The 576,716-nt window shown below is 41.0% G+C and overlaps 9 protein-coding genes and 1 long non-coding RNA gene across 19 annotated transcripts; 3 read left to right on the forward strand and 7 right to left on the reverse strand.

The window, feature by feature from the left end:
• Positions 1 to 29,708: 29,708 nt before the first annotated feature.
• On the reverse strand, positions 29,709 to 44,387 carry LOC143158166 (uncharacterized). The gene is made up of 3 exons (XR_012994922.1): positions 44,329 to 44,387; positions 30,663 to 30,945; positions 29,709 to 30,035 (listed from the first exon to the last, which is right to left on the reverse strand). It is a non-coding gene; the product is annotated as an uncharacterized LOC143158166 (long non-coding RNA).
• A 44-nt stretch (positions 44,388 to 44,431) lies between these two features.
• On the forward strand, positions 44,432 to 82,689 carry EZR (ezrin). Of its 2 annotated transcripts, none has more exons than XM_076333772.1 (13): positions 44,432 to 44,503; positions 61,729 to 61,812; positions 66,655 to 66,750; positions 67,573 to 67,847; positions 68,676 to 68,759; positions 69,403 to 69,549; positions 73,217 to 73,313; positions 76,449 to 76,612; positions 77,576 to 77,706; positions 79,047 to 79,207; positions 79,524 to 79,616; positions 80,592 to 80,843; positions 81,176 to 82,689. In XM_076333772.1, the coding sequence occupies exons 1-13, from the start codon at positions 44,492 to 44,494 to the stop codon at positions 81,338 to 81,340; spliced, it is 1,761 nt and encodes a 586-aa protein (XP_076189887.1). In that variant the 5' UTR covers positions 44,432 to 44,491; the 3' UTR covers positions 81,341 to 82,689. The 2 variants fall into 2 exon arrangements, with proteins under 2 accessions (XP_076189887.1, XP_076189888.1); XM_076333773.1 differs by lacking the exon at positions 44,432 to 44,503 and adding an exon at positions 44,734 to 44,760.
• A 480-nt stretch (positions 82,690 to 83,169) lies between these two features.
• SYTL3 (synaptotagmin like 3) lies at positions 83,170 to 118,751 on the reverse strand. The gene is made up of 16 exons (XM_076333771.1): positions 118,714 to 118,751; positions 114,158 to 114,709; positions 112,551 to 112,766; positions 108,801 to 108,865; positions 106,109 to 106,160; positions 104,678 to 104,744; positions 103,627 to 103,699; positions 100,079 to 100,203; positions 96,188 to 96,331; positions 93,409 to 93,581; positions 90,092 to 90,194; positions 87,874 to 88,044; positions 87,570 to 87,669; positions 86,303 to 86,411; positions 85,194 to 85,399; positions 83,170 to 83,923 (listed from the first exon to the last, which is right to left on the reverse strand). Exons 2-16 carry the CDS (start codon positions 114,265 to 114,267, stop codon positions 83,793 to 83,795), a joined length of 1,845 nt encoding a protein of 614 aa, XP_076189886.1. The 5' UTR covers positions 114,268 to 114,709; positions 118,714 to 118,751; the 3' UTR covers positions 83,170 to 83,792.
• Positions 118,752 to 121,678: 2,927 nt separating this feature from the next.
• DYNLT1 (dynein light chain Tctex-type 1) lies at positions 121,679 to 127,193 on the forward strand. The gene is made up of 5 exons (XM_076335517.1): positions 121,679 to 121,741; positions 124,789 to 124,830; positions 126,057 to 126,180; positions 126,400 to 126,477; positions 126,772 to 127,193. Exons 1-5 carry the CDS (start codon positions 121,715 to 121,717, stop codon positions 126,840 to 126,842), a joined length of 342 nt encoding a protein of 113 aa, XP_076191632.1. The 5' UTR covers positions 121,679 to 121,714; the 3' UTR covers positions 126,843 to 127,193.
• A 3,592-nt stretch (positions 127,194 to 130,785) lies between these two features.
• On the reverse strand, positions 130,786 to 168,296 carry TMEM181 (transmembrane protein 181). 2 transcript variants are annotated; one of them, XM_076333775.1, is made up of 17 exons: positions 168,142 to 168,296; positions 154,843 to 154,946; positions 150,069 to 150,124; positions 148,677 to 148,767; positions 147,955 to 148,073; positions 146,717 to 146,836; positions 144,677 to 144,757; positions 143,572 to 143,671; positions 142,670 to 142,800; positions 141,948 to 142,039; positions 140,816 to 140,873; positions 140,031 to 140,133; positions 139,882 to 139,933; positions 139,134 to 139,216; positions 137,285 to 137,374; positions 135,614 to 135,680; positions 130,786 to 134,664 (listed from the first exon to the last, which is right to left on the reverse strand). In XM_076333775.1, exons 1-17 carry the CDS (start codon positions 168,270 to 168,272, stop codon positions 134,586 to 134,588), a joined length of 1,557 nt encoding a protein of 518 aa, XP_076189890.1. In that variant the 5' UTR covers positions 168,273 to 168,296; the 3' UTR covers positions 130,786 to 134,585. The 2 variants fall into 2 exon arrangements, with proteins under 2 accessions (XP_076189890.1, XP_076189891.1); XM_076333776.1 differs by lacking the exon at positions 168,142 to 168,296 and adding an exon at positions 159,884 to 159,935.
• A 16,852-nt stretch (positions 168,297 to 185,148) lies between these two features.
• Positions 185,149 to 349,262, reverse strand: TULP4 (TUB like protein 4). 2 transcript variants are annotated; one of them, XM_076333777.1, is made up of 15 exons: positions 349,220 to 349,262; positions 313,276 to 315,569; positions 245,535 to 245,663; positions 245,057 to 245,218; positions 226,970 to 227,150; positions 224,346 to 224,480; positions 219,224 to 219,390; positions 211,215 to 211,439; positions 208,698 to 208,932; positions 208,057 to 208,201; positions 206,060 to 206,204; positions 204,563 to 204,656; positions 202,784 to 202,927; positions 194,648 to 197,232; positions 185,149 to 192,838 (listed from the first exon to the last, which is right to left on the reverse strand). In XM_076333777.1, exons 2-15 carry the CDS (start codon positions 313,525 to 313,527, stop codon positions 192,722 to 192,724), a joined length of 4,716 nt encoding a protein of 1,571 aa, XP_076189892.1. In that variant the 5' UTR covers positions 313,528 to 315,569; positions 349,220 to 349,262; the 3' UTR covers positions 185,149 to 192,721. The 2 variants fall into 2 exon arrangements, with proteins under 2 accessions (XP_076189892.1, XP_076189893.1); XM_076333778.1 differs by lacking the exon at positions 349,220 to 349,262 and adding an exon at positions 349,081 to 349,144.
• Positions 349,263 to 366,854: 17,592 nt separating this feature from the next.
• GTF2H5 (general transcription factor IIH subunit 5) lies at positions 366,855 to 370,936 on the reverse strand. 2 transcript variants are annotated; one of them, XM_076333785.1, is made up of 3 exons: positions 370,855 to 370,936; positions 370,292 to 370,410; positions 366,855 to 367,253 (listed from the first exon to the last, which is right to left on the reverse strand). In XM_076333785.1, the coding sequence occupies exons 2-3, from the start codon at positions 370,324 to 370,326 to the stop codon at positions 367,073 to 367,075; spliced, it is 216 nt and encodes a 71-aa protein (XP_076189900.1). In that variant the 5' UTR covers positions 370,327 to 370,410; positions 370,855 to 370,936; the 3' UTR covers positions 366,855 to 367,072. The 2 variants fall into 2 exon arrangements, with proteins under 2 accessions (XP_076189900.1, XP_076189901.1); XM_076333786.1 differs by having other exon boundaries at positions 370,292 to 370,348; positions 370,855 to 370,935.
• An 80-nt stretch (positions 370,937 to 371,016) lies between these two features.
• Positions 371,017 to 399,104, forward strand: SERAC1 (serine active site containing 1). Of its 4 annotated transcripts, none has more exons than XM_076333781.1 (17): positions 371,017 to 371,068; positions 374,234 to 374,325; positions 375,691 to 375,727; positions 376,044 to 376,180; positions 377,279 to 377,368; positions 378,316 to 378,447; positions 379,917 to 380,038; positions 382,094 to 382,222; positions 383,623 to 383,736; positions 385,383 to 385,545; positions 388,402 to 388,552; positions 389,399 to 389,540; positions 390,341 to 390,441; positions 393,208 to 393,305; positions 393,848 to 394,030; positions 394,515 to 394,658; positions 396,631 to 399,104. In XM_076333781.1, the coding sequence occupies exons 2-17, from the start codon at positions 374,235 to 374,237 to the stop codon at positions 396,765 to 396,767; spliced, it is 1,971 nt and encodes a 656-aa protein (XP_076189896.1). In that variant the 5' UTR covers positions 371,017 to 371,068; position 374,234; the 3' UTR covers positions 396,768 to 399,104. The 4 variants fall into 4 exon arrangements, with proteins under 4 accessions (XP_076189896.1, XP_076189899.1, XP_076189898.1 ...); XM_076333784.1 differs by lacking the exon at positions 396,631 to 399,104 and adding an exon at positions 395,024 to 395,115; XM_076333783.1 differs by lacking the exon at positions 371,017 to 371,068 and adding an exon at positions 371,076 to 371,107.
• A 4,213-nt stretch (positions 399,105 to 403,317) lies between these two features.
• Positions 403,318 to 472,593, reverse strand: SYNJ2 (synaptojanin 2). 2 transcript variants are annotated; one of them, XM_076333779.1, is made up of 27 exons: positions 472,353 to 472,593; positions 462,598 to 462,684; positions 453,102 to 453,372; positions 450,406 to 450,631; positions 441,164 to 441,247; positions 439,258 to 439,319; positions 435,531 to 435,627; positions 432,117 to 432,289; positions 431,627 to 431,708; positions 431,265 to 431,414; positions 431,002 to 431,167; positions 429,506 to 429,697; positions 427,283 to 427,367; positions 425,897 to 426,037; positions 422,872 to 423,064; positions 420,964 to 421,122; positions 420,586 to 420,742; positions 418,415 to 418,532; positions 416,146 to 416,364; positions 414,875 to 414,953; positions 413,444 to 413,612; positions 412,904 to 413,056; positions 410,125 to 410,259; positions 408,785 to 408,897; positions 407,931 to 408,039; positions 406,376 to 406,578; positions 403,318 to 404,500 (listed from the first exon to the last, which is right to left on the reverse strand). In XM_076333779.1, exons 1-27 carry the CDS (start codon positions 472,471 to 472,473, stop codon positions 403,700 to 403,702), a joined length of 4,545 nt encoding a protein of 1,514 aa, XP_076189894.1. In that variant the 5' UTR covers positions 472,474 to 472,593; the 3' UTR covers positions 403,318 to 403,699. The 2 variants fall into 2 exon arrangements, with proteins under 2 accessions (XP_076189894.1, XP_076189895.1); XM_076333780.1 differs by lacking the exon at positions 472,353 to 472,593 and having other exon boundaries at positions 453,102 to 453,262; positions 462,598 to 462,662.
• Positions 472,594 to 491,033: 18,440 nt separating this feature from the next.
• On the reverse strand, positions 491,034 to 555,015 carry SNX9 (sorting nexin 9). Of its 2 annotated transcripts, none has more exons than XM_076333789.1 (18): positions 554,863 to 555,015; positions 535,504 to 535,590; positions 533,660 to 533,734; positions 532,379 to 532,501; positions 518,348 to 518,531; positions 517,421 to 517,571; positions 515,877 to 515,961; positions 514,929 to 515,054; positions 514,518 to 514,635; positions 511,644 to 511,774; positions 510,111 to 510,214; positions 507,584 to 507,687; positions 504,775 to 504,852; positions 498,521 to 498,597; positions 497,551 to 497,640; positions 495,937 to 496,051; positions 494,404 to 494,495; positions 491,034 to 493,078 (listed from the first exon to the last, which is right to left on the reverse strand). In XM_076333789.1, the coding sequence occupies exons 1-18, from the start codon at positions 554,872 to 554,874 to the stop codon at positions 493,031 to 493,033; spliced, it is 1,800 nt and encodes a 599-aa protein (XP_076189904.1). In that variant the 5' UTR covers positions 554,875 to 555,015; the 3' UTR covers positions 491,034 to 493,030. The 2 variants fall into 2 exon arrangements, with proteins under 2 accessions (XP_076189904.1, XP_076189903.1); XM_076333788.1 differs by having other exon boundaries at positions 517,421 to 517,574.
• Between the last annotated feature and the right edge of the window lie 21,701 nt (positions 555,016 to 576,716).

Raw genomic sequence — 576,716 nt, forward strand, 5'->3', positions numbered from 1 at the left:
TAATGCGCTCATTGTCCCACAGGCGTCTGGTTTGGTCTGTAAAACACATTCTCAGCAGACTCCTGGGCACAGGTTTGGGGAATCACCCTTTTAACTGGGGTAAGAATTGCATAGGGCTCTTAAACAACTGGGATTGGCTTTCTACTACCCAACATGCTCCATCTTCTTATTGAAATCTAAGCAACTCAAGTACAAGGGAGCTTTATCAGTTCCAAGTGGGCTATTTCTTCCATGGACTTGCCTGTATTTAACCATCATATTTTACAGGTGACCTGCTCTGAGCACCTGAGCTGTGCTGCTTGGCAGCTAGAGATAAAGTTGAAGGATTTGTTTCAAGTAATGATGAATTGCCTCCAGATGGGACACTACCTCTTGCAGTCCAGATTATGGTATTTTACCCAGAAAAAAAGCATAGGAACTGCTCTTCCCCATGAGAAGGACAAGTGTCCTGTCAAATGTGAGCTGGTTATTAAGAGTTCCAGTTTGTCCTTGTGGAAGGAGAGAGGTGAAGTATCATGTTCCTACCTGTCCACAATGCACTCCTTAAAAAGAACCCAGCAAAATATAGCACCTTGCAAAACCACTCAGGTCCCTTGCAAGGACAGCTGGATACAGACTCCCGCAAAGGTTGCATCTAACCACAAGGGCTCTGCTCCTGCTTGCGTACAGCCGGCCGCTGCAAATCAGCCACCTAGCTCTGCCAGTATTTCCCTTCCTTTCCTGGCCCTGTGTGATCCAGGGAGTTCTGGGGGCTTTTTGGTTTGTTTGGGTTTTTTTCCCCTTGTATTTTTTCAGCTTTATTGCTGAGTGCATCTCTTGTATAAAATATTAATAAAACTTCTTTCCAAGTTGCTGGGTTCCCTCTATGACACCCTCTGGCAGCTTGCAAAAATCAAGGGGGAAGTTACACGAGGTTTGGCATCATCAGTGCAACTATTGTGAAGGCTCAGTTAAGCCCTCCAGGACATGAACACAGGCCAGCTTTTGTGGAAGTTGCAATATGTTCCCAGACAACATGATCAGGAGGGATTGATTTCTACATTTACATATTTGTTTATTATTTGATATTAGCTCAAGTTGGACAGATAAAATTATGGCTTGAGGCCTTCAGAGAAGTGAGACAGACCATTGCTTTCTGCCTATTGTTGTTTAGATCAGAAATGTTTTCCGAATCACTGCGAAGGGAATACATTTTTTCTAAGCTCACACAATGTCTTGACCAGGACCTATCTGCATGTAAAATATTGGAGAATTTCGGAAGGTGGTAACTGAAGACTACAGTGAAAGGAAGAAAATGAAAATCAGAATTGAAAATGTGGTCATCTTATTTCTTACAATTCATATTTCTTCTGGTGCTTATGCTAAAAAAAACCCATGTTTTGCTCTGCACAAAGCCTCATACGTGTCAGCAGTGTAAGATTAACTGTGATGTCTAATTAAAACAGGCAGTCACCAATTAAGATAATAAAAAATTGCTATTTGAAATTTGTAAGAGACGGAGAAGTTAAAGAGACACTTGTCTTATCCAAGAGCTTAGCAGGCTTTCATTTGCAGATACTTAAGAAAAAAAAAAGTGAAAACACATTCTGGAACATAGCCCAGTAAAATCAGAGAGGAGCCTGTGAGCTCCTGTGACGCTTCATTACTAAAGTGCCTGCTGCTAGCCAGCCGTTTGCTTTTGCACTCCATCTGCCACGTCTTGTACATACTGAGATCCAGGCTCTGCTACCATCACTTCTGTTGACAGTTACCCCTCAGGTGTCCCTAACAGCACTGCTCGGACCACCTGAAAGGTGCAGGACCTGTGCCAGCGCCTGGGTTTTCCTTGGGGCAGGGACAGCATTTCACTGACATTCAGTCAACATTGCTCGCTCTTGCCCCCCTGGAAGCTCTATGCAATACAGTAATAATAATAGTTAGTTCAAGGAATTGATAGCAATTCTCCAACCTAAAGTTTATTTCAAATTTATTTTCACCATCTGAAAAGCTGACTTGATCTTCTTTGCCTGCTGTTACTAAGTGAATTAGCTCAGAGGAGAACATATGTATGTTCAGGTATATAAACGTACCTACAAAGCCTGTGAGTATGTATGTGCATGTGAGTGTGGTGGCTCAACCTTGGCCAGCTGCCAGAGGCCCACCCAGATGCTTTCTCACTCCCCCTCCTCAGCAGGACAGAGGGAGAAAATGAGATTAAAAAAAAAACACTTGTGGGTCAAGATAAAGACAGTTTAATAAGAAAGGCAAAACCTGCACGCGCAAGCAAAGCAAAAAGAGGAATTCATTCCCTGCTTCCCATTGCCAGGCAGATGTCCAGCCACTCTGTGGGAAGCAGGGCGTCAGCACACGTAACGGTTGCATGGGAAGACAAACGCCATAACCACAAATGTCCCCCCCTTCCTCCTTCTTTCCCTGAGCTTTTATTGCTGAGCATAACGTCATCCCTTCGGTCAGCTGGGGTCAGCTGTCCCAGCTGTGTCCCCTCCCAACCTCTTGCCCATTCCCAGCCTACCTGGTTTTGGGGGTGCAGGGAAGAGAAAGAGAAAGCCTTGACACTGTGCAAGCACTATTCAGCAGTGGTGTGTTATCAACACTGTTCTAGCCCCAAATGCAAAGCACAGCACCGTACAGGCTGCGATGGGGAAAGTTAACGTTGTAACTTCATCCCAGCCAGACCCAGCACAATCTCCATCCCTAATTCCATACCGTTTGTGTCACACTCAGGTCCCATGTTATCTGATACATCTAGGTATCCTCTGACCATCCCATTCTATCTACTTCCCATTCCTGAAATCCCCTCTTACCAACACTTATACTACGTATTCGAACCTTCTTTACATCCAACAGTCAGGTTTATACATCCTCATTAACCACTATATCCTGTTCCTTGACATAGAGAGAGGTATTATTCTCCCATTCCATGGGCCTCCCCCAAAAAATGTCCGTAAGAACAGTCAATGACTTGGGCCCCATCTGTCAAGGTCATTGTCCAGGACAGGAAAAGCAGCATGTGGGATTGTTGCGCACCAAGATCAGTTTGAGTTGGGTCATCACTGCACTCACCTGGTTCCTGGTGAAGCTCATTCTCCATCAGTTCAGGCAGTTCCTGCTGCATTACTTACATACATCTCAATTCACAGATTATTTTTCTCCCAAGATTAAATCCCCTTGAGATACACACTGGATCTCCCCATCCTTCCACATTACCCACCAAGTGTACCCAGATCCTTGAGCGAAGACAATCCCTTGAGTGGGTTTGCCTTTTTCCTGAGGGAGGAGCAACCCACACTGCCCTTCCCAGCCACTTCCCTATGTGCACTACTACAGGGACCTTATCTCCTCCCACAGTATGCAGGGGCATTGCTTGGGCAAGACCAGGACAGTTAGCAGATCCTCTGTTAAATTTACATCCCAGTGTTTTCATGCCCCAGCACTCAATGCTCTCAGCAGTCTTCAACAGTTCATTATTTCATTCAACCTTTCCAGAGGCTTGTGGGTGATAGGGAATGTGATACACCTAATCAATGCCATGTTTCTTGGCCCAGGAGTCTATGAGGTTATTTTGGAAATAAGTCCTGCTGTCTGACTCAATTCTTTCTGGGGTAGCATGGTGCCACAGAGCTTGCCTTTCAAGGCCCAAATGCTGTTTCAGGTGGTGGTATGGGTTACAGGATATATTTCCAACCGTCCGGTAGTGGCTTCCACCATGATGAGCATGTTGTAGCACTTACCTTGGCAGGTGGTCCAATATAGCCAAATCTGCCAGGCCTTGCCATATCAATAACCCAACCACCGCCCTCTATTCCAGGGATACTTTCCTCACATGGCTCGCTTGATTACAACACATTTCACATTCATGGGTGACCTGTGTGATGGCTTCAATGGTCAGGTCCACCCCTTGATCACAAGCCCATTTGTATGTTGCATCTCTCCCTAGATGTCCCAATATTCATGGGCCCACTGAGCTACAAATAGCTCACTCTTACGTTCCCAGTCCAGGTCCACATGAGCCACTTCAATTCTGGTGGCCTGTCTACCTGCTCATCATTTTGATGTTCTTCAGTGGCATGGTTCTTGGGTTTGTGAGCATCTACATGATGTACCTTCACAACAATGTTTTCTACCCTGGCAGCAATGTCTTGCCACAATGCAGCAATCCAGGTAGGTTTACCTCTGTGCTGCCAGTTGGTCTCCTTCTATTGCTGTAACCAGCCCCGCAGGGCATTTGCCACCACCCATGAGTCAGTGGTGTCAGAGACAGAGTATTGGCTGCTTTTCTCTTTCAGCAATCTCCAGGGCCAGCTGGATGGCTTTCACTTCTGCAGACTGACTTGACTCGCCTTCTCTTGCAACAGCTTCAACAACCTGTCATGTGAGACTCCACACAGCAGCTTTCCACTTCCGATGGTTTCTTACAACACAACAGGATCCGTTGGTAAATAGAGCATGCTGCCTTTCACTTTCTGGTAATTCGTATGGTGGTGCTTCTTGGGCTAGAGTCACCTCCTTGGGCAATGCTCTGAAATCTCTGCCTTCTGGCCAGTCCGTGATCTCTTCCAGGATTCCTGGGTGGTTGGGGTTCCCCGTTCAAGCCTGTTGCATGATCAACACTACCCACTTACTGCAGGTAATGTCGGTTGCTTGATGTGTAGAGGGGACACTTCCTTTGAACATCCAGTGCAGCACATGTAATCGTGGTGCCTAGAGGTCCTGTGCTTCTGTGCCAGCAACTTCTGAAGCAGCTCTAAATCCCTCGTATGCTGCTAGTATCTTTTTTGCATTTGGGGTATAGTGGGCTTCAGATCCTTGATACCCCTGACTCCAAAACCCTAGAGGTCGACCTCGGGTTTCTCCTGGTGTTTTCTGACAGAGGCTCCGGGTGAGGCCATGCTCCCTGGCTGCAGTGTAGAGCACATTTTACATGGCTGGTCCTGTACGGACAGGCCCAAGGGCTACTACACGAGCTATCTCCTGGCTGATCTGCTCAAGAGCCTGCTGTTGCTCAGGGCCCCAATCAAAATAGTTCTTCTTTCGGGTCACTTGATAAAGAGGGCTCACAAGCTGACTGTAACCCAGAATATGCACTGTGTGGAAACCCGCAACACCTAGAAAAGCTTGTGTTTCTTTTTTGTTAACTGGTGGGGACATAGTTGTTATCTTACTGATCACATCTGTAGGTATGTGACAACTCCCATCCTGCCATTTTATTTCCAAGAACTGGATCTCTCATGTGGGTCCTTTGACCTTGCTTTTTTTTTTTTCCCCTAATGGTAAAACCAGCTTTCAGAAGGATCTGGATTATCCTTTTCCCTTTCTCAAACAATTCCTCCACTGTGTTGCCCCACACAATGATGTTGTTGATGTATTGCAGATGTTCAGGGGCCTCACCCTGTTCCAGTGCAGTCTGGATCAGTCCATGTCAAATGGTAGGACTGTGCTTCCCTGGTATGGTCAGCTCCAGGTGCCTTGGACAACCCTCCACGTGAAAGCAAACTATGGCTGGGTGGTTGAGTCTTGCTAATCACTCCTTGGCTCTCCAATTGATGAATCAGATCATGGATGGGAACTGGGGAGTCTTGGTTAGTGCGACATTGCCAATGGTGCACCATCGTGGTAGCATCAGCACCTGCTGTTCTTTGACATGCAGCAACCCCACAACACAGGGATCCTCCAGGAGGCTGGGCAAGGTAGGCAGCTGTTTAACCTTCTCTGAATCCATGGTGACTACATCAAAAGCCCATCACTGCCCTTTTGGGTCCTTGAAGTACCCTCTCCTGAGGTAGTCTATGCCAAGGATACATGGGGCCTCTGGGCCGGCCACAATGGAGTGCTTTTGCCACTTGTCCCCTGTTAAGCTCACCTCAGCCTCCAATACAGACAGCTGTTGGGATCCCCCTGTCAATCCAGAAATCCAGATGGGTTCCTCCCTGCCATACCCTGATGGCATTAGGGTACACTGTACACCAGTGTCTACCAAAGCTTTATCCTTCTGTGGATCCGGTGTGCCAGGCCATTGAATCCACACAGCCCAGCAAACCCAGTCATCCCTTTCCTCTTACTGGCCAAAGGCAGGGACCCTCTATTCCCATTTGGAGACCCCTGCAGTGTCAGACCAGAAGTCCCTTCACTAAAATCAAGGGAGGCACTCTTTTAGTCCTCTTCTATACCTGGGGAATGACTGGTTGCCTTCTACCATCTCAATAGCAGCTGAACTGACAGCTGTCTTGGATGGCCCTTCTTATCAGCTCTCTTCCCCCTCAATTTGTGTACATGGGCTCCTAACTCGGAGGTGGGCTCACCATCCCACTTCCTCATGTCCTCCCCCCGGTCACACAGGAGGAACCAGAGTGCCACGCAGCGTGTGCCTGGGATCGCTTCCCCTCTGGCTGGGGGGGCTGGATCTGCAGGGCGCCCCTGACAGCTGAGATACTGGCCTGTGGGGACAAGGAGGGAGACAGGTTTTCCTCAAAACATTGGAGCCAGTGGGATGCTCTCTCCACAGTTGGTGTATCGAAGTCTGGTCAGTCCATCATCTCCAGGCAGTTGGAATATAATGCTGGTGCATTTCAGACGACCCTTCTGCACATGCCCATGTACGCTGGACATCATCCAGATCTTTGGAGACCTGGTTGTCATCCAGGTCACTGTAGAAGACTTTCCAGCACTGCTAATTCTCTCAGATATCAGATGCCTTCTTCAGTGGTAGTGGCAGCAATCTGCTTGCCTGGCTGGCAGCTATAATCTTTCAGCATATCTCGAAGTTTGCCCAACATTAGGGACCGGCTAGTTTCTGCCTCTGGGGTGATTTTTCTCACTTCTTCCTCTTGCTTCCTTGCTGAAGGACCAGCTTCCTGATCAGACCCTTCCTCCTCCTCCTCCTGTACTAATCGATGGTATGGACCCATCGACCTCTGCATCCAGTGCTTCTTTTTGACTACTAGGGCAATTACTGTAGTTGGGATTTGGCTCCCTATCTTATCCATGGTGTTCCCAGATGTGGTTTGGGTCCCTGTCTCAACCATGCTCCTCTGATGGAGCTGAAGGGAGGCTCAAGAGGCATGAGGAAAGCCCCAGTGCAGTGCTAAGAGCTGCTGGGTTTCACTGGGGTAGGCAAGGCACCCTTCTGCCAAGTAGTGTGCCAATTCAACGGGATTACATGCCTGTAGAGGTGTAAGATCCCAGGCTATGGGAGGTGATAACCACCCCAGGCACCTGCCCAAGTCCTGCCACACACCCTGCCACCCAGGGATCGATGGCCTAAAGGCACATTTCCTTGTCACCTCACCGACAAACTGTTTCCTCTTAACACCAGACCAAAACCAGTTTCTACGCACACGACAAAAAGACAACACATTAATCAAGCAGCTTAGATAAGGATGTGCAAGGACCTCTGGAGCCCATGCAACAAAGGCAGCCATGTCAGTTCCGGAGGGGAAGAGGGAGGTGCAATCCCTCACCTCTCTGCAGGACAGCCGTCCCGGCACAGGAGCGGTATGCATGCCAGGGCCAAGCTCATGGCCATTGCTTTTATCAGAATGTTCCCAGGCACAGCTAAACGTGGAGATAAGTGGCGCAGCAAAGAGCAGGAGCTGAAAGCAGCCGCTGACAAGCCCTAGGCTCTATTACATGGTAAATCAAGTGAGCTCTGTGACCCACGCAGAAGCCCGCCAATTGACAGCTACCACAGCTATGGTATGCCCAGATCAAAACTGTCATCTTGTGCCCCATGTTGGGTGGCAATAAAAAGGACTGGTGGGTTGATCTTGGCCAGCTGCCACATGCCCACCCAGATGCCTTCTCACTCCTCCTTCTCCTCCTCAGCAGGACAGGGGGAGAAAATAAGATGAAAAAAACCCTCAAGGGTCAAGACAAAGACAGTTTAATAAGAAAAGCAAAAGCTGTGTACACAAGCAAAGCAAAGAGGAATTCATTCATGACTTCCCATCAGTAGGCAGATGTCCAGCCACTTCCTGGGAAGCAGGGCCTCAGCACGCATAACGGTGGCTTGGGAAGACAAACACCATAATCGTCCCTTCCCTGAGCTTTTATCAAAAAAGATGTGCAGCCTCTCGTTTGTGTGCTGTTTGCTGTGTGAAGCTCTGTGGATTGGATCAGAAGGCAAGGAAGTGTGATCTGTTGAACCCTTGGCAGGGACCCCACAGTGAATGAGGGTCTTAATGTGTGTGTGGGACGGGGGGGTTGTGTGTGCTCCTGTGCAGCCCAGTGGGTCTCTACTTGGGAAGAGGTTTAACACCAGAGAGCACATGACTTGCGTTGGGCCACAGGAGTGCTTTGCACTTGGGAGAAATGCTGCCTGCAGTGCTGTTGGCCGGCAGAGTGCAGTGTGGGTGAGGCAACCTGCACCTGGGTTGGTTTGTTCAGTCATCCAGTTGTTCTTGAGGGACTCTCCTGGGGTTTATTTCCAAGCCTGGAGTTCACGTCGTCCCCAGACAGACACTTCTGTTTGTGTCTGTCAGCTAACGAGGTAGGGGTATGTCATGGATCATATCCTGAGCTGCTGTGTGTTGGTCCGGCACTGCAAATGCTGTGGATCTGCATATGCCAGGATGTTTCACAATGACTGCTCAGGAACTGTATCTTGAAGGGTTTGTACACTTCGGAAAAGAGGCACATCTGCATCTTTTTCTTGTCCCCAGCCCTGACTGGCAAGACCTGCTTGCAAAAGAGTCCAGACCTGTGGTCTGGAGAGAAACAGGCGTCAGGTGGTGTGGGATGAGGCAATATTTGTCCCTTTAGGCCAAAGAGCACCAGAAGAATTGCTGGTGGATCCTGAGCAGCCAGACAGCAGGAATGCATTCCTTCTGGAAACATTGCTACAAGTACATAGCATAATGTATAGCTGAATGTTTGCTGAGCGCTCCTTCCAGGTCTCCATGGGGAGAAAATATTAGTGCTTTACGTAGGCGGCTACTTAGCAGGGACTGGGGTTGGAGAAGTGTCAGGGTCTGTGCCGGGAGCTCTGCTCTTGGGAATGCGGCCAGAGGTGCTGGAGGAGATGAATCACCAGCTGCACCTCTGGGACTGCAGACTAAATGACTTTAATGCGGTGTGCAAACAGAACCAGGTTGCTCCCTACATAGGGTATAGTAATGAGCCCACAATAATCTGTGTTTTTCGAGGCACAGCACGCATTTTTCAGATGGCTGTTGAGTGTTTCATTTGGTTTTATACAGCCTGCTCTACATGCAGTTTGGGTTTGCGTCTGTGTATTTAATTTCAGATGTGAAGCAGTAGCAAGAAGGGGGTGCCCTGTCATTTCCAGTGAGCTGTGGGACAGCATTTCCACGTGGACAGTGTCTCTGGACATGTTTTCAAAGCAGCCGGGAGCTTGAGCTCTTCCGAAAACTTCCCCAGGTATTTTTGAGCCCATGTGGGATATAAACTTTTTGGAGGATCTGCTCCAGAGAATAACTTTTGGTTTTCAGCAGTTTCATTCTGCCACTTCCTTTTTCCTCCTGAAAATTTCAGGAAGATTTCCATGCGAACCACAAAACACAAAGCAGAAGTCCAGCATCCTGCCTATCTGTGTGCTAAAGCCTCCGCTTCACTCTCACGAAGTGTGCTGGAGCTGTGCTCCACCATTTCTCCCACCTCCTTGGCTGAGGAACCTCGTGATGATGGTGCAAAGCTAAAACACCAAAATCTGGCTCCATAGCAAGGAGGTGACAAGGATCACTTACTGGGACATCTGCAAAGATGGTTGAATATAGGCAGGGAAATGTATTTTTCCTCCAATCTCATTCAAAGGACAGGCTGAAACAGTTTTGCTGAACTTTTTGAAAGGGTTCAGCCCAGGGCTGAGACATGGCGTGGAAATACTTGGCAGTTGCAGTTAGAAAGCCCTGAAACCCAGGATCTTAGTGTTGACTGAGTAGGGGACAGGTGGACATCTCAGGGGTGTTGGACTAGATGATCTTTAAAGGTCTCTTCCAACCCAAACCATTCTGTGAGTCTGTGATCTTAGTGTGGACTGTGTAGGGTGACCCCAAGTGTTGGCTCTTCATGTTACAAGTATGAGAAGATTTCGCAAAAGGTCGATGGCTTTGGGGTTTATCAGAGGAGGGAAGTCCAGACCGGTGTCACTAGTGCAGGGTGTGCAATGTGCAATAGGTGACATCAGCGTCTTTCTATGTGTCTCTGCAGCCGGATTGCTGTGGCCCGTCCTGCCCTCTAGTGCCTGCAGCGCTGTCTCCCTCTGTACCCTCTCCGCTACCTCTTGCACCTGCACGCACATGCACTCAAGGGATGCTGCTGTGGCTCTGAGCAAGGACCGGGACCTGCAGACCTATGGGGCCTCCCCTGTGCCACCATGGGTGCACAGCCAAACCGCAACAGTGGACATCAGGAGAAGCCCTGTGGGAAGGTGGAGGGCTTCTTATCAAACCCACAGGGGTGGAAGGCTTCTTATAAAACACAAAGTCAAAACCATTTCCTTCCAGCTGACATATCCAGGACTGCATTTTTCCTCAATGTTCAAAAAAATGCAGTTGACACTTTCTGCAGCAGCCAGGCACCCTGCAGCGCCGAAGCCCCATGTGCAGACTGTGGCCACATGCCAGCCCCCATGCACTGGGAAGTAGTAGCCCCTCTGGAGGCCCAGATCCACACCAAACCACCCACCTTCATTTTGTGTCTCCTCAGCCCGAGTCACAGCACTCCCTCTGTGCTCAGGGGTAGTCTCCAAAGCCTCATCTAAACCTCATGGCCTTGCAGGACTTCCTCCGAAATATTCCCTCCAAACTCCTGTCGGCCGACCTCTATGAGAAGTGGATGCAAGCTCTGGAGAAGCCAAGCAAGCAGGAAAAAACTGAAGAATTGAAAGAGTAAGTTTTGCAACCAGGAGGTTTTGCAATCAGCCCCAATGTGATGGAGTGGCTGGTAGAGGCCAATGACATCTTTCGAAATTGAGAATCTCATTTAAAAGCCTGTCATTTATATCAGCTTGCTCATTGCTCATCAGCTTGCTATTGCTCCATGGGGTTTGGTCTAGAGGGCCCTAGTAGCAGCACTTCCTGAAGTTATCTGAGATTGCCCTACGAAATGACTAGCGTAGGAAGAGGCGAGAGGCTGCAGTGTCTCAGCTAACGCAGTCACTGTGCTGTGGGACAGGGAGCCTTCACATCTGCTGGCGGTGAAGGCGGGCACGTGGAGACCACGGCCGTGTTTTGCTCTTTAGAAAGAGCAGATGCGGAGGCTGACTGGGAGTGCTTTGAAAGATGCACAGCACAACCGCAGGCTTTCACGTGCCTTCGGGAAGCCTCCAGTGACATCTCCCGATGCCATCTCATCTACTCAAGGACGTGGACTGCTGTAATGCTTGCCTTTCAGTCAAGACCTTGTAATTCAAGATCTTATAATTAACCACGTGCTCAGCTGCTGTTGGGGATTTCTGAGTGATACTTCTGCTAAGCAGTGAAAAAAGCACATGCATGCCTCTCTCTGGAGGAAGCATCATCTGTCTGAGTTTAATTGAAACTTGCTCAAATAAAGAAGTAGCGGCTGCTGCACCACGAATTAACGTCACATTTTGTTTGCGTTCATGCAGGGTGGCTGACAAACTGCCTAGACCAAACCTTGTCTTGCTCAAGCACTTGCTGTCTCTGCTCCACCACATCAGCCAAAACGCCGAGACCAACAGGATGGACTCCAGCAATCTGGCCATCTGCGTTGGCCCAAATATGCTGAGCCCAGAGACGGACAACACACTGCCGCTGGAAGTGCAGAAGGAGATGAATGACAAGGTGCGTTGAACTCACCAAGCAGCCACCCCCTTCGGGGCAGCTCAGAGCCATCCATAGGGGTCCCACTGCCATTGCAAAAGCTGAACAAAACAGCGCCCCTGGACATTGGGGATGCCCCTCAGCTCAGGTGCCTGCAATGTGATGGGCAAGGCTGCCCCTCGTCTCGCCTCCTCTGAGCAAAAGTAGCGGTTGCCCTGCAGTCCCCTACGTCGTATCACAGCTCCTGAATACTTTGCACACAGAGAGCAAGGGGCACCCGGTGGGCATTGCTACCCGCGGGCCCTCTGGACAGTGAGGCTGAAGCTGTGGCTGATGGCGTTTTATTTGTATCGGGGCAGATCAATTTGCAGCATCTGTGTGCAGGTGATGGTGTTGGTGAAATTCCTCATAGGCAACTGCTCAGAAATATTTCGGGAGAACATTGCCTTGCCTGTCTGTGCCTTGACTGAGGAGTCACCAAAGCACACAGACAGCTCCACAGGTATGAGAACAGACTGGGGCTGTCACAGACTGGGGCTGCTGGGCCAAATTGTTTAATTTGATATGGGAATACATCTGTGGAAACACAGAGAGTTGCAGAGGGTTCAATACGTTATTGCAGTGGTTTTCTACAGAAAGTCTTTCCAGAAGTTCAAAATGACAACACTCACAAAACAAAATTAAATCCCGATGTTAAACATCGGCCTCAAGCACATTCTGTTACAGGGGTGCTGATACCTCAAGGATCTTTCTAGCAGGGCTCGAAACAGCATCATTCTCCAAACCTAACAGATCCAGAGGTCTCTGTTTTCCCACTGCTTCTCAGGAGGAACAGGCTATGAAAAGAAAGACACGTTTTCATCATAGCTGATATGCTATCGGTGTCCTTTTTTGCACTTGCCTTATCAAAGTTAACTCCTCCAAGAGCTGTTTATTCTTCAAGGTGAGCTGAAACTTAAAGGTCTAGATGCTGGCTTCAGAAGTCTGTGGAGTGAAATGTCCTTTCAGGAACCATTTTCAAGAAGAGCAGCAGATGTTACAGAGAACATGGCATCAGAGCAGGCACAGATGCCTGGTGTATGTTTTAAGTTGGGTTTTGAGTTTTGTTTTTGGCTTCACAAAAGTAATTTTACTGTTCATTTCTTGGATAATGTTTGCCTTACTGAATTGTCAGGTTTAAAAATCACAATGAAGTCATGCAGCTTTTGCTTTCTAGAGCTGCATTCAGAAAAGCAGCAAGAAAGGTGCACATAGAGAGTCAGAAAGGTGCATTTCTGGACAGACAACCTTCTCCATTCTTCACCCAAGAAGAAAGAGGAGGACATGTGGCCATGCAAGTAGGAAAAGGAGAGGTGCCTGTCCTCAAACACTGTCAAAACCTGTCTCCTGTATGAAACAAGTTTCTGATGCAAAACTGGGGCAAAACCAGAAAGGAACTTCTCCTCACAGAAGGTATTAAAACAAAACTGTCTCCAGTATATGCTGTGAGGTTAAGTGCAAAATTAAGGAAAGTACTTCTCCATGTCCACCAGTTCTGCTGCTTTCAGCTAAGAACTACCATGTTGAGAAATGCTCTCCCCTGTAGAAACAGTGTCCAGCCCAAGAAGGGGTTGGGAACACAGAAATAGGGTCCAGGTGAGTGCTCTGCTTCTCCCTGGCAGCCTCCACAGTGGCTGTGGTAGGGTGTGTGGTGTCTCACTCCAGCCCACTCATCACTTAGCTCAGGGCTTTATCCAGTCAGGTCTTGAAAACCTCCAAGGACAGAGACTTGCACAGCTGCTCTGGGCAATCTGATACACCACCTGACTGACCTCAGTGTGAGAAGGAGATTCCTTAACCCCAAGCTGAACCTCTCTTGTTTCAACTCCCGCCCATTGTCTCTCATCCTCCTGCTATGCACTGCTGGGAAGAGCCCAGCTCTGTCATTCTGCTGACCCCCCCCACAGGTGCTGGGGGGCTGCTGTCAGGCTCCACCGAAGCCACCTCTACCCCAGGCTGAACAAGCCCCAGTCCCTCAGCCTCTCCACACAGGATAAGTGCTCCAGCACTGACCATCTTGGTGGCCCACCACTAAACTTGCTCCTGTTGATGACAATTCCTTCTTTTTGTGCAAAACCCAACCCATCAATTACCAACGGAGCTTTTTGCAACACCTCTGTATTGTCCTGTTCTCTGTATTAAGCCCCTCCACCTTCACTGGTGGCCTCTTTAATTTGTCATGTTCATTATTCAAATTATGTATTTCAAATTGGGAGTTGAATTGTTGCCATGTTCATTGATTTGGAAGGACTATGAGGTTTGGAAAGCTTACAAAGGCTACACGTAGCTGACAGTAATAAAGAACAGGTGTTCATCAACTGCTTTTCAGACACAAAATACTTTGGTGGCTTCCTTGGTTCCAGTGTTTACTACCACCACCAAATACCATGCTGTGTACAGGCAGTCTCCTGGTTCATCCTTGTTCCTGGCATGGTGCACGGTCATTATATGTTTTTTCCAGAGAGAAATATACTTGGGGAAAATACAACTTTGTAAAATACTTCAATTGGGATTAGCCATTTAAACTCGTACATAGCCTTTAAAAAGATTTAAACTGAATTTACTGTATATTACCACCAGATGTCACTGATAACACTAAAGCAAAACACATTTACCTGTGGTTAAAAGTCTTCCCTCAAAGGCAGGCTTTGCACACCCACCTATTGTCCACATTTGCACCATGGCCATGAGTGGTTTACATTGCAGGCATTAATTTAGCATTTGTCATGCAGCGCTTGTTCAGTGTAAAGCCCTTCCTAGCATCGTTCCTGCTTATCATGCGTTTTGGGTTGTGCAGTATTTTTGCCAGAATCTCCCTAGGTTGGATGGAGATAGGCTTAGGGACCACACTTCCCTAAACATACAGCCGTGGGAGTGACCAGCAGACCAGTGTCAGGCTTACTGATGCATCCTGGCAAGGTACCAAAAAACACTTTCCATTGCTTCAGGTCAAAATCAAAAACCTGAAAACTGAAATGGTAGTAAAATTCTGCCTTCTGACTTGTACCAAAATGGTTGTAGCAGGAAACAGAGGATTAGGCTCATCCTATAGAGACCATCATGGGGCTTGCTGTGGCTGATACAGAGGGGATGCCAGCAGCCACCCTCACCCCCTTGCCCAGGCCAGGTGGAGGGGACAGACCTGGCCAGGATGGGCCTGGGGGCCAGCAGGGTGCTGGGAAATGACTAACAGGAAAGCTATCGTCACATTTGCCTCTTCTGCCCTGACAGAGCCTCGCATGGGCACCTCAACAGGCAACAGAGCGAAGGCTGCTGTTTCTGAAGCTCTTCAGGCTCAGTGCTAATTGCCACGTGTGCTAACCCAGCAGGCCAGATCCCAGTCTGAGAGTGGGATGTCAGGGATATGACATCTGAAGAGACAAGTACCTGCTCCACATCTCAAACCCTGAAAAGGGACGTCCAGACTTTTCACTGGACTGCTTGTACATGTGGCTTCACAGGCAGACCCTGCCTTCCCTCCATCCTGGGCTAGCACGTCCAGTGATAATCAGGGCAGCTATTGCTTACATGGAAAAGCTCCCTTGGAAGGTGTCAGGTATTTACGTCTCTCTGCAGGTAGCTGAAAATCAGAAGTAATGAGATGTAACCACCAACAAATCCACTCAGTGGTTTGAGGATCGGCAGATTTGAATGTGTTAAACTGAGTGTCTGTAGTCAGATGGTTTGAGGTCAAAATTAGGCTAGCAGACCATGGACACTTTCTAAAGACAAAATATTCCTCTGTAAACTCTGCTTTTTAAGTCGTAGTAATTTAACATACTGTGCTATATTTTTCATTTATTATTCATTCCTAAAAGTATCCAAATATACGTCATCCATCTGAAATTAAAATAATCCATGCTCACTACACCTGCCTGTTAGTATTTAAGAACAATTGCTCCGTTTCTTTTGATGACACACAAGGCTGGAGTCAAAGGCTGGCAGTGAAAATTTGGTTTAGGTATTGAAGTCAATGGGACCAAGATTTCACATTAGTTTTGTTTCCACGATGATGGAGACTCCTGTCATGACTTCGTAAAAATCAGCCTCATTATGGCTAACTTTATCTGGATTAAAATAAATAGAAAGGACGTTAAGATGTGGCTTGTGAGAACTGTAAATGTTTTAGCTTCTTTAGTGGAATATTATATGTCAGTTTTAGGGATTACTCATTACTGGATATCTTGTCATATCTTTACAAGAGATTTAGCATCACTAAGAGGATTCCTGTGGATATTTGTGAAAAGATTCAAGCAACCAAATGCTGGCTTGAATATTTTTTTTGGAAATTGTCCAAGGGGGAAGTGGTCAGCTCGAAGATTTTCATTTCTGCCACTTCTGCTTCGTGCTTTATTAGCTGGAAAATTTAGTTAGAGAGTGTTGAATTGTTGTATTTAAATTGTCTGTGACATTATGGGTGTCGGTCTCTTTTCCCAAGTAACTAGTGATAGGACGAGAGGAAACGGCCTCAAGTTGTGCCAGGGGAGGTTTAGATTGGACGTGAGGAAAAATTTCTTTACTGAAAGAGTGGTTAAACATTAGAACAGGCTGCCCAGGGAAGTGGTTGAGTCACCATCCCTGGAAGTATTTAAAAGACATGTAAATGAGGCGCTTAGGGACATGGTTTAGTGGGCATGGTGGTGTTGGGTCAACGGTTGGACTCGATGATCTTAGAGGTCTCTTCCAACTTTAATGATTCTATGATTCTATGATTATTTTTGTTCTTAAATTGCTATAAGAAAAAATCATTAATTGTATCCATTGCAATAATTCAGGAATATCGGCTTATGAAAGGTCAAGACCATGTTTAAGAGAAATTTGAAAGCTCATACATCATATCTGATTTTCACATAACATTAAAAGTCCTGTTCAGGAAGTCCCTGTCCTCACTTACCTGAAGTGATGTGAACTACGCACAACTACAGAAAAGAAAGCAGGTTTAGTCATAGCTAGAAAGACATGCTCTTGATTTATAATCATAATATAGTTTGGGTTAGAAGGGACCTCTAAAGGTCATCTAGTCCAACCCCCCTGCCGTGGGCAGGGACATCTTCAACTACATCAGGTTGCTCAGAGCCCCGGCCAACCTGACCTTGAATGTTTCCAGGGATGGGGCATCCACCACCTCTCTGGGAAACCTGTGCCAGTGCTTCACCACCCTCAGCGTAAAAAATTTCTTCCTTCTATCTAGTCTAAATCTACCTCCTTTAGTTTAAAGCCATTCCCCCTTGTCCTGTCACAACAGGCCCTGCTAAAAAGTTTGCCGCCATCTTCTTTATAAGCCCCCTTTAAGTACTGAGAGGCTGCAATAAGGTCTCCCCAAAGCCTTCTCTTCTCTAGGCTGAACAACCCCAACTCTCTCAGCCTTTCCTCATAGGAGAGGTGTTCTACCCCCCCCATCATTTTTGTGACCCTCCTCTGGACCCGCTCCAACAGGTCCGTGTCTGTCTTATGCTGAGGGCTCCAGAGCTGGACGCAGTACTCCAGGTGGGGTCTCACCAGAGCAGAGGAGAGGGGCAGAATCACCTCCCTTGACCTGCTGGCCACGCTTCTTTTGATGCGGCCCAGGATACAATTGGCCTTCTGGGCTGCAAGCGCACATTGCTGGCTCATGGCCAGTTCTTCATCCACCAGTACCCCCAAGTCCTTCTTGGCAGGGCTGCTCTCAATCCCTTCATCCCCCAGCCTGTATTGATACTGGGGGTTGCCCCGACCCAGGTGCAGGACCTTGCACTTGGCCTTGTTAACCTCATGAGGTTCACACGGGCCCACTTCTCGAGCTTGTCCAGGTCCCTTTGGATGGCATCCCATCCCTCTGGCGTGTCAACCACATCACTCAGCTTGGTGTCATCTGCAAACTTGCTGAGGGTGCGCTCGATCCCACTGTCTATGTCATTGATGAAGATATTAAACAGTACCGGTCCCAATACGGACCCCTGCGGGACGCCACTTGTCACCAATCTCCATCTGGACATTGAGCCATTGACCACTACTTTCTGGGTGCAACCATCTAACCAATTCCTCACCCTTTACCGGACAGTCCACCCATCAAATCCATACCTCTCCAGGTGTGGTATGTATTTCATAACAACATTTTTTTAAAAGTAGAATGTGACGAGTTTGATTGCTTGTTTATGGTGTAAAATTGTCAAGAGACTATAAGGTCAGTCTAAGGTGTTTTAGCTAATGCTGCTTGGGATTTGACCCTCTACTTGCTACAATGCAAGGGTACTTACGGAAAGTTATGTGAGAACTTACGTTTACATATTTTTCCTGCCACACCATTCGTATGAGAGAGTGCCATTTTTACTTAATTAGAATTTACAAATACAATCCAAGCCTGTAAATCATATCTATACTTTAAAGTCTGTGCTTAAGAAAACAAATGTGGCATGAAGATAATACTACACTGGAAAAATTATCTTACAGTACATTTTCAGAATGTATTAGAATAGGGGAACCATTTCTTTTAGCCCTAAAGTATGGTGCAATCTGTGTTCTTTTGTCAACAGCTAATGGCTGTGTTTGGTAAAAAACTCATAAATCTGTTTCCATCCTCCCTAAATACAATATTTGTTTAATGATAACAGCAGTATGGGCACCAGGAATGCTTATTTGATGAAAAACATTTCTTCACATGGATAAGGTGTACCCAAGTTTAAAAGAAAAAGATTATAATGGCCATCCCAGAGCCACCTTTTGCAAGTGACTCTTCGCTGGTGGAAGGACATTACTGTGCTCTGCAGTCAGCCCGGCAGCCACGTTCCTCTGGCTGAATGGGAATTATTTAAGTTCGCCCTAACTTAAAGATAGCAATAGCAATAGAATTTACTTAGGAGCCTGTCTTGTTCCTATGCCAATAAAAATTGCACTGCACTGACCCAGAGAGTGCATCTTGCTAGTGGTTGGGGATCAGATCAGTGGTTGGGCAGGTTCTGTTGCATTTCCTTCCATTTGCACTAAAACATTCGCACAAAGCAGCGTTAGAAACGTGCAGAAGGGACAAACTAACATATGGGGAGGTAGCTGGTCGGTAACGAGAGGTAGAAGAGTTGTGTGTCTGACAGAGTTACAGCTGATCCTTGGGTCTCTGCTGTGTAGCAGTGGCAAGTTAATGTCTTGAGGCTGGAGGAGAAGTGAGGTTACTCCAGGGTGACCAACTTTCATGCTCCTGTAAGCTGCCTGCCAAAGTCCTCATATGGCCAAGGGTCAGGGAAGAGGAGAGAGCTCCAGCATGGGTTTACCCACTCCCCATGGGCCCATGCTCTCCATGGGGCTGGGCAGCTGCCTCTGCCAACGTACTTCTTCACAGAGCTGGTGCTTGAGGTCGCCTGGCAGAGTCTGTGCCTGCACAACCCATTGCTCGTCATGTGAGACTGCTCCAGTCTGGGAACCACACTTGCCCTGCTCAAGGATCCGCTGCTGGCCACCCCTGAGCTGTATTCCTCAAGAACTCAATCCCTCCCGATGTATACACAGCTCCTGAAGGGTATTTTACTGGTGTGGCAAAGCCAAACCCACAAGCATTAGGATTTGCCAGAGCAACCCTCAAGGTCCTTACACTGGACACTTCACAGGTGAGAGTCTCACGGATCCCTGCTCCATGCAGTGCCAAGGATGGACTTGCTGTGGGAGCCACCTGGGACCATGGTGCTACAGGGGCTTGTTGGGGACAGTGGCGGGTTTGTGGCAGAGGGTTGCAGGCAGAGACAGAGCAAGCTGGCACTGACACTAGTTCTGGGCTTCCCCAAAGCTTGTCTCTTCCACTGAGGTTACATGTGATGCTGGGTGACCATGAGCGAAATAGCTGAGAAACATATCTTTCTGTTCCAGGCAGGAATAAAAATCTACTAATTTAAAAAATCTTAAGAACATGGTCATTGCAAACAATCAGTTCACTAATACTGGAATTCACAAATCCAGCTAGTATTACCTTTGTTTAATAAATATTGATCCAGTGTACGTTTTGGTAAGTATGCCCAGATAATAATTTCCAATACTATTTCCAACAAGCAATTTAAAAATTGTGGGTTTCTGAATTTTGAATTGAATTGCAGTTTCCCTTCAACACTAGCTTCACACACCAAATGAAGAGCAAAAATGTCATTCATTAAAATGTAAAAATTACAAATGTAAATGAATGTATTTTCATGTGTATAACAACTAGAATATGCAATTGGTACTGAACAGAAGCTCAGGCTGTGTCAAAGTATATTCATGAGAATGGTTCAAAGGAAACATTTGGCTCACCATATGAACATGAGAAGAACCCACACCTTAAACAGCTTTTAAGACAGAGGCACTTGGGGACTGGTAGCAAGAGTCTCTGAAAGAAAAATCATGCAGTGCCACAGCAGTGTGGGTCTTGAGATTGGAAAACCCCTCAAGCACAGGGGGACAGTGCCAATCTCTTCCTATGGGACCTCATACTTGTGACTTTTGGACATCTACGAACAGTCCGAGGTTTGTTAAAAGTTACCGGGAAGTACAGAAAGCGGCTATGGGCATGCAGCCAACGTGGTGTAAACGTGCGTTGAGTGCGGGGCAGCACTCAACTGGCTGTTCTGCAGCCCTTTTTGGACTGAAGCCTGATCCCTGCTGCCGGTCCTGTGGGACTAAAGTCAGTGACCTACCCCACCCCTTCCAGGCCTGTGCCCTCCAACTAAAGAATAAATTCAGTTTTATTGTCTTTATTTACACTATATGCTAACTCACTCCTGGAGAAAAGCGTTATACAAAGCATCTGAGTCCAAGGTGCAGTTGCATGTTTAAGCAGCTGTTGAAGAACTGCTCATCCTTATCATAGAATCATTAAGGTCAGAAAAGACCTCTAAGATCATCGAGTCCAACCGTCAACCCAACACCACCAGGCCCACTAAACCATGTTCCCTAAGCGCCTCATCTACACGTCTTTTAAATACCTCCAGGGATGGGGACTCCACCACTTCCCTGGGCAGCCTGTTCCAATGTTTAACCACTCTTTCAGTAAAGACATTTTTCCTTACATCCAATCTAAACCTCCCCTGGCACAACTTGAGGCCGTTTCCTCTTGTCCTATCGCTTGTTACTTGGGAGAAGAGACCGACACCCACCTCACTACAACCTCCTTTCAGGTAGTTGTAGAGAGCAACAAGGTCTCCCCCGAGCCTCCTTTTCTCCAGGCTAAACAACCCCAGTTCCCTCAGCCGCTCCTCAGAAGACTTGTTCTCCAGACCCCTCACCAGCCTCGTTGCCCTTCTCTGGACACGCTCTAACACCTCAACGTCCTTCTTGTAGTGAGGGGCCCAAAACTGAACACAGTATTCAAGGTGCGGCCTCACCAGTGCCGAGTACAGGGGCCCGACCACTTCCCTGCTCCTGCTGGCCACACTATTTCTGATACAGGCCAGGATGCCATTGGCCTTCTTGGCCGCCTGGGCACACTGCCGGCTCATGTTCAGCCGGCTGTCAACCAGCACCCCCAGGTCCTTTTCCTCCAGGCAGCTTTCCAGCCACTCTTCCCCAAGCCTGTAGCGCTGCATGGGGTTGTTGTGGCCGAAGTGCAGGACCCGGCACTTGGCCTTGTTGAACCTCATACAGTTGGCCTCAGCCGATCGATCCAGCCTGTCCAAAACTTATTAAACTGTTACCTCCAAGGGGCTGCTAAAGCCATGGTCTGCATGGTTATTGGCAACACAAATGGCAGTTGCATAAAAGAAACGTGACTTTGCAGCAGGACTGGCTTCCATTGTCAACCCCTATAAGCACGTGCTGACTCTCATTCTGTACGTGTGCAGCCTCTCTCCAGTCCCCAGCAAAATCAGCAGAGCAACAGGAACACAGGTGAGACAAATAGGAAGAACAACAGGTTTATCATTTGGCTTTTGCTGGGTTACCCACATCTATCCTCAGCTGGATCTTCATATATGTGGGAGGTTGTGCCTCCGAGCCAAAAGCTGTACACTGGTATAAAATCGTATCCATATGGCAAGGATACTCCTCAGCAAAATCACATGCCCCTCCTCTCTTCAGTTCTCCTTAGGGAAAGGGTCTTCCCCCCAGGTTGTTCCCCCCTGCCCTAGGACTGATACATTGGATTTCCATTATGTTTAAACTGAGCATGAGAGTCTATAGTGGTTCTCCAGCCTTGGCAGGAAAGGAATTTGAGCTTTTTCAGAAGACCTGTGCTGCATTTTGTTCAATACAATGGGATGATCACGTTCCTGTTCCCCATATGATCTCAGGGCACTTCCATTCCTGAGCACTAAAATTACCCTTGTCTTTGGAAAAAAAACATGAATATGGACAACTGACTTTTCAGTGGAAAATGTGTGCATCAACCCATCTCCCTCTGGCAGCAAGGCTGGAACAGGAGCTACTTGTGTCACAGAAGGCAACTGTATCTCCCTGCTACAAGGAAAAATCCGAGGACCAAGCCCAGCTGACCCCATTTCCAATTTCTGAGCCTGCTGTCAGTGTGTGGTCCTCAGCAGGTGCCTGCTCAACCCCTCGCAAGGCCCTCCACGCCCCCTCAGAGACACCCCGTCCTCTCTGCCAAGGGCACGGCCATGCGCGGACATGGAGCCGGAGAACACCTCTGGTGTGGGCAGACCCACCGTGGGCCCACAGCCAGCGGCAGGCTTCGCTGGGGAAGGTGCAGCAGGCGGCTCAGGGCAGAAGCAGGGGCTGGCACCAAGCAGGCCCCCACACCAGTTCTGCTATGCTGGCGTCGCACCCTTGATCTCACCCTTCAGCGTCAACGGGTTCGCAAGGTCTGGCCCCGTGCGCAAGTCCTTGCAGATGCAGATAGTGGAATTTGTAACTCTTTAGGTGGGTATTGCTGGTATTTTAATCGCATTCTCAAATGGCCCATCCGGCTAATTCTGCCAGCAAATGAGGACCGGAGCTCCAAGGGTCCTTACTTAGGATGTTTATATGAGCAGCAAACGTTTTGGCTTGTGGCCATCTTCAGAAATACAGATTATTAATATTTATTTATATGAAATAATTGTCTAGGAAATACAGGCACGCACCAGTGCTCAGCTTGATAATGCGGCATTATACAAACACACAGCAAAACGACCTTCCGTCCTCCAGTCAAAGCAACAGGCAAGAAAGAACAGAGATGCATGGAGCATAAGGAAACAGCATTTAGGCATCACAAAAGGTTATTGCAAGAATTGCTGTTTATGATTGATTAAAGATCGTGAAAAAAACACATTGAATGAAATGACAGTTAAACATAGAGGTGACCGTGCTGGGTCAGAACAGCAGCGTTTCTAGTCCAGTCCTGGACTCTATCTCCTAGAATGGCCAACAGGAATTGCCTAATGAGAGAGTGAGGACAGGGGAGGCTGCTCCCCAAAGCGCTTCCGCAGGATGCAGATTTGCACCTCAAAGAGTTCCTGAATCAGAGGTGTTTGTGTTGAATATCCCTGCACGGATTTTTCTTCCATGATCGAGCCTAATTGCTTTTTGAACTTCTGACATCCCCAACATCCTGTAGCAATGAGTTCCAAGATTTAATTGTGATTTGTGTGAAGAGGTACCTTCTTTTGAACCTACCACCTCATAATTTCATTTGATGATCACTCTTCCCCCCCAGCTGCTATGTTAAGCATTTCAGTAAATACTTCTCCTTGAATCCAGTGGCAACTTTGTAAAAAATAGAGAATAAACTTGATATTTAGACAATTCAGCTGGATGAAAGTATATACATATAAAATTACATAAAATACACTGCATGATATCTTCCCAAATAGCAAATGCATACTCTTTATTATCTTACCAAGATCTCACAAAAAAAAAGGCACAAAGAAACCACCTGCAAAAAAAATCCTGCAGTATATGCAATTAGTAAGCTGAGAACACGTATAACACGATTGCACAGCGCAGACCGAGAACAGGTGTGCTATGGGCATTTCCACAAAACCAGCACAGTTTAAGCAAGTAGGAACACGTCATCTAAGTGATCCACTGCACTTCTAGCACTTGTAATCTTGAGTATAGTCAGGAACTTGGCCTATTTTTAACATTTTCCTGATCATATATTAAAAATAAAGCAAAAACCTTCAAATAGAAGACTATTTGCTTTCATTATCAGTCATGTATGTTTTAATACAGTTCTTCTCTACTCACCTCCATATGATGTACCCCCATCTTTCCCAGAGGGAAAGGGGATAAAAAGAAGACCTCACCTTATGTTTCTCCATCGGTGGACATGGGTTTACGTATTCATTGTGCATGTCTGTATAGGATTGGGAAGCCTGAGCAGTAAGCCCCAAGCAGGGCAGGCCTGCATCTTTCCAGCAGGATCTTACCCAGAAAGGACCCGGCCCTCTAATACCTCTGAAACCATTTTCTGTTGCAGCACTCTCAGACTAACGGAGGAGAGGTGGAAGAATACAGGCCAGCACAATAAGCTTTATCACTCCACTTCCCTCCCTGGTAACAGCCAGTCTCAAATCTTAAACAGACGCTGTTTTAAGAGCATGCACAAGAAATCACTGTCAGGAACAGTGTTTTTTTCATGATGGCACGGCACTGGCTACCCTCAGTTACTTTGGAGAGGAGGAGAGCACGGTTTAATGGAAAAAAGTTAACTAAAACCAGCAGGAAGAGTCACCGAAGTCCTTGAGGGGAGATGAAGTGACAAGACCAGGCACCAAGGCCCCGCGGGTGTCCCGCCCCGACTAAGGGCCTCTCCCGAGGGAGGGGGATGCACCCCTGTCCACCGGCCGCCCCGGCGGCGCCCAGCCGGCTCCTCCGGGCGTGGGCCGGCGCCCGGCCGGGATGGTGGCCGGGAGCCGTGACAGGGACCACGAGAGGACGGCGGGGGCGGGGCGCCCCTGCCCCGTCTCCGTCTCTTCTCCCTCCCCCCCCGTCGTCATCGCTGCCGCACCTGCACCCGCGCGGCACCAACCCCTGCCCGCGGGCTGCTATTTATAGTGCGCTATTTTAATCGCGCTCGCTCATTGGCCGTCGCCCGCGTGACGACACCGGCTCTCCCAGGGCAAAGTCCCACCGTTCCCCCCCTTCCCCTGGGTGACACGGGTGGCGGCCGGGGTGTGGCGCGGGCGGCGGCTGTGCGCATGCGCGAGCCCCCGGGGGGGGGCGGGGGCACGGGCACGGGCACGGGCGGCTGTGTTGGGGGTGTCTGTCTGTGTCTGTGTGTCCTGTCAGCAGGGTAGGGCAGGGGAGGGGAGGGAGCGTTGGGACTCTGGTGTTACTCCGGCCGGGCCGCCTGTGGCGCGGCTCCCGGGGGTGGGGGCCGCTCCATCAGAGCCTCACCGGCCTGGGGGGGAAGGCTGTGGCTTCGTCCCCTGCTGGAGGTGTGGGAGACACGGGTCGTCCCTGCCCCGAGGCCCTCTGCCACCTCTGGGGCGTTCATCTCCCCGCTCAAAATGGCGGCGGGGTTGAGGGGAGGCTCCCGCGTAGACGGGCGGAGGGCTCCTGCTGCCGGCGGCGGGGCTGCCGGGGCAGGCTGGCGAGGGCCACGGCGTCCGAGGGTGGGATTGCTGGGGGTCTGCAGGCAGGGCGGGTCAGAGCCGTATTTCAGGGGTTTCATTCTTAGCCTTCCTTGCAGAGGGGGAGAACATCCTGTTATGCTGCTGTCACTTGTCTGTCCAGGCTCGCAGAGGCAGCTGGGTTTAGGCATGAACCTCAGGAGAGGGGGGGTGAGAGGGACAAGCTGTGGCAGCCACAGCTGGCTTAGGTGTTGGTTGGGTTGTGAAAGCGTGCAGTGGTACTTCTGCATACCCCTGACACTGGTGAAAGCAACCCACAGGAAGGAGCCGGGTTGTGTGTGTCTCTGGATGTACAGACAACCGTAATTCAGCTTTGCTGATTTTGGTCTCTGGATAGGAGCATCCTCACGTACCCACTCCTGCATGACGGGATGGCACAGAGTCCAATGGATCAGGTCACTGCAGATTTATTTTTGGCATATAGCACAAGTGCTTTGTGAACATTTAACGAATGGGCTAAATGTGTTACCAGGATTCAGTGCCACTCAAAAATAGCCTTCAGAACACCTGGCCCATAAAAGCCATGTGTGACTTTCATGTTCTATTTCTAGAAACCGTTTGTGATTATGGTTGGGATGTATGCCTTCAGCAGCTGCAGTCCCTCATGTCTCCAGTAGGTCTGCTGGTACATCGGTATGCACCTGAGATTCAGGTCAGAAAACTCTACTGGTAAAGATGAAAGACCAGATTGCCATTTCATGTGGTTGAAGAGCTCAACAGTAAGTAGTGTCAAGATTCAGTTGCCCGGTATTATTACATGGGTGTGGAAGCTTCTCCAGTTCACCAAACTCTGTTCAGCACTTTGAGAAAGGTGCAACTGCAAGTATTAGCTCGGCAAATGTAGCACGAGACTGAACAAGCAGTGCTAATTGTCTCCCTTAAGTCTTGCAGGAATCATCATCCCTGGAGTTCTTGGATGTAGCTCTCAGGAGGATGCAGAAGTCAAGCCACGTGGGGATGGGTGTTGTGGCAAATCCCCAGTTTTCTACAGCTAGTGCATCTTCTGGCAGTCAGACGGGTTGAAAATGCAACAACATATTGGTGTGGCCCTGAAATACTCATTTGTGTAAGCCCTTCATCTCCCACAGGAATTTGTCTGCACAGACAAGATCTGTGTTAATCTGGAGCCTGAGCTAAAAGACTCCTGGACAGTTTCTGCCAGGTGATAGGCCTATCACACGCTAAGCACACAGACGGGGAAGAAGGACTTTTTACAGTCTTGTCTACTAACAGCTATAGTAAAATATAAATTAGTTGGACATCGACTGGTTTAGGTCACACCATTTCCTGATTTAGACATTTTTGGCAAGTGGAGTGCAATACATAAACTTTGCAGAAGCTGTTTCTGTTTGTCCAACTTCTGTTGCAGGATTTCAGAACCTATTCATGTTATGGCTTAACAATTATTATTCTCAAAAGTATTGAATTGTTTAAACTAAAGATTATGCTACTGGTTGCCTGATAGTTCTTTGTAATTTCTAAAAAGCAGTCCTGGCTATACGTCTTTTATACATATATTTAGAGGTTGTCCTGGTTTTGGCTGGGATAGAGTTAATTTTCTTCCTAGTAGCTGGTACAGTGCTGTGTTTTGGATTTAGGATGAGAATAATGTTAATAACACACTGATGTTTTACTTGTTGCTGAGCAGTGCTTACACTAAGTCAAGGCTCATACTGCCCTGCCAGCGAGGAAGCTGGAGGTGCACGAGAAGCTGGGAGGGGACACAGCCAGGACAGCTGACCCAAACTGGCCAAAGGGATATTCCATACCATGTGACGTCATGCTGAACAAAAAAACTGGGGGGAGTTGGTCGGGGGTGAGGCCGCTGCTCGGGAACTGGCTGGGCATCGGTCAGCAGGTGGTGACCAATTGCATTGTGCATCACTTGTTTTGTGTATTCTTTTATCATTATTACTATTTTCCCTTTTCTGTCCTATTAAATTGTCTTTATCTCAACCCAACCTTTTTTCTGATTCTCTCCCCCATCCCACTGTGGGGGGGGAGTGAGCAAACGGCTGTGTGGTGTTTAGTTGCCTGCCAGGTTAAACTACAACAGAGGTCTATCCTGCGTTACAGGTATTTAATCTACGCATGAAGCACTGTTGAAAGGAGGACAGAGAAGTGCATTCTTCCCAGCATCTGCTGCCCATTAATTCATTAAAAGAAAATTTTCTTCTTTCAAAAGGCGGTTAACTCAGGAATTACCCTATTCTATACTATAGGGGTTCCCAGGCTGTCACATCTGCACCACTATCAAGCCATATACAACAGCGTACTATAAAATTTTACACAGCATTTCACAGAGCTGGGCGCTTCCATCACTGTTGATCATATCTAGAACATAAAATTAGGGAATCTCTTGCCTCTCACATTCAGAGCTTGATTACAAGTCCGTTGAAGCCTATGAGAGTCTTTTCAAGAATTGCAGTATATTCGAGGACATGCCCTCAGCGCATAAAGATTCACGGAATATTTTATAAAGCCCACTGCTAAATTGTCTTCACTGGGGAAGAAGTTTAGGAGGGAGCAGAAAGTAAAGTTTGCGGTTTTAGTATAGATCTGCCTCATATCTGGTTAGCTCTGTTCATGTCATGTCTTGAGTTGCTTTATCCAAACAAAAATAAAACTAGATTCCTGTTTTATAATAGTCTTAATTTAAAGACAGTTTACGATGATTGGAAAATCCAGGCTTACTGATATTAAAGTTCCTGAGTAGGCAACATAATTTCAGTATTGCTCTTCAAGGAGTGGTTTTGGAAAGATCTATACTTCTCAAATGCTTCAATTAACCAAAGTTTAAGAAGAAATTCAAGATTGTATTATCGATTTATAAATCCGTCTATCAACTAAGACCTCACAAAAGCTTATATTTGGGTGCAAAGGTTTTATTGCCTTCGAGCTAACAATATCAACTGCCCGATAAGCAGAGCACTTTGCTAATATTTGGAGAATAAACCTTGACTGCTGGGCTTATCCTCTATCACTGAAGCAAACCGAAAGATTCTCCAGGCTCTCATTGACTTAACTGGGAATTAAATCCGAACCTGTGCCAAAAGTAAAATGCAAGTAATTCCCCAACATTAAAATAGTGAAACTGCATTGTTAGTGGAGGTGTTGAGTTTTGTGGGTTTTATCACTTAAATGTCATAATTGTAGGTTATTGGGACAAGCAGTTTTGCCACCACCACAAATCAAAGGCACCATCGAAAAACGTCAGTGAAGTTTGCACTTACTGAATCTTATCTACTGTGGGGGAGAAAAGATCTGTGAGTAGCGTTTAAGAATTACATAGATCCAGTTTTTGCCTTACCCAGTGCCTTGGTCACCAGTGTAGTGCACTGCTCAGTTTTCGGAGACTCCACAATGACAAAGGATGAACTGTAACCGTTAAGGAGCAGCGTGTAATTGAGGAAAGTTTGAGAATGATGTTATAGTCACGAAAGGTGCTAATTTTAGGTTACAGTTGTTAACACATTTTCATGATCGATTGCATAAAATCAGATTCTACCTGCCTCATTAATAAACAATTTGTAATGCACAGGGAAGGGTAGACTGAGCAGTAGTGTCTGCCTTTGCATTCAGAAGGCTCTTTTAAAAGGCTGATGTAAAGGGGTGCTTAAATAAAATGAATTTGCTGCATGCAAAAGATTTCTTACCAGGCTGACCAAATTCTTGTCAATCTAATGAGAGGCTGAAAATCTGTTTGCAAAGCCAGTCCTGTTGCAAATGTTGCTGCACAGGAAAATAATTGCACCTTTTTTCATGAAAATGTGAGCTCCAGAGTTCAGGGAAACAGTGCACAATTTTGCAGAAGGGAACACAGAGGTCATTTTGTGTGCATGCTCATTAAGGAAAGGAATTGCACCGGAATGTGGGAGGGTAGAAAGTAAGAATTCGAAGCTCCTATGTCTGCAAGAAAACAGGGCAGCACGTATGCCACAGTGACTTACGATGTACAGACACCGTACTGAAATGATTCTACAAATGTTAAGGATGAAAATTAGTTTTACTGAAGATCACAGTCACTAGAAGTTGTCCGTCAGCTCTCCCCATACAGATTAGTCAGCTATTATCCTGGAGCAGGTACAGGAATGCCTGCTGGACCCATGCTTTATCCAGGCTCCAGTTCAGGAAGACTCTTAAGTATGCGTACAGGGTTAAACAAGTACTGTAATTTCCCTGATTTCTGGAGGATGCTGGTTTCAAGGATGAACTGAAGCCAGTAGCCTCACAATGAGATACATGCCTTGCCGCAGGGCACCAGTGAACAGTTCAGATACATGCTTTAAGGCAAGGAAACACTGCAAATCTGAGGAGGGTCTTTCAGATCCCAGTCTCCATCTGAGTCAGTTCCATTTTCTGGTCAGCAGTGAAACCACACTGCGAGAAACAGTGTTACGTCTGCAGAGAAAGAAACAACTGAATAATGACATTTGAAACCTGCTCTGTGATTTCGGGAACAAGAACAGAAGAAAATCTGCCTCTTACACAGAGGCAGATGTAACAGGACAATACATGGGTTGTACAATTATATATTTATAAAAACTTATCATTTTTGAAGAGTATTTTAAGGTGCTTATAAGAAATCACTCCAATGCTGGGAAGTAATCGTGGTCCCTTGGGCTTCCTTTCTCACCCTTTTGCTTTCAGGTGCCCATCCTGGGCCTGATCCTGACTGAAATCCATGAGAGTTTCGGAGTAAGGCCGGAGCCTCTCTAGTGCTGTATTCAAGCTGCATGAAGCAGAAGTCCTGTGGAAATAATAGAAACGTTGAGTTTAAAAGAGCGTGTTGGGATCCTTCTCAGTTCCTCAATTTTTTCATTAGCAACATTGATTTATTTTTACACTGTCGCTGGCTGGTAGCAGAGTGGGCTGGGGCTGGACCAAAAGTGCTTGTTTTTCTCCAAAGTGGTGTGTTTGTTCACCTGAATGTGCCACTAGTCCCATAGAAATGCAGTACTTAATGCAACTCGAGTATTTACACAGCACTGTTGTAAAGCAGGCAGTAAATTACTTCCTTTATGGATAGACCTGTGGGTACGTTCTGCTTACTGCTGTATTAACTGCATATTAATAATTAATTAAAAAAAGACATGAATAGTAAAACTGACTTGTTTTGCTGTTAGGATAATGTAACATTTACTGGCTGCTGTAGCAGGCCCTTTCTGTCCTGCAGGTACTGCCCTGTACATGTGCTCCAGTGAAGGTCCTTGTGCATCCCACAGCAGCCTGTTCCCAGCCCAGAACACCTGGAGCCAGCTCACCCTGTTTATGGGCAGTGTTTTTATTAACCATATTACACAGAACAAAACTCTTAATCCCATAAGGCCCGGTCTTTGATGTAGGGCCTGGGTGGGCAATTCCAAGTAACCCTCACCTGATAAACCTTCTTCCTGGTTATCGGCTATCCTTTGATGAGAGTGTTTCAGGCAAATTCGGGATGAGCCACACCTTAATTCCTTACTGTGAACAACAGGGATCTCTCCACTTCTCGCTCCACCGTGCTCTCCCGTCCCTCCTCGCCTGGGAGCTGAACCAGGACCCTTGGTGCAGCTGCCTCCCCACCTCCCAGCTGGGGTGAGGAGCGAGGGCTCAAAGAGGAGCGGGGAGAGTCGAGAGGAGCAGAACCGTGAGGTAGCTTGAAGGGCACCGTTGACAGGCTGTGAAAGGAAACAGAGCAGGCACTGGGTAAACAAGTATTGAAAAAGCAGCTTTGGGTTAGAAGATGCAAAAGGGAATTGCTGAGCAGAGCAAATCAGGTAATAGCACCTTGGCTAAAAGTAGCAGAATCAGGCTGGTAAGCTCTATTTCCAGACTGGCACACACAAGCTCTTAATCTGATGTTTGATAAGGCCCATAAACAGCTGGATTACTGCGATCCTGTGATCAGGCTGACAGAATCAGCCTGATTCTGACCTCACACCAGCGCAAAAGAATTTCTGACTTTGTCCCTGTATGCTGCGTGCAGGTCCTTGGATAATACTTAAACCATGAACACAGTTCAAGGTTATCATTTCACATTAACAAGGCTTGGCTGAGAGACTAAAGTAACCAATTAAGAATTACAATGGGAGCCTGTTGTAGTGAAGTCATGGAATTTTCTCCACGAAACCTCTCGGTTACAGGCCTGGTCCCGCCGTCTTGACTCTGAAGGGCTTTGACATTGGGGCAGGATTGCAAGCTTGAGTCCTGTGGGAAGGGGCTCACTTACAAGCATCACTAGTTTGCATTGAAACAACTTGCAGCTTTCATTCTCTTCTCTACAAGCAGGGTTTCACTGCAGCTGAGTTTCCTGTAAATGGGTTCCACAGAATTAATTACTGTGTCTAAAAATGATTCAGTTACCTTTTTCCTAATGTTCTGAGATTGCTTACAGGATGTGAGTTTGAATCCATCTGGGTACTGGATACATAACATTGCATTTCTTCTCAAGGGAGGAATAACCAGGTTACCAGAAGAACAAGAAAATAACCTAAATTCACATTCAATCCTGCAATGTACTTGTCAGTGTGAGTTTTACTGGGTTTTTTTAAGGATACTCATTAAAGAAATAAATTGTTTAAGCACATGTAGTTGCTGCAGTTGTTTTTCCCATGCATTAAAAATTTAAACAAGTATGTTATACCTGAAGTTAAAAAACTCAATCTCAGAATTTTACAGCCATGGTAAAAATCAGTGGTTAGAGATTTTAGAGCCAGGAGAGATAATTTTGATTATCTGCCTTGTCTAACACGAAACTCAGGTTGTCAGTCAGGTATTCCAGTAACTTTTGTTTAGGGCTTTGTTTGAGTTAGATTGTCCTGCTGAAATATCACACCTGCAAAAGCAAACAAAACTTTTTCTTACTCCTTATTTAAGCCATTATATATTCACCGTTGCTGTGTGGTGGCATTTGAAACACAATACTTAATTGCTGCTTGAAGCACAGAAAAAGAGATCGTTTCAAATACTACACATTGGCAACCGTGGGGAAAATGGTGGCCATAATCTTACTTGAAACAATACCACTATTTCAAAAGTCCTTAGCACTGCAATAATGATATTGCATGCTGCATTTTAACATAATTCCTGTAAAGAGGGGGTTTTTGTTACATTCCTTTTTTTTAAATAAGGGTGCAGACTGAACTCTGAGACAAGAAAGAACTTTGTGCAAGAGTCTGTGCTGTTATCTAAAGAATATTGTTTCTTATCTCTCTGGATTCGTACAGCACGGCTAAACCTACTCCAGTGATGAGTGAGCAGTTATTTCAGGTGACAGGGGTGGAGGGTATTGAGAGCAACGCAGGGAAGGAGCACATTTAGGTATCAGGAAAGATAATACAGTAGAAAATTATTCCTTGCTGTGACACTGTGCGCTTATGGGACAGCCTCCTAAAGGGATCAGGAGAATTCCCATCAATTTGAACACAGCTGGAAAAAATGCTGTGTTGCTAGAGATGGTTGCGCTTGGAGAGAAATAGCGTGGATGAAGCGCTTTTGTTAGTCCTGTCCACGTTGCTTTCTGGGAGCACCTTAGCTGCAGCTCTCCAGGATGCCTCTGAACCTTCCCAGGCACATCTGCTCTGTGGTGGGTCCCCGCCTGTAAGACCGGTGGCTTTCTTTGCAAGCACATCCAGCTGTTATTCCACCCCATGAATCAGCTGCACATGCACACCCTGTTTCGTTGTCATATCTAAGGCCCTTTTGGCAATTTCTGCCTCACAGTGTCAGGCAGGTGAAGGGAAGCTCGGCCAGTGGCCAGGACTCTCAGTTTTCCTACTCTGTGCTGCTATCCTGCCTGACAGAGCAGCCACGGACGGCTGGGCAGGGAAACTGCCCCACAGGCCTGACCTGCCATGTCTGCATGGAGTGGGCTGAGCCCGTAGAATCATAGAATCGTTTAGGTTGGAAAAGACCTCTAAGATCATCAAGTCCAACCTAAAACCTAGCACTGCCAAGTCCACCACTAAACCATGTCCCTAAGCACCACATCTACAGGTCTTTTAAATACCTCCAGGGATGGTGACTCAATCACTTCCCTGGGCAGCCTGTTCCAATGCTTGACAACCCTTTTGGTGAAGAAATTTTTCCTAATATCCAATCTAAACCTCCCCTGGCACAACTTGAGGCCATTTCCTCTTGTCCTATCGCTTGTTAGTTGGAAGAAGAGACCGTCTCCTTTCAGGTAGTTGTAGAGCGTGATAAGGTCTCCCCCGAGCCTCCTTTTCTCCAGGCTAAACAACCCCAGTTCCCTCAGCCGCTCCTCATAAGACTTGTGCTCTAGACCCTTCACCAGCCTCATTGCCCTTCTCTGGACACGCTCCAGCACCTCAATGTCTGTCTTGTAGTGAGGGGCCCAAAACTGAATACAGTGTTCGAGGTGCGGCCTCACCAGTACTGAGTACAGGGGGACAATCACTTCCTTAGTCCTGCTGGCCACACTATTTCTGATACAAGCCAGGATGCCATTGGCCTTCTTGGCCACCTGGGCACACTGCCGGCTCATGTTCAGCCGGCTGTCAACCAGCACCCCCAGGTCCTTTTCTGCCAGGCAGCTTTCCAGCCACTCTTCCCCAAGCCTGGAGCATTGCATGGGGTTGTTGTGACCCAAGTGCAGGACCCGACACAGCCTTGTTGAACCTCATAAGGTTGGCCTCAGCCCATCGATCCAGCCTGTCCAGATCCCTCTGTAGAGCCTTCCCACCCTCGAGCAGATCAATACTCCCGCCCAGCTTGGTGTTGTCTGCAAACTTACTGAGAGTGCACTCGATCCCCTTGTCCAGATTGTTGATAAAGATATTAAACAGAACTGGCCCCAATACTGAGCCCTGGGGAACACCACTTTTGACCGGCCACCAATGGGATTTAACTCCATTAAACAGAACTGGCCCCAATACTGAGCCCTGGGGAACACCACTTTTGACCAGCCACCAATGGGATGAAGGGAAGCTCGGCCAGTGGCCAGGACTCTCAGTTTTCCTACTCTGTGCTGCTATCCTGCCTGACAGAGCAGCCACGGACGGCTGGGCAGGGAAACTGCCCCATCCACAGCCTTTTCCTCATCCACTAAGTGGGTCACCTTGTCATAGAAGGAGATCAGGTTAGTCAAGCAGGACCTGCCTTTCATAAACCCATGCTGACTGGGCCTGATCACGTGGTTGTCCTGTACGTGCCGTGTGATGGCACTCAAGATGATCTGCTCCATAACCTTCCCTGGCACCAAGGTCAGACTGACAGGCCTGTCATTCCCTGGATCCTCCTTCCGGCCCTTCTTGTAGATGGGCGTCACATTTGCTAACTTCCAGTCAACTGGGACTTCCCCGGTTAGCCAGGACTGCTGATAAAGGATTGCAGGTGGCTTGGTGAGCACTTCTGCCAGCTCCCTCAGTACCCTTGGCTGGATCCCATCTGGCCCCACAGACTTGTGTCTGTCTAAGTGGTGTAGCAGGTCGCTAACCATTTCCCCTTGGATTATGGGGGCTTCATTCTGCTCCCTGTCCCTGTCTTCCAGCTCAGGGGGCTGGGTACCTGGAGAATAACTGGTCTTACTATTAAAGACTGAGGCAAAGAAGGCATTAAGTACCTCAGCCTTTTCCTCATCCTTTGTCACTATGTTTCCTCCCACATCCAACAAAGGATGGAGATCCTCCTTAGCCCTCCTTTTGTTGCTTAATGTATTTATAGAAACATTTTTAATTGTCTTTTACGGCAGTAGCCACATTAAGTTCTAGTGGGCTTTGGCCCTTCTAATTTTCTCCCTGCATAACCTCACGACGTCCTTGCAGTCCTCCTGAGCTGCCTGGCCCTTCTTCCAAAGGTCATAAACTCTCCTTTTTTTCCTGAGTTCCAGCCAAAGCTCTCTGTTCAGCCAGGCCAGTCTTCTTCCCCGCCGGCTCGTCTTTCGGCACATGGGGACGGCCTGCTCCTGCACCTTTGAGATTTCCTTCTTGAAGAATGTCCAGCCTTCCTGGACTCCTTTGCCCTACAGGACTGCCTCCCAAGGGACTCTGTCAACCAGGCTCCTAAACAGGCCAAAGTCTGCCCTCCGGATGTCCTTCTCACAGGCTTTCACAAACAGGCCTCAAAGACTAGTTTCCCCACGGACGGTAGGCAAGAAGCCATTTGTGGCCCTAGGCCCAGAGCAGCCGGACACTGAACTGAGGCCGTGCCTGGGGTGACTGCGCTTCAACACGCTGTGTCAAAAACAGGCCATGTTACCCAGTATGGCCTACAGTGAAGCTTTTATTGTAACAACATCCCAAGTGCTAACAGCATTTGGCCTTAAAACTGAACTCTGCAAAAGAAGGCCATGGCTGATGTACTTTCACCTCGCTCTCCACCTGCCCTGGCAGGCAGACCACAGTCAGGGAGAACAACACAGGGCAACCCACTTTCTCATAGGAAAATGCCACACGTAACAGCGTAGCATGCCTTAGGGACAATATGGTTCACGCATGTCTACAAGGCGTTTCCAGCTTTTGTGCTCCTGGTCTCTCTCGGATCTAGGATCGAGCCAGGGATGGCTTTGGAGATAATCCAAGGCAAGTCTGTGAAGGTCTCTAATGGACATGTTTGTGCTAAACCACCCAAAGCAAAGTCCGTCAGTCCAAATGACATAGTTGGGAAAAACAGACAAACTTCTTGGATACAGAAACTCTGCTTCATGTCCGATTGCTGCAACGACAATGTTTTTACCACTCCAAGATAATTAAACATACTGAACAATTAGCTCATGAACCACTAGCTCCAGAGTCACCAGATCCTCACCCTCAACTGATACCAGGTGGAGGGACACAACACCCTGCTTCTGGAGTCCAGCAGCACCTCACCCCTCTCCTCCCACACTGTAAGCGCTTGAAGGTTGAAACAGAGCAGTAGACCAACAAATCTGGCTCCAAAGGCGTTGCTAGCAATTGCTGAGAGGTCATGCAGATGAAACCATGGCAAAGAAGGTGATCATAAGGTTACATGTTACAGATTTTTCCCCCTCATCTTACATTTGTCTTTTATTAAAAGAGACCAAAGAATTCATCATGCCACCTTTAAAAGATAATCAGCTTATTAGTAAGTGAAACACTGAGCTGACCCGTGTTCTGCCTAGGAGCAAATCAAGTCTGTGTGAAATCCGGGTTACATCTGAGGCAGCACTTCAGCTCTATTTTGAAGGCTCAAGTGGTACTCAGTACCTAGGTCCTGAGTTACCTGCTGCAAACAGGTGAAATTCACCTGCTATTTTAAAGGTAGCATAATGATATTATTTTCCAAAGTGTTTTGTTGCTAGCCAACACGCTACAAGACTGGGTGTTTATCTTTTGTGTCATGCGTCAGAGGTAATTACTTCACAAACTAGGTGTGTCATTGGGAAGCACTGAAAACTCCCTTTGTTTCAGATTGCCTGCATGCCTCAGTGTGGCAGGTGAGCAGTAATCAACTCGATCCCCTTCTCCTCCAGCGAGGCCTCACAGAAGTTATGTGATTTGGTAGTCTCTTTGTTTCTGAGTTACTGGCTTTAAGGCAGCTGGGGCTGATTAGATAAGGTGACTGTATATGTGCAGCCTTGACATAAAATGGATTTAGTTTGCTCTCACTGTTTAGCGGGGTTGTTGAAAACTAATTAAGGCTATATGTAGCCATTTGTAAATTGTGTATGAGCTGTTTGCTATGAAACAAATAGCTTTTTCTCATGAATGAATATTTAATTGAGGTACAGTTCCAGGTAAGCCCTTGGAAAACATCAGAGTTAAAATTCAGGTCTGGTGAAAGTAGGCAGTGTTCTGCTTTGTTTAGCAGTGTCACACTGCTTATACCTGCCTTGTATTTGGTCTTACATCTATATCAGTGCCCACCTGTTTTCAGCATTATTGTGTTATCACAGAGCAAACAGAGGATTTCCCAAGAGATAGGTGGATTCTTGTACTTCAGACTCCAGCTTGGTGTCTTACTCATGATATACTAAGGTCAAAATTACCCTCCTTTATCTGCGAGAGAAGTCTCCGTTGTATATTCTCTTCTAATTCTGCGCTGGCAGTTCCCTGTGCAGCCTGCACTGCCATTGGGCAGCTGCAGCCTGAGTGGAACAGAAATAACTCTAGCTCTTAATGGCACTTGGAAATGTTCTTGTCTACAGCAGAAGCAAGTGATGCAGAGTAGGAGGGCAAATGAATGACCAGGAATAAACAGCAGCCACAATATTACATATTTTCTGTTTCTCTTGCTATTGGATGCAGCTGTTAAGGCTAACCAGCCTTACGCTACAAAATAAACCTGATCTCTAATGTTCAAAGGGGGAGAGGCCTTGTTGCATAGAGCACTTAAATGAGGCTAGGCAAAATATGGGAAGATAATCTGAATGAGACAGTTCTGAGTGGAAAAATAGGCTAGAGTGATATTTGGGACCTTCTAAACTTTACCTAGTAACCTCTGCATCAAGCAATTCTTTCTGTTTCAATCAGGGAAAAATAAGAGAAAATGGTCTTTTATTTTGATAGCTGGTACCAAACTGCACAGTAATGCACAGCGTATATTATTGACTTAGCTGAGGCAAGAGCCATGCTAGATGTCTTATCTTGGCTCAGTATTTAACTGCAAATTGCATTATAGATAGTGCATCTTCTGAAATTGAATGAGAAATACAAGCGCCAGTCAATGCAAACAACTTTCACAACTTATACTGAAAGAGCACTTGGCCGTGGAGAGAACTGGACAGGAGGTAGAATCACTGTCATTCAGTCTTGAGACTGGGATTTAAGGCCTTTCTAATGTTATGGGCTTGATTTGAGAATCACCAGGCAAAACTCAGCTTCTCAGTTTATGCCGAAAGTCAAACAACATGGTCCTTCTAATCTTAAAAGGTGTGAGTCAGCATCATATCACAGGAAAAGAAAATGTACTCTATGTCCATTAATTGTACATTGAACTCTGCACTCTTATTTTAGCCCTGAAATTCTGAATTTTGGCACTCTTAGTTAAGTTGAAATAGCTTATTATTTGCATTTTTTAAGTCTTACAGCCTCATTCCCACAGTGAGAGCAATACAAATGTCAGCATTATATATAATTATAAAACACCTTGGAGTAAAAAAACTCCTGTACACAGACTGATGAATTATTTTTCCCTCTGTCAACCAGTGGGCATTTATTTTGCTTCCACCTTCCTCACTGATCACACCTGCTCTAAGCACACATCTGTGCTCCATTTGTGAAGCACATGAACTAAGTTAGTTAACATTATTTGACCTGCTGTTTTTGTCAACACTGTCTTCATACATCTCTAGCTTGATATTAAAAAAACCAAAACAAAACAAAAACAAAACTAAAAGAGCCAGTCCCCATAGAAAGAGTTCAGATTTGCAGGGGGTATTTGCAGTATATGGCACTCAGGTCTGCTTTTAATCAGATTCCAAATAAAAAAGCACAAAGGAAGATAACCAGGGGAACTCCCTTCCTCTTTCCTTTCTTATCATACACATTAAGATCATTATTTCATTTTGAGACGTAAAAGCTGCATTGCCCTAGTTTCCATTTGCTTTGGGTCTTGGACAAACGTGGCCGGATTTACATGTGTGGTATAATCGCCACAAATTCAGTATGTTAGGAACTTCATTCGTCATTTTACACATTTTTAAACAATGCTTTGTGATAAGATTGTTCTCATTCAATAGATTCAGAAAACTCTCAGTGCTTTTTCTATTTATTTTTGTTGGTAAGACCAATAATTCATTGTGGATTTCAGTTACAGAGATGATTACCATAGATTTTCCTTGCCTGATCACATGCATGTTTAAACCTGCCTTTACTTTGAGTAATATTTTATCTATATTTTACCTATCACTAAGTCTTGCCTTCCCCATCCATTGTAAATAATTTCTCAGTCTCAGCGTATGCAAAATGTAAATGCAAATTACATTTTGTTTCAGTCCAAAAGAAGATTTTATTGCACACCACATCACTCTCTGTGAAAGTTTCCTGTGAAGGAAGAGTGAAGAATGTGTTACTAGAGTTGTTACTAAGACGACTCATGGGAACTGAAAGCAAAATGGCCTTGGGACTTTTCAGAATTTTTGCTGAGGAGAAGAAACATATTCATAATCTTCCTTTAAGCTTTTCTCTCTTTTTATGATGGGTAAGAACAAACCAGATAAAAGCCTGAAGTCTTGTCTGCTTCTTTTTCCTTCTTACCACATTTTAAAATAATCCTTCATAAACTTCATTATATATACATTTCTTCATAACCTGGCATGTCCCCATAGGGCCCCATGATGATCAGTCAGAGGGTCAGGTAATCCCAAGGAATACTTGGGGGTGCAGCTGGAAAATAAAATGAATGCAAAGATAAGGGTCTTCCAGCATGTAACCATTGGATCATTTAATGAGGTTTATTTCCAGGCCTGAACCCACCTAACCATTTGTTAGTACAAAATAAACTTGTGGGAACCCACGCTTACTGGAAAACAACATTAACTGAACTTGGCAGCAGCTTCTCGTTTAGGAGCAACCAAAAATGAGGCACAAGCTTTGCGCTCTTTTACCTCATATATCCCCTTCAAAAGAAACACAGAGAATGTCAACAGTGCTTTGTCAACAGATGCTGGTCCACTGTGACCTGAATTCATCGGGTTTTCAATAAGCTCAGTGTGGGTAGTGGGGAAGCAGCTCTCAGCACAGACAGAACTAGAACTCTCCAGGTCCTTGGCCACTCTTCCTGAAGTCTGACATTTCAGGAATTATAGTGCCAAAATTTCAGAAACTGCAATGTGGAATAAGCTGCCTATTCAGTCATGCACAATGAAAAAGAAGCTATTGTCAATAATACCATATGGCTCTTTTTCCTCCTACAGCTCTTCCAATTGACAAAGAAAATCACCCTCTTGACTGTCCTAGATGAGAGCAAATCTCATTAAGTCTATACAACACGGCTCAAAACGTAGCATCCTTTCCTTTAACTACTATCCTGAATGTCCTTTCTTTTAACTGCTATACTAAATGCACAGTCTGTGAGTTGTCAAGAGGACAGAGTTAGCTACTATAGATTTCCAGTTAGTAAAAAAGCCCTGGAGTAAAACTGCAAACGAACCAGCAGAGATGCTGCTAAACTCTCCCAGCTATGCCTTGCCAAAAATCCTAAACCTGGATGAAGCTTTCTATATGGAGAAACAAGGAGTTCAAGGCTGCCTCTTGTTGAGACTATTGATTTTGCGTGAGCGACCAAGAAGGGTGTTTTTAGGGCACAAGATTCCATGTTTCCCAGTTCAGGGATGATCCGGCTTAGGAAGCTTTATGCTGACTAAAAATTGGCTGGCGCCAAGCCTGTTAAGCAAAAGCCACTTTATAGCGATAGGACTTGCTTGAGCAAATTCTGGCAAATACTTGGAATTCATGAATGTTTTACATCAAGTTGGACTGTTATTACAGGAAGTAATATATACTATAAAGTAGAACAGGAAAATTAAATGGGTCTTCTCTTTAAAACAGGGAAGGCAGGCTTGATGAGGATGACAACACAGTTTGGTTAGGGGTCAGTAAGGTACAGGAACTGTTACAGAGAAGGAAACAGAAACTGGGTTTTGCTACTGACCTGCTGAGCAATCACGATCCTTTCATCACCTCCTCTGCCTTAGTAATTAGTAATTCCCGTCAATAGTAATGCTATCCTCTTAATAAAGCAGGTTAAGAATAAGTGCTGGATCAGAACAGATCTTAGTCCTGTAACTCAAAAGCTTCATTTTGATTTGGGTCTTATGTTTAATTGTGAGGTCTGACTGAAGATGCTGTAGTTAGGGTGTCTATAAAAGCTCTCTCTTGCTTAGCTAATACCTAAATCTAGAAGTAACCAAGTTCCACAGATTTTTCATGTGAAAATTTCCCCAGCTTCTACATTTGTATCTGTTTTTTTCACATTTGTATTTCTGCCCCAGGCTGTCTTGATGGGGGTTGATTGCTTTGCACCCATTTCATGCCTGCTCCGATGTTCCCTCGCCCAAACTCCAAAGGGGATTCAGTCTGTAAGCACTCATAGATGAATCTTATCAGAATCACACATGATGCCCATGCTCCAAAAATTCAATATGCTGACTGTCAGGATACTCTCAGGAACATCAGAGAACTGAGGGCTTTCATCCCCCCTCTGGTGGAGAGGGGAGCTAGATTGGTTGTACTGCATCTGCAAAGGATGAGTAGGCTTCTGTATAAAAGGGAGGAAAGGGGTGGCATTATATACCATCCTATCCGTTTGGGGAGGAGGTGGGGAGAGAAATGTAAAGAGCTCAGGGACCCAGCTATAGAAGAGAGTTTCTTACTGTAACAAAGACACCTTGCTACCCCACCTAACTGAGTGTCTAATAAGGCACCGTGCTCTGCAGCCAAGGGGGGGTGAAAACACACCTAGCAGAAGGCGAAACCCCAAGAAGGAGGCCAAGGGTCTCCAACATGTGCTCCAAGCTGGCAATTGTTCTGTTCCTTTCACAGAAGATGATTCTGCCTTTGTAAGCTCGGCATGTTCATGGTGGCTGGTTTTGGGTGGAGCAGTGTTGAGTAAGCTGGTAGTTATGGATACCATTGAGGTATCCAGCTTTCCCCATGTATTGCAGGTGATTGTGGGAGAATGGCACAAGGTTATGCGCTGTGGCAAACAGGAACCTAAAGATTGTATGTTGCCACACTTAATTATTAGTCACCTAAATTCCTTTTGCCTCTAGGTCTGTGTGGTTAGGAAGCAATAGTTAGGTGTAAAACAAAATCAGGGGTTTAAGCTTGGATATATAAGTAACATATGGAAACAAATACTTACCTGACTGATTCAAGACATTGAAGAGATTATGATCTATTAAATGAGGCATCACTCTGACATGGAATCGCTCCAGCATGGAGCCCCAGGGTGATGGTCTCTGAGCTATGGACAGGAAAGGATTTTGGGAATGGAAATCTCCCAGGATGGAAATGGGCTTCCCATTAGACCTGTGCAATACCCTGTTTCTAGGGTATGCAGACACACACACTTGTTTTGGCTTTTCTTTTTCCAGTCACAGGCAAAACCTGGATTTTAAGACTAAGGAATAAAAATATCTCATCTATACCCTTTTTCCACCCCCCAAAAAAATCCAGGAACGCCACTTAGGGTTCTGAGTGACAGCTGCAAAAGCTAGGTTCTTACAGCACTCCTTACTTGGAACAGTCATTCCTTGTGCTTGGCATGCTACCCAAAACACTGTGATACTCTGGTCTGGTCCATCTCCAGTATCATCCCACTGAATAAGGCATGAATCCCAGCATAAACTTACTGCTTAACAGAATAGCGTAGAAAGTCTCCTCACAGATCATATTTTGTTAAATTAACCTGAGCCAAGTAAATCTCAGTGGAATTGTTCCATCTGAAAATGGAGGCCGTATTTGTTTCCCAAAGATCCCATGGCCCTTTTCTTAGAAGCTGTTCAGCTTAGGCTATTTCTTCTCACCTGCTGTTGCAAGCTGCCACCCCCATGGCTCCGTTTTGATGGTAAAGCCGCCTCTAATCCCCAAGGATCATGCAACAAGAAAGGAACATAAGTGTGAATTCTCTCAGCCTCCGACTTGGCTCCCCTCCCCTCTCTCTCACAGACCTGACACAGTAACGATTCTTTTATTTTAATGTGGCACTACCAATTGCTGCCTAGTAGACTCTGTGAGGGAAGACACCATTTGGATCTTCTCCAATGCAGGAACTGTATTGTTAGGGCTGGCCTTTTTGTTACCATCCCTTGGCATTTCCCAGGCTCTCTCCTGCCCTATATATTTTCCATTTAGTGGGTTGTTGTTCGCCTTGTTCTGTGCCTCCCTGTTGCCGTCCCATGTCTTTTCTGACCAAACAGCCAGACGCTGCTTGAAGTGGGGATGTTGCAGACAGCAGCTTGGGTACAGGCTGCACAATTTCCTTAATCTTACAGCTCAACTACATGCCATTGCCAGCACAGCCGACGAGCTGTGTCCTACAGGCCGTTGCCCATGACTATGTAAATACAATGTGCTCTTGCGACCAGCCAAGCGAGGAGGTGCTGTGGGAGGCCAGCAGCTCCTGTAGAGCTGGCAGACACTTTATCTGCAGTAGTGCGTTCATGGATGAGGAGGGAGAAGGAACAAGGGGCAGAGACATCTTTGTATGCCTATAACTAAGGCTACTTGCATGATCTTTTTTGCTCTTGATGAAAGATCAGGGCCAGCTGAAGTATACTCTTTGCTTTCTAGTTTCTGAGCTTAGATGGATTTTCAAACTTTTCTCTCTTGCTGCCATTGCTGAAAACGTGCTTTAACACACAAAGCAATCCTGTGTTTTGTTAAGTAATCACCTCTCCCAACTTTGGACTTCAAGAAACACAGCGACTATTACAGACTAGCAATAAAACAGAAGAAGCACCAGCACCAGTCATTGCAAGAAACAGTAACTCATTCCCCGTTCCCGGGAGCCCGGGCTAGAGGCAGGGGACTCGGTGAGCCCGCGCACGGCAGCCCTCCCTCAGACTTCTCTCCTTCCCCTAAGCCGGACGCCTTCTCCGAGCCACCCGCCGGCTATGGGAAACGCCGTCCACGCCGCGCCGCGGGGCCGCACCGGGCGGGGACCTGCCCGCTGGGCGCCGCTGGGCCCCCAGCGCGGCTGGCGGCGGCGGGGACAGGTGCGGGCGTGGCAGCAGGGCTCACCCCGGCGGCCATGTTGCGGTAGGCAGGGCGGTGGAGCGCGGCGCCGGGGGCGAGGGTCTCCCTGCGGGGGATCTTGGGTGAGGGGTACGGAGAAAAGGCGACGCAAGGCAGCCCCGCCGTAGCTCGGCTGTGCCCGGCGGGTTACCGGGGCGGCGCCACCTCCGCCCACCGGCACCTGTTGCCCGACGGTTCGCGGGCGGTCCTGCCCGCCTCTCACCCCGCGGGGGCTGGCTGGAGGCTGCGGACACGGGTCCCCCCTGCGCCCCAGGGGCGTCGAAGCGAGGCCGCTGGGGGCACCCGGCGGCTGGGCGAGGCTGGTCCCGCGCTCGGAAAGCGCCGGGGGGAGCGGCGTGTAATGGCCGGCGGCGGTGAGTCACCGCCGCGGCCCCACCTGCGTACTTAACCGCCGCCGGGCGGCCGACGCCGCACTCGTAGGCTGTGCTGCCGCCGTGGCCGGGAGCGGCTCCTCCTTCCTCCTCCTCACAGGGCGCTTGGTTCAGGCGTGGCAGCCGCTGCATGAACGTTTGTCTTGGGAGTAGGAGAAGCACCAGCGGCCCTCAAAATGCCGAAGCCGGTAAGCGGGGCACAGGGGGAGGGAGGCGCTCTGTGGGGCCGTACCGGGGCCCGCCCGGCGCTGGCCGTTAGGGGCTGCCCGAGCCCGGGCGCCTGACGGGGCGGTCACCCTCCCGGTGCCGCGGCGTGGGCTTTTCCCGGGGCCCTGCCGCCTCCGCGCTGGAAGGGATGAGCCCAGGTCCCCGCCGCGCACGCGGCCCGAGCTCCCCGTGCCGGGACGGGGCTTTTCGGCTCGGACACCCGCAGATGTTCTCCGCGGTACGAGGAGGGAGCTGCGGGCACCCCTCGGTTCGCACAGGCGCTCCGGAACCAAATAAGCGGCTGCTTTAAGCAGGAGGAATAACTAAAGCGGTTTGGCGGCTTGCTTAAGACGTTGCATGCGCCCTCCGGAGCGGCGCTGGAGCTGTAACGGCCGGTCGGCGGCGGGCGCGGGGCCGCTGGCAGGACGGGGGTGCCTCGGGTGGGCTGGAGGTGCGCCTCGTCTTCCCACCGCCCGGCGGGACGCCGCTTCCCCGCCGCGCCGCCGTGGGGAGAGGGGGAAGGAGCCTTGGGAGCTGTGCTTGAAGGGAGGTCAAACGGTGGATTGCTCCGTCTTCTGCAGTGCTTCCGTCCTAGAAACATACAGACCTCCCGAGCAACTCTTAAGAGATTTTATGACACTCCCACTTAAGGAGAGATGGCAAAACTGTACTGGCTTCCACTTAGTATTTGCATGGCCAATGTATTTATCTTCAGGAAGCGTGTATTTCTCTGTGAACGTAGGAGGAACTTTTTTCCCTGAGATTTGTGATCTAAAGACTAAATGCCAGGGACTCTTAATGCAGTTCTCCACAGTAGTCTTTAATAGTTATTATCAAAAACCTGTTTCTTTTTGTATCTTCTTAATTGAACAAACTTGGCTTTTTCATCCCTCCTTTTTTTCTTGACACCCCCCCTCGATTTTCTAGTGGGGTTTTTTGCTTGTTTTGTTTTAAAATCTGCTACTATTCTGCTAGTTAGAAACAACAATTCCTGTGAGGAGCTAACTGCCTGATGCAAAGCTTTGAGCAGTCGATGGAGCAGACGCGCTTTTTAACTCTGAAGAGCATAATCGGAACAGATTGTTGTCGCTATCTATTTTCAGTAGAGGCAATATTTCTTAAAATGCAGTGCAGTGAAGGACTTATGCGAGTATTAGCTACACCCTGTGAAATGGGAGTAAACAAGCTTATCTTTATGGTAATAAGCAATTGATGTTTTACCACCATAACATTGAAGTTAGTTTAACTTAACACCGCCCCCCCCCCCCAAAAAAAAAAAAGAGTGCTTAGGTTAACTTATGTTGCAGTTTCTGTAAACCTACAAAAAAACCCCCTGCGCTCGATCCTTTTAAGAACTGCTAAATCTTCAGTCTCCCTGGGTGTATTTCATCAGTAGGAGGTGATATGTTACTGCATATAAAAATGTATACGGAAAGGACCCTTCTGCAAGTGGGGGAGAAAATACGTAATTTACAAAGCATGGATATAAAGGGTTGTGTGTGAATAATCTCTCTCTGCCTTATTGGCCATTTGCTAATTACAGAGTACTTTCTTGAAATATCCTGGTCAGAATAATCTGAAATCCTGGTTTAGGACTAAGTTGTTCTGGAAGCCATGGATCGGTGTGGAAAAACTCTTTAATCTCTTTAAAAAAAAAAAAAAATTACAGCCGTGTTCATCCTTTTACCTGGCATGGCTGTGTTCATATTCCCTCATAGATGGTGATTTTTGTTTGTTTCTTGGCTAACTAACCAGTGAATAACAAAGGTGGATGGTGTGAACCACCTCCTACTGAGGAAGGACAGTTGCACTCTAATGATTTCTGAGACGTGACCTACTGGCTGGGATTTATGAACAAGACTCTGTGTCAATAGTTTGTACAATATAAGCACTTTTTTTTTAACCAGCCGTTCAGTAGGGCTAACTGCCACCTTACGGGAAACAGAAAAGAGGAATTTTGCAGAGGTTATTTTAATAAAACACACTGTTTGGTCTGACTGCTTCAGACTGAGACTGGATTTGGATCCTTCCCCAACCCAGCTAGTTTGGTCTTAATACAGCTGAACAGGATTCCTGTCGGTTTGCAGAGAGCAGGGGGAGAAAATGTAAAGCTGTCACTCCAGAAGCAGAACTGTGCTCAGGACGAACGTGACAGCAGCCTTTGGCATGCATGAGGAACGATAGCTTAAACTCTTGGGATGCACAGGGAGGCAGTTTTAGTTTCTGATGGGTATTTGACATGGGTACTAGATATTTATTACGTGCGCTTGTTTGCATGTGCCTTGTCTGCTTGGCGTGAGTACATATGATGTTGCTTGGCAGACTTCAAGCTGCTGTGGGTGAAGTTTGACAAACTGGTCATCAGTTGTCATCTTATCTTTACTTAAAAACAAAAGCAAAATTTTGGCACTCCCCCCAAAACCCCCCCCCCACTAAGTTAAACCTTTATATGAAGCTTTTGTTTTAACAAAAATATGCAAGCACACACAAAGCTTACAGCTAGTGTTTGGAATTTATTCTTTCACAATAAACAAATAGTAAGTCCATTAATACTAGAACGTTAGTGATTTTGTATTTTAATTGAGTACCAAAGTGAAGTGCTAGAAAGCCAACTGTATTCCGTATTCTGTGGTAACATTTACTCACAATTAGTTGGATCTGATGCATATCTGCAGTGCTTAAAATAAATCTTAGCAACGGTCCAGAAAATAACTCTGAAATAAATATATAGGCAAGTGTTAATTTATAATTTAACACAGACGTTCTGCCATGTGTAACAGTTACAAAGTAACAAAATCTCTCTGAGGTAAGCTATAAATACGTAACTTCTTGTACCCCGTGCATAAGCGTTTATGGCTGGGAGTTCATCAACAGCTCAGATACATAATTTCCATCTAGTCTGTACAGAGTTCCTTAGGTTTCACAGGTGGTGAAATATTATGTAAGGAAATGCAAGAGAAGTCATCTTGTCCAAATCTTGCTGTGTTATCTGAAAGCAAGTGAAATGCTAAATAAACTTACTTGCTCAGTCTTGCACCTTTTCATTATTGGAGTGTCTGCGTGCTCTCTGCGTTTTTCCTAGATGCATGTTACTAGTTTATTTCTGTTTGATTCATTGGATGGTGTTTTAGCTGAATTATATCCTTCTGCAAAACAAACCAATCTAATAAATTGTGGCTAGAATGGTGTGGCTGCGGGCTAATGAACATTACTTACAGAAGGAGAAGGAAACATGATCTCTGTTCTATAGACCTGTTAATTTGATCTGACCTACCAGCATTCTCCATTACTTTATCGAAGGTGGATTTTTTTTTTTGTTTCCTCTTGGGGGAAAAAACTTAAAGCTTCACAAGAAATTAAGTCAGCTTTGTAGTAGAGCATTTGATGTAGTGTCACGCAAGAACTTTTAATACTTGTGTGCACGTATATAAAACTGTGTAAAGAGAGGACAGCAGTAAATGCAGTCTAAGCTGCTGGTGCTAAAGAGAAAATACAAGTGAATAATATCGAGAGGCACCATTTTTTTAATTTTAATTTTTTCTGGCCTGTGGTCAGAAAGCTGAGCATACTAATGAAATCTGCTAATGCCATGCTGTTGAGGAGGAGGTATATTCGTGCAGAGGGCCACCGTATAAAGGGGACTGAAGGACTGGGGTAATAAGGTCCCATTGCAATAGTTAAACTTGGAGGGGTGGGGGAAGAAGGTCCCTCACTACATAGGATAGAAAGATATGGATTAATCAGTGGTAAGATGACTGTCGTCTTGTCCATATCATCTGCAGTGCATAGGGTTTCTCTAACAGAAAGCATTAATACAAGATGCTAGTGAGATCTTTCCTTGAATATAGGTTGCACTTGTCATCTGTGTCCAGGAGAGAAATTCAAAGCAGAACGTAGGGAAAGAGTTTGGGATGACCAGAGGCAGAAAGCCACCTTATGATAAGAGAGTGCCTGGCTAGTTTAGCCTGGTAGAATTAAAGAAGTTACCTCTTCCTTCACCTGTATAAAATGTAAGGGGTTTAAGTGCCAAAGAGGAGGAAGAACTGCTTTAAGCAGAACTTGTGGTTTAACAGACTTTTAAACATTAGAGCAGTTAAGTATGTGTGGTGGTTTTTTTTGTGGGTGGGTGGGGGTTTCCCCCCCCCCCCCCCCTTTGTTGGTCTTATTAGGAGACAATTCCAAGACCTAACATCCCTTAAGATAAAGTTTGACAAGGGCACAATTTAATGCTGCTGCCTGTAGGAGTGGGGAATTGGAACTGATGACTCAAAGGGTTTTTCCCAGCCATGTGTTGTTAATAATGTGCTAGTGTGTGCTAGGCATTAAGTGGTTAGACAAGTCCTCCATACCTGTTTGATGTTGAATATACATGAATTCTGAAAAAAGAACTTGAAGACAGCATGCAAGTCTTCTGCCAAACCTTTAGCTGTCTGTGAACAGATTATGGCATTAAAATTCAACAAGTTTATGTCTTGCCCAAAGACATGCAAGTGTAGTGATGGGAATTTATTCTAAATACAAATAATTAATAATAATAATTGTTCCCAGATCTTCCCAATTTATTCTTGACTGTGTATCTTCTAACTACACATAGCAGTTTAATCTCAGAGTTCTTCACAGCAGATTGCTATAACTGGACTGAAATAAAAATATTTTTTCATATCCTTAAATGCTTGTAATTAATTAAAATACTCTTAGCTTATGGATAGCTATAGATTTAGTCAGGAATAAAATCTTATCCTTTCCTTGTAAGCACCAGTTGCAGTACCTCAGATGGTATGGTGTGTGGTGTCTGGTGCAAAATGGAAATGTAAGGAAGCTTCCATTTGCCAAATGCGAGAACTCCCACTCATAGCTGCAACAGGAATGTGGAGGATTCTATTAATAGTAAATTTAGGGAGTAGTTCACAGATGACTAAAGTTATAAGAGAATGAGCTCACAATTGTGCCAAAAACCTGAATTACTGTGTGAGCTGAGTAAGCATTTCTGAGGGCAGTTTGTTCTGGGATGTTAGCTGCTGCAATCAAGGGTGTTAACTGTTATGTTAGTCACTACTTAAAGAACTTCTTAGCCTTCTTAAAGGGCAGAGGAGGGGAGATAAGCCTTCCTGTTCTTCTCCCTCCCTCCACCCACATGAACGTCTTCCTCTGTCCACAAAAAAAAAAGCTGCGGTATGTCAGGACTTTTTGAGAATAAGACTTCTTGATGACCACTGAAAATTCCTGCATCAGTGTCGTTCTTGTTTGGCACTCTGTGTCCAAAGACCTTTATGGGCACTGTAAATCCCATAATCACTCAATTGACCTTGAAGGAAGGCAATGCTGCCCAAGATCATTGAACCACACTGCACGCTGTTAAGTAATGTATTTTAGCTGTGTTGTGTGCTTGCTTTGAAGCCTGGTTTCAGCATTAAATAACACTTAGCCTGTGAGCTGAGAAGTACAGCTCTTTGCAGAAGCAACTGAAGTCTGGCTTTTACTGAGCAGTGTACGGGATCCTTTCCTCTAGGAAAGGGAGAAAATTGTTGCTATTTGAGGTTGGAAACAAGGTGTAGCTCGGTGTAACAGCTCACCATATTGCCTCCATATTGCTCATCTGTTCAGATCCAGATTTTGTTTCTCTTTCTAGTTCCTACTTCATAGCGGGGAAAAAATCACCTGCCTTCTCTGCATCTGCTCTCATCTTTGAGAGAGCATGAGTAGCAGCCATGTGCTTAGCTGGGACTGATGAGCACCTGGTACTATCAGCTGTCAATTAAAATAAAAATCCTGAGACTAAGAATTAAAATGCAGGACTTTCATCTTCTAATTGAGTAAGCAAGAGAAACTTTTGCTTGATGCCTAAGGACTTGTATTTGGCTACCTACTATGTAGGCTCAATGGAAGAGGTGCTGGCACCCCTACACAAGGTCTGTAGCCTTCTGCTAGCTTTGAGAAGGGAGTATGGAATTGCCCTGTTTGAGAGGGTTATTGTGCGCTTGCTTCTCCTTCCCACTTCCATGAGCAAGTGCTCTAGCTATTGTGTAAAACTCAGAGGCATCACTACCACCATCTCTTCCTCTTTTGATTTTGCATGAAAACATCTGTGTTTGCTGTGATTGTTCTAACCTTGGTGTGGAATGTGTGTGAGAGGCTCCTCTGGGGATGCAAGTGGATGGACATCCAGTTGATGAATCTTGAGCAGGCTTATGAAATGGGTCTAGAGCTGCTCAGCTTTGCCAAGAGACTACCGTTCTGCAGATGCAGAGAGCAGATCTGTGAGCTGCCTGCTACCTGAAGAAGTAGAGATTAAAGAAACTCACATTTGCATCGGGGTGCCTGAATTTAGCCTGTGTAGCCCAGTAGAGGACTTCAAAGTCTGTACTGTAGGATCTGGGCTTCAGAGTTCGTTGTGGGAGCTAAAGTTATTCTTTAACATCTAGCTGAATACACTTTAATTGTGAAAGCTTAGCTTGCTTAACTTTTTGTCTGTGTAGAGATAAGGGATTATAGAAAGTTCCTGGTGCACAAAGTATGTGGTGTGAATTGGTGGGTGGATTTGCATGATTGATATTTGGTGATCTCTGTGTGGGAGAGAATAGCTTTTGTCTTTAAAAACTGATACAGCTGTGCAGGCAAACTTTTGAAAGTTACTTTTTCTGCCCCCACTGTGCTCTGGGTACACTTTAGGAATCACTGGTGCATATTTGTTTGCCATCACACTTCTATAGTGAAGAGCCTGCAAAGAGTTTCATCTCAGAAACCCTGAAGCTGTTTTAGGGGTCAGGAAGGCGTGTTGTGCCAATCCCTCCAATCACTTTTCCTGTACGATCTATAACTTCTCACGAGCAATCTCTTTGTGCTTAGATGACATTCCAGGACTTGCAATGACCTACCTTTATCTGGGAGCAAATAGTACCTGTTGCATACTGTTTGAAGTACCTTGTTGGGAGGTCTTAAGCATTGTAGTGTATTGGACGTAGATCAGTTTATCAAGCTATCAGAGGTGATCACATCACATAATCGCACTCATAAATTTCACAAATGCCATGTGGTACGTTACACTGAAGTCCATGAGGTAAAATAAGAGTCTGATTATGGAACAGGTAAAACAGAAGGGTGGGGTATTGAATCAATAAATCCCTCTTTGACAAATGGATTCATATCTAGAATGCAGAATGAATATACATCATTACTGGGCCTTGTGTGACTTGTTACACTGCTATTTCTCCTTAAGTAAATGGAGTTCATGTTCCTTCTGCACTTTGACTTCTATAAGAACATGGCTGGCCTTGCTAGGTCAGGCAGAAAGCCCCTGTAGCCTAGTAGTATACCTCTGATGTTGGCCAAAAGCTGATGCCTGAGGAAGAGTATTTCAAAGATATGCACCATTGCTTTCCTCTGAGCTGCTGAGGTATTAGAGGCTGAAAGTTCCTATATAATGAGTTACTAAATGGATTTCTGTGAACTTGTCCAGTCTCCCCTTGAAACCATGTGAACTCCAGCATCCACAGTATGCTTTAACAAAGGCTGTCCTAGATAACCTTCACACTGTTTGGAAAGTTATCTACAAAACTCCTTGCTACAGCACTATTCGAAAAACTTTTTTCTTGTTCAGAGTGTTGATGCCCTGTAGTTATTCTGTTGGTAGAGCAATGAACATGAGGTCCTTGTCCACCCTGTTCATGTAACTCATGGATTTATATGCTCTTACGTCCTAACCTCAGTTAATTTTCTTCCAAACTGAGAAGTCCTAACCAGCTTAGTTGATCCTTGCATGGGAATTATTCCATGCCTTTGAACATCCTTGAGCTTCTTCCAGTTCACATATGATGAAAATACTGCTTTGCCTCTTGTAATGTCTCCATGTGGGAAGAGTACAGTTGTTGAGTACATCTCTCCAACAGTTGGTTCTCGGTCCCCTTAAACTCTCAGGGCATAATCCCGTGAGAGAGTAAGTCATAGACTCTCCTTGTGTCCACACAGCCCACCCCGCTCCAGTATAATGTGCTGCTCTTCCACCTCAGAAGAGCAATGGTTGTACCTTGTGCTGGTACTGTTCATATGGGGTCTATTGAAAGTCTTAAGAGCTGTGCGCTGACAGGCTGTGGTGTTGCCTGATCTCCAGGTGAATATCTGTCAGACTTCTGACTCTTTGGAATGGCTCTGGGTTTTCCATGCACATTGCTCTCTAGAACCTATGCCTCTGCGTAAGCATTGGAATAAAAGGAACCAGTATCGGTGCTCAGATTCAGGGGAAGCTCTGAGGCTATTATAGCTTTTATTTAGATTATTCATGCCTTCAGACCCTGCCCCTGTTTGTTGCGACTTGGTACTGTGAAGTTCAGCTTTTGCATAAATTGTTGCATGCCTGTCGTTTCTGAATGAAAAAGCCAAGCAGAGGTATGAAATGTTGTTTCTGTTCTGGATCAAGACTATAAGATACTCAGTTATTTTTTTTATTTTCCCTTGCAGGGACTGCAGTAGGATCATATTACTTCATGTAGCTGACTCATAAATATTGGAGATGTTAAATTGTTTAAAAGACTCTGAAATTATAATAAAACTTGAGATCTTAAGCCTCTATATTATCTGCACCTTGGCCCCATGCTGATGCTTCTGATGGAAGACCACAAAAGATGGTCTGATTCATTCTGGACTCTGAGTGACTTCCTGAGATAAAGCATATTTGAGGATTGTTTGTGGAGCTTTCTTTAAACTTCATGTGTAAAGCCTTAGTCTCACAACTTCATTATGTTTAATTAGATGCAACAGCTGTCATGATAAAACAGTCTGTGTGGAGGAGTTTGATCCAGTGGCCTGTAGCTTCCCTCTGTATTTATTCTTTAGGTACAAAGGACCTATTGTTGCTGCAGTCTGTGTTCCTAAATCCATCCTAACATCCGTTGACAGCAAATGGCTCATCCAAGCAGCGGTGCTGTGCTGAGCCTGCTGTCACTAGCTGTCTGTTCCTTCTTTAAAGAACAGACTGCTGCTTGTACACAGATATTCCGACAATGCTGAGTATTATACAGCATCAGAGAGTCTTTAAAGTGAATGTTAATGTATTTCAACAGAACACCATAAACCCTCCTGCCACTTCTTAGCCTTGTCTGTGTTCAGAGTAAACCATTCCTACAGCCCTCAGAGAAAGTAAGAGCAAGTGTTTTGCATGGAAAACATCTGGGCTCCCTACGTGTACAGGGCTTTGTTTAAGGGCAATATCCTGGAGCCTTTCAGGGTTAAACTGCATTGCTTTATGTCTTGTCAGAACATAGGGCTGTCCCTAGGTAATTTTAGATTTAAAAAAATTTGAATCTTAAAATTTTAAAAAGGCCTGTGTCTCTCAATTTTTCAACTTCTTCCTAACTCGAGACAGAATGATGCAGTTTGCTTGTTAGGAAAGAGTTAGGGGAAACTTTGGTGCGTGGAGAAATATTTTTCTCTGAGAAGAATACTTGCCTGGTTTTACTCTTTCACTGAGCAACTAATGTTAAATGCACAGAGCTGACCAGAGGTGGAGAATGCTGGAAGTCTTGCTGAGGTCTAGTCTTTTGGGAACCAGGGCTATCAGGGATCCAGGGTCACACGTGCTTGCCACACCTGCATGAAATCTTCATGATCTTCTGGCATTCAGTGTGTTATTGCTTCACCTAAGATAAAGAACTGAATTACAGCTGTGGCTGCTTCTCGGCTTTTTGTGCAGATGCCTGCTATGCAGTTGTTATATGCTGACAGAAGATATATCAATCAGGCTTTAGTTAAGGAAACTGCAATAGGCGAGTAATTTAGTATGGTGTCGTCTTCTGCACAAATAAACTAAAAGGGTTTGAATTTATTTTCTAGGATTATCTTCATGTTTAACTGTAAGGAAGGTTTCATGCTATCTCACAAAGAGTCAAGTGACCTGGCTGAAAAACCAAACTCAGTGGGTTGGCTTTCTTGTAATCTGTTTGTGTATGCTGCCGGGGAGGGGGAAGTTTGTTCTGAAAATTCAACCTGCTTTGCTAAAACTGGAATTTCTGGATGACTCCTCAGATCTGGATATTCAAGGTTTTCCTACCCACATGAGCTCCCCCTCCCCCACTTCATCCAAAAGAGTCTCTAGCTTTCAGATTTCACTTCAAGATTATTCTTGGCTTCCCCTCAAAGTACTTTTTCTCTCTTCAGAAATACTTCCACAGAAGTTGTTATAAGGCTTTTTCACCTTACATGAGAGCAGCAAATACCTGGGCTCCTATTGCCTTGAGTAATCTTAAGAAATTTCAGTTAAGTATAGCTGATATAGTTATTGCTCCTTAAATACTGAGGATTATTACCAAAAAAAAAAAGTTATACAAGCTGTTGCATTAAAGTTGGCTAGTAGTTAAAGCTAACAACCATGCTGGACAATTTTAAAGTAACTACTAGCTTTCTAGATTATTATATACAATTGTATTTACCCTCAGTGGTATTTCCCCCTCTCATGGGAAGGTGAGCAAGGTTTTAAGGAGCGAAGACCAGCCTATGCAACTCTAATTTTACCTGTTGCAAATGCATCAGTACCTAACTCTGCTTCATAGACTCAGAGGCATTCCAGTGGAATGTGACTTAATGTTCCCATTTATTTGCAATGAGGAAGCAGTGTTTAACACAATAAGATTTGAAATTGAACGGGTCCTTCGGTTTGCAGTCAGGTCTTTTTGATTTAACACGGTATGCTGAGAAACTGGGTCAGTTAAATTGGTGCAACGAGCTTGCCTTGTCAGTCAAGTGGATGCCAGTGAGGCCGTCCCCTATTCATGTTTTGAGAACTGATGAGGCTGTTTTCTCCCTTGTTAGCAAACTGTATGCTCTGCAGTGTGGAAGGGAACACTCAGGACTTGCTCCCTTCCAAAAGAAGCATTCAAATTTGGGTGACGGTATTCCAACTGGCAAGTCATCAGGCAAGCAGAACAGAATAGTCACCTTCTATAATGCTTCTGGTGACAAATACACTCAAGAATGTAATTTTTCCTTCTATGCAATAGCATCACACCAGGAAATGTGGTGTTTTTCTGGGGATTATAATAGACCACATCCTTGTCTACAGTCCTGCTGTAGCCCATTTCTTGCAAGCCTGTAATTTGTTCATCTCTTTGTCTGCCTCTTGTCCATTCTCACCTCTCCAAGTGTAACACCTGTAACTATTTCTCAGACCTACCAAGATCTTTGAATTCTAGCCCAGTCCTCCTAAACAGTTTTTTAGTTCTTGACTGGGTGCTGCTTGTGGACTTGTAAGTGCGCTTTGCCTTCCAGGGACCATGAGATTACTTAACTGCATTTTCTTACCCCCTCCACCCCACCACACACATCCCCCTTTCACGGCCTTGGCCTGCTATGAAAAGGTCAGAATACGTGTCCCTACAGTCACTCCAGCAAGATGAAGATGCTGAGCCCAACTGGGAGGGAGGTCATGCTTTGGCAATTCTGCAGCAGCTGGTAGAATTGATCGTTGGCTTGATATTTGCAACATTGTCTCCTGCTTTGATAGAAGCTATGGAGAAGTTAGGTGCACAACTTGTCATTCAGTTGTAACTTCACATGGTTCAGATTTGTTGTATGCCTAGTCTACGTCATATGGGACCACATCAAATACATTACTAGATGAGGTCTGATCCATCAGGCAGGTTATTCTGTCAGAGAAGAAACAGAACTGGCTGCAAGTGCAGCTGTTCTATTGACACAGAATCATAGAATATCTCAAGTTGGAAGGGACCTATAAGGATCATCGAGTCCAACTCCCTGCTCCTCACCAGACGACCTAAAATTAAACCATATGACTAAGATGTACATGTTGGTGTTTATAAATACTAGAGAATAATATAATAAATTGAACTAATATCTCTCTGGTTTCTTGGGTTATTCAAGCTACTTACCCTCCCAGAGTTGTCCTCTCCCCTCCACAGCCTCAGAACCATTAGCTGTTGACTTCAGTAACTTGCAGAGGACAGAGAAATGCAGACACTGAAGTGTCATTCAGCACTGCTGCTCTGAACTGTGGAGCCTCTAGGGCTTTTTCCCTAATCAAAGTTGAAAATTTTCCCAAAATAGTTTCCAGGAGCTGGGACTACAGTTATTCTACCAATTAGCACAAGATCTTTCTTTATTGCTGGGCATGGAACCAACGAACACTAATGCATGGAAGGTGGAAGAATAGAGAGCAGTTTCAGTGCCCTTCTGATGCTGCTATGTGAAATTGCTTTTCCTGTTACCAGAGACCTAATCAGTATACATGTCTGTGAACAAGTCTGGTTGCTAAGGTTGAAATGAGATTACTTCATCCATGCAGATGCATTGCAACTCAGGGCAAAAAGCTTGTCTGTTATTTATTACAAGTACAACAGTAGTTATTGCTTGTGTGGTGGAAGAGTAGACCTGCAGAAGTGAGGATGCAAGCTTAATGCTACTGCTTTCTTAATAGTATTCTTAATACTACTGTTTTCTCTTATTTGTTGTTAAGACTGCCATATTCCTTCAGCACAAGCATGTCCATGTGCTACACGGTCAGTTTGCGTATGTACAAGAAACCTTAACAGGCCTGTGTGCTGTTTTTCACAGTATGTGCTGTGCAGCTGCAGCACTTGAAAAAAAACCCTTATCCCCTCTGTGCTATGTGGTTGATCTTGCTTACGTGTACTAGCTACTTGCCTGGGATTTCCAGGCATCCAGTGACTGAAGAAAGAAGGCATGCCTATCTAGGTTTCGCCATTATCGTAGCGCTAATTGCCATCGTTTGGAAAGATACTTCACTAGCATTTGCACTTGTAAACCTGCTATTTAAGAGACTGGTCTTTATCCCTCCTTGGAAAGAGGAAGAAAACATTCCTGAGCATTGTCTGAGGCATTTAGAGCTGCATACTGATAATGATATGCAACACCTTAAGTACTGGTTTGTCTTGTGTATATGGGTAAAAGTTGGTATTTACTGCCTTTTATCTTATGGAGTCACTGGAAATAAATTGTATGGTATTTTAAATGACTTGCACAACTTCATCGTTTCACTGAACTATTTTATTATGCAAGTGAACTTAAGGGGTATTGGATTTCATGCATCAGGATGCAAAATATCTGTGATGACTTACTGTGTGTGAGGGCTGTGGGCTTTTTCCTGTTCCGTCTGATGTTTTACAGTGGAGCAGTTAAATATCAGGAGGTGGATGGTCAACTTCAAAGATACCATGTTGCCTGCGACCAGAGACAGATTCTGGACCAACAGGCTGTAGCTCAAAAGTCAGACTTTAGGAAAAAAAACTACCTGTGCATGCACAGTGTCCAACACGCCTGGAAACTGCATTTATGAGAGGCAGGGATTAAAGAGGCAGTAGTCTTCGGTTCCTATCTAGGTCTTGGATCTTACACAAAGATGATGAGCTGGTTGGCAATGTGTTGCCTCCTTAAGAGATGATGTTTTCTGAATGTTTTTCAAATGGCACTTTAATTTTCCAAGTTAGATACTGTATGGTGCACAGTCTCTGAAAGGCCACAGTGTCCCATGGATTGATCTACTGACAGCATTAGAAGAGATGTTGTCTTAACAAAAAAAACCCAAAAAAGTAAGAGTAAATGCATGACTTGAGGGCACTGCTAAAGTGAGGAAGATCCCATTCTAACTACTGTAACTTCTAGTACAAGAACTTTCCATAGTGTTACGATTATTTAAATTATATTGTGAAGTTCTCTTCAGTTCCATCTTACGTTTTACTTCCGCTCTCTTGTCCCAGTGGGAAATGTAGGTAACATGTTACAGTCCACCCTGAATAGTCTGAAGTCATGGAATTAGTGTTCACTCATTCAGTGTAGTAAGGTCTTCAGTTTCTGTTGTTTCTTATAATTCATGGAGCTTTTTTTCCTTTTAATGCGAATGGCATTGCCTTTTCAACAGCATGTTTTTTCCCCTCTGGATCAAATTTGTTAGCAATTTTATGCATCCTAAGACAGGGGAAGATGAAAACCTTGTGTTCTGTAATGTTTTTGTACACACAAGCAAACCTTCTAAGGCCCTATTTGTCACTAATTTTAAGTATGTTAGTCTCAGACATAAAAGTATAACCATAAAGTGTTATGCCATCAGCCTATTGAGAAGGAAGTTACATCTTACTGTCTAGGATTTTTAGCATGCATTTAAAAACTCTTATTTCATGTATAACAGCCATATGCTCTACTCCGCCCTCCAAGCACCTGTGTTCTGAAACAGTTAAAAACTGCTTTCTTTTTGGTTATGGCTTCAATTTTGTCCTGGGATACTGCCAGGATTTGGTAAGGATCTTGCAAATGACCTGCCTTGCCTTCACAGGGTAAGCAGGACTTCACTTGTGAAAGTTGTCTTAACTGTGTCTTGTTCTTTTTGTTGCTGATAGAAATTAGTCTGAGTTGTTCCCTCTTTTCCTCCCCAACAATATCTTGAATTGGTTAGCACCTTGGGTTTTGATTTAATTGTCTTGGCGCCATGGGGAGTTTCATGTGGTCTGAGCTGAATGCCAAACTTACCTTCTCTCAGCCTAACAGACATCAAGGTTTCTTCAGACTGTCTCAACCAGGGTTTCAGTTGGGTTAAACTCTGTTTGCCTGCTTCACTACCAGCTTCTCTGTGGCTAAAAGCTTGTGTGGAGTGGTTGTAGGACATCTGTTTAGAAATGCTGTTAAAACCATTATATTCTTTGTGAAATCAAGGCTAAGGTTTGCAGATGAGAAGCAAGAGGACTTAATATGGCAGGAAGGAGACTCAAAGGATTTTCCCAGGCAGTCATTGACTCATTGAAGTGACAACTGCTTGCGGCCCTGTCTCTTCTTGCTCTGCCTGTCATGTGGTTAGCAGTTTGAGGGCACACCAGGGAATTCCTCTGTATCCTGCAGGTCGTTTGAGAACACAGAAATTAACCTTTACCACATGCCCCAAGTGTCCTTGAAAGCTTTTGGATAACCAAGCAGTCATGTTCCTGCATGCTTATGACTTTAAATGATTGAAGCAGAAAGCCGATGACTTCAGTTTTCGGTCTTAATACTAAAATAATTCTTAAAAGATGTAGCAGGTAAATGGCTTTAGCACTAAATAGCTCACTCTGTAGCTGATCCTTTAGGAGGGGGACTGTATCCAGAAAGGTCTTTTAGGGTTGGAGTAATACAGAGTATTTCCCTAGACTAGGGAGTTTACTTTTTTTTTTTACTAGCAAATAACTGCTAAGGAGATAAAGATGAGCATACTATAGTACTGACTGGAATTCTGTGCTCAGACAACATCCTGCAGGTTTTCTGGTAAGGAGTGGGAAGCACATCCTTTTAAGTTCTTTAGGTTGTAAAGTGATACTTATTTTACATCCACTGTGGTGGTTCAGCCAGAAGTACAAATAACTTGCACAATACAAAACTGCAGATTACGAGCATATGTTTTTCTTGAAGAGGGTAGATAGGGATTAGAATATGATTAGGGATTTATTGTTGAGAGGGATTAAGCAACAGGAGATTTTTAAGGTCACATCTTTGAATTGCAGTCTTGCTGTTCCTGAGAATTTGGTATCTGAACTTCCCTTCCCTTGCTAAACTGGAAACACTGTTTGGGAAACCTTTGGTTCTTAAGGCACAGGAAGAAAGCCTTAAGCATACTTCCATGCTCCATTATGGATCCCAAATGCTACAGTTAGGTTTTCTAAGAGCTCCTTTTCCCTTCTTGCTTGTTCTTTCTTCTTGCTTTTAGAGGATTTTTTTTCTAAAAATCCTAATTTAAAGGACAATGCTTTAAAAATACAGCTTGAAAGTGACAGGGCACATAAGCAGTCATCTTTCTATAGGAGGGTCCTCTGTCATCTGGGAGAGAGCAGGAAAAAGAAACAACTCTATAAAGGCTAAAAGACACTTGATGCCTTCATGTCTCACTAAAAAAGGAATGCAAAATTTTCTAATATATTTGACTAAAACTAGCTGAGGCAACTGGTTTTATTCACGGTTCTCTGTTAACTGTAACATTGTTTTACCTGATATTTATCCTAAAGTTTAAAGATACAGAATTAAGTGGCTGGAAACTGCTGCAGTGTCAAGGTTTTGTAGTGAGTGATTCTATTCCCCTTCTGCCCCTTCCTCTTGTTTCTTCAAATGTGCACCTCTGCGCTGGGTACCAGTGCCACAGCTGTAGCAGGCTCTCCTGGTCTATTAGCTCTGGCTTTCTGTAATGTGACGCTTATAAAATGTTGGAAGTTGTCATGAAATCTTATCTGCCTGTAGCTTACCTGTTGTCTGGCCTTGTGTTTACATATCCACATTGTCTTCTCTTTCCTTGAAAATACCAAGCTACAAATCTAACTTGTTCTAACGATCATCCCATTTTGGTTTTTTAATTTGTTTTGGGGTTGTTGGGTTTTTTGAGACATAGTATAATATTGCAAACGATATAGTCTCCTGTAGTCGGAACAGCAGAGATAATCCTTTCCTGATTTGCCATTTTGCTGGTCCTTATGCTATTTCCTGCAAGCTTAGTTGCTGCTTTTGCCTCCTGATTAACTGCTAATAGACTTTTTCAAGTCATTAAACAGTCTTGCCTTCTGCATACAAGAGTAACCTCTGTCTTGCAGTCTACTTCTGCCACTGCAGTAAATCTGGTTATGTTGTTTCTTCACTAACGGCAATAGCTTAGTGAGCTCTTGCCCTGTAGAGTACTCATAACTCATTCAGTACCCATAACTGCTGTTTTTATGTGCGGAGTAGATTTTTATGAGGGAAAGAATGAATGTTTATCAGGTTAATGCTGATTGCTTTGTAAGAATAATCTGCAGCCTTTTGCCTCTAAAACCTCAGATTAATTCCAGCTCTAATATAAATGGAAGTTAAATTATAAGTCTTAAATTTAATTTAGTCATTAGGGCCTTTCGTAATCCAGGGGATGGCCTGCAGGCAGCTATGCTGTGCACTCACAGGAGCTCTTATTCCACGGGGGTTTAGGCCTGGAAATGGTCAACTCTAAAATGCCCCCAGAAGTTCAGTCCAATCCTGTGTTGAGTAGGAAAACCTGCAGAGCAATCTGGATAAGACAGCAAAGTCAGTGCCCCAATTAAGTTTGCTGGTGTGATAACAAATCTAATTGAGGCTTAAGTGTGTATATTATAGAGCTTATGGTAGTGCATGAAAGCGTGGAGACTGTTGTACACAAAGTACTATGTTAACACTGAGAAATAGCTTTCAATACATCTTAAACAATGCTCTTTGTTTTTCTCCTTAGATCAATGTTCGAGTTGTTACTATGGATGCAGAGCTGGAGTTTGCCATCCAGCCAAACACTACAGGCAAACAGCTGTTTGACCAGGTCAGTAAAGGGTTGGTATGGGCTCTTGTTTAAGCTTGGAGTACATTTCAGACTATAGTGTTTTCTTAAGACTGGATTCCAAACCTACCTTTCTTTCTTCTCTCCATCTCTTAATCAAAAGGTCCTGGTCTGAACTAAGATCTCTAAATTCCATCACAGTAAAAGAAAAAAGCAAGAATTCTTGCAGGCTTGTTATGTTCCAGTGAAACCTGTCTTCCTAGCAGTGTTGGGTGATGAGGTGTCACAAGGGACCTAAAATGTCTAGCCAGCATAGGTAGCGTGTAAAAATGCACCTCTTGCTTTGAAATACAGCATAGCTCTTACTTATTTCTTAAATTCTGAAGTTGAAATGTTGTCCCTGTGCATAAAACTCTTCAGAATCAGGTCTTCAGATGACTGACAAAGGGGTAGGCATAGCTGCATTCATTCAGGAGCTGGGTTGGAGGTAGCCACTTGCCACAGGTGTTTGAGTTTGCCAAACTACTGGAAAACCAGAAGAGTTTGTGATCTCCATGCAGCAACTATAGCAACATGCCTTATAAGAAGCCCCTGTGCAGCAGGATGGAGCAGAGACTTGTCCAGCCTGCCTCCAGGGGTTCCCAGGGAAGTGGAGGGCATAAGTAGCCAAGACTCTCCTCCCTTACTGTTATTCTTCCTGCTACTGCATTAACAATATACAGGTCTGTTTGGAGATGGTCCTACAAAGGTCTGATAAAGACAACTCAAATAAACAAAGAGCACTTCGTAAAACTTTTATTCTTTTCTTAAGTAGCTTGCTCTTATAAAACTGAAGCAAGGCCTAGATTTCAGCAGAAAAAATTAACTTACTGTTCTGGAATTTAAAAAAAAAAAAAAACAACTTGCTTCTAGTTATTCCTGCTGGAACCCTGAAAACTAAGAATTGATCTATGCAGACTTCAGTTACACATATTAAGCTGTTTATGAAGTGTTACAGCAATTCCTTTGCACTTCTCCCCTTGTTGACACCCTGCTAGCCTTGATAGCAAAGGGTGGTTGAGCTTTAACTCAAGTACGCAGAACTGGCTAAACAATGTCCATTCCTTCTAAGTTTTTGTTGGTACAATTTCTCGTTTCAATGAATTAGCTAGAACTTGCTAGGCCTTATGGCAACTGTGCAGGGAGAAGTACTTTTCCAAAAAAAAAACCCCAAAGTACCCCCCCCCCCCCAAAAAAAAAAAATAACGCAAGCCCCCAACAAAAAAACCCCCCACATTCAGTGGGTTCTTGCAGGGAGTGAAATTATAATCACTACAGAACTTCACAGTACAAAATAGAGTACTACAAGTTGTGTTTAGCATTAAATCTATCTTTAATTCGTTTTGATTATTACTGATCTGGGATAAACTTCAAGTATTCACTGACTGGAAATTTGGTGAAGTGCATACGGAACCAGCATTTGGTGTTTGACCTTCCATTCACTGCTGATCACCCTTGCAGCAGCGTAACTTCCTCCCCCAGCTCCTTCTATGTTAACCCGAAACAGAGAACTTGGGTTTCATCTCTGAGGGTACAAAAATCCAAATGACTAAAAGCCAGGTTTTTAAAAGCAATGCCTTAGATCAGACAGTGTAAGTATGTCCTATGTTCCTTATGACAAGGATTCAATAAGGCCTTTTTTTCCTCCATATATTCATTAACGTTTACATCTGTTAAGAGTCAGGGTCATCCCTCTGGCAGAAGAGAAACTACTTTCTTGACCTCCAGCTGAGAAGCACAAAATCCTGAGAACATGGAAAAAGGCAGGATGCTTCAGATCCAAGATACTTACAGCTTGCTGTCTAGGTAGTTCTGGACTTCTAAAGACCGCTTGTTGCAGCACTTGTTGCGCTATTGAGATAGACTATCACCTCATGAAGATTTGCTCCTTGCATCCTATGGCTCGGGTTTAAAACCTGTGATTGGAAATTCTTATCCGTAGTCCATACCTTGTTGGAGTGCACGTCTGCACATCAAGGGAAGACTAAGGTAGAAGCGCGCAGCACAAAACCGGAGAAGGTGAAGACTGTATGTTTAGCTGCAACTGTTCTGACATCCTCTCTTCACTTCTGCTGTGCAAGCCTTTTACTAGGCCCTTATCTCGGGTGGAGTTTACACTCAGGTAAAGCCTATGGAGGCAACAGGTTTTCACAGGTATGGGGAGTGGCCCAACTTGAACTGCAGAACCGCTGTGGGGGGAAAGGGCATTGAAGAAGCAAGCTGTTTTTAAAAACCACAAGATAATTTCTTGGCCTGGCTGTCAGATAGCAAAACTTCTGGCAGAGCCCTTGTGCTTTAGGCTTTGCTAGCGTAAGTGTATCCTGCACGTAAGGTGCAATATAGCTCCCTTTTACAGAAAGGGGAAAATAGTGGAAACCTGTGAATATGGAGTTCAGCTCCTCTCAAGCCAGACCCATGCAGAGTTTATGCCGCAATGGTCTGAGGTGTCCCGAGAACCAATGCAGTGGGTGCTGCAGCTGGCTAGAGTACCTCCCAGGCAGTCGTGTGCCACCCTGGCCACGAGGAAAAGAGATTCAAATGGAGGAAAGCGTGTCACTGGCAGTTTCTGGGAATGAATGCGTTTCTGGGTGGAATGGGCAGACCTAAGACTTGCTGCTTCATGCATTTGAGGAGCAGGGGGGAGGTGTGAATCTTGAATATAATGCCTTGGTTCTTAGTTCTTGTTTTACTGTGGAGGAAGTTTACAAACCATTTCCCGGAATATAGACTAAAACATTCATGTCTTTGTTCTTTGTATTGGAACCTAAATGGTCAAATTGTGAAGTTTAGCTTAATACTCTCTCCTTCCTTGCCTTTAGGTTTTGGCAAGCACATAACTTCTGCAAGCTTTCTAACGTGATTTATAGAAAAAGTGTACTTTTTCTGTTGTAAGAGACATCCAGAGATAATGACCTGATAACTGCTTGATTTATGCAACACTCTTTTAACAAAGTTGCAATACTTTTTTTGTGCAACAGGAAGTACCACGCTCAACATACCCCTGCTTTTCTGCTAGATTGGGTAAAGCCCAGTTCTGACCCTTCTAAAAATACATCCAGCTGTCAGAAAACTTGGCTGTTCTGTGCTGAAACAAGCCACTTTGGGGCAGGAAGGAAAAGGAATTTCAGTCAAGGAAAAGCTGAAGTGTTTTCAGACCCCAGCTCTTTTTAAAAAGTTGTGGGGTTTGGGGTTTTTTGTTTGGTGGTGGTTTTTGTTGTTGTTTTTTTTTTTAACAGAAACTCTAGTTCGTTATAACTAGTTACTTATGGCCCTGTTGAAATAGAATATATAAACTGTAGCCTACTGAATACAGCCCGCAGTGTCTAGCTGTGAAGCCATCTCATTTCCTCAACTAGTAGGCACTGACCTCTTTATCCTTAAAAATTGTGTTTGCTTAGTGACATTTTTCATACTACTATGCAGTTTTCTTGGTCTGCTTATGTCACTAAACTTTAGAGATTGCCTGTTATTCAGCAATGTCATACAAACGGTAATTCTCAGAGTGCTAATCAGGATGGTGCATTTTTCCCCGTCTCCCTTACCAACCCTGGGAAGCTCTGGCTTCCAGGTGCAGACTGCTGGCTTCTAGCTCACCAGTAAGAAAATTTAAGGGAAACTACATCAAAAAACTAATTAAATATCCTAAAATCATTGTCTCTCTAGTGTCTGCTGTCCAGCTAGAGTGTCTCCAGCAATACTATAAATGGGGAGGGTGAAACAGATCCTTGGCTGAGATCTTAAACTTGTTGAAGCACATGTAACTGCATGTTACATGTCTGTAACAGACTCTCAAGTCTGTCACACTTTCCTAACTTGCAAAGTAGTTTTAAAAAGCTCTTGCCTTCCATGCAGTTCAGCTCCCTATGGTGATGCCCACATCACTTTTTGAAGGGCTACTCTGCAAGTAACATCAAGGAAGTGATCCAGATACGTATGTAGTGGATCTTTCCAGATCTCGTCTCTGTCTAGAGCACAGTCTTACAGGTAGATGAGCTGTCAGCAAACTACTGGGCTATAGGAACAAGCGGTCAAGAGTAGGAGGTCAGGAACTTTTAGGCTATCTCCTCCACTGAGAAAAAGGAACGTGTCCAAACAGGACTATTTTTACTAGTAAGTGTGCCATCCAGTCAACAGATGGTGTTTCTGGATCTTTCATCTGGTTAGTATTTACAATATATGAAATGAAATTTGTCCTGATGTTGGGCCATCGATATATTTTTGTCCTTCAAAACCAGCCTTTGTGCGAGTTTAAAAAAAGAATACCCTTGACTGAGAATACGTGCAGCTTGTCTTAATTCTCAAAACTGCACAGGGAGCTTACTGCAGCAGCTGTGTGAAGCATCCCTCAGTTGCTTCCTCCAGCCAAATAATCTTTGACTGGCAGACAAAATCACTTGAGCCATTAGTACTGCTAACTAGTTGTAGTTAGTACTAACACCATTACAGACCATCTCACCATAAGCTTTGGTGAGAGAAGTAAATTGTCTGCTTCACCAAGTACAGTTTTAAGAAGGGCCAGTAGATACAAGGAAGCAGAAGCCCCACCTGCTGCCAGTGTACCAGTCCAGCAGTTGGTGGCCTGTCACTCGCCCTGTTTGTCTCTCCTGGTTTCCCCAGTAATCGTCTCCTCCTAGGAACTGGTGGGACAAGTAGCTTAGCCTATGCCATTGCTGTCATCTACTATGGCAGCTGTATATCTTTGTCTACAAGATGAAATTAAGAGATGCCAGATGAGTAGGTTTAGGCTGTTGCCTGCACCCGCAGGTGATGCGGGACTTGAGAGGATACCTGGACCTCAAGTGAACTGTTACCTACAATAACTTTTTTTTCACCTTTCTGTTGCAGGTGGTTAAAACCATAGGTTTGCGTGAAGTGTGGTACTTTGGTCTTCAGTATGTGGACAACAAAGGATTCCAGACTTGGCTGAAGCTTGATAAAAAGGTAACAGACTTTGGGCTAATTGCTGAACAAAGTTTAAAGCTTACGTGATTCCAGATGTGTTATTTGCCGCAACTTTATAAACCTTGTACCTGTTGTTGATTGTTCCTTAATTCTCATAACTCCAAGCTTATTTTTAGAGAAAACTTTGTGACCTCCATGGGAGCTGTTTGGGGGAGCTGTGGCATGGTGGAAGTTTGCCCTTTCTCTCTGTGTGAATTGTGGAAAGCTTTATAGCATTTGTCAGATATACAGCAGCAGCTTGATACGGTACTTTGTTGGGTAGAAGCAGCTATTCTTGCTGTGTCTGGAGGAACATCTTGGCTAGTGATGGTTTTAGTCTCTGCTTGTGCAGGATCAGTTGTTGCACTAATGAGAAAGATGGGTCGCTTCAAGGCTGGGCAGTTTTAACAGAGCGCAAGTGCCTCTGATGTGCTCTTGTTTGTGGACTTGCAATTCTTATGAGGGTATGAACAGTTTTTCTTGATGCGGCAGTCAGTGACATACCTGTTTAATGACAGGGGGCTGTTCTCTGTCAAACGCATACAATACTGGATGGGTTTGCCATCTGATCCAGCATGGTAAATCATTCTCCAGTGACCAAGGTTTGCTGTGCAAGCAGAATTTTACTGGCTTAGTTGGAAAACATAATGAGTCTCCCCTGTGTTCTCATACCAGTAAGCAGCCGGAATTAAGGAATCCCAGTAATGAGTTGCCAGTCACTCGCCTCTTAAGGCAAATGCCCCAAATCGCTTTTTCTGTGTAAAAGCAATTTTTTCTATTGTTTGCAACCCTGGTCAGCTGTGGTGTCGCCTCTGTCCTCAGGTTTCCGCTCAAGAAATCAGAAAGGAGAATCCCCTCCAATTCAAATTCCGCGCAAAGTTCTTCCCAGAGGATGTGTCTGAAGAGCTGATCCAGGACATCACGCAGAAGCTCTTCTTCCTGCAGGTGAAGGAAGGGATCCTCAGCGATGAGATCTACTGTCCTCCTGAAACAGCAGTACTTCTTGGCTCCTATGCTGTGCAGGCCAAATTTGGAGATTACAACAAAGATGTGCACAAGCCTGGATACCTCAATTCAGAGCGTCTGATCCCCCAAAGGTGAAGGAGTCGGTTGATGCAGTCTCCCAATTTTTTTTTGCATTTTTTGTTGGTTTTTTTAAAAGTCAAGAATTTGCATTCTAGCTAAATACAAAGAGTTTCACTGAAAGCATGATTTTTTTTTTTTTTTTAATTGAACTGTATGCATTTGATTTTTTCCTTCTTTTATTTCTATTTCTATCTGTCAGAGTATGTTTTTGTGCTCTCTCCTTGGGTCCTAGGGAGAGGAAGTACACTTCTGAATTCAGCTTTTCTTTCCTAAACATTGCTGCCATGCTGGTACCTGGCAGTATGAATGTCTTCTCTTTAAGAAGAAAAGAGCAGCCTTCAGTCATGAATGTGTCATCCCTGGAGAAGTTTGGGTTGTGTGTCCTTAATCCTAATGTACAGTCCTAAAAATCCTGTATCTGGAAAGCACGTCTTGAGGCTACGTAGTCCATCCCCACACAGGATAAGTGTATGTTATCAGACAAATGGCCTCTGTTTACACTTCCTGATGACACTCTCCTGGAATTAGACACTGTGCAATGACACCAGCTTTTGCTTTGCTTTAACCCTCTGGTGTCTACAGTGTGTATGTGATTCTTTTGCAGTGTTCTGCTTACTCCTCTCATGTCTCTGGTCAGTGACCAGAAAGGCTTTGCAGAGGTGTTTTGTTCATTCTGAATTACTCCGCTTCACAGAATACAACTTTGGGCTGAGTAGGATCTTCTTGGCTTCAGTAAGGCCTGATCAGTGTGGGACTGATTTTTTCAGTAAGACTGTAGCAAAGATCAGCATCAATGGATACTGCAGGACGCAAACTCTAATATCTCTTTCTTTGTGTAGGGTGATGGACCAGCATAAACTCTCCAGAGAGCAGTGGGAAGAACGGATCCAGGTGTGGCATGCTGAACACAGTGGCATGCTCAAGTAAGTGTTTTGTATTGGTCCCTAGGCCAGTCACTTTGTCGCTGGTTGATTACCTTAAGCTTGCAGTTCTACAACATGTGCTTTTGAGATAGACTCCAAGAGTTGCCTGTGTGGGGGAACTCTTGGTGTATTTTTTCTAGTCCAATATCAAATCACATGGTAAAACTCAATAGGACTTTCACACTTGTGCTGAGAACAGTCTCTTGGATGGCTTCCTGAAAATCCTGGACCTAGGCACAGTGTATCAGTGATGACTTTGAGTGGGGAAAAAAAGTACAGGTGTGAGTCTAACACTACATTCATTGAAGCACTTGCATTGGCAGATGGGGAAAGTTCAGGTACTATACCTTTCCCACTGACTGTACCTTGAGACAAGGATGAATGCTGGAAGAGAGGAATGTTGCTAATTTTCTGTCCAGAAATACTAGGGCTTGGTAAATGGGAATACTCTGTGTGTGTGTTTTCATAGGTGTAATATCATAACTCCAAAAGTGAATCCCAAATGCTGAATGTTCAGTTTTAACTCTTGTGTTTGATGTGTTGGTTTAGGAAAAGTTACTTGTTTCTCTTGAGGACTTTGTGCTTTCTGACATAGTCAGATAAATGAGAAGCTAACATCTGCTCTCCTTCCTGTCTCAACCAGAGAGAATGCCATGCTGGAATACCTGAAGATTGCTCAAGACCTGGAGATGTATGGAATCAACTACTTTGAAATCAAGAATAAGAAAGGAACTGACCTTTGGCTGGGGGTTGATGCCTTGGGGCTCAACATCTATGAAAAGGATGATAAGTAAGGCTTTGCTGCTTCCCCCCCCCCTTCACCTCTGATCTCCCAGAGTGAGAGGGCTGCTGTGGGAGCCAAGGGGAATTTCTCATTTACAGGATCAGGGCAAAGTTTAGAACTTGCTCGTGTTCCGGTTTTGGATCAGTAGGTGAAGCTGTGCTAGGAAATGAGCTTGTGCATCACTTATGCTTTCATGACTTTCCTGACCTTTGTAGCTTGACCTGCTAATGCTACCTACCGTATAAAGAGAGATGTCAGTTGTACAATGCCATCTGGTAAATCGTGCACAGTTGTAGAGCTGAACCCTGAACTTAAAGAGTTTACCAAACTTTTCCTTGAGTCAGGTTGCCAGGTATGCCAGCAGTGCATACCACACAAGAACCTAGATAGGCTAACGTATCTGCAGAGCGTTTGGACATCTAAGGCCATTCCTATACTGAAGTTAATAGAATAGAATAGAATCATAGAATAGTTTGGGTTGGAAGGGACCTCTAAAGGTCATCTAGTCCAACCCCCCTGCTGTGGGCAGGGACATCTTCAACTACATCAGGTTGCTCAGAGCCCCGGCCAACCTGACCTTGAATGTTTCCAGGGATCCATCCACCACCTCTCTGGGCAACCTGGGCCAGTTACCACCCTCAGCATAAAAAATGTCTTCCTTCTATCTAGTCTAAATCTACCTCCTTTAGTTTAAAGCCATTCCCCCTTGTCCTGTCGCAACAGGCCCTGCTAAAAAGTTTGCCGCCATCTTCTTTATAAGCCCCCTTTAAGTACTGAGAGGCTGCAATAAGGTCTCCCCAAAGCCTTCTCTTCTCTAGGCTGAACAATCCCAACTCTCTCAGCCTTTCCTCATAGGAGAGGTGTTCCATCCCCCTGACCATTTTTGCGACCCTCCTCTGGACCCGCTCCAAGAGGTCCGTGTCTTTCTTATGCTGAGGGCTCCAGAGCTGGATGCAGTACTCCAGGTGGGGACTCACCAGAGCAGAGTAGAGGGGCAGAATCACCTCCCTTGACCTGCTGGCCACGCTTCTTTGGATGCAGCCCAGGATACGATTGGCCTTCTGGGCTGCAAGCGCACATTGCTGGCTCATGGCCAGTTCTTCATCCACCAGTACCCCCAAGTCCTTCTTGGCAGGGCTGCTCTCAATCCCTTCATCCCCCAGCCTGTATTGATACTGGGGGTTGCCCCGACCCAGGTGCAGGACCTTGTACTTGGCCTTGTTAAACCTCATGAGGTTCACACGGGCCCACTTCTCGAGCTTGTCCAGGTCCCTCTGGATGGCATCCCGTTCCTCTGGTGTGTCGACCACACCACTCAGCTTGGTGTCATCTGCAAACTTGCTGAGGGTGCACTCGATCCCACTGTCTATGTCATTGATGAAGATATTAAACAGTACCGGTCCCAATACGGACCCCTGCAGGGCACAGGTACTATACAGATAGTAGTGCATACTAATGATAGATGTGCATACAACTGCCTGGTTTTGAAAAAGACAGATTATGGGGTGGACATGAAACCAAAGCCAGATAACACCCAGGACCCAGGGAGGAGTTAATCTATATAGTTACTGTGAATGAGAAATGCAGTGAGGTCTTGCTGAGGTATGCATAGTTTTAGTCAGCCCTTCCGGTAAAGGCAGAGCCATTATTAATTGGATAGTAGGTGGGAAATGATAGACTACATCTATAAATAAACATAAAAGGAAGGTGAGAACAGCTGTGTCTAAGCCTGCTAGTCTTTTCTAATACTCCACAATTGAAGGATTGAAGGGGAGTTAAAACAGACATTTTCTAGATGAAGCGTTGCTGTCTAGACCGTTTGGGGTTTTTTGGTTCCTTCCCTCCCCTACGCTCCAAGTCTTGGTTTCATGTCACTAATCTATAACGGACTATCATTGTAATACAGGGGGGATTTCACCTGTTCTACACCTTTACCTCCAAAAAGCTTTGAATGCAACCTAAATGTTAATTGGAACTTTCTGGAGCTTCTATTAAGATGACAAAGAGAAATGCAGTCTTTTCTGCAATGCTAATGTGTGCTGTCACCCAGAAAACAAGGAGTGTCACTTGAAAGACAAGTAGTTTCGCTCATGTAATACTTCAGTCTTGAATGACTAGTCTTGCTATGTAACCATGGTCACACAAACAGGTTTTTCAAGCTGCAGAAGCAGACAGAATATAGCCGTTGACTGTAAAGAGCTATCAAGAGCGTTTGCAAAACAAGTACAGTGCTGGAATAAATGGCTTGTTTCTGCTGTAACTCTTGCTACTATGTAATTAAGTCTTTTGAGCAAATACGGGGACTAGAAAAATAGTAATGCGTACCTTGCCTCTGGTTTGTACGTGCAAAATTTGGGGACTGGGGCCAAAAAAAAACCCTCGTGAAAAAGCAGATATTTCTTTGTTGAAGTTCAACCTGAGGAAAATGAGACCGTGCTATACGTGTGCAAGCCTCTACACTGCAGTGTATGTCAGTGTCCCGCTTCTAGGTATTTTCAGGCTTTTCTTTTTCTGCATTAAAGAGGAGAATCTACAATAGAACTTAATAAGTGAATTATTTCAGTTGTCTGTCATACTGTATTATCTAGGGTTGAAACACTGAAGCTAATGTGACGGAGGCTGGAGTAATTAATCTTAGTCTAATCAAATAATTTTCTTCACAGTTCTTACTTAATGTTACACACATTTGCATAATCTTGCAGTTGAGTTAAAGGTTAGGGAATGGTAAGTTCTGAAGAGGATGTATTTTATTCTTGATGTCTGATTTTAAACAAAGCAAGTTTTTTGTTGGTGGTTTTTTTTATGTTTGGGCCCAGCGAAATCGTGCTATGTAGTAGCTTTCCACCTCTGTGACAATGAGTCAAATTCCTCCAAAATTGCCAGCTTTTTTCCTTAACCAGTGAGCTCCACAGAAAGGATTCTTAGAGTTTGAGTGGTTCACCGTGATGACAGACGTTTCGCTAAGTGTTAAACATTAAATACTTGCGTCTTCAAACCATTTGCTAAAAATAATTGTCAGCACTTCAGTGTGTGTCAGAGACATATGTTGGAGGGGTTAGATACAAACAAGCAATAATCTTGTTATCATCATTTATGTAAGACACAATTCTTAATCGTTAACTGCTATCTCTAGAGAATATACCCTCCCTTGATAAGAGAAGAATAAAAGAATAATAATGTGATATTAAACATAAAAATTGAAATATTTGGTTGGGGGGAATTAAAGGAATTAGTTACGGTCAAATACACAAGTCCTTGTAATATTAGAAGTTGCTGTAGAGCTGGGCACGTATGTCAGGGTGAAGTACTGGAATGGCTTGGAAACACTTGATCTCATGAATAACTCGATGCTTTTTATATGCGAGAGTCCGGAGAAATTAAAGCAGAGGGAAATATCAAATGATGAGTGAAGCTTAAAGAAGTAATTTTAAACAAACCAACAGAACGGAACTCTTAAGCAGCAAGGAAGAGCTGGGAGAGAAGAGACCCTGTAAGGGAGGTGACTGGGCTTCTTTCCCTACTCCCTGTGGGTTTTTGGTTCAACGGCTGATTTCACACAGCTCTCCCAACAGAGAGAAGAGTTGCATCCCACTGAGTCTGTGTGTTAGAAGCAACATGGGGGGGGGGGAAATGTTCGTTGCAGCATCTCTTAAAAATATTCTCTTCTTTCCAGACTGACTCCAAAGATTGGGTTCCCCTGGAGCGAAATCAGAAACATCTCTTTCAATGACAAGAAGTTTGTTATAAAGCCTATTGACAAGAAGGCACCGGTAAGTGTATCTAGAATGGATTCCTGGGTACTGCATATGAACAACTAATACTGCTTCATCTCAAAATAAAGTAGTCTTTGGAGAGGAGAAAGCTGCAGATATTCTAGATGCAAAATGAGCCTTAGTATTTAGGGTGTATTTGGAGCTGTCTGGTTTTCTGTGCAGCATAAATAAAGGGCTTATGGTGGTATCTAACATGGAGAAAGACAAGGATTTTACAACTGCCAAGTCCTTTTTTTCTAGCAAACTAGGTAGCCTTATGCTTAAATCAGAATTTTGCACTAGTTCTGTGAGTCTTCTGTGTAGCCAGATTATACTGAGACTAGCCCTCTCCCCGCTTCTTTCAGTGCATGGAAGCTGGTGGGTATCTTTTTGTTGTTGTTGTTCATTTAAAAAAAAAAAAAAACAACAAACCACAAAAATCATTCAAATGCTACTGCAAAACCACATGGATGCATATGGCTTCCCATCTTAATGCTCACTGCTCACTTCCATGCTGCTGAAAGTAAAAGCCGGTTGAGGACCATGGTGTTCATCGGCCTTTCTTGAATACTAGGGTAAATGGCAAGGATATGATTTCTGTGGAGAACTGGAATGTGCATGTTGCTTTTCAATACTTAGAAACATGTTTTCAGAGTTATTTTAGTGAAGAATTAGCAACTTTGACCTGTTGAAAACGTAAAGTGGAATAACTGGTATAGGTGGATCTCATTCTGTCAGTCTTGTGAAACTACTGGAATAGTTGAGAAAGGCCTCCTCTTCTTCTCTTCCCCCACCCCACCCCAGTACTTGGCCTTGGTGGGTAAGTGCAGCCCTGAGAAATAATAAGCAGTTTGGCTTTGGCTTATAAATCTCTCTAACAGAAAAAGATCCTCCCAGTAATTTAAAGGATACGAACGCTGCTGCAGGGCTTTCCTCCAGGTAACAACCTGGGTTTTGGGGAGAGAGGAGCTTCTTTCTGTGATGCTGTTAGTGAAAGCCAACAAAACTCCACAGAGATAGAAAGCTGGTCTCTGTCAGGCATGCTTTTCTCAATAGAAGAGTCTCTTGGACATGTTGTACACATTACAAAATACGAATCTCCTGTTCATGGATCACAGCTTTCCATCCACTCTCCAACAGTAAACCTGAGTGAGTTTGAAATGGGAGACTTGCAAGAGGCTGATAACAGAAGGGTGTTAACATTGAAAACCTCAGTTATGTTTCCTCCCTCTGTCTCAATTGTCCTTTTCCCTCTGTGTTACGTTTAAAGCTATGTGCGAAAGAAGAATTTATCTGGACGCTAATTCTGACATTCAGGAAGTTGTCTGGATCTTTTCATATGCTTGTATCTCCTTACAAAAATTGCCTTTCTAAAACTACAGCAAAATACTCAGTCCACCCAAGATGTGGGTTGGAAGCTCCCCTTTAATTTGGAGGATTCTAAATGTCAGTATTTAAATGGACGCTAATGTAATGGGTAGAGTCCTGTGGCACCTTGCCCAGAATAAGCTTTTTCATTTTTAGGCCTGTCTGCCCACATACTCTAATATCTTCAGCACATTATCTTTAAAATACCAAGCTGCGATGCTCCCAGTTGTGTGAGACCAGGGGGAGGCTGGGGATGAAGGAAGGAGGGATTCTTTTATGTCCTTTGTGAATGTTTTGTCCCTTGGTTACGGCCTTAAATGACAAACGCAACCACTGTCCGTGCCCTCAGTATCTACTTCCATGTAGGTCAACCTTGCCTCAAGATAGGACCTGTTCATCACAAGGTACACAAACTGTTTTTTAAGATTACTTATCGGAAATAGGAGGTCGGATGAACAGCTTACGGGTACAGTTAGCAGCATCCGACCTGTGCAGCTCAGAAGGGCTCTGGCAGGATTTAGTGGGGGAGCATAACACACTGCGCTGACTGCCTCTTTTGCAGTCAGTATGTCAATTAGGAAAATGCATTGAAGAAAACGAATCTTGGTCAGCATATTCCTGTTCATCCTAATAGTACTTGGAGGGCTTTTCATTGCTTCTAGCGTGACTTCTAGTTTTCCCAGAGACAGCCACAACAAAATTGTGGCAATTAAAAACTTGATCACTGCTGCCATGCAAAAGTGTAGAGCCTCTGTGTGCCCCTTCTCAGTTCCACCTCTTGCTAACAGTGAGGCAATCCGTAGGAGGGTGATTCTAAGGAACGGGTACTGGTTTACAGTGGTAGTGTGGCACCTTGCCCACTGCCCATATCACTGTCCATGTAGTACACGGAAAAAGGCACAAAGATGCAGAGTTTGTTCACTGTGTAAGTTCAGACTGCATTGTAAACATGTATGGTTGTGAACTCAGAAAAATCATCAGGCAGGTAATGAACGTGGCCCTTTCTTAGCAGACTTACTTCTAGAAGATCCAGTCTGCTTGTATAGTTTCTGTAAAAGCCTGGTTATAACACAGATAGTAAGAAATTTGGGGCTGTTCTTTTTGCAGAACCAGAAATGTTAGAATAGCTTGTGTTTTGTTACTGCCTGCAACCCACTATTCAAAATAACCCATGTGTTTGGTGGTTCAAAAACAATAGCTTTCATTTGACGCTCCTGTAACAGCCTAGGTCAGCTTAACTAGGAAATGCCATGGAGAGGAAAGAATGATATTGGAAGGTATTTCTTCACTTCCTCTGAAAAAACACAGATGGTGCCTTGAATATTGATTCAAATAGGTCAGGAAATTCTACAAGGTTACTCTAATAGCCTGCAATACATTTTTAGTTTCATGCTTTCTTTCAGTCACAAAACCGTGCAAACTTAAAAACTAATTACTCAGTATTAGAGGTCTGTGAGTTGCCCATATGGTTACCTGCCAACCCAGAATCTTCTGCAACACTTCCAAACTCCACAAAGTCTCCTCTGAATGGAGATTGTTAATTCTCTTGGAAAGATACTTTTTCTAGAAGAGTAATTTGTCAATTCTATGTGGACTTTAAATGGAGAATATAAATAACAATTGTTTTGGCTTCAGATGACATTGGCAGTCCCTGCTGCTATATTTAAATGGCCTGCACGTATGTCTCGATTACAGTGAAATTAGGGGCAAGACGATCTGTCTGCAGCTAGCTGGGAGAAGAGAAAACATGCTTGGAAAACTGACTGTGTGGTGTCTCTCTTCCAGGACTTTGTGTTTTATGCCCCTCGTCTGAGAATTAACAAGAGGATCCTGCAGCTCTGCATGGGCAACCATGAACTGTATATGAGGCGCAGGAAGCCCGACACCATTGAGGTGCAACAGATGAAAGCCCAGGCCCGGGAGGAGAAGCACCAGAAACAACTGGAAAGGTGAGCTTGAATGCGGACAGCGGGGATGGGGTGGCAGAGAGAAATGACACCAAGCTGCCAGGGTTCAGCAGGCAGCTGTACCTGCAGGGCAGCGGTAGGTAACATGGGTTTCACTTAGGCAGGGCCGTGAGCCGTCCCACATTCATAAGGCGTATGTGTGGCCCTAGAGCTCTGGCTTACGGGGGTGGACTCGGGATGTCCTGTGGCGGGACTGTAAGCATTACCCTTCTGGCTCGGACCTGTGGCTGTGTAGTCTGCTGTCCTGCTTGCAGTCTTGAGAGTTGCAAGGAAACGTGCAAGTAAAGGCACAGTGGGCTCTTGTGTGGTGGCGCACACCTAGAGAGGGGTTCTCCTGACTCTTGAGCGTTAGGACCCGATTTATGTGTTGGACCATAGGATGGTTGGGAGTAAGGGAGGAACCTTCACAGGGAGCATGTGTGTACACTGTGAAGAGAGAAGAGGGGACTGGGAGACCTCTTACAGGCAAGGAAGAAGGATTAGCGATTCCATTGGACTTCTACCACTGGCTGCAGGTTGCTTCTGATTCAAGAAACCATGTTGCTTTTCTCCTGTATTTGTGGCTTGTTTGTCTTCATTCCTTCAGTGCTCTTGTTTTCGTACCTCCTTGACTTGCCTTATGACAGACATAACAAAGTTAAATCTCCTCTGCTGTGCGGTGCGGAGTCCTGGTTTTCTCTCTCTGCATCTAGTAGCTATTTGGTGTTCTAAATTTCTGTGGCGGGCAACAAAAATACAAATGTTTTTATTAAATGGGGTATCCAAAACCGAGCAAAAATTCTGACGAGATGAAGGAACAGGCTATGTGTATTTGTGTCTTCTGGCTCTTGTTCTGTGGTGGTCGCTTCCCATTGAACTGCCTGGAGAGATGCCCAGCCAAGCTTCTTGCCTTGCTGTAGCTTAGGTCTGAAAGCGAGCTTCAAGCGTGAAATCTGTTTCTAACAGGCAACAACTAGAAAATGAAAAGAAGAAGAGGGAGACAATTGAGAGGGAGAAAGAGCAAATGTTGAGGGAGAAGGAGGAGCTGCTGGTGAGGCTACAAGAGTATGAGGTGAAGACTCAGAAAGCAGAGAAAGGTAAAGTACTTGTACTGGCTGACCAGATCACGTGTATTGTGCTCCATATATGGGTCGCTGCCTACACCTAGCCTAAATCTGGTGACACTAGGATCTCTTGGCAAGGCTTACTAATATCCACCTATACAGATAAATACACACATGTGCACGCACTGCTGAGAACATCCAAAGCATGAAAGTAGCATAAAATCTGCTGATTGTATTTGGGAACTGTCATGGTTTAACCCCAGCCAGCAACTGAGCACCACACAGCCACTTGCTCACCCTCCCCCCACCCACCCCCTGGTGGGATGGGGGAGAGAATCGGAAGAGCAAAAGTAAGAAAACTTGTGGGTTGAGATAAGAACAGTTTAATACTTGAAATAATAAAATAATAATTAGTAACAACAACAATAATAAATTGTAATGGAAAGTAAAACAATGAGATGGGGGAAGGGAAACAAAACCCAGGAAGGGAAAAGGAAAAAAAAAAACAAACCAAAAACAAAGAGGTTATGCAAACACTCACCACCTGCCGACTGACGCCGAGTCAGTCCCTGAGCAGCCATCACTGTCCCCTGGCCAACTCCCCCCAGCTTATATACTGAGCATGACGTCATATGGTGTGGAATATCCCTTTGGCCAGTTTGGGTCAGCTGTCCTGGCTGTGCCCCCTCCCAGCTTCTTGTGCACCTCATTGCTGGCAGAGTATGGGAAGCAGAGAAGTCCTCGACTTAGTTTAAGCACTGCTCAGCAACAGCTAAAACATCGGTGTGTTATCAACATTATTCTCGTGCTAAATCCAAAACACAGCACTGTACCAGCTACTAGGAGGAAAATTAACTCTATCCCAGCCGGAACCAGGACAGGAACTGAAGGGCATGAACTCTGTTTTCCCCTGTTGCCAAGAGGGTTTTAGTAGTATAGCCTCTTCCAGCAGTGAGCGAGAGCTCAGCTCTCAAGTACTTTTTACTTAACTCCTGACAGAAAAAGTACTTTGGGAACAAGTTTTCTCAGTGAAATGCAAGCTTCTGTTTCAATGCACAGATGTGCAGATTGGAGACGGCAACATCTGGTCCTTGTAGTAAACTGTCAATTAAGGGCAGCAGAATCATGTCAGTGTTGCAGACTTCAGTGCAAATATCTTGCAGAAGATTTAATTATAATGTGCAGCTGACTACTTCTGAATTCTGTTACTTGATGTGTTATGCAAATAACTACTTTGAGGTGCACAGTGAAGGGATGTTGTAAGCTGGAGTCAAGTGCTTGTCATGACTTCTGGAGTTACCTACGAGACTGTCTGTAGTCCCTTTGCTTTGACCAGGCTTGTGGACTAACTGCATTGATCTGTCTTTTTCCAGAGCTCTCAGATCAGATCCAAAGAGCCATTCAGCTGGAGGAGGAAAGGAGACGAGCCCAGGAGGAAGCAGAACGCTTGGAAGCTGATCGTTTGGCTGCTCTGCAGGCCAAGGAAGAGCTGGAGAGACAAACTATGGACCAGATAAAGAGCCAGGAACAGCTGGTAAGACCCAGTTGGTTTGAGGATACGATATACAGGCGTGTTACTATGCCCTTTGAGTAAGGCAAAGCCTTGTTCTCTGGGGAAAAACATAGTGGGGTGAAGTACTAGACCATGCGATAGCATCATTGTGGCACTGGTTTCTATCATGAGCAATCTACTTTTTGTTCTTAATTTCCTATTCAGTCTTTATTACAGTGGAGTGTAACACTTGGGTCTTTTCTCAGTCAACAGTGTTTCATTGTTGTGTTTGGTTTTTTGTTTGTTTTGGTTTGGTTTTTTTAAGAGTCCTTATAATTCCAGTTTTATTATTCAACAGGCTACAGAGCTTGCAGAGTATACAGCCAAGATTGCACTTCTTGAAGAGGCAAGGAGGCGTAAGGAGAGCGAGGTTGAAGAGTGGCAAATCAGAGTGAGTACCTCTGTTTTACAAAGTTGCTCTGAAGTTCTACACTCGAGCAGAGCATACCACAGTACTTAGCCAGGTACGACTTCTCTAAACATGTGGAGACAAACATCCATACACCAGCAGAGAAGGGCAGACTTGTGATGAATGCGCAAATGCCTGCAAAACACCTTTCTTCCAACAAGCCTGCAGCCAAAATTCAAAATGGAAGCCTGTATAAAACCTAAAAATGTGCTCATCATCTTGGAGCCATGGAGGGGAAGGGGCACGTGTATAAGTAATGGATTTAATCCATGATGTAATGTCTGAAAACATTACATCAATCAAGAGAAGATGCTGCAAATGCAGCCACACCGCAAGGTACCAGTCTTGAGGAGTATGTGCTGTTGTCAGTGGCTTCCTGGTAGCTGGGTCGGGAGAGCTGAATAATTTGATGCACTAAACCCAAAAATAAACCATGCAAGGCTCGGAGTGCCTGGTGCTCCCAGTGCCTTCTGACTAGCGCTGCAGACCGCGTGGGAGGGCAGAACCACTGAAGCAGCAAAGGAAGCTGACTGCCTAGTGCGTAATTGCATTCAAAATGCCAACTCGGGAATCTAAGTTCCTGCTCTGTGGAACCCGTATTTACAACCTACAGCTCTTCAAATGGAGAACAGGAAGAAGACAACTGTAAGGTCCCACAGAACTATTTTTCCTAGACTGTGTTTTATTGGAAGAAGATTCTTTGTTTAGATCCCCTGCACATTGCACAGTGGATGATGATAGCATCACTATGCTATGATGATGATGCTGTCACTAGCAAAAAAAAAAAAATGTTCTGTGTAAGACTGTAACAGAGTACTGTCAGCTGCAGAGATTTAATTCCCTCTTTCTTGCTTTTCATTGTAGATTGACAAAACTGGGAAGATAAGCATTGAAGGGTTCATTAAGCTGGTTTAAAGCAAGAAATGCATGAAAATATTTTTCACTCTTTTCCCAAAGGCCAAGGAAGCCCAGGAGGATCTGGTAAAGACGAAGGAGGAGCTACACCTGGTAATGACTGCTCCGCCCCCGCCCCCACCGCCTGTCTATGAGCCCGTGAACTACCACGTCCAGGATAACTTGCAAGATGAAGGATCCGAGTACTCTGCCTACAGCGCAGAGTTCTCCAGCGAGGGGATCAGGAATGACCGCAATGAGGAGAAACGCATTACTGAAGCAGAGAAGAATGAACGTGTACAGAAGCAACTGAGGGTAAGAAAATGTTTGGAGGAGGGGGAGTAATGAAATCGTTCCTGGAAAATAGATCATTTAACCACTTGGTTAAGCACACAAAGCGTGATGGCTTCTCTTCGTTTACAGGTCCTGTAGGCAGTTTGAATTAAAGACAAGGTATATAAAGATTATTCTCATTGCTTAGGCTTTGAGATTACTTACATCATCCACAGTGTTTATGGAAAGCATATGTTGTATCCGTATCACTGATCAGTCATCTAACAACTGTCAACTCTCACCAAAGAACACTGCTGTTACGAGCTGAAAGCTTCTCATGTATAATCTGTATTTAATGTTCTTTTATATTGCAGGCGCTGACAGACGAGCTGGCCCAGGCTAGAGATGAAAATAAGAGGACCCACAATGATATTATCCACTCAGAGAACATGCGACAGGGCCGTGACAAGTACAAGACGCTGCGGCAGATCCGGCAAGGCAACACTAAGCAGAGAATTGACGAGTTTGAGGCGATGTAATGACGCCTGTAACAAGAAGGCAGGACTGTGGGAAAGGCAGATCTTAATGCTGTATTCTTGTTTTGGGGTTTTTTTGTTGTGTTTGGGTTTTTTTTCCCTGAGGAGGGGTCACTATGACATTTAACAAATGTTCTCTAAACCCAGAGGTGTTTGAATCTCCCTTTCATACCTTCTATTAAATTCGGTATAGTTAAAAACTCATCGTACCACTGATCCTGGTAACTTCCTTTGGCGTAGTGCCAAAAGGCCTTATGTCACATCTCTCTCTGAGCAAGACAAATTTTAATAGGCCATGCTTCTAGTTGAAGATACGTGTCCTGTGCAGGTGCTGGATTCAGCTCGGTCTAAAAATAAGCAACTGTGGGTGAATTTTGTGCCATATGTCTTTGTATTATTAGTTACAGCGTAAAGTCCAGCAGTTGAGAAGACAGGTTGTAGAACTCAGGATTTGCAAGCGCCTGTATGTATGTGTATACCTGCGTGCACCATGCCTCTTTTACAGCCTGTTTTTTGTCTTGGTCTTGATGCCCACCTTCCCCCACACACACACACACACGCACACAAAAGAACTGACAACACCTCAGAACTACTTTGTTTTAGATTGATTTAGGTTGATTTAGAAATCAGGCTTTTCCTGGTTGCTGTTCTCAACCGGAGAAATCCTGCAGTGATGGCTCAGACGCGTGGCACAGGGACACCGATACCCTCCTCGCATAACAACTAGGCAAATACTCTGTTGGAATCTAATACACTACTGTGTTTACATTCCAGCTTCATTACTGATCAGTTATAGTGTAGTATTTATATATATATATATATAAAAAACCTGCAATACTAGTTTAAAGGGAAATAGTTTTGCTCTGTATATTTTGTTACTTTTCAGATTTAATAAGACTTGCATCTGTAAAAATACCTAAACAACACTGTAGTCTGATACAGTGCAGCTGATTATTTGCTATAAAGCATTATTTGTAAAGATCATTTTTTTACTTAACGAAAATTGTTATATGTACACATGATCCAATATATACAATTTTACTGCACCTATTTTTCTAACAAATTTTCTAATTTTTTTTAAATGTTTGATTTAAAGTTTCAGACTCCAAAGATGAAGGGACTGCTTGTTTATATCACAGTTGTATTCTCTCTAGTAGAGCATTTCTGTGACCATTCCTTCCCCACAGATCTCCTCCTTTCTAACAGATTTTCAAGGAAAGTGAGATACAGTATGTTGTCAGTGCTTCTCTTCCATTTACAACATCTATGCTGCTTTATACTTGAGTTGAATCTTGTGTGGTTTTTTATTTGCAGCAGCGAACATCTAAATAAAAGATCTGCAAAGTAACAAAGGACTTGGAGTCAAGTGTTTCTTGTGGGGGGTGTATTTTGTGTAAGGTGTGCTACTGCCCTCTTAGTTCCTGAGCTTAGCATATGCATCCCCGTGTCTTAAGAGTTAAAAGCCATGTTGACCTGGAAAGGAAGAAAGGAGAACGCTTGCTGTAATGACTAGTGTGACCGTCTTCACCTGAGTCCCAGGGAAGAGGTATATAACAGCAGCACTGGCTACAGTTGTGTAGATGGAGTTTCTGCTGACTGTAACACTACATCTGAGGCAGAGTGAATGAATGGACACAGTAGTTAGGCCTTAAGCTTACATTTCCACCGGTTCACAGGAATAAATGATAAGTTTAGCTGAACTCTTACCCTGTCCAATCCATATGGCATACAGGACTTGTTAATACTGTCTTATGTGGGCAGCTGATAAGAACAAGGAACTTCCTACAACTACATTTATTCTATTAGCTTTGTCCCACACTCCTGCTGAGGGAGAATTTATACATTTAACTGGTTTCAAGCACCATGATACAGCATACAGTTGAAGGGCATGAGGCCACAGGCCGGAGCTTTTTAGGGTCATGCAAAGTAATACTGGCACTGTAGATAATTCTGAAGCACAGAGGTGTCAGCATCACCCGTTTGCAGCAATCAGTAAAAGATAGGCTAGTTTTTAATTCTCTCTGAACACGTATAAAACATCAAGAGCAGAGTGAAAGCATGTAACTTCCTTAAGGTAACAGCTATTTTCTCTAAGAAGTATTCCTATCTGTGATAAAATTAAATAAATACCATTCTGCTGTGCCCAGAAATGGAAAACTGCATATCATCTGTCTACTGTTGTCTTGTCAGCATAATGCATTTCAAACTGAGTTTGTCACTCCTGAAGAAACAATACTTAACCTTATACCGCAGCTGGAGACACAGATAACAAAGCCTTCACTTTTGGAGAAATAAAACCTTCAGAACGTCACACGCTTTCAAATGCATTACTCTCTTCCCCAAAAACTCGAGCAGGTACTGTTGCAGTGTACCTTTCCCCAGACCTGAAAGGTATGCGCCACTTGAATTTAAAACATCACACATGGGGAAGGAAAAGTTGTTGTGCAGTAATCTCTCATGACTTAAAGTTTTCCTTATTTGAACACAGTACAAGTGTAAAGTCCATCCACGTGTTTGGACTGCGGAGCATTTCGTGCCATGGGAGCACTGACTGAGAAACGAGGTCTGTACAGCCAAACGATTCCTCTGCAAGAAAGCAAAAGGAAAGGTCACAGGCTTACTTTTCACTTGGCCTTACCCAACTTCTGGCCCAACTGACTAGGTAACAACCAACCTGCTTCTCCCACTTCTATAGCAATTTCAGCTGTTCTGTAGCTCCTAAGGCATTGAGCACAATAAACCGTAGTTATACTTTTGAAGCATTATTTACATCCTGTTAAACTAGGAACACTCAGCTTGCAGCAAAGAAAAGTTTTTTTGGTTGTACAACTTCAAAGCAGAGGAGCGAGTGTGCATACTAAAAATAGCAGAATGGCACAAAGCCTCCTGCTTCAGTTCATCTCCAGTGACTTTAAAGCCTTACTAGGCCTAGGGCTTGGATAGTCGTCTTCACTCAGAAGCAGGTAGTCCCTGCTCTAGCAGAAAGGAAAATGCTGGGTAGGACAATCAAAAGAAGCTCGTGAGGAAGCCTGCATAGCACTGCGTTATTACTAGTGATAATACCCCCCTTAAAGTGCATGTTGATACCGTAACAAAGTGACTGAACCTCAATCTTTTTGAGCCTTTCATCTCAAATACTGAAACCAAAGCACGCACTTACTCTCTGGGAAGACGGGGTGAGAGACTCCATTGGGCAGGCTGCAAGTGATGATACTTCCCTGCTCAACTACCAGTTAAACAGGGCCTATTCAGTGAGCAGAGGGTTTCTCAGCCTTGAGAAAGAGGGCTCACTCTTATGTTAGAACAGAGCCCAGAACTCAGACATGCAACAGGCCTTTCTGTTTCACTTTCTGTATCTCCCATTGATTGGATTGATTTGTGGATGTAAAATAATAAGCACAAATATAAGCAAGGTTGGAGTCTACTAGATCATTAGTTCTTGTGCTTCCTTTTGATGAGATAGTAGTTAAAAGTAGCCAATTCATAGAAAACAGCTCAAGGAACAAGTCTCAAAATAAGCTCTAGATGAGTTGACTCCACCCAACTTTTCTGTGCCTGTCTTCTGCACGGCCAGGCGCTGGCCCTAAAAGTTACCACGCTAACAAACAGCTTTCCTGAAAACTCCCCTGACACCCTTGAGCTTCTGCACAGACCTGAACTAAAACACATGCATTGGTTCTTGCAGGCTGAAAGCCCAAGATGGCAAGCTGCTTAGGACAGGGACCGGAGCTGTATCTGTAGGCACATGACAGCAGGTAATAAATAGCACAGTGTAAATATTATTATTTAGAATGTAAACTAAATGAATTTTTTTTTTTCCCAAATTACCTTCAATTTTTAGTGATAAAGAACTTACTTGCACCAAGCTTGGCTCCTCCTAGGAACTGATCGCTTGAGCTGAAAGCTGACTGGTCCCAGACAGTCAAGTGTAGACATGATTGCTGTAGCTGAGCTGGGGTGACACCATCAAAGACAAACAAATGTTTCCACTGGGGACAGGCTTCTTTCTTCAGGACAGGAGACTTTCGCTTTACCTCTGCTTGGTCTGGAAGGATAAGACAACTTCCCAAAAACAATGGGAGTTCAGCAAGGTTACTGATTTCTCAACCAGAAAACAGAACATTTGCAATAATCAACTTGGGCCCTTTGGTTTGCCTTAAATAGCAAAAAAGTTCAGCTGAAGTGCAAGGCAGAACATGGTGCTAGTGTGTTTATTTGGGACTTGCTCCTTTTCCTGTCTGCCTTCAGCGTGGGTGCAAGTAGGCTCTTCTGATTTGCTTTTCCGTTGCTGTCACTGACTGCTGAGGGAGTCTTTACTCCCCGTTCTGTTAGCCACTACTGCCTGAAACTTGCCTTTCAGTAGATAAAATGCTCGCCCATGTCACTGAAGATAGGTGCCACAGCAGGTGAAATAGCTTTGAGATGCTGTAAGTGTACCCCAGTATCATACTTCCGATGGCATCTGATGCCTGACAGTGAGAAAGTAAAATGATCCCACATACAAGCTACTCAGCACATTGAAGAAAAATTCAGTCCCTCCTCTTTTAAAATGTCTAGAATGAAGACGATAAAAGTTTCCTTTTCAATGTATCCAAAGCTATATTTAATTCTGCAAAGGCACAGCTGAAAATAGGAAGGAAAATACCCTCTTGATTTGCACTTTTCTTTTTCCTCTCCTAATATCTAAAAGCAGATACTTAAACTAGTGAACTCCAAATTTTAATGACATATTAGTAAATTCTGAAGTTCCATTCAGGACCCAAAGAGCACATGAGACCCGTCACTGCCTTGCTGAGTGCTGCTGTTGCGCAGACACCCCAATGTCACCATTACAAGGAAGTCTGACTAAGAGTGTGGACAATGCCACTTTCACATGCCAGTCTCCTGATGAAAACACGTTAATACATAACTTTGCACAAAACATGCGTGACATTTTCTATTTGAAGTGTTAGATCTCATACATACCCTTTAACAAATGAGTTCAGCATTCCAGCAGATCTCAGCATGGGCAAGTTCTTGGCCCCAAATATCATAACCTGAAGCTGGCAGTTAGGAACATCTTGGTCTTTTTTTCCTGAAACAGGAGCATTTACCACATTAAATAACCAGTTAGTTCGGCTGCTAGCCTAAGATGCTGCTATAACTAAGTGGGAAAATGACTAAGCAGTACTGCTGCGATAAGGACTCACAGTGCTGTATTAGGATCATTTGAAAGATTTTTAACCTGCTTGTACAGGTTTGCTTGTACAAAAAAAAGCAAGCAATAAGTAGCAGGTTGCTTTGTGATTCCTGTTCCAAACATAGTTTTTTCTGTTGTATTTGTGAAAAGTAAACACAGGGCAGTACCCACAGGAGTGTTTCTCTGAAACAAAACCAGAAGCAGGAGAAACAGCCAAACCCAGGGTGTGATACCGCTACTCTGTTACAGCTGCAGTTACAGAGCAGAGACCCAGGCATGCATAGGGAGAAAAAATGGAAGAAAGTAAGCTGGTAACTTTGGGGTCATCTAGAAAAGAAAAGGGAAAAAAAATTAATGTAACAGCTAATTAGATCTTTCTGTTGGTCTCTACCTGTTGCTATGATCCTGAACACAGAGAGCACTACTAGAGCTCTGAACGTCTGCATACCTCACTACGATCTCGGGAGGTGAGGAAAATGAGGTTGTCCTATCCCCTCCCCCCAAAGTGTTTATTTTACTCCACCAGCAGGTGCTAGCTCTGACACACTACAGCAATACTTCGTGTACCTTACAAGTCTTTCATTACCAAAAACTGAATCCTGACTGTACATTTTGAACCTAACATCTTCCAAGTGAAACAATCTCTCTAAAATGAGACCACTGGAGGAAGCCAAGGGTGCTGGTCTGGGTACCCTTGCAGCCATTTCCCTTTCACCTTTTCCCTAAATTGGCAGTCTCTGCCTTGGGCAGTAAAACTGCTGCATCACCTCCAGAATAAGGTCTACTGGCAACACCATGACAGGCACAAACAGCTGGATGCATCATACTGCTGCCATTGTAATGTGCAGCTTTTGTTGGCATTACAAAGAACAAAAAGATGAAATTGGCAAATGTTTGGATTTTAAGGAATTTAAAATGTAATACACCACAAACCACAGTTTGCAGTAGCCATTAACAACGACATACAGGAATATTATATGGACGTGATCAGTCCTTCATTGATCTCAATTCTTTTCTAGCCAAGGGATTCATGTATGCTGAAACATTTTATACCTTCAAACTGGAAATTTTTATACTGGGCTGGTACTGACAGTCTTGCAGACACGAGGAGTTCGCTGCTGTACTGGATAAGCTCATCTTCAGGCTTTTCAAGCTGAAGAAGGGGACATACAGAAACCTGCATTACTGCAATCGTTCTATTCCACATCATTCTCACAGCTTATTTTTGCAACATGTCTTACTAATGGGCTGGATTGACAGCATTCTTCCCTCCATGACTTCAGAAGGCTGATCTTTTTCATAGCTTTCACTACATCCTGCTTTTAAGATACAACTAAGCACAAAAATTAAGAATCACCTTGGCTTTGAGCTGGTACCAGTTGAACAACTGCATTGAGTCATCTTCAAAATTCCACGCTGCCAGTGGAATCACCACTTCCCCCAAAAACACCCTGTATTTGAGTGCTCCTGCATGCCACACGGAGATCTGAAGCTGCCGACTTCTCAGCTGTGAGTATTCAATCTTGTACTAGAAAGATAAACAGCATTTACAAACCAATACACAGGATGGATGCAGGCCCATGCTCATAACCTGCTCAAAGGAAGCCCAGCCGCAGCATGGCTGAAGGCATCTGGATGCAGACAAAACCATGTTGTCTGAACGTGCTTTGCAATTTGCGTATTACCCCACTACTTAAATGCTAAATAATGCTCATCCAAATATGAAACAACATTCCAGGAATACCTTGGCCTGCTTTGCTGAAGATTTTGATTATTAATTCAGAACTTTAAATAATTCTTGACCATTTTTGCTGGGGTTCTTTTATATTTCTGTTTTACACTCCCAGCAGAATTTGGCTGCTCTGGAGGCCAGTTCAAGATTAAGACACCTAACAAAGGTGCTAAAACTTCCATTCTGGTCAGTGGACATCTCCTCAATGCAGTCAGTAGGAGCAAGGAAGTAATTCAGCAGACCACTAAATAAAGCCCTGATCTACTCCCAAAACATAGTTAGAGCCCTTTGAGACATTGTTAGGTATCTAATATACTCACAAGACTGGTAAATGTGATATCCAGCCTACAGGTGACCTGCACCCACCTGGACTGAAAGCTGGAGGCCATGGCATGGATGAGGACACCGCTACCCACATTTAGGCTGCAAATCACAAGCTGGGTGTAGGCTCTGGGGCGAATCACCATGAATCACCCTGGGCTCCAGTGATTCCCAAGAGCACTTACACACCTTTCACACATGCAGCCACCTAAACGCAGGTCCCTTAATTTGCAGCTGAATCCCACTGAGCTGGACCTGTCATGATGTAGTTTACCTGGACTAGCGCTATGCTCTTTTGACCATTTCTGCTACTCTGCTATTATTCTACTAATGTAATAATAATTAAACTAATTAAAAAGATTTCTAACTAAACTACCTTTAGTGTTCATGCAGCCAGCTCAGGCATGGCTCTCACTCTTCCTTTATCAGTTTTGCATGACTGGCATTGAAAAGGGACTATAAAATTAGGACCAATTATTCCAACTTCAGGCTCTTCTTTCTCCCAACTTAAACCCTATATACAGACTTTGGGATATTACATACGTTACACAAATCTTTTTTTGTTGTTATCGAATTTTGACAATGGTCTTTTCAAACATTTTGCCTGTTTCACTCACTACAAATTCTCCATGTTCATACACACTGGGAGATGGGGGTAATGCTGAAACTTCATGTAGTTCAAGGAGCAACAAGACGAGTTTGTCCCTCCATTAACTTTGTTTCACATCACCTCTTCCAAGACAACATGTTACTGAAGAATTCATCATCTCACGTGCTACTGCACACAAAAAATGGGTTTGTAGTGATCTGAGTATAAAACCAGAGCTGGGAACAACCAAACTAATCCAAACTCTCCCAGCTGACAGTACTCAGCTTCACATTTCATTAAGTGTCTGTGAAGTGATAATAATGGCTCCTATTTTCTACACACAGTTCTAACAAGGATGTGAGAAGTAACATTGCAAGGCATTAAGGAATTAAAATCGTAACTACTGTTCTGTGGTGGGATTATTAATGTTTGAAATTAGACACTACAAAGAGATGGCCTGGCAGTTGCATGGGGAAAAGGAAGCAGACAACATTTCAGAGGTGGTGGAATTCAGTTAGCTTTCAGCTAACTGCAGAGAGACGCTCCCAGTGGCACTGACAAAAGGGGTATCAGTTGAAAGGGATACTTGCATAAAATACTAACTGCTCTGCAATACACCCAGTTCCTGAATGTACAAAAAAAGCATCTATGGAAGACACTTTGCTTTTGCCACAACTCAGAACAACACTGGAATTCATTAAGAGTGTTTTCATGGACAAAGGCAGACTCTTCTGAAGGTTTGCAATTTACCATTGTAACTCCAAAAGCGTTTTCTCTTATTTGGACTGAAAAACATAATTTTTTACATTATTGTTGTCAGTGACTCCTAGATTTGCCCCATCAGGACGATTCTGAACTTGCAGGATTGTACATTACAAAAGGAGACATTACCATGGAAAAGCGCGCTTAGCAGCACACAATTGCAAACGGTACCTTCAAAGTCTCATTGAATTCTGGATCCACTGTGCTCTTTTTGACAGCTGTCTTCTGCTTACTCCGAGGAGATTTATTAGGAAGTAAATAAACCTTAACGTACCTTGTAGATAGAGAGAAGGATATATGGAAAGTGACCAGAAGAAAAAAAAAAACCAACAAAAAAAAAGAAGAAAAATTAATTAGATGAGTTTTTTCTTAATTCTTAAACAATTTTGTTGACTTTGTAATTTTCCAAGCAATAAAATGGCAAATTGTGATTTATATCCTTTCTCAATAAAAGCAGACAGACTATAAGGATCCCTGTATATCATTCAGCTAATGTGTTTCAATCCTATCCTAATTGGGAAAGGGATTAGGATCTGAATAGGAATCTTTCGTCTTCATACTCTTGGCCTCTAATAAAATAGCCACCAAGGAAGACACCTTGTCAGTTGTAGTGGCAGCTTTATGATGAACACACAGAGTACATTATGTGCTAAAAAAAAAAAACCCCAACCACAACTCAATCAACTTTAGGATCATTGCTGCTTGTTCATGAAGAAAATATCTCATCTTTACAACACCAAGTACCATGTAGCAAAAAAAGGTATAATCATACAAATGATACATAATAATTCATAACTCTTACAAATGCTAATTGTTATAACAGCCACTAGAATGAAAGTGGGAGATTCTCTAAAGTGCTCAAAATTGCCCTAACATGGATTCAATGAACAGTAAAAAAAATTTCTGGAAGCTTGATATTGGACTCAATATCAAGCACCAATGATTCCTACCCAAAGTTTCTCATGTGTAGGTCACGTGAACATTAATACTTAAATATTCCCCTTCACGTGAGTTCAGTGGGCTGTATTTGTGTTATGGCTTCAAAACTAAAGAGTATTAGCAATAGAGAGTGCTTGCTCACAGCTTGGCAGGGAAAGGAGCGATTGTTAACATAATACTAAATATTTTTAAATTGTATTTGTATATATTTCAGATATTATGATTTAAACCGATTTTAAAACAGCCTCTTGATTAACTTACTGGGTAAATAAAAGCAGCGGTATCTCATATCATCAATGCAGAACTTGCACATATTCCCTATTCTTTCCAAACTTATCCATAGGTAAAACTACTTTTTAAAATATTCAGGTACTAGAAGTTTTAGCCTCTTGCTCCATCACCCCAGATTAATTTAATTAAAAAGTAGTCGGTCAGACCTCAAACCAGTCAACAAGCTAAATAATTCAACAGGTTTTAAACATCAGTTAAAAGTCTGCTTTTCAGCAAGTGTGTTGAATGAGTACACTGACTGTACTTTTTCTGCTGGCTTGGAAACCAAGTATCAACCCGGTATCAATACAGGCTGGGGGATGAAGGGACTGAGAGCAGCCCTGCTGAGAAGGACTTGGGGGTACTGGTGGATGAAAAGCTGGACAGGAGCCAGCAATGTGCGCTCGCAGCCCAGAAGGCCAATCGTATCCTGGGCTGCATCAAAAGAAGCGTGGCCAGCAGGTTGAGGGAGGTGATTCTGCCCCTCTGCTACGCTCTGGTGAGACCCCACCTGGAGTACTGCGTCCAGCTCTGGAGCCCTCACCATAAGAAAGACACGGACCTGTTGGAGCGGGTCCAGAGGAGGGTCGCAAAAATGGTCAGGGGGATGGAACACCTCTCCTATGAGGAAAGGCTGAGAGAGTTGGGGTTGTTCAGCCTAGAGAAGAGAAGGCTTTGGGAAGACCTTATTGCAGCCTCTCAGCACTTAAAGGGGGCTTATAAAGAAGATGGCGGCAAACTTTTTAGCAGGGCCTGTTGCAACAGGACAAGGGGGAATGGCTTTAAACTAAAAGGGGGTAGATTTAGACTAGATAGAAGGAAGAAATTTTTTATGCTGAGGGTGGTGAAACACTGGCACAGGTTTCCCAGAGAGGTGGTGGATGCCCCATCCCTGGAAACATTCAAGGTCAGGTTGGCCGGGGCTCTGAGCAACCTGATGTAGTTGAAGATGTCCCTGCCCACGGCAGGGGGGTTGGACTAGATGACCTTTAGAGGTCCCTTCCAACCCAAACTATTCTATGATTCTATGAAATATATAAATATATACCAACAGAGAACATAATGTTCACTACACAGCACTTCCCATGTTGCCTTTCAGGCTTCCTGCAACTGTTTGCCTGGCTTAATTACCAGGGGACTTAAAGAACCTTGACCCACTTCTGAAGTGCTCTCAAACTGCCCCGTTTCACGAGCTGCTGTTCCAGCAAGGCTCCTTTCATCACCAAGCTCATCTTTATGAACGTCCTCTGCAAGATGTGCAAAAGTCATATTCCTTCTGGGTGAAGGTGACTGCAACTCCACAGTTCCAGTGTGGTCACTCAAGGTGCTCGAACACGGTGTGACAGCAGGGGCAAGAACCGGTAGTTACATTTTCTATGAATGATTGCTGCATGGTCAGAGAGGATCATTTAGTAATGAACAGACAAATCATCAAGGCTTAACTATCCAACCAAAAATTTCTATGGCATATTTTATCTGCAGAAGTAGGTATTTCTTCCTCTTACAATAATACATAATTATTAAACAGCTTTAGAATTTAAAATGTGTTGCAGTATCTGAAATTTCTATTCTTATTACAGAAGATGGAAGCACAGTAGTAGTATAGCAATCACCCAGTGACCTACAGCGAGTCAGTAGATGAATTAGGAACATGACAAGAGGAAATGGCCTCAAGTTGCGGCAGGGGAGGTTTAGATTGGATGTAAGGAAAAATTTCTTTACTGAAAGAGTGGTGAAACATTGGAACAGGCTGCCCAGGGAAGTGGTTGAGTCCCCATCCCTGGAGGTATTTAAAAGACGTGTAGATGAGGCGCTTAGGGACATGGTTTAGTGGGCATGGTGGTGTTGGGTTGATGGTTGGACTCGATGATCTTAGAGGTCTTTTCCAACCTCAATGATTCTATGATTCTATGACGTCCCATGTTTCATCCACTTATGTATTAATTTTGCGGGCACAACTTAAGAGTTAAAATCTGAACAGCTATTCTCAAGATCCAAAGGTGCTCATCAGCAACACAGATACCCAACTGCCTGTTCACAGGCAGAGAAAGAGACAATTACTAGCAGAAAATGGTCTGAATGGAATAAGCACTGGTATGAAACCTATTTGTCTTGCAGTGTGTACATGTAAAAAGGACTGGTGTATATATGTTGGATGTTCTGAAAGTGCTAATATGGCATACCATCACACTTCAATCAATTTCAATCACAGCACACATAAGTATCTTAAAACCAGAATATTTTCCTTATTTTTTTCTCCTTCTCTACAAAATACTTACGGGTTACACTTTTTCTTCTTCTCTTCTCCATAAGCCAGGTTCTTGCATCCCTTGATGCAAATTTCTAAGACGCAAGCTTTGAAGATGTATCTTATGGCAAACTCTATTTCTCCCGTAACATTAGCCTTGCCAAAATTGCCAGACTCGGTGCTGTTAAGACTATACAAACTCCCCTAAGAAAAGACAAATGTTTGGGAAAAGTAGCTTCAGATCAAACAGGACAAAACATTTATTCTCCTCAAAGGTCAGTATCTTTACAGACATGACTGTAGAGCTACTGCAGATCACGAAGATTTAAGGTAACCTGTATAAAACATTCTGCTGCTTCCGTAACAGCCCTGAAAATTATGACTGTAATTGCAATTCTACTGCATTGAACTAGACTGCTTTTAATACATAGCTCATAGCAGGGTACACTGCCGAGATGTTAGGTTCTATCATATATTAAAGGAAACAAAAGTGGCCTTGCACATCCAGTAAATATTCTACAAGATCCCCCAATTCCATGTAAAAATGACATATTCCATACTACAGCAGACTGTTCAGGAAAGATTAAAATATGAAGACATCCAGTTGTCGTATGTGGGTGCATAAAGAAGGTGTTTCCTAGCTCACCTCAGTCACTTTGTTCTCCCTTCATCTACTTTCACCTATGGGGCAAAGGTTTGGATGCTGTCCATCCACATATATAAACAACGTGTGTGTCTAGCATTTACAGAGGCCATGAAACTGCAATGAAGAAAGAGACTATAATCCTTTCTGTGGCCCAGCACAGACATGTAATTTTATGGTGCTATCTAGCCTTCACTGTAACAAATTATCAAGTCAGTCAAAATAGTTTGGTCTCCATTCATTTAGAATGATATTCTTTAAGGTGAGCCCTAGAAACTTTTTACATAGCATATGTCACAAAGACACAATTGTTGTTGTGATTAATCTCACAGCAACATTGCCCTAGATTGCTAAGATATCTGTGCTAGATCACTCCTCCCTCTGAAAATAAACACCAACCCACGCAGGCCTGGTTAACCAAGGAGTTCTGCATTGCACAACCCAGCAGTTAAGAGTGCAGAGTAGTGTTTATAAGATCGTATCTCTCTTCCATGCAGATGCTCTTCTTCATTTGTGCAGCTTGCCAAATATTCATTTTAAAATTCACACCAAAAGCTTAATTAGATTAAAGAAGCTATCATCTACTCTATCTTATAAGCTCTAAGTAACATACAAACTCGACAAAAGAAGGGTCAGGTGCTTATTGAGGAAGTCATAGGAAGTGTTATGACTGTTTTGACCTGATGCTTGTTGCATGTAATCTTGCTCCCTCCATGAGACGTGTATCAGTGTAATCAATCTCCCTTGCAGCTTTGCTCAGCTCTGCTCTCTCACTCACTGACATATTTTTATTCATCTGACCAGAAAATGCTTAATTTCCACCAAAATCCTTCATGATGAAGGAATGCAAATAGATTTTTGTCTTAGCTCATATGTCCTAAAAAAGTTCTGCAAAAGTCCCTAATATTTATTCCACAGAACCTCTTATTTATTTAGAGAGGCTGGATAGGTGTTCTGATTAAAGATGTTTGGACTGAACATCACTATGTATGTCTACCACCTGATCAGGAGTCACATACATTCAATGTAGTAATCACTTATCCTTTTGGTTCAGTGAACAGGGATTTAGCAATGACTTCATGTATTGTACTCCTGCTGGCATGACTGGAATCAATGACATCTGGTATTTTGGAAGATATATTTTCATGGAGCGGTAATCAAAATCCAACAGTTACCCATAAAGGGAAGTTCAATGGAACTTGACCTTCCCCTTTGTAAGACAGTAGAAAATATTTCACTTTTAAGCCTGGGCTGTCTATAGCCCAGTTCAAATGGTTGTCATTAGAATCACAAATGTCATCCAAAATTGTTATCCATTTGTCAGTTTAACACCTCAGACTCCACAGTGCAGTAAACTATGAGAGATCACCAAGGTCCTTGTGTGTGTTTTTCCTCATCTGCAAAGTGAGCAGGCTGGTTTAATTTTGATTCCCTAGAAGTCATTTTAGTTCCCTTCTTTACAGTATCAGTCATGGATTCTTTGGATGCTTCACCCTGCTTAACCTCATCACTAATACATAGAAATTAGCCTCCACAGTTAATCATAGAGACTTTAAAGCACGTGCTGAATTCATTTATAACTGGCTTCCTTCTCTCTCATTTGCAGTATTCAAATGCCATCCATCAGATGATGATTCAATGCCATCCCCTAAACCTATGAACTGCTCCCCTGGCTTCCGTCGCTGTCAGCTTCTTTTTCGTTCACTGACATTCTGACATTTGAATTTCCACTGACATTTCCATTACCACAGTTCTTGCAGAATAACAAAACCCTTCAGCTGAATGAAGTTTTAAGAGAAAAAGATAGTTACTAGGTTAGAAAGAACCATGTTCATGATACCATCCCTAATATAAAATGGGAAGAATGTTAGTTGCATTTGCAAAATTCAGAGGAAGCTGATCTATCAATTATTCATTATTAATGGGTATATCCATCTATCAATTATCCACTATTAATTTGATTGGGCTTATGCTGCGAAAAGTTCACAGTGTTACTATGAGGACCACGCTAAAGGCAGTCAGCCTTTCATCAGATACAAACTCAAGTAAAATTCTTCCTTCATTTTGTAATATAATCCAAAATACACCAACATTTTGCACAAGATCTTATCTTTTATATCTGTCTCCATTAGGAACCTGTTCTGTTGTGCTTCACCCTTCAACTTACATGTTTTCTGCCATCACAGAAAACTGCATCGCTTGTGGGACTGGTTGTTATGTCTTCCTCCTCCTTGCAATTCCTTTTGGTCAGAATTTCACTGTCATTTTGGGCACCAGTGATGAGCAGTTGAAGACTGGGTGTACTTTTCATCTGTAAGAAATTCAGCAAGTAATTTTTTTTTAATTTAAGAAAAATGCCCCGATTCCTTCAGGAATGTTATCAGAAGAAAATTCAGTAAATGGCTGCAATTCACTCTGATCAATGTCAAACAGGTGGCACACTTTCAAAGACAACGTAGTAATTTAAATCTTGATTTACAACTCTCATCCCAGCTAGTAGTACATTCATTATATTCATAATTTTCTAAAATCAACATACCATCACCTAATCTAAGGATCACTACCACAGCAATTACTAACAACAGTCTACTAATAACACACCAAAAGTAGCAATATACTAATAAAAGGCCTTATTAGCCTTCAACAAAACAGTAATTTTGCAAGAAAAAATAAATAAATCTTGCCTGCAGGAAATTAGAAAAATTAAAAATAGTATTTTGCAATATGCATGACACCCATGTCTACCTATGCAAGAATGAATATAGGTTGAAAGAGAGTTGAAAATACAGACAGACTCACAAGTTCTTATTTAGCTTTGATTATAGAAAAAGTTTAAATTTCTGTGGTATTCTTGACTTTGCTTTGGCTAAGTCCATTCACCTTTCCAATATTCCCATGAAAACCCTGGTAATTTGTGGAAAATTAAGATATATAGTAGCAAAACTCCCTGAGATTTACCTTCAGCCACCTCTGTTACCAATTAGAACAGTTAATAGAATGAAGTGTCAAAAGACTAATACATATGGCTAGAAATATGCTGAAAATAGATTTTAGCTCATTCTGGCACACCACTACCCCTGGATAATACAATCCATGAAGAGTATGTTCACAGTTCAATGGGTAGGAAAAGAGTGAGGTAAGAAATTTTACAGGGTTAGGATCTAAGAAAAGAATTTCTTCACAAAAATTGTATAACAGGGGTTACCTGAAAGACTAGAAAGAATATAGTGTGACCAAATCAACAAAAGGATTGGGACTTCTTTGCATAGAATAAAACAGATCATATATATTCAACAGACCTGGGAACCCCTCCTGCACCATCAGCAGAAAGCACTAAAGAATGAGGACAACGGAGGAGATAACGTATTACTTTTGAAAAAACAGGACGTGCAAAATCCAAACCAGTATGCTGTTATTGTAACACACAGAAATTGTTATGTGTAATAACTGCCCTACCTTAAGAACAGATGTAAGAATTCATTAAATTCCCTTGTGAGAAGGAAACAGGCAGAAAAGGCATTCAGAATATAGTCTCAAAAAAACCCCAAACAAAACCAAAATATCATATTTCTCAGCAGAGAAACTGTCTTCTGCTTTATAAAAACCTGAAACACCACCAATTTCACTTGCTAACCAAAACAACCTACTACACACTGAATTTTAGCTACTACTTGGATCAGAAAGACTTCTCTATCGTGTTAAACAGAATATAAGTGATTGACAAGGCAACATAACTACCAGTGCTAAACTTAGCATCAGGTCACATAAGCAAGACTCCCACATAGCCCAGCTCTAATGCCTGCAGCAGCATGCATCCGCTGCCACAGGAGGGGTAACCCACAGCTACCGACGCACCACAGCCTCCAAAGCTTGCACACGTCTGCTTGTTCCCCCAGTGAGGCAGGTATAATTGCAGCTCCTTTAATGAACTTAGACATTCTGATGGCGAGAAGTCCTAGAAAACACTATTCAATTAACTTCCTAAATCCAGATTTTACACTGGCTGGTAGTTCTTGCCATTGGATTGTTTTTTCACTATTACTGAAGTTAAATATAATCTCTTTCAACTTTAATCTGAAGGAATCAAGCTCCAAACATATCACAAATTTGGAAAACTTACTTAAGAAACAGATAGTGCTCTTGAGACTGAAGTGATGCTCCAGTCTTATACCCTGCACATTCAAAATGGCAGAGTTACAGCTGTTACTTCCCAGTCATTCCTAGGAGAAAAATGCACACTTTCTAGGGGAAAAAAATACTGTTTCAATTCATTCTCTGAAAATGAAAGTTCTTTCTGGGGTGGAAATAACAACAAGTAAGATTTCTACATCATATTTTGTTACAAATTTGAGTAATAAGGGGTTTTGCAAGTGTAATTTAAAACAGGTTCTGTCCCTAAGCTTAAGTCATAGTTCTAGTATGGATGTAAACAGCTACCCTTATTAAAGGAAAACAAAGATGGAAAAGAAAAAAATAAATGGAAGAATAATGCAATAGTACCATCGACAGAGATTAAAAATAATTTTTAAAATCACAGTAAAGATACAAAAAGCCATATTATAAGTGCAGGGACAGACAAGTGAAATTTCCTTCAATATTAAAAAAACCTAAATGGCAAAGACGACATTCACAAGAAAAAAAGATCAACAGTAATTCTAGCAAAACTAAAATTGTACCTTAAATATAGTCTAACTGGTTTGAATGAAACAGAAGCTCCCTGACTCAGAGAAATAGAGCTATGGCACACAAACAACATTGAAATCTATCTTTCAAAATCTGTAATGCAAAGGGTGGACATCATAAGTTAAGTCCTAAATCTTTAAATGGGCAATTAAAAACCCACACAAATAATTTGGAATCTCCTACTAATACATTTCTCAAGCCAAAGAATCCATATGCATCTTTTACACATGACAGGCTGCGTGTGATCAGCATGCAATGAAGCATAGTTTGAGTTTATATTATCTCCAACTCTGATGGTTTTTGATGCATTAAAGAGCAGTGCTCTGCCAGTGGAATAAAGTAACACTGAAGTGTGGCTTGCCACAATGAAAGCAGCACTCGGGTAGTTAAGAATTGTTGCCAATTTTGTTTATAATATAATTGCATACAAAAATACCAGAACTAATTTTGCAGAGTTCACAGACCTTGCTAGGCCAATTCAAACCACTAGTCCATGTGGTCTGACATCCTGTCTCTTCCATTTATCAACACCTAACACTTCAGAGGAAAGTGAAAAGTGTGCACCAAGGTAGCTGTGAGTAATAGTTGCCATGAGGTCTGGTCCTTTTCTCAGCATTTAATTCAGGCACTTAGCAGACCGCATTTACCTCATTCAGACGAACAAGGCGATTCAGTAAGTACCCACTATGTGGAAAATTGAATATGGACAAAGTTCAGTCACTTGAGAGCTGAAAGTGTACAAAACAAAATCTTCAGTGTAACTTTAAAGCAGATATATGACATCACCTTCAGCCCTGCACAATTTGTGGAAAAACAGATGACTGGATTTTTCTCAAACTTCTCAAGAAAACACTGAAAGCTAGAGATTGTAACCAAAGCAAAAGGAAAAGGGAAGTTGCCCAACAACTAACAACAGTCAACATTTTCTCCTTGCCGAATTAAAAAGTGCTCAGAAAGTGTCAGGATGGGTTTTGCACGGTCATAGCTTGGTCCTGTTCAGCAGTAAGAGGGGCAAGAGGAGGACAAGAGACAGAGCACCTCCCTGCAGCCCAACAATCACACAGAGCAGACATCAATCACCCTCAAGAGAGTCTGTGAGCACCTGAGAGCAAAATGACCCATCCTCTCCCTACCTGTGTGAGGGTCTTTGTAAAATCTCAGTCTAACATTTCAGCTCTGGGCTGAGATCAAGTGTGTAGACTCAGTCAAAAACCTTGTGAAGAATCAGAGTTCTGGCCACTGTCAGTGAACATCAGCTAAGCCCTGCTCGTATAATAAAAGTAAAATTCCACTGTCTAAGTCATTATTCTTACAAATATATTCCATTCCTGAAACAGCCCTTACAGTTAGAGACTGTGTATAGTAATACGGATACCCTGCTTGTAATGTTGATGGCAGTGTCAGACTGGCTCCTTCTTTGCTTCCTTCTTTCCATGTTCTGCCCATAATCTGTGGTTAGGAGACGTCTGTCAGCCATATCATTCTGGGACTTAGAGATTTCTGAAGTGAAAATAAAGAGAAGTCACTATGACAAACATTGCAAGCAATCCTGTAGATTTATAGGCTAATTCTGTAGCTTTCAAACTTTCATCCTGCAATTTTAGTATTGATCTCCTAAGAGTCAGAAACAGATGGGAAGGCAAGTGCTTGTCCCATTTTGTATAATTATATTTTGCCTACCTAAATCTTTCCTGCTGTTTCAACTGGAAATTATACTCCTTGCTTCCTATCATTATAGCTGCTGCAAGGAATTGTTGTATGCTATCAAGTACAGTTTCCTTGCAGAAGTAGCTACTACAGTCCCTATATATGTTTGATTTGTAAAGCAGTTTGGTTTGGTTCAGGATAAAAGCAAGATCATTATAACAACATAAAGCGACATGACAATGGAAATTAGAAAGCAGAGCATATTGGAAAATATTTAGAAATTTAACCAAAATATGGATGAAAGGAGAGATATTACATCCTTTGGTCCCAAACCACATATAATTTTAAGAACATGCATAGACCTCATTGACTTCAGTAACATTACTCATATGGATAAGCTTGTGTCCATACTTAAGTACCTTACTGAATTAGCACTTCAGTAACATCTAGTTTATTGTAAAATAAATCTATAGGACAATTGAACATTTAGTGCACCACTTTTTGCTTCTTATTCCTCAGGGTACAGTCAGAACTTCACTTAAAGGGAAGGGCAGCACTCATCCGTGATTTCTGAAGTTGAAAACTAGCAGGTTTAGCAGCAGACTTTGTTGTAAATCCCAGATAGTCTCTCATGAAGAATTAATAACTTATAAGTGGTACATGAAACAGCTATCATATGTTTAATTCATACAGAAGAAATAAATACTTCTCTCACAACGTGAGCCTCTATGGAGGAACCTCAGACAGCAGACAATATGTCATTATGGTATTCAAAAACAATGGCATTCTTAAGCGTGATTTTTAAAGCCATTTTGCATTAGTTTTGTTCTTAGCAGCAATCAGTCCTCAGATGTTTACTGTACTCTGTGTACACCATTAAGGCATCACGTGACATATTCATAGGCAGGCTCAGTTAAGTCATCTTTGACTGTAAATGAAACCAGGTTTTTAAAATACACAGTGAAATCAGAGATCATAAGAGACTGGAGTGAGAGATCTAATGGAGTAGATAAAATCTGAGTAGCTTGACCAGCAGTAGAAGCAGAAACACAAGCTTGCCTAACTCTCTCTTAAAATGAATAGGTTACAGAACAGGTTACTGTGAGAAAAAAATGATTGTTCAGTTTTCATATCTATTCCTCCTTTGGCTTCTCTATCCAAATGGTCAGTACGACGGACACTAACTCTAGTGCCAAGGGTGATTTTGCACTGAAAATAAAACTACAACCAGCAACTCATCTTATATTCACCAAATGGCAACCATTGGATTATATCATCTCCTGTTGCTGCCAAACCATGCTGGAACAGGAGGTAACAGCATAAAGAGCAGACTGTACGACGGCGGCATTGTGCTGCACATGCTAATCCTTTTTTCCCCGCTGCTCTCAGACATGCACACACACTGGCTCCAGTGATAGAATCAGAGGCATAACAAGGTTCTCCAGGTTTATTTACTGCAATACACAAGAGCTGGGTGTATTAAATACCTCTGCAAACCAGGACATTTTTATCTAGATAAGATATAGAGTACTAACTTTAGACACTCGTGACTGAAAGCATCTATCAGCACAGTACCAGGTTTCATTAAGAGGCCATATTGACTGCAAGAGCTGTTTTCTTAGGTCAAGAAGCCCAAGCCTCTCTCTCTCTGTAAGACTTCCTATGCTTTTTAATTACTGACTTCAGTGATTGCAACAGCCTGTTATTTCCTCACTAATTAAAATGTTCTGTCCTAACTGAGGATGATGATAGTAACTGAGTGGGGTTTCACATACAGCTGAACTGAGCTAACAACTTGCTGCCATCCTCTCTGCAACCACTGCTCTTCCCTCCTCAAACCCTGGCCCCTGGCCGCACGGCCCAGCACCCTCTGTTGTGCAGGCTCCAACATACATACCCTACCTTGAGCCTATTTAACTCACTAAACCAGCAGAAAAGTACCTATGTGTTTTGTCAGGGTTAATGTTCTGCCCTTTTAATTAGCTAAATCAGTTTCCAGAGGGGTCCAGAAACACTGGCGCTAATTCAAGTTAAGTGATGGCAGCATAAGGCCAGAAACAGAGAGAGAAGAAAGACGTGGGAGGAGTGGGACCTTCCTTTTGGTAGCAGTGAATTATTAAATTAGCTTGCTGCAGTCCTGACAGTCTTTACCAGTAACTGTGGGATATGACCAGGCTTCAAACTATCAGAAAGCAGAAAAAATTACTTTGCATCCAATTCTGTGCTGCCTCAGCTATCTGCTTCCAGTAACAAAGTATCCTACGCCACCCTACAGTACACTTCTGTTCAGAGGAGACAGCCATTGTGTCTCTGCATAGCTTTAACATGTGTTCACACAGACACAACATTAAATTTGTGTAGTTAAAGGAGAACAGGCCTTTAGGATGGGTGGAAGAAGTTAGAGGAAAGACCAAACAAGAGCTAAGACAGGAGTTAGGGGGAAAGGCAGAAAGGCACGAAAGCCAAATTTATTCAGGTCTAATCTCACATTTGCAGTTGTCTAAGATGAAGCTAGTTAGAAAACACTAAGGTTCGTTCAAATACATGCAAATCTGCAAGCCCCTGTAATCTTCATAAGGCTCAGAAGTTGTTTTCCTCTGGTCACTGACGCTTTAATTTGTTCTTCACAAAGGCTGGCTGTCCTCAGTGTAGTTAGCCTTAGAGGCACATACACAGTCTGCACCCTAAAGAACAGCAGGCAGCATAAGTGAATGGAAGGAACCAAAAGTATCAGAATGAAAGAAGAGTTGTTAGGACTGGCTGGCTCTTAGAAGTATGCACTGAAAAAAACCACACAACTAGACAGACTGAGAAAGAGGAAGGAAGTCCTCTTGAAGACTGTCAGTGAATGAAAATATTAACCTCTGCTTCCATTACATGATAGATTCTTTGACGGGGTCAGTTTGGGTTCAGTCAACTAGATAACACGAAGATCACTACAGTAGAAAGTGGTTATTACGCTGTGCTAACGTGAGTTAAATATACTGCATCTGAACACCCAGTAAACTTAAAAATAACATTATACAGTCTTTTCACATCTTTACAAGAAAGGCATTCTGGGTTGGTATCATCAGGTTGTTAAACAACTAGCAGAATACTGAAGGAGAATTAGACTTACTGTATTATTTTTCAGGTTGGCTCAATCTTGGCATTAGTCATTTCAGCCATTACTCAATACCCTTTGTTTATAACTATTTTTTGGCCAATACTTTGGCAAAAATACTGAAACATTTGACTACATTACTCTAGAATGACAAAGCAGTGAAAGCTACTTACTTTTTATATGTGTTGTGAGAGACAAAAACAAGTTCTCCACAGATTTATTAAAACTTTTAGACTGTGTGAGTTCCTGCAAATGGGAGATGCCAAGAGTAAGAAAACACAAAATATTTGCTGTTTTAACGTTTCCATGATCACATATCTACAGACCACGTAACAATCAGATGGTAAGGCTGCAGCCCTTTGCTCACTTCTGTAGACAAATACATCTGAGGACATACACTGACATGGTTGAAAACTGTCACACTAACGTATGAAGATGGAAAATAATCTTTTCAGTTCCATACTCTTTGATATATAAGTGGAACTCCTTGTAGGAAGATCACATAGCAATTTCATATATACAACTAATTACATCACTGATTTGTTGTAATGTACTTGATACTTCAAGTAGGAAAGTCCTATCTATTACACATGCTCCTGTGCCTCTGAATCAAAGAGTTTTCATCAAACTCCAGGTAAGCACATATTAGAATGTTTACAGAATTGCAATGGGCTTCAAAACCAGGGCCTCAGGACCCAGTTCAAAATGAACTGAAATAGTAATTTAGTGCAATTTCAATGAGTTCTGAGCCATGTCCTACTATTCTGTCTACTAGAAACTGTATTGCAAAGACAACCATAAAATTCACTGTTTTTCACTCAGTAATGAAAGTAACATATGGAATGATCGCTTTAGAAATCACTATTGAATATCATAGGATCGTGGGATCCTTCAGGCTGGAGGGGAGCTCAGGAGATCTCAGTCTTCCTGTAGTAAGGCACCAAAAACCAGGTGCCGTATTCTAGTGCCAAGTAGAGAGGGTTAATGACTTCCCTCAAAAACTGAAAACTAATTGAAAACATCCCTCATGATAGACTCTGACCTTTCTCTCCTACTACCAATGCAGCATAAAAAAAAATGACAAAGGAACATAAGGCAGCATTTATACTGCAATATGATGCTACAGCAGTTGCTATTTACTGCACTTCTGTGGCTGGCCTCTTCATATGAATGACACCCTAAGAGATGTATGTATATGTATATTTTGCAGATATGTACATTTACCATCACGTTGCTTCCTGCTGTGGATTCTGTGAAAGGAGGTGGAGTTGGAGGTACGACAGAAATTTTACTAGAAATTTAAGAGACAATAAACAGTGCAACAATTAATATATTATGCTAATAGATGGATAAATAAACCACATTCATGCACAGTATCTTTATTATCTGTCTTTCCTGCAATCTAAAGATCTGGGCTGAGATCCTGTGTCTTTAAGAGTTGCAGCACAGGCTTATTGCCTGTTTGTAAGAGTTAGGACTACCTTTGTATCAATCTTGGGCTGCTCTAGGCAGAATTATTAATTTAAGACAATCAGGAAGACCTAATTTAGGACAGGCTTCCTAGGCTTCTATACAGTTGGTAGTATTACAGTCTGTGTCCTGAATGTTAAAACATAATTCCTGTGTAATGCACCCCATCTCTGTTTCAGAGATGTTTGCAGAAAACAGTCATCTTTATTTACAATACTAAAAGGATCCTTCCTTGCCTGGGCCCAGAGCTGTTAGAGTCCCTTTACAGCATTCGAGTCATTTCACCTGTTGTAAATAGCCCAGGTCTGCGAAAAAAAATCTGGTATCTGACTGCATCTGTTATCATGGCACAATCACAGACCCTAAAGGCAGCCGGTGAACTTCCTTTTTGATTCTCTTTTACTTTTACCACATCTAGGTAAAAGCAAGTCCTTATGCAGCCCTGGTTAGGATCATATCTAGCTGACTATAAGTTTCTGTCTTCTGCAGCTATGCCTTGACAGATAATTATCATAAAATTGAGGCCATCTCTTTGTATCTTATTTTACTTTTTTTTTTTTTTAAGGAAGAAGGTTTCTTTTATACAATGTAGTTTAAGTAGACTGTTATTTCATTATATATCACTGGTAATAACAAGTATGGTCATGCTTAGGCCTCAAGTCAAAGTATTTATTCAGTGTAAACTGGATTTTTCACTTGTTTTAAGTTTTGGTAAGTGGACGCGCCTTACTGAATACAAAGCTTCTTGTCTACTCTTAAGTCTAAAGCTATCAAATCAGCACTACCTCCCATTGAGCAAATAATGATGCTATTGCTATTATACCTAGTAAATAATTTTCATCTTTGATCATTCAAAAGTAGTGTGTAAATTTGGAAGATAATGGTGTAAACAGGTATGCAAAAAATATAAGCAGATATAACAAAAATACTGCACGTCCCTTCATTTCAAGTAAATAAACTATTACTCTAAACATAGTACTCTTTTGTACTTGAGACCCTTTCTATGGGTTGCTGACAGATAAAAATGGTAATCTTTCTATGCTTTTATCATTTATACTCCAAAAGTATTAAAATTTATTTTTCATAATTAAAAAATACAAACTGCTGGCTGGTTTATAACATACAATATATCGCCTATACAAATTCTCAGTGTCCTAGGACCATTAGTCCTTTTATGAGTCTTACCTCAGTTTCTGATAAGATTTCAAGAGCTTTGCACCAACTGTTTCATGTCTGCCTGTGTAGGAGAAAAAAAAACACCCAAAGGTCGTTTAGCAACAACAGCAGTTACTAACACCTGTATAATACTTTTTAAAATCAATGCCTTTTTAGGAACTGGCCTGCATTACAGAAGCTTATGAACATGCAAGTCAGGAGTGAAATCAACGCCCACCTGATGTATCAGCATACATGCCAAGCAACACGCAAGTTCCTCCTGTATCAGAAACTCTTATCATGATTTCACCTTCACCTCTTGCAGGTGACACGTTCAGACCAGCTCTTCACAAATGCTGAGGACAATCATGTAGGGATGCTAACAGGCCTATTCCTACAGGTTGCTAAGTGCTCTCAGCCTCCTGAGGTCCAGGAGGTGGGTCCACTGCACTAAAGCACACTGCAACCATAAAACTCAAACGCTATGGAAAGCTTGAAAATGTGTACAAGAGTAGGCACAAGGCCATCTCTTGCATCTTATGAAAAATTCTTTTCACTTTTCCTACTAGAGAGCTGAACAATCACGAAAATGCATGACTAGCTCACAAACATGAGCAAAACCCTTTGCTAAGGCCACCCCTGTGGGGAAATAGCAACCATGTCACGTTCCTCAGGTGAGCAGCCACATGACGTAAAGAACACCAAGGAGCAAGTGCTCGAACAATGAAGACTCATAAAAATGTAGTTTGCTCCTGAGTGACTGCCAACAGAAAGAAGGGCTAAATGCATGTAACAAATGGCCAACTGAAAATATCTGGAGTGGCTTTAGTCACTAATCATTCCTAATACAGAAAGTAGCATGTGATCTATACTTTGCTGAAGATGTCATTAATTATAACATATTACTTACATATAAGTAGCAGACCTTGGTGGTGGTAGAAACAATAATCAACTTATTGATGTTACAAATTTAAATCAGAACTCCAGACTTAATGCTCTGTTATTAATAAGTAATATCTGGTATCTTGATTTATTGCAGCATTAAATGATTTCTTAGATTTTTAATTTATTAGTCAGTAAGGCAATCTACCACTTTTATGAAAATATGATTTTTATTCTTTAGGTAGAAACCACACAAAATTAATAAAAAGCATACTGATGTAACTTTTTTTTTTACTCTGCAACATGAGAAAACTTCACTGTAACATGTATTTTTTCAGTTAAACTTATTTTACAATGAATACTTCACTTGTGTTATATTTTTAAACCAGAGGAGGGCACTGTCTCTCCAGGCTTGAAGGATAGGTAACTACTACGGCTGCTGTTTCAAGAGTTTGCCATTTTTTAACCCCTTTAATTATGTCAGTTGGTCTAATCAAAGGAATTAAACAAAACATATTTCTCCCTGCAGCTTATCTTCTATATATACTTAGATCTTTGTGACTTCAACAGTATTACTATTAGACTAACTAAGCAAAATGCTTCAAGCACCCACAAAGCTTTGATAATGCAAGGCGAGAACTCATTTATTTTACTGGAAAGAGGGACAGTCAGTATCTTGCAATATCAGATTCAGTGTCTGAGAACAACATAGCATTTTCCAGTAACTGAGAGAGATTGTTAAAATTTCTGGCTTTAGACTTGCTGAAAAGAATATGAAGGAAAATTACTAACAACGGTTATGGGATACAACTGTGCTTTAAAAGATCAGTCAACTAATACTTTAATCAGAAATTGTGTTAGCTAGAATGGAATTCAGTGAAATCTTTCAAATTTTAAATGAATTGTTTTAGCAGGAACTGTAGTTCAGTTTCTTAACATGCTACCTGCTGTCTTCCGTGAATACGTACTACCCAAAATTTGCCCAATTACGTTCTTCCATTTATAAACTTCTTCCTATTCAAGTTTCCCCAAGAGATATTTAAGCTCCAGTGCTTTCCTTTTTACCAGCTATTCTTAAATCTAGATACCATGCAGATACTGGAAACAAAACTAACATTTAGCTACAGTCAGGCACAAAGTGAAATAGTTGCCTATCTGAAGCGGTGCTTCAAGGGAAAGAGGAAGGAAATCCTCTCCACCTTATTAGTCATTGTAGGTGAAAACGAAGACTAACAGCCCCTTCACTGGTGAAACACATACCCCATAGGGCAATCCATCCACATCCTCTGCAATTTCTTTTAGGGCTTTGTATTTTTAATTGCAATGAAAAGACTGAACACAAGGCAATGGCGCAGCTAGCTGAAAGTGAAGAAACAGTAAGCATTTAGCTCTCTGTTGATTTATAGCTATACATGTTTTTCTTTATTCCATTCTGTCATTTCTTTAAGCTTTAGAACTTTCTCAGTGAAAACAATTGAAGTTTTAACTTTGACAGACAATGGATGCAAGATCATTTCCTTCCTGCACATATATTTTAACATATTTATTTCATGTAATTGTATTTCTTGGAAGCCTTACACGCTCATTAATTCAAATGGATATGGCCAGCAATTTTCTTATTCTTATTACTCATACAATATAAATTATACTTTTAAATGCATTCTGCTAGTTTGTATTCATGTTTTATTTAGTGCATAGACAGACGCACTGCATGATAATTTCTGACTAATCTCTAACCAAGTGGAAGAAACATTAAATACAGTGGCAGACCACATTCTGTGTTTCACTTAGATGAGGACTACACATTACACAGCAGTTTATGGTCTGTTCCAGCAATTACCTTCACCTGGATATTTCTTTGCTCGTTCCTCAAAGAACCATTCACCAGTCTTTACTTTCACATCTCTGAAAAACAAGCAAAAGACATTTGAATCAACATTTTCCAAAGTGCATTTATTCAAATGTTTGATAACCATTTAACAGTCCAACAATCCTTCTTAATCCTACCATAAAACCAGAATTTCCTGACTGCTCACTCCATTGACTGATTTTGCTGTGGGTCCGCAAACAAAGGATTCCTCCCCTCCATTTTTTTTCTGTCCTTTTTGCTATGCAGGACTGCCCATGGAAAGCAATACATACTGCTCTAGGCATTGCTCCGAAGCCAGGAGTCCTGGGTCCACTCCAGTCTATACAACCAACAAGCTGCATAACAGCCCCAGGCACTTGTGCTGACACCTTTGCTTACAGCTGCAGCCTAGTCTGAGGAGCAGGGAAAGTCAGTGATAGAGGACATGCTCCCAAGCAGAGCTTGGGATGGCTACCAGGGAGCACTGAGCTCCACAAGCCTGACGGTGCGATGGCTTCATGGTCCATCTCTCTCCATTTTGTGGAAGCTAACATCAATGATGTCCATGTCATACACAGGCACCAGGATCACAGGATGAGAAAAGTAGTGATTAACAAGTATAAAATTATATCAGACTAAATATCTCTGTCAAGAGCAGATTTTCAGCAGATTTGACTCTTGCATTTTGTTGTCTCCAACTGAATTAGATGAAGTCTGCGCTCTGAACTCATCCATTTTTAAGGAGGCGAAAAATTCTTTAACTGAAGAGAGGATTCTCTGGAGTCTTCAGGTTCCAAATTCTCATCTAGTTGTCCTACTGATTTTTAGGGCATATATAATATCTCTCTTCCTTGTGGATTTTCTGATGCTTATTACAGGATGAAGTCCCACTGCAAAAGTTTCCTCAGTGCAGGCACTGCTAAACTTTCTTCTCTACCCAGTAGTTCATTTTCCTCTACAAAATTAGTCTCTTTATTATCATTCCGTCTGCCAAACTTCCTTGAAATTGGCGACAACATACAGACAGTAAATTCATGTAGGGCTTGCCTCCTTAAGAAAACAAAATCTCTAAACACGAGAGCTATACTGATATCCACCAAAGGCCAGGCAACAAAACCCCTGGGTCTGCCATTTCACACCTCACCTTACTCTATGTTAAAATAGACAAACTACAGATAGGATGCTGTTAGTTCTTTCTGTGGCTTAATTTTAAGGCATTTTAGGCATTTAAAATATACCTTTGTAAGTAGCAATGCAGAATATTCAAAAAATTCACTACCTGTGTAGGTTGTACTATTTATTTACATGCCTAACCATAGATCCTTGTGCGTAACTGAACACAGATGACTTTGAAAATTAGGTTAAAATAACTTTGAGACAGGATACTTATTTATTTTGGATGGAGATCTATTAATGTCTGAAATCTCTGGTTGCACTAGATCTTCAAGGGCTCTGCATAGGTAGTGCCTCGATTCTCATCTCCAGCCTTCCTTTAATGTTCCTCCCACTACCCATGGTTATCTTCCCAGAGTTTAATCTCCAGTTCTGCACAGGCTCACGTGATGATTAGACCACTCACAGGATGAAAACAGATCTGGAAATATTCCTTTTTTTTTTTTTTTTTTTTTTAGACTAAAGAGTGTAAGCTATGACCAAAAGTGTGACAACGAAGCTGATAAAGAACTATCCTTGTCAGGTAAAATAGACTAACCTCCTTCAAAGCAAATGTCTTTCTAGACTCCTACAAGACATGATTCCTTTAAAAAACACACTATACCAACTCCGTTTACATAAGAGATGCCTCTTCCAGGTGAAAGATACAAACTTTGTCAGTCCACAAGGCTTTTTAAATTTCTTATTTTGTAAACAATGAACATTCACCTATCCCTGCATGCTCTTCCACTGAGGTCTTTAAGCATCTTCATTACAAACAGAACCCTAGTGTCTAGGAGAGAATCTCAGTAGCGCTGCTGCTGATAATGTTTTTTTCAGGAAAATGTACTCTAGTGGTAACCAAGACTCAAAATTACAGTTGCTCAGGACTTGAAAATCAGCTCTTACATTTCTTAGTCACCCTATTTTTCCCTCACCAGGGTACACAAAAGGCACTGAGTAGCATTTACCACACTGCTGCACTCCCTACCCTTCTTGAGATTTGCAGCCTTGATGTAAAGCTCACTGAAGGCAATGGAAGAAGTCTGACCGATTTTAATGGACTTTGCATTGTGACTAAACAAGATCAAATGTGCTGTTTCTCTGCTATAAAGAGAATTTCAATAACAGCTGAAGAATTCCTCTATATTAGCAAGACAAAAAAAGTAATTTCCTCAAGAAAAAGTAAAAATGTCTTTTATTTCATTTAAATAATGCTTTCCTGGTTTTACCATTAAATATCTGGACAAGCTTATGAAATAATTAAGGGTGTGCAGCACTATACAAGGCAGCTTAACAACTAGCTACTCTCTATAGGGGATTTCTACTGCGGCCACCAAATAACTAGAAACCAATTTAAAAGAAAAGAAAGTGGAGGGAGGTATCTAGAGGAGGATATGGAAAGTTTTTAACTTTTTAACCTTTCCTTTTAGTACTTATAGCATGAAGCACAGATAGTGAAATATATGCATCAAAATTTAGTAACTGCTTTGTATCAAATATAGATGGAGCTAATCTGCCTATTTTATGTATAAATTGCAAAATAAACTGAGGATTCAGAGAACGTATTTTTAGTGATAGTTTATAGTCTTTTCCAAACTACAGAAAATTACTTCAAGCTAGTAGTAGAAATTCATTTACCTTAAGACCAATACCTTGCCTTACATTTCTCAGGCATTATTTAAATCTCAGTTTGGCATCTTAAGAGGGAGTAAAGTGCTGCATTAATCTTGTGTTGGCATAAAGTAAAATTTCATCCAAATCCTCACCCTTTGTACAGGGATATATGTCATCCAGCACAGCTGTTGATTCATTTTCAAACTTATCTTTCTTTGTCTACATACTATTATTTTTTCATCAAAGGTGGAAATATAGCTAAACCATTTGGTTTAGAAAGATTCTGATGAATAGGAGGGACTACGATGGAGTATTTTGATATAAAAATTGTACCAATCAGTACAAGAAAGATTGTTTCCTGTTTCCTAGAGAACAAAAGCAAGGTGACACAGTAAAAGAAAAAACAACTAATTCAAAGTAAATAAATTTGTATTTCTGACCACATTTAAACAGTTCCTGATAATGTTATTAATGCTTTTTGCTTTTTAAATTTATATAAAATATGACTTCACATTATTCATCAGTCCAGGTTCCCCATTCCTGTAGTATGAGGCCAAAAAAAAATGATTAGGAAATTGTCAAGAAATTGGCTATACTACACCAAAACACAGCACCTTCAGCAACTTGTTAGGATGCACTGGTTCAGTATTGAGTCAGGGGCAGGACTTCTATCTACAGTTCAGAAACTAACGACTGTTCCTATGCTTTGCTGTCACCATCTTTGCCACACTACCTCTGGCCAACCTTGAGGATCCATTTTGCTAAATACCGGAAGGGAAATCCTGACTACATGAAGTGTAACGCAAAATTCCCATCGATTTCATTGCTACCAGGACTTCATCCAACATTTTCATTCCGCCAGAAGCTTTGTTTCATTAATTGTTTAAAGCAACAGATACACACAAAACTAGTGTGCATCCACTGGATAACCAGTGTAACCCGGCACCTATCCAAACCAGTAACATTCCTTACCCATGAGCGTAACAGACGGTGCATTTCCAAAGGCAGGGATTCAGGCAGACACGGCATTCAGAGCACACTCGATGACTGCACCCGTTGCATACTGCACCTCTGTTCATCAATAACCCAAGCGATTTCTGACAGCGAGCGCAAGATCTCTCCTGGTATTCATGGCTTATGCTTCTTGCCCCTTTCCACCGAAGCTGCTGCAGCTGCAGTTTCAGTTTCCTAATCCCCCAGGTAAAAAAAGAAAAAAAATTATAAAAAATTAAATAGACCAAAACCCCCACAGTAAGTCTCCAGCTAACACCCTGGTTGTGCAATATCGTTACTAGTGGGAGATATGCCCTCAAGTTTGACCTCAATTGAGCACTGTCTGAAGGCGTCTACACACAGCATTTTTGCACTGTGACTGTATATGGAACCACAACTGTGCATACAAACAGAGTAATAGTCTAGTATAAATGGGGTTCTGTTCGTGTCAGTTATGCATGCTCAGGGCACGGCACCGAAATTGTGTATGCAAGTGATTATGTATTCACATACAAAAACTGGTGCTCCCTTTCATTTGATGATAGTTTTTATCATATTTATCCAAGAATCAAATCTTCTATCAAGTAAAAAAAATCATAACAAATGCATCATCTGAAAGTTAAATAAAAAACACATCAGACCAAAATATTGAAACCTCTCCCTTTCATTAACTTTGCTTCCATTACATGTACCAATAATCAAGACCTACGTTTTTGTTAGCTACATCATCAACAGTTGTCAGGGATTTTCTAACCAATTCAGACTTTCTTTATAACCCTTTACTTTTTTTTCACAATCATTTAATATGTCCAGTAATACTTACATAAATGTTTGCTGTAAACAAACTTCAAGTTTCTGCATTTAAGAGACTACAAATTTCTAACAGCAACAAAAATACCCTATTTTACATGGGGATGCAATGTGACAAAGCAGGGAACAAGCTGCAAGGAAATCTTTGCCCTAGCCCTGATATAAAGCAAATAAAATGCTGGAGGATTATCCCTTATCCTTCACGACAGAGATACTTGCATAGTGTGAAATAATTAAATAGAATCCTTTTCCTGACAGTGACACCTATTGACACTAGTAACAACCTCCGAGACAGTGTGGTACGCTTGCTTGTGTTGTACGTGAGAAGGGACAGTAATGGATTCAGCACAATGAGCACGTATCCAATGATTCTTAACTCCAGCCTTGACACAACAAAGTTAAATAAGCCAGCCAAAGATCTGAACGTGTTCTGTGTTACCAGGACTATATAGGCATACATAGGAACATGATGAGAATGCTATAAAGCCTTCATAGAAAAAAATACAGGCAGCAACTGAACTTTCTATGAAGGCTAGAAGTAAAATTCATCAAGTAGATTATTCACTGAACAGTATTTGCTCATCTTTACTGTAGAGTAGTCAATAGTATGGTAAATTCAAGAGGCTCTGTATAACCCTTAGTTTTCCCAAAGAATAAAAAGGCATTAGCTAACAACAAGTAATACAATGGAATACATTTGGAAGGACAGCAAAGTGGAAGAAGAGTACTTCTGAGAAAAAATAACAGAAATACAGGAATAGGGGAATGGCAGATACCTTATTCTTTCCTCTTCTGTTTTTCTCACCATCTGGTCACGGTACAGGACTTCCAGAACAGCCTCTCGTTCCAATTCCTTAAGGAAGTTTAGATTAAATTCACAGGCCATTTTCCTCAAACTTCACTTACTTTGTAGACTCCTGTCCTATGGTTCTACTACATCCAGAACAATGGATACTACTTTGTAGGGTATACTGTGGTCTGAGTGTTTACAAGGTGCCTGCACTCTTACTTGATTGGTGATACGTTTCACTGTGTCATACCCTTGAAGAGAAAAATAACCGTGTCTGTCTTCACACAAGTCACCATTTAAGTGTCTCTGCTACCCAGGGAATATGAACAGTTAGCAAGGTCACAGCAGCCTTGTCTGTTTCACATGAAAGAACTCCTTGTTCTTTTCTTTTTTCCTTTTTTTCTGAGAGTGGTTCCAAACAAGATGAGAGCTTGCAGCCAGGTCCCAGATAGGGCTTTAACTGTCACCAAGAGATGGTGTAAAGGAGTGGGGGGAATGGTTTTTTTTATTTGGTCTTGTAGATTTGAGATTTCTGGGCCTAGGGGAAAAAAGAATACGTTATTATCTCTTCTCCTCACCTCTTCAAGAAATTTCAAATAGTATGTGAAGACCACATTTTGCTATACTCAGACCTTTCATGCACTACTTCAGATACAGGAAAGATTTTAAGACAGTCCTGTTCTTCAGTCTCACCATATTGTCCGTTAACACTTGGCCATGTGCCTTCACATTGTTTGTACAGTCAACATAAAAAAAACAATAAAGAAACTTAAGTTAGTTTTGAACACAGGCCTACAGGCCCCATGACTGGAAAAGTCATACTGGTTGAGACGAAAATGCCCCTTTCTAATCCCATCTTACTGAAAAGACAAAATATCACAACCCTAAGAGGAAAGAGGGAAAGACACCCTCTAAGAGTCACTTCTATCAATTATCTATGTCTGTTAAGTCTAGATAAACAGTTTAATACCCAATAAAGCTATTATCTTTGTTAATACACACAAGCACTAAAGAGTTAAGATATACATTATTTCCAGCTCAGTGCACTAACAATTTTGGCCCCAAACTGATGATGTTAATGTACAAATATATGAGAAGTATAAAATTAAAACAGAATCACAACTGTATTTTGGATATATTCTGTGACCTTCACTTTTGCAAAACTCCCACTAAAGTAGAAAATAATTTTAATATAAGTAGAGAAAGAAAATGATTATTCAATCTAATTCAGCTTACACACTGTATTCAGCTTTAATACTACTGTCTAGTGTCGAGTGTGTATTACAGGAAATGTAAGAGAGTTCCACTTACCGTACACCAAATATTAAAGATGTGTATATGAAAACTGGTGAAGTGTTTCAAACTTAATCTGAATTAAATACATACAATCAGGCTCTAGGCAGAAGGTCTAGACACTAAGACAGAAGAGTAAAGCTTTCCCAAAGCAGTTACTGATGCTTCACTGATGGACCTCAGCTGAGAATGTGACCAACTACCTGCATTCCTTGATCATTATTTTAAAATACTTTGAGTTTTAAGCTTAAAAAAAACCCAAAACACCAAAACTTCAGATATATAGTGACAATGTATTTTTGTCAGTGCAGGGAATTACTTTACATACGGCTTGCCCCAATTAAGTTACTTAATTTCACACAAAAAAAGCCGGAGGTGATAATTTGTATTTATAAACAGTATGCATTCTGTTCTTTTATATTTTTTTGTGAAACCCTTCAACAGACACCAAAAGGACAAAGCATTTAACAGAAGCAGTGTTAACAAAGAAAAAAAAAAAGATTGGTTTCCTGTGGAAACAAAAGAGACAGAGATACGCATAATCATATTTTATTTCCTTACCAACTGCAATTTCACAGGAAATTACTCAGTTGAAACCTAAAAAGCCTGAGCAATTTTTTAACACAATATATGTCATTTTCAAAGGCCCCTGCATCCTTCACCTGCTTTCATCTTTTACCTCAAGAATACCTCCCAGGATTGATGAGCATGTTTAGAACCTTCAACTCCATTTAAGTCAATACAATCTGAAAGAGCAGGCAGTACAAACTTGGGGACCTCTGCACTATACAGAATACCAAAACACCCATTACAGCGTAAGTTATGTTTTCTATAAAATCCTAGGATTTCCAAAGGCTAGCATATCTACAACGTCATCAGAAAATCCTGCTGAAGCATCAGTAAAAGCTGGTAAATTCATGACAGTCATTATTATGTGGATCCAATAAAACCACTCTAGTGATCTTAAAGAAAATATATGAATGTCTTACAGAGCTATTAAGAATGTGCCACTGTAAAACAGTTACTAAGAGCAACATCCACAGTTAAGCAAGCACAGAAATAGTTGCTATTTAATATCTCCTTCAAATTCTTTAAAAAAGGACTACCTCCCTTTTTCACAGAAGAGCACAGAGTTTTCCGTATTTCAAGCCTGTTTGGGGAAATGGGTTTCGGATGACATCTTAGTGTATGAAAAATACTGAGGGCATACAGAATCTTATTTAGAGATGCATATAAATTTTGTATGTTTTCAGCTATTCAAGCTTGCACAAATTTAAATGGTGTGAGGGAAGGAACGGCTTGGAACCTCCCCTTGTTTCTACTTTGTCTTGCTCACAGCTATTCCCCCTGGGAGACAGGGGTTCTGCCCTAGCCAGAGCAGGATTCTTCCAAAGAGCATTTGACCTCAGCCTGTCAGTGATACTGCAAACACCATCAACAAAACCAGTTGGTCTATTGCTACACTTCTTATCCTAATGACAACAGTAGACCACCAACAGGGACTAGAAGGGAAAGACTAGGATCATCTTCTGGCATCAAACAACAGAAAAAACTTACTGCAGAGCAAAGTGCCAGGGCCCTACGTCCTACAGTATCTGCACTACGCAGAGAGAGAAAAAGGCATTATGGCTCTCGCTGCTGGGCAAGATCATAGAATCATAGAATGGTTTGCGTAAGATCACATGCTGCAGAGAATAAAGCTTAAAATACATCATGTAGCCAGCAGCTCTATCAATATTACACCTGGACATTCCTACAGTTGTGGTTTTTTCAAAACCTTCACGAAGATTTAAGCCCAGACAATCGTTGTGTACTGTCAATTTTTCTTGTACATTCAAAGATAACTCAAAATCTAGCTTAATGATGAGGTAGCTTTAAGAATAAATAAAGTACTATATCCCCCAAAACGGGGGATAATCCTTGTGCCCCACAACAGACTTGAGCTTGTAATCATTTCACAGAGGTGTTCAAATTGGACTGAAAAGCTCTCTACTTTCCTAACAGAAAAAAGAGCTTTTCTAACACCGAAGCTGTCTGCATTAGATTAGTTTTCTGGCAGTAATAAAGAAGTGGTGTTTTCAGTAATGACGCTCCTTGACAGGAAAAAACAATCTTAAAAACCTTCACAGATGCCCTCCTTTCATGTTTACCCATCGAATCCAGCTAGCTAGCTGTGTTATACGGTCAGCTAACCTCAAAGCCAAGCAACTTCTATGTAAAACCAAAAGCAACAGCAACCTCTTTAGTAAATACCAAGACACTTCTCCCTTTTCAGCACAAAGCTCACATAAAATACTTTGTTCAAGCATTATTTTAAATTATGTATTTAAAATAATCCAGTGTCAGGCACCTTACAGATGGACCAGTAGCTTTCTGAAACTATCATGTGAAGTCTCAAAGCCATCGTAAAGGAGATGGGACGACCAACGTGGTCACGTCTTAGGAGAGGGAGGCATGCAAGCACACAGTGCAGTCTCAGCGGACCATGCTTTTTTCTTTTGTATCAGGCTAAAATAGTATGTAGTTATGTTACTGAAGAGCAATCAAAAGGCCTACCTAGGACAAGATTAAGTTTGCAAAGGTAGCTTATTTTTTTAGTTTTTGAACTTAGAAATGCCTGATATAGCAAGCTACTTTTTCTCAAAGCAATTTTGCATGTAATGTATTATTGATCTCCTTTCAGATCCTTAAGCATTAGCAAAATAATGACAATTAAATAAGTATAAACAAACTGATCTTCTAAAGTTGCAGTCTGCATTGACTTGAGATAATTGGCGTACTTCATCCATTAACCCAGAAGATGAATATAAGACATCAGTAGCTAGGACACAGATTAAGGAGGTTCAGAGCAAAAATTATCACAAAAGCTCCTGGAATTTATGGCTATTTCTATTCTGCAGAGGCCAATCACATAATTTATTCTTAGTTAAGAAAATTACAAGTGTTATTTTATACTACCTGGCTGCAACAGTTTTATTGTCACATCCTTGTATACAGACATGTACATTATTTATAACTTCTTTGATAATGTTTTACCAAAGTTATGTCTTGTAATTTTAATAACATCCCACCCCAACACTTAAAGTAAAAAAAAACCCAACAAACCAAAAACCAAACACAAACACTTTTTTAAGTTCCAGTTGTGGTCTTTCCATGAGATCTTTGCAGTCTAAAAAACACCATCCCAGTAAGTAAAAATGTATCCCCCTGTGCAATGTCATCTAGAACAGATTAAAAAGATGTCCTTACCTTTTCAGCAGCCATCAAAGAAAGATGTGGGGAAGTAAACTGCTTTTAAGAGATAAGTAGCACTCTTACTATTTATTTATCTCTCCTTAAAGAAAACTGGTGTCTGTTCTCCACCCCCTTTCCTTCCTTTGGGCACCGAAATTAGGCTGACGTATGTACAGAGGAGCATCCCTAAAACAGCTAAAAGCAAATGCACTCAAAGAAGAGCTCCAGCATTACAACAGCTTTTGCCAAGTCTCTGGTTTTGTTACCAGCAACAGCAACAAGCAATCAAAGAGAAGTTACTCATTTTTCTAACATTAAAAAGAGACTCAGCACAAGAGACTATAAAAGCTGACTGATACCATCAAAATATGCTCAGTCTTCAAGCCACACACAGGAAGAGAAGTGGCTTTGAGTTTTACATTATTTCTTTTTCTGATACTATAGATGTGAAAATACTACTAAACTCAATGTCCCCGGGACTCGCACAGAAAACACCGCTTGTATCGTTAGCAGTTATTTCCTGGAAACAAAATAGTTTTCTATTCAGATCTGAATGACAAAGCGATTAGCACAGATAAAAGTTCAAAAAATTCATTTTTTATGCATCTGCAAAAAGTAGAAAATTATTTTACCTCACAACTGGTAAATCTGATGCCAGATAAAGATTAAAAGTTAAAACATTATATGGATTGGATATCCCAGTTCAGTCTATTGCAGAACCAAGCGTGAGTAATGAAGTTCAAAATTACATCCGAATTATTTCAAATTCTGGAGGAGAGTCTGTTCTTGCAGGTTGATCTCCTTCTTCCTGCCTCTACCGGGTAAACTGTATGTACAATACAGAAACCCTTCTTAGTGTTTTTGGTGTTTTAAGAAATATTAATTTTAGTTACAAAGCACTGAAATTCTATTCACATGGCAAAATTAATCAGCCTGCAATTTTATAAACTCATTAAATTCAATAGGTTCAAACACTTCCACCTGTGCACGTCAAGTTTAATCACCTTCTTCAACCATATCACTGAAGAGAAAACAACTGTTAGTGGGGCACAGAGCTAAGCCCAACAAAGAGTATTTGGGCCTTCATTTCAGGCAAAACTTTAACCAAAAGAAAGACCAGAAATAACCTGAGGATTGTAACTACCTACAGCGACATATTTGTAGTATCGCAAAGCCAGGCTGGGGAAAGTTAGCCTTACTGCCAGCTTTCCCCTCATATTTAACCAAAGCCTTAATTGCCTCACTTTTACCTCATCATATTTTTCCCTCTCACTCCTGGACATGGAAAACTACTGCAGTATTTCATATGTGCTAAGAATGTAACCACGTTACAACCTTTTATTCTTTTGGATAAACAAGCACCGCTTGTTCAGCTTTCCCATAGTCCTCACTTTTTTGTCTCTGCCTTCTTCTCAGTGGGAGCAGTGAGCACAGAGCTCAGAGGAGAGGGGCCAAGGGTAAGCTCAGCAGCCAGCTGCAGCCCCGCCATATCCCAGCGGGGCGGGCAGAGCGGGTGCTGCCGGCAGGGTGCCCACACAGTCCCAAAGTGAGGTGACCGGTCAGGGTCGTCTTCTTCAGGAGAAGCAGGAGACGGGGCCAGACACGGGACTGGAGACAAGGTCAAAATGTAGGGCCAAGGTCCGCCAAAGAGACAGGCCTGGAGCAGACGGTGCAGGGGTGGAGGCCACAGCTGAGGCTGATCAGGGCAGCTGAGACCTGTCTGTGCACTTGGGGCCCTGAGACTGCAACTCACTCATGACCCTCTTGAAATACAACACCTAAAACTGGACACAGTATTCCCTGTGAGCCCTAACTGCACAGAGTACAATAGAAATGCTCCTTCCCACATCCTGCAAGCTATACATCCATTCACACATCCCAGTATGGCATCTCCTTTTTTAACAGCAGCATCGTATGACAGATTGAAGTAAATCATACCAAATACACTCCCCTACTCTCTTGTCTACGGAACAGCTACTGAGTGAGCTGGTCCTGCCCTGCCCGCGTTTATAGAGCTGGTTATTCCTGCCTCAGTAAAGGCCTTTGCACTTGCCCCCAGTTATTTTCTCCTTTGTTCAAACTATTTCTCCAGTTCATCCAGGCCACTCTGAACCTGAACAGCATCTTCCACTGTTTACATCGTCTCTGAGAGGCTAGTATCATCAGTAATTTGAGTAATCTGTAAACAGTGCACACACACAAGAAAAATCCATAAAATGTGAAAAGTGTGCCCTTTAATTTCATTGTCCTGATAATGGGATCTGCTTAGAACTGTAAGAATTCACATATTCTTCATGCCTTTCCATGTTTTTTTTTTTTTTTCAGTTCCTGGGCATACATGACATCTCAGGCCTTCTTTTCAAGCTCTCGTTTCCAGAAACAAGATGCAGACCCTCCTTCCCAAGGAAGGACCTCTAAGATCCACCTCTCCGCAGGAACACAAACGGCAAGCTATTCGTGTGAAAAACACAACCGCGACAAGCTCCCTTCTCTCTCTCAACCCTAGGCTTTGGGGCGTTTGACAACGCCACGGCGGTCCCACCACCCCGCCGGGCGACATCTCCCCGCCCGGGTCCCAGCCAGGCGCCTCCGCGCTGCCGCTACAGAAACCGCGCCATCTTGGAGGGCGCCGGGCAGGCCGAGCCCCGTAGCGGCGGGTGACGCGGCGACCACAGCGCTCCCCGTTGCGACGCGCCCGACACAGAGCGCGCATTGCGCAGGCGTAAAGGGAGCGGCGGGGGGGGGGGCGCAGGAGTGCGCAGGCGCGCTGTCAGCCGTGCGGGTGGAGCGGAGAGGGGCGCGAGGCGTGCAGGCGTGGAGCGCCGAGCGGCTTCGGTGGTCGGGCGCCGCCCGCGGGCAGCACTGCGCAAGCGCCTCGGGCGCCGTAGCCCGACGCGGGCGGGGGCGCGGAGCCGGGGGCGCAGGCGCACCGCGCGCAGCGGCCGGCGCGTGGGGCGCGGTGGTGAGGGGGCGGTGCCGGGGTGTCGGTTGCGGCGTGAGGGGCTCCACCGGGAAGATGGACGACTTCCAGTCGGGGGAGGAGGTAACGGACCGGCGCGGGGGGCAGGGGGAGGGCAGCTTCGGGGCTGCCCCCGGCTTCTCCTTTCGGGAGGCTGCGGGCTGGCGGAGGGTCTTGGGCGATGCCTGTCCGCCCCGGACTCCACCATTCGGTCTCCCCCGGGCGAGTCCGGAACCCTTTGGAGCCCCCCGCCCCCCATCGCGCTGACCCCCTGCCGCGCTCCTTCGGGGTGATGCCGGAGCGTTGGAGGCGTCTCCGAGCCGCGCGTCCCGGGCAACGGCTGGAGACAGGCCCAGCCTTTGTTCCTGCCGCCGGGCTGCGCGGAGCTGCTGCCCCCCCTCGGCGGGCCGGAGCCGTCCCGGGAGCTTGCCGTCCTTCTGGCGGCGTGAACCGGTCCGGTTACCGGCTGTGCCGGTGGGCCAGCCCCTTGTCTGCATTTCGGGTGTTTGCTGTGCGCCTCTTCCCTGGCGTCGACCCAACGCCTGCTTTTCTCCCGAAAGCTGCTGCTGCAAATCACTTGGAGAAAATGCTGGAGGGGTGTCATGGCCTCTGGCTTCACCCAGAGGATGAAGCGGTGTGCTGCGGTAGAAGGTTTGCTGGTCCGGTTTAGATCAGCGTGAGGAATACTCGAATAAGCTGTTTGTGCAGAAAGAAGAGTTCAGGCAGATAGTCTGCATGTTACAGGCGCACTAATGAGACAGCTATCCCGTTATACCCTGTTAAGGAAGATACAAAGTCGGATAAATCAAGGGTCGTCTTCTTTATCGTGCTAAATGACTACCCAGCAAGTATTGCTCTTGCAGAGGGACAGTTTTTCTGAGCTGTGACAATTTGCTGCATTGTTCTTCAGGAGCTGCATTGTGACTTGGTTAGACAACAGCACAGCCGTGTGAGGGGTTCTGAAGGTGTGTCAGGCTTGTGCTATTATAAAAGCCTTGTCCTGATTGCTGGGCCTGGCCTGTATTACACAGTTACAGATGTTATTTAAAAACTGATAATTAACATACTTGAACATCATTCTTATAGCTGTTTTCAAAAATGTCTTCAGAATTACTCAAAAATACTACTACTTTGCAGTTTGCACTTGTTGCCGGGGAACATCCCTTTTTAATAAGGTATTGGAAATATCGAGTCTGCTTTCCTCGTGCCAGAGGGGTAGTGCAGAGAAATCACGAAGCTTCTGAATTTTTTTCCTTTTTAATACAAAAAATGTTTGTGTTATGTTATAAAAGGATGGAATAGTGGTGTTGTATTTGGCAACTCAGTTACAGCACACAAATCACAAAGCTGGATATCGGACATTGTGTTCTATTTTGTCATGTATCTAAACCCATACATGCTCTCATCCCAAAAAAGGGAGAGGTTTGAGAAGCAACAGCAACTCTAGAAAATGTATCTATGGCTCTTTCCCACTTGTTTCCGTACAAATTAGATATCTAAATACCTTTGAGAACTTGGGATGGATTTAATTCTGTTTACTGTGGTGAGCTGTGTTTGTGCTCGCTCAAAGGCATTTCTGAGCAGAGTTCTAGACTTTGTGAAGAAAAATCTGCATATGGTTTATCATCTTGCCTGACAGCATGCTTCACGTCTGCCAGCATGTCTGGCATGTGTATTCTTAACTTATGCTCTATGGGAAAGGGTATTTTGATAACTATAGCTCTTACTTGGTTAAATACAGTGGTGCACCTTAAATGTAAGCACCCATAAAATTCAGTACCATAGAAACAAATGAGGCATATTAAAGTCAAGAAGCTGAAAATAAACACCAGTTTGCCACAGCATATACAAGCTTTTAAAAATATTGAAGTGTGTGAGGAAGTTGGTGCCTCTGCAGTTACAGAAAAGGCGTTGCCTTGCCCTTGTCTCCCGGGGCATGCTGTTTCTTCTATCAAGGAGATCCCTCAGGTGCTCGCATCTTTCTGAACGTTACGTGTCATTGCAGCTGACTAGGCTGTTCACCTTCTGACCAAAGGTTTATGAATGTAATGCTGAAATTCTCCTGAGCAGGTGTAACTACGTCCTGCCTGCACACCCGAATTGCACTGTTATTCATGTTTGCTAGCTGGAGAAGCTGACAGACCTCCCAGTGAAAACTCAGTCAACATATGCTTGATTAGGTTAATCTTGAAATCTTTATTCAGTCTCCTGAAATTAGTTTGCCATTATGTGCATTTCTTTTGTCTGATTCCTTTCTTCTGGTTTGTGAGGTGAGGCTGTGAGATACCTGTAGTAAAAATGCCAGCCAGTGCCTGGCTTGCTGCCGTGCTGTGCGCGATCCTGCCTGTTCGGGCTCCCCGGCTGCTTGAACGGCTGCGGCGGGTGGCAGGCTGCACCCGGCAGTGGTGGCGGCTTGTTTTAACCAGCTTATGTGGGAGGCAGCAATGGCTGAGGGACTGAAACAGGAAAACATACTAACCGTACAAGAAAATGGGTAATAGTTTTAAGATTAGTGACATGTTGGGGCTTTCTCTGTCCCCATTCCACATGCTTAATCTCTACTCCCTGGAGCCCGAGAGAATGCTGAAGGTGGTGGGAAGTCCAGCGAGCTAGATTTCCCCTTTGGTTTCTAAGGGGCAGTTTTCTTCTTGTCCCCAGCTGAGATTGTCATGACAGCTTTTCCTTGAGCTGTGAATAGATGTTTTGTCCACACCAGTGCCCTGGAGATGTCGGTTTCATTTAACTGTAAGCTGTGTCTGCACACTGAGGTTATCTCTGCAACCCCATTCTGTGAATTGTGGACATTAATGCTTATTGTGAAATGAGAATATATATATATATATACAGAAGTGCTATACATATTATTTTAAAGTACTTTCAAGTTAAAATTTGAAAACTTTGGCTCAAAAGGCCAGCCAATATTAGTTTATCTGTTACTTTTCATTACTTTGCTAAGAATGCTAACTTGACCGGGTTCAGGGAGCCAGATTACATATGAACAAATAAAGGAAGACTCAGTGTCTTCTGATTTACAAGAAATCTGACAAGGATAAATTAAGCTTCTAGTGCATGTTCTTAACAAAGCTTGAACTCTGTATCCACTGATTATTTTAAACTCTCTCTTTTTGTAGACTTCCTTTGTTGTTGATGAAGTCAGTAGCATCATTAAAGAGGTAAACTAACATTTTCATTTTGTTGGTGTGAAAGTATAGTATGTTATATGCTGTGTGCTAAAAAGCATTCAAGAAAATCTGATAACCGATACATACTAGATTTCTAGATAGGTTGCTATCAAAGTATAGATAATTGTTGATTTAACCAATGTGTGTATTTTAAGTGTAAATGATGCCTAGCCTTAGTTATGATATGTATTACAAATCCAAAAGATAATGAAAACAATTTCTATGCTCCTCTCTGGTTGCAGTGTATCCCTATTAGAATTTTTAGGGGGATGTTGTATGTTAAGCCCTATAGAGATAGATTTTATATTTCAGTAACATACAGGGGGTTTTATGGCCTATCTGCATACACTTGTTCTTTTGAGATGCCTTTCCTCCAAAATGAGTTCTTATTTGTTTGAAATGATTAAACTATTCTTGTTGCTAAGAAACATGAATTTCCTGTCTAGAAAATTTCCAGAGGGATTTGATTTTTGTGTCCAGAATTCCTCACGTAGAGTAGACTAATGCAATTTTTCTTTTGTTGCAAAATAACTGTTTTGGTCAGACTCTGTAAATTGAGTACGCGTGATTTAATACATGCTCCTGTCTCTTCTGAATCTGAAATAATTTTATGGTTACTTTTTAAGCAATTTCTGCGAGGCAAAAACGTAAGACTGAAAAACATGCAACTTTAATATACTTTTGTTTGTATCTTAAAGGGGAAACTTTCCTCATAAGTAAAATGGATTATTTGGCTGAAGGCTTCTGCTCTTTTAGTAACCAGCAACTACATGGCTCTTTTGTTTTGATTTGGGGTTTTGTTTCCCAAAAATGATTCTACTGAAAAATCTGAAGTTCATTTCTATGGAAGGATAGGTGTGAATGAGCCATTGTTGTGTGCGTTTTTTCAGTCTTTTCAGGACTGTTTAAGTGCAAGACCCTTTTCATAACTCTGGCTTCAGGACATTGGGATAGGAACTACAAAGAAAGAATCAATATATCACAAAATGAAGAGAGGATGGAATCTATGATAATTCCCCCTATGCCTGGCTCAAACTCTGACCTGCAGGTTTTTTAACAATTGGAAACACTTCCAACAATCAGTATGGACAAGCAGTATTTAGGATTTTTTCTGCGGGTATGGGGTCTCATCCTTAGTGCTCCATGTTGGAATGGGTTAATGGGTGCCTTGTAGATTGACAACAGTGCAGCTTATTTTACGTGTTTGTCGCCAATAGGCCATAGAAAGTGCGATAGGTGGCAATGCCTACCAGCACAGCAAAGTGAACCAGTGGACAACAAGTGTGGTGGAACAAACGCTAAGCCAACTCACAAAGCTGGGGAAGCCTTTCAAGTATATTGGTGAGCTCAACTTTCTCTTTTCTGTTAAAGCTGGTACAGTCAAGTGCACTGGTGGGTAGGGGGTGGGGGAAGATCTTAGCAAGAACCGCGTCTATAAACTACTCATAAGCATGTATATATGCCTATGTGTGTATATATGTACTATGCTAAGCAAAAATGCAGCTAAATGTTAATTAATGTTAGTGATAAATTAATAAAAGCTTCTCTACTGACTAACAGTGACCTGTGTGATTATGCAAAAGAATGGTGCTGGGCTACATACAGCAAGCTCTTGCTTCTGGGACAACTCCAGTGATGGTAAGGAACGTAACTGTTGGATTTTTCAGCTTGCAACTTTAATGCTAGTCCCCTTATGACTAGGCAGCATACTTTTCTTTTTTCCCAAGTGCTATAGGTTTGGAGTAATAGCATACAGTCGGGTATTTTTTCCCTTTGGCTGTGGTGCTAACTCTTACATATATGAAATGCTTGGCTGTTGTGAAAGCTTCATTCTTAAGATTCTTAATGTAAACAATTACAAACATATATAAGGGCGTGCATTTAATCACTGTAACTTTCTTCTGTCTCTGAAACCCTTTCTTGTATTTGTAGGAACCTGCACTGTGAGATGGGAGAATAAGACTATGTACTGTATTGTCAGTGCCTTTGGACTTGCAATATAATTGCCTTGGAATCGTTCATCCTTCTCTTTTCTACTCCAGCACTTGATTCCATCTCTGCTCAAACTGTGAATACACTGAACAACTTCTGGTTTTAATGTACTTTTTAAGTAACTTTTTTCAAAGGTAGAAATGTGAAAACATGCTGTTACATGGTTTATGTTTGTACTTGGTATCGTACCAGTGTTGCCATACTGTCTTAACAGTTCAAGAACTTCTCTTCAAGGTGCTAATACTGAAATCTGCTGCAGTGTAAACGCTTTCTCTAGATTTCTTTTATAAGACCGGTATAAACGAGACACTGACTTTCACACTTTGTACTCTTGGTTAGCATTAAATTATTGAAATTCATAACCATTGGTGTGACTCATTTAAACTTAACTCTCTTGTTATTTTAAAAAAAAAAAGGTTCCAATTCTTTTAATTCTCTTCAAGGTAGTTGAGATACATACCAGAATACAAAGCACTTCCATAATTCTGCCAAAGTCACTACAAAATTGCAAGAAAAAGAGATCATGTTTATCAGAAAGTAACTTGGCTGCATTTTTGGGACCTGTTTAATCTGACTGTATGATATTTGGGACATGGAACACTAACAGAAATAACTGTCTTCATTGAACAAAGACAGATAAGAAGTATTTCATGTTTTAGAAGTGCTCAGCAAGCTAGACACGAGTAATCATTCACTACTGCAGCCAGTTGCATGTATTAAGTAGGTCTTGAACTTACCTGCAACCTTCTACATTGATTTTGCTGATAGTGAGTGTGATGAGTTCTGATAGTTGGTGAAACATGATCCTTTCTGAAAGGGGGAAAAAAACCGCCTCAAGGCGATGTTACTAAATAACACGAGTAAGTCTCCTGCCTTCTAGAGTCAAGTTGCAGGGGAATAACAAGTAAAACAAGTTTTCAGCGTAGGCTTGGATAAGGTTTTCTTTGTCAGCTAATTAAAGAAATTGAGCATGCTATGAGTTTCAGACTGCCTCTGTGAACTGCCATGCTGCTTCCGTAAGCAGTAGCTCACTGCCAGTGATGTTGAAGGAATTACTTACAAAGCAAGTATAGGGGAGTATTCCTGGGCTAGAGTCAGTCTGAGTGACCTGCGTTTGCTTGTATTTAGGAAGCCCTGTCAAATGTTTTCAAAATCTGGCTCTCAACTAAAGCTGTTTAGAATGAGATGACTGGTGATACAACAGTATGTTTCCACGATCTGGAAAGATGTAATACTGAAAAGTCAAATGACCGTAGGGGATTTGTTTTTCATAGTGCTAGGTGCACAGGGGTGCTCTCTGTGATAACTCTACTTAGCATATCCAGACTGTAGAAAACCCTGTGCTAGGCAAGGCTTCAGCCCTCTTCTTTCCTATCCATTTCTCCTGTCAGTAGGGCAAAAAAAAGTTGTCTTTATCAGCAGGTTTGGGCTTGGTACATTTGAGACTTTTAATATAGCTGTAAGACTTATATATTTCTGCTAGCATACCAGTTTCAAAACATCTCCGTAAACGCATCTCCTTCATGACAAGCCACTTCTTTATTCTAGCATATGCCCTAGTGAGTGCTACGGGGCTATACTGACTGTAGATACCTTATACTGAGGAGTATATGCCTTATATTTCTGTACCAGAGAGTTTTATCATGGGTGTGACTAGAAACAGAATGCTGAGTAGTCAGTGTCAGAAATGATAAAGAAAATACTAAAACAAGATAGATTGAATAAAGTGCCTGAAATAGTCATCAGGCTGAGAGAGAAACTTGTTGTGAAGAGAATAAATCTTCGATCTCTGAATTGCTAAGGAAGTTTTTTAATCTGGATGTTTAGATACTTTATCTCCTTTCCACCAGCGTGCCAGAATAATGCTGGTAGTGTAGTACCTACTCAGCTATTTATTTACAGTTAAAAGAAATAGTTGTTGCCCTTTGAGTCAGTATTTACTTCTAGATATACTTGGCTTCTTGGTCAAGCCATTCAAACATTCCTTGTCCTTTGTTCATGTTAATAATAGCAAATCCCTTGATTTTTTTGCGGTTTGTTGGTTCATGCACTGAACTGCAGAAAAGAATGTTTGAGATGCTTGTCAGTGTAAAAGCTGTATGGGAGGAAAAAACCCTGTTGCATTAAAACAGAAGTTGTGCTACAGAAAGGTAGATACAGTTTTATAGATCGTTTTACATGTGAGCAATAACCAATGCTTCCGACGTAACAGTTTTAGGACTACAGAAAGAGGTTAGGGGTTGGGGGTTTTTTGGGTGTTGGTTCCCCCCACCCCGAGTTAAGATGGGGCTTTTCTGTGAAATACTACAGACATTGCATATTAGGGTCTCAATGTTGTACAGTTACTGATTTTTAAATCTGAATTATCTTCAAACACCTTAGTTTTAATCACCTTTTTCAAAGACTGCTGGCCAGCTCATCTCAGTGCCAGAGTAAAGCATGAGGGTTGAAGAGCTTGCAGAGTGCTTGCTCTAGGTAACTAATTGTCTGTAAAAAAAAAATAGCACAAACTGTGGGCTGGAGTAGTTAGGAAGGTAATTATAAATTCAGACTCTGTTTCCTGTCTCTAGCTTACTGCCATGGCCCTTCATATGACTACAGCTATAGAAATCGGGGGTATGTCAGCCCTGGTCTGGAGGGGAGAAGGAGGAAGGGGGAAGTGGGGGGTCGTCATTTACTGTAACTGCCAGAAATGAGTATGACCTGTCTTCCACGTTTAACTGAAACGTAAAGGAACTGGCTTCAGAATTAACTGCTGCTGGTAAATGAGCACTGCCATTTCTGATACTAAAGCAGGAGTAAGTTGAGTATCCATTTGTGCAGAGATGTTTACAGCTGTTTTATTCAGCACACAATGAGATTTCAGTCTCTCGTCGAGTTTATGCAAGGAATGGCATCACCCCAAATGGAGGGTGACATGCTGATCGCTTTTGCAGTCTACCAGCTATGAGCAGACTCTTGGAAGATCATAGAATCATAGAATTGTTTAGGTTGGAAAAGCCCTTTAAGATCATCGAGTCCAACCGTTAACCTAGCACTGCCAAGTCCACCACTAAACCATGTCCCTAGGCGCCACATCTACACGTCTTTTAAATACCTCCAGGGATGGGGACTCAACCACTTCCCTGGGCAGCCTGTTCTAATGCCTGACAACCCTTTTGGTGAAGAAATTTTTCCTCATGTCCAACCTAAACCTCCCCTGGTGCAACCTGAGGCCGTTTCCTCTTGTCCTATTGCTTGTTACTTGGGAGAAGAGACCGACACTTGCCTCCCTACAGCCTCCTTTCAGGTAGTTGTAGAGAGTGATAAGGTCTCCCGAGCCTCCTTTTCTCCAGGCTGAACAGCTCCAGTTCCCTCAGATACAGAGCTATAAGAAGGAGATGAATGACATCAGCATCTTCACCATCGCTAACCCTTTTTTTTTTATTACTGGCCAGTGGGTTGAAGGTGGGGCAGCCCTTCCTGGGTGTGCTGAGAGGATGCATCATTGCAGGGTAAGTAGAAGAACTCACAGCCCTGCTGGCGGAGACATCTGACAGCAGCTAACATGAAGCATGCACATTGGCAGAAAGGCAGCTGGCACTAACATTCACTGGGGAAGTTTTACTGCCAGCGTGACCACAGCAGGCTTTGCAAAGCCATTGTTACGCCATTTGAGAACCAGTTCCCCTTTGTAAACTGGCTATCGTATTTCTTAGGAAAATTAGCAACCTGTCCTTCCACCTTCAAGCCCAGGCAGGGTAATAAAAAAAAAAAAAAACAAACCCCCAACCCAACCCAAAACATAATTCCTTGGTTAATCTGTGCTGACACAGCCTCCTGGATCCCATCCTTATGCAATTAACCAAGTTTAAATATGTATAAGAAAATACATGTAAACTGAAAATATGTGTAAGTTATGAAAATGGTACAGTTAGTCATGCACTAGAAGGAAAATAAAACCAAGATACAATATAAAGATATAAAACTTTATTATGAACATATTTAATAATGATTATGCACATGAAGTCTTCCAAGAAACTGAATACCCAACTTTTGCTTAAAGTAAAATACTGGTTTTTCCTTCATATTCCATATTGGCATGAAGTTTTCCAACATAAATGGATAATTTGCTGTCATTAACACAACTCCTAGACACATACGATATTTAACACGTCCTCATGCACACTTTCTCAAAGCAGCATTTAATTACAGCTTCTCATTAAACAGAGCATTTATCTTACACATTTTTATACCATTTTGGTACACAATTTTTCCATATTTTCATTTTACATATTTACAAACTTCTAAAAAAAGTTTTACAGTAATGCAAAGGTTATTACTGGCATAAGCAAAAGGAAATGGGGGGAAAATGAGGTGACTGGGGATACAAAGTTGTCTTTTGGCTCAGAGGAAGACAACAGATCAAAGTCGTTCCTAGCTGGAACCATCCTTCCATTTCCCCAGCATTCGTGCCGCGCGTCTGTTGCACTAGCTGTTCCTTACTGGTGTTAAGCCTTATGCTTCCTGTTTGCCAGTCCTAGGAAAGTTTCCAACCAATTCCAACACCAACTGTATTTTTAAAGCAAATACTACAGAAAATGGTTGCCATGAATGGCTCACACTCAATGCTTATTGATTCCTTAGAAGTCCCTCTTGATCACTGTGTACATGGAAGTCTAATAGACGACATCTCCTTGAGAGCAGGAACACTGTATACTGCGGGGCTTTTTTGCATACTTTTCTCATTTTATACAGTTCCACTAGTGATGGAAATACAGAATTACTGTAGCAGTAACGAAAGGAAAGCCAGGCTAGTTTCTTACCCAGATCTCTTCTGTCTCACCCTTAGGTTGCAATACTTTACTCAGAGGTGAATCTATGCCACCTACTCCCAAGCTGTTTACAATCTATATTGTAATATTCCTCAAATACCGTCTCTGCTTTCCAATTGTGGAAATAAGAGGAGTGAAATTGAGATGTCTTGCTAGCAAAACTATTTCCTCATCTGCTTCACCGCTTTTGCCTTTTTACTGTATATTGAACTTGGTGCGACAGTGCTTCAACCAAGCTTACCATTACACTCTAGCACTTCTGAAATACAAAACTATTTTGCGTGGCAAGCGTTGCTTAAACATAATCTCTAAAAATTAACAAGGAAACTATTTTCTCACTATTTTTGTAGTGACATACTTATTTTAAGTACACATTTCCCATTCTCAGCTTTCGTGTTTCCACTTTGAATGTAGTCATATAGAAAAGTTAATGCAAACAAAACGGCAAGTGAAATGGGCTGAGAACAGCTTAGAAAAAAATCATCGTCTCAAAGTTAGATTAAAAATACTTTCTTTAGTTAACAAAATTCCAAAGCATGACACTGTATTTTGGGGTTAACTGTAACAACCAGTTCAGACTGTGATAAGAAACATTAGTATACTTTGCACATTGGTCAAATCAAACATTCTGTCTCTTCAGAACAATTTAGAACAGAATTAAACAATATCAGAGCCAAAAAGATCTGAATATATAAGGATCATGTAAATACCAATTTTTGAAGCCCTAATTCCTGTACCCACTGTTACTCCAATGGAAGTCAAAAGGATTTGGGGTGTGCAAAGGCTGCCTAGCTGGCTCCCAAGTCTGACTCTGCAAATTCAACCAGCTGTAAGCCTCGAGAGTCACCTGGGGAATGGTAAAAATGAGAATGGGCTCTCCTCTTCTAGGATACAAAGATCGTCTCCCATACTTGTTAAAGTCTAGAAGGAAGTGCTGAAGGTACAGCTTACTACAGTTCACTGGGAAAAAAGCCACACCACCACTAACTTGAAATACTTCTTTAATGTTTTCCTATATGTTCTTCTAAACTGACACCAATTAATTAAGAAATGAAAAAACCTTCCCTTCACCCCCCAGCAGTTTCCTTGCTTTAGCCATACAATAGCGCTTTGGCTTCTAACAAATACACGATCCCCGGTACAGAAAGTTTTAAATTTCAAATACCCTCAAAAAATTTCACAGCTCCGCATAATTTTATAAAGTTTTCTCCCTCTCACACTTGTCTTTAGCAGAGCACTGATTTAATCGGAACTGTTCTATGACAGCAAGGATGCAACCACATGAAGCAGTTACTTTGGTCCTCTCTAAGCAAACTGCTATCCTGTGAAGTCTCCCCTTCATGATCTGGAACAGCTACCAGGAGATTATTGCAACAGTCTGGAACAGTTGTTGCAAAGCAGAACAAATCTACTTTTTCCCCCCAATATGATTCGGCAAGTCTAGTAGGACTTCATCGCACTCTTCCGCTTAAACTAGTTCAATGATGAGCACAATTCCTTAGTGTAAGCCAGCACCATTTTCTGTCTAATACATTAACAGTGCTTTTGAGAGTCTTTTCTACAGCAGCAGGGCAGAGAAATTTTACAAGAGTAAATCACAGTTACAAATCCAATGAAAAAAAGATACTTTCAGACAGGTCAAGTACCTGAAAACAGAAGTAGTTAGAAACAGCATCCACTTAAATAAAGAACTGAACAACAGTGTAGGAGAAAACCAACTTTTAAATAGAGAAGGAGCAGCATTGTATTAGGAATACTTAATTCCCATATAACTCTGTTCCAGCACAGACTGGAATACAGATAATCACAAAATGTGCTAGTAAAAGTTTGGATCAGTACAGGTGGCGACTGTGGTATGACAAAGAAGTTGAACTATGCACAGAACATGCTCAAAAGCTAACTCTCATGCACATTCAATACATGAGCAACCACAATTCTTCCTAGGATGTAGATTAACTATCTAGTAATACAACTTAAGGAAAAATTCTGATGTACAAAAAGTCTCTGAAAATGAAATGTTTGGAAATTTGAAATTGTAATTCTCTATGAAACTTTCATACTGTATTCTCTGTAAGTGTAACAATCTCCTCCAACATACAAAAAACCCAGAAAGAAGGCTTCCTTCTGAGACCTGTTGCTGCCTAAATATTTGCATTTGAAAGGGCTGTTTAAAAAAACAAAACAAAACCCAAAACAAACACTTCTGTTGTGGCGGTAAAGCATGTTATGAAACATATATTATAGAAATAATTTTGCACCACTGAGGCTATTTTGGCTCACTGGAACTTGACTATTTGCACATATCTCGCACTTACAAATCTGGTAAACTCATTTAAATGAAATTAAAAAAATGGTCTTAAGTCTGTATCGCTTCTTTGAAGGAAGAATGGAAAGCTTGTGTTTTCTTACATTTAACAAAAAAAGAAAAAAAAAGAGATAACCCTAAAACGCTTCATTCCATGCCTCCAGCTCAAAAGACTAAGGTAGAAAATTGAAAGGGAAATGAGGCACTTTGTACAGCAGCAGACAATATACAAAGGAGCTATCACAAATGCAACAGATGAATGACAGTATGCTGTACATAATCCTCAAAAAAACCCTCCCAAAAATCCAAGCAGCAAGGAAGCAATTTTAAAATCAGCATATAATCAGTGACACTTCTAAATGGAAATAGACTTCAAGAGTTTAGTCCACAGACATCCTGCTATCAGGCATTTTATAAGACGTGTAAAAATTTTGGTTTCTTAAGTGTTCGCCACAACCTTTTCAAGCATTCTTTTTTTCAGTTTTAGCCTTGTAAACAGCAACAGAAGCAGGATGTCCTTCCTGGGAGTCGGTGTTCAGATGACAGCAGACTGTAAGGAAGCCAGGGAAGCTGTCCATCTAGGAAAACTTCAACATTGGTTTAATTCCAGCTGAACAAGTCTGTCTACATCAAAATCAATCACTGTCCGATTCCTCTTTATACTTGGCTCTAATAGCTTGGCCATTCTGAAGTGGCATTTCTTCATAGTCACTCCTGTGAAACAGATACTTGTTAAAAATTCTGAACACGGTGTTCAGATAGGAAGTCCAAAATAAACAGGAAAGTTCTAAACTACATTGAGGCATCAAATTGTTATTTGGGTAAGAAGGTGGTATCTGTTTTCCTTCCTTGTTGGAGATATGAACGATACATGTGACTTCTCTCCAGAGGATGATGCATAATAAAAGTTATTCCAGTAACTACAAGCCACTCTTCACAAGGATCAGTACAGAAGCAAGCCGGTACTACCACTACTCATCTAACTAAACAAAGGCAAGCTATCTCAGACAATGCATATAGCTAGCCCAGCACAAACTTATTCAGGTTACTGCAGTATTAACCCCATCCTCACTGTTCCAACCACTTCAGTGTCCTTGGTAAGAGGTGAAAACATCAAGGGCAGATGACGCGTTTGTTCAGTGTCTAGCACAGAGACACCTGACCTGAATGGGTTTTAAGTGCTGCTGTAATTCTCATATTACATAAACTCACACAAGTCCACAAAATTTTGCTAGATTTGATTATGCTTACTTCAGTAAGTGATGGACGCTTAAGAAGAGCCACTATCCTTCTCTGCAGCATTTACATATGAGCTGCCTCTTTGCTAACTCCACCTGACTCCTGCAATCCTTCCCAGTTTAAAAGGAAGTCCTTTCCTTTCACGTCTCTTGCTGCCTTCACTCCATGACCTACCAGCATTCTAATACTTTCTTACCTGTTTGTATCAGTGCCATGGCAATCCCTTTTAGAAACCAAAAAAAGAAAAGACAAAATAACATGCATTCTCATTGCATTTCTGTTTCAGAGTAAGGTTATGTTTCTGTTCTTTAGGCAGAATACTTGAACAACCTACAAAGCCTTCACTTATTTAATGAATATAGAAAAGGACGTTACGAAAATAACACACCAAAAGTAACTCTCCATAGGTATTTTATAATCTTACCCATAAATCACATCATCATCTGAATCATTCAGCATAGAAAAAGCAGGATTGTCTTTCAACTGTGATTCTGGAAAATACAAATAAGGGTTAATTTAGTGCATTAAATATAGAAATGTGGCTGTACTTCTAAACCAACGCTGAAGCAACAGACTCAACAACTTCCAGGACAGTCACGACTACAATTCAACAAAACTATATCCAAACAGGAATTCTCTCCTTTAAATTCTTCACCCTTCAACCACAACCTCATGGTATTCTTAAGAGTTAAGGAGATGACATAATTATCTCATTTTTAGATAGATATTCTCTATGTTGCGTAAGTGGATTTCTTCCCTTGTGCAGTTTCCGATGTCATATTATTTCAACCTGCACATAAGAGTAATTAAGTCATATTTCATTATTCTTAATCATTATTCAAAAGTTCTATATTTAAAAGTGCAGACTTCATTAACTTCTTGGTTATTTCTAAGCTACAAATGTAGTAGGCCAAAGTTGTAATCCCTTGTATGCAAGTCAATGATTAGCCATGGTGACATGAAAGGAAACAGGTACTTTCCATTGGCTATTTATGACAATTCCCTCTACCTTGTTTTAAGGCCTTCATTTCTTGCATAATCTGTGCTGCTTAGCTGCAGTTCATAATTATATGTAAGTAAAAGTCAATCCAGCAATTTGCTATAAACATCTTTTTCCCGGCAGCTTTTTACTTCCTCCCTTTTATAAACTAATACTTCTTGCAAGCCAACAGCAAGTTTTTAACTTTATCCTCACCCAACCATTTGTCTTGTCTTAATGGAAAAATAGCATTTTTCTGTAACAGTTCCATCCATCTCAATTCTAGAAAGTTTAGAGAAAGGACAAGCTCCACTATTTAGTGCCTTCCCTCTGCATACCTCTCAGCATGCAAGGTGTGATTGGACAGGATGCCAGGTGATCTCATCTAGGCTACTCTTTCCCATGAAAGGTTGGACCACACGATCTTTCCAGGTCCCTTCCAACCTGGGCTGTTCTACGGTTCTGCATTTTAAACTCAATGCTTAAAGCAGAGAATGCACTCAGTATAAATACTTATTTTACAGAACCTTTATCAGTTAGAGAGGGATAATGCTTTATAATCATCATGTGAGTCAGATTACAACCTCTACGTAGGAGTGCAAAACCAGAAGTGCCACTGATTCAGTCCTTTATCTCCATTTACATGGGTTCTGTGCAGCCCTCTCCCCATAGCAAGTTCCCCAAAATTCCCCCATGTTGAGATCAGCTTCACTCCTACTTTTCCAACAGCACGTTACCCATTTCAGAGTCCAGTTTGCCGGCATGCCAAAACATTAACCTTCTTGTTAGAACAAGAACAAATGAAGTATTGTTGCTCCTTAAGGATTGTCTGTGAGTCAGGGCAAAAGTTAGTGCATTATATGCAAATATCATCTTGATTATAAACTTGATCTAAGTGCATCAGAATTCAAGTCTAGCTAATCAGTTGTATACATTTTATGTGTTCCTTCATATTTCCAATACTAATTTGCTCAGGAGCAGTGCAGCTTCTGCTTATGTTAACTCAAAGCAAATTGAAAGAGTAATGAGACAACCAAAATATAAAGATGTTACACAGCATCTGCTAATATGCCAGCTCTCATCATCTAAGTTTGCCAGATAATTGCTTACACTTACCATATAGTGCATTCTTTGAGGGGGAATACACGAAGGCTAATGTGTAGAGATAAAAGTTCAATAAACCATAAAATGATAAGAATTCTGCTGGTAGTAAGTGTCAAGGATATTGCTCAATATAGCTCCATACATATTAACTTTGGAAACAAGACCCAAACCATACATAAGCTGTTTCAATAGGAAGAATGTTTACCTTACTAAAGTTTGAGAGCATGCATGGCTGAAAAAAACCTGCATGTTCTAAATTCAATGACAACTTGTCCTGGTTCCGGCTGGGATAGAGTTAATTTTCCTCCTAGTAGCTGGTACAGTGCTGTGTTTTGGATTCAGCATGAGAATAAAGTTGATAACACACTGATGTTTTAGTTGTTGCTGAGCAGTGCTTAAACTAAGTCAAGGACTTCTCTGCTTCCCATACTCTGCCAGCAAGGAGGTGCACAAGAAGCTGGGAGGGAGCATAACCAGGACAGCTGACCCAAACTGGCCAAAGGGATATTCCATACCATATGACGTCATGCTCAGTATATAAACTGGGGAGAGTTGGCTGGGAAGCAGTGATCGCTGCTCGGGGACTGGCTGGGCGTCAGTCGGTGGGTGGTGAGTGGTTGCATCACTTGTTTTTCCTCGGTTTTGTTCCTTTCTCTCTTTTTTGTTGTTTTCCTTTTCATTACAATTATTATTATTATTATTATTATTATTATTATTATTATTATTATTTCAATTGTTAAACTGTTCTTATCTCAACCCACGAGTTTTCTCACTTTTGCCCTTCCAATTCTCTCCCCCATCCCACTGGGGAGGGAGGGTGAGCGAGTGGCTGTGTGGTGCTTGGTTGCTGACTGGGGTTAAACCACGACACAACTAACATACTCAAGTGATTTTGAGGTAAAGCTCCCACTGAAGACAAAGCTTTAACTTTAACACAAATAACATTTGCTGAGATAAGGTCTACTCTTGAGTGGTGGAGTGCACGGTAAATTGAATAGTTCTGCCTTCAATGCTAAAAGAGTAAGGGGGTGTTCAGGTCTTTGTTTTATTTTGTTTTATTTTGTTTTGTTTATTTTTAAAGAAGTTCTTGCTTGGCACAGCAGTTGAGAAGGAAGGAGAAAGGACTATCTGTAGATAGAACTCTGAAGATGGCTTCTTGCCACCATTTTGGGAAAATACTAAAGGCTTTACGTATTGTTTTTTACTAGCTCCCAACACATATCTAAGCTTATCAGTAACTGGAGCAGTTGCAGTCACACAGGCACTTTCAGAAAGTAGAATGAACGAGGATCTCATGGTTCAGGTCCAGAAATACAGTTTGTAATCCTGTTGCCAACAGACATCAGAAACAGTCTCTTCTCAAGTCACTTAAATTCTCTGCTATGACCTCTTCCACATGTAGACTTGGACCAATACACAAACACATTTTCAGCTTCAAATCAAAGTCATTTTCAGTGACTTCTAAACTATTAATTTCTCAAATATTTTGGTACGCCCCATGCCAACTGATAGGTATACAGCAAACTGAATTCATGCATGTATTTGCAGCCAAATTTGTCACAATAACTTGTTAAAATTACTTGAATGCATGCATATCTAGTCCTTCATTCCTTTTGAAGAGTATCAAATGCAGTTGTAATTTATGTGATGTAAACAAATTAGACTGAAACTGTCTCAGTTCATAATCTTTACAAACAGCCATTGCAAAATGCTGACATGAAACCTCGATCAAAATGGACCGAACTTCAAAAGCCCACCCAGAATTCAAAGGCATCAGTCCTTAGGTACATCATTTTTAAGTACCTTCTGCATGAAAACAGATTAACATTCCTAGTTGAGCAGTATCACAACAGAAGGATATAATTCTGATAATGAGTCGACAGCTCAGCAACAAAGTTGTCCTGTAGAACTTGTGCTCCAAAGCGTAGGTAGAGTATAACAATGCTGTGGAAAAAAAGTTAAAGCATATAAGTGTGCTGTGTCTTTAAACAGCAAAATTGAAATGGGAGCTTGATAGAAAAGTATATGAGAAAATAATTATGTTAACATGTTGACCATTTATTTTAAGACACATTTGCTTTCATAGCTCTAAATTAAGAATGATTCTTTTGTGATTAAAAATCAGCAGTATTTACTCAACTGAGTGAAGCGGAAAAACAACCCCATGGTCTACTTCCCTCAGATTTCATCCACTACAGACAATCCAAGAGTCAAGAGTAATTTGAAGTAACTGCTTGGAGTGGGGGAGACAGATATTAACAATAATCTAAGAAACTAAATCTAAACTTCTGCTTTGACTAAGTGAAGCTTACAAAGCTCCAGAAGAGGTGAGCAGTGCACTGCAGACCACTCAGCAGTACAGAAAACATCTTTGCTAAGTGAACCTCTAAATCTTGCAGTGTACTGCTGTGGTAATGGAAATAATATAAAGTTAGTTCTAAAAGCCTCAAGAAGGGTTAAAAAATTAAGAAATGTTTGCCATAACAATCATATTAAAAGACATTCCTCAGTTTCACTGACAATTTTATTATCAACAAAATGTATTCAAAGCCCTGGGAAAAAAGTTATAAAAGTTACAGCACTGAGAAACGTACTTTGAAAAGCCTTACCTACTGACAAGCACTACAAAGGTTAATGCAGTCAAGAATTTTAACCTGAGATCTGAAAAAGATTGAGAAAAGTTTTTATTAGCGAATTTACACCTACGTCTAGGAGAAGCAAGCCTGTTTGGGGAAGAATCAAAAGAAATATTCCTTACCAACATAAGGCATGTTACGAAGTTCTGAGCATGCCCTCACTATCAGGAACAAAAGGTAGAGAATGTATGTGGTTGCCACCACAAGGAAGAAGATTTTCATTCCCTATAAGAAGAGCGTTAGTTTTTATTATTTAACGAGATTTGGTCTATTCCTTCTTCCCTCAATAGAAATCATTATTTCCAGAAGCACAACACAGAATGGTCCATTTATTCAGGGAAAGTAGGCTCATGAAAGGAAGTACAAAACAAGGATGGCTGTACGTCAAGGTAGGTTTTTGGGGAATGTAAAGAAAGGATGTTTAATAGAAGTCATAATTTTGTTCACTGAGTTCACAGTGAGCTGAATCTCAATGATTTTCTAAAAACACAGCCCCTGAGAACAATATAAGGACCCATATAAATCAGATCTTCCTTTACAACAAGAAAGTCTGAAATTTACTAGGACAGAGGATCTTGGCAGGAGTAAAGATGTACAAAACTGACTTAATAAGAGGCTTAAAAATTTTTCTTTCAATCCCAACAGTCATGAGTCTGTGACTAAACTTGTGGTGTTGAGTCTCCAGATTTGGAAGACAATTTACTCTTCTCATCGGGATGGAGCTCAATATGGCCTATGCGTGATCTAAAGCAAAATTAAAAGTACCCTAGTCAGAATAAGACCATCCGACCAGCATTTGCTATTTTCTAAATTGTGTTACAGATTTTAATAGAAGAACAAACCCCACCTCCTTGTATTGCCTAACTCCACCTGACAATTTAATAGCAAGAAAACATTTCTGACTTACCTGGAAATTACCTGTGTCGACTCTGTATTGATATGTAGGATCATGTACTTCATTAACACTAGAAAAGATTCAAAATGAAAAAGTGGTGCTTACACCATTACAAAAGACAAGGTCAAAAAGCCGTACTGACCAAGAAACCCACTAACAAAGAAAAGGTTTAAAGTTACTATACGGAGTTTATAACTAAAGGTTTGGCTGTATAAATCGGTGCAATGCCATTGATTGCATGACAATTTACAGTATATGACATCCTCCTCCTTCCCAAACCCAATTTTGAAGGAATATGGAGGATTTCAGTTGTGAGCATGTCTAATCTGCCCACTTATTTTTTAGAAAATGTATCGTCTCATAAATTCCTACAAGCCTTCAGGATTTAGTGTTTAAATTTTATCCTTGGTGATAAGAATTATACTTAAGAAATAACTGTGGTATAAGCCCTTCCCTCATAGCAATTCTACTGATAGGGCATCAGCACAAGCATCTTCTGCAACTGCACTGCTTTCAACAATGTACAACGGCATGGAGAAGGTTAGAAGGTGTCTTCCTTCTGAGAAATAAAATAAGAGGTAAACACTTGAGACTAAAATGGTTTAGAAACTACAAATGTACCAAAACTGAGAAAGTTTTCTGGGTGGGGAATAGCGACACCTTTACGTTAACACAACAAATTGGGAAAAAAGAGAGAAACACTAAACCAAGCAAAAGAACTGAGTTTTGAGGAGAGATAGCATAGCTTGACTAAGCAGCGTCAATACCAATTGTGCAGGTTTAATAGTTGAGAAAGTTTGGTCAAACTGTGTAACAATTAACTACAGAGAAACTGTTGCTTCAAATACTAAAAGCTAATTGGGTAGTGCTAGAGGGAGTATTGTAGGGAGTCATAACGTATTGACAAAGTAGTGATTTCTAGATCTCACTCTGGTTTATAAAATTAAGTACTACTAGATCGTCCATGGGGAATTGTGTTTTCAAATCAGTCACAATTTGCAAAACAGAAAGATGTAAGAATTTGAACTCCATTCCTCTATCACAATCAGAGCACTAAGAAACAGATACCGCTAATTATAAACAATCTTCTAATTCCTGAACACTCTCAACTCGCTACTTTTGCACTAAATTTTAAATTACTTACGTTTGCCATATTCCCAGTGTAACAGAGGCCAGCCACAATAGTCCAACAATAAAGAATTTGGGCAGATAAAAAGTTAAGCACTTCCTTTCCCCCTGTTGGGAAAACAATAGTGTGGTGAAGGAGTGAACCCACAGTTGAGATTTCATTCATTCTTGACAGAATAAACTAACTATCATCTTTGTTTCATTCAACACGAACTAGATTAAGACACTCACCTTATGTATTTTTAACCTGCACAGGTGATTACACAAGATGTAAAATTGTATCATCATTTGTGTTAATAAGATACAGTAGATTTGGAGCATCCTATTTATAAGGTCTCACATATTTCACTGATACTGCAAATATAGGAATATGCTCCAGAATTCATATTTATCATATGCAGTATTTTAAAGTAATTTAAAAGACAATCAACCACCATATACAACAACAAAACCCTTCAAGCAAGAACAAAGCATAATGGCATCATAATTCTGAAGGCTGTCTTGCAATAATTTAGAGTGGACTGTCCCATCTCTCTCATTTAGGCATGGTGTCCTCAAGGCAACCTGCTTCACCACAAATCATTTTAACGCCAAAGCTTCATGTGTCACATTGTACTTTAAGAATAAAATAAATGTCTCTTTTTTTAAAAATTTGGTTTCATTTTTGTCACCTTTTGAGAGGACTGAAAAGACAAGCACTGCCTTCTCAGTAAGTAGTAGATAATGTTATACCCTTACCTGTACTCTTATACCATGGTAGACACAAAGCCAGAACAGCAACAGTGCACACAGAAACAGTGACTGGAATAGATCATCCAGCATTCCAGGAAACCAGCTGTTCACCAGAAAAGAAAGGGGGAAAAATGGATCTGTAACAAAATAAGGAAAAAAAAAGTTAAACAGAGGGGAAAAAGCACAGTCTTTTCCATTACGAAAAGTAAAGCAGAACGTATCTTCAGAAGAACAAAAAACCCTAGATTTTTCAAATTACACCAGTAAATGAAATCGAAGGTTGCTGTATCTTAAAGTTATTTACATAGAAAATGGTGCCTCCAGCAGCAATCCTCGGTGTTGTAGGAATAATCTGAAATGGTTGCCAACATTTCTAGAAGATTTCAGGTTTCATTAGACTTTCTACTAAACCACTGTTCTTGGTGATGACCTAAAAAATCATAGAATGACTGAAAGGCAAATATTCTTTTGGTACTGCTAGAGAGTGCTAGAATTTGATGTGGTTTACCAGACTAAAAGTAGCCTCCATTTTTAACTAAAGCGCGAGTATCTGAAAAATGAAGAAGACTTAGCAGACAAAGACAGAAATTGCATTTACATGTCGCTATATGAAAGGTTCAGTATGGTTGCTGCCGCCTATTCCAATCAGAGCTTTCAACAAATAGAGTTGACATTCATGTGACTGAAAAGAATGAAATCCACCTACTCATTATGCCATTGAATTTGATAAACTTAAAAAGGGTTGGGGTTTTTTTAAAATTGGTTTTCTGAAGCCTTATAAACAGCTGCTTATAAGTTCAAGGCCAAATTCCATTTTGCCTTCTCTCTCTCACTCTCTTTTTTTCTTTTCTTTTTTTTTTTTTTTTAAAAAAAAAGGAGCTTTTCTAAAAATTCCAGGATACAAGTACCATTGTAAAGTAGCAGGAGGGGAAGGAGGATGGACATCCATTTCTGTTCAATACCCCAGTCTCTCATGGAGAATTTCCGCAGGGAATGTGCAAACAGACACTATAAAACAACAACAAAAATTTGTATGGAAGGAATACAGCCTTAATGGTTTTACCAGAGTAAAAAGATAACACAGCACAATGCAAAGGCTACTTCACGAGGTCTTTGCAACTGAGAACATTGTAAAACAGGAGCCATATCTCCTAGCTTCTACTTCTGCTTCAAGTTTGCTGGTTTACCCCAATGCAAATTACTTAATCTCTCAAGCAAACTGAGAAGAAAACCAGCTAGTACCGTGCAAATCAACAATGTATGAAAAAATGTTGCCTAATTACTGGTCACACGCTACCAACAACTTCCACTTAAACTCACTTTTAAAAAAAAACAGATTCCATATCACATTCACAGTTACCTGCCGAGTGACATCATCTATGTAAGAAAAATGCTATGCAAGTGTTCAGTGCTTTAGTGTCCTTACTCCGAAAATTCTGCATTTTAGATTTTATGTTGTTTTTTTTTCCAAACACTTCTTTTCCAGGGGCCAAACCAGGTTGGAGGGGAGAGATAATCTAAATCGTAGCATAATTTAGGTTGTAAGGGACCTCTGGAGGTCATCTGGCCCATCCTCACACTCAAGGCAGTGACGACTTTAAAGTTAGATCAAGGTCATATTCAACTGAGTTTTGCTCATTTTCAGAGACGGAGAGCCCACGCTCTGGGCATCCTATTCCAATGTCTAAGCCTACCTATGCTGCAAAAAAATATTTTTTCTAGCATCGAATTACAATTTCCTTTGTTTAAACAAAATTCTTTCTGTTCAATTCAAAATCAGAGTTTAGAAAAACAAGTTTTCCCATTTATCCTATTTTCTTAATGTCCCTTCAATACCACTTGTAAAAACACAAAAGCAGCAACTACATAAGTATTTTAGAAACATTTTTTACACCCATTCAGTGATATCTCAACTCTGCTGCCTGAGGTTAAGTTACTAAACACAACACTACAAAATAGTGTTATCAACTGCCTACAGAATATACTCCAGAAAAACTAAAAAAAAAATCTTACCGTGACCATAAAAGTGAGAACTACAAAGACAAATCGGAACCATATTTCCACTTGAGAAAAAGTTGGATTGTAGGTCTTCCACTACAGGAAAAGAAAAGAAAGATAGCCCAATGAACAATATTTTGACAGGGTACATACAACATCAATAATTAGCACTTTCTGCAGATACTGAAAAGTTCTCTGGCTTTTCAAAATTTAAAGGTATAACCGAGTTCCACCACATCACCGTGGAAAGAAAAAGATAAACTCATACCCGTAGGACTATCTGACAAAAAGATAACCAAAGCAGCCTAATACCCTTGCTTCTCTTTTACCCTGCCACTTTGTAACATACTCAGTGTGCTGTCATATGTTAAAGCACTTCTCAGGACAAAAAGGATATTCTTCACTGACTTCAACTGCACTTTCATTCAAAGTTTGAATGCCAATAATTGAGTAAATCCAGTATGTTCTTCTTTATTACCAAGGTCAGATGCATAAATTGATTATGAAGAGGTTGATAAGGTACAGGCATGCTTCCTGTAATGGGTTCGTTTTCTTAAAGCTTATTCTCTTGTGTCAGAAGAGGAAAAAAAGAAAATCAAGTAAGGGAAGAATAAATGAGCGAACCAGAAGTAAAGAACTTTTTTCATAGGTTAAGGAGGAAAAGCTCCTTCATCTTCTCTAGTTACTAGAAGGGCACAAATATTAATTATAACATGTCAGTTTGCATAAACTCTGCTCTGTTGACAATTTCTCTCATACCTGGCATGCTTCTCTTTTGAAGCCACTTTTGAAATATAAACTCCCTGGTACAACATATGCTTTGCCCACCTGGACAAGAAGCTTTACCTTTCAATGTATTGAATCTGTCAACTTCTGTCTTGTCTTTTTAAACCATAAATGTAGAATGAAAATTATATGTAGAGAATCCCATTATACAAGAGGCAATCTATGATTTCAACTGAGATCACCATAAACCATTGTAATAATGAAATAAATTGACAATTTAATTGCTGTGGGAAAGCAGGGCTTTGGGTTTGGGTTTTTTGGTTTTGCGCACAAGTCTGCCTTAAAGGCAGTCTGCCAAGCAAGATGATAAACCGTACAACTATAAATGCTCTAACACTTTGTCCCGTTTGAAATCTCTGACTAAGCAAAGGGTTTGTGAGTTTGGGGGTTTTTTCTCCTTAGAGCTTATTTTTAAATGATGTGCTTTATGCGCTAGAACATTACAAATATTAATATTCAGGAAGTTCATTTAGTATATAAAAAACACTTTTGCTTTACAGTAAGATTTTTGCTTGCTACCTGCTCTGACATACCGAACATTGCATACAGGTAGAATATACCACAGTAACCTGTATTATAAATTTGGTTTAGTTCCATTTTCTCCCTATGCAAATGTTTCTACATTTCTTTCTGGAGCCAGTCAGCACACACTGATGATGTAACTGTTTTATAAGCAATCTTTAGCACTATGAACTGAGCTAGTTATTTCACTAGGGATTATTTTAGTGAATTATTTTATTAGTCTGCTTATTTTAGCTGAATAAACATTTTTTTCTTCCTCATAAGCACAGAAAAAAAAAAATTTCATTTTTCTTTGCGTTTGTTAAATCTTTCTAGCCCATGCTTTCGTAAAGCCTGGAAAAATCTTGCTAATTCAGATACACCTACTGAAAGGCTGAAAAAGATACCATGCTTTAGAGAGGCAACTTCTCTATAAGCAAATGCAGAAAACTGGATGTTCTAGTCTAGCTTGCATACTGTTAAAAATATCTCCCAGGAATTAGACTAGATGTATGTGTTCCAGAAAACAGCATTAGCAGTTCTGAAAGAAAAATCTTTCCTTATAGAGTTAAAAAAATTGGTCTAGACCCTTATTAACAGCAAATGCTATAACAGTTCCGACATTAGTAGTGACAGAACAATTAATTATGATGCATCTTTATATTTATCTTCAAAAATGAGATAACTTTTTTATTATAGTTAAAGCAGACTTCTACAGCATTAGTAATTAAAGAGATTTCTTTTGCTAGTATAAAACTTTATACTTACTGTGAAAGTAATATTCTGGATGGTGTACGTTAACTTATTTAGATCTTCAAAGCTAACAAATATGTTGTACTGAGTGTAGTTCAGGTAGCCAAGGTGAGCAACAATGATTTCACTGCATTTCTGTGAACACATACAGTGAAGAATAGTATGTAAAAACCTTCAATTTATTCCAGAATATGCACTGTTAATATAGGTTGGAGAATTTGTTTCTAAATGGTCAGATATTGATGATATTTATTATATGCCTTACCAATCTTGATCAGTCAGACTAAGACTCAAACAAAACCCACAGATAACAAATTTCTTGAAAGATACCAGACAAAGCAGAAGAAACTGATAAAGTCAGTCAGCAGGATGAAAGGTTGACCCAATAAACAAGGCTAGCTTTTCCCATAAGCTGGTGAAAGCAACTGCGTGCAGCACCAGGAAGGATCTGAATAACTCTGTCAGCCAAGCTCTAGGTCATCTGATTGTGAGATGGGGCTATCTTGTGCTAACTCATTTCTGAAAGTTAACAGGAGGAAAGAGAAAACCCAAGCATATTGCTCTCTTGGCTGCATGTAATTAAATCTAATGGAACACCGTTCATTAATTTCTGCAGATTTCATATGTGTGTGTATATATATAAAAAGAAAACATTTGATTTACCCTATATGCTTATCAAAAAAACTTCAGCTATGCCCTTCCTAAAGGACTTACATCTGGAGAAGCTGTTTTGGATGTCTCTAAGCTTAAAAATTTCAGTGAAAATTATACTAGAAACTCAAAACTTTAAACATTTCTTCACAGGTGGCAGAAATTTGGCTTTTTCAGAACACAGATGCCAGCTGATTTCAACCAGACTCTCTGCCAGGTGTTGGAGGAGAATTTTTTTCTCCTCTGGAGCCCTATATCCAATCTTCTACTACAATATTCCTTTCTTCAGTACTGTTAAATCTGTTTAGGTGACTAAGCAGGACACACTGCTTTGCTGGCAGAGACCTACTCTAAAAAGAAAGAGGGGTCTTTAAGGGGTAATAGACACAAGTCATAGAAGTAAACAGAAAAAGACGGATAGGTAGGTATCTTGGTCAGCATTACTAGCTAGGTTGCAATTACAAATAAAAGTATACTCTAGAGTCTTTCCTGAGACATGCTTAACAGATATATTCTTCTCATTTGCAATGTAATGTAACATGCACACAAATAGATTTAAAGAAAATGTAATGCATCAGAGTTTTGTTTAAGCAGGCACATACTTGTGCACAACTGAGTAATCTCGTCCGATTGTGAACTTGATTATTAACATATGGTGTGCTTCCATCCTTCACCACTCCAAGTACTTTGACTGTCATAGTAACATTCTTTTTGAGGGATACTGTAATTAAAAGAGAAAACATTAAGCTATTGCTACATGCAGAAATGAAATCTCAAATAGAGTTCCAAATATAATTTAAAACACATATGATATCCAAAGATTACTCAAAGTTATTCAGTTATACTTTACTGGAGTAGGGGTCCAGTATATTAATAAAAAAACCCACAAAACTTTTTATTTATATGCTTAGGCAGTAATTCACAAATGCCCTGTACTGAATCTTAACAGACTAACAATTACTAATACAGTATTTCTCATGTATTTACAGAGAACTTCTATTGAAAAATTAATATCATTACAATCTACACATCTAATTCCCCCCAAAATGAAGCGAGAGACACAGATTCTCTAGATACTACTGCTTTCACAGAAATAACAAACAACTTATCCCATATACCTGTTGCTTCCAGTTCTCAAGATGAGTGCTGTCCATGTCTTTATTGGGGGCAAGGGGTGGAGGGGCAGAAACTGTATCAGAGGAAAAACCCACCAACCATAGCCAGAAAGCAACAGGATCACGTATGTGACAGATGAAGTTAAAGATACAATATACCATATACAGGTTGCTATAGCAGTTTCCTGAGAATTAGGTAAGATTCTCACCATCGTGCTGATCCAACTCAACTATGCAGGTCAGCCATAGCTGCTGATTGTAAGTAGACAGTGGTGGTGAACTTAAATTAAATGGCTTCAGCTGTAAAAAAACCCCACAAGTTTAGCACCAGCCATTATGCTGTTACATGATATATCTGTAGTTACAATGATGAAAGGCATGTTAATTATGTTTGTGACAATATTTTTGGGAATAGATTTAATATGTGCTACACTATGGACAGTATGATAAGCAGCTCAAATATAAGTCTTCCAGAGAAGTAGCTTAAACAGCACACATATTTTGCACAGCACTGAAGTAAGGAAAGGTATGACTACTTAAAGCTCATAAAAGCAGCAGCAATAAAACAGAAAAGTTCAGATATGAAAAACAAAATCCTGAGACCTAGCTTGAAAATAAAAAGTAATTTCTAGCACTTTACATCAAAAGTCAGATTTGTGACCCCTCACCTGCTACACAGTTTTAAACCTGTTCAAATATAATTATGAAAACAACAACTATTTGTCCACTAGGTTTTCTAAAAATCCCACATTCATTTCAAAAGCATGGAAGATCTCATTAGCAGATAAAACCTACGTGCAGGAAAGACTTCTCCTATTTGATATAAAAATATGCTTTTTAAAAATAAAATCCACCCAGAATACAGTAGCAATCCAAACATATATAGGTGACTAACAGACCAAAAAAAGAAACGTTCCAGTGTATTTAAAGAAAATTTACTTTAAGAAACCCCTCAAAACAAAACAACAAAACTTTTTTTGGCACTTTCACAAAAGTTACTTTAGATATTAGGTTGACAGCGAAGAGCTAGACAAATAAAAATGCAAGAACTGAGAACCAAAATATGAAAGCTTTTAAGAAAATGAATGTGAAGGTTCATGTTAGGAAGCCAGATCCCATGTCTTGGTCACATGACAGTGAACAATTAACAAGAAAAAGAAATATTCCTTCCTGATAGAAAGGAACATCACAAGAGGGATATCATTAGTTGCCACTGAGAGCATTGTTTTTCAGTTTATGTTCTCAATTTCTGTTTCTGGACCCCCTACAAGAATCTCCAACATGAACTCACCAGGGAATCCTATCAACACTCAAGTGTTACTTTATCGCAAATTGCTGTGCAGAAACATCATAGAATTCTCTACCTTACCTGCTCACAAAAGTAAGAGACTAGAAATTGCTGCTGAGCCACTCATGAAATAACACAGTGGTAGTACAATATTGCATGTTCAATTTCAAACTGGAAAGCACCATGTGGCCAAGAAGTCTTCCAGTAAAAAACTAAATACTTAAAATAATTGGGGGGAAGGAGGGGAACGTTTAACATTACTGACATCAAATAAAGCCATTCATGTAATCCAACGATATTTATTAACTCTTACCTTTAGGCTGTTATTTAAGTCGGTTCTTGCTACAGAAGTTTCAATTACATTAGGACCTACACAATATATAAGAAGGAAGAAAGAAAACAATATTGAAGTATGTGTATTACCGATAAGTAATGATGTAAATACAGGATTTCAAAAGACTGTACAAAATACCTCCCTGCAAAGCAGGTAAATAGTATCCTGCTTTTCAGATGTTTAAGCTGAAGGGTAAATCACTTAGGCATTTCAATATTATTAATAAACTTGGCCTGAATGTTCCTTTAAGCCTCTCTGCCATAATATTTCTAGGCATGATTAAATAGGAAGTAGATTATAATTCAAGAACTCCGTGTCAGAAGCCCTGCATGTGTACTCTAAACTACTACAACAAACCACACGGTATTTTTCCCAAGCTAAGCTGTACACTGCAGTCATGAAAGTACTCAGCTGCAGAAAAAGCTAGCTAAGCACCAGTGGCACTGTCATCACAGCAACTTGAAGCTCAACAAGGGCTGCAAAAACCACCCAAAACCCAGCATATTTAATTGCACTCTGAAGTTTCTATAGCCAAACTGCTACCATTACCTGATTTACATAGAGCATAGCGTCCATAAGGCATTGCACTCAAGGCGCAGGTACCAGGGCAAACACATCCCATTGTATTTGAGTGCATGATGCTAATGCCTTTTTATGTACGTGTAGTGTACTTGCTTGTACAATCACAATAACAGTACTTTCTGGCTAGTGCTGGATTTTCATCACATCGGTCTGTTCAAGCCAAGATACCCACATGTTTGTTTAGGAACAGTTCTCAGTCTACTCAGATTGGGCCCCTCCTTTTCTATAGAAATCTGGAGCTATAATATATTATGTATATCATCACATAAATAAACATAATTGCATAAAAGTTCTACAAACAATTTATCCTAAAACAGACAATCCATTTAATCAATGGAGTTTCATGTCCAATTGTAGTGGGAGATGTTCAGCTCGCTACCACACTTTTTATGCAACCTTTCTTCCAATCATTCTGGGTACAGACACACACACTTAACATGTACTGATCAACTGCATCCATCCACTCACACCCTACCTCTAGTTCTGTATGCGGTAAATGGGAAGCTATAAAATCTTAATTTATGTTAGAAGAGACCTCCAGGGGCCATCTAGTCCACCCTCTTGTTTAATTAGATCAGTTTGCTCAGGGCCACATCTAGTCAAGTCTTGAACATCTCCAAGGATAGAGACTCCCACAACCTCCCTGGGCAACCTGTTCCAGTTTTTAACCACCCTTACGGTAAGAAAAAAATTCCTAATATCTAACTGGAATTTCTTGTGTTCCAGCTTGTGTCTGTTGCCTCTCACCCTATCATCATGCACCTCTGAGAAGAGTCTAGCCCCATCTTCTGTGTATCCTCTGATAAGGTTGTTGTAGACAGCGGTACGGTTTCCCCTTAGCCTTCTTAGGTATGCAAGAACACATGGTACTGGGGAGAAGAGGAATGCATGCACATGTACATACACAAAAGGACTAACCCAGAAAAATGAAAAGGAAGAGTAGGAAAAGGTCTGTATCTATATACCGGGGTGTGAACAAACACAGAGGAGATGCATAGCAGGTGTGGACATAGGCAGGACATATACGTGTGTATCTGGGTCACTCTAGAGGCTTCCCAGTCACAGTAAGATTTCTCTGTCCAAATGGTCTCTCCCCTTACGTATTCGGTCTGGCAATTTACTGTAATTTATTAATCCTCAAAACACGCTGTTTCAGCCACAAACTTAGTATTAAAAAAATTATGCAAGAAAAGCAGTTTTTCACAAAGACCATGGACTTCAAAGTTACCACAGAGAAACAGTGGAAAAGAGGACGTTTATAAATGAGCAACATGGGATCATTCTGTGCAAGAAGTATTTTAGGTTAGCTGTCATGACAGCTATAAACATGCAGCATTGCTTGGGCTTCTATAACCACTCTAATTACAATATTAACCATCTTACAGACTTCAAATGGAAAAATGAAGAATTTCACCCATCACACTCAAAGCTGCATATTAGAATTACAGTTCAACTTCACTAACAGCCACCCACTATAAAGTCAGTTCTGTACCGTTGAACTTTTCAGTTCTCAAGTACATATAAACAGGGCAGATTTTTGGAAGGCATTTTTGTTTCGAAAAGCGTAACTCAATTTCTAAGTGCTCACAGTTGATAAGTCATCATATTTCAGTAATTAAGTCTTAACAAAAACATTAGAATGAGCCTTTTTAGAAAGGGTTTTTTTTTTACCAGAAGATACGAACCAATACTGGGGCAGAGAAATCATAGTCTCAGTTTTTAAGAGCAGCAACCAAAAAAATAATGAGGTTCTACTGCTGTAACTGCTACTCCTCTAGCAAGCAATATATTAAAGCTTTTAAAAGCAACTGACCAAAATGATGGTGATTAAATTACATTGTTATTGTTTTTCTTTCAGTTTTGCTCAGTTAACAGAATCACATCTGAAAGCAAAGAACCACCCTGAGGCGGTGAACAGGAAAACTGCACAGGTACAGAAAACGAGCTCTGCACCTTCTATTTTCCTTGCACTTGTCTCACCCCAAAGATAACACAGACCCCTTGGGAAAAGGGAAAGAAAGTGAGTGTAACTTGGGAAAAAAACGAAACAAGTCTGCGTCTGTCTTGGGTTACAAGAACTGAAGAGCAACAGCCACCTCAGATTAAACTGTCTTGTTTTCTCGGATGAGAAGCAAGACTTCTGCTAGGCTTCCCAAACTGCAGATAGAGATGTTGAGTATGGGCAATGGCATATTCAAGTAGCACAGAAAATACGGATGTATCTCCCACTTTTTCGTTTACTTAGTGGGTTTGGTGAGTTTTGCTCAGACTGCACCGTTTAATGAGGGAGCACTCCATTGTTAGCGCCCCTCCCTCTGTTCACAGGAAGCAAGGAGCTGTCAACAAAAGCTGCGAAAAACATCACACTAAGTGTTCAGTGGGTATGTTCATGCTCCCAAGGTAAACAGCATTCTTTTAAAAATAATTAAGTTATAACAGTGAACTGTGTTCACGCTTTGGCAACAAAACTATCCAGCAAACCAATCTTACAAGGACAAGAATCCCACAGCTGTGCCACTTCCTGAAGGGGATCACAGGCGAGTCCTGGGACCCCAGCAGGGTACAGATGACCAAGCGTTGCTTACAGCAGCCAAGTCCCCTGGACCAAAGGCAACCACATCATCAGATCACTCTGCACGCAGATGCAATGCGACACACAACACAGCTCTCTTTCAGGTTCTGCTACCAAGTAAGAATGAAATGCTCAGTTTTCTCTTCCAGGAGCACTGCTTTTTGCCTAGTCTTACGTAAAACAACTTTCTTGCACTTCTTGCAACTGGACAGTATAAATACACAACTACAAATATGGTTCACTTTTTAAGCCAAATAGACAAATGACACTAAATTAAGTAATTCCAGGTTTTTTTCCTTTATCATTCATATAAAATGCATTTTTGTAAATGTATTTATATGGTGTTTTAGTGGCCAAATAATGGCCTTCAACATCCTTAGGCAAGTCACAGGAATATCAGTGATTAACCTTTATGAACTGAAAGTCTGTTTGCACCTTAGGCTGCTACAATAAATCAAACAGCAGGAAAGAAGGTTTTATTTCACAGACAAATCTTATTATTTAATGCTATCATGAAGAATGTACTGCTTACAAGGCACGGATGGGCACAAAAAGCCCAAACAACTGCGTCCAATTAACCCTCCTGCTTCTTTCCAAGGCAGGCAGGAGCAGATGAGTCGCAGGCCTGGGCAGCCCATCTCATTCTAAAGGAAGTGAAGGATAGGGCAGAGGTAGAGACAACCCTACAGACAGGTCAAGAGGTGTCAGAGAGTGGCACAGGAGAACACGCTGGGTGACGTGGAAATAAGCAGTAAAGTGGGGGGAGGTGGTAATGTCCTTAAATAATTCTTACATGGGGGGCGGGTTGCTTAATGAGTACAAGTCCCTCCTTTCCCCTCTCCCCGTCTATCACTTAACTTCTGTGTTGACAAAACTATCCTGACAGCAGAGTATTAGCTTATTAACACTGCAGTGACAGCACACCGACTTCTTTTTCAAGTATGTTTTAGACCTGGAAAAGCTCTCTGGCATGAAATACGGAGGGCTCCCACGCTTTCCATCTGCCTAATGACACTCTGCATCTTTGTCGACCAGACTTCCACAAATCTCTCTGATCTCCAGGATAAGTAACCAGGCACTAAGTGCTTAGCCTCCCAGATCACGTCATGACTCCCACAAAGGTTTAAAACCAGAGACCTAAGCACATATATGTTCGACAACAGAAGTTCGTATTTCTACATTACTAAAATATTTTATATTTCTGTGGTATTTATCACCCAAACATTTAGAAGGCTTTACAAACAGTTATCAACTGCCTCACAGGAAATCAAGTGTTAGCACCACCGTTTTACAGATTGAAATACAAAGAAGAAAATTAGTGTAGCAGTCTGCTGAAAAATTATGTTACAATGAAGCTGGTTTTGTTTTACTCTACTGACTCTCCCCTGCAAAGCAGTTGCAAATACCAAATCTGTGTAGGTAGTGCTCCTATGAAAAAATGAGATGGAAGATACACTTCCCCCTCCTTGTCAAAAGTAATGCTTCCTCAGACATCTCAGGGGCGGTAAGCTCATTAGCATTTAAATACATCTGTAAATACCAACAGGTTTAGTCAAAGCATACAAGAACTGTAATTTTTTAAAAAGACAGCATCCTTACCTGCTATTCCTATGAAGACTGTCAAACCAAAACAAACAAAGAATACTACAAAGACCAGAACAAAATGCCGTTTGGACAGTGTATATAATCGCATTGGTGCCAGCCTACAGGAAGCAAAAGAAAGCACAGAATTAGCTGTTGGTCATATTTCTAAAGGGGGGGGGAAAACAGACCCCATTCATTCCTCCACAAAGAAAATAAAAAAAAAAAATAATGCTGCTTTATAGAGCAAGGATATTTACTAGGAATTATTAGACATATGTATGCACATGCACATCTGCGCCCCAAAATGTATGAATTTTGCCCATTCTTTTTATGCTACGGTTTTCTATTGTCCTCAGACTTGAGCAAGAGAAAGCATTTCTTGGAGAGAAAGTTACATTTTTTTAGTTCATACGTTAATAATTTAAACATCCATGATACCATGTCTTCAGCAATGACAGCTTAACCTAAAGGGATTGATGTCACTAACAACTCAGTTACCTGCACAGGATGTTGATGAGTTTTCTACACCCTATATATATACTTCATCCCTGCAGGATCACCCCTAACGAGGCGTAAGGCAGAACTCCAGATCTGCTAGGTGTGCGTGCTCAGGCTCTGCATCGTGTCTGAGCTCCACCAAAGCTTGGGAAATAGAAACCTGACTTAAGTTTATTATTAGACACTTAAATACAAATACACATAAAAGCAATGACATCTCTTCCACAACTGGTTGGTGGCTATCATTAGGTTGAAGACAAAATAGAGGGCGAAAAAGTACTGAAAGGGTCAACTGCATTCTCTTGGAAACAGGTAAATTCCAGTTCTGTTAGCTTAAGGGAAATATGATCAAAGAATTAATCCTATATAACATATCCCTCCTTTATCTTCCTTTTTGTTAAATGCATAGTTCAAAAAAGGACAAATCCACCATGCTGCAAAATACAGCCAACATTTTGTTTTGAGTTATGCCGGAACTGAGCCACCATATAGTTGATTTTCTACTGCTCTTCCAGTAGGTATGATCATAGAAAGCTGTACAGTTTATATGGGAAAGCTGTAGGATTGGGGCGGTGGTGTTTTCCGATAAAGTTGTAAGAGCACCGTCATGGAAAGAAATGAAAGCATAAGACTTTAATGACAGTGCTCCCTTTCAGCTTGGAATAAAACTTCTTTTCACCAGCTGAATGGTGCTCTTACTGGTTCACAACATTAATGAAGAAATGCAGAAAAGGTGGTGGAATCCTTTCCATAAGCCCAGCCTGAATTCTGGGACCGGGTACCCCCGGCCTGCATGCCTGGCAGCCCTAACAATTCACTTTAAACCAGTAAAAGGATTTAATAATAACATCTATTTTCTTTAAGAATCACTGCATTCTCTCCAAATGAGGCACTACAAAAATAATGACATCATTCCTTTTCTGTAAAGTTTGAAAGATCCAAATCTTAATTTAACTCACAAAGGAGGGGGGAAGGGAGGAAAAACCTACAGAAGTCATGAGAACTGCAAGCAAGTAACTATAAATGCTACAAGTTTGCACAAACTGGCTGTACAGGACTCCGGGCATAGCGCCTGCAAGCACAGTGTGACTTGCCTTGCCACACACCCTTGCGCTGAGCAAAAACCCCGCACCAGCCTAAGGAGTCAGAATAGCTGATTGTACAGGCAAAAAAAGGTAAATCATACGTGAATTTATCACAATCATAAACAGGAGCGGATCAGATCTTTGTCACAGAGATCATCACACAGAACTCTCACAGACAAATATGATTTTAAGTTGACTTTGAAAAATGCCAATTAATACAGGCATTTCAAACCAGGACTTGTCTGCACAACCTGTGCAGGGATATAACTACAGTATTTTCCCTAAATCAATGTCTTAACACCTCAGCCTTCATGCACTTAAACCACTTTAAAGCTATTACATCTGTACTAGTACTAAAATAACTACCTAACTAAATAAAAAAGGTACATTTTCCTATCTGTTCCAAGGGCTCCTTCAGTTCCCCAGATGACCTGGTATTCCTTGTCTGCCAAAGAACACCATGTATGGGATATTATCTTGAAATACCAAAAATACTAAACTTAACAAGAAAACCTTTGACATGTAAAAACAGTACATAAAATGTTGATATGCCTAAACTAACTATAAGGGTTCAAGTGGATACCAAATGCTTCATGGAAGAGCACCCACTGAGGACCACTCAATATGCAGAAACCAGGTCTGGATTGGAAAGTCCATGGGTTGAGAATAGCTGAAGACTGAAAGAGTATCATATATATATATGCAGGGAAGTATCACATATGCTCGTGCTGTTCTTAACAGCTTACATCTGGGCATCCACTTAACAGCTACAGTCTGGTGCAAGATACTTCTGACTTGCTATGCATATTCTTGGTTCTTTTGATAAGCTTCCTATTTTCCAAGTTTTTGTAGATATTTCAAAGCACATAATGTGAATTATCCACAGTTCTTACAGGAAAGTCACCAGAGTTCACCCAGCCACCACTCACAGCTTTAAGCTATCGGCAATTATCACCTTGGTTTACTCGTATGCCAGAGCACAGATGCACTTGCAAGCTTTCTAAGAAACATGTTCCAGACATTGGCTCATTCTTTATACCAACTCCTCTCCAGGTGGTGCAGCACCTAGTAGTCAAAATGGGTAGGTATACACCTACATAAGAACAGTCATGCTGGCACTTTACAAAGTGGGGAGGGACACACTGTGTCTTTTCCCTTCTTTCATGCTGGTACTTCTGAAGTCTCATTTAAGCCACTGACTGTATGTGCTACTTTACAGGTCAGTAAGGCAACGTGGACACTTCTTGTAAGAGCAAATGTATGAACTTGGCCAAATCTTAACTACATTTATCGTGAGAGCAAACAACAATTTATAGCATTCCTATCGGATGACGTATTCTTCATTGCCCCTCGCTGCAATAACAGGATTTCCTTGTGTGGTTTAAGTGTCTCATTTCAACCTATCACCAGCTGACATATAAAGCAGATGAAATGATCCTCCCATATGTTCATTGTTTAACATCTCCCTTTTGGAAAGATATTATATAACATTTATGAATATACATAAGTGCAAGTTGATGATCCCCCACTAACAGCTTCTTTCTTACATCTGAAAGGCCTAATAAAGAATGAAATGTTTGAAAGGCATTTATGGGAAAAGCAAAAAAGGTCCCTCACTCTGGAAGCACCTGTTCAAACGAGTTAAGAACCGTGCTTTGCTTTACCAGTGGAAGATGCTTTAATCAGCCTAGCCAAGGCAGCCCGAAGCTCAAGACTAGCCATCCAAGTGTCTGCAGATTTCTCAGGCAGCTTTTACCACCTGTACTGTGTTTTATCCTAACTCAAAGAGAAACTAAATATTTTATAATTAAATTGGATATGTCTGAAACTAACTGCAAAGGAGCAGAAAGCACTGAGAGACAAACAGAGAAATATTATACACAGACATCTGAAATAGTAGTCAGTAAAAACTAAATTGCACTAATGCAATCTGTGATAGAGTGAACTATGGAAATGCACAGCCGTAACAACTGCAATCTTTCAGTAGCCATTCATATGTGAGATGCAAAGGTAGGTTAAATCTTGCTCTTTGAGTAAAGTTTTGGCTCAAATGGTTAAGCAAAATGTTTCTCAGGCTATTCCTCATCTTCAAATCACTTCCCATGCCTGCACAACACAGTCTTTACTAAAGACTATTGTGAAAAACAGAGCCTTTTATACAATAGTTTTCACTTAAGACTCTCACTTTACAGATGGGGAGGCTGTGACAAAAGTGGGATTAAGCAGTAGGTAGCACAGCGTTGATATTAAAATCAGAAATAACTCACTTTTATGTACAGTGTTTTTTCTGACATACAAGCCTCAATATCTCTGCCTCCAACCGCTCTTTCCTATTTTAGTCTCACTCCCAAATAAAACCATCAAAACCACTTCGATTTAACTGATTATATATGCTACCTACACTCATAGTAAAAGGCTCTATCTGTACATACTGCACTTTCTCATGGTTTAAAGACATTGCTTGCTTTGGTGTCCCTCGGAAAACCTTGAATTTCTTCTGGCAGATGTATTCCACCATGGTTAATAACTAATGAGGCAGCACATGACTACATAAAAAGATGCACACAATTAATATTAACAGTTCTACGTGGTACTGTTATATGACAACTGACAGCTAACCATAACTATGCTAAACAGCTCGCATGCCCTATTAGCATGGGGTGGGTTTGGCTTTTTTTTAGGGTCTTGTTTGTTGTATTCATTGAAGTCTGAGTAATTGGTCAGGACTATTGCTCTATCCACGCGGAGACACGCCCGGGAAAGCAAGTTTTTCTTTTTCCTTAACAGACACAATCTGAGAGTGGAGATACGGGGGAGGGGGTGTCATTCACCGCATAAGAGGAAAAATCACAGCGCTCCTCTAGAGAAGCAGGTAGTTGCTCTCGGGTTTACTGACTGGCGAACCATAGCCTCAGAAACATTAATTTAACCCCCGGTGATCTTATTTCCTTAGGAAGAATTAACGCGTATAAACTTAACGACAAGATTCAGGTCTTCACAGGGGAAAGGCTTAAATTGCCGCACCCGGCCAGAGGAAGGCATTTCTCCACCCCGCCCCGGCCCCAAGCAAACAGGCATGTCCCGGTCCCGGCAGCGCCGGATCGGTGCGTGTCCCCCCGAGACCTAGCGGACCGCGCCGGCGTCCAGGGCGGTGGCAGCTGCGGGGCGCTCGGCGCCGCGGGCAGGCTCCCCGCAGGCAGGTCCCCGCCGGCCGGCTCCCCGCAGGCAGGTCGCCGCAGGCAGGTCGCCGCAGGCAGGCTCCCCGCCGGCCGTTGAGCGGCCGCTCCCGCCGCCAGCGCCCGAGCGCGAGGGCAGACCCGCCAGCCCCCAGCGAGCCGCCGCCACCGCCGCCGCCCCGCCCGGGGCTCGCGAGGGACCCCGCCGCCGCGGCCTCGCGCCGCGCCCCGTCCCGTCCCGCCTGCCCCCGGCGCGCGAGCGGCGACCACCCCGCTCCTCCCCCGCCCACCACTCACGGCTCCATCCCGGCGCCGCATGCGCAGTGGAGGCACTTCCTCCCCCCGCCCTCGCCCGGCAGCCGCCGCCGCCGTGGCACAATCGCGAGCGGTGCCTCGCGGCGGCTTCCGCGTGCGTCACCCGGCCGCCACGCGACCCGGGAGACGTCACGGCAGCCCCCGCTGCTCCTCCGCCGCGGGGCCCAAGGGCGACGCTGCTGGCAGCGGCGCTACGGCGAGCCGGAGGGGACACGGGCCTGCTCTCTGCGGCTCGCTCCCGGACGCAGCGCCGGTGCCGGGGGAGCGGCCGGCGGCCCCGGTGTTTGAGCGGTCACGGCGGTCGAGGCCGGGCCTGCAGCCTGAGGGGCAAACCGCCGTCTCCCGCGAGGTACCGCAAGCTGCAACCGCCGCTTTTCCACAGCCAGAGCCGCCGGGGCGGGCAACGGGCGTAGTTACGGGCCGCCAACCCGCCCAGGCAGCCCCGACGGCCGCCCGGGGCCGCGGGAGGGAGAGCGTCCTCGGGAAGGCGGTTCAAATCAATGAGGCGCTGAGCGTCGGCGCTTTGACGCACCACCTTTGCTTTGGTGAAGAGGCCTCGAGCGCAAGCGTATGCCTTGTCCCTCCCTGCTGAACACTCGGGGTTCAAAACGCGTCATTCTGTTGGGGTGACAGCAGTATTTTCCATGTTCCCAGTGCCCTTTTTCAGCTCGTGTTGTAGTAGTAGCAGCCGCGTTCATCATAGGGAAATTTAACCGTGTAAACAGAGAATACGCGAGACAGGGAAGTGGTTCTGAATCCGATTTAAACCTATCCGTTTTAGGCGTAAGGACTGGCACGGCTTATCCATGCTGAACATGTGCGTGTTTAGTGCCCATTAGAGACAGCCTCCACGTTTGCAAATGATTTTTTTCCCAGCCTGATCAAATGGCGATGGCTTTTTCAGCGGGATGAAAATGCCGTCGCTGCAGTCACCCACATGCAGCTCTGGTATTCAAGAGGTGTGATTAATGTCTTGTGTTCACAGAGACTTTAGTCAGCTCACGGGCGCTGGAAATTAAATCCTAGGAGCAGCTGCTACTTTAAACACTCTACTTAATAAAAATCTCCAGATCGCACCTAACGCTATTTTATTCTTGCGCAAATGTTGAGATAAAGTTGGATTTTGTTCTGCTTTCCTATTAAATACCCTGAGACTGGGCAACAAAGATTGTCAACAGACACATTGGGTAGAGATTATGTTTAGGGATTTTGCCAAGTTATATTTTGTATTAATTTTTGAGAGTTCTAATATTGTTTAAAAAAGCCAGCACTCCAGTTACTTAAACATCTGGGGATACTTGATGTCTAGTCTAGGATAAAATTCAGAGCAACTTCCCAGCTTTGGTGTTTGTCATATATATAACGTAGAGCCACCTCAGGATGACCCCAGAAATATTCAGATAGATCAGTCAAACTAAAATTTAAAAATTACCTCTTCGACAATCAAATACTTCCACTAAAAGCTTACTCAGATGGTAAGATGATTTTATTGCAGTGACTTTTTAAAGGTACTTAACATTAATAATATTCTTCATTTCATTCAGTTGCCCTGCGGGTAATTCATGTCATTACCTGCGGGACCCAGTTTGCCTCTTGTGTAACACCACTAAACCCCAAAGAAACATGCTGGGAATTAATTCAGTCATTGATACCGGTATTTATCCTATCAGTTAGATCTGTGATTTACGGCACTGATGCTCATTTAGTAATCTCATAAAAAGGCTGTCTTGAGAAATGCATAATACCAGGTGATGAAGGAAAGGCATTTATAAATTTTAAATCAACAAGAATCACTACTGTAGGGCAGAAAATAAAGCTTTGAGTAATCAGGACAACCTAACAAACTGTATTTGCTCAGATCAAGATAGCACTGCCGAGCCACAATTTGAAGTCATTAGGTCACCGGTGACTACGACATGCAGCGTGTAGCTTTCAGCGTGCTTCAGCCTTCTCCAACAAGTTCTCCCTGGCCAGAAAATGATGGAATGATGCTTACAGCATCTGTGACTGTTTCCAGTGTTCTGGGAAGCGCAGTTGCAGAGTTACGACTGCTGCCATTTATGTGCGCAGATCTGAGCTATTTGAATGACTGCTCCAATCCCTCTGGCACTCAGGTGTCCCACTAACGTGAATGAATTCATTCTCCTCAGAACAAAAATACATTCTTCTCAATAAACGGGTAGGAAACTGAAGCACAGAGAGACTGAGCCTTGCCAGAAGTCACTTGGAGAACAGTGCGGGTGGCAGAGCTTGAAATCCAGCTCACTTCCATTAGCCATGGGACCACATTTCTCTTTGCCATCTACCAACTTCCAAAGGGTTGTGAGTAGATTGTAAACAATACGTTGCACCCTGTAAGTTTTGTGAAAATAATGGTATTGAATTTACAAACTAAACACTCGGAGGGAAGGCACTGTGAAACCCCTCTCCCTCCACAAACACGGAGTCAGTCAGAGTCTTGCTCTACTTTGCTCCTTGCAAGAAGGTGTCTCGCTCTGTGCCTTGTCTGACCTGCTCTGGGGTGAAATAGTGCAAGAAGCTACTGTCTGCCTCATCTATGGTAGAAATTGGACGGTGCATGGTGAATGAGGCTTGCAAGAAGAGGCAGGCTGATACATGAATAAGCAGGCTGAACGCTAGCTCAGCCGGGATTCTACTTACACTAACCACCTTAACACTAATGCTATAGTTTCATGACCAGTTTATACTCATACCTACAGCCTTAGTGACAAAAGAAGAAATCCAGCCTCTCTGTAGCTCTTTGACTTTTGCCAGCACAAATTTTTGTGCAGTAGAGTGGTGAATCAAATAATGGAAATTATCTGAGTTAAAAGTCACTCAGAAAAAAACCTGGTGTTCTGCTGGATCGGTTGCTCAGTCACCATGCAGCTACAGGAACATTTGTGGGCAGATGAGGAAGACAGACTAGGGAAAGGAGAGCTAGGACGGCTTCTTCCAGCCGCAGAGACAGCTTATGGCAGCTTAAAGCAATTGTGAAGCTACAGTGTTAGTCTCCTCCTCCTGCTGCTGTTTCAAGCCTTCTAGCCCCAGCCGTGTACTTCACACTGGGGTCATTTGGGTTCTTCCCCCTATTGCCAGGACCCAGCAGCGAGCCCTGGAAGAACAAAAGAGAAGTACCAACTGTGGCTTGAAGCAGTTACTGAAGATCCTGCCGGGGTCTAGGCTGGAAGCAGAATGAACCTTCAGGGAATTTGACTGCAATCCTCCAGCAAGGTCTTGCTGACCCCTTGGCTTCTCACAGACTTGCAATTTGAGCACTTGGGAAAGATTTTAAGAAGGTGAGAAGAAGTGTATCCTTATCACAAGAGCCCTCTGGCAAAATTCAAGTTTCTTCTCTGAAGCATGCAGGCACTAGAATTTCTCTAAGGAAAAATGAACAGCTTCTCTTTATTGCTGAGTCAAATTATGTGCTATTCTCTGGTCTTTTTGCCAAAGGAGCAGAACCACCGTGAGTGAACTTCTCCCATGTTTTGAAGATTAGCTATGTTTTAATGAACTGGAAACACTAATAGGAGATGTTGAGAAATTAAGAATATCAGTATAATCTATAATTACCTCTTCTGTTACCATGTAAGCAACTTCAAGCATTAATTAAAGCTGTAAGTTAAATAATACGTTTCATGATGTCCTATATATAGTCTTTTCTTTTTGATGTACAAAATGTCATATTATTGCATGATAGGAGTTTAAAATGTATCCCTTACTTAAAGCAGGGAGGTCATTTACCTTAATCTCTGGGTATTATTACTAAATTCAGTGTCAACACCATGCTTCCCTGTATAAGCTGCATGTTCATTAACCTAGAAATTGATTTTTCAAGAATACCAAGTTGTTACTTACAGTTATGCAACTCTGATGTCAGACCACAATTTGGCCACCCTCCTGCTTTCTCCTCTGTCTCAGGTAGGCACTTTAATTGTTTGCTTTCCTATCAAAATGTTTTCAGCATGCTGAACTCTTCAACGTTAGGTAGGGGATAGAGTTATGAAACTCCCACTGAAATAACTGTCAGCTGATTGGGAGGCCTGGTGTCTTCTGATAAGCTTTGCATCTCTCACTGGCAACATGTTGAAGAGATAAAAATGTAGATGGTTTAGTACCATCGGTACTAAGCTCTTTTCATAGCAATAGTTTACTTAAAATTGCCTAGCGCAGGGGAGGGAGCCGTCAGCTGCCAGCCCTCCATCAGCCAGCCCTGCCCTCCCATCGTGGCCAGGAGGCATGCTAGGGGAGGAAGGAACATATTGGAGTGGGAGGGAGAGACACCAGAGAACAAACTATTCATTCAAGTGGCTTCTTTGGAGCAATTTTTCAGGGGTATAAATTAGAATACTCCTGAAGTTGCTGTAATAAATCAAGGGCTGATACTCCTTGTGGCAGTCCCCAGGACTGGTGGGAGAGCGTAACACTTTTCCCTTCTGCCTTCTCTGAGCTTATCTACTGCACCAAGAATCTCCTGGTGTACCACAGACTAATCCTAGGTATACTAAGTCCAGACCACCCTTGTATTGGGGTTACCAATGAGGTAATTTAATATTGCGCGCATTAGTCTGTAAATATACAGTCTCTTTTACAAGCCTGCCTAAGGAAACTGTTAACCTAGACAGATGGCGTTAATCAGCGTGCTGAGTGATGGCTAACCCTGCTTTCTCCATCTCTCCCAGATGGCTGGGTAAACTAGCACTTGCTCATGGGGAAATAACACCAGGAGGCACAATTTAGAGACTATTCTGGGCTATTGGGCAGAACAAACTCACTAACACGGAAACCCCTTCATCTGTATAGTGTGGATGAGTGCCCTGGGGCTCTGCAGAGCGAGGATGGTGTAGCTTGACGAGGATGGTGTAGCTTGACGTGGCTGAGCAGCTTGCCACCCTTAGTTGTCACCTGTGCCCAAAGAACAGGCTGCTCATAGACAGCTGCTGAACCACATGTTCAAGAGCACCGTGCTTTAAAGGAAACCATCACCAAAAAGATGTCATTAAACTGGGACAGTCTCAGAGCTGAATCAGAAATGACTTAGCCATCCATGCAGCGAGAGCACAGTTACTTGGGATAACAGCTTCATCAGCCATCTCTGAGCTACGTCATCCCCTCGCACCAAATCCCCTGTCACGTAGGAGCACAGTGTACAGGTAGCACTCCTGAGTCAAGAAAAGCTATTTCCCTGCTTCCCTCCCCACAAAGGGGACTGCTTGGTGTTTTTCCATTTCTGTATCAGCTCTGCTCCAAAGCTTTCCAGTTCTGAGTTTTCCTGTTGGCACTCCAAGAAGGATGTCCTTATAGAAATCAGGAGTCTGACTGCAGCAGACAACTTTTTTTTTTTTCCCTGGCAAATATTGATTACTTGCAAGCTCATCCCCCTCCTTTCCTACCACTTAATGGACTAGACTGCTCCATTTCCAAAGAGGCAATGGAAACCACCAGCTGATGGCCAAATGGCTTTGCTCAACCAGCGGGAGGGGACAGTTAAGGCTGGCAGTGGTTGATAACCTCACATTTGTGAATACAGTGTGTGAGAGGGAAAAATCATGCTTTTATATGGTTTTACCATCTCTTCATTTTGTTAGTCTGGTATAAGATATTATTTGCTTTTAGTAACATGATTATTTTAGAGAACCTAGTTGGTTTGAAGTAAAGACAAGCCACACCGCTTTTCCTTGGTCAAATTTCCCAAATTCCTTCTGCCTTCAGAGCAGTAAGGCTCTCCATTACATCCCCGAGTGTGCCCATTTATAACCTGATCAAATGTACTGAATGAAATAGAGAGAGAGAAGAGGAAGAAATATCTAATTCTCATTCCCATAAGTGAGAGTTGGCTGTAAGAAGAAGGCACAGTAGCATCAAGAAACCCTCCTCCTTACCAGGAATCTAAAAAGCAGGTGCCATTGCTACATCCACCCACAACGCTAAAGGGAAACATTCACCACGACAGCAGGTATGCAGTGACAGTAACAGTAAACTTATTCTACGCTAGGTCACTTAGGTTAAGATCTTGGGGATGCAGAGAAGTACTAGCATGATTTCTGAGTCACGAAACGTTATTTCCTTGTCAAGAGCCCAGTATTACTCCATTTCATTCCAGACGACCTGCGGCTGATTCCTCTTGGGGATACTCTCACTGAAGTAAGGGCGATCTAGCACTAACTCTACAAGCCCATTTGATTCGGTGGAGTAGCATCTTCTCTTGTCAATACAGAAAGTCCCTCCATACACACTTTAAGTCATAGAAATGAGTTAATGACAATTCACCTTGGAGAGCTCGGGTTTCTTCTGGAAACAAGGCTGAACAAATGCCTCTCCCAGGACCTCTTATTTGTTAATCCAAAGCTTATGTCTCCCCTCTTTCTCCATTCTAGTGCCAATATTCATTATCATGCTGCCAGATGCACACAGGTACATTTCCATCACTCCTTAGAACCTCCCATGGTTTCTCACACCATGCTCAGGTACAAGGAGCCGCTGTTTTGACAGGCAGGATGGTGGTTATGTTAAACTCTGCCAAGCAGTCAGGCAGCGTTTCCAAACTCCGTGTCACTCTCTATGTAGACTTCGCTGTTGTGAACAATGAGACAAATTCAATGTAATGGACCACATTCCCCTTCGCTGGGGAAAACAGACACAGCGTACTGAAGTCGAATGATCTAAGCAGGACAACTGGGGCACTGTGCACAAACAGACGAAGTACTTATGCTCAGATTCATAGTAAAATAGAGCTGGAAGAGACCTCACAAGGTACCTAATCTTTCCTTCTGTCTCAGGAGAGCATCTGCCAGACCTATGTCTTTCTTGGTTTGCGTTTGTCAAAAGTTTTTAAAGACCTCCAATGATGGAGATGCTACAGTCTCCCTGGATAACCCTTTCTATAGTGTTTTACCATCCATCCCACTCAGAAGTTTTTCCTTAATGTCTAATATGAATTTTTCTTGCTACAATTTAAGTTATTCTGTAGTATTTTGTCCAAGTGAGCATGAAGTTTCTCTTTACAGAAACTCCTATTCCCCCAACTTGGATGTTTCTTCTTTTGGGTGAGCAACCCCACATTTTCCTCACAGCTACATTTTCGAGGCCTTTGATTGTCCGTATCTCTGTCCTTATGCTCTCTTCCACTGGCAGGCCCTTGAAGTTGTGGTGCTCAGAACTGCACATGGCTCCAGCCAAGGTCTGGAGCGGTGACTAAATTAGATGGTTTAATTCTCACGTCTTGCAAACTGTGCTCCTGTTGTGCACCCCAAATTGCTTTTACCTTTTTCACATGTATAAGATAACATCATTGTCGAAAGAGGTTATTTTATAAAACATTATAATTCCCATACCCTTTTTTACAAAAATATTATATAACCGTTCGTTCCCCAACCTGTATTTGTGTGGCTGAACATTATTTTCTGTATAGCTCCTGGCATTTGTTTCTCCTGATTTTCATTCTACTTTTCCAGACCCTTTCTCCGATGCAAAAATTCTTTTAATTTATAACCCAGTCCTCCAATGCCTTTGGAGTCCTTCCTAGCCTTGTGTAATCTCAAAACATTAACACTCCCCAGCCATCATTGGTCATTCATGGAAACAGAAGACAGGGTCAGGCCCAGAAGAAACATGGGTGTAGCCTACTCAGTACATCTGTCCCTTTTGACCTCAACCTTTGCCAATCACTCTGATTTCCTAGCTGGTTTTGTAACTGTTCCAGGATTGTTTCATGGCTGCTTTAGACCACGTTCCCCTAGCTTGCTATGACAGCGGAAAAGGCGTAGCATAGAGGAACGCAAATGGAAATAGCTTTGATGACCTATATAAGGATATTAATACGTGAGGGCAGAAGCAGAGGCGTTGGGCCTTCTGCCCAGAGGCGCTGCCAGACCACGTCCCCCCGGGCAGAGCAGACCGCCCCATCCGCCGCGGCGGGGCCTCTGCCGCGCCCCGCTGCTGCACGCCCGGGACTGCGGGGCCCGGGCGCCCGCGGCGCCGCCGCCCTGAAGACACGGCCCCGAGGCTGGGGCGGCTGCTCCCGGCTGCACGGCCGGGGGCCGTCGCACGAAGCCCGGCCCCAGATTTCAAGCCAGTCCCCGCCCAACCCCCCCCGCTCGCCCCGTGAAGACGGCCTGGTCCCCTCCGGAGCCCCGACCGAGCGCCGCGGAGGCCGCCCCGGAGGAAGCCGGGCGGAGCCCCGGCGGGCAGGCAGGGCCCTGAGCCCCGGGGAAAAGCCGCGCCCCCGCCGCCCGTACCGGTAGTAACGGTCATCCTTGTAGGGGGTGAGGTCCTCCTTGATCTCCCGGTAGGTCTCCCGCACCCGCCTGCAGAAGCGCTTGACCTCGCCGCACAGCGGGCTCCCGAAGGCGGCGAAATCCGCCTCCATGCCGCCCCGCGCCGCCTCAGGCCCCGCGCTCCGCCATGGCGCCCCGCCAGAGCCCGCCCGGCGCTGCGCGGCCGCGGGGCGGGGGCGGCGCAGGAGCCGCAGGAGCCGCGGCGGCAGGGGCGGCAGCGGCGGCAGGGGCGGGCCCTCGGCGCACGGCCCGCGCCCGCGGGGGCGGCGGGAGCCGCTTCAGCACCACGGAGAGGGTCGGCCGGTGCGCGCCGCCGCGGCCCGGGGGAGGCCCCCGCCCCCGCCCCGCGGGCGTTCCGGCGGTTTGGGCAGCAGGAGCCGGCGGGCGGGCCGGGGGCTCTGGCTGCGGCGCCGAAAGCCCCTCAGCCTCCCGCGACAGCTGATGCCGGGCAGCCGGGTCTCCCCCGGCCCAGTCTCCCGCCCGGCTCGGCTCTGCCCTCTCCTCTCCGGCCCGCAGCTCCCCGGGGAAGTAAGCAAAAACCTCGCATTACCTCTGCTGAAAATATCGCATTTTTTACAATAAGACTGTTTTGTTCTTAAAAACGTACCAGCTCTATTTAAAATTAATGTCTTGATTTTTATTGCCCCTTTTACCCAATCTAAATAAGGCCAATTTGCAGCACCAGAGAAGGCCTAACGTGTAAAAGAAATCCTATGCTAAATCCACTTTTCATGGCCATAACGCTGTAAATGGTCCAACATTAAGAATGAAGCTGTTTAGATTTTCAGGGTGGCTTCTGCTGAGCTCCAGTCAATTTGCAGAGTGCCACGTTAGCTTCATTTGTATTAAACTTTTCTTCGTAAACAAATTCACATATAAACTCTGTTTTAAATTATTCTATCAATTCAAACCTTAATAATTCCCATGAATTAATGGCAATGATTGTATCCATACTAAATATGAAAATACGTTACTATTGATATGTCATTATTGTTTCCAGAGAGCATAAATATAAAAGTCTGCTATACTGCCCCTCCCATGTAAATATCTTCCCCACCCACGTTCAGGAAGCTGGGCTGGGTTTTTTTCAGCGTTGCCCTTACTCTGTATTTTATCACATGCTAGAACATGCACTTTTACTTAAAAGCCCACTCCGATGTCTCACCAATACGTGGCGACAAGAGGTTATTCCTGGTGGTGCAGTGGGAGAGGGACGATACGTCTCCCCCAGCAGGTGGACGAGAGAGAGAGGAAGGATCACCTTCGACTGAGAATTTCTATTTCCTAACTGAATATTTCTAAGCCTGAGAAGACGTAGCAGCAGGATAAAAGCCACATGCACATTTAGGCTGGAGACCAGAAGGTTCCTAACAACCACGGGACTGTTGCTCTGGAGCAGTCCCCACAGAGGAGCAAAGAGCCCAGCCAGTGTTAGGGTAGAGCTTGACCAGATTCTGAATAGCTGCTTTGAAACCTCGGGACAGGCTCAGCAGGTCCCTCGCACTTCTGTGACTGTCTGTATGCTATAACTTGCCAGCACCCTGCTCGTTACAGTACGTGTGGCCGATGTAGTCACGTAGGATTTTCCTGGAAGTGTTTATTTCCATGTAAATGTTTCATTTGTGAGTAAGATTTTGCCATGTTTTCTCTCAAAGCAAGAATTAAAATTCTTTGTTATGTGTGATGAATGTGCTGCTTCCAGCTCTCAGGCTCAGAGGTAGGAATTATCAATGGGATCTTTAAATATTTACCAAAAGGAGGAAATAAAACATTTAAGGCTTCAGCTGAGTAAAAACACATTCACCGCTGGGAGTTAAGCAATTAGTGTAGCAAAGCAATAAAAAATAGGCTCAAAGATTAAAAACTGATTACCATTTAATTACTTACAACTGAGTGACCTCTATTGCATCTATTTCTCAAAAAAACCCTAAAAACCCAGGGTTTGCTTGAGGGTGCAAAGCAGCACCATTAGAGAGATGCAATCTAGTTTCCTCCCTGCTGTGCTGAGCATTATCCAGACTGGCTTCAAACTGTGTCTGTCCCCTACACCTCGAGTGCCACGGGAGGAAATCACAGCCCCTGTGGAAGGCTGACAGTCAGGCCTGCAGGTTACTCGCACAGAGAAGGGGTTAGCACTGGCCATGTACTAACCCACCAACTTCTGCTACCAAAAAAACCCAGACATTGTTTCAACTAACAATTACCAAACATTACAGGATTAAAACTACTGGGCTTGTGAATAGTAAAGTTTGGAACTGCGTGAAGACTCAAGCTAATTGTGTATTCCCATTGTGGTCTGTATCAAATACTCAGACTCTAAGAATGTAAGGAAATAATTTTGAGTCTCCAAAGATCAACATATCGATAAAACAAGCCGTGCACAGAGTTGTATGCACGCACCTGTTTTCAGCATGTGGCCGCCTCTGCCTGGGAAGTGACCAGCCACTGCAAGCACGCAGAGCTGCACCGGCCATGCCTTGTGCAGCCGAGAAAACACCCCAGGGCTAAGCACTTCGGTGGTCTGTGAAGCTCAGCCACCTGAAAGTGACTTTGAGAAAATGATACTGTAGTTACAAGTCTGGCTTGCTGCTTTTTTAAAAAGTTCAGCCCTTGCTACGCAGTAGCAATTCCTAGGTAATATTTTTAAGGGGAAAAAAATAGCTTCCATCCAAATGTTTTCTTCAAAGAAATGTCAGGTTTTCTTTTTTGATTAAATGAGAAAAATGTTAAAACAGACTTTTAATATTAAACAGGCACTTCTATTAAAACTGCCAATCTATTTTCTTTTGTCAAAACCTAATGAATGGAACATTTCAATTAGCTGTTTGCTTACCCCTAGCCCTGCAGATGCTAACAGATCATGCTTCTGCCTTCATCAGCTGTCCTCCTTTCCTGTCCCGTGCCGCCACGGCACAGATTGGGCTGGCACAGAAAAGCGTTGGGTTCTGCAGGAAGCACGACTTCAGTAAAAGCCAAGGGAGGTCGAGGTTTCATAGCTTTGCAAACAAGATGCAAGCATAACCAACAAATTACTTGCACTGGGACTCTGAGAAGTATGACTTGCCCTGTTCGTTTCAGGGCACCCTAATGCATCTATCCAAGCACAGCACCTTCTATGTCAACCTTGGTTTGCTGCTTTTCACAGCACATAATAAAAGAGAGGCAGCACCAAACTGCATCTAAGAACAAACCAATGTAAAGTAATACTGAGAGTCCTGTAAATCTCAGTTAGAATTTAAGCATCTGGAACTCAGTTCAACCCCCAAGTGCTTCTGGACTTCATGAGGGAGAGAAAAGCGCCAAGAGTCTAAGATTAAGATATGATCAAACTCAACATCTGTTCCATGCCGTCATCGTATCACATCACATAGACAGAGTTTATTTTGAGGGTGGAGCTTAACAGAAGTCCCCCACATAATTTTTCGTCCTGATTCTCCCCCTGTGTATAGTTAGTCTTTTACAGCATCAGCCACACATATTAAATTGTGATAGTAGCTAAATACAAAGCTTGGCAATCCACGTAAAAGCACCAGGATTATTACTCTGGGTTCTTTCAGAAGCAATAGCAGCTGGTGCTGAGAAGTTAAGGGAATAAATGCTGCCAACCCAAGTCCCTCTTTTTTCAGCAAAGGAACAAAACCCACAAACAAGCATAAGTCCAGCTGCTTAGCAAATACTTTCTCCTTCAAAATTGTTTTGAGCTGGAAAAAGGCAGTAGTGGCAGCTGCTGGCTGAAGAGAACAACTGTCTTTTTCCTTCCGAGTTGAGTTGAGGACTGGTACAACAGATGGCACAGAAAGAAGCACACATCCATACTGACTCTCCTGAGATAAGAGAGTCTATGCTACTGCTATCCAGCTGCAAATATGCCTCTGAGCCTTGCCGCATACAGGAGCTGTCAGGGAGTATCCCCCAAATTGCATGAGTAGAAACCATGCAAAGCCCCACAGAAACCTCAGGACTTCGGTCCACCTTGCCCTCTTCTTCACTGCTGCCTTGATTCTGGAAGAGAATAACCCCTGCCTCGCCTCGGGCCATCATGGCTTGACTGTCTCCTCCTGTCAGAAAACTACTTTGTCACAGCTAATCAGTTATGTGACGACAACTGTTGCCACATCGCCCTTGCTGCGCGTGCAGAGGATCACAGCAGTGTGCTGGGGACAAAACGGTTGGGGGAGCTCAGCAGGAGCACGGCGCTCACCGTGAAGCAAGGCTTCTTAATGTATTTGACGAAGTGGCACGGAGACATCAGCTGGGACAGCCCCTGACAGATCATCCATAACAGATCATCTCTGAGCTGACAGGGGCTTTGGCACCACAGCTGCTCTTGTCATCGCCGGGAGGAATAAAGCTCTGGCTGCAGCTGGCAGTCCCAACCCTCACTGCAGCAGCAAGACAGACTCATCTCTCTCTCTCTTTGTGTCTTTGGAGATGAATCTTTCCTGAAACCGTCCTGCCTTGAAGAGATGTGAAGACAAGCAAATAAAATAAGATTCATAATCTCTTTTGATCAAAAGTTAAGAAGAATCTCTTGCAAGAGATGACAAAGAGGAAACCCTAATCACACCTGATTCACACTCTTGTCTATCTGTTAGTATGGCTGGGTTGCTCTTTTCTTGACTGTCACGTAGAAAACAATGGGAAGACTGAAATGGCCTAACTGGGAGCATAACTAGGTTGTCTGTCGTATACAAATTAACATTTTAATATGGTGTTCCAGTGTGATTACTAGCTTTCAAATGTCAACTATACTTGGAATAATAATTACCAGTGGCATATATTAGCTTAAATATCCCATTTGTACTAAAAGGAATACTTGTAAGGGAAAGACTCAACAATTTGTGATATCTAAGTAACAACTACTGATGACTTAAGAGTAACTGCAAATTTTTAATTCTAATTGCTGCTTATTTTTTTGTATTTTGGTTACCTTAGTCAATGAAATAGATCACCATCTTTACTTTTCAGTTCTCACACAGCATATTGCTGCAAGTGTACTTTAGAGAAAATTTTAAACACAATGTTCAAACCAAATAGCTGTATTTTTCTAAAAAGTTTTAAAACATTTGAGAAAATACATGTAATGTCATATCCTGCCAGCTTTATTATATCTATTTTAAGCAAAACAGCTTTGTTTTGATTTTAAGATGCCTATTACCCTTCCTTTGAAAGTCAGGTCTCTTGTGAGATATAATCTCATCTCTCAAGAATAATAATCATGCAAATTGTATCACCTCAGACTAAAAATGTGTGGCGGGTTGACCCTGGATGGGCAGTGAAACTCCCACCCAACCGCTTGCTCACTCCCCCACCCTGCCCTGCAACCAGCTGGACAGGGGAGAAAAGAAAAAGAACAGGAGCAAAAAAGCTCATGGGTAGAGATAAAGACAGGGAGATAATTTGCCAGTTACTGTTGGGGGCAAACCAGACTTGACTCGTGGAATTTAACTTAATTTATTGTCAATTGAGATAAATATTTGAGTACTGATTTGGATACTGGGAAACAAAACCAAAAAAATCAAACAAACATTTGCACACTTAAGGAAACCACCTTTTCTCCACCTTTCCCAGGCTCATCTTCATCCAAGCACCTCTCCTCCCCAATCCCCCATGCCGATTATCACTGCAAATTACACCCAGTTCTCTCAGTGAGGCAACGGGTGGTGGTGGGGGTGCAATCAGGACACAGAGATTTCTCTCTGCTGCTCCCTCCTTCTCATTCATTTCCTACACTCTGGTGTGGGTCCTCCACAGGCTGCTGTCTCTTTCGGGGTGTACTTGCTCCAGCACGGACTTGTCCATAGGCCACAGTCCCTCCAGGGAGTTGTACATGCTCCAGGGTGTGTGTGCATGTGTGTGTCCTCTGCAGGCCACACGGTCCTTTGGTGGTGGTAGAGTGCCTGCACCACCATGGAGCACCTCCTCCTCCTCTGACCTTGGTGTTCCCCTGCTGTTTCTCACTTTTTTTGTTCCCTCATCCTGTCTCTGCCCTTTCTTAAGCATGTTTCCACAGAACTGCCACCAGCTTTGCTGATGGGCTCAGCTGTGTCCTGCACTGGGTCCATTTTGGAGCTGGCTGAAACTGTCTGTGTCTGACATGGGGCAGCCCCGGCCTCTTCCCACAGAGGCCACCCCTGCAGCCTCCCACTGCCAGCACCTGGGCACCTGCACCCCATACAGTATGTCATTATTCAGATAGAATACTTCATAATACTTTTCCATTATTTATAATTCTTGTGTTTCTGAACTGTGTTCTGTACATCTCAAGGGAAGCAATTCAAACTAACATGGAAATAGTGAAAAGTGCCAGACATTCTGGAAAACTTCTCCTCTCCTTTTAGAAGCAGCTTATTGCCTACATACACAGTCACACATAAATTAATGGTAAGAACCTTTAGGTACTGCTAGATCTAACTAGAAACATGCAGTATCACCAGGGTCTTATGCTGTGCTTGGGAATCTCCTTTCTCCAGCCAGTTGTTTCTGGTCTGAACCACAAAGCTCAATACCCAGTTATAAATAGCACATGACATTTTTTTCAAAGTAGTAGAAAACCATGGATAATATAGGTTTTGCAGCACGTTTGCAGCCCACTAGAGGGAATTAGCTCTTGCTTGCACAAACCAACTCACAAACCTGCCTCCTGCTCGGCCATTTAGGACTACAGCTAATTTGCAGGACTCGGGTGTATTTCTAAGCTCCTGGGCCTGGGCACGTGTGTGGCTAAATCATGAGCCCACAAGAGACAGGGATGTCTCATCCTCAGGGCCCTCACTTCTCCTCCCCTTGTAGGAAAGAAAGAAACCTGGGTGCGCAGACAGTGAAGGAGCCGGAGTGTCCTCCAGCCAGGTCATCATCTGGCTGATGGGGGCACCAAGACCTTCACAAATATTAACCTTTGCCTCTGGAGCCAATTCGCCTTTGGTCATTGCGTGTCTCACACATTTACCTCTATTATCTTCCACCCAAATGCATTTAACTAAAGCAGTCTTGATTGGAACACTTCACAGGATGGAGAATCCACGACGTCTTTGAGTTTGTTCCAGTGTTAATCGTTTTCATCACTAAATGTGTCTTGCTTCTTTTTGTACTTGGCTTCAGCCCCCAGTCATTAGAGCTCGTGCCTTTCCCTGCTAAATTAAAGTGCCTTTTGATACCAGTATTTTAGTTAAGTTTTTTAAGATAGTGAGAATTATTTAATTATGCTCTTCTCTGAAAGAAGCTAAACAGACAAATCTCTTGCTGTGAGGCATTTTCTTCAGTTTTTGAACTTCATAGTTTTTCAACACTCTCCCTTCTTCCAAGATAGTTTAAAAACCTGGACAGCAGAAACAGACCCAGTATTTTATCAGGTGAAATCAATTCCCTCCTTCCACTGCCATACTTACCAATGTGAGGATTGTACTAGCTCTTTTTGCAAGAAGATCTCTTGGGATTGCTAACATATCACATTGAGATGCTTGTCTGCTCTGACCTGTGCCTCCAAATCAGAGCTGCAGCTTTCGGAGCTAAATTACGGATTTTGAAGATTTGTCCACAATCCTTGCTCCTAAATGCGTAACTTCACATTTGTCTATATTAAAATGCATTTTGTCTGTAATTTTTCACTGCCCTGCCCTTAGTGCTATTTGCCATTCTGGCAGTTTTGTGACACGTCCAGATTTGGTCAACCGCAATCCTGTATTTGCTTTCGAGTCCTGTTTACTGTCAGATCTAGTACTTGTCTCTGCAAAATCCTCTCAGAAACACTCCACTCAGTGATGATTCCACGTTGCAGGCTACTTTGTGAGATCTCTCGGTTCATTCCTAATCTATTTAAAGCACACCTCATTCGCACTAGTTATTGCTAATTTCTTTATTGGAACCCCAGGCAGTATTTCATCAAATGCCCTGTGAATGAAATTTTATCTACAAATTGAGGTAATAACCTCAAATAATGGTGTCAAAGGACACAGCGGGATAAGATCTCTTTTTTCTCCATAATAACATATCACCTAAAAATTACTTTCTCATGGTTTACATCCTTATATTCCAGTTTTTAACTGACTCCTATATCATCCTTTTTATTATTTTGCCTGCTGCTGGGGTCAGCATGGCTGGCCTGCTACCTACTTCCTTTTTTCAAATATTGTTAGCTAAGCATTTTCTCAGGCTCCCAAAATTTCTCAGACTATACAAAATTAATTAAAATGCACACCAGTTGGCTGGAATTCTTTTCAGCCTGCTCTGTGCCACTCTTGACAACAAACTAGCCAAGTCTCAACCTTTTGAAAAAAGAGTGAAACAGGATGAACTGACAGAAGTCAATTCTAGTTATTACCACAAGTCATTAACCATACTGTCTGAGAAACGAGTTTGGCAGGACATTTAATTTTTTACTTAATTTTAAACACAAGCGCAAACCCATCTATTTTAGCAGAAAAGGAAGGAAGGTGTTAAATGTGCTCAAGTCTAGCAATATGTTCTCCAACAGTAGTATGTGATACCATCTTGCATCGCTCAGGGTGACAAAGTATAGCTAGTAGACTCCCACATCTTTTCTTAAAGTTAGCTCATGTACCTTGTAGCTCATGTACTTTATAGAGAGATATTTTCTTATAAAGCTAAAATTGCAGAGCTGGCTCTGGAGCTTGGAATCTCTTGACACACTGCTCAATGCTGTCGTGTACCTTTTGCATCCTTGTGCGAGAAAGGAATTTCTTTAGAAGCATTTTATTTCAGGGCCGTACAGTAAGTTTCAGGCTATAGTAGGATTACATACAGTTATTGCCATCCACAAGAAAGAGTTGATAAATATTAAAATTACAGCTCTTGGGATCAGTCACAGTTTAAACCAAGTCCACCTCCTGGATACTGCTTATTGCATCTGCACTGTGAGCGATTGGACACAACACAGCTTGCTTTTTCACATCTCTGCATTGCTCTCAAGACTCAAATTCTTTGATGATTCAAGCCGTCTCTCCTGGCTACCTGTGGGTGGACTGGCTGGTCCCTCAGGGAATTACAATGAATACTCCTCCTGCAAGTTTGCTTATATCCACTGCTTTGCACTCCCAGGTGATTTCTGTTGCAGCAAGGATCTGTATTTCGCATTTACTTTATTTTTGTGACATACCATAAGACTCTGCTGCAGTCTGCAGTTCCCTCATCTCCTCTGGCTTTCGAAAGATTGCATTTGTTCCCTACAGTTGCAGTCTGTATGTTCATTCATCACGTACTCCATAGGAAAGTCCCCCTCTCGGTGAATTCATGCAGGCATGATGAAATAGGGTGAGCTGTCCTGCCTTCTTCTTCCTACCACAGGTGCACCTCAGGAATTGGTGTTTGCTTTGTGGATGCTCCCTCTTCACTCTTGATGCGCTGTTACAAAAAGCCCCTGCCCCACCACCACACTGTTACCATCACTGACAGATCAGGTTCCTTTGAGGCTTGCTGGTACGCTGTGTGTATCACACACTGGGAAGCCAGAGTGTTGTGTTGAAGGTGGTTTTATTTTGATTTTTTTTTTCTTTTTAATTGGCTTGATGAATACATCAAGGGAAATAAAGAACAGGGCAATAAAAAGGAAGCTATTAGAATGCAACACTGAGGGACTGAAACGATAGCTTATTCAATCACTCTGAGTCAGGCACAGATAACCGTTGTTACAGGGCTTCTCTGTGTCGCTGCGTTAGAAAAGTCATTGTCAGGAACCACCTGGGAGGAAAATCCAGTTAATTTGGTGAGCTTGCTGTGTGTAAAGCTCCTGGGAGTAGCATTCAGCTCATGGAGTCAATGAACCAAGGTCAGAAAATTCAGCTGCTGGTGTCATTTGAAGTAGCACAGTTTAATAATGCTTTTTGAAGACATCAGTGTTGCCGGACTTCGTTCAGATCATACAGCCTTTGGTAGCTTCAAAGTGATGATTAAGCTTTTAAAAATGGTGCCCTGCCTGTTGGTGACATGTTTTTGCACTGTAACATTTAAGCTTTACATATTTATCAGTCAAAATTTGATTATTAATACAATAAGAATGATATACATTCTTTGTTTAAAAGCACCATAAACAGACAGCATAATATTTTCCCTTAACACGTTCATACACTATAAAACACATGTAAGATTCTATTTCAAACAAAATAATTCACCTCCTCGTCTTACAAATCTTCAGTGAAATGATTTTACGCAGTATCTCTCTTCATCTTTAATCTCCTGGTAGGCAGAGAGTTGCAGTTTGCACCTCTCTGTTCAAGAAAAGGCATTGCTGATTTGGACATGTGCACTGATCGTGGAGGACACACCTGATAAAAAATGTGAAAGGCAGCTGTGGGGGTGATGATCCAAACATCCACTCCCTGTCCCAATTCTTCTGGGTAGGAGTTGTTTAGCCACAGCTTGCAGGACTGAGCAAAAGAGGTTTGCACTGCAGCAACTGCCTCCAAATTCCAGCGTAATTGTACACAGTGCAAACTGACAGTGCATGCCCAAAGACAGCTGGGACATAATTCATTCATTTTGGAAGAAAGGCTAATATAAGAAACTTACTGACACCAAGGATTGCCCATCACGGGATTTCATGTCACCTATTTTCAAAAACGTCTGATGAAATTGCTAGTGGTTGGAGCTACACCTGCATGAGTTTTCTATCTCCCAACTTTCCCTCACCCATAAAAGCACTGGCAGTGTTAACATCCCAAACAAGACACATAGGCTTGTTACTGCTCCACAAACATCAGCCTCAGGGGAGCATTTGACTTCATGGATGCCTGTGAATCTTGTCCAGGCTTGTGTTCCAATCATCTGATATTCTGGGCGAGACATTAAATTGCTGCATCCAAGGCTAAGCTCAAGAATAGTTATGTCTTCAGGGGTAACTGTGGCTGATTTGTATCCATGACTTGAGGCACAGCCTGCATGCAAAAAAGTCCCTCAGCTTTTCATAAGAGAATTTATTAAGTCTGAGTTTTTTTCAAGTCACTGATTAGCTTAGGGACTCATTTATGACATGGAGAATTTATCACATAAACTTACTCTCTTCTGCCATGAATTTGATGAGGCCTGAGCTGCTGATGGGATTAAAAACCTTTCTCCATTGGTACACAGTTCTGTTCTCGAAATGAATACTTGCTTTGGATCCTCTGTTGCTCTCTCTGCACCTTTTTTTTATCATCTTTTGGAAATATCAAACATTAGATAGATTTTGCAGCTTCTGTATCATTTGGTAGTGCTAATAACCTGGTGAAGTCAATGCCTAGTTAACACTGTTCATTCTTTGGATTAAATTAATTCTGTAGTAACAGAGACAATGACGATCTCAGTAGGAGTCACACTTGTAACCCATCCAATGGCGCCAGTGCCCAGGGAATACACAGGGACTCCTTCAGCTCTCTGTGTTGCACAACAATTAATATTTGTCCTAACAAATTCCTCCAACATCCTTTCCTGAGCACTTTTCAACTCCATTCTTTCCGCTGGTACTTGAAAACATCTTAAACTTCTACACGGACATCTAGGCCTAATGTTTCTATGAAGGTGAATCACTTCTATAACATTTCCTCCTGATATCATCATGTGCTTCTTCCCTAACTTTACATACTTTAATAGGTTATCAACAACATCAGAGAGGAAACTGGCCAAGCAGTTAATGGACCGACAGCATCTGCCTCATTAGCACTGACTGCATTTATCTAGTGCTCTCAAACTTTTCAAACAGAGCTTCAACACCTACCCGGTATTTTAAAGTCATATGTACTTACAGGTCTTCCTGAGTTATCTTGAAATTGATCAGTTAAATCATGGCTGTCAGTTGTTTTGTATGATTACTAACTCATGCATGTAATTACCACCTAACTTAACTATTTTGAGAGTAAATTTCGTTGTACATCCTGTTCTTTGGAATCTCTTCAGCTGATTACTTCTCAATTGCCTGCTACGCTAAGATTCCTCCAAAGGAACGTAGAGATCCAATTTAAAGACACTTAACGTCATCAGTTGTCTGTAAAACTCTACTCAAAACCATTTTAAATATCTGTTCTTTTGATCAAATTGTTTTCAACTTTGTCTCTTGCACCGAGTAATCTACACATAGTAGATTAACACAACAACTTTGGGAACGTGATAAATATCACTTTATCTTAATGAATTCCATGTTTTGGTCCTTCAGACCTGACCTCCAGCTTAGGACAGCTGCACATCTTTGATCTTTTCTTCATTGGCTTGCTTGTAACTTCACAGATGCAAGCAATCTTGCTATGAGGTTGTTGATTGCTGTTATCTTTGGATAAATAAAGATATTTTCCTAATGGATGCAAATGGCTCTTAGTATGCACCATTTTCTACTTCAGCATATTTGATTTTAGATCATAATTCTCACCATCTTCTAAAATTTTGATTCTCTTCACATTTAATATTCACACGGTAACAATTTCCACCAAAAAAAAGTTTCCATAGCCACTATCTTTCTAGTGAGGATGGCACAGATGACCATCATTGTAGGTTATGCATTGATATATCTGAATATAAGTGATTTACACTAATGCACCAGCTCATGAGTTTTGTCCTTACTTCTTCTGAAGGTAAGGTACATTCTGTCTCATATGCTGCTGATCCACCCCCGACAGCTTCACTGACTTCCCAGAAGCCTCTCCTTTCTCAATTGCTATTGCCTTGCTCTCTGGACAGCTTTTTCGTCGTGAACATACTGCAGTACTTCTGATGATACTCAATGTGATGCATTTTACTCTCACCCGAGTTTTCTATGATCTCCAGAAGTGGAATCTAATTGTGGATTCTGGCAGCTGTCCGAAGGATGCTCTCTCAACTTATGGCCTGAGGGGACACTTCATTGGCATCTGGAACTTCTGAAGTTCATAGCAGAACTTCCAGTGTGCATTATACATAGGCTACAGTTTTTGGAAAGATGTCCACTCTTTTTTCACACTCACTGATATGTTCTGTTGATCAGATGCAATTCAAATCTGCTAAAACCTGTATATTTTTTAAACCGCAGATAAAATTATTAGTATCATATAAGTAGGAATACTAGCAGTGGATTTATGAACAAAACTGGAATCTTGGTTTTAGTGACTCTCTAAGCCATACAAATAAAGCCTGTCAAAATGAATGTTTGTCACCTCAGATTATACTAGCTACCACAGCAGCTCAAGGAGAAAAACCTTAAGGTACGTTCATAGATCTGATGAAAACAAGGATGCTTCCCTCATTAGAAAGCATCATAAAATGAAAGAGAAGTCACTCAGAAGTCAAATCACAGTTCCGTGACTTCTGCAGATAAGACTCTGCATTTGCCTGCCTCCGTGTGAGGGAATTAGAAGACTCCGTGATGTTTAAATCATCTTTAGTATCTTCCCTTTGCTATAACTGCCTCATATAGACTCTTGTCTAAAATGAACATCCTTTCAGATTTTAAAAAATCCTAAATGGCTTTGAAAGGAAAAGGAAGAAATTAATCTCACGAAAACTGTGCAACAAAAGGAACAAAGATACTCTTGTTTTAAGAGAGAGGACTATCACCACAGAGTGCAATGAGAAAGGAGGAGAACAAAGAAATGTTACTTACTGCAGTTCAAATCTAACTTTCCTCCTTATCCATGGGGAAGTGAGAAATGGAAGAAAATGTGGAGCAGTTGGAAAGGATAAAAATATCAGGAGATGCAACAAAGCAAAACATTCCCCCAGATGAACAGGTTTCCCTTTGATCGAACAAAAAAAGATTTGAAATGTATCTGTTTTAAACAGAACAGAAAATGAGAATATGCAATACACAGCTATAACGGATGAGGCGCGAGATGAAAGTTCTGAGATGAATCTTGATTGACGTGAAGTGCTCCAAGTTTTTTTTTTCTAATCTTGTACAACTCCCTCACAACTAGGTAATTACTTAGCTCCTGAGTGTATCCTATTAAGATTGCATATTGAAAGCTGGGCTGCTGTTGAAAAAATTAGCAATAAGACTGCTATTTTACTATTGATAGTGATTTTGGTAGTAATGCCAATAAAAAATGGAATATGCCATTGACCAGAGAACATCAACAATAACCTGTCTTGGTGAAAAAGCTCATGATGTAGCTAGTAGTTATCTAATCATATATACAAGCTTAAGTATATGTATAGCTGCTGTATTCTCAGTTTCTGTTTAAAAAGCCCCTGCTTAAATATTGTTCACTCACTGTCTGCCTATGTCCTTCTGACCTCTAAACCAGGCAGCATAAATAGAGGGCATTGGGCACAAATAGCCCTTGTATTCATCTAAATCATAAAAATAAGATAGCACTATTATCAACAACAACCACAATCATATATAAAAAAGAACAAGTAAATGCTACTTTTTCCCTCTACGAGGCAAGAAAATGATCGCAGGAATCTTTCTAGGATATTTTCCTAAATGCTCACATTTTGTTTGCTGCAGCCCCTGTTAATTGATGAATTTTGCATTTGCGTCACCTGCCATTTCCAGGCAGGCATGTCTCAGCAGTCATCTCCCTCAAACAAGCCACCTCCCTAGATCTGTCTGCTTCCTTTCATGCCTCCTCTCTCTCAAGAGCTTGTTACAGCTCCAGTGTTTTCATTTAGTCACATTTCCGTACTGACATGTACAGAAGGTGATGCAGCGAACTTGAAGTTTACTTACAAACTACAAGTGACTACATGTGTTAAATTTAGCTGGTTGCACCCAGCAGAGAGGGGCCTTCCAAAAACGATCTTCCAGAACAACAAACCAAACTGCATTAGCTCAGTTCCATGAGCAAAGGAGTAAACAAATTGTTACCCTGATTGAATCAATTACCAGTGCTGTGGCTGGCAGGACCCCCCCAAATTAACACTAAAAAGGGGCAGGGAAGCAGAAGATGACTATATTTTAAGTCAATATCCTACACAAAGAAGGAAAAACCTGAAAACTGCTGGAACCTCGATCTAAAAGGAAACTGCATGAATCAGCTTAGTTCACCTGGCCAGTTACTAGCTCAGGGAAACACTGAAACTAGCTAAAGCAAAAAGCAAAACAGCACAAGGCCAAAGCAGAGAGCCGTGACAGAAGCTATATTACTGTTCCATTCCTCTGTCTCCAAACTTAACAACTAATTTCATAATTTCTGCATTTTAGTAGAATTTGAATTTCACCTTTAAACTCATCTAGAGCTAAGGGAGGTTTCATGAATGTTGGCAGATCCCCAGCTCATTCCCTGAGCAGTGCTGATGTTAGGACTTTTCACAGTTGCAGTGCAAAGCATTCAGACACCGGGTTGGGAATCCTCCCCCTTCTCCTCATTCCCAGAGCCTGACGCTCCAGGTTTAAGCTTGTTTTAGAAATGCTGGAGTACGAATGGTGACACTGGTTCACAGTGAGAATCCATTTAAGCCCAGTGTTTTGTGTCCTACAATAGTCATTTGCAGATTCCTTGGGAAGAGCAAGAACCGAGAAAATTCATACAGTATTTCCCTTAATACTCTCCCAGCCTCTGACTATTTTCAGCCCAGGGAACTTTCTGCCCCTGTTGTAGTTTGTTTAGTGTCCCAACGGATATCTCTCTCATGCACTTTTCCAGTCTTGCTTGAATTCTTGTAAACTTCTTGTATCACAGCATCCTCTGGCAAAGTGGTCTGCTGCCCACTTCCTTGAAGAACCACCTCCTTTTGTTTGATATCCTGCCCCACTATTATTTCACTTTATTTTCATTTTATAGCTCCTAGTTTTTCTGCAGTAAGAGACAATGAACAGACAATCCCTACCCACCTTTCCACATTACTCCTGTTTTGGTGGCTCTCTAGCAATCCCTTTAAGCTCTCTGTTTTCCAGGCTGAAGAGCCCTAGCCTTCACAGTTATTCCTCATGTAGAAGTTGTTTTATGCCTTTGATCGTCCTTGTTGCCCTGCTGTGAATCTTCTCTAGATCTAATCTACCTTTTCTAAGACAAGGGAACCGGTACCGCACAGTGTGCAAAGTGTGGTGACCAACAGTTTTATACAGTGACCCTGTATTTTCTGCTTTGCCGCCAATTCTTTTCCTAAACATTACTAATATTTTATTTTCGCCTTTTGACTGCTGCTGAGCACCAACCTGATGTTTTCAGAGCGCAATCTATCAAACTCTCAGAGGTCTCTTCTGAGTAGTAGAGGTCACTTCAGAGGCCATTACCGCAAACGTGAAGTTAGAACTGTTTTGTTTCCCCATGTGTATCACTTTACATTTACCTATACTGAGTTTCATCTGCGATTTTATTGCCAAGTTTCATAAAGACTTTCTGAGGTTCTTGACGATTGGCCATTGCTCTTACTATCTTGAATGACTTCGTATCATCAGTAAATTTTATAGCTCACTGTTCAAACTCTTCTCAAGGCCACCCATGAATACGTGAGGATCCAGCACAGACCCCTGCAAAACTTCACTGGTAACCTGGGTCCATTATGAGGATCCATGCTAGGATTCTCTCATTTGTGCCAGAGCTGGGATGTTTATTATGCAAGGTAAGCTACTTTACTACCTTTTTTATTTCCTCAGCCCCCGGAATGCTTATTTTAGTTAAAAACCAGAGAATGAACACTGGCCATCACAGCATTTTATTCTGTTATTAAAGATGACAGGACAGAGGAATCCCTCGTGGTAATGTTAAAGTTTCCAGTATATCAATGACAAAATGAGAAGTACCACAAACCCCAAAGGTAATTTCCTTAAAAAGGAAAGCAAGCAGAGGAGAAATAGCAGAAGAATCGGCTGATATCCAGGCAGATGGGAACATTATTATGATGAAATCTTTGCCATCCACCCTCCCATATGAAGGACACAAAGCATGATGGGCTGGTACACGCATCAGGTTCAGTGGAACTTGCGGGTACAGTTATTGAAAAGAGAAAGCATAACGGCATCTGGCTATTTATTATTCAGGTCATTCCAGTGCAGATTTGTCATCTGCTTTAAAAGTACCTAAGGTGCTTGACAAGATGCAGAATGCAACAAAAACAAGTCAGGAATTTTCTAGTCTGCAAAATTTTATTAAGCAACAGCTGGACAACTCTTACAACTCCAAATCATCAAGGAAAAATAGGGCAATCAGTCCATCTCTCAATCATGTAGACAGTAAAGAATTTGAACAAACCACATTTTTATAGGGAAACCAACAATGCTTTCTAGGCACCTCCTGCAAAATCTATTACACAAGATACATAAAAGGAGAGGCAGATCAGAGTAGTTTTTAAGTACAATGGAAACCAGGTATACCATGGTATACTGAGGAGAAAAAAAAGAAGAAAACTTGAGATTCCAAAAAATATGTTTAAAAAATAGTATAGGTATGTAAAAGTACACAATTTGTGTACCAAATTTTCAAAAGCCTTAAGAAAAACATGCTGGGCTTGCTAGCTCAAGAATGCATGCACCTGCATGACTATATATGCTCATTAAATTAAAAAAAAAAGGAAAAAAAAAATCCAAAATCATGTTCAAAGTTATAGTACCAAAATAATGCATTTATAAACAAATGCAACTCCCCTTCTTTTTCAGGAAACGCTACAGTGCCTTTTCAATCAAATGCATCCCCATGCTATTCCACAACACCATATATTTTATCTACAATAAACAACGAGATCTTGAACAGACATACCCTTCCCCAAACGCACAACACACAAAAATAAAAAGAAGCAGCGAATGCAGAAATAGTGAAACGAAATGCAACCAAAGGCAAAACATGTATCAAGCAAACAAAAGAAACAAAGGGAAAATTAGGAAAGTTCTGAACAAATAGCTTGAAACAACATAGGTAGGAATTACAAGCCGAGCACTATTCCGATGAAATACTTGAAACTCAGGTGTCTGCACACTGTTCAAAAATGTTTCTCTTTTATTATTACTTTAATCTTAATCCATATCTTAAACCATCTACTTGGCCGGTAAGATAAGCATTCCACAAATAGACAACATCTGTTAGGATTCAGAATTGCTGAATCAGATCATATTTTTAAATTTGTAATAATGCAAACTGGAGGGCAAGGATTAAGAATAAACTGGCAGGCTTTAACATCATACCATCTAATTTTTTCATTGAACGCTCTGGATAGGTAAGTATTCGGTGTTTTCATTTATTTAATTTTGTGTCTCACAAAATCATGTGGTTTTGATCCTGCAGTCAGCTCTGGGTCAGCAAACCTGTGCACTTGCATAGTGCTCCACAACAATCAATTTGCCTTGAAGCACAAATTTCTCATTACAGATCCATTTGCAAAATCAAAAGTTGAAGGGTGAAGTTTTTAATTTTCTTAGCAAGAATTGCTTCACTGAATCCTATTTCATTCTTTTGTTTGGTTAATTGCTTTTGTCTTGATGCAGCAACAATCAAACTGCCCAAAGAAATTATCTCCTGATACATCTTCAGAGATATCAGGCAACACGCAAAGCTGAGCCTTTTAATCTTAAAACTTCTCTGCAGGATTTTTTTAGAAGAAAATTAAATAAATACAAAGATAAAATAATTCACGTAGCCCATTGTTCACAAGTAGTAATTAATCTTATTCCTTCGAGAATGGTGCATGTAAATTCCAGTCCTGCAAAGAGGACCTGTGGTGTCTACCTGCAGACTACTCCTGAGGGTAGCAGGACTCTAAATTGGTATTTGCTGATGGAGGATTGTGCTTGCCTTGAAGGTGAAGGGACTTGAAAATGAAAAAAATCATCTACCAGAATTTTTCCATTCTTGCCAGCAGGATGATAACATTTGCTCTCTTACACTGGGAAAACCATTATGCCAATCTCTAAATAACATAAACAGCTTGCTCTCCTGTGATGGAATCCTGGAAATGGGAATAAAAGGCAAAATCTGAATGACTACTCTGTGGCCAGGATTTTACTTCTAGCATTCTTCAGGGGGGTTATATGGAATGGTCAATATAGTTGTTGGCTAATGCTTTATAATTTTCTTAAGTGGATATACGGGTCATATAAGCCATTCTTACTTTATAACCACATAGTAATGGGAAAGTACATTTTGGGTTGGATTCTATTCTCTTATGTATCTTGGTGTAACCACGTGGTGAGGCTAGAAGTTGGCCCTCTGTCAGCATGCCACGCAAGTGACTCATCTGTTACTAATCTCCGAGTCAGATTTACTGGTCTGGAGTGGTTTGGGCTCTGCAGAAATGTGCAATTTCCAAACTGTTGCTCTGGGAAACGCACTCTTAAAAGCTAGTGAAAACTTACTCTCTCTCCTCTCCCCTTTCTCTCAATCAAATCAGTTTTTGCACGTGTTGCTTTCTTCATATGAGGATTTAAACTGTTTCTGACAGGTAACAGGGCACCAAGATAACATAGGATCACACACATCAGGCTGCAAAAAGCAAATGCACAGAAATTGTCTGAGGCAACAATCAGGCAAGCTCTGAAATCTGTTTAGAATTTCTGAGAGGACACTAAAAAGACACATCAAGGAAAGCCTGGACCTACACAAAGTCTAGGCTCAAGGCTTCAGCAAAGTCAGATATCTTTGTCTAACACCTGTACACCTTCATGCATCTTCATAAAAACAATGGAACAAAACTGGACAGAGAAATGGGGAACTGTTTTACTTGTGGTTGCATCACAGAAAGATTATCTAACTGAGATGAACCTGTGTACAGGTTTACTGTCATACAACCAATATTCAGGCAGCCCATGGCACGTGTTACTGCTACCTCTGGAACCGAGTGCGAAATTATTAATGTGGTAATTCCTTTTTTTCCTCTTTCACCCCTCTCCTTCTCATAGTTTCTTAGGGTGTTGCAGAAACATGATATTCTCGCTGTTTCAAGCTAAAATTTGCCACTCCGTGCATGCTGCACTTCATACCAGACTTTTATAAGTATCGATTTTTAGACTCTGTTAGGAGCTATATTTTGAGGATATCAGCCATATTTTTTCAAAAGAATCGGGTTCTCTGTTGCATCCCTTTGCAACTCCAGTGGAGCAGATTCTGACTTCAAACGGCCACCATGGCCACAGGCTGGCATCGGGGCTTTCTCTGCCCAAAGCCACTGCAGTCCAAACCCCACGGCAGCTGCACGCTGCTCTTGGAGCAGACCTAGAAGGACAAGTGGAGGAACGCCTGTTCCACCAGGTCTCCGATGGAGCATCTTGAAGAGGCAAAGGTGCTGCAGGCAGCATCAGGGCTCAGCTCCATCAGCTCTGTGCAGTGCTAGCTCAGGTATCAGAAGCACTATGGCTGTGTTGGAATCAGCTGAGCCCAGCTGAAGAAGGAGTGTTATTAGTCTGAGCAGAGGAAAATGCATTTACTGCTACACTATTTCTTGTGCCTCAGCTAGCTTATTCCAAGCTAGTTTGCTTGTATCTCTGCATAGCACTGAATTACGCCATTGCCAAACCCTACTGCACTATGCAATGAACTTCTTACAAACTGAGCCTATATTATTATACACTCTTTTATCACTTAAGCCACCTTATTTTATATCTCAAGAAAAATCACTGTACTAAGAAAAGGGAAAGTAAATCAAGCCTTGTATTTTTAAAACCACTCCCAACTGAAATATATAGTTAGAAACAAAGGAGGAAAACAGCGGAGGACAGATTTTTGCAGGTCCCAAAGAAGTCATCTACACTCTTTGTAGTCTACACAGTCCTCCATAGCAAACTCACTGCATTCAGCCACCAAAAAATATTTTTGCCCGCCTGCATTATGAAATTTTGCATACTATCCAGCAAAAAACAGGTCTTCCGATATGCATTTTTAACTTCTTGCAGCAAAACATACTGCTAGCAAACAATTACTTACAAAGATGCTCTTTAAATATAAATAACAAAGTGTGTATAACTCACTGATACATAGTAATAAAATAATCCCTAAATCACTTATTACATTATGCAAGATAAATAATTTGTCTTTTGGACATTAACAGAAAATCTGCATTAAATTATCTTTAAAAAACCACTCAAAATTCCCTAAAAAAAAAACCCCAACAAAAAACCCAACCAAAAACCCCAACAAAAAACCCCATAAAGCCCCTAGAATGTCACAATTATTGCACAACTAAAAAAAAGCTTTGGAAAAAACATACTTAACTACTGGAAATTACTATATGTATAAAAGAACTAGATATTTCTGAACACTTTGCTACATTCTTCCTAGAAGAACTTAGTTATCGACAGAAAACCTGGGTTTTACTAATAAAATATAAAATGCAACATCTATCTTTTGGCTGAATGCAATAATGATCTTCAGGATTTAAACGATTATTTTGCGGGGGGCTTTTTTAAATTTGTTTCCTATATTGTACTTCAATGAAAAATAAAACAACTGTCACCTTCACTTGCTCTTTGTGTAATTTAGGATCCAGTTGCACACTCACGACATTTCCATAATTCCCGTTCCTTTCATTAAAGTTCTATATATTTGAGAGTATTTTCTCTCTCTAATACTGGGTATTCTCTACGCCATGAAAATCCTCAATTAAAGGGACTCCATTACATTATTTCCAAAAAGATAAAAGATTATCTTATTCCAATAGCATTTTCTGACAAGTAAATGGGAAGGATGTTGGAAATTGCATTTATTTTCCTAATTTTTGATAATTGTTCCTTGTGCTTTGCTGGGGCAGAAACCAGCTCTCTTCTATGCCAAGGCTCTTTGTAAGTGCCATCCGAAGGACGCAATCATGACCTGGGCCAATGAAACCAAATTACTAACTGCTACTTGTTGTATCGGCTTTCATTTCTTGGTTCTCCATTAGCATAAAACTGCTGATAATTGGAAAAATTTGGCAACGAACCAAGTGAAGCAGAATAGTGTTCCCTGGAAGGTTAAAGAAACTGCATGCAGAAGTCCTTCTATTTAGATTAGATTTTGTTCAGAAAAAACATTCATGTTTTTTCCACGTAATAAGAATTTTGGCTTAAAACTACAGGTGATGTTCCTTCCAGCTGAAGATTTCTAACATGTGACTGAGCGGCCCTTCCCTCAGCAAGCAAGCCAGCAAGCCATGGTATGTTTCTTCTCTTACAGTGTTCAGTGTGTGCCTGTTATATTCTATTTAGGGTATGACTGGTTAGCACAGACCTTAGGGCAGGTGAGGACTCTCATCCGCCAACTTTCCTCCTTGTGTATTGGAATCAGCGGACTGAGAATTCAACCTACTGTTCGTACAGCGTGTAACTCAATATAGACAAAGGGCTTAACAGTGCTTCCTCCACAAAAATCCAAGGGAAACACTTCCATTGATTTTAAAGGGACCAGAACCAAATCCATTTCGGTTCCTCTGTTCCACATTATACATACAGGCACTCAAACTGCTGAATAAATCATGCACGTGAGAAAGAATACAAATGGACCCAGACAACTGATAGAAATTCAACAAAATTAAATTAATTAAACCAAACAACGATCTGCCAGATGCCAAGGGGAATGTGTGCCTGACCACTCCCAGACGCAAGCAGAAGCTGCTGAGCTTTGGGATAATACAGGCATGGTACCATCTACTTCCCCCCTCCTTCCTTCCTACCTCTGCTTCCTCTCTCCAAGAAAACCATTTTGCAGGTGGTTTTTCCTGGACTTACCCTGCGGGACATTACCTGTGATTGATCTGCCTCGTCACCTCCCTTGGCAACTCTGAAACGCCTCTCTGACTGGAATTACTCCCTCTGTGCTGCACAGCTCTAGAAGCCTCAGCAGAGCAGAAGTTATAAGCTCACTGCATGTTGGCAAGTTCTACTACAGCAGGGTCTTCTCTTATGTGATACGTTCCTCTAGAAAGAATCAAATGCAACACACATCTGTCCTACCATTAGGATTTAAGAAAAGCAAAGAGAGAAAATCACGCCTATTCATCTTAAGTTATACCGAGCTTTTCAAGTAAGAAGTTAAACTGTGGATGAAAGACAAAGACAAAGCAGCCGTCAACACCTCAACCAACATATCTTTGTCAGCATGCCTTTCACTTCAAAAGAGTAATTTCTGAAGGAAATCTGCAGTTACGTTTTGTAATCTAACGACCAAATAATTACATGAATAGTTTGGGGGTTTGTGTATTACTGGGGAAACTACTTCCATATCAAAATATATTCCATAGCAAAATGCAGGCAAGGAGGAAAGAGAGAAAGCAAACAAATATGTGCACAACACAAGGACAACACAGAAACTCTTCTGTGCAAGCAACCCTTCTGAAATGCTCAGTCCATAAGAACTGCAGGGAGTCATGCTACAGTTATTGAGCCTTCCTCTGTAACACTCCATGTAAACTTTTGGCTTCCCGCTCTTAGCTGGAGCATTATATTCTCAAACCACAGTCACAAAGACTACTCAAGTAGCAAGGTGATAAAAGGGATGATTCTGTCCAGTTTTTCCTTCCTCTTTCAACTCATTTGTTCTCCAGCCAGCCATGATGTTGTTTCCTGTAATGAAATTGCTTTCCTGATGAAATTGCTTCCTGTAATGACTTGCTATACTTCTGTCTCCTTCCTAATTCAAGCACTGATACACTGTTGTAGGACTTGATTCATACTGATTGCTAAGAAGACTGAATACACTGGGCCTTCTCATTCGCTTGAAAGACTTTGTTTATAAAGTGTAAACACGTTTAAATGAGAAGCATGTACAGGCGTGGCCTTGGAGGTACATGTGGTCACGCTGTACCTCTCTCAACTACAGGCCAAATTGGAGAATACTGCTGATCAATATGAGCAAAGAAGCAACGCTCATAATTATTTCCTCCCCTATTTTCTGTTACCTACTGAAAGTTGTTTATCCCCAATAACAAAAGAAGCAACGCTCGTAGTTATTTCCTCCTCTATCTTCTGTCACCTACTGAAAGATGTTTATCCCCAATAACAGCACACAAAACAAGCAGACATCAACTTCTTTGATACGGTGGGTTTTTAAACCACCCATTGATAACAATTGTTTCTCTTCTGAATAATACATCATTATTTATAAATTAAACATTGACCTACATAAGCCTCCTTGGAACTTGTGGTGCTCAGTTATTATCAGAGATCAGAGAAGAAACACGTGTCTTCAAGTATTATAGCTTCTTTTTTTTCTTTTTTTTGCTGCTATCACTGATGTAGTAGTAGTAGAGGAGGAGGAGGAGGAGGAGTAGTACAAACTGGACCAGAAAAAAAGTTATGTTCCCTGTTTTAAAAAGAAGAGCATGATATAAGGCAGTCTATCAAAAAGAGCAGTCTTTTTTAATCCCCCTATGAGCTTACATCAGCTACTGTAGCAAACACGGCAGAACCACCACAACAAGCCAAAAGCCACACTCTCCACGTAACACTGAATGGCTCTCAACCCTTCGCTCTTTCTGAGACCCAGCACAATGCTTAAAAAGAAAAAGAACACCCGAAAACAAACAAACGAACAAACAAACAAAACTGAAAACAGCCCCCCACCCTCCACCCCATGACTGATTAGAGTTAATGCCCCTCTGTTGGGCACCAAGAGACTTTTCCAGTTTTACTGCCTTCTTCGCTCCCAGGCGCCTCTGCACACCTAAAGCAGGCTGCCCTGACATTTTCCGGTTTGGACTTTATGAGAAGTTTAACATTTTCCTCTCTCCAGTCTCTGCTTGTTCATTTGAGGCGTTGAGTCACATTAGCCAGAGCAACAGCAAAGGCTTGCACTGCAGAAAATGGATACTGAAAGTCCAAAATGTAAGCATTGCCATCAATCCTTCCAAACTGCATCACCTGGGAAGCAGGGGAAGAGGAGAAGGGAAGCAAAAAGAGAACAAGGTCAAAAAAAGTGAACGACAGAAAAGGAACCAGAGAAGAAAAAAAGCGAAATATTTTTGCTCCTGTGTAAGAACACCTCACCTCCTGAGCTAATACGAATGGGGCTACTCACAGAATGGGGTATGATGCCAAAGAAGAGTAAGACCACTGTACTATTTGTCTGTATAGAGTATTTGACGGCAATATTTGACTCTACAGTCAATTTACTCTACAGAGTAAATTACAGAGTAAATTGAGCTTTAAAACATGCTAGACTGTATACAGCATTGGTGTAAGTAGATTGTCACCAATTACTTCAGCAGATGTGGGTTACACCAGCACCACACTTCCTGCAGGAAAATACCATTCTCTCCCTTGGAGAGAATCCTGTCATCAATCAGCCCATCAGAAGAACAGATTTTGTTTTCAAAGAAAGGAGCTTTTAGGAAAGGGGAATAACCAATCTCCTGACTCTAGCACTTCAGAGCTGGTAAGCTGTGTGTTCTTGGCAGTTCTGTTCTCCTTTGCACAAACTTCACTAGCACATAATTATACAGAGAACGAATGCCCAAAGGGGCAGTGGGAGCTGTTCAAAATGTAAAGCAAGGCTAGCCAGGTTGTTCGTTGTTCTTGGGCAGGGAATATCTGAAGTTTGGCCTATTATTACTGCTTTTTCATTCGCTTCATCAGAAGCCCAGATCGTATTTGCTCTACAGTGAAGTTCCTTGAGCTAGCATGGAAGCTGTCTGTGCAAGTCGAGTCAGGCTTTGTTTCCCCACCAACAAAATCTGTGGCTGGGTGATCCTGCGCAGCTGTCCACGGGCACATATCCACAGCCATTTAACTGAAGAAGAAAGGGATATAAATGGCTCTGATCACTGCCTTTTTAATGAGCTGTTGTTACAGACAAACAAAACCAAAAGACTACCACTGGTCATGCATGTTGGATATTTAAGACATCTAACTGCCAAGCTAAATCACAGGGAGTTGAGAGCCTTGATGTCTTTACTAAATCAAAAGTGACTTACAGAGATGGGACAGCTGGACAAGAAAATAAATATACGTCTCCCGAATCTCAGTCCAGTGTCCTGCTGATTGATACCAATTAATAGCCTGGGTTGGTGTAGTAACATCCCACTCAGGCCAAGGTGAGAGAGCCTAAAATTAAACGTTTTGATTTTTTGAACTATCCACAAACCCCTCTACCCATGGGTGGTTCAGAAGCCCCTTGTTCTGGGGGAGGGTCAGCGCCTCCCTTCCTCTAGCATTAAGAACCAGCCCGAGAGGCCTGGTAACCCACGAGGGGAAATTTTGGTGTGGAGGGAACCTAACTGCCTGTCCATCGTCTCTGCCTGAGCTCCCTGCTGACTGGCTAACCTTTGCGAGCATCGCAAGAAGGGAGCAGTGTTCATTCAGCTAGCTGCCATCCACAACCACCGACAGCAAATGCAGCTACTGTTGGGGAGATCTGTTGTTTTTATTACAAAACCCACTTACCTTCAGAAGTGAGAGCCAGTGAGACTAAAGGAGGCCCTTATTCCCATGTCCAACTGGAGTAAGACCAAACATATTTTGTACATTTACTTTATAAATGAACTTCACCATCCATTCTGAATCTAGACCTTTGACGGCTGGTTTTTATCAACCACGTGGCAAAGGTTTTTTTCACGGAGCAGCTAACACGAGCGGGAGGCACTCAGTCATGTGAGAGGCAGAGCTTATTTCTGGCATGGCTCTCCCACCCCCCGTCCCCCAGCCCGGCCCGTGTATTCCCCCCCCTCCTACCTGTCGTCCTTCCAGCTCTATCTGGAAGTTTTTTGCCGACTCCTGGGTCACCCGCCCTCCGAAGTCCAGCTGGTAGACTTGCGTCGCCTCGTTCCACAGTGGCTGCTTGTTGGCCATCACATACACAAAGCCCTGGCTCCCCAGCCTCCCATCCTCCTTCTCGCTGGCCTTCCGGCACTTGAATTCATCCAGCTCACTGGCTGTCCTCAAACTCCTTTTGGTTTTCCAACCCTTTTTGCTGCCCTGGCTCTGGTTCATCAGTTCATCCCCACTGATAAAAAGCTCTGGCTCGCTCTCCGAACTGTCCTGAAACTCGTTTGTCTTGTTTAGCTTCTTGGACTTCAGCTGGTCTTTCTGGCTCTTGACTTTCTTCTTCTCCCTCCCCAGCCGAGGGCTGGATATTAGCGAATTGAAGTCACTCAGCGTCCTTGCCTCCTTTTTGACCTTGCCCTCGGTGATAGCCTGCACGTTTCCTTCCTCAGCTCGACTGTCCAGGCGCTTCCGGCTCTTCTTGCCAAATTTGTCCGTCCTTTGAGGAACAGGGCTTTCTGTCAAGGAGAGCACTTCCTGGAAGGTGTCTGCTGTCTCCACCATTACTTCTGTGCCCACGTGGCCCTGCAGCTCTGCCGGCGGGGGAGACATCACCGGCTTCTCCACCACGAGGAGCGGCTTGGGGGGCAACGTGCCCTGGGGGTTCTGTACGGGTGGGCAGGCGCTGTAGGAGCTCCATGGGTGCAAGGCGATTGGTGGCAGCTGTAAACTAGAGCAGGCGCTACTTCCCGGGTACATGGGTGGCAAAGGGCAATAGGAGAGGTTGGATGGATAACCTGGCTGAAGCACGACTGTGGGCTCCTGCTGTGCAAACTGTGTTGGGGCCAGAGCTTCTTTGGGGGAGCAGGGGGGCTGCATTCCCTGAAGGGGAGGGGCATTGTAGCTTCCTGGGTAAGGTACTCCAACCCCATAACTCGTCTGGAAAGTGGCAGTGGGACTGGTTGGAGACTTGGGGGAAACAAACGGCACTCGAGACATATCCAGATGTTGAGCTTGACCGATGATGAGAGGAGTAGGTTTTAGAGGGTTGGGCACCGAGCTCTGAGATGTCCTTTCCTGAGGAACCCATATCTCTTCATTCACCATAGGGTCCCACTGGTATGGTGGTGGCCGTTTTACACCGAGGGCAGCCTCCGTCAAGGACACGGGTACGTGCCGTATTGATTTCTCCACTGGGCAGTGCTGAGAAAGGGCCTCATCCTCCGTGAAGGCGGAGTTGATATAATCCGCTCGGTCACGGGAATTGTCAGGCGGGCTCAGCAAGCTGTAGGAGGACTGGGAGGCCAGAGGCGAAGTACTGACAGAGTGAGCAATGACAGAGCTGTGCTGGGAGCCACTCCCCGTGCTCAGATCAGGTCTCATGCCACCAATACTGGAAGTGCTGCTACTAGCGTTGGCACTAGTGATGTTGCCCACACCACCAGTGCTCACGTTGCTGCCACCACCACCGCTGCTGCATTGGCTGCAGGTGTACAAGGCGGTGGGTACTCTCTGCTGGTACTGTGCCGTCACAACGCTGCTCTTGGCCTTCGGGGGAAGTTGCAAGGTGGCTCTCCGACCGTCCACCAGCTGAGCCATTTTCAGGGCTGCCTCTCTGCTGTTCCTCCGCAGAGTTGCATGAATGATACTGCTGTCCAGCCTCTGTGCGATGCTTCTGTCCTGGGACAGCTGGCTGGCGATGTCGGGGTAGGGCGGCGGGTCCCCAGTTGGGATGGAGTAACGCGGGACTGTGAGCCGGTTCAGGGTGGCACTGGTGCAGGGTTGCTGCATCTTCTTCTCAGCGGCGGTGATGCGCAAGGTGGCAGAGCTGCCGGGCCCTGGAAGGGTGTAGGTGCTCTGGGCACAGAGCATCCTGGTGCGAGGCCGGCACACCTCCTCCACGTTCCCACTGCTGTCAAAGGTTGTTATCCGCTCATACCCCAGGGGCGTCTGGTAGTGCCCCGCTGGGTAAAGGGAGAACTCCCCCTTTTTCAGACAGAGGTCGAGGGGCGGCTGCGGGGGGCCAGGTGGGGGCGGTGGGGCAGCAGTCGGCGCGGCGGGGATGGTGCCAGGGTAGGGTGGTGGGGGGTTCATCTTGTTCAGCTGCAGCTCCTGGACGGCCCCGAAGATGACGGTATCTCCTTCCACCAGCTGTGGCCCCGGCCGTGGGGCCTTGGCCTTGGGCGGGGGCTCGTGCTCGCGGTCACCGTGGTCCCGCAGATCGGCCAGGGCGATGGTGGGGGGCGCGGGGGGCGGCGGGGCGAGGGCGGGGGGTGCGGGGGGGGTGCGGCCCAGCTCCCCCCCAGCCAGCGCCCCTGCCCCAGGGCTGGGAAAGCGGCCCGGCACCCCCGGGAAGGGTCCCGCCCCCTCACCCCCTGCTTCTGCCGGTGGATTGGCCAGCACATCCAGCTGCACGTTCTGATTGGCCAGCAGCGACTGGACCAGGCCAATGCTCTGTGTGGGTGACATGGCCTGGGCCGAGCTGTGGATGGGGGCGATGGGGATGTTGACGGTGCACGGCGGGCTGCTGGCGGGGGCACCGGGGGCGCCGGGCACTGCAACGAACAACACAGCGTGTCATAGAATCACAGAATCGTTTAGGTTGGAAAAGACCTCTAAGATCATCAAGTCCAACCGTTAACCTAGCACTGCCAAGTCCACCACTAAACCATGTCCCTAAGCACCACATCTACACGTCTTTTAAATACCTCCAGGGATGGTGAACTCAACCACTTCCCTGGGCAGCCTGTTCCAATGTTTAACCACTCTTTCAGTAAAGAAATTTTTCCTCACGTCCAATCTAAACCTCCCCTGGCACAACTTGAGGCCGTTTCCTCTTGTCCTATCGCTTGTTACTTGGGAGAAGAGACCGACACCCACCTCGCTACAACCTCCTTTCAGGCAGTTGTAGAGAGCGATGAGGTCTCCCCTCAGCCTCCTTTTCTGCAGGCTAAACAACCCCAGTTCCCTCAGCCGCTCCTCAGAAGACTTGTGCTCTAGACCCTTCACCAGCCTCGTTGCCCTTCTCTGGACACGCTCCAGCACCTCAATGTCTGTCTTGTAGTGAGGGGCCCAAAACTGAACACAGTATTTGAGGTGTGGCCTCACCAGGGCCGAGTACAGGGGGACAATCACTTCCTTAGTCCTGCTGGCCACGCTATTTCTGATACAAGCCAGGATGCCATTGGCCTTCTTGGCCACCTGGGCACACTGCCGGCTCATGTTCAGCCAGCTGTCAACCAACACCCCCAGGTCCTTTTCCGCCAGGCAGCTTTCCAGCCACTCTTCCCCAAGCCTGTAGCGCTGCATGGGGTTGTTGTGACCCAAGTGCAGGACCCAACACTTAGCCTTGTTGAACCTCATAAGGTTGGCCTCAGCCCATCGATCCAGCCTGTCCAGATCCCTCTGTAGAGCCTTCCCACCCTCAAGCAGATCAACACTCCCGCCCAGCTTGGTGTTGTCTGCAAACTTACTGAGGGTGCACTCAATCCCCTCATCCAGATCATTGATAAAGATATTAAACAGAACTGGCCCCAATACTGAGCCCTGGGGAACACCACTTGTGACTGGCCGCCAATGGGATTTAACTCCATTCACCACAACTGTCTGGACCCGGCCATCCAGCCAGTTTTTTACCCAGCAAGGAGTACGCCCGTCCAAGCCACGAGCAGCCAGTTTCTCCAGGAGAATGCTGTGGGAAACAGTGTCAAAGGCTTTACTAAAGCCTGGGTAGACAACATCCACAGCCTTTTCCTCATCCAGTAAGTGTGTCACCTTGTCATAGAAGGAGATCAGGCTAGTCAAGCAGGACCTGCCTTTCATAAACCCATGCTGACTGGGCCTGATCACCTGGTTGTCCTGTACGTGCTCCGTGATGGCACTCAAGATTATCTGCTCCATAACCTTCCCCTGCACCGAGGTCAGACTGACAGGCCTGTAGTTCCCTGGATCCTCCTTCTGGCACCCGCTGCCCCGTGGGGGGATGTGCGCCCCGGCCTTCTCTGCCCCAGGGGCCCCTCACATGCGACAGTGCTGGTGGGGCCTGTGCTGTGGGGCTGCCCCAGCCCCAGGCCCAGAGGTGCAAGGGGCCGCGAGGCTGTGCTGACTGCAGCAGTTAGGCAAGTGGTTGGGTAACAGGCACTAAAATAGGGAATTTTCCTGAAGCAGTGTTTCACATATTTTTGGGTTTTCTTCAGCACTTGTGGAAGACATGCGGGCTGCTAAAAAATGTTTAACAGGAAAATTTCATGGCAGCATTGACACAAAATTCAGAAATTGCGGGGAAACTGTTTTTTAAAGCTAGTTAGAAGAAAAAAACACTGCATGTCTTTTCTGCTTTGTCATTCCACTTTACCTTTGACTTTTTAAACTACCTGCTATCTTTATGTACTTGCTTAAGCGCTCTGCTGCATTCGGATGGACTGCTATCAGATCCCAAAATCAATGGATCAGACCTTAGTTTGAACAAGTAGGCCAGCCTGTCTCCACTGATTCCCGCTGTAACAGCTGGTGGTCAGCTTTAAAGTAACTTCTTGGGAGTGATGCTTCAGAGGTAAAGTTCAGAGCTCGCTTTCAGTCTACACTATGATTGCCACGGACTTTCACAGAGCAGGGAGGTTACCTGATGGGTCTGAACTACCATCCACTTATCAGCCAATTTTAACTACTCCTACTCAAATCAATAAAAGTTTTGCTGAATCAGGACTCACTAGTTTTCAGGGAAGTTTTTTGATAATAAATACATCAACAAACAACAGAAAGGAAAATCCACTCACAGACCTGTGGCTGCTGCCAGGTCTTCTTTGCCCCTAGTCCTAGGACCACTAACGTGGCCTCCTGGCTTCCTCTAGGGCTGCTGCTACCTGATGGTGAGGCCCAAAAAAGTCCCCACTGGCCCAGGCTGACTCCCTCTAGAGCCAGTCAGGTGTCACTGTGCCATGCTGAACTGAGCTTCAGGAGGAAGATGAAATGATGCTCCTCAAGCCTGCCTTGATCTGACAGCAGTTATGAGTTTTGACTTGGACATTTGTTGTCATCAAAAAAAAAAAGAAATGGAGGAAAAGAAAAAGAAGGCACTGTAGAGTATCTAGTATAATGTCCTCAGACTCAATGAGCTTAGCAAAACTGGAGAATACAGACAACAGTTGGGAAAAGGGAAGTATTATTATATCTTGAGTACAGTGGGTGACAAAGCAACCAGTAACACAAAAAGAAGAAAGATGAAACAAAGAGAGGAATATGATGGAATGAAATACAGACAAAACTTATAAAAGTTCTTGAAAGAAGATTTGTAAGGAAAGATGTGAGGAAATAGATGAGAAGCCAGATGGGAAATGTAAGGGGAAGATGTGAGGAAATAGATGGGAAGCCAAAAAGATTCAAGAAGTGGGTACTGTAGTCAGGGCAACCTCAGTATCAATGTTTGGACAGGCTGCAATCAGAAACATGAAAAGAAGCAAATGTGTATAGGAAAAGTTTCCCACACGTGGTGGTGGTGAACAAGAGACAGTGAGGCAAGAAGCAATTCTGATCATTTTAAGCACAAGTATGGAGCTTGCTCAATTGCTTGCAATCCCTTTTTCAAAAAGTGGTGCGAATGATTCCAACAGGAACTACCACTGAAAAGCTGGAGTGCAGCAGGGAAATGAGGACACTGGAACTAAGTACAGGTGCAGAAGTCAAGATAAGAAGGAACAAAATGTAATAATGAGGAGAAACAGTAAATACTATATTAAAACTCTCAAGAATCTTGCAGATTCTGTATTAGTCTTCCTGTATAAAAAAAAACCCATGGAAAATGATAAGCGAGTTGCATCAGCAGGTTTATGGGAGGAAAAGAGACTAGAGTAATATCCAGGATCCTAGAGTCATATCCAGGATAATTTAAGTGTGCCAAATTCTGTGGAGACCTCTGATTTGCAAGACCAGATCAGGCAAGAGATCCATTAGTCAGGACTCCTCCAGCCACTGCCCAGGTCCTAATTAATTTCTAATTAAAATTCCAGTCATCTACCTATGCCCTATAATTATATTTTCGATAGCATTAGGCTTCTATCAGCATCAATCACGAACATGGTAGGTGTACAGATAGGTCTGTGGCTATGCTGGCAAATTTTTATGGTAGTTCTGTTCGTTCCTTTAGAAGAAGACCGACAGCTAAACTTAACTGACCCTAAGGCAGCGTGGTTCTGTGCTCGGCTGGCAGGCCATGCTTTCATCCTGATGCCTGCAGGTTAGCCATTTATCCGCCAGAGCTTGAGGTTTAATTGTTAGCTTGGCTTGAGCAACCCAGAATGTTGCTGTCATGGGTATTAAGTGCCTTATCAAACAAAATCTCATTCGTCGAGGTGTTGCTTAATATCCCAAAGTGTTTAAATCCAATGTTTTTTTTTCATTTCTCCAATGGTTTTCAATTGATTTGCTTGCATAATTTGCAAGTTAAATCAATTCACTGTCCATTTGCCTTGCCAAATCTTTACTGACTACATTAAAAAACACCTGTCCCAAGAGCACCTCACTATTAACATTCCACTGCCCAAGAGCAGCTTTCTACTATTTTTTTTTAATCTATCATCTAATCATTATTTACACTACAATATTTTTTCCCATTTCCTTTATATGCAGGCTTTAAGAAAGGATATCCCCAAAAATGTTTTTGAAGATTTAAGTAGCCTCCATTTGCTAATCAGAAATGAATTTTCAGAAGAAACTAGAAAGAAAGAAGTGGACAAGAAGACGAAGGCTGTTATGGAGGACAGTATGATTCCTGTACTGGCCTTCTCAAAGCACTGTAACTAAACTCCCTAACAATTTCCCTACATTTGTGTGGTGTTCACCAACCTGCAATTCTGAGTATCATTTCAGCTCTTTTAATAATATAAAAGGAATTGATATTGCAGATCTAATCCAATTTTCAGGAAGGGATGCGAAGACTTTATATTAACTTTTTTTTTCTATTTAATTTTTGTATTACTTTCTGTCAGCTTGGACCATGTTTCATAATAGAAAATGTTGAGTGCTTCCTATGCATAATGTATATAAGATCATCAATGTCTCTATTATTTTCTTCAGATTCTACAGGTGAATATCACGTAGACGTAAATTAGGCAAGCCAAGCCCCAAATCGTGAAAGAATGGGCTTCATTTTAAGCACATGAGTATTTCCTTAGAAGTCCAGAGGACTACTCTGATGCTTGGGTCAGACACAAGCTTTGGTGCTTTCAGCAGTCAAAACCTTGGTCTGAAATAATGGGATTATTTCCATTTATTTCAATAGACTCTAGCACAAGCCTTTAATTGCTTTGCAGTGCTCACACTCCTCCTCCTTAAAGGGTACTGGCATGATGCCCACTCCTGTAGTTCCAAAAACCTGTGACCTGGCAACAGGAATCCCCCACTGATGTGAAAATTCTGAAAATGTATTAATTTATCTTCTTGTCTATTATTTGTTAATTTTATTGGCATGATGAATTATTTTTTTTATTGGAGAACGTCCTGAGTACTTCCAGTCCTTTTACCTGCCACATTCACATCACCTGCATCCAAGCCTTCCCTGCACTGCTTGAATCTTCTGCTACCTTACATGTCAGTGAAATGAGAAATTCTTCCTGATCCCCCTTGTTTACAGACTACTTTACTGTTTTAGCCTCTCTGTAAGATGTGGTATTGATAAAAATCCAAATGGGCATTTATCACTTCTCAAAGGGTGACTGAGTTTTACGGGAACCTGCCCTCCAACCCAAGCTCCTATCAGCAGGCTGTGCTTTGCTGTCACAAGAATGACCCTTTGGGGCTTCCAACACATTACAGTTCTGTCCTACAAAGATGCAGAATGCAAGCCTTCAGTCTACGGAGAATTCTTAGTGGACTAAATAGAAGATGATTAATTTTCCAATGAACTTGAAAATTATATGGATTATATTTCCCACATATTTTAGAAAACAATGTCCGTAATACGTATTAGCCTTATTCTAATTCAGTTCTACAGGACCCCATCAGACTAAGGGATTTTGATTTGTATGTTTACCAGAGGGGGCTAGTGATACAAGTGATCTGTCCTCCATCTAGCTTAACCCATAACATGGCAGACCTCCAGCTCCTCCTTACCTGGTAAATCATCTTCGTCTTCGCTGAAAACATTTGGATTAAAGACAGGCAGGTTAATGTAGTCCATTGAAATCTTCCGCACTTCTGGGAGATATATTGTCATCTGTCTGGGCTGAAGATGCAGCAAACTGGTTTTATATATTACTGGAGAAAGAGTGTAACAAGAAATAAAAAAAAAAATCTGTTACACAAAGAGCTTCTAAAGCTAAGAATCAATTCAAAGCAGACAGAAGGGTTGTGACTATTTTTATCTAATATATTAATGAACAAATGCATATATGGGCCATTCTTAGCCAAATCACTATGTAACACTGCATAAACAGGATAAAAGAGATTGTTACTTTCAGCTATTTCTCTTTAAATAGAAGCAGCATCTCTGTAGTTAAATAATCTGTAGAAATAATTAATTACTTAATCTTGTATTCACATCTGTTTTTACAGAAGGAAAATAATTTTTCCATTGTACTTTTGGAACTCTTCACCACAGGATGCTACCGACTTATGAGAGTTTAGGGGAAAACTGGAAAGCTCTCAGGAAGGCAATCTGTTGAGGGTTACTACACACAAAGAAACCCCTCTTGGCTCAGGAAGTCCCTGGCACCCAAACCATTGGAGACTGGGAGAACATTTGAAGGAAGTATTACCACACACTTACTCTACACTTACATCCTTCCCTACATATCTGTCACTGATAATGAGAGAATTAGAACAACCGCTGGTCTGAACCAATAGGGTCATTCTTACACTATCTTTTGACAATCATTGCAAATGCGGACGTCAGAAATTAGTAAATTACTTGAAAAAAAGTGGCTGGAACAAACCTGAGGGTTTCCATAACACTTTGTTAAGTAGAATGTGCCACTGCCCTATAGTAGTAGCACTGGTTGTCCCCAGGGTGACAACATCCTGAGAGGACAACCTTTGCCTGGAGGCTGGGCCAGAGAAGGTCCTCTCCCCAGTAGCTGGGACTTCACCTCTTGTCCGACAGTAGTCAATATAGCCACAAAAGATATCTATTTAACTAATTCTGCATCCAGGGCATCATTATGTAGTCCTGACCTAACTATATAATGCAACACAGGAAAAAATAAGTTGTCCAAAGAGCTCGTAAAACTCCTATACTTGCATTAATATTTCAATTCAGAGCTCAGTTCTGCTAGGTGGTACCTTGTTCTTTACTTAGCCTTCTTCCTTTCAACAGGACCGTCTGGGGAGAAATGGCGTACACAGAAGAAGGTCAAGAGACTAGACAACTGCTACTTTTAACGAAGGCTACCAATGTACTGATGCTCCAGCAAGAGAACCAAATGATAAGGCTATGTACCAACTTGAAGAATCTTGAGCATGATGCTGTAAGAGCTTTTTTAACATTATTTTGGTATAATTAGTAGTTAAATGACTACAAAAATCTGAGTTTTAAAAATATTTCTATTACAGTAACTTAAACCCTGCGATTTTTACAGTCTTACAAAAATTTTCTTTATCTGTTTGTGTTTTGTTCAAATAAACTGCAAAAATAAAGGTCTGGGCTTGACTGTTAATCTTTTTATTACAGCTGAGACTTAACATTTTAGTGATCATCTCGTCATTGCACTTATAGATTTTAATCTCTTTTAGTTACAGTGAATTTTGTAAAATCTAATTCCTACTGTCCACAGAAAATAAGTGCTTTGTTAAAGAAGCCTTTTGATCACTTACTTAAAAAGAATCACATGGCATAAGTTTGTTGTTTGTTAGAAAGAGTTTGACATGCAAAAAATCAATAGAGTTTACTTTTACCTGCACCAAGGTTAGTTGGTAGGAAAGCAGCCAAACCCACAATTTTGAATTTTGTTCCCCAGATATTAGATGTGACCTGAGCAAGGTAGTTGTGCTGCAAAGCAAAACCAAGATCATTTTTACCTAATAAAATCTGTTATCAAGCTCGAATAAAAACCTGCAGAGCAATCAAGCTATTGCAAGGGATAATACAATTTCAGCTTCTCTTGTTTATATTTTATTGAAACAGGCTAATGTGCCTATGTAGCAACTGTTATACCCAGTCATTAAGAAGTCTCATTTTGCTTATCTGAACACCATGAGAAATGATGTATACAACAGCCACATAGGTTGATCAAAGCTGTTGAAGAACTGAACAACATGATGGCTGCTTAGTGAGAACAGGCCTGTTTTCAGACACTTGCTTCTCCTGCACAAGAGTGTGGCTATTCTGTATTTCAGGAAGTAATGCACCCTGCCCTCTGGTTCTATGCTTAGGAATCACTTTATAGAACAATAAATATGACAGAAATTAATTACTCATAATGACAAACATATTTTTCCTGGAGCTTCCAAAGCAGCTTCCCAAACCACTGCTTCCATGGTGATCAAATTATGGGTCTGAAAGACCAAGAGATTTTCTCAAAGGCCAAGAGTTACGCTGTCAATATCAGGAGCAGGATCTAAGCCTCTGGTCTCCTGCCCTATTCAAAGGACTTTTGGTCCTATCTACCAGTGCTATGTAAGTAATCTAGAATGTTTCAATATAAAGAAAAAAGTGAAAAAAACAACTGAAATGAAACAAAACAAAACTAAAAGAATGCAGGCTAGTATTAATAAAATAACCCAGACAGTTCTACAGCCTGCTAAGTTTCATTTACCCACAGGTCATGAACACCACAAAGAGCACAAAGTGCTAATTCCTTGTCTTCCTTCCAATTAAGGCTGTTCCATGTCCCTGATCTAGTTGGAAGATGTCCCTGCTCATTGCAGGGGGGTTGGACTAGATGACCTTTAAAAGGTCCCTTCCAACCCAAACGATTCTATGATTCTATGAATTATGAAATAGAGAACATGTGGCCCTCTGAAGCAAGCATTTCCTTATCTCTGCCATTCCTAGCAAAGCAGAGAACTATGGTGGCATTAGGACAGCTCTGAGAAACTGAGTAAGAAGCATTTTCACATACATTTCCAAACACCAACAAGATCACCTAGAATAAAACCTCTCACATGGATTCACATTGACAGAAGTTAGTGGTGCCAAGATTTATTAAACAATAATATAATTGATATTGATTATATCTGAGAGAGAGATATATATATATGATGAAACTGATATTCCATTGACACTTTCAAATATTAACACTGAACTGGAAGATGCAATTCTCTAGTTGTTCCATCTAGTTACTGTAATTAAATGAAAAATTTTTATTAGTGATCATTGGATCTATATCACAACTTGCTGCCTCTGGAATGAGATGCAGTTGGACTCAGGTCTGGTAACAACGTGCACAATACCTGAGTAATATCTTCTAAAGGAAACTCTCTTCGGGTTAGGCTTGGAGAACCGATAGAAGGTTTCCTTATCGGTAACCTTGGTGATCTTGATATCTCCTGCGCAGCTCGTGACATCTTTGGAGATTTGCGAGCTTCTATATTGATTCTGCATATAAAGCAATAATTAGAATCATCAACGGGCATACAAAAATGCACAAAATTCATGTCTTTGAATGTAAAGAAGTAATGAAGACAACTGGTATGGTGTCCTCTAAGTGACTACTGAAGACTGTAGAGTCTACAGGCTGGAGAGTTACCGGTCAAATTTAAAGATATATAAGGCCTGACACACTCGCAGTAACTCTGACCGGATGCTTTGTGATTCATTTAACAAAGCTTACAGCAATTCTGCCAGACACAATATATCCTCCACTAATCCATGAAAAGGTGTAGGGCTGAGCTATTTCAGCTATGCAGACTTTGAGCAAAGCTTCAAGAAATGGAAACATGACACCTCAGCTGGCAGATCTCCATGTTAGTACAGCAAACCAAGGCTCCACAAACTTTGTCAGTGCTCTTACTCTAAGCCAAAAGTTATTCCTACCTCCCACTATACAAAGGGGGTCATGAATAAGAGATCAAGCACCTGAAAAAGCTCACTGGTAGAAAAAATAATGAACAAAAGTTACATTTCAAAAGTATGGTCTTAGAAAACCAGGGACGCAGGAGAGCCGTTTCTCCCACGCCATTTCAGTTTTACGCTCAGGAACTGATGGTTGTTTTGTTAAGTACTACGAAACTAAAACTTTGGTATTTCACACATTATGTTCACATATAAAGGGATGCATTTGCTTTGCCTCATACTAGGACAAGCTCATAATATCAGGTCTTTGGAAAAGTGTCAGCTGCAGCTAGAAGGCATCAGGGCCTCAATCCCATAACATGAAGCTGGCAGATAGATGTCAGTGCCTATGAAAAGCATCAAAGACATCAGTGAGGCTCTGTGCAGGTGGAGGGTTCTGTCTATGTACATAATGAAAATAATGAAGAGCTGGCAGGAAAGCAACCAGACGAGTAATAAGCTTATTTTGCATATCATTACAGAAGCTCGTCAACCCAGTGTTTAGGAGGATCTGTTTGTTCATGCTGCCTTGCAAGGTCACCACAGCAGCAATGCCACCTATGCCAGATCTATGCCACCTGTGCATGGACTTATGAATTTGAAAATACTCCTGAGGAAATAAAGGCTTGAACTAGACAAGGGACCCTAAGCACAGAGGAGGTAAAAACACAGATTGTCTGAAGGACAAAATATATCCTATGGTGGCAAGAGTTTACATGTGGCAGAGGTAGTGGTTGGAAAGTTTATAAAATCTTTCTTTGAGACTGCTTGGGGAGAAGTGGTGCCCTATGTTTCCCATTACCTTTTGCCCCAGAACCTTCCCCAAAGTCCACCTCAACACCAATCTCTGAGATCACTCCAGACCTGTACACTGTAGAGGATCCCACTCCTCCAGAAGGCTCTTATCTGCCCAATGGAGCTGGCTTTTGATTTTATGAGGTGTCAAGACAGGGAAAGGGAAGGGAAGGGAAGGGAAGGGAAGGGAAGGGAAGGGAAGGGAAGGGAAGGGAAGGGAAGGGAAGGGAAGGGAAGGGAAGGGAAGGGAAGGGAAGGGAAGGGAAGGGAAGGGAAGGGAAGGGAAGGGAAGGGAAGGGAAGGGAAGGGGAAGGGGAAGGGGAAGGGAAGGGGAAGGGAAGGGAAGGGGAAGCGGAAGGGGAAAGGGAAAGGAAGGGAAGGGGAAGGGGAAGGGGAAGGGGAAGGGGAAGGGGAAGGGGAAGGGAAGGGAAGGGGAAGGGGAAGGAGAAGGGAAGGGGAAGGGAAGGGAAGGGGAAGCGGAAGGGGAAAGGGAAAGGGAAAGGGAAGGGAAGGGGAAGGGGAAGGGGAAGGGGAAGGGGAAGGGGAAGGGGAAGGGGAAAATCTGGGGAAAAAGAAGAAGAAATATCCAAGAAATTATTACCTGGGGAGTTTGGGTGATTTGCTAGCTCGACTAATTTTGGGAGATTTCTTTGCTGCCCAGTCATCACTCAGTTCGATGTCGCTGGAGTCCGAGCAGTTGCAGCTGTCAATCACAGTGGAAATCAAGCTGTTTCCATAGATTTCATCTATCAAGACAGGCCCCAGAAAATGTAAGTGCTGCTTCAGAAAACTGATATCAATTACAGCTATCAGTCATCAGAAGCATAAATCTGATCCACAGGCAGTAGCTGAGATAAAACTATGCAGAGAAAATTAGCCGTTCTTCACCCTGCCTAGTATAAACTCCAAATTTCCAATGGTTCGAACTCAAGTAAACATGATTCAGAGGGGTGAATAGCATTCAATCGACTTCAAAATTGAGACTAAAGAATATTTTCTGCTAATTAGCAATCTATTCCCCACTATTCAAAATACAAGAAGTTCCCTTTTGTAAAACAGAAGACATGGTATAATTTCAGAGGCTTGAGCCTAGGTCATGCTAAAGATTTTTTTCACATCAGAAAAAAAAATATCAGATGCCACCTTCCATATTGCATATACAGATTTTCTTTAACTCTTGAGGATTTAATATCTGAAGTATTTCTAAATATTTTTTTATACAGAGCAACAATTCAATTCTACCTGCTTTTCCATCTGTTTTAGGATCCATGATGACAAACTCTGGCCGCAACTTGCTGATACGACGTCCTTTCAGGATAGGCACCAGTCCCCCAAGGTATTCCAGGTACAGAGTATAACATGGACCACCGACCTCTGGGTCATCTTCTGTCCGCTTCATCGTGCAGTGAAGCCGTTCATTACCAGCTGTTGGGTAGCTGACAAAATCTCTCATATTGTTTGGGTCTGGGATAGGAGGCTTAATTAAATGAAGGAAGGAAAGAGAAAGTTTCCTATAGGTTATTGGTTTTTTTTTCTGCGGTGACTTAATCCCAACACAACTAACTGAATTTGAACTTGGCAGGTCAAGATTAGTACAGGTTACTGCGTGAGTTATGCAGGACTCACATGCAAGACAGAGTGGCTGTGTATTATTTAGTCAGGTCAAAAGCAGCTGTACACAGACAACTAAAACTAGTTACATCAAAAAGGAAGGTTGGACCTGTGGTTAAAGCACTGAATTAGACAACAAACCTGTCTTCAAGTCCCAGCTCTATCACAAACTTCTCTTTTAACTTGGGTAATGTGGTCAAGTCTAAGTCTCAGAGTATCTTGTCTCTTGCTGGCCCTCCACGTGAACTTGGTCACTCAGGTTCCCATTCCTGGTTAGTATTGGTACGTGCTGTGCCACTATGCTACAATGCTGTCAGCTCTGGAAGAAGCTTGTACTTCTTATATCACTTCCAAGCACATGACCCATCTTTGCTAAGGGCCTATTTGCGTGCAGTGTGGAGAAATACGAGCACAAAGCTCACGGTGGGTTACTTTGCCCTGCTTGCCAGCACACTGTATTAATCCATGAAAAGCTCAGTCCTAAAGCAGTTGGACTGCTTTCATCTAGGACAATAAAGTCTGTATGACACAAATACTACTAACGTGTGTAAGTCAACAGTTTCTTTCAAAATGAAAGTACAAGAAAAAAAAAAGTAGGGGAAAAAAGGAGTCTCCTTAACCTGGCGAGATGGATACGGGCTGAGGAATGATCTATAATGTAGTCCTCAAGCTGGAGGGGAAAGAGGAATGTATGCAGGGAAGAGGGTGCCTTGCCAGGCACTGGAGGCATGGCTGACAATGTAGGTGGGAGTATGTGGCTGGGGGAGAGCTAGGGTAAAGTACAAAGCAGTGCTGAGGAGGCTCCAGGAACACCCATGAAACAGTAGGGGCACGTGGCTTCTGGGAACCCTGCTTCAGCCTTTCAGCTATGCAGCCCTGTGACAGCTCCCCACCCCAGCATCCACTCTAGGAGGTGACAGAAGGGTCGGCAATGACGTGCCCCCGTACTGCCTCTGCCCCTCTGATCCCCGTCATGGCTCCCAGCCTTGCTACAGCCAACTGCTGCCTTCATCCCAGCCCAGCCCAGCCCAGCCCAGCCCAGCCCAGCCCAGCCCAGCCCATGCCCTCCCCTCCCCTGCCTTCCCTAACAGCTAAGTGTTACTGATGCTCTAGAGAGCTGCAGGGGTGGCTCTGGGACAACATGGAAAGCATCGTGGGGAGAAGTAGGCATGCTAGAAACAACTGAGAACTACTGGTCTGTTAAATGCTCTGCATCTCTGGAGATAGAGGAGTTATGGTTATAGCAAGACATTTGTTCTTCTCTGGCAAATGAAATGTTTCACAGTGGCACAAATTGCCCTGATTAGCAGTACCCAAAGGGAACTGTGCTGAATCATTATTTTATAGGCATAATTTGTTCTCATTTGAGCTGGGCCAACTCCACTGGTTTCAAATGAGTTATTCTAGCTCTGCATTGTTTTAACAAGGACCTGAAACTGGCTCAAGAGAATGCTGTAACACATACACAAAAAATACGTAACACAAAAATATATATTTGAATGTAGGGCATTTACCAGCTAATGCTCTGGTTTATAGGCTGTGATAAAGAGTTCGGAAATCCTGAGATACGACTGAGGGCAAAACCATGAAACAAAGGGGTTGAGCAGATGGCTCTGCTAGTGGTACAGGAAAAGGCATAATATCTGGTTCTTTTCTTCATAGCACTGTTGGAGCAGTAAGGTTAGCAGAACTCACTGTCAGCAGAAATATTTGGGCAGCCACAGGTCTGCCAAAGTATAACTTTCCTGGCAGTATAAGAACTCATGTAACAAGTAGGGAGGCAACAGTTTTACCACTGTGAATCTCTCCTATAACCGTGACACAGTATTATCATCAGCATGAGCTTCTTCAGAAGTCTTTGTGAGTCACCAGCATATTTTACCCTTGGGATGTCCTTGGGAAGGCCATCCCCATGGAATAATGCAGATCAGCACGTGCGAGCCTTCTTTTCAGATTTTAATAGGCACCAAATGGATCAGTGGGCTCTTGAAGAGGACAGGAATGACCCTTAATCAAGCTTTTAAAATGATAATTATGTTAATTATAATATCTTATAATTTAACCATTGTCACTTAGGAGCACCATGGGGGCGGAAATCAAGCAACCCTTTCCTCTTCCTCACACACACACACGTTTCTTTCATATTACCTTGATTGTTGGTATAAAGGCAGTGGTGAGGTACGAGCAGAGCCGAGGGGGCAGGGTCAGTTTGCTGATATCCTTGTCATCCCGCAGACAGCTAGCGATGGTCTGCTGGCACAGCAGCTGCAGACTGGAGACCCTGTGCTCGACTCTGACGACGTATAATGCAGGTCCGGAAGCCATCAGAAGGCGTGAATCCCTGTGACCCCAACAGATCGAGATGATAGGACGCTGCATGGAGAGGAAAAGGATGCAACTTTAAAAGAGACTGTACTTTCTCCAAGATAGTTGCACAGCAAGTGATCGCATGAATTCAGCACCGATCATGTTACCCTAAGTCTTCCAGAAACTTAAAAGTGCATGCTATTGCCCACAAAAAGGGAGAAGAATGTGAACATCTGAAATTATCGGTAACAGTGGTTGATGTTTATACAGTGCTTTTTACTCACAAGGCTTAAAGCTCTTTACACAAGGAATTGTCTATCAAATTCATTACCTAGATAGGATAAGTGACTTTAAAGTCACACAGTGTTAAAAAGCAGGATCTTCTGATGCCCTACCCAGATGATTTTTTCAGTCGTCTAATCAATCCTCATCCACTGGCAACGGCTCACATTTTAAAACTGAAAAGTTAAATTATATGCCCAGAGACACTTAGTAAACTAGTGGACAAAACCCAATTGGCTTTCTTGTCTTGCACTGAGTCTTCTGCTGCACAGTGTCTCTTTTGACTATTCCCAGAGAAACTGAACTGTGAAAGAGCACCAGGAACAAAACAGAGAATGGCCTTTTGTCTTCTGCTTGTCTACACTCAGAAACGTCTAAATTCATGACAGTAAAACCAGAAAGAGTCAGGGGCAACTGGTACTAAGTGTCAGAATGCGGAGCAGAACAACAATAAACAACTCAAATGCTGCTTTGGACATTATTCCTTGCTGCATGAACATTAAGAGTTCATGTGAGAATACTGAGTTGTGCTTGCAAGGAGCTCTCCCAACTCTATTCCTAAACCCCATCTTTTTCATGTAAAGCACCAGTCTTTGGTGACCTCTTATAGCCCTTATCACTATTACTTTTACCCTTCATGAGCGTTAGCTGCATCCACCTGTCATCTCTTGCTTTCTGTGTTACAAAGCATCTGTATTTGCATATATACACATACTGTACGGAATTTCAATCCCGCAGCTGCTATCTCTACAAATAAACAACACAGAGTAAAGAAGAAACTCTCACTCCATGAAGAATACCATGCAGCAGGCTGTAATTGTGAACCACAAAAGGTTTACTCCTTCCTGTGAAGGTCTCCCTTCTCTTCACAATCCGTGACACTCAAAAGTTTAAGCAAACGTGTTTTTCATCTAAATTATGAACTGTATTTACTGAAAGGTCAGGGTCTCTTTGGAATATCTTTGCTCTTCACAAAATGCACCAAACAATAATTAACTATAAAGAAGATAAAGGTCAAGGCACCATCAGTAGTAACTTTTATCCACTCCTCTCTAGTAATACGGTACCCAGACAGCTGGGTTAGATCAGCCCAGAAGTTACTAATCTAGTCTGGGGAAAAAAGCTTTCCCTTCAGTTACAAATTCAAGATGCTTAAAGGTGAGAAACTGGGACAAGATGTTTTTATGTGAATAAGATGAAGCAAAATGCAGCTGCACAGCAGTATATCAATGTCTATCATCAAGATAAAGGGTTGGACGAAACAACTTTTTCAGAGAAAAGATCTTCCCTCCCATGTCATCTTATCCTAGATTTACATTTCAAGGAAAATACTGGTTTTAAAGTGGGAGGAATGAAGAAGCTTCATTTTCATTACATCTAGGCAACACCACACACACACACACACACACACACACACTTCCACAGAGGCACAAACCTTCAGGCTGACTGATATGCAAATAGAAAGCAGAAACATGCGAACCTTGTGATTTTCACAGTAATTGCTAAAGGCATTTTGTAGTGGAGAACTTCAAAAGAGTTGAGAAATCCTTTGTGTACCATCAATAATTACATGGCTTGTCATAACCGTAATCTGTGGGACACAGCCTTAAATTTGGTGAGAGATCACATAAAGTATCCCTTACTGATTGGTATCTTCATGACTGGAGAGTGTGGCTCAGCCCTCACACTGTCTGGCAGTAATGAGAGTGTTCAAGCTGCTTGCAAAATAAATGCAATTGAAAAGGCACTGACACAAGTTAGGTACCTGCCACATCTACTATACGACAGCCTGAAAAAGGCACCAGTAGAAGTGACCTTGATTTCCCCAAGAGCTGAAACCCAGCATGGGCAGAACTATCTACCTGAGCGTTAACTGAGCGTGGGATCCAAACTGCATCCTTCTGTTCACCTTGAATCAACGAAAGCTTACCTATAAATACGGTGAAGGAACAAACAAGTATGTGACTTAGCACACAAATGTTTATTTATTGGATAGAGTTTAATGCCAGAAGTCTAATATCTCAGCTATCATAATCCAATACAGCACACCCAGATAGCCCTACCATGAAGTCTAGTATCGCAGCTATTATAACCCAATATATCACACCCAGATAGGCCTCTGTTCATCCAAATAGAGTCAAATGAAACCACTTCTCTCCTCAGGTTACCGCCGCATGCAGAGAACAGCAGAGATGCAGATAGCACCAGTGGAAGAACCTTTGCAATCTTAAACGTATTCCCAAGGAACAGGTTTTTCAGAAACTTTGAAACACTGGGTGGGACCTCTGGCAACACAGCACTGTGGAGCTGGGGAAGGCTAGAAAGTTAGAAGTCGAAATACATTGCCTCACTGCATGATTTCACCGCAGTTTCCCAATAGGCAACCGTAGTTCAGCTATCTTCTAAACCTCTGAACATCTGATTCACTTATATTCTGTTTATGTGTTTTTATGTAAACAATATGTGAGTCGGTGCATGTTTAAATACATGCACCCAATACCTACAAGTGTTGTACTGTTTGTAAATCACAACATTTCTACTCCTACATTTGTAGATTTAGTCTCCTGACACACCTCACATTTTAATCTTAGTATTTTCAATCTCATCAAAGAGCGCTTGTACCATACTGATTTCTCTTTGCTTACTGATTCACCAGACATGCCTTGCCTTCCTTTTCTATGGAATGGTCAGTCCCCCAGTACTCCTCAAGCCTAATATCAAGCAATACTTCGTTTACGGTGAAGGGCTAAGGTTTAAGATGAGGTTCAGGGAAAATTAGCCTGTCATTACAGGCTTGGAAAAATAAAGGTCATCCAAATGCCAGATCTGACCTGACCTTTAAATGTACTGCTCCAATAATATTTTTCAAAAACTATGCTTCCCACTCTTTCCCTTGAAGGACAAGGGATATGAATCAATTACTGCAGCAAGTCAGTTATGAGCTGGCCACAGCTTTCCTTCTAAACTCTGCTGAGAAAAAACAATTGAACTCCAACGTCCAACGCAAAAGTATTGCTCCTCATAAAGCATCCACTTATTTGCATTGTTTTAGCAAAAAATGGAAGGAAAAAAGTTGTTGATATCCATATTGCACCTGTTAGAAAACGAACAAGCAGGTTCTAGCACAGAAGAATTTTAGTTTCCATGTTTGCACACTTGTTTTTTTCTGCTAGGAACAAGGAAATGCAGCTACAAATATAACATCTAGTGATAATTTCTAATCTCACTTTGCATATAAAAATCCCATCAGGTTTTGAAAAATCTCAGCACAAACTGTAAATACCTGAATGAATTCCAGGGTTTAAATACAAACATGTAGGAAAAAAAAAAATCCTGGAAAACCCCTTGAACTTCTACACATAGATAGGATTCAGCTCTATGACAATTATATATCAGAAATAACTGGCTAAAGGACAAAAAAATGAGATGCTTTATCAGGAGAAATATTGACTGAAAACACATCTCAGAAAGTGGCCAACAAGGAGCTCTTTTGCCATTTTTTTCAGAGTGGGCTTGAAAGTCAGCTACATCTACTCAAATCTGTACCCGCAGGTGGGATGTCGACTCCCCTTAGAAAAGCATGCAGGAACGGATATTCCTGCTCAAGCTCTGTGATTGCTTCTTATAAGTCACTCATCTGTCTCTCTTACAGGAGAGAACATAATTTATGTACCTTTCATCACTTGTATGCAGTTCAGCCAATGAAAACACTGTTCAAGCTGATTCTTGCTGCCTGCCTTGAGCTCAGAAATCCTGAGCCATGGGGCCTGCCTGCTGCTTGCACTGATCCCTTGTCTGCTGGCACTGGGAGTCCCACTGGTAATGAAATAAAAATGGTATTCCAGGGCAGAAAGCTCAGCAACAAGCAGGATTTTTCGCAGGAGAAAGAACCCAACTGCAAAATAGTATCTAGTGAATGGTATGTGTAAGTAAAACTCTGACGTACGTTGCCTGCTTTCTCCCACTTTAGACTGCTGATGTGGAGACACGCATTTTTCCCTCTGCCTTTTTCAGAGAGAAGCTGGAAGGTGCAACGGCTGCAGTGCCCACCCAGCTCTTGTGAATTGTGTGTGCACATCTCTGTACTGCCACAGCATTCATGGATGGCTGCTGGAAAGCAACGGAACTTCTTCATTCTTCTGTTCCCCATATTTACAGTGGGAATAATATTAACTAGTAAGAATTGATGGTGATAAAAGCAATGAAGACTACAACGCGGTCAGAAATTACCCTGCTGTGGCCTTACATGATTTTTCATGCAGCAAACTCTTATTTGATTTGCAGACGTTCCTTATACCCTGTTTCTACAGTAACTTTATTTTTTTTTTTAGGTTTCAATACAACGATGAGATTTCATTTTAGCAGAATGAATCTTTGCTTAGACAAGTGTCTCCATTTTCCCGTCCTGATCATGACCCATTTCTGCAGCAGTCAGAGATGATCTTACGGCCTATATGGAAAACATCAAGGTCCTTATTGATATTCCAAAAATGTTTCACCAGCTAGTTCTAAACTGTTGCTCTTGTTTCTCTTTCCGTAAGAAAATAAACTCTTCTTGAAGCTTTGTTGGATACTTCTAAACGAGTGTGATTTCCCTATCTAGGGTTTTATAGTCATCAAACTAGGTTTATGAACCATAAAATCCTACACTGAAGGTAAGAATTTAAGCGAGTTAATCAAATGAGACAGAGGATGCCAAAACCGTACTAAAGCTGGAGGAGAAGGTGGCATATAAAACACCTTGAAGGGATCCATGACAACAGTCATCATCAAGATGAGTAACCTGCAGTACCCAAATCTATTCTACCTTGGGGTTTGCAGTGACTTTATGTTAGGTAGCATTCCAGCCAAGTTGCATATAAATCCGACGTCAGTTTTAGACTGAGTTTTGTTTTAAGCTATAAAATCTCTTGTTTCCTGAATATCCTACCAAAGACAGGACAGACAAACAGCAGAAACAAAAACAGTTCAGTATATTTTACTGATAAAATTTTCAGACATCTGCTTTATCAAAGAATTGGGACAGAGGACCACATGGAAAATCAGTTTTGCACCTGTAATCCACTATTTTCTATGTTCGTTGTGCTTTACTTTTTTTGACCTTTATATTCAGAACAATGCTCATTTAGAATAAATGTGCTTTTCCAGTCACACATTTGCTTGCTTCAGAAGAGACAGTTTTATCAGAAGAGGTAGAGATGAGGAAATTCTTTTCTTCAATTCTTTTCTTCAATAACCAGTGATGAATTTTACAAAATCCCATTACAAGGCTGACTGTCATGGTACAGAAAACTAATTAATTCACTCTGATGAATTTGTCATCAGACAAATTATTGGGACCACTGACGCACTCTGTCATCTTTGCATATACACCTTTGGAGCAGAGACACAGAATAACAAAAGTTACTAGCAATTTTTTGGGGGACAGCATTTTTTATCTGGTTTTATTAGTAAACCAAATACTTAGCAATGTTCTAGCATACCTGTCACTTAGCTGGTAATACCGTTAGACCAGCATTCAAATACATAGAAGCATAAAGTCCACATGAGCAGACACAGGTGTCCTTCTGAAAGACCCCCTCACTTCCTCCTGCAGCTGAGTAAATAGGAATTTAAATGCACTAAATAAAGAGAATAAACACTAACTAATGAGAGAAGAGGTGTGGCTCTAATTTTAGGCAGGTTTATGCACACAGTTTTTTAATAAACATAAATACATCAGTTTGAATGTTATTTTACCCTGGTTTCCTAAGGAAATGAGACTCCATGATTGTGTTATTAATTGGTGGTTGCCACCCCCCCAACTTTCACTTCCAACCTGGTTTACAACTTCTGAAGCTGTTGGCTTTTCATCTGAGGTTGACAAAGGGGGAAGAAATCTCCACGATGCTAAAATGCTGCAGTTGCAGTGAAAATTAGCAACTGGAAAGAGCAGAGAGCCTCATGTTAATATTTTCACTATGAGAAATATGGCAGTATGAACTTGGCAGTTACTTGTTCTGTATGACCTGTCAGTTGTCCTATAAGTACTCACGTAACGGCAGAATAGTTAGCCCTCACGTCAGCCACAATATGTGCTTTCTCCCAGTTGATTAAGCAGAGGAGAAAGAAGAGCTGAAAATATGACAAGAAGTTGACGAGATATAGCGAGAACTAGAGGAAATGAAGGCATTTGAGGCAATTGGGAACAAAGTGGGGGAGAGAGCAGTATGAGACGAGCCTGCACACACGCACACCTTAAGGCAACCTGACCCCATCAGTTCCACTGCTCAAACCACAGCCTGATCTCACAACTTGACACCAGGGTGTTACACTGGTTCAACAGCTAACATGGACAGACAGTATTCTGGTACTGAAGTGACAGAACAAGGTTTGGTTTTTACCTGGTCTGGGAATAAGCAACACCGGTATAAATATTGTTTTTTCCAGAATTGATCCAGAGAGGAAAGGGCTGTGCTACTTAGCTGAAAGGGCTATGTTTAAGACAATAAAGCTGTGTGTATGGGTAAGTCCTTTAGACACCTAAATCAGCATTAGACGTCACTGTACATATTTAGGTTGGCTTTAGAGAACATTATTTCATACATTACAAAACTAAAGAATTCTATCTAAATTAGAGTGCTAACGTTAATAAGCACAGGTTAATGCTAAATATAAGCAAACACAAAAGCTTAGCAGCTGGTTTACTACGTCATCCTTTTGTATCCATCCCAGATCAGGGTACTGAAAAAGAAATCATAATAAATGGTATCATCATTAAACATAATTAAGTAAACATATCTATAGCATTTTCCTTCACTTTTAAATTTCAAAGCTATTATAAATTAAGTTTCACTAGTACAGTCAGAAATCAGAACAAAGTCATCCCTATTCTGCAGAAGATGAAATAAACTGTAAAGTGACATTCAGCTGGGTTCTGAAATATCAGCGAAGACCTATGAAGCATGTTGTGCTCCTAAGCAGCACACAGACCATGTGTTGACATTTACTTGTCAAGTTACATGACCAAGGTTACAGTGAAAGTCTGTACAGAAGGTGGGAACAGAAACAAGACTTTCTGATTCATCCTTCTCCATCTGATGCCATAAAAAGTAAAATATTGCATCAGATCCACTGATTGTACATTAGAAAATTATAGCAATAACAAAGAGAGAATAATCTTGTGGTTATGACACTGGACTTGGAATATTTTTGTCCAGTTCTTGGCTCTGCTACAAGGTCAAGCAAGTTATCCAGTTTTTTCTCCTCACCCACTTACCCATAAACCAGCAGAATTTCCTTTTTCTATCTTGCCCGTTCATGGCCCAATGCTTTTGGGAAACAGACTGTTTCTCATTATATATTTGCACAATACCTAGCACAGTGGGCCTTAGAATCAGATGCAACTTTTGGATGTCTACCTTAATGCAAACAATTATAATTTATAGTGTATTTTTATCTATATCATATTTTAGAATGTGTTCAGATGTTTTGTAAACCTTTTCGCATTGCAGGTCTATGCCAAAGAGCTGATGTGGGAAAAGCATGTCAGCAAAGCATTGAGAACTGACTTAAAAAATACCTCCTACCTGCACAGGTGTCTCCAGAGTGTAGATATGTTCCCCGCGCACATTGTAGAACTTGACAAGTGCGCTTTTCAACAGGGAACCATTGCCAAGGTCAACTAGCTGGCTTTGCTTCTCCATGCCTGCTACTGCAAGTAGGTCCCCTTGTGTACACCACTGTACCACCACATCTGAAATCGCAAAGACAGTTTGCAATAATTACTGATTAGAATCAGTAGGAACAGCGTTTCCAGATGCCGCAAAGTGACTTGAACAGCTAAATCATGCTCTCAAAGGTTACTTAAGTACTTAGAAACCTAAATCCTTTCATCGAAATAGTAGTAAATATGCCGCATATGCACTTCTGAGAATGACTCTTCCTGTTTATTTTGTAAATTGCAAAAAATGTGTAAAAACCATTCATTTTTCTCTCTCTGTGGTGAGTCTAGAATGTAATCAGTGGTTGCTCCTAAGTACCTAAGTACAAGAATTTATTAGAGATGTTAAAACTGATGTGGAAGATCCTATGCACATCTTTGGGGTAAATATCTGGAATTAAGTTAATACGCAAATAAATAACCTCACTGACTAAGACAGCAGCAAAGAGTATTTGTCTGGAAAGGCCTACAGTGCAAAAAAGCAGCATATTTGGCAATGCCTTATGTTCTCACTGGCAGTGAATGTAACTTTTAGTACGACTCAAATTAGAGTTATATTTTAGTATAACACCAAACTAGAAAGACTTTTGGACTTTCGTCCAGAAATACAGATGGCCTCCATGTCATAGGCTTTCTTTTGACACATGACTTGTGAAAATCTACTCATCTGTCTAGCAGGAGATTGCCAGAAACACACAGGGATTGCTTAGTCTCTCATATACATGGATATGAATATACATATCAGTTACTTCTCCTACAGGCACCTCATGATGAGGAACGCCCACAGCTTAATTTGGGGATGCTAATTTCAAACCCTTATATCCTCCAGCTCTTTGTCACGCTGCAACAAGACCACTAAACCAGTATTTTGTGTTTCTGCTTGTGTTTCAGAGGCAGATTTGCAGGTGCAAGGAATACTGAGCTAGTCTTTAAACCTTTTTAGTCTTAAACCAGAGGTGAAAGGCAGCTATTTTGTGCTGAGACGAAGTGAAGGTAAAGACAAAACTTTTGTGCTCTGGGATGCTCGATCTGCCAAGAACCTTTTGAAGACATTTGTGGGCGAGAAGCTGTCTTCAAATGAAGAAGCAGGAGAGAAATGAGAGTTGGCAGGAAGGATCTCAAAATTGTTTCAAGTTGTCAACTTGTCATTTTCAGGGACTTTTATGTGCAATTTAAAATGGTTTTGTATTATTTCAACTTTCTGATATTTCTCATGGGAATTATGCTTCTGTACATATCAGAGGCAAGACGCATGTTCCTCAAGATAATTTTTATAATATGATTTTTGTAATAATAATATGACCCTCAGGGGTCAGTACTGGGACTTGCGCTGTTTAACATCTTTGTCAGCAACATGGACAGTGGGATTGAGCGCACCCCTAGCAGGTTTGCTGATGACACCAAGCTGTGTAGTGTGGTCGACGTGCTGGAGGGAATGGATGCCATCCAGAGGGACCCTGACAGGCTTGAGAGGTAGGCCTGTGTGAACCTCATGAAGTTCAACAAGGCCAAGTGCAAGGTCCTGCACATGGGTCAGGGCAATCCCCAGCACAAATACAGGCTGGGCGGAGAATGGATTGAGAGCAGCCCTGAGGAGAAGGACTTGGGGGTGTTGGTTGATGAGAAGCTCAGCATGACCTGGCAATGTGCACTTGCAGCCCAGAGAGCCAACCGTATCCTGGGCTGCATCAAAAGAAGCGTGGCCAGCAGGTCGAGGGAGGTGATTCTCCCCCTCTACTCCACTCTTGTGAGACCCCACCTGGAGTAGTGCGTTCAGCTCTGGGGCCCCCAACATAAGAAGGACATGGACCTGTTGGAGCGAGTTGAGAGGAGGGCCACGAAGATGATCAGAGGGCTGGAGCACCTCTCCTATGAAGACAGGCTGAGAGAGTTGGGTTGTTCAGCCTGGAGAAGAGAAGGCTCTGGGGAGACCTTATAGCAGCCTTCCAGTACCTGAAGGGGACCCACAAGAAAGCTGGAGAGGGACTTTTTACAAGGGCATGAAGTGATAGCACAAGGGGTAATGGCTTTAAACTGAAAGAGGGTAGATTTAGATTAGATATAAGGAAGAAATTCTTCACTGTGAGGGTGGTGAGGCACTGGAACAGGTTGCCCAGAGAAGCTGTGGGTGCCCCATCCCTGGAAGTGTTCAAGGCCACGCTGGATGGGGCTTTGAGCCTGCTCTAGTGGAAGGTGTCCCTGCCCATGGCAAGGGGGTTGGAACTAGATGATCTTTAAGGTCCCTTCCAAGCCAAACCATTCTATGGTTCTATGAGTCTATGAATTTTTCCACAGCGAGGCATTGTATGCCTCTTTTTTTTTCTTAGTCCTCAGCCCTCTAAGTAATCTACAATGTGATTTATTCATCTTTCTCAGAGATTGTAATGAGAGGCAGGTTAGAGATCAATGAGGCAAGCTGATCAACTCCACTTTTGGTAACTGGATTAACTACACAACTACCAAAGTGAAAAAACAGTCTCCTTGGGATACATGTCTTCAGGTAAAACTTTCAGTCAATCCCCATACCAAGAGAAAGAGGAGTGATTAATGTGTCCAGCAGTTTTCTCTCTCTCTCTCAAAACTCCTAGAATTAGGCTGCTGCAAAGGCAGCGAAGGGCTGGATGTGGGCTGCAGCATCGCCCCGGGACAGCATGGCTATACAGCACGCTTGCACTGCCAACAGGGTCTTCAACGATTATCAAACCTTGACGTAAATAGCTCAACTGATAACTAGGTCTCAGCACAAGCACAGAGATTAGAAATCAGACGGAGGTTTCATCTAGGGTAACGGTCTGCAAGTGAATCAGTGGATCAGAGCCATCCCTCAAAACTACTTGCCAGCCACTACAGGCATGTATATCAGCAAACCTTGACTAGATAGCACTCTAAATGTGCAATAGCTCTGCGGGTAGTAGTTGTAGCTAAATAGTACAACTAGTAGATGCAGTTCAGCAGTTCTGCAGGTAGCAGCGTACTGAGAGTCACTCAGTTAAAAAGCGTAAAAAAAGAAAGGGTACAACTGAAAGGTTCAGGACCTCCACTAGAACTGATAAAAATTCCAGGAGTGTTCAAGCTGGATGAAAAGAAGAACTTGTATTTGGATAATCAAATTCTCATCCAACAGCAAATGTTCTTCTGCATCAATTTAATATGAATACTCCCAGTAAAATGACAGCTATGCAAAGCTAGTAGAACAGCAAAAATATATTGGTAATGCTTGAAACAGTTTTATAGTTGCCTGCTTTAAAAATACATTGGGTAGCCTACAACAGCCCATAAAGACAAGGGCATCTGCTGCAGAGACCACAAAGCAATACTTACAGATTTCAAACAGAAACACATGAATTAAGACTCGCACAAAATACTGAAGACCATTCACTTTCAGCAGAATACCAAGAGGCGGGAGAGGATGGGGACCCGGTGCTGGGTAGTTTTGCACATTCTTGCATGTGATAAAAAACAGTAAAATTACAGTCACTTGAAAAAAAATTGCTAAGAAGATACAGAAAATGTGTACATCTATATAAAACTATTTTAAAATACTTTCCACTGTACAATGCTTCAAAACAAGACAGTGATATCCCAATCACCTCCCTCTGTCTCTGTCTCACACACACTCCCAATCCAGCAAGATGTTGTATATTCTTCGTCTACTGATGAAAACAATGTAGTCCAGTTTATAATTAATGGAAATACTTCTACTCTAGCTTGCACATTAGTATTTTGCTAGAGGAGGGTGATGTAATTAAGGGATCTTTCTTCCATTAGTGAAAGTCAATGGGGAAAGAGAAACAGGATAGACATCCTCAGAAAGATAGAGCCCTGCAACTCTAAACAGAGAATAAGACAGGGTTTGTTTTTCCTACTGTTTCCACCTGAAAGCTAGACTAGATGACAACTAAAGACTACTCCTTACCCCAATTACTATAATACTGTAGAGATGCTGGGCAGACCTGTTGGTGGATATCACAAGAGCTTCTCTAAATTAGTTCCAGTTTCCCAGACTTTAGGTGTCCTTTTGGCTGAAGAAGTTTTCTGGATCATAGGGTTGCCTCATGACGGTACATTTTGCCAGTCATGCACTTCTTGTGCTGGCACAGATGGAAGCAGGAGTGGAAAAGAAACCTCAACCGTGATTTTTTTACCTCCTAAGACTATCCTACATAGTGGATCACCCAAAAACTATTGGGTTCATGTTAGGGCAACTTTTCGCCAAAAATATCCCACTGTTAAAGAACAGCTAAGAGTCTGCTCCAACACCTTAATTTTTTTTTTCATCTAATATAAAACTAATTTACCTGTGGAGATGAAACAGAATCAATGGAACCTATATTTAAGTATGTGCTTATATGCCATAGTGCATTAAAACATCTCTGCAGGCAAAGCACCGTAAATTGTACTGAGAGTGCTGGCAAAGTAAGGGACTTTTTTGATAGGTAAGAACAGTAAAAATTTCAATGTGAATTAAAGATTTTACATGGAATACTGATCGTACAAACATTCATGCACATCACTTAGCAAGACGTATAGTAATTAATCAGTGGAATTTTCCTTCTGTCAGAATAACTTGCCTCCTGATAATTAATAATTCTAGCAAGTTTTCAAAATCTGTGGGAGTCAAAGCAGCATTGCAATTCATACCTGGTCACCAAAAGCATGGGAGGAGACCTTGTGGATTAAAGATGCAAAGGAAGTGTTACGTAGCAGAGGCATTCACACAAAGAAGCATAAACATATTAGCACATTCAGCTGAAAAACTGCCATAAAAACACGATCTCAAAAATTTAAACATTTTTTCAAACACAAAAACTCTATTGGCCAAGCGCTGCTCTTCCACCAGCAGGTGTCACTGCTGGAAATGGCAATAACGGTGGCCGAGTGCTTCTGGATTAGCAGAGACGACCACAAAAACATAACCTATACACACATCATTAAAAAGACAAGAAAATCAGAGTATAGGAAGGGGGTGAAATGGCTTCCTTTTGTACCTTTCAACCCTGAGCGGATGATAGTAGGAGACAAGTCATCATAATTGTTCATTAAACTGATGTCTCCCGACGTGAAGCTGACAGTAAGTAGTGGCTTGGTGTTCTGCACCGGGACGGGATACGCAGCTGGCCCATCTGCGAAAACAAGGCTCTGGAGTGAGCAAAAGGCAAACAACCAGAAGTAATTACATCCAGGCTGAAATACACTGTACTTCAGCCTACTGCCATCAGGAGTGGTTCCAAGCCTCAAACTACCTGCTTATTTCTGCAACGTCTATGGGCAAAAGCAAAGCAGGTTTAGCTAGTTAGTTTGTCTGCTTTTCTGAAACCCCAATGTTTTTACTTTGTGTATTTTTACTGCAGTACATCCAAAGCGATTTCTGCATATACTATTATGTTCTACAGTGGTGGTTTTCAATCTTTCTCCACTGTCAACTCCCCAAAGTGTCCACAAATTGAAAACCAATGCTTTGGAAGGCTTCCTTGGGACCCAAGTTGAAAACCAGTGTAATAAACAATATAATCACATTAAAAGCTATTTGTTAGATACATTATAAGACATTATAAAAATGTCTAAGAGAACATACTGACCTTTCACAAATTACCGTATTCTAAATGTCAAAAGCTAGGCAGCAGCATGAAAAGTTACCTGCCATCCTGCATAACAGGATCCAATGCACGCCAAGGTAGAGATGAGCCCAAATGGAACACTTGGCTTTAAAAACCATTTCTGCAAAGTCTCTGCTCCTCTGGGCTTGTTTTTCGGCCTTCACTGAAATTCCCTTGTTCAAATACTTAATGACCAGTATTGCCATCTGTAGCATTCACTGTTTAATTCTTTTTGTTTACAATTTCTGACAGGAGATGCCACTGGCCCCTGATAAAGTGCCTCTCAAGGCCCAACCAGCATCTTTTCAGTCAACAAAAATGGCACAGCCAGTTAAGAGTGGTATTGCTTCCTGAACTTGTAAAAAAGCTGATCAGAAAGCATTTTGGAGAAAGATGTCCAGTAATTAGCATCTCTGTGTGTATATAATTTGATAAGAAAAACCCATCAAACTTCCAGTCCTTCCTACACATCTGTGTGAGTCAAAGGCTTGTCACCTTTGAGAGGTTTATGCTGCATCTGCTCTAAAGAAAACACACCATGTTTGGGTAATCATTAAAATAGGCTTGTAGGCTTGTAACGAGTCCACCCACACCCTGATCGACTCAGAAAAAGCTAGCATATTTGGATCATTTAAGTTCTCATCTGTGTACTCTGCAACTTCACCATCCTCCAACTGGAACCTCGAAAAACCAATTTAATGTTGTTCTCTGTCTTGCTTTAGAAGCTTGCTAGGAAATTTGAAGTTTGTTTCTTTTCTTCTGAGGTAAGAAATCTCACCCAGTACCAAAAGTGAGACATGAAAACCAAAACAAAAGTCAGTTTTAAAAGATGCTAACATTTTACCAGTTGATCACATTATGTTCTATCATTATTTGTTAAATACATATGCTTATTATATTGACATATATATACATGATTCTGGAAAAGATAGATTTTTGGATTGAATCAAAATTGGAGTTAAAACTGCAAGAGTCCTCAATTCAGTGGTTCAGATCTGAGATGCAAATTCAGAATTATTTCTAGCTATTATGTATTTAAAGTTTTCATTGTACAATCACTGTTATATTAATTTAGTTCTTAATTTAGTTAAGATTTTATACACTGAAACACAGAAACAGCTTACCTAGATCTTATAGACTGATCAACAGCATTAACAAGAAGAAGTATTAGCATTACTTGCATAAGAAGGATGAGGCTGACTGTGCATGGATACCTAGGCCTCCTAGGTCTTTGCTATTGATGATTTCCAAACAGTTTAAAACCAAAACATTTCACCCAATGAGTTATATTTATACTTAAGGGGAGGGAAGGATTTCTTCCTGACCCTCCAACTGGCAATGTGCTCTGAAGCATGGGAATTAGTAACTCCAGACAGCTCCAGTCACCCTTCTACCCTGTGTAATTGGAGGAAATATTTTCATCTCCAATCCTTCTACGGAATTTATTGAGCTCTTTATGTCAGGACTATCAAGAATGGGACTACAATGATGAGCATTATCTCCGTCTCACAGGATTTCTTTAAAATTAAAGATGTAGTACTTTCCGCTATGATAGTACTGGTGTCTTTTCACATGAATCTATGTAATAACGCATTAACTTCTATGACTGCACTCTGACTACCTCCATACATGTGGACCATTGCAATACCTCACATCTGCTTATCAATGAAACCTGATATGCCCCTACCTAGTGTTTTTCACTCACCCTCACTAAAAACTTTGTGTTGTTATCTCATTTGTGCAAGCACAGGCAGAGCAGCACAGATGAGGTATGACCTGCAGCAAGCCACGCAGCGAGGCTGGTGGCAGAGCTGGGGATGAACCCACTCTCCCATACCAGCCCTCTGCTCCATCCCCCATGCTACCTCCACAGGAATGCACCATCTTTCGGCCTCTACCAGCTTGAAACTGTGGCCATCTTGCTGTTTCAGTACAGCATGACAACTCCCTGGCATTCAAGATGTCTTTGTGAGCGCTTGCAAAGCTGAAACAGAAGGATATGCACACAACACTACCTTGCGGTGGGGAATAGTCGTCGGAGTCCGTGTCGCTCTCGCTGCTGTCCTCCACCAGGAAGCTGGGGTAGTTCCAGGACATGCTGAGGATGCCATCTGACTCATGAAGGAGCACATGGGCCAGCATTCGGCCATGGCAGTCCATGACGATAACCTGTCCATCAGCAGTGCCAAAGAGTACCTGAAATGAACAGAACGGCCCTCAGTCCCACCAAGAGTCAGCCACTGGACACTCCTTCAAACGCATCTTGTAATTAACTAGCTATGCTGGAAATTAGTTGCAAGTAAAGCAGTCAGGGATGTGAAATGGTGCCACGATAGGACACTGCAACTAAAGGTGTATATAAAGAATGAAGTTAAAGCAGCAGGGCCTAGAGGTTAAATTCCTATGATCAAGTAATGTTTCATGGTGGGGTGCATTTCGTTCACTTTAATACAAGACATTACACTTTATTCGAACTTGGCTATTACTACAACTAAAGCGAGCTGGCAGAAGGGCTACCACAGATTCTGCAGTATTCTTGGATTACACAGAAACTTCTAAAATTGGTGGCAGAAACCGAGGTATGCATCAGTCCTAACGATATCAAAAGGCACAGCTGACAAAAGTGAGGTCTTAGCAGAGATTTCAAACAGCTTGTGAGAAATAGAAAGCTGAATAGAGGAGGACAGGTTATTCAGCTGATAAGCTGAGAGAAGGTGAGAGAACATCTTCCAAAAACAGAGGCAAAAAGCAATACGATCAGTCAACTGGAAGTAGATTATTATAGCCCAAGAGGAAGGCAACATGTTCAGGAAGAGGTGAAGAAGAGCTTCTACCCACCATTTCAAATACAAAATGGATAACTGTCATGGTTTAACCCAGAAGGCAGCTAAACACCACACAGCCATTTGTTCACTTCCCCCCTCAGTGGGATGGGGGAGAGAATCAGAAAAAAGGTAAAACTTGTGGGTTGAGATAAAGACAATTTAATAGGACAGAAAAGGAAGGGAAAATAGTAATAATGCTAAAAGAACATACAAAACAAGTGATGCACAATGCAATTGCTCACCACCTGCTTATCGATGCCCAGAGAGTTCCCGAGCAGCAGCCGCGCCCCCCTGGCCACCTTCCCCCAGTTTTTGTTCAGGATGATGCCATATGTTATGGAATATCCCTTTGGCCAGTTTGGGTCAGCTGTCCTGGCTGTGCCCCCTCCCAGCTTCTTGTGCACCTCCAGCCTACTTGCTGGCCGGGCAGTATGAGAAGCTGAAAAGTCCTTGACTTAGTATAAACACTGCTTAGCAACAAGTAAAACATCAGTGTGTTATCAACATTATTCTCATCCTAAATCCAAAACACAGCACTATACCAGCTACTAGGAAGAAAATTAACTCTATCCCAGCCGAAACCAGGACAATAACGCAAGTTTTTTTCTTGCCCCTAAACTATTCAATAGCCAATGCGCACTGACTGAAGTCAGACTGACTGGAACCTACAATTTCTTTTTTATAAGCATTTTCTGTCTTGAGGTTTTAAGCAACTTAAGATCCTGCATATTTGATGAATTTTAGAAAAATATCAGGAAATAAGGATTAATAAATCCACAAAACAATAAATGCATTAGCCAAGGCTGCTGCTGCTATCACGTAATTCCATATGAGGCAAATATGTTATAAAGCAAGTTTAAAGGCACTCATGAATTTGAAAACTAGCCAGCATTAAAAATGAAGCTAAAAGGAAGGTTAAATCTTATACTTGCCCTTCAGTCTACCAACTATTTCCAGTGCTTGTAAATTGAAGATTCTAACAATTATATGCCCAGAACAAAAATTCACCCATCCTTGTATCTTACCTCTAACAGTGGTCAAGTGTTTGGAGAAGAGTAAGAGAACAGGATGCACTGAGCAGGCACCTCCCCTGCACACTCATGTAGCTTCCGGCAAAAACCTGAGAATTTCACTTGGTAGCCTTTACCTCTTAACACTAAAAGAAATATGGAATATTTGTTCCCTACTTACATTCGCCACATTGGTCACAATTTTACAGACCTCTATTATCTAATCCCTTAGTCATCTCTTTTCCAAGCTAAAGAATCATAGCCTGCTTAGGATCTCCTTGTACAGTTGTTGTTCAAAGCCTCCAATCACCCTTGTTGACCTCTGCTGTCAGAGGTCTTCCTTTCTATCTTCCTTCTGAGATGTCGTGCCAGACTTGCAGCATTCAAACTATGTATTATATCAGACATATACAATAGTACTCACCGAGGAAGCAATTGTCATGGTTGCACTTTTGAAAGTTTCAGAAAGGAAGCGTGGCTTCAAAGGTCTCAGTCAAAAATAAGTACTAAAATTTTTTCTATGATCAAGGCGATGATCAGGAAACACAGAAGGTTGTAAACTAGAATAGCAGTTTAACAGAGGAACTCCAGTGAAGTCATTAAAATCTTAAGAAAATCAATGGAGTTGTTTCACATTATCAGAAGCAATGAAAGAACAGTTCCTGGCTGCCTTAACTGTAATCATTACACGTGTACAAATATTTTTGTGTTAAATAGCTGCTGGGTTAAAACAGCGGCTAAAGTTTGCTACAAGCCTCAGATTACTATTCTTAGATATAAAAGCAAGAACTCGACCTTTGTTCATCTCACGCTCCCTTCCCTTGCCCTTTATTCTATTCTTCTTCTGCTTGTATCATCCCATCTCCTTTCACATTGTTCATTATTTCAACTGTTTTTACATGCATAATCAGTACACAGCCACTTTCACTACCTACTTTCAGAACATAACCACTCTCTTTCGGATCTCTACAAAACAAACTTCTTCCACAAAGCCAAAATCCTACCAGTTGTCATTGCTAGCTTCTCACACCACTTTCAGCCTACTCTCTATAGATTAGTTTTTACCAGTCTCCTAGGAGTTTTATAACTGCAAAATACCCAGACAGAGGAGGTGAAACCCTCTATTGTTTCTGAAAATAGCAGTATAAGAGTTCTGCCTTCTAAGATCCTGTAGAAACACTTTATAATTGGGTAGGAACAAAATGTTGGGACTCATCACCCAGAGTTCAGTCTCATCTCAATCTAAAGCTAATTCTTTCGAGTAGCACTGCCCTCTATTCATTTAAAATTACGACGTCTTACAGTAATTTCCAATTCAGATCAGAACAGCTGCATGTGGGCATCTTAATTCTTGCACTGGAACCTGAGAGAGCTCTTTAGCAACCTAGAAATGTCAAAGGGCACTCTTCATCTCTTTAACCAGGCCATAGGTTTCAAGGAGCAGCTTTAAGTTTCGGGGTTATTGTAGCAATACAACCTTTAAGATGAAAGCATTTATCAGGCTGATAGTCTTGCTGGCTGAACTCCTGCTGAAGCTGTAAAAATGTCTAATGGTGTTATCATCCATAACATTACTCAAGTTATAAATGCCACACTCCAGCTACTTATGTCAGATGGATAAAACTCTCTTGACCTTCAGAAAAAAGGCTGAGCCACAGGGTATGCCTTCTGAAGGATCCAATGGAGAAATCAAAAGGCTGTATTTCAGCTGCCTAAATTCATATTTTTCAGGTATTTGCAGATCTAGGAGGTCTCCGGGATTGTTGGAAAAAGGTAATTAACAAGTTACTGTGTTTTGTTAACCCTTGAATACAAAAGCTAAATGATAATAGTAGCAATTTAAAAAAAATCCCAAGTACTTATTTTGAAGTGGTTCTCTGGCCCCTTGTTCTACTCTTCTTCTCTTTTCTCATTCCTCTCCTTTCATACGGTTAATTATTTCAATTGTTTTTACATGTATTACCACTTGTAGAATTGTATGTGTAGAATTATGCATAATCTGATAATAAAATACCTAAAATCACCCAATACATTCAAAGTGTGAGTCAGCTACACAACATACATTATTTCTTTACAAAACATATTAAACATAACAAATCCTGAACTACAGTGAAGCTGTAGCTGATTAAATGTCATACAAATGCAGAGCAGCCTCCAATGGTGCCCTGATGCTGTATGCTTTGAAGGGAAAACTGTGATAAACAGCATTGGGATAATTCACACACAGTTTTCTAAGTGTACCGAGAGCTGAAAGTTGGGTTCAGCCCTGAAACACAAGCGTCTGGGTTCTCCATGAAACCCAAGCTTGGGATGATTCCTACTTATAACAAATCCGTACACCTGAAAAACACCCTTCTCTGAAATGTGCTGACCTCTCAGCCTCTGTAGTAACTTGTGATGAGTTTCACAAGCTAGTTTTGGTAAATAGAAAGGTTTTTCATCAGTTTTTAAACTATTATCCATGAAATTATCATTCAAGATTGCAATCCCTTTAAACACCCAAGATTTCAGAGAGTCTTCAATTTTCAGTCTGAAATGTACCAATTCCTAAAAGACGTGGTAATCAAAAGATGGGGTATTCTGCTCTGAAGTTATTTTTTCACGAAGAGATGAATACTAGAACAGCCAAGAAGCTAAAAAATTCAGTCCAAGAGGAACAACTTGAACTTGTTCAGTGATTTTACTACATGTCGATCTGTTGTGAACTGTCGCTATTCCTGTAAGATCTGTTGTGATGCCATAATGCATCTGGACCAGATACAGTACTAGCAGAAAATGGTTTGGCAGCACTGAGGTCAACAGAACTACAATGGAGCAACCACAGACCTGGTGCACTGAAGGTCCAGCTGAGGAGGCCCACTACTTCGTAAGAGAACTACAATTTACTAACAGTGATGCTATTTTTGCACAAAATATATTCTGTTGCTATTTAATTTGGTTTAATGTATGCAAATTGAACTCATCAACAGTAAGAATGTTCAAGCTTTATGTTAATTTGAATACACTAGCCCAGTAGGAAAGGGGGAGATCCCGCCATCTCATGCCATCTGATTATATGCAGTAGCTGAGAAAAGTCTATAAATCGTAACAATTTCATTAAGTCATTGAAGCTGTGCTGACTTACATCTGCAGGGAACCTACCTACTGTCCATTCCTACCTCCTAGCCTGTCCTCATTGTCAAAGCAGCTTTCCAGAACTACAGTCACTTTAACTTTTATAATAACTGAGGATAATCCAGTTCCAGCAATAATGTATTCAATGACTTGATGTATATATGAGGGGCAAAAGAAAGAATTATTTCTAATCTCAGGTTTTCGTTGTACAAACTGAATAATCAATACTGTTGCAGAAAGATATGGATAAAATAAGATGCTCCCTTCATGAAATTTAGTAGCAACACTGAAGGTTTCTAATGTTGCTGGTTAAACAAAACTCCCAGGAAATCTCATCAATACGTTTTTGGAACATGGGCTGTCATTCTGTACCAGGGCAATGACCAAGCCTTTCCTTGAAGCTCAAGTAGAGGTATTAGAAGCTGGACTTCCTGTAGCTACTGGAGATTACTTCAGGAATGCACTTTTAAAGCGAGAGATTCCAGTGTCGTGATGCTAGGAGGTTAGAAAAGGAACATCTGCTTTACTTCTGTTGGCCCAGGATTTTTAAAGGAACCCCTTTGACTTTTTACAAAGAATGTACATCTGACAACTGAGGAAAGCAAAACAACTCACAGACTCAGCTAATTAAAACAGCATTGAAAATGAATCTAGTAAACTCCATCCTAGTATAATTTGATTATTTAAAAACCAAAATATTCACAGAAAGACAGAACTTGCCTTGTTGGACTATGCAAGATGCGTTAGCAGATTGCATTTAAATTCCTGGATACACTGAAACGTTCTGAAAATTAATTTCATCTGTCATGAAATCTCAGGTGGTCTAATCTTCCCTAAGCTGTGGCTAAGTTGCCAGCTTTATGGTAACGCCACTGAGCAATATCTTGAGTTGCAGCTCTTCCTTTTCCCATAGGATAGGTGGCAGCTGGAAGGACAAAGTGACCACATGAAGTTTTTCCAGGAAGTGACTGATCACATTAGGAAAAGGCGAAGGGTTAGATGTGTCCTAGAAGTTGCTTACTAGACCAGTCCAGCAAACTGAGCTCTATTGGACTTGAAATTCTCAAGCTGCCTACAGCCCTAAGTCATGCAAATAACTGTATGTAACCTGTAAATGTTGCTATCTCACAACAGTTAATATTTAAACAACAGTAAGTATTTTAAAATAAAAAAATAATTTAAAACATATAGTGTGACATAAAGGCAAACCCACTGTTCCCATTTGTTATAATGCAAATTGACTACTTAGTTTTCCCCTTTGCAGACTAATTCCTGGCCAGTTCTTCTCTCCACACTGCTAAGCCATCCAAAAACAGTAAGTAAAATATGTATTGTTATAATTTGCTGTGGTTTCTACACCTGCCAAATCATTCATGCAGAGAATATATCCCCACTACGCCAAAATGCACATGCAGGTATTTCTGTCGGGAAATCCTAAGGGGGGCCTGTTTGCATTGGAACTTGTTGACATTTTCAGAACTAAATACACCATTTCAGCTATATTTTCTAGCCATCACTTTTAATGACACATGCAAAGACTTCTGAGAGACTAGTGAGTCATGATCTGCCTCTGCAAGAAACATCTTACCCAGGTCTTTTCAGACCAGTTTACAGCTGTTTTGTGATTCCATGTTCAATTTTTGCTTTAACTAGTTGCAAGTTGCGGATGTAAATCTTATTTGCATGTTTCTTGGATGTTCTTAAAACCTTTTCTAAATGTATTGCAGGAAAATAATGCTGCTCTTCAATACTTAGAACAGAGATGTGATTATTTCTGCTAGCAGCTAAGTTAGTTCATATTCAGGATCCTTCATAATCTTTGGATGTAGCAGTTGGACAGAGGGACTTGCTGCATTTCAAACTAACCTGTTCCAGGACCCCCTTTTAATTTGCCTAGACTCAGTGAGGAGTCTCTCAACAGTGAAGTAGTAGCCCAGGGCAGGAATCTCACCAGCATCTTGTGGCCAAGTAAACCATGAATGATCTCACAAAAACTTACGCTTTTGGTTTTTAACATTCTCCAGGGTTGTGTTTCCAAAGTCTGGAGGATTTCTTTTCCACCTACCCACTTTGCAAACCTTGCTCTTTCAGCATTTTGGTTTACTCTTTGCCTTTCTGGTTCCTTTTCTGTTTGGCACACGTCTTGCTGTACAAATGATGCCACCCCTGGGTACCTCTGCATTTGCAGCTGCCTCATCCAGTGTTGTTTCCCTGACATTCCCCTTTTCAAAGCTTAGACCTGTCTTTACGCTTTTTCCTTCAGCCTCCTCCCCCACCTCCCCCCAAAGGAAAAAGTCAGCACTGTACCTCAGAAATTACATTCTGCAAAAATAAGGCCAACTGCACTTGCATTGTCAGAAGATGCTGAGCGGTTCAAGGAAGCTGAATTAGTTCTGTTTGCCCTGATTTAGCCATCTGGACAAATATTAGTATTCATGATAGGAAGAGCCTTCACAGTTGTCACCATAATGCCATCATACTAATAGAGATAAATCTATTTTGCTGATCCAAAATTAACTGAATTATAAACTGATTAATATACAAAATGATGGATCAACCTTCTATTTATGCAGGTCGGCTTAGTAACATAGGAAATACTTGGAAAATTATTGTCTTTAAATATTTTCATTCTAACAAATGAAAATTTCTAACAAAAAAATGCCAGTCTTGCAAAGGCTGAGTTACATTTTGCAGTCCATTTAGTTGTGGTATTAGCATTTTGCATTCCTTGTGCTGCTCTTGTTTACCGTTTCTCCATCACGAAGCAGGAGACAGTGCAGCAGCCTCTTAGGATACATTAAAAAGTGAAACTTTGTTTCTTCCCAGTGTGATATTTCTGGCTTTCCTTCTTTTTACCTCAAAATGCAGACAGAAGGAGGGAGAACCAGAGAGAGGGAGACAGCTGCTCTCCTGCTGAATACTTTTTATTTCCATTAAAAATTCAATGCTGTAAAATGATTTCTTGAACTGACACAAAAAGAGACATCACCACAATTCACACACAAGCTCGGGGGGAAAGCACTAGGTTTTCTTTGACTGCCTTTATGTCTGAAAAAACTGAGAAGAGTTTTTGTTTCCTTTGGACATGAGGAGTTACCAGCCCCACATGGATGATATACCACGAGATCATCCAGCTAACTGCATATATACACAGCAGTGAAATTCTCATTCGAGACCATTAACGCTTTCAAAAGCAGCACTGGTTTAGTTACCTACTTTCAGGCTTGTTCCTTCTCTCTCCTATGAAGTCCATAGGGTCTAGATAACTATTACAAAGCCCTCAAAGGAGAAGACAAAGTAAATACACTGGAGATCTTGGTGACAGATCCATTTAATAAATACTGAAATACTAAAACCTGGGGATACAAACCGCACTGGTTTTACTTCTCTCTAAAATAATGTAACAAAGCTGAATGACTGTAAATGAGATACAGCCTCGCACACCGTTTCAGGAGTCAAAAATGTAAGTAGTCTCAAAACCAGGATCTCAAGCTATACAACTACTCTGGACATGTGGGGATGGAAGCAATTGTCCAGGAGAAGACAATGTTATTTGAAAGCATTCTGGCAAATCACAGAAAGACTGATTATTATATGCCCCTATAATTATACCTGGACTAATTCTGACTTGTGTATTTCCAGGCACACGCATTTCTATATTCTTTCTTGACTCTTGAGACATTTTTCAAGAAAGCATCCTATAACAATCATATTTTTAAGTCAAAAGAGTTGCCCTTCTATATAATGTTTACTGAATTAACCATATGCCTCAGTTTACTTTAGACGTGGAAAAGACTTGTGGGGTTTTTTTAAACTTGTGTGAGGTTTCAAATCATATTCAAAGTAGTATGCAAAATGAACAAAAAGCCAGCAGCTGGAACACCTTCTACAGAACATCTGTAGCTTTTAACACGGACAGGACTCTGAGCCTGGACCACTGAGCTCCCACAGCAGAAGTACTTTGGAACGCTCTTCAAGCAGCGCCGTTTTCTGTTTTCTCACGAAACTCTGCCAGGGAAGTGCATACATGTGTATGAAAACACACATTCTTCACATATATACAATTATATATAGCAACAAAAACAACTATTTGGTACTGTTAGGTGGGAAAATGCAATTAGTTTTACCAACAACCACTCAATCAGGCAAAGAAGTCAACTGATACACTTGGCAGTCTCCTGCATTGTTCCCAAGCCAGGTTTTAGTTATTTCCTGAAACATATGTTGACTGCTGAAGCTAAAATTTCCTTCAGGGTTTTAGAAGTCTGAGAGTTTCTGCTGGGGTTTTGTGGTTTTCTTTTTTCCTAATTGAAAATGGTATTACTTAGTAACAAGGATTGCACTCTTGACCAGTGAAAATGCAATACAAAGCAGTTTAGAAGCAATGTCCTTGCTGTTTTGAATTTCATAATACAAAATCAAGAAGCCGCTGAGTTAAGCTATATGTGAATGGAAGCCAGCCCCTCAACTTCTGCATTCTCCTTTTAGGTCTTGAGTCCTGGCAGAGAGGGGTAACTCAGCATGGTCAGGAAATACGTAGAATGGGTGAGGTCAAGTATAACTGAGCCAACATGGAGATAGGCTGAGTAATAAACTGTTACTGAAATGAGGCACTGAAGAAGAATTACTATCCTCCTGAAAGCAGGGAAGGATTAATCCCTTTTCAGCCGATGCAGTTGCCAACAATCCCTCAACGTCTGAACACCGACAAGAAACTGGCTCCTGGACAAAGAGCAGAGAGTTCAAGTTGAATCCACACAGGATGAAACACCGATGGGAAAGGTTTTGGAGAATAAAGAGATACTGCTCCCACTTTCCATTGGCATACTATCTCTTTTTGTCAAGTCAATGGAAAGACCATGTGATACCACTTTCCAAAAATACCACCTTTCATCTCCAATTTACTATGAAACTTGGCCTTGCTTTCTGAGACAAGACCTAGTGCAGAAATCCACAAATCTTCTCCTCCAGATTCAATCACTCTAATCCTCCTTCCCTGCACCAACGTTTCAGACTATTCACAGGCTTGAACACATCTGACCCAAGTTCAAGATCCTATCTGGCTTCTAGTCTTCTTACTAACTTCCAAAAAAATGACGGATCAAGTCGCAGTGATAATAAAGTTTAAATTAACCACTCTGGCAGCTACATTTCTTTTGAACTGAAAAGATCACAAAGCTCCAGATGAACCAAAGGGATCCTGGGGCTGAAGCGTTCTCAGCCAAGTGGCTCTGGCAATGGAATAACACAGACTGTTTCTGAAAAATGCTGTAAACCCTTCAGAGTTTGAAGAGTTTTTCCTCTGTAAGAATTACACTAGCACTCACATGCCCTCTCCTGATCAACTCAAAATCTGAACGAACAAATTAAAGCAATTTTCCTACCTTATATATGACTTCTTAGAAAGACAGTAGCTTCCTGCAGGAGGTGCCATTTTTTCCCTGCACTGCCTAAAAAGTAGCATAAGTATGTGCTGCTACTTTGCACAGGTGCACTGCAAATCCTCGTTCTTACCATTTGCCCCACAGCATAACACAGTGCTTCTCAGAAACACAGTTTCAAGTAAGTACTCCCTGTCCCAAAGAACTAAAGACTTCAGGCTATATACGAGCAAATCTTTCTGTACAAGTGCCAGCAAGGTGAGAGGAGAGGCAAAGGACTTCTTTCTTCCTGCCACTTCCCCCACAGAGACTGGTCGTGTTTCTATTTGCGCTCATCTTTACTTTGCTGACTCAAACACTGATGCTCCAAAAACGTAAAACAGTGCTGGGTATAAAAATGCTAAGTGGACTCATTAACTGAATAGCACGACAAGTCTTCAGCTCTCCCTCCATCTCTGGTTTGTCGCTGCCATCAACATCCTTCCTTTCCTGAGGGAGGGGAAGACGTGGTAGAGTGCGCAGAGCTTAACAAACCCCAGATTCTGGTCAACTAAAGTAAGAATATTGTGACCTATCTGAGTATCCTGTTAGATCACAGTAAAGAGTTGTAAGATACACTGTTGTGGGTGATCTGTACGTCCTAGAACACTGTGCATCCAAGGGGATGCAGAAATCCATTCAGCCATTCGCTTTTCGCAGTAACAAACATCAAATACCCTGTCTACAAAGATGAGCAAAACATTAAAACAGTTGTATTCTTCCTTCCAGACAGAGTCATTAAGGGAAAATTTCTTTGCAAGACTCATCTGAAACAGGGTTGACATGAAACATTGCAGGAGCTACTGAGAAAAAATGAGCCATGGTGCTGTCAGCACATAAACATCCCCCATCTTACAGCCTTCATGACTAGAACAAATAGTACCATCTCGTCAGCGCTCTCAGTGTCTTGCCACTACAGGCTGGATGAAGAGCATCAAGGGAAAGATTAGGCAAGGCACAGATGAAGCGAGTGGGAAGAAGAAAGCACAGTGAAGCATCACCTTGTTGCTCCACTCCTTCAGTCACCTGCTCAGTAACTGTGCTGTATCAACTAGGGTTTCTGGCAGGAAAACCCTTGCCTGGAATAAACCCACAGAGAGATGTCATGGCTCCTGAAGCTGCAGATGAACCTAAAGGCTCTGAGGAGAACATCCATGTTCTCTATCCTCCCCAAAACTCAAGGCAAAGCCTATAAAGTCCTCATCTGAGGATTGGAATCTGCAGTGTAGCTGCTCATTGCTAGTGAGAAAAGGAGAGTACAACTAAAAAAAGGCACAGTGCACCAAGCTATTCAACTCTTCTCCTTCCTTCTTTTTGGAAGCCGTATTCTCAGCAGAATGATGCACGGAAACCTACTTGAGACAAAAAGGCAAAGGAAAGACACTGCTAATAAAACTATGTATAGACATCAGGAAAAAAAAAAGAGAAATCTATTATTTCAGAAATAGCTGCATAATGCAGCTTTAAAATAACATAATAAAAAGAGATGGGAGAAAGAAGGGCTAACTAGCACTTAAAATTCACATTACTTTTTCACCCAAAATCTGTCTGTCACTATTATGGGGCATCATAAAAATCAAGTTACCAAGCAAAGAAGAAAAACAAAGTGTTACTGGCTTCCAGCATGTATAAATACCTAAAATAAGAATACTAAAGTCTCCGCAAAAACATTTAAACATTCTAAGTATATATAAAACCCCACATATTTTGTCTATAAAAGGATGCAAATAGGATAGTAAACATTTATAGAACCCTTAGCACAAGCAAGCAGAAATCATTAATTTTAACAGCAAGTCTGCCACAAAGGTTTGAAATGCTTCTAAAAATAGTCCAAAATATTAAAGATAGTTAAGCTGTGGTGGATTTTGTTTATCTGTTTGTTTTATATAACAAGCGGATTTATCTTGAAAGACAACTGAAATCTCCTTCCCCTGTCCTCTTTTTGCATTTTAATGGTACTGCTCAATTATGCAGCACGCAATGTTAACATCCTTATGTGTGATTTAACCATTCTCTGCAGTCCTTGTGGCTTGAATAAACTGCCTAGTTAATTAATGACACTTCTTCAATGCTACAAAAAGCCTCTAGCCATTTTTCCCAGTAATTTGAGTAATTCATACATCAATGAAAATAAGTCTTTCAGTTCTTCCTCAAAGACTGTATCTTACAGTGCAATTCTGAGTGGCTCTGGTCGTTGAAATATATACGTAAGGTCATTTGATAGTCCCTGCACCCAGAATGGATGGGGAAAAGATGCATTTTTGTATGTTAAGACACAAAAATATAGATATTCCCTCATGTTTTAAAGGCTCCTTTATGTGAACCTGTAAAGATCCTTAATAGGGACAAGAAGTATTCTAATAAAGACCAAAACAATTGCTTACACTTACAAATTTTACAGGCTGTGATTTTTTTCATTTTGTCCTTCCTTCCCTTCATTCATAATAATTAAGGTAAATATTTGCCTTCCCTATACTGCTCCAGTTGCCTGTTTGTAGCTCTCTTTCATCATTCTGTCACCTCATTAGAAGGCTGTCTTCAAGTTTTTTTTTTTCCACACAGTTAGATGTCTGAGCATAATTAAACTTGATCTGTGTGACTACTGCAATAGCAAGGACTGCCTGAATTAGGCGTGCGCTACAGCACCTGATTAAAACCAAAATGGTAGGGTGAATGGAAGCACAAACTCCTCGTTCCAAAGCAGCAAGCAAAATAAGATGTAGGAGAGAAGATGACATCATGGCCCAAACAGATACAACATTTTCAATAATAAATTCCTTATTTTTAAGCTGTGTTCTGGAAGCTAGGTAAGGCTAATATTCCTACTTTCAGCTCAGGAGTTGTTCAGAATGACTATTTCCCTGAAAAGGTGGTAGCAACTGCAAATCATAGTCTGTAGATGAAAATGGGAGGGGATCCAAAAGCAGACTCTATTATAACGGATTTATTAGTTAAAATTCCTGCCAGGGACTAAAGCCACACCAAAACCAAGGAGCCTGAGCGGCAAGCTCATGAAACACCTGGTGCCACCAGCAACCATTTGACAGCACTTCTTGTTAATTAGCTCCTACCTCCCGGTAAGAACTGTGCCGTAGCTCCTACCTCACGGGCAGCCACTTGGCACAGCACGGCGCTGATCCTATCAGGGACATCTAAGACACAAAGCGCTGTATTAGCACGGAGATCCCACCCGACTACACCGCTGGACCCAGAAAGTAACACGCATCCCCTCCTTCACGTGAAGCTCCTTTCTGCATCCCGGGCTCCACCCTGAAGCGCTGCAGGCAGGGTGCTGCAGGCAGGGCCCCGCAGGCAGGGCGAAGGAGCTGAAGCCTGCCCCTGCCTTGTGCCTGTCAGGGAAAAAGATGCTGAAGCGTCTGTGGTTGCCATGGGAGTAGGGACGGGGAGCGCCAGGAGCTAACAGCGTAGAAACTGCCTTCCTGCACAGCTACTGCAAACTACAAAAGATTTTAAAAAAACCCAACATACAGACCTCACACACCCTGCGTTTTGAGACAAATCGGTTTCATCTGCTACTGGTCTCACAGGTTTTCTTCCAGTGCCTCCTAAGACCCTGCAGTGCACACGGTATCTGTTCCTAATGCTGTGCTGCTTTTCTCTTCCACTGAGAGCGGAATTTTGTATGATTAGACACAGAACAGGCTGAAACCTGGGGCCTGTATTTACACATTCTTAGTACTAATGCATGTTGTGTTGTGATGGGACCACATAAAATAGTTAATGTTGTACCCAGCAGGATGCCCATCAAATTAGCTAACTGATTGTGTACCTATTTTCAAAGCAAACAGAAGTAAGCACGCTGACAAAGTTCACACGTACCTGTTGCCTGTCATGTCCTGGTCAAAGAGAATCCTGGCCAGTCCCTGAATTTCCGCAAGTAAAAGCTTACAACAGGAAAGAGGAGGGGAGAAAAATAGAAATGGGCTCTTACAGCTGTCAGAGAAGTCTAATAATTTGCACTAGCTGATATGCAGGGAACAAATATAGATTAATAACACCTCTTGGGATATCCAGGAATTAAAATATATTCATTCATTGTCATCAAGGCTTGCCTCTATTGGAGAGTGATTTCCTTCTGATTCCCTTCACTCACACAGAAACAGCAGCAGAAACAACCCCAGTGAAGCCCAGGGAGTTACACTATATTGCTATAAACAAGAGGATAATCAGACGCCTCTACAGTTCTCACCCAGTTCTCTGACAGTGTGCCTTTCTCTCATAGTGAACAGAGATAAGCCTCTTTAATAGGTAAAATCTGTGAGAAGGAGAGGATGGCCCGAGGGCAGCAGAAGTTGATAGAAAAACGTCACTAGGAGCTGAGCAAGCACACAGGAGGGGAGATGAAGCACTTGAATGATATTTTATATGACTTGTGGGCTTAGGAAAAATCCTCAATTACTTATTGATGTTGCTTCTGTAATTATAAATAAACCCTTTGGCTAGACAAAACCCAAGTTTTTCTCACTTGGGAAGTCATTCAATCTACTTGGTACGTACACTCCCTCTTTGCAAACAAGTGTGGTACGACACCACAGAGCTGTCTCAAGACAGGGTACAGCATTCTCTGATATTTCAAATTTACTTTTCATTTCAAATATACTTTTCATCCCTAGATGATCCTAGGTGAGCCTTCTCACCAGAAAAATACTCCACACGACCCTGAGGAAGTAGACTCTACTACAGCCTCTTGTAGCCCTGAACAAAACATTTCAAAACAGTGAAAGGGAGGTCACACTCCTGAGTGATCCCATCCGTCCGAGTTTAACCCAGGTGTGGCACTCTGCTTGAGATACAGTGGACCCAGTCCTGTAAAGTCTTCTTATTCTGTGTATTTGCTTATATCCTCAAGAGCCCATTGGTATAACGGGGCTCTGTGCCTCGGCCAGACTCGTGCTCTGGTTATAGTGTACAGGAGCAGGAAACACCTAAAGCCCTCCACAGGATCAAGACTACAGACACACAATGGAAGACAGAAAATTAACTTCCAGTCCTCTACAAAAAACACACAGGATCACAATCAAAAGGCCTATATATTGAGTTAGGTGAAGAAGCCCATAGCTCAAAGTCCAGACTCAAGACCTGGGTGTGAACGACAGTAAAAATCTGCCAATGACCTTCACGAGAAGATCATCTGATGACATATGATGCTCAGAAAGAAAGTGTTGCAGTCAAACAGATTCTATTCTATTCTATTCTATTCTATTCTATTCTATTCTATTCTATTCTATAGAATTGGTCCTATGACCCACAGTAAGTTTGTCCCCAACACACGAGAGCTCAAGAAATCCTGAAAAACAACAGAGCCACAAGAAGAATGATACCACTCTCTTCCTGAAAGGAAATGCAGAACAGTTGCATCTAGTATTAATAAAATCAGCCAATAACTTCCTCAGGGCAAAGTATGTACCAAACCAGTTAAAAGATACAACTATATGCTCAGTTTCAGCAGGAGTGTATTCCACCCTGGCCATCTCTCCAGCTCCCATCCCATCTCTAGGCTCTCACAAGACTTTGGGAAGCGTTAACTATGGAGTTTTAACCACAGGTGGCATCAGCCGCTACCTCAGGTGCTTTACTTACACGCCTGTGCCAAAGCACACCAAGGACACAAACCCAGAGGCCACACACGCTCTGACAAACAGGAAGATGGTTGACAATACTGTAGCTCCAACCACTTCTTGCCTCCAACAGAAAGATGGTGGTAGGAAATTACCCTCCTCTTGCAGAGCTGCCACAGAGCCGTGGCGAGGAGTGACAGAGGTGATAGCCTACTGGTGTTGAATAGACAGATAGGAGAAAAGATGGGAAACGAGACTTGAAGAAAAGAGGAGGATGCATGCAGCAGAGGGCTGAGGGGGAAAGTTAAGAGAACTGAAGAGTGAGGTGAACGGACAGACTATATTGAGCAAATTTTTATCTGGACAATAGAAAACTGATACTGAACAATATATTCCCCTTGGAAATTTAACTTTCCAAGTTAATTGTGTTAAAGGTCATGGGACCATGGAGTGTAACATTTTCCAGGAATATTTTCACTAGCAATCTTCATGGTGCCAGAGGGGCGACAAAAAGAATAGTATGAAAATAGAAATTTAAATGTTGACATTTATCTTTCACTCACTGTGCTGACAAGTATGTTACATTAAGCAACAGGGAAGATGCCGAAGCTACTCTAGACTAGAATAATATTCTGTTCTCATTTGCACAGATACAAATCAGGAGAGAAATTAGATAAGGAGATAAGCTAGTAAGGGTATCCATTTTCGTATGTGCTTATTTGTGTGTAATATATGCAATGTCCTTCCCCCCCAATTTGCTATTTTTAGTTTGAACTGAGCATAGTCTCTCGCCTAGTACCTCAGTGAACCATATTTCCTTGTGCCTCTAGAGGCAAGTACATCTAAATACATTTTAGAAGATTGCTTCTTTCCACCGACTCCAGTGAACATTACAAAGATCCATCATCACTTAACATGCAAACCCCACAGTTAGGAGAACTGTGCAGAGCAACATCAAGCCCGTGGCTGGATTTGGTCTCTGTTTCAGTGAGTTTGCCAGCAGCAGAGTCTGTAACTCAAGCAAGTGATTTTCACACAGCTGGAATTGGCCATTATGTTCGAATGCACTTATCTGGACACTGAACAAGTGTTTTGTTTTCTGGAATAACCACTTACGGAGCATCCAGATTAGAAAGTACAAACATATTGGCTAAATTGAATTAAAGGCAGTCAGTCACCCTAAATTAAACACTCAAGTGAAGGTATTTCCAAATACAGCAGCAACAACTGAGTGTCACACAAATGGGGCAGCCTCATGTTTAAAACATAGGACTGAGAGCTATTAGATCTTAGTTTCCCCTCCTACTTCTGCTGCTTGTCTTTTCCTCTTGGTCTCGAGTAAATTATTTATTGTCAAGATTTACATCTCCCCAGATTCAAAAAGAGGCAGTTAGACTCCCTGGCTTTAAAGAGCAGTGTAACCATAACAACAGCAAGCATGTGGAAGGAAAGACCGTTCCAGTAAGCTCAACATTGAATGGCAAAGGGCCATTGTAAATTCTGCAAATGAAACCAATGGGCTAGCTCAAGCCCCGCTATAAATGGTGATGTGACCAATATCATATGCTTCTTTAGAAAAACAGTAAAGAATAATTTTTTAACTGTCTTTTTCAAAGCTCAGCAAGTTTTGGACTCAACAGTTGGAAAAATGGCCTTCTTTTAAATTATGTTGTTTGTATAAGGCTGAGAGGTCTTTCTGACACTCAATGAATTGGATTCATTTGCTCATGCGAAGGCAAACATAACCACATCTGTCACTGGAACTGCTTTCGCTGCAAGTGCAGACTGGACAGCTGTATACAGAAATGACCAGTCAGATGTTTACTAGTCCAGGCTGTATCTCTGCTCAAATGCATTTTTAAGATAGCTGTATCAACAAATTAGGGGTACAATTACAGATTCCTGTCTCAAACAACCAACTTTGAATAAGACTGCATGTGAATCGGGGTGAAAAGTGATGCTAGGTAACTTGGTACATTATCATATTTGCCTAATGAGAATGACAGGATGAATTAAATTTCCATTATCTGTGGGAGCACTGGTTTTGAGGGCAACTGTTCTTACAAAGTGACCATTTTACTTAACAACTTTTTAAGAGGTGTACTCTATAGCATATCAATGCAACACAATTAATACTTCTAAAAGCCCCATTACCTGTTGGTCATCTGGAGTCCATATGCCACAGGTGATCTGACTCTCCAAGTTTATTTCTGAAGACCAGTGTCTTTGTCCGCTGACTGAACCGACCAGCACAAATCCATCTCTATAGGAGATAAGTGCTTGAGTCCCATCATGGCTCCATGTAAAGTCGCTTACCTTAACACATCAAAGACAAGAAAATAGATATATGGGCCATGTAGGAATTTTTTGTTGTTTTAATAAAAGGTGGCACTACACAGAACTAGACAGGGCAACTATTAGCCCAGTTGTAGCTCTGATGTCATGGCTACTGGATAAAGCAACTGCCCTTGCAAAGTGTCTTCGTGACAATTCTTGCGCATTCCTTTCAATAAAGAAATGTTTCATTTTCTCCTGTGCTTTTCGAAAGGTATAAAGCACCATTCATTGTCCTCTTCATTTTGCCTCTCAGGACTTGATCACTCTCGACTGCAGAGAAAACATGCATACCAACCTGTGCCCCCCGATCATTCACAAGCTCCACAGACCATCTGCCTTCGTATTGTATCCAAACAAATATTCCTCCATCTGCATCGCAGGTTGCTAATTTCTGGAATGGTTCGTTCCATCTCACCAGCACAACCTTGAAAGATTACAAACAAAAACAGCATTACCAAAACTGCATTTTGTGCTAACAAATATTTAACAAGAACCAGTTAAACAATACTGCAAAATAAACATCACCACATTTAAATCCTAAAGAAGATGTACAAAGTAGTAATTTTCAGCACAGCATTAGGCGCCTCTCAAGAACAGCTGGAATCGTTCGGTCATGGCTGTCAGGAAATGCACAATCTCTCACCGTCAGGCCTTTTTGGAAGGCATCGCATGTTTTCAACAAAAACATACTGTATACCGGTACATAGGATTTCATTACAGAAGCAGCAAACAGGAGGCCCAGTACAGACCATCCAACACCCTTTCAAATTATTTCCCCCACCGTAATCTGACTGTCAGACTCTACGTCAAATCATCACCTCTTGCTGACTTCAAATGAAGTTGCATGCACTGGGATGAGATTGAATTTGAACACTCCTATCAATAGTGACATGAAAAAAAATTTGAGAGTCCCAAATTATTAAAAAATAGACATTTCATAGAAAAGTTGCTTTGCTACTCAGTGCAGAAGGAATACAAAGAGTTTTAGGCTCTTCTCTCAGCATTAGAGCTATCTGGGCTTTTCTGGACAATATAATCAAGTCTAAACCTAACAAATCGCTCTCTCATTTCTAATGAATATCAATTTAACAAATACAGTGTCTCTTGAGACCTCAGTGTAGAACTGAAAAAAGCATGTCATCCTAGTGCTTGAAGCAGAAATTAGCTGTAAAACCATTTACCTTTTGTTAGTGACTTTTTCTTAAAAACTTTTTTCTAAATTAGTTTTACTTCAAAAACACGCAGATATATACAGGATGATTACATTCATACACAAGGAGATTCTCTCCAGTTACTTTATAGAGACACAGCATATGCAAACAAAGAACACATACATTAAACAGCCAAGCAGTAGGGTGTTTTTTTAACTACTTAATGGGCATCCAGCTCTAATGATGCTTTTTCATAAATCTAAATAGATAATTAACCATTTCAAAGAGACAGAAAGAGAAGATTTTCCTGAAATATATTTTGCTGTTTACAGAGAAGGACTGATGCTCCTAAAGATTCCAGTCCTAAAACGAGCTCTGAGTAGACAGACCCAGCACACTTCACAACTAAATCAGCAGTCATTTTCAGAATTAGGATATAAATACGTGTATCTGAAACCTAACCTTGAGAGCTGAAAAAAGATGATCTTACACTTATTTAGCGAGTGCTACACTTATTCACAGAGTGTCAAGGGTCAGAACTTCAGAATGTGTACATCAGTGTAGCTCGCCAGCCTGAAGCATCAACCCTTGAATGATTAAACAGCTAAAAGAAAACTGTTTCTTCATGCACACGTGAAGATTATGGGGAGAAGTGAGCGTAACAAACCACCTCTCTGTCGTTAAGCAGATAAGCAGAATCCCATTTGAGATTTTGCAGAAAAACACTTGCTTCTGTTTGATTATAACCTTGCAGCTGCACTCCAAGTCGCAAGTCCTGTCTCCAGTTGGGTGGATTATATTATGCCACTAGATGGATTATATCACACATTGCTTTTTTTCTTTTTTTTCCTGAAGAGCGTTAAATAAAATATCCCAACATAATAACACAAGCAGCTGTACTTTGGTAGAGGTCTCACCCTGTCCCTTCCATCTAAACAAGAAGAGCACAGATTTTGTTTCCTCTTTGGTGTAACTCCCATGCACAGAGCCGTCGTTTCACCCACCCTGAGGCAAAACACAATGATGACATAACTGTACTTGCCAGTAATGCCTAACAGTATTATGAAAGAAGCGAAGAAAACCCCGTATGTAACACAAGGATAACACTGAAAAACCTTCATCTTTAAGAGTTGGAGCTGCTAAGGCTAACGATGACTATTAATAGAGTGGAAGGTATTTATCACCTCTGAAAATCAGACCTTTAATGCTTAGACACTGCCCACGCTGGACATTTCATAGATCATACAGAATAAATTGCTAGAGAAAATTTAGGAACAAAAGAACTATTTCATTCAAATACCATGTTTTTTAACTAACACCATCAAAGGTGCTATTATCTGCCTTGAAATTGCCGTGTTTTGTCTGGCAAAGATTTGAGATGAGCATATGATTTTATAGATTAGACATACCAGTTGACTTAATGATATGAATTACGGGCAAAGTGCTACCGGTTACCTTGATGTGGTTTGTCTCCTTTCTCTTTTAAACAGGAATCTTGTTAAAACTTGAAGATAACTTTTGATTCAAATTCTGTACAACCTGTCTTTTCTTTGGATTTGATAAAACATCCAAGGGTACATTTGAATGTAAACAATACTAACTCGAGCCTCCCTCCCTGCATCCCAATTAGATACAAATTAGTAACTTCCAAAATAAACTTATTGCTTTATAATCACAAATGAAAGTGAGACAATGATTTTATATGCCTTCTGATAACATCCTCATAAGGAAGCAAATTCGTAATTTGAAAATTCAACTTCTTTACACACAGAGCAAACATTATCATTTTATGAGGTCATTTTAAAGATGCTTCCATCATTTACATTTAACATCTGACTACAGGTGCTGAGTCCACAGCTGCTTTGAGTATTTCCAAGTTCATTTAATTTCATTTTTCATAACATACTGAAGCCGAGATAAAGAAAGGAAGAAGGATTAAGTATTAAGATGACTTTTGGCTTTTATGTTGGCTAAAATGTAAAGCATATGAAAACATGCCCCATTGATAGCTCACTTAAATAACGCATGAGCTTGAATTACCTCTCTGCAAAGAGGAATTTTATTGCTAACCCATAAACGCAAAGATATCATTACTTTCACTAACAGCTTCAACTCACAAGGGACCCATTTTTACTTCTACCTTTACGGTTCTCTGCTTCCTACTTAGCACCTTCACACAGATACTGAAGGACTAAGCTGTTTTATCTTGTATTGAAAGAGCGAAAATGTTGGTGTGCCAAAGAAAGTTGTCTGTGGACCATTTGTGGTCCACACAGCCTTTGTATATTGCCTAATTATTTTGGTTTGTTTGTTGTTTGTTTGTGGTTTTTTTAAATACTACAAAAATCACAAATTGTGTTTGTTCAACTCTAGAAAAAAATTGTATCACAGACATTAATCGGCTTCTGAACTGCTACCTCATACAGGAAATGATGTCCCATGAATAAAACTTCAAGGACCTCCTGACCTAATAAATTAAGTACAATGTAAAGGCCAATATATTGCCCCCAAACAGGATGCCTTCCATGAAGTTCAATGAGCTTTTGAATCAGGGTCTTATGTTTTCTTTGAACTCCTTTTTATACAATGCATAATAGTGAAAAATTTGTTTCAAAAGTGGAACATTCAACATCTTCAATAGCTCTGTTTTAATTGCCAACTTGATTTTCAGGAATTAAATTTAATTAATCCTAAAAGTGCTAGAAACTCTCCCCAAGAACTGACTGCATACTGTAATGCTGCAAACACAGCAGAATCAGCAAAAAATAAAACCTTTTAAAATTATTTTCATCACAAATTAAGGATATGTGAGGATTTGTTATCCTCAACGTTAAAAAACTTGTTTAAATTAAAAGGGAAAATATTGTTAACTTGCACTTGGGAGATGAACCCGTGCATTCACTTCCAGTACTACAGACTAATCAAGAATGAAATAATTGATAACATTTCTCAATTAAAAATGTTGTGCAAACATATGAACCTCAGTTACTTTTCCGTATTTCTCATCTTCAGAGATGCTCCATTTGGAAAAGGCCTTGTCTTGTGGCAAAGGAAACATCTGTATTATTCTAATTGAAAAAACAACAGACAATAATTTTTTTTTTTTAAGATCACGTAATTATGCTTTAAAAATTCCATTTTCATTCACTCTAATGCTTTTTGGTCCACTACTGCAAATAACAAAACAAAGTCCAATCAGGACGGAAGATCATCAAGTTTCTTAGAAAGACACTGCCACAGAAAGACCATCATGCAGCTAGCAATGTTATTATTTATTAAAATCTTAGACAAGAAATTTTGAGCAACTGCAATTTTTGGAGTAGCAAATATGTGATTTATAGTAAATGTGATCTCTTCCCAACAGATGCCAAGTTTGGTGATTTAAATTCATTACGTGCTATTGACACTCTTATTAATTTTTTCACATTTTCTAACACCATACAAGACCGCTAAAATCCAAAGTATTCCGAGAGCTTTTGTTATTCCTAATTTCATTACAGTTTTTGAAGGAGGTGACTGAAAATACGACACCGATCAATCTTCCAAGAGCAGAAGTCCTTAATCTGGAATACCATACAACAGTCATTACTGAAATCTTACCTCTGTAGTCCCTAAAACATACAGTACATAATTGCTATAGAGGCAAGGAACAAACATCTAGAAAAAATAAATGGGTAAATAACTAGGGCAATTAGTTCCTAGAGTTCCTCACCAAATTTAGATAAGATTTTATTACTGAAAGGAAAATACACTACACTGTAGTGAGTCACAGTCATTTTTTTTGATCTCTGATCCTCTGTCCCTTTTACTGGGGAGCAGGCATACGCTCTAAAGATAGAGGTCTTCTCCAGCATTCATTTTCACATACGCTATGGAGATCTGCTCACAGATGGACTATGGCAGCAACAGAGAGTAGAGAATAATTGATGGCAAATATTTGATTACAGCACTATTTGCTACACCTGGAGAGCCACGTTCCTTTATCTGGCATGAGCATTTCTGAAACTACAAGTGAACTAGGCATCTTTGCAGGGTGCACAGGCTGTGATGCATTATAACTCCATTGAGCATATACAACACTAAACATTCTATGCAATTGCTGGCCTTTTTTCCCCCTAATAAATCACACTGCTATTGAAAGTGCTGATATGAATCCACCTTCCAAGCAGCAACGGCGAAAGACCTAACTGTTCCTAGGACAGAAATAGAAAAACTAATGAAGGAGATTAGGCTATTGCCTACAGTAGCAGACTACAGGACTCAGTCTATCTGAATGCTTCTTCCAATCCTGTGCTTTTAGGAAACTACTTAAGTTTTTAAAGGAACATATAAGGGTTGAAACAAAGCACTGGAAAAGGGGACTGGAAAACCTACGTAGGATTACTAAGCATCACCTATTTGCACCTATCGAGCAATCCTATTATGCAATCCCCTAATAAGCAGATTGACCTTCACTCATGGTTACAGGTATAGAGAAATACGTGCATATAGTGCATATAGTACGTGCAACACACTGGCACACATTATGGTTTATCAATGGCAACAAAGATGAAGAGATGTGTAAGTATATCTATCAAAGAAAAAAGATGAGTGTCAGTGGGGAGCAGAAATGAAACATAAAAGTAAAGAGATCAGAGAAACCAATAACCACCTTTCCTTGCTAACACAGTTCAGTGTCTCTCTACATAATATAGAGATAGATATACACATGTATAATGTGTATATGCATTACATACATAACATGGGTGTGTGCACGAACACACATCCCTCTTAAATCCTTGAGGAAACTGTGCCAACTTTGTACATATGTTGACTTGAAGACAGTTAACTAAAGCAGATTTTTACAACGAAAATGTAATTTAAAAGTGACGACAGGTGCCCAGAAGCAGCAGCAGGGTTGCAGTTAACAAGCTGTTGTTTCTCACTATACTTTACCTATAACCAATGCTTGGTTCTATACAGTTCTGTGTATGTTTAGTTCAATGACACGTAAAATTTAACTATTTTTAAAATATTAGCATTTTTAAAATAGAGACCATTCAAGTTTCTCTGTCCTAATTCCTCATGCTGCAAACAGATTGTCTGCAATTGTTCTTACTTTCATCTTCACTTATGACTTCCACTTCTTGCCATGACGATAATGTCAGGATAATTCTCTCCATTTGAACCAACTCATTCACACAGACCAAGAGCATCACATAAGTATTTTTCCTACTAATAACACTAGACAAAAAATCAGCAGACATGGTAGACAGCTAGTTTGCCTCTCCTGGGGTGGCACACCCATCTTCCTATCCTACTTGTCTTATATTGCATACTCTAAGGACACAGTCCCTGCCTCTCCCACACCTGCAGAGCTTTGACTTTCTGTTTCCAGAGACATTACACCTGAGTGAAAGTGCTTCGTTTGCATATGGAGCTGTCAGTTTCCAAGGTACGATACGCGTCAAGGAATTATTAAGAAGAAACTACTACAATTAATAACAAACATTGTGCTGCAGCTAAAGAACGGCAAATTTATAATAGTCAGCGTCTACATTTCTTGAGAAAAACAGCCAACTCACAATAGGGGCTGCACGTTATATAGTGGGTAAAGGAATGGCGAACGAATTCTTGGAGACAGAAAACACCATCCAAATTCTTCGTGTTTCTTTAGTCTAAATAATAAGAAAATGAACTCTCATCCTGGAAGGACTGGAGTAGCCTCCAGATATCTCATGGATGGATGTCCTTTAATAACCCCTACCCCTTCCTCAGGAGAAGCTGCGGCCACTGGCGAGGTGTGCCGACGGCACGGCAGCTGCTTACAGCCCCTGGGGGGTTCGGCTACTGCCATGGGCAGCGCTTTCCACTGCCATTCGTACATTAGAGGTCAGCCGCTTTATCCCAGGATCCTACTTTTTCCTTGAAAAAAGTGTATTACTGCCAGCAGCTGTCATCTTGCTTTTTCTGCTCTTTGAAAAGGAGCTTCAATTTCTATATATACTATTTAAACAAATATAACAACATTCTTGTGAGAGATGATATAAAAGCTACTAACTACGAGGTTTTAAAAATACAAAAAAATCCATGCAAGGACCAAATTTGAATAGCCTTTTTTTTTTTAAAAAAAAACTGGAAATCTGATTTCATGGTATAATATTATCAATAAGCTAAGCGTGACATCTGTGTCAGCTGGGGACCTAACCTTGCACTAACTGAAATCAGAGGTAAGGCTGGACCAACAATAAGGTGCTGACCTTAACAGATCTGAAAGGTCCAGGTCCAGCTCTGTATCTTCTTCTGACCACAGACTTCTCTGTGGCCTTCACGTGAAAACCTACTCCAAAGCAACTACATCCCTAACTCAAACACCTCAGGTAAGGGTCTAAAGGTAAGTACAATGTAGGGATACATTAGAAACTCCATGCCATTTTGTTCAATATGCTTGCTCCCATTTTTTCCCCCTTCTCCTTGGTGCTTGTTTTCATAATGCTCTGAGCACGCACTGGACTGACGAAGACTCAGATCATCTGCTCAGCTGCAGAAAGAGAAAAGGCCGGGTAGGAGCAGTGCAGTTTACCAGCAATAACCCTCTGAGTAAGCACAGGGGAGGTAACCATTCATCTAGCGCTCACTGACTCTCCGTGTGAGTGGCAGGTACCCTCTGCAAGTAATAGTGTGGTTGCTCACCCGCTGGGGAGCGTGTTGATGCTCCCCAGCAAGTTTTGTCTATTTGCTTTGCAGGTGAACGCCACACATGCCTATTTTTAAAGGTATCTTGGGGCTGGCATTCAAGCCACCACATATACCTATTTTTGAAAGGTATCATACGGTTGGCATCCAATCCCCAATGGAAGGCAGTCTGACCTTTAAAAGCTCTAGGGGATGATTTTGGCAAATAGGCAACTGCAAGAAGAATTTGTTTTGATAGCTACTTTGAGGAGGGAATGTACTTAGTGTGAGTAAGATGTCATCTTAAAAATACCTAGACTGTCAACATCTCACTGAATACATTTAGGAGCCTTGATAGTAAACTGCCAAAACGAGGACTCAAAAAGGCTCTAAAGCTTTACAAATCTCCTTATGGTCCTCAAGTCATACACTTCATTTTAAGAAATACACCCCCAAAGTCTATTAATCCCAAGGATTTGCCACGTAACCATTTTATATATTCACAGAACACAAAACATGCCATCTGATCACGTACCTTAGAGGAAAGCATCCCCAATACCCCTCACAGGTACCAAACAAGAAGTGTTATGCTCCTACGACGAAGTGGCTCACAGGGCCAGTTCCAAAGGAATTATTCTTTTCACTTTGGAATCACCACATTTAATCGTGGCTTTAAAGAGCTACGGTTGTAGAGGGCATTTAAAAAAAAACAACAGAAATTAGCTGTATCCAAGGCATACTCAATAAATGTGTCTGGGCAGCTGAGGTTCTTTGACGGGTCACTTGTCAGAACTGGAAGTTGCATGCGAGAAACAGAAATCACAGGCGATATGAACCTAACGTGGATGACAAGATGTTGGTATCTGGCTACCAGTTCTCATTTGAATAAGTTTCTTAACTATTCCTTCAAGGGCTATTAAAGAAAATAGTTGGGTATAATCTGAAGGAAAAGAATTAAGGCATGAAAAGAGTAAAGGTCTGAAGTGAATCACCCATATGCAGGAGATACCTGCACACTATATTCTTAGAAGGGAAATGGGTGGAGGTGTGCTCAGCTCCCATCTCACAGACAATGGAGTGACAGTGATAAGGAGCAAGGTCTGCTTTTGACTCCCTTCCCTTCACAAGGATGCTCAAGTCCCAAAAGCTCTTTCACAGAAAAGAGAACTGTTTCCACAGAAAAATCTTTTTTAGAGTTATGCCATGCTCACTTCCAGTGAGGGAAACTCCTTTATAGCATGTACATTACTGCCACTGTCTCCTATCAACGGTCTTCCTGTCCTTAAGCATTCCTGCAAGATACTTCTGTTTAATTGCCCATATATACTCCCTAGAAGTGCAGAGGCAAGCCCAAGTTCACTAAAAATAAATCAAAACTGAATGTTGATAAGGATGAGCAAAGGATAAAGTAGCACTTTCATCGTCTTCCTTTATAAGAAGATTTTGCTTTGTTCTAGTTTCCATACAGATAAAAACACCGTAATAAAGAAAGGAGAGGTGACTATTCTATCTAAAGATGAACAACCGTTTTGCCTTAAGATCAAAATACCCAGAGCAAAATAGTTCCCCCTCTCTCTAGCAAATCACTGATGAGCAGTATTAGGAAAGGTCCATTGCTGTTAAAAATAAGATACATGCAATAACCATGCAGAGCTGGCAGTTCCTTGGGTTCGAGCATCTACGGTCAAATATTTTCCCACAAGAAAAAAAGCACCAGAGTTAAAATTCTCCGGTATTTAGCCTACATTAAATTAAAAGTTCATGAGCCTAATGCTCATTTCACTAAGGTCTGACAGAATTACATTACAGATGGTATAAATGAGGACCATTTTACAACCTCCCCATTTACATCCGCTTTTGGGCTGTGTATAAGAAGCTCAGTGTAACTGAACCTCAAGCTTTAAAAACAAGAATAACACTCACTGACATCCACCTACACATCATCACCATATATCAATTCAGAGACGATGCACATCTTTGTTAGAAGTTCCAAGGCGGGGGGGGGGGAACGACACCAAAACACCCCACATAAGACAGATTTAAAATTCTTTCTGTCTTTTTTTCTGGCTAAAAATACAGAAAAATATTGGATGCAGAGACACAGACACCTTGTAGCAGAGCCTATGGCTTTTATTCTGTCTCTTCTTTTTAAGAATATGCAATCAAGGGCAAAATCCTGTTTGGAACCATGTATTATATCAAAATGACGGATCACCAAACAATTACAAAAATCCCCAGAGGAGACAGGATAACAATAAACATTATTGAAAACCGTTCCTACTCAAAATGAACTAGCTCTGCTCTGCTTTCTCAACAGCAGCTACTTAGGAATTCCTACAGTATCCTTCTACCTTGTAAATGCTGTCTTGTTTGGGAATACGCCCAGGCTAATGAATTGCTGGAAAAAGTCAGTGAAGTGACTATGACAGAGGCACTCTCCCTTACACTCCATCCTCCTAGTTTGGTGGTTAAAAATTCCTGACGAAGTGTTCATACAATAATGAATTATAATTTTATAGCTTTACATGTATATATGCATGCACGAGAATTATTCAAGAAAAAAAAGCACTTGAACTACTAGGAAACTTTAAAGGAAACCCATAAAAATGTAATATAAATGTTTTTTTATAGAACTCTGCTAGTTAACACAGAGAAAAGAGAAAACCCAAGTTCTTCACCTTCTAGAGTCTATTCTGAGAAGTGTCAGAAAAATAATGGTGTCTCATGACCACATACTGAGGATCTGCCCGTATCAAATATACTGTCTGTCTATATCAAATATACTAAGGTAACAGATAATTTTTTGCTCATCAGATAGACAAACTCATACAGCATGTCAACTAAGTAACATTATTCCAGGTTTCTGAACATCATCATTAGCATTTGTGGTAGAGATTTTATAATCAGAAGCTGGCCAACGACGCTCTTCATTGAGTAGACTATAACTTAGCTTGCACCTGCCTAGCTGAAATCACTGTAACAGTCCTCCAAACAAGTCTTATATGGGACCTGACTGCAGCATAAGCTTTGTGCAAGCCCCCTCCACAGACGTGAACTTCACCGTTTAAGAACTGCAGTAAAAACTTATTTTTGTTAGCAATGTAAACAGAAAAGACCTTAAAATTCAGAGGCAAGTGTCAAAAAGCATTGTCCAAGCATGATTATTTCTCTGACAGCTACAATACTTCAACCTTAATTATTTTTTTCAAACACAAGGAAGTAAAAATAATCCAAACTTCAGTAAGAGCACAGATCAGCACTTCAAATCTATTAACATTTCCCAGGTGATAATAGCTGTGCACTAATCTAATTAAGGTGAGTTATAAGTCAGACTGGAGACAAATGGTATAGCTGGGCATTTCACTGCTGAAGTGAGACTGCTTTACTATCCCAAATTCCCAGAGAAATACTCAACTATCATTATCCTGATCATCAAGGAGATGAAGATGATCCCAGTAAGACCTCTGTGTGAGTTACACGCAATTGTAGAACATTTCTGACCATCTGAGGAGTATCGGTGACCGTAAATTAGTCACAAAAACTGGGAAAAGAAAGCATTTGTATAATCTTTATTGGACTGCCTGGACTGTCTTTGCGTGACCCAGAGAGACCGTGCATCCCTAATCCTTTTGTGAAAACGATGGAATTCTACCACGTTACTTTGCAAAGGTAGGACACCTGCTTTTACTTCCACCATGAGGCCACCACCCGAACCCCCCACCCGCCGGCTGCCCCTGAGTAGGTTCGTTTATACGATGTTCAGCTAGTGGCATTTGGGGCAGCTATTGATTGAGGCGACTGTATAATTGCTGAGATAGACATAGAAAACAAAATGGAAAATGAAATAGTGTCTACTTCCAAGGCTAACGATGCCAGGGAGGGAGAGGGCAGAAAAACAGGGAATGCAGAAAAGGCAGCACAGCCACCCAGCACCTGCACCTCTCAGGACAGAAAGGTACAAAAAGGAGAATCTAAATTAACAATACAAATAAATAAAAATCACAATATTTACATGCAAAACATTCAGTTTAGCCTATTACAATAAATAAGACAACAGATACCTACCAAGAATTACTTTGTTAATATATATTACCCCCATGGAGGCTCTGATTCAGGCTTGACACACACTGGCCCACCTGATTTGCAACTGATGCGATACAAACTTCTGACAATTTGAACACAAACTAAGGAAATGCTATACTCTAGGAAATGCCAAATAGCAGATTTTGAACATGCCACCCTTGCTTTGACTGGCCTGCAATTCTGCACAGACTGTATTCAGAGCAAACCCCTGTAAGCAGTTTTATCTTCATTTCTTATGAAATAAAAACTGTACCATGATGCAGTTGGCCAAGTGACCAATAGTTTTACTTGTTTGACTTTCCAGAGAACACAAGGGAGCTATAAATAAGGGGTTCAATCAGTTACTCAGATAGAAGGATCACAACAGGCAAAGAGGACAACCCTGGAAAGCACAAATCACTGCTATTCCTTTTTATTGCTGTAGCATAAAGAAGCCTCAACCAGAAGAGACCCTCATGTTCTGGGAACTGCACAGTTTATGAACAAGGACAGTCCTTGAAGCTTTTAGCCTTGAAGACAAAGCAAAAAGCAGACTAGGGAAGCACCGCATGGAAGGCTAGCTCTACAGAACTGTAAAATGACCGTATTTGCTCAACGCACTCAAGAGGGCTGAACTATAGGTTGGGAATGCTATCCCTGGGCACCCACCTAATGGGATGTAAGGGTCACCACGAGACCACCAGGTCATTGGCCATAAGGGTGATAGGAAACACACATCTGACTGTCTAGGACAATACTTGACCTCATCTAATACAAATATTAACAAAGATATTGACTACCTGTGGTGCAGAAAACAGTTTTCAAGGAACTGAGCTAAAACTGAATTGCTTCTCAGAGACCAAAGAGCAACAATATTCAACCTTTCACAACCCAGCCAGTATACGAACCACAGACTAGAGATGAAAGTTGTCTGATCTGTATCCAAGAGCCCGAGCCAGCACTGCATCACTGGAAAGTAATTTTTATAGTTTAGATATAAACTTCAGTTCACTCAAAAAGGAGAGAGGAAAAGCAATAAGAAGTACACACATTTCTGTTCTTTTTTTCCCCAGTGAAATCCTTAAGAAAGTTTCACCAGGCAAAATAAGCAGGTGTTTTCTATCCCAAGTCACTTGCTTGTCGGTGAGCATCTGGAATATAACCGAGGCAAAAACCTAGTGAAGGAATGAACTGTATTTAGGCAAGCCCATCTGTCTGTGCACTGCCTCTACGCTATCCAGATACCATTTCCCTCTTTCCCTCTTCCCTTGTCATATGAAAGTCTCAATGCAACTGGCTCTCCTTTCAGGTTTTCAATAAAATGAGAACTCATCTGGCTAGGCACAGCAAAGAAGCAGAGGCAGGTGGCTACCAAATTTTTCCCAAAGTGAAAAATCTCCTAAATTAAAACGGCAACTTCTCTACCATTTTATTTCAGAGCAAAGGTATTAGTATTTAAACAATGGTTTTGACTTGACAATTTCTACATCTCTGTCAAACACCCTTAAAGGGTTAATGAGTTACCAACTTGAAAACAACTGTTTCAAACAGTAAGCTTACATGTGACCAGGTGCTACCCTGCCTAAGAGTCTGTGCTACCAAGCCTTCTACACCAAGCCATTGCAGCTTCACTCCCACCACAAAGCCTTCTTCCTACTCTTCAGGCTGGCACACTCCATGTTTAAATCTTCTGTCTCCATGCATTAGGTATTTCCAGAGAAGGACTCTAGACTGTGTACACAAGTAGCAGTGTAAATTGATTCTCCCTGCCCTCAATTCTGCATTTTCCTTACAAACACTGTTGGGTTTTTTTTTTTTACTATTTATTCATCTGCATCATTTCTGATGCCTTTGTTTGAGGGAAAAAAAAGCCCCGCACCTTTATATTAACCAAAGAATCAGGCAGTAAGACAAGATTCTGCAAGAAATTGTGGAACAAACATCACTAAAACATATTTACAACTGTAAATATATAACATGGATTTAATAGGTTTTGTTAAATAAACACTGCCGTAATGGAAGAGGTTGCCCACAAGCGCTAGAGACCGTGCTTTCTGACTGCCACAGTTCTATGAAGTTCAATTTCAAAAGCAGAAAACACTGCTGCTGGACATCCCCTTATCAAGCAGCAATAGCATTACTTCAGACTGGGCTGAAGAAAATACTTGTCATCATTCTATGCACAGTTTTGGTTTCTTTATGATACTTTACAGATTTTAAAGTAGTGGTTTTTTAACATTCTTAAAAGAGTTTAAAGAGCAAGGGAAGTAACTGAAGTTTTGAGATATTAGATTAAAGGCAAATAATAAAACAAAAAAATGCATACTGGCAAAGTTTGAGTCATGCAAAGAGTCAGCAATTACTGGAATGACATGAAAAACCAAGGAAGGTAAGACATTATTAAATGTTAATATTTTATTAATTATTAATGTAAGTAATAGGATGATATTGAGGAAACTGTATTTTAGGTTAAATATCAAGGAAAGCTTCCAGCAATGAAAGAAATGGTTGAACAGTCTTCTAAAAGAGAAGGTGGAATGAAGCCAACCTTTGGAAACACTTCATACAAATTTTCACATAGCATTAGAAGGTATATATTGCAGGGACTTACTTTTTTTTTGTGTGTTAACTGACTACACGTGGTTATTATCAAAACATTATTTTCTTATTCATTAACTGAGATTTAAGAAAAATAATTGTTTTAGTAATAAATACAACAAAAAATTATTTTCATTTTCTAATTTTTTTATAGAACAGTATTACTTTAAAGCTCCCTTGAGTGCTGAAGTGTTGCATATATATGGAATAAAGACATATTATTTCAGTATGATAAGTATGTGATAAAAAGAAAGATATAGTCCTGTTCTATGCATGAGGGTGAAGGGGAATGATCTGTGTCTTTATATAGCTATGATTAAATCACAATTTTTGTGTCTGTCTATAGACTAGGGGTATAGGTGATGGCTGCCTAGATGGTCTGCCAGCTATTTTCATGTCTGCATGCAGATCTGCAAGCAATCAGTCACTCCAGTAAGTTTTGCTCTGTGTGTGCTCCTGCTACACTTTGAAAGGTTAGGCCGCTAGCATTTTCAGAGAACATCTTCCTGAATAACAACAGACGGAGTGAAACAGTCCGGGAGTCATTTACTTTTTCAGAAACCTTTAGGAGCAAAGTGGTGACATCACTAGCATGATGATCAAACAGCTCCATTTGGAAATTGTTTGTTCATATTACTAAGCAGCTAGTGATCTTGGGGAGGGCTAATTGTATGAGGTGGTTCTGAGTGGATCACACCGTAATAGAGAAATCCGAGTGTCTCCCCCTCTCCAAAAAAAGGAAGATGGAGGGTTAGGGTGACAGATCAAAAGTATAGAGTCAGAAATGGGACCCAAGATCCAACACAGAGTGATTTTCACCAAGCAAAGTCCTCTACACAGTAGCGAAGAGTACTCTGTGGAGGACTCAAGGATACTACACAGACCGTCAAGTACCACAATGTTTAGATGCAGGAGTGAAGGAGCACCGGTAAGCTGACTCGTGACCAAGCTCAGCTAGCACAGGGCAGGAGACGAAGCTGAGCTGAGAAGGCTCCAGCTAAGCAGCCCCTGAACAGTGGAGCACAGGGATCCCACAGCTGCAGCTCTCAGCCACCAGCTTCCTCCATCATCCCCTGTCCCAGAGCCTCAGCTGGAAGGTGGACACGTGGCTCGTGGCAATCACTGCCTCCTCCTGCTCTGCGGTCCATCTGTATAGCCCACCAGACAGAAGTTTTTCAGCAAACCGCCATGTCGGCACCAACCACATCCTTGCAGTTATATCCTGCTTTGCTACGATTACTGTACAGTAATTCCTTCAAAGTACATTTCTGTAGAAAATACCAACAAAAACGTTGTTGTACCCTATTATGCCCACGGTATCCGTGATGCCGACACCTGCCCACTGCTTTGCATGAGCCATGGCAGGGGCACCCTGCCTGGCCTGCAACCGCGCTCCCAACCCTCCTGATGCTGTGTGCGTCACCAAATCTCAAACTCAGCCTCTGAAGAATGATTTTGCTCTTAACGCGCCGTTTGCCAAAGCTGACACCTTTGTCGAGGGGAATGAGCACAAGTCGGGGAGTCCTGGACAGCGTCTCTCAGCAAAGAGCGAGGGAGTGCAGAAGAGGCAGCTACTGAGCAACCCCCGGTGCCCAGCCTGACTACCAGTCTCACATGATCTTGAAGTATTAGATTTATCAGTACTAAAAATAAAACCATGTGATGCAGACTCATGCACTAAAGAGACTGTTGTTATGCAGTGAAACCACGATAGCTGAGATACTGTAACTATGAGCCAGTCATCTAGAGTTAATAGTTTTCTTTGCATTTATGATCCAGTTAGTTAACACTATTTTAACAGAAATCATGCTAGCCTTTTTATTTTTTCTAAAATTCCATTATTATTACTGCATAGGCATATGCACGATTTATTACCCATTGATTTCCTAAAACTCTCAAGTAGGGTGGTTTTTTTCCATGCCATTTTACTGATTCCAATCAGCAGGTTTGTGTTATGCTCGCCATTTGAAGGCCAAATATCAACATTTTCCATTAACAGTTTGGAATTACCTTATCTTCTGGCAATTAAGCAGAAATTAGTTTCTTTTTTGGTATATATAGCTTTCCTTTTTCAAGAGGATTTGATTTCAAAAGTCCTTTCAAATATCTATCTCATACCTTTAAGATCTGCAGACAACATAATTAATTATTGTTTGGGTTTTTTTGAATTATCCTAAAATATCGTGTCACCTAAAAAGAGGCACAACTCAAGAGAATAACTGTATACCAGCACTGAGATGAACGTGCTTGTAAGACTGCGAAGTACAATTCCTGAGGAGGTTACTGTCAGGTAAAATGGCAGGACTACATGAACAGACTCTCTGATGTCTGGCAAGTGTCAGAGTCAAATTCATTTAGGGACAAATATAATTTAATACAACCGAAACCTTAACAAAAATGATGAACTGCTCATCACCATGTACGCACATACATATCACATACATATCAGTACTCACATGCATATCCATGAAAACCATGCATACTGGAACTGCACCAAGGAGATGTGCTTTTATAGGCAAACAAAAAAATTTTTCCTTAGTTTAGGTTTGCCTATTTACTTTAACAGTTTAACTGAAGACATCAGGTAAAGACAACAGTTGCTTAGGTCATACCTTCCAGTCACTATAAGTGAAATGAACTCCAGAACCCAAGTGTAGAAAGCACTCTTGCTTTAAGGGCATTTTTAAGAGATGAAGATCTTTTACTCATACATGTAATGCACATATGACCAAAAAAAGGCAACTCAACACCTTCTACCTGAATTTACAATTGCATCAGTTCCTGACTTTATTACATTTCTGTAATCCCGTACCTGCACGCTTCTGTTTAGCCACAGACCTTGGTAACTTCAAGAGATGCTGGGAACCACCTTTACCATCCCCCGGGCTACTCTGTTCAGCCATTGCCTGAAAACAGACTGTACCGCTCTGAATTCAGGCATCAATCACACAGAGTGCTCTCTAGGACGTTACTGAGAATCAGAACTAATTTCACACCTTTTATACAAATATTATATGAATTACACCACTAAAGTCCTACCTAACACTTCACGTTAGGAAGGAAGAACAACCGGCAAAAGAACAGAAAGATATCCCTAGTAGCTAGAGATTGTCTTAAAATCTGAAGTGTGAGGCTTAATATCCCCTTCAAAATTTGTCAGTATGGATTATGGCGGCTGTAAATATTTCTGATATCCATTAAAATAACCTTTTTAAAACTTGTTAAATTCTTCAGCCTAACAACTTACTGCCGTAGTAACTTGCATAACTTAATCACAGACCTGAACAAGGACTTCCTTTTATCAGTTTTGGAATTTGCAACCTTCTGATTCCTTTAAATATCCACTTACTTTAGTGCTTTAAGACAAGGAAAACAGAAACTACCCCAATCTACCTTCTCTATTATCATTTATTGGTTTATACAGTTTTAGCACATCTCTTCTCTGACTCATCTGCTTTCTAAGGTAAACAGTCACAGTTTTCTTCAGCTACTCTCCACAACCGAGATTTCCCTGATCCTTTTTCAGCTTCATCTCGTGTTCCCAGAACTCCCACTAACTCTCGAATGCTGTTTTGAGGTGAGACGAGGGCGTTCTTGATATATCAGCTTTTACTTTTGGTAATATTCTCCATGCTATTCTTTATTACTTTTCCTATTCTTAATGGTGTGTTTTCAAAATTACTGGGATTTAGTCTTTTACTACTGTATTTTTTAAGTCAGCTGCATACCAAGAAAGAGCTTGCTATTCTCAGGTCCAGGTCTTTCCTAAATGGAGGTCTCCATGGCGGGGTGTACGATGGACAGCCTCATAGCTCTCCACACTCAGGGATCAGACACCATTTAGACAGTTCCCAGTTCTGCCTTTTGGCAGGGCTAGCAGGGCAGGAACATCCCACACCAGCGCTGCTTCATGCTTGTAAGAACGGAGCAGTCCCCACCACTTTAAAGTGGGGATTTATTGACAGGCCGCTGTTAGAAGGTCTAACCAGTTAACGTGCCTTTTGCTTCTGTCTCTAATACAGGTTTTGAGTCATGTCAGCAAATTCACTCTCATCTTAGTAGTACCGTGTTTCTCAATAACCATCTGCAAAGGACAACGAAACTTTCAAAAAGCTTTCATCAGTTAAATCAAATGGTTTTCCATCTGCCAAAACAGGTTCCTCCCCTTCAGTTCGGCACAACACCATTTTCTTCTGTGCAATCTTGATAGCTGCAGTCTATGAACTGTGAGTAACTATTATTTCAGCTAATTTACCGACTACCAGTATAAGCTTACTGGACTGTAATTCTCCAGATGCTTCCTAGAGCCTTCTAACACATTTAGCTCCACATTCTTATTATGTTATTTCTAATAAGACTGTACATATTTTGTCTAACACCTCAGCCACCTCACACTTGTGCTCTCTCAACAAATCTGGATGCATATCTGTAGTGAGAACTGGTACTAATAAATAATTTAACATCTTTGCAATATTCTACTTTCCTGGATTGCTCCCTTTGCGCGTCGCAATCCACCCAGCAGGTCCACCAGTTGTCTTACCAACTTCCAAACTTCCAGCTTCTGATTCGCTGAAAGCACTCTCTGTTATTTGTTCCTATTCCTTCAGCTTTGTGCTCCACTGCCAGCATTTCAGTCTTTTAGGGTCCATTTTTACCTGTTGTAGGATTACCTTATGGGCTTACTTTCCTTTAAGAGTCCCATAGCCAAGCACCTTCTGAAGACAGCAGTTTTCTTCTCCCCAGGCAAGGTGCACACATAAGACTGTCCGGTTACTGGATCCCGGCTGCAGGATGCCAGGGCAGAGGCACTGCCTGGGATCTGCTGTGGATGGGGGAACTGCCAAGCATCTCCCTTCCCTGCTTCTCTCACTTGCAGGACTACAGGGAAAAAATGCTCTTGGTGTGTGGGCTTGTGTAAGGGATCACTTTTACTGTAACTTTCTCCCTGTTTGTTAGATCTCAAAGCACACCAGAAGGTGACAACGTAATCTCATTTACAGTTTAACATAAAAAAAATTTCAAGTATTTTTCTGTGGTCATCAAGAGTAGATTCACAAACATTAACAGTTCAAAAGACAAAAAGCCAAAAAACTTTAATATTTTAGGTTAAATTAATAGATTTTGGGTCTGAGACATGACTTTAGAATGCTTGTGTAAAGAAACACTATAGACCTTAAGTAAGAAATGCAAGACAATTAATGAGATGATCCCCTATGGACCCTTGGTCTCTTATCTTTTCCTACAAGATAAGGAGAGTTAATAGCTCCACAATAGATTCAGGCTGAATCACTGTCTCTTACTCTTTGCCCTACTCATCAAGTAGCACTAAACAGAATGACCGTGGTTTAGCTGTAAGCAACACAAGGCATGCGTGAAACAGTATAAATCGATGCACGCTTTCAACAAAAAGTTAGGACTGTTGAGTAGTGCCAGTGCAGTGTTTGGGACCTACACAAACACTCCCAGGTTGGTTGAGTCAGATCTGCCAAGCGCCGTGCTTTGTAGGAGACTCAGGAAGAGCTGCTATATAAATTTTCTTCAGTGGGCAAAGCTCCCATCTCAGCTGCTTGTTCCCACGTCTGGTTCCCATCTTACTGTTCCTTCTTTTGTGCCAATGCAGTTCTGTGAGTGGCCACACGGTAAATCAGATCACAGAAATAATCTCTAGCAATGATCAAGTGTTGCTGAACTATGGTGCAGGAAAATGAACTTCTTGAATAAGTTCTGATACCAAAAGGCTGTCCATGAAACTGCATTCATGCCCCTTTGGTACCCCTGCAGTAATGGAAACACATGATGGCAGCACAGGGGAGTGTGTTCATCTGATGGCGATGGCCTCGCATGCCCAACACAGCTCAACTCCTACGTGAGTTTCGTCTGACTTGCTAAACTCCAGAGCTGAAGAAAGGCTACAGTCCTGCAGAGGTCCAAAAACTGGGTGCCTTCTGGGGGAGCTTTCGGCACACCTCGCCCCCAGCCAAGAGGAAGCCTGTTGCCGATGTACGACCCACGGCGTGGAGCACCCAGCACTGGGGAACACAAAACCTGAGGTGTCTGCCGGTTTGTTTTTACAGCCCAGTAACCTTGACAACATCTAAACACAGAGGTCATCTCTGGCCATTAAAGCCTATTCAAAGCAGCAGGAGGACATTTATGAGTTAAAAGAGGATGATCTGCTCTTCTCATCATGAGGCTGACACATGCCTCAAGACTCTGTGCTTTGCTTCCTAACTATAATTTGAAAAAATACTCAGATCATGAGTGAGACTGGTGAATTTTGGGGGATTTTAGCACTTCTATTTTGGGTGTGAAATTATTGGCATGTTGCCCCAAGCTGGCATCACAATCAAAAACAGAATTCATGATTGAAAGGTTTATTTTTCTTTCTTCCACAGTACTCTTTCCATCTCCCACACTCACTATAAATAATACACAACTCTCATGTGAAGTGAATTAAAAAAGGTTGAAGGCCAGAAATATATACTCCACAAGCGGGTCCTAAAAAAACTTTCTTTCCAGGCAGCTAAGTGTTCCAGGCTAGCTTACCCACCCACTCAGCATGTACCCAAATCTAGAGGATATGATAATTCATCCACAGTAAAGAGATTTTCTTCCAAATTGGTCTTCTGTGAGCTAAATCCACGCTGCTCTAAGAATCAAGCTGTGCATAACTCTCACTATTCAACAAGGCTCTCATTTGAGACTCATCCCTGCTTATACAGCTCAAGCATTTGAAGTCTACATAATACTTTTGACCATTTCTGGTGAATCTCAGAGTCCAGAACCTGACTCTCTGGATGTGGGATATAAGTAATTTCATTTTTTCACAGGGAGTTATCACTATCCAGCAAAATGAGAACAGAGCTCCAGAAATAAGGGTAAAATTGACAAAAAATATTTTTTAGTCTTAAAGAGCTGCTATTTAATGTATAGTCACTATGCTAAGGGGACAGCAATGCTATTCCTAAGAAGAGAAAGGAAGATTAAAAGGCTTCCAAAGATCACAGACTAAGATTACTTCATTAACCTTCTTGATTTTTTCCTCCTCTTGCTAAAACAAATCCATAGCAGTTAAATCATTTTTTCTAATTACATTCTCTATTCCTGGAGCATCCACTATGTACGCTCTGGTGTACACTTCATAACACCACTGCGTAGTATTATCCACAATTTACAGCACTGTATTTTGTTCACTAGTCAAGGTATCTCATGACTAATAACAGCAGAGTTACAGGCAACGCAGCTCTCCTGCAACAGTGCACTGGAGTGTCACTGGAAGTATTTATTCTAGGACAGAAGTTCTCAACTTGGGAGTCGTGAATAGCATTCAGGAATTACAACCGCCCTCTCTTTTCTCAAAATAGGTGAGAGGAGGTGATCCAAAGAAAATGTTTCTGTACTGAGAGGTCAGTGCACAAAGAAGACCCTTCTACAGTACCGGACTGAACAACTAATTTGGAGTGGCTTAGAGACTATTTTCGACCTGCAATGCATCGAGGCAAGTATTATGACAATAGATAAATATGACAAAAGCAAGCACATCAACTTGCCAGGGACATTTTAAAGACTCCTAAGCGTAACTGCAGGCACATCATAAGAAATGTGGTCAGCCACAGAGCCAGGCTTGTAAGGAAGAACTGTGTCATACGGCACATAGACAACAGCTCTCTCAAAGTAATGCAACACTACATGGAAATGCAACATAAAATGTGATTTACTTACTATGTTTCCAATATAATGTTTTGTGGAACTTTCTTTTCCCTGAAAAAAATTCAGCATGTGTACCTTTTCACCCAGATTTGAGACAAAAGAATGTCAAAATACTTTTTATCCACCTCTTGGCTTGTGTTACCTTACAAGCACAGGTTACAGAAGAGGAGCTAGGACAGAAACAACCGAAGAGAGGTTGAAAGGAATACTGCAGCTGAGAAAGATAACAGCCTCTAAAGTTCACAAGCATCTGGCTCTTCAAAACTAGCTGAATTGGGTTTGTTCCCAAAAAGAACACCTAAGCACCTTAATCTGATCTCGTATTGACTACCCAGCAGAGTTTGGAGGTTTGGTTGAGAACCAAACTTGCAGTAGCTTCAGAGCAAAGCAGCAGCGCAGATACCGGGCTGCAGAGCCAGCCTACAGCCTGCTGGCTTCCAGCCAGGCTCAGTCTCATGAACATTAAACCTCAAGAACAAAACCAACAATCGAAAAAAGCAGGAAAGAAGGAAAGCTTAGTCTAACGGGAGAAGTGGTGCTACAGCAAGAGCTTGAGAGAATTAAATCTGCACTTTCCTCAGCCAACTGCCTTTCGAGCCTGGCTACTTTCACAGACTCCTGTGAATGACGCAATGCACTGATTTCTACTTCAAAAAATAGTAGTAAATGAGACATTCTCTCGATCTCTATGCCACATATGATAGCATCTTCTCCTCTAACAATAAGACATATCAAAAACTTTCTGACCTGAGCATGTTCCTTAATGACAATTCTGACAGAATGACAAGGGTTGGAGATATTCATAACAATTGTACTAAACAAAACACACAAACCACTGAGATGTAATTGCTTCTCAATGCTAGATACCTATGACATTGAAACAGATTCTCACTTGAATTCAAGTCCAAATTCATAGATACAGATATACACCATAAACTAGCATCTGAGCCATCTCCTGCACAGCACTGAGGTGCTCTCTCTGCTCCAAGAGAGCTGCAAATAGCAAGAAGAGCAAGAATAAACATGAAATAAAAAAGCTACCTCGTTCAAACGAAGGGCAGCTGTATAAAGTTCTTAAAACATTCATGTAACAATGTATGAAAATAAAGTGCTACTCTGCCGTTTCTCCCTTCCTAGCCCTGTCTCTCGCCCTGCCATGTTCCTGTGGTGCTGCCTGATCCCGCAGCCCACAAGATCACGGCACAAGCGGCATTATCACACTAGCTACAAAACCAGCACTCAGCACCAGGGTCCAAGTCACTCACAATTACTTAATAAAGCCAGATTCTTCAAAATTATTTCATATAAAGCGAGTGTCATTAGGGAGGCCTGTATGTCTTTGAAATGACTCTCTAACAGTCAGTCTGGCTGCAGACACAAATGCATCCAGTGTTGGCTGAGCAGTAGGTCTGGATAATAGACAGAAAGCTGTCCCTGTAACAGCGCACCTATCATCCCCAGCGCTTCCTTTCTTTCTTCTCAATTTCTGTCCTACCACAGTCACACAATGATCCAAAGAGAAAAAAGGAACAGTCACCAGTGAGATAGAAAGAAACTGTCATTAGTAGTACGACCAGAATCTCTCAGCTCTTGCGTGAACTGTGGTATTCAGAGAGCTCAACGGCCTCTACAGAGAGCAGTTAGAAATCATTACCCTCAAATTATTGATGGGGAAAATAAAGCACGTTAAGGTGAATTAACTAGTCCAAGATCATACAGCCTGTGAGTGACAAACTTAGAATTAAAACCTGTGCATCTGGAGTCCCAAACCACTAGTATCTCCTATAGGGTGGCGGGTTCCTACATTAACTATGCAGGGAGAATAAGGAGGATCTGACATTACTGAAGAGCAACAGAGAGCAAATGCTGACCTTTAAACAGCACCAAGTGGATAAAGTGGTGGTAATTCTGCTTTGATACTTTCAGGTTCTTGTATGTCACACTGGGCCAAAAGAACCACCTAAATTCTCCCATTTTTATAACCTTGAACACCTGATTTTCCTACCTTAACGGCACTTGCATGTTGATGTCCCGTATCTCTGGCATATGAACAGAGCAACCTGTAACTTTAGCAGCCTGCTGTCCCCCTAGACGCCCACCTCTACACAATGCTGGGAGATTTTACTGGTGGGCTTCGCAGATATTTGCTGACAACAGAGACTCATGAATGCAGGGCTTATCATAGCTATGGCAGGCTGTGGTGGTTGATACTTGTTGTGGTTTAACCTCAGTCAGCAACTGAGTACCACACAGCCGCTCACTCACACCTCCCCCCCCGCCCCCTGGTGGGATGGGGGAGAGAATTGGAAGAGCACAAGTGAGAAAAACTTGTGGGTTGAGATAAAAACAGTTTAATAATTGCAATAAAATAATAATAACAATAATAATGTAACAACAACAACAACAACAACAATAATAATAATAATAATAATACACAAAGCAAGTGATGCACAGTACAATTGCTCACCACCCGCCGACCGATGCCCAGCCAGTCCCCGAGCAGTGGCCCCCCCGGCCAGCTTTCCCCAGTTTATGTACTGAGCATGACGTCACATGGTATGGAATGTCCCTTTGGCCAGTTTGGCTGTGCCCCCTCCCAGCTTCTTGTGCACCTCCAGCCTTCTCAGTTGGTAGAGCATGGAAAACTAAAAAGTTCTTGGCTAGTGTAAGCATTACCTAGCAACAACTAAAACATCGGTGTGTTATCAACTTTGTTCTCATCCTAAATCCAAAACACAGCACTGTACCAGCTACTAAGAAGGAAATTAACTCTATCCCTGCCGAAACCAGGACAATACTGTTATCTTCTGCCTTTTCACACCACACTTAAACTTCCTTAGCCCCTTTCTATCCAAACTGTCCTTGGCCCCATCCTATTTCTTCCCCACCACCAGATCCTCATCTGACCTCATTCTAGTCTCCCTTCCTCCACTTCCTCATGTCCTTGAGAACCATCCCTCAACCATTTCCTTGATTTCCCCCTTGCCAGTTCCCGCTCCCAGCATCTCAGGTGAGCTTTCCATTTCAGACTCCCCTTCAGCTATGCCTTGCCTCACCTTCCAATCTCCTTTCCCCGACAAATTCACTTCTCTTCCCCCACCACAGCTCTTGCTCACGAACTGTGCTCTCCCCTCCCACCCATTCCTGCTTTCACTTTGTCCACATCACTTTCATCTCACCTGTGCTCCCTGCTTTCCCTATTCCAACCCTCAGCTCAGTTGTCTCAATGCAGAAGCAACCAAAGCAGAAACAGTCCAACCTCATCCCCGTAGCACCAGGCACCACTGCACTGAGCCGCTTTGTGGGACGGATGCCTGTGCAATGTGACCAGCACAAGGAAAGATGGGAAGATACTCAATAAGGAAGAAATCTTCAGGGATCTAACTGCTAAAATTTAAATTGCCTCTCTCAGATTTCAAGGAGTTATAAATTGGTCTAAAAGCAGACCTGGGGAATACGGAGACAGAAATCCCTATTCCACAATACAGAGATAACAGAAGTATTCAAAGAAAAAAGAAGTATCATCCTGAGCTAGATAAACAACTTGTAAAAACTTCAGCCCAAGTGGTTCCAGCTGACAAACTTGTAGGCACTGTAAAACACAGCCTCCTAACAAGGTGTCAGACAGCCTCAGTAACAGGCAGGGTTTCTACCTAAGAGAGTACCTTGCTGCTTTACCCAGGACACTAAGATGTAATTCCCCCCTCAGCAAAATCTACTCTGTTAACCCTACTTGTACTTACTCCAAGGAGCAGCAGAGGACCTGTGTGCTGCGCCCCCTCCTCTCTGTGATTCACATGCAACCTAACAACTTCATGTATGCTATGCTCCTGAAATACATCCTCTGCACAAAAAGTTCACAATATGGATTTTCCAAGCTAAACACAACTGTACCAAAACAGATCTCTCTGTATTATATTCAGTGAAGTTTCCATAGCAGTATCAGCGACTGGTTTACACACTATTACTGTACAACTGTTTGTCTTTAGACATATTAATTTTAAAACTAAGTAAAACCTTCTGAAATTAAAATTACTTAGCTTTGCCTTCCAGACAGGTTAACCACCAGATCTTGGGAAGAAGAGGAGGAGAAAGAAAAGGCAAGGACCCCTCTTTGCTGGCAAAAGTTTGGTGGAGAGAAAGAAACACTTTTGAAAAATCAGTATAATGATCCCAATGCAGGTTAAGTATTTGATGCAGTTACATCATCTACTGTATCTGACAAGTTCTTTTTCTAGACTGTGTTCCTGCTCAGCACTAAGAAATCAGAGGCTTTGAATCCTGCTCACATTCTTCCCCAGCAGCTCCTCTCTAGTAAGCAGCCAATGTAAAAATACCGTATACCGAAATAATTCAAGAAAATTTTGTTCCCAAGTGAGAACTCAGTAACTACACAGATGACAAAAACTACCTTGTGAGCAGTCCTAGCTTCCACTTATGGACTGTCACATACATCTAAGTACCCGGTCCATTTACTCTACATGCTTTATTTTCAGACAAAAGCATTTCAGCTGATGACAACCATTTGAAATGGAGAGAAAACCTTTAGTGAACAGTAATTCTGTGATTACCTACACTAAATCCGTAGCATGACCTGTGTGTGCAAAGCCCACTTGGCCAATTATTTTAGATAATTTGAAAACAGCGAAATCACAGATTTTTCATGAATATGTATGGTTTAATTATAATTTCTATTAGTCCAACTGAAATCTCCAATCAGCAAGTGTAGCTTCAGTAACAGACGTGTATCAGAGACGTCTCCTCAATTGGTGAACACTGCCATATTCCTGCTGTAAATCAACTAAAAATATACAAGCTTTACAAAAAAAGATATTGCTTGCATTTGTACACACATATGCAAAGATGTTTGCTTTCACTTCAATTCAACTTTTTTCCATCATGAATAATCCATTTAACTAATCAACATCTGAATTACTCTAAGGAACACTTCATTCAATGTAAAATTAAACATAAAAAGAGAGCAAAAAGTAATTAAATGAGGACATTATTATTAAGCTGTTGATTTATTATTTGCCTTAGCATAAGTATTAAGTAACTTTCAGCATTCACTGGTTGTAGATCAAAAATAAAAGCTATACCAAATAATGTAAAGAGTTCTCCGTTTACCAGTTCAGTGCAACTGAATTACCTTTAAAAACATTATTTCAAAAGGGTCTTTCTGCTGTTAAATTATAGGCTGTGTTTTGCTCTCAGAAACTCTCAGAAAGAAAAAGTATGTACAAAGCCACACCAATGAAGTTAGTAGAGGGGCTTGGGATTTACTCCATGTAAATAAAAACAATGCTGGATTCTTCCTTTCCAAAACTAAGCAAATAACCATATGGGTGCTTTTTTGCTGAGCTATTTATTGAGGCATTGGCAGGCATTCATTCAACAGCGTGCCTAAAAAATAAACAAACAAATCCAGCAATCATTCAAGTGAGGAGATGTTTCTTCCAGATACCAAAAATACACACTCAGCAACACTGCCCTGTTTAATAAGACAGCGCACTGGGGTTACTATAGGACAGCCCACAACCACGTTCACAGAGGGGAAAACTTGCTGACCTGAAGAAGTCCTACTTGACTTCCAGCATTACTGTTAGAAACACATAATAGCTTCTGAGGGAACAGCAAGAACAGCAACTGCTTTCCCTCACCGACACGCACTCCCTCACCACACTGCTTTTGAGCAAAAGAGCAAAGATTTATTCGGCAAAGGTGCGTAACTACAAGCTAGCACCAAATGACAAGATAAAGGTGGGCAGGCATATCAAAACACAACCACATAATGCAGTCATCCAAACATCTAACAAACATCAGCAGATGGGACTTTTCTAAAAGTTGTATAGATAGTAAATAGGTGTTAAAAATAAATCTGGTATTATGAATTTAGCATTTCAGTCAGAACGGTTACTACAAACACTATTCTACTCTATTTTAAAATGCCACCATCTTAAATTTAAAGACCTGTCCACACTGCAGTTTCACTGAACGGTCCCATCAAAGGCTAATCTTACCCCTGAAGGATTACAGATCTATGCATGACACACTTCACATTTCCATAGTTTATTTATAGCTCAGGGTAGCAATACACTTTGCAGTCTTTTTTTTTCTTCCCCAATTATTACAATGGTTCCTTGCAAAGAAGGAATTATAATTAGCTCTACTTTACAAAAACTAAGGCAACGGCAAATCAAAAGATTTGTACAAGATTAAAAACAGTAATATGAGAATTATTCCCTTCAAAGTGCAAAGGGCAAACCTACTGAATTCAATCATGTAGCTATGCAAAGACACCAGATTTTTCAGGTAATGTCTCCTAGAAGGCCCCTGGAAACCAACTATGGAGTTCTAACACTCTTCAGTCCATAATATAAAACCTGGTATCCTTAATTACAAAAGTTTAGTATATGAGTGCATCACCCACTGCTCTGGCCATATGTTAATACAGTCAGAAATGACTCATCATTATATCAGAAAAGCTTCAACATCACAGACCGAGAAACTAAGCCTACAGCTGGGATCACAGCTTTTCATTGCCATCATGTGAGAAGCAACAGGCTCCGATCTGTGACTTTCAGGAAAACAAGCAAGGAAAAACGGGTAAACAGTTTCTCTAAAGAAAAAAAAGAGTTGTAGACAGTCATCCCAACCCCTTTTTCACCCTGAAGTGGCCTATAGAGAGTCACATCTAGATTCATTCAAGAGCCAGTAATCCATACATTAATCTTGGTTTATGTGTCTGTATGAAGCTGCTGAACTGAATGCTCGCAAGGTCCAGAGCATGAAAAGGCTTTAACCTGAGATTTTTGTGTTTCCGTACCAGGTGAGTAGCACAGTTTTCCTCTTCAATAAATTAACATTTTAGTAACAGCTTAGTTTAGTACAGAAAATCATCTACCAAAAAGGCAGCCTACTGCCTTACAGAAAATCTAGCCAAAGGGATCCTGGTATTTCCAAAAAGTGAGACTATTTAACAGATCAGAAGGCATCTAAAACTGAATAACCTATGGATCGGTAATTCTTACACAAGCGTAGGAATGAGGGAGAAGGAAAAGGAGATTTAACTACAAATGAAACCCAAGCAAATAGCAAAAAATGGTTGGGGTGTAACAGCTTACATTTTCCCTTACCCTCTTCCACTGCTACAATCTAAGACCAGAGTCTTCCTTGTGAAATGGCTCCTCAGCCACGGGGACATCAACTTCTAGCAACCTGTGAGCTACTCCATACAGGCTAGGAGGAATATCCTGATTTAACCTAACAGGCAGATAATTGTGTGGTTTTCTTTCTTTTCCATCGCTCACATTTTTTGAGCTGTATTGTATAACGTGAATTTTAGAAATAAAAACACATTTGCTTTTACCTTAACCTGACTTAAGGAGAATTTCAAAGCAATTTAAAGGAACACCGGGGAAGGGAGGTAGCAGACAGCATCTCAACACGTTTTCCATGGTATTCCAGGAAGGTGGTTCATAGCATGAGCCAGTGCAAACCTCCTCACCGGCAACCATGATTAGGGAAGGCCCATGGCATTCAAAATACTTGGGAAAACACCTGCATTTCCAAAGAGTGTAACAGGCAACACATTCTTGTATTAACAATAACAGCATATAAATTCAGAGGAGGAGTGAGTCATTCCCCAGTCCATTACTTACAGACCAAACACAATAGTCTGGATTTATGATAAGAGTTCTTGCTCCAGCTATAAAGTACAACCCTGACATTACAATATAAACTGATATTAATTTAAAATTCTAGTTTCTACAGCATGCGTATTTTCCTCCCCTTTGTTCATCTACTTAACGTCCGTGACACTTCACCTCTTTTATCAGTGTAGGTCTCTCCTACTTCTGTACTCCTGCCTCTCCTTCCTGTACATTTTGTTTCTTGCAGTGATTTCAGTGGTTTACTTGCTTTTCAGCACCATATGATTAACTAGAAAATAATTTTCCGTTATCTGTGCCTATTTGAAACAACTACACTTAGAGCTGACAAACGGACCAGACAGATGGCGGTCCCTCCGCCAGGCTCTGGCCGAGTGACCAATGGGGCATGAACCACATGTCGGGATGCGGACACGGGGGTCTCTGCTGAACACAACCCAGGAGCCCAACTTCAGAGCCATAAAGCTCTCTGGAATTACCCACTTACAAACACACTTTCAGGAAGTTTAAAAGAAAAATAAAAACCGCAGTCCTTTTGTTTTCACTAAAATATTTTATTCCATTACTCAGAAGTAACCACCCTTAGGCTCCAGCCCCATCTCTACAGGTTGCTGGTGGGTGTACTTTTCCGTATCTTCTCCATACATGACACAGTGTACTGTTCATATTGGTGTCTGGCTTTCCGGGTTGGTAAGCAAAGAACAACAATATACGAGAGAGAACTAAAGCTCTTACAGACTAGGAAAGGGATGAACAAAGTGAGCTTACATCTAGCTAAAGGGCAGGCTTCGCTCTCTGCAGTTTGTCTCCTTCAGTTTTTAAATGAAATCCTGAACATGAGATCCTGGAAATACTACTTGTAATACCACTGGAAAAGTAAGTGGGGTTTGACAGCTGAGGACAAGTGGAAGAGCAGTGTCCTGCGGTTTAAAGAAGGGCTCTACCATTCTCCATTCTTCACTCTCCATTCTCTTTTTGTTTCCTTCTTGAAACCAAGGCCACTCCTGCCTTTCATTGTTAAAGGCGAGGAAGCTTGTGTTCAAACCTAAGATAGTGCAAAACTGTATCAAATTTAAAAGGTAAATCTTACTGGCATTAAAAGCAAATAAAGTCTCTGCATCTCAAAGAAGTTTTCTTTCTGTAAATTCTGATGTCATGTCACTAAAAAAAGTTGATTGCCCATGGCAACTAATAAAGATCAGTTTGCTAAATACTCCTTTCTTCCAAGAACTGCTGAAACACTCAGTTGGGTCAATGAAAAGCTACCTTCAGCATCCCCATTTTGCAAATTCAAGCACCTTTAAAAAATTGTATTTTTCTTAGCATTTGAAAAAGGTGAATTTCAAATAATAACCACCACTTTAATAGTAAAGATGCTGAAGTTCAGTCATTTTCTTTGACAGGCTCATTACAAGCGGGCACACATTCACGGAAGGTGCTCTCCCAGGTTTGGTTGCAAGTTTGAGTCAACTGTCTTGATCAACTGGCTCTTTAAGATTAACATTATCTAATTGGCCAAGTACTAAAAATCAGAGACACGTGAAAAGAGTAAAGGAGCAGGTGGAAAGCTACTGGTGACCTTGAGAAAATGCATAATGAAATGCATCCAGGAATAAAGCCTTCCTGTATGGGAAGTTAGCTTAAAGGCATAGAGGCAGGTCTAAGTGGAAGAGTGACAGACAATAAACACACAAGATAGAATATAACATTTACAGAGCTGTAAAAGTACTCAGTTTGAGAGGTTTTTTATTATTATTAAACCATGCAGCCATATTACAGAACTAATTGAACTCTAAAGAATTAAATTATAATAGAAGCCAATTAGAAGAACAAACTCTTCAAGCAGACAATTCAATCAGGTTACCCATATTACAATTACAAGAGACAAATTTAGACCCTTCCATCTCAAGATGAAAGTACAGTTAATGAAGTGAATAGATGATGACTTTTCACACACTAATTACATAGGTTTGAATTTCATGCATCATCTGACTCACTCTGTCAAGAAACACTGATGTACCTTCAGCACCTCCTCCAGCTAATGACCTAGGGGCAATCCTAAGTCTTCCCATGACAGAGCACCGTATATAGTCATTAAGTACCGCATACCCACACCAGTATTTGTGTAAACATGCCTAATCTTATACATGTGGGCATTATGCAGACATTGACAGGTAAAGTATACTTTCAGTTTAGAGCTTCGCCCATGAGGAATCATGATCCATAGGTCTTTGTGCCCCTTCCAGCACATCACATGCTGAAGTTCACTGCAGAATTAGAAACAAGTCTCAGGTTTATCCTCCAAATTCAGTAACTGTAATGGATTTTCAATATATATTTTAAAAAAACAAAACAAAACCCGAATTATCCTTTCATCTAAATTAAAAATAACATCCAGTCACATGTTTCTGCTCAGGAAGGAACACTGGGAAACCTGATAAATATTACATGTTAGTTACTCCGGTGTCCCAGTTCTGACATTCAGTGCCACAGGGGATGTACCTATTTTTTTTACTGTTTGTAAAATCTTCAAGGAAGAAGTGAATCACCTCTACGTAACAGGGTGCGGTGAATTCTTTCCATTTCAGAGGGAATTTTTCCATATGATATTGAAAAGGTTACCAGCGGCGGAATACAGCAGCATTTGTTACCCTTTTTATCCTATTTAGAGGTTCTCAATAAACTGCTCTTTTTAACTGAAGTCCTGGCCACAAGGCCATTTGATTTCATTGGGAATAAATGGAACACTATATATAAACTGCTTCATTTGTTCTTCTAAAGCGGTCTGCTTGTGGCTGCACTGGAAGCGGACATAGTGAATGCCATCAGCAAAATAGATGAAAATATCCCAAATGACAGCTTGAGAAGCAGGGCTTCGGAAAAATACTTTAAGGATGACAAGATTATTGCACAGGCCTGCTGCAGCCTTATCGCTCTTTCAAAGGCTTTATGTAAGGGGTTTATGGCATAAAAAAATACTACTGCATGCATTATAAATAAACGACACCTCTTCATATGCAAACATTATAAATGCCTACAGTTCTATGTAGTATTATAGTCATCAAAATGAAAACATACTCCTAGTCACTAGTAATAAAACGGACCAAAGTCCACAGGGATACATGGTTGTATCTGGGTCCCAAAGGTAGCCCTTTTCCACTAACATTAGGAAAATAAAAAGCATGCAATAAGACAGCAGAATTGACGATTGTCCATCTGATTTCTGTGACTGAATACTAGGTTTAATAGCTGTAAGGAATACCAAAGGCACCATTACAGGAAAATAAACATTACTAACGACTCCAGCTCAGTACTGCACTTAAACCCAAACATATATTGTGTTTACTGTAGTAAGACTGACGTATGCACTTAAACGCTTCCACGGACTGCAGATCATAAAACTTCGTTCTTCATCTCACCTTCTGTCCCGTATTCAATATTTTATACCACATACTGTGCTATTTGGACTCAGAGAAGTTGTGGAGTCACAATTCTTGGAGATGCTCAAAACCTATCCTAGTCTGCTCCAGCTGACACTGCTTTGGGCACAGGGGTTGGACTAGACAATCTCCAGAGGTCCCTTTAAACCTCGATTATTTTGTGATTCTGTATAGTTACAGATTTGGTAAACTCAGGAGAATGAGGCTTTATCCCATTCAATTATTAGTGTTAGAGTGGAGGGGTTTTTTTTCAGAAATAGAAATGGACACAAAGAAAACCACTATGGCCACTCTGCCCCATTGTAAGCATATACATAATTATGCATTTTATGTACAAAAATATGAAGTGATTTGATTTTGGAATGGTTAGCATTATTTGGTGGGGGTTTTTTTCATTGTTAAAGTATCCCACGCATTTTTATATTAGAACTGCCAAGCCTTCTATACCACCATAAAAGATATACCTATTTAGGAGCACCAGACACTGAAAAGATTGGAAAAGGGAAGATAATTTTTTTTTCAGCGTCTAAAACTCTTCATTATTTATTTCTGATAAGCTGCAGCCAAAGACAAGCTAGACAATATTCTAGAGAAAATTCTTCTTTGTTAATGTTTCAGGCAATTTCTATTTTTCATGAAAGTTTGAAAGAATGGTAATTACACAGTTCTCTAATGCAATCAATAAGTACAGGGAGTACAAACAGGATTATGTATCTCTAGAAACATTCTTAAACATATTGGAAGGAGAGGAGCGTTAAACATCTCTTACAATGGGGTACTTCAGAATATATACATGAAAAAAAATAGCAATACTCTGCTCCCTTCTCTCCTACATTATATTCAAAAGAAAGGTCCAGCTTAGGTCAATAGCTTGCTCAGAAAAAGCCTAGTTACAGAACAGCCTTTGACATGACTGTGTTACCAAACCCCCTAATGTAGATGCATCTGTAGAAGCGTATCATAGTGTTAACCAAACACTTTGTGAGACAGGACGACAAAGCTCGCTTCAGACTTACACAACGTTAAGGTGTTAACATGACTCAAAGGGCACCATAGCACTTTTTCTCCTCTTTCTTCCCATTCCTGATGTGTAAGATCAGGAAGCCAAAGAGGCAGAAGGGCATTTCTGACCTCGTGCTGCCCTCACCTCTTCTCCTCTCATCGTGTACATGTCAGTGACATAACACCAGTGCATCAACCACCTATACACATCATATGTATTATTCAGAGGGTGTTGTCAACTCATGTGCGTGCCAATGTCAAGCCTCTAACTTCAGTGGCTGTGCATGGTCCACACTAGCAACGTATTCCTACAGCAATGTCCTAAAATGGTCATATTCTACATTCTAAATTTAATATTATAAAGCCAAAACATCTAAACCTTAACAGAAATCTCAGAAAATACGGATTTTTCAAACCTCTGTGGCAAGATGAAATTTTTAACAATATTGTTCCTAGTCAGACCCTTAGTTCCCAGGGTCCATTATGTCCCCTTAGATCCGAATGACATTGCTGAGCCAACCTAACTGTGGGCTGCTCCTGAAAGGAATGGCTCCTGTCCAACCTCTTCTCCTAGCACTCACATAACCCCTACTTCAGGGGCTAAGCTGGCAGGAAACTATGAGAAATAAAAAATTATTTTAAAAAGAGAGAGAGAGAGAGAGAAAAGAACTGGGGGAAGGAGAGGAGCCTGCTTTTTTGGCAGTAACCAGTCATTAGATTGGCATCACTGTACTGTAGGCCATATCTTGTCTTATAGTGGTGATGTCAACACCACTCTTGCCTACACCTCTCAATCAGGCCTTGGAATTAAATGGCTGAGAATACAAATACTAAAGGATTATAGAACTGTGTATCTCCCTCTTAAAATGAATTTTCCTGAAAGCATTTTCTAACCAATTACTTAATCCTGGATGTATGTTTTATTTTGTCATACTTCGTCCTCAAGCTTTTTATTTCAACATTCACATACACTAGCAAAGATCCATCACAGGCAAGAAAATCAGTCAGAGGAGATGTGTAATAGTGATGATAATTATGGGCTAAACTACAGTTGATCTATCAAGCTCATAATAATAGATAATCCATGTCTGAGCTCATTAATACAATAATTGAAAGATGCCCCAAGGCCTAGACTATAGAATATATATGACTGTTTATAATGGTCCTTTCTAACCTCAAATGTCTGTGCACCTCTGGCCAAGAAACAGCCCCAGGGAAAATAAAACCTCAAATTCACAGTTCCTGCCTGGCGACTTCATGACCCTAGAGAGGGAGGAGGGAAGTTGTGTTGAATACAGAACTGTCACAGCTAATGTTCCCAGCCAACCAATGCAACCATCTTCACCACCGGCAAGCCTCTACCATCAGCTGCCCTGCAGAGGTGGCTTCCCTGGTCACACTGCTGCCTAGAGGTAGCTGTCAGGGGAACATAAGGTACCAGCTGAAAGGTACCGCTTCTGCCACCCTGCCTGTCAGGCTTTCCAGAAGAGAAAAGGAAAAAATAACAATTAAAAACCCCTCAACCTTTGGTCATTAAGGCAATGCTAAAACAACTATTTTGCTCACCTTTCACTTGGGTGAAACCACTGATTGGTATGTGGAAAATTCCAGCCATGGACAATCTGGCACCAATTCTTTATTTTCAAAACTTTTAAGCGGCTGCTATCTTACTTGATCAACTCCTCTATTACATCTGGTTTGTACTGCACCTAAGCTGATCATTTTTATTATTGATAACATCCTTGTCACATCCATCCCCTAGTTAGCTTTGGGCTCCTCGTTCCCCCTTACGATTACTTGCTAGCAGCACTGATTTCTACAGTTGTTCTGGAGACATTTTGCAAAAACATCTATGGCCATGATCTGCTAACATTTTCTAAGCTGCCCTCAGATAAGGCTAGCTACTCTTCCAGTCGCAGTCTGTGTATGGACTGGACTTTATTAAAAGCTATCCCTCTTTGCTATCACAACCACAGAATGGCTGAGGTGGGAAGGGACCTCTGGAGATCGTCTAGTCCAACCCTCTGCTCAGAGCAGCTGGAGCAGGGATCTCAGGGCTGTGCCCAGTCGGGTTTTGAGCATCTGCAAGGATGGAGACTCCACAGCCTCTCTGCGCAACATCTTCCAGCATTTGACCACCCAAGTGACAATGGAAACACAAAATTGTGCTGCAGCATCCAAAGGGCTAACTTCATAGTGAAGAGGAATGGTATGCACTGATGGCAGAGTTATTAAACAGCAGTAGGTGGGTATGTTCGTTAAAAATGTTATTCCAAGCCTTGATGGACTCCAAATACTCTGTATGCAGTGTGTTGCTTTTTATGTGCCACGTATTTCATCCTGCAAATAGTTCCACATGTTTTAGCTTTAAGCCTCTGAAGTCTCACTGAAATAAAAGCTACACATAAAGCGTTTCCAGGAGCTAATTATCTACCTGCTTATCTTTCTCTTGTCAGTATCATTCCTAAATTATTTTTCATTCCTACAAAAAATCTTTACAGACTACAGAAACACATAATACAGAAAAATGTTGAAGTATATCCAGCCTTTTTACCCAAACCATGTTTTTTTGTTATCCTTCCAAACAGTAGATACTAACTAGTTTCTATTTTCAGTTCTAAATTTGGAAGGCTGGAAAGAATAGAAATGTATTTGTTTTTACCTTTGCTGCTGCTCGTTATGCTGAGGCATGTTGCTATTTGCCAGGAGGTAAAAGGACAGATGAAATTAAGTGGGAGATAAGTCACACAAATGGAAGAGATAACAGACTGTGAAGTGCAGTAGCCAAAAAAACAACTGTATACATAGCATGCCTCCTTCCTCCGAGACATTCTTTTCAGATGACCTTTCTCAATTTTATACTGAGTCCTACAGATTAGGTTAGTGGTTATTCACTTTTAATACAAAGCAATCCGCAAAACATGGGGGCTATACAGAAAGCATAATTTCCAGAGATTGACTATTGCAAGTACTGCATGGGAAGATACAAAAAAATCTACTCATTAAACAGATTAAGAGTGGTTAAAAGCAAAAATGGTTGACTACAACTTTAACCTAATGTATAATAATGCAAGTATTAGGAAATGCCAACCCCTTGAAAGTGCTTACCTTATCATTTGCCTAATGACGTATTTTTATTCTGTGCTATAAGACAAAATAGTATTGTTCAATGCACCCAGAAAATATTGCAAATAATCTCTCTCTCAAAGTTGCATTTCAGAACATCAGATTCAACTTATAAAAGTTACATAAATTCAGAAAAAAATCCCCAAACTAGAAGAAAGTAACATTTCCCTGCTGTGGAGAACATGCCTTTGGAACGGCAGGACTGAGCATGCACGCCACCTTCTCCCCACTGCTCTGTGCACAGGCACTAAAGGATTCCTCCCCAACATGGCATAAAGCGCCTGGAGGCACGCTGCTGAACCGGTCACAGTCAGTCTAGAGCCGTAAATGTAGCAACTTTTCTCTCTTATCCTGTACCACTCAAAATGTGTCCTGTGCAAGGCAAAGAATCCAAAGAACAAAACCCATGAAATGTAGTATCTCTGTAATCAGATAGCCATAACACATATGAAGAAGAAAATCTGAGGACAGACTAATAGCCTTAATTCTAACATTAATTCTCAATTTCTTGATTTCGTATCCTCGCTTTCTTTTCAAATAAGCAGTTTTGTCTTCCTTCATTTTTGTTTTCCTTCATTTTTGTTTTCCTTCATTTTTTCTTGCTACAGAAAAATAGAGCTGTTCTTTCATGACACAATGGGTAATCATGACAGCAGAGAAACCATGGGAAATAAAAAAACCCCAAGTCTATCTAATTTTAGGTATGGACAGAATACAGTGTGAAGACCACACAACCAGGTGTGGAGACGTACTTAGGTACATTTCTGTGCCACCAAATTTCAAACTCCACTGTAGACTGAAAGTGCACGGCATTGGAACTCAGTCGACAGAGCTCACACTTCAGATAACTGAATAGAGCAGTACAGCTCCTACAAGATTCAAATATGCAAATAACTATTTGCAGGTTTGACTGAAATCTTAGCCTCTAAGGCAGAGTCTCTTTTTTTCCCCCCCCTCTCTCTTCCCCTCAATTTTTCTGCAGAAAAAGAAACTGTATCCAAGTCATGAAAAAAAAAAATCCTTCCACCAAAATATTTCCATTCATTTCGGTAATGTTTATTCACAGGTAATCAGCAATGTTTAGTAGCAAAAATGCAGGCATTTAGCACTTCATTTTCTAGGCACCGAAATTTTCTAGCAAATGAAAGTCTTTATATGATTGAAGTCATATAGGACCATTAGCCTCAGTAACGCGCTTCGCTATCCTGAGGCAGTCAGCTTGGCTTTTTCAAATGTAGATTTTTTTTCAGATAATCCCCAACATGTACATCATGACTTAGCCACACAGCACTAACCCATGTGTATCTGTCTGGATCAATTCCATGAATGTTTTTCATCCCTTACTCTTCCATATCAACAGATCTTAAGGATCAAATTCAGGAAGAAAGATAGCACATTTGCATACAAATGAGCAGTATTATAATCCGGTAGCTTCATTCCCTGTCTCCTCTGCATAATTCAGATGCTATTTTTATTTCTGCAGCAGATTATCTCTGTCTTTCAAATAAGCAGATATACTGAAGGTCTTCCCAGGTGCTTGCCTAACCGATTCTATCCACTGAACAACTGGTATTTTAGCTCAGCTGGAGACTGTGTCTTTAAAAGTAAGAAATGAGGCTGGTAATGAAGTGAGACAAAATCTGAATTGCAAATATATGAATTGTAGATTATAAGAAAGGGCTAATAATCAGAAAATGAAATATTTACTAACATGTTGTGTCTCAGCAGGCGCTAACCATAGTTAGTATTTCAAGATTTGTCTATAACACCACAATTACGGGGTGGGGAGAGAGTATCTATATCTATCTACAAGTACAAATTTCAAGTTCTGATCTTCCTGGTACTGCAGAAATACCAACTACCATTTTCATATGTTGTAAGGCTTTCCAAGTAAACCAAAGATTCAACCACAGTTACATCTGAATAATACCATATATACCAACATCAGCAGATGCAATACTTGCACAAAATGCAGAACTCAGAGGTAAGCCTAGATAAAAATTAACTTAAAAACAACTACTAAAATGAAAATCTTGCTTTAAATCATTCCTGTGTCCCAAGGGACCTTAGTGCAAGACTCTCTCACATACTGTAAAAGCTCCCTGAAATCTCATGCATGATTCAAAAATGTTGCCTGTTTATCTGTTTAAGGATTAATGGCCATGTCCTCTTCCCCCACTCTTTCTAAATTAATAGGAACTGATGACTTTTGCTCTGTAGCAGAAAATTCCATTTGTACTGCAAAGGGACAGCCACATCCCAGTACACCTGAAGGACCAGTGATGCAATCTGGCCTTAGGAAGATGACAGCCCCTTTCTTTCAGAACAATCACCATCCTCCATAAGGGAAAAAATATGCCACATGGAAACGCTTTGCTAATCAACCTGTAAGGCTTTCTTTTTGTTCTCTGGCTATAAACTAGGGGGAAAAAACTGAAAGAAAAAACAGTTCTATGTTTTTTTAATTAATTAGCCTGAACTGGACACAATATTATTATTCACATTCACAACTTTCTGATCACTAAAGAGCATCACATTAGACTAGCTCATGCATTTTAACTATGTATTTCTGAGCTTAGAAGAAAGCCAAACACATGAAATTTAACATTAACTCCAGAACTTTTACCATTTGGGGGTTTCTCTCTTTAATGCCAGGCTGTATTGTTCCCAGTCTTTACAACATTTTTGTAAATTCACCTAAATGAATGGCATACATTCTGAACATGAATTCCATCTCAATGAGGGCTTACACTGCGAATATACGGTTGAAAAAATTAACTGCCTCGTAAATTTAACTTTTGTTCTGGTGAAGTCATATGATAACAATTTCCTGATTAAAGCCTTCAGCAGCCTGCTGGGTCTTATGCTAAGTACCAACATCAAGAGCTCTCTTACTTGTCTTAAGGTAAGGATAAATAGGGAATGGAGCTTATTATTTCTGCCACTACTTATGATAGTGCTCAGGCTTCAGCTAAGATGAGGATCCCACAGTGCTAGATTTTGTGCAAATACGCTGTAATAAAGACTCCCAGAAGTTTAAAATCTACATAAAAATAAAAGGATGCTAATAGGGCATTAATATTACTTACATTTTACAAAGGGAAAACCAAAACAGAAAAAGATTAAATGACTGGCCAAAACAGTCACTTACAAAAGACTGAACAGTTGGAGCTGGCATGGAATCGCCATCTATTGCTTACTGAAAGACTGTCCTCCTCCTCTGCAAGCTTTTATAGATAACGCTGAGGAACACCAGAGGTCCTGAGAGCTTGTGGTCTAAGCACCTAACGTGTTTATTTTTTTGGTTTTAGAAGAACTCCTCGGCTGCTCAGCCAGCTATTTTGCTGCCACATCTCAGAAACTATGCCACTGGCCCTAAGACAGCCCTAATGGATGGGAGCCTGATCTATCCCATGCTTACATGGGCTTAAATTAACAATTTTACTATCTCCCTTGGCAATTTAGTTTATTGGCTAACTGCTCTTGCATTGTTAATCCACGCACCCTTCAAGTTCATTTTTCTAGGCTGCAGCAACATAGGTTCGTTATTTCTTTTACCCTGAACAGCCAGAGCAAGCAAGACCCCAAGTTCTATAAAACTGCTTTCCACACACAGCCTTCCTTCAGTTCCTTTCCTACTTCTCTCTAAAATATACAAAATGTAAAATATATGATAGTTTTGTGTTTCTCCTTTCCTCTTCAAATGGCATTCAGAACTAAACACAGGCTACGTTAAAACCCAACCATTGCTACATAAAACCCTCATGATGAGTTTAGCAGGTTAATCTTTACAGTGCATGAGACTGAAGTGCCCACAAACTGCTAAGCATGACCCAAAGAGAGAAAGAAACAATGAATAGCTCATACACAGAATAATCCTAATAAGTAAAACTGACAGCAACCTCAGAAAGGGAAGAAATGGCACTAATTCCTCTACAGAATTAGTTTTGTGTGGGCTCAACCAGCTCAGCCGACCCTCCCTGGAGCTGATAAGCACTAGGATCTGATGCAAAGGAACTGGTGAGAGCACAACTGCCTCCTTACCCCTTAAGGTCATCTTAGCTTTAATGTCCAAGATCAGCATCAGTAAACAACTTCAGTCACTAAGAGTAAGTTCAATGAGCTAACACAAATGATCTAATATTTGCTGCAGGCTAAGAACACGCACACAGAAAATGACCATAAGTTGAAGAGTTGCTGTGCATCGCTCCAACTCCCCTAATCTGCTCTTGTGTCGGAGCCTGTGCAGACGCTTGCCACGTTGCAGCATTTAGGGAATACAGCCCCAGCCCAGTAACTGGCTCCAGGAAAGAGATCACTGCAAGTATCTTCAAAATTAGGTCAACTGTGGGATTAAAGCCTATTATTGCCTGTTACCAGGGCAATTCTAACCCTTTAACACCTACTCAGGTTGATTCTTCATCTTTAGCCTGTACTGCCAATTTTTTTTTATTTCAGTTTCTCTAAATATAATACAGAGTAGAAAACACAATTATTTTCTTATTTTTCAGCACCTTCAGTTTGGTATGTGAAATGGGCATGGTTCTTTATAGCTGCAAATCTCCTGACAAATATTTCTGTGCTTATGTGCTACAACTCTACTAAACAGCTTTTAAGCCTTGTTAACAAACCCCTCACTGCATGCCAATCAGGGATTTAAACATTAATTTTTAAACAATTTGCCAGGAATCCTACAATATCATAGGCAACTGGTAGTGACTTTAGCACTTAACATGGGTTGGCACTTCTCCTTTCTAGACTTTCTGAGGTCTTTTTTATTTTTGAGCACCAACTATTATCACAAGTGGTAACTCCAAGCTGGTTCTGGAGGCTCCCAGAGTAAATGCAAGCAGACCAGGTATTCTGTAGTACAAAAGGGAGGAAACCCCACTATGTGGTTGTGTAATTAAAGACTTGTTCCTGATGCCTGTGCATAAAGTAGAGAACTCGTGTCACACAGCCAAATTTAATTCAGGAATTTTGTGAGATTCGTGCACTCAGTATTTCATCTGCCAAAGTGTTCTTTCACAATTTTTAAAATATATGGTACCCACTCATTTCAACACTAGAACAGGTGCAACATGCCAAGCAACAGCCTAGTACAAGCCCATCTTAGATAAAATGAAAGCATTTAATGAGTGAGAAGACGGCTTACCAGCACAGATGCTTTCAATACACCAAACCATTTGGGCATCGGACTCTCCTCTCAGTTAGAATAAAAGGTATCAAGACACAAAAAAGAAGCTCATTCCAGAGCTGCTTCTTCAGTAGTAATAAAATTAGCGACAATTGTCATCTGTCATTAATATGCTGTGTGCAAGAAAAGATCATATAATAATATAGCAACATTTATTTTATTACTAGCTCATCTAAAAGACAACAATCCTAAAAGACAACAACTAATACACAGAATAGTTTTTAACGATATGCATCTTTTCACAAATACATTATTAATTTTAAAGCTAAAACCGTGACTGATTCTATTGTAATCAGAAGAGAAGTTTCATTGTTTCCAGTGGGCTCAAGATTTGACCCAAAAATTTGTGTTTCACCCTCACAGCTCCTGGAGAGCTGACAAACTTCGCATGCTTCTGAAGCCAATTCTTGTGCCTTGCTTGGGCACTATATGTCAAGAAAAGTAGAAAAAATAATGCAATTCTTTCTCTTATCCGTGGCAACTGTCACCGCACAGACTGCAGAAGTGGCCAGTTTAGCACTGCCCAAAAGGAGACATGTGGAGAGTTAACCTGATTTACAGAAGTATTAAGCAGCCTTCAATCCAAGTGGCTTCACTGATGTTGCTCCAGTTTTTCTGAGAGAAAAATTTGGCTCTCTTTCTCAGAGCCTGCCTGCATGGGACTGCAGGAGCTGGGACTGCTATGGAGCCACACTCTCAGCCCAGCGCTCAACTCAGTTGCCACTCTTCTGCCTGAATACGAACCAGTGGTGACAGGCTCTTAAGTAAGTCCCATCCCAATGCTAGAGTGAGAAAGAAAAAAGAACCACAACCAATCCATAAGAGACAGTAATTGCATAGAAATGCTGTCAAGTTAACACTCCAAAATTAATGACTTATTTTACACTATTAAAATGCATAGTAGTACTGTTCCCCTACAGGCAGAATACAAATCAAGTTTAAGTAGGATGAGCAAAAACTAAATAGATTTTCACTGAGCTCCTCACAAATGAGTTCATTGCTTAGATTTAATTATTTATTTTCTTCCTTTAGAAAGCGCCCTAAAACCTAAAAATATTGTAGGTGACAATCTCTGTACCTGTTCTGAGCTCTAAAAAATAGGCAACGTGCAAAACAAATCAACCAATCACTTCACCCATCCGTATACTTCCAAGAACAGCCATTATACAGACAAGTTTTTTCTATTTTAATAATCCAACCTGAATGCATTAATTTTCTAGGAACTTAGGATAACCTAGGTGATTTTCACGCTGTATGTTTGAAAGGTGTAACTCAGCTGCATTGCACTTGTATTTTCATCTCTCCACAGTCCATACACAAGCCAAAAAATGATGGCATGTGTTGAGATGTCTTCTCATGTAAAGGACTGATTTGGGGCACTTTTGATAGCAATTCAGCAATCGCATTAAACGCTACTTCAATTTCCCTTTCCCCAGAGGAAAATACTGAAATAATTCACTTTGTGAAATTTCTACGGTCTTTCATTAGCACAATGACAGACACTTAAAAAGACTTTTGACAGTATGAGAAAGACAATACTGAGAGGGGAACGTCTGGTTATCCGAGCACACAGTTACAAGCAGACTGCCTTCAGGTCCCATTAATTCCTACCAATTAATCTGTCTCAAGTAGCCCTCTGCATTCCTCTTGACAGCTACATGCGAGAGAGTTAGTATTTCAGTAGTACTTTGAAGCAATTGACAGATTATCGACAATGTCGCCACTGGATATTTACTTAGAGATAAGAAAAAATACTGCAAGGGCTTATAATTTTCATTTTCTCAATGAAACAGAAACTTGCAACATCTGAGACAAAAGGAATGTACTTTTTTCAACTGCAAGAGAAGATTTTTATCCGATAAAAGTTGTGTGACCAATTTTCAAGTTACTGAATTCTGCACTGAGCTTGGTATTACAGTTTGTGACAGACAGGTGGCCAGACTAAATGATGCACTGGTCCCCTGTTTCCTTGGGCTCTTACAGATTTCATTCTCTTAAGTCACAATGTAGACACTGATATGAAGATTAAAAGAACTTCTCATCATTGTTCGCACTGACATGCAAATAGGTGGAAATAAATACTAGTACCAAATTAATTTTGTTTTGATGTAAATGAAATAATCTGCAGAGTACATCTACATTCTTTCTCTAGGAGATCACATAAGTCTGTTGACTTCTGTAGCTTTCAATCTTTCATTTTTATTTTAAAAAAAGATTGTTCAAATAATTTCTCTAATGTTTGCAAAAAAACAGAGTTGCTGATTTGTTTGTTTCCTACTGGACGTAGGAGAGAACGTTCAAAAGCAAAGCTCTACAAACAGTGACATATCGAACAGCACTGGCCATCACAGATCTTCCAAGAAAATTAAAATCACCTAATGTTAAAATAAGCCTATTAGCCACCAAACAGCTTGGTCTCCTAACTAGAAGCTATTGCAGCTTCAAGTCATCAACCAAAAAAAAAAAAAAAAAAAAAAAAAATCTACTTTCGAAACAGCTGAGCATGGCTTCCAAAGCCATGGAAAATGTGACTACCGAAAGACAACTCAGATGAAAAATGAGCTGCTTTTCTCCAGTGAATTAAAGAAAGTAAAGCATTATAAATAGGTCATAACAAAAATAGATTCTGCCTATAAAAAGAAATATCCAGTCCTAGCCATGAGCAGATCTATCTACTCACTACTGGAAATTCCTGGGAGACATCTGCTGAAAAGAAAGGCCGCCCCCTGCTCTGGTGCGAACCCTACTTCTCAACACCATCAAATGGGAGGAGGGACAAAGTGAAAGGGGGTCTTGCTGGATATTTTCTTTCTCATTATTATTATACTGAGAGCTTCTGCTTTGATCTTCTTTCTTCCTCTGCTCTGTTCTTCCATCTCATTTCTTTCACCACACTCGAACACTGCCGCAATTGCAGGGCAGCCAGAGACAGAGTCCTGCATGCTCCCCCGTCAAGTCAAAGCATTTAACTACATGGTGCTTGCTACCAGACTTCCTAAGTGAAGTTCCTGCTGTTAACACCTTCTGCTAATGGCCATTATTATTATCACCAATTTTTTTTTCCAAGTAAACACACGTTCGATTCCCCAGAAACATTTCTTTTTCCACTGACTGAAGCAATCTAATCCCAACTGACTAGTTTCACTTGCAGTTAACTTTTTGAATCTTTTCCATTTATGAACCAGTACAGAATCCACAATTGGATGGTTTCACTTTTAAAAACTGTAGACAGCATCTTTTCCCATAAATGCTGAAATCCAAACAAGCCAACTAAATAGTAAGCAAGTTCTTGCTTAATCCAATGGAAAGCTAAATTTTCTTCCCTTGATTTGTTCAAATATTAAGAACTTCAGCTTCCACGGTATTTTCCTTCTTTCAAAGAGACCTACAAAGGTAAAAATATGGTTTCTTGGACAGCAAAAGCAATCTCCTTTTCATAAGCTTAAACATTCTTTCTTATTAAGGTATTATTTCAAGTCACTGCATAGAAATCAAATTTATCTTGTAGTATGCAGCAAGACAGACAGACAGCTGAATTGCAAATGGATTTGCAGCCATCAGTTACAGTGATGTGGGGAGGTAGTATAGGAAGCAAAATCCAGTATCTTGAAAAACAATAAATTCTGTATCAAAGCAAAGATGCAGTCTAAATTTTATTAAGCTTCACAGTCACAGAAGACTCAAGTGTTATGTAAATCTCTGATACGGAGAATGAGATACAATATATTTCATTACTGCTGTGTCACATATCAGGGAACTAAGATAGCATTTCATATTAGGTGTGCTTTATTTTTTTAAAAGTAATAAAAAGATACCTATGGCAATTCAGAAAAAAGTAAAGAAATATTAAAATTTAGATTTAGACACTGGGAAACAATTTGAAGGCTTGAACACTCTCAGAAAAAGGAAAAAATAAAAAAATTAATGCATCAGTTAAGGAAACCAGCACCACAAAGAGTCATTAAGTGATCTGAGAAAAATGATGAAAAATTCAGCTTTATTCTCAGCTAAGCCATCTATCCCAAGCAACACAAGCTGTAGAAGATAAAAGGAAATCACAGGGAGACTGGAATTGGAGCACAAATTCATGCAAGTAAATAAATTAAGACTAGCAGTCCAAAGATGTAACAACACTTTGCACTTATGTAGCATTTTCATGTTCAAAACACTGTGAAAACATGAACTAACTAAAATAAAAAAATACTGTGCCATTAAAAAAAAAATTGTAATTCAGCTCAAGCTACCTCGGTAATTACAAATGCAAGTCATAGAATGAAGTTCAAAGTAGACACGAAATTTCCTTTGACTGGAAGTTACTTCTCTCCTTTTCAAGCCAAACGTCACAGAAAATGCAGTAAGGTCAGCCAATTAGCTTGTATCTGTCTTGGATCATATGGCCTACTCTGTCTGTTTGAAAGTAGGCTTTTCCTCTACAGTCCTCTCCAAAGTGCTTTACCTTGTCTAATTTTGCATGCCTGCAACGATTCTGCCCCTCAGTAAAGCGTCAATCAATTTTTTTCATATCCCTTATCAAAAGCAAATACCGTTCTCCCCAGCCTGCAGCTCAGACTGAAGGATTGAAGAAATACTATTTTAAAATCCTAAAGTGAGTCATCTTAAAATGCCAGTGCTTTACATTTTACTATCAATGCCATCATCATTTTAGATCAAGCACTGATGCCGATGGATTTACACATGAAGCCCTGCCAAATAATCCAATTTGGATGGCAATTAACCTCTCATTAACTTTGCACTTCTACTTTAAAAAAATAATTTCTTGGACAAAAGTCTGTAGATCTCACCCAAGAATACATCAGTAAGCATCCCAGTGAGTCATAAACACCAAATACCTACTCAGTGCTGCTAACAAGACCCCACCAAGGTTGTTTCTGAATATTGTCCTCCATAATAATAAGATAGGTTTAATCAACACTGTTATGCAAAACCTCCATTTTACAGCTAGAGGAGATAGAGCCCCAGATTCACACTGTGGTCTGAAGCTTCTCTTCTGTCCTCTTATCACTGAAACGTAACAGTTTTAAACATTTATTTGCTTGGAAAGCTCATTTTGATATCTGAAGGTGAATGTTTCTTTTTACAAGTGTCGACTATGTTGGCTGAGCTGTTTACATTATGCAAATGGCAATAAAATACTCCTTTTTATAATTAAAAGACTTTTTTGCAGAATCACAGAATGGTTGAGGTTGGAAGGGACCTCTGGAGGTCATCGGGACCGAGCCCCCTGCTCAAGCAGGGCCATCCAGAGCCGGCTGCCCAGGACCATGTCCAGGTGGCTTTTGAGTATTTCCAAGGAAGGAAACTCCACAACCTCTCTGGGCAACCTGTGCCAGTGCTCAGTCACCCTCACAGGGAAAAAGTGTTTCCTGATGTTCAGACAGGACCCTCCTGTATTTCAGTTTGTGCCCATTGCCTCTGGTCCTGTCACTGGGCAGCACGCAGCTCTCTACTCAGGAAAAAAAAAAGACAAATCAGACAAGGACTTAAGGGACAATGAAAACAAGTGCCTTTGACATTTTAAAGGTAAGTAACAATTAAGGCTGCAAGAACCTCATTTATGTTACTGTCTGCATTCCCTTGCTAAATTTCTTTTTCCATTTCCCAATACAATGACTCATTTATAGATTTTAGCCCTTTAACTACTATTGTGTACTAGGGTTTTTTTCTGTTCTTTACAAATCTTTGTCTTACGGAAATTTTATTCCTTTGTATGTTTGCTGTAGTTTGTAGGTGCCCATGTCCTTCACCTACTCTTTGCATTTTAATATCTTCTCAAGGGAACATGCTCATTAAGTTGCATCATTTCCATTTATTTCTTTTACTCCATTCAACAATACAGGTATTAGACATTTAATATCTTCCTCACTAAAACTTTAAAAAATGTTCACCTTTTTCAAGGTGGACAAATATTACTGAATTAAGTGATCTGCTAGCTGAAATCAGAATAAAGTAGCCTTATCATGAAACAGCGTGTTGTTCTTACGCCACTGTATGTGGCATGATCAGAGCCAGGAAGGTGGACACCTCTAATACGACCCACAAATTCTTCCCCTCACGCCTGAGATCTTTCTGAGAAAGGCAGTCACAAAAACTAGTTGCCAGAGAACAGATCAATACTTCAGTACGTCAGTATTACTCTGGAGCAAGCTTAGCAAAATAATACATACCTATTACCTGGTCAAGAGAGACGAATCAAGTATACTGCCTACATAAATACATTTTTAAATGCTCACATTTTAAAACAAATAAAGATTATCTTATTTCTCATGATAAAAGTATAAGATGAGGATAACTGATTATACTAAAACTTTAAATACAAAAAGGCTCTAGATGCCAGGAAGAAGAATCTACCAACATTTCAAACACACTTATTTCCATTAACTTGGTAAGTGAACAGCTGCTCTGAATTGCCAACCCTGTAACAAAAAAACCTCGAGCTTCTAGCTGACAGGTAATTAACTTCTGTTTAGCTTCAAGGCTTGATACGGTTTAAAAAGATTTCTCCAAGGTGTATAGGATGGGCTTCCTGAGCACAGGCACATACCTCTTCACCACAAAAGCCAGCCAGAATTCAGGTCCCCGGGAGGGCTTGTTCTGGAGGAACGAGCAGGACTCACAGCCTGCGCCCTGCCCGCTTTGTGCTCTTCTTCCCTAACTCCCCTAACATGGAAAAGTAGCCTCTGTTTCTTTATTAGCTTCCCTGCAGACCCTTCAGAGCATGAGCAAAGGTACAATGGTGACAGCAGCTCTTCTGCCTGCTCACGCCTTGCGTGACCCCCCCCAGGAGCAGGGCCAGGACCGCAAAGGCGGCTGGTGCCCCAGAGAGGACACAGCGCACAAAGGCTGTGCACCTCCAAGAGGGAAACACGGCTTGCAGAAAAAAAAAAAGAGATTTAGGGCAAGCTTCTTGCAAGGCATGTGAAGATGCAGTCACAGCCAAGCAAGCCAGCAGCTTTCCGTGGTAATCTTGTCAAACCAAGCTCCTTTTTCTCCCACGAGCAAACAGATCTCACTTTCAGGTCCCATCTGTACATACAAGGCTCCAGGTCTGCCAATGTGATTTTGACAGACTGACTGACATAGCTTTTGAAGCTGTTCAATGTCTTTTATCTGCATGTGTGCATGTTGAATGCAGCCATCCTTCACTCTGAAAAAAAATAAATACGTAACATCATTCATCGCCACTGTTTTGACAAATATTACATGGAACAAAGAGGCAGGAATTGTACTGGGAGTCCACGTCAGGTCCTCTATCCATCACCAGTTAAAATGTCCCCCACTAGGCCTTCTTTCAAAGAAACACATCAGCCCTAACTGTAACAAGTGGTAATTGTCATTATTATGTTGGCCACCATTCGCAGCTGTAAGGGAGCGGGGGAGATAGGGAAAACAGAAACCAGCGTTACGCCACTGTATGGGTTTTCATTTCTGTTATGTATTATTCTTGTTCCTCTAGTCTCTAAATGCATATAAGGCAACTTGAAAACACATTTAGAACAGGAAAAAAAAAAGATTATTCAAATGTATGGATAGATTAGATCCTGTATGAGCAACAGACTAGCGCTATTCAAATCAAGAAAATAAATGACTATAAAGGGATATCATATAGGTCTATTAAGTCAGGAGTGGCATGGAGTAAATAGGTAACAACTGTTACTGCTTTTTCCAGTGCAGAAAATAAAGATCATTGAAGGAAATCAGAAGGATGGATATTCAAACAACAAAAGAATGTACTTTTTCCACACAACTCATAGGTAAATTGTACAATTCACTATACAGGACAGGTCAAATTTTTACACAGATGCAAAAAGCAGTTAGGCAAATTCACAGAAGAGAAGTGTACGGACACAAAGTCTGTGTACCCGGTCTGAGCTGCAGACTCCTGGAGAGTGAGGGTCTGTATCAGGAAAACACAACTATGAGCTTACTGGTGCTTAAACTCTTTCTTATGTATCGGCTACTGGTCACTTCCATAGACAGGACACCGTGCCATCTGGACGTTTGATCTGATACTCTATGGATGCTCTTAACCACTGTGGACAAAGCCTTTAACATTTAAAACTTCTTGCTGTCCTGTCTCAAACTGGTGACATACAGCTAGAAATTAATTCTAATTACGATTCCTTTCATCATACTCCTTTTACCCGCACTCCTGCATATCTGGGCATAGCGCCCATCTGTGGGTCCATTCAAAGCTACAATGAAGAGGATGGGGCTTTGCATCGGCATGACGAGTTTGGATTTATGAAGACAACTGCAGTGTCCGAGAGAGCTTCAATAGAGTCAGAGCTCTGCTTGATGCAATGGAAATTGCTACTTTACATTCTCTTAGCTATTTCAATTAATGTACATTTTAAATGAAAACAGCCATTCTATTTTTAATTTATAAATACCAAACACACATTAGTAAAGAACTGAAATTTGCAACGCCCCACTACTTTGTAAAGCTCTGTTTATAACATCCCTTGGGTATCTGTCACAAACCAGCCAGGTTATGACTCTCCAATTTATACAAGAGTCTATAGGTAAGAATTGGTAGCATCTTCCTAGTCACCTGCAGATTGCCTTCGGTTACACCTTTAAGACAGGACAGTAATGACTGAAACCTGTTCCAGTTAGATGACGATTATGCTCGTGCTCCTGATCCCGATGTGTGAAAGATTCGACAAAGGAGCTGCCCCAGCATCAGCACTGGGGATTGCACCAGGACCACTGGCAACAGGTGAGCATAAACCTTAAGGGTCGCAGAGAACAAGACATGGGAGTTCTTACAACTGCTGTCTTTTTGTACATCCACCCTGCCCGGTATCTCTCTAATTATCCTCCAGGACAGTCAACTTCCAGCATTCACAAGCACCGATTTCACATAGAGATTCAAAAGGAATGAAGGAAGAAAGGGCAAAATATGGTAACATTACTATTAAAATATTTTTAATGCAAAAGGGTGTGACTGCAAGGGGGGAGGGAGGGAGAGAAAACTACAGGAATGCTGCCTGAGGAAAACCAGCAGTGGAACTAAAGATATATTTAATTATTATTATTTATTTATTTGTACCATTTAAACAAATACCTAAATGGGCCAAGTGGAAAAAATAACTGTCAGTAAGAATCCCATAAAGTGGCAGCTATGCAAAGCAGAAACCAAACACGGGTTGCCAGAAGGATAATAAAAGAGCAGCATAATGTTCAGGGTGTGTTTGTTTTGAAATTTAGAGCTGGGAGCATGGGTGGACCCTACCAAAAATGCCAGGTCCCATGTTAGACTCTTTTCCTGCCCTCAATAATTTAACCTGTTTGGGGACAATAATTTGGCACAGGTGAAGGATTACAGTTCAGATTACAAACATGGCAGCAACACAGATTTCATTTAAAAGGTCTTATAACAAGTAGGGTCCATTTATGGAGAAATAATCTGTTAAAAAGGGGATGTTTTAGATAAGCCTTTGTACTTGGTCTTCATTTACCTATAGCATTCTGATGGCTACAAAGGGCTTTTCTTGGGAAAGATGAGAAGAAATCAGCAAGGCCAGTAAAACCCAAAACCTCAGAAGGATGCATCTTTTTACAACTTCTAGACCTCATCCTGCAAAATGCTTCAGTACTTGTGTCTTCCGTACTTAATGGGTGGATAAGGGCCCTGATACTGTAATTCCAACCAAAGAAAGCAAACCTGTGTTTCGGAAGAGCAGCTTTCTGACTTGCATCAGCATTGCTGTCTCCTTCCTTGCAGCTGGTCATTCATGGGCCGGTTGAAATAGCCAGGCAAAACCAAACTGAAGCCTGTGGGCTGCATGTCAGCGAGGCACTCTGCCTGCTCTGGATCAGATCCAGGCTCGGGATGCCACATTGCACCGTGACTTCCACCCCTGTGTAACAACTGACACTTCTGTGTAAGATTTCAGCATGCACTTCTTTTCTTCCCCTTTTCTGGCCAGCTTTACTGCAAGACTTGTTTATTTCAGCTGCGCTATTTTTATCTATTTTGGGTCTCCTCCCTTTGCTCTTTTATCTGCTACCCATGTTTTTCCCATTCCTTTGAATAGCTGGGAACTAATCCCTTTGTGGGTGGTTCGCAAGAGGGCTGTTGGGCTTGTCCTTGTGCCTGATTTTTTATTTATTTATTTATTTTTAATCTTGCCTGGCTATGTATTTTATTTGGCAGTTTTATGTAGAGATTTGGTTTTAGTGTTTCTTATCTGTTTTAATTCAGGCCATAGATGCCTCACAATAGGCAACTTAATAAATGAGCTAAAATAAATAAGGATGACATTCAAACAGTTTCACACCACACATGGGCAAGAACAGAGTTGTTGCAATAAAGCATTTCAGTGATAAATGAATTAACAGGCCCAGACAAGAGGTAAACATCCAAAGGCGCCATTATCTAATGCCTTTCGTCTGAAAGGACCCTGGAGCGCTTTATTATATAGCTTTATTTATAAAAGGGAGATCATAAAATAGATGAATATTCTAAAAGACCCAGCATGCTATTTGCACTACAGTTTGTCATATACTTGTAAGTTTTAACAGCTTTTTGATGTCAGATGGTTTGGCATCCTTGTGACTGAGAGATCCTGCCTCGGTCTTTTCCACTCTGTAGCTTGACTCGGTCTCTTACTGCTGGGACCCTTCACTGACGAAAACCCTGCAAAATGGGGGCAGCAAACAAAGAGCTTCTGCTACAACTCAGCTTCAGGAATAGGCTGTCTCCAGTGACAGGTCAACTCCAGCTACCCGCAAGACAGAGTGCTACCACTGTAAACATGCAGTGGCTCTTGCAGCTGTGGAAGGCAGAACAATTTATCAGTGCTGGTGGTAACAACACAGAGGAGAAGGGCAGCCAAATCTCATTCCTTAGCACAGCCATTACGAAGCACCTGGGCTCCACATTTGTACCACCTTCAGCAAAGCATGGTAATGAGCATATTCTACAGCTGCTGCTCAGGTAACTTCCACCTGAGGGCCAAATATAACTCGCTGGTAGAAGCTACCTATTTATTTTTATTGCTTCTGGAAAGTACATGGCTGTAGTGCACCACACAAAGTCCAGTCATGCGGCAGAGGAGGAGCCAAAGCACACAATTTTCTCTTAACACTTGAATAAGGTATCAGTTCATCTAGGTAGAAAGATTGGGCATCACTGGTCTAGATAAACTGCACTCCTCATCACTGCCTCTGAGAAATGCGGTATAAAATGCCAGGCTGATCCCTTGGAGTGACACCTACTGCTTCCATTGACAATGGCAAGAAGTGACAGGAAATTTCAAAACAGCATCCAGAGTTATTAGCTTGCTAATAACCACCTGAAAATGAATACAAATTGGTGAGCAGCCTTCTGTCAAACAATTATGTGATTGTCATGATTAGAGCTGTTCAAAAAAATTTCAGCTAATCAAAAATCCTCAAAAACAAGCCTCTTATTTTCAACTTAGACTACTATTGGCTCACAGAAATGGAAAATCTGTCTCTTCAATTTTATTTTAAGTCTTTTCAAGGTTTCCCCTCCCTACTTATGCCAAGTAGTGAATGAAGAAACCAGCAGACTACTTTCTTTAAGCAGAATTATAAAGATTAAGAGGAGTGAGCAAAATGGCTTTTGAAAATTGTATTTTAAGTGAAGATGTTCAAATACTTTCAAATTGTAAAAAAACCCAAATATCACCAGACTAGATTACTATTTTACATAATCTAACACGCTCCACTAAAACCAGTGCTGTCCACACGAATATTTAAAAAATAATAACCCATCTTTTGCTATTGAGGAAAATTATGAAGGAAAAATTCAATTTCACAAGAATGGTAGCTAAATCTATATTGATAGAAGTTATCCACGAGTGCCACAGCACAGTATGATGGAATTGTCATTGCTAAAGAACACTTGTAAAAATAATTTGGAAAATCAACCATCTTCACATTGGACAGTGAACCCAAAAAAGCACCCTCCACAACCACCTGCAAGTATAAAGGGCATTTAAAAAGATGTTTTACCCCTTTTTAAAGTTCACACACCTTCTGTAAGGCTTTTTATGGGCCTCTGCCTCATTCTGGCAATATAAGGGCTTTAAAATGCAGCCTTAAGGGTGATTTGTTTAACAGTAACAACTCTTTACTCAATAAATTTGCTCCCCATGTGTATTCAAAACTCACCTCTGCTGACATTCAAGATAAAAAGTTAACACCGCAGAGTTAGCATAGTAAAGAGAAAAGATTACATGCTTTTGTTGCTTTCAAAACCAAAGGGATCTCTTTACTCATAAATTCAACAGTTCCATTATACCTGCTTAAACCCACTGGAGATACCATGTTAGACAGATGATATAGGAGAGCTAATCTACATTAACCTAAAACCCCTTGATTACTGTTGAGGATTAAGAGCTCAACTTGATTTTTCAGACCGAGGTGGTATTTGCAGTACTGGTGAGGATACAGTAAGTTTCCTGATAAACTCTGCATTTTCTCAAGCGATTCTGGAGTTAATTGACAATAAGAAACTTCACTCCATGTACTAGCCGACTTTCTTCTAGCTTTCATGCCTACCCAAGGGAGTCACACTACCATGTTTCATGTTCAATTAAATGCCTGTGATTCTCAGTCTTAATAATCACTGCAGCATATAAGTACATCACAGAATTTTTTTAGAACACTTTAAAAGTCAAGCTCAATAGGACAAGTTAGATCTAACATCTCTAATGCTATCATCAACAACAACACTGAACTCAACTATTAAAACCTCCCATTAACAGGAATCGTGTTATACATCCTCTGGGCACAATCTGCATCATTACAATTGTTCTGAAGCTCCGAACAGGTGATTTCTAAGCTGACAAACTGATGGAATCACAATGAGCTGGATGTAAAACACAACTAAAAATCCCCTTACTCTGACTGCTATACATCTAAAGTCTCAAGTTTTGAAGTTAGCTATGCTGTCCATCAAGGAATCCCTCAAGATCAGCTAGATATATACCACAAAAACACTGCACTGGTGCCCGCGTGCTGTGGGGCCAAATATTACTCTGAAGATGACTCATGAAAATTTATTTTAAAATTGGCTTGTGAAATCAAATCCCCAGAAGAATATCAAGATTAGAGTCACAAAAGCAAATGCTTTAAGACCAAAAAATGGTGGCAACCTGTGTAGAATTATAGTACCTGAGCATTTAATGAAAATTAATTAATTCATCTTCACAGTTCCAAAGATAGCAAAATGATTACTACCATTATGCAGAAAATGAGAAATACGTCCTGGTTATGGTGAAAAGCTCAGTTAAAAAAACAATCCTCCACAGCCATGTTCAGCTGCCTCAACCACAGGACTTGACTTTTCTTCATGCCCTCCACTGCACACTTACTGATTTCCAAAACAAGTAATACAGAGTTTGTTAGGCAACTTTCCCTCACCCACAGGCACCATCCAGGCACTGAAGGGAAGAGAATTCCAAGGAGTCAAAAAAAAGGTCTGTGTTCAGGTAATTGAAAACTGAATCATAATATGTATGCAGCAACACATTCAAAGAAATGAACTGACATGGTAAATCAACTGTAGGTAATGCTGACATTTCATAATTTCTGATAGCTTAATGTTTCTCTCTGATACACAATGGCTGTCTGACAAATTGCTCAAGCTTTACAAAAGAAATAGGAAATACCTACATGTTGCTCCTGACATCCACCATCAATGCACAAAATGATGAACAGGACTGATATCTACTATTTACATTTAACCAACAGCTATTAAAGTTGTCATCTCTGGTTTGGATCACTCACTACAGAGGATAAAGATATTTTGACCACATCTGATAGCTGTTTATGAATCAAGGGGAATTCAGGACCTCAGAACCATAGGTCCAAGCCCAGGGCCTGGCAGAAAGTCTCATTAGAAAAGCAGCAGGCAGGCCTGCCCTCTCTCTGCCTCCCGTCCCCTCCAGGTACCCCTGTGTCTCGCATCCAAACAGTCCCAAACTCCCACCCTACCATTCAGGCTGCCCTGTTCCCCGGGGCCTGCCCATTCCCACTTCTACCGAAATCCTCAGCTCTTTGCCTGCTCTCATGGACGCTGCTACCACTTAACGTGTAATTAATTCCATATCAGATCCCTACATCAAATTAACAGAAACCCCTGCTTGAATAAATGCCAGCAAAAATAATAATGTATGCTTATCATGTGAAATTCTCTGTTTTTCAGCAGTACAATAGTAATACAGGAAACCTTACAACTTCTATGGAGCGAGTAGAAATAATGCGAATAATTCAGGTGCTGCTATTATTTGCACCAATAATTTAAAAATAACATTTTTATAGCAGGCTATTTCTAATACTACTGGTAGTAAGAGTGCCTTCAGTATTAAAAAGCTTTCAAATTTCTGTCCTGAAGATTATAAACATAAAGGACACAAGAAACTTAAAAATAACAGCTACCCAAAACCATCAAGCTTAAAATCTTTTAAGTCTAATCTTATTTTCAGACAGGACATACACTTGCGACTAAATCTCTGTGCATTTCAGTACAAAAGCGTCACGCTCAGAAACTACCTTGATAAAATATCTCAAGTAACAAAATGCCTAGTGCACAGCAATAATTTTCATCTTGGGTACATATATCAAAAAGCTGTTTCTAGTTTAGTTTCAGCCATTATTATTGAGTCTTTACGGCACTAAAAATGGGGAACTTGTAGGAAAGAAACACTGAAAGCACGTGAACAGCCATAGTAAGAGCAGACGTTATTTCCTTCAAAACAAAACAGCTGAATAGGCAAAATACAAGGACAGAAAGCTTACTCCTTTGGTTAGTATGTGATTCATGCCTATTCACAACAGATTTGAAGAATTGTTAGTTAGAAAATAAGAATATTCAAAGGTTACTATAAAAAATGCTATGCTCTCATTTAAAACAGTATCATATGTTATTGTACATCTCATCTATTTGCACATTTATCGAGCTCCATATGAATTTTTAGCTCAATATAACACATTTGTTTTATATTTTATGAAGCTAGCTGAAAGTAAAGTGTGAAACATCCTAAGGTAAAGGCCTGCTTGTATCCCTTGTAAACTAAGCTCTCTAGAGTGCAATCAACACTCCTTTTACCAATAGCAGAGCATGAGAAAGCTGTCTCATTGCATCACCAAAACAGCTTTTTGGGATATCTTCACGTGTGCACTCTTTAAAGATAAGGTCATTCCATAAGAAAGGTCCTCATTAGGGTAGCTAGAAATTACAAACATGTCTTTATTTTTAATATTTGTAATTGAATAATCAAGCCTATTTGAGTCTCCTTCCTACCTTTCTTTTTTCCCACTGACGTAATTCTCTGTTGTGTCTCTACCTGAAGAATGACCTTCATTCATTCCTTTTGGTGGAATCAGGTTTTCTGTGAAACTCAGCTTCCTCTAGCTCTTTTCAGGTTAAAGGCTTTAGAGCTGTCTCTTTCCTGGGTGGAAGAACCCTCTGTCTTTCTTTTTTCCATTTTACTCAGATGATGGATTTCTTCTTCAGGAGGCTGAAACACTCCCTCTTCCTCAACTTCTCCAACGCCTCTTGCAGGTCCCTATGCTTGGCCCCCTCTCCAGGACACTACTCGACATGAATTTCAGGAGGTCACCATACGGCCAATAATCATCCTTCACTTGCGTCTTCTGCTGCTGGCCATTATCCCCTCTGGAAACTACATCTGTGGAACTGACTGCTACCTTCTGCTGACTGTCAGTGAACGCCAGATCCCCCCCACATTTGCTCAGCTTCACAAACACCAGTGTCATTCTCAGCTTGGACAACATTTCTGAAACTGGCTCTACTCCACTACGCCTGCCTCTCCTGCACATACGCAGGTACATTTACACACCTATCCTAGGCAGCGATGACCTGTTGCTGCAGGTTTCTTCACAGTTTTGCCTTGTCTCTCCTTGACGAAACAGTTACTTGCCATTTTCTCATTTTATACACAGATGAGCCAACTCAGTAATTAGGGCACTGCTATCTTGTGATACAATTTCCTCCAGAAGTTAGATCTTTCTCTGTCTACATTTAGCTGGTTTTTATTACTTTGTTTTAAGCAGGGCTGCAGATTTCTATAGCTTACAACAGACTTGTGCTCTGCAGCTTCTTCTAAAACTTCTTTCCAAGGGGCATGGCTTGTGCCATCTAAACAGTTTCTTCTCCTCTTCAGCTTAGTGACAATTCTCCTTCCCAAATTCTGCTTCTTTTGTGAAGTTACCCTCACATCCAACAGCTATGGCTTTCTTCTGCATTTTAATTATCTCTGCCTATAATTCCTATAATTTTGACTATGCTCTCCAACTGCTTGACTACTTGGATTATCATCTGGATTTATCCTCAGAAAAATGCTCTCTGCCTCTTCTAGCACATCAGTTTGTTCCCTCATTTTAGCCAAACTTGAATGGCTTCTCTCCACACTTTTGCATATTTAGCACTTCCTGCCCACCTTCAAGATTTGTGGTTTTTGATGTTGCTCCACCAGTTTAGGTGCAAAGGATTTCACATAGATTTACAAACAGATTTTACAGAATCACACAATGGTTGGGGTTGGAAGGAACCTCTGGAAGGTCCAAGCTCCCTGTTCAAGCAGGGACACAGAGTTGGTTGCCCAGGACCATGTTCAGATGGCTTTTGAATATTTCCAAGGATGGAGACCACACAACCTCTCTGGGCAGCCTGAGGCAGTTGCCCTCACAGTGAAAAGTGTTGCCTGATGTTCACAGGGAACCTCCTGCGGTTTAGTTTGAGCCCAGTGACAGAGGCAATGGGCACTACTGAAAAAAGCCTGGCTCCATCTGCTTTGCACTCTCCCTTCAGGCATTTATATACATTAGTAGGATCCTCCTGAGCCTTCTCTTCAGGCTGAACAGTCCCAGCTCTCTCAGCCTTTCCTCATATGTGAGGTGCTCCAGTCCCCCCATCATCCTTGTGGCCTTTCATTGAACTCTCTCCAGTATGTCCATGTGTCTTTTGTACTGGGGAGTCCCCCAGAACTGGACACACTCCTCCAGGTGTTGTCTCACCGGTGCTGCGCAGAGGAAGGATCACCTCCCTCAACCTGCTGGCAATACTTCTCCTAATGCAGCTGAGGACACCGTCTGCCTTCTTTGCCACACAGGCACATTGCTCACTCATGTTCAACTTGGCATCCACCAGGACCCCCAGGCGCTTTTCTGCAAAGATGCTTTCCAGATGGGTGGTCCCCAGCATATATTGGTGCATGGGGTTCTTCCTCCCCAGGTGCAGGACTTTGCACTTCTTGTTGAACTTCATGAGGTTCCTGTCAGCCCATTTCTCCAGTCTGTCAAGGTCCCTCTGGATGGCAGCACGACCCTCTGGCGTATCAGCCGCTCCTCTCAGTTTGGTGTCATCTGCAAACTCGCTGAGGGTAAACTCTGCCCCATCATCCAGATCATTAATGAAGATGTCAAACAGGACTCGACCCCGTATTGATCCCTGGGGTACACCACTAGTCACTGCCCTCCAACTAGACTTTGTGCCACTGATCACCACCCTCTGGGCCTGGCCATTAAGCCACTTTTCAATCCACCCCACTGTCTGCTTATCCAGTCTGTACATCAACAGCTTGTCTATGAGAATCTTATGGGAGACAGCGTTGTCTGCAGAGAACAACCAAAATTGCCAAATCAGGCTCCACCAACGCACATCTTCCACCAACCTGAGAACCCTGCTGTTAATCAGGGCAAGGGATGTAAACTCCTTCCTGCCAGTGTCCCTTTTGAATAAGGGAATAAATCCACTGTACTTTGCACCTTCATTACATTCTGACCAGGCTAAACAAAGCTGTGTTTTCTTCATTAATGAAGTCATCTATGTACATTTCATTTCCTTAAAATGCAAAAAATTGAGGAATGCATAAGGATACTATTTTCCAATATACTAATTTGTCAAATAATTCCAGAACTGGAACATCACAATTCTATTTTGAGAACTTAAAACCAGCGCTTCTTTTTGAAAATTCACAAAAAATTCCCCAATTCAACTTCATTTTCATTACTTCCTGTAACATTTTTGTTATGCAAGTGGATTACTTCTCTTTAAAGAAGTTCCTAATGCAAAGAGAATACTGAGAACTCCCTCAGAAGTTCACACATGTTCATAAAAGATTGCTATCAGCGCAGAGATGCTGGTTGCCCAAGGAAAAGTGCCTATAAAATTTCTTTTGTCTGTCCTACTACATTCTAGCTCTACTTGATAAGTAATTACTTGGTGCTCTATGTTCAATTATATTGTGAAATGTTTATGGTTTGTAATGGGTATCTTATCTGCTCAGACTATCTGTAATTTGATTAATTCCTCTGGGAACTGTTCAAACCGAGGCAGCACCCTTAATGATTATTATGGCTCAGAAATGCTATCATAAAACCTGATTTCTCCACTATTCAGATGCTCCGTATGTATGTATGCATAAACAAGGCCTTCAGAATTACACATTGAGTTGTGACCTTCCTTATTCAGAAGATGCTCCTATTCCAAGCTTAGGTATCAACTGTTAGTAGTAATCTCACCTATTCACTACATCCATAGGTCCTCATCATTAAACTTTTGTTAAAGCAAATGCACTTATTTTCCTTGAACACCCAAATTATCATGCTGAACAACTGTTCCTATTCAGAGCAATAGAGTATCTTCACCCCAATTCAAAACGCAAGAAATGCCCCTTGGGCATATCAGTATCTTGAAATATGCACATTGTTATCTTTCAACAATTTAACATGAATAAAAGCTTAGGGTTCATTTCTGATAAAGGTGAGTTTGATTCCACTTCAAACTTTTTTGAGTAGAATTACCTAACAACAAAACTAGCCACGCGTTATAGCACAGTAAAATGTAAAACCGCATTGATGACCTGCTTACAAATATAATTAGTTTTATTTAAAAGCTGACAATACTGTTCTCACGTTACATACTCCTCTTTTACCCAGCCTTGAGGGATGATTTTCTAGATGCTTATTAAAAGAAAAGAGAAAAACTGTAATTTAAAATTTTCCTGAGCAGATGACCTATCCTTTGCAGGAAACACACTGCGTACACATGATGTACAAAAGCAACTTTCAAGAAGCACATCAGTGCAGCACTACCAACTCTCATTACTCAACTACAGTTGTAGCAATATTGGGTGGTTTGCTTCAAAGCCACGTGACTGTGTAAGAACAAATATAATTTTGTACCTCAGTAAGAGGAGAGTGCACTGAGCAGCCAACCCTCCCTGAACTTGGAGAGCTTATAGAGAGGCTGGGGTTCTGAGGCAAATGAAAGAGACAGACAGACAGACAGAAAGGGCCAAATCTTTGTGGAAGTAGAAGCTGAGTGTGGCTGGAACAAACAATAATACAAAGGAAAGATAAAAGACACATTGAAAGTGGTCACACTTCTTAGAATGAACAAACTATACAGAAGGTGTACCAGTACAGTTTAGGCCATACTTTGGGGTTTGCACGCTGATATAGGGCACAGAAATGGGAAGCAGCAGGACTGCTATTCCGCAGTTAAGGGAAGCGGATCAATGCCTTCCAACTTCCAGCTCCATTTATTTTCTTTGCTAATTCTCTTAAGAGAAGGCTATGAAAGACACTTCTTGCATGCCACAGAGCATATTTAAGCTTCATCAAAAGTTTGATTTAAAAGTAATTATTTTAAAAGATCGGAAAGAAAAAGACTAACAAAGGGGATCAAAATGTATTTTGGCTCTTTTAATACTTGCTTTAAGAAAATAAAGCACTCAAGCACCCAGACCAAGTGCAGAGCAGACAGTTCAAGAAGGTAAAATAAAGAACCTGCATGAAATCCCAATGTGTTTGTTCTTTCTGAAAATAACTAGTGAGAAAAGCCTGGAAATACTAGTCACAATACAAATTTAACAGAGCCAGCCCAGTCAGATGCAGGACCTATTCTCCTGCAAGTAACTTCCCACAGAAGCACTGCCTCTCTCTGCAGCACTATTTTGCTATAGCCATAATAGTTTAAGGACAGAGGAAGGGCATGGTTTGTAGACAGATTTAGTGTTGCATCAGCTAGCAGGGTTGTACAAACTAGGCAAGCTTTCAGAAATACAAGTCCTTCTTCAGAACTTTGTATGCCCAAAAGCTTGTCTGTCTTTTCCAATTATACTAGCTTGCTTTAACAAAAAGGTAATATTTCTGCCAACTAACCTTGTCCTGTCTTCTGTGTGCAGTGACAGAAAAGCATGACATATGATCTGCAGTACCACTGCAGTTTACATCAGTGCACGTCTGGTACCACTGAGGCTTCTATAGCCAAAAGGCATCATTATGGTATCGCTTTACCTCAAGATTCCTTAAGTGTGCATCAGTAACAACTGTTCCAGACATGTCTGAAGGCAACAATTGATATGAGGTACCCATGCTGACAAGACTCACATGCTGACTTGTTTTTTCTGTCCAGGAATCATAATAAAAATCACATTTAACATTCAAATGCTAGTTACAATTAAAACAGACAAAGTTTTCAGGAAAAAAAAAATTTCTATATTTTTTCCTATATTTTTATCAGTAACGCTACAAACCAAGAAACACTGCTGAAAAGGTTTATTTGTTTGGTTTTTTAAGCGTATTTCCTATGCAAGGAATAGACTTCTGGAAAGAATCTGCTCTGCCAGAGTTGCTCAGAACTTTCACATACAGGCTCAAAATGGTGGACAGAATAAAGAATAGCTTTCTTTTTAAAACAGGAAAAATGATTTGTAACCTCCTTCCACTCTAAAACAAAACAAAACCAAGAACTGTGCAGAGACTTCCATAACTAATGTAGTATGAAAAGCAACATTTATTGAGTATTTTTAAAGGACGGCATTCCTTTGAAAAGCTGTAACTAAAAATAATTCATTTGACAGTCCAGCTGAGATATGTTTATGTCCCTATCTACTTCTAAATCCTGCGCTAAACAAAACAGGGTGGGTTTTGCAGCTGCAGTCATGCACTTAGGACACTCAAATAACATCAAATGTAACTAAATGAGCAATTTACTTTATGTTTACAGTAAAAAACCTCTATGCATACTCAATAATGTATTCAGCATGTTACTTAATTCACTGCATCAGAATTTGCATATTCTTGCACTACTTTTTAATGCTTCAGTCCAGCAATTAGCATACTGAATCTTATTAAATATATCAAAGATGTCTTTTTAGTTAGCACAGCGAAAAGAAAAATATACACCTGCAAAACATTTTTTTAAACACTAATAATTTAAGAAACATTAAGTGCCATAGGAACTGTTACCACCTTAATACACTAGACACAACAGAACCCATTAAGAGAAATACCTACAGTGGCACCATCCAACAAATTTGATTTGCAGACATCCTGTACGTTTTTCACTGGAAGGGAAGATCCCTGTAAGGCTAATTGAAACCCACCGAGGATAAATTTGGGCTTTTTTTCTAATTATCTTTCATATATCCCCTTGAAAATCTCTCCCCAGAAACCTCAGGATGGACCAGAAGCTGAAAGTCAGTGCCTCCGTGGTATTATAAAAAAAAGGTTCAGCCTGGCATGTTTCAGAGCCTAGTAATCACACTGAGTGAAACCCTGACCTTGCTGAAGTGACCAGATATTCTTCATTTAATCCTTAATTTATCACAGAAATAGTAAGAGTCATAAAAGGAATGTGCTCAATTCCTTTTTTAACACTGTCTCCCAGTGCAGCCAAGGAAAGTCAAGTTAGGTCAAAATCAGACTTCTAAATTTCACTCTTTAATTTCTGCACAGCACTGCATTTACACATGCAGGGGAGGGGAAGGTATTTTAGGCCATCACATTTGTGCTCCCTGGCTGCTAATTCACACATTATGGTACAATGGCACATCTTCCTTCCAACCTTTCTGCCAGGCTTAAGAAACCCACTGAACACCAGCCTCCTCCAGTTTGTTCTCCCAGACCAAGGGAAATGCTCCAAAGCCAAACTGAACCATGCGCCTCTGCAGTCATTCACATCTGCTCCGTCCACTACCTACCCTCACGGAGACACCTCCCATCCCACGGCCAGAGATGCAAGGTGTTCCGACAACACGCAAAACACGTCGTAGCTGCACAACTGCTGCACAACACACATTTCCCCTTCCTTCTGCATCAAAGTTACTTCTGCCTTTGATATGTGCCCATTTAAATTTTCATTTTTAAAATGCTGAGCCTTATGTAAATGAGATTCAGGACTGTAAATGCAATGCCGAAGTTAAAAAAAAGATCTATCACAAAATGCAGTATTTTCACCTCTTGCCACAGAACAAATGGAATATGCTTATTTTAATCCCTGTAGTTCTCCTTAGAAACTACAAAAAAATGAGGTTGTTAATTAAAATAATATGGCAGCCACTTCCTAGTTGCTAACTCTAAAAACCAGCCTTGAAGCAATTGTAAAAACACAAGCGTGGCTTATGCTACAAAGTATTTCATTCTCAATTATTTTTCAGTGGAATGAGTCATTCGTGGAGCAAAGCGGTGGAGCAAGTCCACCGCTGCAGTATGTGTGTCAGTAATTCAGTCCTGGGGATTCTTCATTCTTATTTGTTCTGATATGCTACAGGTGTGCTATTACAGTCAAAAAAGGAGCTGTGTACCAAAAGGAGGTTTCAGTGAATCTCTTCAGCAATCATAAAAACATAGCAAAAATACATCACTAGCATCCACCTTCATGACCCACTTAAAAATAGTTTCATGTTCTTGCCAAAAGCACAACACTGCTGCATTACCTTTTCCAGATTTTCACCCTAAAACTGAAATACAATGTACTGCTCTGCCCCCAGCATATTGCTAATTGTACCCCAAATGGAAAGCATTTAGCTTCTGTATTTTCACCTCCTGTGCTCTGTTCATTACAGCATTTCACACTTTATAACTGAATGCATACTAACATTAAAGCAGCAATGTATGTCAGGAAAGCAATAAACTTGACTTGTCGCCCTAGCCTTATCCCAGAGAAAAATATGTAGAGGTATAAATCACCATTTCTGAGAACAAGACAATACAATATGCTCCTAGAACTGGTCAGTGAAACACACAGGCTCTTAAAACTTTAAGTCAATCACATCCCTTTGGGCACATTCTGTACAACAAACGTAGCTTTAATCAGACACATATACCAGGATATGCTTGCAGAATTAGCATTTTCCATTGTATAACGTGGTACACAGAAGAGACAAGGTTGCTGTTGGCTTGCTTTTTAACATGAGAATGGGAAAACAAACCATTTATTACTTCTTATGCAAATATTAGCAATAAACGGTGCTGTCCAATGTTTTTTCTCTTAAAGAATGTTTCAACAGACAGATTTAGAAGGAAAGGTGTTTTCTAAAGAAAAAATCTTGTTGTCCATTCAACTATATAGCTTTAACAACTAACAAATCCTGTTTAATTCCTACCAAAATCAGTAGGATTCTCCTATAAAAGGATTACATTCAGTAAGCCTGGTGAAGAGTGTTGCATAACACACCATCTTGTAAGGATGAACCTTCACCTACACAGATGCTCAAAAAAATACGCCAGCAGGAAAATCTGATAGCAGCCACAGACTCATCACAGGAAGCTAAATGCACTAAAGCCATTTCTGACACATTTTTGACCCCACCATACCAGTTTTCTAGTGCCTTACAGAGAAATGAATTGGCAGTCTCTATTCTGGTCATTCACACATTTTCTGCTATCAGGTAGATTATTTACAGAAACACAATTCTCTATTAATGAAAAGCTTGACCCAGCACATTTTAAGTGCCCAAATAAAAAAAAAAATTTCAAGCAGAACATTTTCCTTTGAGAGTCTCTCTCATGCCAATCACTGTTAGGTGAAAAGATGCGCAAACAGCACAGCTCAGTCCACACAGCAACGATGCAGTGACCCAGAAAGAGAATCTAATGGCCAACTGAGTAAACAAAGCAAAACTAGCCAAAACCAAGGGGCAGCATGCACATCAGCATCTTCTCCACTTAACTGGCACATACTTAAACCTAGTCTCGTATTTCCACGTTCTGCAACAAGACTTCACATTCCCATAAGCACCACTTCCTCCATTGTTTCAAAGACACATATTATGCAAAAGGAGAAAAATAGGTGCCCAGGTTCACGGAAAAGTTAAGGAAGAAAATATGGAGAAATAAAAAGTGATCATTGTATCACACATTTAAAAATAAAACACAGTTTGCAATTGAAAATTACACTGACAACTAGAGATGGCTCAAAACAAAATGCTGGATTCAAACATCATTCTTCCCTTTGGGAAAAGGTGGCTGTAATTTTTTGAATGAACCTGATACAAATATATACATGAATCTGTCTCTTGTCTATAAATATAAAAGTCTGTATAATTTACAATACACCCATGCGCCTGCATATAGACAAAGTCTGTGGAAGCAATTATTTAAGACTAAATATTTATCCCCTGCTCCCTTTTTTCCTTGAGAAGAGGATTGTTATTAATGTTAACACAAGAACCAAAACCACCCACCTCTAAATCTTTGGTGCGGCTTATGTCAAAAGGGCAACGTATATTAGAGTCCCAACGAGTAAGTAGCACAAAAGAGAAGAAAAACCACATTGTATCTTTGGTTTTAATTTCAGTACATACAATGTCATTCCATCCACTAACCTAAGAGCAAAGCTTTGATTTGGACAGATACTTTTCAAAGAGCACATCCAAACACAGCCTAACTAAAAAGCAGAAACAAACAAAGCTCAAGACACTCTGTATGCTACTGGGCATCATCTGCGCTTTCCATGAAGCATCATGCAGAGAAAGAGATAGGTGCCAGGAAGATGGTAAAGCACAGCTGAAATACCAGCTTTTACCAACAGATTTATCCCTTTCAGAAAAAATAAATGGAAAAGTTTTTGTATCGTTGTAGTCAGGACAATGCCTTGCACTCTGAAGTTACAGTATTTTACTGCAGGGCATCTTAACATTTTTTCTGAGAAGTCCCACTTGCCCCTTTTTCTAACAAAAAAGTTTTTCTAGAGACGACAGCTATCCCCTGCCATGGGCCATTCCAGTTTGCAGCTTCTGAAAAACTGGCAGATTTCAACTGAGCTCCTCTCCCACTCCCCTGCCTTTCCATTAGTCTTCCATGCCAGACTTTTAACACTGTAAAAGCAGTCAATTGTCACAACTTTTAACTCCCTTAACACACATTTATTGAATTTGCCCAGAAACTGGGAGGTGCTGGGGAATGAAGGAGAAAATAGGCCAAACCAAAACCACACCCATTTCCAGAGAACTTCTCCATCATCAGCCTCATGCACTTGAACTTACTAGAAAGTTCCCAATCACATTTGGGTCAGTTCTGAGCCTCCTTCATACCGCCCTGTCAAATTTCAAGCAGAAATACTACACAAAAAAAATTGCTATCATTTCCTTTAAAGTGTAACACACATTTTGCTTACCTCGCTGTTGTGGCCCCTCAAATTGAAGTTGATTCTCTGAGGGGTGTTCCGGTCCCTCCTGCAATGGCTGGAAGTAAAAGTGACGCCTACAACTCCTCTGCCATTGCCTGTTGCCAACCAGCCTTCCTCATAGTACCGCCTCCTGCACACCGGTTTCTCCTTCTCACTTTTGGGGACTCTCCCTTTCCAGGAGAGGCAGAGGATGTTGGAATCGCTGCAAAGAACAGGCCCATGTTCCACTGCTGCATACATGCTTTTTAAATATTTTATTTTTTGACATAAGAAAGTAATATGTCTAGTGCACAAAATTTAAATCAATTTTTTTTTTTATTGATAAGACTGACCTGGGATAGATCATTGAAAGGGAGGAGGATGGGGTCAGTGTTTATAAATATCCACCAAATGCATAGTGAAAAATTCCTCTATAAAAGATGATGGCAGTTGGCTAAGAAAAAGTAACACTTAAAAAAAAATTCAGGTTCATTTTTGTTTCTGAGTCTGTAGAGTGAGGGTGCACTTATCCTTTGGAGAAACAGCTACTTCATAAGAGGCGCTCAAGAAATGGTTAAGTCATCTTTTTGCTCAACTTGATATAATCTTTATACAGCCTGAGATTCCAGTTTAGCGTAATGCAATTCCAGAGACAAAGAGTTGCAAATGTGTAGGTTTCAAGTAACTTAAGGCTTTTAAGATTTCCTCCAGTCAGATTTTCTTCAAAAGTTCAGTTGCAGAAATTTAAACACACGCACATACATATATATGTATATATATGACATTCATCTTTTCCAAGCTGCCCTCTGGCATATCTTTTCCATCTGATGTATTTCTGCTGCTAAAGCTGAAAGAGATTGCATAAAGGGAAAAAAAGGCACACAAACCGTGCGAAACAACAGACCCGAACTTGTGCAGGCACTGGTGTGCCAGGCCAGCTGGGAAATCCCTCTTGGTACTGAACCGCTCGTTGGACTCAAAAGTTTTTGCAATCCAAAGCCAATCCAATTTTCATTGCAGCACTTTTTTTCCACCAGAGACCCAACACAGCCTGAACTGTTTATCACGCTATCTTGCCTGCTTTCCCACTTTTTGCTGCCACACACGAATGAAAAAGAAACCCCCTCTTCATTTATAGCAGAATCAAAAATGCTCTAAAGCTTTTAGCTTTCAAAGCAGATAAGTTTGCCTCAGGTGAACCATGAAGTTCTCTCTCCTTCAAAACAGGCTAAAATGTCACACTGTTTTTCCTTTACTTTTCCCTTTTTTCTGCTACAAGGAATCACAGACTTTTCATCCTACCGTAAAAAACAAATGCCAGAATTAAAGCACATCAAGTAAGCACTCTTTCAAAAATCTTCTAAAATTCAAGGAAGGAAGAAATATAATCATCTAAAAAAGAAAGAGAAGCAGCATTAAAAATCTGACTTCCTGGGTTCACTATTTCTCTAGGTATTTTCCTTGCTTGTTTGATCGGATCTTTCCTTCTTGATGCTTGTCTACAGCACAGATTCATAGTTCCAGACACAACATTTGCAGCTGTACAAGAAGGAAACATATGAAGTATTCCAATCGTTTTATTTGAATAACATTTATGAGCTCAATTAATTAGTATTTATACCACACTAAGTGAAAAGAGGAAAAAAGGAGAGGGAGAAAGAATATGCAAGTTTGATGACCTGGTTAACTCAAGAAGGATGACGAGGTTTGCTCAGTTCAATGCCCAGACTTGTCCCATAGTTCCTCAACTTATTTACTTCCAGTCATCATTACTCAACATATGGTCACGATTTATTAGTCCATTCACAACCTATTGAGCCCAAAGCAAAACGTGCCAAAGACCATACATTATTCCTCTGCAATAACAAAATCCGTTTCCTCTACCCTCTGTATTCTTCTGTTTCCCTCGCAGCTATTGATTTAGATTGTGGAGGTATTTATTAGGCTTTTTCTGTGCAGAGGGTGTTTTTTCTTCCTCTTCTTGCAAACTTTTTTCACCAGTGAAGACCATGTGGAAAGTTGAACATTACTGGCAGGTGTCTTTCCATGGGTTACTGATTCCTGTGCTGTAAAGGTGCTCCATCTGGTTCTCAAATTAATTTTCATCAATTGCAAAGCTCTCAGGAATATGCAAGAGTAAGTCTATGTGATGACAAAAACATGTGCGTTTTCATGTACATGCAGTGCACACACCAGCTCACTCAATCTGGTACTCAGAGCTGCATCTGCCTTTTCAGTTTAGCTGTGGTAATCCTGTAAGACGCCCATCATTCAAAGCTTGAAATCCCTGGATTCTTCCAACTCTGCAAGACAAAGCACACACACATACAATAAAAGAAAAAAAGTTAATAAAATAAGCCACAAAATGACTTAAAAGATACAAGGACTATTGTTACAGTAATCAAAGCATTATGATTAAGGATTTTATATTGGACTCCTATAAAATATCTGTATCATATAGATACCTGCAGTATTCAGACACACACACATATGTATTTGATACACACACAAATACGAACGACAAAATTTTCTTTTTAACTTCCAAAGTTCCCAAAACTTTTCACAATTAACTTGTATAACTGATGAAATATATCCAGGAAGGACACATTGCGGGGGGGGGGGGGGAAGGGAAAGGAAGTTTCTTTTGGCCACAGTCACTGGGGCAAACTCTTAAAGATTCCACAACTTCGGAGCGAGGGCAGGGAAGGGAGGTCTCAGTGATAGAGCAGACACAGTTAGACCCTGAGGCACACAAACAGAATCACAGAATGGCTGAGGTTGGAAGGGACCTCTGGACATTATCTGGTCCAATCACCCTGCTGAAGCAGGGTCACCTAGAGCCAGTTGCCCAGGACTGTATCCAGGCGGCTTCTGAATATCTCCAAGGATGGAGACTCCACAACCTCCCTGGGCAACCTGTGCCAGTGCTCAGTCACCCTCACAGTAAAGAAGTCTTTCCTGATGTTCAGAGGGAACCTCCTGTGTTTCAGTTTGTGCCCACTGCCTCTGGTCTGCTCACATACAAGAGCAGCCCCCAGGGAGCACGAGCGACCGGGAGCACGGCGAACAGGGTGGGCAAACAGGGCGTGGCACGTCAGAAGGGCATGGCGCGGCAGTTCACGCAGGCAGGGCGTGCAGGGAAGGCAAGTGGGCAAGGTATGGTCCCCCTCCTGGCTCTAGAGGCCAACTCAACTAGTAGTCGTCGCCTTCCCAGAAGAGGACTAGCTATGGTTTCCACTCGGCCGAAAGCCGTCGCCAGAAAGAATATGGCGACCCAGACGGAGCCCTCACGCAAGCATACAGCTGTCCAGGTCTCTGGCCGCAGGGAGTGCCTGAGGCTGTCACTTGTACCGGAGGGCAGCAGAGACACCACCTGTGTGCGGTGTGACCAGGTGGATGATCTGCTCAGCCTGGTGGCAGAGCTGAAGGAGGAGGTGGAAAGGTTGAGGAGTATCCGGGAGTGTGAGAGGGAGATAGATTGGTGGAGCCGCACCCTACCGTCCCTGAGGCAAAGGCAGCAGATGGAGGCTCCACAAGAAGCAGAGGATCCCCTGCCCTCTTGCCACCAGGTAGAACGAGGGGACCTAAGCAATAGGGGGGAATGGAAACAGGTCCCTGCTCGGGGTGCCAGGCGAACGCCCACCCGGCCTCCCTCACCTTCCTGGTTGCCCTTACAGAACAGATACGGGGCCCTGGAACTTGAGGGCCAGGCAAACGAGGATGTAGACGAGGGTCCATCCAGGGGGTCGCCTAGGGTGAGGCAGTCAGCCCCACGCATTATGACTGCTGCTGCTAAGAAAAAAAGGAGGGTAATTGTCATAGGCGATTCCCTTCTGAGGGGACAGAGGGCCCAATATGCCGACCAGACCCATCCCACAGGGAAGTCTGCTGCCTCCCTGGGGCCTGGGTCAGAGACATTACTAGGAAGCTCCCTGGTCTGATACAGTCTTCCGACTACTACCCGCTGTTGGTTATACAGGCTGGCAGTGATGAGGTTGCAGAGAGAAGTCCTGCAGTGATCAAAAGGGACTTCAGGGCACTGGGGCGACTGGTTGAAGGATCAGGAGCACAGGTAGTGTTTTCCTCTATCCCTACAGTGGCAGGGAAGGATACTGAAAGGAACAGGAAAACACACCTGATCAACACGTCGCTCAGGGGCTGGTGCCATCGGAGGAATTTTGGCTTTTTTGATCATGGGGAGGTTTACACAGCACCGGGCCTGCTGGTGACAGACGGAGTTCAGCTGTCTCACAGGGGGAAAAGGATCATCGCTCATGAATTGGCAGGGCTCATCGAGAGGGCTTTAAACTAGTTTTGAAGGGGGAAGGGGATAAAACCAGGCTCACTAGAGATGAGCCGAGGGGTGGCATGCCAATGCTGGGGGAGAAATCGATAGCCCAGCTCAAGTGCCTCTACACCAATGCACGCAGCATGGGCGGCAAACAGGAGGAGCTGGAAGCCATTATGCAGCGGGAGAGATATGACTTAGTCGCCATCACAGAAACATGGTGGGGTGACTCTCATGATTGAAGTGCTGCAATGGATGGCTATAAACTCTTCAGAAGGGACAGGCAAGGAAGGAGGGGCGGTGGGGTGGCCTTGTATGTTAGGGAGTGTTTCGATTGTCTAGAGCTCAATGATTGTGATGATGATACGGTTGAGTGTCTATGGGTAAGGATGAGGGGGAAGGCCAACGAGGCAGATATCCTGCTGGGAGTCTGTTATAGACCACCCAACCAGGATGAAGGGGCGGATGAAGCATTCTACAAGCAGCTGGCAGAAGTCTCAATCGCTAGCCCTTGTTCTCGTGGGGGACTTCAACTTCCCGGACGTCTGCTGGAAATACCAACACGGCAGAGAGGAAACAGTCTAGGAGGTTCCTGGAGTGTGTGGAAGACAACTTCCTGACACAGCTGGTAAGTGAGCCTACCAGGGGAGGTGCTTCGCTCAACCTGCTGTTTACTAACAGAGGAGGACTGGTGGGAGATGTGGTGCTCGGACGCCATCTTGGGCTTAGCAACCATGAAATGGTAGAATTCTCGATTCTTGGTGAAGTAAGGAGGGGGGCCAGCAAAACCGCAACCATGGACTTCCGGAGGGCGGACTTTGGCCTGTTCAGGACGCTGGTTGAGAGAGTCCCCTGGGAGACAGTCCTGAAGGGCAAAGGGGTCCAGGAAGGCTGGACGTTCTTCAAGAAGGAAGTCTTAAAGGCACAGGAGCAGGCCATATGACATAAGAAGAATGGGCAGGGAAGACAACCGGCCTGGCTGAACAGGAAGCTCTTGCTGGGACTCAGGAAAAAAAGGAGAGTTGACCACTTGTGGAAGAAGGGGCAGGCAACTCAGGAAGAGTACAGGGATCTCGTTAGGTCGTGCAGAGAGGAAATGAGAAAGGCAAAAGCCCAGCTAGAACACAATCTGGCTGCTGTCGTTAAAGACAACAAAAAATGTTTTTACAAATATATTAATGACAAGAAGAGAGCCAAGGAGAATCTCCATCCTTTATTGGATGCGGGGGGAAACATTGTCACCGAGGATGAGGAAAAGGCTGAGGTACTTAATGCCTTCTTTGCCTCAGTCTTTAACAGGCAGACCAGTTATCCTCAGGGTACTCGGCCCCCTGAGCTGGAAGACAGGGACAGCGAGCAGGTTGAACCCCCCATAATCCAAGAGGAAGCAGTCAACAACCTGCTACACCACCTGGATGCTCACAAGTCTATGGGGCCGGATGGGATCCACCCGAGAGTGCTGAGGGAGCTGGCGGAGGAGCTTGCCAAGCTGCTCTCCATCATCTATCAGCAGCCCTGCTTAACGGGGGAGGTCCCGGACAACTGGAGGCTTGCCAATGTGATGCCCATCTACAAGAAGGGCCAGAAGGAGGGTCCGGGGAACTACAGGCCTGTCAGCCTGACCTCGGTGCCGGGGAAGATTACGGAGCGGTTCATCTTGAGGGCGCTCACAAGGCATGTGCGGGACAACCAGGGCATCAGGCCCAGCCAGCACGGGTTCATGAAAGGCAGGTCCTGCTTGACCAACCTGATCTCCTTCTATGACCAGGTGACCCACCTAGTGGATGAGGGAAAGGCTGTGGATGTGATCTACCTGGACTTCAGCAAGGCCTTTGACGCTGTCTCCCACAGCATTCTCCTAGGAAAGCTGGCAGCTCACGGCTTAGACAGGTGGACTCTGCGCTTGGTAAAAAACTAGCTGGACGGCCGGGCCCAGACAGTTGTGGTGAATGGAGTTAAATCCAGTTGGTGGCCGGTCACGAGCAGTGTTCCCCAGGGCTCAGTTTTGGGGCCGGTCTTGTTCAATATCTTTATCGATGATCTGGATGAGGGGATCAAGTGCACCCTCAGTAAGTTTGCAGACAACACCAAGTTGGGTGGGAGTGTTGATCTGCTCGAGGGTAGGAAGGCTCTGCAGAGGGACCTGGACAGGCTGGATCGATGGGCCCAGGCCAACTGTATGAGGTTCAACAAGGCCAAGTGCCGGGTCCTGCACTTCGGCCACAACAACCCCATGCAGCGCTACAGGCTTGGGGAAGAGTGGCTGGAAAGCTGCCTGGCAGAAAAGGACCTGGGGGTGTTGGTTGACAGCCGGCTGAACATGAGCCGGCAGTGTGCCCAGGCAGCCAAGAAGGCCAATGGCATCCTGGCCTGTATCAGAAATAGTGTGGCCAGCAGGAGTAGGGAAGTGATCGTGCCCCTGTACTCGGCACCGGTGAGGCCACACCTCGAATACTGTATTCAGTTTTGGGCCCCTCACTACAAGAAGGACGTTGAGGTGTTAGAGCATGTCCAGAGAAGGGCAACAAGGCTGGTGAGGGGTCTGGAGAACAAGTCTTCTGAGAAGCGGCTGAGGGAACTGGGGTTGTTTAGCCTGGAGAAAAGGAGGCTCAGGGGAGACCTCATCGCGCTCTACAACTACCTGAAAGGAGGTTGTAGCGAGGTGGGTGTCAGTCTCTTCTCCCAAGTAACTAGTGATAGGACGAGAGGAATGGCCTCAAGTTGTGCCAGGGGAGGTTTAGATTGGACGTGAGGAAAAATGTCTTTACTGAAAGAGTGGTTAAACATTGGAACAGGCTGCCCAGGGAAGTGGTTGAGTCCCCATCCCTGGAAGTATTTAAAAGACGTGTAGATGCGGCACTTAGGGACATGGTTTAGTGGGCATGGTGGTGTTGGGTCGACGGTTGGACTCGATGATCTTAGAAGTCTTTTCCAACCTTAATGATTCTATGATTCTATGGTCCTGTTGCTGGGCACCACTGTAAAGAGCCTGGCTGCCTCATCTTCCTTTCCTCCCATCAAGTGTTTATACACATTGAAAAGATCTCCCTGAGCCTTTCCTTCTCCACGCTGAACAGTCCCAGCTCTCTCAGACTTTCCTCATATGAACGACGCTCCAAACCATGAAAGTACAGTGCTAAACTTATCAGTCTCAAAGGAGAATGAGAAGATTCCTCCAGGTCTTAAATTACTGCTTTAAAGAGATCTAAGGTACTCCAAAATTAAAGCTTAGAAGTCTGAATCAATACAGATTAATTTTAAAGACTACTCAAATCCTGTGTAAGTCTCCATTTGAAAAAGGGGGAAAAAATTGCCCAAATTCAGTTATATACAGAAAAGTGTAAATAGAGTAGAAGAGACCAAGCAAAAGGCTGTCCAGGATATTCCAGAAGTTGTAGCTGAAGGGCATGCATATGCACAGTTACTGCATCTATACAGTTGCTGCTAAAGAGAGCTCATTTAAATTAAGAATTGCATTCATGACATTCATCAGAGCTATAAAAATGGTCTTGTCTATATTACATACGGCACCGTACTAACCTCACATTTCGAGTAATTAACCACTTCTTTCAGTCTAGCATAGATGTACCAATAAGAATTTTTTTAAAAGAGAAAAAGATAAGAAAATAAATTTATAGATATAAAGGCAGGTTCATAAAGTAGTCTGCAACACTATTCAGCTAGCACACTTATCAGGAGCACTGTCCATGAGGTTTGGTGAGTCGCTGCAAGACTTTTCAGCATTACAACTAATGAAAGATTTTAAAATAATGGCTGCTACCCATTTTTTTCATCATAGCATGATGAGGATATGAGAAATGTCACCTAGACTTTCCAGATTTATGGTGCTTCTCAATTACAGTCCAAAGAAAGTTGATATAAAGGAAAATTCAGAAAAACTTTCAGAACACAACGGTATGAAGAATAATTTCTGTGCTTATCCCATAAGCAAACTTGATCCTGTCAAGGATCAGCGCTATTATTTCCATAGCCACTGGGGTCTTCCTAACAAACATCTGCATTCAAGAGTTGACATTTTATATTAGCGGCATGTGTATTATGATGCAAGCTTTTACTAATCCTACAGAGGAACAAAAAAACCTGGTTTACTGAAAAAAAACAGAAAGTCTCTGAAACAGTTAGAGCAGCATGAGTTAAGCATTAAACAGAATTGTTTGAACTGTGCAAGTACCATGACTTTACAAGTGGATTTTAAAATACAGACAACTATAGATGCAGTGGCTTTGCACAAAATCTGTATGCGATTTCTGTCCTTAGTCGCTGCATATAAAATTAACAAGTTTGAGAAAAGGACTCTTCTGCATCTTGGCCAATAACCTTCTCTCACCTGAGTCCCATTTACCATCACTTTCAAGATTAGACAAACCAAAGACTTCTCCTCTTTAAAATATCCTAACTGCATTAGGAATGCTGGTCAGGGAGAGATGAAAATCTAAAATAACTACAAAAGGAATAAAGTCAGTCATTATTCAAATACCTCTCTCTCAATACAATACACCCTATAAGAATATTTTACCTTTAAATCACTGAGGGTCAACGCTTCCTTTATGTTGTACATGCATTCAGTAGACAAGATAAAAAAATACTTTTAAGACTGTAGTGTCACTCAAAAGATAGGCTGAATTAAGATTACATATATTACATATTAAGATTTAATTCTTTCCATTCCCCTCTCCTTCATTTCCACACACTCGGTGTACCCTAAGAAATAATCTAACTAAAAGATTCAGATGCTAGTCTTCCCTCAAGAAAATCAGTAACTAATTTAGACACCCCACCCTTCTTCTACCATTACAGCAGTCCCACAATTCTGCTCCTTTTCACATGTTTAAACCAAGCTTTTTGCCTTCTTTTTCCCCACCATGAAACACAAGGGTAATGGTTACTACCTCTATTGTAAACCATGTGTAAGAATCAAGGATAAAAAGCATTATAGAAGAGCTAGGTGTTACTTGCACAATCTTACCACTAGTCTGAATTCAGTTTGGGCTCCCATATAAAGAGAACTTGGCCTTCCCGATGAAACTCATCCAAACTAAATTTTTAACTGCAGATTTTTTATAATCAAACTTTATGCATCTTTTCTTTCAGAGCAGGGCAAGGGCTAATCATAGAAGTACACTGGATTCTGAAAAAAGATTCATTTTTGCTGGTAAATTATTTCTAGCACTACTAGGACACTAAATATCAACAAATTGCAGTTGATACTTTTACTTTCACTTAAAGGGTAGCTGAAAATACCTTTGCTCTGGATTTTCCCTTTAACAAAGGGAGATGCTACTTGAACGCATCCTCTAACACTGTTTTGAGTCTAAGCCCAGTGATGTAACACGTTTCTAAGTACAGATACCTAACGAGACAAAAACATATTAGACCTGTGACACAGGAAAGAAGGATCCACAAGTATTTTATCTGATTTTGCTTTGAAAGCATCACTCTTCTCGAATGCAAAACCAGTAACAAGTTATGTTTCCATATTATAGAAATAAATTCAGGTATTAATTTTAAAAAATGAGCTTATTAACAGTGGCTCTCATATTTTAGTGTCAATATTTAACTCATTTTTATCTCCTAACTGTTTCTATTAACTTATATAAAGTGTAAGGTGTTAAGCCACAGCTGGGCAACCAGAAAAATATTTGCTTGTTCTCATGCATCTTTCATTGAGGTGTCTCTTTTGTTGACAGAAGGAAGTCATGCACAGCCATGTGTACCAATACTGCAGCAAGCTCTTCAGCATTTTATTTTTATTCAAAACCCCACTCTTCAAGGCTCCAGAGCAGAGTATCTGAAGGTGAGGATAAAAGGACACCGGGAGGAGAAGGAAAGCAGAGAAGGAAAATTCAGGTGAGTATACACTATTTCTAAATTATTATCTTAAAAGAAACAAAAAAGGACTCACAGCCTGCATTTTGAAGTTTCTGACTGCCCAAACATCTTAACGGAAAAAAACGTAAGCTACAGAGTCTTTGAAAAGTCAAGGCTACCAGATTTCAGGATTTTTCAGCCTAGCCAGATTTCCTTCCTGTCAAGCTTGCATGAGGTCAAAGGAAACTGCAGTTTTCCCTCCCTTTACAGTCTAAGAAGGAAAAAAATATACACCAGTATCCACAAAGATAGCAAGATACTTTAAAAAATGCGAGGCCACGAACTTGCATTTTGTTCTGAGGGATCAAACCACAACTGGTTCCGCACAAGCTGATAGCAGATGATCCCATCAGCTATTAAATGGTGACTGTGGGAGTAACCTTCAAGGTTACTGCTGAACACTATACTACAAAACTGGCACATTCTGTAATACAGTCACTACATTACAGGCTAAATACTATAGAGCTAGAAGCTGGCAAGATGACACATTTTGTTGTTTATTTAGACCAAACTATAAAGTAACATAAATTATTAAATAATCCTATCCAAAAGGAAAGAAAATTATTTTTAAAAAATTAACTACTCAATTCCTAAAAGGCTGAAGTACATAGAGAAAATACATACAAGAAAAGATAACTGGTTTAGAGGTAAAAGGATTTTTTTCCCATTTAAAAAAGCCAATTCCATAGGGAGAAAATGTAATTTTGACCTGAATAAGTACTGGTTTTCCTCTTCTTTCAGTCATCTCTTCTAATTATCTTTGCATTATTCACCTTCCATTGTGGTATATGTCACTGAGGTTAACACCTTTCTTTCCTATTATGCAACAATACAAAATTCATTTGGAGGACGATTCTAAACAAATACCAATAAGCTAACCAGTGGCTGTAAAAATGTTCTTCACCCCTAGAAAAATGAAGGAAGAGTGGAGAGAAAAAAAAAGTTAGAAGATGCTTGATTTTTGTTCTGTTTGTTCTTAAATGGTTTTCTCTCCACAATGTTTGTCCTTGGGTAATTCTAGAAGCTCTTCAGGGACAGCTGCATGGCCTGGGCAAGACAGTCAGTCTTGCTAATCAGAGATGTAAAGATATCGTAACCCCAGCATAGCTGCACAGAAACAGATATGTAGCAAAGGTGTAACGCCGGGCACTGTGATAACTGCCAGCCCATTAATACAGACACTGTAATGTTAGTTATATGCACCTATATACCGTTAAGCAAATAAAACTGACAGAAAATGTATTTGTTGGCATATTGAGAGAAGCAAAGCTTGTATTAGCGGCTGTTCAGCAGACATTCATTGTGAATACTGACATAAGTTATTTCAATGCAATACTCCGACAAACTTACAACCATCTCCTCCACCAAATTACACTCTCAGAAAAGTGAAAATAAAAAATAGTAGTAGCTGATCGGCATTTCTGATGTGCTGAATGACCCTCCTGGGTTCTTGTAATAGGGAAGAAGGCAATATATGTATGCTGTATATATTTTTTAAAGTGCAAAATCTTTTTTCATGTATAGTTGTCTTCTATGAAAAATAAGGGAAATATTTGTATTATTTCTAGAACTATTATATATACTCCACTTTCAATGCTCGATGCTACACCATCAGACTAAATGGGAGTTGAATTAAAAAATACAGAAGAACAAGCAAGAAACAAATTTTAAAATGCCTTCAGGAAAAATATTTTCAAGAAAAACACCAAGGGTCCTTAAGCAAACTGTTAGAAGCTATTAATTGTGAGCTGCCAAGTTTATACACATTCTCCAAAAGGTGGAGGCCTGAAGACATGAAATACAGTAAATTGTTAAAAACCCTGCCTATGGAGGAAGTGAGGTAAACAGTTATGCTGTTCACAGGGAAAAGAAGTTAGAAAAGATAAAAGCACTGCAGAACAGACTCAGCCCCAAAACTAAGGATATTTGGGCTAAACAGAACCTACCAAAACATGCAAGAAAGAGAATACCTAACTTAGGTGTGGTTTTTTGTTTGGTTTTGGTTTGTTTTTTTAAACACTTTCTTTAGCAACTATATACTTTAGGTGAATAAATATTATATCCACTTGTGGAAGAACTCCTGCAAGTCCCTTGAATCAGTTATTGGTCAAACACGCTCATGGGAAATTTCTGAATCAAATAATGCTAGATCTGTTATGCTTATATGGCAGGGAAGCAAGCCAGAAAAATAATCGAAGGCTAGACTTCACAATACAAAGCATTCAGCTGCAAGACAAATAGAAGATATTTCTGCTCCCACAGCCCTCATCACTTCTTTCTCAACCCCTAGCACGGCACACCATGCCCCTCACTTAAGCCAGGATGATCATTCAAGGTGCTACACTCGAACTACGTCAGAAAAACGATCCAATTAAAAATTTTAGAAATGAAGATTCACAACAGCTTAACCAATATAAATCTGGTTTGCTAGATTCATCTGCACACTGAGCTTCCCTTGTGACAAGCCATACCCTTCCAGCCTCTCCTAACACAAGCGCCAGCACTCTTCCAATCGTGCAGTTCAGGAAGCTGATCTTGCCTAAAACTTGCCCTCCAAAAAAAGCAATCGATTTTAAGGGAGCTTCCCCTAGTGAACCCACCATGCAAGTGCAGCAGCACTATTGCCAATGTAAGAAAGGGGGTGGGAGGTATGGCACCACAGCAGCCTAGATTTCAATCAGTTTGAACTGTGCTCAAAAGCTTTTTCCTTTTTGTTTTAAGTTGAATCAATCCCTGACACAGTCCCAGTGTGGTCTGTTGCTGCACTGGCAAAAATGGAGAAGGTGGAACTGTACCGCACAAGTGAGAAACAGAAGGGAGAAGTACTTGCAACTAGTATTGCCACTTGAAGGCTTTTGATGACAAATTTTGGGCACAGAGTACTTTTGAACTCCAGGGTTTGCCCTCAGAAGGGAGGGAAGCAAAGTCTGTCTCTTGAGGATGAATTCAAGATGGCTACCACAATGTCCTGGAGCCAAGGCTACCCATCAGCCATGAAAATATGCCTCATTTTCAAATAAATTTAAGTGGGCTGAAATACTTCAGACAGACGTTGAAAGACCTGTTGCAGAAAAGAAAAATGTACAAATAGCATGTATTAGCCTTTTAAACAAGTTGGAGATTTACACCACTGAAACAAGCATTCAGAATCTTTAGAGATTAAAAGAAATGTGAAGCGTGACCAAGAAATTCCCTTCACTTACAAGTGTGAATCTTCTCTCTCAAGAAAGGGCTGCAATCCTCCCAGCACAGAGAACACTTACATAATGTGTACTTCAGGGGACATTTACTTAAAAAGTGGTAACAACTGTGTCTCGTTAATGACATTCAAAGATCTTCAAGGGAGGGAGTCCCAGGTCTTACCATCTCTTCTATTGAACTGACTGCGCTGACCTTGCCTGTAATTACAGAGCAATTTCTCTCCCATAGGAATGTTCTGCAGCCTGCAAACATCCCTCGAGCCTGCAGCAGTTCCAGCTAGTTCCTAATTACCTCCAATATCTGCCCACAGGCTCTTTGAATACTTTCTTATGAACATACATTGAAGTTCTGATATCCTCCTCCAAAATCCCAATACAACTTTGTATGCAACACTGGAAATAAAAAATAAAATAAAAAATAAAATAAAAAATAGGAGGGGGCAGACGAAGGGACAAAATAACAGAAGCCACCAGTTTTTAAAATTCAGAAGAGCCCCATAAACAAGAATTATTTCTGTTGGACAGCAAGACATTTTTCATTTCAGTCAGAAATCTGATAATCTCTGTGGAGCAGTTTGAGTGCGGCATGTTGCAGCAGGGAAGGACGCTGCGTCAGCCTGCGGGGGGGGAGCTCCTGGTGATGCCTGCAAGCTGCATCACAGGTGTGAAGTGGATTGTGGGTATGAGCTTCCCACTGCGCAGCCCTTTGCTCACCACAGGCTGCACTAGAGCTGTGAAGCAAGGCACTTCTCACACTGGAGACCTTCAATGAGTTGGGTATTTTATTATTTTTTTTTTAATACAAAAAGACAAGAGTTGCAGTTTTCAAAGAACGTGGGTTTCTCGGTCTTTGGCATCAAGAACTTAACTCTAGTCCTGACTGTCCCTCAAATGTGCCGTAACTGAAGATTTTGGTCTGTGTTGGAGGACTTGCACCACCTCACAACCACTGCTCAGAGGTCTAGATGGAGAGAAGGGATACTCCTGCCCTCACATAAGAGAGAGGCAAAGCTAAAGAACAGATTCATCTCCTCCCCATACCTGTCCCCTTTTGCTTCAAGCTCCATGTTTCTTCCTCGAGGTTCTGCAAGGTTGTGCCAAGGTCTCTGGGTTAAAAGAATATAGTATCACAAAGACAGACAGACTCAAAGAGTGGTTGCCTCAGAGCAACCTTGACAAGTGACAGTCACTGAAGAGGCCTTTATAAGAGTTGGGACCTTTAAATGAATGCTTGCAGCAAAGCAAAGACTTCTGTACAGAAGTGAGTTGTTTCACTAGCAAGACTCAGAGGGCATGAGATTAGCTGCATACATTATGTGCTCAGTTAAGTGAATGATGTTTTTGAGCTGCTCTGTCTGCATTAATGTGCCAAGTGTTAACTGGTCACCTGTACAGACAGAGGCAAGGAGGCCAGCAAGAAGCAGGCATCCTCTATGCACAGTCATACTCTGGTGGGAAAGCTGAGGCCAGGAAGGCAGATCTGCACCTAGGTAAACTAGCACAGCAGTCTTGTGTCTAATTATTTTTACTTTGTAGAGGTCTTCACAATTATGATTCTCTCATCCTGGCCAGATGCTCCTGCTAGACAAATGAAAGATTTAGGTACATAAAATATAAAATTTTGAAATGGGGATAAAAAACAGCACTATGCTGTAGTCGCAAACAGCTCTATCATCCTTCTTGCATGACAGCATGACACTGCAACCTTTCTAGTAAGAAGTCCATAATAGGTAAAAATTGCTGATTACAGAAGTATTCAGTGGAAGGACAGCTATCGAGGACTGTGTCTTCTATTTTCTTAAATATGATACAGAAATACGTGTTAAAATAATCACAGATGAAAATGAATTAATAGAAAAAGATTTTCACAAACTCTGGAAAAATATATTCAAGGAGCAACATCAGTTATTTTAAGTAAGAATTCCGAACATTTCACTTTAATGTTGTCAATATAAAAAAGAGACTACTCAAATTTTGTTTATAAAATTCATTTCTATAATTAACTAAAAATTTAGTTGAGATGCCAGTTCTTCCCATTCAGCTTTGTCAATCTGCAAAGAGTAAGCCTTTGAAAGGTATACTTTTCAATATAAAATTTATTCATTTTATATTGTATTGATATATCTATTTCTTAACATGGTAACATCCCAAGATAGCCAGACTTCGTGTAATTCATTTAACTCTGTACTACCAGATAGTGCTTGCTTCTAACTATAATCTCTACAAACTTATGGAAAATGCTCTTCTGTTGAACAAACATTCAGGTTTCACCAAGAAAGTAAAAAAATGCTGTAAATTTCTGGGGGTTTTTAAGTAAAAGTAATATTCTCACTACTTCCCAGCCAGTCCTGTAACTGATTTTATTTCATTTTTTTTCCCCAGGAAGTTACAGAAATGCAGTAACTATCAAACTTCTTGGACCCAGTTATTTCTCTTCCTCAACACAAAACTCTCAATGCCTTTCAGCATCTTTACCTAACCTATGCTTACGAGATTTTTTTGGTAAAGCTTAGTTTCAGAATCTACAAAGCATGAAAATCAAAAGGGAAGATTCATCGTTGCAGTTAAATCTATACCTTTTAGATAAATATTCACACAGAGCTAATGCGTTCACATACACACAAAGCTAAAGCTACCCACAACTAAACAGGAGAAAAAAAACAATACTGGAGTTCTTTGTTTGGATTTTCATCTTTCCCATTGCCAAGTTTCACCTTACTGCCTTTCCCAAGAAGCACAATGATCTTCAGATGAAGATGGTAGAATTTTCAAAAAGGCCAGAGAAAAGACTGACTCAACTGAAGAATGTCAGCTTCATACATTTTCTACTTCATTTTGAAAACTTGGATTTGGGAAAGTAATATGATTGCATTTAGTAGACAATGTGCTACTTAGCAGGCTGCTTCTGCTAAATCTGACAAATATAGGTCATACTCCTGCACTCATGCTTTGCTCATGCAAAGGTTGCCTTTTTTTTAACATGACTGTAAATTCCTTAGGATTCCATCATGCTTGCAGATTCTAGCCAAAAGTAACAATAAGAAGATAAAAGCAATCTGAGGTAATTTCATAAACAATATAATTTTGACCTGAAATTTTAAAGCCATCTTACATACAGTCGGTTTTTTTCCTTCTATGCCTAGAATTACTATCTATTTAGACAAACTTGGTTTAGTACAATCATTTTTTTATTAAATGAGTACTTCACAAAGTATCTCCAGAGCTGTATAAAAGCCTAATATTTACTATATTAAGTGCTATTTCTGTATGTCTATGTGAAGAGGTGAAAAAGCAGAACAATCAGAGAAAAAAAAAACAAAAACCTGGTAACATATAATCCACCCTGATCATTCTCTCTATAAAACTCAACAGCTGTACTGAAGGTTCCTCTTCTGTTTTGAAAAATTCTGCTTGCAAACTGGCCAAGGAAAATTCTGCTGCTTTTTCTGGTAAGCAGCTTGGCAAGGTAACATCATAATCTTGGAGTGTCAGTGGTCCCCTTGAACTTACAAAATCTTTTAAAACAAATTACATGAAAACATCTTTTTCAGGATTTCAATTCTATAGTTAAGAGGATCAGTATATTCCAGTTTCTTTTTAGATTCAAGTAACATAAGACAGTATACTACTTCAGTATCTAATGCTGTCATGACACCTCAATACTTTCTCCATTAACTATGTATGATGCACAGACCATAGGATAACAGGAGGTTACTAGGAGAAAACTATATGCTTTCTTGTTATCTATACTAGCTAGATTGCGATGAAATCAACACTTCAGCATCTGCTTGAAACACCCATTACATTTGATCTGTAGTAGACAGATGCACAAAAAAACATTACTTAGACAAAAAAGTAAAATATACAGTATTTCACAAAGCTGATACAAAGCTTCTGGAATTAAGTAACTCAAGAATGACATTTTATGAAAATTCTACCGTAATAACTAAAATAATATATTACTTTTCACTTACTGTTCTACTGAATGACAGCATGAAAGAAAGACAGCTGATGAACAAACAAATTACAATGTCAGAATACAAAAATTCTATTCCTAACTAGTAAAAAAATGAAAAACCTAAATTAAATATGGGAAAATCTAGTTACTAAGTGATTCTAAAACCTCAGATAATACCTGATACAGATGCTGACTTCACTGGATCGTCAACCTACCAACTCTGTATTGGGCTGGTTGATTAAAATGATGTAAGATATAGAACAAAAAAAGAAGAATCTGTTATACTTCATATAGAATCATAGAATCATTAAAGGTTGGAAGAGACCTCTAAGATCATCGAGTCCAACCGTCAACCCAACACCACCATGCCCACTAAACCATGTCCCTAAGCGCCTCATCTACACATCTTTTAAATACTTCCAGGGATGGTGACTCAACCACTTCCCTGGGCAGCCTGTTCCAATGTTTAACCACTCTTTCAGTACAGAAATTTTCTTTAAATAATAAATCCAAAGATTATGTGTTCACCTGAAATCAGCCTATTTCTTTGTAAAAAGATATAAAACAAGACATTACACCTAAATATCCTGTCTTGCTTATAACCGTAGACCATCATAGCAACAGCCATATTACTGCCACTGCTATTTCTCCTTGTCTCCATATTGTAATGTATTTCCCTCATATAAGGGGCTGTGTAATGCTTGTGCCACTGGTCAAAGCAGAATATGGAAAGGCTGCTAGGATTATCTGGGAGAAGAAGGATGAGTAACCAACTCATAATGTTCCCAGGATGAACACTTCAGTGCATTAATACATCTGCAAAGCCATAAGAGAGAATAAGGAAATGGCATACACTGTTCCAAACATGTTAAATATACCTTTAAATAACTGTAACATGGACAGTGAATGGATAAATGTTCCACCACAATCTTGAAAAAAGCAAACCCCCAAAGACGATTATCATATAGGAACAAATAATTTTACAAATTAATGCACCTGACAGATTTGTAGTTTGACTGTCAGAGTTATATCTTCCAAATATTCCCCACATTGTCATTCCTACAGTAATCCATCCAAAATCTATCACTAAAAATGGGAGTAAACAACATTTTACTGATGGATAACCACAAAACCCATCAAACAAATATTCCATCCTTTCCTGTCCATCCCTACTGCACACAAAGTCCTTAAGCAAGTAAAACCCAAAAGATCCCACACGTACGTGGCATTTAAGGGGACTGCTAACAAAACTAAATTTTCTTCCCCTTGCTCTCAGGAATGATCAAAGTATAGAACTAGGGCTAGGAGCTCTCTGAAACTTCTTTCCTGTTTCCATCCATGTAGATATAGATATTCTACCCTCAATATTCCAAGACAGCTATGAATTGTCTGCAATGCCTACCTATCTGGTCCATTTAATTATCTTGCATATATTAAATTTTTTTGTTATTTCTACTGGATAACAAGTAGGTAGGAGACAGTATTAACAAGATTCATGGATTTTTTTTCTCCTTTAAGGGCAAAATATCAATAAAATGATAATACCATATCCAATCTATCAGATTTCTTTTTAGCTGCTTCACTACAGTTAGCATCTGAAGCAAAGTATTTTCCGAAGTCTTGCAACTGATGTAAGCAAAAAAGGCTGGAGAGCTCATACTATCACCTCATGTCTTAAGTTGAATGCTATGAAAGCTTGAGAAGTTAAAGCTCACATCCAGAAAATACGTTAAATTGATATTTCAGTTGACTGAAACCAGTAACGTGGCTTTTTATAAATGTAACTCACAAGCTTTAGTTTGCACTTCTATGTTTACTAATTTTCATTTCAGATGAAGAAATCCATCTCACAGAGAGCACTATGAACAGTAAAATAAAGCAAGACACTGCTAGATTCTAGGCAGACATGCTAGAGCAATGCAGAGCTGCAGGGATCTGATTACAGACTATCTTCTGCTGGGCAGTCTGTCTCCCACTGGGATGGGGAGCACATACACTGGGATGTTCTAAAATAAAATGGTTTCTTATGCAGAGCCTTACAGATGTCACAGGATTATTCCCTCTCAATGCTCCAACATTTTAATTTAACAAAATTTTTAAGCAGAGCATAGCAAGGCACTTACAGTTTCGTAACATTCCCCCATGCAGTGTGTTCTGTGATTCTTGGATCTGTTGCTCTCCTTGCAAGAGCCAAAAGCCAAGTACAAAGCAACGACTACGGCTTGACAGTGAATGCCCTTTATTGCTGCTTCTCAGAACTGTACCCAGATCGGCCAGAGCTCTAACAGACTAAAAGCAAACACAGCCCATCTTCTGGAAGGCCACATGCAGTTGCAAAGAAAATCAGGATACACGCAGGTCACCTGCTCTGTTCAACATTTGTTGTTTCATTTGCTCTGAAGCAGAGCTACAAATAACTGATGCCTTACCAATTTTCAAAAGAAGCTTCTATAATTACATTGGTATGCCCTATGGAAACACTACTGGGTTTCTCATAGCAACCTTCAATGATTCAAACAGCTAGCCCTGCTCTTCCCACAAAATTATTAATGCTAAGAGACCTTCATCATTCTTCAACAGAAAAGCTGATACGTGACTGGCAAAATTACCATTGTCAATGGTAATCCAATGGCTTTATGACACCTTATCTCTTGAGAAATAAAGTTTTATGGCAAAAGTAGTAAGTACATTCAGTATACAGCAAGGCAGGATTGCTTCTGTAAGATCTTTCCCACCACTTATGATGCCTTGAACACACACATTACAAAGTCTTTTTAGCAGCCCTGTAAGATAGGTAAGCATCATTTCTGTTGTAACAGATGAGGAAGCTAAAGGTATAGGCCTGCAAGACAAGCAAACTGTTCAAAGCAGCCTATGCCATAGAAAGACTTCTTAATCTCCACCACCCCTATGACCTACTCCAATTTGCCTTCCTAGATCTGGTTGGCCCTTGTCCCTCTGTTCACTGCCAGATGCCTGTCTGACATCTCCTTGCAGACTCAGTTTTCTAAAACATCAGAAAATAAATATTAAAAAAAGTGAGGAGTATTCTGTGGCCTTAGGGAAGTGGATCAACTCACTGAAGGGTCAGATGCTGAAGTGTTGGAGCTGAAGCAAAGGAGCAGGCAGGACCCACAAGACCTAGGTGCAGGGAGACCTTTCAGAAACAGAAAGATGTTAGATCGGCTGAGCTGCACCATGGAACTTCCCCACGGGACAGAGCTGGAGCATCCTCCTTAATACTGAAGGGAAAGATAGCATCGAAATAAGAAGGAAGAATTTACCATTACTGGCTTCCAGTCTGTGCTACGATCCTGTCACCCATTAAGTGTGGCTTCTCTCATGTTTTCCTGTCCATTTGCATCTTGCTTCAAAACTTACCTGTTTTGGATCCACAGGAAAAGCCATAACCAACATTCTACTTTTTGTTCTCATATTTGAAAATATCCATCAACATTTGGTGAAACACATCTTGTGTCAAAACACTTCTGCAGTTCACTGCAGAAGGATAGATACTCAGGCCAAGTTAATTCAAAATGATTTACAGTAACGAAGAACAGTTACTATTTCAATCATCAAGGAAGGAAATTTGATTTAAACATGCAATTTTAATTTGACTTTGCATTTTTACTCCTCTTCTGAAAGAAAGCCTGTTACTAGACAGTAACCTTAAACTCATGTTGATTTGCAAGTAAACATAGCTTATACCTCACATTTGATATTTCTTTTTGCTAACTGCAATGCTATAATACATTCACATTTAAGTAATTGCATAATTTAAACACACATTCAGATTGATGATTTGCATATTTGGTGTTGAAGAATGGTAAATGGTCCTTCTCATTTTCTGGACCAGATGTTCTCCAAACTGCCACATAGGCACCACTGACACACCGTATATGCATATGTAACACTGCAAGTACACAAGGTACTCTGAAGAGCTGTAAGACCCACCCTAGAACACGAAGTTACCACTGCCAACAGTCAAACCCAATGTCGCCAATGTTGCTGGGGATAGCAAAACAAAGTTGCAATATATTAAAGGATTACATTTTAGGATTATCTTCCAAAATCACAACTGTGTGAAGTTAGTTTCAAAGGAAACTAGAATTCCATTTACACAAATCCAAGTTTTACAAGATGTAGAGAATGTTACTAATAAAATAAAACTACACTAGATGTTTTGGATTGATATGCCTCTAATTAATCATGTTTTTCATTGAAAACTAAATTTATTTATTTATTTTTTAAATCAAAGGAAGCATTATCTTTAGCTAGTGAACTGAGGTTACTTTCTAGATACTACATCACTACATCAGCAGAAATAGTTGATCTCAACATCACATTTCATTTTTACTACATTTTGCAAGAGGAAAACAATCCTTTTCAGTTTCTCCTTTAAAAAAAAAAAAATTGACATAAGCTATACTGAAATAAACAATTTTCCATCTATGCCTACTGAAGAAAATCTGTTGCAAGCTGATCTGCCCCTTCAGCAAACTGAATCCAATTATTTACCCAGCAATTTCCCTCATCTCAGTGATGTGATGTGATTTAAAACTTCAGCAAAAAATATTTAAGCAATACGTATTCACATTATTTATTAGCGAAGCTATTTTATTTAAATTTGACACCATATGCTAAAGGCTAAATTTACTGCAATAGACTTAGACAAAAAGTTCCACTTAAAAATAGTATCTTTTTATATCCATTTTTAGCTACCCTGTAAATGCTTTCTAACATATCGTAGTAAAAAAAGACTTCTGGCTATGGGATTGTCAGAAAGGCTCCTCCTCTGCTACGGACCCATGTCTGCACTTCCATCACAACACAAAAAAGTCCTGAATCTCAGTTTAAAAGCTGACAATGAAGATAAGACCAAGCTAAAAAGCCGAACTCTAAAGTAAATTGCATGAGGTACAGGCACACATTCTCTTCTAATCATTCAGCAGTGGACTGGTGATAATCTCTACCAGGTACAGCAGGAGAAGACATATCAAACTGTCACAGCCAGACTTCGACACATTTTGTCTGCTAAAGCCCTTTAGACATACTAGTTTTATTTCTTTAAAACTTCAGGAAAAGATAGAGTCTTCATACCTCAAATCTCAACATACACAAGGTTTCAGATGGATGAATATGGCATCAACAATACATATGTCAGGTTCATAATAGAGGAGCTATGCAGAAATTAGTATTTCTACTTCCCCCCCATTCAAAGCCATCTGCGTATGCCCACATGAGAAGAAAAATTGTAATGGTTATTTGCCAAACCCTGCAGTGTCATATGGCAGCAGTAGGTCAATCTTTAGAAGCTGGCTCCAACCTGACCAGTGACTGATCTGCTCCCTTCCAGCTGAGACATCAGGTCACGCAGCTAATGACAGAGCTGGAGGGAATCCCTGTAAGAGGAAAGCGGAAACACAAGGAGCAAGTTTCCTTCTGGGAAAATGGGGTGAATTAAGGTCATACTGAGAACAGGCAGGTGGTTCACAGGGTAGAAAGAGCACTAGATTAACATGTGGAATTCATGCAGTTTTATTTTGAAGCCATGATGCTAAAGCTCTTGGGCAAAAGGCCCGAATCGGACTTCAGGCATGGTATCAATTTCCCGGACTGAGTAAACAGGCCAACAGCCTGTACGCACATACTACAGAGCGTCATCTGCCATCTCGTACAAGGGATGTTTAATTAGCTTAGTAGGGATACAGGGTTTGGGGGGAGGGGGGTGGGAGAATCTGTGTCCTTCAGTCTAGCAACAGCATTTGTTAAGACACTTTTACACTCAAAAAAAAAAATTGAAAACAAAACCAAAGTTATTGAAGCATTTTTTTATTAGCATGCCAATGAAATGCTAAATCATTTGACATGAGAAATGACATGTTCATAAAATCCACTAAGCAAGACAATCCTGTCTCAATAAATTAGACACTTTAGGTTCACATAGGGAGATAGGAGTGTGTTATTAGAAAAACAATGTACAATCAGCAATTATGCAAAACAGAGATAAAATGCTGATGAAAAAATTAAGATGGCAGTGATTCCTTTCTTATTAGTCCCGTAAAGACCCAACTGATAGAAGTGTACAATAGGTGTTTGCCTTAAAAACCAAATACAGATTGTAGACTTCTGAGAGGAGTTATCCTCATGCTAGATTCTTTCCAGACACATTTTTGGCTATTACTGTAATCATATCCCATGAGGGGGACTGGGGGAACAGGACAGGACAAACAAAAATACCTCCTTGACAACCAATATGCCTGTCTCAACCCAAAACCTGTGTATAATACCAATACCTTTGTTTCATTTTTGTTTCTGTACGACACAAACATGCACCAAAAACCAGCAGTGGAAAGCAGGAAGCAACCTTTCCAGCTGATCAAGGCTCAGGTTCAGCAAAATATGTCTTCATACGCTCAAGCTATGAACACACTATGATACCCTGCTGATTTTGGGTATAACCACAAAGAGCCAGGGCATTTGACTGAAGGATGTTATGATTATACTACACAAAATCAATTTCTATGATACTAAGGATCTAACAAGCCACCGACAATAAACATTTCTTTTCTAGCTGAGAAAGCAAGCTGCTGTGTGGCAGCATTTTCAGGCTTTCCACTGACATCATGCTAAGAAAGAGGTAATTGTCCCAAGGCAGATTTAGACTTATCATTAGCATGAGGGAATGTCTTGTTTATAATTAGAATCATCAGTAAGGATTTCAGAATTTAGAGGACAAAAAAAAAAAAAAAAATCAAACACAGACTAAACAAACCTACTCTAGGAAAATCTAAGCTTTTGCCCACTTTGTTTGTAAATACCAGAAAAATTCTGTAGAAGATACTCCATGTGAATTGGTGCTAGGGCAAATAACTCACAATTTGAAGTATGTTTCTTAAGCGTTTGATCCTTCAAACAGTAGAGAGTACGGGACATCTCTATATTAAGTCTGAAAACCTTAATATAAGAATAGAGATTATGGCTTTCAGAGCAGTGGCTATATACCGTTTTTTGTCTGAATAGTGTTTTGACCAGAGTTCTGGGCCTGAAATTTTCCAAAACACTGAAGAAAAGGTCTTTGGCTGTCAGTTCACAGCAAGTGTGCTGCAAAGTGCATTAGATATCCTCATGCTGCCGAACAAGCCGTGCACTTCTGAGAGTTTTATTTAGTATGGAAACCAGCATCTCTCACAATTTTTCCCTCCCTATTATCACTTATTCGTACTTTAAAACAGATGGCTTTGAAATATTCTGCAAGAAAGGCTTGAAAGAGAAGGCTTGAGTACTACGGCACAGGCCACCTAACAAACATCAGAGTCTGGAGAGCAAAAACCTTAACAGTCTCACTTTGAGGAACCATGCACAGTATCAACCGCATAGCCACAGGAGCTTATCCTGAAAGAAAAACTCAAAAATGCAGAGGGACAAGGCAAGAAACATGACAGCGTTATCATCTTTTGACAAATTTAAATCCCTGAGAGACCCCTAAATTTACTCAGCTACTCAAAGAAGGCAGGTAAACCTCTGAAGACAGAGAATAAGTATCTCAAAAAATAGAAAGGAAAAAGATAGGTAAACAAGACATGTTACAAAGAGAGGTGGCAAGCAGCTCAAGGTGAGACACCCAAGAAGCCTCGCGCCACAACTTGAGAAACCTAGCAAAGAAAATTATCATGAAAGAATGCAATTTAGTTCATTGCCTTTTTCATGGCATGTTTTCTTTGTTCAGTTAAATTTCTGAATAAACATCTGCACCAGAACACTGATAAGCCTCAAAATGAGAAGCAAGGACCTTCTTGCCTTTTCTTACCCCTCTCTGTGACCTAAGGAATTTTATCTTTGCCTCTTTGCCTTGAAGTACTATTCTCCTCTTCACAAGGTCTCTACCTATACCTAGATGCAAGAAAAGAACAGACCTATTAGCAGTTGACTACATGAGAGAACCCGTATCATGAATTTAAGTCTAACAATAATAGAAAATCCCATAATTACTTTCTCTGAAAAGAACACTGCTTTAGTTTAACCTAAGAACCCAACTTCACATATAATGCAAAGACAGTGCTGTGCAGAAGTTTAGGCTACATAACCTTAATGTTTAATTCCTGTCTTAACAAATCTATGACATGGATAAATTGTATTTTGCATATTGTATACCACACTGTTCAAACATAAGTCTGGGGCATAATAGCTGAGTAAGTATTAAAGAAAATTATTATATGAATTAGGTGTCTGTCCTCCAGAAACAATCCCAACAGGTAGGATGAGACTTTTCAACAAAAGAGCATCCCTGCTTTATTCGTACTGCTTCAGAAAACACAGACATTGCTAAAGGATTGTGAAAATGAGAACTCCCACAACCTTACTCAAAAATTTGCAGCCAAAAAGCACCTCTATGGATAAAGCTGAATAGTCTATAGATGCATTTTCTATTACATAGGAGAGAAAGAAATGCACTAAGCTGTTGAATCAACCTTTCCGTCACAAACACACCCTTGCCAATGAATGACCGATACAGACTTGTTATTGCTAACTCCCAAACCACCATATTCTAATTTAGCAACACTATGGACCCTTTCCGTGATTCACTATCTGCCACAAACAGGTAGAGGAGTCTTTCAACTACAAGAGTGCTTTAGTGGATATGTCCAAATACGTGCCCTACACAGGTACCTCATCCAGGCGTGCTCTTTTGCCAATCTTATTATTTTAAACTATCATTACTTTAGCATCATTGCTGTGTCTCATGGTTTACAGATGTTAAGTGATAGGCCAAGAGTTCACAGTCTCAAGAATCAACAAGAAAATAAGGGAATAAGGAGTCACATAACAGTATTTATAGCTTAGCCTGTCCTATTTCAGTCCCCTCTCTTTCTGCAACTTTTTTAGTTTAACCTTTACCTAGCCTATTCATCTTCAGTCGAGTGAACATTTGACTCATTTCCAACTGCACGATGATTTCTTTTTACATGATCCTGAACTTTGAACCTTTTATCCAGTGTCCTAGAAGTGCTCTACTAGCCTCGGTGATCCTAGGAGAAGTAGGAAAATAGCATTATTCCCATTATACTGCTGAGTAAAAGACAATTAAGCATCTCAAGGCAATATGGAAGCTCATGACAGAATTGAGAGAGAAGTACAGTAGTTCTGACTCCCAGTCTGCTGCTGTAATCATCAACTAATGCACCACAAAAATAAAATCCAAATGTAACTGTTAACTTAGACTGACACAGGTTAATTTAAAAAATGAAAACATTTCATCAGAACACTCATCTACATGGGATTGCAGTTGCTTTTTTAATATGTTGTATTTATATGGCAGCAACCTCTGACAGCCTACTTCACCTTCCCAATCACAAGACCCTGCTAGAGCAAACACCAAACAAGCAGAGGCAGAACTTCGAACACACTAGGAATTATTGGAATACCTGAGGTTATCTGACAGATAAGCAGGGCTTCCCCTACACAAATGATTCTGAAATCTAATCCAGAGGACGCATGCATTTATCTATTAGGAAGGAATGGAAAACATGCCAAAATTCATGAGGATTTCTCAAATGAAGGTAAAACTCTAGATCATTAAAATTAAGTGAAAACAGGACAGAACCCTTTTCTAAAAATAGATCTTGCTGTGCAGCCAAGTATGTCTGCGTTCAATTGTTATTTATTTTTAAGTCGGGGCAATTTTCCAGATAGATTTTTAGATCAGCTAACATAATGAGGTGCTTTAAAACAAAACAAAAAAACCCAAGATTTCTTTCGTGACTACATTTGCTATAAAGACATAGAAGAAACAAGGAACCAATAACAAAACACAGTCTCACCTAGCATACCACAAAATTGCAAAATCGTAAATTTTAATGAAGGCAAAGACAGTAACAATATCAGCATCCAGGAAATAGGGTCGCAACTCTTAACCAGAAAGATTGGAAGAAGTTGTCCTAACCATTGTAAAAAACCAACCAACCAAGCAAAAACAACCCACAAAAAATACACTACCACCTCCCCCCCAAAAAAAAAACCCAGCCTAATCAAGGACACAAACTCAAAGAAGTCATGTACTCTTCAGTATGTTCTCCAGGCTTTCTCCATTCAACCTGCATCACCTCAAGCCTATTCTTACCAATAGTGTTATCAGCCCACACACACAGAAGTGCATTCAAAAATGTCACTTGGGGCAATCAGAATAGAAACAGAACTGAGCATCGTCAGCATTTACAGATCTTTCATTCAATGCTTCCACCCTAGTCCTGCCAGTGAAGAAGGCAATAACCCAAACCTCTTAAGATTCTCCAAGGGAGAAAAGTTATTCCAAGAGCTTGAGCAAGTGTTAGGCTCAGAAAGCAATAAGATCTTAGTCTACACACCAACAAAACAAAGCAGAAGTAGACATAAGTGAAAACAAATGGACAGTTGCACATCAGTATGGACACTCAGTCATCAGCCAAGATATTTGTCAAAACTGTGACAACACAGCTGGAAGCGAATCAATATAATCCAAATGCTCACAACACATCCATCCCATTATATCTTCCTTAACCAAAAATGGACTAGTAGCAGATCTACTCCTGGGGACACTATAAAAATCCTATTGTTTCCCATGCAAAGGTCATTTGATTGTTTTAGGAAAGTTTTCATTCTCTGCCCAACATAAAGCAAATGCCGGTCATTTCTTGGTTTTCACACTCATCCTTGGATGACAAGGACACAAATTCAAATCCAAAACAGGTAACAAAGTTTTCCCAGTATTTCTGGAGTTTCAACGAGCAATGCTATTTTAAAACCAGCAAGAGCTCATTCTGTCACCACAGCACTAGACAATTAAATCACAAATATTTTCTCTCCAAACCAACTAGAAGCTTCCCCACACCAGAGGTATTTAAACCAAACTCCAAAGAGGGAAGGGGAAGACTGAACTAAGTAACTATCCAACCTTTGGAATATAACCTCCCTATGACAGTGACAAAAGACTTTACTTTTGCATCTGATGAAAATAGGACACTATCTTTTATAAAAATCTTTCAGCATTACTGGTCACTTTTAGCCCAGAACAACCACTATTCAGGTCATCTGCTCTCTTTATTAATAACGATTGCAAAACCCACCAACACAGCACTGAAAATGAAACTGTATTATGAGAATTTTCCATATAATCTTCTTCCTCATCTCCCAAGCTACATCATCATTCTCTAATCAGTGGTCTCCCGTTTAAATCCTTGGAAGAAAGAGCAATTTCCAGTTCCTTTATTAATAAAAAGAAGTACTTAACCTTCTGGAAATACAAGGGAGGGGCTAATACTGTGCAGGCATACTCCTAGCACTAGTACTGAGCTCAAATTATACTTTTTTATACAGTATACTTTCCTCAATCTTATTACAGGTCCAGTGAACAGCCCTTTAAATTCACAAATTCTCTTTGTAACACTGGGAAATAACATATATTGGATGTAATACATGTTCCACAGGGTTATTCTACTGGTATAAAGGAAGAGAGAATGACTCCTCAGCGGGCTGGCAAAATCTGGAAGGAATCCACCTCTGGAAGGTCTGTAACTCAGAGGAAGAGGACTTAATCACTTAATCCTATGATTTGTATTTGCTTTTAATAGAACGCTGTTGCTGCACCAAAGTTTTTGTTATTGAGAGAAACAGACTAATTCTTGCTCATGGTGGTCCATTACAATTCATAATAGGGCTTGCTATAGGTATCTTCTGAAGAACCATGTCCCTTCCCCCATCCCTCTAATCTTTTTTTTTTTCTTTTTTATATCTTCACCTCCGCTTTGGGAAAACTGCATATGGTTCCAAATCGCATACCTGTAACATGAGCTGGTTTAATTTCATCCCTTAATCATTCACACAAGATAGCAGATTTTCACTACATAGCTTCCCATGTCATTGTAAGATTCAAATGCATTTATTTAAATCTCTCTCCTAGAATTCAACCACTTTCATTGCTTTATCTAATTAAATTCGTAAAGAGTTACCAGACAATGGGAGCTGTAGCCCCATTTTCTGTTCTGACAAATTAAAAAAAAAAAAACTACAACATATATATATACTGCCATTATATATATATATTGCCATAAAGCATCCTTTGCCTTAGGCATCAAACATCTTTAAAGATCTGCTAACAAACCCTAACACTCAAGAGGAGGAAGGAGGAATCCAAGCCAGGGATAAGTCCATATCAAACTGGAAAAGTCCTCAGCAGTCTCCAGAGCAATCCAAGTCTGGAAAGGCAAATCAAACCCGTTTGATTTGTATCACTGTTTCTTTACAGATTAAGTAAAAGTTCAAGTATTGGCCATAGGAAAGAGTCATTTCATTTACATACTGTTCTGTTTCCAAATTATTCAGGAATGTCTTACATTTTTCTTGGATGACCATATGATAAATATGGGTATAATACCTGTCCTCTGCTACTCAACTACAGAAACTTCACACCAAAATCTGAATCAAAACTTTCTTCATTCTTACAAACAATCACAAACTTGGCAATTACTTTTCAAAAGCAAGCTTTTTATGTTCACAATGTTTCTACGGATACAATTCATATACAGATATGAACGCTCTAGTCTTTATGAAAAGATACACTGCTAAGAGCAAAACTGGCTATAAGCAGTTCTCAGGTTCCATTTTAAGAGAAATGCAAAGCATAAGCAAACTGGACATTACTGAAAGTGAGAAGATTTCATGAAGAGTTCTTTTTTATATTTCTCAGTAAATAAAAGAAAGAGTCTGCACACAAGGTCTGATGTTCCATATGTACACATCAAGCAGTCAACTTTATCCATACAAGTTTGATATCAAACTTTACAAATTAAGAATAACAGGGTTTTTCACGATGCAAAATGAAAGGAGTGCAGGTTTGTAACCTTTAAGGTGGCAACAGCCTAACTAAAAATGGACACTTACATTTCTGTCATTCTTGTGTCACAAGATGCTGCGGATGCTAAAGCTATCAAGGGTTCAAAAAGAGATTGCATAAATTTACCACAACTATTAAAAACCAAATGACTAAATACCAAATCACCTGCCCAGAGACCCCTAAACTGCATCCTGCCAGAAGCCAGTGATACTTCCTTCAGATACTCAGCTATTCACATGCCTTATGATACTCTTCCCTAGGCATCCGCTATCATCCACTGTTAAAAACAAGATATTGATGTAGAAACACCTTTGGTCTGAGCTGATCTGCCATTCTTAGGTCCGTATTTTTGTGCCTGGGAAAAAGGAAGGTAAAAAAAAACTGGTTCAACACCTACACTATTCAATTCCCTCATTTCCAAACACTATGTAGGGCACTTGTATGGCAGCCAAGATATTTATATAGTAACAGTTCTTAATATACTTACATCACTCATGAGAGCTGGGGAAGACACCACAAATATGTAACTCTTCCTCCTTCTCCCTTAGCTGAATTCACTCCCCCTTTTAAGTTTTACTTAACACTTGAAATAGCTTTATGAGAAACATTTTTTATATTTTTATACAACATTAACTATTATCCACAGCCTGTATTATCTGCAAGAGATAATAGTCAATCTCCCTTTTGTGTATTTTACTCAGATTTTAGACAGGTAGATCTTTGGGGTTGTGTTTTATTTTTTAGCTATTTACAACTGAAAGGATTTCCTAGAAGTCATTCTACCATGCCATTAGAATAGGGGAATCTGTTCTTTATCAAGCACAGGCAGCAATAACATTGCTAGTAATGCCTGGATGCCCAACAGACCAGCGTTCCCACTGTACTAGATACTGCACCAAAACAGAATAAAAGTGGGAGCGCTCTCTCACAATTTAAGAATCTTGTTAGCTATGGTCTTTCTCCAACTAAAGAGCCTCCTGTGGACTGTGATCCATCACAGTGGGCAGCCAACCTTTGCTTTTCGCAATAACTTTATTTGCTACTTACCTTCAAAAACACTGCTCTTCTATAGTATTCTTAATATACATGCAGAAAGATTCTTTTCTTTCATATTGTGTCCAACGTTTATGACTCCTTTAGTCTGCTTAAATGGTGCCAGGTACCACTGGTAATGTATTTGCAGTAATTTTCTTTAAACGGCTATGTGAATGGGTTTGGCCTTCTTCCAAATTTTATTTTGCAATTATTATTCAAACTAGTGAAACGAGATATATGAAGATTTTATTTAGAAATCAGTTTAGCTGCAAGATATTTGCTTCAACAAATATTTAATGAGAAGAGTGTCTTCAAAGGAGAGGAATCTATTCTATCGCATGTACAAAGCAGAGGAAGAACTGATAGGATGGATTGGTATTGGTGCTGAGAAGTGCTAGATCTTTATATTCCAATGGGAGAGCTGATCTTCAAGTACATGCTTCGCAAAGAGCACTTTGCGCTCGTCAAGGATGTTGGAGACTGTTCAAACCCAGGGTACTAGGAAAGTGTATGACTACCAGCTGGGTCTGCAAGCTCTGAAACTATGCAAAAGGCAACAATCACAACTGAATCAGGACCTCCACGCCACACAAACAGCCCAGCTTTCCAGTGGGAGGTTCTCCAGACCAGCTTTGATATAGTATAGCTATCAAGGATATCATGTGCAGCTGAGTAATACTAAGGTCTTTCATAGGTATCAGCACAAAGTGAAAACTATTACCATAGACCATTTAAAAGATATTGAAGTTTTAAGTACTGTAAAACGATGTAGTAACACAACATAGAAATAATGGATCAAATACAAAAGCATGGATCAAAACAAGAGTCACAAAAACAATGAACACAGAAATGGGCAGAAAAACTTCTTGGAACTGGACCTCTCAGACTTCTGCCTTGGACCTTTTTTCCAAATAATCTGAATCCACACAGATCTAACTGAAGTCTAGATGCTAGCCTGCCAACAAGCAGGCATTGTTTTTACAGTGTCAGCTGAAATCACTGACTGCACCTGTAAGACCGCTGGCAAACACTTCATTACAGTAGGTAAGCCTTTGTCCCCTTTAATAAAGGGTTTACACTAAGTTGTACAAGCTCATGTTTCTGGATACAATTACACTATCTGGGAATACAGTTCCCATACTATTTAGTATACAGTATACTACACAGTTCCCAAATTATAATCCTTCCATTATCAAATCTTTCATGTATTTCCTAGCTTGTATTTTATCCCTAAATGACAATGCTTTAATGTATTGTCTTGAATTAAAGAACAAATAAGTGGCTTTCTGTCCTATTTTGGAAAATATCAACCCAGTAGAAGACCTCAAGTCCTAAACTAAACTATTAAAATACACCAACAATATAATTACTGATATCATCTGCACACCCCAACTGATAGAGGTAGTTCGAAGACAACAATTTAAGGGTATGCACTTCATACCTCCAGCATCAGAAGTCTGTTCTGCTACCAGATGCATTACAAAAATGGGGCACCGAAGGTGACTGGAACTGGTGGTTCCAGTCAAAAAAAAGAAATGCGAGATTCCATACCATTTCCACCAGCTCTGCAAGGTGGAAATGAAGGAAAACCAAGAAGATATGAGGATGCTGGCCATGTAAGTCACTCATTCACACACACACACACTTTTTTTTTCTCCTGATAGATACCAACAGACATCCGTACAAACTCTCTTAGCAGCCAAGCTTGCTGGTAACTGAACTAGAGATATGCACCATTACTACTTCGATCACCTTAACAGAAACTGTCCTGAATCATTCTCTAACTCATCAACAAATTTGGTTAAGTCTTCAGCAGGGTCTCTTCCAACACTAAGAAGAGTAGTCTGTTCTACTTAAAGCACAGGCTTAGCTTCCAACCTTGGTATGGAAGGCACAGTATGAAATTACCTCAGGCATCATTAAACGAAATAAAAATGCTACAACAGAAAACTGTACGAAACAGAAAGGTGAGTTTGTTGGGGTTTTATTGTAAAAAAACTTAGATCAAAAATCTGATTTTATTGTTAGACCTTCTTATAAAGTTTCTTACAGCAATCACAGGCAGACAATGATCTCTTTATGAGCACTAGATAAGATGAGAATAATTACCCTTAGATAAGAAGAGAATAATTACACTGAATTCTTTTGCAAGGTGCTTTGAGACCTACTAATGAAAAGTACTGTTAAAAGCTGTGTATTATAAGTATGCTTAATAATTACATAAAACAAGAACAACTTCTTCTAGAGGCTAGTTATAAAAAACCCTAATTTTATCTGAAAGTTCAGCTGAACCAATCTTTTTTTGTGATTAAAATGATTCCGTAAGCTAAGGAAAGTTGCACTGCAACAGTTTTCTTGGTGTAAGCTTACAATAGAACCATTTAAATCTATTCATCAACTTACTGAAGAAAATACACTGAATACTTTAAACTGTCCATCAGGAGCTCAGTATAGTTCAAACTGAGTAGGGTTTTTATAGAATAGTGAAATATGTTAAGGGCTTTAGAATAAACATCTGTTGACTAGGTGAGAACAAATTCCACAGTCTGCTGTTAGAAGCAGTGACATGTTGTACAAAAAAAAAAAAATCATCTTTCCATGAAAGTCATTCACAACAGTTATAGTTGTCAGCTTTCTAAGCTATTTTTAATCTTATAAATATCTCTCTATATATACACACCCACCAACCCACTACCTCCTTTCAGCCCCCAAGAAAGTGGTAATGACCTTCTTATAAAATGCCACTGGGGATGCGGGGGGATATGCAGTTTTTTGAAATAGCTCTGCTTTGCTTGACATTCACATTGCCTGTGAAAAATGAGGCCCACTCGTGCAAATGTTCCTTATAAGAGCAATCAGGTTAGGAGCTCCTGGCATGAAGCTATTTCTTGAATTAGGATTGCAGGATCAAGTTGATAGCTAGTATCCCTGGGGATCACAACGATTTTGCTATTACGGAAAAATCTATGACAGTATTATTGTAATAATTTTACCAGAAATCTTGATGTAATGAGAAATCTGTTCCATTCTTTTTATATAAGTTAACTCTTTAAGCTTAAAGAGTTAACAGTTAAATGTTAGTGGTTCATGTTCATATAATCATCTTCAAAGCTGTCAATATGGTATTACGATAAAACACTTGCTATTTTGAGCAAGTTCTTACTATACTGCATTTTACTAAACAGATATTTTAGGGTTTAAGACTTAAATTTCGCAAATGATTTGTAAAAACAGACATTAAAAAACAATTTTATTATTTACAGCTCCCATATGTGTAGAAAGTATCCGTTGCCAATACTCCTTACCTATTTAAAACACAGTATGTTGCTCATAAATCAGTAATCCTTGGACAGACAAATTTCATCCCGGCAAAATGAAATTGCCTATGACAATAATATGAGTGTAATTATGGGGTTTTTTAAAAGGCCGAGATAAACCTGTTCTATTAAGAGGCCTTTGTCTCGTTCTTTTGTGAAAACATGTATATCTAAGTCATGGAAGAAAAAGGGCTCTTAAATACCGAGACATCCCATTTGACTCAGGAAGTCCCTTAACCTCAAATCGCTGGAGGCCTGGCTGGTTTCCCAAAGCTTCACAGCACGCTCACCCTGTTGTTACGGTGTTTCCTAAGCATCTGCTATGTGCCGCTCGCAGAAACCGGAATCTAAACTAGACGGACCTTTGATCCGACCCCATACAGCTGTTTTAATCGTACGTTTTACTGTTTAAGTCAAATTTAAGTACTGAATCGGTAAATGGTTCCTGCACTTTTCAGGAAACCTTTAGGAAGCCAAGGTGCTCGAACACGTTCGCACGCAGACGTTTATTGAAAGGCATGACGCGAAGACACAACACAAAAGAATGCGAAGGAGTTGCACTCGCTAACTCGCTAGGCGAATTTCACCGTATCGCAGGGCGAATTTCCTGACCGTCTGCCCCCCCCCGAGAAAGGCGCGGGGGAGAAGGGGGTGGGAAGGTAGGAAAAAATAAAGAAGAAAAAGAAAAAACGGAAAAAATCGCAGCGCTACAGGCAGCGCGCGGAGGGTCACAGGTGATGCCGGAGGCAGCGCCACCGCTCCCCGCTCCGACGCCGCCCGCGGCTCCCGAAGCGCCGGCCGCTGCCGGACCCCGGCCGCTCGGCGAGGCGGAGCGGCGGCCTCCCGGAGAGGGCGGGGACCACCCCCGACCCACCGCCCGGCTTTCGGAGCGCCCGGAGCCGCAGGTATAAAGGAAGGATCGGGGTTTCCAGACAGCCTCCCGCCCCCCGTTCCTGAGGCTGACGGGGGAGGCAGGATCGACGCCGGCCGGTGTCCGTCAGGCGCGCGGGGGGACCGCCACGGAAAAGATGCAGCGCGCGGCACACAACGGATGCGCACGTCCTGGCGGCGCCCCGGGACATCCCTCCCCCCCCCCCCAAAACCCGACCGCTATGCCGGCCGCCGGCGCCCACCGGAACAAAAGGAAAACAGCCTCGGAGCCGCCCGCGGCCCCGCACAGCGCCCGGCCCGGCCCACCCCGCCCCCGGCGGCGCCCCCGCCCTGCGGCCCTGCCCCGCGCATCGCCCCCCCGCACTCACCTCGGCGGGGCGCGGCGCGGCGGCGGAGCGGGCGGCGGCCACTCGCACCCCCGGGCTCCCTCACCGCGCCCGCCCCGGCCCCGCGCGCTTCTCCCTCCCTCCCTCCCTCCCCGCCCGCCCTCCCGGCTCCGTCTCTCACCGCTACCGGAGCGGCGGCGGCGGCGGCTGGGCCCGACTCCCCCGCCACGTGACCCCCGCCACGTGACCACCACACTTCCCCGGCCCGGCTCCGCCCCCGCCGTCTCTCCCGCAGCGCCGGGCGCTGCCGGGGCCGCTCCGCCGGTCTGGGCGGGCGGGCAGCGGGGGGGGGGGGGGCGGAGGCGCCTGAAACCCTCCCCCGCGGAGCCGCGGTCAGCCCCCGGTGCCCCCTGCAAGGCCACGACCCATTCGTGGGGCCCGGCCAGCGCCATGACGGCGTGACACTGTAACGCGACGGGATAACAGCTCATTTGACAAGGGGAAGCAGCCGTGGGGGGCCAAGGCTGCCGCCCCCACGTCCCCGTCCCCCCTCAGCCCCTTGCCTTCCTCGCCCTCCTCTGAAAAAGAAATCACAATATGCGTTACAGGAAGCCAAGGCCGCATGTGATACTGGGGGGTATTTGATAACAAAGCACTCGGAGCTGACTTTTCCCTCCTACCTTCAGGGCTAACATAGAAGGAAGGAAAAGAAGTTGGTGCCAATAGCTGGGCATCAACACTCCTCCCAGCAAAAATCACAGGCGCTGGCACCACTATATTCCTGCATTTTGACTTAAACCAAAAGCCACAGCGAGTGAAAATTAACCGTGTTGACTAGTGCCCTGTGCTAAGCATAACGTTTGCTCCCAGAAAATAATGCTTACAATAACGAGTCAAGGGGGTGTCTTATGCGAGAGCATGCCTTTATCCTCAAACTTGGCAACTCAGGATACAACCCGGAGGTATCAACACTACAAGACTTGGGGGAGCCTCACTAAAAAGGGATTTGTATTGCAAACAAACTCCGAAGCTGTATTCTGGTATCACATTCAGTGCACGTTCCCCTTCTTCAGAAAGGAGCAACAAAATGCCTAAAGATAAAAAGTGCGAAGCACTTAGTAGTTTAAGGAAACCAGGAACAAACTAACTATCAGCTCTAAAAAAGCCGTCTAAAGAATAGCACATGGGGAGCAAGAAGTGAAGAGGCCCAATCCCCTGCTGGCTTTAGTAATCAAAACTTACTGACCATTTCAGAAACTAAAAAGGTAAATATTTTTCACACTATTCCCCAAAGCTCCATAAGGATTTTATCTTACAACCTATAGCAAGAAGGGGCCAAATTTGTGCCAGTGGACCAGCTAGGTCTGTGAAAACCTGGAAGACTGAGTCCTGAAATAATGTGTCAGAGCTAGGTATAGATTTCATCTGTTAACATAATTCTCATTTAGAAAAAAGTTGCTGAATTACCTCCTGGATATCTGCAAAAGACAACCACCACCACCACCACCCTTATTGGTAGGCTTAACAATTGTTATGTTGGGTTTACATCTTCAGTAGAAAATTTTGAGGAGCCAAAACAGTTAAAACCACTGCATCACTCAATTCTTGTGTTTAACTTAAGCCATTTGTGCCTAAGCTCAGTTCCTAATTTACAGGCCATCGTAAGAATTCAGTTTAGGTAGTAAAGCAAAAAACATCACAGAGAGGTTTCCACAGCACAGCTGCAGCTTTAACCCCTTTGTCATCCTGTCCTCTCCACCCACGGCTCAACTACAGTGTAACAGTGTTGCCTACTAGTCCCTTCTCTCAGCCGCATTAGAAGTTTTCTGTAGCTGGCTTCATAATCACAACAGAAAACTACGTCTGGTGGTTGTTCACCAGCCTCTACGAACTGTGATCGTGACTTTGAGATATACCTTGCAGGAGTCCTACCCATTCTGCACCCTATTACATGCTGAGGACTAAAGGAAAATACACAGGAAGATGAACTCGCTTATCATTGCTGCAGCTCATTCTATCAACATAACACATTTATTTTCAAAAAACAAATTCACACAGATGCACAAGAGTCCCAGGAACTAGAAGCAGATACTTCAGGCTATGTTTATACCTTGCAACAGAGGAGCAATTGCCCATCTTTTTCATCTGCGTGTGTGAATCAACAAGACCTGATTCCAGATCAAGGATGGACTACAGCGTTCACCCATGTGCAGAAGGGGAGCAACAGCAATCTCAAATCAAGTCTATAATCTGAGTGACTGGAACCCTGGAGTATCCTTGCAGTTAAGACAAGGCCTCAGCTTCCAAAGTGAAAACACAAGTCAAAACCTCTATTATTCATAGCAATAGCACCTGCTCTTTTAGCTTGCCTACAGGACACTGCTGCTCTATAAATGCAAAGGCAGATCACACTTAGGAAAATACCACTACTGTATTGCATCAGTTTTGTGCAACTACTGTTTTGTACTTTTTCTGTGACTAGAGGTACATCCCTAGGATAAATCAAGCATTTTAAAACCCATTTAATTCACACCCCAAAGTATTTTTTAAAGATGGGTACAAAACATAGAAAAGTCAAGGGGGAGAGACAACCTTTTCCTTCACTAGTCTACTCCATCCCTTCCTCCAGTGTAAAGCACCAGTTCATTACATTATGGAGCTAACAGCATAAACATTTCAATAGTCCAACTGCAACATTTAATCCAACTTCAGCAGTACAAATGAATAGAGACATTAACCTAAAATTATGTTATCAAAATCACCATATCATGCAACATTGTTAATTTTATTATGAAGCCTAAAAACCCCGCATTTTTTTTTAAAGCTGTGTTTCTACTCACTTCTTGGTATTACTGATTTAAAGAAAAGCTTAGTTACCTAGCCAGCTTGACTGGATAATAAAAGATCAGTCAAGAAACTGTACAGAGAAGTTTGTATATTCATTTTTACTATTGGAATATTGTGAATTTAAAGTCAAAGGCAATAAGACACGTGCCTTTTCAGAAGGAACTCAGCTCTGTTCATTTCAATCATGACCAGGCCCGTGCTTTTACATCTTACCCAGCTGTGAGAGTAAGCAGCTACTCCAGTATCTGTCCATTTCTAGAAACCATTAATCCCATATTTACAATCCTCTAAGGAATCAAAGGCTGGCCTCTTTTTCTTATAACACCTCCTATTGTTTTTAAAGGCAAACACCTTTAAAATAACTAGCTGTGACCATTCACGAAGGTAGATGATAAATCCCACTTGTCTATGAGCAACTACATGAACTTTTTTGAATGTCAAAATTTGTTATTTCAAAAAGAAAACACAAGGAAACAATTTCTTCAACCCACCTTCCTTAGTCTGCCTGACCAGAACATCTCAATTTTTTTCTCTTCAAGTAAAATATTCACACACTCTCACATTAAATGTTTTCACTGCATACACAATTTTTTTTTTCCATGTAATTTCACTTTTCATGATTTCTTCTCCATTCACAAGCTCACTCTGTTCATGTTCATTTATACAACTTGGGTATGTTGGGACAGAAAACAAAGCCCAGGACTTTGTTGCCTTCCAAATGCAAGCAACATTAGCACTGCAAAGAACAAAACTGTGATTTCTGCAGGCATTACATTCCCAGAACTGGTGAGCTGATAGTTCTCTATATACTCTTTATATGTAAAGTCAAGGTTGCTTTTTTGATAATACAATCACTTCCTAGATGTGTTCCACATGCTCCATGAGAAAGAGAAAGTACACTTGAAAAATCAAATGTAACCATTATTGTTAAGATCCTTTTGAATCCCTTAGTTTAACGCAGAGCTTTTGTTTGTTTGTTTTTTAAGTCTCTTTTGGGAATGTAGCTCTTCATAATTAATCTCATCCTAAAGACAGTTTAATTTAAAGATGCAGATCTAGTAAGTCCAGACAACTAAGGTAGGAAAAAGGAAAAACAAAAACCAGTTCTTGAGTTACCCAATGGAAAAGTGGCCTATTTCTACCAAAATAGTTCTTGCCTCTTTCAGGCGTAATCATTAGCAGGTAAGCAAAATGAGTTCAACATTGGCATGTGGTTAAATCCACACTCAAGCCTCATTGCTACAAAAACTTATCAATATCTTTGAGTTCAACAAACCCATATGCCTAAGTATCTGCAGGACTGAGGTCTTTGCATTAAAAGTTTGCCCTGACTTTCTGAAAAATACATCATTTAAATTCTATTTAAACTGCCAACAGAAAATTTATTTGATTCCATCTCTGTCTAGAACAGAGATGTAAAGGGAAATCCTGCTCATACCTCTCATTGCTTTGATCATCTACAAGAGCTGCCTCCATCAGACCGTGACTGCCATTTTTTGTTGCTGGCCAGTGACTTTTCAGAAGTCTGCATCAGTATTGCTGCTCTACAACTCCTGAGTTAGACTTCCAAATGTTTAGTAGAATGGCTGTGGATGGACGTCTGAGCTCGGGGTAAGATTTTTGGTATGAATTTCTTAGAAACATAGGCCAAACACCATAGAAATTCCATTAATATTTACAGGTTTCAAGACGACAAAATTCTTCAATTTCAGTTGCCCAACCTGAAATGTTTCTAGCTGGCAGTATTGGATGGAATTCTTCAAATGCCCCTGCCCCTCCTAGCCATAAGGAATTCTGCTGTGTTTGAGCAAATATATATTTCTTTTGAACCCAGAGTCCATCAGTGGTACTATTCATCACTATAAAGGCATTGAAATTTAGTCTTTCAGTTCACTTTATTTCCATTACAAGCTGTTAAAATTAATAACAAAAATAATCAAAAGATTTTAAAGGGCTCCCAACTCAACTACATCAGCTATACAATCAAGAAGCCTAAAACTCAAATCAAGGTATGTCATTACATAACTCTCTTATGTAACAGAGTTGGGGTTGTTCAGCCTGGAGAAGAGAAGGCTTTGGGAAGACCTTATTGCAGCCTCTCAGTACTTAAAGGGGGCTTATAAAGAAGATGGCGGCAAACTTTTTAGCAGGGCCTGTTGCGACAGGACAAGGGGGAATGGCTTTAAACTAAAGGGGGTAGATTTAGACTAGATAGAAGGAAGACATTTTTTACGCTGAGGGTGGTGAAGCACTGGCAGGGGTTGCCCAGAGAGGTGGTGGATGCCCCATCCCTGGAAACATTCAAGGTCAGGTTGGCCGGGGCTCTGAGCAACCTGATGTAGTTGAAGATGTCCCTGCCCACGGCAGGGGGGTTGGACTAGATGACCTTTAGAGGTCCTTTCCAACCCAAACTATTCTATGATTCTATGATTATTTCACTCCAGTTTCTCAGTCCTTCAGGAAAGAAAGGGAAGCTGAGAAATACCAAAATACCCGAAATTAAAAGAAACAGAAAAAATTGCAAATTGTCTTTAGGTGTTGTAAAAAAAGAACATGAACATTTCACCTTGCGGAATACTACCTCACAAGACCTAAACTAGAATAGGTACTTAAGTGTCTTGTGTCACAATGGGAAAACTGTTCTTGTAGATGCCTCCGTTATTCTATCTTCCTCGTTCACCTCTATCTGGATTTCCAGCATGAATGACTGTCCCATTTTTAATGCATTGGAGAGTTTCACATGCAAACTTGCTCACTTCTTTCACATGCAAATCTATTCACTCATACTTTTTCCACATGCAAACTTAACTCATTTTTGTTTGCTTTATACACTCAGCTGATTCCAAAAGGCATATTCTTTTGATGTACCTAAACTTGCAGTTTTCCTCCACCACAGAGGAACACATCAGAGAAAGAGAAACAAGTCAGCTTGCCTGGGCAGATTCCCCAAAAAAGCAAGGATTTCCTCAGTTGCTGAGGAGAATAGCCAGGCTGACTGATGATTAACCAAACCCTCCAGTCAACTGGCTGTTCACTCCAGCTTCCTCCTGCCTCATTTTTGTTGTGGAAGCAGCTCTTACCTTCCACATACATTCCCCCCCCCCCTTCTTCAAGGAGCTTAATGTAACATGAACAGGGAAAACAAGGTATCATCCCAGGATACTGAAAGAACTACACATTAAAAGCAGCAACAATTTTTTTTTTAAATTAAGTCTGCCAACTGTAGCATATATAAGAGAAGACATTGTACCTGTATTCAAGAAAGGGAATAATAAGGGCAAGCTCAGTCATCCATCTGGTGTGAATGGCACGTAAGGATTTGAAAAACATTTTGCAGATAAGAACAAAGACACTTTGGTAAATGGGAAAATGGGACAATATACACTAAGTTGAATAGAAATGCAACTTTTGCATTTTTTCTTCGTCAGATAACTGATGTGCTAAACAAGGGAAATATATTCATGTGTATATTTTTTTTTAAACTTTACTTAGTATTTCAAATGGTGCCACACGAGATATTAATTAAACTGAAGAGATGAGGATTAGTACAGATGGCAAGGGATGGGAACTAATAAGGATGGCAGCGGATGGTGCTCCAAAGAAAACAGTTAGACTGAAGAGATACTAAAAATGGAGTCCCTGAACAATCAGTCATGATACTGACCTTTTTAATATTTTTGTTAGTCGACCTTAGAACAAAAACATGAGTATGCTAATAAAATTTGCTGATGACACAAACTTGAGAATCAACAATACAGCCTAGAATGAGAAGATATATATATCATTCAGAAAAGAATGGATGACCCACAGAAGCAGACTAATAAAAAAAAAAGGAATGAAATATGATAGTACAGAGTTCAAAATCATGAACTGAAGGACTTACAAATGTTCATTTTAAACTGAAGGCATCAACTGAAAAGAAAGGAGGAGAACGATCTGTATCTGCCAGTCAGCAACAGAATATCCATAAGGCATCAATCTGAGGAGATCATGAAAGAGGCTAATACTCCCAGGGTTTCCGAGAGAGATCTGGAATATAAATGGTATTGCACTGTTACTGGGAAGACTTCACCCAGAATTCTGCATACAGTTGTGATCAATTACATTGAAGAATGATAAATGAAACTTGAAACGGGTACAGAGAAGGGCCAGGAGAAACAGACATCATTCTATCTATATGTTACTCTATTAAACAAACACAGTCAATTTTTGCCTATTTCATTTGCTACACCAGGTTAGGCCCCCTTCTTATGCATTTTTTAAGAAGTGTAGAATTATGAAACCCTAGTTCAAAGTGAGACCTTTGAATATGTCTACAATATAAAAAAGCAATTAATATAACTTTCTCAGCAAAGCCCACATCAGAATATTAAAATAAATAGCAGCTGGTGGAAATACTTCCAAGGTCCCTAGGCTTTTCAGACAAGTGCTTTAATGGCTGAGATATAAATTTATATCTTTTTCATCTTAGATCTACAGAGACCCATGCCATATATATATATTCTTCAAAATCTCTTACCATTTCAAAGTGTGGTCTCATGAGCAGTTCAAGTAACAGGACAGTACAGCAAAGCTTAAGCAATCCTTTTTTTGCAAAATTCAACAGAGACAACATTCAAACACAAAAATAAAGAGAGTTCTTGAAAAATATGAAAACATAAGAGAAAAGCCATCAAAAGATTCGTTTCAAGCACCAGAATTCTAACAACAGTTTATCAGCAGAGTCCCAAATAAGTATCCTCTGTACTATCACCCTCCACAGTAGAAAATACAACAAATACAGAGATTGCTGCAAAATCAAATGTTAATTCTTAAAAAAATAACATAATTACAGCATGACAGCTGCATTTGCTGTGGGTAGTCCTATAAAGGAACATGATCAAATATTTAAGTCCTTTTACTCCACTGAAAAAGTCATTTCAATCTAGATTTAACAGTAGGAAAATACACTGCAAGAATATGATGAATATACTGATTGGTTTTTGCATTTTTTAGTTTTAGCAAAGTATAATACAATGATAAAAAGCAGCTCTATGTACAAAGAAAAAAAAAAAACCAAACTTACTTTCATGAATTCCTGATTAGGGGTCTCACCGATCATTTTAATCCCAGTTTTAGAAGGACACAAAATAAATTCCAGATGTGAAAGGTCTGGTTATCCTTACTAGCACCCCAATTTCCTATGTTTGTTCCCCCTTGAGAACCCCACCACCTGCTTGAGGCTTACAGTGATGTTACTCAGTGCAAGGACTGCAAAAGCATCCCTTTCCTCCCTAAATTGTAAGAAATATTGTTGGGCAAGGAAGGGTATCTTTCTCCCATGAGGTAAGCATACTGTAGCTGCAGTGATTATATACACACACTGCATATACATATATACACACACACAGAGTTATTTTTGTGTGTGTGTATTTATATATATACAAATGTATAGACACACACAGAGTATTCCTAACCTGTCACTCAGAATTGTGGTTAGGCCAGGATGTGATGCTATGAAGACCTGAGGATCTTTGATTGACAATATTTAACATGCATGCATGCAAGCTAACACACTACCATAGTAAGATCTACAACTGAATGCATATTTTCCTATGTATGGTATGAAGTACCCTAACATTTACTTTTACTAGAGAATACTTATATTTTAATAGGAACAGATGTGCATTTTGTATAGCTAGAATACAAAGCAAGGCCGCAGTCTTGCTCTGTAAGAGTAGCAGAAAAAAAAAGTACTCTTATCCCCATTTTACAGATGGGGAAATCTACATTAAGGCAAAGGAAAGCTACCCACTTGAGAACATAGAGCAATGTCAGACTTTTCACTTCCCTACTAGATCATACTAGTTAACTTAAAGGTGAACTATTCTTTAAGTGGTGAGATAGTCTCACCAAAATAATGTTGTTAACAACTTCCCTTCTCAGAGAAAACTAATTTTCACAGCTCTAGTAGTAAGGCGGAAGTAAAGACATTACTGTCAAATGTAGTGCTTAGTATCACATATGATCAGGTCTTGAAAGCTAGCAGAACAACTCCGAGCAGTAAGTTCACTGCACTTGGCCGTAAGTTCACATTTGCGTGAACAAACCCTTAACTGCTTTGCTAATATTTGCTTTGTATATTTATTACTTTTTAATGATTTTCTTACCAACATCTGGAAGAAATTGGAACTAATGACTTGGCATTTTGTCTACGTTCTCAACACTTGTTACACAATTTACATATATTTAAATGGCTGCTTCATTAAAAAAGATCAATCACTTTGCAGCAGAGATCATACCTAGAATGAATTGCATCCAATACTTGCTGGTGCACACACAAGTTATTCTCATATGTATTTTTATTTTTGTACTTTTAAAAGAGAAGAAAATTAAATCTGTACATCACCCTTTTAATTGTACATGACACTTCATTATCACATTACTTCATGTCATCACAGACATTACAAATGTGCATGACTGTCATCATTACATACTGGGTGCTAGGACAAAGGACAAAAGTACCTGTCATGTTTGAGTGTAGCAGCTTTTGAGACTGAAAAATCCAGACTTCGACATTCTCTCGACCCAAGAGTGACAAGTTTCCAGCATATCCAACTTATGACTCTGCCCCAGATGTCCCAAGGCAAGCCTCCTGACTAGTAGAAACTAAAATATTGGCACAAGCGATTAGTCTCAAGATTGAGCAAGGATGAAGCGTTGCCAATGTCTGATCGCTAGTCTTAAACTTAGGCCATTTATATCATCTTCTCTCTTTGTTTCTATGACTTGTTTTGGTTATGATCTTCATGTAACTATGACGATAATGAAAAAATGCACTACATGAAAGCCTTCTTCACTGTTTCAAATTGAGAGGTGTAGCCTGTTGCTTCTTGTAGTTAGCAATTTGAACAATGAAAGTTCTTCCCAGCACCTTCACAGTTCCTTTTATTTTGTAGTACATTTAAAAAAAGAAATGAGCTGCATATTGAAAAGGCAGTTTCAGCTTGGTCTAGTTTTTCACACTTGTAGCAAACAACTTTAGGAACCACCTTTTGAAATACATACACCCTCAGAATCCCTCCTTCCCACTCCCTACAGCTCCTTCTGGCTCCTGCTGTCACACAGCAGGCTAACAGGCAGAAATGGCTTTTTAAAAAAGCTACTCGAAGCCAAAAGGGGAAACATTTACTAGTTCCAAGACTTCAGGTTCCCTGGTCCTCCTGACAGATTTGTTCAGATGCTTAGCTTTGCCCACTCCTCATCCCTACTCTCCTGCTCCTCTCAAATGCTGTTTGCAGGTGCCTTTGCCCGAATGGCAACCTGGCCAGCAGCAAAAAGCTGTCACAGTCCTCTTATCACGCTGTCCTCACCATGGCTGTGTTTGACAATATCCACTGACAATACAGGCTGGATCGATGGGCCCAGACCAATTGTATGAGGTTCAACAAGGCCAAGTGCCGGGTCCTGCACTTTGGCCACAACAACCCCATGCAGCGCTACAGGCTTGGGGAAGAGTGGCTGGAAAGCTGCCTGGCGGAAAAGGACCTGGGGGTGTTGGTCGACAGCCGGCTGAACATGAGCCGGCAGTGTGCCCAGATGGCCAAGAAGGCCAATGGCATCCTGGCCTGTATCAGAAATAGTGTGGCCAGCAGGAGTAGGGAAGTGATCGTGCCCCTGTACTCGGCACTGGTGAGGCCGCACCTCGAATACTGTGTTCAGTTTTGGGCCCCTCACTACAAGAAGGACGTCGAGGTGTTAGAGCGTGTCCAGAGAAGGGCAACGAGGCTGGTGAGGGGTCTGGAGAACAAGTCTTATGAGGAGCGGCTGAGGGAACTGGGGTTGTTTAGCCTGGAGAAAAGGAGGCTGAGGGGAGACCTCATCGCTCTCTACAACTACCTGAAAGGAGGTTGTAGCGAGGCGGGTGTCGGTCTCTTCTCCCAAGTAACAAGCGATAGGACGAGAGGAAATGGCCTCAAGTTGCGCCAGGGGAGGTTTAGATTGGATATTAGGAAAAATTTCTTTACTGAAAGAGTGGTGAAACATTGGAACAGGCTGCCCAGGGAAGTGGTTGAGTCCCCATCCCTGGAGGTATTTAAAAGACGAGTAGATGAGGCGCTTAAGGACATGGTTTAGTGGGCATGGTGGTGTTGGGTTGACGGTTGGACTCGATGATCTTAGAGGTCTTTTCCAACCTCAATGATTCTATGATTCTATGATTTCAAATACTCCTTAAGAAAGCAGGCCTCTTTTTTCTTCAATTTTACACTGACTTTATAACTTTCCCAAAATTAACAGATATAATTAGTCTCAGTTTAGACCAAAAGCAAAATCAAATGCAGGGAGCATGTTTCATATTACAGCTGAAGAGAGATTTTTCTTTTGTATCTTAATTTCAAGCTGGTTGATGATACAGAAGGCTATCATTATTCCAGGGTTACTCATCGCGGCTGAATCTCTAGCTTCTGGAATACCTATATATCTAATGATATACATACCCCACACATGCAAAACACATTTTACACTCAACAAAGTTGCCAGTGTAGGAGAATCCAGAGATTAAAAGGAAGCAAAACTACACTACCATTCCACATGGAAAAGCGGTCCCATCCAGGACAGAAGCGAGGTAGAGTAATAGGCATAACATTAAGAAAACTTGCTCTCCCAGTCCTCGTGATATGTTGGGTCTGATGATAAATACAGGACCTTCTGTAAACCAATTAAGTTCTAGTTAATTGCAAGTACATTTTTGACACAAAATTAAAATCAGAGTGCAATCTCTCTTTTAATTTTGTTCTTATGCTCCTTGTGATCTTGTTGAATTTCAGAATTAACGGGAAATGCTAGTTACTAGCCTAAAATATTCTTCCCTCTCTTTCCTACTTTCTTTGTCTTTTGTCCTCGTATCTCACCCTTCTAGCTTCAAATCATCAGGAACACAACACACAAAATGCTGACAGATTATAGAGGTTTGCTTAGTATGTTTACCTGTCACTACTGACAGTATATCAGCCATGCCAACATTGCAGAAATGTGCAATACTTTATCTGCAAGTGATCTCTTCACAGCTGCAAGTGTACCCATCGTTCTGCACGTCCTTTAATTTATGACTGGATCCACCTTTTCTGTAATAGAAAAGTGAACAACTGTATAGCTCTGACAGCCAACTCCTTCAATCTATGGTCATCCAGAAATTTTGCTTGCTGTTTCTTTCCTGAGGGGCTAATTTTATGGTTAATCAATCACCTGTCAGTTTTGGTGTTGGGTGGGTTTTCTTTGGCATGTTCGAGCACATTCCTACACGGGTATTATGAGTCTGCTTTTCTTTTGGTAAAAGAAAAATGTTAATTTGAAAATGAGATTTCTTCCAGGAACCTTATATTTGTTGTTGTTACTAACACCTAGAATTGCTCAAGCACAAAAAGCTAAAAGCTAACAATAATACTCTAAAATTTTCACTTTTTAAATTTGTTCACTGGACAGCAATTTTATAGTCAGTTTCTATTCTGCAGTTAATCTGCTTATTATTGCTACACAATCAGAGGAGAGAAAATTACTTTTTCTGTCTATATGAAAAATAGAACCACTAATATCCAAGGTATTAGGGTTTTTTTCCCCCTCAATATTAAAACTTAACTGGTAGGTGTTGTGGGTTTTTTGTTTGTTTGACAAGAGATCAAAAGAGACAAAGACCAAATTTCAGGTACATCACTTTAATGTAATAGGATTGTGCACCTAAGCATAGAAAGAAAACATTGGATAACTAAACATCTAAGAAATTTCAGAGCTAAAGATACTACATTCCAAAAATCTCCTACTGCAAATATCTTTCTAGAAGGATCCTTTGAAGTTCAATGTTCATCTCCAGCTGAAGGCTTATCCAGTGAGAACAATACTAATGTTCCAAAGCACATTAAGTCTCTGACCCATCATTGACCATGCTGCAGTAATTTTTTAAAAAGCAGTTTAAAATATTGGTAAGAGCTCCCCTTACTGGTCTGTCTTCAAATTGTTAAGTCTTCAGTCATGAAAATCTTTTTATATGAAACAAAGATGGGTAAAATATTGCTTCTATTCCAAATTAAAAAAAAAAGCTCCACATCATATTTCTATCAGAGACCCTATTTTTTAAATTTCTTATTAGTTATTAAGTCATAAGACCAAAGATAATGACTGAGTTTAGGAATAATTTGTTCTTCCATCAGTATGAACTTCACCAATTTATTGAATCCTTAATTTTGTATAGCACATAAAAGTAAGCCTTGCCGAAGTCTGAATTGCAAAACAAACATGGACACCCAATTCTGACATACTGAGTAATGCCTCATTTCACAGTAACCACCACCAGCTTTAATGGGGTCATTTGTGGGATAATCAACGAGTCAGCGTGGGAAAAGGATCAGAATCTGCTGTGGAACTGGGAACTGCAAAAAGATTTATTACAAAAGCCTACTGTTTTCTTCAATGGCCTACTGCCCGGTTGGAAGAGCAAATATACCTCTCAGCCTGTGTTGGTTTATATGATTAAAGACTTATTGATTTTTTTTATATATATATATATGGTTTTTAGAGCCCTACTTTTGCAAGCTCAACCTAGGGGCTGACAGAAATTGGACACTTTTATGGTGACGACGCCAACTAAGTTAAAATAAGTCATTTTAATGACACCATGAAATACCATTATCTCCAATTCACAGTAAACAATCCTGTTAATGCATAAAATACATGTTCGCTAGTTTGTTCTTGCATACTTGAGGTGGCCCTACAGAGTTAACTTGAGTGAGAAAAAACGGTAAAATCTGTTGTTATGCCACATTAAAAAAAAAAAATAATCAGAAGATACACTTTTGAATACACCCTACAATTCTGGAAAGACTGCAAAATAGGATTTCTTAATGTACAACAGCACTTGGAGAAGTTTTTGTACAGCACATCACACTAGCCATCTAGCTCTCAGCACTGTGCTACATAAAACAAAAACCAAACTATGACTGTAAGCACAGTAAATTTCTAAACAAACAAAAACACTCTACCATTCTTCATTCCAAATGGATTCAGATGCCTACTTTTTTATGAAACAACACTGGCAGTTTAGCTACAAAGTCAAATCCACTCAATCTGGGTTCTCTCAGGTAAAACGGTGAAATTCCCTGAAGCAGTCTCTATTTTCTTTCAACACAGTTTTCTTTCTTGAGGCCACATCCATTCTCTCTATTGATTGTTGGTTATTTCCTCCTTTAGTGCACTGGACAATTATTCTCCCTAGGTTAACTGTTGTACCGGAGAGAAGGAAAGGGGACTTATGCATTGGTAACAGGCTAAGAAATTCATTATAATCCCTATCTATACTGACTAACTCAGGGTCATCTTCCTTGTGCTGCCAACCCCCACGTTAAAAAAAAAAAAAAATCCTCCAGAATTAGCTTATCCCACAATTTCTAAAAGTATCTAAATATGTGACAGCATTTAGGCTTATTTGCTTTTGTGGTACACTATGGTCATATTACACAGCTTTCTTTGAAGACCATAATAAAATTAAAAAAAAAATCTGATGCTTGAACAAAAACCAAAACACCAAATAGTGTGATTTTCAATTAAAAAAAATGAAGTGCTATTGTTTTATTTTAATAGGAAGCTGCATTTTCAGTTTCCACACCTCCCTTCCCATTTAACATAAACACTTTGTTTGCATTGTTCAAATTTTCTTACCTTGCTTTAGAGATCTCTCTCACCTTTCTGTCAAATATTACTCTTTAGCTTCTGCATTTGTGTTAATGAAAGTGGTATTTATAAGCCTGTTCAAAGTTACAGTAACTACCCAAGAGCAACTGTTTACATCACAAAACACAAACAAGTGAACTTGCAAGCTAGCAAATAAGAAATGCAGTTCAAGTAAGTGTCCTTTAGGTAATTATTCTACCATGCTCTTCCTCCAGCAGACAAGATACTTTCAACTCAGACTGAAAGCAAAAAGTGAAGCACCAGCTCAACCCTTAGCAGTGAAAGCCCATCAAGATAAAATTTGCTGCTGCAACAAGAAGTCTGTCATTCAAGCCCTATTTTGCTGCTCAAGCAGGACCTGAGCAGAATATAGTCCCTATGCTAGACACCAGCAAAAAGTGAACTTACTAGCTATGGAAAGAAATGTTAAATTAACATATAATATTCCAAATACAGTCAGAGCTGATGTTCTCACCATACCAAATCTATCAGCAAAACATGTATCTATTTAAACAGATCTCCTTAACCTTTTATTCTCAAATGCTTCCAGCCTTTAAAAAAAATAAGATATTCTTAACACAATGTTTCATTCTGAGCTCCACTCACCAATAATATTTCACACCTGAATGAAAGTCAGCGAAAACATTTAAAATCTGTAAGTGTAAATGTTAACTATCTCAAAATGTCTTGATATTTTTATAGTTAGTATTTACTTTTGTCCCGTCTGGAAGATAGATAGATATATATATATATATATATATATATGTATTTTAAAAACATGTAAGTTCCAGGATTATATGCATTTAAAAAAACCCCAAAACTTTCTGGGTCCAAGTTTATTCAACCCCAGAAACCCTTGGGTGTTTTGTTTTTGTGTTTTTTTTTTTTTTAATACATCTACATACTGAAGTTCTAAAAGCTTCCTCATTGGATTTCCTTCACCATATACATGATTCAAGACCCTTTTTTCCCCTAGAAACTACAAAGCACTCAGCTCCTTAAACCCCATAAGAAGATAGCAATTTGCTTCTTTACATCTTTTGTTTATTCTTCCAGCATGGAATCAGTTAGGCCTGGTTAGGTTGCAGGAAGGATCTAAGTCTTGACAGGTTTAGAAGTTAAAAATCTATAAATATGTTTGCTCGAAAAAGATTGAGAGTAATAAGAACGCATGCCTAACTGTTTAGTTTATACAGTTTGGAACTTCTATTCCTCTGTATTATATAAGCCATTTATCACTGCAAATATAACTGCAAATATAAGCTAAAACACAGGCAATACAACAATAAAGCTGTACAATTAACCAGGAGAAAAAGACAAGAACTGCAAGAACTTTATCATAGACTTAAAAGGAAAATCACAATAGAAATGTAGCGCTAGACACGCTAAATAGAGAGAAGTTTAACAGGTGTAATTCTAACGTGACTTTTCAAATACTGTCATTTGAAAGGAGAGTGAGGGATCATTTACCTTGCATCAAGATCTGGATGGAAAATGAACTAGGATTCTAAAGAAAGGATATCAGATACTTTTAAATAAATTGCATTAAGCTATCATGCCATGTTAAGACTACTGATTATCTCTCCATTAAATGAGCATCCAATAATCTTCCACAAAAGAACAGTTATAAGGTCAATGTTTGACCAATCTCAAGAAAGAGGTAAGGAACCATAAGCCATTCATAAAAGATTTCAACTTTTTATTTCAAGTGAAGTTGTGTAGCTGGTTCTTGATCTACATGATCAAGATCTACACGATTCATGGGGAAGCATCCACTTGTAAAAGAAAGAGATTAACAACTTGGATCAAAACCCATTGTCAGAGAGAAGGTGGGGGGGGTGTACCAGAAACTACATGAAGCTAAATTCCACAGGGCTATTTGCTCATCCACATGAGCCGGAATACACACAATTCTGCAGAACTTTCTTTGGACAGCTTTTTAATTAAAAACAGCTAATGAAACTTTCTCCTGAAGCTTCCCTATTCCTGGGAAAAAAACAAAACAAAACCAAAACCACCAAATAATCTGATATCTACTGGACAAGAAAAAAAGCAACGATGGGAGAGTCAGTAAAGAAAACTGCTCCTTATAAAAGCCTTTCTATTTACATTTGTTTTTCCCCCAAAGATAAAAAGATGGCATCTACCTGATGTACATGAGCAGCTCTGAAAACCAAGCTTCCCTTTGAAGTAATAGCCTAGAAGTCTTTCATTTATAAATGATTACCTATAGATCCAATAAATTTGACTATTTTGAGTAGGAAGTAGGATAAGAGAAAAGGTAATACATGTTATTCTTCTTGTTTCTGTAATCTGTATCTGCCATATCTGTAGACAGAAATCTTCACAGGTTTTATCATCATGCACTAGCTGACTTACTAAATAAGCAAGTGTCCGAGATAGTGAGTTACAAATACAGTGTAAAAAAACCCTATGAAACTATGAGGCTTTTTCTTTGCAGCGAAGTGCAATAGGGGAGGAAGAGCTAAGCTGAAAAAAAACCAAAACAAAAAACCCCAACCAACAACAAACCCAAAAAAACCAAAACCAGCTTGCTTGCTTCTTCACAGGTAGAGCAACCAAGTCTTTATTTCCCCTTCCTGATCACATAGCTTATTGTGACTAGGTTATTAGCTTCAGTGGAAAAATACAAGCAATTATATCTAAAGGATTGGTCTCCCATTTCTGTTACCCCTTTAATCTGCTATTGTTGATATGCAAGTAATCAGTTTACAATTAAAATGTGATGATCTGGGGTAATGGATTTTGTTGTCCCCATCCCCCTATATCCCCCTCCCCTCCAAACTCCTAGTCCCCAACCACCACTCCCCAAACCCAGAACACCACAGAAAGCATAGCCTTGGTAAAAGTAGGCAAGTAGCATGGGGCATCTGTAAAATGTTGGGGAAAAAACAAACAAACAGAACCCCAAAAAACTCCCCACAAAACAAAAAGAAAACTCACACCAACTTTCATTTTGGTGTATAAAACCCATTAAGTTAAAGCAGTATCTGACCATGGCTTCAACTTATGGAGATGTTCCATCAAGCACAGATCATACTTTAACAGACATTCTTTACATTTTATCAGTCACACTATAACCATATTTAATCAATTCCACAGGAATGTAACATGTCAGAGGAGTTCATATAGCATTCCAATACAGAAACAATACTCTAATTTTTGGGTCATACCATCTTGCAAGATAAAAATCCTAAAGGAAAAACAGAGAGCATGCATCAAAAATTCTCTAGGCAAGTCCTCAAGTGTATCATTTTAAGGATTTTAATAAAGATACCATAATCTTTCAAAATGAGAAATAAAATCCAATTCAAGAGTATTTCGTCTATGAAAATGATCCATTTTCTAGAGCAGCCACTTTCATGTAGAACTTACTAACCACAGTGTATCTATTAAAACAGTAACAACCCAAGCTATTGAAATTCACTATTCCAAAACTCGCAGTAATCTCATTTCTCTGGTCTTTTTACTTCTGAGTAATAGGAAAAGAGTTCTGGTCCATTAACTCGCCCACTCTCTCCTGGAGGAAGTTAACCAACTCGGCTAATACAAAGACATGAGTTTCATCCAGGTCTTGTATGATGAACTTCTTTCCCAATGCATTTGACTCATCCAAGTAGAGCAGAAACTGCTTCATTGCTGGGTCACTGTAGAGACAAACACACATCACATCCCACCTCATTGTAATAAGATACAGTTAAAAACAAACAAAAAAACCCCTCACCCTTTGAAGACACTCCCAAAGTTCTTTGGGAGATTAATATTAATTTCAAGAGTTGCTCACAATTTAAAGGAAGTTTATGAAGCTTTTGAAAAAGTTGTTTCTTTCACAATAGTAATTGCTTGGGTTACTTTAGAGATAAAAATAAACTGATAACAAAGTCTAAAAAAACCTGGCTACTTGATTGGCAGAGAAGTGCCCCTATGCTGCTGTTAAAGTAGCTTAAAAAAAAACCAAACCAACCCTTAATGAAGCAAGTTTGAACTTACATTTCTATCTTCAGAAATAGCACCATAAAAACATGTTTTCTTAAAACATATTTTTGTTTAAAGGTAACCAAAACCCAGGAGAACATAGACCTCACTCATAGTATAGCAGAGAGAAAAAGTGGTCATGTATGAATTGTACCTTTATCACACCGTAACTGAACAGTCTCTTCTTTTTCATGATGCCACCTTGTAAGTTACATTTAAGTGTTTAGAAGAAAACATTTTGGAACTATGGAAATTACAGGTAACTGAAACAGCTGCATTATACTAAGCAGCTAGATAAAATGGCTTCAAAATATAAGCTCTTTGATCTGTTGAAATTTTGAAGAATTCAGAAAATATTCTGATACTAGTTTTTACAAAACAGGAAAAATCATGCTCTTTGGTAAAACTTAGTATTTGATTGCAACAACTGGTGAAGAATATGCGCAAGAAATACAGGAAATTGGAATCAAGTAGCTCAGGACACTTTCAAAATTACCAACAGTTGTTTTGGCAACACAGTAGTCCTTAAAAAGAATTCTTAATAACATAGTAAATCTTAAAAGAATTCTTTGGCTAACCTTCTCTCTTTTAAATGCAGTATGAGGACCAATTCTCCCTTACCTAAAAGTATATATGGTGCAAAGACATGCACTATGAAACCAAACCCTTCCCCTGCCCCCTACCCAGCAACTCAAAAGACAATTTTTAATATTAGCCTCAAACCTGCAGAAGCGTGACTGGAATAAGATGAGTTTTCAAAGTACAAAGTAATTTTGAGGAAAGGAGAATGGGAAAGTCTGGAAGCAATATCTCCTTTAGAAGAGCCATTATTTATGTGGTCTGGCATGTAAGAAGAGAAACAAAGGAGAAACCGAAGAGCTGAGAAAAATCAGATACCAGAAGTATGTGGTTCCCAGCATTCTTCCACATCCCCTTTTGGATGGGTGCAGGGAGGTTTATTTTTTGCTTGTTTTATTCAGCTGGACCTTAGTGACTCACATTAGTAGCACTAGATGGCACAAGCTTTTGTCCTAGCTGGTACGATCAGCTTGTATGATGTTAGGCAGTATCCAGAAACTGGGTTTCACACAATCAACATTCAGAGCTGTAATCAGCGCCCGTAGATGTATGTCACAGCAGAAACAATGATCTCATTACAATACTTGAAGATTATAATCCTTGATATGATGTCTTCAGAAAAGTTTAGCTATGTATTGGAAGAATATGGAAAAAAGACCTGCACAACATTTCACTATTTTATTTGCATAATTTAGACATTCAGAACTGTCTATTGTTTTTTCCACTCCCTATCCATTTGGTATCTTAAACATTCTCAGAAAATTGGGTTTTAAAAAAACTTGTATCTGAAGTGTAAACAAGGGGACAGGTTTATAGTAAATCTGCATCTTCTCCTAGGATGGAATTTTGGGCCCAGTCATGGACTACCCTTATGCAAAGGTGGGGAGAAAACAAACAAACAAAACCAAACCACCAAGAGCTAGCAAAACCAACTCAAAGGTCAGTTTCCCAGGGGGCTGTTGAAACCATCTGATGGCATAACAAATGCTGTAGATTTGTTATCAGACAGAAAATTCCCTTCCCTTCCAGGGAGAACGATTAAGTTCCATGCTAACACTAAGTGGGATGTGGCCATGGAGCTGAATAAAAACACACAGATCTTTAGGTATGTGTAAAATAAACACATAAGGCGCAAAATAAAATATTTTGCTAACTGCTTGAGATTTTAGGACTTCTTGCCTTGTCAGTCAAGAATTCTGCTCTGGGCATCTTTACATAGTTAGCTGCAGGCAGGCAATTTCTTATGCTTCAGAAGGTTTGTTAATGTACTAGCATGGAGCCAAATTTGAGAAGACAGGCTTTTTGTTATAGCAGAGTTTAGGCTCTGAACTGCTCACACATAGCCATTAGACATCCAGACTTCAGCTGGCTAATGTCCAGTCAGCTCAGAAGTTAGCTGCTGCAAGCTCACAGCTATATGTACCATGCAGGCACATCACAAGAGGTTCAAAGTTCTTCTGCTTTTGTGCAGTTATAATCTGTTAATATGTTTACAGTCTAAGCGTACAGCAGAAATCTTATATGTCATATGATGCAATGACCCCACAAATCTTGACTGATGCTTCTTTTTACTTTGGAGGTAACCAGTTATCTGATTCTTAGCCTAGAGACTTCAGATTGCATGAGAACATGTTTACTGCACATACATCAAAAGCTTACTTTTACAAATGACAAGCATATTACTTTTGAGTATGATCTACAAACAGAGACACATGTGAGCCTTGAACAGAATTTGGACTGGAGTTGAAAAAAAGACAGGAAAGAAAGGATGAAAGGTTATCTATCTCCCTCTAGAATCAGTAAAGAAACACATTGATCATGAACAGCAACAAAAAACCCGCATTATTTGTAAGCAATATAAGGAGCAAGAGGGAACGTCTAATGGTTAAGCATAAGCGGAAAACAGTATCTTGAAAAGAAAAAAGGAGTTTGGAATTAGGATTACCTACAATTGCCTCTCTCCTTCTTCCCCCAAAGGCCACATTTTTCTTTTGTCTGCTTGTTCAGCATCACCCCTCCTCACAACAATTCCTTTTTTTTATCTAGACTTCTAAGTTACTTAGAGTATTTCCAGCTCTAAAGAAATAAGTAGACTTCGACACAACAAGAGACTGTAAGTGCTGTTACTAACCATTCAATCAGAACACCTTTCAGAACATTCACCATCTTCTCACTTCTCCTTCAAGAGCTGAAAGGAAGAGGTGACAAGTACAACTCTTGCTTTGGATTACACACGTAAACAAAGGAAACCTGAAAGAAAAAAGAACCAACGCCCTGGCTGAACTCAGCGATCCTTCAAGACAACTCACCCCCCCGACCAGCAGCGCCGCCCGGCTATTATTAGGACGAGCGGCCGGGGGCTTGGAGAGAGGCGCGCGGGGCCAGGCCGGGGCAGCAGGGCCCGCTCAGGTGTGGCACTGAGCTGTGAAAATTAAAGTCCTCTCCCCGCACCCCTGAGAGCAGTCAGAGCAGCTCCGTCCCCCGCCAGCCCCGCCGAGCTCCTCCAGCAGCTGCGGCCGACTACCGGCTCTTCTGCCGCCGGAGGCGAGCCGCGGCCTTGCGAAAGGCGGCCCGGGCGGAGGGAGGCAAGTCCCAACCCGCCCCCGGGACGCCCAGGGGCGTTGAACGGGCGGGGCGGCTCCCGGCCGGCAGGTCCCGCCGCTCCCAGGGGCTCCGGTCCCACCCGCCCTTCACCTCCGCAGCTGCCGCTGCCGCCGACCGCTTCCCTGACGACTGAGGCACCGCGCCCGCCGGCCACCGCCGCCGCTGTGCCACGCGCATGCGCAGGCTTCCCCTCTCCCGCCTCCGCTCCCGGCATCACCTCCGGATTGGCCGGGCGGCCCGTAGCGTGCTGGCGTCACGGGAGCGCGTAGGCGCCCGTGCCGGGTGCGAGGAGGAGAGGCGGAAGGTTAGCGGCAGCGTTTGCCTGGGCGGGCGGGGGAGCTCGGTAATGGCGGCGGGAGGGCGGGCCCGGTGGGGTGGGGGTGGGGCTCGGGCTGCGGGGCGGGGGATCTCAGCCCCGCCGTCACTGCCTGCCGAAGCGGGGTGCTTGTTTACCTCAGAGGGTTTGCGGGGTGTTTTCCCGGTTTAATATTTATTCTTACTGTAACGACCTCGTCCTCGAAGTCCTTCCGGGCTCCGGGAGCCCTCAGCGGCGAGCGCGCCTGCCCCGCTGCGCCGCCCTGCCGGCGTCTCGGCCTCGGCCTGCCGAGCGGCGCTGCCCCGCCCGGGCGCGGGGAGGCCCCGGGAGAGCCCGCGCTTGTTAAAAACCTCCAGAAACAACAGTGGTGCCTTAGGCCTCACCTGCTCCGTGTGAGCGCATGAAAGGTAACAAATATTTTTTTCCCCTTTGGAAGGAGGCACGGAGTTATCCCTGCTTTGCTCTTTGGCCATTTAGATGTCGCGTTGCCTAACATAGTTTGGTTGTTTTTTTTTTTTTAAATGTACCCTAGTTGCGAGGCAGCAGTGTTCCTGCCCCCCACGCTGGGGTAACGATAGAAACGTTGGCACCACACAGCCTCATCGGCATGGGCCGGTGCAGGAGCTTGTTGCAGACTGCAGCGCTTCCTGAACCAGCTGTGAAACAGGGCACAAAATGGGTCTTTTTGCATTATATTTTTATATACCTAAGCATATTTGCTCTCAGGCCTGAACAGAGGTTCCTGGCAACAAAGAAATGGTGCTGGCTTTGGCCTCTTGCGTTTGCAGGTGCATGTCTTTAATTCAGGGAATTGTGGCACCTGCTGTCACTGAACTACATGTTTATTGCAGTTACAGGCTGTGGTTAGGTAGGAGAATAAATGTGAATGCTGTGGTTCTATGAATAAAGATAGTAAAGGAACTGCCATAGATCAGACAGAGAGTTTGGAGGCGGGGGTGGTGTCTCCAGGGGGCTGATTATTAATGTCTTAAAAGTGTTTCATAGTGTTGTGTACTCTGTTGAAGTCAATGGATAAACATGACAGAAGCCAAAAAGTTGTCTGTTGTGATTGTGGCAGTGCTGGGGTAATGCTGACGTTTTTCCAAAGTCTCCCAAACACAAGCAAGAGAATGGGGAAAATTAAAACTTCTGGGGAAACGAGAAAAGAGGGAAGACATATTAATGGAAGGAAACAAAAAAGTCCCCTTGTTTAGAGAAATTGGACACTGACATTAAAAGCGATATAAGCTCTTTTTTTGGTCTGTAGAGATTACCTTAAATTCAAGGGGAATATCAGGCGCTCCCATATTTTAAGATCAGATTTACTGGTCAAGATTTACATGCATGACATTTTATCATTTTGAGTTAATTGTCATTGTGGTGGTACAGACTTAATTTGACATTTAATAAGGACACCTATGTTTCCAACATAATAATTTCTTAAATGTATGATAGATAGTGGTGTGGTTTTAAATCTGTTTAAACAGATTAACTTAATTCAGTGTATCAGTCAGCATAAGTGTATCAATGCAGACACTAAAATTTCACCTGTCATAAAATACAAATTTCATGTTACTTCTGCAGTGTGTGCAGCAACCGATTTTTGTGTATTTTGGGATTGTTATAGAAGTTTAATATTCTTTGTGGATTTTGGCATAGTTCTTGCACTAAAAATACTACATTTTCAACCTATTAAGACTTGAGATTAAGACTTCAGTAGAAGTAATGTACAGAATTTGACTGTTGTGGGTTGTCAAAGCCAATTTGTATATTTTCCTAACTTTAGGTAAGTTTTTCTTATATAAATCAAACATAAAGGCAGTTACATTTGCTAATACATAAAATGGTAAATGTATGTGAGTGGTAGAAACAGGAATTGGTGCTTTTGCCTGGCCTAAATTGCCTTGGTTTTCAGTGCTTCAGTAATATATGTATACTTTTTTTGAACTTACTGTGCGGTGGTTAAGATGCAGCCTTGATCAGTGGGCTAAAGAGCATGGCTCTTTTACCATCCCTCCTGAATAGTCCCACTTGTTCAAAGAGGCAAGGTAGTATCTAGAATGTGTAAGGAAGTTGCACTGTGCTTGTCTTAACTCATTTTCCTACCTGTAAAACGGGGAAAATTCAGTATCTTGCATCAATAGATACGTCAGGAGAATAAATCCTTCCATGTATCTGAAGCACTCGGATGCTACCTTTGTGGGGACCATATTACTATCAAGAAGATTCATGCTTGCATTGGGTTGCTTTTATGTTCAGAACTTCGGTAGTTCTAAATCACATTACGTGCATTTGTTTGTGACTATTTGGAAAAAAAATTCTATATTGCTTAGTTTGATTTCAGCATTCAGTGAATGCTTTGCAATTTGTCAGTATTCTGTGTCTTCGTAGTGTTGAATTGCTAAGGTCTTAATTTTAGAAAAGGTTCTCCTCTTCGTCATGGGTATGGCTAGCTTTTCATTCTTTTGCATGTGTAAGAATTTTTCTAGAATGAGATGTGTCCTCTATGTTTTACCTGTAAGCATGCCCTATGAGTTTCACAAGCCCATGGAGTCAGAGTATTTTAGAACCAATACTTATTTTTATTAACTGTTTTTACATTCTTGAAGTATTAGTCTGATTTGCCCTTTAAAGGCAAAAATACGTAGTAGTCCTTGGAGTCTTGTTAGTCAAAATAAAAAGACTTACTTGCTAACACAATCAATTATGAACTTTAAAAGCAGTTGGTTACTCAGTTGTATTAAAGCCCATGTCATATTGAGTAATGTCTTGATGGAGATATGACCGTATCTGGTATTTAAGGGAGAGCTACTAAGAAGTAGGAAAGGAGACTTACAAGCAGAGAAGTTAATTGGAGATACATACTCACTAAAATCAACAGTAATGCATAATTATATGAAAAACTGCTTTAAACTTTTCTTGTAATTGAAATGCAGCCTATTAAATTGAGGAGTTTATAGACTTCTTTAATTAGAGCGTTTTATATGGAGTGAAATGACATAAATATGGTTTATTGTGACCTTTGCTATAAATCATGACCTTTGCTATCATGACCTTTGCTGTAAAAAGACAGGAAAGAAAACTGCTACAGGTTTTCTGCTGTAATTCTCAAATCAATCATTACTTTTTCTTTTTTTTTTTTTTAATATACAGAATGTCAGTGGCCGCTTACTGTATATTTTGCTATAGACAAATAGGAACTTCTGGTCCAGCCACAAAAACACATCTGCCATGGAATGATATCAGTAAGTACAGTTCTATATGTATTCATCCGAGGTGTTAATAAAAAGGAAAAATCTGTGTTGGTATGACGCCATCCATAATTAAATGATACAAAAGATCTAAATCCCTGAATACTTTGTGATCAAAAGCTTTTATTTGCCTGAAGTGGATGTCTGCTTCTGACTTTGCTTTGCCTAGCGATATGTAAAATGACACCAGCAGATTATCTGGGATTAGAGCACGAGATGAGGGTTGTCCCCCCAAGATGCAATCTCATTAAACTATCTTAAACTCCATCTTGTATCTGATTTTTTTTTTTAACCTCTAGAGCCATGAAACAATTACATCCATAAAGTTTGAATAAAGTGTTTCTATTGTTTCTTCCTCCTTATTTACTGATATTAGTTCTGCAGCATTCCCTGCTTAGTCTCTGCTTTCTTTGGTGCCTTCTGTATAGAATGACAATTCTTATGATTCCGAAGTTTATTTTTGAGCATTAAAAGATAGGATATTTCCTCTTCTGCTCTACAGGAAGCATTGCATTTTTTTGCCTTTTCAACCTTCTCTGCCAGTTATTTCTTCAACATGTAGCTGCCCCTTGTCTGCATGCCAAAATTCTTATGGTCTCGCAAAGACAGAACCTGGTGGCGGTGGTTGTGGGGCAAATCTCCCAATTCATGCTGAGGAAAAGGAATTATTCATGATAGGTGAGATGTGTTCCAGTGGGTTTGCTGCTACTGGTAATAATAGAGTTTCTCTGTGTTGAGATCCTTACATTCAGATAATCAGCTCAACTTTGTCCAGAAAAAATAGCTCAAATCTGACAGGAGTCCTTAGACTCAAAAGGGAAATTATTGCAAGTGGCATGTATTTATTCAGCTATTTGCTTTATAAATTAGATTCAATGGAATTATTTTAAAAATATTTTTTCTTAGGGAGTTTCTGCAGGACTTTTCAAAGAACATACGTAGTCCTGTATGTATTCATATACATTGAAGAAATATCCACGCCGTGTAAGAAAAAGTTAACTCCTTAAAATGATCTGGAGTTCCAAATGAATGCTAGTGATGCAGGCAGAGAAAGTTTACTGTTGATTCCTGCAGCTGAGCAATGAGTGTAATTGATAGGTAGCAATACTCAAAGTAAATAGCACTGGCAGGATACATGTTTTATCATCTTGCTTAGGAGAGCCAGAAGTTCTAATCAAGTGATGTTTTCTCTGTTTGTAAATTTAGGTAATGATTTCCTGAAAGCCAGAGAGCAATAGAAAAATTTAAAAAAGCTTACTCTTAATGGCTGAAATTCTTACTGTCTCGTAATCAGATGCTATGTTTATATTGAGGTGATGCACACAACTTTGTTTGACATGCATTTTTTGTTTTTTCAAGGAAAAATTGCAAAGGTAACTGGATCGCTTATACTAGGGTAAGTTGTAGCTGACAAGCATATATGTAACTTATGTATACAGTTAAAATATTAATTCATGTATCTTTCAAAAAATGTGACAATAGTAGGGGACCTGAAAACATGGTAGAATATAGTTTTGAAGCGTATTTTCTGATAGTTATTACCTCTTAAGTATTTTAGAGTCTTTTCTCTACTTTGCTACATCAAAATAATCTGCAGACTATTATATATTTGGTAAAATCTGGATGATTGATACCAAAATGATTGTTAACGTATTTTTGCTATCATAATTTTTTTAAATTAATATTCATATGCAGTTTTCTTTTATTTAAAGAGGTTTTGTATTCATTACATATGAAGTCCTGTCCTTAAAGAAGTTACTGCAAATTGATACTCAAGCTATACATCAAGAAAAACTTAAATCCTACGTATACGTACGTACAACTTCTCTAAATCCAAGTGACTATCAAGGTAAGGTGCATAATTATTTGGATTCTAAAAATAGAATTTTAAGAGAATAGAATGTTTCTGGAAGTCACCCTTATATAAGGAAAGATATACTTCCTGAGATCTGTTACAAAAATAATATTCTTCACAATGTCACCAAATTAATTTTAAGCTGGTGGCTGTTTTTTTAAGGTAGTTCTATACATATAGTTCTCTATATATGAGACAATTCTGTCTATATATATGTGTGTGTATATATCTATTTCATGTATATATCATAGAATACCAGGTTGTAAGGGACCTCAAGGATCATCTGGTCCAACCTTTCTTAGCAAAAGCACGGTCTAGACAAGATGGCCCAGCACCCTGTCTAGCCAAATCTTAAAAGTGTCCGATGTTGGGGAATCCACCACTGCCCTCGGGAGATTATTCCAATGGCTGATTGTTCTCATTGTGAAAAATTTTCCTCTTGTGTCCAATTGGTATCTTCCCAGGAGTAACTTGTACCCACTACCCCTCGTCTTTTCCATGTGACTACTTGTAAAAAGGGAGTCTCCATCTTCTTTGTAGCCACCCTTTAAATACTAGAACATGGTGATAAGGTCTCCCCTAAGCCTTCTTTTCTCAAGGCTGAACAAACGCAGTTCTCTCAGCCTTTCCTCATATGGCAGGCTTCCCAGTCCTTTGATCATCCTTGTGGCCCTTCTCTGGACCCTCTCCAGCCTGTCCACATCTTTTTCACATAGCGGGGACCAAAACTGAACACAATATTCCAGGTGTGGCCTGACAAGTGCCAAGTAGAGTGGGATAATGACTTCTTTATCTCTGCTGGTGATGCCCTTGTTGATGCAACCCAGCCTCCTGTTGGCTTTCTTTGCAGCAGCACACTGTTCACTCATACTGAGCTTGTTGTCCACCAAGACCCCCAGGTCCCTTTCCACAGAGCTGCTCCCCAGCCGGGTAGATCCCAGCCTGTGCTGCACTCCTGGATTATGTTTTCCCGGGTGCAAGACCTTACATTTGTCTTTGTGTATATACATACGTGTGTGTATATATATATATGAAAAATAATGTAATAGAGCTGTCTTTCAGACTTCCAGTAATCTAAAAAAACTCTCATAGGGATCACATACCAAGCCAGAAAAGAAATCCATAAAGCTGTGAGGAAAATTCTAGAAACAGAAGCTAAAATTTTCCGGAGACCTTTTAATGGTAGGTATTGAAAGCATGGATTTATCTACGATGATTATTTTTGACTAGTAAAACATAAGCCTTTTCGAAAGTAAAATAATTTTTCTTACAAGCTTAACATGTTCTTTTGTCTTTGAAACGGTGGTAATATTACTATAATTTTCCGTATTAATACAGAATAGTAGTATCTTTTCTATGTATTAAAACCATTCCTTTTCTTAAAGTAAATGAAAGTGATGGTTAAGAAGAGATTTGAGATTTTTTTTTTTTTTTTACTGTGTCAGAAGAGATTTGAAGTTTAAGATACCAGGTTAATATTTGATACCAGTTTTGTGTACAAAAGGTGTTTGAGGGACAAAATTCTTTCAAAATTTCATTTTAGAAAAGTATGTTATGCTTTCATCAGAATTGCCAATATTAACTGAAAGCAGCATGGTCTTATTGTAACAGTGTTTCGCTGCTTTTTAGAGTAATTAAAAATAAGAATTTCAATTTATATAAAAACTGTGCTCCTGAGGCATACTATCTGTTCTCATTTAACTATCTGTTAAACAAATGATTATAACAATATGTACCTCCACTGTGGTGCTATGAAATTAATTGTTCAAGGTCAGAACCTCAAGAGTTGCTAATCATATCCAGCTCCTGCTGGAAGCTGGCAATTCTGGTTGGTAAGTGCCAGCCAGGGGATGTGTGTGTAACATATATAGGAAATACCAACTTCGTGCCACTAAAACAAATCAAAACCATCCTATTAATTTAAGGATCAACATTTTACTAATGCCGTTCTGTCATTGTTTATTGTACTAATTCAATATTAAAACATCACACTCTAAATTACTGTTAACAACTAATATTCAATATTAAAAGAAATTTTTTTTTTTTTTTTTTTTACTCAATGAATAGAAATGTGACTGTTAAAATGCTCATTAATAATAACTTGGCTTTTATTTGTTTTCTGGTAAAAGAACAATTCAGTACATTTGATGGAGAAGATCATGAATGTGCCTTATGGCTCCTCTTAAAGAGAAGTCAGTCAGAAGACAAAGAGGTCCGACTGCAGGCTGTACAAGACCTGGCAAAAAACAGTCATTGGCATGGTAACGTATGCTGATGTAGCCTTATTCATCCCAGAAATGTGACAAAGTCTCAGTTAGCTGTTGCAAGTCTGCTACCAACATGAAAAAAGGCTAGTAGCTGCAAGGAGTGTAAATATGCTCTGAAATTTGGTCTAAAATGTGGGGGGTTTATTTACATTTCAAGTAATTCTTCTTTCCTAATACTCTGATACAGAGTGTGTATCTGCAGTGCAGGCCTCTCTCTGTTTCCCCACCAGAGAATCGCAGCCACTGCCGCGGTGTGGGAGAGCAGTTCACGTTCATTAGTTCCTTAGCTTTTCTGTTCGAACTGCTAATAAGGTCACTAGTTCTGGCAGAGATTTTTATAAGGCTCTGTAGGGGAGTGGGTTTAAGACTATGGTTCAGTTAATAAAAATTGATTAGGAGCTAATAGGTGGTAATGACAAACTAGAGGTAGAGGACTTGTATGTGCAAGCATTATTGTAAGTCATTTTCCATCCTAGTTACTATTACTTGGTAGTAATAAGTCCTCCCTGTTCCTCTAGCAGCGAATATCCTTGAAACCCCAAGTAAAGGGGGAGTGGGGTGTATATGTGTGTCCTCCTCCTGCCTCCATCACTAGTCCGTATAAACTAGGTGACACTCTAATCTTGACTCTCGTTATTCTGGTAATCCAGTCAGTTGAGGACCTTTCACTCTTCCAGTGCAACTCCACGCCATGGGATTTATCTCGTTTCAGATTGCCTCTATAAAATTCTAATTAATCACCCCACGCAGTTTACATCAAATGTTTTCAAACACAGCTTTTTGAAAGCTAGGCTGTACCAAAACTGAAGCTATGTGTACTAATTTACTATAAACATCTTGTGTTCGTAGGAGAATACTGTTAGCAGGTGATCTCAGTGCACAAGATGGCCAGTACCTGGGAATCTAGTTGCTTTTAGTTATCTCCTTTTCTCTGTAGTGCTCATTGCTGTAGTATTTGGATGTTTTGCAAACGCTAATTATTCTTGCCAACTACCTCATGAGGGAAATGGGCTTTTTTTTAACCTGATATTCCAAAACTGAGTCCAAGGAAGACTGAAAATGTGCTAACTTTTCACAGCCAGCATATGCATATGCCTTTCAAATTTTAACTCGAGCCCAGGGGAATAAGCTTGGGTTTGTAGTCCTTGTAATCCTCTCACAGTGGCAATACTGAATGTTTGCTTTTGCTTGTGTTCAACTTATATCTGAGGACCTTTATCAAACTGGTCTATAATGAACAATTAGTGCCCAGGTGTCTTCAGTTCAGTGTAGTGCTGGTCTAACAACTGCAATATTTGTCTTTTGGAATTTGTGATTACAAAATCAGAGCTTATTTATGTAGATTGCAGAGAGGTGGTTCTGTTTTCAAGTATATTAACAAAGTAGATCAGAAACTACGTTTAAAACCAAATTAAATATTTAAGGTTAGTTTCAACCCTAACCCTGAAGTTCTTGTACTACAGATTATCAGTATGGTACAGTTGCCCAAACCTGTGATCAAAGGACTGCTATAGGTTTGGCTCGATCCAAAGATATCGACCTTCGCTTTTTCCTGCCTCCGCCACCATTGCCAAAAATAAAGAGTGTAAGTAAATGAAAAGTAGGCGTTAGATGACTTTTGCTTGCTTTGTTTTTAGTGCTTTCATTGTTACATGTAACTATACTAAAGTGGAGTTCTTCTAAAGTAACTAACGAGTAGTAAAATCAAAACCAAAATACAAAACTATAATATAGTGATATACCCCTGGGGTATATCTGCATTAGTGAAGGCATGATGGAAAGGAGTAAGGATGTGGGTTTGATCAATTACTGTTCTCGGACGGTATGTCCACATTACACATTTACTAGCAGTGAAGTTTGAGCCAGTTACCAGTCTGATGCACACACTGCCTGTCTGTACCTAATAGGCAATGTAAAGGAGTCTTATATTAAGTCATCCTAGATTGCCTTGTTGATACTGACAGAATCCTATGCATAGAGAGCACTCCTAGAGGACTTTTCATCCTCACTGCTAGTGTGGTGCTCTAGATAGTGTTCTGGCACGCAGCTTTAACCTTGATTATGTAAGTAGGGAAATAATTTTAGGTGCACCATGTGACTCCCAAGTGCAGATGCAATGGAGGTTTGCTGCCTGGAAAAATTCCTCCAACACATTGAATCACTAATGCAGACATACTCACTGCCTTTCACCAAAAATTCTGCTGTCTTCTCCTTTTGACATCTTAATCTAAGTAGATTGTGTGACTTCAGAAGTTACAGAAAGTGTTTGGACATGAGCTTTAGGGTTATTCTAATAACTAAGTTTTATTTAACTTCAGTTATCACAGTACTTGTTAGATTTAATTGAATAGTATTCCAACAGAAAATTCAGTAAGTATGATTTTAGCTGCTGAAATGCATTGTACCTCAATACAGTAACTGAGAATTAATCAGATGAGCAAATATGTAACATCTGGAACAGCTTTGAGTAATCTGTCTTAAATTCCCAAATGCCTCCAGAGGTTCTGAGGTTGGGATGTGGCTCTTCCCCATTCTCTTTACTTACAATAAGATCTACCAGCCTTGTTTTCTTTATGCCTAGCCCTGCTGTAGGCCCACCTCTTCATTGCCAGCTTTTGGGTACCAACAAATCCGTATTGGATAGATCTGACCTTGTTTTGTTTTTATGTCAATTAGTAAGTATATACATATGATGGTTTGATCAATCATGTCATCATATCAGCTTCTTCCATAAACAGAATTGGCGCACAAAGCATAATATAAGAGGTCTTCTGTAATGCTAATAGAATGAATGGTGGCAAAGGTCCCTGACAGAGAATACCTGTACATCTTAGCCAACAAAACTCTGAAAACCAGCTTTGATTGGTAGCGATATTCTCAGTTTTTGCTTTCTTATCTTTGTAACATTACATGATAGTGGATCTGTACCTGTCAGGCCTGAAGTAGTAGGTTACACTAGTATATGGTTCTGTATATACTTTATTTTTACAGCAGTATGATTGCGAGGTGATTGAAGCTAAGAGTTCCCAATCTGCTGCTTAGGAAGTTGAAGCAAATCATTGTGGCAGCAAGTGTTGCTCTGCACATCAGATATGTCTCCATCTCTGATTGTAGCAAGGATTAGAGTAACTGCAAGTTCCATGACTGGGCAAATAAAATTACTTTGTTGAATCTGTTTTTCTGTCACCTACCCTGGATTATTAAATGAACGTCTATAGGAATATTTTGAAGATAAAAGATTAAAAGAAATGTTGTCTGTATTTTTTATTAGTAATTTATACATTCATTTTAACGGAGCAGCACCAAAATTGCTGTGTAGTTAAGGGTGAACTTTTAAGCTTCCTGTGCCAAGAGGAACTGTTTTTTCTTTTGCCCTTCTGGACCTATTAGAATAACGACACCAAAGTGTGAAGTTCAAAGCTTACTTTTCATCACTCAGTTGGTGGTTTTAGAATTATCAGTTTCCAAAGTCTTTACAGGTATAACTATTAAACTGAAATTGCAGAGCACTCAAGTCCAGGGTTCGTATTTTATGGCCTTATTAATGTGGCTGATTCCATTATTTCAGATCTTTCTTTTCTCTGTGTTTTGCTTCATGCTTTGAACAGAACTAAAAGCTATTTGTGCTTACTTCTCACAGGATTATCCCATAGAAGATGAACTTCGCTTGTTGTTAGTATCTTTACCTCAGACTGGTCTTGATCCATGCGTCCAGTACTTCACATCTCTTGCTTTACGTGAAAGTAGTCAGACTCTTGCTGCACAAAGGGTGAGTTCCCACCTGCAGAATAGAACTATTTGGATTCTTTGTTCCTGCAGAGCTCAAAGATACAAACCTATTTCCATATTTTTGAGCATTATAAGGGGAAGAGAAAAACAGAGACTTTGTGACCCTACAACATAAGTAAAATCTCTTCTACATACAGTCTGTCTGCTTGAAAGCTTGTTTATCTTTCCCAGCTGTACTAGTTGGTCTAGAGAAAGATTTTATCTTTACTTACAAGCCTTCCCATAAAGCAGATATTTCAACATTTTGTCCAGAACATTTCCTTCCCCTTGCAGTGCTCATAAAATGATTTTTTTCACATTTCGTCTTACCGTTGTTTGACTGTTCTTTCACTGCTGAGATGATTAAACCTCTGTTAAGTCTTACTAGCAAACTGATAAGTTGTTAGCACACCTTAAATAGTAAACTCTGTTATATCACATGGAAGAGCCTCCCTGTAACAGGTTACTGTTGCCAAAACTGGAATTGGAATAGTCTAGTGGTCTGTTTGGGCCTGGAAACTAGGAATTCTTCAACTCTGTCTGTCCAACAACTTCCTAAGTGGCTTTAGGAACGTCATTTAAAGTGCAGTTATTGCTTAAAAATAATAATTGTAATGCCAGTGTCATCCACTACCTCTTGTGCATTTTTTTTTTATTAAAAAGTTGTGACTTTTTTAATCGGTGATTATTATTTTTTGTAAAATACAATAATAAAAATGACTGTCATATTTTAATAATGATGCCTGACAGGCTTTATTTAGAGATTTCAGAGTGCAATAACTCTTTATTTCCTATGACACAGTTAAGTGTTATATTTTTACGCTATGACTCCTTTATTGTTTTCACAGCCAGAGCTCTTGCTACAAAGGGAGCTTTGGTAGGACACCACACATGGAGGCATTTTGATAATCATGCTGTTCTAGAAAACTGTTCTTTATTGAGGTTTTGCTGGTCTTCCTACTGCATGATTGAGAGGGACTGGTCTTCGGAGACTATGCTAAGTGCTGAAGACCTTTTTTCCTCCTCTTCACATTTTTGCAACTATGGAAGTCTAGATGCAGTCCGATTCTTGCTTTTTTTTATGCTTAAGCAAATGATCTTAAAAGAAGACATTCAGTAGCAAAATGAAAATCCTACATTTTCCCCCTTTATTGTATGTTTTGAAGTTAATAGACTATGGAGACTACTGACTGAAAATCTATTTAATATTTTCAGTTAAAAATAGTAGATATTTTTATGGTGTACTGTTGTGTAATTTGTAATCTTGAAAAATGCATGCATGCTGTGCACTTTTTATAGCAATTTTGATAGATCATTACATGCTTAACGTTTTAGTTTAGAAGTGCTTATTTTATATAGCTATTTGGAATGTGGTATAATTTTTACTGATTCTCATTTCAGGGAGGCTTATGGTGTTTTGGAGGAAATGGACTTCCATATTGTGAGACATTGAGTAAAATCCCTTCAGAGACAGTGGAACTCTTTTGCTTGCAAGCTTTAGTACAGCATTCTAAGGTAATTTGTCCTTTAAACTATAACTGAAAAGTTGTATTTATAAACATTCCTTTCTAATGCTCTCTCATATATTGGGAAGGAGTAGCCATTTCCTTGTCTCCTACCCCTCAGGAGTAAGGATGCTCAGACAACTGAGACTGATGTGAATTGGAAGGCAGCATAACAAAGTCATTTTTTCTTGTGGGAAGTGTATGTAAGTTCTGTTACTAATTGTTTCTAATTAGCCTGTATAAATTCCCCTGTAGTATACCTGTATATATCTTTCAAGAAGTAAAAGGGCAGCTCTGACACAGAAAAGCAGGAGAGAATGCCTGAAGTCCAGATGGCTTTAACAAGCCTTTTCTGTGTAGGGCTACTCCCACTGGCACTCAAAGTCATTGGAGATAGATTTCATGAGGAAAACGGTGTTTCTACTCTGCAGCTTCTCAGTAAGCAAGATACTGATGATGTGAAATTCTCAGTGCAAAGTGTGTATGGATTTGTGTGAGTTGGTGTACATCAGTTCAGAAAGCTTACAAATGGTCTCTTCTTATGGCTCTTAATCCAACTCTAGTGCCAGGTTTCCAGAAAGCAAAGTAGCCTCATGAATCCACTCTAATCGGAAGCCAGAACGGAATGCAAACCTTGGCTATTCACAAAGGTCCCTCCTTTAAGGGTCACTGCCTTTGGGCAGGATATTGCACAGCATGCAACTAATACAGTGCATTCCCAGGACCAGTCTGTTCTTTGCAGACACAGATGAAGAGTGTGGAAGATTTTGTGTAATAATGATTCTTCTTGATTCCTATTGCTGCACTCTTCAGTGTGCACTTAATTGTTCAGAAGCCTAGAACACTGAGAAACAGCGTTGAGAATACCAAATTGTTATCAGTAGTAGGGATGGATAAAGTGCAGTTTGCCAGTATTCCTTTCACATCTTCCATATACATAGAAATTCTGACTTAGTCTAGAATTTGTTATATTCTGTTGTGACTGTACTCATTCCAAATGTGTGTCTGTCTTTGTTGAAAGCCACAGACTTGACGACATCAGCAATTCCATAACTACCATACATTTTTAAGCACTGTAGACATGTTCAAGTCATAAGCATTTGGCCAATATCAGTAGTTGACACTACAACTAATTAGTGCATATTCATCTGCTTGGACTACAATCTGTTGTTGCCCTTAAGATCAATAGCGATAGCAGTACTGTTTGGAGTGTAGAAATACCTTTGCATCTCAAAGAGAAGGGTTTATAATGATTGCAGTTTAGGTGGTGAACAGGAAGACAAGTAGCTCTGGTTGAGATAGTGCTTTAACAAATGCAGACAATTGTCCTGTTCAGACTCTTGAACTTTAGTTGAAATTTGATCACACCAAGTGGAGAGCAATCTTATCTCCCTCAGATGTGGAGGAGAGTAGAGCGATGGTACTTAGCATCTTTCAGGTTGTCAATCCATAGAAATAATGCATTTAGCATATTAAAATATTTACTTCCTCTTCAATTATGGCATAATAAATTCTAGATTAATAAGAATTTCTATGTAATAAGGGCTCTGCATCATTATTGGCTCCTTAAAATTCCCTAATATGTGAATTAACAGCATCTCAAAACTTTTTGCAGAACATCTACTTATTGTCATTGTATTTACTGTATAATGGTAGGTTTCTTCTCACTGTGATAAAATCGAAGCTAAAGGAGGCCTTCAGCTACTACAGAGGATATACCAGCAACGTAAAGATTCAGCCAAAATACAAAGGAACATAATTCGCATTATTGGAAATATGGCTTTGGATGAACGTCTTCATTCATCCATAGTACGTGCAGGTAAAAGGAAAGCAAGTGCAAGCAGTCTGAATGTCTAGATTTCTATTCTAAAATTTTCAGAGGATACAGTGCTTTTGTAAAATGCAATAGACCATGGCAGTGGTGGGTTTTTTATATTTGGGGGGTGGGGAGGTGTTATTGTTGTGGGTTTTTTTAATACAAAAAATATAGACAGTTTAGATGGTGTTGATTAAAAACCCCTGAATGCTGTCTAGTCGATATATGTCAGTGCTACAGAGGTGCTCTAAGTCTGATGGATGGTGAAAATTTTGGATTTGATTGATGTTTGATTCACATTACTGGCAAAAATCTTTTGAGTTTCCTACTCTTACAGATCATCTACCTTGTAGATTAATTTTTTTTTTATTGACTGTGTTTTAGTCTCGTAAAGGAACAGACCAGCTTGCAGTCCTTACCTTTTGGAATAAAATGAAACATGCCTTCCTGCCCTCCCTTGTTTCATGTTAGGCTAGTAACTTCTGCTAAGCTTTGCTCTGATGCCCCTTTTTTTAATACCCCCTAAATATCATAATGAAATTATTCCTTCTAGTTCTGTACCAAATAAATAATTCCCAATGTTTTATTAGGAAAGAAATAAAAAGGAAAAATGGAAAATATCAATATGCTCTTGTATACGTCCGAGCTGGTGTCTCCCTCTTAAACACAGTGTGCATTTTTAATCTCCCTGTTGCAAAAAGGAGAAGTAGCAAAGGCACAGGGAAAGACCATGAGGGTGATTAAAAATTTGGAATGGCTGTGGTAGAAAGAACAAATAACTAGACTAAGACACTTAGTATGAAAAAAGCAACTGAAGGAGAATATGATGGAGATTTATAAAATCCTCACTGGCGTAGAGAAGGTAAAGAGGGAATGGGCACCTGCTGTTTCTTATAATGCAAGACCAAAGGTTCTTATAAATCAAATTATCAAAAGGCAGAACAAATAAATATTTTTTTTTCTATACAGTGCTTGACCAAACTAAAACTTGCCACAAAACATTGTGATTGAAGACTTACAAAGCTTCAAAAAGTGATTAGACAAATTCATGGAAAGAAAAATCCATAAACCTCTACACACAGAAGCCAAGTTGATTGCAGAAAACTGAGAGGGTATAGTGGAGAATCAGCACTATATACTTGCCATTTTATTGCTCCATTCTTTTATTGTTCCGCAACTTCCATTACTGCTCACTTTTGGAGAAAGACAGCTGGACTACAAAGGCCTTTGATCTAAGCTCTAGCACCATTTTCCATTCTTGTGATGACTGTTAAAACCATACGTGTAGAGGAAGAGATCGTAACAGAAGAGTCAGCAGTTCCCTGGGGCAGAGCTCTCGGTACAAATGGAATTTTAGACAGTGAACCGGACTCCAGAGATGAGCAGTTGGATACTGCTGGTCAAGAGTTGATAAGACTTCTCTTTTGTTGCTGGATGATGCATAAGAAGAAAGAACCTCTAAGGCTCTTTTCCTTTGCGAAAACTGCTGGCACAGAAGAGGAAGAAAAGCAATGAGGCACTGTGTAGTAGCTATGATGGGGTGTCTGGGGGCAGAAGGATTCTGAACACTATTTTTGACCCTTCATCTTGGCTCATTTAAGAGAAATGCAAGACCAGAGACCTTGCTAGTTTTAAGCAGACTAGCTTGGCAGTTTTTAATTGTATTTGGAGAATTGAAAATAGATTTTAGATAGTGTTCTTCTTAAGGAGAACTTGCACAGTGGTCAACACCTATTCTGCTTAGAAATGTAATTTAAATATATAATTCTTTAAAAAAAAAAAAAAATTTTTTTGACAGCTCTCAAAGGTACTTGCATTGAAACAAAACTCACGTCAATTCATTTTTTTTCCTAATTCCTCAGTGAACTAACTGTCTTGAATTAGCAACATACTGGCTATCCTAATAACAACGTACTGTGCATGATTTTGAAACAGTACTCATTTAGTAAATTGTTTCTTCTTTTTCAAATCAGCCTCCATTTGAAAATCTCTCTTCAAAGTCTTCCCAGGTTTTATTTATGAACTTGACTTTAATGTAATTGTGATTTGTAGATGACTCTTGCTAGCAGCAACAACATTTATCGGGATTTTAAAGAAATATATGTGTCTGTGTGTGTATAAAAGAAAGTCCTTCGCATTTTTCAGTAGTCTATGACCATCCCCGTCCATGGCTAAGAAACTATATTTTACATCTTAGGTAAAGTATTATAAAGTGTCTGTTTTTTCTTGAGGTAGCTGTGACTTAAAATGTTATTGAGGAATGTGTTCAAAGGTTTCCTTCATTAACTCTCTTACGTTACTTAGGTATAAATAGTATACTATTTTTAGAATAGCGAGGACATTTTAATTCCTTAAACAGTTTTTCGCACCCTGGATTTTAAAATGAGAAATGGTTGTACTCTCACAGCAAGTATCAATTTTACCACCTGCCATTATTCCTGTGGGTTGTTTTCTGTGTCTTTCTTACGCTTTAAGCTTAATTTTCTCTCTGGGACATTTCTCTGTCTTTCTTGCATCTTACCTGCAAAAAGGGGCTTGAGTTCTGTTCTCTCTCTGACAACTGCACTGACCTTTCAGTTTCTTCTGAGAAGGGGTTCTCCTTCAGATCATAAGCTGAACAGTAGAAAAATACATTGCCTCCTCACCACTCTGGATTTTTGCATTTTGGACATTCCACTTATCTAGCATTGGCTTTCCTGCAGTAAAGAGAGTAGATTGAAATAATTTGTTTTGATGTTACCATTGTTAAGTTTTAACATCTATTTTCACAAGTATGCTTTGAAGGATGATGTTTCTGAATTCTTTTGTTTAGATGATGTTTCTAATTAGTTAACCTGCCACTTTATTTTTTCAATGTAGGTTGGGTTTCTGTACTTGCTGAAGTAATGAAATCCCCACATGTCATTCAGTCTTCTCATGCATCCAGAGCTTTGGCTAATCTAGACAGGGACACAGTGAAAGAAAAGTATCCAGATGGTGTTTATGTCTTGCATCCACAATATCGTAGCAGGTAAAGCAGAAGGAGATACTGTACTTGCTGTACTTTGAGTTACTTGTTATACTGTTCGGGTACAAAACTTTGGAAGAGTTGACATCAGAGTGCTGCTGTACTCATGTCACCTGCTCCTCCTGTTCTTTGGTGGGTTGAGAGGACTGAATTTAGATTCCCAAATAGGAGAACAACAGAAGTGATGGGAGCAGTCCATAGCCATGAAAGGAGTACTATTGTACTGCATGGAAAAATCCAAACACAAACCATGAGATGAATTATTGCTTTGCATGCATTGCAACCATTTAACCTTTGCACTGGCTGTCTTGGGATACAGTGCCTTGTAATTACTCTGTTGGCAGCAGCACATCTCGGCCTAAGATGCAGTAAATTTACAGCTTAAGCTTCTTTTAATAGTGACTGTGTATCTGGAATGAAGCAGTCTCCAACGTGGTATGTCACTTAGTAGCAACTATTCCCTGCGTCACTGGCATTAGTCAGGTTACAGTGAAGATCTAATTTGATGATAAAACTGGAACTATCAAGCTGCATTAACAGTAGCTGGAGAGAATGGTGTTTTTCATTATAGAAAAATTATTATAGAAAAATCATTATAGAAAAATATGTACGACTTGTGAGGTCGTATTTATATCTCTCTCTTCTGGGTGGATCCCTGTTTTTTGTCTTGATCTGAGTATCCTCTTTGAAATATCATGAAATGTCATGAAATGTTGTCCATAAGATAAGAAATCACATATAGTGTTAAAAGTAGCATTTTGGCCTCCCTTAGGTTAAAAGTTCTGTGTAAATTTAATTTGCTAAAAGAATATGTACCATGCGTCTCTTAAATTCCCTTTCCTATATCAGTCAGCCCATCAGAGCAGACATCCTTTTTGTTCATGGTCTTTTGGGAGCAGCATTTAAAACCTGGCGACAGCAAGACATTGACCAGCATTTGGATAAAAAGGCTTCAGAAGGGGAAGAGGACTATAGTCAGTGCTGGCCAAAGGTAAAAAGACAATAACATTTTCACATGTGGCTGCTGTTTCCTAGTTAATGAGAGCTGTCCAGAGGATCTAGAATTACGCTGTCTAGCAGTTGTCTATTTTGAATCAAATGACCTGTAAACTGTTCTACAAGTAGCACTTTTCAAGTTCCTGCTATATTTTTGTTAGCAAGCTGAAATTTTGAACAGGTTGTTCTTGCAAAGGAAAATCCCTAAATTTAATGCTCTCACTATCATTCTCCTGCCAGTGAAAGAGGAGGCAATGGCTGCTTTCCTCATGCTCTTTTTTTTTTTTTTTTTTTTGATGGGATGTTATTGCTGAGAAAAGGATACATAAAATTACATTTTTAAATTAACTATCCTTTCTTACATAGGTGTCTGAGTACCTCAGTTTTTGCAGATTGCTACTTAAATGTTGTTGGTAAATAAGTAATTACTGCTTCAAGCAACTCACATTGGTATAACCACCAAAGTACCTCTGTAAAACTTAAACTGAGCAGTCCTGTTGGTAATCTTAGTAATTCTTGTTTCACCCAGGAGAGGGAGCCAGGAATGCACGAGTGAGTACTCCATCTCCATCCTTTACCTACTTTGTGGCTGGGGAACAGGCTAGAGTTCGCCATCATGTAATAAAAGAATAATAGTCTAGGTATAAGATGTATTTGGGGATTAACTGAAGAGCAGAAATCTTGCTTGATATTGTCCCCATAGTAATATCTTTGCTCCGTTGCTGATAAATTGCTTGCAAGAGTTTAAGTACTTCAATTATAAGCTCCTTTTGGTTTTGCTTTTCTTTAATTTAGACATGGCTGGCTTCAGACTGCCCTGCCCTTAGAATCATATCTGTGGAATATGACACCCATTTGAGTGACTGGAAAGCAAAATGTCCTGTTGAGGCTCACAGGTAACAAATGTAGTGTCTGCAGTTTGGAGCGGAGGGAGGGAGGAGGGAGACCTGTAAAGCTGATCCTTGGGATCACCTAGTGTGAAACAGTGAATTTAACTTCTCCTGTTGCATTTGAAAACCAAGTTTGGAAAAACATTAGGTATATTCATGGTATGCTTGAGCTTTTTAGCCTCATGGATAACTACTTGTGGCAACTTCTTAAATTCTTACAGTCTGTTCTGCTTCATGTTTAGGGGAGACACTAAATTATGCTATTAGTTGATGTAAATATAACATCAATTTTGTATCTTAAGGGGAATATTTCTTAAACTTAAAATGACCCAATAATGCTTCATAAGCACAGCAAAAAAATCACTGTACTATGACTTCATACTCACGATAAAATGAAGCATATAATTTTGTTCAAGAAGTGTTAATCCCTGGAAAGAGATTCGTATAGGTCTTCAATAGATAAAATACAGCAACTGTATCTGGTTTGGTCAGATAGTGTAATTGCCCTTGTCAGAGGAATTGTGTTTTTACTGACCATGAACCGGGTAGGTCAGAGGAAGATGCTACCTCCAAACATGATCCTTCTGAAAAATAAAAATACTTTGAGCCTGTGAAGGTGATTTGGTTTTAATGGATTTTAGGCTTAGTAATTGAGTTCAGTGATCTTTAAATCAGATTCTAATCTGAGTCCTTCAAACACTTATGCAGATACTTAAGCATGTAACTAGTACTGTAGATTCAACTTGTGTACTTCAGTGAAGGCATGTGCATGATTGCTCACAGGTTTAAGAATCTGAAAATTGATTATGTTTTGTGTAGGGGAGAAGAAAAATTCAGCATGCGTATAATAGGCTGGGAACTTGCTACTTGTTCATTCCCCCCTCCCTATGGATAGACAAAGGATCAGTGCAGTTACTGCATTAAAGAAAGCATGTAAGCAGGGGGAGAAAAAAAAAGGAAGACATGGCTGTTAATATGGTGATTTGAAATTAGGCAGAACAATGGCAGTAAAAAACATGTAGGTGGTTACTTCTACAAGGTCCAAAGAAGACTGGACCTTGTAGAGGGACCTTGTACCTTGTTTCGCATCCAAAGAAGGGCAATGAAGCTGGTGAAGGGTCTAGAGCACAAGTCTTCTGAGGAGCAGCTGAGGGAACTGGGGTTGTTTAGCCTGGAGAAAAGGAGGCTGAGGGGAGACCTCGTCGCTCTCTACAACTACCTGAAAGGAGGTTGTAGCGAGGTGAGTGTCGGTCTCTTCTCCCAAGTAACTAGCGATAGGACGAGAGGAAATGGCCTCAAGTTGCAGCAGGGGAGGTTTAGATTGGATATTAGGAAAAATTTCTTCACCGAAAGGGTTGTCAAGCATTGGAACAGGCTGCCCAGGGAAGTGGTTGAGTCCCCATCCCTGGAAGTATTTAAGACGTGTAGATGTGGTGCTTAGGGACATGGTTTAGTGGTGGACTTGGCAGTGTTAGGTTTATGGTTGGACTTGATGATCTTAAAGATCTTTTCCAACCTAAATGATTCTATGATTCTAAGAGAACTTTTTTCCTGTGTCCATCTGGAGTAAGTATAATAGACGAAAATTTGAAAAAGAAATAAACATAGATTTCTTTATTTTAAGATAATGTCTTTTTCATTACAAAATGGGAAATTACATTACCTGCTATTTATGGTCACCCAAGCATAGTAGTTGATTATTTTATAATTTGATATGGTTAATAAAAAATGAAAGATATTAAAGATATTTTTAACTAGCAGGAATAAAGATGTAGCAGTAGAATCACAACCTTATGATTGCTGTAAGTGTACAGGCTCATTCACTGTTTCAAAAGTGAATTTTTATGTCTCTCAGCTATCCTAAAGCCTATTGTTCAGCTGAAAAGACACATTTGATTATCCTTTTCATGTGTGTTATAAGAGCAATTTCTAGTGAGAATGCTGAGAACCAATAGAGATGAAGTGAATTACTTTGCACAGTGGTTGCCCCAATATCCTAACGTTTTCATTATCCAAGGGTCTATGTTTGATTCTTGTTACACTGCCAGGAGTAACGATGTTGCACTTTCAAGCTTGGACTGGGAATTGGCATTGGTTTTGTTTTGTTTGTTCCAGATTCATTTTCAGCCTCTAACATGTAGCTCACCCTTTCCAGAGCTCAGCCTCTTCATTTATAAAGTGGAGATTATTGTGCTTTTATACTATTCCAGTACAAAGCATTTGGAGATTATTGTCTGGAAAGTATAAGATACGTTATCTGTGATTTTTTTAATGTATTGGTTGATCATGCACTTAGTTATTAAGTTCCTGTACATTGCTCCACATTTTGAGCATTGTTTAGCAAAGTACATTTTTGTCAGACATTAGGTATGTTCTTGTTTCAGGGGATAAAGTTCATTATGCATTGACAATGCTTTCATAAAAAAACCATAATTTTGTTACAATGTATAAATGAAACTATCTAAAACTCCATAAAGAGACTTGTCGAACTAAAGCTAAAGGAAATGAGTGAAATTAAATGGTGAGTGAAATTAAAATAAAACTTTCTAGCAAGATCAGGAAACTGAATTTAGCTCAACTCCTATTGTCCTTGTGAAGCAAACCTTACAAAAGTTTTTGGCATTTTTCAATGTAGTAACAATAATTAAGTAATTAATGTTTTATGTACCTAATTCACTTTCATAAATGTGCAGCACTGAAAATTCATTCTGTTTTCACATTGCCTTTTAACCTATCATGCTTCATCATGCTTGTGGTTTTTTTTCTTTGCAGGAAGTCTATTGCTTACAGGAGCAATGAGCTTCTTGACAAGCTCAGAGCTGCTGGGATTGGAGACAGACCTCTGGTGTGGGTATCACATAGCATGGGTGGTAAGCACATTGCCTGTTTGATATAAAGTATTTTTTGCTGTTATTTCAGAATAAGCTGTTAACCAAATTCAGTCTGAAATGCAATTATTCAGAATAGTTTATCTACAAAATTTGCAAAGACCTAAAGATGGAAAATAGATTTCTACTTTCTTAATGCATTATATTCAGTAGCATATACATTTTGAAAGGATTTTTATTGCTGTTTGTTTTTACTGTGTTGATTTAAAAACACAAAATCAATGAGTTGAAATTAATGTAAATGGAATCCAGAGGCAAAATTTTCTCCATGATCAGGCATATAGTGAATGTCATTAGCAACACTTAAAGCAAACCAAAATTGGATGTGCATCGTTCATTGACATTGTATTTTAATGCCTCCTCAGGTTTGGTTTGGTTTTTTTCAACTTAATCTTACATATTTGACAAACTAAGGACTAATCAACTGAGGCAAGAATATGGTTAGTTGTTTCATGGATAATATAGCATGATCATTATTTTCACAGTGGTTTAAATCCCTGCATTAATTCAGTTTCTGTTGCCAGGTCTTCTAGTCAAAAAGATGCTGGTGGATGCTTCCAAGAATCCAGAAATGGATAAAATTGTAAACAACACCAGAGGAATCATATTTTATAGTGTACCTCACCATGGTTCCCAGCTGGCTGAATATTCTATAAATGCCAGATATCTTCTCTTTCCGTCTGTGGAGGTTAAAGAACTCAGCAAGGGTATGCTCACTTTGCTACCATTTAACAGCGGGGATCTATGCTAATCTGTTTGTGATGCTTTTTCTTTTTATCATGCTGTCAGAAAAAGCTGGATAAAAACAGCAACCCCCCTTCTTATGTTTTGGGTTGTGTGTCGAATTACTGTAAGTAATTCTGAGTAGCTTTCCTCCCCTCGCAGAGGCGAGGGGGGAAAAAAGGGAGTCAGAACAAATTTACAGAAGAGTAGTTTGGGCCATTTAGCAACGTAGTAACTCAACATGTGCTGGACTTTAGACTCTTATCTTCTAAACAAATTCCATGCTATGCAGAGATAAACAATTGTTGCATATGATAGCTGGAAAAAGGGATTACAAAGTAAGTGACACTCCTTTTACTGGTGTATTAATTTTTCCAAAACATCTCTTTAGGAATGCGGTCTTGCCAGACAAATGCTATAATCTTATGTTCAAGATAACACTGCAAAAATTATGTTGCTCTTTCTCAGATTCTCCTGCCCTTAAAGAGCTGAATGATGACTTCCTGTCTTTTGCCAAAGATAAGAAATTTTCAGTGCTGAGTTTTGCAGAAACCTTACCAACACACATAGGCAGCATGATAAAACTGCATGTCGTGCCTCTGGAATCGGCAAGTAAGTCAAATATCCATTTAATTTATTTAATTTTGTATATATTCACGTAAGCATCGATAGTGAGGAAGGATTATAAATGCTCTGGTAGAAAGACCTAGAAAAATACATCTGTTATGTTGTGTATTGTTATGTATGTTACCTGTTATTTTTTTAAAAAACTTTTGGCTGAGTTTAAACTACAGTCTCCCTGCTGAGATCAGAGGCAGCTACATTTATAGCTTAGAGTAGCAATTGTTGGTTTTGATTTTTCTAAATGCGTGTAACGCTTGCTTACTGAAAAAAGCAGGGTAGACCCTGGTCCAATGTTACATTGTTGTAGTCCTTTCCTTTGTAATTATGAGTAACTGTTGTTTATCCTTGTATAGGTAGGCTGAATAGTCTTTCAGAAGCTCCCGCAAATTCGAGCTATTTCCTCCTTTAAAACATAAGAAAGAAAATTAGTAAACTGCTAATGGAAGGAAAAAGTCACAAAGCTGTTTTTCAGTGTTAAGAATCCTTTATCTTCCATATCTCAGGTACTCAAGCAATAGAGTTTGCCTCTTGAAAAGTTTCCTCCATCTTTTTGCCTTTTGTAGGAGAAGGGAAAACCAGACAGTTCTTTTTCTTATTTTGTTTATGGGTATTCAACTTAGAGAATTGTTTTAAGTCTGATATTTTCAGGTTTTCCCTGAGCAAAACCCTCTTCTGCACTGCCTGAGGTACCTGTAAGGCCTTGAACAGAAACCATTGCTTTGTTGGGTTTTAGATCAGGCTTTCCACCAGCTAAATCCACTAGGTTAGATGCAAGGTTAGTTGCTCTGAAAAAGGTGGACTATACAACCCTGTTTTCCTGAGGCAGTATTTAGCAGTATTTTTTCAGTATGTCTTCTCAAGAAGCAATTGTTTGCGAAAATGTTGCTGATGCAATTTTATTGGCGAGGGCTGAAAAACTGGGCATTCTTTCTTTTTTTATTTTAACAAAATAAAATTAAAAAGAGGGCTGGATAACAAAGTGCACAAATAAGTACTGTGCACTTTTAATTTTGTAGCATGTTTCTCCTCTTCTAGAGATGTGACACGCAATGCAGCACGTGAGCTCTCGAAAGTCTTTAGAGAGTACATGACAGTTCAGTGGCATGCCACTCTTTTTGTTCAAAACCCAGGCTGACAAGCAGTACACTCACTGTTTCTTACATGCATGCTTGGGCACATGAAAGCAAACTTCATCCTGCTCTGGTGTAATTTTACATGGTTAAAGTTACAGAGTTCCAAGCAAAATGGAGGATTTTTCAGGAGGTTGAGTGAATAGGTAATAAACTGGAGTGTGGCAGTCACAGCATCCTAACTGGAAAGTTCACTAGTAGTGATAGCTGTCACGAAACAATAAATGCTGTAGTGTGCCCCAAAATCAGTAGCTGAAAATGGAATACTTGTATTCTACAATTAAGCAATGTAATTTTTTCATTTCTCCGGAAATGCGTGTAGTGATTTGTGGCATATTTCAGGTTCATTCTAGTCCCATTTTTAATCTCCACATCAAAGTATTTTATAAGGAATATAAATATATTAGTGGCAATTAGTGGTGATGAGAATCTGAATATCCTGGATTAAACCCTATCCCTGTTCATGTCAATGCTTAAACTTCAGTCAGGACTTTGCTGTCAGTCAGGTGCTGGTAAATGAAGTTTTGATTCTTCAAAGTTGTCTGTATGGAGAAATGTACATTTGTGCATTCCCAATAAAGATAGAACTCTGACCTAATGGCTTACCAGTGTGGGGTTTGTAGCAATGTATAGCTCTGATTATAACAGTGTGTATTGATGCTTTTAGCACATTTAAAAAATGGTGAATACAAAACAGTTAAACTGAAGGCAGGAGAAGTTGATTTTGAGACAGAAATTGCTGATGCAAGATGTGCTTTTCAGTCTAGGTGATCTTACGAACTTTTTGGTAGTTTTTTCTTCTTTTTTTTTTTTTTTTCCCCCTCTCCCAGAGTTAGGAATTGGAGACCTTATTCCAGTGGATGTTAATCATCTAAATATTTGTAAGCCAAAGAAGAAGGATGCTTTCTTATACCAACGTACATTGAAGTTCATTCAGGATGTTTTAGCCCAAGAACTTGGAGACTGAGTTTTTGCCATCCTTGGCTGCTTATTTCCTCTATTTGGTGTAACACAGTAAGTTCTTCCCTGACGGGGGATCTGCAGAACTACAAAGATGCTATGTCAATAGTATCTGCTGCTAAAATAATTTTCGGTACATCTCCAACTTAGACACCTCTCCAACTTATTTCTAAAATGTATTCAAAACAAATACAAACTGAAGTCCTATAAACTTGGCAAAAAGAAAATGTGTGTTGGCGTAGAGTAACCATGATCTGTCAACAAAAGTGTGTAAATTCTTCAGCAGTGTGGCTGGGAGGGGATGGGGATTCGATGGAAGACAAGTTTCACTTAGTCTCCAGATATCCCTCTGGAGCAACACAGCTAGACTGTGGAGAGTGCCCAGGATATCTTCTTTTAGCGCAAAAAAAAAAAGCTTGCTCTGGAGGTAGGTGGTCTCATTAAGGTAAATATACACCTGGGACTAAAGTCTTAGAGAGGATCAGAAACAATTAACTGGGGTGGTTATTTGTTGTGTCAAAGGGGAGAAGCAGCATGTGGCTGCCTCAAAGCTTTGGTTTACTGTCCACGTCAAGTAGTCTGACTGGAGCCTGAAGAAATTTGTCCAAGTGAATGAAGGTAGCGTTTTTGGGCTAGTGGCCCAGTTCCAGGAGTTTTTGTAATTTGCCTTTTCATTTAATAGACCACCCAGATTTGTCAGCAAATATGGCATCTGTTTTCTGCGTGAGAAAGAGATAGGTTGGTAGGTTGTCTTGCATAGACAACTGTGGTTGTTTTAATCTGTTTGTGTAAATGAAAACAAAACAATAGAATTGTTCACCCTCTTGTACATTTGTCTCTTAGCAACTTGTGAGATTGCTTTCTTTAGGGCAGTGTGTATCTGGTCAGACTCAGGGCGTTTCTGTGCTTGTTCACATGGAAGATACAGAACAGAGCTCTTTTGCTTTACTCTTGGGACATACCGAGAAGACGGTACATTCAAATCCCCGGCTCATGTTACTCATTTAGAAACTCTTTCTTTAGCTGATTTAAACAAGAGCATTGAAAATGCTCACATGGAGTAAGACAAATGTAGGCCCTGACAAAAAAGCTGATGCTTAGAGTTTGGAGCTCAGGTAGAGAAAAAGTAAAGCAGGAAAAAATTCAGGTGATCGTAAGGTCCCACTGGAAATGCAGAAGATCCCAGATGTTTTTGTTTCTTGAAGCCCAAGTATATTTATTGGTGTAGATACAGAGAAAAACAGCAGTGTTGTCTTACTTGAGTTTATGTTTATGTTAAGGATACCTTAACAGTACTGGTGAGAAATAAGTATTTTTAGGAAAAAAAAATGGCAGTGTTCAGTCACTTTTTTAAAGTCTTAAATAGTTTGCAATGTAGTGAAAAGCAGCCTAGTCTAACTGTGGTCTCTTTCCATCCTTTCTTTCCGCCCACAACCCCTCTGAAAACAAACATAGGCTGTGATTAGGCTACACTGCCCTAGCTGACCATTTGTTAAATAAGGCCTGTATCGATGACAGGCTTAAGACATCTCTTAGCATCACTTCTGTGAGAGGGATCTAATATCACTGGCCTTAAAGTTACGGCTATGAAAGCTACCAAAGAGGTGGGGTGCGCTTTGCAGTTCTGCATGGGCTTGGTGCAGGCACCAGTGGCCATTGCAGTCCTGCCAGGTCCTGAGACCACCTCAGCTGTTCCCGCCTGAGAGCATTCCAGCCCAGGAGGACACTACATCTGAAAATGCACTTCTGGAAGTTGAGCCTTGACCTGCTAGAGTTGCAAAGTAAAACTCACGAGAGTAGTACAGAGAATGTACAGCACTACACTAGCAAAAAGAGCGTGTTTTCCCCCTAACCGAGATGTAGGTAAGAACGCTGCAGGGCAGTATTTCAGATAGGAAATGTAACAGAACTCATTAAGAGGTTTATCCTTTTTACACTGTCGTTTAAACTTCAGAATGTAAATATACTAGAACACTTTGTAATCACAAAGTAGAGGGTATGTGGAATTCATTGTGAATAGACAAGACATATAACTGAATGTGTGTTTAGCGTGACAAATCTTGTATTGATTTTAATAGACGACTGGCTTACAGGGATTCAGATCAATTACATTACACATTAATCTCAGTAAATGCATCTATGTTTTGTTACTGTAACTGGAACTCTTGAGGCAACTTTCTCCTTTTTTTGTAACTGTATGTATATATGTGTAACTTTTAAAACTAATATTTTGAGGGGGGGATTGTTGGGTTTGGGTTTTTTTGGAATATAGTAATGAAATGTGTTTTTAAAAATGTACTAGACATGCCACAAAATGTATTAAAGGTGAATGCTCTGGATCATGTTCACTTTTGTTAAAGATCTGCATTATTTTTAGTGATTGTCTCGCGCTGGAAGAATGTGAGGTGCTTAGGGACATGGTTTAGTGGGCACGGTGGTGTTGGGTTGACAGTTGGACTCGATGATCTTAGAGGTCTTTTCCAACCTTAATGATTCTATGATTCTATGAATGTAATGTTTACCCTTCATCTTCTGTAAGAGGCATAGTACTGGGGGGCGCAGCCGGTCATCAGTTTTGCCCGACAGCAGTTCTTCAGTTGTGCTTTTAGATTTTGCAAAAGTGCCTCCTAAATCATGTACAGACACTGGTTCGAGGGCCAGAGGGTCTGTTGCGTAGCATTCATGTCTGCTTCCCATTAGAAATGTATGCTTTCGTGCTTCCCTGGTGTCACATTAATTCAGAATGGTGCCTTTACGTACATTCTTAGGTCTCAAACTATGCCCTTAATCCCATCTAGCTGGGAACCCAGCTGCAGATGTGGCTAGCAGGTATGTGTGAATTGTCTGAGAAGATGGTATTTCGTCTGCAGTGTGGCATCCAAGACTGAAATAGTAAGACAGGAAGGGAGGGCTAATAGGAATTTGTCAATCCTCCTGCACTTGTTGTTCAGCGCTCTTGTGTAACTGTATTGGTATTTCTAGTAGCAACAGTCATGAAGCTTTTAATTGCTGTGATTGCAGTAGTGCAAACTGGCTTTCACGGTGATTTGTGCTCCATGGTGCCAGGCAGAGCAGCTAGCTAGAAAGGAGAAATTTTCCTTCTGGAGAAAATGTGAATTCTGGACAAAAAGGAAAAAGCAAAAATGTTGTTTTGTCAGAGTGGAAATTCTAAACAATACTTTGGGTTTGGTTCTCTTTCTTTTTGTTTGTTTCAGTGATCACCCACCTAAAAAAGCTAAATCGGGCAGTTGCTATACCAAGGAGAACCGCTTACCCACCCCAAACACGAATGCAGCTGAACAACCAAGGTGCCTGCAGCAACTTAAAGTTGCTGTACTACAGGGTCCTGGGCAAGCTCACGTGGCGTTAGTCTCTTGCCAGAGTCTCACATTAAATAAGCACACAGACGCTTATATACTTGCATCTGGTGAATCATTCATGCCTGGCTTCACAGCCAGTGTCAACAATTTTAAGATTTCCAAGTGCTGGATTCACAACATGAAAAATGTCATGGGATAGCCGCTCCCTGCCACCCATTATAGGGCCCTCAAGACTGATAGCTATCACTGAGAACATTGGTTTCCACTGGTAATGTCCTAGTGAGAACGGGCAGCAGAGCTGAGGACAGAGCCGTGCTGTGGGTTCCCTAGTTGTGGACGCCAGCTAACGATGGTTCAGATTACTTAGCCTCTTTTCACATTGTGGTGGGGCCGGGCTTAACCCTGAATGAGAAGGAAAGAATCACCACCTCCTGCAGTCCGAGTTTTCTGTAGTGGTTTCCCAAACGCAGAGCAAGCCTGGCCCTGCTTAGCTTCTCCTGAGCATTAAAACCAGAACCCAGGTCACAGGCACCTGCCTCTGAAAAAACACTTGCCTGGGGTGTTGGGCACCAGTGAGGAAGGTAATGTATCAAGGCGGGAGATTCCTCATTCTTTGCTGTAACCCTTTCAGCTGGGCTGTCCGTTCCTTTCCCTTGATTTGCTGCGATTGAACAGTATGTGCTGTCACTGATGGTATAAACCAGCTAGCTGCAGGGATTCATACTTTAGTGGGCAGCTTGCCACATACATAGACATAACGCTAAAGGCTACATACCTCTCTTATTCAAGGAGAGTAATAAGAAGATTTTATTTGACTTGTATAAATCCACTTTAATTGGCTTTCCCGCTGACACTTTCATTAACATGTAAATTAGCTGTCCTAGAGCTGTTAATTATCTTTGCAGAAAATGTTGGATATGGTCATATAATGTACTCTTTCTTTTTTACTGCTCTTCATGTTTTATACTGAAACATGCCCATAAACATTCACTGTATTTTTTTTTTAGAAGGAGGACAAAGAGGCTAAGGCTCTGTGTCATCTTGTAGGGAAACAACTATCTTGCTTCAGCATTATTCACCAGCCTGCTACCACGTTAAAGTAAGCTTCCCTTACGTAAGAAGCTTAGCACTGGGTTTTATTGGTTTGGCCTTTGCAGGTTTTGGGGATTTTTTTAGAGTGTCTGGCAAACGAGGGAGCAGAGGAGGATGGCAGGTGCTCAGACAAAGGCAGCATCCTCTCTTACAGGATGCCCTGTGTTGAAAATTTGGCAGCGACAGTGAAACAGGTAGGCATTGCAAGTAAGAAAATGGCTGAATTCCCAGTTTCCAAGGAGCTGAGAACAAGCCAATTGATTTTCCTGTGGAAAAAAAAGACCTCTGAACTTTTTTAATACATCTTTTCTGCAAAAAAAAAAAAAATCAGAAAACAAGGGTTTTTTCAGCTTCACCAACTGCTTAAAACTGCTCTCCTTCTTTTAATAATAAAAGGTCTTGATGCTTCTAGTAACAAGTTACCATGACAAGTTGCAACCTGTTTATCGTTTTTAACTGCCTGCTTTGAACAAATGGCATCTATAGTGTATGGTTTAACTGCACAGGCAAGGCAAAGCCTGTGCAGCTAGAGCAGATAACGGACACATTTAGCACCACGGATTATCCTCGTCAAAATCTTGGGCTTCTGAGAAGCGAGACTGCTGGCTCGCTAATAAATGAGAGATGACTTCATTATGAAGGTCAAGTCTGCGCTGAGCTGAGCAGCAATACTTCATGAGTCAGCCCACCACGGTAAGTGACCTATAGACTCACCTGAAACACTTGTCCTATAGGCTCTGGTTGGAATGCTGGGTAAGCGTAAGGGAGAAGCAAAGCAGGCACGCAGGAGTACTTGCCTGCAGTTTCTACAGTGGTTAACGGGGTGCTTCCCCGAGGTAGGCTGTCATAGTCTGAACCATTGAACATGATCATCGTTCAAACCTCTTGTTTGCAAGAACCTGCATAGAGCAGATTATAGTCGTTGCTTGTCTGTTAGTCTTATTCTGTGCGTTGCAACTGCCTCCTAGGTACACTCCCTGTATGGATGCACAGTGCACCTGAGCAACAGCTTTATTTACAGCAGTGCACGTGCTTCTTGAATTTGTCCTCAGTCTTAGATGCCCTCTGCTGCAGCACAGCTTTACCACAGCTGCTGAGGTGAATGGGAAGCACACGGCAGCTCCTTCCCTGGAACAAAACAGACCGCGTAGCTGACATCAGCAGAAATGCACAGCAAGAGCAGTAGCTCTACATGCTTCCGCCCCCTACCAGCCTACCAGTTTGGTGTCCAAGTTGAGCTTTACTGTGAGCGGGCAAAACTCATTATTAGGCCGTAAGCAACTGTTCCTCTCTGCGGGAGGGTTCTGCCATCCCCAGTTGTGTGCTTGTGGCTTAGTTTCAGGACCTAACAGCCTGTGTTGCATGTGCATAAAGTTAGGTTCCGGGACCAGCTCTTTCCTCATCTGCACTGTGATAATAAAAGACTGACGTGGCATTTTCTTACAAAGCAGCAGAATGGGAACAGGGACACAACTACTGAATTACTAAACCGCCTTTAGCATGAGACATTAATATGCTAGTGATCTATGTCATCAGCTGGTCTCAACTATTCACCATATTTCCACAGTATTTGCATAGACAATAGTGTTTCTATTTGCACAGAAACTATAGCGTTTCTTCGAGAAGGGACTGTCATTGTCCACATGCTATGTCTGTACTGTAAAGTATGTTGTTTGGCATTGGCAAGCTGTGAACAAAAACCAGGGTGAGTTTTGGAACTGCTGTAGAAAACCAACTAGTATTTTGAGGCGACCCAGTCCTTTTAGAATAGCTGAGGTGTGTTATTGCCGTGCCGTTAACAGCACAGCACCGCGAAGAGGTCTGTTGAAATACAGGGTTCGCTAGCCAGGTCTGGAGTAAGAACAGGCGTTTCTGGCTGATGTGGGGGCACCACCTCTCATGGTTCTGCTTTACAGCCTCATAGTACACACCTTTTGTTTTAACACAGGAATGAGTTTAACAAGGTAAGTACTAACACCGCAGCTGTTAAGATCTACAAGAAGATACTGTCTAAGCCTTGTTTCCACAGCAGAAACTTAGTAGCGGAACAATACCGGTGTTACTGCTGTAGTTAGTTACACTGGTATATATTCCCCTTTTGGATGTTTGTTCCAGAGTAACTGTAGCAGTCTAACTATTCAAGATAAGGGTTCTTTATTTCAAGTGTCAGAAATTGATTAATATATAAATTTCACAGGAAAATGCTTTTCTTAACATTTTTTTCCATACATCATTACATGTTCTTACATATGATTTGTACCTGAAATGAAATAAAACATCTTAAAATGGATTAATAAAAAGAAATAACTTAGAATAAAGAATTTTTCAAACAAGCTGTAGATGATGTTAGGTTGTATATACTCTATACACTTCCCTCCAGGGGCAGTATCTTTATCTCTAAACATGAAAGTGAAACGTAGCATGGACAGATGATCTATTTCCTTAAATAAAAATCTTTGTGCAAAAGATCTATTTTTATTTTGCATCATAATTCTGATTTCTATAGGAACATTAAGGGGACAAAACTTTACAACTCTAAATCAGTATTTGTCTTCATCAAGGTATTTTTGTTTTGTTCTAAGACAAGCAGTTTGTTGAACCCTTCTGACAGTGCGCTACTGTCTTCGTCATCACTAAATGTAACCCAGTGACTGAAATCTTTCAAGGTGGGGAGTTTTAAATTTTCTGGAGCGTGTGCTGGACAAGTAGCCGATGCCACCTGCATGGCAAGAGGGCAGGAAGAATCTGTGTCCAGGTCCAAAAGATTGGTGTTCTCTGGAAGGGAGCTGGTATCTGAGAGCTGTGGATGCTGGCCTTCTGGTACAGGAGGGCCCTGAAGGTCAGCCATCAAGTCTGCAGCTTTTGATGCCAGCTGCTTAGCTGTGGTGTTTTCTGGGCTGCCAGAGGATGTAGGAGCTGAGAGAGCAGACTGCGCAGGGACACGAGAGTCCTGAGTCTGGGGGAGGAACCCAGGATTGTTGTTGTTGGAGTTGAACATTAACTCACTAAAAAGTGGGTTGTCACTGCTCTGGAGAACTTGCAGATGAAGAGCTGCAGGAGCTGACTTCTTTCTTCGCGGCGGCACCTTTGGGGCAAAGGAAGCATTCTGGGGAGGCAGCGTGATGGCCTCAGCCATGCTTCCTGAGGGGGGCTGCCTTTCACTGCTCCCCCTGCTCTCCTGAGGCTTCCCAGGTTGTGGTGTTCTGGGTTTAGGGACTGGAGTAATCCTGGTCGGACTAAGAATAGGTCTGGCCTCTAGGCAGGGCTCTGGCAAGCCAAAAGGAGACTCTACTGTCTGTTGGTCAAATTGCTCTTCCATAGACATAGCCTGAGGGGGAAAAGAACAAGAAATTTGAGAACAAAAACGGTACCTTAAACTGAGTCACTTCTAGTGCAAGTCTTATTGATGGCGTTACTGAGAAAAGCTGACAGTACTGGAAGAAAAAAAAAGGCAGTACAAAGAGGAGGCTTGACAGCACAGGTTTGCACTGTACCCGCTTGGTTCTGTTCTCGTGCATCGTGCCTCGGACCAGCGTTCATTTACAGAGTGCTATTTGAGGACAAGGATCCTACAGCCTGTTCGCTCCCTGTACGAGAAATACATCTCTCTCTGACCATCTCTTGCTCATGTTATGATTTTGCTCCAGGCCAATTTAACACAGTTCTGAAGTGTTACTTATTTGTTACATCTCTCTGCTGACTAATACTATTTAAGCAAGAATGCACAGGGAGGGGCTAAATTCTGTGATACATAAGGTTGAAGGACAATTAGCTTAAGCGTTACCCAAGAAATGCATTGATGGCTCTGTCGTGTCTCACTGATGCTAGGAACAGAAGCTAAAAGTAAGCTCTCAAAGTACAGTCTAGCATATATTCAACATTTAAAAATATATAAATAACTGGAACCCAGCTCAGTCCAAGAGGGCAAGGGCTGCTTCAGATTTCTCACGCTCAGTGTGACTGAATGAAAGCATTTTAATTCTTTATTACTCTCCCATAGTATTAAAAGATAATATACAGGCTTTTTAACGCAGTCAAAATATTTAGTCAATATTTCATGACGGACATATCCCCCGCCACTTCTGCCTATACGCTGCTGTTAAGTTGCCTACATTTGATTGCATGCTTTTTTAATGATCGAGGTGGATTGGGTAGAGGTTTTCAAGTACACAACTCCCATCTGAACTCACTCAGATGGAGGAAGGAGTGGAAGTCTGAAGCAGAGTCAAACTGAAACAGATATATTCCTGCAGGAGATTTCATATAACTAACACCACAACAGCAATCCCTCTCGGCACCTTTCAGGAGTGCCCTGGGAATGGTGACAACATAAACAAAATAAACAGACCTTTCCTTATTATTCAATGTTTAAGGAAAGGGCACACGCTGTGTTGTCTGGTTTTTTTTTCTTTTGTGAATCTGCTCAGCAGAGATGGCACAAAGTCCATGATAGCGAAGGGGTGAATGCCTTTACAAAGGAAGGTAAGGCATTGAGTCCTAACAACTTAGAACAGAGCTTCCTAGCAGAGGTTCTGTCAAAGGGAGAATATGAAAGGTTATATTTGTCTTTCTCTTGTACTTAAATTGCTTTCACCGTTAAATACTCATTTTAGCAGCTCTAGAAGTGAAGAACTCTTTCTTACCTCCATTTTAGAGACCTGACAGAGAGACAGATTAAAACCCCGACACCTACAGGTTTGTATTTTTAAGAACCTGAACTCTTGAGCAGAATCCAGAATCCAAAGTGAAAGGCTGAATCCCGTTAAAAGGTGCGTGAGAAAAGTTCAATGTTTCTGAACAGGATGCAGAACAGCATGCCGATCAAGAAGCTGCCTCAAATCAGTACAGAGCAGACCACTCATGATGTGGTCAAAAGTAGACACTGTGATAAAGAAGGGATGAGTCTTAAATCCTGACAAGGGTTTAGACAAACCAGGAGAAAAGTAACAAAATCTAAGAGAATGGACTGACGAATAGAAAAGCTGAATACAGCTGAGTAAGGAAGTCAAAGCTCTTTTTCCTTTCCGATTGCCTAGTACGTTTTTATGCCTTGATGGCTACAATACACAAAATCATTTCAGTGCCCGCTGGCTAAGAGCTTCAAATGACAGGACTTCACACGAACTGTTTAACAGCCCACCCCTCTTGCCATCGTGCACACTGTGTAATGGAGGCTGGATGCATTTTGCTGCAACTCTCTTACATTTTCCACCTTGACTCCGGTCCTTTGCAGAGGTACTGGCTTCTTCGTAGTTGGAACTTTGGGCGGTGGGCGATGGGGCACAAGCACTGGTTCTACCTGCGACCCTTGAAATGATGCTGACTTTGTGATGCTGGGAAGAGGCTCGGGTTTGGTAAACGTTTGGTTTCTAGTTGGAGCAGGCTTTGGTGCATCTTCCTGTAGTCCTGAGAAGCAAAAACAATTAGCGCCTTGGCTTGATCAGTATGTAGCTTGAAGGTAATTTCTTTCACAACCATGTTTCCCAAAATGTGCATGCCTAAAGGGAATGCGCATAGGCCGGGAAGGTAGGTTTTAAAAATAAACGCAGACCTTTGCAATCCTGTCACATTTGTAAGAGGCAGTTAGGGAAAAACTCCCCCGTCTGAAATAATTTCATGCCAAAACAGCAGTGCTGTGCCACCATTTGGCCAAGTGGATAAAACACTGGCTGGGGGTTCAGGAGTATTGGACTCAAGTCCTGAGTCTCCTTTTGCCCTCGTTTCCTTATGTGGATAATCAAGATAATGATACCGAGCGCATCTTGTAGAGTACTTTGGGAAGAACTGTAAATGCCAGCTGGTGGTACAGCACAAGGGACTGAAAGCGATGCTGACCGGACTAGTTTTCTTACCCACACTGAGTGAAATGCTTAATGTGAATTTCAAAATTAATGGAGCGTAAATCTGATTTCAAAAATAAATGTACAGCACACTCTGAGGAACAAACATCAAGATGCCTTTATGAGATTTCTAATTAAATTGGAATATTCCAGACTGCATTTGCTCTATTTACAAATGAAAAGGGATGTTTTTCTTCTAAACCGAGAGCCTTGCAAACTCGGGTAGCGATCTCAGAGTCATACTGCAGTCTTCTCATTCATACAGCATCAGCAGAAAGACTACTTGCAGCCACGGAGGGTATATTCACACCGCTAAGTTTCAATACGTAAGCTAGTTTCCTGCTCTAACTCGCCCTTGCAAGAAGTTTTCTTCTCCAGGGATTAGATAGAGAGCCTAAACACAGAGTAGCCTTTTAGCTTAGCTATTCAACCTGAAGTGGTGCAAGCTTCTATCTAGGTTACAACTATACTTGCTGTCCAAATGTGAAGAGAATCCAGGTTATTTCTCCCGCAGCTGTATTCGCTCTCTAGTTCTGCTTGGAACAGTGAGCATTCACTAAATAGAGCAGCAAATATCCTTTATGCAACTCTGAGCTAACACAGGCACCATCAGTTTAGTAAGATCCCATCTTTAACTTTTAATTTTTCAGACTAAATCTGGACATAAATAACCCAAGGTACTCCTAGTAACAGGTTCTACAACAAAATATACAACTTGAGTCATCTTGAAAAAAAAGGTTAATGTTTTCAAAACTGACAGAGAACACCAAGTACCATCTTGCAAGAACGTGTATGTCAGTGTTCAGGTGAGCTTCTGAATAGAAATATGTGCATCTGGGCTATGACGGGAAGGATGAATACACCTACGGTTTTCTTTCTTTAAAGATTTTTAGAAGTCAGTTAGAAAGCTGTGCTCACCTCCTTTAGCTTCCATAAGACATCTAATAGCTTCTTCTGCTTCCTCAGCTGTGGTGGTTTTGATCTGCTTGACGTTGTAAGGTTTACTTATTCCGGTCCGGACTTTAGGCTTTAAAAAAAAAAATAGGAGAGTAAGTAACCTTGAGAGAACTTTCTTCTTGCACACCTGTAATCTTACAGCTGAGCTCACACACCTGTAAAGTTCTGGTTTTGCCGGTGGCTATTCAGCTATCTATAAATACTACAGAAATGGTGGGGCGTCTTCTGGCAGATACTACATCTTTGTTACCAGCTGACAGACAGGCCCACGGCTTACTGCCACAGCTAGTCCCTTAGCCATCCCTTGTTCAATACATGAGGGTTCTCATCCAACAGGACAGGAGTGGGGAGGTGTTCCCTCATTCCGGTCTTGGTCTCCTCAGAGGGCTAGCAGCCTGGCTGGCAATGGTCAAGACTTTTCCTGCATGCTGGGCACTAGCATGGCCCATCAAAAAAGAGGTGAGAAAAGAATTAAAGCACGTGATCACGGTGTTGAAAATTCAAGTTCCCATCTGTCAGAAAGCAGCACGTGGAATAAACCAACAGTGCCCTGGTCTTGCACCATTCTCTCTCTCCCTCTTTGGCCTTTCTAATTCCTGGCAATTTAATAACATCTTTCTGGTGTCTAGCAGGTCCTACAGTCTAGTATTACATTACAACAGGGTCATCTTAGCATTTCCAGCTCAGGCACGTGATGGACTTCCTTCCTTGTATGACAGGTTGGTCATGTATGCGATGCTCAGTGTCTACAGTGTCTATCTAGAGGGGGGAGATCAGGACAATGCTAAGCGGCCGTGCTGAGCGGCAGGACTCACTGGCTGCTGAGGGGCTCCGGGTAGCAGCTTTGCCGTTGCCAGGATGGAGCAGCTGGAGTGGCTTCCTGGAGAGAGCGAACCATCTGAGGGGGGCTTTTTGCCTGATGTTCCGGCTGAAAGAGGAATAAAAATGGCTTTTTACATTCAAGAGCTGGTACAACATTTTATCTGCAATGGAGCAAACCCAATGTGCTTGAAATTGTTTGTGATAAATAAAAGAGATGCTGTCACCCTCCCTGCTCCTCCAGGGACAGAGATATTAGGCAAGACCTTCCTGTAGGACACCGGGGACCTTGAGTCCCTCTGCCTGAGAGCCAAGAGCAAGACGCTTTGATCTAGGAGGAGCGATGGGCTGAACTGTTACTGGTCTAATCTAAGGTGAAAAAATCTCAACACAGAATAAAATGCTGAAATCTTGAACTGTTTCAGGAAGCAGTTTCCTGTTAGTCTTGCTTTCATTTAATCAATTCAATAACCTCAGCTGAGCATTAACATTGGATTCCAGGCACAGAGATAGAGACACCGGCGTTGTCACTTCTGTGCAACAGACTCGGAAATGAATGGGAATAACCCTGAAGAACTCATCTTCCAGCAGTGAGTCTGACAGAATGTTTAATTTAAGGCTGGAAAATATATACAGAAGAGAGACTTTTGGACTGCAAGAAAAACGTGATGTATAGCTTGTGTCATACGGAAGGCAAAGGTGATTATGCTGATCTAGCAATCAGCATTCGTCCAGAAGTAGCCATAAAAACAGGAGCAGCATAGCACTGATGGCATTTCAGCTGGGTAGAGCTTAGGTAAAGAGTGTCGCTTCACCTTTGTGCCTCACTGAAAATCATAAGCCACTTTGCATTTCTTTCACAAACACAAAAGCAAGCAAAGCGAATTGCTTGCAAAGCAGGAAAGGACAAAAACTGTCCAGAACAAATATTCTGTCAAAGCTTTTTAAAAGGAAGATTAAAATTAAGTCAGAAAAAAACAAACAGTAAGAAAACACTCAGTGGCTTTGGAAGTCAGCAGGCATAAATACTGATATTTATTTTTATTGCCACAAAGTGGCTGGTCCACTCCACGCTAACCTGAATGATGAGTCAGTATGAAACATATGGGCCATTCCATCCTCACTAGAGGCATTTTTTGCGGAGTATCTGTCATCCTAAAGACAAACTTCTGTTGCTAACTGCAGCCATCGTCGGGCTCAAACAGACAGGGAAGCAAGTACAAGTACCTCAACAGCCTGACATTTCAGAACAAGGCATTACTTTCTTTGTCACCCAGAAATGGCAGGCAAAACTGTTCAGCTGGGGCCACACAACATTAAAGAAAGTCAAACTCACCAGGAGGGGGAGGCCTCTGCGGCGGCTGAAGTGGCCGAGGCCTGGTAGGAATGGACAGAGACCTGCTTGGAGTCTGGCGGCGGCATTCCCCACTTGCCTCCAGCTCTTGCTTCACATCGGCCAGGTCTGTATCATCTAGGGAAAATTTAGAAAGGATCTGTATTAGGTATCTGCTGGGTGAGATGCACCAAATCTGGGCGGTCAAGAGAGGCGATTGCGAAAGGCAAGCCTCAACCAGATATCTCAGCAACACGACATGGCTCTTTTCATACTGTTTTGCTCTCCCCGAACGTCGCCCTGCTCCCACTCCAGGAAACATCTACCCTTTTGTCAAACACTTCTCTCTCTCCTTTTTCTAGCATTTATTGTTTGTGCCGACACAAAGACTGCCTGCATCCGATTTCACGGTTACTAGTCACCTTGTTAGATTCTGAGCTTTTCACAGCCAGACTTGGCGGCAACTTGCTCTCATTCAAACCGTGTCATGGCAGCCACGAGGAGGCTAGTCACGGTCAATCCCTTGCTCTTCCTTCCTGAACGCAGGAATTCCCTCTGAGGATTAGACAACTTTCCTTGCTAAGAACTGGTTTTTATGCTAGAGAAAAATCTACCTGAATGGCTCGTTCATCACATCTCTGCTTTCCAGCAACGTCTCCTAACAGGTACACCTGCCTCAAGCTGATCGCGCTTGGCTGCACCTTACATCTCTAGGCTATTACACAGTCTTTCATCCCGTCTAAGACTCTCTGACAGCTGGAGAGGTGAGAAGTAGGGATTGCTTTAGTCTCCCCGTCTGCTGAAGTGAGGGCTTTCGCTTCAGATCTCTCACCTCCCTTCCCTGCCCAGCCATGCAGCTGTGGGCTCCAACTAAATCCACTGGGTTTAGTTTTGTCCTGTGGTTTGGAGAGGATGGGGAAGGAATTGTGGTAGCAGCAGTCTCTCATACTTCAGGCATTTTTACACAAGTTCCTGTTTTTCAGAAAGGTGTGCTCTGCAGGGAATACTGAGCTGCCTCACAGTTTCCTACTCCCACTCAGCAGCAGATGGTGGCCACAGAGACACAGCCTGTGATCTACCCAACCTGCCCTCCTCCTTCTCTCTGCATTTTCAATACTTCTAAGCTGCAGATATGGGCTCATCGGTAGGATCCGAGGAATCATGCAGGTGCCTAAATGCAGGGCTTGCAATTCTGGCAGTAACACTGAACACAAGTCAAAAACCAGCCACCACCACTCTATCCCTTCCCCTAAAAGGCTGCTGGTTTTAGGCAACAGCTCCCAGGGACATCAGTTTTGTGAGGCTATGCCCTCCTCTGACCTCAGAAACACACATACACGCTGTTCTGCCCGTCTCTGGTTTCCATCTGTCTAACACCAGCTGTACAATCATCATACCTTTGATTAGGAGTTACTCGGGCAGAATTGGAAGCTTATGGAGGCATCTGAAATTGCAGAGACTTTCAAGATGGATTGAATATATCATATTCTGAGTTGTGTGAGATCACAACCCCACCTTGACCTCCTTCAAACGATACTTTATAATCTCCATTTACTTTGTGATATTTTTTGTGGAGAAGAGTTAGTGTGGGTGAAAAGAATCACTGCAATTCTCTGTAGCTTAATGAATCATCACACAGTAGGCCAGAGGTGTTTGGAGGGCAAGGCATCCTATAATACAAAGTGATTGGCTTCACAGTATTTAATAATGACAGATTAACTCCTTGGCTCAGGGCTAGGTTTCTGGGTCTGGCCACGCTGCACCCAGCCTATGACTCAAGTGGGCAAGAAAGCTGTATATCACTCTGATTGTTTGGAAAATCTGTCTGTGTAAACTTACGAATTTCATTTAATCTTTTTGAACTCTACTTCTGATTCAACCTTTGAAGGTATTAAAGTTTCCACTTCTATGTCAGAAGACAAAGCACTTCTGAGAGACTGCAGAAAGATGGCTACTGAATCACTTGCTGTCATGCTGAAGTGTTTAATATGTGACCCAGCCTGTCAATGCTTGGTCACCGAAGCATGTCCTGATCACATCCCAATATAAGACCACCACTGGCTTGGCTAGTTCTTGCTGCAGTTTTTATCTGTATTCTCTTCACAGCTTTATCTTCTCTTTACCAAGTCATTTCACAATAATATGCAAACAAGCCAGGTGACCAGGAAAAAAGGTAACACATTTATGAAGCACTAAAAGAATGAATATACCTGTTGTGTGAACCTCGACTTCTTCAGTAATAAATAAAATAGGAACAAAGGAGCAACTTTAGGTTTCTTTGAAGTAAGTCATTTGAACACAACAACCTCCTGGACTGTCCAGCTTACACCTGACTGCACTGCCACAGCTATTGCTCAAAGGACAGGGCCAAGCCCATCACTGAATCAACAGGATTCCGTTGGTTTGATTTTGCTCTGGCCCTCACCAATAAGAAAATAACAGACAATTTTTTGTTGTATGCTCTGGTGCCAAACAACATCAAATGGATAAAAAGACTTAATTTCTATAAAAGGAAACCAGCATTTTTCAGCACTCCTGCCTTGCCCTGGGCTAAAGAGAAGGAGGATCTAAGCTTTATTATTTGTATTGCTGTTATGCCTGAGGGCCTCAGTTACAGTCACTAACTCAAGGGGCGTTGAGCACTGTATGAACATGTACCAAAAAGATGATCCTTATCTTTAGAGGACCTACAATGAAAATATAAATGAACAGGGAAATAGAGACAAAAGGAGAACAAACAACAAACCTTCAGGTCTTACTTTAAGGAATGTAGGTAATTTACCTTTATACAGCCGTGGGTTTTGTCCAGATTTGTTTGAATGACCCATGGATGCGAAGTGTCCACAGCCCTCAGGCATATCTTCTGCTGTGTCTGCTACTAGGTGCTGACACAAAGCATCATCTAAATAATCATCTTCATCCTCCACTACATCACCTGAATTAAAATATTAGGTAACAAAGACTTAGTGAGCAAATGCGTTCTCTGTCTCTCTCTACTACCAATCAATGAATTTAATATAAGCGTTGGGCAAGCTTCTTGTGTAACCCGTGTGCTTCATTACAGTTTTTTTCTCTACAGACAACTGTACCATACATTGGATTTGCTAACATATGTTGTAACACTAAATTGATAGGATCATCTAAGCAACAGTTCTCTGCCCAGGCACAGTGCTGGGTCATGGCTTTAGTTACAATACTCTTTTTAAGAAGTGTGGCTTCATTACAAATTAAGATACCACTAACACTCATACTGTACCTTCTCTGTGCAACCAAAGTCAGCGAAGCAATTTCTCACAACTTAGCTTAGAAACCTGCTGCTCACCTTCTGAGTCATAGTCCAAACTTGACAATTCAAAATTTTCTTCCAGAAGACAGGAGTTTGCCGTGGGGGACATGGGGGCAATGCTGTCCCGTTTTCGAGCAATTTCCTCCTGAAGGCCCTTTAGCCAGTCCTTGGTCTTGGGCCGGATCTTCACTGTTCTGCCTCTGACCTAACGCAAAGAAAGAACTGTTTCCCCTTTGCCAAGCAACTTCACAAAATGAGAACACCTGAATAGAATAAGCAAGTGCTGCCAGTCTATTGTATAACTGCTTCAGAAACTGATATAACTAAAGCTTCATTTCAGAGGCTAAATGAAAAGGAAGTGCTCTTCCTATCCCCATAACCAACTTCTCAGACTGTAACAATGTTCTTGAAAGAAAATTAGTTTCACAGCTCAAAAGCACTGCTGCTGCATTTGGGAAATACTTGAGAAATAGGTGAAACATCAAATATCGTCAAAATGATACTGTGATAGTAATAATGGTGTGGGAGGGTTCCATTTTTGAGTCAGTAGCTTTCAAACACACAAGAATTTGCTACCTGATGCCATCTGTAAGGAGACTCTCTGCTCAGAAAATCCCAAATATGATGGTTGATGTGTATAGAAAGTACATTATTAAACAGATTAAGACCACAGCTACTTATATGTGTTGCTCCATGACATTTGGGGTGAGATGTATCCAAGGCAGCAGCTTCAGCAGCAAAATTACTTTGGAAAGTTCCTGAATCAGGTTCCCAGCACCTTCACACATTGTGCACATACAATTGTGTTTGGGTCTGTGCTATAAATTACATCAATGAAATGAGCCAAATGAATAGATAAAACTCCAAATATGAAAGAAGAATGAGGTTTAAATCCATTACTTCAATGTTAAGTTTATAGTGCAGCCCCACAAACAGTTTTGTCAGCGTAAGTGAGGGGGTTGATGAATTGTAGAGTATGTGCGTGGGAAGGAAGAGCAGGGGATGGGAAGGTAAACGCCTACTGCTAATGCCGAGTTTGCCATGGAGGCCAATGAATCGTGTTGTTCCAGCTTGGTAGAAGGAGTTTATTTGATACACTTAAGAGAAACAAAAAGTCTCCAAACCGCAATCGTGAGGATGCTTTGGCAACAGTATAAAGTCACACATAATCTCAGGAGAACTGCTTCAAGACCCAGAACAACGACCGAGTCCATGTATTCTGCAGTGGTATCAGAGGCCAGATACTAAGCACTGCTCAGGAGCTCCAAGAAAAGTCACCTCTTCCCTCCTGAAACTGAAATACTGCATTAAAAGCCTCAGCAGCTGTGAAAGCTAAGGACTTTGTGAGCACTAAGTCTCTAAAATAATGCTACTTGATTTAGCTAGAAACAACACTATCTCATTCTAAGCAACCACTTTTGAGAAATTTGTTATGAAAGTATTATTATAGGTTTGAGAGAGTCTTACTTTGACACCATCTATATCCATAACACGAAGAGCTGACCTGCTGTCTGCAAATGTCACCAGCATTTGACCTCCACTGATCCTAGTAAAAAAAGGCAGAGGAGAGAAAACAGTACATTTTACTTCACCATTGAATGAAAAGCCTTAAAGGCAAGCATGATAGTTTTGTACAGCTATGTATTTGGTTTTAGTTGTATTTTCCTCACAACTCTATTTTTTGGGGAGGAGCAAGTGATCTATGAATCCCAGTTGGACTCTTCCTCTCCCCCATCCTCCTTTGTGTGACCCCAGCACCCTGCCCTCCTGAAGCAGCAGTACAAACATCTCAGCAGCTGTTGACAGGATACCTTGTCTGATATCCACACTCCCTCTGTACTAACTTCCATGGCTCTGCACATCCCTCACCTCAGAGGACATGATGTTCCCAAAGACTAGTATACCATCAAGATCTAAAGCAATTCAAAACAAAACAAAACAAAACAAAAACACCAAAGCATGTTCTTTTCTTGCTCCTTTTCTTCACAAGCAAAGTGGTGCTGCTGTTCCTGCAGGTCTGCTTTTGAACCCTCAACTTATATTTGGTACTTCATAAAACCATACAACAACAGGTCATCAGTTTTCTCCATTAAGAAATGGGTCAAATACAACATAAACAAGTTTCTGGTCTTGTTTCCCAGGTCAACTGTCAGGTCTTTTGCCTGCATTTCTCAAAACGGAAGTCTCATAACTATGCTGGAGCCCTGTACAGAATCAACCGGAATGAAATTAAACTGCTCTGCCAGAAGGTATCACACTCTCTCTCTCAAACTGCGAGAAGCCATACTATTAAAAAATAAGCAAAATGACCCCCAAAAGAAAGGAGAGCCAGCCAGGAAGAAATCCTAGTAAGTGCAAAAGAGTGCTGGAAGAGAGCAGACCTGCTCAGAGGAAGTGAAGCAGGGCCCCAAGGACCCGCCAGCAGAAGCAATGCATGGAAATGAGGCCTGAATCTAAAGGTGATGATTCACATCAAAGCCTCTGCTTTATGGTGCTGTACCGAATAAAATTCTCCTCCGCTCAGCCAAGAGAGCTGTTAGACTATTTGTTTAACAGGCTGACGAGAGGTAAATGATATTCAAAATACTTGTATTCAATTTCTAATGAAGAATTCAACATGCAGTAAAGGAATTCAGCATACTACTTTCTAATACAAAGTTAATTCTGTCAGGACAAAAAGGGAATTTCTAGTCTGTGTTTTTGAATAGATGACATGCCATTTCAGATCCCAAACTTACCTGATCAGAACAATAGTGCCATAATCCTCAAACATTTGCATAAGCTCTGTACGCAAGTCCTCAGGAAATTCATTTTTCTCTTCAGGCGTTGGTGATAGCAGATTTACCACTACTGTGGCATCCAGTGGTCCCTGGAAAGATGACACTTCCTGGAAAACACTCTCACGGGCAGCTTGATTAACTTCCTGAACTTCCACTTCTACAATAGCTAACACTGGCCTACAAGAAAAAAAAGGAGAAATGCTTCTTTAAAATTAAGATCAACATCACCCAATAGGAAATGCTTATATAAAATTAAAATCAATGTCAAGCAGTAGGACACGTAAGAACTTAGTGGTGTGAAGGACAAACAGTGTCTTGTTTAAACTCTATACATCTATGATAATTTTTATCTCCACGATGTCAAATCTCATTGCAAATATTTAATTCAGCCATAGAAGGAAGTGATTGTTATGTATGTTCTACACAGAAAGAGAAGCGGAACAAATTACTTAAGGTCTTACTGCAAAAAAGCACTGTGGCTGGCAATACAACCCAGAAATTCAGAGTCTGGTGGATTGTTTCATTTTTGCTGCAGTGGAAGATCATGCCTGGAGCACTGTTAATTACATTTACCAGCCCTGCATTAGCTGAATGTAACAGTGAGGACACACCATAAAGGAATTCAAATGACAATTGTGTGTAGCACTTCTGGCAAACCTGCAGTCTAAAAATACCAGGATGCTTCACTCATTATCCAACAGCTGTCTCCCAAAACATCTATAGATCGGGAAGGCAATATATTGTTTTCTGTTAGACAAGGCCACATAAAGATGTCTTCTTCCAGAAACTAAGGACAAGGTACTCTAAGTGTATAACGTGGTTATGTAGCAAACGTATGTCAATCCATCACATTATAAGCAGTCTATACTGCAAACTTGCTTCTTCAGCCATTTCTTACAAATGACCTCTCTGTGTGTTAGATCTAAATAAAATTGAGAAAGCTGTCTGAAAGAGTAAAGCTTGTCTCATCTCAGTGGATGCAATCCACATTCTTAGATTTTACACACAAAGCAGTAACTGGGATGGCTGCTCTTCTAACTATGTCAAAATTGCTGCCTCCTACTTGCAATAGAGCAGGCTCTGGAATACGCATTACCAGAGCATATGAAAGCAACAACAGCAGAGCTAGAAAGGAATAGTAAAGGGAAAAAAAACATATAGGAAGTGTTAACTATTTCTATAAGCACAGTGAATCATAATGCATTTCCATATGTCTCAAAGATATAGCTAAGCCCTTTTTCCAGCACAAACCTTGGGAAAGCAAACCTGCTGACTATAATTAAAAAGCAGTTTTTGCAGTCACGTTTGCTGAAATAGAAAACCCATGTACGACAGCCATGTTTCACAGATTGCATCCTCAGGGTCCTATATAATGAGTGCAGCAGTTCCACCGTTCTTTGTGGAACACAGCAATGTCAAAGCCTTGACACAGAGAAATTGATTGCAGGAGGCATGTTCTTCCATTGCTGGAGGAATACAGAACAGTCCTTGCATGCAAAAGCACCATGAGAAGCACAGGGCCAGCTACTGTGGCTCACTGAGCGCCGCTATGAGGAACAGTATTGTAGCATTTCCATAGGGCATAGAAGGGGTGAGACAAAGATTATTCTGAATGCAAGGGAGCTTTCAAGGTGTATTTATTACAGAATTTGTTTCAGAGAAGTGAAGCGGTGACAAGTTTAACAAAGAAAGGTCATTCATATCCCTAAAGAGAAGTTAGTGATATGGACCAACCAGAGACAGTGGTCTGTTTTCTCCTCCTTCTCCCATCTCCATTTCTAAGGGAAGCCCAGAAGCCCAACGCTTCACTACTCTGAAGAGGTCACACCTGGCCCTATGTACATGGCTTATACCTCTTCAGGCCACACAGTCCCAACCTCCTCCTCTCCCACAGCAAGCTGAGTGGGAGTCCACCAGAGCAGCTTGTTTTGGTATCGGAGCTTTCCAAGCAACAGAAAGCCCTCAGTTTTCTATGCCTGTTGCTGCAACTTATCCAACCCTTGCTGAGATCGCAGTGCAGCAGAAATCAATACAGGACCATAGATACTTGCCACCCTGGTATAAAACCCACCATGAGGGGAAAAAAAACACCAAACAGATACTGAACACAGAATAAGGGTGTAATTCCTGTTACAATCAGGCTCAGTCCCTCACTCTGAAGGTGTAATTCAGTATGACGCATTCTAACCTAGCAGCCCTTTCTCTGATTATTTGCTTAGGACTTTACCTGTGGTCAGATGCCTGCAGCTCTGCTCTCCCATAGTACATCAAGGCGCCAGGGGTCCAGGTGTGCCTGACTTTAGTTTCAGCATTCAGATCACTGTCTAGAAGATTGATCTCTCCAGCTATAAAGCACAAAACATGATTTAAAACTCACTCAAAGCTAGTTTTACTAACAGTTAAAAGCTATTTTATTAGGATGCACTTCACAGACCCTAGTAGTGGGAGGTGGTGGGTTTTTGTTCTTGTATATACCATTCAAAGCTTGTATCCTAAAAGATTTACAAGTTAGGGACTAGGAAAAAAAAATACAGAAAGGACAGGGAGTACAACAGAGACAGCTGATCACTAGAATAAGACACCTGCAAAATGGTTAACCTGAATGTCACACAATCAATTACCTGTACAATCTGGTCGACAGAGTCATATTAGTATTTTAACTCCTGACCCATTATTGAGCATAGAAACAGACACTGTACCGGCAAAATAGACCGCAAATCTGAATAATGCGCAGGGATTGGAGAAATAATACACAAAAGATGGGAGAAAGCAAAACCCATGCAAATCCAACCTCCAAACACTTTGTTTGCAATGCATTAAGGTGACAGAAAGTGCTCCAGACGTTATGCTAGAGTGAGGTATTATATTGCTGTCAATAACAGGAAAGTTTTTAGGTCGCTGTTTGGGCTAAAGGATAACTCTCTCTCTTTTCTGTGCAGTTGCAAATGAGTTAATATGGAATATGGCATTTTGCCTAATCACTCGCACTGGGGCTACACTTTCTTCTCAGAAGGCAAATAGTCCTCTGAGAAGTCCTCAGTCCTCTGGCCAAAGCAGCAAAAAGAAGCAAGGCAAAAGAATTAGAGCCAAGAGGCAGAAGAGCCTTGCCACCAGCAGTAAAGGAGAGGAACTCTGGCAGCGAACTAATTAGAAAAGCTTTGCGGGGCTGGGAAGGCGGACAAACAGACAAGGGGTCAGTTATATACCCATGTGAGCTAGCTGTGGGAGGCCTGCAAGCTCTAAAGAAAGGAACCTGCCTCAGCTCTTGCAGACCAGCTAGATAGGTCCTACGTTCTGTGTGTACTCCATCAACTAAAGTCCTCCCAGGGGCAAGCCTTGCCATGCAAAATAAGGAATATGCATTGAAAATGCTGAAGGGTCTTCTTTCTCCCAAAATGAAAACCCAGCACAAGAGGGCTGTTTTAACTTATTGTCTCATACAGTTTTTCTTTCCCAGACTACATCTCTGTCAATGGTTTAAGCTCCCCATTTTACTTTATTTTTCATTCCTTAAATAAGAGTGAATAACTCTGTATCACATTGAAACGTACTCTCTGATGCCCTAGTTTTGCTTTGTAGTTTTTACACTTAGTGTACTCATGGTATGACTTGGATTCCAAGCAGTAGTTCCCAGGCATGTGAAAAATCACATCCGCAGGCACAAACCAAATTACTTCTCCAGCGATTACACTTTTAATATGAATTTGTTCAGATTTTATGAACTTTGGTAGATAGATGTACCTGCAGACTGAGAGAACGGTTATGAAAACTGTCCCTGGATACGCAAAGAAACACTTTTTATTTTGTTATTGTAACTTTTGATTAACAAGTGAAAACAGCCCTTCTGTTGTGCTGGCCACTCATGATCGCAAAGTACTTTATAAGCACTAATTAATGAAATCTCCCCCAATTCCAGAAACTAGCAGAAATATTCCTAAGAATTACCAAGGCAGAAGAAATTACAGAAAAGTGCTTATACATCTACTGAGGACAACAGTTATAACAATCTAGCCGTTATAACACGGGAACTTTATGCGGACTAATGATTCTGTTAAAAAACAACAGAGTAATTTCTAGGTTGCTACAGCTGGATTGTTTTCTATTCCTCAGCGAGCTCCCGGCACCTTTTCAATCTGTAGCGTGAAGCCTTTGTTCACACGCTCAAGAAGAAAGGGCTCGCTCTATCTCTGCACGTTATTCCAGTGAAGCTGAAAGAACATCAGCTTGAGTAAAGCTACTGCAATTTGACTAAGCCTACGGGCACATCTAAAGACAGCTCTCAGCCCAGAACTCACTAACTCCCTTCCTCACCGTTCACTAAATTAAATCCCCTTATGTGGGTTCTGGAAGAAATCTAAAACAACTTTCAGATAAAGAAGGAGGAAAGATCCTACGCACCTGTTTTTTCAAAAGGCAGTTTCTTTCTCCACCAAAGCACTCTGTCAGTCCAAGCTGGGGTTCTGCACTTATCACTTGTATCATAAGCCTCTGAGCCAACGTCATATTTATATGTTGGTCCAAAATTAATAGTCCCTTCATGGAAGTCTTTAAAAATCTATGAAAAGAAATACCATCTCTTTGATTAAGTTACAGACGAGGTAGGTGCCATTGTGACGTATCAACGTCCTTGCAAACAAACAACATTCTAATTTTTAAACAAATTACTACATTCATGTACTACAAACACGGGTCTGAAAATGCAACTTTTTCACTCTCTCAAGGAATTAGACCAAGCCAACATGCAGGTATTCAAGAAAATGAGACACACTGCCTTACTTTTCCACTGGATTTTTGCTGTTGTAGTTGATCAAATTCCAAGAGTGTCTTCCAATCTTGACGTTTGAGAAAATAAAAGACTTCCTCATATGTTAGATCAATGCGATAGTTAAAATCACCACACCAGAAGACATAGTCATGTGAGAACACACTCCGCCCCTAGTTTAGAGGTACAGAATACTGTTAACGTTAAGTCACATTCATAAAAACACCTTTTAAATGCACTGAAATGTACAGCTCCATCTCTCTGAATTACGAAATACCAGACCTACTTGCCACATTCTATTTGTTAAAATCCATCTTGTGCTAAAATGGAATGGTTCTTTCACTGTCTTTTGCAACCTGCTGAGCTGAATTTTGTAAACAAGAGTGTCAGACTCTGACCCCTGTTTCCAGAACGTACGTCTAAGCCGGGACACCAGCTTTATATTCACAATTTGCTATAACGAATATTAAAAATACATTTGTTTCCCTAACGTATTTCACACACATATATTTACATATTCTAAATATAACACAAAATGTGCTTCTGGTATCAAGGCACATTCAGCAACAAAGGTCCTGAGTAAGAACAAGCTCCAAATTTGATGTTATGTGCACATCATAGTTTTGTAAACGTATTGAAATAGAACAATGAAAGTCAATGAAAATTCACTCCAATTCTAAGTTTAACATCCTATCCTCTAACCAGTCTTTTTTTTTTTTTTTTTTTTTAGTTAAGCTATAAACCTCTAAAACCCAGAGATTTGTAAAGGAAATGTTCCAGCGCTATGGCTGTCACAGCACTAGAGGGCACTCTTTAAATGCATTATACACACAAGGTACATTTAGCTATTGTAAATGGAAAGGACATAAAATAGTTAATGAGGTATTAGAAGGAAAAACTACCATAAGTACAACTTTCTGGCCATTTGGAACAGATATTCTATTCAGGACTGTCAGTATTAGTTCTTACACAAAACAACTGATTGATATGCTGCATGTGCCAAGCCTCTAAAACCTTGCAAACAACAGGGAGTTAAAATTTTATGCTTTGCAACCTAAATGCTATTTTTTGCTGACTAACCAGAATACACAAACTGGTCCATTCCCTCCCTGGTTTAGGGCCTCTCCAGAGAGGTTTGAGAAAGAAAGCATTGTGGAAATTAAAGCAACCAACATTAAGGGAAGCAAAGAAGCACTGCTACCAAATCCCATGGGTTATCTACTGGCCTGAGGAGACAAGTGTGAAATAAAACACTAGGGTGATTGATTTGACACTATTTAGGGGAGAAGTTATTCATACAGACCAGTAGTGCCTACTTGCCACACTCTGAGAAAAGCCAGCAGTTCCTTGACAGTGACACATTCATGAGGACAAAATGAAGGGAACAGAAAGTACTGCATCAGTGACCGAGAACTGATATATCGTACCCAAGCAGGAGCAGCTAAAGCAATGATGTACTGAGTGGCACGGATGGTCTTTTAAGAACCCGTACTACCTAGTGCCAGCAAGAGCTATCAATATCATGCTTTCCAGTTCTAACACCAGTCACCTAGATCTTATCCACGAGGCCTTCAGATTTGTCAGTTAAGTTGCACTATTGTGAAAGATTGACTTGAAAACTGCTCAAAGGCGAGGACTTTTCAAGTACTGCAGCAACTGTATTTTTTGAAAGGCGTAGAACTTTTGTAAAGCAAGTGCTATATTGGGTGCTATCTGGTCTCCTGTGAAACATGCTTCCTTTTTTTTTTTTTTTTTTTTTTTTTTAAACGTTTCCTTTACCATTTTCTTTTATGCCCATTCTCCATGGCACTGAGATGACTCTTTGATGACTTGTCATCAAAGACAGCCCGAGACCAGCTTTCATAATGTAAAGATACAACCTTTATCTCTAATGTTTTTAGCATACATACACCTACACTTACCATTGGGAAGCTGAGTTTCTGTGTGATTTCTTTATAATCTTCATTCCTCTCTTTCACCTGAGTCTGCCCAGCAGTTAAGTGACTGCATATAAAGCAGAAACTGGTACTATAGAACTGAAAACGAATGCTCACTGCCCCTTTATTTCCAGCTTTTCCTCCCATTCCTGTCTTCACGGTGTCTATTGCTACATCCCTGTATTTAAAAAAAAATAGAAAGAGAAGAGAGTAAAGGGCTGCACGGACAAACATTCAATTAACTTTGACTGTAACATAAAGGAAAAGCCAGTTTACAATGCCATGTCTTCTCCCCTCCAGAAAGCTTGCTGCTTTTAGGCACATTTTTTAGTTTGTTCATGTATTTATGTTTCAAATTAAGTATAATACAATAGTATAGAAATAAAACTATTTGAAAGTATTTTCCTCCTCTTCTTGCCCCTTCCAAAAAGACCAGCAAGACATTACTTCTGAAATACTGGGAATTTCTACAGAATATACTTTTCAAGTTTACCTCTACCATGATCTTTAAAATAGTGTCAATAACTAAATTTACTATTATGTTTCCTTTTACTTTTGAACATATGGGAATCCGTTTTTCAGAGTTAACAATTTAATTAGCAACTATATGTTGAAACCCAACTTCACAGTTGGTGCCGGATTTTTCAGTCAATTAAAGAGCAACAGATCATAACCCATAATTTGTTAAATCAGATGCAATAAAATCAGTGATTATTAGATACAACTATTTATACCTAACTCCTAAAATGAGTTCTGTACTGACGACAAATTGCTTAGGTCCTCCATGTTGTTAATTACATAGTATTTCAATGTCATGATTAGCATATACTTCACTACAGAAAGATGACTTGCTTGGCAAAACAGACCACCTGCTCGCAGAATAATTTCTCCCAGATAGCCAGTCTACTCTGAGAATAAAGCATGCCTGTCTGATCAGATAAGTAAATGATGAGATCATTGTTGTAACCAACCCCAGCACCATGCATGTCCTTCCCAGTGAGAAAATTTTACTTTCCAGATAGAAGTCAAGCAGATCTGGACTAGAACATTACTGGCTTTAAGCAAGGGGCAGGGGGAAAACCACTAAGTCTTATCTGGGTTACTGTCAAGCATTCATGATCTAATGATGCAAGATGTTACAGCTCTCTTCTTCCCTTCCTCTTCATTTTCCTCTCTCTTCTCTGCCCCCCATCTTTTCCCCTCTTTATTTTCCTCTCTTTTCCTGATTGCTGAAAACCTCCAGAAAAGACACCCTCAAGGGAGGCAAAACGGGACCATCAATGTTTTCTATGAAAAGATGGGTTTCAAGCGCTCCACAAGAAGCACGTGTTCAGTCTTTTCACTCAAAGGAGTTCTCCCTTCCTGCTGCCTGCCTACCCAACTGCTGACTGATATTTATCTGACTTGCATTCATGGCAAAGGTTACGTTGAGATAACCCACTGTACATTCAACTACATCAATCCTTTCACTGCTGTATAAGCTTCAGCTATTCTCTAATTTTATTTCTCTATTCTCTAACTTCTGTCCTAATCTCTTCACTCTCTGTAAGCACAGAAGCCTTTTTTTTCCACTTCTGATCGTTTTTGTTTTCCTTTTCTAGACATGGGAAAAACTACACATGCATACAGGTTAGGTTTGATTACGCTCACGTAACACATAGCAGCACATTAGCATTAAATGATGAAACTCGGTCACTAAAATCAAACTCTTCCCTTTTTCTCTTGAGTTTCAAAGGGCTACATTCAATTCCTAGCAGTTTGACAGCTGCAACAGAGCCACTGTGCTGTTCTGCTTCTGATCTCCATTTAAACCATGCACTTCCTGCTGGATTGCTCAAATCTCTTGTAAGGCAAGTGAAAAGTCAAAAACTGACAGAAACATTTCTCTTCTGGATTGCTTCATACCACCAAAAATATGTAATTTTTAAAAATCATGTTTAAGAAAGATTACTGGAAAGGCAGCAATGCAAGACCATCAGGGCTACCTGGATTGCATTACTCTGCTTAGCCTAGAGCACTTGATGTTGCACAAGCTCTGCACTCATCTTCTCAAGTAGGTATCAGACCAGAGAGAAGAAAGAGGCAGCTTTTGATATTTTAATCACAAAATGCAGTGGCCAATCAGTGCCCCTAACATGGAGTAGAGGGCACTGTCAGGATCACTCCAGACTTTAAGGACAGAGTGATGCCCAAAGATAGTTTGGGCTAATTACTCATTTCCTACCCATTCACACTTAGTCTGCATAATTCTTGCTCGTGGCAAAGGCATTTTAATGCAGAAATCTCTGTGGCTAGGTACTCTTATCTTTCCTCTTTAATAAAAATTAGAATTTTCTAGGGGCAAGAGGAGTTTGATCAGTCTCCAGGGACATCGGTGCTAGTAAGCTGAAGACACACAGCTCTGCACCCTCTAGGCGCCTCTAGGCACATAGTTCTGCTTCTTGTGACTTCTAGGAGAGACAAACACTTAATGGGCCCTTATAGCTCTCAATTCTATAAAATGTCAGGGGGCAAAATTAGCTCTCTTTCCCCCACCTCCCCTTCCACCTTTTCCACCATTCTTTTCAGGCCCAGACCCAGCCCTGTTTCCATATGGAAACACTAAGGAGAGGGTCAGCAAGTAAAACCTGCCCTTCGGGCAGAGGCAGGCACTTGCCTTCACTTGGTGCTCCAAACACTCTTGGACTTATTAGCTCAGGTCATTCCTTTTCCAGAAAGACAGCACCCAAACAAGGTGCTACACCCTGACTGCCCACCTGGAGCACGCCCAGCTTCTGAGCTGAACTGGAGGAAGATATTGGGGCTGCCTAGCCTTTGCGCTACCCAGGAGGATGGACTCCAGACTACTGCTGCCTGGAAACATGTCTCTATCCCACACTGAGCAGAGACCAGAATCCAGGTTTGCGTAATTCCTACCAAGCTGAAAAATCACTCCCACCCTCTCTGGCCACATTCCAACAGCAGATGTTACTGAAGACACAGTTGTTTTGTTTTTGTTTTGGTTTTTTACCTGATGAAGGGGACATGATAGGGTCGTACAAAGATGAAAAGACAAACACCAACAAGCTGTGCTGATGTCAGCTGAATGTAGCGATGAGTCCTAGAAATAGCTTTTTGAAGCTGCTCTCCCCACATTTTTCTATTCGTTGTACTGGAACAAACATAAAATCATTTAATGGAATCAAAACAAAACACATGCAGTCAATAAAATGAGCAGATTAACCGTGCCTTAGGTTTACAGACATCCATTAGGCTGTACACATGCTGGCTCCAGAACTGGAAGTGCTGTAGGGTGCATGGTAGAGACAGATGCCTCCTTGTGAACCAGTCCAGAGTCAGCAGAGTCAGCGAGCCCAGGAACAGCGCACAAATACAGTTATCCTGCTTCTGGATGTGAGAGGGATTTTGTCTACTACGCTTAGAAAGATCCATGCTCACATGACATTTGATATCCCCATTCACTGGGGTAACTGGAAGCTGACTGTAGTAATCATAACCATAAAAACAAAAATCCATGTCAATCTCGAGACTTGTAAGATTTCTTGTGCTCACAGTGAAGAGGAGATCTTCTCTGGATCTTCCCTGTCTGGGAGATGACTGGCTACCCACAGCTGTTGGCTGTTCTTAGCTGAAGGCTTGTAGGTGGGTGCATATACCTTCGCTTCTGCAGAACTAGTGTTTTCTTATCTCCAAAGCCAACTGATACATGCAGATATACCGCCAGCCCAGCAGCCATGCTAAGCACTGCTGTAACTTGTCATTCTCAAAACAGACAACTAACTGGTCAGCCTGATGAATCAGCATGGGAAACATTATCTTCAGGGTTCCATCCCTATTCCTCCTTCAGATTCAAAAGGACCGGTATATACCACAGCCTACCGTTCATGCTGACGAGCCAAGCTCAGGCTTTGCCTTTAACTCCTCCTCTAGCCATAATTTTCACAAAGACAATTAGCCACAGAGACATTTCATTCATTTTAGAATTCCCACATGAATGCCAATTATGTTTGCAGTCACTGAGCACATTTTTCCCAACATCAGGCAGGGGTTTAAGGACAAGTGTTAAATCAATGTCAACCATCAGAATCCTTCTCTGCCAACACAAAGACTTAAGAGACTTAGAAAACACAGTGTATTCTACTGTACAGAAGTTCACAGAGAAACAGCACTTTCAATACTGTCCCAGTGCCATTGGTTAATGGCAAACGTATTTCCAGCTACAATTACAAGCAACAGACTTGGAAGGAAGTATTCTACACACCTGACCATACACTGCACAACTCTGGAGGCTTTTGTTTGGCTGGTTCCTTTGGGGGAGAGAGTGCTCTTTTTTGGTTTTGTTTGTTTGTTTTTGAGGTTTGGGTTTTTTCGTTATTTTGGGGTTTTTTTAACCTACCTGGCATTCACAATATTCCCTGCACTTAATTCAACCATCTCTTCAAATCCTACTGCAAATATGTCAGGAGGGCAGTTCTCATCATCTGTTGGCAAGAGAAAAAAGTCACACAAGAGTTACTATTTTGATGTTTCTTCTAACGACTTGTTTTCTAATTTCTGACAGAGATCATTCCTGTAGTTCTATCTTGTGTATCCCCTGCCAAGCTATACATATTCATAGCTCCTTTAATCTAATCTCACAAAACAACCCCTGCAGTTCCTGTGAAATTTTTTTCCTGCTCTTCTCCCACCAGTTGGTCTCCATCTCTCTTGCAGGAAGCAGTTCAGAACAGAGCATTATATTGTAGCAATGTTAAGATGAGAAAATATTAAATGTTCTCTCTCCCTCACCCCACTCATCACTAAAGCCACAACATCTCACTACCCACCATCTTTCACCCACTTGTCATTTTACCCAACATGCTTTTCCTTTTCTTTTTTGACACTGATTGCTATGTAACTGAACTTACTGTCCACACACCAGTATGTCCCTTCCCTCTCAATGCCTTTAGTAAATTTATCTACTTATTTAAGGAAGCCTTTGAAGTTTCTTCTTATCTTCTTTCTTCCAAGTCTAACTTAAGGTTAGGTTAGGTCACTCTAGAGCACAGTGACTCTCCCTTCCCTGGCCCAGGCCTGTGGATATTACCTGGTAAAACACCAAAGATCCAATGCTCTCATATAATAGTGTGAAGCATATCTGTTGACCCATCAGGTCTGTCCATTGCCTAAAGGGATTTTATATTTTTTTTTAAACTGTCATACGACCGAGGTAACAGTAAGTTAATTCAACATGAAGACCTAAATAGCAGACAACCACAAGAACCTAAATCAGACCTGCCTCAGAAAATAAGAATGGAAAGAAAAGTAAAATATGCAGCAATTCTCTGTAGACAGAAGGGTGAAACTAGCACATGACAGCTAGCCTCCTTTACTGGCTTAACATGACAGGCACTGTCATATGTTTATATCCCATTAATAATTTTGGACATTTGCCTTTGAACACTTACCCATTGGTGCAGGCACTGCACTGACATTACCACGAACACAGACATTTGTGTGGCCATACCGTAACTCAGCTCCCTTCCAGAAGCTGCTTAGACCTATCACGTTATGGCTGCCTGTATCATTTAGTCCTGCTCCTCCAGTTCTCTCAAGGGAAGGCCTGGCAAGGCTAGCACATGGCAGGCTGTCAAGAAATTTTGATATTATGGGAATAGTCATGTGCTAACACATTTAAACTGTTTCTGAAACAGACTGGACCAATCACCCACCCAAGCTGCTCAGAGTACAGTTGTCTGCACCTAATCACATATCCATGCACTCAAGCACTAAGGGTTCAAATGACACAACTCGTGTAAGTAGCCAAGGATTTGAGGAATGAATTCCTGAGCTTGAAGGCTAGGCACAGGAATATCCCTGTGATGCCTGAAGGAAGCTAAGTGTTCCACTGTAACAATAAAAGCACAGGTTTTGCCATAGTTTTGCACCACTGAATTTTTAAATGACAGAACATTCACTTTTCATTTTCCGTAATAAAATCTGTAAATCAATTACAATACCTGACTTTGTTCTGTAAATAAGAAATTCAGCAGCCAATTTAAGCAAGCCACAAGCACAAGAGCTTTCTATACTGCTAAAGAAAGGAAACTGCCTTCAACAAATGTAATAATGTAACTCTTTTTGTCTGAAGGTTTTGATAGTAACATTTCCAGAGCGTTCCAATCTCAGAGTCCATATTGTACCGATAAATTTAGCTCCAGACGAAGACCAAGGAGACATTCTGAGGGCACCTAAGCACATAGCTCCCACTCACAATGAAGAACAAAGGACAGAGATATTGAAGAAAATGAAATATGGGATGCAGAATAGGCAGACAGACACCACGATGGCGTGAGAGACACCTCTGAATTCTGACCTGCTGAAGGTTCAAAGCAGAGTCACCTGGCACAGACCCACGAGTTTCTCTGACTGTCAGAAGCCCTTCACACACACTGTTCCACTGCTGAGGTGAGGCAGCACAAGTCCACATGGGGCTGAATACATCCCTGAGAACTGACAGAAAATGCCCTCCAAGATGCACTGCCTTTGAAAGGAACAGCTGGTCAAATCTGAGTCCCAACTCGCTGTCCCTAGAGGTGCCAGCAAATATTGCTTACATGTTTTGACTTTGAAGTCTTACCCTGAAATTCAGAAACTCCAGAGAGCTTGGGAGAATCCAGCAGCCAGTCTGTCAGCTCACTGGTACCGAGGATGTTGCTTCGAAACTGCTTCCCTCCATTCACATTCCAGGTCCCCGTGGCAACACGAACACGCTTGAAGCTTGTGAATTCAAACTGACGCTCTGACATGGCCTTCAAAATACTTGGAGTCACTGACGGAAGAGAGGAGACAGAAAGAGGGTGTGTAAAAGAAGAATGTACCATAAGAGGACAGAAAGCATACAGACAGCAGCAACAGAGTCACTGTGAAAGCAATGCTAGTGCTAGTACCCTAGCAGCCACAATACAAAAGCTAAGGAATAACTCCAATGGCAATAACTACAAGATAACTGGGGTTGATGTCAGCAATTTCTCTTCCAGAAACCAGGTACACTTTGAAAGCTTGTGAAGGGCTGGTCACTCACTTTCATCATACGGTTTCCTGCACTTCTTCAAGTAATAAGCAAAAAAATTCTTTTTCCTCCCTTAATCTTTTCAGTTTAGCCTACAGCGATCAAGCATGTCACAAGTTATGACTTAAACTGAAGCCCTAAGAAGTTTAGAGTGTGGGGGGAAAGGCGGAGAGCGGCACAGAGTCTCACATCAGTCCAAAACTAGCACTGTCGTGGTTCTCTAGCCTGGTCAGAACTCCTCACGGGAAACAGTTATATTCATTTATTTTTGATGAGTATAGAAAATTAGCAGTGTGCTTTTTTTGTGTGAGCACCTGCGGTAACCTTAATCTTTAACTATCTGATTTGCATTGGCAGTCAGGCATAGAGAAGCTATCTGTATTTTCCTTGTGGTCCGCATCAGGGAATGCCCCCGGGATTGAAGTGGTGCTAAAAGGTTCACGTCTATCCTATTAAAATCCAGCAGTTCTCTGGAGCGAACTGACCACCTGATGCTGCCTGTGGGTGCAATTATCCTATATTTTGCACACAAGTATCTTCTCGGAGAGAGCTAAGTTGGTTTACTCTAGATGGGTGCAAACAAACGTGTATATGTTGTGGAATATCAGGGCCTGGAGTAAAGCAGGGAATGAACCAAAATAAGAACATAAATGTGCCTTTAAAGACCCAAATGGCTAAAAGCATGTGCAAACTGCAGACCAAAAATTAGGAGATAAAAAATCTGAGCTCAAGAGACTTCCTCAAGACAAACTCAGACAGGACCAGACTGGGAATATAGCCCTAAAATCCTTCCCTCTGGTCCAACTCCTCTGAACTGTCAGAGGAGATCATCATCAAACAGCAGACAAACATACTCAGAAGTCCAAAACAAAATATGAGAAATAAGCACAGCGGAATTAAAACACACGGAGTTGTGCTATGGTCACTTGAAAGCAGTGTTTTAAACAATGTATTTGTGCAAAAAGCAGCTTATTTATTGATTTTTTTCAAAAGGGTGCAAGTGCTTATATCAGACAGCTAAAAACAGACACAAAAGAAAAGCGAAGGATTTACACTGGCCTTACCCAGCAGTGCAGTGTGGTCCATGAGCATCTTGCCTTTGTCTGCATATTCCTCGCTGAAGAAGTCACCCATGAGCAGCAACTTGATGGCTTCCTGCTTTACTGCATCAAAAAAGTTTGACTGAATGGTGCGAGACACAGAGCGGGCGCCATCCTTGAGTTTCCCAACCTACATCAGACAGGAATCATCAGTGCAAGTGACACTGAAGAGTAAATCGGACATCTTTCTTTACTTGTGAATAAACAGTTTTGCCATTTTTCTTTACCTTGTGCTTCCCCTCAAGGGCACGACTGCCAGTAAATACTCTGCTCAGATTATGACCGTTGAGAGTCCACATTGCTTTGTAGGATTCCACAAAGCGCTCAATTATAGATTTAGAGTTCAACCCAAGGCTCTCTAATTGAGCAAGCAGGATCTGGATTAGGTGCAGAAGGAGAAAAAACAACAACATTGTTCTTAAATGTGTTTTTGCTCTTTATCCTCAGTTTAAGTATTCCGGCCAGCACCGTTAGAACTGGCAAGACAGACTTGTATCACTGAGGCTTATGCCCTCTTGCCTTGTTTTCCCCATGGAACAGACAATGTATGCAGTACAGGCATCCACGAAAGATCCTCTGACAAACTCACCTCCAGTGCAATGAAGGACTGTACACTATTAGTACGATCCAGGCAGTCCAAACAATTCATTCGAAACGTACCTGTCTGCAGACTTTGGTAACCAAACACAAGAGGAGGGAGGAAAAAAAGGTATATTTTAAAATAACATCTAATCGTGAGTTGATTGAACAAGATCATCAAATGTTCAGCCTGAATATACCCACCCACATTTTGACAGTGCAAGCAGATTGTGCACAATGTATTCCATTAACAGGTCTAATGACTTGACTACATCTGCAAAACTGTATTAGCAAATCCATGCACTGGTAATTTTCCAGATTTCAAACAATGGAGATGCAGTTAAGCCAAATAATCTATTTAGCACCAAGGCTATGCTTTGTCTCAAAACTGTATTTCAAGATGGTCATTTATGCTCACGGTCCAAACACAGCAAGCAATCCGGGAAGGCCAAGACAGGTGGCACCTGGCTATGCTGGGACAGAGGGGCAGGGACACTCACCGTGGACTTACATTCTCGCCCTTTGTGAAGATTCCAAAGTCTTCCCAGTGCAACTTCAGCTGAGGCCTCAGCAAATTCTCCAGTTTCTCAGTTTTCCCACCTTTTGCAAATTGGTGGTAGTCAAAGTTTATCATGGGAGTGTCTGCCGCATGGGAAGAGGCCCATAGCAGTTTCTGTTTAGATAGAGAATGAAGGAAAACAAATCCTGCTCAAGCCACAGGTTAAGGATTGATACCAGCATGCTTTTATCATTACTAAACTTTGACTGTTTATCACATTTTTAATATTGAGAGGTTCATAGGGAATTTTGAAAGGCCAGACATGAAAAAAGCAACTGAAGTTCCCTATTTGTTTTCTTTCCAAAAGTAAACTGGATTGTTAGACCCCAATTTTTCTGCAGGGGAACTCAAACCGTAACTGCAAATTATACCTCAGAATTGTTGCTGTCTATGCCTTGGCTAGTGGCAGCCCTGCAGCAGTGGGCTGCTACCTCTGTGCATGAGGGTATACAGCAACAGTGATGCTCTGGGCAGGCTCAGCACCGTGACCCTGATGGGAAAGGTGTCCAGAGCTGCTTAAGGTACAGGAGCATAACAGTGCATGGGTGTATTTTTTAAGCATTCCTGAAGTGCCAAGACATGGATAAACATGGCCCTAAACTTAGGTAGAGGGTGCCTGGGGAGGAAGTAAGAAAGAAATGATGTCCCAGGAAACATACTATAAAATGTTTGTGGTAGACCACAAAAATGAAGGAAGAGGCACAAATAGCCTCATTATTTCCATCTCCAATTTCCATGACCTCACATGCATTTCCGTAATCACCACAAACCTCATTAAGGTATCCGTAATAGATACGACAATAATACATCCTGCTCTCCACGACAAAGCCAGAGAGAACTGTTATATGAACTCTAACTATGCAAGCCTTCGTCTATTCCCTTCCCTCCTGCACATTCTCATCTCAAGAGACGGATACTTTACTCCACTTGGATTGTGACACAAACTGAACAAAACAATTCTGATATTACATTAAAATGTAAAATGTATATACTGTTACACCAGTATAATTGCATCAAGTAAGCCATTAAGCCTTCCCCTGCAGAAACAACTTTAAAGGTGTTGCATGGTGTTTGAAGAGAGACGTGCAAAATACATTTCACTACACTGTTACAAAAGCCAAAACACTTGGTATCTGCTTCTCTGTTGTTGACACCTCAACTTGCCTTCACAGCTGCTGGCACTAGTAATGCACTTGAGGATGATATTTACCCGCTGCCTCAGAGTAAATCATTGTCAGAGTATTCATAACTCTACACTACAGCATTGGTTTTACTGTAAACATAATTACATCTGTTATAGGGGATCCTTATAAGAGGAACAGCGTTACTGGGAACAGTATTGATTTTTGGTCTGATAACAGCTGATTCACGTAACAGCTGAAGGTAAGTTGTCATTTACAATTTTTCATTTGTTCCTGTTGCATAAATGAACGGTAGCGATGACATTCTGATCAAGAAAACCCAGCAGCAGTAATTACAAGAATATTTTGAACCAACTCTGATAAGAACTAAGATTGCAGCAAGAGTTGCAAGGAATACAAGCAAAGGAAGATAAAGAAACAAAGAAATAAACTAATGACAGAAAAGGAGAAAAGTTTTCATTCCTAATCATTCCCCTATGAATTACTTTCTTTTTAATTCAAGCTCTTTAAAATCATCAAAGTAAAAATTAACTATATATTCTGTCCAAACATCCATTTATTAAAAGACAAAGGTACAGAAAAGACCAAGAGGTGATTGTTTTGAATAAGTACAAAACTTTAGTTTCCAGTACTGCCAGTCTAAATTCTTTCAGCTCATAGAGTGCTTTCATAATTTATTTATTTTCAAACATCAATAAAGTTTAACAATTAAAACAGATCTTTATTTAAAATAAATTAATGAATGCAAGGTCTTTATTTTAGAGATGCCCTGTTTCTGACTTAATCTCTGTTTGTATGATACTTGCCAGAACACTGTCTTCAGGAATGCGAGTGTTTGATAAAATATCAGTATTAAATTAACAAGAAAAGTCAGATTTGTATCCTCGTAAGTTATCTGAACATTTTGCAAGTGATCATCTCTTACCCCTAAATTTCAATTTTTTTGCAAAATAAACTATAAAAACTATTTTAAAGATAGAGAAATCAAGAGATTATAGAGGCTTATCTGTGTCATACAGAAGTTCAGTAAGAATCTGAAAACAGAAGCTAGGACCAGACTTCACTTCTGTACCTTCCTCATCGCCTTGCAAGCTTTAGTCATAATCACTTTCTTTGGCCATATTCTGTACAGGGGGAGACTTTCACTGTGTCACTTTCCACTGGGGAAGCTGATAGTCCTCCCCAGCTCTTTTGGAGGAGGAGGAAATGGTCACACAGAAAAACTGCCAAAAAACTCAAAACACTCCTTGTCTCGAGTAGATTATTCCAACAGAGAGGGAAACAAATCAGAAACTATTCTTTAACTACAATTTTCATTTTGCTTAGTTTCACACAGTAAACATTAGAACTCAGAACTCTTGTATCATTCTTTACCAATGATAAATACATAACACTTACTACAGGTGTGTACTTAAACCATTCTTCATATTATTCTTAGGAAGATACACTCCAAAGTATCTATGTCAGATTTCTAAAGCAACTGGCACTTAGGAGGCAGACTTGCACCAGCCTCCAGCCAGATACAGGCAGCTATGCTCGGCTGCAAATCCCACTCAGTGCCAATCTGCGGCTTCAAGTACACGTTAGTTTTAAAAAATCTGGCCATGAGAATACTGCACTAGAACTCAGCGCAGCTTTAATTCCACAATGCCTGACATCCTGAAAGCACAACCCAGATGCTTTCAGGTATTAGTTGTGCCTAGGGACACATAGAGGCCAGGAAAACCTCTCCCTTCATACACCAGACTGTCATCTGGTGCTCCGGCAGCCAATTCCCATTACAACCAGAGCAAGACAGCTTGCTTACGCTCAGTGAGCCAGGGTCAGGGCCTGGCCTACAAGCAGTTCTGGCAATCCCGTGAGGCACCTGACTGCATAGGTGACTACATACTATGACAAAGCTGACCACGATTCATTTTTGCAAACGTGAACTACTCTTAGGAGAATAAGGGCTTTTCTTTTTTTAGAGTCTGGTTAAAGAGAATGTGCATAAATGTGTGAAGAAATAAGCAGGAAGGCAATACTGGAAATTAAGCCATGAGACTATGAAGCGCCATTCTCTCAGTATGTAACATCTAGTAAAGAGATAACATCATTTCTTAAGATATACTATTCAGAAGTATATTCTGGGCCAGAAGGGAAAGAGAAGAACATGGAGGCTCAGGGGAAATCAGCAGTTAAAAAAAAAGAAAAAAAAAAATCCTTGCTTTTACCTTAAAAGCTCTGTTGAGCACCTCCTCCCCTCCTCTGCTTCCCAACAGGTTAACGATCACTTGTTTTCCATACTGCTCTTTCAGAAGCATCATATGCCTACAGCAAAAGTAACCATAATAAGTATTAAACAAAATCATGTTATGTTGCCTACTACCTTTTTCAAAATACAGAAGTAGAGATCACTGGTTGTTCCATCCAGCAGAAAGTTTCAGCCACAGCAGCTACAGACATCTTCCTCAGTTTCCTTGCAATCAATTATTAAATAGTACAAATGGTGAAAGTATGCAATTAATGGACACAGTATTTTGTACTGGACTTAACGAAAGAAACATAGAATCATAGAATCATTAAGGTTAGAAAAGACCTCTAAGATCATCGAGTCCAACCGTCGACCCAACACCACCATGCCCACTAAACCACGTTCCCTAAGCACCTCATCTACACGTCTTTTAAATACCTCCAGGGATGGGGACTCCACCACTTCCCTGGGCAGCCTGTTCCAATGCTTGACAACCCTTTCGGTGAAGAAATTTTTCCTAATATCCAATCTAAACCTCCCCTGACGCAACTTGGGGCCGTTTCCTCTTGTCCTATTGCTAGTTACTTGGGAGAAGAGACTGACACCCACCTCGCTACAACCTCCTTTCAGGTAGTTGTAGAGCGCGATAAGGTTTCCCCTCAGCCTCCTTTTCTCCAGGCTAAACAACCCCAGTTCCCTCAGCCACTCCTCAGAAGACTTGTTCTCCAGACCCTTCACCAGCCTCGTTGCCCTTCTCTGGACACGCTCTAACACCTCAACGTCCTTCTTGTAGTGAGGGGCCCAAAACTGAACACAGTATTCGAGGTGCGGCCTCACCAGGGCCGAGTACAGGGGCACGATCACTTCCCTACTCCTGCTGGCCACACTATTTCTGATACAAGCCAGGATGCCATTGGCCTTCTTGGCCGCCTGGGCACACTGCCGGCTCATGTTCAGCCGGCTGTCGACCAACACCCCCAGGTCCTTTTCCGCCAGGCAGCTTTCCAGCCACTCTTCCCCAAGCCCGTAGCGCTGCATGGGGTTGTTGTGGCCAAAGTAAGGAAATGGGCTCCAGATCTTTTTATGTTACCGTTAGCCTTGATATTGCCCTTTGTATGCTCCCACCTCTTGGCTGTCAGCCTGGGAACTACATAGGAAAGACAAGAAGAGAGGAAAATATATTACACTTCAACAGGAATTGCCCAGCATCTTGCAGGGCTGAGCCTAGAAAGAGTCAGCAGCAGCAATGGGGCCTAGGGCTCCCGTGCCAAGGCCAGAGAGGCACAAACACACGTCATAGGCGACAGGGTTCAAACATCTCTGAGCTACCACAACACTGAGACATTCACTCTCAACTTAATCAAATTAAGCAGGAAGGTTAGTAATCATAAGAACTGCTGCGCTGGATCAGACCAAAGGTCCTTTTAGCCAAGTGGCCTGACCCAGATTCTTCAGAAAAAAACACAAAATAGGACAAGTATAAAGTGTTGTTTTTTTTTTTTTTTTACCTATATCCCCAACCTCTCAAAGCCTGACATTTAGAGACTCTCAAGCCAAGAGCTTTCAGCCAGATGCAGAGGCACCCATTCTCCCCTCTAATTTTTTTTCAAGTTGGCATGCGTGTGTTAGAGGAGCTGTGCTGGCTCATCAAGAAACAATTAGATCTTAAAGCCAACTTCCATCATGTACTAACAACACTGTAGTAGTACTTAAGAGGAAGCTGGATAGAAGTAGACAAGAAAAATAAAATAAACACTCATACAAATGAAAAGCTATTACATGCTGCAAAGTGACATGCAATGGCAAAGTGTCAAAAAAACAGCAAGCACACATATTCTGGCATGCACCTTTAAATCCTATAACCAGAAATAAGCCACGCAGAAAACCATGGAAGGGGAGAAAAGAAAGAAAGAAAGTTATCAGCATGGCCTTCAACAAACATGGCTAAATATATTTTCTGGTGCTATTTATGTTCCTGATTCTGCAACCAGTTCTCTGTACACCAACTCTTCCCATACATTTGCACCCCTCTGATCTCAGCATCAAGATCCTACTTCTCCGCCAATGTTGCTTCCTTACAACAAAACTGCTGAAGCTCAGGTCACCTGCTTGAGTACTGTAAGCAGAGGTCCCTGAGGATTTCTCAGGGAGAGGGGATGAAAAAGATCCACTAACAAGATTACCATTCACTTCTCACAGCGCCTTCTCAACACATTAACCTATCAGATGGGAAAATGTAACAGGCTAAATCCACTCTAACACTCTCAGAAAAGCTGTAGCAGGTTGTTAAGTTTCTGCGTCTTTTTCCATAAAGGCCATCACTTATTCCTTGCCCATTTTCAAAGGACTGTCTTTTGCAGGTGTGTAAGCAGAGAGATCCCTAACTTCATCTAACATAAAGGCTTTACTGCACACAAGGGAAAGAAGGAATAGCGCAAGTGGATCCTCATGTTCATGTTTCTTACAAGAAAGCTATTCACCAGTTGCATCAAGGTCAGAGAGAAAAGATTCTCTGAGCTAAATGGTCTTACGGAGTTGTTCCTTGCTGAGGTACTCTCGATTTCTTGGGCAGCACAAGAGGATGCTGAGTAAGTTATTGATTTCTTCTTATATAAATTATCCCTGCTGTGGAATGCAAACCTCTAAGATGGAGCTTCAGGGACACTGGCAGGGCAAGTTACCATGGCACCAGATGACCACAAGACCACGAGTCTCAGAGGCATTTGAATTCAGTAGGATTTAAGAGCCTTAAAAAGCTTGGAGAATGTAGGCTAAGACCCTTCGGAGCAGGGACTGCTATGGCGCATAGTCTCTTTAGATTCTAATCCCTGTTTGGGGTCTTCAGTGCTGCAAAACTATTAACAGTCACTAATGTCATGTTTGCTAACAGTTGCAGTAAATGAAATCCAGGAATTAACAGGCCTTACAACAGGCACAACCAACATAAACTCTGATTTGCCAAAACCAAATCAAAATAAAAATTAATCACATGACCTGGCACTTACAAGTTGAAAATTTGGCCAAATCCTTCATGTCCTTTTCAGGCAACATTCCCACTGATGTCCATGGGAGTTTGCCCTTAAAGGATAGCACTTCATAGTCAGACATTCAAAGGAATCAAGCTAATGTATGGCTTGTTTTACAGTTTCCAGCTGACAAGCAGAGTATTAATGGTTTAAAAAGGTTTAGAAGCCAGTCTTTGGGTAAAGTAGAAAAGCATCAGCATGACAGCATCATACAACACTGATCATAGAATAAGACAATGTTATTTCTGCATAGCAGTAAAACAATGAGGAGAAAAACAAATCCAGATTGGAGAGGAAGCAGTGTTTACTTTTTAATTACCTGGGTTACAGTGGTAAAGAACATATGTTCTGTGTAGCTTAAGTGTAAATTAACATTTGTTGGCTCACAAAGGGTTACATAGACCTTCCTTTTGCATACCACTCAGTATTTCTTAGCTTTTACAGAAACAAGCCAGGAGACCAAATTAATTCAATTACCATTGAAAAGAGAAAGGAAAATGCACAAAAATAAGTGAATAAATAAAGTAAACCCACTTAATAATCCCACAACACCTGGGAGATTGGCAACATCATCTGAGAGATGTTTCACATCTCTCAGGATTTACTAGGAAGGCATAAAGTTGTGGAATCTTGGTTAAACGCCAGGCTGCTGTGTTATTGCCAAAGTGGAATGAAGCTTACCTGTCAAAGGCAGGTGCATTAGCTTCCAGACCTCTGTTAAGCCTTAGATGATGAGAACCCACCTAAAATAAAATATTGGAAAGAGAAGAAGGAGAGAAATAACTTCTTAAATTGCTAGAGTGCTAAATCACTAGATGTCTCCCTTTTTCCTTCAGAGAAAAACATCTAACAGCACCAGACACCTCTAACAGACTCCACACACCCACACACATATCCTTAATACAAAAGCCACAGCTTCTATTAGAGAACAACATTTACAATTACAAGTGAAAACACGATTATCATTAAGCAAAGGGATACCTACACATCTTTTTATGGCCAAACAAATCACATCCCTTTGCCAGCTTCCTCTAGCAAATATCCCACACCGCCTCACACAAGCATGCTGTGTGCCCAGCATTCTTCCTGCCCTTCCCTCGACAGAAAAGGCTACAGTTATGCCAGTTCCATGGGTTGTGTCCTGAGTTCTTTCATCTTTCATTATTTACAGAAACTGAGAAGTATCAGAACAGGCCTTTGAAAATATGAAGGATGGAATCCTGTACCATCAATCTAATACGACTTTTAATATGGATGTCAACAACAGTAGCCTCAAGCTCCTTTTGAATGCTAGCTACTGTTATTGCAGTACGCAGAGGGCTTCTTTCCTCTCCAAAAACTACACTGCTAATTATTTACAGGATCATGCATTGTTTCCTGTACTTCATCATCTTCCTTTGTTTTTCATGAGGTTGGTTTCTGCAATTCTTTCTAACACCAGTGCCAGCACACTCACATCCAAGGAATAAGAGTTATGAGTATTCACCAACATAAATGAAAGCTGCATAATCTAATCCAGATTAGGCAAAAAAGTGTGTGTCCCTACTAAAAAGTTGAAAATTCTGCTTAACTAGAGATGCTACCCACTACCCAAAAATACTTTGGGAAAAGCTCTATGGCTTCCTAACATACAGAACAACAGTGCTGGATACAGCTACACCATGGGCAGGACATGTGCACAACCATACGGGCAGTCCTGCTTTATAAAAAGAAGCAAGTATTGCACTGGATGGTGCTAACAGACAACAACAGATCCTTTAGTCATCTTCCTTTCATGCTAAATCCAGTAGTTCTGAATGGTACCTAGGTGCTAGATTTAGTGATAAAAAAGTATCAAATAATCTTTAGAGAATCGATAAAACCAGTTATAGTATGTATTCTCTCTACTAACATATATGCATATATGTGCATACTCATTCCAGTTGCTTATCCCTCTGTTCAGAGAATGCAAAGAGTGATAGGATGATTCCTATTTGAACTCGTAACCGTATATAAACTGTAAGTCACAGTAAGTTACATATGTAACCTGCTAGGCTTGATGCAATAATCTCCTGATGAAACCCTACATCTCTGCCCTGCACATCAGATTAGATCATCATCACCCTTTTGACTGAAATCTAGCAAACACACCATCCAGACATTATACTTTGTTTCAAGGTAACATGTTCCTGTAGAGCTCCTGGTATCCCTAGATACTCCAGTTTTATTGTGGAGGACAATATCATCAAGCCAACCGGGCATTTCAGAAGGACAGGTTATTCCAAATAAAATAAAAAATGTTATAAAGATATTGCTGTAAGCTTCAGCTTAGGACATTAGGACACAGTTCCTTACAAACAGTTCCCTGCAGAGGCACACAAACACATGAAAATGTTAAACTTCAGTTAACTATAGCCATTTGCCTGGTTCAGTTCTGTTTATCTAAACACACAAAATTTCCTACAAGGTAAACCTAAATGAAAGAGCTCAGCATTTTCATGGAATGAGCTTTGCAGCTCATTTAAAAAAACAATTAAATTTTATGTAACTTCTAAATTATAAGTAGCAAGAGAGATAAGTAAGGTAGGCTTTTTGATTATTTGTTTACCTGAAGCCCTGGTTGCTCCCAAAACAGTGGAACAGAACCTCTGATCTGCACAAAGGAAGAGACGTCATCATCCAAGTAAATTGTCTGCAAAAATAAAATAAAGGGAAGGAGTTCTGCAGTTAGATCTATCAGTCTGTGACCCTTTCATCAGGTGACAGTTTAAGACACTGAACTCAAAGGGTAAAAAAAGTAAACCATGTATCTCACTGTATCCACTTACTGCTCAGTCACTTTTCCATAGTCTCACAGGCAGTGGAACAAAGCACAACGTATTTGCTTCCATGTCATCACAGCAGATTCAATTCACTACTCACCAGAAATAAGAGAAAATTTAAAACACCACCACTGGCAAGAAGGAAGGAATCCTTCATCCACAATGAAGATGGATTTGATCCACTGGTGGAGACACTCAGGAAGACCAGCCATATACTCTCCCTCTGCCTCTCTCACAAAATTTAACTGCGCAAAATGTCATTGCTCCTTGTGACCAATGATGGGTAATGTCAGGTGTGGGATAAGCTTAACTCTTGCTTTATTTACTATTTCTTATTTCACTGCATGTTGCAGAGCGTCCAAATAAATCTCAGTGAAACCAGCAGCTTCGCCACTCCCATTCTGAAATACAGCGAACAGCATGTGATCTACTGCTTTTCCAGGGCGCTTATAGTGAGAGGCTCCGAACTCCCCATTTCCTTCCCTAACCAGACCTCAAACTCTCCCTTAATATTTGTTCTTATGATCACTGCTAACAAGCTGATTTTTAGTCAAATCTATGCAAAGTGCAAAGACTGATTTCCCCATTTGCCTTCCCCCTCCACCAGCCCCCAAGCAAAGCGTTACATTATATGTTAACTTAGCACAAAAGGTACTATATTCAGATTCAGTATGACCACAGAGCAACTGTGCAAAGCCCAACTCACTCCCCTGGCCTATACTTAGCAGTGGAATCTTGGCTGTTTTCCATGGGGGATACATGATACACATCTCCGTTATCTCATGCATGACAATGAGCCTTCTGCAGCCCTGTGGAGGAATGGTATCCAGGTCATCCAGGTAGCTGCTTCTCTAACTGCATCATATCATCTAGCACAACTGCTGCCAGCTGGCTAGTAGCTCCCAAAATAGGAAAGAACATGAAAAGGGGTTACTCTACAGTCTTAATGTGGTTTGTGTTTTTGGATTTGCCACTAGACGTGCTGGCTGGGTGGCTCAGGGGAAGTGCCTTCATTTACCTTTACCTCTCATCTTTATAATCACTACCAATGTACAATTTTTAGAGCTACACATGTGAAAAGAAGCAGTATAGCTATACCAGAGAGGTAGGTATTTAAATATTCTGCCACCAGTTTTACCTAACTAATCTTTAGAATATTTTTGCAGAGCACTTACAACTATCCCCATTTCACTAAGATGAAAGACTTAAGTGACTTCATTAAGGACACAATGTCATGTTAGAATGATGGCTAGCCCAGACGTAGTGCCAAACTGTATGTTTCAATGTTTTTAGCCTCACACCAATGAATTAAGAACCCTTCTCTGTTGCATCTCATCCTAGCACAACCCCCTGCAAGAGAGGGGGTTGCTCAGAGAAGCTTCCTTACGAGGCCTGCCTCACAGCTTGAGTAATGTGGCTCTAAAATACGCTCTCCCAATAAAGTTTCCTAAACATTGCCGGCATCTGAGTGCAGGAGCTAGTTACCATGGCAACACACTGGTGCACCTCTCTTTGCACTTCTGTGCTCAGAAGAGTTCATCCTGCAGTTGGGCTACAGGAGGAGCGAGCAGGCCCACCTTCTTCCTCTTTATCACATCCTCACTGAGACAGGTTGTACCAAGATGAGTCAGTGACTTCTAAACACTGAATCATATTTTCACTCACAGTCATGGACCCAGAGAAGCCAATTCTAAGGTAAAGCAAATTTGTGTAGCTCCACTGACAGCCCCAGCATTATCCTGACTCACACTAAATGACGATCAGGTCCTGAATCTATGCAAAAAAGAATCAGGACTAGCTCACTTCAAAATTTGACATGAATCATCACCTTAGTGATGCAATGAGTTGAAATGAAACATCTAATGATGACGATCACAGACAAAGCTTCATATGAACTACAATTTGGCCACTCAAACAGCTTGCTACAGAGGATCAGTTTTCTTTACAATCTTCTGGAACATCCTGTTTCCATAACTAACTGAAAAATCAACAGCTCAGGTATCTCTTTGGCCAGTTCTTTTAGAAGTCCCAGCTGCAAATTCTCTAGACCCACTGATTAGAAGATAATAATTCTAATCCTAATACCTGCAGTTTAACATCTTCCTGAACTACAGTTTAAATGGAAAGCATTTCATCACAGTTAAAGACCATGAATATATAACCTGCCTTCTTTATGCCAAATACAGAAGAAAAAAACTGACCAAACATTTCTGCCTTTCTGCATTAACAGATGCTCGTATTTCCACTTACTAGTCATTCAACATCATAAGAGTTAACAGATGTTTGTTACTACTATCACTCACATTTTCTGTTCACTGGTTTTCACCCATTACCTCTTCTAACTGTTTTCTGCTCTATTAAGCTGTCCGTTTGGAGAACTGAACAACAACAAAAAAAATTCAAACCATTTGGGGATCATTCCTGTGATCTAAACAGGATGCCCACATCCTGATGTGATGGGCTGGGGACGTCCTCTGTCAGGATGAGGTCTAATACAGAACTCCTCAATGATGACAGGGCATTTTAAAGAAACTGACATTTTTATGCATGTTGCCATGTAGCTTTTAGAAATTCAGATGTTTTTGAACTGGAAGCATGGCCTCTCCAACATAGTCATTCACAAGAAAGTTCTCCACATTAGCACATTTTTTTTTTTCTTTTCATTTACAGGGCTCATCATTCTGTTCTCTGGAGCAATTCTGTGGTCTTTCACAATCCTCTCAGCTCATTTTCATGACCCAGATGAATCCAAAATTATTTTCTTCAAAGCTGCCAGTGAGTTGGAAAAAGACCTAGTATTTTTTAATGAGTGGGAGAGTAACACCCTTTTCTGCCAGTCATTCCTTCCTAAACAGACTGTAACCATTTCATTAAGCATTACAACTGTGCAAATCTTCCCTGAATTTCAGCAATACCCACTATCCTTCATTCACCACTCCAATGAAAACGACCCCTGATCTTGACATTGCCTTCTACTATGTATGCCCCTTGACATTACAACAATACTGGCAACAGCCTTCCTACCAGCAGACATCTTAAGTGAGCAGGTTGAAAGACTGAGACTAAGACAACTTTCCAGTTCAGGAATGCACATAATCCTAACACCCATATACACTGTAAGAAACCACATTTGATAAATCTTAAATAAGCACTGATAATACATCCAGGTTAAAATTACACTCATAAATAAAAGATTCCAACTTCACTGCTTATGCAATTCCAGCATTTATGCGTGGTTAAATACAGAATTTATTTTCTCATATTCATCCAAGCTTTGATCATTTTTTGTTCACAATGTCATGTTTTCTACAAGCACATATCTGTGCCACTTTTTTGTCGTTCTAGTTTTGACTTTATTACCCTGTCCTCTAGCAGATCCATTTCTCTTATTCTAAGGCACTACACAGAAGACGAACAGTTCTTTAAGAAAACAAACTATTCCTTCTTAAAAAGCACTTTATTTCCAGAATTTTCCTGTCCTCTGTTTTCCTTAACTCATGGACAAGAAATACATCCAAGATCACACGAGTTTTCCTCTAGCAGTTCATGAACAACATTTTGGACAACACTTTGTCATTAGGGTTGATACATACTGCTAAATCTTTCGTCTTTGGGCATCATAAAACTATTGTGTAATCTTATCTTTTGTCTTAGATCCAAAATGACAGCAAGTTGTTGCCTACTTGCCCCAGGGAGAATGTTCATTCCTATCAAATCCTCAAAACACTCGAGGACTACTTCATTAATCTCAAAGGGACTGGCCCATAGAACAATCCAATCCAGTTAGCTGGATGGATTTTCAGACACGTTTCCTGCAGTTTCCCATCAGACAACATAATAGCAACTGGATATTTAACCCATGTGAAGGACCTCTTTGCCTTGAAAATAGATTGCCTGTCCTCTGACCTCTGGTGTTAGAAATCGCCCTGTTTTTCTTTCGACTTCTGCTGTCTTAGACTCTTTTTGTAGTCTCCTTCTCCGACTCCAGGATCAAGGGTGATAGTGCTGACAGTTCAAGAGGGTATTTCTCAATCTTTCTCTTCTGTTGCATAGGGCCAGACCTTGCCCCTGTGATCCAAAGACCTTTCCTGGTAACACAAGCTTCATGCACAGGTACTGCTAGCAAGCTGCTGAGCAAGAAGCAAATTGGTACCGCTTCTGAGCAAGAAGCAAACATCTACGTCAACCAGCTGGTTTTCTAATCCCAGCATGCTGCTCCCATTCATCGCTTGGAATAATTTATTCCCTAATCTCCATCACTCAGCTTCATTAGAAGGAAATAATTATCCAGTCACAACTTCAAATGCAAAATTCATTACAGACTCAAGGGGCACAGAGACACAGTCCATGATGAAATGGATACTCACATGGCTTGTTCTGGGATTCCCAGCTCTGCCACACAACCCACAAAGAGCATGGATAACAGATGGCCTAAACATACCTCTCTGTGAGTCCCTTTAACTCAGACCACAGGATCCAAGGATATACTTGCCAAAATAATCCTCTTTGCCCCTCCTGGGGCCATACTAAATCTTGATCCAGAAAATAAATTAACCACATGATTGCATCCATTCCTCTCCTGGAGAGCTATCCAACATTGTCTAGGAGTTATTGTGAAATAGGGATCATTTTTTTTTAATCCATGCCTGACAATTTTTTCTTAAACTGGAAGAAAGGGAAGGTTAATCCAAATTCATGGCATTTCCTTTTAATGCCTTGTCAAGGTTTCCATTTTCTTTATTGAACAGTTCCATGAAGGGGAAAACAACTGAAACCATTAATTTATCTTTGGTAAATTAGAGTTGTTCCCCGTAAGTCACATACTAAGATATGAAGAGTTTAGCACGACTCTTTGATGGGTAACTGGGGGAGGAGCTGAAATGTAAACAGTGACAGGCACACAAACTAAATGAAGAAAGCACCCTTGTTTCTCAACGCTATCAGCAGAAAACAATTAGAAGAATGTGATACAGTCTCAACTTTAGGGGATTAGTAGGGGAGGAAGAAAGGGTGAAGGGAAACATTTAAGCTATCACTGGCAAACAGAGTGTGATTTTAAAACTACTTGAGGATTAACTGAACACTGCAAGTAGAAAGGGCTGCCATCCCATTTCAAAATACTGGCAGCAAATCTGGAAGTACACATTAGAGAGATTTCAAAAAAGCCCTCTTTTTCCATCATGTTTTGTTTTTCCTTAAGTGTTTCCTACCATTTTTTCTTTCTTCTTTTTTCTTTGTAAAGATGCAAGCCAAATGATCAAATATCTGAAAGATCTACTAGTAGCTTTTTTTTTTGGGGGGGAAAAGCAGAAGTGAAGTGAGATATTTAACTTTTTCCCCCTTCTTCTCAAAAAATGTGAGTCACAGCAGTTAAGTGAGCCCACAAAAAATGACTCATTGCAGAGCTAAAATGCCACAAGGCTAACTCAGTGGGAGACAAAAGCATACCATCTATGCATAAAAGAGCTGCCTGGAGATAAGACTAATTGTTTCTCCCTCTTCTAAAAACAGAAAAATGTTAGAAGTAATTCCTATAAAGGGGGGAAAAGTCCTGGCTTTTCAGAATCCTAGGGTGCTATTTATCCATGAAAGCACACAGCCAGCATGCCATTATACTGTACAGGCTGCAGCAAATGGAAACAAAATGTTATTCAGCCAAGATATTACCTCATAGGCGATTAGTCAGTAGTCTACTATGAAAGTAGGAGAGAGTTTATTCTAGGACTCTTCCTTCCTAATGGTAAGTGGATGCCAGCTTGAACTGGACCTCAGGCATCCCAGTGGTTAGCCCAACTGCACTTTCTTAGGACACACAGTTTGGTAAAACTAGTGTTTATCACCATTAGCAACAGCAACCTTCTTTTCTCCTTTAAAAACAAAAACCAAACAAAACCACAAAATCCTTTAAAACTGCAAACCCTTGTTATAATTTTCAACCTACTCAAGCCTTTCACCCTATAACCATTTCACTCTCGTGCTTTTGCTTACCCAACTGCAAAACACTCAAAAGCCTTCAGTCCTCCCACTTCACGGCAGCCCCTGGCTGAATGGGAACAAAGCACAGCAGTTCCTGTGAAGAGCCTGACCCAGCCCCAGCTAAGGGAAGCATTAGCAACTGAGTACTGTTTTGCCACTCACCAGGAGCCAATCCCCAGGTTTTCTGCTGGGATGCAAAGGCCATCTTATTTTTCATGCTAATCATTTGCAACATAATGTACTCCAGGAATATAATTAAATAGAATGAGTTACTTCTGACCCAACTAGTGAGCAGGATAGCAGAAGTATTTCCCATAATTAGACAACTGCTAAGTGCAGTGCTGCAAATGTGAGACTGATCTGAAAGATGACAACCCTTTCTAACATTTTCTTTCCTCTGCATTTCAGCAAGAGAACATTCTTCAAATCCTGAGTAACGTACTTTGCACTAATGCTCATGAGAAGGCACTCAACTAAAATAGCAGACTGTACCAAGTTATTATTTAAAATTACATATGTCCCTTCTTCTGTTCCCAAGTTCCAGGGGAAAATTCCACTTTTTGGTGAGCAGACCTATCTGCATCTCCCAATGCACTGACAGACTTTCTAGAAAGATGTATACGCTGCAGGACTTGACTTGCAGTTGCTTTGGAGCAGAGGCACAAAAGAGAATTATTAGCAGAGAATTCAGAGGCTGACATTAAAGACCCAAGCACTGCAGGGGAAGAGTTTGGCATCCAACAAGCAGAATTTGTGGAAGCCTGAACATTAAGTGGAAAGCTGCCAGGCCAGCCTTCTGAAAATGCAGGCAAACCAGGAAAAGGAGGGACATGAGCAAGAAGCCACCCACATCCCCAATAAGAACTCTGACCACTGGGCAGAAAGTCACACGTGTAACATTGTGCACGCTTTGAGCATGTCTCAGGGATCAAACCTCACCAGCAGACTGGGGAATACCAGTCAGCAACTCCTCCAGGCCTTCTGCTGAGCAACGTAGCACTGTCAAGTCTAAGGTAGCTCTACGTGTGTCCTTAGGCAGAACTAGGTGAAGAGGTTAAAGCTGTACCATCAAGGCAACATCTTAGAGGAAATTTTGAAAGTGCCCAAACATTGCTGGATTTTGGACAAACAGGTGCCTGAAGGCACGCCTATGCTCAAGCAGTGGGATAACAGAAAGGTCAGCACTGAGTGTGAGCCGCTACACTCATGCAATGCCATGAGGAAATACTGAAGTATTATATCCAGCTATAACTCCTCTGGAACGAGTAATGACACAGCTAGCTTAAGTTTCTCTATGCTACACCCACTGTGTCATGTAGAGATGTCTCACCAGTCTCCCCTCATGAGCATCACCTAAGCAATCTACTTTCATTGTTTGTGCACATACATATAAAGACACATACATACACATATAAAAACAATCTACACTACATACACAGTTTCATAGATCTGCCCAGAAGACACTGAAAACAACCAAATTTTAGGAGCAGATCCTTGTCCTTTGTTGATTACTACTACCAGCCATTTATCTATTCTGCTTATAGAGACATCCATTTCTGTATGATGGTTCTGACTGCTAGTAATTACTACTTCTATTCAAAAAGGAAAAGGTGACTATACTTGAATAAGAAAGCACTCATTTCAACTGGCACAGATTTCAGATTCTTCAGGGTCCACTGCTTTTTGTTCACTTTCAAGGTAGTAAGCTAAACCATGTGTAATAAAAACAACTGACTTTGTGTTATTTTGTTTGGCAGTGTCAATCAAGGGAGCCTGCTGAATGCATTTCACCCATATATTTTATCTCAGCATCAGCTGGAAATAAGGTTTTTACCATGTACGTATAAAAACTGTGTCATACCACCTCTCACTGGAGAGAATCCCCCACAAAGCAAAGGGGAGTATAAAGCAAAGTCTCTTCCAAAATGAGTTGCACTGGAATTTGCCTGACTCTGAGAAGATGGTGTTTTTTCTCCATTTCCTTTACTAGCCAAAGATGATTTGACTCCCAGTGAACACAGCTCCTTTGCTGGGCAGCTTCCTCTTAACTAGGATGATATATTTGAGCGCTAAGAGTTCTTCTTCACCATAGCACAGAATACACTACCTACCATCTACGTTGTCCTCGCTGGTCTGCAAAAGTCCTGTGAGGCAGGAAGTTAATAATCACCTTCATTTTATAGCTGAAAAACTTACTGTACAAAGAGGTGATGGCTTCAATCCAATAAGGCAGACAGGAGTAACTTGAAACATGAATGTTTATGATCATAAGATTTTGTATGATTCTAAGTGACTTCCTTAGAGCCAAAAGCAAATCTTAGCTCTAGTCTCACTCCCAGCATCCCTAACCAAATTCTTTTACATCAGTGTAGACGTAGTTATGCCATTGTAGTGCAAGGGACTTTCAATGGCTAGCCCAACAAACCTGGTGGTATGGACTAACAGAGATACTTAAAATGAATGAAAGAGAAATGAAGTGTAGACACCATTACTTTATAGAAAATTTTTCAAACTAGTTCTTCTCCAACATTCTATAGCATGAGAAACAATGAATTTTAGAAAAAATGTACTTTAAAATGTATGCAGAATGTATAAAAGTGTGACATTTATTCTGGAACAGATTTGAAAACATTCTTTTGTTTAATACATGGGCCTCATGACTGATAATTCTAAGCAAGTTTCATGCAATTGAGAAACATCGTTACACATGTTGATTTCACATGAATTAACACACAGAGCTCTCTGAGTGGTTTAAAAACCCATGTCTATATTTCACTACAATATCAAATGGCCAGACTTTCACATTCAGGGAAAAAAAAAAATCAAAAGTATTAGTGAAAATTGCGTGCATGGAAAAGTCAGAAACACAGAAAAAGAGCAGATCGCAAAGAAATGCTTAATGAGCAAGAACGAATAGATCTGTCGTGCAATATTATTTTAAATATTCTTGGAAAAAACACTTTCTGAACTCCTTTAATTCTTGTTGGAAACTCTGCCCCAATTAAACTTGAGTGGACTGAATTATTCAAAGCTATTGGATACATCCACTTACCTGCTCTGTCTCAACAAAGTTAGACACATGTCCATCATCATTGACTCCTCGAATGTGAAACCGGGCACCAGCTCGCTCACAGCTGATGCGAGAGATGAGGCAGGCTTTTGCCTTCTTGTGGGAAGCATAAACAGTGCGAATGTCCACTACACCACAGATCACTTTCAGCAACCAGTCAGAGCAGTTCACCTGGTAGTGTTTGAAGGGCACATGCAATAGTTGGTTCCTAAAAGGTTCAACAACATACAGATACATTACTGACTAAAATAAGACAGACAGGCACGGGTGCCACCCCACAACAACCACTAATTTAAGCAATTAATGTTTTCTGACCCCTTTTCTGTTGTACCTTTACTTTATCCAAAATCAGGAAATATCAGGAACAAATCTTTGTGAACTACTAAGTGAACAGGACATGGCAAATTTTAATAGCACAGCTACCACCAAGGTGCTGTCCTTATATCTTGTACCTCTGTCTTATAAATTCAGATGCAAATGTCACCTCTTTTAGCTCCAGAAATACATTTATATTTAGTAATCTTTTTCATAAATTACAGTGCTGTCAAGGTAATTACTTTTTGAACAGTGCTGTCCGGACCTTAGCATACACTACAGGATGAAGAGCCATTTTAAAACCCACCAGGATCTTCAGAAAAATTTTTCCAAGCAGAAACTGGACCCATAAGTCAATGGAGATATTGCAAGAAGTGCTACTAAAATTAAGAGGAATGTCTGTTTTAACCTTCAATTTATTTTAAGATCAACAACCCAAGAAACCTATCATGCCTGGTTAACAGTGATGTTACTCTCTTCTATTATGATGGTTTTCCTCATTTCATTTTTCAAAATGTACCTTTAGTCACAGATAAGGGCCAAGAAAATCCCTTTTATGATCATTTATTGCTCAACAGCAGATCTGTACAAGAGTTATTACATCTAGCGAAAACCTCTGAAGAATTGTTCTTCCAGAGTACAGCATTCCTCTGAAAAAGGTGCAAGTCATTCTTACATTTTTAAACTAAATATGTAACTGAAAAAGCAGCTCTAAAACAATTTTTGGTATCTCTTCCACCTCATTCTCCTAGCTCTACTCACAGAGGAAGTCCTCACTCAGACAAATTCCAGTAGAATTTTGTTGTTGTTGCAGTTCATTTAACAGGCAGTTTGTGTTGCTTATAACTAAGGTCATCTGACACTTTTCATCATGTAACTATTTATCCCATTGTTTACTTTTCTCAAGAATCTATTGTTTGGTCTGAAATTTCCCATATCACATAATTGCCTCAAGATAAATTTTCTTTGGAACATCTTTTTGCCCTAAATGTGATGTTGTCACCATTCATCCCTGTTCTACAACATACAGGAGAATGGAACCTCTTCAAGGGCTACTTCTAGATTAGCCAGAAGGAAAGATTAGCCAGCAAAGAAGGAAAGTTCAAATACTTATCTTCCAAGAAGAAAAGTTTCAAAAGACAGTACAGGTAAAAAGAGTTGCTTTAAAGGTTGTTTCTTCATTAAGGGATACTGCCACCTTAGGAGTTTCATCACTGGAACACAGCTTGTTTGTGCCATGTGTCTAATTTGACATGCTTGGAGAGCTTTTTGAGAGGGATGCATAATTAGCACAGTTGAAAGCAAGTTTTCCACATCTCTCTTCTGAGTTAAACTTAAAACACTAGATCTTACCAGTCAAAAATCACATCATAGCTAGAAAGATTACTTAGCCTGAATGAACTGCTCTCTCATGTTTATTTATCATCCATTATGAACTTTTTTGCTTATTTAATATTCACCTACTTTGGGCAACAAGACGTATCACACATTCTAGCAGCACGCCCACATTTAACTCTGCCAGTTATTTTCCACCTACATCATATAACCCTCATTTATTTCCAATGCATCTATGTTTCCTCTGTGTGACTATCTTTTTGTTTAAAAAGAAAAAAAAATGAGGGTATAGGAATTCAAGCATTCTGCCGGAACTTGTAAAGCAAACAAACTGAATTACATCAACAGTGAACCCACCTAGGGAAGACAAAACTCAGCATCTGTGTGTTTTCCTTTCCACTCAACCAATACTTACCACAAGAAATACTTCTTATTTGTTTTATAAGCACAAGAAAGTAAGAAGTACAGAGCAGAGTATTACAGGAGTTTCCTCTGTGCAACATACATTTACAGAGCCACAAACATATTAATATTGATGTTTTCAACATAAAAACTAGGGGATATTATTGAAACATTAAAGTACAGACTTTAAACACATACACTTTTAAGAAACAGAAGATACTTCAGCACAGATGATGGGATTTATGAACAGTTCAAGTGCAGGTTTCTATTAGATAACTTTTAAAGCAAATTATTAAAAAGAACTGGAGGGGAAACTATTCATGACATGTAGAGACATGTTTCTGTAGTGTGAGCAATACGTCTTGTGTTTCCTTCTTAAAAAACACAAAATGTCCAGTTATTAGAATTGCACTTCACTATCAGATTAAGTTTAATTAAACAGAAGTTACTTGTTTGACCCAGGTTTACCATGATTTCACTAAGGCCACGTGCCCTGTAAAATGTCATGACAATGAAATGAAGGAGGCGCACCTGAAATGCATATGTTTATTTCCCTCCGAGAATGTTTAACCAATAAGATACAGGTGGGGATGACAGAAGACTTTGGTATAACATGCAGTACTGACCAGAAGAACGAGTTACCAGATTCATAGTGGTTATCACCCTGCTTCTGAGCCCGCACAGTCAGGTCAAAGTTTGAGCCTGCATTAGGCCAGGAGAAATAGAACATCCCAGAGTTCAGTATTTTCTTCAAGGCATTAACACGCTCCTCTTCCTTGGTTTCTTCCTGGAGAGGACAGAAATCTGTTGCAGTAATTTTGTAAACTTCAGCATCCAGGATTTTTCCCACTGACGTACAGCCTGTCACCAGGACCACAAAATGCAGCCGAGTGTTACCTAGAAGGTGACAGATAGTTACAAAAGGGTTACAGGTGGACACAGGCTATGCCATTTCACATCAGTCCTGTCATATGCAATGCTGACAGGGCTCCAGCAGAGGCCAGTATCTTTGCTTCAGAAGAAAACAAATGCAAACAACAAGCACAGGCCTATGTTCATTTACATTTCTGAATTCCTTTTGACTGCAGGTGAGTGAGTGCAATTGCATAATATTCCACAATACTTATACATTCCCATCCTTTGCTGCATTAGAATGTGTTTTTGCCACTTACTTTATGAAATGCAATGAGCTTGGTGTTAGGACACTACTCAAAAATCAAATTTCACCACCCTAGAGAACATACAGTTTTCATTGGATTTGATTGAAGGGCGAGGTAAAAGACTGGTCATTTATGAGATAAAGTGTATTCCTCACTATGGATTTTTCAACTGACTTCTGAATTTTAAAGATAGGAAGCATTCAGATTTCCTACTGGCTTCGGATGAAGCTGGGTGTATTCAGCCATTCAGAAAGTTTCAGTATTACCAATTTCGAGATTTTGCTTTTTATGTCACAGAAGAGTGTACACGATTAGATGACAACCTCAGTTATCACTAAAAAGAATTCCAGCTCTCATGGCTGTGAAGCAAAGTGTGAAATCATGAAGCAGCTGAATTTCAGGGCCCCAAAACGAAAAGATAAATTTTGAAGCTTGAGAACACCACTGTAATCAGGTCTCTTGTACACAGCAGGATTTCAACCTTTGCTCATTCTCTCTGAAATGATAAAGTAATTAAGAAACAGTAGAACAATTGTCCTGAAAACACTGGTTTTGCTAGGAAGAAACTGTTTGATTCACTTCAGTTGGCCTCTAATGGAGACAATGTCATCCTATTCACTCCAGTTAGTAAGAAAAAGTGGAAATGAGCCAAGATTTATTGCTCTAGCATAGCAGAAACAACAGCTGACCTGCCAAGAGCAAGCTAATTAGCTAAGGGCACAGTGACAATCTGGGACAGTATGGTTTCAGACAGCAAAAGGGAACACTTTGTAGGACCACTCTTCAACCCTCCACGGTGGCCCACTGTCCAAAAATGCAGACCACCTCTCACGCAACAAGAAGTTTTTTTTCCTGAAACACCAGTAGGGGAGTCCTTGCTTCCAGATTGCAGGTTGGCTACAGAAACTTGAGTTAGGGGTGGTTTGCAGCAGAGCCAGAATATTTGCGTAGGCACATGGGACTGGAATGGCAGGACAAGGTGGGAGATTAGATCTTATTCATTCTGTTCTGCTGACTCCAGTTTTGCATAAAGGCCAGTGTAGGCAGTATTTACTAAAAAGCTCTGTTCATCACATTTCTTTCTGTAACGAGGGTATGCTGTGTTCTCCTTCTTGAGTGTTTTTAAGAAGTATGTCTTCTGTACTTTTTCTAGATGACACTGTAGTGGAGGGTTAGAAATACACAAAACCTGAGTTTATTCCTCCTTTGCACATGAGTGTGCATAATTCTAAAGGATTAAGAGTAGGAGATACATCAGTTATCACCATGGTAGTTCATACCTGAGTAAATATTGTCTTGCAGCCTCCCCAAGGGGTTAGGAGGAGTTAGTCATCTGTCAGGATAGCTAATAGCTTCTGTGACTTTGCTGAAACCATGCAAAACTAATCAGCTCAAAGTAAACTTCACTCAGGAGAATTTGGAAGCAATGTATAGAAACACTATTAATATGCCTTACTATCAGTCAGCTTCAGGGACAGAAAAGCAGTAGTGACAGACTCGGAGAGCTGTCTGGCTGGGATGCTGAGACAAAGAATACAAGCACTTTCATTGGCTTCAGTGACCTTAAACTTTCCTAGAGGACTCAGAAGAGATCAAATGAGAAAGTCAACATCAAAATAGCCAAAAAGAACGAAAATTCAATAACAGTGGGCTTTTTATCTGTGGTTCTTTCCTTTGAGGAGCTTGTAACCAGTGGAAAATAACTGGATCTAAACAAAGCAATTCTTTAGTTTAAGAAGGCAACAAGTAGGAATAAAGCATGACAGAAAAGCCAATCAAAACTACACAGTTTTGCCTTACCTAGAAACTTGCTATCCCTTAGCAGAGACTCTAGACTCTTTTTACTACCTCCTCCACTCAACCACTCACCCCCAAAATGGGAGACACATCTACACATGCAGAGGTCCAGCATCTCTACTCCCCCAAATCACTAGCTAATGAGCTCAAAAATAGTAATCACAGTTAAGAAGCTACTGCATTGTCCCTGAAGCATGAGGAGATTGATGGCTTTCTGAAGCTCTAATACTCTTTCCTGCCACTGTGCTGTAACCCCACATGAAAGAGTTGGGGTTGTTCAGCCTGGAGAAGAGATGGCTCTGGGGAGACCTTATTGCAGCCTTTCAATATATAAAGGGGGCTTATAAGAAAGATAAAGAGAGACTTTTTATGAGGGCCTGTAGTGGCAGGACAAGGGGCAATGGTTTTAAACTGAAAGAGGGTAGGTTTAGATTGGATATGAGGAAGAAATTTTTTACGGGAGTGGTGAGACACTGGAACAGCTTGCCCAGAGAAGCTGTGGATGCCCCATCCCTGGAAGTGTTCAAGGTCAGGCTGGACAGGGCTTTGAGCAACCTGATCTAGTGAAAGATGTCCCTGTCCATGGCAGGGGGCTTGGACTAGACGATCTTTAAAGGTCCCTTCCGACCCAAACCATTCTATGATTCTATATAAACATAATGTCTCTTTACAGTACTCCAGATTATGGAGCAGCCTTCATCCTTCATGCACTTTTCATGATGCCTTTGAACAGAGGCAGGCTGGCAAAGGACTTCACACCTACAGGCCAGAAAATTGAAAAAAAAGGAAGTAAAGAGATAGATCTAAGCTACTTATTAAGTAGCTTAATAAGCATATATAATAAGATAAAGCTAGCCTGCTTTGCTGCTTTGTCCTCCTAGACTGCTTTGTGAGTTGAGGTGGTCTTCAGATCAACTCTAACCTCTTTGATTTGCTTAAATCACTCAGGATATGCTACAAAACAGCCAGAATGCAGAAACCCTACAACACCACAGCCCCAGCTTAACACAAATCTCTCTGACTCTGTGCCTTGGAAAAGTCCCAAGCCCCATCCCCTGAGATCACCTTCATCCCAGGTGGTATTTGGACAGTGTTCCTGGGAATCAGCTCTAGGCTATTCACTGCACTGTCTGGGGCGGGGAAGATCCCTGCCCGATGTGCATGCTGCTCTTGGCACAGGGAGCAAGCTAATCACAATATCCTATTGACAGCACTCAAGCCTGCGCCCTGCCCCATTTTTATTCACAGCACAGATGTAGCCACAGGGTCCTGAGCAGAGGTTGGGCTCCCATCAGCCTTTAACCCTTTTAGGGCCTCACACAACAAAATTAATGCTACCAAAACACTACTCTGCTATTCATCTATTAATCATGTCTCCATTAAGGTCTAAGAAATTGCCTACCACTAAGCTATACAGCTATACACAGTGAAACAAAGCTTTCCCCATCTTCCCTTCTTTGCCAGTGACATTAGTTTATGTCTGGGAATCTCTTCTTTCAATCCCAAACCTTTTTTCTCACACTGTTTCCCCTCAACCCAGGCTGCCAATGTTTGTAAATATATTGATAACTACATTGGACAAGTCTGTGATGGAAATGATAACTGCACTATCTCTACTCATGCATTCACTTGGACATTTTGTCAGATTGAAAATGCTTTTCCAAAGAATAAAACAAAAGCATTACATAGCCAAATAGTACCTAATATGGCAGAAACCTCATATTACCAGCCACAGGAAAAATGTTTCTGCTTATTTGCCAGTCACTGAAAGTCTGATTATTATTATGGATATATTAAAGCAAAAAATCAGTCCATTTACTTCTAAATTTAAACTTTAAAAAGTCAATGTGGTTTTTTTTCTGGTATGTAAATGTCAACAAGCCATAATCTTTCCTGTTGAAAATAGATACTTAACATGGAAACAACTATATCAACCACAACCCAACCTAAATGCACTTAAATTTAAGGGTAGAAATTGCTTCAATTGCTTCAATCAGGATAGATGCTGCTACTGGACCAAGTAATTTTTATAAAAAGCAAAATTTAAATCAACTTTCTCCATTTCTAAAAAATGCAGATACTAAGTTATTTGGTAATTGTTCATTCATTGCAAGGAAAATAACATTTTTAGCTGACAAGAATTTACTGAAAAATTCTTTCAGTTCCCAAACAATTCATTTCTATTATCCAGTAAATCTCACATAAGAATGCAAGAAGTTGCATTCCTTGGTTACTACATCCACCCCCCCAAAAAAAAGAAAGAAAAAAAAACCCCCACAAACCAAACAAACAAAACAAAACAACAACAAAAAAACCCCACCACAAAAAAAAACCAAAAAATCCTGCTATCAACACAACATGGAATTTCCTATGGTAGGTGGATTTGTGAGGCCATGGCACAAGAAAGAGAAGATTTTTTTAATTAAATTGGTTTTGCTGAGCAAACTGTGAAAATATCACAACTTTAATGAAATACATCAAATTGAAACACCCAGACATTCCTTAAAGCTAGAAGGTATTTCCCCTTAAAACAGTCGAGACTATTCCATTAATCCCTGCAGCCTTAACTTTTCAAAACTGTAGCTCACTACCATTTCCAATTCTGTAATTATATTAAAAATACTGCTCCTTTTAAGTTTCCAGTGAAACTGTTTTTATGCAAGTAGCACTTGAAGTACCAGACTAACACCAATCACAACAAAAATACATCAGATAGTCCAGTCAAATCCACTTGGCAGCATCATCAGGAAGCATATTATGGGGTTACAACCTTTGAAAGGAGCTAAACAGTATTCAAGGTATTTATTTTTCTTCTGTCCAGAACATCAACAGCAACACAGAAAAAAAAATACTAAAGCCATGAAGTGAGCAGTCACCACTTAAGTGTAAGCTCAAATAAGTCAGGAAGCCGAGTTTTGAACTGCTGGCAGTGCACCCTCAAGATCAAAGGGAGAATTAACACTACATCAATTCCCTGAAGTCAGTGGCCCTGCCAGTACTACCACTGCAGCCAGTCTACGGAGGCTCCCTGCTCTCAGGAGCTCCCTGCATTTCTGGAGTAGGGGACAGGCCAAACTCCAGTCTTATTTCTTGAAACAGGAGCCCAACAGTTCCTACCAATAAAAAGTAATTAATGGAAGTACACTGGGTGGAAAATTTATGGTAATTTTCCCTTGATTTCATATGCAGTACAGTAGCAGAAAGCATGTTATATTCAGTTGACAGCTGCAAAGTGCATGATGAACAGGGTCAGCACTAAGGCCAGTAAGAAGCAACCCAAAAAACCGGAAAACTTTCCTGTGAAGTAATCAAGGCTCCAGGTCTGACTGTTACATTTCACTTTGTACCAACAACCACATCAGCTGCAGACTATTTACCAGGCCCCCCACCTTGGAAAATAACTACTTTTTTTTTTTCCCCTAACTTTTACAAGTAGTTTAATGTGCAATCCTACTTCATATTAGCCTTTCTAAACTTCACACATAGATGAAAGTGATTTAGGAACGTAAGAACTGCAATTGACGATCATACCTGTGGAAATGTTCCTCATTTCCTTAGGATGCAATCTGGAATGTTTTAAAGAAATCTCTGAAATAATTTTAGAGCAAAAAGTGAAGTGTTCCTTACTGGTCATGCTTTCCACAGCAACACATCTATGAAAAAGCAAGACCCACCTACAGTGCTAAAGAAAAAAAAAAATCTTTCAAAGCTTATGGACCAAATTTTGATCTCAGATAGATGGGTATAAATGTTCATGCATCGTGACCAAGATCATTATTTTGCCCCATTACAGCTATAAATCACCACAACCACCTGTAAAGAACACTTCCGAAGAAATGTAAGAAATGCTTTGCTCACAGCGATATGTGCTGAATGCCCTTTTATCAGGTTGCACAAGGGAGGCAGAGGATGGAGAATATTTGGCATAGAAACAAGACAAAAATAACTTGCATCCATTTTTTCAAAAGCTCTCGTGAAACCAACTGCCTTAATCCAAGTTGAACAGGAAACACAGTTCTGGTACGTCACACCCTACAATAATAAGCTCCAGTTTCTGTATTTAACCTGTCTACATAACTCCAGGCAATTGTTTCCCCAGCAGTTTATAGAATGACTTCAGAGTTGCTTATTTAGAGCAATAGAGCTCTTTACAAAGAGCTGCAGTGAAAAGGAGGCAATATTCAATTCTTATTTTGTCCTTGTTAACTGTAAATATTTCACTCGACTGCCTTTTCCTTTTAAAAATTAATTCATTCCAGTTTTTGCTCTTTCTCCATTCCAACAGTCATGCCATTGCCTTATGTTCCCTCAGCCTGTTCCATCTCTACTCCACACATACCTCCACTTCACTTTATAGTCTACTGAAAAACAATTTGCAAGGTATTTTTGCCTCTCATCAAAATTAGCAACAGAAACACAGCAGAGGAGCAGATTCGAAGCATCTAGCTGAAAATCTCTGAGGAAATCTATAGCAGAATTATGAAAAGAACCAAGATTTTCCAAACTACGGTTTTAGTCTCAAAAATACTCCTTCTACCTCTCCTCTTCTAAATACAATTACATATGAGGAAGTGTTTAAAAGGAATAGAAAACAGGTACTTAGTTGTCCTTTTTGCCTTTGAAACTTCTGCCTTTCAACTACACATGGTATATGTGCAAGAGCAAGAGTATATACACAGTCAGATTAATTCAGAATGCCTCCCCAAATACAGCAGCTGTATTAAACTAAACAACCTATGTGGTGATGGTGTCAAAATACTACCTTATGTATGCACCCCTTCCTGACATCACAGTGTCTAAACCAAATACTGCAAAGCCAGCTCTTTTGACACTTTGCTTAAGATTTATTTGCTAGATCTTCTTCGGCAGCAAAATCTTGGCTGAGATACAGCTCAGAAACACTGTACAATTCATTCTGCTGCCATCCATCTCACAAAAGAAAGCAGAAGAACTTAGTGAGTCATGTTAACAGACATAAGTACATAGAAGTGAATGTTATTACCGGTGGGAAACATTAACTTTGTGAGTCAGTTTCACATATTTCATCTAATTTCTTGTGAAAAGCATGATCTACCTTGGCAGGCATACAATGTGATTTATTTGGATTCCTAAGTAGCGATATTTACAGATTAATTAAAGTGCTCAGAGACATCTTTCATGTCTTGGAAAAGTCTCCCCTTCTGCTCTGCAAATATACTCTTTTAATATCCCAGTGGAATGTACTTTCACAAATATTTTCAGTTAATTTAGTAGTTATGGTCTGCAGTAGTAAGAAAAAAATACTGATACTCCTGAACAAAGTCTATGTGATCACTGATGCTCAGTGAAGAGCTGGCCAATTATGCCCTTGTTTGCAGCTGTTAGAATACATTATATAAAAAGGAAAAAATGTTACAATGCATTCCTTCCTAGTGTTAGTCTTTTATGTAAGCAATAGCTAAAGGGATGGAACCTACTTACATGTAAGATGGAAGATCTAACTAAGACTGTGAAAAAAACCTGGGCTACCTCTTGAATGGTAAGATGGCATACAATCATCTTTGCTTTTTTAAACATGTTCAGGAGCAGAAAATGTTTGCTTACCTTTGCTTACCATTACAGCATGACCCTCCTGACTTTTCACTCAATCACAATTAGAAGTTTGCCTCCAGTAGTTAACTTTTTTATCCAATTACCAATAAAATTTTTAACAATCCTTTCCAAAGGAAGTCCTGTAGCAGGACTTGTAATTTAATGCTAGAACAAGACCAAGGTGCAGTGACAAAGCTCAGAGAGGAAAAACCTCACACTTTATGGGCACTGAAGTTAAGCAGGTGTTGTTCAAAAAGAAGTAACGACATGGGAAACACAGAAATAAAAGGAGAAAAGAGAAAAAATAAGGCTGAGAATATTTCATACCCCATTTGAAATCATTCACCTTTTAATGCGAAGACTAAAATCAGATATATTTAGTTCCCATCGTGTAGAAGAAACTACACTCATCTGTAACTTGAAGAGCTTGAATTCAATAGCTACATTCCTTTACTATTACAACAGGATTCATTAGACTCCTATGAAGAAAAACAGGTCCAAGTGCCAAGAAAAACTAATCACAAGCCCTCCGTTTTTAATTACATTAACAAATTGAAATTAATCTCCATAGAAATGCCTAATTAACTCCACAAGAAAACAAAAAAACCAAAAAGCCCACGTTCATTTAAAAAGACTAGATGGGCCTACAGTTTTAAATTCTGACACAGAAATCCTTCAGATTGCAGTCGCCTCTTCAGATCAATCTCAAGTCATATTACTCATGCCATAAAATGGTAAATGGGCTATAAAAAGTTACACTTATATCTACTAGTCTAAATACACCAGCGCTCACACCACCACTGCCTTTGGCAGATTCCTTGACCAAGCATCGAGTTATACGGAAAATAGTCTTATCATTCCAAGTCAAAATTAAGGCTTACTGTAAGAAGACCATAGGAACAAGGCATACAGTGCTTTTTGGTTTAATGCATCTTTTTCATCCGTGAATTTGAAGTCTGCTGTGTAAGGTACTATTACCTTCAAATCAATGACTGCAGTTCTTTTCCTAAAACATGCTATTTCCATTAACATTCCTGTAGGCAGTGTAATAGCACTATTAGCAATAACAAATAATCCTTTGCTAAATCAAGGTTCCCAAACTGTACAGAAATTTACAGCAATGACAATAAATATTCCTTACTATACTAGTTGAAGTTAAAGGCCTGCTTCTGCAAATCCTTATCCATGTGAATTACCCAAATAAAGGTAATTGGGCGTTATAGCAAGGACTGGGAATCTGTAGAACTGCCGTCTCAGATGGCCATGATTAATCACTGTTTAAACATGATCCTTCAAAAAAAAGTAAGACATCATGGTTTGCCTTGGACAAATGTGGTAGGGGAAAAAAAAAAGACAATTATCGTCAGGCAGCTAAGAATGTTAGACAAAACAAAATTTAGAAAAAATCCAAAATTCTTAGGCTATCGCTTAGCAGTACGCTTTTGGCACAGCATAGAAAAAGAAGTAGATCTTTTCCAGACTGAACATAACAAGAAGGTGCAATTAGCTTTCACAAGTTAAGGAATCAGACAAGTTTAGCCACTTGTTGTTGTCTGGGTATTTTATAATCTCAGTCACACAGATGGTCACTTACCACATTTAAGCTGAAGCTCTCCTAAGCAGCCGTAAGCATCCATGAGTTTTTCATATTGTCCTTTAATTGCATCCTTTTCTTCTGGAGCTGAAAAACAAAACGAAAGGCAGCAAACCTTAGTTTCCCAGTCTTTATCAAATTTTCAGATTGCTACAGCCTACACCAATGTTTCCCAGCTGATTTTGCTCAGTAAACAAAACTACAGTACAAAGGTAGGGTTAAAATGCTGTAAGAACACAGTGATTAAAAAGTGATGGGACAGAAATGCATAGCCTCTCCACACACCACCCTAGAAGAAAGAAGGGCACTAACTACCCTTCCAAACAACGTGATCATTAGTAATGTTCTTATTCTATGGTACAGATGCCACATCCGTTTCAGAATAAGTAAAGGAATATGCAGGCACATGTGAATTTTACACCACTCTAAAATAAGAACAAAAATAGTAATTCGTCTGGCCATAAGCTAAAATATAATATATCTTTTCTTAATGTGCAAAAGGGGATGGTTTCCGTTTCCAGATTCGCGTCTAATTTCAGACAGAATCAGAATTTTTTATGCAAGATAACGCAATTTCATGTAGACACATCAGAAGTTGATTTCAAGAGGAATTAAACTTATATTTTAGTGAAGTAAGAATTAGCTGTTTAAAAATAAATAAATAAAAGGGTCAGATGCTGATGTTAGATTTGTGTATTTCTGCAACAAATAGAAATTTGTGCCCACTTCAGTGGGCACAAACTGAACATTTAGATACTAAGCCAGAACATGGTTCAAACTTGTCACTGGCTACTTTAAAGTTAAACCAAAGCACTTCCTGAACAAGTAAGTCCGTGTTTTGTATACATTTCCTAATGAGGAGCAAGGTTAGCCTCATGAATGAGGAAAACAGGCTGGGACCCTGAAATGTCCATTTACTTCTCAAACCACAGATAAACAGCAACATGGTACTTTCAGAGGTTAGCTAATACTTTAGAATCTTGTGCTCCTAATAAACTTCAGCAGTTAAACAAATCTGAAACTTCCGGGCATAAAAAGGACAAACTGAATGGCCTGCAATGGATGTTAGAACAGAAAAGAAAGAAGCAGACTTCTCTTTATAAACCTCATGAGGCAAGTAGCTCAGTGAGAAGCATGGAAAACAAATAAATCTCTCATGTATCACGGACATTTTGAAGTGAAAGGAAGGACACTTCCACTCACACAATTCTTGTGGAGTCCTTAGTAGAAGCAAGCCCCAAAGGAAATCAAAGCACATTTGTCTCAATTTTTGCATCCGTGACAAATAGAAAAGACTTGTTAATTTTTTCCTGATTTTATTTTTGACATCAGACTTTCACAACTTACCTATCTTGCTTTCTTATAAACACTGAGTGAATTATAGAAACTAGTAAAATGTTGATACCACACCCACCAGTGAAACAAAACATAAGCAACAGAAAGAAGATAAAGGGATTTTTATTGGGTAAGGTAAACCTCTGGACAGCAACAATTTAAATATTCAGTATCAGCACCTCTTAAGAGCTGAGATTCTGGAAGCTCAGGTCTCTGGCACTTCAAAAAAGCTTCAGCAAAAACAGTTTAGATAAACTGTAATTTTTCATTTTTTAAAAAAAAAAAGACTCCCTTCCAGGCCTTCCTTATGTATCAAAAAAAAAGAAAACAACCCCGAACAGTTAAAAAAGTGATGTTTCGCTTTCCATGGCACCTTCACTAGAAAAAAGCAGCAACAACATACTGACTTTCTTCTTAAATTTGTTCTCTGCCTTAAAAGCTTATCTTTGCTCCCTTTAAAATAAAAAGGAAAAACCATAAACAAAATTCTTGCTCCAAATATTCCACCTCTAAGAAGAAGTACAGAGCAACAGAAATGAGACTCAGATCTCAGACTGATGCAGGAGCTCGCAAACTTGCAGGCTAGACACAACCTGAAAACATTTAAAAGACATCTTGAAAGCACGGTAATACTCTTCAAAATAGAATTACGGGTTGGAAAGCTGGCTGTTAAAGTGTCTGGTAAGAGCATGATCCAAAAGAATGGAATTTATTTCAGTGTGGAAATAAGTAACACACAACTCATGCTGCTAATGGCAAGAAGCACCTGACACTGGCACGTACAGAAGCCACCAAAGTTTCCCAGCGGCATCACACGCACATCAGCTCCTGGCACAGAACTTTTCCAAATGCACAGACAAATAGCTGCGTTTTGCCAGTAGTGGTACAGAAATACCCCGTCGTTCTGGGCAGGCCATTTGACAGAACATTTGCCTGCACAGTAGCATCAGTCAGGGCATCAGTACCAGCAGAGCTGCCTGGAAGGGAGAAGCAGGCTCGGAACATAAAGCTCCGGGAGGACTCTGGGCTGCATTGCCACTCTTTTTGGCTGGCTAACAACTTGCCAATAACTTCTACCACACGGCAGATTCTGTTATTTATTCTAGGGTTCATTTTGCTCCCTGAAGCAATTTAGACTCAGAAACCAAAAAAGCAACAAGGTGACCTTTCCTCGACATCTCCATGCACTTTCTAAAAAAGATACAGCATGCTCTAAGATCTCACCTGTGGACAGTCCAAGAGGGAAGGAACAAGCCAAACAGACACAGCTATGCCTGTGAATCACGCAAATGGACAGGCCAGAATATTTTAGTGCATAGAGACCAAATTTCTGTGGCAAAAAAAAAAAAAATCCCTTTGTTATAGATACTGATGGAATTTGAAGTCTACTGTCCCATTATACTCCTCCGTGTTGCACAAACTCCTGAGATGCACTGTGACCACCATCATTTTGCATGGGCCAGGGCAGGGGCCTCAGGCAGCAGAGGTCAGGCAGCAGCTCCCGCACACTGCACCCCCTCCATAAGGCCCCTTGTGAACTGAGGGGATGACTCCTTCGTCCCTCACAGCCTCCTGCCACCACGGCACTGTCTCGTTCCATGCCTTGCCAGTGTGCAAGCGAGGATACAGGTGTCATCTCTCCAGCACTGGGAGGTCCTAGCTGGATTCGGACACATCCCAGCCCCTTTTTTTATTTTTTTGGAGGGGGTGAGGGAGAAGGAGGAGGAATCCCCAACAGTCATTATAAAAACCAATACATAGAAAGGATGACTGAAGCGTGACTTTAAAAGGACATTATTGCAGAGGGCTTAAGCCAAGTTCATATCTTATTATTAAAAAGAAGTATTTATAAATCTTAAAAGTTTCTTATTGACATCTCAAATAACTGGTCTGAAACATCTCCTAAAGTATTTGCAAACAGTGCTAGGACACAAGAGCCAGGATCAGAAAGAGTGACTAGCCAGTGAACAAAACTCACTGATGTGCTACTGCCTTTGCTGGATGAACAGGAGAGTTAAAGGGAAAAATTAATACAAAACTCTAAAGGATTGTTGACAAACAAGGAAAATATAAGCCATATCTGACAAGTTTCAACAATATTGAAAACACTGTTTCACCAACATTTGACAGCTAGATGTGTCCAAAGACATAGCACTTTTCTAATCAGTAACATGAAAATGATTTCCATGTTCCTCTGTTAAATGTTCCAAAGTCAGGGTTTTTATTCTGCAATGGCTTTCATAAAAGCTCTGAAATGCAGAGGCAGTGAGAGCGGTCTGCTTGAAAACCTAAGACAAGGACTGGATGTTTAACTATACTCTGCTCACATGCAAAATCCTTCCTTTTTCAAGCCAGACAGCTTGAGATACATACATACATACATACATAATTAATGCACAATACTGCTACAGAAGTTGATGAAACTCACGAAAAAGTTTTCTACTTAGAGAACAAGTCGAGTTTGCAAATACATAGTGCATTTGTTTACTACTTAATAATAGCTATAGGTACTAAAGAGTACACATAGTAATTACCAAACTCCACTAAAGCTTGCCATTAGTATTTTTAGTAATCTGTCCTTCCACTAAGCCTGTAATTGAGTATCCACCCCCCTGCACTAATTACCACAACTGGGTTGTGTTCATAACAGCTTTACAGACCTGCACACTGCCTGCATTCCTCAAGCACTTTTCTTAATATCCATTATGTAAAAGCTCCTGATGTAAATTACATGTAAGGTTGGCATGTTAGCTCAAAATTTTAACCCTTGCAAAACAAAAGGCACACAATAATTCAATGAAACTAAGCTACAATAAACTCAACTAAAAGTGACCTTTTTCCGTGCGTAAAATAACATATTTCAGAGCCAAAGAAAAACACCATGAAAAGACACACAACTACATATACCACATGGTCTATCCAAGTGTGACTTCCTGCTTGTAAAAGCTGCAAATTCGATTTAACGGCTAGCAAGAACTGGCCAGACGTACAGAGTTTCCTTCATTCAACCCTTCCTTAGGGCTGACCCCCCAGCCTTCAGCAGGAACCAACACGGCTCTCAAACATACGCTGTCCAGAAAGGTCAGGGACCAGAGGGAGAGGGCAAAAAGGTGCCATAGTTCCAAGTCCAACATTAAGGACAGACACAGTAATACCTACAACTTAAAGATAAAACTGAAGAAAGAGCTCTCAAAGAAAAGAGTCTGGGACCAGGTTACAGATTCTGGCTCTCCTCTCTGATTATTAAGCCCAGTTCTGGAAATAGACACCCGCTTAGCTGTAGGTACCACTATACATATATATCCTGAAGCGTTTCTAAGTACTTTTAGAAACATAGGTTTGATGTCATGGGGTCTCAGTAGCTTGTTTCCTTTATTTGTGCCGTTTAGGATTTTGGGGAAAGAGGTGTGAATTTTCCCCAGAAAGAGCAAATCTATAATCAAACAGAAGTTTCATACACAAAAACAACCCAAACACACGTGAGAAAAAAATATATATACACTACTGTCAGCGTCTTACCTAGAAATATGTCCAATGTCTGGTACTATACGAGTTAGATAATTAACTTGCCTCCAAATTCTGTTTTCTGTCATCCTCAGACAGGCCTAAAGCACTTTGTTGTATTTTCATTTATTTTCATTCTTTTTCATCACTAAAATCTTCCTGTTCACATTCAATCTGAGCTACACAGGCATTATGCAAGTCACACTGTATTCTGAAATACCATATAGGTCAAGCAATACAGAGTTGGGAAGAGGTCTGTGGTCAGAGTTACAGTTAAGAGAGTCTGGATATTCAAAAGGTTAAGCAATATATTTACCCATTTTCTAGAAAGTGGTATTTCTGGTTGAAAACACAACAAACAAATCAAGAAAGTGGCATTTTGGAAAGATCAGTTCACTGGCTTCCTGTATTAGACTGAAAACATTCTGTTTCTAGTGAGGGATTATGTTTTCATAGCTGCATATGTGTATATGAATATTTTCATTCACAATCAAAGAAGAATGGACTCATAAACCCATCAGGTTTCTACAGGCCAGCGCTGTGGTCTGCGGGCAGTCAAGATAAAAGAGAAGTCCCTAAGTCATTTCTCTGGAGCTTGACCATTATCTTTATGTGGTTCCTGTCATATATTACATATATTAATGCAGAAACTTGTAGTCACTGCAGACATAAACCACCAAGCAGAATTTATACCTCACAACCACTAACAGTTTCCTAGCGTAGATAACGAGTCTTGTAATCTACACTCTACATTTAGAGTAGTACTCTTCCCTTTTCTGTGTACTCAATTTCCATTTCAACAACAGCAAAGGAACTGTAACACACACTTGTTCCCATAACCTATAGCAGTGAATTTCAGCCTGAGAAACCATAGTTCGCAAGTGCCCATTGCTAGCATAACCAAGAAAAGCAAGGCTTCTGCTACGTAGATTACTTCCACTACAAGTTTTGTAGGGATCCACAAATGGAAAAATTTTGAACACCACTAAACTACAGAAAACTTTGTAAAAATTTGTAATTGGATTATTTGATTTTTTTTAATTTAAACAAGAAGTTTTAGGAATACAGCTAGAATAGGGAGATTAGCTATATAAATATCCTGGCATAAGACTAAAAATGAGTCATGCTGTAGGGCTTATTGTTTTGGACAGTGTATAGTGCTTCGAAATACATTCACAATACATTTACAAAAGTATTGGTGTTTGATTTCCATACCCCACTCAGTGGCGTATTTATCCACCTAAATACAAAACTAAAGCTAATTGTAAACAGTGAATGTACGTATAGCACAGAAACTGCATTTGGTACAAAAAAAGATACATAGGTAAATAATTGCCACTCCCTGGTTTTGCATCCCTCCCTCTGCAAGGCTATACCCTGATTTCACTCAGCCACATCAGAGAACCACACACATACCTGCAGCTGAAGCCGCAGAGGAGGCACAGAGCTGCTCTGCAGAGTGTACACACCCCTTAACTCTATATAAATTTTGTCCCTAACAAAGGCTTACTTCCCAGATCTGTGGGTGAAAGTCTGGAGGAGAAACTTCAGCCGTATTTGCAAAAACATGCACTGTATCAGCTTTGAATTTCAGCATTTTCAAAAGACCACAGTCATTTAGGATCCACTGTATCAGGTGTTTAACATCCTTTAATAAAAGCAATTGCAGAATAAAAGTGCTTACAAAAAAAAAAAAAATCTGTGCACCCTTGGCTCTGCCCTTGCAAAAACATATTTTTATGCTGAATTTCAATAGCAGAGCACTCCTGTTGACACCATTTCACTGAGACTACCTGCTATAATAAAGTTAAATAACTATTTTCAGCACTATAGCCTTAGTTTAGTTCAGTGACTGCCTTGTGCAGTTTACTTCATCTATAAAGCATTAAAACTGTAATGTGTTAAAAGTAGGAACAGTATTTGTATCTATACTCCCTCTTGTATAAGCAAAAATTTCTAAATCAGTGACAATTTTTCTTCATCCTTCATGACTTTAAGTTTCTTCCATAGAATCTAATTACTTATGTTCTAGTTCAGAGAATTCCTGGAAGAACTGTTTCAGTGGTTTTTTAGATTTCTTTTTTGTAACGCCACTTCTAGAATGATTCTCACTCCCTTCTGCCACTTGAACTAGGTTAAATTCAACATCTAAGTTTCTTCTCGTACAAAAGTATTATAGAAGCAATTGAACTTTCAAAAAAATGCAGACATCATGCCTGTTCAAGGGCAGAGACACACTTGGTAATTATGGAAAAAGAGTAATGACCAATGACTAAAATTTGCTCTCAGGCCTTCGTTGTCCATCCATGATTATTCCTCTCTACAGTTCTATTGACACGAGGCTGCTATTGGAAAACTGCATAAACTGTTGTACAACTTAAGTGCTCCAGGTATACGTATCTGCTTTTATTTAGTGTGGAAGTTTGCATAAGGCACAGTTGCATAATTCCTCCTTACCACTGGCATGCAATTTTTTTAAAACTTTATTTCAGAAAGGGAAAATTAGACAGAAAAGCTAAAATTAACACAATCCTAGGGCTAGTATATCTGAAACCACACATAATACACATAATACAAAGCGTTAATCTTCCACTGAAGTGTTCTATGGTTAGTAACCAAGGCCAGTCAAACAAATCAGAATTGATGTTGTTTCTGTTACCACCCTGGCTGCGGAGCTTCCTCTTCACAATTCTTGTAAATTTACCATCACAATACCTACTGCTGGTTTTCCCTCCTTTTCTGGTCCTTTGCTGCATAAACAGAAGACACGAACTAAACAGGCTCAACTGGATAAACTAGCTTTTCCTACAATATAGGAACCAACCCAGGCAGGAAAAGAGAAACCAAATGAAATAAAATGACAAAGTTATTAACGTGGAGCGGGCTGGATGCCAACACATGCATGATTACAGTTATCTCAAGAGGTGACACTGGACTTTCAAAAGGCATGGCAAACAGGCTTTTACACTAGCCACTATACAGATCACTACTTCAAAATTCTTCTAACACACATTTTAAAAGAGACTATATATGTTCTCTAATAATTTTTAGCTATAGCAATTTAAATGGGGGATAGCAACACTGGGGGAGAAAAATCTATTGTAAGTTGACGATTTCCTTAACTAATGAGATTGCAAATAATCTTTCCAACTACTGGTCATACAAATGGCTTGGGGTCGGCTAGATATATACTGGTGTCTCAATTTTACTCATGCACATTGGCTTTAGGCAGCGGAGCTGCTTTAGATTTGTATCAGAACAATGAAATAGAGACCAAAACCCACTGATATCAGTGGAGAGCTTTAATGTCAACAGGTTTTTGAATCAGGGAAAGTGAGTAAAATGCTGCTCAGTAGTACCAGACTTTTCACTTTGCCAGTTCATTGACAACTGACACAAAAAAACCCCTAGAAAAACGTAACACATTAATGTCCACTATTACCAATTAATTTAACAAGAAACTGAACCCCCAAAGTATCACACAATATTAAATTCCAATAAAATTAAAAAAAAAAAAAACACCAATAAACCATGGTGTGGCAATAACATATCTTTATCACAACAGGTGAAAATTTTTCCACTATCAGAACTATGCTCGTGAAAATCACCTGCCACCTGAAGACCTTTTTGGCTTTCTTCATTCATAAAATCCCCAATACCTGAAAATTAAGCATTTTAGTCTAGTTGTATTGCCACCATATATCATGGAAGATTCAGCTCAGTGGGCCCAGATCCTGATCTGACATTGTGATTGACATCATATAAACCACAACATACATACAGTTCTTACTACAAAGAGTTCATAGTTTAAGTCTTCCCTTTTTCCTTTGTGCCGCCTGAATATGGACTCCTTCAACACTGCGAACAGTGGCATGATTGCAGGAACAGGCAAGTATTACACACTAAACAATTTAAGAACACAGCACAAGCACGTGTTCCCCTGCATTACTTTTTGCACCTTATATTCTCAGTCACCTCATTTTTCTGTGTCTGCCTCAACATTAGCATTGCATTAACTCATGGGTGGCAAGTATCAAAACACCAGATGAGACAACCCTGAGCACGTTTACAACTTCCACTGCCCCAGGCGAGACTCGAGCTCCTCCAGTAAGAGCCAGATGCTCAAGTAACCATATACAGTGCAAACCACAAGGGCAGGTATGGCACCACAGCAAGAAGCAGGTTTTCTTCATGGGACATGAATCTCCAGTCATCCAAAACAAACTCTGCTGTGAAATGGATGTCTACACTGGTGGTTGGCACCCGATGTAGCTGAACAGAAATTCCTTCAAGAGGCATTGGGCCCCATCTCTTTAACTGGACCCTCCCCTGCAGTCGGTAAGGCTCATACAAGGCTGTAGAGTACAAGGCTTGCACAGTAAAGGTGCCCTGTGCTGAGACCCCACAGCCACCAGGCAGGCAGGTGTCCTCCCCTGCTTCTTCCACCCCAGCTGCTGGTGAGGAGGCTAAAGGCATCCAGAGCAGAAAAAGAGTCGGTCAGACATGGATCGGGCCTGGAGTCGCACAGGGAGGAGATGCTGGCCAACCCCCCCATGCATGGCAGAAGACCGGGGGTCACCCCAAACCGGCAGCAAGTGGGCAGGCCTGGAGGGCCATGCTGGAGGCCGGGGTTTAAAGTGAAGTGAGCGAGTGCACTAAGGTCAGTGTCCCACTGGGCCCAGGTCTGCGCTCTCCCCTTCCTCTCTCCACGCCACAGGGGAAAGTGCCCCAAACCTCCGGGGCATCGGCCGCTGCCACCGCACCCCGGCAGCCCTCCGCTGGCACCACAAGAGTCCCGCGGGCACCACACAGGCACCAGGCGCGTACCCACAGACACACCACCTCCCCACGCCACAGCCTCCCCCACACGCACCGCGCGGGAAGCCGCCCGGCCCGGCCCGCCGCCGGGCACTTACTGAGCGCCGCCACGGTGCCGGCCTCCAGCAACAGGCAGTCCTGGCGGGTGCGCGCCTCCAGCAGGGCGCTCGGCCCCGGCTCCTGCTTCCAGAGCAGCCGCAGCCCTTTGCTCAAAGCCATGGGAGCCGCCGGTCGCAGGGAGGAAAGAGCAGGGGGTGCCGGCGAAGGGGAGATGCGAACCCCGGCGCCGGTGGCGAAAGACCCTCCGGGGGGCCGCCAGCAGCCCCGCGCCCTCGCGGGAGCTCGTCCGAGCGCGGGGTCCCCGGCCCTGGCAGCCCGCCTCTCCCCGGCGGCGAGAACGCCCAGGGTAGGCGGGCAAGGAGGACGGCCGTGTCCCCTTCCCGGGAGCCGGTCACCTCAGCAGGCCTCCAAGTGCCTGTGAGGGGGCGCCCAGCGGTGAAGGGAGCAGAGTTTGCGGCTGCCGCTTCTCCTCGTCCCCTGCGGCCCCGCGGCACGGCTGCTGCCTCCCCCTCGGAGAGTCCCTGGTTGCGGCCAGCGGCGCGGGAGCGACTTTCCCCTCTCCGCTTTTCTCTTCCCACCCACGGTCGCTTGTAAACTTTCCAGTTAACTTTGTCCCTCCGGCCCCCCGGCTGCGGCTCCTCCTCCTCCGGGACAGGTACAAGGCGCCGCCACCCGCCCTGCCCGCGGGGGAGGGGAGGAGCGGCGGCCGCAACGGCCGCGCCCGGCGGGGCGCTATGGGCCCCGGCCCGGCCCGGTCCGGTCCGGTCCGGCGGCGCCGCCGCCGCTCCCCACCCCCTTGGCGGCGCGTCCGGGCCGCGGCGGCTGAGGTGAAGCTCTCCGTCGAGCCCCCGGCAGCGCGGCGGGCCCGCCAACTGCTCGCCGGCAGCGCCCAGCGGCCCTTCGCACCGCCGTCGTTGCCGCGCTGCGTGAAGCGAGGAGGGCCGGGATAAGTGAAATGCCTTGAGGCGCCGAAATTGCTTTCTCCGCCCGCGTGGCAGGCGGAGGCTGCTGCCCGGCTTTGCCCTGGGAGAGGCTGTCTTCCTTCCCGCTTCCTGTGGGGAGCGGCCGCCGGGGCTCCCCGCGCCGCCCGGGCCTGCCTCTCGGGGCGGCCGCGGCTGGCCGGCGGTGAGGCGATTCCCGCTGACACAGCCGGGTAGCGGCTCTTCGCGCAGGGTGCTGCCCTCGGGGTTCACGGAGTGTTGCGGATGTGCCTGGAAAGCGCGGTCCCGCCTGTTGTGTATAAAGCGTTTCGGGTAAAAGGCACAATGCACGTTTTAGGTCGACTAGTAATTAAAAAGTAGTGTTCCTTCATATAAAAATGCGCTTTCCTCCCCCCCCCCCCCGGCTATTGCAGGATTCCCATCACAATTCCCTGTTGAGACTGTACAGGATGAAGTGCGAGTTTTTTCCAGAGTTCAGCCATAAGGAACGGATTGAGGAGGTAGGCACAGGTACACAATTGTGTTCAGATGAGAGAAAAATTGCTGTAATTTCTAGCAGAAAGTGTAGTCCTATTTATACACAGGTAAATCAAGCACAATTTTAATTTGTTAATATGGCAGAATTATACTTCATATGTAGAGAAAACTGCGTAATTCAAAATACCCAAACTACCACCTGTTATTACTGTCTCACATTAATGTTGAGGACATCAGTCATGGTTGTGCTCTGGCAGGTGGAACAGTCCCTGCCCACATTGAACTTGATGGAAACAAACTGAAAAACAGGTACTGTTTTCCTGTCACACACCTCTGTTTTATTTACTTTAGTAGTAATTTGAAAAGGAGATTAATTTTAGGTATGTTTATGGTGCCTTCTTAAAACAGCATTTTGAAAGGATCCAGTAGGAAAAGTGGGATTGGATAGGGCTTTTTTTTCCCCCGATCCTAATGATACAGTATTTAGGGTGAAATAGAGTGCTGGGTAATGTAAAAGAAATTACTCAGAAACTGTAGAAATTAAGTGACCAGGATGAAAAAAGAGAGAGCACACAGCTAAAAGTTTGGGGGTTTTAGAAGGATGTAAGAGTGTGAATTAACCATTCTCGATTTTAAACAGAAAAGGGATGCCTTTCTTACAGCTGTCCTATGGGAATGGCAGACCAAGAATCCGTTTATATCTTTGTCCTCTTTCACCATGACCTCTTTTCCTAGAGAAAAGTGCTTACTTGAGATGAAATACTGAAAGTATCACCTGAACAACCAGAGCTGCCTAAGACAGTTGTATCACATCAAAAAGTTGCCCTGGATCATGCACTTACGTATTTAAAAATAACAACAACAAAAAAACCCCACTTTTTCTTTGTGTGTCTCTGCCTTTGAGGAATGATTCTTCATAGTCCTCTTTAAACTCCATCATGAGAGTAAACTGTCACTTGGAGGACACTGGTATGTCAGTCTCTATTGCCTGTGCTTGTAACTCATTAGTAATTTTTGTCATTAGTGCTTTGCACTGCAAATTCCAAGAACACACAATTTAGGATTGTTAATAAAAACCATACTGTCAGATGATTTGTTGGGCAAAATACTGGAGAAAGGACTGGTGCACCTGGGATTGTATTTCTTTCAGCACCTCAAATCAATATGAGGAGATGAAGATGTGAGAGGAAAACTCAGATGAAGGTGGAAAACTGGAAACCTTTAGCAGTGCGTATGACAAAGCACTGCTTCCATAGGTGGCTCGGTGAGTGAGTCTTTTTTAATCTGTTACAAACAGATCTTTTCAGAGGGTTCTGGTTGCAAAACATCCACAGCATAGAAAGATGCATTTTTAAAGGTGTGATGTGATTACTGAAAAAGCAGTAAGTCAGTTAATTAGACTTCGTGCCATAGGTCAGTTACCTTAGAAACATAAGACTGACAAAGCAACTATCAGAAAATGGTGGAGTGGTGAATAAAGCCATGCAATTTACAAACCTCCTTCACACAGAATCACATCCAAAGTGAGGGCTCAGATAGGAACCTTGCTCAATGCATTAGGAGGGCATGCAAAGGTTTCCCTTGCCTTATTTTATGGCACTCAAGATCTTTTCATCTAACCAAACTGACTCAACGTTGAACTGATTCAACGCACAAAAGTCCGTTTTTAAGGGAAAATGCTGAGATTGACAGATCATCTTTTAGCTGACATTTGGAGTTGAGCTATCTTGCTCTGGAGTATTTGTATGTGAGTATCATGGAAACTGATTAATTCCCGTAGTTATCTGAGGACTCCCTCAGGTGAACTCATTCCCCTCTTCCACAGCACCTGTTTTCACCCAGGCCATACACCCTTATTAACTTCTCAGCATTTTCTCACTTAATCCTTCTTTCTCAGTGGATTTTTCCTTTCCTTTAATCTTCTGCCTTGATAGTTTCTTCATATTAGTTTCTTTGCCCCTCTTCACACTCCCATCTTTGGGTCTTTATCACTCTTTCTACCTCTGAGCAGTCACAGATATTTTGCATTGCTTTCTGAATGTTCCCACAGCTAAATAGTGGGAGGTGATCTGCTGCCTTCAGCTGAGAGAAGCAACAGGTCGCTGGGCTATCATCTCTATCATTCCGCATGCACAGAATAGTGGGAGTATTTTGGGGGGTGGAATATCTCTTGTCAGCAGTAGTGCTCCTTTGCTTTCCTCTTCTCCTTCCAACTCCTTTTCCAGCTCCTGTCTTTAGAGGAGGGAGAGGGAGATCCTTCTCTCTCCCTATCAGAAGGGGAGGAATCCTTAAGATCTCATGTTTGCTGACTGCAGAACTATGTGAAATGGAGTTCAAACGAAATTGCAGCACTGATATGTTGTTAGAGGGCCAGCCTCCATGGTAGGAGGATACAGCCTTCAGCTACTAAATAAAGTTTAGTTCCTGTTAACTCACCTGTGGCATAAATTGTGTTGAAGATAATGTCCACACTGTGTTTACACAGATTTTTAAGCACAGTTCTTTTGCTATCATTAGAAATTAAGCTGTTAGCTGCAGAAATTACCTCAGTGTAATTTCTGAACACTTCTGTCTTCCTCCAAGTCATTATTCAGTTTGGTTCACGTTTCAAATCCCTTTCCTGCCCCTTGTTTACCTCTGAAGCATGCTATGCATTATAATGACTCCTGCTCCCAGGTCTCTATAAGTAATGGATGTTTACAGGGTCTGAATAACTGCCTTAATGAAAAAGAGTCCTGCATGCTGATCATAGCAGGTGGCATTGTATGTTTGTCTGGAGACACATCAGAAGAGGAACAACAGGGGTGTTACAAAACGGAGTTTAGCAGAACTGCGGAGAGCAGAATGTATTTGGCTTAGCTGTCTGCAGGCTGTCAGGAAAAGCTGTGTGAACCCCATATCGTAGACTTTGGGGCATAGAATGGGTGAATGGCACTGTCTTGCACTTGTCTCTATGTGCTATTGAGTGATCTTTGCAATCTGGGACTCTTGTACAAAAAGCTTTGGTGATACACAGTAGAAACAAATAAAAAATATCTGGGTCCCCCCAATATTATGCTACTGGAAGCAATGGTAATTTTTTTAAAGCTCTGAGACTAAATATAAAAGATTACTTGTGACAGCATTTCCTGGAGATTTCTGGCCACTTGCACACACCCTCAGTGGTCACAAATTCCTCAGGAAATCTGTGTGCCCACAAGGTCATTGAAAAGAGTGTGGGTTTTGCCTTTTATGAGAAACTTTTGACTTCAGTAAGTAAAGAAGAAATAGGGGAAATACCTCAGCACAGCTTTTCCTGCACATGACATTCAAAACAACTAGAAACTGCTGCTAATATGCAAAACCTTTTATTGTTTTCACATTTTCTATTTAATATTAGAATAACTTTTATTTAAAAATGAATTTGCCACAGAGAAGCATTTGCAACACTTGTAGGCTAAAGTGCTCAAAATGTTGCTCTGAAAATAGCTGTGGGTTTTTAATGTCATCTCTTACACTCTCAGTGAAATTGAGAGAAGAGCTTTCTATTCTAGTTGGTTACGCTTGTCTTGACTGTGTAAAGAACTTTGTGTGCAAAAGACATCTGGTACTTTGTTACAGAGACAGTATGATACACTTTGAGCTAGGTCACTTTCTCAACAAAGTCAACAGCATTTCCTTCAAAATAACTCTGAAGAGTATGAGAAGCACAACTGATAAATTAGTATGCTTTATTTGTATGTTTAGAGCTTGACAAAGAACGTTTGACCTCGCCATGAGTGTAAGAGGAGTGATGCAGAGACATCTTCTGTACTTAAGCCAGTGACAATATTTGCACCTTCCCACTCCTGTTTACAACCTTTCCTGACAAGCTCCCCTTACTCCTTGCCCCTGGAGTCCGTGATCCTTACAGCAGGAAAAAGAAACTTTTAATACTAATATTTCTGTATCAGTATTACCCTTTAACCAATTATTTAGGGGGGAGAAGGGTGGGTTAATAAAGCCGACCTGAGCTTCCAGTTCAGCAGGACACTAAAACATATGCCTAACTTTATCAGTAGCCTAAATCTCACAGCTCCTTGCTCGGGTGAGACTTCTCAAGTGAATAAACAGTGCAGCTTCAACTGCTAAAGGTAGTTGGACTGGAAGCCAACTGGCTTTAGGTTTAGACCGAGTCAGGGCCTATCTGGCTGCAGGCTGTAGCTCCAGATTGGCAGAAGATTGGGCTGTGAATTCAAGCTCTGAACATGTACCAGAAGTGGCTGAGAAATGCTCTGGTGGAGTGCTAACTGTTTTATAAATGCTGCTAATGAAAAATCGTGTTTGAAGTGTTGTTGGGAGGTCAGTGGAATTTCTCACCTCCTCTTCCACTTATATTTTAACTGTGTGCATGCTAAATGAAAGAGATCTATCTAGAGAGGCAGATTGACTGCATTCACAGATACTAGCCTTTTCTTATTAAGAGACTATTTTCAGTAACAGCAGCTGTTTTAAAGCTTAACTTTCTTCATCTCAAAACTATGTGCAGATGAGCAGCATTAGTCAGACAGCGTTTATTTAGGCAGTAATAATGACCAGACAACCAGATAAAATTTTTATTCTTTCTTCCAGACTGACATGCTTATGATTAGTTGTAGGTATTCCTTTCTCATGTTCAAAAGACTAGGAAGCCACAGAGTTTTCCACTGCTTCTTGCCTAATTTTCTGGAACTCCTGATAGGAAAACTAAAATGCTTAATAAAATAGAAAGTTCAAATTTAAAGTGAACTGCTTAATATCTACACAGACAGAGATGCAGCATGTAAGTTGGCAGTTTCTCTCAGTGAGCATATGCCTTTTCTCATCTTCTGAAAAATTGTGCACACCTCTGTTGAGCATCAACAGTGAAAGCAGAGTTTCATGATTACCCCGTATCAAGGGATATGGTTTTCATGAGGTGAAAGAGGCCTTCCTCTTATCCTTGAGTCAGCTATGAAGAAAACTCCAGAAAGAGGCGATCCCGGATTGCCTGTTGTGGCATTTCTCTAGCATATAGAGGCTACCATTTTCACAGACAGGGTACTGGAAGAGGCTGCCTGGTGCAGCAAAGTCATTCCTAACTTCATTCTTAAAGAAGAATTGAACTATTCTGTTGCTGCTCCATATTTGTAAGAAGGAAGAATAGAGTTTTCCTGGTTGTTCAGAATCTGTGAGTTTCATTGTCTCTTGAGATGTTATAGCTAGCCAGACAGAAAGAGATGAATACAAGGGTGGGAAATGCAAGAATACAACAGAAAGCTGATTATGATACAGAAGATGAACCTGAAAGCTAGTTAATTAAAATGAATAAAAAACAACCTTGTATTTTTTAGAGTAACCAATTCACACAAGAATTGGAAAAGTTGAGGAGAAAATGCAGTCAGTCAAGTCACAGCAGGGCTTCATGTATATCTGGATAATTTTCATGGTGCATATTTCTTGAGGAAAGTGTTAGCCTCTGATCCCTCTTACTATAATTAACTTGTAAATGAATTCTGTTAGCACAAGAATCTTTAGTTATTTTGTCCTATCTGGTAATACAGACTACACATCAGAAAAAAGGAGCATACAGAGCAGATGAGACCTATAATGAGGCATTTAAAAATGAGGGGTGGGAAGAGAGGGCAAGGAGGACAGAGTTTCCATGCTCGACACGTGACTAATTAATGTTAATTTATTTAAAGCTTATTGAACTAGAGTCTGCCCTCAGTGTGACCAGGCATTTGAGGGAGAATATCTTCTATGGAGTTTCGGCATGTAAGCATTAGTGGGAGTTGTTTGAACACTCATAAGGGTAACAGAGCGCGTTAACTGGGCTTATTTTCAGTGCTAGCTATTTACAGTTGTAGCATTTTCTAATAGGATTTTGTTAGTTAGATGAGCACGTGTTCTGTGTTCACAGAAATGCGTACATAAAAGCAATGGAGACTGATATTTTAAAGTAGTCTCACATTCCAGTTCTGTTTTTTCTTGCACACATAACACAAAGGTAAAGCAAAACTAAAGATTTTTTGTGAACAGAAGTGAATGTTGGACACAACCTGTCCATGTAAAAGTTTCAGATTTACTGAAGTATTTGAACAAAAACAGGGCTAAAAAAAGAGAGTGTTCTATTTGGAGTGCACCGCTTTAATACAATCAAATCATGACATCAATAGATTTTTAGAAGCTAAGCGCTTACCTTCAGAAACATGAGTTTGTAACAATAGCACATGAAATCACTGCTTTCCAAAAGAAAAAAATAACTAACTTTGGAGAACACAAGGAGCAAAAGTCTATTGTTATTCTTTGACTCTTATTTCATCTTCTAGAAAGGAATTTATTAGCAGCATTTTACTTTTTCATACTTTTCTTCAGATAGATCTCGTAGGTCTTTAAAACTGCTTTAAACACAGCGTGTGGCAGCAGTGATCTATGCCAGTAGTCTGGTGGAACACAACAGCTATCTAGCAGCCAGTACCACCTCACTACAACTACTGAGAAAAGGAGCCTTATATCTCTGTGATGAGTAGGCTAATTTCTCCCAAATCTTAAATATAATCCAGAACCCCAGTTCTCATATATAAGTTCCATGGGAAACATTCCCTATGTGTAAGGTTCAGGATTTATTTGCTGCATCTTTCTTAAGATACAGAATTTCTAGCTCGGGCCTTTGATAATGGCCCACTGGTTGTATGCCAGATACTAACCCACACAGAAAAAAGCCATGTATTCAGTCACCCTCTCAAAGCAACCCAAACTGCCTTGCACGCATAGATTTGCTCTTCTATTATCACGTCAACATTTTTTCCATTTTAGTTGTTTCTAGTACAACATATGTGGCGCTTTTAAATTGAAGTTAGGCCTCTTTAATTTCATTTTATAAACAGATGCTTTGTGGTATTATGTCTCCTCATGCTTTAGAAAGCCTTGTCCATTAATTTTCAGATTTAGGAGGGGTTTCAGACCAAAGAGCAAGGGGAGCAAGAGGCAGTGTCATAACACATTCACATGAAGGAAGGAGAACATACTGGTTTACCTGGAAGATTGAGGGTTTGGAGTTTTTTTTAAATGTTTTTTGTAAATTTTGAAAAATCTTGTAAAAATGGCATTGGGCAATAAATCTCAGGTGTTCCTCTCCTTCTCAGCAGCTTTATGACAAGATGACTTAGATCAAATAGTTTGAAAAGACGGTGAATATGAACAAATTCAAATCAGAATAGTTAATTGAGTTCCTCAGTACAACACCAGCCACGAACTGGAGAAGGGTAAAGAAAAACTATAACAGTAAAGTAGAGCAAACTGGATAAGGAGTCAAGCTATTTCACAGCCCCATAATTTATGTGAATCTAGATGGTGAATGCAGAGTGAATAACATAAGTTTTTCTTGAAAGGAAAGGAGGGCTATAGAATGAGGTGCTATATCTGTCAGTACTGCTGTAAAGGGGTAGCTGACAAAATAGCACAGAGTGTGTGAATGAGGGGAACAGAGACGAGAAAAGAGAAGGACTGAGAAAATACCATGGTTTGAAGTTATTTGAACAACCATTTTGGTATGTTACATTATTCTTAATGCATCAATTAAATCCATGGACTGTGTGTATGTACAAGTAAACATAGGTAGGCTTTCATTCTGCTTGCTAGTCAGTATTTGTTTTTTGACAATTTGATTTGTTTATTTAGGTGTTCCATTCTGCTTCACTAAAATATGATTTTGCATTGCTTTCACAAAAAGAATTGCCTGTACCTTCTAACTCGTGCCATGTCCACTGTTAACATATAAACCATTATGGGAGTTTGAGGTTGATTAAGAACGATACAGTCCCACGCCAGGGTGCAGGTGGTTTAGATTTCACTGTGTCTGTAGCTGTCATGCAATCCCTGCTAGCCTGTGGATTGGTCATGGCACGCACAGCAAAAATGATTAGTCCATATAGGTGAGTAGGCTAGTCTGGGGCTCACTGGCCCCGCTGATTGAAAGTTGCAGGAATTAGAGCTAAACTCATTTGCAGGCTACTATCCTTTTTTTGCTCCAAATGGGGGTGTGTGTATCAAAAATTATCAGGGTGGAACGGGGGTGAGAAACCATCTTTCCCTGTAGTCTGCACTCTATTCCTAGGACATTTCCTCGCTTTTGGTACCAGCCACTGTTACAGGTACCCCAGTAGTACCAGTGACCTGGGCAGGCTGGTGCGCGGGAAGGGGTGAGCACAGAGCGTGGGCAGGCCAAAATAATCTCAGCATGTTTGGTAAAGCAGGGGGCGGGGGGGAAGGCTGTGTGTGGGTGTGGCTGGAAAAGCTCAGCAAAGCCGTGGATTTGGGGGGAAGCCAGCTCCTGGGGTGTGAGAATTACAGTGCCATGTAAAACAAACTTTGGAGGGGGCAGGGGCAGCTGGAGTGCGACGCCAATGTTCACGTCTTCCCCTCTGTTTGAGCCGCAAGCCAAAAGTAACAGTCCTCCTTCTGCCAGGCACCCAGTCCACTATCGTTCACTCGTGCAATGTGTGCTTGCTGCTGTTTTCATTACCTCTACTGCATTAGTTCTTTGGATTGCCTTCCTTGCTGCCCTCATCACCAACTTTATTTTCTGTTCCTGCCATTACCCTCCCTCTGCTTTGTCCCTACCCCTCCCTTTTCCCTGCTTTGTTCTCTGATGCTTTTTGCCCAATTGGTCCGCTAATCATTATTTTTTGTTATTAGTGATCCTAATGCATAGGGAGAGTTACTGCTGGGTTATCCCTGCAATCGCTTCCTGTGTCTTTTAAAAGATGGGTCCAGTGACAGCTTTCCTGTGCTCTTCTTACAGAGTAGCTATCTTGAATAATATTCCCTGCATATTTTGGTAGGAGTTCAGCTGAATTCTCTCTTTACTCCTTCCAGAAATTTGAAATAGACTTTGTCTGGTCCTGGAGATTTACTGCAGACTACATGGAAGGGCCAGAACTGGTGCTGATCTTTTCCACATGGAAACACTGATGCACAGAGTTCATAGCATGCCTGAATAAAAGTAGAGATGCTCTGTGAGCTTAAAAATGCCTCTTAGAAGAGAGTAACTAAAATCAGTTTAATCCTAGAAGCTGCTGCTCAGAAGGCTGCCCTGATACAAGAACAGAAGTCCTGGATGGGCCAGGATACAACATATTGCAGAGAATCCATTATAAAATGACTACTGTTAAGCAACGTCCTGCCTTAAGAGACAGATCTATGCATGTTGACTAGAGTTATTAATGTATTTTTTTTATGATCACCTACACTTGAACTGTTGCCTAGTGCTGGTTATTGAGTTTAACTTAGTGGTGGCTGGAGTCCCACAGGAGAAAACTGTAAGGTATCCTGGGGCAGATTTCTAGGGCTGTTTACTCACTGTGCCAGAAGCCAGCTACACTCACACCCTCTCTCTGCCTTCAGGGCCATCAGCTGTCTAGCAAAGCCTCTTGCAAGGCACAGAGCAGAACCAATGAGCTTCGTAAGATCTCAGCTGGCTCCACACAGGGCCAGCCGAGGCGTCACTGCATCCTGGGATTGAGGGGGAAGCGGACAGTGATGGTGCACATCTGTCTTGTCTTTCTCCATGGTGTAGAAGAGTTTATCACCAGACCTGTGTGCTGCACATACACCTGGAGCCAGCCAGGGTTCAGCAGTGGACCTGAGCTGATGACTGCTCTCTGGCGCCACAGCAGTGAGAAACAGCCCAGAGGCCACGCACAGCTCTGCAGTGCTGTCTGCGCAGCTGCAGGTGTCTGCGCAAGCTCCCTTGCAACCACCCAATACAATGTTTACTGGTTCGTTGGTTGGCTTTTTGTTTTTTCCCTGTGCCACACATTCCCCTTCAGGAAGGGCTGTTTTATTTTACTATTTAAAAATGACTTAAGGCCACTAGTCATTTTTATTAGATACTAACACTAGATAATTACAATGTAAACCTAGCAGCTCACTCAGAGGGGAGCTGTGCCAGACAGACCTACAACCACAGCTTTTCTGAACTCTTCCCTTGTTCTAGGAGCAGACCCTCGATCCCCTCTGAAACCACTGCAGTTCCTGCAAGTTGCCCTTTTCTCATGCTGATTTTACACCACATTCGAATAGATCCCAACTCCTGCAGCCATCCTGCAGACTTATTTTACAGCATAGCAGTCTTTGGATAGCAACCTCCTCTTATTGATTGCGAATTTGGTTTAAATTTTGGAAGACTTTCATAAACACTTGCATTGTGGTTTTGTTTGTTTGGGTTTTTTTGTTGTTGTTTCCTTTCTGCGAAGCATTAAGACTGTGTTTATGAGCAGCAGATAGACTGGCACTAGTTCTTACCCCAGTGAAGTTTATCTGTTGCCAAATAAGCATAAACACGCTCATACTAGGGAAGAAGTGTTCTATACCTACCGCCTTCCCAAAGTTTTATCTTGGGGGGGGAAGAAAAAGTCCTTGCTGTAGGTTTGGTAGGTGCGATGTGGAACCAGCCAGAAAAGTGTCACTACTTCAACAGGGAAGACAAATGAAGACTTTCCTTAGTTATCAACTTTCTTTGCAGGCATAACGAGTCCTGAGCCGTGCAGTCCTTGTGAGTGTAATCAGACAGGAACCTTCCTGGGCAGTGTCAAGCTCAGCAGCTCCATCCTAACAGCAATCAGCCTGTTTCATATTTTGCTATTATATTGCAACAGATGCTACGTTTAACTTTTCACTTCTCTTCCAGCTGTTGAGTTTTTAAACAAAATCTTTATTGAGCTTAAAAATACTAGTCAACTAGTCAGGAACTAGTAAACAATTAGAAAACCGTCCCTCACCCCTGTATGGCCCTCATTTTTGAGGCACCTTCCCCTTTGGCAATAGTTTAACTTGGTGAATCATTATATTATTGGATGCACCAAATTTGACATGATCCTGTCTGGCTTGGAAAGAATTTGATTAAAAATAATAAAATAAATATAAATAGATGAACATTGGATAAACAGTGGTGCTCTCATTTTGCGCTTCTGAAGGTCTGTGTTTCCAGCATGTCATTGGAAAATACAGTAGCAGGTTTAAAAAAAGAAAAAAAGATGGGATTCTCACATCAACATTTTAAGGGGCTTTAAGAAATGCCAGTAGATATTTCAGATTCCTAGTACAGTTGTGAGTGCTGGTAGTATCGTAAGGGGATGACATCCTAGCCAAAGCCCTCCAGATAGTCTTACAGAATGGCAAGAACATACTAGCAATGACGTCCTCCTGCCCTGGCAGGAGACATGGGGTCTCAGGGATGCCAACAAAGTGAGAATACAGTGCAATTTATGTTAGGAGTGTAATAAATTTTGATGGGTCCAGAAAGGTCTAGATGAGCAGGCAATGCACAAGGATCACATGGGTGCAGGGAGATACTCTTCCCCAAAAATGTAAAGCAGAGAAGTAAGCATAATGAAGCATTTAATTTTTCATTTAATAGGATTAAGAGATGAACTTCTTTCTAGATTTACAAATATTAGAAAGAGTTGGTGATTTGTGTTTGATACAGTAATATTATTTGCTAATTATTTTAACATTGTCCTAAGATAATTCATAGTTCTTGAAGCTGCTACCACTCATATATGAAGAGCTATAAAGTGCAACAGCTAGTACCTTAACTAACCTAATCTAGTTATCTTGATGTAATTACAGATCTGAAAGAAGCCTGATACTTAGCTTCTGCATTAGAAGTACCATTATGTTTAGCATCCAGTTTCATCTACAACTGCCACTTGTGTTTTTTTTTAACAGACTGATTTTCTTCAGATATTCTACTGTAAATGGTCACAAATAAAAAGCTTGCCTTTCAATTTATCAAGGTCCTGTTTTCAGTCCCTTTATCCTCTCCTTTGGTACAGAAAGGATGAGAGTGTGCTCTTCACAGTCTCTATTCTGTAAACTCCAGTCTGCTGTCCCACTATTTTCAAGTCTCCTGTGGGTGACCAAATTCATTAAGTCACTGAGGCATCATATAGTTGCAGGTGGATGTGGGTGGATGCTATGACAAGCAAGTTAATAGGTACTTCTTGCATGTACCAGAAACTTTACCATTGCAAACCATCAGGAGCTCTGGAGTTAGGCATCAGCTGAAGGGGCTGGGCGGGGGGAGGCCCAAGGGAGAAGAAGGAAGCTGGGCAGGGGTTGGGGATTCCAGTTTGGGATTTAGGTGAATTTCAGCATCAAATTCCTTCCTCAGAATGAGCAGTCAGGTTCCATTCTCAGCCCTCCTACCTTCTTGGCGTGTGACAATTCATTTGTCCCTCAGTTTCCCTATCGTGAGATAGAGAGAGAATACTTACACATCCTGGTACAGGTCTTTCACAGCAAAAGGTAAAAATACTTGTCCGTCTGTCCGTCCGTCCCTGCACTAACATTTCCTGCAACAAAGCCTATAAGTGTGTTCAGTTTTGGGCCCCTCACTACAAGAAGGACGTCGAGGTGCTGGAGCGTGTCCAGAGAAGGGCAACGAGGCTGGTGAGGGGTCTGGAGAACAAGTCTTCTGAGGAGCGGCTGAGGGAACTGGGGTTGTTTAGCCTGGAGAAAAGGAGGCTCGGGGGAGACCTTGTTGCTCTCTACAACTACCTGAAAGGAGGTTGTAGCGAGGTGGGTGTCGGTCTCTTCTCCCAAGTAACTAGTGATAGGACGAGAGGAAATGGCCTCAAGTTGCGCCAGGGGAGGTTTAGATTGGATATTAGGAAAAATTTCTTTACTGAAAGAGTGGTGAAACATTGGAACAGGCTGCCCAGGGAAGTGGTTGAGTCCCCATCCCTGGGAGTAATTAAAAGACGAGTAGATGAGGCACTTAGGGACATGGTTTAGTGGGTGGTGGTGTTGGGTCAACGGTTGGACTCGATGATCTTAGAGGTCTTTTCCAACCTCAATGATTCTATGATTCTATAGGAAAAATCATGTACATTCAGAGCAGGTTAATTTACTGAAACCACACGTAGAAATTCTATTTCTGGAGATCTCACCTGGCGCTTGCTTTCATATTGCTCCTGTCTTTCCTAGTTCAGGGCAGACATTGTTTGTGGGCACGAAGAAGTCTGAAAAAACACAGTGAGACGCTCTGAAACATCAGACCACAGCACGCTCCCTTGCCCAGACACCTCCAGGCAGCTGTGTTTCAGTCCCAGGGCACTTGACCTGCTTTAGTTTAGATAACGTGCAGTGATCTTCCTCCCCTAAGCTCAGTGCCACGAAAGACACAGCCTTTCTGTCGGTCACCTCTTCACGTAAACGGGACTGCACAGCCCACCGACTCCACAATAGCAGCATCAGGGCCAGCTTTCACTGATCCTAACAGCTTAAGCTCAGCCTTTCTAGGTAGTCCAGCACAGAGGCGTTTTCCTAAGAGACATATTATGGTTGAAAGTGCATAAGGGTTCCAAAGTGTAGTTATTTCTGGCAGGGACCCAACAGCTAAACAAAATTAACTTAACCACTGCCCCTTCTCTCATTGCTTCTAACCTTTGGGCAAATCTTTTCAGGAAACCCTGAAAAGGAATTCAAAACCCTAAAGGAGACCTTTACCTTTTTTTTTTTTTCCTTCCCTCTTTCCTCTCCAGAGTCACAGACTTTCTCTGCCTTTCCAAGCTCTTCAGGCAATGCTCTTCCACTGCCCCAGCCAAGCCTCTTCTAAGCTGGCCGAGGACAAATGCTCTCTTCCGTTTCCCTCGCTCCTCCCTTCCCCTTTATCAATTCTGTTAGATGGTCAAAGACCCTGCCTGGTTACCAACCCACTTGCCAGATCAGTTTTCTCAGTTTGACGCCTTTCTTCGCAGACTTGTCAGCCCACGGGGACTGGCTCAGCATTCTTAACTAGCACAAACGCTGCACGTTCCTATATACGTGCGTACAGATGTATCACTTGTTCCCTATTCCTCGCTCCGGGTGACTGTCTTTGGGGACAGGCTAATAACCAAGGTCTAACATACAATTCAAAAGAAACCAAACCACTTAATACTTTTTTTTTCCCTAAGGTCTCCACAATCTTTTTATATTATCTGTTATTTTTATACTCCTTCCATTTGTCATTATTCTGCTGGGATAATCCCTAACAAACCTCTTGGAGCTAGCAACTAAACTGCATCGTTAAAATTCTACTCTATTATATATTTTTAGGAAAACCATCTCTTTGAATAACAGCTCATCAATTTGTTTGTTTGTCTGGGGAAAGACATGCCAGAAGATAACAGTTACCAGTGAAGAGTAACAATTTTAGATTTGGATCTACTGAGATTTAATTGCAACAGAAGGCGATGTGAATTAAAAGTGACCTTGAATTGATAAATGTGTGCTAAAACAAAATAAGTTTATTAGCAAATAATTTAAAAAAGTGAATAGTCTTTAAAGATGCTAGGTATAAGAGGAAAACTAAGGGAAGCAAAAGTCTGCTGTTAACAAAATAGTAAGTATGATACACCTTCTTGCTTCAGTCCTGACAGAAAAATATGTGGCTTATAAAAATGTATTTTAACAGGAGAATACAAGCCAGAATAAGGGAAGAGCAGTGGTTAGTAAACATGAGATAGCTGAGTTCAGATTGACAGGGCTGGTTCAAAGAAACTAATCAAGGCTCTCACAAAGCATATAGCTGTTAACCCTGTAGATGACAAGAACCTAGAGTTCAGAAAGTTCAGCAGGAAGGCGGTAGGCATACTAGCAGGAATCTGAAGAAAAGCAAAAAAAATTATGACCGTTTAAGAAAGCATGATCTTAGGAAAGATTAAAAGGCCCAGAAGATTAAAAACAGGCAAACATATTTTTTTGCCTTTATAAATCAAGGAAATCATGTCAGTTTAAATTCAGTATCCCAAAGATGCTGACTTGTGTCAAAGACCTCAAAATCACAACTGATCTGCAAAGAGCTATGGGGGGGCGGGGAAGGCAAAACCCAGCTAGCCCAAGTTTGTTGAGAAGAATCTGTGTAAATAGTCAAACATCCTCCTTTGGCTGGAAGATTAGCCTAATTAAAAACAGGGGATATAGAGGTGCAAACAGAAGAGGTTTAGAAATAATTTTGGCAAATTTCTCACATTCAAATCTCAGAACAAACTCAAGAGAATGTATTCTAAATATTATGACTACTAGGTAGGCATAAAAGGAGTTGAAAACTTACACTAAAAGTCTATTAAATAATTGGAATATAACATAAGTTTATTAAAAGCAAAAAAACCTGCGTGACCCCAACTAGGTCTGGGTTGCAAATACAGACGGAACTGAGCGTTATAAATTGCAAATGTGGTTGGGAATTATATTTCATTTGCGATAGACACACAAAGCTCTATGTATAGTATTTGACCACTGTATGGAAGTTATGCAGCCAGGCAGCAACACAGCAGGGCAACATGGGCATTAATACCATAAACTGATGAGCTGGCAGTGTGACCCTATTGGATGGGCGAGAACTACAATCCTCATTCTGGCATGCATTAACGGGACTGGCACGAGCAAGAGAACAGATTAGTTCTATGCACCCAGGGAAGAAAGGTGATACACTTTAACACGGGGAAAGAATTAATAATCCAGCATGGTTTATGTTAAAAAGGTTGCTGAAGGTATATGGGAAGACTTCTAATATGTAAAAATAGTTGGTTAACTGTTCTAGTTAACGAAAACTCAATCTTAGAGGTAGCATTTTATATACGCACAATTTACAGAAGTGATGATGTGTGTAAGGGAAAGCTTTTTAAGCAGTAACATGCAGATTTACTGCAAAGGGCTATGCTGGCATGCTGTGGAATCTCCAAGATTCCAAAAGAATCTGTATTTGACTCCGATGTCCTTTAAAATAGTATGGGTATAAGTGATACTGCCACACTACAGGAGGGGTGGATTGGTGTCCAGCCAGTCTGTATGTTTCTAATTCTATGAGGTTGTTTTTGTCAGGGATTCTTTAGACAGAAAAAAAGTTTTTCTGCCCAAGTGGTTACCGCTCCTGTTCCGTACTTGTTTGTTATTATATCAGTTAGTGTTAATTTTATCAGAAAAGTTAGAAAAATATGGAAAGTATGTAGAGTGGAAAAAACAGCCGACTGAAGACCCCCCCACAACTCGCCCTCCCCTGGGGCATGCTCGCACGTCTCAGTGTGAAGCACTGAGAAAGGCAGAAGCAGCAGTAGCAGGACGCCTGCCTAGTGAGTGCTCGGCTTCCTGGGGACGGCTGCACGCCACGAGGCTGTGAAGTACTTCTGGCCAATCCAGACTGGCAGAGTGTCTGGTGTATGTCAAACTAACCCACAGCGCAAGAGATGCATCTCTTTCTTTGCAAGGCTGTTAGCCTGAACTACCTTGCTGCACTAAACAAGACTAATTTTGGTAGCAGTAAAATTGATGTACGTTATTTAATCAGAATTTACAGAATAAAGTGTATGTTATGGTAATACTTTCTCAAGTACTTTGTCAGAGAAAACAGAAATTGCTCAGTAATGTAAAAATTTCAGTACTCCTGCAAAGTTAGGCCTCATTACAGCATTAAAGAATACTCCTCCTAATTGCAGTAGACAGTACTCTTCCAAAAACATACCATACATTACAAGGGCAACAAAGTCCGCTGCCGCAGTCTAATAACCGCAGCTAATACTGGCAGCATTCTCCTTTGTATAGCTACATTTCTATTGTTAAAGAATGAATTTAGTGTTTTAGCAGTAACGGAATAAGCAATTAAAATAAAAAGTTAAACCCAACAGCTGGGGCATTTGACATCTTTTACGAAGTCACTGGCATAATGCCAATGTTTGGCTATACCTCACCCTTGAAGAAAAGCGTAAGCCAGGAAACAGTATTAAGGCTTTATGATACTCCAGAGATTAATTATTCAGCTATGACAAACGACGTTCAGGAAGGCACTGCTCAACTCTTACTCTGACTTGTTATTCTTGTTTTATGACTGCCTCTTCAGCGTGAAGATTTTCTGTTGCTCCCAAGTCACCCAACCTAACTATGCCACTATTCACGTCTAATTTAAAAGACAAATACCGAAGACAATCTAATTTCTATTCTGGGTCAACAGCATGCTGACACAAAGCCAGGAACACACAGTAGCGCTGTGCTCTACTACTTATTTGCAGTCAGGAGGGTTCCATCAACTACGAGCTGGACTGACCTGAATAATGAAAGCTTACAGCATATGCATAGCCTTTGCTGGTTTGCAGTCACTAGCGCTATTATACCGTTCGGTTGTGATGCCTGCTTTATGGAAGACACATGGACGCTTTCTCATTCCTCAGCTGGCCAGTGTGTGCAAGCTGATGAAAAGCTATAAGGAGGGTTTGCCTCATACTGCATCACCCTGTTGAAAAGCAACGTGATGATTCCAAAGAAAAAAATAAAATAGTCTGGTGGATATATATAAATATTTATTATCAGTTTAACTTCATTTTACTAGAAGTCTTTAAACAGTTTTTCTTTTTTGCCAAAATGTTGCATCTCTTGACACAGCGTCATAGCTTCCCTGCACTGGGAATGCACAGCTTACACTTAGATTCCAAAACAATCTATTCAAGATGAAGAACCTTCAACTTTAGTGCACATGGAGCTATTTAAAGATTGGTAAAAAGACACCCCCCCCTTCCCCCTCCCAAATTAAGAGTCTGTTACAAAGACATTTCATTACCAAAAAGTGAATATACAAATGCTAAAAAAATGCTGGCTTGAAAAAGTGATTTCAGAATTTACTGTACACATTGTAACAATTTATTATATAAGCTGCTTCTACATGCAAGCAGATCTTACATTTGGTGTAAAACATTTATACACATTCTTTACAATTTGTACATATTTAAATGGCTGTATCAAACAACACTGCGCTATGGAATTTTGGAAGCGAACACCTAAGATTGGGAGGAGAAAAAGACAAGGTTTATAAAACGTGAACAAAACCCGTGACACTGAAAAGCATCTAGACTTAGGCTTAGTCTTGTTTGGTTTGGCTTCAGGTTATTCAGGCAGACCCAGATTTTCCTTCTAGCGCACAAAAGTAACACCAATGCAAAACAGAGTAAGGCAACTATTCAACCAGCAGGCTGTACCCGTCACTTAGAATGGCTTATTGGTAAAATGCCTTTTTAAAAATTTTTATTTTTTGCCAAAATGTGTATTTTCTAGGCACATTTTAGCAAAAACTGCATTTTGGCTTTTCTGCTTGCTTATGGCATGAAATGAATTACTGTAGTTGGTGCCCATTGTGAACAGGGTGGTGGCTTTTTTGTTTTGAAAAGCCCAGGCCTCAAATGATATTTCAGTAGTATGAAAGAGGACACCGGGCCACGTGATAAGAGATGATGATCAAAGCACAGAGTTTGTGTGATAACTAATGATGTTATATTCAGTACTTTTGTCACCTTTTAGTTTGCATTAGAAGGTAACAAAAAGTAAACCCAAGCCAATAGGATACCATACTACTACATGAAGACCTGAGCTTAGCTGGAATTTGGGGACTTCTACTAGTTTGGGTTAGATGTGGCGGTGTCCCCTCTGCTGAAACACTTCAAACTCTCAGAGGGGTAAAAGGGAAGCTGGCCCTGTACAGCACTGAGGAACACCAGTGCCTTATGGCATAACGTCGGGCGGGCGTCAAAGTGCTGGTATGGAAAACTGTTTTTCACACCTTCCTGAATGGCTCTTTCCTTGTTTGTCTTTTTATACAGTGCATAGCGAGAAAGAGAGCCTGACATAAGCTCTGAGGTGTTGTGCCACAAGTACGAGATTTAGTTAGAAGATAAAAAAGAATGAATGATATTTACCAGAAGTCATAATGGGAGCGGTATGCCATGGCTGCGTATGGGAAGCAAAACTTAGAACAACGTGTTCATTCAGGAGACTATCACGAACATGTACCAGAAACATATACGAATATAATTCCTCCTGGCTACTGAATCTCTAGAGAGCTGAATTGAATATAATGAGTATTAAAGTCATCTTCTCAAGCTTGTCTGCTTTCCCTCTTTAAAAAAAGATATAAATTTGTAACTCTGATGTTGATTAAGAGTTTTTGGAAGAACATCTAATAGACGCAAGTCTGCATGAAGTCCACGGCAACGTATCAGTTTGATAATTTAGATCCCTAAACTGACAGCATTATGTAGCTGTTTTTATTTAAATAATGTTACAAATGGGAGAGCATTCAAGGTAAGAGAACCCTAATCTTATGATTTAGGCCGATGAAGTAAAATTTTAAATAATTCTTTTTTTTTTTTCTACAACTGATTTTTGCTGTTGTTGGGGTTTTTTTTGGTGGGTTTTTTGGCTGGCAAAGGCTAACAAGTTTTTATTGGCATTGCCCCGAAATCAGAAAAGCACTTCAGAGTTGTTCTTTATTGTTGACTACTCCTTATTCTCTACATCACAGGAAAGCGGCTGAGTGCCTGCCTCAGCTTCTGTGCAATCTGAAACAAAGAAACAGAACATATTTAATATGTAGTCACTTTATACTATGCAGAAATAAGACTGCAGGCTAAGAAATTAAACAAGTTGTTCCCTCATTTTCTGAAAAACTGCAGTTTTCACTGCAGATTTTGTATATGTAGGAGTCTCAAAGCATTCCATTATAAAGACTTTTCTTCTCGTATATACACTTTTCTGCCTTGCTCATTTTGTGCTTTCACCGCTCAGGCTGTGTTGGAGAAAGTATTGTAGGCAGGGCTGTCATCCTGCCTATTAGGTTATCAAGCACTGCACTATGCAGGAGGGCTACAGGAACAAAGTCAGACTTTTCATGAAATTCATTTCTCTACTGAAACAAGGCCACACATCAGAACAGAGCTCCTGGGCTCGCCCCACACCTCTCATGGTAGCCAGCACCCCAACGTGTGAACATGGATCTGGTCCCTGTAGTGGGGCAGAAAGGATTGGTACAAGGAGACTGGTAAGGCTGCAACCAGAAGAATTGGGATAGAGTGGACAAGAGACTGAAAGAAGGTAAGGAGAAACCTATGCCTAACCCCATCAGATGTGTCAGAGAAACTGAGCAAGGTGACCTGATGGGGGACCTGAAGTTCTCATCCACTGAAGATACCTCTGAAGCCCCACTGGCACCTTTTACTGCTGTGAAGGGTAACCAGTTGCTTACATTACTCCTTTAAGTGACAGAAGTCAGCTTCCAGCACAAACTCACAGGTTTTACCAGCATATCACATTAGAAAATTTGTTCTCAGGTTTCATTTAAAAAAAACGTAACGAATACATGCGTAAGAACAATTTTAAATGAGAACTAAGGTTGTAGGTCAAGTGCTCAGAGTTAATAAGTCACCTAAACCACTCCAGTCCCCCCTGCTCCACACTTGTATACATCAGGCTTTAAGTCACAGAAGCTTCCCTTCGTCCTCCCATTCTATGGGAGGGAAGTTTCATTCAAACGGTTTATTGTTGTATTCAGTGCAGCAGGTCTGTCTTACTGCATATCACAGAACTAAAATTCTTTGTAACCTTAGTGCTGGCATTGGGGGGGAAAAAAATCAAGCTGTCAACAATAATGTTTCCAACACTGGTTTTTAGGTCTAATATGACATAGTCATGAATGTAGGAATAGTATCTATAGGAAAATATTTTAACTCATTCTTTGTCCTTTCATTTTTTATATGTACAATTCTTCAAATATCTGCTCTCTGGGAGAGGCTCATACAAAAAGATGATTAAATACTGTCAGTATTTCTTATAAAAAGTAGCAGCACAGTATGTGCCAGGAAAATGGCACTGAAATACTACATCTTACCGTTTCATAAAACTGTGCCTGCTGCTCCAGATACAGACGAATGACACTGTTGTAGTCATAAATCCGGTTACTGTGGAAGTGATTCATCTCAGCTGCAATTAGACCCAGGAGGCAAATTATTTAAGAGAAGCATTCGTAATTAGGAACAGTTTCACTCAGTTCAGATTAGTTACTGTGCAACAAGCTCAGTGTCCAGCCCTACCAGCATAGTTACTGTTCTCATGCTTCCACAACCTGTTTTGCCTGCAGCACTCAAGTTATGATGGAACTGTTTGTAAAACTGGTAGGGTGTCAATTACTCACTGCTAAAATACGGACAATTCCTGGATAAAGCCAGGTTCTTGTTACAATACTCAGGTGTACAAAGATTTGATAAAGAATACAAGCAGGATTTTCTTCTGCTGAGGTAACTGCTCTTTCCTGAAGTGTTTCCAACAGAATTTGGCTAGGACATTCAGATTTCCAAGAGTATAGATATCAAGTTGTAAGCCACAGCTGCAAATATTTAGCTCAAAAAAAAGATACAGCCAGTAGTGTTTGACTCATTCTTGACTGAGGCCATTTCAGTAGAAACCTGAGAAACAGCATTATTGAATCCATGACACCTTTCACCACTTTCTGCATCTCTTGCCAGATCACAGCTTATGGCTGAAATAAAAAGTTAAATATATTTTGAGATACCAATAGAAGGAGAAGAAATATTCTAGATTGTAAAAGTCATCCTAGAGGTCTATTCCATGATGACCACTTATACAGCACAGTCCTCTTGCATCACTGCGACCAGGAAGGAGGGGGTGGGGAGTTTTCTTTTTTGATTTTAAAATCATTTTTGTGTGCTGCTCTGACTTTGTCCTGTAAAATACTGAGTACTCTTGGCTTTAAGTCAGCTAAAGAAGATGCAACTCCCTCAGCAATGAGTAGTCCCACTGAAGTCAGTAACAGGATGCACTTAAGGGCTCGATATCCTGCAGGACTGAGCCCTGACTCCTCACTTTCCCGGTTTTTCAAGTGCAGTGGGCTACGTCTCATATTTATAACATCTCTAACCTAAAGAGGAAAAGGTTCATTCAAAGAACATCCAGGAAATAAAATCTTATGCACAAGAACATGAATCTCAACTGGATCATGTCTGACTAAACCATGAGTCAGCACGTGATGAACTGCTTCCTCCACCAGGGCCCATGTTTTTTCTTTGAACCATTATCACTTCAAAGTGAAAGAATCGGGCTGGGGTGGTTGGTTGTTGGGGTTTTTTTGTGGTTTTTTTTTCCTTTAATTGCATTTCCAAAACATGTATCTTTTGCAATAGCAATATGAGATTTGAAAGAAAACAATAGCAAAATAACTGCAATTTTAGGAAAATCTAAGCAGGTCACAGAGGAGGAAAAAAAAAAAAACCCAAACCAAAACATAACCATGCCTAGCTCTTATTATTACTCCTGGTAGAACAAAGATTCTGTTTCAAAGTCTGTTACTTAAGAGATGTCCTTCAGTGGTCTACAGCATTGCCATTTAGCCCCAAATTTGGTTTACCTTGTAGTGCATAAGCCATGGTGCTCACACGTTTCACCATGTTCTGTTTGTCTTGTGGCGTTATTTTACTGGTTGCAACTAATTTATCACTTTCCTTCACTTTTTCTATTGCTCCCTGTAGAAACCAAATGCAGAAAGATTAAGAGTGTAGTCAACTTAAAGGTCTTTATAGTCATCTGAAATGCCACTGGCCACATTTTGAGCTTGCACGCTATACACATACATATACATACACATGCACAATGACCAATTCTGCCTTCCCACATTTTCACCCCAAGTTTGTTATTTCACTCTATTGCTTTCAAGAGCCCTGACGGCTTGCAAAAAGTGACTTCAAACACAGGCATGAACACAGTCCCTAGCAAATTGAGTTTGGTAAAGGCAGTAATACACAAGGATATATACAGAAAGGACAAAAGGACCAAGTTTCAAATACAGCTGACCAACACAACAGACATCCAAAAGCCTCAAACTATCAAATGCCTGTAGAACCTTATTTGCACATTATACAAGATGAGACAACAGAAACTGTTTTCCAGGAGACTACAACTCATTGCAATTTATAACTTTTGATTCAGGAAAATCCTTGCGTCACATCAACAACAAGCATAAAAAGAAATGCCTCCCCCATCACAATGGATTTGTGCCAAACAACATTGAAGAGAATCTATTGACACGTCTCTTGGCAGTAGGCTTATGTTTCAAGTTTTAAAAACATTTCTTCTCCTGTTATGGTATTTTTCCCCAAGGATTCTGTGGGATGAGGGACTGTAAGTGTCCTGAAGAAAGAACACACAAATCTGATATGCTTTTATCTTTGTTGCTCTCGGAAGTATGTTCTTGTTTTATACATTTAACACTTCAAGTGGTAAAAAAAAAAACCCCAACCAAAAACCCCACCCAAAAAACTTGTGTACTTGTTTAATACTTCAAAATTTTTAGTTTCCTGAAATATGTTACAACAGGTACATGAACATAATGAAAACTCTAGGACCAAAAAAAAAAAAAGGCAGAATATCCAAAACTACACACAATGCTAAATTTATTGCTTTATTATTTGATGGCTTTCACGTTACAGAGAACAAAGTGGTTGTTTTTTGTTGCTGGTGGTCGTCCCGTGTCATCGTGGCCCCCCCCCCCCCAAGTTAGCTCTATTCTCTATTTTTTAATATTAAAGAAACTTCTAGCCAGTGCATGATTATTTATCACATATCAGGAAGCTAGCCATGTAAGTGTACACAATTTTTCCTACAATATTGGTATGGTTTAGTATCAGCTACCACGTAAGACTCAAATACTACAGATTTACACTACTGCTATTCACCACATTGGGACATGAAGTTAACCTGAAGAAAATCATGAAGCTTCTAGTGCTCTACTATAGCAGAAAGTCATGACATTCATGATATTCTCAAATCTCGAGACAAGTTCTGGCTTCCCTCCTCTCTAAGTACTTTTTATTTTAAAAATCAACATGCCAGTTTCACAGAAACTTTCAGTGTTTCTGGAAGCAGGGGCCAGGCTGCTGCACAAATGCAGTGTACCATACCACCGCTTTTGTTGCTGTAGATCTTCCTACTGCCCAACCCTCAAAAGGAAAGGCCCCTCACATACCTTATGAGCTGCTATGATGTCAGGGAAGCAACCAAGAAATCCCTTATATTCATGATTTGTTTCCATCAAAAAGTGAAGATCTTTCTTCGGCTAATAAACAAAGTGTAAGCATTAGTAAAAGTATCTGTGGCATATTAACATCACAGAAAAGAAACTATGATGCCAAAAGAGGGTGAAGGGAAAAAAGGGAAGGAAAGAATAGAAAAAATCCAAACCAAAATCTTAATTGTTTGTTGCAAGTTTTTCATATTTAAAAAGGTCCTTATTAAAATATAAGCTCTTTGGAGTAAGGTACTGAGCACTAGTGTGAGCAGATGCCTCTGTTTTGTTTTACTCAACACTAGCTTATGAAGTGAGGGGTTTTGCCTCAAATTTTCACTGAAGAGGAGTTACCGGTCCTAGTAATAGCACTATCAAGCAACAATCTCATTACATATACAGATATGTAGATGCACAGGTACATCTCCTTAGTCGCTGACTTGGAAAGCTGTTCTAAGAACTTCCAGACACAACCTTGAGATCAAGAGGATCTGCGTTTTGGAGACTTAAAGCTTAATACACTAAACATCAATTTATGACTTGAATGCTGACACCAGTCAGGATTTATTTAAGCTAGATTTTTACTGAAGCAGGCAATTGCATGTCAAGACAATGAAACGCAGCAAGATCTGGATCCTGTAGACATTTGGGGAATGCAGGGGGAAGGTAGAAACCCTATCCTTGATTAAATCTCATTCTTTTGTATCAGTAACGAAGACAGCTCACTGACATCAGAAGACAAACACATTTAAAGAGGAAGTAATCATTTTAGTATTTTAGAAACCAGAACGCGATCTTTCTGATCCAAGAGAAATGCCCTCCCATCACATCCCCCTTAAGTTGACACATAGTAGAAAAGAAGATGAAAGTGCATTTAAAAGTATTAGTAGCAATTTCATTTGCAATGCAAATGCATTCATAATACTCCTACCTGATCTGCTACAAGACTGGCGATTTCTTCATAGGTTTTTCCTGCTTCTGTTATTGCTCCATTGAGATCAGATTCTCCTAAAAGCAAACAGTGTTCAAATTACAGTAAGTCAATTGCAGTAAGAAACTTGCCTTGATTCAAGGCAAATATCTAAAATAGCTTATTTTACAATAATAAATGCCTAGTCATCATTTTATAACCAGCAGTAATAAAGAAGTTAGAAAAATAATAGTAGTTTTTATACCATTAAAGAACAAAAACTCTGAAGATCTTGTAGAAAATGAAAGCTAAAGCGACCACATAAACACTGTTCTACTATAGTACTACATTATTCACTTCTACATTTCATAATTATATGTAGTTTAAATACACAGGTATTCCCCCACACGGAGCAACAGGAAGCCTACCAGAATGGGGGGGAAGGGAGAATGAGGAAGGTGACACTAGAAGATAGACTAACAAAGCTGAAGAGACACCTGCTGTTCTGATTTTTAGTAAATTATTTTCATACCTGATAAGCAGTAAATTCTCCACAATGCCTTATGGAGCAGTGATGCTAGCCCTAAGCTCTCCAACAGTCCTGGACCGTAACTGTTAGAAGGTCAGAGAAGCAGAAGGAGGGCCAACTAACTTTTTTCCTTGCCAACAAGATTTCTGACCCTTTAGGGAACTCTTGGATAATATTTTCAAGCTCTGTAAGAACTGCTGCTTTTGAGAGAGAGTTTCTAACTTTCATCATCATATGAAATAGACCAAAGGGCCCCACAAATTACACTTAAAAATACAGACATCACCACAAATCCTAAGCTAGACAACACCACAAGCGCTCATAACACTATTACTAGCAGGACATGGCTATGTGGGACAAAGATGGAAACAAGCCTTACATTCTTGTTTTTTTCAGGCCACTTCACCTTCCCAAAACACCACAGGTTTTTTCCATCCTTGTTAGCTTCTCCAAAGCATGTAGTCAACAGTACGAAAAGCAAATTGAGGCAGAGAAAGGGGAAGGTATAATTTGCAGATATTGGATATCAGTTTAAGAAAAAATGATTTTTCTCATCCTTTCAGACATGTCTTGATATTAGGCAGCAGTTAGTCTTTTACAAGCATTTTGATTTATTCCATAGACATTAATCAGTGACTTAATTGAAAATTACCAAACACTGATTTCATTAATGATTCATTTTAACATTAAAGTACCTTCTTTTACTACAACATATGGACTAATCTATGTTAGAGATTTATTAGATAGGATTCCTTCATTTTAGCATGTCCTAAAGGAAACAAGGTAATGACTGAATGTTGCTTCAGTTCTATCAATCAATTCTTACTTTCCATTAGACTGGTTTCATAAAGCCAAAAGCTTTGAGGGAAAGCTACTGATCCTAAGAACTAGTAAGTCCAGCAACACAAACACTGCTAAAGAAATACATTATTTTTCTCCTATTTGAGCCTGTCTGGATAAAATAAAAATAAAAACAACATGAAATCCCATTGTGAGATTTAAGAGGTACATAATTCAGAAGATGTCTTCACATTGTTGTAAAACAAAAACATTTCGGGGAGATCAATTTCATTATTTCAGGTAGACTGAAATAATGAAATTATTTCAGAATCCCCCATGTCTGCTCAGAAGTAACCTTGAAGCAACTGCTGCTTAGGCAACTGACTCCTAGATTTTGGGACAAAACATGGTGTGGCTTTAATTAGAGTCAGAAGCCAGGTTGGTCTAGATGTTGCTGTTCATTTCATAATGCCATAAAAGACGATGACTCTTCCTATCTGAGCAAAAATAAAGAGGAAGAGTATGTATATTTGAGTAGAAAGAGAAAATCCTCCCCTTTTGTGCAGAACTCACTCAAAGGACCTTCATAGACTGGGGCTCCTAAGAACCTAGACAAACCCTCCCAACACCTATCCTCTTCCATTTGGGGGCAGCAGGGCACAAAGCCAGCTTGTAGAAGGCACAGGGTGCATTAAGTTTCTACTACTAGCAGAGGCATTCACACTCTTCCAAAAGTAGGGCTAAGGGATAGTATATTTAAAAGTTGTTCCAGACAGTGGATCCCGACAACAGGCGGGCACACAAATGGTAGAAGAATATCTGCAGCTCCTCACACTGCATCCTTTTCTTCTACAATCTCTTTTTCAGGTAGCGCCAGGGCAGCCTTCAAGAGTCAGATTTCATCTCTCACCTGCCGCACCCTCCAAATTCTAATACACATTACCAGCAGTGTCATGCCATGCTCACTCCCTACACCAGGCCACCTTGTCAGAGATACGGCATGCGCCCCACATGCTCACCCGTCAGAGTAACTTGAATTCCAGCAGCAGATTGCTCCCAATCACTGTTGGCAGCATGGGTTTTGGTCAGAGTTTTGTTACTTGGACAAGACCAAGTTTCTAGCATTCTCAGCTTCTGAACCGATGCGAAGCTGGGAATGGGCTTCTTAACGCAAGCAGTGAAAGCTGAGCTGGGTCCCAGTGCAAGGATATACCAGGATGTCAGGGGTTCTTTAATCAATGGAAAAGCAGAAAGCCCCACATGCTGCTGACATTTACAGCAAAATTAGGGCAGGGTACATTACATATATCCCCACGAGAAACAGAGAGGGCTTAAAAGCGTTGACTAAAGATAGTTGTAAAAAGACCAGTTAAAATGGCCAGTAATATTCTACAGATATTTTAACCTAACGACGAGGAGAGACTGATATTTTCATTGATTTACAGGCCTGCATGCTATCATAGGGAGATGAAGGAAGATGTAAAACTACGAGGAGTCTTTTGGAGATGTTCAGCAGAGCATCTCTTAGCAGTTCAACTGCTTGGTAAATGCCAGTGATTATCACCTCTGAGGGAATATACCAGGCATATTGATGGAACTAATATTCTGTAAGGCTGGATTAGGGCAGCAGATTTTTTTTGTCAAGAAGTGTTTTTGTTTTCTTTTCTTTTCTTTCAAAGCATGTTTTAACAGAATCCAGGAATAGGAAAAAGATCAAGTTTGATGTATTAGGGAACTACTGTGGCAAGATTTTTCTTGACAAATACACCTCAGACTGATAACCTTCAGCACGCAAGCAGCTTGGAAGACAAGATGTGCCTGTTGCTAGCTGGCAGGATAGTGAAACTTGCATGTAACTGCCTAACAAAATTCCTGAGGGGTGATGTAGGATTAGATCTTACTATGGTTGAATGGCATACCACCACCATTCACATTCTCTTAATATAGGAGAAAGACTCACCCAGATTTGGTGCCGCAAAAGAGAAGCCATGCTATTTAAGGCTGCGTTAATCTATGAGCATCATATGATGCAATAGGATAGGCAACATAGTGTCAGGCTGCAAGCCACTTCCAGGCATATTCTGGAACTGTCCAATATGCATTTTTGGACCATAGAATCATAGAATCATTTAGGTTGGAAAAGACCCTTAAGATCATCGAGTCCAACTGTTTATAGTATTAACTGACAGAGGAAAGATCTAGATCTGGTAGTACACGTCTAGCTGACCAAACCATTAAAAAAATTCCAATTTTTCAGGAACAGATTAATTCAACAAATTTTATTTCACACATTGTGGATGTAAATATTAGATGACAGGCATCTGATTGTTCATGCCTTCTGAGAGTTGATATTGTCAGCATTATTTCTTATGCTTTTGAAATTCAAGAAGTTTCAGGGAAAGGTGCCAGCTTCAATGCTATCAGTAGAACTCTGCACAACTGATTTCATACTTTGTGAATCTCATCTAATTTTTCCTTTAGTTCACTTCTGTTTGTGGTTTTACAGCAGGATCATACTTTCAAAGCACATGTTCTTAAAATTGATCAGTACATAGGCCCATGGCCAAGTTAAATGAGAACCTCTCAATATGTCCTTAATAATTTTAAAGGTACCCTTGCCTCTGCAAATACTGGGGACAGATTCCTAATATGCACTGTGGCTGGCAACTAATTGATAAGGCTCATTTGGCAGCATAAGAAAACGAGCTTGAGTGAGTCAGATTAACAAGTGCATCTTGCCCAGTGCAATCTTAAACATTTTAGACTGGAAATCAGAAAAGAAGGCAGTAGACAGTCACCACACATAATAAGGCTTTGCAGAGCAAGCAGGCAGCACTGACAAAAGAGGTAAGGACAGTAGATACATCCCATCCTAACTGCAAATGAACCAACTAACAGTGTATTCAGTATGTCAGAAGTCAGCTACTAGGAGCTAGAAATGTTCGTGTCATCAAATCAGTCATTGCAATCTTCAGCGGCCTATATGCTTAAACTTCCAGAACTCAAGTATTAAAACAAAAAACAAAAACAAACAAAAAAAAGGATGAAGAGATTCAGCTCCCAACAGAAACTGAACTGAGTGCCTTTAAGTATGGCTGAAGGAGCCATTCCTCTTTACCGATGGTCCAGAAAAATCATACCCCATACTCAGCCTAGCTAGTACTTCATTTAAGGAACAGGTCCAGTGCCTTCTTTTAAATACTGAGATCAGGAAAGCTGCATCCTATCAGTTTAAATCCAGGTCCTTATGTCTCTTGCATAGAGTCTGCTTAATCCACAGACCTGTACCTCAGGCAAACCATCAAATGAAATGGTACACCAACAGCAGGCAGGACAGAGTGAGGGCAGCAGCGATGAAGACGTTTAAAGCAACAAGTGCACTGCACTTATTCTCTCTTCCTGGGAACTCAAATTAAAAACCAAAGAATCCCATATATTATTATTTCTGAAAAAAATACACTGGTGTACCAGTTATTAAAAAGAACAAAATACATGGAATCAGGACAAAGGCATCAGCGGGAAGGGCATTTTCCTCAGCAAGATACTAGGGTGCAACCAGGTACAACTGGGCAAACAGCAAAGAGAAACACCCTTGCCTTGTTCCCAAGCATCATGGGATCTCTTTTTTCACACCATTTGAAGATACTGGAAATCAAATTGAAGCTTTCCTTCGTAAGGTTGAGCTGCAATTTTGCATTTTAGCTTTAAGCCATATTGTTTTCCCTTTACCCTGGCAAAAGAACGTGTGTTATAGTTCAAGCAATTTTCAGTCCTTTCAAGAATTCTTGCTACAGATTGTATCTGGCTAGGATTTACAGTTTTCTAACCCATGCTAAGAGTACATAACTATGCAAATCCCCTACTTGGTTCTCACATCCAAAAGTAACATTTTAGGCAACATGCTATGCTCCAATTCTAACTAAGCAGTCATCCTGTTGAAGTACAGGACAAAGATGAGAACAAACTACAGGGACTATGCCTATTTCCAGTGTTACCAGCAGCAGAGAACCTGAGTTTCAAAAGTGGTTGCATTTTAATACATGGTTTATGGGGCAAAAAGCTTTAAGAGTACAAAGCAAGGGATAGATGAGTAGTCAGAGTAAGTACTGGTCAACTAAAAGTTCTACGATGGAAAGATTTCAGGAAGCCTCTATGCTATAACATTTAAGGTTTTAGAACAGAGCAATTTTGCTATTAAGTCTAGGAAAAAAAAAAAAAAAGAAAACACACATTTGACAAAAGAATCCCCAAGAAAATGGACTCAATTAGCTCCCTCTGGGATATGAGGAAATATTTTCCAGTTATCTGGAAAACATCAGCAGAACTTAACATATCAAAACAGGATTTTATGTTTGGCCTAAAGACTACATTTTAGGAGAACTTTGAGCAATTGATGCCTTCCTTTTCCCTCCCACAACTTTCACACCTAACACGACAGGCTCTATTCTGGGGCTCATGAAGGAGAAGGAAAGGTGAAATAGCCAAGTAAGAAAAGGCTACAGTAGCCAACCCTCCAGCCCACATAATGGTATACAAAAGTCTTGTAATAAGTTTTCCATCCCCATGTGGGGTTGTTGTTTCATGAAGTAAGTCACACAATAGTTCTGTGACAGATATTTTCAAGGCCACATTTTCTCCCCTTTCCTTTGATATCACAAGAAATGCTACAGCATGTTTTGTCAGTCAGGTCAGTGACCAGGTTATATACTAATGAGATCAAGATAAACTCCACCGCCATCATTAACCCACCACATGATTATACAGCGAGAGAAAACAAAATTGCAGACTAGAATATAAAAACCTCATAATACACACAGGGAAACAAGTTTTTAATATTTTTTCCAGAATCGTGTTTGACATCTAAAGTTCAAAGAGTAAAGCATTAAGATCTTTGGCAAAAAAATGTAGCATGATGTAATTAAAATATCTTTTGTTAAATAAAGTACAAATGAAGCTATAGAAGTACCTTGGTATCCACTGGTGCTGAAGACCAGTGCCAGGCTCTGCAATGCTTTTCCTATCTTCTGGTATTCCTTGGGTAGTGCTGAAAGGGGAAAAAGGATAGGGAAAAGGAGGGAAACAGAAGCAAAAACCCACAAGGGTAAGTGAGACTAAATCTGCAGCATATCCAAAACTTGATAGAAGCAGATGTCAAAAACAACTAGCATTTACAATCACATTCTTACCCCCTCCCCTGCTACAGACGTTCCAAAACTGGATAAAGCAATTGCAATCTGGATTCTTGAAAGCCACAAACAGTTGGGGAAACTGTGTGACTGCCATTAAAAAAAAAAAAAAAAAAAAAGAAAAAAAAAAAAGAAATCTCACTGCACTCCTAGCTCAGTCTTCCTATGCATACAGTGAGATTTTTTCCTCCCCCTCATGAGCAAGACTTCATCCTCCTTGGGGGGGGTTGGGGGGGGGAGAGGGGGAAGTGCTGCAGTGATATGGAGAATAGATCTCATTAATATTTTGAGAGGGGATTATTATACAGACCTATAATACCTAAACTCTCCTCAAATCATGGATTTTATATTTAAAGGCACCAGAAACCAAGATTATTCTAGGGATAAAAATTGATGCAAGTATCTGAAAAATAAAATTGTTTTTTATAATCTATTTACTGAAAACGTATGCATAAATTGCTTCATCACAATGAAGTCAATAAGCTGTGATTTATGAGTGCATTCATTATTAACACTTTGAATACCATCACCCCAGAGGCCTAAAAAGCAATCTGAAAAGTGAAAGCAATTTTTTTTATAAGCTATCTATGGAAGCAGAAAAAACCCAAGTAGGTACGCTTTTTGTTATCAAACATTGGTATTCAGAGGGTATATAGTCCAGGTAAATAGTTTTTTCAGTTGCTCTAGCATCCCACACAATCTGATTTTCACAAAGGAACAGCTTTGTGTGGTAAAAAACAACACAAAAAACAAAACTCAAAAACCAACCCTCCAAACCGCATAATTTTATTGATTATCTTTGATCAAGTTCTTGCCCAGAAGTTAGATTATTTATGATAACTGGTATTTCTTATACAACAGGTACCATTCAGAGTACTGGAGTTCTGTTACCAGCCATTAACTTGTTACTGAATTCCCAGTGGAAACTTCAGTGAAGAATGTTTGGTTTCTTTTCACTTGCATTTAAGAAGTTTCCACTGTCGGTCATTTTAAATATCATAGAATGGAATGCATGTAACTATTGCTCAGGAAGTGCCAAAAATATTTCTGACTAGCAGTTGGGACTAGAGCTGACAGAGAACTTAAAACCTAAGAGACTACTGAAATTCTTCAGTTTTGCACGTCCTGATTTACCAGTCTCCTTTTTCTATTCAGTATGAATGTCTGGAAAGTTAAAAGTTAAAATTTTCAACACAATCACATATGACTTACTGCATTTATGCTAACTAATTAATAGCTCTAAGTATTAGAAGAGTCATTCCATACCTAAAGCACTAGTATCATAAGTTTGGGGAGATTTTAGCAGTGAAGAAAATACTGAATTTCTACTGTAAGCACAAGTCACAGCCAGCCCTTAACTATGGTGAATTTGATCACTGCTTCTGTAACTGCAAAGCAACGCTATTCTCCTAGTCTCATCTGAGGGACCTTATTCCTTCCCCTGCCCTCCATTTCCCCCTCGGTATCATTTCCTGGTGAAGTGAGACCTGTACGCTGTCAGAGCTGTGTCCTGTGTTAGACTATTTTTGACCAGCAGGAGGGTCAGTGATGTGTAGAAGGAAACCCTCTTATTCAAAGTGGAGAAATGTAAATAATTTAAGGTTCACACCCTACAGATACTAAGGTCTAATGCAATCACTACCGGAAGAAACTGGGCTTCTATACTTCCCATTCCCTCCGGTCAGCCCCAAGATATTCAACTGCAGTGTTAGATTAGAAAGCAGCAAAGAGAACTCAGGAGATGTACTTACTCCCGAGTCTGGGAACAATGGTTTTTTGCTGGAGTTAAAAAGAAGGGGGGAGGAAAAAAAAGGAAAGAAAAAGATGGAGGAGATTTATGTGATAGGTCTTTTGTCACCAGACACTACAGCCTGCCCTGAAGTGTTTCTTATTATGATCCTCAGCTGTAGTACCTGCTTCCTTTCAATAGCTGCCTTGTGGTGGCCACAAACACTGAACACTGCTGTGGACTAGGAAATTAGAGCCCAGGCAGAGTCATAGGGACTTGGTGTGAAGTTCTGCAACCCTAAATATCTGTGGGAAGGAAGAGACAAGATAGGAGAAAAAGAATTGGGCTAAAGATTAAGTTAGAATCAAGTTGTTTTTTCTTTTCTTTTTTTAAACTAATTTCATCTTTAAATCACTCCTCCTGGCATGCAAGAATCCTAAGTAAGGGGCTAATAAAATGCAATCACTTATGATTTCATCAAATAGACCAGTCGACTTTGCCCGTGACACTAAAGTGTAGATAAATGACAAATATGAGAACCGGTCCAACAAGGGCTTTAGCTGGATTACTAGAATTATTTAACTTTTAATATTTTTAAACCTATGGGCAGGGACCAGATATTTCTGTTATGAGAGAAAGAAAAAAAAACCCAAAAGAGAGAAACAAAAAAAACTTGCACAATTCATACTCTCAGACACTGAAAGCAGCCAGCATGCCATACAATCCTCATGATAATTTAGGATTTTTCCTTTAGTTTTAAGATGTGCCTTGAATTATAAACAACAAAAACGACAAAAAACCAAAACAAAACAGAGAAAAGCAACACAGAAATGACTGCTGAGTTCAGAAGGGACACTTACGCCCTGTACACCTCTTCCAGTGCTCTTGTCCCACTGTCAGCAGCTCTTTAACTCCATCATCCATTGCTTTGGTGAACCTACCCACTGCATCACATTTCTGTTCTCTGTGGCATTTGGAAAAAGCAAAAACAAAAAGCATTTTGACAGATGCATTATGCTAACTTTCAATGCAATACTGAAATGTTTAGTAGTGTCAACTAGGTCTTAAAAAAAATAAAAATCAGAGAAATAAATGAACTCCTTGAAATCTCTGTCATTTCACTGAGGTCAGAATTTTCCTCTTCAGGTACAGGCATTTTTTATTCTATTTTTCCCCTTCTGTTAAACATGTGGTACTGGACTATCATTCTTACTATAGTTAGTTACCTTCAAAAAAAAAAAAAAAAAGGCTACTAGCTAAATATCCTCCCCAGCGAGATCAGATAATAACAGAACAGCAAATTCTGATGTGAGGAAAATGCATCCCTAGAGCACTTAACACAAATAGAAGGACCCCCACATTGACAGGAAAGTAGATGTTAGAGTAACAGAAGTAGCAAAATTCATACAACAATGAACAAATATAAAGAAAATAATTGTTCCAGATATTTTATTAAAAGTCTAAAATAGGTGAATAAAAAAATCAATATAGCAATTCTTCTAGGGAAATATATATGCATAACTTTATATTATGTTGACAATACCATTGTGTTCAGTTGTGTTAGAGAGGAAAAAAAAAGTCAGTGATGCTCAAAAGAGAATTATGAATTAGTATGTGCCTTTTTACCCTTCTTTAAGCATGTTTTCATGCAGCTATCAAAGCTTTCCATTAACACAGCACTGCATACACAGCACTGCTCTGTGAACTCTACAAAAGAAAATTAGACATATATTTTCTAATTTTCAATGACCATTATTCAAACTGCATCAGATCTTACAGCCAAAGCCTGTATGAGACAGCTCTCACAGCAAGGCAACCCTAAGTGACTCCCCAGAGCCAGGGCAGCAGCTCCAGCTGTGGCCCAACCACCTAGAGGCTCCCACTCCCCCACTGGCACCTCCTTCCTCAGCTGGAAACCCTACCCAAAGAGTTACTTGCACAGAAACAGAACCTGGGCTTTCCAAGAGGCCCTTGGTTTACTCCAATTTTCCCAGTAGCAAACCATCCTTTTTAATTTTCTGTACTTCATACTTTACGGTATCATGATCACAGAAAAAGTTTATGAACCACCACAGGGTTACCATCCTTTGATCAAAACCAGGATGACACAGGACTGCCAGAGTACTAGCAAAATTGTTTCAGTAAAGAGCATCTTTTCATTGAAGAACCTAAGAACTATTAAACAAGCTGGTTTGTCCACTTACAGGAGTAATGGCTTTCAAGACTATGTTCATACACACTTTTTTAACAGCACCCTGAGACGTTCCCAGGCACTGGAACACGGCGTGGATGTCTGAGGTGTTACAGCCACCCCTGCAATGCTTGGAGATAGGCCCCCAGAACCACCCCAGGCTGCCAGCCTCAGCCCAGGAGCCAATACCCTCTGGGGAGTGTTCCCCACAGACTGCTTGCCTGCCTTCACCCTGTTTGAGGACAAACCGTTAAGCAGAACACATGCTGGTTGTTTCCTGCCAGGGTTCTGTATATAGTACAGACGCACTCTCTCCTGCACCCTACGTACAAAATCATCCCTCTGGTTCACCCGTTCAGCTTTTATACCACTGGAATATATAAAACATCACTTAAGAAAAGTAGACAACTTTGAGATCCTCATGTTTGAAGTGGAAGTGACCTAAAAATGTCCATCTTTTTTACTAGTACAGAACTGCTACCACACAGCTATTATATGCACCTTAATATGCACTGCATCACTTGGATAAAGCCTATGCTGGGCTATTTCCAGGTGTAGGTACACTACTGCTCTGCCACTATAAACACTGCTATCTAGTTTATCCAGTTTCAGACACAATACATTATCCGAGTTTCTACGTTCTACAACAGCAAGCAAAGCATGTCATGCATACTACATATCTTCTAAGAAAAATGATTAAGCCTAAAGGAGTGAAAAAAAGGCTGCAGAGTAAATCCAGTCTTTAACTCTATGAAACCCAAAGGTCTACCACCAAGAGAACTATACATAAGAGTGTATGTATATATAACATATAAACATATCCATTTGCACTTCCAGAAGGATACCCCAAAAATGTAGTAACCCATTTAAAAATATAAAACATATATATAACATATATATAAAACATAACTCCATAGGATCTGCCAGTACTCTACCTCGTCAACTAGTTTTGCATAAATCTTTTTAGCATCAGTATTCAGCCACTGAAGTCAAAGAGACATCACATGGAGTTCCACCAAGTTTTGGAGGGGTCGATATGAAAATCTCATATTCAAACAATTTTTCAGCTCTGCCTTGATAAGTACCTCTTCAAATCCATGAATATATGTGCACGCTTACTATTCTAGTTTCATATTAGCTCAGTATCTGTTGTATATCCAGACGCATAATGTCCACGCAAAAAGAAACCACCTTACATTTCTACCATGTCCAAGTCAGGAGCTTCCGGTTCCATTGTAGAAAAGATCAGGACTCCTACAGTTTCATCTTTTTCTGCCTTCCGCTTTCCAGTTTTCCACTCCTTGAGGAAAGAGGAGGGGGGGGGGGCGGCAGGAAGACAAAGTTTGACTACCACTGTTCATGCATCTTTAAGGGCATCTACTTAAGCAGTGAATGAAATGTTTAGGAGAACAGTTAATCAATAGACCACCCACAAATTAAAACCTTTTAAATGAAAGTTTCAGTGGGGCCAAGGTTTCTTAGTTTCCCTCCCTCCTCCTTGTGCACTTCGTTTTCTAGATTCTGGGGTAAACAGACCCTTCTTGTATATTACTGAAATACTGTGTAAGAGCAATTATATTCAGCTGTCTCTGCACATGTGATAGTGCTGATATCAGAAGCTACTCAAGAAGATCATGAGACCATTATGCAATTGCCATACTAAGTTCTTAGTGGGAACAGATAAAAAGGTTAAAAATTCCACATGTATTGCAACATCTGTTCTGTTTGTATCAGTCCATAAGTTAGCTACTAAGAACTGCTGACTAGCTAGCACAATTACACAACTCTCCACTGGCCATCCAAATAGCACTTCATTAGGACTGCTACTTACCATGTTATTAAGCCTCTACTTACAGGATCACAGAACAATTCTGGTTGGAAGTGACTTCAGGAGGTTTGTAGTCAAACCTCCTACTCAAAAATGGTCAGCTATGACCATTACTCAGAGCTTTATCCAGTCTAGTCTTAAAAACCTCCAAGGATCATTTACTTTTTCAGCAAAATCTATGTGTATTTAGAAGTGTGACTGTTTTGAGGAGAAAGCAGAGTTTTCCTGTTTATTTCCTCATCAGTAGATACCCAAATTAGTAACAAAGCTGGAGTTCAGTCATGAAGAAACCATTATTTACTGAAGGTGAAGATATTAAAACCTCTTAGGGGGCATGGGAATTAAAAAAAAAAAAAAAAAAAAAAAAAAAAAAAAAGGGGCTGGTTATATCAGGTAAGACTGCACATAATGCTACTACAATCCATTCCAGTGAAAACTGTTGGGGGGGTGGGGTGTGAGTTTTATAAATATAATACAGATCAGACACATCCTAGATCTGCTACAAAGTAGCTTCTGTTGGCAAAGCAGTACCAATCAGAGGACCGCAGTAATTAGTAAGTCCAACAGACACAGATCGGGGCAACAGCCAAAAAAAGAGTTATGTATGTTCCTGTTCTGCTGGAGGACACAAACTGTCCTTAAAAGACTGGCAACAAAGCTACTTTAAAGAGCACATCTCTGTTGGAACGGCATATAGCATTTCACACAAGCAACTTTATGCCTCATTTTGATCAATCAGCTAAACCAGTTAGTAAACCCAGCAGTTTTCAGCTCATCACTACTGCCCACAGGGGGGCAGACAAATAAGAAGGCTACAAAGCTGCACTCTTAGTTCGAAGGGGGATGGTGGGGGGGGGAGCAATTCCTCAATCTCAGTCTGTGTGTGAACTTTATTTCCTACCTTCTCATCTCGGAAATTGAGAAACTGCTGGAAAACTTCACTTTCTGAGACAACAGGATGGCGACACATCCTCGTCATCCAAGCTTGCAGTCTCTCCATACGCATTTTGATAAATTCTTCTTCAAAGCGCCCTGTTATACGTTGAACAGTAATTGTTACATTTCTACTCTAGTACCATCAGTGTTTTTTTTCTTTTTTTTTTTTAAATTAAAACAGAATCTGTAATTCATCTGCTGAGTTATTAACCATTAAATGACTCAGAACTTACAAGAAGGAAACATTATGCTGACAAATCAGAACCTTAAATTACTGTATATTGGTTACTGACCAAGAGTATTCCTCCTTTTAAAGATAGTCAGGAAATATTAAAACCCCATAATATCCACTGCACAATTCAAATCAAATTTTTTTTGGGAAAAAAAATATTAATAAACTTTCAGGTGGAAAAATTAGGTATTCAGATGACTCGAGAGAAGTTAGGCACAGGCTCGGAATGCAGACATTTTTCTGATACAGTCTGGTAAATCCTTGGTCAATGTAAGGCTCAAAAACATTGGAGAAAAAGGAACTACTTGCTTTCCAAGTTGTCATGTCCTAGCTAACAAAGCATTTGAAATTGGACTACTCAGATACAAATAGCAGATTTAAAGCAGCACCTCCCATAAACATATTTCTATATAGGTAAATGAATGTGTTGGGGGAAAAAACCCTCAAAAAATCTCAATAAATCGTATGTATAAACCAGTTAGAATACATACATGTAAGACTGATTTTTTTTTGGTAGTTAAGAGATTTTAACACAAGCTATTTAAATAAGTAACCAATTTTTTTTTTTTTTTTAAACCAGTAGTGCATCATCACTATGTATTTACAAGAACCTTTTAGTTTTAGCACAAACTGTCTTCTTGAGGGAATCTTTTCCAATTAAAAAAAATGCATGAGGTCAGACTTCTAAAGTATACAGTGAATAGGATGTATCTGAAAGGAATGAGAGATTCCTCCAGCACCCAACTCTTCTAATTTCCATAGCAGCGCACATGACAAACCTTGAACACATGTACTCTTTCAATATAATTCCACTGTATAGTTACTATGGCAGCAGCTCCACAAGGTTGAATTTTTTGTGTGTGGTTTTTTTTTTTTTTTTTTTTTTTTTTTTAAATTGCAAATATGGAAACTAGCAAGACTAACAGGTGAAGAACACAACTAGTGAGAGATGAAGTTTGGGTATAGGTATATTTCCTGCAAATTAGCTGGGGGAGGGGGGGGGGGAATCAACTACTATGGAAGAGACATTATATAACCTGCAGCAATACCTTGTTCCACCCTTAATCTACACTGAAATCTCTGCAGCATTCCTGCCAGCATAAGGAATGCAAGGCAACAGGAACAGTAACATTTGGAAGTTATGTGCTGGTCATTAGGCATATCATCACCAGCAAAATCATGATCCTGAGCAAAGTCAGTCTATTTGTAAAGAGTCTTGCTTTGCCAAGACTAATGGACAGAAATACTTTTCTAAACAGTCGTCAGAAAGAAGCCTCCTAAACACAATGAAAAATAAACACCATTTTTTCAGTTCCCATAATGTTTAAGCAAAAAAAAACCAAAAAACAAAAAACAGGGGGCATGCTTTTTTTTTTTTTTTTGCATGAGACAAGTTGTCCTCTCCCACAGACTCCGGAAGACTGAAATCCACAGGCAAGGTTTAACTGTGATGCCAAACTCTTGACTCTTAAAATACAGTTACAATAAAATGTAGAGATCCCATCAGGTCTTCTGGTTTCCTTTTAGTCCACATGCACATGTTTAAGCAAAAATACCGTTGAATTCTAAACATGAGACTAAGGGGAGGGGAGGAAGTTGCTTCCTCACTTTTCAGTTTCCTCGGCAATTTTCCCAGCATCTGCATCAATGCTTAGCTTTCTTCAAACACAGCAGAGCTGCTGCATTTTCAGTGATGCCCACAGCCGCATGGTTGGCGACATGCCGGCTTTTGTATGTTTGGTTTTGGCTGGTTGTCTTAAAGGCTGTATGAAAATCTTACCAGAAAACACACAAGTGGAAATAGGCAAAAGTAATGCATTTTCCTCCTATAGGAGGTGTCCATTCTTTTCTTCACATGCACTCTAGCACACCCTTGTAGGAAGGAAGCCAGAGACTACTGAAAACGCCCAGGCATTGCCATATTCAATTGCAATGACTGAACTCACAAGCATTTAAAGGGTCCAATCCCACTTTTATAAGCTTCAGAGAGTTTGGTCAAGCTGAACTGACATCAAACCAGAGCAGAAGGTTATACAAATGAAAGATGTTTTCTAAATCAAGTGTGAAATTGAGCAACAGAAGAAACAGCTGCAATGTTTTACTTGTGAGCAAAAAAACCCAGTTTGTCGGGGGTGCTCCCTTTCCTCCGGGAGCTTTGCTTCAAAGCTCCTACAACATAACACATTTACAATCAAATGCAGAAGAAAAAACAATCCCCCACCCACCCACCAAACCCCCTCAAAAACCATTTCTCCAGACAATCAGCAAATATGGAACATAAGCAGTTATCTCTTCTCTCCAATAATAAATATTCTCTTCTGTAGTAACTAGGGGTTTTGTTTGTTTTCAATTTTTATTTTTTTTTTTAAATCACTGGACTAGATAAGTAAACCTGAGTTCTGAAATGATGCTCTTAGTGCTGATATTTTATTATCGATAGATAGGCCATCACAACTCATCATAAGTTTTGAATGGTGAAAGGTTGAGGGTTTTTTGATACCTTCTTCAAAAATAATGGGAAAAACCAACAGTAAGAAATAACTGAACCTTGTAAAAAAGTGATCTCCTTATTTCCCATCCCATGAATTCACAACTGGGAATAATTACCTGTTACTTGCTTGTCTGGAAGAGATGGGATTGGAATGGCTAATCCAAATTTAACCAGGAGACGCTCATACAACCAGTCAAAGTGCTTGTATCTGTGGTTGACAGACCGATTAGTGTTCTGTAAGAGAAACACAACTCTGAATTTTGACAGGCATCTACAGATAGTGACATGAAACAAGCGTGACCAGAATAGTAAATATGTGGAATGTAAATAAAGTTTATGATTTAGAGTCTTGAATCTGTAATTGCAGAAGAACTTGAAATGCTAGAACAAAGTAACTCTTTGGAGAAAAAAGCGTGACAACTACCACTTACTCTTACAACCCTGTTACCAAGTCACACAAACTGCATTATTTATCTGTACAAATTACCCATATTTGCGGGAGAAGATCCCGTTTCAGATACACTTACAGTGCAGGTCAGCTGATATTCAATGTAGCTCTTCAGACCATACATTTTAGAACCTTTTTTGGGATCTGCCACCACACAGTCAAATGTAGAGGTAGGATAAACCCACATTGGGCCATAATCACCAATCTGTAAGAAATTGCAAATATTATCTTTAAAGACATCATGTTGTACCAGCTGCAAACAAAGAAACAAATACTTTCTCTCTTCACTTGAAAGTTTCCATTGATTTCAGCGAGAGCTTGATAGTCAGAAAATAGAGGGGTTCCTTGCAACCAGAGATAATTGACCATAGTTGTGTTTATCTTATTCTGTATTTTACAATTTTTCCTAAATAGCGAAGGAGCAGTGAACTCTGGGGATTGCTACTTCAACCACATTTCACTATAACAGCATATATCTAGAAGAGTTTGTTTTTCAGATCAGAAGATGACCTTACCATCATGATTGAATATTGCAAACCTTATGAATGTAGCTCCTGTGTATTAGATAACTATCTAGATAACTAATAGACAGTATAATGCATTTGCTCTGCCTCCCAATCCCAAAAAGGCTTATTTTCATGATCACAGGTAATGCAAATCCAGCATGAGAAAAAAAAAGTACTAAAAAAAAATAAATCAGCACACTTAGAAGAAAGGAGGAGTTAAGACTTAACTCTGAAAAATCCCTCAATGATACATGACTCTGAAATATAGTCTACCACAACTTTAAAAATACTTAAATGGTACACAGTTTTATTATGACAGTTCTATTTCTAATTGTCTGTTCAGTATCAGTTTCTTCTGACCCAAATACATATAGCAACCCTGAGGCTAAAAGTTAGGTTGGGGGAAAAAGGGAAAGGTGGGGAAGATAAAAAAAACCACAAAAAACCCCAAAACAAAAACCCCCAACCCCCAAAAAAACCACACCACCCACACACAAAAGCTACACACACATCCAACTTACAATTATGGGAATTTTCTCTTTGGGTTTTGCTAGCTGCTTTGCCAACAGATACTGTTCCATCCCAGGTTTTGCAAATCCAGGAAATCTAACAAACAAAGTGATCAGTTTATTCCTTATTTTCCTTCCCTTGACATATGCAGAATTACCTACCACTATAGGAAAAAACCCTTAGTACTTCTCAAGTGTAGAAAGAAATTGATGTGGATTACGTAACCAACAATTTGCCCTGAAAAAGCAGAAAAGTTTTAGCTACTGACCTCCAGCTTTTATTTGTGTAATACACAAATTCCAAGGCAGAGTAGCTATTTGTACTCTGCAGCCCATGAGAGCAAAGGTTAACAGGAGGACACAAAGTATTATCTGCCACTCCACTGCCATCCACCCTCTCTGGAAATGCGCACACACACGCTCATGCACACCATCCTGCCATTTTGGATAATGAGGATTCGATCATCTGAAAGAACGACGAACTGCAGATTTATCAAGTGCTTCTAAACATGAGTTACGTTAAATAATTTATCCACCAATTAGAAAGAAAACCACACACGCACAAAAAAATCACTGTAATGTCCTTAAAGTCTGTGTAAAAAGTCTTACAAAAAGCAAATGGTGGTTCTCTTTCTAATTAGGAAGATACTTAGCCCTTCAAGTATTGCCAACTTACTGCCCGCTTGCAGAAACACAGGGAGTAAAGTAGGACTTACTTCACAGACAAATAACGCTCTTAAATAACGTATGTTTATGCTGGTTATACTAAATGGGTTTGCAAAAAGTAGATGCCACAATGATGCAAAGGTACTGTTGCAAAACTGAACAAAACCTCCACTGATGAACAAAATCAACTGTCTCTGCATGACTAGTTGTTAATTTTAGTTACCTACCGAAGGAGACCATTATTCTACAATCCTTTTCCACTCTGCTTTCATCCCCTTAAAGATTACCACCCAGTAGCTTCTCAGAGTAACAGTAGTTTTAGAATAAACAAATATTAAGTTGTAACATGAGAGAATGCTAGTATAACCCTGACAAAGCTTCATGCTATTGTAAGATTTTTATCTAAAAATCGAGCTTTCTGTAGCTCAAGAATCAACCTGGGTGATGGACAGACACAGGAGAGCACAACTTTTCCCCACTCATAGCAACTCAAATTGCTCACGAACTCTGGGGCAGCATGTCTGATTGGTCTTGCTGTATGGACAAGCCATCAATCACCTTTCATTTTCACTAAGCACACATAGCGTTGAAGACCGTTAAATTTTAAAGACCAGTAGGTCCAGAAGTTCAGACCTTGCAAAAGTGTCATTTGCCTGTGTAACACCTCCAAAAATTATACAGCTTTGTCATGTACCTTCAGGCTTTCATGGATCTGTGTTCTCTGATCACACAGGGAGAATGCTGAGCTACAAATCCATCTCCACTTTCACCCCAAAACTGTGATATTTACATTGCATATTTCAAGAAGGTTGAATGGTCACATATTTACACATCTTGACAAATTCCAATTCTCTTCAATATATACACATTTGCCCCGCATTTTCCATTACTTGTTAAGTGGTAACTTCATAGCAGCTGCACGAGAATTTCCACGCTGGACCCCCCCAGCTTCTGGTGCCTCAGTCTCCTTGTAACCAAGATAAGACGGTGAAGTTGATTTTGGGTCATCCCAGTCATCATCCCAATCATCGTCATCAGCAGCTGCTGAAGTACAGGAGGGGGTATGGGGGTAGAGAAGAGAGAAAGTTAAGTATTTTCTCTTTAAAAGCAGAAGCAGCTACCTCAGCACTCATACACAAATAATCAACAAGGTAAATATATTAAGAGCTAGTTCAGCCTTCTATTTTAATGATTCCTCCTCAATTACCACCATCCCCACCAAATACAACCTGCAAAATGCTACACTAGAAATCCATTGAGGGAGAAGGAAGAAAAAAAAAAAAGGAAAAAGGAAAGAAGAGATGCTGGTGTGTTAAGATGAATTCAACAGTGTTCCATGTTCATAGACTCCACATTAGCATTCCTCGGTTATGAGTTCTCCTCTTAATTTAGGCATTTACTACAAAAAGGTAGAGAAGCCTTCTGAAAGGCTAGCCGCTTCCTAAAATTAAGGATTTAAGAGACTACTACTTCACAAGCCTGAGGGCACAAATTCAAGGGCGTTTAAGTTCCAGTTATGCAAGCTGAACAACATGCCTGAGAATAGATCATGTGTGCACCAGACTTTGGCTTGCTAGATTTCCATACAAGTCTGAGGTGTCTGTTATGGTGGATCAGATTTTTTTTTTATTTTACCTTAAAAAAACCCTACTATTTTAGCATCCAGTTTACCCATGTGGCAATGTGCTACTAGGAAGCTGGTTCTGTTTTGTTTTTTTAAATAAGCCATGTTCTATAGTCATGAAAGATTAAGCAATTCTTACCTCCGCTGTCCACCTACTCTAATGTATTAAAAAATGAGAGCATTATTAGCACACCTGGTCCTTGATATGCCTGTGGATGACCAAATGCTGCTGCTGTCTCCCAGTTATTTGAAGCACTGTTTCTCTGGCCAGCTGCACTTTCAGGTTTCGTTGCCCAGCTGTCAACAGCATTTCCATTATCCCAGTTCCCAGACTTCCCAACGTTCCAGCTGGACCAAGGATCACTGGCATTGTTTGCCTACATTGTATAAAGACAAAAGTAAAGAAAAAATAGCTGAAGAAGTGAGCAACAACCACATACTTTCTTCTTGAAGTCTTTGATCTCCTGCTGACAGGCTATGAGTTTGCATTCAGCACTTTACTCGTTCGATTTAGGAGCAGCTGCCAAATCTTACATTCCCAGCTACACAGCTCTTAAATGCAGTAAGCACCTGGAAGAACTGATCAGCTTTCCAGCAATGTGACACCAACACATACTAATAAGAGTGTTACATCTCCTAAGGGAAATTAAACTATTTGTTCCAACAGTGTTAGGAATCACTCTTACCCAGGGTAATTATTTTACACCAACACCATAAGTATGGTGCATGTGAACTATTAATTACATAAAGCCATGGACTAATTAGCACATTTAAAACAGAAACTCAAAAGTCAAGGATTAGGTTTTTTCAAATGCTTATTTTATCAAACTCAGATTAGTGGCTTTACTAAAAGCAAATCATAAATTGTCCACCCACACCATCACTATTGGCGTGACAGTTAGGGAGTTAGGGCCAGCAACCTGCTCAGCTTCCCTGTCAGAGCTTAACTCATTCACAGCAAAGATGAGGGAAGGAAACAAACATCTGCCAGGGAACAGTCTGGCATCTCCCTGCAGACCTACTCTCTCAGCCTAAGCTTCTGGTGAAGGTAATCACACATACCCTTCTGCTGATGCTGTTGTGGAGGTGGAAACCTCAGTAAAAGAGTGTAGAGCAGACATGTCTCTAACTACTGCATCAATTTGTCAAGTTCATCTGTCAGTAAGTTGGATTAATAGCTTAGCATGCCGCTCAGCTCCTTCATTTTAAGACTACACTTTGAAAAAGCATTGACTAGTTAAGTGCAGTCTACTCCAGACACTTAGTGCAGAGACTAGCTGGAAGAAAGAAAAAAAAAAACCCACACAAATCAAAACCCACGCACCCGAAGTGTAGGAGGAAGGAGGAGGAGAAGGGGAAGGAAAGTAAACAAAGCCTACAAAGCTTGTCTTGTTCAGCAGAGGGAGAAACTGAGTTTCGTAAAAGGAAGTCTCAAAACCTACAGAAACCAGTGCATTATTTTTATAATGAAGCAGCGTATCAAAGAAGGGAAGCCTAATATAAATTAATTGCTATTAGATTGTAACATTTACATGAAAACTTAGAGCATTTGCCAGTACAGGAAATTTAATAAAACTCCCACTAAAAGCCAAATTATTCTCTGCAAAACTGTTGAATACGTTTGTTTCATACACAAAAAAAGGTACAGCTACTCCACATTCCATTTTTCTTCACTAAAATTCTCTCCTCTCATTTCAGCTTTGAGATACTACTTAAGAATGAGAGCTCTTGCTTTAGTTTTTCCTAAAATAGAGTCATCTGACAGTCAGATTTCACAGACGCTATCAAACCTTTTAAGACTTGAAAATGCTTTGGACCTATACTATTGATACCATGTAACACCTGTTCTTTAGGTACAGAATCCCCAGGATCTGGAAATTAAACCAAGCCCCCAAGCTAGGGGGAAATCACCATTCAGAAGACTCACTAGAGTCAGTGGGTCTCTAGGAATTGATGGAGTGAGAGAGATTATGTGGACAGCTTCTACATTGATAGTTTGGGGAATTTTTTTTGAGGATGAAACTGATGCAAGAACACTACTCCCTAAGCGAGCGATATCATTGAGGTCTACCTAATTCTTGGATAGATGCTACACAGTGCCACTCTCAGCAATTACAAAAGAAGTTGCTGGTAGCTTATGAGGTACCAGCCTGCTCTTCCTACGATGTTCACCTGATACGAGTTGATGTCAAGAGAAAAAACCATACGTGCCATCAGTCAGAGTTTATCATCTTTGCTAAAGGAAAACACGTACACCGGGGCCCAACCACATGGGAAAGCGTGCCTGCTCCTAACATAACTTAGAGCACCTAGAAAAGAATAGTTTGCATAATATTCATTTGCATATACTTCTGCAATATATGTTGTGCTGATCAGTGGCAAATGAAAGCCCAGAAGTGGGATGATTGCCAAAAGGCTGAGTAAAGTTTTCCTCTTCTCTGTAGTTCATGTGAAATCTGGTACGTGAGTGGGTGGAAAAGAAACCTTAAAATCGCTGCAAAACAAGGGGGAGGCAATAATATTAACACTGGCTACGCTACTAAAGAATGACTGTCAAGAGTGATCACCACCAAACTTGCAGACAGTTGCTGATATACACTAAATGCTGTACAGCAAGGGGAAATGGATTACTTAAACTGCCCTCTCAGATGCTTTATCTCTATGTACCTATATGGAAACACTATTCAAATCAGAAAATTTTACTTCTGAAGTGTCCAAGAAAGCTCTGGGGTAAGCTCTTGCCCCTAGTTTTATCGCCCACAGGCTGTAAAAGGGGTGGGATATGCTATTCCCACGCAGCTTCTTTCAGCCAAAGGGTCCACATTTCTTTCTGAGGCACTGGGGAAGAGGGTAAGAGATCAGTTAGGAATGTATATATAGACAACACCTCTCAAAGAGCATTTACAGGTCTCCTTTCATCTTTCTTCAAATGTTTGCCTACATACACATACACACACACTGTGGACACTTCTAAGTAGTAGCCAAAAATCAGTAAATGTGGAGAAGGGTTCAGGAATCAGACCTGCCATCCTCAAGGTCCCATAGCACCGTGGAAGACCAAGTAAAGACAGCATTTATTAAAAGGGTATCTCAGCCCCAGTCAGCAGTTCTGTGGATCTCAGCAGCTGACAAATTCCATATGAGAAGCCATTTGTGTGGCTTAGCTCTGGTTGAATAAACCCTAATTAAGCCAGCAAGTATTTTGTAAGTGATTAAATTACATGTTCTCACACCTTTAGATCTCCATAACTGAAACTGATAATCCTCTGATCTCTCTTTAGTCAGCACAGAAAAGATGAAGAGTCCTTGCAAGAAGTTGTTATTTAGTCAATATAACTTGATACAGCACACCTAACACCCAAGCACGCAAGCAATCTCAAATGCAAACGCACAGAAAGAAATGCTATACCACACATAATTACGAAACTAATCAACCTTCAAATGAAACACTGCATCTCTTTGCTCCTCAAGGTAAGATCAAACAAGTACACTGAGATTAAATTCAAGGATAAACTCCTTAAAGGCAGTCGATTTTCCTTTTTGTAGACTATTACGGACTTCTCTAGGAGAAAAGACAAAAAGGCTATTTGGGGAACAGACAACAGAGGGAACACATTACTAAATATTTTAAGAGTCTTCCATTAAGGGCAGATTCAAACTCACTACAGAAACAGATCATTACTGGTGGGGGGCTGGGGGAGGGGGGGAGAAGTCTAGTATGTTTTTAAAGATCTAATTATAGTTGAATGAGAAAAAATTCCACAACAACAGGGAAATACTCAGCTTGGGGGTGGAATGTCAGTATCTTCAACAAACAAATCATGAATTAAATAGGAAGAAGTGACATCTTTGCTATTTTCCAGAATCCAAAGTTACAGACAGTAAAGCTAAGATAAGTCACTGAGGCGTCTCTCTGCCCTGGCTAAAAATCTTTTTTTGACCTCTTGGCCAACTAAGTTGTTCCTGGCAGACTCCTTCCTCATATTAATGGATGTTCCTGATGGACGAATAGATCCATTCTACTCCTGAGGGACAAAAGCCGAACCAAACATGATATTCAGATGCTAAAACTAAGTTGAGTACCTAAAAAGATCTAGGTAACCGTGCCATCAAAAATGAAGACCTCCAACCACAAAAAATACACCTTGAAATCTACTCTGAAAGACAGAAGCCATGCTGAAGCAATGAGTAGAGAAAGTAAATCTGATCAGATCAAGGGAAGTCCAGGACAGCCAAAGCTGCAATGAGAAATGTTACGCTCTTGAAGAGGGGTTGAGAAGAGACAGACAGCACAGAGGAACGGCAGAAAATTCTAGTAAAGTCATGGTGGCTCAGCTGAATAGCTCACAGGAATGAACATACCTCTCCAGTTTTATAGCTGCCTTACTTACCTGTACGGAAACAAAACCTTAGGCATACTCAGACATTACAATAAACTCAAGTTCTTTGGATAACAGCCTCTGAATAGATACATTAAAAAAAGTAAGTGAATATAGACAGTCACCGTAAAAATCAAGCTTTTTTCCTCAGGAAGAAGTGTGAAGGGCTAAAAGCCTACTCTGCAGCCATCACAGAACTGCATTCACTGTGCTGTATTTACCATAGAGCAAGCGTGCACATTAGCAGATACTGAAGTAGCTGCCATGCCCATGATATTTTATGCCCAAGCTTTCTTCCTGGTAAATCATTACCTTACCATTGTGGTCCTGGGCACTCCTTTCACTCCTGAAGGAAGGCCCTCTTTTCTATTTGTATAACTTAAACATGTTTTTTCCTTAAAGAAATCCTCTAGGAAAAGCAAGAGTGAGATGGGCTAGACTTTAAGGGATAACCAGCCTTAAGGACTCACATACTAGAATGCTCCTGGGGATAAATACATGAAAGCAACAGGAGAGGACCTCCAGAAGCAGCTGACAAGGAGGCAGTAGCAATGCTGTCCAAGGAACCCATTTGTTCCTCAGCTGCTCCTGCCATCCTGCTTACTTCCAGAGAAAACCATCACTCAGCACCTCCACTCCCAGCCCCACTGCCCCCTTCACAAAGTAGTCCCTGCAAAGGAGCTGGACTTTGCCTGCTCACAAACCACATACAGCCAAGGTACACCCACCAGATGGTCCTTGCTTTCGGCAGGAAAAAAAACAAACCACCATTGGAAGAACCGAGTTACTACCATGAAGAGCAGAACAGTTAGGTTTTTGTTCTTTTCCCACTTCCAATCCCATTTCCTTACCTGTGAGGTTATTCACAGCCAAAGTGGACTAGAGGCTGTACTGCTTCTGCACAGTGCAGGCACAGGATTTCCATCTATTAACTCCTGATTCAGCTCAAAAAAAAGCCGTGTTGGAAGTACAGAATGGTCTTTTAGAAAGATACATAATTTACACAAACAAAGAATACTCAGTGATGGGACGAGGGGAGGGAAAAACCACATCTATTGTCACCTTCACTGCTTAAGGGAATTTTTTTTTTTTTTTTTTAAAGTTTGCTTAGTTTCAACTTTCAGCCACTACAAATCCCATAGACATTTATTCAATTGAGCGCTCTCAGGCTTCTGTTTGTTACCCACACCTGCACATGTAAATAGCAATCAAGTCACCTCTTTATATCCTTGTTTTCTCTTGAGCTGATTTCAATCCCTAATGGTTTCTTCTTGAAACACAGAAGAGAAATTTCAGACAGTTTTCCAAGCAGCAGTCACAGCAATGCCAGAAACGGAAGAAAGACTCCCTGTTCCTCTCTGCTGTTCTCTAGACATCCCAGGATCAGGCTACAAAGATTAAACAAGGCTTTATCCTTCCTTTTTAGGAAGAGCACTCTATTTTTGTTTGGGAACAGGGGACAGGGGTTTCCCTTGTTGCCTTTTTTTTTGGAGGAGGAGTTAAAGATATTACTGCATAAGGCTTTTCAGCTTACCACTTTCAGTGACAAATGCCAATGATTCCACCTTAAGGTGGAATAAGTGCTCAGTGAACGATAAACAAACAAACAAAAAAACAGAAAGGAAACTATATACTGCAATAAGCCCCATGCTGTGGCGAAGGGGATCGTGCAACATATGCATGCCACTGCAACTGTGCAAGCAAGTAAGTAGAAAACACTCGTAGGAGAGCTGACAAGATTGTCACCATTAGCAAGTTAAATAATTCTTTATATAGTCAATGACAATACGAGACCTACAAGGCTACCTCACAAAACAAGAGGTCAAATGAAAAAAAGCTACAAGAAGAGGAGCATGCAAACACTGCAAATTGTGGAAAACTCTTTCAATAGTCAGATTTTGCCTGAGGGTATGGGTACAGACCATAGGTGAGGAGTGATCACAGTACTACAGTTTAACAACTTGCTGCCCGAGCCTTTGCATTCCACTGGGACACCCACAAAAAAGAGCTCGAGACAGCTCCATAATTGGAATTGGTACAAACACTATCATATGTTGGACAGTTATTTTTCACTATGTGAATGTGATTCATTTCAAAGCAAGCAAGCCACTGTTTCCAGTACTGTATGGGAGTCGCTGTCTGGTACTTTGGTTAAACAAGAATTGGTCACAAATTCCTGTTACCGGTCTGAATGCAATATTGTGATTGAGATGAGGGGGAAAAAAGAGTTGCTTTCAAATTACACGTAGCAATGGAAGATGTTATAGTGTCATTATCTGTAACAGGAACTAGAAGTTACTAATCATGAAAGCCAAACCAGCATAAAATGCTCTGGGTATTTTTTTTTTTTTCTTCTGAACAGTTCTAACCCACCAGTTTTGCTTGCATTTCTTTTTAGGTATCTTTCACACTATGAGCTTCTAGACATGACTTATGCACACATAGAGGCAACTTTACACTTAATCTTACAAACATATACATTTATGCAGAGTTAAGGTTTATTAGTCAAGGAAGCAATAATTTCCAAAATCCATAAACAATTGTAATTGTAACTTCCAAGGTGAACCTACCTGTGTATTTTATAAGGTAATTTAGCATACTGGTTTAACAGGACAAACTGGCCTCAACCAAACATGAGTGAGTCACATTTCCCATGACAATACTTCTACTTTACTGCACACACAGCAATGTCAGAGAATGGAAATGCTGTTACGGGAATGCAATAACATACATGTCAAAATTTCCACAGAAGTAGAATAGCGCACTCTTAATAAGAGCACTATATTTATTTTCTTCAATCTTAGCATTTATTGCTGCTCATAGCAGTTGGGGGGGGGAGTTATGGTATGCAAATTTAACAATGACAATTTGCCTTTCCAGCACTAAGTTGAAAAGATGTAAGTAAAGCTCTGGGAATAGCTTCTTTAGTGTCCTCCTTATGCATGTTCAACACATCTACACACCAAGTAACTTAAGTTGCCCGAGTTGCCTCAGCTCCTGCACACCAAACTAGGTGTTTTCACTACTATTTATTCATCCTGCCTATACAGAAGTCCCACTGTTTTCTGAAGGGAAACAGTTTTCTACACATAAGACAGTCCATTTGTTTTCATATCCTTCAACAACTGTGTAGCAGCTTATCTTTCTTCTGCTGAGAGAGAAACTATCCTGAGTGATTTCACACTTATCACTGGATAACAAAGTACAAACATGAGAGGTTTCTGTTAGTTGCCTCCTCTACCTACTCATGGGCCCTTGCTGCTCTGCCCACAACGTAACTGAAGACATGAAATGTGGATTCACTGAGGTCACACTGGAATTAACTGACAAGTCTGCAATTCACAAAAATGCGAACTCTCAGGATACTTATTTTATACAGAACTAAGAAGAGCTGTACAGTCATCTTCATACAGAAGTAGACTTGGCAGCAATTAGAGAATCAACGTCAAGAAAAGGGAACAAACTCCTCTACAAACGCAACTTATGGTTAGCTACAAGAACTATTTTTATATCTTAAATACTGTGAAGCCACAGCTACAGCTCTTACGTCAACATAGCTGGTGATCTGCCCTGAAACAGACAGGCAGTGCTCCACTTCAATTTCATTTATACATTTTTAATACTAGTTTTCTATTCTCCAGAAAGCGGGGGGGGGTAAGACTAGACTTTAAGCTCTACAGGGAAGGGAGGAGAAACCATACAGACTAAAATATATAGTGCACTGAAATTTATAGCATTTCTATCCTGTGTTCAAACATGCATGTTACACAGGTTGTAAATAGCTGGACTACATTATGGTTAATTGTACATACAGTTTGTTTACAGACCACTAATGAGACTACTGTACAGATAAAAAAGGTTTAGCTTCTTAATAAAAAGAGAACTGGTTTGGGCCAATATAGTTGTAATTTAGATTTAATTTAGATGAAATCTAAATAACTCAGATAAATACTATTATTAAAATGGAAAGCTGATATTTGTTCACAACTTTTAAAGCATTAAGTTAGATAAATGAAAAACCACCACAAAAGTTGTGGTTCAGAATGGAGAAAGATCATCACTGTTAAAACAGCAGTTTCTGAACCTGGAACACGTGCAAAATAAATGCAAGTACATCTGTGACTTGAGAAGCACTAGTCTTGATCACCAAAAAAAACCCAAACCCAAAAAACCAAAAACCACCAACTAGTTGGAGGAGACTACTCGGAATGAATTTTACATTAATGCTTGTTTTTCCATACATACTTTAATTATGAAGGCTCCAAAGGCCACCAAGCTAACAACCTCTTGGTCAACTGCAATGAGAAACACTATTTAAAATTGTGAAACGGGATATCCATTGTTGCTACAGCTCCTGGAAGCAACTCAGCATCAAAGAAATAAAAGAGAAAAATATACCACTCATTTTTCATCAGAAATGAGAAATTTTGTGTTCAGTGTATTTCAAGATGTTTATTTGGTTTAACCTGCCATAATTTATATTCATTTCAGTGCCGTTATTGCCAGTGTTATTCTATACCGGAAGAGTTTACAGGTAACTTACTTTAATATATATATGCAATTCTAACAAATAGAAAAAACGTAAGTGCTGATATACTTACTCACTGGTTGTTTCAAATGACAGTCTAAAATTAGCAACCTGCATTGCCACTCAGAGTAACAGTGGATTGACAGAGATTTCTCATTCCCTTTGCTTCCTCTGTCCAAGGGCTACAAGGTCAAAACAGCATGAGACCCATACAAAAGCCATGCAACTGCCTCCATCTTTGGCAACTAAGGGTTACTTAAACTGTATTTTGTTGAATAATTTTTAAAGGCTTTTCAGACATTAAACCAGAAATGCTATGGGCAGATGTAACATTAAATTATCCTACCTGCTTTTCTTCTTCTGAGTGTGAAAATAGTCACATTGAGTAATTTTTTTCCCTTGTTTGTGTATGATTAGCTTCATTGCTTCCTCTGATTGCTTTCATCTCCCCAATATCTTCTACAGGTAGCTCTTTAAAAGAGCAGCTGCAAGCTTTACCAAGGCAGCTATGGCTGGGACACTAGTGATGCAAGGAATGAGTTGGGGAAGAGCGAACTGCCGAGGGTTGTGCAGAATTCTTCTCTTCTCCTTAAGAAGTACCTCTGTGCCCCTTTTCTTACTGTCACTTTACATCCGTGGCAAACCCAGGTAAGGTACAACAAAGTGTTGCTGTGGTCATTGTCTCTTTCTCAGTGAAGAAAAGGAAGTAAGAGCAGCTGCTTTTAGTTATTGCTTATTAATTACTTTCAGGAGATTGTTTACTGCACAACAACAAAAAACCTTCTTGGAAAAGGACAGACAGAGAGTAGGGCAGTGTTTGAGCTGATGATGTTTTCTTAACACCAAGAAGTTATGGATTCCAGAGTAGGAAACCAAAAGCCTCTTGTTTGCCTGGAAAGCAAAAAGGGATGGGTGTAGACAGAGGGAGGAAGTAAGTTTTATTTTGAGAGAGAGATATGCATGCATAGAAACTGATCTGGGAAAACCGTAATGATTTAGGGCTCTGTATTACATGCAGCATTGCTAGTCAAGAAAAGCAGTCATCCCCCCAGACCTATCAGGGCATACGAAGATATGCCAGAAAAAATATAATGTATAAAGCTAAAAAATAAGTTTGTTGGATTTTTTTTTTAAGCCCTGTCAGAAGCACATTGCCATTTGAGATATATTTCTAAACTGAGAGGCTAACCAGTTCCGAACTTCAAAAATAAAACCAAAACAGAAAAAAAGAGTTAGAGACAAAGTTTGCATTCAAATATAACTGGTTATACTGGTTTTGGCTAGGATGGAGTTAATTTTCTTCAAAGTAGCTGGTCTGGTGCTATGTTTTGGATCTGTGACCAAAACAGTGTTGATAACACAGGGATGTTTTAGTTATTGCTGAACAGTACTTGCACAGTGTCAAGGCCTTCTGTTTCTCACTCTGCCCCACCAGCGAGGAGGCTGGGGGTGCACAGGAAGCTGGGAGGGGACACAGCCGGGACAGCTGACCCCAACTGACCACAGGGATATTCCACACCATATGACATCATGGTCAGCAATAAGCGCTACGGGAAAGAAGGAGAAAGGGGAGATGTTTGGAGTCATGGTGTTTGTCTTCCCAAGTAACCATTAAGCGTGATGGAGCCCTGCTTTCCTGGGGACAGCTAAAGACCAGCCTGTCGATGGGAAGTAGTGAATGAATTCCTTATTTTGCTTTGCTTGCATGTACAGCTTTTGTTTTACCTGTTAAACTGTCTTTATCCCAACCCACGAGTTCCCACACTTTGACCCTTCTGATTGTCTCCTCCATCCCACTGGGGGGGAGTGAGTGAGCAGCTGGGTGGGGCTGAGCTGCCGGCCGGGGTTAAACCACTGTGGTTTAACTGGTCTCTTAAAAAGAAAACCAAAAAAACCCCCACACTCACACATTGCAAGTCAGCCAGATCTATTATTTTTAGTAAGGCTCGGTACTGAAAGACTATGCGACAACCTGTTTTTTTTTTACTTACTGTTAGAAGAATGGAAGGAATTCTAAGAATTAAAACATCTTTTGACTTATTGAAATTGGGGGGTGGGAGTCTTGTGTAATTATGTGTATGTTAAAGTGACTTAATGTTTACAGAAAATAATTTCTTCAATACAGTAGTAGTAAGAAAAATCCCAAAACATCCTGTTTATTTAGAAGTGCTTTTATAAAGTCTTCTTGGAATACACTTGTGTCCCCCCCCATGCTACTGTGAAATATGATAGCATAAAATGTCAGCATTTAGGAACACTGCTATTTCTTTCTTATTCAGTCCACCAGACTACATCTATGAACATTTTAGTTCCCACTACCATGCCACCTCCAGCATCGATTCTCTTTACATTGACACCTAATTCGTCATTTTTCTTTGCTCTCCATAGCCTGAACACACAAGTTTCATTTAAGATGAAGTGCTTTGTATATTGACCTAGTCATTCATTAAGGCACTTGAAAAGAGTAAGTCAATTGCTTGCAACTGTGCATCGGAACACAGATCAATCCAAAGTGCCTGAGCAAACTCATGTTAAACAATGTAAATGTTATCATAACCAACTGCAGAGTAATACATCCAGGAAGAAGGGTCATACCCACAAAGTAGAAGAACATATTCTTATAGGCAGTGGTTCTAAAAAAGAAGCCAGTATGCAGGGGATGAGCAACTCAGTATAAGCTCCTGATGCAATATTACCGGAATCAATGCAATCTTTCGCTATATCAGGCTTTTCTACACCAGAACAGCAACATCAAACCTGTTTGACACCATGCGATGCACACAGGAGCAACGCACACATTTTACAGACAAGTCACAAGATCAAAGAGACTGCAGAAGAAAGCTATGGGGGGTTTTTTTGCAGGCAGGAAAAGTGTCTTACACCAGACAGATAGAACAAACAGATAGAATTTCTTAATCGAGAGGACAGTTAGCCATAGAATTTTTGCAGGGAGAAAATACCATGCTCTAGAGAGCTCTCTGATATGTGAGAAAGGCCTAACAGCCGAAAGTGGAAGCCAGACTGCTTAGTATACAAATTAAATTCCTATTAGCGATAAGCCACTGGAACAAACTACCAGATGTATGTCAGAAGCTGAAGAAACCAGCCTTCATCTGCTATTTTTCTAGAAAATACATATAACTAAACTGCAGTTACTGAAGTCGGTTAAAGAAAAAAAAAAAACTTGAGAAAATGGAAATAACTTATGATGTAAAATCCTGACCATGCAAAACAGTATGGTTCCTGCTATGAAAAAACAGGAAAACAAAAGACCCAAACACACTAGCCTGAGTGAATTTGCTTCCCCCGCATCTTGCATGGCCTTGGCTGCATCCAAGTGCATAGTCTCCTCTTCTCTCTCTCTCCTATTAATGTTAGCAGTAGAGTTTTACTATAATACACTAGGGAGAACCAGGGTACCAAACTCTCTCACACAGCATTTGAAGGATAATGGAGAGGAATAGGACACTTAGAGGAATAAGGCACTGAAATATATGAGATAAGCTGTTTGCCTGAAGTTACTCCTTTCCAAAATTTGTTACGGAGAAGCTGCAATTTGTATGGATTACAGGGCCAGTATATTGCTGATCCTGTGTAAACTGTATTGTAAAGTGACCACATTTTCAAGGTTTTCCCTCCTCTGGAAATGCAACTTCCAAAACTAGATTGCCACAGTAATTCTCTATTATTTAGGATATAATAGATTTCTTTATTTTAACCTTTCCTCCTATATAGGCAAGGCCTTTTTTCTTCCCTTCTACAGGCACAAGTACCTTGTGTTAAGCACAGATCAACCTCTGATAGATGCCTCTACCACCATTCAAAATACTGTATATTTGTTTTGTTAGTAAGCAATTCTTCCTAGGTCAAATTAAGTGATATGTTTCTTTTTCTTCAGAAGAGGAACAGTATTTGGATTTGACAGAAGTAGCTGCTACAAATATTTCAAGCTTACCCAGAAGTGAAGTTTGGCTAGAAACTCTATAGAAAGAAAAACTGGGGCAAGGATAAGAGACACAGCAGAAGAAATGAGGTTCCCACTCTACCTTCAAAATTACTGTTAAGTTTTACTGAGGGGAAAATGAACCTATAATCAATGCTTTCGGCTCAGTCTGACATGAGAAATTAATGAGGCATTTCAAGAGTTCTGTGTTTAATCTAAATATTAACTGGGCATCAATAAAAAAATTAGTGATAAATAGTGAAATAGTCACAGTGAGGTCTGGAGTTCTCACTATACGTGTGATCACAGAATCACAATACTGGCATTGTCCAGCTGAATACAAGGAGGCACAAATCAAACACTATACAGTCAATAAACTGTTACATTCACTGTTATACAAAAGTGCCCCATGTACAGTTTTCAAGAGATCTCACCATGTCCAAGTCCTGTGTCGCACGTTACAATTAAGAAAACTAATAACTGATATTTAACTGATCCACAAACCAGGTTTGTGTCCCCAGCTGCTACAATGAGTAAAGCATTTACTTTCCAACACATGAGACCTTTGAATGCTGCTGTTGGGAAAAGCAGATTTTGTTCTTCTGTTGACCTGTGGACTTTGAAATGTTTAACTGTTCCTACATGTGGGACATGCAGCAGTCTGTAAACCATAACAAGCAGCTTGTGTTTAAGATATGTCTTCAGATATCTAACCTGAGACTAAATACTTGCTGCTTAATGAACTGACATGCTGGGCAAAAAGCAATGAATAAAAGGAGGGGAAAAAAGAAAAAAAAAAAACAAACAACATTCTTCCAGCAAAACCAAAGTCAGCCTCTTCTCCAACTGACTAGGACAATGCATGAATTTGCTTCGTCTTTTTTAATCAAAGAAACAACTCTTACTCAAATTCTGAAAAAGATAAATATCCATTCACTCTGGCTGATGATACACGGATCACCCAATTGTAGTAGATGTTTTAAAGAAAGTAGTAAGTTACAGTTCCTTAAAAAGGTTAGCACACTAACACAAGGAACTTGAAAATAAAGTAAATTTGCTAAGAATGCATTTATACAGAACTGAGGTACAAACAGAGATCGAGGTAGTCAGATTTATATGACTGCAGGCTGGAAAGAATAAAAATGCTCTATTTTTGAAAGTGTTAGAATACTAATTTTTCCAGCAGGGACAGTAGCTGAACAGGTACCCATATCATTAATATTCAAGAAAAGCGCTCCCTAACAAAAACACAGTTACTTTAATTGGTACTTTTATGAGGGTTCACAAATATGGTACAGCACAACTGAAGAGTGCAAGCAGTTATGTCAACAGAACCTGCCATGCCCACTGTGCCTGAAAAACCTGGAGACATACCTGATTACTGCTTTTTGCAGCAGAGTTGGTCTGAGCTGTATTTGAAGAAAGGGAATCAAAAAAGGCTTGGTCAGCTAATGAGTTACCGCAGCTAATTCCATCTTTTGCACCTTCGGTTATAATCTGAAATGGAAAAAGTTGCAAAAGATTTTTCATGCTTCCATTAATCAAATTGTGCTGTTCATCATATATAATCACCCTAACATTCATGTCACTAGATGTTAAGATAGTTGCATATACCCTTTTTGAATTCAAATTGAATAGTACCTTTTACAAGAAGTTGATGTGAGAATCTGGAGGATTTACTTCCACAACAGATGGAACTGGTTTGCATTATCACAGCGTAACACGCAAGACTGTTGTGGCAGTGGACACCTCGCTATAAATTCATTGGGGATTAACAAGGTTGTTAACATTACTGCTTGGGGACTGGGATCTCAGTACTCGGAGGATCAGTTTGGGACAGCAAGTTTGGAGAGCCAAAAGCTACTAGACCATGAGCTAGCCAACTGAAGACAAAAGACAAGGTTATGTGAACAAGCATCCTCCCCTCACCCTCCCCCCTTTCTTTTTTTTTTTTTTTAAATTAAACACAGCCCTGGTGAAGGAAGGCACACGCCTTAAGAGGAGGCTGCAGGAATTACAGCTAGAGTCTTCACCTAACTGGCAACCTGCAGACATACAGACACTGGGCCCTCCAAGAGTGAACTGGATTCCAGTCTTGATCCCCATTCCATCCCCACCCCCATACCACCAGTCTTTAAACAAACAGCAGATCAACACACACTGAAGAGGCAGCAAAGGCCCTGAGGAAAAAGATGAGCTGAGTAGTCCCTGGCTTTGGGATCCCATATCCTGAGCCCCAGAAATGGGGTTCCATTCCAGAGATTCAGCCACAGCAACACCAGAGTAAACTTGCATTACTCATTTCACTTCCATATATGTATCTTCAGACAGGAAAACAAAACAATTATTGGATCATGAGACCCCCAAAACCAGAAGCAGACTCAAAATAGCTCACGTTCTGCAGATCACTAGTATTTACTATAGACAACCTCCTGTTGCATTTCTTGGGAAACCACTAAGAAGCACAGTAGCTTTGCATGGCATGTTTGCACTGGTCTCCAGAGCCAGCTACAGTTCCTACAATAAGATTATATATTCCCAGCTCTAACACTGGAAGTTTTATGTTTGAGCATTACAGTCTGATCAGTGAACCAGAGGATGGCCTTTTCAGTAGTTCTGCTTTCTTAGTGCAGAGCAGTGATAGTAGTCACTTACCTCAACATAATCTGTTGGAACGAGTCCTCTCTCGCCTTGGCTGTTTTTTCCTTCTAACCAGCCTCCACCGACATCCTAAAAGAAGTAATAATATAGAAATAGTTTTGCTAGATGGATCTCACAGCACGCTTTAAACAGCTCAGGAGGAAGCACTGTCTTGCTTCCAAATGCAATGTTCGAAATACAGTTATGACTGTATGACCGTGAACAAACTCGCTTAAATCTGCTGAAGCAGCAGATACTCATTTAAACAGAATACAGACTGTGCTTGTTTCACACAGCAATTGTGGACTTCAAATTTAACAAGCATGAGGGGAAAAAGGTTGATTTTCAGCACTTTTGATCATTTATGAAGCCACAGTCAATTGTCTGGACACAGACTGCATCAAAACACAGCTATTGGTATGCTATTTCCAAAGCATTAATTTTATTCAACAGATTACAAAGAAACAAGACTCAAGGAATTAAGCTATTGGTAATACCTGTAAAATCTCTGCTTCACTTACTGAAGGTGCAGAGGTGTGTGATGAGTGGGAGCTATAACCCACAAGAATATTAAGGATAATCTCAAGGTTAAGAGAGGCACATGCCATGCAAGATCTGGAGACACTCTTTCTAGTTTACATTTAATTTCAGAGGCAGATCTCATGCTATTAGTTTGGAAGGAGCTAACACAGTTCAGCTCTGATCTCAGTGGGGCATCCTGTTATTGTTTGGTTTTTTAACAGCATATTCTACATACACTAAGAAACCTCTGCAGTTAAGCAAAGTCAATTCCAGGACAACATTATCTGCAGTAAGCCAGTTCTGTTTTAAATCAAGCTGTTCCTTGAACACATAGATACATGTCAAGCTAATTCACAGCTGAAAATTGGAATCACATATGCTAGACAGCAATTATTGAAATTCAGGTTTTCTTAATTTGCTTTTTAATGATGTATTTGTTTATTCACCATTTTGTTCTTTCACTTGGAAGTTTTATGTATCCTGCATATAGTAAGGAGAAGCCCTTGTTCCTATGTTTCCTATACAACCAGATAAATAAAACCTGGCATCAAGATGAGGCAGGTTTTGTTTATATGTGTTTTAAAAGGAAAGTCTACTCACTGAGCCATATCACTACACAAAAATCAAAAACGGAATCAACTAACTCCTACCTTGTTACCAAGGGTAAGAATTATACAGGACAATAAAAGCACACTCAAATTCAAACTGTACACACAAATCAAATGTCAGTGCTCATAAGTACTATTAATATAAGAACAACTCCTTGATATTATTAGCATAGTATTTTCACCACTCCTTTCCTGTACCTTGTCCATATTGCTTTAACCATGAAAGGACACACAAATTTAGTAACAAATTTTGTGGCAAGTTCTTTGAACAAACTTGGAATGCTGAAGTCATTGATTAAAAAACTCAAAACGGAGAAGGGAGTTGGCGTGTCAGATTTAAATGCAAGTGGCAAGCACCTGAAAGATTACATACACACAAAATGTGGAACATTAGGCACACAAAAAAGACAACACATTCAGATGTAAAGGGTATCACCATAATTAGCTCCTTCCTCTGCCTTGGCACTCAGCCCTATTTAGAGGGGAACAAAGCTGAGCAGATTCCTAAGCATGTAGGCACAAGCGGAGAAGGCCCCTGTCTCCAAAACCGCTCATTGCATTTGTTTCCACAAAATTATTAGAAAATTCTTTGTATTTAGTTTATTTGCTACTTCTTCAAGGGAGGGTAGCCAGGGCTTTCAGATGTCACCTAGCACCTTTTTTCTTGCACCTGCTCAAAGTAGGCCAGGACAGTGCACTGAAGTCTTGATTCCATCTCGGTTTTCTTACCGGGTTGGTAATTACGATGATCTCCCCTTCACTGACAGTCAGCTCGTTGTTTCCAGGCTCAGCAGCAAAATCATACATAACACGAGCCTGTACATGAAAGAGAATATACCAGTGAGCCTTCCAGCTTATTCAGATTTCATGAAGGAAGTATCAGCACAACTCATTCTTAAGTAGCAGAAATACTAGGTAGCAAAAGGCTGGATGTACAAAGAGCAACTCAGCATGTAGGAAGCCAACATTTTCTAAATTTGACCTCCAAACTGAACACTAATGCAAACTTTACAAGATGAAAGACTCCTGCGGAGCTTGTTAGAGATCATCATCATTTTCCAGAAGGATTCACAGTTTAAGACTGGCTGTTCTCTGCCATGTCCAGAACTATTGGTACAACTTTTTCCAGGGGAAGAAGGAAAGGCTTCTAACTTTAGCAAACAAGCCAATTAATTTTTTTTTTTTTTTTTCCTTCCCCTACAAGACATATTCCAACTCCAATTCGGGTAAAGAGAACTGTTCCATAGAGCAAGCAATTCAGAAAAACAGGTTACTGCAGATATAAGTAACCACTACTGTACATAAAAAGTAATGTGTAAAATAATGTTTTGAGACTCTCTTTGTATACAGGAGGAACTATGCAAATGCACAAACAGTGAGAGTAGGCCTGTTACATATTGGCACAAGGGGGGAAGTAAAACAGAAACAACCTAATTTTTAAGTGTTTAGACGCACAAAGGCTTTGCTGTGTACTGACTCTGCTACTACACTACATAAAGAAATGTTACATTTGAAACACTGACAAAGTTGTCTGACATTTAAGGAACAGTTCTGCTTCTCTATACAAAGAATTGTGACATGGTCTAAGATTATATTCCCAAACATCTTTTCATTGCCTTTTATTAAATTCCTTTCCAACCTAAAAGGAGAGAAAGCTCTCAGGAATTACAAAGTGACTGTATTTATTTTCTCAAACTGTTGAAATGGCTGCAGGAGAAAACACATATTTTCCCCTTGAGTATTAAAGGAAGATCTAGGATCAAAGTTTTAGCTTTCCAGTTAAAGTGGCATATTAGATAAACTTTAAACCTGACCAAACAAGACAGCAATAAACCCTTTATCTAAGTTTTTCCCCTGAAATAAAACTCATCACACTAGTAGAATTTACAAAAGAAAAAAGCCTTATTATTTACACCTCAAGTCTTTGTTACCAGGTGCCCCAGAAGTAATTAATACATTATTTTATCTGATTGATGCCAATGCTGAAGCATCAATGAGCAGCAAAGCTAGGCTACAGGTCAGGAAAGCCAAACAGAGAAAGTACAGATTTTAACAGACAGTACTAACAGTTACAACAAAAAGCATTTCTTGAACAACTAAAACAAGAAGCTATAAACTCAATTCCGGGGGGGGGGGGGGGGGGGGGGGATCTTTAGTAGCTTGAAGTTTACGAGACAAGTAATTTCTAAGAGCAAAGTCATGGAGATTTGTGCTTGTAATATGAAGGCCTCTACAAGTGATAATGTAGTCATTGATTTACAGGCCTGAAATCCACAGAAGGGACAACTAGGAAGAGAAACATCTCCCTATCACGATACACCTGCTAAAAGATTTTAAAAAAATAATTAAACAAAATCAATACTCAGTATAGATTACATCATAGCCCTTATTTCTCCAGCTTGTACAGGATAAGAGCAGCAGAAAGTTTATTTCAGGAAACACACAAATTTCCCTAGCGCATCTTGAAAGAGAAGACTATTGTCTCATCCTCACCATCAATATATATGCTTTAGTTACCTCAGCTCATACAGAAGTGGGCTTTGTTCCTGCAGATTAAAAAAAACTAAATCCAAGAAAAACAATTTTATAATGGTGTTACTAATAACATCAGACACTGTGTACAGCAATGAAGTCCTTTTTGTACTTGGAGGTTGGGGGAGGAAAAAAAAAAAAAGAAGGAAAGAAAGAAAGAAAGAAACTGTTACTGCCATAAAGACGACAGTAAAATCATGATTTCTGTTGAAAGCAAGTTACGTGATAGGAAAAAACCACCAGAAAACAGACGTTCACCATCAAGCCTTGCCTGTCTCAAAATTGCAGGTTGTTATGATCCCCACCTAAATGTTCCTTCTTCTGACATAAAACCAGAAAAAACACAACTTCCCTCCCCCACATTTTAATTTCGTAAGTATCACGTGGAAAATACTTCTGGCTGGTCAACAGATACTTTACTTCAGTGTAAATAAAAACAGCGCAGAGAAAAAACACATATGTTGTAGTTCAGCTGACAAAGCTAATCCTGAACCACGTGCACAACAAATCAGACACTTGGTCTTCTCCAGTAGAGAAGCACAACATTGGAAAAACACACATGCCCCAAAGCACACTGAATGCTTCCTTGCATGGAAGCTTTTCCCTTAGAACAGAGACTTTCAGCACTTTCAGATTATGCCGTGCAAAACAAAGATGAATAGAAGAAAACTGTTTTCAATAATAACAGACTGCTTTCCTTCCAGAAAATCAGGCCTCCACGCAAATGTAAGAATAAGCTACCTTACTTTCCTTAAAAAGTAAACTGAAGAGAAGAAACACACCTTTTGAAATACAAGAACGTTTTAAGTAGGGGTGTAAGAAGTGCCACCCTCCAGGCCTCTCCCCTCAGCAGTAGTAGGTGAAGGTGTTGAACATGTCCCTCTTACAGCAGGTTACCAATACTTACCCAGTTCCTGCAAGTGGATTTAACAAAGCTCAGATGCTAGGCGTCTGAGCCATGGGGAAAGCAGCTTTCTTAACCAGGGAGCCTTCTTAGCCTTCTTCAAGTAGTACACCACAGAATTAAGTTCTTGCTTTTATTCACAGGAATGAAGAGAGTTCAGCAGGACAAAGGCAGATTTTACTAGCCTTCAGGAAAACTGGCAAAACATCCCACAGTGATGACCAGACTGGAAAGGTAAGATATATTTGTGTCTAATAAGAGATCAGATGCAAATACTCAGTTCTCCAGATGTAGCAGGGAAATAAAGTTACTCAGAAAAATCTGGAAGTATTCAGCTTGTAGGGAAGGAAAGACTAAGAGAGATACATAGAATTTAATAAAGTCATTGTGCCAAATCTATGCATTCACCTGCTCCGGATTCCTGTTTCAGAAGTTGTTAAAAAAAAAGTAGAAGGAAAAAAAAAACAAACCCAACAATTTTTGCCTTACCGCAGTTTCAGAAATTGAAAAGAAAAAAAAGATTCTCAATACTACAGAAATGGATTCTTACAGGGCATTAGGCGTTTGAAGTACATCTGTAACCTAATCCATATATTGATGTCTCAAATACATTCCCCAGATTTTTTTGCTAGTACTCTCTGTTTCACTTGCATTTCTGGACTAATTTGCCTAGTTTGGGAATTAAGCCCCTAAGAACTCCTGGCAAGTAAGCTTTAACACCACCCTCTGACTCTTGAGATTTAATGGGAAAAAGAGTATAAACTCAGTCAATTCCAAAGTAAGTGAAACTAAGTGACTAAACGTTTTCCCTCGGTTTAATAACTGTGTTGTTAACAATGAAAAACCCTCCCTCTAGTCTTTCCTTGGGCATAGGCATCATCTCCAGCCCTATTTAAATTTTTGACAATCAGTTCCAAAATACTATAAAAAGGGAAATGGTTTGTTTTTGCAATAAACTTCTTCCTACTTACTGGACACAAATATTACATCCAAGTAGCAGTTATGGCTTAGAGTTAGATCTTTGCCACTTGTGCAAAATAGCATGTGGGCATGGAGTGAAGAAAGCATTTCACCAGAAAAGGATTTTAGCCCCTGGGCACTGCAATACATGCATCGACTATTAGGTCTAAGCTTCTGGACATTTTGAATATTTATAAAATTGGAATCTCTGACAAGTTCCAAAGATCACAGGATGAACGCCACAAAGGCAACTTCTTTTACAGAATTGCTTCACTTACAGAATACTGCAAATCCACAAAACGAGAATTGCTAATCAATCTATTAGCTGTAAGAAAATCAGTTTCTTTTACTGGCTGCACTTATTTCCCCTCCACAAGATACAACTGGTTCTGGATTCTGAAGTTGTTTTGTCAGATCCTTTGAGAAAAAGGACTGCTAACCCAAAAAGTTTAAACAGATTTAATTGACCAGAAAGCAGACCTGGACACTGTACTGTACACCTACTGCCTCCCTTCGCTCAGGTGGCAGTGGAGCTTCCCGCACCTCCACTGGGAGTTTGTAACACATCCTGACATTCATCTCGTGCTCCCTCATGCGAGAAGAGGCCAGCATGGATTAAGCAGAACCCTGGCACAACGCATGCCAAGGAGGAAAGGGCTCTCTGATCCCCAGCGTCTCTGCGGCTCTGGCATATATTGCAGTTTCTCTGGAATGAGAGGGAGCTGGCAGTTTTCTCTCCAAGTTGAGGACAGGGGGAAACCAGTGAGAATTCCTCCTTATTAAACAAAAAGGAGCTTTTCAGCAGTACAGATATAGATATTCAGATTGTAATACAGAGAAGAAAATAGGAAAGCAGTAATTCTCCGTGTTACATCAGCATCCTTAGGAGCTGGTTCTACTTGCGGTAGAGTTAACACATCTGGACTGTGGTTTCCCAGTTTACAGATTTACTGATTTATTAGAGTGAAGCCTCTGTAACTTCTAGAAATTGTAAGCATTGCCATCAATTACTATTACTATCTTTTTAGAATGATAACAGTAATAGTACCTAAGCATATCAGAATACAAAAGATTCTTTGCATTGAAAAGCAGTACCTAGATTAGCGAAAGTATTATTCCTCTGCAGACCTAGAGCAGACTTAGCCTTTCTCCATTACTTACTTCTGTCTGAGTTGAGTACCTGCCTCCTCTTCCCAAATTATTAAAAAACAAGAGGAAAAAAAATAACCAAGAGCATTCGCCAACTTATTTCTGCAAGCAGACACAAGACTATGAAACTATAACTGTCAGTGTGTCAAGACTCTTTGCATAAATTAAGTGGGAAGGAAGTTGGCTAGTAAAAGTCATTAAGTAAAATTCCAATGAAGGATTACATTATCACTACACTAAGTTACTAGAAGAGTATCCAAGCTCTCCGCAGACATCCTGATGGACTGGCTCTTCTGTATTTCCTCCAGGATCTTGAAAGAGGTGATAAAGCAACAGAAGCACCTATTTCTCATAAGAAAAATCTTTCCACCTTTTCTAAGCCGTTTCACTCAAGAGACACTAGGCTCAGATGGAAAAGCAACTTACCCCCAAGTCTGACAATCCTGATGTGCACAGGCACACACTTGCCCGCATTACAGTTCACCTGCAGCAGGCTAGCTCTTTCATGGAGAAGCAGGACAACAAACAACATTGTGCATTCCTCACTAGCCATGAGCATACACACTAACAGCTAATGCACATTAGTTGTGCTCACAGCAGCTTTTATAACAGCTACCCTGTCTAAGCCTCTGTTGATAAGAATGATTAACAACCCACATAGAGTGATTACTGTTTTTTGTTTAAGTTCACACTTCTGAAGCAAAATGTTTTTGTAATGCTGGACTTCCTGATGCAAAACTGCTGTATTACAATGAAAGTATGCTTTATAGCACTAAAATTGGAGAAGCCACTCAAAAATTGGACACACCTTTGAAAACACTTTCCCTACGGACAGGACTTGATTGTATTAGAAAGAGCTCTTGTGTTATGCCATAGATTCATCTGTTTCAGCCATGTGTTAAAGTTTAGGAAACTTGTACCGCAACTGCTTCTCTTGGACAGCTGGCAGTGGCAGATAGTACAAAGGAAACATCCATAAAAGGTTCATAGCTTGAAATTCCCATAAATGCACACCTTCCTTTTAGTAGTTAGCACTTCAGCAGTTCAGTGCTTCAGCTGTCCAGTAAGTGCTCTTTTCAAGGGACAGGGATTCGCAGGTTTAATTTGCTTGGTGCCACTCTCTCAGAAAGAGAACTGCTGTATCACAGCAGCAAGGACGGCAACACCTTCCAGGTTCAAGCTTCACCTCCAATTTCCTGTTTTACTGTTGGTGGCAGCAGTTCCCAGATTCACAGAAAGGATCAGATTCCATATTTCTGTTTTGGAAAGTAAATGGGGCAGACAAATCTTTTCAAAGAAACCTGCATCTCACTAGAGAAGCAGAAACCATAATTTGGGAAGCCTGGTAAAACGTCTTTAAAAAAAAGTTAATAATTAGCATTAGCTTTTTGGGGGTTGTTGGGGTTTTTTTTTTGAGCTAGGACTTTTCTTCACAAGTCAAGTCCTTAAATTTTAAAGAGCCTTGACAGTAAGCAGACTTGAACTTGTTCTTCTAGGACAGCAGCTTTTAGCTGGAATGAACAACAGAAGGCTTCTGGTCACCTCAAATAACTCCAGTAACATTTCTGTTATGAATAAACTTCAGAAAGGTTTGCTACAAAAACTGCATCAGTTAGTACAAATATTCTTCGGTAAGTCTAGTAAGCATAAGCCTTTGAAACCAGCTGCTTGTGAAACACTGATAAGCAATATGTTGATCACACCTGGAAGCACAGAACAGTAAAATGCATTTCTGTCTTAGAATCATTTAGTGTTCCCTGACTTTGTTTTATTCATTCTCTACCACAAGATTTTTGGATGTGGGTTTGTTTTTTCTCTGTTTGGTTGCATTTTGGGGGGGGAGTTTTTTTGGTGGTTTTTTTTTTTTCCCCAAAAAAAATTGCTTTTCCCACCAATATTGTTTTTAGAAACAAAATATTCATTCTAAAGGGCAGTTCTAAGAGAACAAAATAGAAATAGCCTTCCTGGGATACAGGTTGGGATCTCAGGATTAGAGAAATTGAGGAAGCAGAAAGAAAAGAATAAAGACAAAAACATAGTTGCAAATAGATCAGTTCAGAAATTGGCAGTATCTTTTGATTACATCCAAAAGAATTCAAAATGAAGCATTTAATCTAAAAAGTGGCAATACGCTGCAAACAAAGGCAATTAACTTGAGATTATTTTTGCATTTTCTGTTATGTACTGTTTGATCTTTCACAGCAATTTGCCCTATGATTACTGTCTAATATTGTCTTTGAGGTAGTTTACTACTTAGAACAAGGGCAGGTCATCTGACCTGTTATCAGCTGAGGAGTCAGCATTAAACGCCTAGCTGTCCTCATTGTGTCAGTGAAGCTAAGAAACCAGGTAGGGTAGGCAAGGCTCTAAATGACAGTTCAACCATCATTTCATTTTGCCATTTTTCCATTCACAGACAGACTACTGAAACATAGGCAGGAGCCCCCCACCTCTTTGCCATCTCAGAGTATGCTACCTTTCTTCTAACAGTGGCTATCATTTAGACAGATTTAACCTTTTGCCCACTCTTTATCCTGAAATCCAAGCTCACCCAAAAGCTAGTAAGTACTCCAAGACTGAAGAAATTTTTCACTGAAGCAGCTGCAACATCTGGGGCTATGATTCGACAAAAAATGCCTCTTCATTTTAGTCCCTCTATCACAACTGTATCAGACTGCTAGGCAAAGTGTACATTTGAATAGTCTATGCAGAAATATCAAGCGGTTCTTCAAGTGCCTATGCCTCTCAGCCTGGAAAGGCAGCTACCTTCTGTCTTGCCTGCAGTAAAGAAATCTCTACACATGTTCCTCTCACAGGCATTCCTAAGAGACAAGAAGCAAACAAAAACTGAAGATGGAAGCATAAGAGGACACTAGGGACACTGTCTTCTCAGACAGACTCCTACAGAAGCCTTACCTTAGGAATTCAAGAGATTATACACTATTCTAGAAACTGCCAGTTAAAGTGATGAAGATTTATTACAAAGAAGAAAAGACCCCAATGCTTATCTTTTTAACTAAGAGCAAATGGAGAAAATGTATATTGCTTGTATAGTGCTAGGCATCACTGTTCTTGAGTACGTGCTCAACAACATCTGCCTAGAAAAAAAACCCTCTAGCCTGAAGAAACTGAACCATCCCTTCAAATTGGTTTTATACTATGATTTTATTAAACAGTAAGTAAAAATTAAAATTCACTTGTTTAATAAAAAACTCCCTTTAGTATTACATTTCTTTTCTAACACAATTCTTTTTTTTTTTTGCTTTCAGCAACATCAGTATTAAAACAAACTCATCCAAAAAGTGAAACTAAGTTCAATCAAGAACTCCACTTCTGGACTAAGAGAGGTCACAATATTCAGATATCATTACTCCAGGTTCCCTCACCAGCTGTAACTGCTGGATCCTCACATTACTCTACAAATTCACATTAAAAAAGTGTCTCTTGACCTGCTGCCTCACTTTCTTATGAGCAATTTTTCAATGCTAAAATAAGTTCAATAGCCTGCAGCTACTCATTTGAGGTCAACACCACTGACTATAAGCACATCAGAAGCAAATTAAATACAGATAAAAACTAAGAAACAAGGACTTGCATCATTTCTTCCTGCTAATAAAACATGGTTGCAGACAGAGGAGACTCAGAACACGGAGATCCTCTTCAGCCTCAGAAGCTGCATGTGTCTACAATACTTCAGGCAGGTATTTAATTAAGTATTCACACTGGATTAAAAGGCCTACCTTGTATTGCAAGAAAATGGTTAACAAAGCATGAAGTTTCCAAAAAGCACAAAACACAAAGTTTGAAGCATTTATAGGGTAAGGGACAGTAATGAAATACTCAATTCCCACCAACATGCATGTGGCTTAAACCACTGGCACTTTTAGAATTAGAATGAAGGTGTAACAAGCTTATCTTGAAACCATTTCTGTACACGAAAAAAGTGACTAGGCAAGTTTAAGTGTTAAAGGGCCTTGGAAATGTTTTCTGTAGTAATAAAGACAATGACTTCCTAGCCTCTTCAGCAACTCGGCTTTCCTCAGTGAGGACAGATTAGCTCTTCAGGTCTACCATGCAGGACTTCACTGTCTTGCTGAAAATCATTTTTTGGTCAGGAAATAAGATCTGAACTCTGTTCAGGCTAGTCCATATCTTTATTACATATCTTATTATTTTTTATTACATATCTTGTTTTTGATTTACAGAACACAAGCTTCTTTATAGCTGTCTACCTGTAAGCAAATATCAGCACACCCCAAAGCCCACTGAAACGCACTCCTGGCCAGCATTACAGGCAGCACGCACACGAAGAACTTGCATTCAAGTGAATTCCTACACATTGGGAGACCCCTTGTTCAGCTCAAGCATCTAGGACTAAAAGTTATTGATGTAGTATGAGGACTAAAATGGTTATAAGACTAAGATCTCTTAAAAGTCTTAGAATGTCACAGATCTTAAAACTTTAAGGTATTAAAACAAATTATAGCTTCTTTCCATGCAGTTACAAATCAGGTGCGTAGATAACCACTGCCACAGAGCATGAAAAAAGCAAAGAGAAACTGCGATATTTTCCAGGTTTATAACAGTACTTAAGAATTTTGAAGTCTGTGGATTATCTATAAGCAGCTCTGTAGTTTTAAAAAGCAGTATTCAAATTCTGATACTTTCAAAAGAACCATCACGTACTATTAAGAGGTGCTTGGTTACCTTCTGTGGTATTCAGACACACTTATTTATGGGGCAGTGTCAAACCAAGTAACAGAATCCCCACGCACCCAAGCAATATAGAAGCAAGAGAAATTCAGTTGCAGAAATACATGCAAGACACCCATGTGATTTAGAGATGTTTCCAAACACTGACTCAGATACTCCTGTGAATCACATCTGAGCTTTCAGTTGGGTTAAGCACCTGAAATTTTTTTCTTCTTTAAAACATTACTTATAGACCAGTTACCAGTTATTAACAATGTACTGCAAAACTTTTAACCTAAGTGAAGAGCTCCAATGATATCAGAAGATCTTTTTCAGAATCAATTTACTGCACTGCTCCAAGTGCCCAGAGTTCCCTTTCCTTTCTGGATACCAACCCATTCCAGGTCCCCAAACAGACTGGGGACTAAACAATTTCAAATTTGAGAAGATTAATGCCAGTTACACCAGGACATACAATTGCAGCAAGTACAGCATGGGTTTGTATTTAGGGATGTCAGGCAGGACGCATTTCTCAAGCGTGATTAAAAACTCTGCCTAGATTAATCATTATCATGTCTCTGAAATTAAAGCGCAATACTTGCAACTGTTTGCTGAACCAATATTTAACTGTGTGTTTCAGAAGTCTGCCAGGCCAAGTCCCCTGATGTTTGCCTGAAACTTTAGGGCGATCAGTATTGTACCCTTGCGGTCCTGTCCCCAAAGAACAAAGCCAGTAAGAGGTGAAGGTTTCAGAAAAAGCCTGCAGCATTCACCAGAAAAATTGCCACATTGTGACCTACTCATTAAGACAGCTTGTCGTCACACAATAGTGCTGCCTCTATGAGAGTGGAGATTAGAAAAAACGGTAATTATCCCAATAACTAGAGAAGCACAAAGTTTCACTAAGGTTATCTAATGAACTTCAAGCCTTTTCAGACTCACCACACTATTACAGGTTGTGCATTTCAACATACCAGCTGCACAGGCCAGTCTAGAAGCAAGTGAAGAAGCAGCAAAGCAAACTACCTGCATGTTAAAATGATGCTACGTCAAATAAAACTTGACCTGTAAAATACAGAATGGAACAGTAGTACTACTTTGAAGTCCCAAACACTGGTAATATTAATAGGGAAAAAAAGTGCTCAATAGCATGCTAACTGAAGACAGCTGGGAAGGAATCTAAAATGCAGCAGAACAGATCCTCAGTGTGGAATTCTGCTAAATTCTCTGTTACTTGAGTAACCAACATTAATCAATATACTAATGTTTTGGGATCTCTTAGTCCTTTTTAGAAACACTACTTTAAAAAAGCCCAATAACTGAACCATTTCTATGTTTGCTTTTATTTTATGAAGACAAGTGAGGAAACTATTATACCCACATAAACGTATTACTATTTTATCAGATGAAGCTTCTTTACTCTAGAAATGGGCAAAGTTCAGGTTTTATGGGTTCTAATGTACCCAAGCCTACAGCTATTCTAGGCTTTTCTGTTGATAGTGTAGAAAAGTACAAGACCCTGTAAAGTTACAAATTGGGCACATTAAACAGCAGCTCAAATAAGCAAAGCTCAGTCATTAGACCTGGCCAGAGAAGACCCATCACTTGAACTGGACGTTAGTCACCTGCAGTTTAGTGCAATGTGCACATCAGCAGTACCCCACTTTAAGTTTAAAAAAAAAAAAAAAAAGCCTGAAGAGAAGCATAAAAAAAAAAAGAGAGGTAATGAATGACAGAACTGGATTAAGTCATACAATATTTAAAGTTTCTCCTTTACAAGTCTTCATCTTCCATTATCTAGGAACTGATTTAAATTGGACACCACACAAACTTTTCTTGTACCAGCAACCTTTACAGTGACAGAAAGCACCAAAGAAGTCAGAAAAAAAAGTTTGAACTGCTGCTTCCTTACAAATTACTAGAAAATTTGGCAGCTTGACAGAATGCGACAGAGCTGTTGATATAAAAATTACAATTCCACAACCATCTACAAACTTCCAAGAATATAGTCTAGTTATTTGCAGCAAGGAAGATGCTTAATTTTGTATTCCATAAGCAACCATTTTCAGAAGACAAATACAGGGCTATTAAGGGAGGAAATTACAGTACTGCTGAAAGAACTGTGCTGTAACTAGGTAAGCACTAATTACATTATATTGTCATACGTTATTGAAATATTTAATTACCGACTTAAATGTTAACCCCCCAAAAAGAATTAATGCAGTGGAGGAAATAAAACATTTAAGTTTAATTCTCAAATCTGATAAAGTTGTAGGACAAAATGAAGCGCCTCATCAGTCCTGGCCTTACTGCTGCAGAAAGATGAATTGTATAGGCTCTCCAGGGAATCCCAGTATTTAAATCAGAACTACTAGGAACAATAAATGTAATAGCCTTATATCAATTGTCTTTCTTTTGGATACCACCCATATAATCACAACAAAGAAAAAAAAAATCCTCATACAGAAGAGAGAACCAGTTTAAAGCTATCCCAAGAGAATTTTCATAGTTGTTCTTGAAAATCAGCCATTCTGTTCTATCAGCCAGGAAAACAAACACTTTGCTTGAATTCAACTAGAATTGAGAGGACAACTTACATTGAGAACTGCAGTCTCAGAAGGCTGGGAAAAGCAAAGCAAATCCAAAACCTACTGTGTATAAACAGAGATACCATATGAATACACAAAATAAAAGCACAACAGTTCCCTTGCCAAGGAGGAGCAGATGGCAACTCAGAGCAGAAGTCAGTAACACAACGGTAAGTCATAAGAAAATGCCCATCAACCAGTTGTACCCCAGTCCCACTTTTTACAAGGGGACTGAATGATTTCACCTGGGCAAGTCCCACTTGCAGAAACCCCAGGTCAGGCATGGCTGCCCATCCCCAGAAGCAGCTGTTCTGCTTGGACTCCCAAGGGACATCCCTCAAGCTGCACTGTGTACCTCCCTACTACCCCTTCATCCTTCCAGCCACCTATTTTGCACATTGGAAACCCCTCCTGTACAGTGGTTTCCTTTAAGGGGCAGGGCCTGGGGGAAGAGCTGCCCTAAAATACAGGAGGAAATCAGAGTTTTTACCAACAAAAAATACTGTTCACATGCACAGAGTCGCTCATTTGACTTTACCCAGCATGCTTACTATGAGCACACCCCTCTTATTAGCAGTGCTCAGGACGGCTCATGTGCCCTTCATACCATGCCATGTCCTGAATGTCCCCTCGCAACTAACACAACAGCTGGATCAGCCTGTGTAAAGGCAGCTCCCTACAACAAGAGTTGTCTCTCATGCCCTTCTCCTCTTACTGCGGGTCTCACAGAGGACTGTCTGTCAAAGTTAAATGATTCTGGTCTTAATCGCCCTTTTTTTTTTTTTTTTTTGACAGAGGTTTCTTACCCATATGAAGCTCAGAGACTGCTTTGGAAAAAAAACTAAGGCTCAGAGCTTAAATTACATTTTCCAGTAACACTTAAATTTTGCTTATTGGACTACTACAAGACTGCTTTGTTTTTTGAACTTTGTGTTACTTGGGAAGCTCCTTTCCAACCATAAATTGCTGAGAAAGCAGGAATACAACTAAAGAAAGAACACGCTCTGATTTTTGCCCCCTCAGAGAAGTTTAAAGTGAATTTGAATGACCTTGTAACTGTGAAACATGCTTTGAGATAGAAGAGGTTTAGCTTTAAATGCCAAACACTGCAATAGTTATTTACTTTAAATAATTCCAGATATCTAAATGTTGATCTGTCCTACCGCAGTGCTGGTTGAAACAAATCACTCCCGCTATTTTACAGTCTCTATTACCTGCTTTTGTAATGTTTTGCAAGACTGCTTCCAACGCCATCAACGTGGCAATTGCTTGTAAATGTAATACAGGAGAGAATCTGTATATTTAAAACAGCAAGGTTCTCATATACTTTTACCTTTGTAATTTCTGTAATCTCTGAAATTTGCTAGATGTCCTAATCAAATAAGGAGGTTTTTATAAACAGAAGAATGTGTGGATATTCAATATTTAAGGAGCTTTTTGAAGACCCGAAAATCAGAGGTTCTAAAAGAGGAAGATAATTCACACAGGAAAACATTGAAAAAATGGGAGTAAAATAAACTTTATTACAAAGCCAGTTAACTGTAAAGACTTCTTGCTGAAATAATACCGATGTACTCTACCAGAGTGAAAATCTGAATTGGTGAGTATAAACCAGATGAAGCTTATGACATCTGATACCAGACTTCCTTCTCTTTAGCTACTGTAATCATGTTTTCAAATGACCTCTGGTAATGAGTCTCTGATGACTCAATGCCCAGGTGCTTAAAATAACTTTGAAAAACTGAGTCAGAGGAATCATTACCCAAGCATAGCATCATATAGAATCTCACCAGCTCTCCAGCTTCCCAGCACAGAAACAGGCTGGCAAATGGGAAGCCTTGCACTAATAATTGCTGCAATGTAACATAACCCACTTATCACTGAACTTTTAAAAGATCATAAGGTCAGACAGAAAGACAAAAGAACAGAAAACCTGTATCTTAATAAAATAAGACTGTACCAGTTCTCATGCTCATCCTAACATCTCACTCCATCAGTACATCAGGAATCTGTGGTAAATTTGCATTACCAAACATTTTCACCTTCTCTAGTCATCTTGTTGCCCCTTAAAAAAAAAAACAAACCACCAAACCAAAATAATCCAAAAAGTCCCAGGAAATATTTTCACATCTACTTAATTACAGCTTAAAAAAAATAAATAACTTTTCATATGATTAAGACCATAAAATCAAAATTATTATTTCACCTAATTAGTTTTGTTCCATCACATCCTACCTATATAAATTGACCATGATCTCATTCTTTGTATTACATCTTGCTTTGCTGAATTTAAATAGTGGAACATGCTGAATGGATTATGAAGTGATCTGCATAGTAGAAGTTCATCCCAGCTCACAGATGTATTAAGATTTATCAACTGAATATTCTCTTAAGATGTGATTTCCTAGAAAAGTCTACTTTCAAAGTTATGACAATACAGAAAGCAGACTTGCAGAATGCAAAGTTTGGGTATTTTGGAGGGTTTAGCACAGAGGGATGCTTCACTTCCCAGCTGCAAATCAGAACAAAGAATTGTTTCTGCCTGATTCATAATGCAAACATACAAACAGCTTCGTGATGGTACAAAGGAAAATGTGAGACTTCTTTGGGGGAGCCTTACACTAGTAAGAGCAATAGAGAATCAAAAAGAAAGATGAAAGGAAGGATTCACACTTAAGAAAAATAATCTTTATTTGAAGTCTAATGTGTTGTTATTTTTTCCTACCTGAAATTTTCATATATAAATCATTATCTTCCCTCACCCCAACTACAAGAACCATGCTAAATTCAACTATACCTGGTTAGTGACATTCACAAGAGATAATCCAACATGATTAGATGGACAAAAAAGCCTTGAACAACATTTCCATGTCTTTGAAGTATTGCTAAGCTATACCTTCTTTCAAGAACAGAATATTCAGTCTAAGCTTTCATCTCAAGGGACTTCTTCCTACAAAAAAGGGCCCAGTCCTAGAAACAGAATCAGATAAATGAGTTCTTAAAGTAGACAAACCATTGAACAATCAAGAACATAATGGTGGGATACAGGTGCCCCTAAGGTTACAAAGAAAAATTTGTTGTTATTGACACTAAGAGGGGCCTAACCTCATGAAGCTTATCAATACCTGCCTTGTGAAATACCTAGCTTGTGAAAGTAACGTCACCAACTTCAACAGTGTTACTCCTATAAATCAGGATTTATCGGCTTCTACTTCCAGCTTCAACTTTTAAATTAAAACCCTCACCGCACATTAGCAGCACAGGTTCCAGAAGAACTGCCTTGACCATCAGCGTGCACATAACCTATCAACCTCTCTTAATATCATCACCTCCTTCTGAAATTAGGACTTCACAAATGGCAAAACATCAGCCTTTTCAAGAAGAGCACTTGCCTATATTTTAAAATAATAAATAACTCTAAAAATACTGAGGTAGGGAGCACGTTGTTTAAAAGCCAGCATATCACTTCCTGACATTTCTAGCTCTCCCTATTCAATGAAACTCAAAAACAAAAGAAAGGGCATGAGTAAAGCTGGGACTTGGCAAACTCTAATGGGGAAATAAGGGGAAAGGCCAAAGAAGTCAAGAAGGAACAAACAGAAGAATGAGAATCTCATCTGCAGCTTTTGCAAGCAACTATCACAGAAACACATTTACAATATTGCATTTTCTTTGTGACTGAGTTTTGAAAATTTTTTAAGCTTTATTCTTTTAGGCTCAAGCACTTTTTGCCTTCTTTTGTAATGCACAGTTAAAAATAATGAATTAGTAAGCTCAACTCTGTTTCTGAAGGAAGCATCCAAAATAAAGTACCTAGCTTAATGCATCAGTTCTTAAACGTGGATATGAAATTGCCTACCTCTGAAGTCAGGTTCAGTTAACTTCAGTTGGAAGTTAGCATCTCCTAAACAATCCTTTGTTTTGTTTTGTTTTTTCACGTGCTTCAGTTTTTAGAGCATATGACCTTGAGCAAGCCTTTAGGGAATCACAAAATCCACTGCCAAGTTACAGTAAGGATCCAGCCAACCAAAGAACTGCCACCAGAAGTCTCAGATCCTCCATTTCCCATTTACATTTCCACGCTTCACCATGAAAGTCTTCCCCTCCCCACTCTGCCACCCCCCCCAACCTTTTGCATCAGCTCTGAGCAAACTTTCACCTACTGTACCTCCCTAGAACCAGAGAAAATGGCCCCACTGTTTCCATTCAGTTAATCTTTTGATACTTCAGCAACTTACAGTAGCTCAAAGACAGGCCTGACAAGTGTTGGAGTCAATTCCTGGGACATACAGACAGCACAGGATGAGAAGCAAGGAAGGAGAAGGAGCAATGGTGACTGCTAGCTCAGCTCACAGCATCAGACACAGCCTCCACAGCCTTCAGAGCACTTAGGGCCTGCAGCCACCCGACTCATTTCACAAAAGACTCCCTACCAAGTTGCCCGTTAACAAATATGCTAGCAAACCATTGCTAAAGGCCTTTTTGCATGAAAATAGTAGTCCTTTCCCCTAAAAGCTTTTATTATTTCAGTAAGAAATCCAGTGAGTTTGAATGGTACAGGGAAAAGCCAGCAGATCACACGACTGTAGACCACGTCTTCATACTGGAAAACTCTAGGAACTTAATTGCTGTGGTTTATCAAAGTGGGAGGCAAGAAAACTGGCCAGGGTTTACAAGCTAGCTGTGGAAGAAATCCCTATTTCCCCCCACCCCCTCAAGAAACCTAACACTTTGATACAAGCATTTGTAAATCTTGTAGACAAAAGGATAAAACCGGCAACAGAAGCCAGGCAAACTTAGATTCAAAATAAAGGAGGATCAATAGCAAGAGAGTTGATGGTTTAAAAAAAAAAAAAAAAACCCCAAACCAAACAAACGACAGACTGGATTTTCCATCACTGAAAGCGTTCAAATCAAGACCAAGTTTTTCCCCAGCCCTCCTCAGAAAGTATATTCTAGTTTAAACAGGAATTAATTCAGGAAGCGCTAATATCCTGCACAGCGCAGGCCAGGCCTGAGTGTCAGTTGCCCCTATCAGCTATATAGGATTGGACACCATTAAAGTTTGAGAAATTCACACTCCATATAACTAATTATAGTTTAGTTAACATTTTCACATACAATACAAATACATTTTGCATATTTCTTTTAAAAATAGGCTATTTTGGAAGGAGCACAAGCAGAAGGTGAGAAGTTTGTTTACAATTTAAAAAACAAAATTTACTTCCCAAGTGAAATAGTGACTGGTTAGTTGGCCAAGCTCCTAAAAGCTGTTTGTTGAGCCAGTTACTCCCTTATACTGTTAATAAAATGTATCCTTTACTATATAGCTGACATTTGCACAAGTTTAATGAATTAAAACCCAAAACAGGGCAATTCGCTGAGAGGAACCTATCTCCTGGGTGAAGCTCACAGAAAATAAAGTAAGCTTCTCTTCAGTACAGTGCTCAGTTACCAGCATATCAAAATAATAACAACAAAGTATCACGTCCTTCCGACTATCACTTCCCAATTTTAACCTTCAAGTTAAAGTAAATTATCATAACTTGCAATGTGTAGAATGAAAAAACTTGCATCACCCGATTTCAAGCCAGTCCTGGTTAGGAAGTTGGAAATTATACACCCTTCAGTCTGAGGCCATAACGACTCAAAAAAATTATTTCAAGAAAAGCAAAGTGAAAGTTTCCAAATGTATGAATAAAATGGCTTCACGTGTTTGGCACAGAACACAGGATCCCAAGAGGATACTGCACCTCAAAGTGAGGAGGGAAACAGTAAACTGTTTTAGTACAGTGTCTGCTTAGCATACTGTGTATTATGTAGTATATGCATACACAGAAGTAATTTTCTTTTTCTTCCTACCTACAATAGTTGGGTTGATTACATATTATTCATACACACATCCCACAAATTAGTGGAAACCACCAATATTAAAACTGAGTCCATCAACAATATTCTAAAACAGAACATAAATTTCACTATGTTAATACTTACTAAACTGCCTAAGTGATTTTGAAGCCTAAAACCAACTTCTCTGTGCTTCTGAAAAAGTTTTCTAAAACATGAGTAACCATCAACTTACATGGTTACAGAGACAGCTACTTATATATTGTCTGACACATTCAAGATGCAGAATTTCTCCAGTACTGAGAAGCGCGACACAAACAGTGCACTGTATGAGAACTGCCTCAGTAAAAGGAAGTTTTCAAACTGCTTGCCAAGTTTATGGAATCAGGTGACTCAAAGTACTACTTCAAATACCAAAAAAGCCTTCTGCGGTATTTGGACAGTTTACAGATGACATTTACTGGTGGATGTTAACTTACACCTACACAAGCAAAGATGCGTTCATCAACCAATATAGTAAATAAATATTGTTAATTTAGAAAGAGACCAGTTTCAGATAGGATGGACTAATTTTGACTGTTGCATTAATAGCAGATACTGTTGAAGAACTGAACAAAATAATTTCACTTCCTGCATTTTTTTTTTTTTTTTTTTCATAAAATCAGACCCTACAGTTAACAGGTCGCACACCACGGACTCTGGGCTCCCACAAGAGACGCAGCACACCTATCCCCTGGATGCCTCTCAAGGGGGTCTGCATCAGCTGCCCTGACGCGACTGGGCGGCCGGGGGGGAATGGGAGGGGGTGGCAGCCGGGACGCCCCGTCCCCAGCCCCGTCCCGGGGCGGGGCGGCAGGGACCGCCGGCGGCCGAGGCCTTTCCCCACCACCGCCGCGGTCTGCCGGCCAGCGCCGATTCGCAGGGCGCGGTGGAAGCGGGTCAGGAGCGCCCGGGCTGCAGGAGCAGCAGCCCTCGGCCTCCAGCGGCTTTTCGGCCCTACAAGTCGCTCCGGGCGAGCCGGGGGGCGGCTGGGCGATGAGGGGAGGCGGCGGGGTGGAAATAAAGCAGAAAACAACTTTCCCCTGCCCCAGAGTTGGCGCTGCCCCGCCGAGCCCTCCGCGCCGCTCGAAGGGGCCGGGCAGCGGCGGCGAGGCCTCAGCGCGGCGGGAGCGGGCGGCCCCCTCCTCCCCTCCCTCCCGCGGCCAGCGACGAGGGGCAGGCCCCGGGGAGGGGACTCGCTCCCCCGACCCCCGAAACGCAGCCCGTCCCCCGCGGGGCCTCCCCCCCGCCCGACGCCGAGAGGGGCTGCTGCCCGCCGAGCCCCTCCGCGGGGCCTGCTCGGCGGCTAGGGGCTCGGTGCAGGGGGCGCCCCGGAGCCGCCTCACGACCCCGCGGGCCGCGCCGGGGGCTGCTCACCTTGGTGGCCATGGCGCTGCCAGTGCGGGTTGGGCTGCCGGTCTCGTTTCCCCTCCCCGCCGCGGGCCGCGGCTGCTCGGTCGGTGCGTCCGGCCCGCCCGCCGCCACTGGGCCGCGCAGGCGGCTCCTCCTTAGCGTCCCCCAGTCGCCGCCGCCGCCGCCGCCGCCTGGGGGCCGTTGGGCGGCTCAGCAGCAAGCCCCGGCGCTGGGCAGGCGAGGGCTGATGTAGCCGCACGGCGGTGCCCCCTCCTCACACCCCCTGCACGCCCCCGCCCCGGCCGCCCCTTCCCAAGGCACGGCACGGCACGGCACGGCACCCGGGGGCGGTGGCGGGGCTGTTTGTCCCCAGCCTCTCCGTCAGGGCCGGAGGGAGGGACCCGCGGCGCGGCTCGGAGCCCCGGGGGAGCCGCCCCGGTCGGTCCCCAGGGTGCGGGCGGGGGCGTACGTGCCCCCGTGGCCGCTGGGTTGGGACCGGCCCCCCCCCCCCCCGGGTGTCTTCAGCGCCTTCGCTTTGTAGTCAGCGTTTGCCCTCAAATTCCTACGTCCGGAGCGGGGCCGCCCCGGCACGGCGGGGAGCCAGGCTTCCTGCCCGCGTCGGGGAGAGGGCCCGCAGTAAGACATTATCTGTCCCTCGGTTGCTTTTGAACACAAATTTCGAAGCAACTGTATAGCAAGGAAAGCAATTTTTCCTCGGCCAGGCTCCCTCTGCAGCTGTTAGCAGGATGCTGCGTCGTCCCTGACCTACTGTTTCAGCCGGGCCTTGGGGTATGGCAGTTATTAACCGTGGAAAATAACATCAAGGAGCTGGTCAGGGTCGGTAGCGTTACCGTTGGGCGCTCTACGACCATCTCCTAACTGTGACCCTACTTGATTTCCAGCCTGCAGGAGAGATGTGATAGGAGGCTAAAACAAAGGGGATGGGAAAATCCAGTGGCAGTGATCACGCAAGGCACTGCACCGTCCGAAAAGCGCAACTTCTCGTCTGTATGTGTATAGTGGTTGGCCTGGAATCGGGAGACGTTTCCTTTCTGTAAAAGGAAATACATGGTGTAATTGTCAGGGCTGCCAAGGGGAGTCCTAAGAGGCAGGTAGGCTGTTGGGAAGCTGCATAAGTCTTTACATCTGCATTTCCTTGTCCACAGAAATTACAAGACTCTCTTCTGCTATTGATGTAGTTTCTCAGTGAGACAGCTTTATTCAATGAGAAAAACGTGTCCAAAGGTTTTTTTTAAGTTGGAAAAAGAAAGTCCTTTTCGGTAGGACAAGTGAAATAGTTTCTATGGAGAGTGAAGGTGAGGAATGAAGAGGAAGCTGGCTGTTCCATCACTACTCCTTTTCAAAAGGTTGAAGTGATTAATTTGAGAAGTTTTCAAACTCCATTACTGCAGTTTTTAACTTTTTCAGAATTCAATTAAATACAATGATTCCAACTTTCTATTCTTTATAACAGCAGTATCTAAAGTGGAACCTTTGTGTGTGGCCCACAAATGACCCTTTATGATACCACTTTTAAGTTGAGGTATTGTATTAACGATCAGTTTTGCCGTGTGATCCCTCCCAGACTGGTACTTCATCCACTTTAGTAGCAAAACTCTCTGAAGCCAGTTTCATCCTTGTACTAAGGGACCCTGTTCTTCCACCTTCTTGCTAACAATCTTTCCAATGTTGTACGTTTTCATCTGGCGATCTAGTGAGGATTTTTGTTGACCTTGGACCGGGTTCAGTGGAGATTGTCCCCCCTCCACCCCCCTGCTACATAGGAAACAGTCCAACAAGAGCCTGGCTGAGTCACAGGAAGAAGGGTGGGAAAAGGGGCTTCCAAGCTTGGGTAGAAAACAGCCTGTTTGCTTCCCACGGGAAATGGGGATTTATCCATAGCTAGAAAGAACGATGGTGCACCACAGATACATTTTGTCACTGGCATTTTTAGAGCCAGAAAAGGGGAGCTTCTGGGTAAAAGAGCAGAACTTAGTACTTCTGCTTGGATTTGTGCCCCCGTCGTAGTACCAGCTGTCGGGGTAACAATCCTAGACAAAAGTAACATGCATGTTTGTCACAGGTTAAAGGAAGCATAGCTGTGTCCGCGCTGACAGGAAGGAAAAAGGGGCCTGGGACTGATTTCTGTCCCTGGGGCAAATTAGCGGTGACTCATTCATGTCCGTACTGCTTAGGATTAGCTCCCGATACAGCAAACTTTTCTGGCTGATGGATAGCTGGAGTGGTTTAAAAGCGAGTTAGCTAGGTAGTTAACAGTTAAGCAATGTGGATGTTATGGATCTTGTGCTCAAGGTAACTCTCTGGCCATCCGTCCTGTAAGTTGGCCGGACCCAATGTGGAGAAGGGTTAAGGACCAGTTCTCACGGGTGTAAGGTACGGCAGCAGGCTGTGGGACCAAGAAAGACTGGTATATAGTTGAGGAAACCTTGAATCTTATGAAAATGGTAGAGGTGTGAAGTCAAGAGACCCAGCATTGTCTTGTTTAGGGATCCCCAACTGATAGGTATGTGAAGCACCCTCTATCCCTTCAGCAGATGCTATGTTTTGATATGTGATTTATAATAAACTTGTGGCTTTTGTATAAGCTTGAGTCTGTGTCATTCTTTACCTGCGGTCAGAACAACTGCCAGAAAAGCTTAGTCTACAGCTGCTAACCAGTACACTTTAATAGAGGGCTGTTTGCCATCTGGGGAATGAAGAACAAAGTCACGATTTATTCAGCCTTTCTATATGCTTAAAATCTCCAGTTTACAGTTTTCCACTGTGAGGTACTCCTAAAAATAAATCTTGCTTTACAAGTTTGAGGGATGAAGGAAATGTTAACTTTTCTTTCAGAGTGAGAGAATGTTCTGGGAAAATTATTTTTGATGAGTTCTTTCCAATACTATTTGCAATTAATTGCCATTAATTCTTGCATTAACAAAGACATTCTTAGGAATCAGTTTGGATTGCAAATAAAGATATCTCTTCTCAGCTGCAAGCTTTATTATTGCTTAACACAAAGGGCCAAATACCAACAAATTGCTAATGAAATCACCTAAAATTTCCAAAACTTTCTAAATTAGTTAATTTTCTGCTACCAAGCTGAGTCCTAGTTAATTAAGAGTAGATGTTTGCTTAGTGCTAGACATATAAGAAATCTCAGTGGCTTCAGTGGGGTTGTTTACATACTTAAGCATTTGGTAGGTTGGAAGTCGAGTGCTCTGTGTGGAGCTTATCAGCTTTCAAATACAGTTGGCTCATTATTTGCTTTGTCTAAAGCCTCAATACATGCAATAATAGTTAAATATCTCCACCTCAGAAAAAAAAAAAAAACAAACAACCGAAGAAAATCCCTTACCCAGCACATAAGTGACTTTCACGGAAAGTCAGTGACCTTGTATGTTCCGACTTATGCAAGCTGGGTGGGGAATGATAAAGGAAAAATAAGGTTATTCAGATAACCTTCAAGGTGAAAATGACCTGGAGAAAGAACTATGGTTTGTCTTTCTAAGCTACTGTCCTCAGGAGCTCCTTGAGGTGGTGCACCTTGGATTTCTCCCTGCTAGCAGGCTGTGCCCTTAGCATTACCTAGGTGATGCATGGGGGTGACTCCAAGAAGGACAGGTGGCCTGGAGGCATTTACCACAGCTGTGGAGGAATTTTGAGGAACAATTATTATCTTCAGCGGCAACAACTTTGCCAATGGAGCCGCCTGTCAAATACATGTATTTCCAAAATCTTTGCAGGAGGCATACTGAGAGTATATTGTGCTAGCTCTTTATTTTCAAAGGTGTTTTATAAAGTAAGAAGTGATATATTTTTTTTCTTGGTCGAGAGGCTATCAATGTGGTGTGTACGATAACATCAGTTCCACACTACGTGCTTTTAGCTCAAGATTTCTAACTACATTCATCAGGAAAGCCTAACAATGACTAGGGAGTAATTACAAAAACATTTCAAACTTTTCTTACTCCTTTTAATTATCACATTTACCTTAATCACCTGATACACCTCTTATTTTAAGAAGGGGTAGAGACTTCACATTTCCAAAGTCTTAAAATGAACTGTTTAAGCAACGACTTAGTTTACAAATCAAAAATAGTAGTAGTGTATTCTTCATCTTCAGAAGTCACATCCGCACAGCTTCACCTACCTCTTCCCAAGAGAGGTCTTTGGGTGTCCTCGTATTTCCTCTCAGCTGACCAGTGTTTCTGTTTCAGAGTTGGGTTAACACCATTTCTTTGATGTTTCTGAGAAGTTTGCCAGAGAGTGATGTAGATAAAATATTGCTTCCTCCTATCTTCTGTCTCCTCCGCTCCACCAAAATTGGACAGAAAACGATAGGAGCTGCCACATCCATGAAACCTAATGTTATCTGCACAAAGGGGAGCAGCTGCTGAATCCCATTTGTGCATCGCTCTGTACAATGTGGCATCATTTGCAAATCCTATCTGAAAAATACATTTCATGAAACATGTTCTGAGGAAAAAATACAATTATTTTCCTTTATTTTATGTTGGGAGTTTTTGGCCAGAAAGGCCGTGAACTGTTGAATCATATGGTATTTGCACCAAGGCACTATAGCCAGAACTATACACGGCAGTTTAAAATGGTGCTCAAGAGATTACAGACACACTTTCCAATCTTAGTCTGCACCCGGTGCTGGAAGCTCACTATCAAACCAGTAAGGCAGCCAATCTTGAAATACCATAGGATGTTAGGTCAAGACTTCCCTGGGTCATAAAAGCTGCTTTAGAAAAATGCACCCAAAATTGCACCCAAATTCCTCTGAGTTTTTCAGTCTCAGAATTTGTCTCTGAGTAAGCAGTTCTGAGAAAAACCCTGCTTCACGCATTTGCTTTTGACTTAAGGGTTTTGTCTCCTTAGAGCTGGTAATCAAACGCCATTATTATCTGAACTGTGGCATACTATGTGGGCCTTTTTCAAGGTAAGTTCTGATTTGACATAGTTACATTTTTAATAAATACACAGCTAAGATTGGTTTTGTATTGTGTATGAATATGCTGTTTTCTTTACACTGGGGGAAAAGTGCGATGCTATGCTATGCGAAATTCTGTGCTCTGAGGGTGTTGGGTTTTTTTTAACACATCTTTGTGAAGCCAATGGTTTTAAGTCATGGTGGACTCCCTGGACTCAATTTTCTCTTTAAAAACCCATAAAAACAACTGCTGACCATTGAAGATGTGAAAAAGCTACACAGAAAAAAAAGTGTGGGTGTTCCAGAGACAAAATGTTGTTGCGCTATGCTTTTGGACACTCATTTTTTTGAGAGCACTTTTTTCTTTTTTGGTGAAGCTGATTGCAAAGGTCATGTTTTGGTGCAAATTTGAGCACGCTTGAGGGAGAGGGGGATGTGTGAATTGAACACCTAGTGCAGATCTTCATGGGTGAGCTCCATGGGTGCAACAGTTAGGTGGTTGCTTGGTCATGATGATCTATTCTGTCTTCAGATAGATAATACTGTGTGAAACAACTTTTTTTCTCCCTTTTCCCCTTTAAGTGTAATAAGTGTTTTGACCAATTCTAGTATTCTTTTTCTGCCTTTACAGCAGAATAATTGGCAATAGATATATTTAATTTTTTTTTAGGAGTATAAGCTTTGAAAGAAATTATATAACAACTCATGGTTTCTTGTGCAAGGAACAAAACAGATTTCCTGAAACACCTAACCCTAATATCATTCTTACTTTTTGCATTCCCTTCTGGCCTGTACACTGATAGTGTATTATATATGCTATATATCTGAGCTAGGATACTTGTGCATGCATATGTATCATGCACTTTAGTTGGTTTGCAGTTGGATTTTTCATTAATATTTTGTATTCATTTGGGTTTCAGTACAATGACTGCTGAGGTCAATAGGTTTTGAACTCAGCTTTCCTGAAAAATAGAATACAGTTTAGTAAAAAGAATACTTTAAAAGGTGTGTTTCCATTTTGCTGATTGCTAGCTTTAGCAGAAGTGACATACCATTAGCACTATTGATTCATACCGCTACTGACCCTTTCTATCCGGAGTGCTGACTGCCTGTGGCTTATTTCCATTTTTTCCTGTCACGGTGGAAGGGCTCTGCCAGCTGCCATACCCTGCCGTCTCAGGGGACTGCAGTCTCAACAAGCAAAGCAACAGAAGAGGAGCGTGTTCTGCTATGTACTTCGATTAAATGGACAGGTACGCCTACGATGCGGTCCTGTCAACATTAGGAAGCCAAGGATTGCACCTAAATTGTCTTCCGACACACAGATTGCTAATCGTACTAAAGATGTAATTAATTATTCTTTGCAGTCATGTCTAGATGATGGTCTAGCTATTCATCCTCACTGAGTAGCTCATTGAGGAGAAAGCTACGGAAGGCTGCAGGGCTGATCTGAGAGGTTAGAGCCCTCTCGCTCTGGTCTCCGAGCTTCTATGGAGGGGAGCGGTGGCACTCTGAGTCTGCCAGCGTAGCACCAGGCTGCACTTTTCAAGACAGCTTAATGAAAGTAGGAGCAAATCTATGGGCACTTGGCATATATTGCATTTACATCCAAATTAACAGTACGGTCAGTATCAAACCCTCGTAAGGTACGCTTTGCTCTGCATTGTGATAGTGACCATGCAATGCTGCAGACCCTATGGATAAATGCTGTTTGTCATGAGTGTATGCTTTTTACTGTAAATAAACTAATTTAGGTACTCTCCTTTATAAAAAGAAGAAATATCGCTTTATTGACCTGACCGACATGGGTCTCGAATGTGTTATATCCCTGGTTTAATGATTGCTCTCTGGCGTTCCAGCATGCAGCATTCACTCACACTTTTTTCCCAATGACACAGACAGATGTTTTGGAGTAATGTGATTCTGAGTTTTCAAACTGCTTGTGTTTTTCCAATTCTAACAGATTTATTACTTCCTTACATTTTTTTGTGTTTTCATCATGGAAATTTGGGAGATTTCAGGGTCTCCAGCTGACTGTGTTTCCATACACAAGAAATACAGTGCTGTGGCATTTATATGGTGAGATGACCAAAAGACTGAACCAGGCCCTAGTGTCCTTTACCTCTTAAATCTTGTTTTGAGCCACTGTTTCCTTTAGAAATAATTGACAATGAAATTACGTCATAGAAAGAAGCTGCTGATGAGCAGCCCCCCAGCATTTGTGAGCCCATCTTTAATGAACGCAGGTGAAGGTGAAGAGAAGTGCTCCAAAGCAAATGCCAAGCAATATTAATTTCCAGGAGCTGTTGTTCATCTGCATTTTCTTCAGTAGGGTTAAGGTGTCCTGCAGCTAGAGGAAGAGTTATGAAGCCTCTTTCTACAGCACATAAATTTCTCTCTTGTCAACCCATGTTAGATCTCCAGTGCATAAACTGTCTTCTAGCCCAGACAAGCCCAAAAGGGAATAAAGAAAAGGGAGGAAGTAAAAGCTTTCATGAATTTCATTATACTATCACTAAGTGTACTCCTATTATGTGGTTTTTCCTGTCTTGAGGAAGGAGCTTGGAATCTTGAGGTCCCTTTTTACCCCACTTTTATAGCCAATAAAGACCATGCTATCCTAGTAGAGAGATAATAATGTACAACAGAAGAAAAAGCAAAGCCTGTGGCTAGCTGATGGGCTACAAAAGAGGCTTTGTAGGCTGCATACCTTGCATTACTGCTGAGAAAATTATGCAGCTGTGGGCAGGTCGGAAAATTTCAAGTATCTACGAAATTGTTTGTAATCATTGCCTCAGATTAGGTTTTGCAAAAAAGCATTTTTCTGTGGTTGCAGGGCACAGGACCATTCATTAGTAGGAGTATTGAATGGTTGGCAGTTCCAAGACACCTTATAGGAGTAGGTATTGAAATCTTTTTGAAAAATCCACTATTACTAATAAGACCAATAAGTCTACTCAAGCATTTAATTTATTACCAGTGCTAAAATAAAAATGATACCTTAGAGATTTAAGTGCTTCATATCTTTCTGCATGTGAGTATTAAGATATTCAAACTAGCTGACACTTCTTTTCTTCAAATTACCAGAAACAGCCCTAGAGGTAGCTCTAACTACCCTGGAAAGGCAGATGTCCAAAAATCTACAAATATTTCCTGGAAATCTGACCCTTACACTGAGGTTAAAGAGAGGAGACAGAGGGGAGTAAATTCTGCAGCTCCCTTTTCCAGAGTACAGATTTTATTTTTTTTGGTAGAGGGTAAAATTTGAAGCTTGCTTCGATGAGGAGCTCTAAATGCGTTCTGTAAATTGAGAGTTCCCCTTTAAGTTTACAGAATATTCTTGTCCAAACTGTTTGAACTGAAGGGGGACATAGCAGATGCAGCACTCAGTCATGTGCCCAGCTTGTGGTTAGCCACACAAAGCCAAATTTTTCAGATGCTAAGCTCTACTCTTTTTTTTTCTTTTTTTTTTTTTAAGAAAAAAGACTGAACACAGCTGCTCTTGACATCAAAAAACAGTCACTGAAAAAATAAAAAAGCACTATGCTATCCAACTAACAGCTGACATTTAGAGTCGATCGCAGTGAGTTTACCTAAGAAATGCTGAGGACAAAAAAAGGACCTGCTGTACCACAAAGTACATTTTCTCATTTGCTTGAACCCCACCTGTGCGTTTTTCCAGCATATCACATCATGCAGTTTGTCTCTAGTAATGTGTTTACCCAAAAGGTGTTCTTTTTCAGGAGCTTGCTGGCATTTGCCTGTCATTGCTACATCAGTCCAAGGTTTTTACAAGAATAAAATACTGCTGCTACAGACAATGTTGTCACAGAAGAGTTAAATTGAAAGGATACCCCTTTAAAGTTATGATAACAAATGGAAGAGGAAATGTGACTGTAATATGACATAAAAAAAAAAGAAAAACCACAAAATCCCTTAAGCACTGCAGTGAGCCACGAAACTTACTAATATTTCTAATTCTGTTTTGTGAATCTTCGATTTCCAAGCTTTGTTTTCCACCATAAGCATGCAGCACCCACCCTTTTTTTTTTCCCCGTGGTTCAAAAAGATGTTTTGGAGCACTATGGCTGCAAGCCCTCTACCTGTCTGCTCTCCTTCCAATTCTCAATGTATCACTTCACTACATTTCTTTGTCTATGTTTTTATCAAGGCATTTTGGGGGCTTCAGGCTAAAGGAATTTATTTGGTAATTTAATTCCCAGGTAGCATGAGAAGTTTTCCCCATAATATTACTTCAGCAATTGGGTTGGTTGCAAACGTGATCATTACTGTGCATGACTTTTCTCCCTGCGAGCATCCTGATTGATTTTGCCAGAATGTGAATTTAATTCTGGATATCCTACCAGAAATATTTCTAAGTCCCCTGAACATGTCCTCCGCAGCTGCCTTGGCACTCCTCACAGGTGAGGCTCTCCCAGCCATCCCGACTGCCCCGCAGTGCTCTGCTACTGCTGCTGCTGCGGATGCTGGGGTGTAAGGTAGGGCTGTACTACACCTTTATAGCTTTATCATGGTATGGTGGCAGTCCCTGTCCATCCTGATTACGATCTGCCCTCTGTGTGAAGGACTGTAACCACACTGAACATTTTGCCCATGTTTCCAATAGCTGGCATGTCTTGCCGTGCTTCCTAACCAGCTCCTTCTTTGGCTCGTAGGGCAAGTTCGAAGCTTTAATTCCACATCAGACCCAGAGGTTTCTTTTCCCTTGAATGTTTAATGACACTCAAATGGAAAAGAGTTTCCTAGCACTTTTTCAGGCCCGCAGTGTCTCTGCAGAGAGGCAAGCCCTTGGCACCACAGACCACCTCGAGTCGATGATGCAGTTGCAACACAGGTAAAAATCCCTCGTCCCGGTCTCTACCCTGGGTTTCTAACCTGCCGAGCTCTTTTTCCCAACACACAGAAACCCACCTTTGATTGTATCCTCTAGGCCACTTCTTCCACTGCTAACCTCTTCACCGCTCCCCAGCAGTCCCCAACCAAACCCTGCTGAGCTTTGGCTTTGACCCCAGCTGGCAACAACCATTTGGGTTTTTTCTCAGGCTACAGCTGCTCAGAAGCTTACTTGCACAAATGCAGTTATAATTGCAGACTTCTCCTCAAGGACAGAAGATTTATAGTCTAAATTCTCCAGCCTCTCAGTCGCATGATCTGGGAGGCGATGGAGAACAGGTGGAGAGGAACTTCTGCAAAAAGGTTGTTCACCAGGAGTTAAGGGTTGATCACTGACCCAGACAAATCCATTCGCATGTGTCCTATGCCCAACGCGATAGACAGATGTGCTTCCTTTAAACAAAGAGGACGGCTCCTTTAACTCAGCCATCGGAATACCCTGATCTGATCCAGCAGGGATGTCTCCCATCCATGTAGATGCCTTTATTCCCTTTGCACCAGCTGACTGCCTGGAAACGTCTCTGTGACCAAATCTGCAGCAATTTCCCCTGCAGCAATTGCCACTGGCTCGCCGTCCTTGGTCAAATGCCTCTGGCTGTGTTACAGCCTTGGATTTTGTAGTCTGGAATAATTTTCTCTCATTTCTTTTTTTGTATGATGTAAAGTCCTCCTTATGAGTGTTTTGTCTGAAGAGAAATCTTGACTTCTATTATGTTTAATCACAGGGGATGTGAGAAGGGACACTTCAGGCTGTTTTCAACTGCATTCCTCCGACAAAATGCCTCCTTCGGATATTCCCATTAACCAGCAGGTTTTGCTTCAAGTGTCTTTCCAAAATAACTGACCCTGATAGCTGTTATTCCTACCAGTTGGCTTCTGGGACATGAATGCCAACAGACAGTTCAGAGTAACCTAATAGCATTTATTATTTTTCCTACCTGCTTAGCAGAGTCCAGGTTTCGCAATGTCAAAATAATTTGAATGTTACCATCCTGTGGAAAAGTTAAACCAGCAGATTCTGCTGTGGGCTTTCAGTCAGCCAGTCAAGAGAGGAGATGGGGCGCAGTCTTGTTTTAAAGCATCGGCAGATGAATTGCTATGCAATGAAAGTCTGTTGGCTCAGTGACAACCTGAATCAGCAGAGGGCTGGGGCCTGGCAGGGATGCTGCTGCCGTTGCTGCCGCTGCTGCCCTTTGCTCTCTAAGGCTTATTCTCTGCTGCCAGTGGCAGAAGCACGTGGGGAAGTGCCCTGGCTGCATTAGGGGCTGAAGGTAATTTTAAAATAAAAGTTGAAAGTGTAATATCTTTTCTGTATGTTGATGTCAGCTTTGCATTCCTGTACCACAATTTGGCCATTCTCAATATACCTCTTAAATAGAAAGCTGTCTCCACTGATAAAGGATGTCACAGCATAAGTGTGTTCCTATTTAATTCAAACTGGTGTCTTATTAGTCAAGCAAGAAGCGAGTCATTTATTTTACTGTGCAGTCCTTATGGCAGAACAGCTCATGGGGTTCCCCATAACTTCAGCAGAAGTGCTCCCGGCAACAGTTACTAATTTTCCTTTCTGATCCCATATAGTCACAAAATCTGTGGAACTGGACCACTGTTACTGCCCTGAACATCAATCCATGCAGAATGTACCTGTGCTAATACCAACAAAGCAGAACCAAGCCTCTATAGTACTCCTTTTGTCACCAGAGATCCCAGAGGTTTACCAGTCTTCTGTCACTGTCTGTACTGGCCGGTTAAATGCAATCATTTACACGGGTAAACCATCAGCTTGTTCCCTGGTTCCATTTTGGCCCAAGCTAACTACTGCCTTGCTAAACTACTCACGGGGATAGTTTGAGAACGATAATGTTACCGAGACCGTTCCCAACAGGCAGTCTGAGGCAGCCACGCTGTTGCGGAGGCTGAGTTTACCAGCACAGACATGAGCTGTGCCGCACCAATTGGCCTGGGTGCCTGGGAACATTCCCACACACACTTGACTTACTAGGGTATACACTTAGTTTACTAGTGTATACTAGTGTATACAGCCTATAATACCAGAGATCCTGACTGTGAAAACCCAGCAATAAGCTTGGGTTTAGACAAGGAGTGGAATAAAGGTCTTGAATAGTCCCTGAGTTTTGCAAGAGTATAGGTGAAACCGCTCGCATCTTAGATCCTTTCCTGCTCAACTAACCACATTCTGACTACCAGAAATTCCTCCAGATAATGCTGATTAATAAAGAGTTACCCCTTATGTTCCTTCATGACTATTTTTATTTGGGAAGCCATATTGCTTATTTTGCAATACCTGCTTTCTTTCACCAGGAAGGTGGCTGTTCTTCATTGCTGGGCAAAACTAACTCTTCTCAAAGGTGAATTGTCTTCAAATCCTTTGAAAGTAGAATTTCAGAATACATTTTATTTCATCAATGTTGAATTTACTGACTCTGAATTTCATCAGGTATCCACTTTGGTTTTGGGATTATGATAGCGGAAGCTTCTATTTTGCCATATACATTCTCTGATGGATATCCTTCCATCAGCTTCCCACTTACCCCCACTTCATTTTTTCAGGAAGATATTCCTAGCCACTTCACTCTCTTCATATGAGAGTTTTTCCCCAAGTCCTTGATTGCTTTCTTGCCCTTCTCTGTACATCTCCCAGCTTTATAGCCTGCTGCCTAGGACACTGTGAATGCAGCCAACAGACAGATAAAGCCTTCCCTGAGTTATCTAAGGTTACAACAGTCATTGATTATTCACCATTGTATTCCTTATGCATCCCAATATCTTGTAAGTGCCTTAAATTCAGCTTCCGTATCTCTAGCTATTTGGGCCAGTCCTTGCTTGACTGAGGACCATGTCAGGGCAAAAAACTTAGCAGAAGAGCTGGAATCAGGTTTTATGTCAAGTAGTAGAGAGAGAATAAGTGAGGTTTGTCCAGCATGTAATCTTCTGTGTAGTTTGAAAGACAAAACTTAAATGGTTGCTTATTCTATGGGTCTGATAGGGTAATTAACTTGGAAATTAGTGTGTATAAACATGCAGAATCCTTTTGGACTGGGGGGAGACAATTGATTCAGCAAATGAAAGACTTTAGATTTATGAACTGATGGATATAACCAACAGGAATAAAGTGTGGAAACGAACAACATGATTTAGGGTTTCTCAAGGCCAAGACTGACACAGGACTTTAATTGGCAAAGTGAACGTGTGTCCTACAAAATGTCCTAGGCTAGAAAGCTAAAAAGAAATACATACTAGCAGCTCTGCTTCCATAATAATTCAGAATTGCTGTTTGAACTGCTGCACATTTATTTTCAAACACATATGGTTCAACAGATAACAGTGTACTTGCCAAAGTCTATGCAAAAAGCTAGAAAATTATTTTGTAAAGATATCCTCCTTTGTAATAAATTACAAAGGAATAAATTTGTATTAAATTAAAAAGGAATACATTTGTATTAAATTACAAAGGAATGCTAATTGCCACATTTTGATTACAAAGCTTGACTTGGATAAACTAACACATGAAATAACTTAAAATAGCTTTTCAGTCATTTCTCTGATGAATTGAGCTTTGAGACCTGCATAATTGAGTAGGAAAAATCTGAAAAGCTGATGCATAATTTGTTTTAACTAAGATGAGTTTCATAAATTTGCAGAGCCAGTTTTTAGAAGATGCTGTTTTGTTTTGGGTTTTTTTGAGAAGCCTAGAAATACTGACACTAAGTTCTGCTAAACAATGATATCTCTCACATTGACATGGTATTTTTGTAAGAAAATGTCTCTGCTTATAAGGTTTTGGAGACCTCTCAGCTTCAAATCCCTTATAAACCAAGAAATTGTCCCTAACACTCTTTTAAAACACATTCTTAGCTGAAATCTTTGAATCTGTGAGGACTGCTGCCATATTTACATTTTCAAAAGCTATTCCACTGATAGAAACAGACAGAAAACTTAATATACAATTACTTAGATATAGAGGAGAATAATACAGCAGAGCAATAAAGGAAATCTTAATATTCAGGCTACCGAAATAAACAGGGTAATAATAATGTTTAATAAAAAAGGGAGGAAGTCATAGTTCAGAAACAAGCAGGTAATATGTATTTTGGGTAACAGAAGGATAAGTCATAGCCTAATGGGAAAGGAAGAAAATGTTGATTCTTTACTATAAAACTTGGCATTTTGTCTTCGTTAAACAATGTGCTTATACTCCCATAGCATAGCATTTCCTTTTAGATATGTTTGAAAGCGGGACAGGATGGGGGATGAAGTTTCAGAAGATAGGAAGAAAGGCTGTATTTTGCCAAATTTAAACAGAGGTAAAAGGGGGAAGCAGCTAATTATAGTCTTTTCAGTAGGAGGAAACCACTTGGAAGAGTCTTGGCCCTTTGGGAGAGACTGGGAAGTGAGGTAGCTGTCAGGATGGCTTTACAGACAAGCGGTCCCAGCAGACAAAGAGCATCTGTCTAGGCAAGGAGAGGAGGTCACATTTAAAAGCAAGATAGGTAGGGTAGAGACAAGGACTGATCCTAATCTCTTAGATATGTTAAACCTGTTTTAAGTAGCATTTACCATTGGTTTGTTTGGGGATGGGGGTATTAAGAGCATGTTAGCCCACATCTTTTTAAACATGACCTGTTTTCCTAATCTGGGCAGAGACAAAATGGATTTTGTTTTTTTCTTTCAAAGGGAAACAAACAAACAAAGCTCTATCAGGCAAACTGGTAATTTATGTGGGAAACAGGTATGTTCTGAATGGATTTCAGTCAAGCTTTTTAGTAACGTATTTCACAGAAGATTAATTAAAGATTAAATCTTTAAAAATATGGTGACGATGCTTGATCTGAGGGAGAAGTTCTGCAGGAGGCCAGGTGGGAGCACAGCTCAGAGACAGTAATTGGGCCTTAACCCAGAATATTTCACATGTGAGAGGAATTCTCCTGTTTGGGGGTCTGGAGAGAGCTTTACAGGGGCTGCTGAATGTCACAACATAGGATGGGGAGCCAAATAACTTTATACTGGCAGTCCACTACCCTTCTGCAGTATCTTTCTATTCAAGCTGTTAAGGTATTTTAGCTTATACCACTCAGCAAGGAAGTGAAATAATACTGTTTCCTCCTAGTTAACTCAGGTGCAGAGAAGTTATGCAGAAGATTTTGTAACCTTTGCTCGGGTTGGTGATCGCTCACTCACGTGTCTTACCCATAGCAGTCAGTGGGACTGCTCATGTGTTTTAATTGCTCATCAACATGAGTAAGGATGATACTACCCAGCCCAAATGACTGGTACGCAAGGTTATATGGGAAGTATGTGGAAAAGCCGGCAGTAGTCTCCTGATTCCAGCACCTCCGCTGATCAAATAGGCGAAAGTTCAACAGTACTAAAATATCAAATTATCTACTGCAGTAAAATCTAATTGCAAGAGGTGACACATGAATAAAAGAGCAGAAATAAGGGACCCGTGGACAAGCATCACCCAAAATTGCAGAGCCGGTGTAGGAAATCACAATTCAGTCTGCAAAGTCCTCTCTGTGACATTAGTGGTTTTATTGGGCAGAGGAGCTGGTCCCACAAACCATTCTGTGCCATCCAACAGACAGAGCAAGACTTTTTGATGCGGATGTCAATGGACCAGAGGAAGAGAAGCCAGATGTCTGCCTGGATTTAATGAATTGAAGTGTAGGTGGATGGAGTCTATCTCTGAATAAAAGTTCTTGGTTCTGACCTAGGAAAGATCACTAACCAGGTCTGCCAAGTAAACACAGTCTAATGCACAGTATGAATCGTGTAATATTTTATGATAATATTGGACTGATATATTTCCCAAAGTTTCTATGGGACTTCATATTCCCAGGGACTGAAGAACTTTAAGTGGGAGAAAAACACTGTAAAAGCGACCATATTTAAATTCAGAGTGCTAACAGATTCAGAGTGGTTTAGCCAAGGAGTTGTAGCTACCTCACAAAGTGCCCTGTATCAGCTCCACCCTTCCAGCCATTTCTTTTGACTTGTGGCAGATAACTTGTCCCCACAAAAGACAATGCTCCCGGACTGGATCTGCTCCTCTCTTGCCACTGAAAATGCTAGGGCAGGTGCCGGTGTGGAAGGCAGCAGCGTTTTATCCAGGGTCATCTCCAAGAGGGAGCATTACAGGAGGGCACAGTCAGCACACCCTATGCTAGTTTCTATTTTCCCTGTTCTCAAGTGCAAAGGATGTTTTCTAGTTCGCGGTAATGATTTCTTGAGGAGGCTTTTAAAAGTCAGATGCGTTTTTGTGCTATGTGAGACTGAAACAAGGCAATATTATTTGTGAGATAAATGCTAATCGTTCATTAGAAAAACTTTCTGCCAAGTTCTAAACCCTTTTGGCTTTGCCTGAGCTGACGGAACATGTACGTTCGGATTTATTAAAGCAGAGAGAGTTTTTGACTACAGGAAATTTCTTTTTGCACTTAAATAGCAGTTCAAGACAAAATAAAACTTCCTACATTCTCTCAAACTTCAGGAAATTGTAAATTGCTGCTTTAGTGTTTTTTTTCTCGTCTCATTTTCCAGCTTTTCATAATAGCATAAATAGAGCTGAAATAGTAAATGTTTATTTATGGAGACTTTAGAGCCTGGTGAGCAAAGGAGTTCTTGAATTAACTCCATTCAGTGGTATACTGGCACTGGCGCTGCTCAAACACTCTTAAACCACACTCTGCTCCAGTCTACACTCTTCATGTTGATTCCTAAAACCAGACATTATGTGGTCCTTTTTGTAGCCAAAGACCTTGCACAGATATATCCTGACTCTGGGAACCCTCACATAGTTTTAGTCTCTACAAAGCTTAATTCTCATAGAGAAGCTACACTGCACTGTGTAATTTTACAAACAGAAGAGAGGCTAATGGATGTAAACGGTACATTTGCTTGGGCACCAGAAGAAAATTTTAGAAGAATTTCACAAGGTGGAGGATAACGTACTACCTAATCCTAATGTTTCATTATTAAAAATAATTAGCATGTTCCTGACACACACCCCTTTACTGACCGCGGACAAGCTTTGGATCAAGCATTATGTGAGCCACAAGTCAGAACTGTTGTTGGGCAGACAGATTAACCTCTTTTCATTGATGGGAACACGTCTCAGTACTATGAGCAGGTAGTCGTTGCCTGACAACAGGCAGAGCTGTCTTTTCATAAAATTTAAATTGATAGCCCTTTAAAACCACCAGTTTTGCAGATTTAGGTTGTTGCTGTCTGTGGACTCTCCTACACGGAGATCCGGGAGGTATAGGGGGATAAGTCCTGTATTTTCTGACTTCTTACAGTTCCTATAACAGTGAGTGGGAGCAGTGATATGTCAAGTTTTAATGCCGTTTCCCCTCATTGCCCTCCCCCCGCAGTCCTCTCCCGGGGGACAGCTGGCATGCCGCAGCAACAGCAGTTCTGCCCAGACAACAGAAACTTCTGTGAGCAAGAAGGTAAAGGAAACTTGTGAGAGCCAAACCCTCATTTACAGCACTGAAGCCCACAAGGTGCTGGCCACCACTACAATTACAGTGGTGTCTGTATGGCTGTTCTCCTGGAGCACAGGGGTACTGTTTATGTAGGGACAGCTAGTTGTTGCTTGCTATGTTAGCTTGTCTCTATTTCTTTGCTTTTTCAATAACTTATTTTTGAAGGTACTTACAGTATTACAAGATAATTTACTTTACAGAATGTCATGGAGAGCTATTGTATAAGTATACACAGCTACCCATACTTACTCTGGTCAAAATTCATATGCACTTTAAAAACTCTGGAGCATGTTAAGGTTTCTTAGGCATTTTGTTCAAATATTATAGTTTTAAGAGGGATACATTATTCTGTGGTCACAGAAAGATGACTGAATCCATCCTTAATGTAACTGCATTGATTCTGATGGTGCTACAAAAAAGTTATATTTGATCACAAGTCTTCAAAGCCAAAAACTGAATGTCTCGCCATCAGGGCTTTAGAATGGCAAAGAAGGGAAAAAACCCTCATGTTTTTTGTCCAGTCACTGCTGCCTTTACAACTTTGTTTCACTGCAGTTTGAATTACTTTTCTATTGAAGGTAGCATATATAATTATCATTTGTTGAGCTAGATGCTAACAGCACCTATCTGCTCTCAGACATGTAATAGAGCTGCGCTCTTAAGTCTTGACAAATGGTTATTTAATCCTAACCTCACAATTAAACCCTAGCTGTGTGCTCTGTGTTGCTGACCCGCTGCCTTTCTGCTTTGGAAAGGCCCCTGATCTGTGCCAGAGAGCCTGTTGTCGAGGTCACTTCCACTCCGGCCAACATCGTCCCCATCACCTGAAGGCTCACACCCAGAAAAACGCTCAGTGATTCATCACTGCAGCCTGGAAAGGCTGAATTACCCACTCAGGGATTCCTATGTCATGAGTTTGTTGCTATTTCATCACGTGCTTTGCTCTGGATTGTAGGCAACTTCCTTTTCTCAGCTCTAACTCTGACGGGCCAGCAGTCATTTAGTTGACTCTCTACTACCCATTATTTACATAGCCTCCCTAGATATTTGGTTCTGGGTGCATCGTGTCTGTGTGTGTGTGTTTTAATGACTTGCTGGCCAAATTTCTTCGTGGAGTGAATCACACTGTTCTGCCAAATCATTCCTCCACCACTGTCAGCCAATAGAGCCTATTCGCACTATTCAGAGGCAATAGCCACAAATGAGGACGGTGTGATAAGAAAGTCAGGAGGAGCCTGGAAAACACAGTGAAAGATCATATCTCTGAGAGGCAATCTATACTGGAGCAATGCAAATGTACAGGTCTGATGTCCCTATGGTTTCTAGTGCTGATCTTCATCTGCAAAACAATGTTGTCTGTCCCCTATTTTTGCTCTAAGATCCTTGTACTCTCATCCCTAAAGAGAAACCTGCCAAAGAAAAAGACCCAATAAACGTGAGTAAACCCAGAACTGACTCCATATAAATTGCCTATGTGGAATATCTGACTGCTTTTTCCAATGTAGTATAAGCTCTCCCAATACACCCAGAGTTACATTTTCATATAAGCTCAGCTTATATGTAGAGATTAAATGAAAAAGTTTTAAAAGGATTTTGCACTCAGTGCACAGAAATCTCAGAAAAGCTAGCCCTTGATAGCTGCTATGATGCCTGTCACAAATACTTTGGAGGAAGCAGCAAATATTGTTGGCAAGAGTCAACATTTTTTCCCCTAAAATCATATATAGCAACTGTCAAGATTGCATCCAGTGAGAACATAAACCAACACAATCCTACAATCTCTAACAAATCTTGAATTTCACCCTAATGACCTACATACCTTTAATCAACCTTCACTGCTGTATCTGTATGCATCTGTTTCAGGCCGGTTTTATGCATAAATACAAACTAATTTTCCAAAAGACCTTCAAAGAGCTTCACAATTGCCTTTGCATATTTAAGTATCTCAGAATCACCCTGACTAGCAAATTACATAATTAGATCCAAACAGGAGCAAAATTCAGGATGCTTGATAAAATATTCCTTTTTCACAAGCCAGTGAAGGAAATTTGGTGTCAGACACATCCTGAGAAGATGGATGGTATCCTGCAATTAAGAGGCCTCTATTCTACAAAAAAGGCATTTCCCTTTCCTACCTTCTCCACTCATCAGAACTGTATTGCTTACTTGGGGAAAAAAAATTGAGAGATGGGGTTATTTTTTGAACAATATCATGCTAAACTTAGGTTAATCTCCTCGTCTGCCTTAGGGCGATATGCCAGAGGGATCAGGAACTAACTGTTACCACCACATTGTTACAGAGATGGCAAAACATACTGTGGAGACAGGCGGATCCAGTCTGAGGCAACCTTTATTTTTTTGCCATCCTCTGAAACGGCTGAGGACATTCCCTTGCACTGTGTGTAAAGGACCCGCTCACCCTTTCCCCAAAACGAATTGAGCAGAAGTAAGGGCTGCTATACTGAAGTAGCTCCTCTTGTTTCTTTAAGAGAGTTGTGAAACCACTTCATGCTGGATCCAAGAGCAAATCCTCTTTGCTGTCCCCCTAATGCTTCTGTCTAACATAAATTATTAAAACACACGCATGTGCATTAACTTACAACATTTCATACAGCTTTGATTTGCTGTACTCTTCTGCTCTGTATCCCAGGCTGCTCACTGGAGATTGACTTTCCCAAAAACTAGTTCCTAAACTAAAATTTTTGTTGTTGTTGCCAGAATGCATCATAACTAGAAGGACTATCGGCCCCTTGCACGCTACGCAGAATCCCCTGTCAGGCCACCTGCCCAAATCTCAGCAGATCAGAGTAGTTTAAGCAGCCTGGTGGCCTGAAAATGTGCTATTAAAATTGCACTTTGTGTTATTTGTGAAAGAAGTGTCGTACCTTTTCTGAAATAATTCTTGCCACAACTGTCACCACCCACTATGTCTGCTAGTTTGGCTGTAATTACTAAATTCATTTTTAGAAGCAGATGATTATGATTATTGGTATGTTAAGTAATTGGAGCATACACCTTAAAAATTAGATTTCCTTTTCAAGTGAAGAACTGAGCATGGTTTTTGTTTGACAGAAGGCACACAAATACTTAAGATATCAGAATAATTGTATCCTAAGTCCTAAGAAGAATGGTATCCTATATACTAAGAAGCATTTTCAGCTCTTTCCAAAATTGTATGCCCATGCTGACACTGACATGAATTTCTTTGAATTAAGATATACTGCTAATCATATTTTGTGTTTGAAATGACATAATTTTCCTCATCTTGACTTCTCTTCTAGCTGCAGTCTCAGATTTCCTCAGATTTTATACTCTGTTATGCACTTAAGAAGTTTTGGAGAGCCATTTTCCTGTGATTATGTAGAGTGCAGATTATAGTCAAAACACTACAGATAGACCTATACAAGGTCTGAAAAAAATCAGTTGCACAGAAGGCCAGCTGGAAAGAAGCAGCCCAGTTATGGGAAAACCGTCTGTATTTGATCTTGAGATGGATGGACAAGGGGGACAGGAATTTCCAGCTTGGATGCAAGGAGACCAAAGTAATTTTGGATAGAAGTTACAGCATATATTGTCTGAACACTGGAATCCCTTTAAATAGATACTGAAGATGTCAGTATATCAGATAATAGATACTAACACGTTTAAACACATCCTAAAAATGGTAACAGTTCCCCCGTTTTGCTTAATCAAAATGTTTCATACTTTATTTGGTTTAGATGTCCAGCAATTGATGTTTTTAATCAGATGCACACAGCTGGATCTGACTTGTTTCAGACCGACATTTTCCATTTGCCTCACATTAGTCACTTTTGGGAAAGATTAGCTTTCTGGGACCGTTTATTCCAGGGTCATCTTTTACTGACATCGAGTCTGTTTAGACAGAGGCTTTTTGACACAAATATTGCGTAAAGCATAAATATAGCAGAACACCCTCCGTGACTGTCAGCTCAGTGACAGAACTGGATGCTTCTGCTAAACAAAGCCAGGAAACAGTCAAAAGTACCTTGGAAGAAAAAAGCAGGAGGACAAAAAAGTAACCTTTCAGTCACCTCATGTTGTCAGGGCCAAGAATACAAGCAACATAGCTGTATTTAATTCAAGCATCATACTATCCTCTGACAAGTTCACTAGATTTAAATGTCATACATTAAAAATAAAAAGCAATTATGTTTTTTTAATTTTATCTGCACATCAAATGACAGTGTAAGAAAATTATTTCCGATATTGCCATTCACCGCACTGTAAGGACTATTGCTCTTTCCACGAGCAACTCCCTCACTGAGAGGATGGATGTCAGCTGTACAAGCTCCAATCTGGACTGAAATCTGGCATCAAACCATCTGGATTCATAACATTAATAATACTAATCAAAAGTATGCAATGCTTTCAGAAGAGCTCTTTTCATCTATCGAGTTAACACATTTTCCTCTCCTTGGCCTGTTACAAGGGGTGGCCAAGCAGAGTGCTCGAAACTCAGAAGCGAAGTGGATCTTGGTGTCTCGTGAGTTCCC

This window comes from Aptenodytes patagonicus, chromosome 3 (genome assembly GCF_965638725.1).
Source record: "Aptenodytes patagonicus chromosome 3, bAptPat1.pri.cur, whole genome shotgun sequence".
NCBI lineage: Eukaryota > Metazoa > Chordata > Aves > Sphenisciformes > Spheniscidae > Aptenodytes > Aptenodytes patagonicus.

Coding starts and splice junctions, on each gene's coding strand:
- GTF2H5 (XM_076333785.1), bottom strand. CDS start 370,326: ATGGTGAATGTTCTGAAAGGTGTTCTGATTGAATG. Junction 367,254..370,291: donor AAAGGTGTTCTGATTGAATG/GTTAGTAACAGC, acceptor TTGTCTCTACAG/TGACCCAGCAATGAAGCAGT.
- SYTL3 (XM_076333771.1), bottom strand. CDS start 114,267: ATGGCCTGTGAATTTAATCTAAACTTCCTTAAGGAATTGGAACGAGAG. Junction 93,582..96,187: donor TCTGTGATGGCAGAAAACAT/GTAAGTTGAAGG, acceptor GTCTTTTCTTAG/GGGAGTTTGTATAGTCTTAA. Junction 86,412..87,569: donor TAAAAATTTCCAGTTTGAAG/GTATAAAATGTT, acceptor CTCCTGTTTCAG/GAAAAAAAGACCAAGATGTT.
- DYNLT1 (XM_076335517.1), top strand. CDS start 121,715: ATGGACGACTTCCAGTCGGGGGAGGAG. Junction 124,831..126,056: donor TCAGTAGCATCATTAAAGAG/GTAAACTAACAT, acceptor TGTCGCCAATAG/GCCATAGAAAGTGCGATAGG. Junction 126,478..126,771: donor CTGGGACAACTCCAGTGATG/GTAAGGAACGTA, acceptor TTGTATTTGTAG/GAACCTGCACTGTGAGATGG.
- EZR (XM_076333772.1), top strand. Junction 68,760..69,402: donor GAACACAGTGGCATGCTCAA/GTAAGTGTTTTG, acceptor TGTCTCAACCAG/AGAGAATGCCATGCTGGAAT. Junction 77,707..79,046: donor GACTCAGAAAGCAGAGAAAG/GTAAAGTACTTG, acceptor GTCTTTTTCCAG/AGCTCTCAGATCAGATCCAA.
- SERAC1 (XM_076333781.1), top strand. CDS start 374,235: ATGTCAGTGGCCGCTTACTGTATATTTTGCTATAGACAAATAGGAACT. Junction 377,369..378,315: donor TTTCCGGAGACCTTTTAATG/GTAGGTATTGAA, acceptor TTCTGGTAAAAG/AACAATTCAGTACATTTGAT. Junction 380,039..382,093: donor CATTGCCAAAAATAAAGAGT/GTAAGTAAATGA, acceptor TACTTCTCACAG/GATTATCCCATAGAAGATGA.
- TULP4 (XM_076333777.1), bottom strand. CDS start 313,527: ATGTATGCAGCAGTGGAACATGGGCCTGTTCTTTGCAGCGATTCCAAC. Junction 204,657..206,059: donor CTTTAGAAGATATTACTCAG/GTATTGTGCACG, acceptor TTTGCTTTGCAG/CACAACTACCTTGCTCAGGT. Junction 197,233..202,783: donor AGACGAAGATGATTTACCAG/GTAAGGAGGAGC, acceptor TGTTCGTTGCAG/TGCCCGGCGCCCCCGGTGCC.
- SYNJ2 (XM_076333779.1), bottom strand. CDS start 472,473: ATGGCTTTGAGCAAAGGGCTGCGGCTGCTCTGGAAGCAGGAGCCGGGG. Junction 421,123..422,871: donor AGAAACTCAGCTTCCCAATG/GTAAGTGTAGGT, acceptor CCTCTAAACTAG/GGGCGGAGTGTGTTCTCACA. Junction 414,954..416,145: donor GGCACTATTGTTCTGATCAG/GTAAGTTTGGGA, acceptor TTTTTTTACTAG/GATCAGTGGAGGTCAAATGC.
- TMEM181 (XM_076333775.1), bottom strand. CDS start 168,272: ATGGAGGCGGATTTCGCCGCCTTCGGGAGCCCGCTGTGCGGCGAGGTC. Junction 139,934..140,030: donor TCGTAACATGCCTTATGTTG/GTAAGGAATATT, acceptor AATCTTTTTCAG/ATCTCAGGTTAAAATTCTTG. Junction 135,681..137,284: donor CTCAAAGAATGCACTATATG/GTAAGTGTAAGC, acceptor TGTATTTTCCAG/AATCACAGTTGAAAGACAAT.
- SNX9 (XM_076333788.1), bottom strand. Junction 532,502..533,659: donor TTCCAACAGATTATGTTGAG/GTAAGTGACTAC, acceptor TTTCCATTTCAG/ATTATAACCGAAGGTGCAAA. Junction 504,853..507,583: donor CTGGAAGAGGTGTACAGGGC/GTAAGTGTCCCT, acceptor TTCCCCTTTCAG/CACTACCCAAGGAATACCAG.